We start from the raw sequence: 576,162 nt of genomic DNA on the forward strand, positions 1-576,162 counted from the left end.
GACCATGAGGGTTTCTGTTTATTTTCCCATTGCTTTGTTGCCTCATAGCCCTGACTGGGTTCAGCTGTTGCCCCCTGCTGGCAGTTATTCTAAATGATTTATGAAACTTTTTTAAAATATTGAACTCACTTAAACCTGCTGAAAGAACATGTTGCCTTAGTTCCTAGTTTCAACAGAGCCAAATTTATATATCAGATAAAGAATATTTGGAAGCATAATTAATCTGAAGAGTGTAATAACAGGTCAACGTGAGGCACGAGAAGTCAACTAGTGTTCTTAACATTTTTTGGTTACCTCTAAGGGCCTCCATGACATGAAGAATATTCTCCGACCACTGATAAGCAGCAATGGCTGTGTAGATCCCTGGAAAGTCTCTCTGCCAAATACGCTGGCCCACTGCCCATATAGCTGCTAATTCAGGATTTGCCTGCAGGAAACAAGTGAGAAGCATTTCAAACACAATCAGAATGCAACACTTGACCAGGTAGTGGCTTTAATGCTACTGTGAAGAACATTCACAGCCCAATATATATGTAACACTGTTGGATCACAATGGTTCCATCATCCTTAAATTGTCTTTTCTTGGACTTGGCAAGAAGTCATGACTTGATTGGCAGTACCATAATTCCATTTATTTCATAGTGCTCTCTTGGTTGTCTAAGCAGGTCCAAAAAGTTTTTCCTGTGGGGCAAATTGATCTGCCAGGACTTAAGATCATTTTGCAATACAAGTGAAAATGCCAATTACATATGTTTTTAGTTACTTACATTTAAAGTTGAGCAATTTTTCTAGAAACATGGAACTGGTTGTGTCAGGGTGGTATGCCCTTAATATTAAATGTGATGCAGGCACCACAATGGCAAAAAGGTGATGAAAAACACAGACCATACATTTCTAACTTCTAATTTGAAGCTAGAATATAATTCCTTATTATCATATTGTTCTGAAAGCTCCATGAAAAGCCTCCAGTTGATCCAAAGCAAACAGGGACTAGAAAAAGAAATCTTTATTAGCCTCTCACCATTGGCTCCTTGTGCCATCCCTTTGTGATGCTATGATGGATCTGGCTGCTCAGTCATTAAAGGACTTCTCCAATCCATGAGTTTGTCTTTACTCATTAAATCAACCAGTCACATGACATTAACTTAGTGCATTCACACAAGACGAGACAAAGACAAAATGCTATTCAAATTGAGTATTCGAATGACGAAGAATGGTAATACAAGACACTTTGAATGGTTGGTGGTGTCAGATGGGCTGGTCTGAGTATTTAGGAAACTTCTGATCTGCTGGGATTTTTCATCTTGGATTTACACTGTATTTTCAGAAAAAAGGAAAAATCAAATGAGTGCCACTTCTTGTTGATGACAGAGTTTAGAAGAGAATGGTCAAACTGTTTCGAACTGATAGGAAGGCTAATCAAATGGGCTCCACAGTCATCATATCTTAAGCAAGTACAGCGTTTAGAGAGGTTTCAGAATAGGAGATTTATGTCAGAGATAAGCACCCAACAAATCTGCACCAACTGTGTGATGACATCATGTCAACATGGACCAAAACCTCTAAAACCAGCACCTCGTTGAATCTATGAATGCACAAAGAATTAAGGCAGCTCTGAGGGCAAAAGAGGGCTCATCCAGTACTAGCAAAGTGCACCTTACAAAGTGTCTAGTAACTGTGTACATGACAGTATGAGTAGGTTTGAAAAATGTAATAAAACCAACATTGGATTTTAAAGTAAACAGCATTTACTGTTCACATTTACATGCTCAAATGTTATTTTTTTTTAGCAATGTTTACACATGTTTTAACAAGCTTACCGATTTTATTGCTTGGGGAATCCTCTTCCACAGATACCTGCCATTATTCCTGTTAGGAAAACACACAACACATTCATAATACAGATACAGGCAGTAAAAAGGGTCTCATCAACTAAATCAGCTACCTGCAATCTGAGACCCAAATATAGATTTAAATGTATTTCTTTTTATAAATACATAGAGATCAGAGACTTACATGTCATTATTAAGTAAATAGAGCGCCAGCAGCTGAGCGTAGACCTGAGGTGTTGCAATGCCCCCTGGAGCCTGTTACAAAGAAATGCAGGTGTGCGATTAAACATTGGAACTAAAACAAGCGGAAAACTGAACAAATGTTACTTCTCAGAGAAAACGGGTTATTATTATTGTCTTATTATTGTCATAATAAAGAAAAAATAATAGTCGCTGATGTTCACCCAGCCAACAGCAAGCGTCCAGTTAATAGTTTTAGCTCCTGCTAACATTACAGTACTAGTCTCGCTCATTTATTCTTATACTATAAACTGTCAGTCCGTAGGCTGCATGCAGATAGACAGACAGACTGTCAACACAGATAAGACTTAAAGGTTCTTAAATCAAACACATGACCTGCAGATATGTTCCAATTTAACGGAGAGATTATGATCGCTAACTTCCTACTATCTGCTGACAAGTAAAGGCAAAGGTAAAGCAAAGAGCAGTCCAACATGAACACGTTGCTACAGCCTATATCTCATTTTTAACATGAGAATGTTTCGCCTACGAGAAAACGTGTTTGATAAGTTAATTTCACAGAGCTTTAAGGTAGGCTACACACAGGCTAGGTTTCGTAGCCAGTACGCTAGCCTAATATATCTAAAAACCGCAGCGTTCCCATCCTGCTTTCAAAGCCACAAAATCTCTGCGACCTTCCTGTTCATATTTAAGATCACAAAGTCCTTACCTCAAGCTCTTGGGCTTCACACTGCTCTAATAGTTTATCAAAATTTTCCTCCATAATCACAGCAGTAGGCATGATGATGCCTAGCTGTTGCACCGGAAACTTCTGCTTCTACTTCTTCTTCTTTGGTGTCTTCGCCGTATTATTACGAGTCCGACGTCGGGTGTGTGATCACCCGCGTCCTCTGCTGGCCAAAACGCAAACTACAGTGAATCCTGGGTTGTGCGAAATCCTCTAAATAAACCCTAGACAAAGTGAACTAAGGTGTAGGTTTATTAGGTTATGTTGTGGTGATCCTCGGGTTGAGGGATGGGTGTTCATACTAGAGTGTAAAATTAAAACCAATGGAAGATGGACAAGAAAAGTTCAAAGCCATCATGTCTTCAGCTTAGAAAAAAGAGAAAGGAAGAGGAGGAGAAACGAGCACAAGATACAGGTAAGCAGATGTGTCATTGGATAATGGCAGGTCATGTATTCTGAAACAATCAGAATCAGAATACTTTATTAATCCCTAAGGAAATTATGTGGGTTACATGCTCCAAGAAGAAATGGTAAAAATAGTAACAGTAACAGACTAAACTCCAAACAATACATTATGTTACAGGTTTTAATATTAATTAATCATTGTCAATTGTTGATTTGTTCTGTTCTCATTGTATGATGAATTATGATGGCTGTTTGGTGGCTGTTTGCATACTAGGCGCACTCTCTCTCTCTCTTCATATGTCTGTGTGTGTGTGTGTTTCTCTGGTGAAATTCAGCATGGCTCCAACAACAGTTTTATGTTTATGTACAATCCTTAATATGTTTTATGTGTATGTCTGTCTGTGTGTGTGTGTGTGTTTGGGGGGGCAGAGGGAGTGTTTGCCCAGGGAGCCACACAGGCTAGGACCGCCACTGGGTATGTGAATCATATGCTATGGCCTCATTTTTATTTTTTTTTTCAAAATGGAGATCTTGGACTCTGCTGGACTCAGAGCTGTGGCATTCTGAAAAAAAGATTACTAAAAATTAAGTACTTGCCATTGGTGACAAGGAAAAACTTGTCAGTTCAACAAATTTCACCCTGAAGCTGCCCTAATACATATTTTAGCTGTATGACAAACATGTCTGAATTACACAGAGGAAGACTGCAATCAATGCAATCAAACTGTTTATCAGAGGGATATGTGTGATTTTTAGAACACTGGAGCCTTACATTAGCAGCCATAATGTTAGCTTACAACCAGGTGTTGTTTTGCTGGCTAGTTGTCACCTGTGCAGAGAGGACTGTTGTGTGTGTAATCTTCTGGGGTGGCTGTAGCTCAGGTGGCAGAGCAGGTCAGCCACTAATCAGAAGGTCGGTGGTTCGATCCCAGGCTGCCTCCTGACTGCATGCCAAATATCCTTGGGCAAGATACTAACCCCGTGTTTGCCTACTGGTGGTGGTCAGAGGGCCTGGTGGCGCCAGTGTCCGGCAGCCTCGCCTCTGTCAGTGCGCCCCAGGGCAGCTGTGGCTACAATGTAGCTTGCCATCGCCAGTGTGTAAATGAATGGGTGAATGACTGAATGTGAAGCGCTTTGGGGTCCTTAGGGACTAGAAAAGCGCTATACAAATGCAGGCCATTTACCATTTCTGACAGTAAGTAATTGTCCTAATATCAGGAATAAATAAGCACATTTATACACTTTTTGTGTGGGCAAAAGATTAAGAGGAAAACACTTTAAAAATAATCTAGAAAACTCCTACAATGTTCATCAAACACATAACTATACTAAGATTTTTGTGGACAATGAAAGATGATGACAGCTTTTTACTAGATTGTGAAAACGTGATACTTGCAAACAAGCTTAAATATATTATAAACGGGCAAAATCTTACAAGCTATGTATAACAAACTGTTGTTTCTTTAAGTAAATTTAGAGTTTAATGAGTTTTATTCATATAAAAGTTCTTGTCATTATTATTAAATGCTGTAGTTTGTCAAATTTAAGATATACATGCAAGTTTACATTTATTGGTACTTCTACCAGGGAAACAATCACTCTTTAAATAACACTCCCAGTGCTGAGAGATACTTTTTTTCTTTGAATTCACTAATGATCTTCCTGTGATCGTGTGTACAGCGTCTCTTTATGTCTGTCTCCACGTTGGTTGGGTGTGGAGTAAGTGCATATGAGAGCATGAGGGTGGGAATGGATGTTTGTATATGTGTGTGCCTATATTTCTGTGTCTATATGTCAGGTTGGGTGTCAGGCGCCACCTCTCTGGGGACATCTCAGGCCCTCCAAGGTTTGGAGGCCTATCTCCCCCTACCACCACTTCCCCTGCCAGTGGCGGACTCCCTCAGACATCGGTGCGTTGGTGGTTCTTTGTGTCCGGGGATGGACGTCCAGGTACACACCGGCTCACTCCTTGGCGGCCGCTTATCGGGGCCTAGAGCCTGGGGCTCGCTCGGGCCACTTCGGAGGTGGGGTGCCCCCGGCCTCTCGGCCTGGGGCTCCGTCACTCCCAGCCCGGCTGGCTGCCGGCGGAGCTCACGGGCGCGTCACTGCAACTCCCCCTGGCTTCTGCTCCGCGGCTGCTGAGTGAGCCCTCATCTGGGACTCTCCTCAGCTCTTTCTGGGACAGTGGCGCGGCTGCCCCTCTGTTGGTCTTCCTTGGTCTCTTGTGTTCTGGGGGCCTCTGGATGTCTGGAGTTTTGATCTCCTCCATACCTGCTTCATGCCCTAGAGGACGGGGCTGTGGCCCCCCCACACCCTCTAGCAGATTATTACATGAAGGAACCTTTTAAAAAAAAAAAAAACAAGCGCGTCCATGCTCACAGGTGTACACACGGGTGATCACACCCACAAACTACACCCTTTTTGGCTCCTACCTCAAAGCACACTGTGTTCTGTTGATCTTATGTGCTGCACAATAATGTTTAATATTTAGTATTTACTGTCATCTTCCCATATATCATTGTGATGTTGTTTATTCTATTACTCTTGTTCTCTTCTGCTTGTTTTCTTTTTTCTTTCTCAGCAGGTGATCCAGGTGATCGATATATGCTTTTTTTTTTCTGCTTTTTTTTTCTGCCCGTTCTGTTGGTTTTTGTCTGTTGCCCTTCTCCCCCGTCCCTCTTCTCAGCTGTTTCTCTTTCCCTCTTTCTTTCTCCCCTTCTTTCCCCCAGTCAAGTCTGTCCCGTATGTCACTAAATGAAAATAAAATAAACAATAAAAGGTGAATCAAATGGACCATTACGGCAAGGCTGGGATGGTCAATTTGGTAAAGTAAATCCGTTGGGCATCTTTCTTTGCCTTTAGACAACAATTCTGATGGCAAAAGAGCCAAACGGGACAGGCAAAAAAAAAAACAACAAAAAAAAAAAAAAACTAATGATCTTCCTGCCAGTGGTGGGCATTCCTCTATTTTAATTCCTTTTGATCTTTTCTTTGCCTTTGATGGTGGTGACTACACATACCTTTTTATCCCCTCAACCTCTAAAAAATTAGCTTGGCAACTGAGACACAGCTCTCATGTGTTTTCTTCATTTAGATAGATATTGAACTGTTGATATAGAAAATTTATCATTCTCCAAGCTTTTGATTTTTTTTTTAAATCTGCATTGAGGGTGGTATTTTGCAATCTTAAGGAACACTAAATGTGTAAAAACAAACGAAAACCACCCCTCAGACATCTTTTTCACACTTTAATTACAACATTTTAAAATTACTTAAAAAATCCAGTTATAATGACAAATCTGAGATTTTTAAAATTCATTTTTGGAGGTCACAACCTCCTAAATATTTGTTTTTATCAATGCTGGAACACAACATGCACTAATCAATTTATCAGCTTCACAAGCTCTTTTTAATCTCTATGGAAATAATAGATATCTTGTAAAACAACACATATGGACCAATTTATTTGAGATTACTGTTGCATGCAAAATAGAAAAATAAATTATGTGGACTCTTAAGCAGGACCCAGTGCAGACAAATTCAACGTTCTGGAACTTCCCATTACATTACAATCACAGTACTACAGTTCTCAGCAGCCACTTATTGAAAACCTAGAAGACTTTTCAGATGTGCTACCTTGACCCTCCTGTCAAATCCTCAATAAATCAATAAAGTATATAGGGACCATAATCCCTGTTATGTTGTAGGCCAAAGGAAAGGATCAAAGAAATGCAAAGCAGTGGTCTTAATAGTTTAATAATGCTGAAAGAGAATCCCATAAACACATGAATGAATCACGATGAACTACATAAAGAACATCAGAACAGCTTCTTTCTCTGAAGTGTGGATAACATAGAATAGAATATAAAGAATAATAATAAAAACAGATTTTATTTACTTAGCTTCTCCTCTCTAAATATATCTCAGTGTTCAGCTCTGAGAAGAAATCCCCATGTGCTGCATCAGCGGAATTAATGAGGACTTTTGATGTTCTTAATTCTTTATATATGTGCATGATTCAGCTCCAGACATTACTGAGACTCTCTGACTCAATCAAATGTTGACATGGGGAAAACATGAAAAAAAAAAATCCCTCATCTTAAGAGCCTCATAAACCGTCATGTCCTGCAGATTGAGGTACCAAATTCAGGCTCCAAAAGGCAGGCGGAAATAACACAAAGCGACCCTTTATTTCAAGTTGATGACGTATCGAAAAACAGGAAGTAAATGGAAAAATGAAACGTGAAAACACAGGCAACTATAGTGAACACAACAAAATAATTAATACGTAGAACTGGAAAAATATAAAGATCATAAGTTAAAAGAGAAATCAGAAACCTGAGGGATAATTAGACTCAGTAATAATAACAGAAATTGTCCTGATAAATTAAAGTCAAAATGTAGACAACAAACCAAGGACCAAAAGAAAGCCAAACAAAAAGAGACCCTGAAGGCAGAAGAATTCCAAAGGAGTCCCAAAGCAAAAACCTACGTCGGAAATCCAGGACCATGAGATAAACACCCTATTATAAAAATAACTGTGATTTTTGTAAGAGAAAACACTGTTAATGATGTGATGTTGTGTGGCTTTAGTTCCACAACTAAGAGCTGCTAGGCTTCTATAAATAACTGAGAAAATGGGTCTTTGATCTCTGAATTGTAAGAGTTTAATGACGCTGAATGCATGACTGAGTCTTTGGGCAGAAGGATGCACTGAGAGGAATTGTTGGGTTGCTTATTTTCACTTAACAAAAATGAATGCAGGTGTCTCATGTTCTCCAAATATTACCTTATTGTGTCCGGTTTAACAAGAAAAATCTTAAATGTTTTGTGCAAAGCTACTTATCCAATAACAAAATAATATTAGAAGATGGGAATACAAACTTTAGTCTAATTTTTAATATTAGTTATATTCAGCTTGAATCAGAAGGAAAAGAAGGAAGCTTAAAAAAACCCTATATTTTCTGTTGTCTACATTGTAGTGGGTGACTTTGCCTCTGAACAGGAAAAGGGGAGTAGGGAAGAGGTTAAAGTGGGATTCAGCATGTGGGGAACCCTAACATCAGTTGTAGCCACTCAGTGTGGGGAAAAGTAGGTTACAATAGGTTAATTTTCTTAGTGTACAGGCTGTGATCAGCTGATATGGATATGCACTGAGGTTCACTGCTCTTTGTGGATATACAAAACTTTGTTGTACACAATCCAACAACATGTACGCATATGTTTCAGTCAGTGTAGGGGATGGAGAACTGTTTACTAGATGGTTTAAAGTTGGTATGAACCATCTAAACATCATCAGCTTAACTTCAGATTCATCTCTGCTAAACTTGATTGTATCCCAACTTGCACCAAAGTCACTGTACACCAGTCACACACTGTTCTATACTTTAAAACCATCACAGTACAGCAAACTGACCTGTTTATTTTGCACTAATCTGCAGAGTATTTTCATGTAGTCTTTAAATAAAATAGTCTACCCCAGTTAACAGGTCCAAACAGAAAGGTCTGGGTTGGCCAGGTTTGAAGCTGATCAGTGTCTAGCCCTATCTCTGAGCCTACAGGAATCATAAACTGCCTATACCACAGGTCTCCTTCTTCAGTCACTATCCCAAACTCAGGGCCTGACTGGTAAATTAAATAGTTTACTTCAGTTTACATCAGTTTCTTCAATGTATTCATTTTCTTTCTCAAGTTACTGGTAGATGAGGCTTTGATACCAAAGCTACTTGATTAAGCTGGATTGCAGAGTCACAGTATTTACCAATTCAGAAAGCCTTTCTGGTAGAAGGCAAACTGCCAAGAGCAACACCAGTTTTCTTATTAGGGATAATGAGGCTGATGACAATGGTGGAGATTGTAGAGGGAGATCGTACAGGGTGGGCAATTTATATGGACATTTGTTTTTTCAATAGGAAGAGGGCCATGTGACACATCAAACTTATTGGTAATGTCACAAGAAAAATGATGGTGTGCTTGGTTTCAACGCAACTTTATTCTTTCATGAGTTATTTACAAGTTTCTGGCCACTTATAAAATGTGTTCAATGTGCTGCCCATTGTGTTGGATTGTCAATGCAACCCTCTTCTCCCACTCTTCACACACTGATAGCAACACCACAGGAGAAATGCCAGCAAAGGCATCCAATATCCATATTTTGAGGTGCTGCACATCTCGTATCTTCACAACATAGACAATTGCCTTCAGATGACCCCAAAGATAATAGTCTAAGTGGGTCATATTGGGAGACATTGGGGGACATTCAACTGGCCCACGGCGACCAATCCACTTTCCAGGAAACTGTTCATCTAGGAATGCTCGGACCTGGCACCCATAATGTGGTGGTGCACCATCTTGCTGGAAAAACTCAGGGAACGTGCCAGCTTCAGTGCATAAAGAGGGAAACACATCATCATGTAGCAATTTCAAATATCCAGTGGCCTTGAGGTTTCCATTGATGAAGAATGGACCCACTATCGTTGCACCCCATATACCACACCAAACCATCACTTTTGTTGTTCCAACAGTCTTGGAGGGATCCATCCAGTGTAGGTTAGTGTCAGACCAATAGCGGTGATTTGGTTTGTTAACTTCACCATTCACATAAAAGTTTGCCTCATCACTGAACAAAATCTTCTGTGTGAACTGAGGGTCCTGTTCCAATTTCTGTTTTGCCTATTCTGCAAATTCTGTGCGCTGATCTGGGTCATCCTCGTTGAGATGCTGCAGTAGCTGGAGTTTGTAAGGGTGCCATTTGTGAGTAGCTAATATCCGGATGTTCGACCAATGCCACTGCGACATGTGGCGAGTGCTACGCTGTGGGCTCTTGCTGAATGATGCTAAGACAGCCACTGATGTTTCTTCATTAGTGACAGTTTTCTTGCGTCCACATTTTGGCAAATCCAACACTGAACCAGTTTCACGAAACTTAGCAAGCAGTTTGCTAACTGTAGCATGGGAGATGGGTGGTCTCGTAGGGTGTCTTGCATTGAAATTTGCTGGAATGACCCGGTTACTGCGTTCACCAGATATCAACACAATTTCAATCCGCTCCTCAGGTGTTAACCTCTTCGACATGTCAATGGCTGTGAACAAAGAGAACTTTGCAAATAACTCATGAAAGAATAAAGTTATGTTGAAACCAAGGACACCATTGTTTTTCTTGTGACATTACCAATAAGTTTGATGTGTCACATGGCCCTCTTCCTATTGAAAAAACAAAAGTTGTATCCAAGATGGCCGACTTCTAAATGGCCACCATGGTCACCACCCAGATTGAGGAGTTTGCCCCCTCACATATAGACCTACTAATGTGTCACAAACAGGACTTTAACATCACCAACCATTCCCATGTTATTACGGTGTTTCCATATAAATTGCCCACCCTGTAGATGCACTCCATCCATCCATCCATTCGCTTCCGCTTATCCTTTTCAGGGTCGCGGGGGGGTGCTGGATCCTATCCCAGCTGTCATAGGGCGAGAGGCGGGGTACACCCTGGACAGGTCGCCAGTCTGTCACAGGGGTAGATGCACTCATTCAGATCATTTAAAAAGATACCCCCCTCAAAATATCAGTTGTTTTAACCCTCTTGAACAGTTGTCTAGCTTTGTTATTTCTGGTCAGGTCAGCCTGGTAGTTTTTGAATTTGCTATGTCTCTGTTGTTCTTTTGTTCTCATAATGCCTCATATGCGCCCTATTGTATAACTCTTTCAATAAAGAATATTAAAGAGGAAGAAGAAAAACAACGTGCCAATCACACAGTCTTGTCATTTCTCCCCTTTACATTGTGTGAACACTGTTGTGTCGACCTGAGTTATTACTCTGTGGGCTTACAGAAAAGGACAATGCAGCTGCTTTGCGGAGTTATTTCCTTGGGGAACAGGAGAATTGTTCTGTGATGATTACTTGTAACCTCTGGGCTATTATTTGAACGGAGTGTCCACTTTTTAAATGCCAGATAGGGCTGGGGGTCTGCTTGACTGATTAAGCTATTTGTTGAACGCTCTGTGCAATTTGTTTGCAGGTTTTCAAAACCACTTGAGCACACAGCTTGACTATAAGCTGCTATTTCAGCGCAAGAATCAATCAGAATGAAAACTAGTTTTAATATCTCAGCCTTGGAATTTAAAGGATATTGTAAAACGTTTTCATATTTTAAAAAAAATATCGTGTTACATGTGTCAATTTTGGATCTTTACCTATTTCCTTGCTTTCCAAGGAAATAGCTAAAGCGTCAGTGATAACTGCCAGCAAACCCAGTTAATTAATTTACATGAATTACTTCCAGTGAACAGTAGGGGGTCAACTCTTCTGGTTGCAATAAGAAGTCAGATTGTATGTAATGTTATTGAAAAATGACTCAACTTTTTCACATTAAATACTTCAATCGGTTCATCAATCACTACTCTAAGGTCTTTTTTAATACAACATGGTACTAATCTTATATATAATGGTGCCTTTTAATTTAAAAAGGGACCATTGTTTAATCTAAAATCTTCTTAATGCATGTACATTGTCATCCCTTTCTCCATTAGCTGGTAAATTCAAGTTGGCATTGTATGTGTTATGTATATGATTTATTAGAAATACAAGGATCTGAATCCAGCGTTACAGCAAACAGTATTTTAAATCAATAATCAAGCTTAATAAATTTATTTGAGGATTATTTTATATGGAGTTCAGTACCCAGAGATCAATAAACTCCCGCCTACATTACACAACTACGTTCTCATTTCAGACCTTCTTCCTTTCATTGTTCTTTGTAAAAAGTACTCTGGGGGATCTGGATGGGAGCTGTCACCAGTTCTCAATGTTGCTTCTACTTCTGGCTCATTTCATTGCTTTCCTTTATGCATCCAAGCCTAGAAACGGTTCAGTGACACCATTGCAATCACAGGTTGATGGAGTTGGTGAGTGGTATCTGGCAGTTGCTAGGTGAAATTTGCAGTAGCAATTGCTGAATTTGCCTTTAGTTTGCATGGAAAACATTAGTTTGCCTGCAAATTTGCCAACATGTGATAGTGAAGTCATGAAAAGGGTTACACAAACACAAAAGCTGAGATATTTTGCATTCAAGGTAAATTCTGAAATGTGTGAGTTGAAGTGCTGAAACACAGCTCTTACTTTGATGGTTTGCATTGCACTTTGTTAAATTTTGCTACTGCTTGCTGAGAAGCTGGCAAGTCTTTGTAGACAAGTCAATGTTTTCTATTCGAACTGGAGGCAACTGCAGCAATCTGCAAGCATTCAAAGTAATCGCAGAGAGGTTTTCGGTGCAGTACTGCATACAAATCAGTACTCACGATTATGAATTCATTTTTAAACAACCATTCTCTTCTGTCTTTGCTTTTCTAATAATTTTTTCTTTGTTATCATGAACTTATTTGAGTTACTGTGCTACAATTCCCATGGCCCTGAAACTGAACACTCTTTCTACAACAAAGACACTTTTCATGCTAATTTATCCATCTATCCTTTAACCAGACCACTTCTTAATTTGTCTCCCATTTGACAATTTATTTCCATCTTTCAATCTTTCAGCCTGAAGCCTGAAGACTTCTAGGTTAACAAGTATTACTAAAGCATCAATATTCAGCTGTGTTGGGTCTAATTCTGCCCCATTTAACTCATTCAGGTGTATTGTCCCCACAGCTGTAGGCTATAAATCATTCACACTGACTGTTTGGTCCCAGCAGACGAGAAATATACCCTGACTTTCTACAAAATGAGACATTTATATGAAAACAGGTCAAACTGTGTGTTACTGCTATGCATCCCACATCAGGGTCATTGCAGTCTTATTTGTTTTACTTTTCCTAGTGCTCCCGTAGATGATTTAAGGGTTTCGGTCAAGCTGCTCCTCTGCTTGTTATTAAGTATGATTTCTCAGAAAATTCACGTTTAGTTTATAGAGTTAAGGAATAAAGAAAACCAACAAACAGGAGAAACAAAGTGCACCTTTGCACATGATCAAAGTGCTTTGCTCTTTTTTAAGTCTGCACAAATTACTACTCTTATTATCTTCAGAACTTTATTTAAAAATATGGTGTTCTTGGTGATTTCAGGACCTGAAGGGGAAAAAAAAATCAACCTTAAATAATTCAGTCACGTTTTTAATCCATGCTTATATCTCAAGTATAGTTCTACCTAATTTTATTTAATACCATCAGGGCCAAACATGTTTTATTAAATGGTTTTCTTTTGAATTAGTCAAACATTTGAATATTCCCATTTTCACTTTCTGTTTTTCTTGGGGCATTTACCTACTTTTGGTGCCTCTGGCTGACAATAAATAAATAAATAAAAGCTTCCATACCTCGAAGAAAAAGGGGATACTGCCTAGGGGACTTGTGAAAGTTTGGGCTGCACCACAGGCTGGAAATTCATATCATCAGTTCTTACTTTGTAGTTTGCAGAGTCTTATTTCAAGGATACTTTCATTTCACTGTTAGCTTACTGTTAAGTGTTCAGGATGTGGTAATACGTATTTTGTCCCCTACAAGTTATCTTGGCATGGGCAGTGAAGTGGATATGATGTCATGATGTGGCAGTTTAAGGAGTTAGGTTTGTGTTTTAAACTCTGTTATTCAGTCGCAGGTTGCCTCAGTTTCTTGCCACACTGGTGAAGCCTGGGGCCAACCTTGTATCATGTGACTGGAACACTTGTTCCTCAGCTAATTCAGAATCTCTTGGCTCTTAGTTACCTCTGACACCTGTAGGAGTAAGAATTTACTTGTTCATCTGCTGGTGCACTCTCCTCCGGCACCTCTCAACCTTCCATTAAAAAAAAACTTCCTTCCTCACCTCTCCTTCAAGTGAGACTGTTTCCAAATATTACAATCAGTTCTACAAGTCACAGCCTCCATCCTGCATGGATCCTGTCTCTTTCCCTCTGTGCAACTCAGTCTCACTGCACTGCCACATTTTTTTTAACACATTAAGCACATAGCCTCTTGCTTTCTGGGTCTGTAAAAGTCATCAATGTGACACTACTAGCAGATATTGTTTTTTGACGGTTTAGCACACTTTCAAATCCTTTGCTCCATGTTACAGGCACACAACCAAACAGATAAGCAAAGCCGAAGTGCAGGTATGATGTGTTTTTTTACAGGCTAAGTAAAAAAAACACTCGTTACAAAGAATACTATGTATCCTTGACAACATATCCACTCATGAAGAGCATTTACATGGAAATACACAAATTCCAGATCACAACGCTGTCAACCAAGAAATTGAAGTTCCAGTGAGTAATTAATTTTAGCACTTACTTTTGCATGGATTTTACTTGCTGCCTAGTTTCACTCCAGTGAAAATATTGCGCTGTGAGCATAATCATAATCCCAACTTTTTTGCTCATAGCATAATAGGGCTGAGGACAGTCCACTGGGGATGCCTCATCTCTCATAACTGGGGTCTTCTGCCCCTTGTCAGCCACCACTATGTCTGGTTGGTTGGTCAGCAGCTGCTTGTCTGTCTGGAACTCAAAGACCCAAAGGACTTTAGCTCTGTTGCTCCCAACCACCTTTGGTGGTATCTCCCACTGGGACTTGGGGACTTCTAGTCCATATGTGGCACAGATGTTTCTGTACACTAACCCAATCATGTAGTTGTGTCTCTTAGTGAACGCTGTCCCACCTTGAATCTTACAGCTTGCCGCTACCGTATCTTAGCCACGAAGGTTACACACAGAATACATAAAATCCCAGAGGATTAAGTGTGACAAAGAATTACAAACAGAAGTTTGAAGGCACAATAACTCATCATTCAGTAATGGCTGGACGAGTCAAAGGAAAAGGCCTTGATCTAGACAGTTTCATCTGGAAGAAAGTGCACTTCTCCCTAAGTCTTACTGCTTAACAACTCTATCAAGTTTCCCTACACTTGTCATGCATTAGATCCAACAAGAAGCTCACTTTAGTGCAACCACATATCATAGCTCATCTTGGCGCATCCCAAACTCTTTTGATCCTCCAGTTTGTTGTGTTCTCATGCCAAGAAAGGCACATTTCATCACCATTAGAGCTGTTTCTATGGGCTGAGATTCACAGATGGTAGGCGGGTGCATGTCAAGATTTTTCCGATATTCCCATAAGCGATAGAGACATGCAATATTTATGATTTTACTGTTTTGGTGTGTGTGTGTGTGTGTGTGTGTGTGTGTGTGTGTGTGTGTGTGTGTGTGTGTGTGTGTGTGTGTGTGTGTGTGTGTGTGTGTGTGTTAGAGTGCTCCAAAAAATGTTTTTTTCAAAGCTGACAAAATGAAACATGTTTGATGTGTATATAATTTCCCCTTGAACTGCTCTCTGAATGGCTCCTATTCTTTAATGCGTGAGAAACACATCAACATGAGCATGCAAAGCAAAATAATTCACAGTTAAGTGCTTTTTACTTCAAAACATGTTGCCTAATGCCTCATCACGTTAAACTTAGTGTGATTTTTAGTGGAATTATCTCAGATTTTTCCTTAAAGTTATATGTTTCAATGCATGTGTGGGTAGCTTCAAGTACTGCAATTGCTTAAAGTTTCTAACAGTCAAAGTTAAATTAATCTATTGGTGCACTGTCTCTGAGAACATTTTTTATTTGCTTTATCTGTACTTAAGACAGACTTAAAGTTCAAAAAGGGGATTTTGAAATGGTGACAGATGTCACCAACAGTACAGACAAGTGATAAGAAAATACTAGTATTGTTACTGATCCAACCATCCTGTTAAAACAACCTGTTCTTATTCCCATACTGTCAGATGCTGGCATCTTAAAGATAAGCACAAGTTTCCTTTTTCATTGCTACTGGCAAAAGGAATATGGAAGCAGAGAGCAAATGGCTCTGTCTAAAAGCAACAACTCTATAGAGTTGTTGAAAAGTGATACCTACAGCTTTGTCACCATTGTTAGGCATCACTTTGTAGCTGTTAGTTGACAGCTTGTGGATATTCCAGGCCTTAGTTGCATAAATGGCCCTCTGTTGTATTTAGCACCCTGTCATATGTAATTCAACAATATCCTTTGCTCCAGCTGCTTCAATCACTTGCCTCAAAGTTGATACATTTGCTTATGGACACACCGGCTTCACATTGCTAACAGTTATTTTACTGACATTTCTCTGGATGGTGCTAATCTCTTCCTGCCAAGCTTCTACTAGGCTGACTCATAGGCCTCTGAATACTTACTGCATGGAAAACAATTTCCCTTCTTCATCACTTCATTTCTAACTAAAAAATGTGTTTAAAAATGGCACTCAAATAAATACTATAAAAAATGAATAAAAAATAATTTTAATAGTACTTTTCAAACCAGTTAATTAAGAAATTGCAGTGATATTTTAAAAATCACGTAATGAAAGCAGCCTGTTTTCACACTCATTTACTCATTTGCAGATCATGAATCAGACAATTTACAAACTATGAGTAGTCACAGTTACTTCTGATTTAATGCACAAACAGACAAGCGTGTGGGGGTATTGAGTAAAGCTTAATCTGAGGATATGCCCACTTCACCTAAGCCACCAAAAGCCTTATATTCAACAGGCAACAAAAGAACAAAGCAGACACTTTATTGCCATTTGGAACATACACGTGTTAGTGCACATTAGAATTAAGTTTTGGATAGGAAGATTCTGACCCTTATAAGGATCAAACCCACAGAGTTAAACGGCCAAATGTGCAAAAGTTAAAAGGACTGTGCATCAGTAAATAACTCGCTGCTACAGTAAGACATTATTCTGTGCTCTATGGTCGCCTGTCACAGACTTTGATGTTAGCTATGTGGCACTTTTTAAGCAGGCTGCTAAAAGAAGGATCTTAATGATATTCTCATTAGAATAGAGTTTACTGTAGATATGTGGGTAGATGAAAGGTTTATTGTTATATTAGTAACTAGTGATTCCATCAGTGATTGCAGAGCAATTAATCTACCAATCTATCTTATTGCCGGAATAAATAAGAGCAGTACATTATTATCTTAAAAAAAAAAAAGTAAAAAGTAAATGTGTAATACATTAATGTTTTTGAGCAATGACCCCAAGACTGATTGCTGCATAGGTTGCTGGTTCAGTCCTGGGTGTGTTTTACAGTTTCAGGACAAATATTTCAGGGACCAAATACTGTAATACACACTGGTGCTATGATAAGTACATTGACAGAATTGTTTGGACAATATTTGAGACAAATTTCAAAACAAATGTGTCTTCTACTGCAGCAGAATAGCTCTGGCATGACAGTAGGGATCTACTGGACAGCGTACTGGGAAGTCAGGCTCTAGATTAGGACAGGACTCTTTAGTAGGACTTCTTTGTTGTTGGTTCTTTTTCCTGGATTTGTTGACAGGAAAAGAAAAAAAAATATGATCAGCTGTTTCCTAAAGCCTAAAGTAGAACAGGGGGAGCATCCTGTACACAGTGGCAGAGGTAAGAATGATGAAATGTAGACAACATCTGCTGCCCTTTCGCTATGTGGGGAAATGATGCATCTGCCAAGCCTGCAGCTTTCCACCCTGCTGTGCTTCCTCTCACAGCAGCCCTGCCCCAGCATTTGCCTCAGGAAAAAAAATCCTACTTATTTTCTTATTTTTTAAAAATTTCTTTTGAAACAATTTGAAACAATCAGTATCATAGCTTTTATATAAAAGATGGATGTAGACAGACTCACTGCACCCTGTTAGTAACATTCCATTATGAAGCTCAGAGAAACACTTATGGGTGCAAAGTTTATAAAATTATATAATGTTGTTTTTATTTGGCATTGAATCTCTCAACTGAGATCAGATACTTATCATGAAAATGTTTTCTGAAGTCACAGTAGTAGTGTCTATTTCTCATTGACTTCTATACATTTAGACTTAAAACCAACTAGAGGAGTTGCCCCCTGCTGGCTTTTTGAAGTAATGCTGGTTTTAAGCACTTAAGCACCCCTATGAGCAAGCACTTTGGCGACAGTGGGAAGGAAAAACTCCCTTTTAACAGTAAATAACACCGCTACTTAAATTAACTTATTTTTCTTGAATTCTTCCTTTACAGGATCGAGGACCAATGCAAACGTCCAGGTCAAGGACAAAAATGGGAAGCTCCTGATCGCCCAAGAAGAGCAACACAAAAGATGGGCCGAACACTTCCAAGAGACCCTTAACCCTTTAAGACCTACCATAGAACCAAGTTCGCCAGAGCTTATATTATATTTTTACATGCTGTGGAGCCATTTTTGGGAGCATTTCAAGTTGCTATACATCAATACAACCATTATAGCCCAAACTTTAATAATATGTCTGCATTAGGTGCATAGTAATTACATAAATTGCAAAAAAGTGCAATAAACTACAAAAAAATTGAAAATCGTTTTTGTTTTTTTAACATATATTTCTAGTTAGAGAAATTTAAGAGGCTTATCCCTCAAAACTGTAAATACAAAAAAGTTACACAAACTAGTTTCCCACCACAGGAAATTTATTTTGAGTGTCTTCATAGTTTTATTTTTGAAATACACCAATTTAACCCTTTAGAGCCGATCGGAGCGGGCACGCTCTGTTTTGCGTAACTATTTTTAAATCCCAGTAGCACTGCAACCACGTAAGCTAGCGCAAAAATTTTTTTTGCATATGAAACCGGAAGAGTTGTACTTACATCTTATGCCATCAGCTTGTCCTAGGTCACGGTTTCCTTCCACATAAAGCTTTGCAAAAACTGCATAAAAAGCGCTTGCAGGAACAAAAACATAATATTCCAGAAACACGCTTTACCGATCCGATCAGCTGTCCATAACACTTCCTACGTTGGAATAGACGTCAGCGCGAACTTTTGCATTTCCGCCATTACCTGCCCGAAACCGGAAGTGACGTCATTTTCGCGGAAATGTAGTCTTTTTTGCGATCAGGGCCTCAGGGCCTATACTGCTCTTTTTAAAAGTTATCTTTGACTTTATGACTTTCTGTGTCGTTTCTGGGATGCTTAGGACTCATATTGCACTGCTGGAAATAGTTTATTTTGATGCATATGCTGCTTTTTTGCAAATTTGCAGTATAATATTTATTTTCGTTTTTCCTGCAGTGTATAAAAATTGGTGTATTTCAAAAATAAAACTATGAAGACACTCAAAATAAATTTCCTGTGGTGGGAAACTATTTTGTGCAACTTTTTTGTATTTACAGTTTTGAGGGATAAGCCTCTTAAATTTCTCTAACTACAAATATATGTTAAAAAATCAAAAACGATTTTCAATTTTTTTGTAGTTTATTGCACTTTTTTGCAATTTATGTAATTACTATGCACTTAATGAATACATATTATTAAAATCTGGGCTATAATGGTTGTATTGATGTATAGCAACTTGAAATGCTCCCAAAAATGGCTCCACAGCATGTAAAAATATAATATAAGCTCTGGCGGACTTGGTTCTATGGTAGGTCTTAAAGGGTTAACCAGCCAGAGCCCGCCAAGACGTACAATTTCGAGGTGGAGAATGCACAAGATGAGCTTGGGTTCAACACTGGCAGAATCACCATCGAGGAAGTGAAGATCGTGATCGAGAGCCACAAGAACAACAAAGCGGCCAGCTTAGATGAAATACCAGCAGAGCTCCTGATACACGGCGGCCAAGCCATGGTAGAAGAATTGACGACCCTGTTCAACCTGTGCTGGCAAAGTGGCACAGTGCTGGAGGACTGGCGGAAGGGCGCCATAGTCAAACTACCAAAAAAGGGCAACACCTCTGAGTGCACCAACTGAAGAGGCATCACCCTCCTCTCTGTGCCTGGCAAGCTATTCTGTATCGTCCTCCTTCGACGACTGAGGAGTGCCCTCAACCAACGTCTATGAGAGGAGCAAGGTAGGTTCTGAAGCGGCCGATTGTGCACGGAACAGATTTTTGCCTTAAGAAACATAATCGAACAGTGCGTCGAGTACCAGCAACAACTCACCATCAATTTTGTCAATTTCAAGAAGGCCTACGATAACATCCACCGCGATTCGCTTTGGCAGATCCTACACTTGTATAGTGTCCCTACCATCTTCATCAACATCTTCAATGACCTGTACTTGCGATCATGCTGTTGCGTTAAAACCAGAAATGGCCACACTGACTTCTTCGACATCACCACCGGCATCAGGCAGGGCTGCATCCTGTCACCTCTGCTTTTTCTTGTTGCCCTCGACTACGTCATGCGGAAAGCCGGTGCCCGTATAGGAACTGGCATCCATTGATCTGGCCAAGACCGTCTTGGCGACCTCGATTTCGCTGACGATATCGCCCTACTTGAGGAACACGAGCTGAAGCTACAGCAAGGAACGACCGATCTAAGAAAAGAAGCCGGTAAGATTGGCCTGAGGATCAGCTCTGAAAAGTCGAAGATCATGCACGTCAGCTCCAAGGACCCACGATGGGGGATCTACATTGGGACACAGCAGCTAGAAGAAGTGAAGAAATTCACCTAACTTGGTAGCATGATTTCCAAAGACGGCGATGCGGAGGTGTATGTCAGGAAAGCCAGCTGCGGTATTTCGGAGGATGAACAAGGTCTGGTCCTCCTCGACCATCTCCCTCAAGATCAAACTCCGCTTGCTTAATTCGATCGTGATCCCAACCGCGATTTATGCCAGCAAGACTTGGAAGGTGTCGGCCTGTATCAACACCAAGCTCGACGTCTTTCAGCAGCGATGTCTTCGCTGGATTCTGAAGAGCCGCTACACCGACCACACTACCAACACGGAGGTCCTGTGAAGGAGTGGCACAACTTCACAACATCCTCGCACTCCAAAGACTCCGACTGGCCGGCCATATCCTCTGCATGGATTACAAGAACAGCGATGTGCTGGCAACCCCTGGGCATTAAAAGACCACGAGGACGTCCCCCGCAACACCTGGCAAAGGTCATTCCATCAAGACCTAAAGACATCGAACAAGCCTGGGCACAAGATCGAGCCTGGTGGTGTTTGTTTGCCCCCCGATATGCCACATAAGGCATGGGAGGATATAAGTCTAAGTAAGTATTCTTCACTTATTGAGACTTTCAGAGATAAATTATTCGTTTTCCTTTATTTAATGTAGGTGGATTTAATGTATTGTGCAGAACTCACATGTAAATTATTTGCATTCTAAGTATATTTTGAGGTATTCTCATAAGCTTTGTGTGTACACGTGTACAGCCATATGTGCCTACATATTATTATTATCAATGTCTATTCCTCCAAGACACACACACACACACACACACACACACACACACACACACACACACAAATAATTTGTGCAGCTTTTTGATTTCACACAAGGCTTGCCATGCGTTTCTTGATAAAATGCGATAGTGACCTGAAAGCTGTATAGACACACATAAACACATGCAGAGGCGGGTACTTGTGCGTATGTGTGTGTTTCATTTTGTGGGGGAAGTGGTCAGAGAGTCTTGATTCTGCCTTCTGGGTTTGTGGGAACAAAGGTTTCTAAAAATAAAAGTCATCCCGTACTGATTCTGGAGAGAAGTCTTGACGAATCACTGCATTTAAATATGACATTATTTGGCACTACAGAGATCTTTTAGAGGAAAATAGCCTAATCAAAATTGATTGCAGTTTGTCACAGCCTGCACAATTTCAGGTTGCTGATGAAAAGTGCAGTGTTTTGAAAGCTTGAAAGACTTGAATTATCTTTTAAAAGGCTGGTACACAGTAAAGTCTTTATGTGCATAAGAAATAAGAGTTTATAAAACACTTTTTGGTTGTATGAGATTCATTTCCAAGCAGCTGGTTAACCACGCAACTATCTCTGAGGTCATGACCTTTGTTTTGGTTATAAAATTCTGTGTCTCAACAGTTTACTCGTGGTGGGTATTTTGCACCCTGATTCCTGGATATTTAAACTTATTAGATTTAAATATTACTGTTGATACCTTCAGAAAGGAATGATTTAGTATGGATATAGAATGCAGAGTTCTCCTTGTAGACAAGAAGATCATGGCACAAATTTAAAAATAATATTTGGTTGAGTGTTAATGGAAGTAACTATAATTTTCAGCTGGGAATAATACTTTTCCCTTTGCCTGAGATAAAATGTTTTAGTTTTGAGTCATTGACACTATTATAACATTTATTATTTTCTGCGCTGATGTTAATTTTATTGCAGAATCTGGAGAATCATTGGACGTGTTTGAGGCATAAGAGTTTCCATCTCATCCGCAGAAACACATTCACATACCAAGACACATAATAGCAGCTGAATGCACTGCCTGGATTTTAGGACAACAGGGTCCTCAGCAAGCCTCCAGATTATCCTTAGCTTAGAACGGATTTCCAACTGACCCAAATTTTGACCAACATGGAAAGTGTTAGTAGCATCTTTGCTCTACTTTCTGTAGGGAGGTCCTTGGAAAATTTCTTTTCTTTTTCTTAGTTTGTGTTGACATTTATAAATAAGGACGTGGTGCAGATAATTCATTCAGTGCTATTTGTAATGGCCATTTCTGTGCAGTGATTTTGTTTTTCAGCTTGTCTGCTAACAAGTTCGCACTGACATAATAAATAAAATATATTATATTCTGGTTGTTGGTACCAAAGCATTTTTTTCGTTTAATGAGTTGTTTTTTTCCCCCAGAAATTTCCCTGTAACTCAGTGATGCAGATATTTCCCTGTAACAAAACTAGAAAGATGAACTTTTATCTCTTCTTTAAATTGTTTAAACACAAGGCTCACTGATACATTTCAGCACGGTAAAAGAATGCTGATGCAATAGGGACTCAAAGAAAAAATACATCTCTTTGTGGATTACAGTGTTGCTGCTGTTTCTGCTCCAGCTGTTTTATTTTCTGCTCTCCAGCAGCGGACTGAACAGAGTCTCCTTGAATGTTTGCCATTGGCCACTGCAGCTCAGTGTGTGTCAACTCAAATCAAAGACTGTGCTCATCAATTCATACATTACAGTAAATGGGCTCCCCGGTAGCGATGATGGCCCGAGCTATTGATGACAATCCAACAGAGTGCATCAATAATGCAAAATCTTATCTGCACTCTACTTGAACCATCTGGAGATGAACAGAGGAATATGAGGGTACTGATGGGGATGTTTAAATTCTCTCTGAAGATAACTGCACAGACAGACTTTCAATTACTGGTAGCACAGACACAGAAAACATTCCTGCAAAAACTGTTAATATTGAAAGGTCTCACTCCCTGGGCTGCTTGATGCATCCTAATTATTTGTTTATGAGGAAGGTGTTGTCTTGAAACAAAATATCTCTGATATACAATTGACAGGTTTCCTCTTCATTTGATTGTCTTAACATCCACCTTGTCCATTTAGGGATGGGGTTACATTTTAGCACATGTTAAATAAGGATGGTTTCAGAACTATTTTTTCCATTTTGGCCTTGCATTTTTGCCGTAAAAAGTTTCTGTTTCAGCATGGTGAAAAAGTGAAACCCTATAAAATGGTCTGATTTTCTGATACTCTAGCTCCGCCCCTAACCCTACAATTTCTCTGTCTTTTGTTGACCTCTGTCTGTGGACTTTTATTTATTCCAGCTTTAATTCACTGTAGTTGTTTCTTTTTGGATTTTTGATCAAGCAGCAAAATTCATGTTTCCCTGTTACTTTCATAGAGGTAGCAGTGGAGATATGTTCTTTAACCTAACAGCTCAACTTCTAACTGATTCCAAAGTGAGAATACACTGGTTTAAATCAGATGCGCCTCAGCTGTTTGATGGCCTAAGGCTAAGCCATCATCAGTGAGAACCCCAACTCAGAGGCTCAGAATAGTCTGGTAATTCTTCCCAAACTGACAGATTTCCGACGCTGTCCTACTCATTTCTTTGGGAATTCGTTTTTTCTTTTTAAATTTTAGCACACTGTGCTAATGGTGAGACCTCTAAAACAACCACATTCTTCTAAAAAAGGTCAACAATTTAAATGAACTAGGCTGGTAATAATCAGTCTAGGGAATGTGTCAAATCCAGCAGTTTTTTTGCACACAGACTCAGTTAGTATTAAACATCTGTTTTGGTTCAGTAAATATAAAATAGCTTTCAGACTTGTATTTTGTGTTCCTGCAGGCTGTCTTTGTTTTATGCTGAGTTTTTGTTTGAAGGTCTGATAGTTTAACATGAGTTTTCTTGGAACTGGATGCTATGGGTCTGAAGTACCAAAACAGTTGGGGTTTTGTAACCATAAAACCACATGGGCCCAGTCTAACTATCATGGTCCTGGGTCGGTGACCCAGCGCTTTAAGTTTATTATTATCATTTTTCTAGTTTATTCTGATTTTGTATTTGTTCTTAGGGTTTGAGTTGTATGTTTCTATCATCCCTACCTGTGCCTCCCCTCTGTGTTCTGTTCATGTCCCCAGTTGGTAGTGTAAAAAAGTCTGTGAGTTTCCTGTTTTACTTTGTAAGTTTGTCTCGTTATGTCCATTAGTTCCAGCTGTGTCCCCACCTGTCTGCCATTTCCTAATTACCTGGTGTGTGTATTTATACTGCGTGTCTGCCTGTGATCCTTGTCGCGTCGTCTGTGTTCATCATTTTACCCTGTATACGCTACATTACTTCGTGAAGCCCCTGCATGTTCAAGTTTGCTGCTCTATAGTTTAGTTTTCTCCAAGTTTAGTTCATCCTTAGTTCTGTTTTGCCATCCCCACTTTATGTTCGGTATTCTTTATAAATCACCCTCACATCCTAATAAGTGCTGCATTTGAGTCCTCCTTTCCACACATCACGCGACTGCTGCCCCTAGTCGTGACACTAACAGCCTCAGTAGGAAGGCTGCCCTTCTGTTTAACAGAAAAGTGTGTTTGTGTTTGAGCTGAGAGTCGATTTTAGTTTCTTTTTAACTGCTCTGTAACCTTGAATACCTATTTGTTCTGTAGCCAAATTTACAAAGGTCCCCTTACCTCCAATTTAGAAGACTTATTGATCCACTGTGCACATCAGCAGTTTCTATTCTGACTCCTGACAATACCATTTAATACACTAACCCTGATCACCTTTAAAAACCTAGCTTTTATATATTTTCAATGGGCAGACTTTGGACAATCCAAATCCTACCACAAAGCACACATTGTCTCTTCTGTCAGTGTTAATTAGAATACCATCACAGACTCACCGGCCTCTTTATAAGATACATCTGATCGACTACTCGTTAACACAAATATCCAATGAGTTAATTTCAATACATTTAGGCATAGAAACACAGTCAAGATCCCCTGCTTAGGTTGAAGCAGATGGGCTGTCTTGAAGATCTTGAAGGTTTGAAACTTGATGTTATTAGTTAAGGAAGGATCTGACTGGTTATGGGTCCTGCCCTCAATATTCCTGTTTAACTTCCCTGCCAATTGTCACCTTCATGTGAACCTGTGATTTTCACAATAAGAATAAAACTAGCAAGATTGAATAAAGTGTGTTTTAAGTTAAACCCTCTTGTGAAATCTTCTTACTGGCCAGATGGCATTGTTTCAAATTTATCTAAAGAAGAATCTCTTTTGAACCTTGCCATCTTTTGAAGACACCTTATTTTTAGAGCTGCGTTTGTGAGAAGTACACTAACACTGAAAATGAACTTGCCCAAAATAGAAACAAAGGCACAAATGAGTTCTGCATAAATTTATGAAGACATAATGTAGGTGCATGATGCTAATTAATTTGCATCTCATGTCTGTGGAAGTTGAAGAAACAAAACTCTTGGAAAACAGAAATAGCTGCAAGTGAGAACAACAACCGGATGAAGGGCACAGAGGCAAAAGTTGGGGAATTGGATTGTTAGCGATCATTTGACGTGTCTGAAAGGTGCAGAAATCATCTAACTCTCAGGCTCAGAAAGCTCCAACTGATTTCTTTTCAAATGTGTTGACAAGAAAAAATTAAGTCAGGGTGCTTTGTATTGTAAGTTGAGCCAATCATAGACAGCAAGAGTGCGAAGAATTCAGCTGGTGTAACCATTGTGTCACGCTGCACACTCCAAAGCAATCAGAGAAATAATAAAACAAGATAGTATGCATTGAGAAGCATGTTTTGGAGCTCATGCAGCACAAGAGATTTCTTCACACCCATCGAGTAAGTAATGAGTGGGAAAACAAGTGTGAGTGCACCAGTTAGACAGCATCAGCTCAGGTCCCAGAGTACAGGTCTCCAAACACCCAGGTGTACAAGTGAATGTTTCAGAACAGAGGCCCACATTACTTTGATGTCACTCATATTTAATTCAGTGTTTTATTGTTTTATTTTATACTCACGAGCTGAGTAATGAAGTGTTATGGGCTAGTCAGCAGGAATCTTTATACCTGATCCGATCACTGGCAGGCAATCACAATCAGTTTGCAGAAAAGCGTCTTAATACTGAGAGATAATTGAACTCTTGGCAGGTGATATGTGTTTTTAAGTTGCTTGAATGCATCCATATTTTGAAACTTTATTGAATAGACATACTAAGAGACCTACTTAAGTTAGCATGGCTTTTATTAGGAATGATACACCACCACTGACTGCCTGTATTCTCCTGTTTTTTTTTTTTTTGTTTTTTTTTTTTTTAATTACGGATTATGATTACAATAATGGTGCTAAATGTGGATTAACAAATACCCCTGGTCATCAGAGCAGTCAGTGACCTCCTACTGTTTGAAAACCTGTTGGTGAATACGCTGGCACAAAGACCAAAGACAGTCACTACGAATAACTATGGGTTTGATCTCTGTGTGTATGGACATTAAAGGAAAGAAGACATACAGTAATTATTAGTATTAGTAAAAATGATGGGGAAAAAAGGCTCTCTTGATTGGGGGAAGAGGTGCACTTGCTCTCAGATTGTTGCCAATTTTTAGATGAATGACGAATGTGCTCCAAAAATCTCCTTCTGATTACTTTGATTGCCTGTAGTTTGCTGAAAAAAACGCCCTGAACACTCACCAGCTACTGGTCAAGCAGGAGTGAAACTATGAAAAGTGTGATGCATTGCAGTTTACGCAGTTTCACTACTTCAACTTCTGTGAAAACAGTAGAAACAGCAACTGGCAGAAATCTGCAGCATTTTCTCGGCAGTTGTGGATGAAAGTTGGGGAATACACATTTTAGCGGTTGGTGGTTGCTGACAGGTCTGTTTAACTGGGGCCTAACCAAAGTTTATCCTGGCGTTAAGGTCTATTGCTTCTTGTTTATTGCTTTTCTTTTATCCCGACCAGTTGTGACTAGAGGCTGCTCCTTGAGCCTGGTTCTGCTGGAGTTTTCTTCCTCTTAAAATCAAGTTGTTGTTTTTTTTTAAGTTCTTGCTAAAAAAAAAAAAAAAAAAAAAAAAAATCCCAACAAATCAGTATTTTAAGGTGTTTCTCTAATAATGTACTTTTGCCAAAGGTAACAGCTGTTTTGGCTCTGTATCATTTCAATAAGCAACATTCTGTTTTAATTGACTCTGGCTGAATCTTCATCTTAATGAAGAGCGGGGCAGGGATAGCTCAGTAGGTAAAGTGGTCGCCCCATGATCGGAAGGTCGGCGGTTCGAATCCACTTTACGGCTACCCTGAGGTACCCCTGAGCAAGGTACCGTCCCTACACACTGCTCCCTGGGCGCCTGCTTAGTGGGCTGCCCACTGCTTCACTGAGTGAATGGGTCAAATGCAGAGAAAAACAGGTAATTTCCCCATGGGGATCAATAAAGTATCCTATCCCTGTTGGTGCCTCACTGGTAGATATGTATGTTGACTGGTTAGTTCATACACTTTACTCAGTAAATTTAACATATTATGTGTTTTTGTTACAAGTGTTGTTTGTGAATCCCAGTATGACGTTTCTCTCTCAGCATCCAGTATTGCTGTAGCAACACCAAAACATCCCTCGTGTGTAACGGTGAGATGCTGTCATGTGACAAAACAGCATAATGTGATGCCTTTGGATGTAAATGCATCACCATACACATTCCAAAATATAACTTGAGATAAAAATATCAATCTGTGCCACACTTGTACAATTATGGGTGAAAAGCTACAGAGGTCTAAAAAGACCACTACTTTTCAAGTAGCGTTCTCCAGAGCCATGAATGTTTCATATGTTTTGCAAGTATCCCACATTCACTAGAGGGTGTAAACTAGGTCCATTTCCCCTATAAGGTTCAGGTTGATCATCTTGACTTTTTCATGCTTTAACCTTTTAGTGGTTACACAAACTGTGCCAAAAATAATACTGAACTTTAATAATGTCTTTGCTTTTCTGCCTGCTTACAGCTCATTCATGGAACTAAGCTATAGCGGGATGAGAGAGGACAACAATGAACTGGATCAGGACAAGAAACTACAATTAGAACCTAAAACTCTGGGATACAAAGGACTTGAAAATGTTCAGCAGGACAGAATACACTGTATTAGTCACCCAAATATCTACTGATAAAAAGAGCAGAGAAAAATCCCTGTAATTGTGTAGTAATTGTGAGAAAACATTATACTGCCTTACAAAAGCTTACAGGATGTCTTTGGAGTCCATTGGAGAGTTAATAATGGCTCCCGCATGTCAGTTTAAGTGAGTGATTCATATAATTGGGTTTATAATCTATAAAAGCCCAAAATTTATAAAGATTAGACTTTGCGTTCTTAAATCAAGTATGCTGTTGCAACTTCTCAAAGTCATTTCATAGTCATGGCCAATTTCAATAAAATGGGATTGTAAGACAAGGCTTTGCAGTTTAATACATATTTTCAATATGCAATGAAAAAGACTGAATCAAATGTATTATCATTTGCTCCCACTGTGATACACTTTTATTCTCATTTAATCAGACCAGATATCCAATTTCCAAAGCTGTACTTATGACACAGTATTCTTTCAAATACTAGGTCAAACATCATTAAAATATAATAAAATTTTCTCTATAGTGCATGTGTCACAGGGTCTGTTCTCAATCCATCACACACGTCTTGCTGTGAGGGCTTTGTAGACTTAGTTCCTCTTCCCCCATTCTCTGTGTAATTACAAAAAGTCTTAAATAGACCTGGGCATTAATCACTTTCTGTCGGCCTGCACTCAGACTGTAAGTGTGCCATGGTGCCCGTCCCAAATGGTGCAGAGAAGCCACAAAAGGAGAAATTTGATTCCTTGCTATGACTTTTGTGGGTTCAAGGCTGAATCTCTGTCTTCTCTGTCACTTACTGTAATGTACATTCCCATAAAATGTGCAGGGTGATTTTATTTTAACTCGTTTCTAAAAGAGATCAAACAAATATCATGCCAGTTTATTAGGAAAGGTTTTCTAAGCACATCTAGACACTGTAGTATGAGGCCTGGGTGGACCTCCAGTAGGGAAGTCCAGCTAAAGTGTGGGCATACTGTTAGTAAGCTGTGGGTCCTTTAAATACCCTAGATTTCATGCCAGTATCAAGGTCCACACTATGTAACCCGCTACCAAGGGTTCATGTGCACCAAGGGTGCATGTTTGCTGGATAGGTCTGTATGACTGGTGGCCTTATGTAAAATGCATTAATGATCATTGGTGATGAATGAGACAGTGGTCTCTGAAGAGAGTCAGAGGTGTGGTGATGGTATAAGTCCAAGCATGGGGGGTACGCTTGGGATTCTGCACTTTCTTGGAGCAGAAATAGAGAGGAGGTCCTGTAGATGAATGGCACATGTGATGAGAATATAAAAATTCCTAGGAAGTTCTTCAGTCTCGCAGCTTTAAATGTGATGGTCCAAAGCACAAAATCATATTAAAACAAAGTAAATCAACATTTCTCTCCATGTTAATATTTTTGATGTATGTTTTAAAGCACTTTCACATATGAAAATGACAAACAAAAATGAGTTTTGGTTTTTGTTTGAGGCTCCACTTAAAGCCACCATGAAAAATATGACAGCCTTTAATTCCCAGCAGAACAATGGTTACTAATTACCACTGAGTGGGAAACAAAGTGATGGAGTATGTCACAGCCAGGATGCTTCATTTGATGTCCTGATTAGGAGCTTTAATTTTCTAAAATTTTTGTACTTCTTTTATTTTGCTTCATCGGTGGGTTATTTTTTTCATCTCTGGTTAAAATATGCCTGTTCAGAAAGTGAACTCTGCACTGTTTAAATGTAAGGTAAGTTTAGATGTAGTAAAGTTAGAGAAGTACAACTTCAGAAGAGGTTGAACACTTACAAGTCAAGGCAGTTGCCGCAAATTAGAGGGTTGGCAGGGTCTCTTGTACACCCTCTGATCAGCAGATTTGCTGGTCCAAAACATATACAAAACAAAAAGCATGCTACATGAAAAAATACATGAAAAAAATATTGCGTAACACTCATTTTGGAGCTGGCAGAGGCACTGGCCTAGTTCTCAAGACTTTCCTCCAGAATAATATGTTCATGTGTTACATATATACTCAGTGTTTCATTGTTTCGACTTTCTCCTGATCTGGCATAGGCACCAAAATTACTTGGCAAACACTAAGTAAATATGACTGCAAATCTTATTAAAATGTTTGCAGAAAGCTTGCTGGTGGTTTGGATTGTGGTGTCCACAAAAGTTACTCTGCATTTGTCATGATTTTCCAACCCTTCGCTTTACAAGGTAATAGGAATGCTAATGTGTTCAGCATTTAACCAATCACTGGTTTCTCAGTTGGGTTTCCCGAAGTACATCAATCCAGACTCCTGTTTCTATGGCCTTGTGCTCAGACTGCAAATATGCATTAGGAAAGGGAAAGAATAACAAAAACTTAAAATTACTTTATCTCGAAAAACTGTCAAATTAACCAAATCAGGTCAAGGGAAGACACATGCATGATGGGAAGTTGTGGTTGGTGTAATTTACATGAATATGTAAATAACTGGCTCAAAAGATGCACTGGAAATCTTTTTTCCCCCAGCAACAGCCCATAAAGTATGTGGTAATAATTTACTGTTTGGAGGGGGAAACATTTTCCCATAACAGGATGTGAGATAAATAAATAAGTTCCAATGATTAAGTTCCAGTTGCAAAGTTCCAGCTGCACTGACAGCTCCAGGGATCCATCAAAGAGAAGAGACAAGCTCTTTGTTTGTGTCATCTCGGTGGGGGAGAAGTTGCATCAATCTCACACTAATATCTCTCCTCTGTATGAGAGGTAACAAGAATCCGCATCAGTCGATGTGTATACTGCTAATGGAAACATTGGACACAAATAACGGCGTCTGGCTTTGAGGGTGGTGGGGGTGGAGATTTATTTAATGACTGTGAGCGGCTGTCGCGCGGGTTGGCTCAAGTGTAACACATCAGATGTGTGTGTGTGTGTGTGTGTGTGTGTGTGTGTGTGTGTGTGTGTGTGTGTGTGTGTGTGTGTGTGTGTGTGTGTGTGTGTGTGTGTGCAAATAGCATTTTCTCGCCTAGGCTTGAAAAGCTGAGAAAAAAAAGATGTGGCAGTTGCAGAACATACAAAAAAACATCCAGAAAGGGATCAGAAAGAAAAAGAGGGAAGTGAAGGAGAGATGCACCTCGCTTTTCTGTTTCCTGTAGCTGACTGAAGGAAGTAGGTCCAACAGACTGATGGACAGATTGGGACATCAGGAGGTCAGGTTTGGACTGACACAGCACCACTCTCTGACCGAGGACCTGGTGCTTTTCCTCCTGCATCAGCAGGGCAGAATTCTGTCATGTAGATCAAAGAGGAATCGATCATCATACCTTGAAAGCATACCCATGCTGCGTATGAACACGAGCTGAAGAGGAACAGATGAGACAGATTAAAAGGAATTTCTGAGTGGACAGTCAAACTTGTGCACTGCTGTCATGTAGAGGAAGATCATGCGCCTCTTTGGAGCAGTAATTTAGTGAACCTGCATTTTTGTGCTGGATTCAGAATACAAATTTAGACTCTATTTGGTGTCTAAAAATGATCAAACACAAATGAGACAGGGAGGGGAAAAAAAGCACTGAAATAAAGATAAATATAGTAAAATCAAAAGAAACAAAAATAAACTGACTGCAAGTGTGATTCAAATAAGAAGAGGTCTGAGAAAAAAAAATATTGTTATGTAACAGCAGGCACATTATCCGCAGGCCACAGATTAGAAAGGAGTCAGAGGGATGAGTACATTTGGCACCCATGAGGGCACGGTCAGTGTGGCAGGACAGAGCGCACACAATCAGCTTATTGTAAGCTGCAGCATATCCACCACAGCAGCTGATCTCCTGTAACAGGCTTGATATAAAAGCATGTTGGGAAAACCACGTTGACTTTTCTTTTTACTTAAAGGGACAGACCATTCAGCATGTGCACGTTGAAGGTGGATACGGGGAAAACGCAGCTGCTGGATATCTGCTTGCTTGACTGTGCGGTCACATTTGTGTCCTCCAGTGAGAGAGGATGAATGTAGAGTGTGCAGAAAATGCTCTTACTTTGGCCTTCTTTTCCTTTTCCAAATCACATTTGACTGAGAGCTCTTCCTCCTGGGTTGCAGACGCGGTTGAGTCTGAACCAAAACAGAGTGCAGACTGGTTCATGTCAGGAATCAGCTTTTGATACAAAGTTAATGAAGACTTTTCACACAGTTTAGGTTTTTTTTTTAAATTTTCTTTTGTATGAAGTTATAACAAAAAGTTTATTCATTTGATTTTGATCAGAATGTTCATGTGTTCATTTTTCACTTGTTACAGATGTGGCTGCACCTCAAGTTTGCAGGGGAGCATTATTTCCTTATTACCACTGCAGAGTGCGGACACGTTTGACATATTGCACTTTGCATTATTTCTGTGTGCTTATTGCTTTAATTTTTACTCTACCGGTTATATTAGGGCACTAAAAATTACTTGGCTAGGTTCAAGAAAAGGCTGTAGTTTGGCTGCAAAAGCAATTTTTATCTTTTTATCCAAGCTAAGTCTTCTAATCAAAGGAGCTTGCAAAGAAAAAGCGTCTGGAGTTCTTTAAGTTACTTGAAGACGTTTCACCTCTCATCCGAGAAGCTTCTTCAGTTCTAAGTCAAATGGTGGAGAGTCCCAGATATAAACCTAGTGGGAGTACCCTGATGATCCTCTAATCGCCTGAGCCAAGGTGTGAAACTGGGTGTGGGTCCCAATCAGCCTTCTAAGTCTTCTAATATAAGCAAACAAAAACCATCGATGTACGACACATTACACATTGCAATGAACAAAATCCTTAAATGCAAACTTTTGAATATTTAAAAGGCTTTTTCCCTTCAAGACTAAGACCTGCAGTATAACAAGCAAACACTGATGTTTCAAATGGTGAGCTGCAACATTTGGTTGTATCCCATGCTGTTTAATATTGCTGGAGAGAAACGTTTGTGTTTCTATGGCATTTTAACTATGAGTTATTGATTGGGGAAACTTGAAGCTGAGGATATCTTTTCAACTTTGCCACACTTAACAGCTCCAACCACTGTGTTTTAAAGTCTAAATCTTTACAGTGACGATGCAGTAAAGAAAGCTGAAGTGGTGACGCAACAACAGCAGCTAAGATAGCAAACACCCATTTGGTCTGTCAGCCTGCACAGAGATTAGAGGCACACTTGCTACTGTTATGTCCCTGGCCTAGAGGTAATCTAGACAATAACATATCATGTTATTGTCTAACATAACATAGGGCCAGTGGCAGAGAACTATTCAAGATGCTGAGATGCAGTTTATTTACTTCAGAGGAGAGCAATGCCCAAAGCAACAGAAGTTTCAAATGATCCCTACTCTTCCCTAACGATTATTTCAACATAAGGGGCTTCTCACTCCTACTAACCTGCTGTAAACTGCTCAATATTTACAGTCTGTGTTCAGTATTTACTATTTACAAAGTCTGTTCACAAGAAGGTTTGAGTTAATGGCACAGATGTCAGAATTTGCAACTCAACTTTGGGACTCTGTTGCCGACAGAAACACACAAACCAAATGGCAAACCATTTGTTTGCTCAATGTTGAGTGCAAAGGAGGCAAGGAGAGGGCAGAATCGGAGTTTAAGAGGCTGTTCTCCATCCAGTGATCCCCTCCAAATTGGCCAATTGGCAGTCTCCACCTGTCACACACGCACGCACGCACGCACGCACGCACGCACGCACGCGCGCACACACACACACACACACCTTGGACAGATAAGGGATTAGAGTATGTCCCTTCCATGAGAAGGGTCATACTTCATATTGTCGCAAGATAATGAGGCCAAGCACACCTCTGAGCTTTGAAGAAGTACTTGAAGACCAAAGATCCTGAAGGAGTGCTGACTTAATTTCCTCCACAGTCACCTGACCTCATCCTCATCAAACATTTATGAGGGTGCTTGAAGACTGAGGAAGCCAAGCACATCAGACATCACAAGATAGCTCTTTGGAACATTGTCAGATTATGCTGCATTGACTCTGGTGCAGTCACTGCAGACCATGTGCAGCATTCAAAATAATAGTTTGAAATTCGTGAAAACTATTCATATTGTCCTTGGTCATTGGGGGCATCATAAAATGGGCAGGGAGGTCATTCCAGAATTTGGGGGCAATGACTGAAAAGTTTCATTCGAACTTTCCATCAGAGCCACGTCCAGTTTATTGACAGCACACTCATACGTGTCCCGCTTGTGACTTAGAAGATAGCTGCACTCTTGAACACACCCTGCTTAATCCTCTGGGGCACAGTGTTTACAAAAAGTACATCATTTTGCATTAAAGAAGATCTTAAACCGGTGATGTGGACCTTAAACTCACCAGGAAAGTGCTTGGTAAGGTCATATCCAGAGAAAGCAGTTTTCCCATAGATTTCTAAACAGTTAGGCCTTTAGAAAAAAATGCAGGTTTGAGGCACTTTGCATTGGCTTTTCTCTTCAGACCTTGGGGCTTTGCCCAGTTTTTCTTTATGCAGTCCATTTTCTAAGATAATAATAATAATAATAATAATAATAATAATGATAATAAAAAAAAAAAACCCTCTGACTGAAGGCAAAATCCATTACTGCTGTAATGGCTCAGTATGAGACTAAAAAGCATGACTCTAAGAGAAGGCAGGTAGGTTGGAATATTTTATTATATAAGACGAGAAGGCAGCATTTTGTAAGCAATCAAAATAAATGTATGACCAAAAGAACAAACAACACACAGGCAAACATCCAAAAAGCAAGATAGACAGGATTTTTTTTTTTTTAAGAGGACAGACCGCACAGAGACAAAGAAGTCAAATGCATTATGTCCAGAAGGGCTTAATAGATGATCTGGCAAGTGCAGGCGAAATAGACCTTTTTACCCCCATAAAAAAGGACATGAAAAATAGAAGAAATTAATTCCAAATAGTATTTCAGCTCAGGGTCCTGGTACTGTTCATGCTGACTCATTGTTATGCCATCATTACAGCCTGTACCCACTACTCGCACAATTAAACACAGATGTCTTATTTCCATTTCTTACACTATTTTCATTCATTTTCCGTTGGACTGTGACGAGTTGCACTTTTGTCTACATGTTCACCTCTAGATTTTCTGGAAATTAATTTTTAAAATGTACAAAATCTGGATGGGTAAATTGATCCAAAACCACTCACGCCCTACCTATAGTGTACATTTTCTTTTCTAGATGCATGTAAAAATTAAAGAATGGATTAAAAAAAGTAGTATGACTTCTTGAAACCCAAATTCTCATTTGTGGAACACTGCACCAGTTCACCATTTTTCATAAGTGTGTGAAATCTCATATAAATCCAGTATATTGAGCTGCTGGCTGAAATGATTTTTCAGCACTGACCACCAAGGCTACCTGTTTTGCACATAGAAAATAGAGCTACAGGAGTAAAAGTGCTATGAAGCTGAATGCATAACTCTGCTTACAAGCTGAGATGTGATAAAGCTGGGAAAAGCTTCTAATTTTTCCATGCCCCCCTCTTCCTGCAGAAGTGTCTTGGAAACTGGAACCCAAATTTACCCCAGTACTTGTGCTGTGGAGTATAAAACAAGTTCTTTGAATGCTCAGGATTTGTTTTCTCTTAACACATTTTTGCAAAACCCTGAAATGTCTTCTTTTCACCTTCGATTTCTTTGGTTGTAAAGAACCTAATTTTATGACTTTGAAAGACATAGAAAGATGAGAAACTGCATGTTTTTAACTTTATGTTTTTGCTGTGCTGAATGTAATCCTGATTTAGTGGCTGTATTGGGGCTATATAGAGAACAAAACAGCCCATTTGGGGGCTAAATTTGGACAGAATCAGTCTGACTAAATTTAGCCCAATATTTGGTGGCTTTTGGGCTAAAGAAAGGCTATGACTAGATTGAGGTCCCTTCTTTCCATCTACCAGATGCTACTTCTGTACACCGTGGACACTAAACTTAGCAATCAAAATCCATAAGACATATATTTATAAAAATGTGACTACAGGAACTTACAGCTCATCGTTTTTTATGTTGTTATTGTCTGCCTGGGTACACATTTGCACTTCCTGGTGACATTTTAGCGCGTAGCTGTTGGACAGTGACACATTTCCTCTCACATCTTGACCTTCATGCATCAAACGATCACGTATCCCACTTTCTAAAACTGGACACATGATTTCAAGTGAGTGCTAGCAGTTGCCTTCAAAGTGCTTTTACTTATTGATGTTGAGATCAGCAGGCAGAGAGGACAAAAACTGGAAACTACAGCTTGCTGCCGTTGTACTGTGGAGAGGTATTAGTCGTATGTCACTCATGTTCAGTCTTTTTAAGTGTAACCTACAAATATGTGAGACCTCTTCCAACCATGCTGAGTATCTTAAAATGTAATGGAGGTCAAGTTTGAAGGTAGGTTAGTTTGTTAGTGGTTAATAGCTTCTTGCTTGCACTGATGCTTTGATTAAATTGTGGATCGCAGACGTTGTCAGGAAGTGCATTTTATGAGTGTCATTTTTATATAATAGCACAACCTGGAACAAAAAAGGAAGTACTATACAGGAGATATTTCCCATAAATGCCAAGCTGTGGGCCTTCTTGTCTTAGCAAGGAAAGGGCCCAGGAAATTGCTTGTGACCTCTGAAGATGGAGTTGTGGTCAGAGCTGTAGTTATTATTAAAGGACACATGTGGCTATTTGTTTCATTTTTTTCCTCTAAAGCTTGACACTAAGACTGGCAGCAGTAAAATGTAAGGGATAAATCTATAACTCAATGAATAACACGTTGCTAAATGTGTGTCTCATATACACTACCCACTGCCTTAATTCTTTATGGCATATATTCAGTAGGAGTTGATAGTGTCACATAATTTGCTGCAGATTTATCTGCTGCACATCCATGATGAAGACTGTGGAGGCTATTTGTGTGCAGTGAAATTATTTCCATGTTCAATGAACTAGTCTGACGTGATTTTAACTTTGTGACATGGTGGATTATCCTGCTGGAAGCAGCCATCAGAAGATGGAGACTGTGGTCACAAAGGGATGGACATGTTTGTCAACAATAGGCTCTGGTGTTTATACATTGGTCAGTCAGTAATAAGGGCCACCACTGTCACCCTGAACCAGCATGACAGGATCCATACTTTGATGTTATTTAAACTAACCAGGCCATGTTTTCTACTCTTCGCTCATCTTATAGCAACGAATAAATCACATCAGGATTATTGAACCTGTTAAACAAAATCTACAACTCTACCAAATTTGAACGACAGACAACAGTGCTGTGTTCACTTTAGTGGTAGTGATGTCCCTGAATAGTGGATACAGCTACTCATGTTCTAGAGACTTCCAGGGAGGAAAGGGTTAAGAAACACCAGGGGGGCAGTTTGGGAACAGAGATCTAGGGAATATAAATACACTGTTGCCTATTCAGGAAACATTTTGCAATAGTTTTAAAGAAGAAGAATTATTCTTCAGTTGATAACATTTTTTGAAGGCTACACCATGTTATAGTACAGAAGGTGGGTTAGAAAGATTCCTTTAAGTATTTCCTGAGACATTGCTGTGTAATGATATTGTGTCTTACCTCCAACATCTGTGAGCATTTAGCATAAATTAAAGCTGCATTGATGCTTTTGGGTCTTCTTATTAATGAAAAACTATTCTCATGTGGTTTAGTTTCAGTTTCTGCCAGTTGCTTTGGATCTTAATTTAGATTTCAGAATATACATTTACATACAAGTGACAATGAGCAGCTTTACTTTATAATGAAAATAAGCACAGGTGCACTACATGTCAAGTGTAATTTACATTTATCTGATTATTTATTGCTTTTTACACAATATTGTCTATACTGGCTTCTTCTGTACAAAATAATACATTTCCTATAGATTTCCAAGACATCTCCATGGTTCCTCTCATCCACATCTTACATCTAAGTGTGTTTTCATTCTTAGAGCTGATATATTTTCTAATGACGCTCAGACCTGCGACTGCACACCCCTCCATCTCCATATATCCACATGCCCTTCAGCATGTTCAAGGAGGTTCACCTGAAAGGTTAAATCTTTCCTCCCTGCTGGCTTTCCTCCACCCTCCCCACATTATCACCAGCCTACAAACTCCACAGGGGTTTATCTCCTGGCTTTTTGTCTCCGTGGACATACATATAATCAAGACGCTTCACGTCGAGTCTCATCAGCAAGATCTGTCATTGGTTTATCCCTGATGATTCATAGCTGCCTTTGTGATGCTGTTATGTAGGTATACACTAACCTGATACTATTTTTACTAGTATTTCTACAATCACTTTGCACCACCTGACCAACCACTGGAGTCACTTGGTTATGGTCGAACAGTCAAAAATAATTATGATGATGTTTTTCATCAAGGTCAAGACAGATGTGATGAATGTATAAGGGCTTAGGAACAAAAAGAACCCCAGAGAATCTGACTGCATTCAAAATTCAAAAAGCATATTATTTATTGTTTGTAATTTAATTCAACAAAGATGTAAAGGCACCAGGAACAAGCACAGCTTTGAGAGGTTTCTCATGAAAAGTGATCCAAGAACTTGGGAGAACGTCATAAGGAGTGTCAGAACATCAAAAGCCACTACACAAAGATGTCTTTAGGACAGGAGCTACAACTGTCACACCCCTACAAAAGTGTTTCACCTGGGCTAAGGTGAAAAAGTTGATGCCCAGTGGTCCAAAGTTCTTTTTTCAGATTAAACTAAATGTTACAGTTCTTTCAGAAACCACAGTCAAAGAGTGGAGAGGCACAGACTCCAAGGTGCTCGAAGTACAGTCTGGTCTTTAGTATTTTGGGGTACATGTGATGTGCTGGTGCTAGTCGTTTAAGCCCAAAGTCATTCATGTTAAAAGAGCCTCAATCAAGTATCTAGTGTATAAGTGAAGATGCTGTTTAGAAGTCGGACATTTCTGTATTCTACAAAATTACATTTCCTTTCATAAAGGTGGTCCAGATAAGGAAGCAATGAAGGAAGCAGTGAAGGACCTTGCCTAAGTATTCAGAGAATTTAGACAGCTCTTATTACAGCTGCCACAGTGATACTTCCAGCTCACTTCAACATGTTAGAAACTTTCCTGAGCAAAACTGAAAATTCAACCGCAGCCCTATTTTTTGTTTCTGCCAGCCTTTGACTCATCTTGCCTGTCTTAGTTTTATAAGATTTTACCTGCTTCCTTTGGATACGTCTTTCTCACATTGTCTTTCCACTTAACTAAGTAAACTGTCTCTTCTCTCACCTGTCCTGACTCTTCATGCTCTATGAGATGCCTCAAAAGTGGCAATAAAAAAAAGAACAATTGTTTGACAGTCTTTATTACTCAGCGACACATACTGTGTAGGCCTGATTTATGCCAACTTATCCTTCCTTATTAAAGCAGTTTGTCACTTCTGATTGGCTGTTTATATGCCATCATGAAAGGTGCACATGAAGGTTTTGACAATATTGGGCTTTTAATGATCTCTGTGAAATCTTAGTTTCATATAAACATGCATTTTTTTTAAAACTCCAGAACTGCACTTTTTTTATATTTAAGGTTTTATGAAATAAACAATGTCAAAAAATATATCTACATCCATTATTAATTCAGTGGTGCTCAGACGTTTGACTTGTCAGTGCCAAAGCCTCTTAACTTTCTGTGAGTGAGCACAGCTGAATACAGCTGATAGATTCTCCTGGTCAACATCAAAAATGGTTCTGTTTCACTGCACATGTAAGACTGACCTACACACAGTACAATGGAATATCCAAGCAGCTCAGCAGAGATCTGAGAAAGAAGTTTGGACATCTTACAAGCCAGAAAACTCTCTTGGAGCCATTTATTAAAATAATTTAAACAATACAATAAATAAAGATTGTCATCAGACTTAAATTGTTTTAGAAGTTACATCCTTCCCTGAGAGAACATTTGTTTGGATGGTCTAGAACAGCCACCAAAGCATGAGTCTGCCATGCTGGAGCATTAGTGCCATCGTCTGCTGTCAAGCTAGTCTGACACCACTGTGGCCTGACAGACTGCTTTCCAAGAACAAAGGGCCTGTCGTGTCAGGGCCTGTCACTGATGTAAAGTTTGCAGGTGACCACATGGGCAAAGAAAAAAAAAGAGCTTTTTATACAGTCAGGTGAGGAAAAATTATTTGGCAACAGCTACCCAAGGAGTAATGATGAAGGCATGGGGAGGTAGCATCATACTGTGGGACAGTTTTTCTGCCAGTTATGTTGAACGGGGCGAGTGTGAAAGATGTTTGCTAAAAAGTAACTTAACGGCATTAAATATGCGAAGGCTAACAAAATGTGCACACAATACATCGAAGTCGTGCATTTTCAGCAATGCTAAATAAGTCTGACTGTGGAGGAGATACAAATCTCTTTAGGGCTGCATGAGGAATGGGATCTGGTCTAAAAAAAAAATCTGCCAGATCAACATGTGGGGCAACCCGCTGAGGCAGTCAATAAGGCAGCAGCTGAAAGCAGCTTTTATGAAGTCAGAGATTGTTACATTAAGGTCCTTATTTAGCAGATTCTTATCGTGAAGATGAAAGAGTGGTTATCTGGAGGCATCAAAAGAAAACTGCTCATGTCGTTTCTTTGTGTGTTTTCAGGCTCATAGCAAAAAAGATTCACATAAAAAACCCACAAATGGCATTATTTTGTGTCTGAACACAAACAGTTTTGTACTCATTCAACACTGATGCTGTAAACTTGGGGTACCTGTGTTCTTAATTATTAACACGTCAGTTAGGATTTGTGTGTGAATCATGCTGAATTCTTTCTGCCTTATTAACCAAAAATGGTATTCAAAGCAGGGGAGTCTGATCAGAGAGAAATACAGTTTAGAAATCTGGTGCAGAAAACACCGGGCATGATTATCAGATTCCTGTGGAGCTCCATGCTCTTACACATGTATTAGATGAAAAGTGCACAAGAGCCTGAAAATTGTCTTGCAATCTGAGTCAAAAATGGTTACTCTGTACTGACATAAAAGTCCTGCTAAAGCCTGATAATATAATGAATGGTACAAAATTTTCAGCATCAAAATATTCTTAAAATAAAGTTACAATCAAAGTAATGCAGTTATGATTGACTGGCCCACTTCAAAATCTTGCCACTGGCTCTGGCTTCCAAGGGTGGATAAAAAATGCTGAAAAAACATTGGAAAGAGAAAATATACTTTATTTACCCCCAACAGTGAGCAAATTCATCCACTACAGCAGTCAAAACTCTTGCAAAAAATAAACAAACTTGGATAACAGATAACAAAATAGATTAAATTCAATAAATTAAGTAAAATGAGATAAAAGAAAAAGAAAGTGAAATAAAGGAGCTAGAAAAAAGTAAATTAAAAAAAAACGAATATAGATGTCTTATGCAGATGTGCAGCTCTGTAAACATGCAGGAAGCTGTTGTAATCAGTTTTATCATGTTATGTAATCTCCCCATGCAAAGACGTGCTTTTATCTCAGTTTTTAGAAAGGGCTTAATTCCGGTGCCTGTAACCCCGTCACGTCAAGTCCAGTATCGGGTTATGTTTATCAGAAAAAAGCATGTTTTTGCTGGATTATAAGTTTTAATATTTATGTTTATTGTCCGACTACCAGCTTGTTCCTAGCTTATTATGTTATCTTGTCGAGTGAGGGATAAGTGGGCTGTGTCCCCCGCTCGCACTCACAGCTGGCGCACCAGCGGAGCAAGTCTTTACGCACAAGGCATCATTGGCTGAGAAGCCACGCGTGTCGCAGGGAAGACGACGAACCAGTAAACAGCTTGAAGCAAAGCGGTGAAGTATCGGGCAGTTGGTGTCTGTGCGGAGTCTCAGCTACAGTTTGTCGATCTGCGGACTGATTTGGATCGTTTTTATTTCTGGAGCTGTCCGCGGTGCTGAAACATGAATCAAAGCGCAGGAGCAGTGCAGCACACTCGGAGATACTCAGTGGAGGGAAAGGTAAGCAAAGACTAAGATGGAGCGAATTTCTTTTTCTTCATCTCGTCCATGTTGCCTGATTGAGGATGCATTTGTTACTCATCCCACTGTGGGTTAACTACCAGACTTAGAAACACGCATAGAACTTTTATCTGGAAGTTTGCAGCTGCTTGAATAAGTTACGGTAACTTAAAATCGAGCCACGTGGAGAAAGTTGAAAGTCATTTAAATGACACGGAGACTCTGTGTCACTTGGTGTGATACCTGCAGGCAGAGTTTAGAGATATGATCGGTAGCTGTGTTCCTTTAGTGCAGACACCATGTTGGATAAATGAATTAACCAAAAAGCAGGATAAATGGCTTCTCGGGTGCATCCACTTAATTAAATGATTTATGGGAGTTTAACTATATAGTCAAAGATGTCAGTGCAAGTATTAACGTTTAATGTCGAAGCCTTCAATAGAACTTCCTGATGTGAAACAAGTGAAAGTGACTTTGCTATCAGAATTTTTGGGCTTATTTTTGGGATGCTTCCTAGTAGTATAGAGGTGTTTAGTAAAGATTTTGCTTGTCAGACAGGAGAGGTTGTTGCATAACAGATAACAGAAGTAACTGAAATGTGAAAAAGGTCTCATAGCCAGCAAGTGTGGCCTGAAGGTGGGGCAACCTTCTACATATTATTAAAGTTTATAGGTCAGCTCAAACTTTATCTTTAGGGATGTTTGTGCTCTCAGCATACACGGTTAGATTCTTTTATGCTGCAGGAAAAATAAATACAGGGGGTGATTTGGATATGATATCAAACAAAGAATAAACTGTTCACACAGTGTGCATGAATATGAGCCTCACAATTTTCAAGTTTATTTTACAGCAGTGTTCAACAGTAAAGCAGCTCAAACTGCTTTGAGACATGAAAAAGGATTAAGGCAGCATTTAGAAGCAAAGAGATACACAGAACAAAGTGAGCTGAATAATAGCACAAAAACAGTGCACTAAAAGAAGAACAATGACAAAGAATAGAGCTGAACAAATTAAAGACTCAGACTTGTAGAAGACCTCGCATGTTCTAACAGGTTCTTCTGTTAGGACTGAGCCTCTCTGTTTGAACATGGAGATCATGAAAGGACCCGTTCTGGGGCATTTAAAATGGCCGAGCAGCTCATAATACAACAGGAAACAGAAAATTCTTTTTTAGCCTTAAATCTCCTGTTGTTAAATCAGATTCTTTGTCAGACCACGGGCATGTCTGGCTGCATGCAGGTGACCATGATAGTCCTTATTCTCCATTTCTGAAGGTCTGCTCCAACCAGAACCTGCAGAAGGTGGAGAACTGTTTCATATACCCGTGTTCTAAGCTTACGGACAATGCAGAAACAAACAAGGACTTCCCCTGGCAGACTGTAAAGTGACAGTTCAAATGCAGCGTGAGAGGTATACTGAAGAGACTGTATATATTAAATATTGTTTTATGGTGAAATTGCTAAAGGGAATTATTTGATAATCAGCTTAAGAAAGCATGTGAACCTCCTTTTTCTCCACATGCTTGCACATCCAAACATGACCTCATCCATACTTGCCAGTGACATAATATAAATTTGTGGGAAACCATCCACACCACCCGTGCAGGATATGTCAAAGGTCATTGGGATATGCTGAGCTGTAAAGCAGTCCTGTGTCAGGATATTAAATGTTGAACAAATTGAAAGTGTGACGCATTTATAGCCAGTAGATCAATGTCATTAGCTCCTTATGTTCTATATATAGAAGCAGTGAGTCGAGTCAATTCAGAGACATCACCCTGGAAGTGTTTGACTGACAGATTAATGAACAAATGGACCAACTAAGTGAAGTTTCTATTTCTAGACTCACACTACTAGTGTGGCTGAAAATGTAGAGTTCTCTCTGAGGAGCAGAAATTAATTTCACTCACCTTGGCTATATGTTACAGTCTCTGCTTGTCTCATTACATCCAGCATTCAGTGGCCATTAAAACCAGCTGCAAAGAAAATGGAAATTGAGGACAATTGTGACACTGCCCCCCCTTGGGCTTTGGTGGAGAAATAAATGTGCATGCATTGCCCGGGGCTATTGCTCATGGTTGTTCATTTTCTTGCCTCCTTTGGTCCAGGCTATTAAATTGTATGTGAGCTGTACATTTGAGACAGAGTTATCCTAAAGATAGGTTCTGAACATCCTGAACATTACATGGATTTAGTTTTGTTTACTTGTTTTTACTATTTCCCTGCAAAAAAACCTCTCTTTAAAAAGTCCCCAATCATGTGTAGGGATTCAAATTTCTTCCAGGAAGTTGGAGTGGGGGATTGAGAAGAGATGAAGGGTTTTTGGAAAACAGATTCTGAGTGTGAGTCTCTGAGTCTCTAACTCAAAAGTGCTGCGATTACTTGTTGAGTGCCTTTAACCCACGACTGCCAGGATGCACCAATCACTGTCTTTTTGCTTAATGGAGATTTTGTTACTAAGAGTTTCCCAGAAAAATAACTTAAAGATTGATTTTCCAGCAAAGAAAGGAAACATCATGTGACTATGTAAGCTGTAACTTATTGGAAAGTGTTCTTTTTTTACCACTTGTTGGATCAAGTGTTCATACACAGATTAGTTGTGTCTGCTCATATGTTACATTTGGATTACTCAAAATGTCTCATACTGACTTGTGATGGCAATGCAAATCAGTACAGAAATGGGCAAAAATGAAAGGTTTGGGGGATCAAAGTATATAGATAAAGAATGATTCATTCACTCAGTGTTAATAAGTCCATACTTTTCCTCATATACCCCTCAGTGGCTTGATCCTTTTACTTTGGAAAGATGACTTTTTAACAGCTAGATATGGTTCTTTAGTTTCAGCACTCACTAGAATATATTTACCAGACTGGATTTTATGATTTGTGTTGGAATTTTAGGAATCAGCACAGCAACCATTTTGTGACTCAGCATGTCAGTACTTGTTTATCAAGGACAGTGTTGTGTCCATAACTAAAATTGCTGAATATATTGCATGGTTTAGTATTTATTTTTGACTGAATTTTACATGTTCCAACATGTACATTTTTCATTAGCCAGGTGTAACAAAAGATAAAGCGTTTACCAGACTGATGATCCCTAGTGGACTACCCATATACTTGAGGCAAGATTCACAGCTAAGAAAGAGCTTCCTAAGTGTTACGTATCCGTCTTTATCCCAGCTTTAGTCTTGAAGTGTATGATCACACACTTTTTTTGTGAACTGCAGATTGCCATTGTCTTACTTTGTTTGGATTCCCTCGCAGGCATGTTGTTATCAAAAGAAATATGTCACCAGGATATAAAAGTGCTCTGGGGCTGGACTCCATCTGCTGTGGGGAACGATGCAGATAAAAGGCACATGCTGCATTTTGGAACAGTGGGTGTTTGCCTTATGCTCACAGCATGATTTGTTAGGGTTTGGCTTAACTTTTTTGTATTGTTTTTATTACATTTTTGTCTGTTTTATCTCTCTTTACTGTGATTATCTAGATTAGGAAACTTACAAATCTATTTACAGGTATTGTTAATGATAAATCTTAAGTGGCTAATATGTGTTGGGTGGATTAGAAAGCATTACCATATCGAAAAAATTAAAGAACCACAAATTATTGGTAAATCTGATCAATTAAAGCTGATTAGTTATTAAAAGATTCAAGTTTCAAGATCTTTTATTTGTCATGTGCATAGTTATACAAGTACATGCAATGAAATGTGTCGTGACACGCTCCTCGACTGTGCAAAAAGAGAGAGAAAACATTATATACAGTAACTAGGTAAATATATACAAAGGGGACATTATGTGTAGTAATTAGTGGAGCGGTCAGGAAGGTGTCTGGATGTGGCCGAGCCATCTTCAAACACCTACAAATTCATTAATCTTTCCTTGTAAACCCAAAAAAGAAAACAATGTGAGGATCTGTCCTCACATTGTCACACTGGATTTGTCCTCCTCCAACAGCTGTTTAAGTGTTTTTGCATTTTGAATAATGTAAACAGGTGAGAACAACATACTGTAAGTGAAGACCCATTTGTGTTTGTTTGTTTGCTAATTTATTTCAAACATGGAAACAATATACAGGTACATTTAGTAAAGAAAATAAGAGAGAAAAAATACTATACAAAAGTCAATACATTTCAATATTGCTACTGCTGATTCATTTACATGTTGAAAGGGAGTGGGAAGAAGTACACCCTTAAGTCTGTGAAGGTTCAAAGTACACCCTTAAGTTATCAGTTAATATTTAGTCAGCTTCCTTACAGATATAATCTGTATAAAATAGTGAACAGATTTCTGATATAATATATATTATATACTATAATATCACATCATGAAATTTTTTAAATAGAGACATTCACTTAATTTCAACAATTTCCCTTTCTTTATAGTTTGAGAAGATCACATTTTATTTATATTAGTTTTTTCTTGTAGTACGTTGTGTTAGGTAATTGATAGATAGATAGTGGCTAAGTAACTTTTAAATTACAGCTTTAGGAACATCACTGTGTCATTCTTTCTCGCACTTCTCTCTGCCAAACAGAGACAGTGAGGTTCAGATGTGTTTTCCTTACTGGACACTCCTTTTGGTTCAGGCAGTGCAGGAGGCAGAACACATGATTCCTGCTCGCTTGTTGTGAATACAGTTACATAACAAATGCAAGCAATTGGACATTACACAGACTTTGTACCATCTGTGAATCTAGCTGAATTATACATTTGGCTTATTGCATGCAGGTATTGTCAACAGGCTGAAATGCAGTTGTGAAAAAGGCTAGCATGTATAAACTGAGCAATTAACTAAGGTTTTATTTAGACCACCATTACCCTGCATGAAATTTTTTTTATCCCTTTTATATTCATTGGAATAAGTTCAAACTAGCTACTGAGTAAGAGCGCCAACATGTCAGCTCATGCCAAGGAAATGCAGAGTGAGCCAGCTGTTCTATCAGTTGTGCCTGCATGATGGTTCACAATGTAAGCAGAGATTTTCTACCGATCTGTTAATCAAACTGAATTTCCTGGACTGTGCTTCATGTTGCAGTGGTACAAGAAGAAAACCTGCAGAATTTGATCCAAATCATTATACTGTGATTGTACTTAAGATACTCTGTGCCCAAGGCTATCTCTTTCTCTCTCTCTCTCTTTCTTTATATCTATCTCACGTATAGACCACTGATAGTCAAATGTCTCTTATCCATCCTTCTCCCAGGCCACATGTTCCAGTTTTTCTGGGAGACAGAGTCTTCTCAGGCAATCTGGTCCTGGGTGAGAGGGCCAGGCAAAGAGTAAGTTCTCATTTGAGAGTGCCCAAGAGCTGCATGGCTCTGTACGTCTGCGGGTTTACCACCCGTGTTATAAAAATTGGGGTCTGGAGCTTTGTGGATTGAGGAGAGGTGGAAGGCTTTTTCAGTCCCATTCCCAGCTGCTTAAACAAAAATTATTTATATTAAAGGTTTTTTGACCCAGCCATTACTTTCTCAATTTTTAGAGAGTAATCACCCAACTTATTCGCCAAGAGAAAATAAATATATAAATAAACTAGCCAAAGCCCTACCCTGCTGTTAAGTATCAGATATAAAATCCATAAAGTCAACAACATCAGAAACATCAGTTTCACAAGGGCAGTGAGCCCTGCCTGTTCCCACATCAGACAGCTGCTGCGAGGATGTTAAATGGGATATTTATTTATTATGTAGGATGCCAATCCAAATCCTACTCATAGAGCTTTAATTTATTTCCTCCAGTGTGGGAAAGGTGAGAAATTCCTGGACAGAGGCTTTGTATGTATGAATAATACAAATACAAACACATCCAAAGAATGAATGACAAGTTCAGCTGAAATACAGCAGACTTCTGGATCCCTCCAATGAAGCATGCAGAGCAACAATGCTTCTTTTAGAGATAGTCTGGTGTGTAATTCAAGGGAAAACCTCTTGGAACATTAGTGCTCACCTGAGAAACACCCAGGCACCAAAGCGAGTCCCCACTGTGGGACAGATGGGCAGAACAGTCGGGCTCTTGTTCACTTACTCCCTGCAGAGAATGTTTCAGGAGAATACATGAACAAGACCTTTTCACCAAAACCAACATATGGAAAGGCATCTCTGACACTGTACCAAGCTCTCTAGGGGTGTTCAGACATTCAGTCAACTGTGAAAACTCTTGAAGCTTTATCAAAGTTGCTCTATGTGCATGCACAACACCAGAAAATCCTCTAAGGGAATACAGAATGGCATTCTTAAACATTTAAGGTGACATGACACTATTAAATTTTATGCAAGAATATTTAAGAGTGGAATTAAAAAGTAAACAGCTTTTTGCAAATGATTGACCGATTTTTTTAACTGCTCAAAACGTTTGAGACAGCAAAGGACTGTAGTTTTACTGATGCGTTATAATATTAGACAAGTTGTTGTGCTTCTTCATTTTCAGAATGTATGGGTGTAGACAGAAAGTCTACAACAGGATTTCAATTGCTATTGAAAGACCGCAGAAATGCAGCTTAGGATGAATCCAGCTGTCAGCTTTGTGTACAACGTTGGCTGCTGTCCACATGATGAAGTCATGAGAAAAAAAAAAACCTTGAAATTGATTCAACTCTTACTCAGCCCCTGCCAGCTGTATTGTTGGCTTGTTGTATGTAAGCTCCTTATATTCCACGAGACTATTGTAATTGGAGAAACAAACAACAAAGACAGGATAAGAAAGTGGGTTTGTCATCAGATGTATGTGAACGTGGTAAGCCCTGTTCAACTTCCATTTCCACCACTTTATTTTTACTGTTCCACAAAAAGACAAACAAAAACGGACTAATTAGAAAGACAATTTTTATAACTTCAATATCACTACTTCAGTATTCACAGAGTATTTTTTATTGAAGTATCAAAGCAGCCTTCATTTTAATATTGCTTGGATCTTCTGGTGTCAGTGCCAGTGAAAAAGTTGTAATTGGTGAAACAGCTGGAGAGCCAATCTGAGTCTTGCTCTGAAAGGAGATGATTGTGATTGCAGTTTCCCAGCAGCTCTCCCTGCTTGGCTCTGTGAGGCGCATGAGGCACAAAGCTAAGAAGACAGGTGGAAGGCAGAAAGGCAATTCTGATAGATTGCATCATTGTCTAGAGGGCAAGGCATGAGTGTTTTTCTCTTTGCATGTTGATTACATGTTATCTGGGTGACATATTACAGCAATTTCCTATCAAGTCTTGGATTAGGTTATATCCTGGGTTAAGATAGGAAGGAAATAACATTTTAACCCAATGTGGTGTTATACATGGACTGTATATAGAAGAGAGATAGATACATCTTAAATGTAAAGTTAATGTGGAAAAGACATGATGGAATAGAAGTCTGCTTTCAAAACATTGAAAGGGTGATGGACAAAGTGCTTACCTCGATGCTCTACAATGGCCGTGTCCATCTCTGTATATACAGTCTATGTTATTATAGAAGCAAGTCCCAGGGTCTGAAATCTTGTTTTATTGTCTCCTCATCTCAGACCACGTCTCATCTAAATGCACAAACTTCAGTTAAAATTAATTATAATAAAACATGCGTGGTAGAAAGCTGCGCTGATTTCATTACCCTCTCTTGTTTCAGAAACTTTCATATGAGCGGCCAAAGTATTAAATTGCTGCTGAAACCTCAGTTAAATTCAGTGATTGGCAGTGTTCATTTATTTGACCGATATCTTTCGCCACCTATTTTGCCAATATACTTTTTTCTGAAGAATAAGATCATAACTAAATTAAAATGAATGCACAGGACAAAAGCGATGAGGAATGTAACTCGGTTCCTGAGAGATGAAGTTGCACAGTCTGGAAATTTATCTTTGTTTTTTTTTTTTAGTAGATGGTGAAACTGTGGAACCTTAAAGTTGATTAGACACTGAATAAGCTTTATGAATTGACTAGTGGGAAAAGCTTCATGGATCCCACATTATTTTTTTTAAATGACACCTTCTATCATTTGTATCTGTATGAGTAGTTACATCTTTTACATTTGCAGATGTGCAGTATTCAGATGGTCCAAAGCTGTGTCGGACTTGAATGAATGAATGAATGACCACATACGCCTTTTGGACACTTTTGACAGTACTAACAAGAAGTACATAAATAATATTTTTTTAGTTTTCATTACGGGACAATTTAACACTAATATGTTAGTGATATAGAGTATGTTTTGTTGATGTCAATCTCAGAGTTACTGTGCTTTCGAAGTATGGGTCTCATCCCATAGAGTGCGTAAAGCTGTTTTCTTTTGGGGTTGGAGAAATGAAACTCTGGAGTGCATGTGAACAGCAATTCAATTTGACTACCATGTGGGAATCTGTTATGAGGCACTTCCACATCTTACACAGTCCACCTTTATCTGTCGATGAGGCTGACTGCAAACTGCCATCGACACAAACATGTTTGCTTTCCCTGCCAGAGTTCAGTTCCACTCTGCTGCCACAGCAATGGCGACAGCTCTTGAAACTGTGACACAAATAAGCTGCCAGGTTTGCATCTAAGATTCATAGACAGTTATTTACAGCGGTTGCAGTTGGTCTTCAGAGTAATATTGGCATCTCAATTTTGACATTCTTTCCCCCTTAATAGGCGTTTGAATTAAATAAATAAAAACCTTCAAAGCTCCAGAGCTTCTATATCCATTTTCTTCTGCTCTTTTAAGAGAGGCAGTGAGGCATGTAGCCTAATTGAACGCTTTGCAGTTGCCCCCTCTGGAAATCCTGGAGGCCAAACTCAGCAATCAGGCAACCATTCAGCAAGGGACGACACCTCTTCCCGTCAATCATAAGACAGGACACAGTTTGGTACAATGCTTTGATTTTGTGTTCAAATGGAGTAGAAAACTGTTTCGGCCCAAAATAAAAGCATGCTGAAAGTCGATGCCATAAAATGTAGTGTTCATAAATAGCTGTCATCCAATACTTAGAGGTGAATTGGATTTATAAAATGCTAAAGCTGCTAATGGGCAAGAGTATTAATACAGACAGGAGTGCAGCAGAAGAGGGCCCTCTTTTTGTGTCTGGATTTCTGCTTCAGTAACAGCAAAACTGGTAACAAAGACACTGAAAATGTGACTGGACCGTCCCTGCAGGAGTCTAAAATCTAATAAAATCTAGTGACCCTAGATCTAGTGTCATTCTTGAATGGAGGGCAGGTTTGGACATATTGATTACAAGACAGAAAGCAAGGAGCCAATAAGGCAGTCAATGAGCAGATCAGTGTGATTAGGTTTCTCTGAGTACTGTTTGATGAAAGGCTGACCTGGAGGCAGCGCGTTGATAAAGGGCAAGTGTGAAAAGGTCAACAGTCTCTTAAGATGCCTGGCAGTATGAGACCAGGGAGCAACTGTAGCAACATTGTTAAATGTACAACAGACCGTCATGGGAGTTTAGAAAAGGTCAGGGTATCAGTTTTGTGGTGAAATGACACACAAAGGGCAAAACAAAGTGGTAACATGCACATTGAAGTGTTGCTCAACATAATTTAGTGCGTTCCTCCCTGCAGGTGCTCATCCTGATTTCTTCCTCAGTTATTTCTGTATATTTAATTAATGATTGCATTGCGAATAACCAGAAGGTAATGATGATGCTGATATACAGCAGAGACTATACAAAAGATTGATAAAGCTTCTGGGTCTGTAAAGTGGAGCTCAAGTGGCTGGATGTGGGGCGATCGTGGCTCAAGAGTTGGGCGTTCGTCTTGTAATCGAGCCCCGGCTCCGACAGTCTCGGTCGTTGTGTTCTTGGGCAAGACACTTCACCCGTTGCCTACTGGTGGTGGTCAGAGGGCCCGGTGGCGCCAGTGTCCGGCAGCCTCGCCTCTGTCAGGGCGGCTGTGGCTACACTGTAGCTTGCCATCACCAGTGTGTGAATGTGTGTGTGAATGGGTGGATGATTGTGTAAAGTACTTTGGGGTCCTTAGGACCAAGTAAAGCACTATACAAATACAGACCATCTTTCTAATGGCCAGCAGGGGGCAATGTCTCTGGTTTCCAAGAGGTTCAGTTGTATATAGGTCGGCCCTCAACTCACTTGATCGATGACTTCAGGAAACACTGTCTTGATGAATTTATAGGTTTATTTGCAATTTGCATAATGTTTGTGGCCCCTGTTCAAGTCTGAAGAGAAATGCAGGGTATGTTGTGAGTTTTTGACTGAAAGGTTGCTGACATTACTATATGGTTGTGCAATATCCTTCAGTTTTTCAGTCAGATCCATCCTTTTCTCGTGACATGTGACACTGAGACTTGTGGTGACTGAGTGTATATTTTGCATGCAGTCTATGTGGTGAGGAAATCACTTACAATCACTACAAATAACAGATGAATTCAGAAAGTAGGGCACAGATACTGGGACATTAGCCAACCCAAGAAGGTGTCTTTATAATGTCATGAAAATTTTTGGTTTGATCATAAACCAGAAGGAAGAGGCAGATATTATCTGTTTAAAGATTCCACAGCATGTCTCTATCCTGTCTTCTTTCTCTCACCCCAACCAGTCGCAGCAGATGGTCGCCCCTCCCTATGCCTGGTTCTGCCGGAGGTTTCTTCCTGTTAAAAGGGAGTTTTTCCTTCCTACTGTCGCCAAAGTGCTTGCTCATCGGGGGTCATATGATTGTGGGCTTTTCTCTGTATCTATTATTGTACGATTTACTGTACAATATAAAGCGCCTTGAGGCGACTGTTGTTGTGATTTGGCGCTATATAAATAAAATTGAATTGAATTAAAGGTTTGGCAACCTAAAGATTGTACATGTGCCTACTGTGTTCACTGTGCTGCTGGTATGTAGAAGCCACAGAGAGAAATGGAATGAACAAGGTCATAAATTTATAAATATATGAATAAATGTATTCAGCTAGCTACTGGTTGAATGAAACTGATTAGCATGTCTTAAAATGTCAGTTGCATAATGTTAAATGTAGTTATATAACACTTATTGAACCGTCATTGAGCCATACCACTTTCAGTTTTAAATGTTTCATTTGAATTGACACGAAGTATAAAAGCGTCTATACAATAGGATTTATAGGAAGTGGGAAGTAGTCTTGGACTTCTAGATTGCTGTGATATTGTTCACATTCTGTTGGACTTAACAGACTCCATAACCACACACGTTTTCTTTTGGAACCTTTTTTTGGTGGTCTGAACTAGGTATGGACCTTTAAACTGGATTGTGATCCTATCAGCTTTCATTTTCAGATATTAATCAACCAAAACCAGAACATTTGCACCAGTTAACCAGTTGGTCTTTGGCCAGCATCAAACAGATCAACCATTCGTGTGGCCAATGAATAAATACAAAATCTTTGTCCACTCTTTCTCTGTATGTTCTCTAGCAAACTGTAGTGTTTCATTGTTTTTGGCCAGCAAAGACTTTCCTGGAACACTTCCTATGCAGGTCAAATTGGTGCAGCCTCTTACTGATTGTAGACACATGTACTTTGACCCTGCAGATGCTGTGATAAAATTTAGGAGCTCTTTGTTTTGCATCAGACAGTTTGCTTTGCTACTCTGTTGCTGGGCCAGAATATCCTGGAAGAATTTCTCAATTTCCTTGCCAGACTCATAGCAATCCAGGCACTTTTATTTTCTAAAGGTCTTATAAAGCTTTTTGCTATTGGAGTGCATGTTGCTATCATACAAAAAGGACATGAGACCTGGGATATCAGGTTTCAGAAGGTTAAATAAGAAAGATTGCACCTGTCAATCATTTTCAGCCATATAATTTATTAGAACATTATAAACCTTTAGGATGTGGCAAATGTAGAGCTATACATACTTTTCCATTTTACTGGTTTTTTTGTAACTTAAATTATGAAAGTATACATTTTTTTTAAGTATACTGTAGAGATAAAGCTGAATATTTAACTAAAGGCAAACTTTTATTGAGACAAAGTTCAACAAAACCAGAATACAAAGATGATAAAGAGAACAGAAACCACACAGAGGCAAAGCAAGGCAGAAACAAAAGAGAGGAGCATAGCAGACACTTTGACAAATGGAAGGCAGGACTATTTATACATGATGGACTGGCTAAAGGATGACAAACAAGATGGTATAAATATGTTTGTGAAAGTAATTTGGAGGTGAAAGGAATGATGGCAGGTTAAACAGACACGAAGGAGGAAAGAAAAATTATAGCAGCAACAACAACAAAAAGAAATAAGAAAAACATCTACCAAAGCAAAACAGGAAGTGAACAAACAGCCAATGCTGAAACAAGAAATGAAAAAAGCAAAACAAATGGTCAACAGTATTATGACCAGTGTTGGTCAAGTTACTTGAAAAAAGTAATCAGTAACCAATTACTGATTATTTCCCCCAAAAAGTAATCCTGTTACTTTACTGATTACTTATTTTCAAAAGTAATACGTTACTTAGTTACTAAGTTACTTTTTAAAAACCTGAATAGGTGATAAAGCGATAGATCTTTCAGCCCAATTCTACTTTTTCTGCATAATCCATCATACAAAATGTAATCAAATGGAAAAGTCTCTTTTTTTTTTAAACTTGTTTTATTAGTTTTAATCTTTTAACTTTATGCATCAAGCAAAAGGTAAATTATATGCACCATTCTCTGACTTGGAGAAATTAGTTTAACATTTAAACCTATTTTCTACACATTCCAGCACATAAAATAAAATATTTTTTGTGTTTACACTCAGTCTTTCAAATAGATGCAAGTAAAACACAGCAGAAAATAAATAAAATCAAAGACTAGCGGTCCTCTTGCTCTATTTTCACCTGTAAAGCAGGAGTGGGGTAGGCGGAGGTGTGCTCTGGTGCAGGTGTGCCGCAGCGGTCAGTTGAAGAATCCGCGAGTTTCTGTGAATTTCCCATTACGTCGTTGCGCACTCGGTGCTTGTTTAAGGGTTTTTTTCGCTGTAAAAACAAGTTTTCTTCCCACGCACAGCGGACACTAATGTTTTTGTCACTTTTTATGGAATCAAACTCAAAATAAGGTCAGTACTTCCACGCTTTAAACGCTGCACGCTCATACTCTCTCCCATTGTTGATCTGCACACAGTTGTTGTCACGAACGTCGCACTGGCTTACGTCACTGTCATGAGACATTCTGGCAAAAAAAATCACGGTTTTAGTAATGCAGTAACGCAGCGTTCCTACGGGAAAGTAACGGTAATCTAATTACTGTTTTTGCAATAGTAATCCCTTACTTTACTCGTTACTTGAAAAAAGTAATCAGATTACAGTAACACGTTTCTGCCCATCTCTGGTTACGACACATTCTATCACTTTTATGTATTTGTTTACTTTTAGGAAATTGGGCCACTCTGAATGACCTCATTCCAAACCTTAGAATATAATTAGAAATGATAATAAAATGCTTAAAAACATCAATGTTCCTTTTATCAGGTAAATCATCAGCTAGAGAATAATAATTTGTTGCTGATGATGACCTTTAATATTTGCAGAAGAGAAAGAAAATAAAAAAAAGGTTAATGAACAGGTAAGCCGATCTGAAAATGCTCTCTCATGCTCTCTTGTCAAAGCAGTGAAGGCTGGAGTGCCATTAATTGTGAGCCCCTTAAAATTATTTATTTTCAGGAGTGATGCATTGTTACACAAACAGCATCCTATAGAAAACAACTAACTTTCTAAACTAGGTCACACCAACTCTTCCCCCCCAAACAAATTAATTGTTTTGAGCTGTCATTAAATTTTGTGCTATGCAGATTCAAACTGCAATTATGATAATTTGTTTCCTTTCAAAATTCCTGAAATGTCAGGTCTTTTAAACAGTCCATGGTGTAATTACACCGAAGCATTTGAATATCTGAAGGTGAGGATGTATAATTCCTGACAATGTGGATGAGACTCGGTGCACTGAATGGAAAACATGCAGGTCTCCTCTACGTGCTGTTAGACAGGAAGAGGTTTTCGATGATCACAAAAAAATATCAGAAAAAGATTTACTTTGTGTTTCACCATAGTAAAATGTGTCTTCTCCATTTAATTATTTTTGTCCTGCATGTCTTTCACCTCTCCATAAATAGTCGCTGTTAATGAGCTTAACAGTGTAGGGAGACAAATGCCAATACTTAAAACGTGGTAAAAGAAAGTACTGACATGTTTGAGAGCAACGGATGGCAAGAGAGTAAGAAGAAATGTAAAAAAGTTGTCAAAGGGAGAAATGTAGAGGATGCCATGGCTGTATCAAAATAGAACAAAGCTGTGTCTGCAAGCGGTGAATTTCATCCAGACTTAGAGTGCGGGGAGGGAGCAGAGCTGCAGAGGCAGAGAGTGGGCCGACTCCAGATTTCACTCAGGGGACAGGATCTCACTCTGGGGAGCCAAGCTACTGAGGCACATGTCTCAGTCCTGATGTATAGATGTGTTTCCCTCATCGTTTGCAGACTCTGAATGGACAAACTGGATTATTATTTACAAAGTGTTCAGTGTGAATCTGGGTCAGGGGGGGAGTGGTGCCAGCAGCAGCAGGGTGATTTGTTAAGGAGGAAGCACGGACTGTGAAATAAGTTAAGTTAGATAGACCCATTCATGGTTATGATATTTTGATAACTTCATGGGCAAAACACAAATTGAGCTACAGTATATAACTGAAACCTTTCAGATTCAATCCCATCTGTATGAGGTATTTCATATATTGCACTACCTGCTATTGCATAGTATGAACACAAAGCGAAATAAAGTAAAAGGATAAAAATCATACAAGCTAAAAACACCTCAATTTCTCAAATGTTTTTTTTTTTACTTTTCATTTTCCACACTAATTGCTTCCACTGTTCAGCTAAAATCAGATCATTGGGGGGTTTATAAAAGATGTATGGAGCCACCGTTTCATCACCTGTTGGTTTCAAAGCCTCGAAGTTGGCATTTTAGCTGCTGCCATGTCAGGAGGAAAATGTGGAGTAACCGACTCGTGCATGTTAATTAGTGGTAAGGAACAGACTAATGAAATAACAGAATTTCACTCAACAAAACTGAAGCACAGACTTCTTGAACCATCTGTATCACACAGTAAGTCACCTTATTTGTCAGGAGATTAAAAATTTCTTCTTGCTTCTTATTCAAGGAATCAGCAAAACTGATGGATCTGCTTGTTCAGTTGGGCATAGTTTTATATCTCGTCCCTGTCTCGAAATAAACTTGATAACCAATACACTATCACCTTCTCACTCTTATTTTGTTAGTCAGTAGCCGCTAACCAGCCAGCAGAGGCAGATGTGTATTCACACACAGGTGGACTTACAAGGACGTGCATAACGAATGCTGTTTGATCCATCTTCATTCTGTGTACAGTGGAAGTACACTGAATTAATCCCACAGTCAATGCCTTCTTGAACAGTAGTTTTGTTACCTTGGTGGGTTTAGCAATATTAAGGTCCTGAAGTGATGCTGTGTGAAGTCTCATCTCATAACTATTCAAGAGTGTAACTAAAGCAGGTAATGAATCATTATGAACTTATTAGGAACACCAGATGGTGCCTAAACCCCTTGACTGGGAGCAAATGGAAATTACTTTTCAAATGTGTATTTTTAGCATCAAACTGGCCATTCTGCAGCTTTGAGATCTTTCTTTTCACCAATCCTACCAATTAAGCACACTTCCTGGATAAAAGGGGCGTGAAACTAAATCCATTATATGAGCACTGAGGTGATTTGGACCCAGTGTGATGCTGAGCCAAAAACCATCACACTACCGCACCTCCTGGCATGAGTAATGTCCCATTTAACAGTTTGCATTTATCACATCAAGAAAAGTTCAGCATTGGTTAGCATGACTCATTTCAGACTTGAAAAGATGCAACAATTAAATGATGGAAAAGATGGAAAAATAAATAAAAATATGCATAAACTATTTCAGTAAGGCGTTGTGCATATATTTGCCTCCAGAACAACTTCAACTATTTTCAGCTCAGACCAGTTATTTACCTTTTATTTCCTAAGAATACATACAGTGGGACAAAATATATTAATGGAATGCATTTCTAAACTTGTGACAATATGTGATTGTGTTTATCACACAAGGTCACGAGGATGATATCGCTAGTTTAAACATGATGCTCCTTTTATAAATTACAGTCCCATTAGAGTCAAAAACTAGAAAGTTCTGGAAAGACAGATCTACGTCTAGATGTTGTAGCTGTGTATTGTCACCAGGGGGCAGTTTCAACAACTATGTTTGTGCTGATATTTATCTTTTAGCCTAGTTCTTCTTTCTGATAAATACAGTTAACCCCTTTCTGTTCAAGTCTTCAGTATTCTGCCTAAAGATAGCGTCATCACCACTGAGCTACGTGCTGCTGGCTGCATGCAAGTGAGTCTCTGTTGCCCCTGTGTACACTAAATTTTTACAATCCTTCTGTCTATATAAAGAGCTGGCTCTTAGTAAGTTGCCACTGACACTAACCTTAACAATAACACTGTCCAGTTTCTTGATGGTTAGACATGGCTGGTTCCATAATTATTTTAGTTTATATTTCTAGTCTAGATTTTTCTTGTCAGAAAATGGAAAATAACTTTGTAGCTCTGCTGTATAATTTATTTTATCTGTCAGTAACTGACTGCTTCAAAAGCTTCACACAGCTGTACTATACTTGTGTCTGCAGATTATATTTTCTGCCTTTACATTTCAGCAGGCTGAGCACTACTTTGCTGCAACAAAAAGAAATGAGACACAGATACTTGTGTATGTTGCACACATAAACCCATGTGCGCTTAATCTGTTTTTGGATACCTGTCAATTACGATTACACCTAATAAGATATGGCTGCTTCCTTATCTTCCCAGTTGTTCACAGAAGGAGTGATTTGAATAAGTCAGCCACTGGAACGGAGGCGCTTCCTCTCCTCTCAAATAGCAATTGTCATCCCATGAAAGGTTTTCCAGAACACAGCTGTTGTTTTCAGCCTCTGGGAAAAAAAAGTGGATGGCTTCTATAGTAACTCAGAAATGGGACGGCTTGTTGTTGGAGAAAATGCCTGTGAAATGTGCTAAGGAAACAAAAAAGCCCAGAAACCAAATGGGAAAAAAGGGAAGAGGAAAGTGAGTGAGTGAAAAAGATTAGCCTCAGCCTTCTCTCCTGGTGGCGTTTTAAAATTTTATTCTTGGTGGCTCCCTTGGGAGTGCACGTACAAAATGCTTTTACCACTGAAAGGCTTCTTTAACTTAAAAGAATCTGAAGAAGAAACACTGAAAATAAACCGCCTCTGTGAAGCTAAATGTTCTGTACACTGATGCAGTCTCAATGTGTTCAGTTTGAGAACCTGATGTTAATGGCCATTATTTCTCTTAGACTCTCTTAGACTCTCTCTTGTGACAATTTGATTAGAAATTAAATTGCCACAATTTTGCATGACTGTGCATGAACAGAACGTCATACCAAGTGCATTTAAACTGTTTGAGTGTGACAGGACTGTAAGTTATTCATTCAAGTGCAGCCTGCTTTATACTATGATCAAAAATGTGACGTAAGCAAACACTTTATGTAACAGATATCAAATGATGGAATGATAATATAAAGGCAAAATAAAACACCAGACATGATGAGCTATGATTAAAACAAGTTAAAGGCCTTAAATGGCACCTATGTTTTCCCCTATTTTCTTTAACTTTGTTTTGTGAGGGGCTTTTAAGGGGAGTCGATACAAGAGTCTACACTGTATGAACTGAGGGGCTCGACCAAGGCCCAGCTATAAGACAGATAAAGACTATTTTGAACTGAATTTCCAAAATTAAAAATATGGAGCTGGAAAGGAAGATGGTAGTTTTTTCTTAAGGGAAATAACACGAATAAGAACAGTAACCACAAAAAATATTTATCTGAGTTGTCAATCAAAACCCTTCAGAGATATATTAAATAAAATACTAGATCCATGGGTAAAAGTTATAAAAGAAAAATCTGTGAAGTTAATAAAAAACATAAAAAAAATAACAAAAATGTATAAATGGGTATAAGAGCTTCATGTGGGTAAGAGAAGATGGAATATTTTTTTTATTGGGATCAGGATTTTTACAGTTATAATTTAGAGAAAATAAAATGGGGTGTTTATGATTAGATTTGAATGATTGTCTGCCTGCTTCTCAGTGACCTTAAACTATAAACTGTCCTCACTCAGGCTGGAGAGGACACTCCAGCACATCCTGATGCTCGTGTTGCTATTGGTCCAGGTCAACTTTTTCCACCAGAGTTGTTCACCTTCTTCAGCTGTGTGCACTTTCCTGCAGATATTCTCTCACCTATGTTGAGCTTAAGCCCTTATTTTCCTTATCACAACACACACACACACACACACACACACACACACACACACACACACACACACACACACACACACACACACACACACACACACACACACACACACACACACACCTTCTCATAAATAATATTGATTACATTCAAGGCTTGTTAGCAGCTCTGTACCGCTTCACTCACCTTTCGCGTTCTCCGTTCAGTATCTACCATTTTGTCCTTCGCTGCACCTTCATTTAGACACTCTCAATCTGTGCAGCTTCTCCGTATCTCTATCTGATTACACTCTGGTGTACAGGCTTGCTGTGTGCACCCAATGTCAGAGCGTCACACCTTTTGCATATTATCATCTGCGTCCTTTGTTTCAATGTCCTGCAGAGTCTAATCTTGGTGGCGGTCATCCAGCCTTCTGGTAAAAGACAAGATCTGAGGTGAAGGTGAGGAAGGAGCAGGAGAAGAAGCTATTTAACGTGCTGCAGCTCTGCCTCATTATGCTAATCCTCCTTAAAAGAACCTCTGTTTCTGTGCTACATCATCCTTTGTCATGATAGAAACTGAAGGACAAATCATACAAAACGCCTCTGCTGCCACAGCTCAACTAAATCATTTTTTTGAGTCAAAGACATTTCATTTTGGATATTTTTTTCACATTTTCTTTATGAAGATAATGTGGGAAAAAAAACCTAGTAAGATGCATTTGAATTGGTTGGTTTGTAGACACAGGTCAGTGGAGCAGTCACAGCCTATCTTTGCTTGAGGGAGTGTTACAACAACCAATTTTGAACCTCTCTCAATGTGGGATGCACAAACATGACTAAAGTTGCCACCACAGCTCTACACATTGTTCATCTTCCACTTATATAGCCCCAAATCGTGTTAAGATAACTCAACATGGCCACAGATATGATAAGAAGACCCTTTAGAAAAGACTGTGTGTATAAAAATGAGTGGCCTGCAGCTTCAATTTCCACCATATCATTAAATGGCTTAACGATATAACAGAAATACCATCTGGTCCAGATTCAAAACCAGACGTTTAACATGGAAAGCAGCCCAAGCTTGACAACAGTGGTGCAATAGAAACGGTTTAATTAAAAAGTTTTCAATTTACAATTGTCAATTTTGACCCAGAACCACACAAAACATGTCCATGACATGTTTCATGTCCATCACATGGACATGAAACATGTCATGTGTTCTGTGGTTTAATTTCAAGCTGCAGTTGACCTCCACGTCCAGGTTCCCCACAGATCAGCATAAAACATGGATGTAGCCACTACGATGTCACTAACCAGCTTGGCTTTCTGGTTTGGTCACTTGAATGCTTGTTTTTGAAAACAGAAATTATCTTGTAATTACGGTGGCCGTGAGAGGCCAAACGGACTTCTTTTTGCAGCGTTTTTCTTTTTACAGGTGTTTTTCTTTTTGCAGCATTTTTCCTTTTGCAAGTGTTTTTCTTTTTGCAGGTGCTTTTCTTTTTGCAGCATTTTTTCTTTTTGCAAGTGTTTTCTGAAGTTGCAGTCCGTTTGGCCTCTCAGGGCCACCGTATGTAATCATAAGGATCAAATGCTAGCAAATTTAGCAGCAATATTCATTCATAAACTGTATGGGTACAATGCACAGACATACTTCCTAGTGCTAATTAATGGACTAATTAAGTATTAGAATTGTATTCACCAAAACTGAAGCGCAAACATTTTGTATATGTGATTACGTAGAGCCAACATTTTACTTACATAATACGTTAAAATGTTGAAGCGATCCAGTACAATGGCTCAAGTAGTGATTAAGGTCTAACAGATATTGATCGGCACACCTAGAAATCAATGGATCCAGAAATTTTAATTTAAACATCAAGATGTATTTGTTATTAAAAAAATTAAAATATTAATTTTTTAAATATGGTTTTTAATGCTCTGAAGTTGAGTGTTTTAACATAGGAATACAGATTTTCGAGAGGTTGCCCCTCCGTCTCAGTTCAAACGTCTATTAGCCATTACGTGTCTGATAAAGTAATCAACTTTAGGTCGAATAACACCTGTGAAATTAGTCATTTAAATGTTCAGTTATTCTAAAATCAGCTAAAAAGGATCAGTTCACTTAATAGTGGTAGTTAACATTTTAGTTAGCTTGTGCTAACTGTTGTAACGTCTTGTTTACTGAAAACATCTGTAATGTGCATCTGGTATTCTACAACGAGAGCTTGCATCATTGGCATGCAAATGTTTTTTTTAACCTCTTAACTTCAGAACTTGCTTATATCACTTTGCCTGAGGTGTTTGCTTTGTTATTCAGCAAAACCTTCACCTCATCATTAGCATAAATCCCCCAAGGCAGCATTCCAATTACTTTACTTTCACCAAACTTTTCCACCAAAAACTGAAATTTCCTTAATGTTTGTTGCTGAAAGCAGTGTGTGAAATTCATACAAATCTTCCAATCTTCCCCAGTAAAGCAGAGAGCTCAGAGGTGCTGTTGCTTTAAGAAAAATCAGTATAAAGACAAAGCCATTAGAACGAGTTTCATTGACATTTATAAATCACACGTCCTAGTGATGGAGAGGCCTTTTTTTTTACTCTGAGGATCTATGATGTCATTTGCAGACTGTCACCTAAAAGGGGTGCCGTAGGGCATTTACAGTCAAGGCTGGTTAATAGATCCAGACCTGGTGTGATGGGAATGCTGCTGGTGCTGCTGGACAGATGTACGGTGGGGGCTTCCTGTTAGTCTCCAGTTATGTTAGTATATGCTCATTGAATTAGCCATCTTAAATCAATAGCAGCGACAGGGGAATCAGCCTGAAAGCAATCCAATATTTTTGCACAGGCCATGAGTGATTTGTAGCTTCAATCTCAAACCAAGAGTATGAACACACGTAGGCACGTGCGTGCACACACACACACACACACACACACACACACACACACACACACACACACACACACACACACACACACACACACACACACAAACATTCCATGTTTAAAGTATGAGTACACAGAGATATTATCTCTCTCTTCACTGACATAATAAAACAATGGCAGTGCGCCGTGTTAACATTTACAAATGAATATTTATGAAATTTTAAGCAAACCAAATGTGAACAATGTGTGCACAGTACAAAGAACATGCTGAAAACAAGTCACTAAAAAAACAAATTAATTAAAGACTGACACAAAAACAAATATTAAAAGAAGAATGAAGGAAGGAACTGCTTGTGGCTTCCTTTAGACACTGACACGTTGCTTTTTCTGACTTCTAGTTGTTTTTGAATATTTTTGCCTAATGTTTTTATATCATCGGCTCTGTCTCAGCCTGTTTCCCTGCTTTCCCAGGTTAGGCTTTGTCCATGGCAGGACAGCAGCTAATAAAATAACTTTATTTGAGTTTCAAATCATCCACCCATTTTCTAGTCAAAGGCGCTTGGAAAGAAAAGCGTCTGGACTTCTTTAAGTTGCTTGAAGACGTTTCACCTCTCATCCAAGAAGCTTCTTCAGTTCTAAGGTCAAATGGTGGGGAGTCCCAGATTTAAACCCAGTGGGAGTATCCCCCCAAAGATGTGAGTGGGCATTAAGGCGTCTGGGGAGGGAATTCAAAACTGGATTATAGATGGCAGACAGTTGGTGTTGTAAACCACCGCCTGTTCAAAGATGGTCGCTCACAGTGGACATAGATGGCTTCTTTCACTCCTCTTTCAAACCATCTGTCCTCTCTTTTCAAAATGTGAACATTGGCATCCTTGAAAGAGTGACCTTTATCCTTAAGATGCAGATGGACTGCTGAGTCTTGTCCTGTGGAGGTGGCTCTTCTATGTTGTGCCATGCACTTGTGAAGTGGCTGTTTGGTCTCTCCAATGTAGAGGTCTGGGCATTCCTCGCTGCACTGTACAGCATACACCACATTGTTAAGTCTGTGTTTTGGAGTTTTGTCTTTCGGGTGAACCAGTTTTTGTCTGAGTGTGTTGCTGGGTCTGAAATGCACCGGGATGTCATGCTTGGAGAAAACTCTCCTGAGTTTTTCTGATACACCGGCTACATAGGGGATGACAATGTTGTTGCATCTGTCTTTCTTATCCTCTCTCGCTGGTGTCTGAGCTTCTTTTCTGTGCCTCTTTGCTGACTTTATGAACGCCCATTTAGGATAGCCGCACGTTTTGAGTGCTTCCTTTACATGTGTGTGTTCCTTCTTTTTTCCTTCAGGCTTAGAGGGAACATGTTCTGCCCGGTGGTGTAGAGTCCTAATTACTCCAAGTTTGTGTTCCAGAGGGTGATGGGAGTCAAAGAGGAGGTACTGAGCCATGTGTGTGGCTTCCGGTAAACTCGATGTTTAGTTTGCCATTCTCTTCAATGTGCACAGCACAGTCCAGGAAAGGCAAACAGTTATCCTTTATGTCTTCCTTGGTGAACTTGACATTTTTATCCATTTTCTACTTCAGAGTCAGGTGGCGATCAGTCTGAGCACAGATGTGCAGACTATCGTCTCCCCAGCTACCTATCTTAGAGGACACCCAGGGTTTCCCAAATCATAATTTTTCCATTTTTCTTGTCCTGTCTTACGGTTTCTTCTCATTCTGATAAGACATGACTAAAATGCCTCACTCATTAGGCATCAGGTGCCACCTAGACAGATGACTGAACTATCTGGTAACTACGTGATCACTTGTTCCTTTCGATGTTGAGGAGAGAGCACAAACAAATCTGATTCCCTCCTAAATGACTGAGTCTCCTCATTCTCCCCCACTTCTGAACACCACAAGATGTTTGATCTCCTCCACAACCCCAAGCCGTCTTTTTCTAGCTGAGAGCCAGTGAAGGACTGGGACATACCAAAATATGATTTTCTATCAAATAGTGAATGTTAATGTGAACTTCCTGTCTGTGGTTGGCTAAAGTCTTTACTAATGCTGTCTTGCTAATTTAGTGTGACTTGCTCTGAGGATAGCAGATAAACTTGCTGGCTTGCTCACACTAATTAGCTTAGATGATGCAACATTGCATGTTGTTTTTTCCTTTCTCTGAGATTCTTTTCTGGCCCTAAAGGAAAATTAATGTCATGCACGATGTTATATAACACCAAGGTCCTCTGTGTCCACATGTCATCCTGCCTTAATGATTTTTTATTTTATTTGTTCGTTCCTTTGTGGAAACATTTTATCTGCACAGCCAGTCTGAAAACCTCTCGCCTGTACTGATCCTATATATGGAAACTGCTGTAATAAGTGGCTGTAACCAGCAGGGAGCAGTCTCACACTGAGCAAAAGCTGCTTGGTATCACTGATCGCATAGACCAGGCTTACAAATTAAGGGATGGGGGGATGGGGGACGATAGTAAAGCTTCAGCCCTGACATATATCCTTGAATCAGCTGGTCTGTCTGTTTTTGAGAGAACAATGACATAATTACATTTTATAGAAGCTGTTACTTGATTATAGCATTTGCAGCAACTGTCTTGAAGTCTTCCTTTGTCCAGCTGCACAAAGGTAATTGCAGAGCAGTTTTATCCCTGTGATAATGAAAAGGTAATTGATTGAGCTAAGATTGATTGTATAACCAAGTTTTTGAACACGGGGCTTATCATTGGGCTCACATTGTTATGACAATTCAGTGACAGAAATCAGCCTAATTTATGTTTTTTTCTTTTATTTCTGCAGTCATCTGATGTATAGGGATGTTAAAGCATGTGTTAAAGCAAGAGGAAGGAGTGAGGAAGATGGACACTTTCTGAATTTGACGTCTCACAGACACTAAAATATGGAAATTTGAAGTCACAGTGATGTCAGCCGTTGGTTTAAAGCTGCTGACTTGTTAGATTTTTGGAGTCGGAATTATTTGGATTTGATAGTATTTCATAAGTGACTAATAAAATAATATTTTACTCACCAAAGTACCTGTACTTCACATGAAGTCATATTATAAGTTAGACCATTTAATTACAAATGCTTACCAAAGATGAGTCCAAACAGACAGTGATTGGCTTCCTGGCCACCGGTCTATCAAGGCAGCCTGACTCCTAATGTCGATGTTTAGATGGATGAGTTATGAAAAGAAATAATTCTCTAATTATGGAGAGGGACATGGATATTTTAACATTGGAGTCTACTGAGATTAAAGTTTTGGAGTCAGCCTCATGTGGCCAATGCAGGAAATGCAGTTTTTCCTTGTTGGGTTCATTTTCCTGGAGCTTGCCCCTTACCCCTTACCTACATATGGAGCATTTCTGGCTAGAAAAAGAAATAGCAGCTACACTGGGCAAATGCACTTGGGCTTCTCTCTTATCTCTTTTTGGGGAGCTTAAATTCTGGCAGAGATATCCGAGGCTGCATTCAGGAGATATGTTTAAAGTCATCCAGTGCCCCCTCTCTATACCTCCCTCCAGGGCCTGAAAGTTCTTCAGCTCGTTCATACTTTCTTCATGGACATCTTATCTCATCTTATTTCACACACACAAGAGGAATACAAAACCACAGGAAAGAAAATGTATGCATGCAGAACAAAAAGAGATGACTTAATGTATGCTTTTGCTTTGTTCCTTTTCCTGTGGAGGATTAGGGGCCATACTCACTGAGAGCAGACACGTGTCCACCAGAAGCTCTCATGACTCTGAAAAGACATCCAGGAATTGTAGGAACATCCCTCTGTTATTCTCTCTCCCTCCCTTTTTATGTTAAGTCAGATCCTTAATGGGCAGAAACTGGACCCCGATGGAGAAGACTCGGTACAGTGCCTGATAATTTATGCTAATAGTCTAAGCCAGCACAATTAAGAAATCCTGATTAATAGTCATAATGGGGATTATGGAGTTGCCATAAGATAAGTTAATTAGATATGAGGTTGTCAACAACATTAGTCTTTAAAATTAAATTAAAATGTATAACGGTAATTATAAAAGTTATTAGATATATTACTATACTGTACACAGTACAGCAAGGACAGTCCTTACACAACAAAATGACACATCACAGTAACTGTTTAAATTAAATGACTGCCTGTAATGTGAAAGGCTTAATAGAGTCAATCATTAGTCACTGCCTTCTCTACTCACAAGCTCACACACGCTGATTATACACCACTGCAAGAGTAAAGAAAGTGGCTGCGGAAGACAGCTGAACGTTTAACGAGCTAAAGGGAGGCTTGGTGTAGCTGGCTGCTGGCAAACGAGTGAATTCTGGACTCGTCGTGGGATTAAGAAAGAGGATTTTGGTCCAAGAGAAGCAAGTTGTAAACACTGACAAACAATTAGCTAATGATGTTGATACGTTGAACATGTTAGCTTGCAGGCTGAGAGTTTATCTGCTCAGCATCTGTTCACGAGCTCATTTTGTTCCGCTGCTGGGCCAATGAGCAGGTAGTGTACACCGGATTTACTGAGGAAATTTCACTAAAGAAAAAACATTGATGTGAATGATGAAAGTGACTAAAGCGATAAAGCTGAAAGATGATAAAACCGACATAATGAGCTCAACGATGCTGAAATGTGCTATACAGCGAGAGGAGCTGGAAAGTCAGATGACACGAGTGCCCAGGGCTTGTTCTCATTCTCGATACTTCAAATGCATTTTGTCGAAGTCGCTCGAGTGTCTCAGTTACAGTGTGCATCCCAGAGTGTACAACATTCTGGATTGTGACAAAGTTTGATGGACTTTAAACGTGCAGAGCTACTGTTGTGAAAACATACATTTCACACCAGCCTATGAACTTTTCCCAAACCAGCAAGTCAAAAGGAAAGAACGTGGAACTAAAACAAATCAGTAAGAGCAAAAAGAGCGAAAGAAAAATCAAACTGCAAAAGGATTAAACAGATGCTAATCATAGTCTCCAGATTGTTAAACCTGAACCTTATATAACCAAGACTTTGTTGACCTCAAAACATAAACTTTGTAGGTTTCTAAAACCAGCCTATCATCTCTTGGATGAATAGAAAGGACCTGAGATTTCACAAACTCTACCTTCTGTGCAACTGTGATAGTTCACCTGTTAACAGAGATCTTTGGCGGGTTGTATCAAGTAGTATTAAAAAAATCTGCAGAGGGTGTAGAAGCAGTGGGACAACAGGCTTTGAACGCTAACATGCAGTTATTTTTAGCTTCCATGGGGGCACGAGGGACCTGCCTATACCCCTGCTTTCTGTTAGGAAAGGCTTAAAAAGAAAAAGGAGAACTGCAGGAGGAGGGATTTTTATTTTCAAATTCTTGCTTCTTCTTCTTTTTTAACTTTTCCCTAGCGCAGCTTTAAGACACTGTCAGTAACATAGATATCACAGATTTCTTGGCATATACCATATTCAACACAGACTGTAGTGTAATGATTATTGAAAATCTCTCTTCATTTGCAGAAAAATAAGACTAGCTCTGTGTAGCGTTCATCTAATAACCCAGATGCAACTTCATTCTCTGCGGGTCTTAATTCTAACCTAAATGAAAAAATATTGATAAATCACTCCTCTGAAACAAACAATAATAAAATAAAATTCAGAGCGATATCACGGGATGTCTTGCAGCTTTGCACCTGTCTAGGCGTTCACGGACCAGTGTGTTTCTGAGCACATCTGACACTGTGAGGTTCGTCCATGCGCCATTTATTTATCTATTGACGGCACTCATCAGAGATGTTTGGCCATCCATGTCTGCAGAGCAGGGCCTTAGTGACAACACTGTGTGTTTTAGTCTCCTCAGAGGGCAGATGCTATATTTCAAGCAAGAAAATTACTTCATGTTTTTGCATGTTTTCTCAAAGCATTTACTTTAGATGATTTCACTGCAACGTTAATGCTGCAAATACTGGGCTGATGTGCAGCCAAATGTAGGCTCGCTCTTCCATCACCAGGCAATAGAAATAACAGACGAAGCATCCTTATGGCAGAGCAGGCAGAGATGTATGAATGTTATAAACTTTATAGTGGATGAAGCCCACAAACGCATATTAGTCACATCCATCAGTGAGTGTGTTGTAGTCACCTGTCTGACCTTCATGTGCTCCATGACTTGGCTCTAAGTTCAGCTTCTGTCTGGCAAAATAAAACCGGTTCTCTGTCCCGAAGGGTTCCTCAGTTTGTCGGAAAGAGCTCAGTGGTTTCGAATGCCACTGAGCTCCAGGTCTGACTGTGGTAGACGTGGAGGTCAAAACTGGAAGGATCACAGGATTTTTAATGTGTAGCCTCGAGTCCAACCCAGAATGCTGGGTGCCAAATTTTTATTTTATTTATTTATTTTTAAATGGGCTGAATTTGATCTAAAGTGGAAGCAGTAAAACCACCAAACAGTAACCTTTACAAATCTCCTTAAACCAAGGATATGACTGGTACACATGGGCTAGAGAGGAACACTGTAGAAAGTCAACCAACACAAAGGGACACTTGTGAGGTCTTCCAGTAATGCAACAGCATGCAGCCTTATACTGCTATTTTGACACTGGAAGTTATAGTAGACAGTTTGGCAATCCCTCAATACACTATCATACTGATGGTAAGGCACTCAAAGGGGGATCCAAACCAGGATACAGGAGAATGCAATTAAAGCCGAATGAGGAAATTACAATAGATAAATACAGAAGGAAAGAAATGCGAGAAACACCAGGAATTAAGACTGTGATGATATCCTGGATGCTTCACTATGAGTACAAGATTTTTTAACTTACCAAAATGCGCATCTACAGTTCCTCTCCTCACCCACCAGAGATGTGACCAGAAGGGATGAGGAATGGATACAAGGGCTGTTGGAAGCAACAGGGATTAATGAAGTAACACATCCTCACCCATCACAAGTGTTGTAGTGCAGGATCATCTTAAATATGACTATATGAAAAAATGAATAAAAAATCTTGTTTAGAGTCCTCCTCACACCGTGGTTTGTTAATTCCAGCTGTGCCACAATTCTTTTTATATAAAAGAACACTTATACACCTGTGCACCCTTGAGTAAAGATACAAGTATAGGGATTGAGGAAATGAGGAGGAACAAATTAGATAAATAAAGCGTTCTTGAAGAATCCATTGCTGTAGCTGAGTAAATAATCATCTCCTATTTTATTTCCTAATCACGTTTCCTTGACCACAATGGAAAATGTCATGAGGTGAAGAAAGATAGAGAGAATTCATAAGGGCTTAGGAAAAGAGAACGTCTTAGGCAATCTGAGTGCATGTAAAGTGTTTAACGTGAGGGTGGATGATGTTGTTTATGTGGGTCTATTGGGGTGAAACTACAATGTCCAGAAGATGGACAAAAATAAAAGTTCATCTTAAGCACTTATCACAGCAGTGTACTGGTCAGAGTTCAGCTGTGGGTTTAACAGCTTGTCATTAAAGAGTCAAAACTCATATTGAAGTATTAATTAGTGGTGAAGCTTCTTTGAGCAGTCTTGTAGGAATGAGGTCTAAAGGGCAAATTTAAAGAAAGAAATTATTAGAGTTCACTCAGAAAGATTGATAGGTGAGAATGCATCTCAGTAAATACCAACAGTTTTCAAAATTGTTGTACGTAATCTCACATCTCTGGACAATTCTGAAAAATCTTATTCTATAACTGTTAGAATTTTATTTGTGAAGAAATTCATGAAGTAATTACTAGTTAACTGTTAAAGGAACACTAGGCTCAACACACCTCTGGCTCTTTGTTAGCCTAGCTGTAGGGAAAGGAAACCTGGGGTTGTTTCTTTTTTCCTCAATCTGTGAGAACTTCCCATTTGAGGCTTTATCTTTCTCAAATGAGACACAGTATCTAGAATCAAATGCAACAAGGATGTAACACTGCTGACGAGATAACCTGCCTCTGATGGAGTAGAGTTTAGGTACCTGTTCTGCGTTGTGCCACTCCTCCTATGTGGCCATTGCTCTCTCTTTTTGAATGTTTATATTTCATAGTTTTTTTTGTTTTACAGTTTTATAGTTTTCATTTTGTTGTTCGTGGTCCAGGAGCAGACACAACCTCTATAGGGATGAGGTTTTGGGGGACAAGAGTTGGAAGGAAACTGCCGACAGGCATATAAGACTGCAACTCTGCTTCCTGGTTCCAACTCTAGATAGTCCCGTTTTGGAGGGTTTAATAAATTTTGACAAATATCTAGAAATGAAGATGGATACAGTCTCTCATAATAAGCCCAGTTTTCTTTTCAAAACTTTTCCCCAACTATCTATAAAGCCCATGTGTTGTTGTTTTTTTTGGATACCACTCAGACGGGCAGCAGTTTATGGAGAACATGCAGCTATTACTCCTGGTTTGATTGGGGAGGGGCGCAGTGATACAATACTGCAGTGAAAATGGACACCAAGTGAGAGCGCTACCGTCCAGATGATCACTGTAGTTGGATGATGGCATTACAAGGATGCTCTAATGCATGCTCAGTTCATGTATTGTGCCTGCCACATTGATATTTGGGGTCACTTCCCCTCAGTTTGGAGACTTCCTAAGCAAACTTGTGTCTTTGTAAACCTACAGTTAAAACTAACAAAACTCCTGCCTCTGTGATTTTCACACTTTGTGAAGCCACCCAGCTGTATGTTTAACACCTCTGGTCAGTCATTAAAGTAAATAAACCAAGGCAATTGTAATCCATAACCCAAACCAAAATGATGCCACTTTTTTGTGCTATTTACAAGTCCCAGTCCCCCAGTGACTCCATCAATCAGCTGATGTGACTTCAGCTAAGATCCTTCCCATTATCAAATAAACTGAATCAAAACCACACTTTTGAAAAATTTCAAACTTCACAGAAGTGAGGGCAGATTTGATTGAGACTTTTTCAACTACAAGCCTAATATTTGTAGAGAAAGGTTAACTGTGTAGTTGCTAAAGATCCAATAAAAGATTCGCATAAAAATCCCTACATTTTCTTTCTAATCCTTTCAGTCTCACTACACCCTCATTAAATTGATCAGCACTTCTTCTTTCTCTCCTGAAACTAGAGGAAGGACTCAAGGTAGCAAACTGTAATCAAAAGCTTCTTCAGGTGGACCAGTGAGGCAGAACATCCTCTTTGATCTCGAGCTAGTGATTGAAACCAGCACAGCACACAGCAGCTCAAAGGAGCCCCAGAGCACCCAGCTATTTTCATCTGCATTTTGGGTGATTATTTGCCTTTTCCTCCACCAGTCTATTATTCCAGCCTCATCTGGATGATCTCCTACATATTTATTTCCAGCTTGCATGAGGTCAGTCATCTGCTGCCCATAATTGACTCCCTGGCTCGAAAAGGCATATTTACTGGGGTTGCTACTCCATCTGCCACACTGTCTATAACCTTATCAAAATCAAATGGGTGAAGAAATGCTCCATGAAATATCAAAGGCACTGCTGGGGCTTTGTCTCATATCTATGGAAATTTATGTTTTCTGAAGTCAAGGTTTCTGCCCAGCAGTCACCTCTTCCTCTGTCTTATTCACCTGAAAGTCACAATAGTGTCAGTGAAACCAAACCTTTTGTGTTCTCGACACATGACACATGATGTGCACTTTTTCTTTCTAGGAAATGTAAGGAAGAACAGCAAACAAAATAACAAAAGACAAACACTCGTGTTGGTCTGAGCTTCTCTGTTCCTCCAGAAAAATAATACTATATGTGTTGCAGTATATGCTGCTGAAACCGTCTCCTGCACATTTAGTTATTCAAACAGCAGGGGTCTGCTCCAGAAGTGCAGCATATTGGATTTTAAGTTCATGTTTGCCTGCATTTTTTAGTACTTTGGAGCAGCTCTGAATAACATTCCTTTTTGTTTTAGAAAGACACACCAGACCTATAATTCACCCATTTTCAATCTTCTAGCAGCAGTATCACCAAATGCGTACACGTCACTTACTCTGCGGCCACTCTGATGCACGTTTCGGTCCCTTCTTTTTCTGCTTTGTCCCAAAATTGACTGATGGATAACTAAAACATTTATAAATCTGAGAAGAACAAGAAGAGTGGAAATCAACATATAAGGTTATAATACTGTGAAAAAATAGATACTGCTAGCATTTTAACAAAGTAGCTTGCTTTCTTCTTCTCCTGTGTGCATGCTGAAGGTCTGTCCACAGCGCTACTCATGCTTGCACACATTTACACAATAATGAGACTGACAGTGTGCAGGTGTCTTCATGAAGCATGCAGAGAGATTAATGCTCCTACATGCAAAACACAGTGACTTGCAGACGTATGAGTCTGTTCTCACCTTTTGCCTTTTGCAAGTTTTTACTGTAGTTTTCTGCTGGGCACAATATCTTACTGTACAGTATGTGCTCGCATCCATTCTTGATTAAACAAAATCATAAAGATGTGTGCATTTATATAAAACCCGAGGTGGTTTTTGGCTCTGTGTTGTTACACCATTTTGGTTCATCAACTTTATTTTGTGAAACATACAGCATAGCATACAACAGCTAACCTCAGACAAACACACTGAGGCTGCGGCCCTTCTTTATGGACTGTGCACATTCTTCTGTATATGAGAGACAGATGAAGCATCTTTTTTTTTTTTTTTTGGAGCTACAAATGAGCCTATTTAGATAACAGAATAATGTGCTACCATAAATTTTACATGAGCACCAGCTACTCAGATATTAGGGCTTGCATGCTTCATTTTGTCCCATTAAGTATTCACCCAAAAATCTGGGGAATGTGAGCTGGAGGAAGAAGAAAACAGCAACTGCTCATTTTCAACACATTTTGATAATAAACTATATTGCCAAATTTATTCACTCACCCATCCAAATCATTGAATTCAGGTGTTCTAATCAAGCACCTAGGCACGAAAACTGCTTCTACAAACATTTGTAAAAGAAGGGGTCACTGTCAGGAGCTCAGTGAATTCCAGTGTGGTGATGGGATAAGATGCTATCTGTACCACAAGTGTCTGACCTCACAAAGAATAATGGTCAAAAATGTTCATGAACACACAACAAAACCTTATGGAAAGGCTTCCCAGAAGAGCTGAAGCTGTTATAGCTGCAAAGGGTGAACGAGCGTCATATTAAACCCTACAAATTAAGAATGGGATGAACAGGCAAACATAATGTATTTTTAAGCTTCTTCACACAGCTAATTAAGGGGGAGAACTCACTTTATGTAGCAGTTTCTGGTTCTTCCACATTGGCTTATTTTATCTATTCATTTATTTTTTCAGTTCTGAATGTTGCTGCTTGGTTTAATCCAAAGTCCAAAGGTATGTGTGTTAGGTTAACTGGTGTTTCTGGTTGTGAGTGGTTGTCTGTTTTGATGATGACCTTACCTTTGTGTATCCTGCGTCTTGCCTTAAGCCAGCAGAGCAAATCAAGTTTAACTACCATACTTTTTCATTTGTCTTCAACTCTTCATTCCATCTTTGTGATCACTAATCTTGTTTGTGTTCTCTTTCCTCTCAAGTGGAAACACCAGTATCCTGTCTAATTAGACAGTGGTCTTAATTAAATGACTTCCACTGTAAAGCAAAAGCACTGCTGGTCCCAGTGGGAATCAACACTTGGCAGCTCTACTCAACTTTCAGCTGTTCTCAGCGTATTGTTTTGGTTTGCTGGTCAGTATGATTAAGTCCCAAAGGCTCTCACTGACTCCATCCACTCACTCAGCCCTCCTCTAAAACTGTGAACAGCAGCACATAAGCTCACATGAGCCAACTGAGCTGAGCCGAAACAAGCGAGTAGTGAAAGAGTCAAACCTGCAGCAAGCCAAAAAAAAGTTTGTGGAAAAACTAGGAGAGAAGCTCCAATGAATATTTTATATAAGAGGTACTGAAAGAAAGAGGACTCCAGAGGCTTGCTATCATTCTCAGCTTCTACTATAAGTGTAAGTTAGGCAGTGTTTGCCAACACATTTCTATATGAACTTGATAAATGAAAATAGCATATACTCCGTGTGATGAATTTTGTATATGTGGGATTAGTGACACACCGCAGTAGAGAGAATTGTGCAAATACAAGGCAGGGCAATGGAAATAAGACAAATGATGTGTTTTTGACAGAGACCAGACTAGTTGTTGGGGATTTGTTTTGGTGTCTGCCTTTTACTCAATCTAGCATACTTAATATAGCTTTAAAATCTCAACTATCTATTTTAAGGCAAGCAGCCACACTATGGCGTTGTGATGAAAGACACATCCCTGTTTAATATACATAAGAAACTGAAAATTCAGTGTCTGACTTGGAAAGGACATCAAACATTCTGTGAGGGCTTTTGATGAATGTTGAAAAGCTGAAGACTGAAGACGGTTTTTGTGATATTAAGGTATTCTAATTTTCATGCTGCCAAAGCCCATTAGATCAAAACAACTTTAAAACATTCACACTGCAATTTCACTTTAGACAGTGAAATATGTGAAGCACATACTAACCTCACAATTAGAATTTCTCATGGTTTATTTCCTGAGCAAATACCAATGCATGGCTCTGTCAAACAGAAACGCTGCAGTTTTAAAATCTTTGCATTTCAGTTTATTGTCTACAGCAGGGATGTCAAAGTCATTTTACATCGTGGGCTGCATGTGGCCCACGATGTAAAATGACTTTGACATCTTAAGTGTACCAAACGAGTGAGACTACATGAAAGATGTGTGAAATTGGCTGAAACTGAACAATGAAGTGAATTTGTCTTCATTATAGTTTTGAACAATGAATGAAAAAAAAAAAGTGAATTTATATATTCTCTGTTGTTATCAGAGACTAAAGCTAAACGAAATAAAACTGAAGATGTCATTTTTGGCAACTTTGTTAATAATCACGTTGATAGCACTCTGGGCCCCCTTTCCTCCTACTGTAAAAAACATGTAAAAAACCTCGGTATCTACCTTGGTGGTTCTTTTAAATTGAATGAGCAGGTGAGTGCAGTACTCCAGTGCTGCCTCTTTCAGTTAAGACAGCTAGCTAAGGTAAAGCCATACCTCCCTGCTGACATCTTCGAACGTGTCATTCACCTTTTCCTCACTTGCAGATAGCACTACTGCAATTCATTGTATTTTGGTCTCAACCAGGCTCTCATTCATCGTCTTCAGATGGTCCAAAAATGCAGCTGCTCGCCTGCTAGCTGGCACCAAACGGAGAGATCATATATCTCCAGTTTTAGCTCTCTACACTGGCTTCCTGTCTCCTACAGGATCCAATTTAAACTTTTACTTTTTATTTTTAAGTCACTTAACACCCGAACCCCTTCTTAGCTCCTTTATCTATATGCTCCAGGAAAAACCATGAGGTCTAGCTCAAAATTAATGCTATCCATCCCACGGACTAATCTCAAATTTCGTGGAGATAGAGCCTTCTCTGAGGCAGGTCCCAGACTTTGGAATAGTCTTCCCCTAAATATTAGATGTGCACAAACACTTGATCGATTTAAATCGCTACTAAAGACATATTTTTATGCCCTGGTTTTTACAACACTATGACCCAGGCATTTTGGTCTTATTTAATAGTCTTAGTTATTGTTTTAATTCATTTATTTTCCTGTCATTGATTTATGTTTTTATTATTGTTTTACATTGTTGCTTTTTAACAGCATCATCTATCTGGAAATGTGCTATATAAATAAATTTGACCTTCACATTATCAGATGATATAAAACTTGCCTTCTTAATGGGGTTTGGACCATCAGTTGTGTTGTGCAGAAGTCAGGTTGGTATACAGCTGATAGCCCTATTTGACAACTGTTAGCTGATTGGTTCTTGCCATAAAATGAATTCTAAGTAAAGAGAAACTAGATTCCATCATTACTTTAAGAATTGAAGGTCAGTCATCTGGAAAATTGCAAAAACTTTGAATGTGTCCCTAAGTGCAGTCGCAAAAACCATCAAGGGCTACAACAAAACTGGCTCACACAAGGACCGCCCCAGGAATGGAAGACCAAGAGTCACCTCTGCTGCTGAGGATAAATTCATCAGCCAGTCACCAGCCTTAGAAACTACAAGTTAACAGCACCTCAGATGAGAGCCCAGATAAAATGCCACACAGAGTTCCAGTAGCAGACACATCTCTACATCAACTGTTCAGAGGAGACTGTGTGAATCAGGCCTTTATGGTCAAGTAGCTGCTAAGAAAACACCACTAAGGAAACGCAACAAGCAAAATATATTGGTTTGGGCGAAGAAACAGAAGGAATGGACATTAGACCAGTGGAAATCTGTGCTTTGGTCTGATGAGTCCAAATTTGACATCTTTGGTTCCATCCACCATGTCTTTGTGCAATGCAGGAAAGGTGAACGGATGGTCTCTACATCAGCATGGAGGAGGAGGTGTGATGGTGTGGAGATTATTTGCTGGTGACACTGTTGGGGATTTAATTAAAAAATGAAGGTGAATTGAATCAGCATGGCTACCACAGCATCCTGCAGCAACATGCCATCCCATCTGGTTTGTCTTTAGTTGAAACATCATTTATTTTTCAACAGGACACTGACTCCAAACACACTTCCAGGCTGTGTAAGGGCTATTTGACCAAGAAGGAGTGTAATGGAGTGCTGCGCCAGATGGCCTGGCCTCCACAGTCACCTTATCTAAACCACATCGAGATGGTTTCGGATGAGATGGACCAAAGAGTGAAGGCAAAAGGGCCAACAAGTGCTCAGCATCTCTGGGAACTCTGTTGGATAACCATTTCAGGTGACTACCTCATGAAGCTCATCGAGAGAATGCAAAGAGTATCAAAGCAAAGGGTGGATATTTTGAAGAATCTCAAATGTAAAACATGTTTTGAGCTATTTCACACTTTATGTGTTTAGTATATAATTCCATATGTATTTGTTCATAGTTTTGATGCAAATCTACCATGTAAATAGTCATGACAATAAAGAAAAAACATTAAATGAGAAGGAGTGTTTAAACCTTTGATTGGTAGTGTACGCTCCTGTATTAAAAAGACAAACTTAACACACAAAAAAAGGTTTATTATGGCTCCCTGTTGCCATCTTGCCGATGAACATCCACGTCACCCTTTTTATTCTGCCTGAAAACAAGCAAAGAAACAAAACAATTATTACATCCAGTAACTTGCAACTTTTTGAACAGAATTTTTTGTTCTAATGCACATTATATTCTTCAACAAATAAAAACAAGACATCTTAAACCATTGCTGAATTAGTTTTATTGAAATCAGAGTTATATTAAAAATGCTTTTATTCTCCTGTTATTCTTTAACATGTCTTTCTACAGTTAGTCATGCCTTTGTAGTAAAATCTTACAAGTGTGTGTGCAAATGAATCAAATCAAACAAACAAAGGGAACAGATAACTGAAATTATGTTTCCCATTCATAACATCATTTATCACCAATCACATATATTATATTTCAAGAAAATATACAGCATTTGCAATTAGACAAATTTCCTGCAACACAGCCCAATATAGCTAAAGTGCAGTTGTAGATATCACAGTCATCAGAGGTCTAATCTTCATATGGATGTTTTATATGTCTGGTCCTTTTTAAACATTCATGCTGGCAAACATACACTTTGTCTCTTAGGCTGGACAGTGCTGAAAGCAAGTTAGACCATAAGGGGTTGACAGCCTTGGCTGAGCAGGGACTGAAAGGGAGAAATTGCAGGACTGGGTTATTCAAGCCTTGGACATTGAAAAGCGCAGAGCGAGTCCCCACTTTGATGTGGGGATCTATTATTCATCCCAAAGATGTACATGTGCATTTGCTGTTGGAGGGAAAGTGAGAGGTGCGTAGTTGAGTGCTGGCAGTGTGCTGTCCCACCTCTTTCCTTCATGTTTCTAATGAGCAGGAAAAGCTTCTATCTCCTCAAGGTCTATGTCTGCATCTTTCTCTGCCTCTGCCGGTACACATCCAGGATACTAATTCAGATGAGGCTTTGCAGTACATGTTCAGTACAGGAAAAAAGAAAAGAATATTCGGTCAGTGCCAAGGATTTCATTAAAGAACTACGGCACTGAAATTGTTAAAAGATCAGGACAAGGCATACAACATTTTAAATGTACACATCTGCAAGAACATTCATGTTTTGATGAGTGTAAAAAGGTTAAAAATGGTGATCTTGGCTTTTAAAATGTCAGCCTGTTGGTTTGATTCAATTTGAGCTTTGCTACGGAAATAAGAAAATACAATTACAAACTTTGGTGGACTAATAGGGATCTGTGCAAGCCATGAAATTGTGAAGCTACATCAAAGTCACTGGGTCTGTACAGGAGCAGAATATCAATACTGGTTAAAACCCAGAGTCCAAAACTTTCAACTAAACATGTAATGAATACTAAGGCTTCAATGTAGACAACCTGGGATAGTGGTGTCAGCCGATTTTACACAGTGGAGGAAAAAAGTAGGTCCACAGAATCAGTCAGATAAAAATACTGTACGATAAACAGATATTTTTGGAAAGCCTTATTGTGCTCGAAAAGATGGTTGAGTTAGTTGTTTCTGTACAACTGATGCTTTTTTCTTCATTAACAACAACAACAAAAAACAATGATCAGCAATGACAAACGGACAGAAAACCCAAAGAGACTAAAACAACAGCTCCTCCTATCAAAAACAACACAGTCCACATTCTTAAGGGTTCACTTCAGAAAAAGGACAAACACAGCAAACAACTCAAGACAAAGCCTTTTTCAGATTTGTCATTTGTCCTCAGTCATTATTTCTAGCAGAAGGTTTAATGTCATTTGTTGAATCCACATGTGGACTATGAAGTTTTTTTTTTTGGTTTTTTTTTTACCACTAAACAATTCTAGATTTTTCATAATTTGAAAAACCTCCACCTCAATGGCTTATTAGCTACCTCTAAATGCTAAAATATGACTATATTAATGTAAAGCCAACCATAAAGCTTACATTTAAATTAAATTTTTTCCAGGTCGCAGAAAGGTCAAAACTAAAAACTAAGATGTTCTGGTTTTTTTCTGAATAAAAATACTTTTATAGCCAGAGACCTTGAAAAAGTCACAGAAAATATTTTTACTCTGTGCACTGCATCAGCTGTAGCAGGTTCCATTAGACTTCCATTAGCCTGACACATTGGCTCAGTCTAACTCTCACATTATACACTCAACAAATACAGTTTAGACACTTTTCTGTAGAGCCGGACATTTTAAGGGAAACTATTTTGTTGTTTATCACATTGTGTGTTTTCGTGCTGACATTTTTCAATGTGTTGAAGGGTGCCAAGGGCATTTTGGTAGACTTTTGTGGAGTGAAACTGTTATCTACTGAGCCTAAATATTTTTTTTTCTAGTGAGAGGTTGCAAATCAAACCCAATAATCTAATTATAATTAGGGATGGGTATTGATAAGATTTTCACGATTCCGATTCCATTTTCGATTCTGTTTAACGATTCGATTCCTTATCGATTCTCTTATCGATTCTTTTTAAAAAAGGAGAACACCAAGGTCGATTAGCTTAGAACTTTGTTTTATATCTTCTCTTTGAACAAGATAGAAATTTAGGAGTAACATGGCCTTACAAACCCAACAGTGAGATCTTAAGAGATCCAGCCTACGGCTCTTCAATGGGGTGTCACAGGGTCCCCAGGAAAAAAAAAAGTAAATGTAAAATAATAAAATAAATATTCTTCTGTAGCAATAACAAAGTATAACATAAATTATTCTGTAGCAATTACACAAGAATATCCAGTAATGTCCCTGCCTACAATTAAACACATTCACTTACCGAAAATCTGAGGCATCTGCTGTGGCAAATGGGTGAAAGCCTTTTACCTCAAACTTAGTCACTGCTCGGTGACATTCGTCTATCCTGGCCTGAAAGGAGACGCTAACAGTAGACTGCCGCAAGAACTGCCAGCATCTGAGCCAGACTCTGTCTCTCTCATCATGGTCACCTAAATGCACAGTAATGGCAGGTTTTGTAATAAGGCAGATCGCGCTAACATAATATGCACTGTTAGTTGATTATTTACCTGCCGCATTAACGGGAGAGGATGTGCAAACGTTACACTGCTGCTGGGTTGAGATTCACGAGTCCGGAGCGGAATTAAAAACATGACATTTATTTAAGGTTATCACGTGTTTTGTGAGCAAATGCTTTTGCATATTCGTGGTGTTTCCTCCCTTAAATGAAATATCCACTTTGCAAGTATTGCAAGTTGCCCAGTTGTCAAACTTTTGAGCATTTGAACCTCCATGTTTCCTGCCAGGTAAATGACGCTCCGCAATGTGGTGACATCATTTGGGGCGACTGGAATCGATAAGGGAATCGTTTGCAAAAATGGCAAACAATTCCAAGGAATTGAAACAGTGGGAACCGGTTCTCAACAAGAACCGGTTTTTGATACCCATCCCTAATTATAACGAATGCAAAAATGCTCAAAAGTAACATCTTCATTCTTGTGAGACAAAGACAGCGAAGGAAAAAAAGAACTGTCACTATTCAAGTTTGTTGTAAAGCACATCTTCAGTTACTGGGACAATCACAAAGCACTATTTTAATGTTCAAACTTGTGCAAACTGTATATATTTACTTAATCACTCACACTGTGCATTTCACAGACATTGGGAATTGTTTCATATGTAACATGTGTGAATTTTGATTTGGAAGTTTGCATCTAGTTCCTGAATCTACGCTTGTAGAATGTACTTAAAATACAGCCGAATCCTGTCTCTATCCCCCAAGCGGTTTGTTGGTGGAAGTTAAATGTTGTAAAGACAGCCAATCCTAGGTGAAAATGAATTGTCTGCTACATGCGTTTGACTGGGATTGTAGTAATATGTGAGTACTGAGGCTTACACTGGTCTTCGGATGTGAGCACATTAGCATAATCTGTCCAGTTGATTGTGTTTGGGCAGCGGTGACATAAAACTCTGGCCTCTGTGATTAGGCTCTGTAGGGCTGTCAGCCAAAGCAGGCGAAAAAGCAATCAGCGGAGCAGATTAAAATGTGCGACAGCAAACAAAATAAGGAAGGTGCAGACTTCTAAAGTAGTGGAAGGCATGTTCCTCTCTGTCTGCGAGGATGGGTCAAGAGACGACGAGTGACAAGTTGGTTAATAGAGGAGTCCATCACCTTCATGTCCCATTCTCTTTGGTTTATAAGTTCAACATTAGCTGCTGGTCCCACCAGCTGTGTCGACAGACAGTGAAAGATGAGTGAGAATGAGAGATTTACACAGAGACATTTTATCATCCACATTTTCACGTGGGATGGTCACCTTGCAAATGACCATGTGCTACCCTCCCAATCATGTGCCCAAAAATATTCAGTAATAAATGAGGGCGAGAATGATAATTTCTTCCTTATCCAGCCACATATGCTCAGTGGAACTTTGGCCTTCGCTCTCATCACAGTGCCTGAAAGAATCATGAATATTCATGATATGAGCTGAATCAGAAAGTGATACCACAGACGCCCCCGTGGACTCTGAGTACTAACGATGTTGTGGAGCCCATCTGTTCGTGCAGGTCTGTGATACATTAGTCTGATGCCACAGGTGCTCCTCTGACAGCAATGGAAACCACTCGAGGTCAGCTGATATAGAACAGCTTGTACATTTATTGGTTGGAGAATTTAGTATTTTGGTTATCTTCTTAGCTTGAACTTAGTTTATATGTTTAGCATTGCCTTCAAAATGACTTTATTTCTAAATAGTAAATATTTATACTAATTAATACTAAAATGCTTGAGTTTTTTGTCTTCACTCACCTTTTTTTTTTCACTCATTATGTGTTTATACATCACTCTGCATTTAATCATTAGTTATTATTAATCTCTGGCTCTCTTCCACGGTGTGTCTTGTCCCGTCTTCCTCCCCTCACCCCCAGCCAGTCACAGCAGATGGCGGCACTCCTGAGCCTGGCTCTGCCAGGGGTTTCGTCCCGATAAAAGGGATTTTTTTTTTTCCCGCATTGCCGCCAGAGCGCTTGCTCTGATTGTTGGGGTCCTCTATTTTTTCGGTACCATTATAGGGTAGTGTTTTCAGGCCAAAAGTCATCATGCATGCTTTATAAAATTATTAAATAGCACTGCACTGTGATACAATTTAAATACTGTAATTACAAAGTCCTATGTGCCAATAAAGGACTAATACCTATTTGGATACCACTTCAGTGCCAGCTCTATCATCTTGGACTGCAGTTGACGTTGGTATTTATTGTGTCTTGCTCTGCAACCTCAGTGAGCTTGATGAAGGTGCACATGACTCAGCTCTCCACCTGTTCTGATTGGAGTGGCCCTCCAGCTGTCAGTGGATCTCCAGATGAGTACAAGGACTAATGTAACCAGCTGGAGTTCACAGTGGTAGAGTTGGAATTCAAATCCTGGGATGAGATGTCCTGTGGAGAGGCAGCCGAATAAAGTCGAGTACTGCAGACAGCCTGCAAAAAGGAGACTAGAAGGATCAGGGCTAGCTGGTTAGCACACACTAAACTGAACAGAAATAAAAAAGAAGTGAGCTCATCCACTGGTGAATCAGTAACAGATGGTGTGTTCTCTTGACTGAAAATTATGTACAAGTAATTATAGCAGTAATTCCACTACCTAAAAACTCTCCACAGCACAAACCCAAATCTAGGCGATATTTTAAAAATGCAATTGTATAATTTCATACACTAAAAAGAGCATAAAGGTTTTGTGCTATACCATCTTGGCACATCCATGCCCAAACAAACTGTAACGAGAGATTTTACTGAGCGATCTATTCAGCCAACCATGGCCATTTTTCTCCTGCAGTCCATAGCTACAGGTACCTTGGTGTTCATCTGAACAACAGACTGGACTGGACTCATAACTCAGACGCCCTCTACAGGAAAGGGCAGAGCAGGCTGTACCTGCTGCGGAGACTCAGGTCGTTTGGGGTGGAGGGCCCACTCCTGAAGACCTTCTATGACTCTGTGGTGGCTTCTGCTATCTTTTATGGTGTGGTCTGCTGGGGCGGCAGCATCTCTGCTGGGGACAGGAAGAGACTGAACAGGGTGATCCGAAGGGCCAGCTCTGTTCTAGGATGCCCTCTGGACCCAGTGGAGGTGGTGAGTGACAGGAGAATGGCGGCTAAGCTGTCATCCCTGTTGGACAACGTCTCCCACCCCATGCAGCAGACTGTGACAGCACTGAGCAGCTCCTTCAGTGGGAGACTGCGGCACCCACGGTGTGGGACGGAGAGATTTCGCAGGTCTTTCCTCCCCACTGCTGTCAGACTCCACAACAAAGACTTTAACTGAACAAACACACACATCCACACATGTGCAATAACACTAAGTGCAATAATCTTTTCTGGCATCGTTGTATTTTTACTCAGTTGTATATAGCATTCGTATTCTATTTTTATCTTATTGTATATTTTTATTCTATTTTATTCTACTGTATATAGTATATTATTTTATTCTATTCTGTACAGCTGTGTACTGTATTTATTCTTATTGTATTCTAATTTTTGCCTCATAACTTTTGCACTGTCCACTTCCTGCTGTGACAAAACAAATTTCCCACGTGTGGGACTAATAAAGGTTATCTTATCTTATCTTATCTTATATATAAGACTCAAGGTCTCAGCGTGCTACTGCTTTTAAAAGGAAGAGGTTGATTAGTCAGTATGCATCACCTGTGACAAAAAGCACTCCCTGTCACTGCTCCCTGAATAACACTACTCCATCTCTCCTGCAGCTGAGCAGAATCACACCCTGCTACTGCTGGAATATTCTTTGATGGTTGCTTATATACCTGGACTGACTCCATAAGTCAAGAAATCAAGAAACACTGCTATGACTTGTTACTGTTCCACAGGAGGCTTGAAAAGTTCTGTAGCAGGTCTGAAAGCTCCCGGGTAACTACTTGTTTGACACTGATTTGGGGCTATGCTATTGAATGTTGCACTGAACTTGACCTTTGATCTGCATGTCAATCCAGATCCAACATGCTCCCCAGTAAAGAGGACATAACAAAACTTCTCTACAGTAATCTAAAAATAGCATCCACATGGAAACAATAGATCTGTGCAAGAGAAGATGATAAGATCTTAATATTTAATGGCCAAAACTGTTTATTCTGAGTTTTCTTTTTTCTTTTTTTTGTCTCTTTGATTGACAGTTCATATTTACAAAAAAAAAAAAATGCCAATAAGCTATTTCTTTTTTTTTCTTCTTTTAAGCAAGTGCTTGGTTGATTGATGGTGGAGGTTGGAAAAAATCACACAAGTTGTTTGACCCTAATATGGGTAAACAAAAGAAAAAAACGTTCTTTTTTCCTGTGGATAGGTTGACGAAGAGCTTCTCTGAGGCTGTCTGCCTGTACTAGACCCTCTCTTAATGAATGCTGTATAATAATGTCTCTGAAGAATAACAAGAAGGTTTCAATACTAATCTGTGCTCCAAACACTACCTCCTGCATGCTTAATTGTATCACGCAGTCCTGGATAGACTTAAGCGCTATCCCTGGAGATAAATCAAGGCATGAAATGTAATTCACTCCTAAGCACCTGGTAAATTGCTCCTACACTATTTTACCAGATTTACACAGCAAAGTATTTGGCTCGGGAACGTAACTAGATTGTTCCTGCTATTAAGGCATCGAAAATAGTCTGTGAGGCTGTTACTACAACCATGTCCAATATTCTCTGGAGTTTTATAGCCTTGTCACTAAGCCTCCAGAAGGTTTTAACAGCTTCCTGTGTCATCAGTGAAGAAAGTTTATTTCTCAGAGAGCAGTTCTGTGATCACACTGCACTATATAGTTAAATGATCCCCCCCATTTACATAATCTAGCACAGCGCGTTTTGCAAATCATGGTATACATTGTGTAAGATGCTGTCCCGAACTAATTCAGCCCATTTAAAATGCTGATGCAAAACAAAGACATAGTCTTTGTGGAGCATTTGCTCAGCAGTCAGTTAATTTTTACTTGTAGATGGAAAACATGAGACACTATTTTCAGAAAGCACAGAGATGATGATAATGAATTCTGCATGGCCACTGGCAAAATTCTGAGTTGATCATGAATCCTTCTGAAGTTTAGGCTTGTGTTTGCTATATAATTACTTTTCTCAGAGACTGTTCAGTACAAAGAACAGATATCAGTCCTCTTAAAATAAATCTTATTGCACAGAAAATCTAACAAAGGAGGGAGTACACATATTTTCCCTTTTAACTTTTTCCCTTTTTTTGGCACAGTATTACAATTAAAAATGTAAATTCCCATTAATAAAAGTTTGAAAGCATTTACTTCTGACATTGTCCTCATTACTATAATTTACCACCTAAACTCACCATGAATGTTTAATGTACAGTTTAGCCCCCAGTTGCTAGAGACTGGTTGGTGAATGCCCTGTAACTGTGAGATGATGCTACAGCAGGCCTGAAGACCAATTGGGAAAAATGTGTATATCCTGATTGGTTGGTGAGTCGTTGCAGGAAGTTACTTGCTTATATAATATCAGTTTCTTTGGTCTATAGCAAATTACAGGTTGTCTGCAGTTTGAATGGAGGATGCCAACTTGTCTGCGAAAACTCCCCAAATACTCGCTAAGCGGTTCTGAAACTGTGAAGATTGTGAAATGGACACTCTTTGGATTTGTGTTGAACCAGTCTTTGGTTCCAACTTGCGACCTATTTAAGTTTCACAACATGTTCGTGGTTTGCTAATAAACAAAAGCAATCACGTTGTTTTGTGTGTGCAATACCCTCTTTGTGACCACTGATTTTTACCAACTACTCACCAACTGTTTGGAGAATGCACAATTTTTCCTAGAGACTGACTGGTCTCTAGACATATGTAACTTAGGCTCTTTTTGTCTACTACAAATTGACAGGATATTTGAATGAATTAGTTTCAGTGTGAGTCACGAACATTTTGGAATGTTTCTGCATAAACACCTAAGCATGCCATTCTAATGGACAGATGGAGGAGATTATATTCTTTAAGATTTATGCTACAGTTGGTGAGGTGAGCTGCAATATAAGGGCAGAAAAAGTCATACAAATTTCAGAGCGTTTTGCAGAGTAATTTTCAGTTTAGTCATATTTCATTATTATCTACAGAGAGAATTTCTCTCCAAATTCCCCTCATACAGTAGGTCTTCTTTCCATTTAATTCAATGTGCAGCTAATAAAAAACTTTTAACTAAATATTTTAAGAGCTGGCACAACTTCTGTAGCTGTTCACTTGCAAATAGAGGTGCTGACCAACTTGGAAGCAGCTGAAAAGCAAGACTTACATGGCACACACAGCAGTGAGTATTAAAAGATTAGTTAATCATCAACTATTAATTAAAACACAAGTCCAAAGTAATAGAAGTTTTCCCTCCAGGCATGTGATTTCATGCTGTTACGTGCCACTTTATGACTTAGTTTGGGATTATTTCTCCATGGGTGGTTAGATGACTTCAACATCATATGGTTGGCGATTTTTGCTCAACTGTCCATAATTTAAGAGTTGTACACAGAGAAGCTTTGCATTTTAAAGACTTCAGTATGTCTGTGATTTTGCGCATTGAATCACATTACCATTTCATCAGCTCCACACACAGCTTGATATCTGTTAGACAGCCAAAGAAAATGCTAATGAATTTGCTAACCTTTTAATAAGAAATTCTTCTATATGCTATAATTTGGTGTCTCAAATTTACAACAGCAGCACTGATCTCTGTCCAGCTATTCTGCCCACCATCAGGAACAGGTCTGAATCAATGATCACGGTGAATGACATAATCCCTCTGTCGCTCGCTCAAAGAGTTTTGTCACATCATATTCATTCATCATCACAGCCAAACTTTATCTGAAATCCTGACTGCAAGGAGCTGAGGAAGTCCCGGTTAATGCTATCACAAATATTTGTATCATCTTCTAGCATATAGTGCTAGAAGTTTGACAATAGTTTTGTTTTCTGAGTGTTTTACAATGCAAATGCAATTTTTCTATGAACTGCAAACTTATCAGTGTGGAGGTTAATACCATTGCATAATCTGAGTAATGTCAGAAGCTATGTTGTTGGGGGCAATGTGGCCCAGAGTGAGGGGCTTTTCGCAGCAGTTTTGGAATTTGTCAGTGAGAAAATAACATTGTTATCAATTCAGTTCATATCAGGAATAATAATCATAGTATTAATATAAGGACTCACAAATGTCCACAAAATCCTGGAAGGAATGGACATGAGGGAATGTGCTTTTGGGGGGAAAAACAAGACCACAGCGAATAATCCTACAATTGTATTTGTTTCTTTGGTGTCTAGCATCACATAGTAAACATCAGGACAGCCATAAATGCTGGCAACAGCACTGACCACATAGGCTCTAGAAAGATTCTCTGCAGAAGATAAAAGCCAGATTTCATTAAGCCAGGTTAAAAGCAATCATATTATACAGTATACATACAAGACTGACTGCAGATGTGCAGCCACACTCAGAAAATTAAAGGTGCCAACTGGAACCAAACGTGGTTCTTTAGACTGATGCCATAGAAGAACCTTTTTTGGTGCCACAAAGAACCTTTCAAACAATGGTTCTTTGAAGAACCATTTCTTTCAGTGAAGAACCTTTAAAGGTGCCCCAAAGAACCATCAAGAAATGGTTCTTTGGGGCACCTTTAAAGGTTTTTCAAAGAACCTTTTTTTAAAATGGTGCTTTTTTGAGTGGTTCTTTAAAGAACCATTTTAAATCTTTTAAAATAAAATGCATCTTAAATTGAATTAACTAGAGTAGGGTAAAATAAATACAAGCACATAGGCATATATTAATGGTTTATTGGCACTTTGTATTACAGAAAAAGACAAAAGCACAACACCACTACTAATAATAGCATGTAAGTCATTTAAACAGTAATAATTAAATATCTTTACTATACTATAAATACATATAAATATTATACTATAGATAAAACAACAATTATTACATTAGAAATAGCAATACTTTCATAACAGACAATTAAACAACACATTTTCATCAGCATGTTTGCATTTTCAGTAAAACTATTTCAAGAACAATCTTTTTATTTAAATTATCAACGAACTGCAGCCTTAAGTTATGTAAGTTAAGTTTAATGTGGGACTCATGGTCCTTTGTTAGTCCACATTGGGACAATTTCAGTCTCTCACCTGCACTATGCTGGCAATCTAGGAGATATTTAATGCATTTGCCACTCTTTGCACAGCTACTGGTACAGGTGTAGTCAGAGTTCCCAAGTTGAGAACAAATGCCTCCAAAAAGCAAAATGTCTTTTTTAGTTCACTTGGATAGGCAACATTGTAGACATGGTACAGGGAGAAGACAATACCCATCGCCAATGAAATGTCCATTTCCCCACTCTCCAGAATCATTTTTTGTCCATCCATCTGGACACTGACCTCAGTTGAATCACTCAAGGGCTTGCCGTCACTGCTGCTGGGTACAATTGTAGGTATTGGGCTGTGTGGATCCTGAAACAGAAATTAAATTCTTGAAATGACAAAAGTATGCATGCATGCTAGTTTTCATTTGGTGCTGTGTTTGTGTTCACATAATGAATATTATTTATGTTGACTGTAACTACCAAGCTAATGTATATATTTATTGCAAGCCTGATAACTGCTGCCTGCTGTTGTTGACAGCACTGAGACAGAAACAAACCTGTACTGCAGTCATATACATAAACAAAACAGTGACTCTACAGATGCTCAAACTCTTGCTGGTGATGAAGATCACATGATTTTTCCATATAATGTCAGTGTATGAGAACCAACCCATCACTTATGAATAGCTAAAATGTAATATAAAGTAAGTGGTTTAATTATGGAGATGCAGCACATTTATTACAACCTTCCAGTTTATAGATAATAATCATTTCTCACTCTCTTAATTTACTTTCATCACATTAATTCACTTAGTATCAATTCCACTTCCAGAAAGTCCAATATATGGGCATTATTGAAATGATTCTGGCACAATTTATTACTGTTTCTTTTGCAGTTGTCTCTGAATTTTGCATTTATCCCATTATTTTATTTTATGAAATCAGTAAATTATCAAGGCTAATCACTGTGGAAATGATGGAAATAGTAAAAAAAAAAAAAAGAAAGAAAAAAATAGAGCCAACAGCCATTACATGATTTGCAGCACATGGGAAAAAATAGTTTATGCAAGATAAACATGTAAATGGCCTTGGCAAAAAGGGAAGTGGTTCCACTAGCTCCTCCAGTCTGTTAACATTTGGGGAATAATAATTGGGGAGCTCTGAATCAAGGAATAAACACAGGAAAAGTACCAGTGTTGACTGAAAATCCTTTGAGGTGACTCAGAGAAAGATTGCTCACATTAGGAAACTGAAAAAAACAAATTAGATTTTGTAACATCAGAAAACAGCAGCAGTGGTCATTGGCTGAACAACTAAATAACGGTGTTTGCGGGTTCATGATGTGCATCATGCAAATAGTCATTTTCCAATCACAGCAGAAAAATCAGTATTGTTGTAGCACATGTTTTTTCCCCAAACATGTTTTGGAGGGTATGTGTAGTTTATTTGAAGCAGATGTTTTTGTTGATGTAAAAGACACCTAAGCAAAAGTGTTTACATCCCTGTTTCTTATTTCAGACCTTAAACAGAGATAAAATGCCTGGGGTTCAGGGGTTCACCAAACCAGGTTAATGCCATTCTGGAGGTTAAGTTACAAAGCCCACTCAGGGTTTGTGTCTAGACTTTTCCTGTTTCACTCTTTTATTGCTCCCTTTTTTGAGTATCCTCAGCCATTAAGACATGCCTACAAATGCAGAAAAGGAAAAAAAAAAAAAAAGATATATATCTTATCTTAGGAGAATTTCTTCTAATTCAGCACAAATACTCACATGGACAAAAAGCAGAACTGTTTTCATTTGTGTTCAAGTGACCTCAAAAACGTGTCTGTAGCGATGAAAGAATTCATACACTGGTGTTATAACATTTAATCTTCCAAATTCAAAAGAAAAACTTGACCATGTTCTACAACACATTATATAAGTCTGTAACTGAGGAAAAGAGGCAGAGATCGTGACCACATTTCACATTTGGTCAGATACTAATTTGGTGACTCTGATCTTTGGCGCCCTATTAAATTTCATCAAAGCTTTACTGTGTATGAGGTTGGTAAGACATGGAAGTAAACTTAAACTTCACTGTTTTAGGTATAAAACATGGTGGTAATTATGGCTCCACAAATCTTTGGGTCAAGGTGTAGCTGGAGTTTCAAATGTAAAAGTGAACCTGCAGGTACACACTGTTTTCTCGGTAGACAAGTGTAAGAGAGCCGAGCTAATGTTTTGTGCTAAAACAGAAAAACTGGTAAAGCAGCTGATTTACCAGAGGATTTAGTATTTAGCTTGCTGTAGCATATGAATCAAGACTTCTATAACTTTTGTTTTCATTGAGAAAATTAAATAATACTATCAATGATGTAGTATTACTTCAACAACAAAAAAAATTATGTGAATATAAATTAAAGAAAATAGTTTGAGAAGATGGGTAGACAGGCTGTGCCATGGTCATGGTTGTGTTTTGCCACAAAATCACTTATCAGCCAATTGATGCCTGACGGTATTACAGATCCAATGAGCCATATCTTCCATTCACTGGATAAATTGACAAGGTTATTGAGCTTAATGCGACTTGGCTGACTACGCAGCTCAACCTGTGAAAATGATTACAAACATGCAGGTGTTCACAGTATGGAAACAACCTCTTATCACTAAAGATTGTATCTTAATGTCATTAATATTACCTGCAAACATTTGTCCACATAATTGCTAAACAAAGACAGACAGTCTTTTTAAAAAAAAAAAAAAAAAAAAAGAAGTGACATGCTCTTTGTGTTGTGGGTCTTACTTGACGCCAACTTACTGCCAATTTATTAGAAAGCTATAGAGTCATCCAATGACATTTTAGGAATGCAGAATGCATTTTAATAGGGCTGTTTTACAGGTCAGGTGAAGACAGGAAACGTAATAAAAAGGTCTGGGGAAACCTGGGAGCAAACAACAGTTTTTCTTTAGATTTAACGAGACGTGCATATCCAGTCAATATCATATCATTTTCCGCTTCTTGAAATGAGTGTTGATTTTTTTTATCTTTCTTGTGCAAAGTCCTCTTTTAAGCATATTAAGGCCTGCAGTTTGTTTGTTTTCCTGGATAACAAAACTGCACCATGTCAGAGACTTCCAAATAAAGTCACCAGGAGGGTTAAGGATTTCAAGCGCTACTATAAAGATGATAACTGAAATTATCACCCATTAAAGTGGAATCCTGGCATTTCCTTATGTTAAGAGATAATATTAGCATCCAGCTGAGTTTCTCCAGAAGCTAACAAACCATTATTGACATACTGACATCATGGACTATCCTATGTTCTCAGGGTAGTAGTGCAGAACTAGTTAGTAATGCACACACTATATTGAGTCTAGAAATTGGTACAAGCAAATGTGATTATTTTATCTCTGAGCAAGCTTTACACTGATTTTGTGCAAAAAGAAGAGCACAGTGTTGTTATAAGGTTTTTTTAATCAAGTGTTTCTTTAAACCTTTGATATCCATCAAATTGTTGACACTTATTCAGGGTCAACCTGGGCTGGAATCATTTATCATGCTGTTATGGAGCAAAGGGATATCTACTATAGATATCATCTTAAGCATAATATATAGCACTACAATTAAAATAATGTATTCTTAATTAAAAGTTGTGCCTTAGCACTGCAGCCCACAGGTTACAAAAAGTGCAGTTTTTACTTTGAAGCCAAGCAGTTTCTAAAATGTATTACTCCTTGGCTAATGATGCATGTTTGCACATAAACCCATGCACCCTGTGGCTGCATGTGGTAATCTTAAAGCACCAAAAGAAATGGCAAGAAGATTTTTCACCAAAAATTCCCATATTTACCAAGTGACTGCTGGTTTACAGAGGGACTTAGACTAAGTGGCTGAACCCTCATTCACGTGACTCTGTATAGTCACATGGTTAGCCATGACATGACTGCACATAACAAGTGGCAGAAAGTCACATTTTTCAAGTCACCTGATAATGGTAATGTAATTGGTTAGAGGACCTTGTGTGACAGCCCCCTTTACAATCACTCTTGGGTTGAAACATAAATGGCCAAAACTCAAGTTTCCAGAGTGGCAAAAATATGGTTTTGGTCTCTACATAATTTGTGAATTTGGATTTAGTTAACACTTAAATTTTGATATGATTGAACAAGTATGTAGATGTGGGCTATTCTAGCTGCTAGCTGTTTGCTAGTCCTAATCCCAGTTAATACTTTTCATCTGTCAACTGTATTTGTGATGTTAGTGCCTTTAGATCACCGTAAAATAAATATCTTACAAATAGGCTACGATGGCTTTCTATGTCTTACAGAACATCCAAGTTCTCTGTGCTTCAGTTAGTTCTTAAATGCTTTGTGCTTGCAGTATTTAAATAGATTACTATTACTTTTTGCTCCTTATGGAAGCTGCTTACTAACCAAACTCGGTGAACTTACTTTTAAACCACATCATCAGAGTAAGAACCAGTGAGTGGTGGCTAGGTTCATCTTTTAGATACAGTCTTCTTTGTACGATCACTGAAATTTGTGACACAGAACAATGTGTGAAGGTGGCCTTTATAGCCCACGTATTGCTGATTGTTCCCTTCCTAGACGTTTACTCTAGCAGATAACTTTCCAAAAGCGATTATATTTCAAATCTTTTATTCAGCATCTCTTTTTGAAGGCCCGTCGAACCTTCAAAAACAGTCTGAAAGCATCAGTGGATATGAGTTGAGCAGAAATCACATTATACGCATGCATGCCTGCTATTACTGGTGGAATAAATTGTTTTTCTCCAGGCTGTTTTGCAATGCAATAAACTGATGAGCTCAAAAGGAGTTACAATCGATTTGGTGAATTGATCACCCTCCAGCTACTGCCAGGATGTAAACAAATCCCTGTATCTTTTGTCTGAGGAATCTGGGGTTGGTATAAATTATAATAAATGAGTGGGTTGCCATACTGAAGCAATGGTAAGCCACTGGAGGCAAATTAAACTTGCATTACATTAAACTGAATTGCAGCACCATACGGTTGATCTACTGACTGCCATTGCAGCTTGCTTAATACTTTCATACTTATGTAATAACCATGGGACTTAAACCATTGTTGTTCTTTTGCTCTGCACTTCTTTTGAGAGTCAACAGTTGCCATAAACCACCACTTGCTGTGTTTCCTCAACCTCCTATTTAATGCCATTGAATCCCACTCTGATGCCACCTTGGAGGACACTGTTATCCACGCCCTCTTCCACCCCAATCATTTAGCCTGTCAGCCAGACAGCCCAGTGACTCAATGAAGATTAATTATGATCCCGTTGTCGACAGGGTGGATAGGTTAATAAGATGTGCCGCATGAAGAGGTGGCGGTGCATCGTTTCCCCTCCCTGTCAGATACAGTATCCTTTCTCATCTCCGTGCCACTCTGTGAAAGGTCCACCCTCGCATAATGCCTCTCATGACAGCAGATGGTGAGGAGAGACAGGATATGTGCCTGCCAAAAAACATGCCAGTGGACAAAACGTAGCCACCTCATTATTATGTTGTGGAAGGCAAGTACTTTATGGTTCTGAGGACTGTCACTGTGCTGAAAGGCACAAATAAAGCTAGACACAGAAGGAGACTGACAGTTACACTTAGTTTTATTTGGTAAGAAGATAAAAGGCAACAGTGTTACTTTTACTTGAGCTATATTTTGGAAGCTTGAAAGATTGTGAGCTCATAGCCTGAAATGACCAATTCCTCATTTTCTACTTACTGTTTCGCATACAGTGTTGTCTTTTTCCCTTTGTGGGGTTTTCCTAAACCTTTTGTTCTAATTTAGGGGGCAGGGCTTCTAGTTGCTCTGCCCCTCGACTTCCTTACCCCCTGACCTCAGAAATATTAGTTCATTCCCTCTTTTTAAGTCCACCCTCAAAACTCACCTGTTTAAAATTGCTTATGTTTAAACCTCTGTATGCTCTTTACTTTTATCTGTTATTCTTATTATTGTGTATATTTCCAGTTTTTGTGTTTCTATTTGTTGTACAGTGTCCTTGGGTGCTTTGAAAGGCGCTATTTTCAAATAAAATTTATTATTATTATTATTAATTTAATGCAGCTTTTCTTCAATTAAAATCTGCATGGTTATGTAATTGCTGGTTAAATATTATGTATGAACCCAGATGTAATGCAGGAAATTGTAGTGTTTCTTTCAGGGTTTGCAGGATTAGTACTCAAACACATGAAGGCAGACTTCAAACAAAAGGTAAGCTGTTTTATTGGGCTGATGCAGAAGACAAGAAAACAAATGAGCTATCAGAAACTCAAGTGCACAAGGAAAACACAATAGACACTGTGAAGAGACTGAGGACAAGGCAGGATTATTCATACACAGTGGGTTAATAATGGGAGCAGCTGAGTGAATGAGACACAGGTGTAGATATTTAACATTTCCTGTCTTCACCTGACCTTTAACAAAGTACTGCATCGTTCCTTTCTTATACTTTTTACTTTACACAACAAACCAAGAGGATTAACTTTTGAGGTAATATTTAAGTCAGAAAGTTAACTTGCAGAGAACATATTACGAAACAAAGGTCCTGTTTGCATTATAATTGGTATTCCACTTTTCTCATCTACATCAGATGTACAAACTGTGTTTGTTTATGAAATAAGCATTTAAAAACCTCGAATATGTATTTGAAATATATATTCTCTAAACACCAAAATAAGTAGCATTTCATTGCCTTGGAGTGACCTACAGTCCTTGCCTCAACCTAAACTATAATGATGTTTGATTATAAGAAAAAATCCAGTACTTTGTGTGAGAGTAGGACTTCTTTTCTTGAACTGGAAAAAGAGCTTTTCCTTCAACATGTCTGAAAAACTAGAACTTGATTTTGTATGCTGGTTGATCTCCTCACTGCTCAAGGTTAAAATTACTCTTTAGTTGTTGACAAGCTTTCTAAATTGTGTGTCTGCCCTTGGTGACATTTTCAAAGTCAAAGACTTGAATGCTTCTGTGATATTGGTGATTCTTGACAACATCAGCAGCGACAACATTAAATTGACACCTTATTCAGCACCTAGTGTGTCCTATCTTATTGAACAAGAACCACAGAAAGGTTGCTGCTGGAGTTGTGGGAGTCTATTTATTCTCTTTTATGTAGAGAATGTGACCTGTGTCTATCTTGCTTAAGTGCTCATAAAATTTATTATGCAACAGTTAGCTTAGACTACACACTGCAGTGATTTGAACTTGCAGAGGTCAGTTAAACACAGAAACCTTATTCTATAATAGCATTCATTCAGCTTTGTTCACATTTAAATAATTGCTTCTTGGCATCTTAAGTTGCCACATAGAACAGACACAGATTAACATGTTACACCACAATTAAACTGCAGGTTAAGATTATTTGGCAGAGGTTATCATCAGACACACATCAGCATTATAAATTTAACTGAAGGATGGCATTTTAAAAAAAATAGGATATTTACTTTTTTAAATAACAAGAACCATTTGCTTTGGTGTAGACTGTTAAAATGTATATTATATATCTTAGTGAGCATACTAAAGCTTGCTGTAAGAAGAGAAGCTGTATAATCTTTTTTTTTTCCAATGGCAATATTAAATGATGAGTTCGTTTCATTATTGCTTCTGGGACTGAGGTTTGCTCATCTGTAGGCACTTGCCATAGTTGTGTGCAGACATTTAAAAAAAACTTTGGTCCTCTGGCATTTTTTAGGAGATATCTAATTGTTTGTTTCTTCACTTTATGCAAAGTTATGAAGCTATTATACACAACAGTGATTCTGCCAAGGCTAATGATACCATAATGATATCATTAGATCATCATGTAAGACTGTTAGTTTAAAAATGTTTAAAACATGCAGACTCAACAGAATGTGAATAATAATCAAGAGTAATGACTACTTGTCAAAAGTATCTGTGCATTGTGTTGTAGAGATCTTTAGTGAGATTAGCATTCTAACCAGAAAGCCAGAACCCTTAAGCATTATAATTTTCTACCCTTAGATTTTATAGCGAGAACATGAGAATAAAAAGTACTCCTCCTACTTTCAAACATTCTGTGATTCTGCCTTCTTGTCAACCATGTTGATGGACAGGAGGTCAGTGATTGAAATAGGAATAAAGCTTATGTGTAATCAGTTATCTGGCTGTTTTCCTCGGTGTTTGGCTGCTTTTCTGTTCTTTACATTACTACCTCTTTCCTGTGTTGTCAGCCAGTACTGTCATCAATACTCCAGTCATTAGTCCAATAATTTTTGTGCTCCCCATCTTTAGGCCAATGAGCCTCTACTTTGCTTAATTTGTTCTCCGTCATTCTCCCTTTTAGACTCACCTCCTTCCCATCTCCACCTCACAGACACCTCAGTCAGAGCCCCATCCAAGCCTCAGTCTACACCACCACCAGCATCTAGATTTGGTGGGATCCTGTCCTAAATCCTATTACTGCTGGGATTCTGTTCTGTTCCATGATGGGTCATCGGAGTCTAATCACCAAATACATTAATTTCTCTGTCTCAGTAACTCATGTACAAATTACTCCATTTGATCTCTCCTTATTGAATGCATTGGTTACTAGCCAATGAATATGCAAGAAGTGGAGGAAGGGGAGAGCCAATGGGTTTAGAGTTTATTTTTAGCCTAGAACCTCTTGCTGCATTTATTCTTCTTGGACAGTGTCTATGGCCTCTTCTTTCTCTGGGAACCACCAGCACTGAGTCAGGCCAGGGACTCAATGTCTGGTCTCAAATCAAATCAAATCAAATCAAATCAAATCACTTTTTATTGTCACATCACATGTGCAGGCACACTGGCACAGCACATGCGAGTGAAATTCTTGTGTGCGAGCCCCACAAGCAACAGAGATGTGCAAACACAACAACACAAACGAGCAAAATACAAGAATGGCCAACCTGAAACTTGGTCTCCACAGCAAACCCAAGATTGTATAGTTTTCCCAGTATTTTATTCTGTGGGTTGGTTGCTGGATACGTTTTATTCTGGTGATTCTAGGCGCTAACATCCAGCGCCCTGACATCAAGGTGCTGAAAACAAAAATAAAGTTCAGTCAGGAAACAATTTTGCAACACAAGTTTCTCTTGATGGGGTGAAATAAAAATTCCTTTTACCAAAATGTAAGGAATTATTCTTTAGCTCTGGCATCCTTCAGACAGACAGACAGACAGACCACCAAACAGAAATGAAAACACGTTAACCTTGTTGGACAAAATGATTAACAAAGATGAAAAAGTAAGTACGTTAGTAATTTCTAATCCAAACCAGCATTTTTTGTCTAAAAAGGTGATTTCACTTGTTGTTTGTATGCACATGCACACATTTTTACAATTCATGCTGATCTAGTGTTTGAAATGTTGCATTTCACCAAAGGTAAAACTGCTAAACGGCGATCTAGCATTAGAATATTAAAAAAAAAAAAATGATGGCAAAAAAGTCTGTCAGCATCCATGATTCATTAATCCTTGCTCTTAAAACACTTTTTTTTAAAAGTAAAAGTATGATAGCAACTTGAAACTTTGGACAGACAGTATTTGACAAAATCATTATAATAGAAGCTGAATAATTGACATTCATCTGTCACACAGAGCATTAAAAAAAAATCACCAAAAAGGAATCAGGTAGCAATACATTAATCCCTCTGGCTGTCAAAATCCTCAGTACTGATAAAATACCAGACTGACTTTATTTTCATAAAGCAAATCATTCTACCTGTAATACTGCAGATAAATCAGTTGATTGCCTCTCGTGAAAATGGAAGTCCTTCCCTGTTTAGGCAAGCCTTCAGGATGAGTAGAATACCTTTAACGGACTTTTCTTTCTTTTAATTAAAAAGCTCATTGAAAAGAGATGGATTGGCTGATAACATCACTACCTTTTCTTGACCTCAATTTGGCTCTGCTCACCTCTGCAAATGAGTCTGGAGAATCTGTCTGCGCATGAAAACTCACTTTGTTATAACCCGTCAGATTAATTCATTAAATGTGGCTGAGAGTTTTCTTTCCTTAATGTTCACAATTGTTCATGGTGGAGCCTGGAATCTGCTGTGTTGACTAATGGGCATAGACTTTGGTGAGAGGGACAAGTAATGAAGGCACATTTTAAATGTCACACAGAAAGGGAGAGACATAGATGACAAGAACACTTAGAAATTGTTTCTACTTACCCGTCATTTAGAATACTGGGTTTAAAATGGAAAAACGGAAAAATCTGTTGATATTCTGCACATCTGTTTAATTTGATTTACTAATTCGTTTAAGAAATGCTGCGAAGAGTTCCTAATGTCATACGAATCATTTAATAACATGGTTTAAACAATGCACTGACTGAAAGCAAAGTCACTGAATAAGATTCAAGTGTTTCCTCAGTCAGCATTCAAGTGTACAACAGATAATTGTTGTCTGTGTTTGGGTTAAGGGAAAACAAAGAATTAAGCTTTATTATTTATTCTTTAAAGATTAGAGTTTGGGTTAACCATCCATTTACACCAGCTTCCCTGTGCATGTTTGTCATTGAAAAAGTGATAATGAAAGTCTTATAGTTTTGCATTCAGCGTCAAGACAGCAATAGCAATAAGATGGAAATAGTGTGCTATCGGTTTGCAGTTGATTGAGGTCAAATTGGGACTTGTGTTGCTATCTGTTTCAAAGAAATTCAACAATTTGTGGGGAAAAACAATGCATTTACATTAACTTCTTACATTTAGAGTCTTGCAAGAACCTGCAAATTTACTAAAGGAATTCAGAAATTGCAGGGCAGCAATTTACCTGCAAAAATATGTAATGTCACCAGTGTTCCAATTGAATCAAATGTCTGCTGACAGAAAACTGAGTAGAATCACTTTGAAGGAATGAAAAAAAATGTTTTTATTTTTTTATTTTTGGGAACATGCAACTCACAGCTCTGCGACACAGAAATGAACGTCGGCCATGTAGATCATACGCTTATATGTCTTCATGTTTACTGACACTAAGAAGACCTGAATACCGCCCACCGAAGCAGGAAAGAAAGCTGGCAGTGAGAATGAAGAGTGGGAGACAGAACACTTTCTCATGTTGTTACATTATGGAGGCACTTTAACTCCCTTCCTTATTTTCCATATGGCCCTCCACGCACAAGCACAAAAAAGTATATACATTCCACCATAAACACCCACTGCTTCACAAAGCAGCCAAGCTGTGCCTGCTCGATAACGTATTCAGAAAAACAGAGCAAGCAGCGCTTCTACCATACTGAGAGCCTCTAGTGCTAATATAACACACCCTCCAGCCTCTATATCTCTTGCTTCTAGGGCGCCACTCTGGACTGAAATAACTCGGATATTTCAGGTTTATGATATAATGTATTTGACATTGACTTGGATCAGATGGTTTTAAAAAGATTTGAGCTGTGCTAATTATTATTTTCTTTTAATGTGACTGCAAATTAGTGGTAACTAATAGACTTCCTCTCTTAGTTACTACTCCAACAGTTGTTTCAATCCTCCATATAGCACATGCAGTCACAAAGTTAGCAAAGAGAAACCAGCTTTTTCCTGATTGAGCCGATGAGATTAATGAGATTAATGACATGTGAAACTTCACCAAAGGTCTGCCTCATCAATTTCTATAATAACATTGTTGTCTGTGTTATGGTCCGGTCCAGAAACCACGACACAAGAGGAACAGTAAAAACATAGCTTCATTTATTCCCCTCCTGAGTCGCCTGACGGTTTGCCAGAATCTCTTTGAGGCAGTCTGAAAGTCTTTTTCCATGGCCTCTCTGAACTCCCAACACCCAAGTTTTTGCTTCCGCCACCGCCCACGCCGCATTCCGCTTGGCCTGTCGGTACCTATCAGCTGCCTCCGGAGTCCCACAGGCTAACTAAATCTGGTAGGACTGCGATGTTCTACCTGCACTGTGTATAGTGCGGGTGGAGTGCTGCTGACTTGGACTGAGAAAATTGTCAGGCGGTGGAAGGAATACTTCGAGGATCTCCTCAATCCCACTGGCACATCTTCTGTGGCAGAAGCAGAGTCTGGGGGCGAAGGGGATGACCCGCCAATCTCTGGGGGCGAGGTCACTGAGGCAGTTAAACAACTCCTTGGTGGCAGAGCCCCTGGGGTGGACGAGGTCTGCCACCAAGTTCCTGAAGGCTCTGGATTCTGTAGGGTTGTCTTGGTTGACACGTCTCTGCAATGTTGCGTGGAGATCAGGGGCAGTACCTCTGGACTGGCAGACCGGGGTGGTGGTCCCCATCTTTAAGAAAGGAGACTGGAGGGTGTGTTCCAACTACAGGGGAATCACACTCCTCAGCCTCCCTGGAAAAGTCTATGCCAGGGTGCTGGAGAGGAGAGTCCGTCCGTTAGTCGAACCTCAGATACAGGAGGAACAATGTGGTTTTCGTCCTGGTCGCGGAACACTGGACAAGCTCTTTCTCCTCTCGAGGACACTCGAGGGTGCATGGGAGTTTGCCCAACCAGTCTACATGTGTGTAGGTGATGGGCTCCGCCAGGGCTGCCCTTTGTCACCGATTCTGTTCATAATTTTTATGGACAGAATTTCTAGCTGTAGCGAAGTGGCGGAAGGCTTTCACTTCGGTGGTCTCAAAATCTCATCTCTGCTTTTTGCAGATGATGTGGTTCTGTTGGCTTCATCAGGTGATGGCCTCCAGCTCGCCTTGGAATGGTTCACAGCCGAGTGTGAAGCGGTGGGAATGAGAATCAGCACCTCCAAATCTGAGGCCATGGTCCTCAGCCAGAAAAGGGCAGAATTCCCACTCGTCAGGGACGAGACCCTGCCCCAAGTGGAGGAGTTTAAGTATCTCGGGGTCTTGTTCACGAGTGACAGGAGAAGGGATTTAAGTGTTTATTTTCAAATCTTCACTCAAAGTAATAATTCAAGTAGTAATTCAAACTAAACACTTATGAGCTAAGAAGATTATTTTCTTACCTCACAAAGAAGCTCAAGAAGTTGGGACAAGATAGAAATGCCATTTTTGAGGGTTCTTAAAAGTCATTTTGTATTTTAAATGATATTTTGGCACCACATTTTCAACAGTAAAATGTATATTTTATTCTCAGGGCGAGTGTAATTTACACAACTATATAGAGAGCTTTGGATGAAGTACACAGTTGACACAGGACATGCTTTACTATTGGATGCTGTGGTGATAGAGTGAATGGTCTTCTGTATCAGAGAGCAACGTTTTAATCACAAAGCACAATGACTGAAAACACCAGTTTTCCAGGTAGGTTTCCTTGCTTGGCTAATTGTTTAGTTGGTTTCAAAGCTAAGAACACAGATTTTAATGATGGTGGCACCACCATCATTAAGTGTTTTTTCTTAATAAAACAAAAACCATAATTGCCATTTGTAATGATTGCTGCCTTATTTTTTCACTCAAAAATGTTGCCTGGAATCAAAACTTTTGGAAATTGTCAACACTTTCAACATTGCTACATCCATTTATTTTCTCCACAGGGTTTGAAAACCACAATTGTTGAGCCACTTCTTAGTACTACCTAGACAATGTCTACGTGTGACTTTGAAACTCTAATTATTCACATCACAACAACATCTAAAGGTTGTTTTGATATTTTCAGTCACGACCACACCACAGAACCATTAGTGCTCTTAAAAGGTATATAAATGCCATCCACTCAAGCACAAAAGGGCAAAATGTCTGTTGTGATGATATTATCATGAATGATGTTATGTTACTAGATACAGTGAAAAACTGGGAATGTTGTGCCACTGTGTTAAGCTTGTTTCAATCTCATTTGAAGGATAGGGACTGCTTTTTGTTTCTGCTCTTCGAATGCATACTTCAAAAAATGGCATGTGGATTTCTCTTAAGGTCTCTTCTCATCCATCTTGTTTTTAACATTTCTTTACGTCTTGTTAAAAACAACAAACTATTCCTATGCTATATGCTGATGAAACACTGATCTACATTATGATATCTTCTGATGAAAGCATTTGCAGTTGGGCTCTGAGTTTTAATAACTGTGAGTGCATAAATATCCTCCAGTTATACAAAGATTTAAAAACTGTTCTTGGAGTATTTTGGAATCACAGAAAGTCATTCAGTGGCTTGCATGGATACATAAGCACAAGGATTTGGACTGAACTGCCTATGAATTAATTATCAGTAATGTTAATTTCAGACTTCAGTCCAAATTGTTCTACTTCACTTCTCATTGATTCCAGAATTTCCATTAGTGCATGCATTTTTAAAAATGAAATTATTATTTTTAATATTCTGTATATATTTGCATGTACAAATTTTGTTATTATTTTTGATTTGTATATTTTCCTCTTTATTGTCCTTTTTAAACTCTAATGAATTACATTGCTGTGTGATTCATTACATTTTATGTTTTATGTCTTATTTAAGACACTTTGTTGTCTTTCCTAAAATGTGCTGTATAAATAAACTTACTTTTATTTCACAGCACAAATAAATTTTAAGCTGGGAGAGAATCTAAATCACTGGGCCATTATTTCATCTGGTCATTTGTGATAATAATGTGTCAAACTGGGTTTGCTAGTAGGAAGGAACTCAGCAGGAAGCAATTTCACTTTAAATAGTGGCCTTTTTGGTAACAGGAGACACACTCCCAGCATGCAAAAGGCACGTCTCTGAAAACTGTAATCATAACAGCACTTGCAGTCTAACCACATCTGCTCATAATGAGTGATTGTATTCGAACAATGGAAGAGTGGGAAGAAAATTCAGCAGAATCATGTGAAACACAATAGCACAATCAACAGTAAGAATAGGGACACAAAATACTCAAGTGACCACATTGCACTGATACACGCTGGGAGGCTTTTTTCTTACCCCCTGAGGACATTTTAATATGTAACAAATATCCTCGGATTCCTGCACCTATAGCTGTATGCATGAGATGACCCCATGTCTGCCTAAGATGAGTAATGAATCCATTGTTGCTCCATCTGTACCAGACCGCTTTATCTCTCCAGGTTTGTTTGCAAAGATTACAATGTTCAAAGATGAACCTTGCAGGCCTCTTTATGCAACCAAAGGACATCTCCTGCTCCTGCTTTCTCTTAATAGTCAGTGTCCTGAATAACCGCTGAAGCACAGCATTCCTCCCTGCTTTTATATGACAAAAATGTCAAGTGGTCCAGGCTCCACACTCAAAGCTAGGTGATATATTATCTCTCAAATTCAGCCTTTGGGATATTTATTAGAATATTTCAGTCTGCCAATTCATCATGTAAATGTTGTTCCTGTCTGCCAAACTGCTCAGTAAAATATTGGATTGGTGCACAGCATGCACTCAATTTCTTTAGCTTGTCATTGTCAACAGATGAGCAAGCTGAAGTGAGGGGGGTTAAACAAGTTAAATATTTGTGAAGTTAAAACCACTGCAGTGAGTTAGACCACGTCAGATGAGTTGTAAATGGAGAATGTCCTTCAACCTGGAGGGAAAAGGAAAGGCAAAAGATGCACTGTGCATGAAGAAAACCTTTCTCATCTTTAATTCATTTGCTCTTTACTTCAAGTAACAAGCTAATATGCCAAGAGTATGATGCCTATCAACAGTTTATGTGCCCTGTATCCCTCATGCCTGCAAAATGTTTCTTTTTTTATGTTTTTACTTTTTTATGTTTTTACTTTCCCGCATCAAAATCTAAATTACATTTTTGTTTTGTTTTGTCTTCAAGCAGTTGTTTCTTGGTGCTGTTGGGGTTATGTTTGCATCATGAGATGACGGATTTGGGAATGAGATGAGCTTATTGCTGTCAGGCATGGGCACCAAAGGCTGGAGGAGATAAGAGAGAGAGGGCAGGTTATGGAAAGCAAACAGACCCAGGGAAAGAGGCTGAAAAGCAAAGCACAGAGTGAAGGGATAGTGAAGGAACACAAAGGGAAAAGACTCAGACCACAGCAGAAATTTCTGCCCTCCAAGTGTCTTAAAATGCACATACTGATCAGAGAAATCACTTTTTTTTTTCAGATTCCAAACTTCCTAGTAGCTCAGTTGTATACCTTTGACCTTATACTGGGGTTTAAAAATACAGAGTGACAAGGAAAGCTCTATAAGAACCACTAATAAGGCCCTGTTGGAAAATCTCCAGCAGCAATAAGGCCAATGCAGAATTAGTAGGAAAATCTTAAAATCAGTTTTGAAACTTGGAAGGAGTGAAGGTCAGCAGGGATTGGTGTGGGTCTTTTGTTAGAAAAGAAATCCTTGAAACTGTGTTTATATGAGCTGTGCTCTTTTGAATATTTTGTCTGCTTACACCAGATGAAAGTGCCGTCTGGAGAATATGAAAGCAGGTAAATTTAGGAAAAAGTGGTGTCATAATGGAGTGTCATACTTCAGCTAAATTGCTGACAATATTGCTTCACTATGATTACCTCTGATTTTTAAAAATGCATACTTCAAATCTGCTTTTAAAGTACAGTACAAAAAATCCAGATGATCAGGATTTTTCTTTTTTACTTTCACAGTGATCCAGAGATTGTTGTCTAAACATCTGGAGCATCCATGAGTTCGTGGAAAAGTGAAACATCGTGTCATAGTGGAAAACACTGGAAAAAAAACACTTGTAGATCAACATTGTATAGATGCTGATTTAGTCTTGCTGAAAATGAATGATTGAAGCATGTTGTAAACTGACTGACTTATAGATGGGATATAATAACTCTTAGAACAATGGAATTAGAAAGAGGCTTACTTCATGGCCTGAACTGAGATCCAGTCTGTCAAAGCACTTGAAAGCTCTTGCTCTCCTGTTGCACTGAATGCTTTGTTATGCTGAACATCATGAGTTCACCTAGGTTTTACGTGTCAAGGAGTTTTGCAAAGTATTGTTCTGTTGCTTTGAAAATCTTAGAAACAGCAGTTCACTGCAGATTCTTTCCCTTTCTTTTCTAAATATAGCTTGAAAAGTATCACTTTACTAGAAAAAAAAATGTTTTTGTGCATAATGCAGTAATGCATAATTAGTGTTATGATTCTATTCTAGGACTCAATATTTCATAAGAGAAATATAATATTTCTCGAAAACACCCTCTGTCTGAGGATTAACATTGAATGAAACTGACTGAAAAGTAGCTACATCATTCAGTCAAACTAAAGTTTGGGGAGCTGCAGCAAGACCCCAGCAAAAAACACAGTGCAGGATCACAACACAGTACAGCAATGATCGCAGCCCTGTCCAAAGCAGCTTAAAATGGAGCAGCTGTAATGGAGATTGGTTACAAAGCAATTGTATGTAGGCTGAAATAACCTAAACAGTTGGATTGTTTTAAGCTGTCAATATGAGTGTGCTACAGAAACGTTTCAGCCATTAGCTTATTTGTGCTGTATGTGGTGATTGAGAGAATAAGATATACTGTAGGATTTAGCTTGCAGAAGCAAACTTTCTTCATTTTCTCTGAAGGGTATCTAGACTTAGCCTTAGAGATATCTGGGAGAGGCTCAGAGCTGCTGCTCCTCTACATTGATCCAGATCAATCTGAACTGATCCAATGATCTGGTTGAGGTAGCTCAAACAACTGACTTGGATGCCTCCTAGACACCCATTAGGTGAGGTATATGAGGCATCGCTAACTAAAACGAAACTCTGGGGAAGACCCAGGGCATGCTGTGTGTCCCTCCAGAGATACTAGAAGTGGTTGCAGGAGAAGGGAGGTCTGCGTATCTCTGCTTAGAATACTGAGCCCATGACGGACACATGGATAATTAGCTGAAAATGCTTATGAGTAATATTTTTGGATTTATTTACCGGTATATATAATCTGAGGAATACAAACATCAACAAACTCGCACCTGAAATACATTTTGCTTTTTTCATTCACCACACAGACTAACAAAATGGTGTGCATAGAGTTACAGAGCTAGGTTTCAGTGGCTGATAAAGGAGGCCTGGTTTCTTGTTGACCTGAAGAACATAGAACAGGAAGTCACACTGTGATAAACACCAGGTTACTTCTGAACTTTGTTGCTTCTGTGTCACTGAGCTAGACAAAGGTGACTGCTGTTTGTCTTGTGTGTCTGGCAGCAAGGATGCTTTACATTCATTTCTCCCTTAAAGAATCCAGAGGCACACAGTGGGAACTAAAGGCCTTCGTTTCAGATGAAGATCATGACACAGATTAGCTGCTCTGTAACATAATACAGCTTTCCCATCTATGTCTTCTTTTCCTGTGCAGTTCAATTTCATCAGCTGTGTATCTTCAAAACAGCACCTGGCACAATACTGCAGATAGCGGAGTGCATTTCACTTGAGGTAAAAATCACATGGTACTGTCACAAAGAAAAAAAGAGAAACAGTATGTGCACTTCAGTTTGTTGGAAGTCAGAGAGGAAATGCTTTGCCTCTCTTGACAGGTTATGCAGTATTGAGTATCTGTTTGGATTTATGGTGTTGCTTTGTAACCAGGAAGCCCTCTGGCATGGTGCAGAGAAACAGAAGGCGTTGGCATCTTAAAGATGAGGAGAAGCTATCTCCAGTGTCTCATATGGGAGATATACGATCACATTTTTTCTGACTCAAAAGAGTCAGAAAAATCTATACATCTATATTTGATATGATAGTCAATCATATTCACACAAATCATTGCGAGCTGCTATACAGAATCAATGTTAAAGCACCTGACAACAATGGACATCTATTACATTGCAACCATTACCCACTGAGTGCAAGAGCAGTACTTACAAGTTAAAATCATAAACTGTATATAAATGATGGACATAGCCAGTGGCTTGGAAAAATGAAGCCACATGTGTCTTGAGGTACAAAGTGCTGTCTGGGAACAAAAAAATCTCTGGATCCAGTGTACTCCCATTTAAAAACAACTTCTATGAGGACTATAATCTGGACAGGAGCATTGACCTCTTGTCCAGATCCAGTTAAGGGGGCATCCACACCAGAGGCCACAATAGTTAGGCATCACTACATGCCTGACACGTTGCTAGTGGAAATTCCCAGTTCCTGTTGCCAATGTAAACCTCTAATATGGTGTATGTTTCACTAAACTTGAGGGTTCAAAATGGTACTTCATAAACCAATGGGTAATATCTCAGTTGCTTATTTCAGTACCTGTATACAGTCTGATTGCTGGATACCACAGCCGATATTAGATATGAAGTTAATTAAGTCCTGTTGAGCTTCTGCTTGTGACAGCTCAGTACCTGAGGTGTAGGAAATGTTTTTTTTAACAACCTTAAAATCCTGATGGATGCTGTCTTTTGATTGGACAGAATTTTGTAATGACATAACTTTAAATGCTGTGTTACTGCAGATATTTTATAAATATAAAGGAACGCTCAAAGAAAGAAGGTTCCTGGCTAGGGACTTTCTGAGCGGAGTTTGTATTTTCTCCCTGTGTCTGCAAAGATTTATTATATGAAGCATATCTCCTTCACAGCATGGATGCCTCCCAGCCTCCCAGAGATTTGTGTCTTTTTCTGATCTTGAACCAGTGATCTTCCTGTTAGGTCACTATGTTAGGATAATTGGTAGTTCTATATTGTCAGTAGGATTGAATGTAGGAGGTGTACTGTCGCTCTCAGCCTGTGACAGCTGGGGTAGTCTGTAGCCCCCACCATTGACCCTGAGCTGGATAAAGGATTAAGAAAATGGTTGGATGGGATATTTCCTACAAAAAAGCTTTAATCCTAATGTGAGGAGAACATTTAATTCATGGGTTTTTATGTTAATGTTTTCTTTAAATTTCATTCAGAAAGTGGAAGTACATTGTGTAACAAATTATACAAAGGAAATGGGCAACCAATGGTCCAATAAAATTACAGCTTTAAATATAAACATCTTAAGGTGTGTTCTCAGAGGGGTGCAGTTGTTTTTGCTTCTGTGTTTTCTTGGCTGCAAGTGCTCTGGAATTCTCACAGTGACCTACATCAAACTGGATTCAGACTCTCAAACTGGAGCTATTTAATGGCATTTTCAATCAGTTTTTTAATATGGACACATTTTATTCCAAGCAACATTTTCACAGCAGGGGAGAATGGGATTCCCAGAATTGCAGGATATGAGGAACATAAAAGCCTCAGTGTATGACTGGAATACTGTATAACGATGTGATGGGGGAAATCGTAATGACATATAATGTTCCCGGATTTCTCTAGTTAATGACGCCAAACAAAACAACGAGAACAAAGATGCCACAAACAAAATCATGCTCAACCAACACCAGAGGAGAAGTGTCCACTGTGGAAAAATTACTTTTATGCTGTGACTGATCCAGAAATTTAATAACTATATGCCACAGGGACTGGGTGTATGGTTAAAGTTGTAGAGTAGAAATGCAGGCGATGTTGTGATGGTGAAGCTCCAGGATGTTTATCTTGGAATCATATTCCTAATTAAAGGGTTTTGAAAGCAAATATAAACACACAGAAGAGATTTAGCAGCTTGCGGCTCTGTAGGCGAGACAGATTTATTTATAACACCACTCTGTCAAAGCAAATGAAGTAAGGCTGTATAACTGATGACAGGAAGATAGAGTTTGAGACATGTCCAGAAATGGGTCTGGTCTACAGAGAGCGGTTTTGACCCCTTTACATGCAAGCATTCATCAAACTCAGCACAGTAAAAAACCAGCCTGGTATGGTGAAATGTTATATGAATATCATGCCAAGTCATTTTGCTTTTTACTACTACACATTTGTTATTTTGTGTAACTGCATAGCATGAATAATAATACAGCCCTAACCTTTTCAAGTAACAAAAAACTACTTGACAAAACAAGCAACTGTGTGCCTGAAATTCATGAATATTTGGATTTCGAAAATATCAAACTGTAAGAACAGTAGAAACTGGAAAGGACAAATGAAACAAACAAATAGGAAAATAAAATATCAAACTGAGTTTAAAAGCTTAAGGTTTGTATTAATTATTGCAGAAAAAGTACTGGAGAGTTGGGGTGGGTTTCAAAAAAACAACCAAAATTCACTGAACCAGCAGCAAAAGCAGATCAAAACTATGCTTTATGTTTGAAAAACATTGTCATTAGTTCCTTCTAACTTTTGCTGTTTTGCTCCCACCATGATAAAATCACACTTCCTGCACAGCTCTTCAAGATCAGTTCACCATCATAAATCTCAGTTTTCTGCATTAATTACCTGCTTATTGCTCACCATCATTTTTTTAAAAACGACATCTGACAAGAAATTATAATTTTTGCTGTTCGATACCAAAGAAATTTGAACTTTTACAAATTATGCCAAATTGCAAAACATTGAGTTATGTCTCTAATAAAAACTTCTTTAACTTTGCTCTGCTTCACTTCAGCAGCATCAGGTAATGTTCATATGTTGATTCATGGTTTTCTTCATTTTATGATCTACTGCAGAATATTTTTAAGGTTATCTGCTATAAAAAGTCAGGCCAGGAAAATCTCCTTCATGTTTTTCTGTGTTTTATCCTCAGTTCCTTTGACACAAAGGCACCTGCTCTGATGCTTATGTAACCCAGTGTTACACTTACACCTCTGATGAAGTCTCACAAGAGAATCAGAGATGAATCGAATCGGGACCTTGTGAATCGAAATCGAATCCATTATAGAAATCAGTGACTATACTCAGCCCTACTAGAGACATCTTAACTTTTAAATAACATATTTAAAATTACATAGTTTTACATACTTGTAAGCAGTCAGTATTTGCCTTAAACTGGAGCTTCATAAAGTGTTTCACACCAGTATCAGTATGTTTCAGAGTGTGTGCAATACACACACTGTCCATTTCACGCTTTGCCATTCCAATGGACTTGCAAGCTGCAGTAACAGCAGAGGGACATATTTTATTTCAAACCAATATAAAAATAACAAAGGGAGAGCCTTTAAACAGACATTAACACATTCAGATGCAAATACATGTTAGCCACCAAGCTTAATTGTCTGTGGCACAGAACGACCCTGGAATGTACTTCATACCTTTGTTGGTCACTAGCAACATCTTGGCTTTTAATGTGTTGCTGGTACCGCAACTTCTGCATGTATGTCCATTTCACGCTTTGGAGAGGCATGGTGGACTGGCGTGTCTACGCATGCACACTTTGCCATGATATGGGGTTGAGCAGTTAGGCGAAATTATTTCTTAACTTTTCTTGTCAAAGTTAATGGGTGGAATTTTACTTCTGTTCTGCTTAACCCAATTCAGCTTCTTCTGTAGTCTGTATTTTAGCAGGAACTACTCAATGAAATAAAGGAGGAACACAGTTCATCATTATTTTAAAACATGAAAGTCATTCAGTGTGTAAAAAATTTGAAGAACTTCAAAGCTTCTCAAAAACCTCTGATGAAACCAGCTCTCGTGAGGACCGCCCCAGGAAAGGAAGACCTGTCAGTTCATCAGCCTCAAAAATCATTAATTAATGGTCCTTCAAGATTAAAGCTCACATCAGTGCCTTGCAGAAATCCCATCTCTAGATGAAGTGTTGCAAAGCGACTGTGTGACTCATGCCTTCCCTATCAAATTGCTTTGTAGAACAAAAAGAAAAAACTACTGAGAGTGACTAACGAGAAAAGCTTTATTTGAGCCAAGAAAGTGAAAATGAAGGGGGAAATCAGCATAAACACATTACATTAATAAACAATCATACATTCATAAACACATTGTACACATTAAAAAATCTATATCTGGAAAACATAACACAGTAAGCATGATGTTTGTCATTGTGAATGTTTAATTTTTAGGTAGTGAGAAAGCAGATCTTTCAGTCTAGCCTTCTATGAGCATGTGACAAATTAATGACCTTCACAAGGTGCTGAATATGACTGGGATCCTCTGTGGTTCTTTTTACTTACTTTTTCTTACCAAGAATTGTATATCAAGTACTTTATTTTCATCCCCATCAGGTTCATTAAAACTACACCGAGTGGCTGAAAAGTAAGCAGTAATGTGCATAGTAAAAATAAAAGTAATGTAAGTGTTCAAGTGTTGCAGCCATGAGCACTGAGTAATTTCATATTGAAAGCAACGGTTTAGAAAGAGCTGAATAAAAACAATTAGAGCAGAAATTGTTCAGTTGTACCATGTTTTTCCTAAAAACATTTCCACCTTAATATGAATTCTGCTTTTAAGAAGGCTAGGTACAAACATTGGCCTTTATCTGAACTGAGCTCAGTGTGTTCTACCATTAATACTTTGCATGATCCATAACTTCCACGTAAGCATGTGTGGCTAAAAATTCAGCAAACCGCAGATGAGGAAGGTCTAATATATTTATCTCCTATATGTTACTATTTTATAGTATTATCATCATTATTTTCATGATCATAATTGTATTAATATGTCATTATGATTGATATTCTATTTCTATTTCTCTGATTTCTTTTCTTGTTGTGTAGAACGTAGGACCTATTGCAACAGACAGAAACTGGAAAGGCATTGGCATCTCTCTGCTGGTTATTGCAGTGGTGCTGTCACTCATCGGACTGTCCATTGTTCTGCTGTCAAAAGGTGAGACCCCATGTAGATGAGTCACATCTAGTTAATAAATTATCGTTGACTTTTGTCAACAATAAATTGTTTTATTTTGTCACATGTAGGTTCATGTTATATTTAATTTTATATTTAATTTTGTAGTTTTGTGTAGGCATATGTTCTTAAAAAACAAATGCTAATCTCAAGGACTAGTCCCTCGCACATGCACATACAGTAAATAACATTTATTGAGCCAAATGCTCAGAATTGAAGCTTTGATTCAGCTGACATGGTGAAAAGTAGATAACCTTGATGTGGATATCACTTTAGAATGTTTATGGGCTTTAAACATTTTGTAAAACAATCAGATAAATAAAACTTCTCCTTTTCTTATCAGATCTGCATGCACATTTACAAACACATGTAATGTACCCTTATCACTGCCTAACATGAGTGTATAGCTGCTGGGGCAAACGTTTGACTGGCACCTTAAAAATCAGTGAACAATGACAAATTACCATCACTTGTAAGTTGTGCCAGGAGAATTAGCATTGACACTGCAAAAAAGTGGATATTTATTTAGTTTGTATTTAAGGATCAGTCTTGGCTATATTACAATAGTGTCTTTCCTAATTTGCATACTGTCTGCAAACTCCTGTTTTTCTGCCTTCATTAGCATATTTATTAATTCACTGCAGTGAATGTACACAGCACAGAAGACAATGACTGAGGTAAATCACTTCAGGTTTTAATTGTTTATCTGGGAAAGTGTGAGAAAAAGGTTATGAAAAAAATTAAGAAAGGATTGTGTAAGACAACATCTGGAAGGGATTTACTGCCTGAGTTGTCACTCAGCAGAATTTTTTGCTTCCCAATCAGTTATGAAAAATGGCGTTTGTGCAAGTATGACTAAACATTATTTAATTATCTTTATGTCATCTTACATTTCCTCACTGCACTGAAGAAATTTAATTATAGATTTGTTTTTTAATTTAAACACCAAATTACCAGAAAATACTTAACAACTGTTTTGTTGTTGTTCTTTTTGACTTTCTTCTTAGATGATGGTGGTAAACTATTTGGTACACCACTGACATTGGATGACCTTTTTGAAAAAAAATTCCAAATACATGATCCTGATGCGAAGTGGATCAGTGGTGAGTATGTTAAAACACCAGAATTCAGACCCCAAGTCAACGCTGTAAAGACCTGAAGTTATCTGAAAAGTTCACTCTATAATACTGTTTATGAAAGTTGACATGTTATTACAATAGTACAGGTTACCTTCTCAACAGAGTGAACCATAAAAGTGCCCTGCATTCAGCGTGATTAGGGTTTACACTCTTGTTTTTCTTGAGTAGACAAGGCCTTTTATTGCAAAATGGATTGCTATAACTCCTGACAAAGTGTCAGGTATTTTTAAAAGGCTTATTTAATTTTAGTGTTTCTTTTTTCATTCTGCTCTTCCATTTTAATTGTTGTTCAGGTAGAAGACAATCAAATAAACTTGCATTCATCACTCTGGTGTTTCTTTTAGCAAAACAGATCCAGATTGAATTGAATGAAGTTTTTTTCAAAGTGCTTTTCAAAGCAGAAGTCACAAAGTGCTTTACAATACAGAAAAAACACAACAATTAAGATGGTATAAACTAAATAAAGGTAACCCTGAACAGGTGGCGCTTAAGTTCTTAAAGGTATCAATAGTGTCCACAGATTTTATGTTCAGTGGAAGTGAGTTCCAGGACTTGGGGTCACATCCTCAAAAGCACATTGTCATTTTGCCTTTAACCAGGATCTTTAAGCATCAATCAGCAGACCTCATACATCCAGATGTTACGTACGATTTTAGTAGTAGCTCACTGATCTGACCATGGAAGGCTCTGAAAGTAACCGCCAAATTTTAAATTAAACCCTAAACTTTATGGGGAAACGGTGCAGTGAAGACAGCATTGTTTTCATACAGGATCTTTTAGGGTACCCGATGAGAAGAATCACAGCGGTATTCTGGATATTTGTAAATGATCCAGGGATGAATTCCTCAGGTAAAATGTGGCCTCACTGGGATGCTACAAAGAGAGTCTTTATCTTTATAAGGAGTCTTTAGTCAAGCTTGAATCTCTGTGCTGTAAACAGTTATTTACTTTGTAGCTGCTTAAACTAAATTACATTAGAATAACATAAAAGTGCTATATTTCCCATTTGTTACAATATAATTTCTAAAGCCCAGTAAAGTAAGGATGACAGGAAGTACAACTATGTCACGTAAACCCTTAATAAGTATATTATGGCAAAAAGGGACATCATATAGGATGAGTTAGTTTTTTTATTATGGTATTTATATTCACTGAGACTGTATTTTAGCCATTTTTATATGTCTAACATATAAAAAAGTCACTGAGAAATGCAGTCACTGTGATATATATATATATATATATATATATATATATATATATATATATATATATATATATATATATACAGCATCTGCAAATTTATTTGCCCACTAGTCTCTTTGACCATTACTTTCACTCTTTATGATTGTAAATAACTGTGAGCCAGCTTGTCTCTTAAGCTGTTTTCATGCATGTACTCCTACAAACTTCAAGAGAATCAGGCAGCACACAGGATGACTACACACAAGGTGTGAATACATTGCACTATTACCTGGGCTCAGACATCACACAGACTTTGCATTAGGAAGCTGGCAGTAAAACACCATTTAACTAAGATGGACATTTGCATTCTCTCATCCACCCCCACTGGGTAATTTAGTATTTATTTATTTATTGTCATTGTCAAGAACAATGAAATTGCGTTTGGGGCTTCCATACAACCCAAAAAAAAGAAGAAAATAATAAATAAATACCCCTTAAAACCCAAGTGTACATATTTAACCCAGTGTGACTCCAGTGCAATAAGACAATCCTTAGCAATAATGTTCGTAGAAATTCAGACAAAGACCTGAGAAACATGACAAAATACAACAATGCAACCCATTCAATATTATTGTACTGTGAGATATGATATCAGATATGATAGTTATCTATTTAAGAAAGAGGGGGGGGGGGGCAGGAGGGGGAAGAGAATAAAGATATGATGCACCAATGCAGACCAGTTCATTGCTATTAAGAAGTTGGATATGGTTATTGTCCGTGAGAGGGGGGCAGAGAGTTCAGGAGCCTCACAGCCTGTGGATACAGGCTGTTGGCCAGTCTGGATGTTCTGGCCTGTATAGACCTGTACCTTCTCCGTGAGGGCAGCAGATGGAAAAGGTGGCGCGCAGGGTGATGTTGGTCCCGCAGGATACTGTGCACCCTCCTCAGACAGCGAGTGGGGAAGATATTACTGATCTCTGGCAGACTTGTTCCAATAATTCTGCCAGCTTCCTTCACCACCCGCTGGAGTGCTTGCTGATCGGCCTTGGTGCAGCTGGGGAACCACACTAGAAATCCATACGTCAGAACGCTGCTGATGGCACAGTTGTAGAAGTTCAACATCAGAGATCTGGGAATGTGTGCGCTCCGCAGTCTCCTCAGGTAGTAGAGGCGCTGTTGGGCCTTCCGTACAACTGAGGTGATATGGTTGCCCCAGGACAGGTCCTCGGTCACAGTTACCCCCAAGAATTTAAAACTGCTCACCCTCTCCACCGCCTCACTGCCAATGAAGAGAGGCAGATGGTTGTTATGACCCCTCTTCCGGAAATCTACAATGATCTCCTTGGTCTTTTTGGTGTTTAAGACCAAGTTATTGTCGTGGCACCATGACTCTAGTTGTTGCACCTCTGTCCTATAGTTTGTCTCATCATTGTTGGATATAAGTCCGAGCACTGTAGTGTCATCTGCAAACTTAACAATGAGATTGGACGCGCAGGAGGAAATACAGTCATGGGTGAAGAGAGTGTATAGCAGAGGGCTCAGAACACACCCCTGAGGGGCACCGGTGTTGACCACAAGGGTGGAAGAGGTGTTCTTACCCACTCTGACACTCTGTCTACGGTTAGTGAGGAAGTCCACAATCCAGTTGCACAGAGAGGAGTTAAGTCCCAGTTGGTGGAGTTTGGGACGTAGTTTGTATGGCCGGATGGTATTAAAAGCCGAGCTGTAGTCTACAAAGAGGAGCCGTGCATAGGTATTCCTGTGTTCCAAGTGCTTCAGTAATGTGTGCAGCACTGTGGCGATCGCATCCTCGGTTGACCGGTTCTCCCTGTATGCAAACTGGTGCGAGTCCAGGGATGGTGGAAAAGCAGCTCTGATGTGTTTAATGACCAGTCTCTCCAGGCATTTGGCGGGAATGGGGGTGAGTGCCACAGGTCTGAAATCGTTCAGACATGTGACATTTGACTGTTTTGGGATGGGAACGATGGTTGCTGCTTTGAAACAGGATGGTACCAGTGAACAGGACAACGAGGTGTTATATATAGAGGTGAAGACGTCCGCCAGGTCCGCAGCACAGTCTTTTAGCACCCGGCCCAGCACTCCATCCTGCCCGGCCGCCTTCCTGGTGTTAATGCTCCGGAACACACGCCTCAGCTCATGAGTGCTCAGGACCGGAGCAGGGTCGGTTGAGGGGAGAGGGGACAGGACAGGGTCGGTGTTCTCCCTGTCAAAACGGGCATAAAAGAGATTTAGATCCTCAGCCAGAGTAGAACTGTCGGCTGAGGGTGATGGTGTTCTCCTTTTGTAGTCCGTGATAGCCCTGATGCCCTCCCAGACCTGCCTTGGGTTTGTGTTGTTCTCAAACCTGGCCTCGATACGCCTCCTGTGCTGCTGCTTGGCAGTCTTCATGCCTCTTCTCAGGTTGGCCCTGGCAGCACTGTATGCCTCCTGGTCCCCGGATTTGAAAGCGTTGTTCCTTGTTCGAATAAGTTGTTGAACTCCGTGTGTCATCCAGGGTGGATTATTAGGGAACACACGGAATCGTTTCCAAGTTGTTACATTGTCCACACAGAAACAGATGTAGTCCAAGACAGTGGAGGTGTAACTGTCCAATGCGACACGATTGTCAGTGTCCTGCACCTTGAATACATCCCAGTCTGTGCAGTGGAAACAGTCCTGAAGCATCGGAATAGCATCCTGCGGCCATGTTCTCACGGTTTTGGTTGTAATCCCAGTGCTCTTGATCTTTTGTGTGTATATTGGGTGTAGCAGAAGGGAGAGATGGTCTGACAGACCCAGGTGGGGATAAGCCTGGGCTCTGTACGCATTCGCCATGTTGGTGTACACCTGGTCCAACGTTCTATCTCCTCTGGTAGCACACTTCACATTACGGTGGAAATTGTGAAGTACAGATTTCAGGTCCGCGTGGTTAAAATCCCCAGCCGCAATAAAGACACTGTCCGGGTGTGCTACCAGGCTGTTATTGATGCTGCTGCTCAATTGTGCTAACGCTAGCTTAGCATTAGCATCTGGTGGAATGTAAACAGCGCAGATGTAGACGGCACTTTAACACCAACAGTTCTACCTCTGTACTGCACAGTTTTTCCGTTACCGTGACGTTCGTGCACCAAAGGTTGTTAATATAGATGCACAGCCCCCCGCCAGTCTTCTTACCCGAGTCCGCAGACCTGTCGGCTCGATAGGCGGTGCGGCCTGCTAGATCGATAGCCGCATCGGGAATGGCGCTGTCCAGCCAGGTTTCAGTGAAAATCATGCACGAACAGTTATTAAAAGTCCGTCGAGTGGCGATCTGCAGTCGTATTTCATCCAGTTTGTAACGGATTGAACGGGCGTTGGAGAGGAATATGATCGGGAGTGGTGGTTTAAACGGACTAGTCTTTAGCCGTGCCCACAGGCCTCCCCGCTTGCCTCTCTTCTGCCTCCGCTCGCAACGTCTCCTCCTGCGGCTTGCTGTTGCGGGTAGCCCCGGGGGTTGCTTAACGATCTCCGGGGGGATGAGATACTCGGATGTTAGTTGAAGATCTCCACGGCTTAGTTGTAGTAGATCATCTCTGTTGTATTGAAGTAACCCCAGACTGTGTGAAATAATACACAGTACCACCAAAAGTGCAAAAGTGTAGGAGCTCCGGGCCGCTGCGTCTGTGCGCGCCGCCATCTTGGCATTTTGTATGATGGATTATGTAGAAAAAGTCGACATAATTTCAGGCTGCAGTGCATGAGTGAAAATAGCTTTCGCAGCACCTCAAGTATATTTAAGAAAGTTTCACTTTTAATTTATACATGTACATTCCAATAAGATTATAGTGTTGTGAATGTGACTGCTGTATTGCCTCTTGCAGGGTTCCAGTAACCTTATGAGCATATAGTACATGTAATGTAGTAGACCTGACTGCACTCTATTGAGTTAGTAATGTGTTAAAGCTGGAAAGACATACATCTTATGTACAGCTTTTTAGCAAAGAGACGGCACATAAGCTGCAACAGAGAGCAGGCAGAAGACAGGGAGTAAATATCTTCCATCTATGTCACCTGTTCAACTCATTGAGTTATACCAGCACAGTGGTGAAACAAGGTAATCAGAGTTTATTACTGCCACTAAGGACTTCAGACTGCTTTAAAACCTTTGCTCAAAACCTTATGGTACAGCTAAGCAAACAATTTCACTCTGGATACTCTAAGACTTTAAAGAGAGAGCAAAATAAAATTCCCCACCACAATCTTTATAATCCACCAAAGCTCCAATAATTTTGATAATCAAACTTGACCTGATGTTACAGTTTGTTTTTTTCCCCACGCAGTTATATTATTTTTACATAGAGTATATACACGGCTAAGAAAATAACACTTTTTGATCAGAGTATAGCATCAACTCATTTAAACTTTAGGGATATAGATCTGATCAGTTAAGTGTCAGAGGTGTTTGTTAATTTGTTTCAGACACTTTTGCTGTGCCTCCCAGGAAAGTCTAATGAGCATGGATTGTTCAGCATGACCGGTTTGATAGTGAGTCAGTGATGGTCTGGGGAGGCATATCCATGGAGGCTGGGCAATGGCACTCTGACTGTCATTTTGTATCAAGATGAAATCATTGGACCAATTTGCAGATTGTATACTGGTGCAGTGGGTCTTTAGTTCCTTCTGGTGCATGACAATGCCCAGCCTCATGTGCTCAGAGTATGTAGGCAGTTCCTGGATGAAGGAATTGATAACATTGCCTACCTACCACACCAACCTGACCTAATCCACTAGAAAACCTTCTGGGACATTATTATTTTAGTCAATCCAGCTCCGCCAGGTTGCACACCAGAGTGTCCAGAAGCTCAGTGATCTTTGAATTCGATGCGGTCGTGTAACACACACTGCCACTGGACTATAGAGAGCAGTGGAGACATGTTCTCTGGATTGAGACATCACACTTCTCCATTTGGCAATGGATTTGTTAGATGCCAGGAGAATGATACGGGTCTGACTGCATTGTGTTAATTATAGTGTGGGGTTGTCTTTCAGGAACTTGGACTTCACAAACCTCACAAATGTACTTCTTCCAGAATTTTCAAAAAATTGCCATAAACAATTACTGCTAACAATTCTAACCTTGTGGAAAGCCTTCCCAGAAGAGTTTCAATTGTTATAGCTGCACACGGTGGAGCTAACATCAAAATAAACCATGTGGATTAAGAATGGGAGGTTTATTTGAGTATGCTGTTTACAGTGTTGTAAGTTACTTTAAATTAGTAACTTAGTTACATTACTAGTTACTTCTATCAAAAGTAACTCAGTTACTTCAAGTTACTCGTTACTTTCAGAGTAACTAGTTACTAGGGAAAGTAACTTTGGTTTTACTCAGAATTCTCTTGTTAATGTGTTGCTTCCGTAACTGGATACCCAGCAAGATTGCCAGTCTTCTAGCTTGCTTACTTGCCACAAGTGCACTGTGCCACCTACCAATAGAAAGGAAAAAATAATGTGCACATTTCCACGAGAGAAATCCCACGCCTGATTTTATCCTAGCCTGCTTTTTACATCCAACACAAAAACTGCAGTCGTGGTGCTTTCGATTGTACTCAGAACTCGGAAATTCTGCCTTCTGAATTGGAAGATGTAGGTAACACCAGACTGAAGATGAGCTGCATACAGGGCTGGACTGGGACAAAAAAATCGCCCCGGGCATTTTGACTAGAGACTGGCCCACCATTATAGGAAAAATCATAAAGCCTTTGAATGAAAATAAACGCTGTTGTGACAGTGATGTACACTGTTCTGATGGTATATATGCATCAATCTATCAATTGTTTGTTGTAAGACTCAGATAATTATTTTTTTAAAAGTGAGACATTTTAAATGAGAATAAGAAAGTATTTCCTTGTGCCCCCCTTTCCCTTTAAATGCCCTACATGGACCCCTGGCAACACTTTGCTAGACCCGCCCCTGCAGAGTTACCAGCTGTCAGCTATTTAGAAAAGGATCCTGGTGTTATTTATCTCTCAGAAACAGTTCATAACTTCCCTTCAACTCATTCATGTCACCTAAAAGGTAAACCTGTTTCTCCATCACCTGTTCAGCTCTGATGATTCAGTAAGGACATCTCCTGGTTTCATCTTCATGTTTCCCTCTCACCACATATTCAAACCGATATCATGACCAGCAGGTTTACAGCTGTGGCTCCAGCCAACATCAGCTGATACTAGAAATTAATATTAAATAAATTCTAACAACAGCTGATCAAGCTTAAAAGTACTGCTGTTGTTTACCGCGACATCTGCTGGTTTCCTCTTTCTGGCGCAAAGTGGACAATAAATAAACAAGAGAGAAAAGCCGATCAGCTGATCATTGATCAGTTTCATGATTGAAGTAGAAACAGGAGAGGGAGGGTGAGAGGATGAGAGAAGAAGAGGCAGCTGTGCAGCAAACACACAGAGTAACTCCAGCTTTGTGTCTTTGTCATTGTAGCTGAAGTCCGGGACAAACTGTTCCTTTTCACCTCAATACGAAACGCGTAATATTTTCTCTGAATACGAGACGATTCCGTTTTTTACGGGACGGTTGGCAACTCTAATAATTAACCTTATGAACAAAATAAAGTTCAACATCAGTAACATAGCACCACCCAGCTGTATAGAAACCCCGTCATGCTAGCTAGTACGCAGTACGAAAAAGTCAACACAACGAAAATAAACTCCACCTAAACTTAAGATAAGATAAGATAACCTTTATTAGTCCCACACGTGGGAAATTTGTTTTGTCACAGCAGGAAGTGGACAGTGCAAAAGTTATGAGGCAAAAATTAGAATACAATAATAATAAATACAGTACACAACTGTACAGAATAGAATAAAATAAAATACTATATACAGTAGAATACAATAAGATAAAAATAGAATACAAATACAAATACAACTGAGTAAAAATACAACGATGACAGAAAGGATTATTGCACTTAGTATTATTGCATATGTATGGATGTGTGTGCTTGATCAGTTAAAGTCTTTATTATGGAGTCTGACAGCAGTGGGGAGGAAAGACCTGCGAAATCTCTCCGTCCCACACCGTGGGTGCCGCAGTCTCCCACTGAAGGAGCTGCTCAGTGCTGTCACAGTCTGCTGCATGGGGTGGGAGATGTTGTCCATCAGGGATGACAGCTTAGCCGCCGTTCTCCTGTCACTCACCACCTCCACTGGGTCCAGAGGGCATCCTAGAACAGAGCTGGCCCTTCGGATCACCCTGTTCAGTCTCTTCCTGTCCCCAGCAGAGATGCTGCCGCCCCAGCAGACCACGCCATAAAAGATAGCAGAAGCCACCACGGAGTCATAGAATTTCTTCAGGAGTGGGCCCTCCACTCCAAACGACCTGAGTCTCCGCAGCAGGTACAGCCTGCTCTGCCCTTTCCTGTAGAGGGCGTCTGAGTTATGAGTCCAGTCCAGTCTATTGTTCAGATGAACACCAAGGTACCTGTAGCTGTCCACAGCCTCAATGTCCATACCTTGGATGTTCAGTGGTTGCAGTGGAGAATGCTTGTGCCTGCGGAAGTCTACCACCAGTTCCTTGGTTTTACTGGCGTTGATCTGGAGGTAGTTCAGCTGGCACCAGTCCACAAAGTCTTGGGTCAGACCTCTGTACTCCTTGTCGTCCCCATCAGTGATGAGGCCGACTATTGCAGAGTCATCAGAGAACTTCTGCAGGAAGCACTGGGTGGAATTGTGGGAGAAGTCTGCAGTGTAGATGGTGAAGAGGAACGGAGCCAGAACCGTTCCCTGTGGGGCCCCCGTACTGCAGACGACCCTGTCCGACACACAGCCCTGAGTCCTCACATACTGTGGTCGGTCGGTGAGGTGGTCCAGGATCCAGGTAGTGAGGTGATGGTCCACTCCAGAGTTCACCAGCTTGTCCTTTAGAACCGAGGGAAGAATGGTGTTGAAGGCACTGGAGAAATCAAAGAACATGATTCTCACAGTGCTTCCAGCGGTCTCCAGGTGAGCGAGGGAACGATGTAGGAGGTGAATGACGGCATCATCCGCTCCAATGCCAGGCTGGTAGGCAAACTGAAGTGGGTCCAGTGATGAGCTTATTAGGCGCCGAAGCTGAGCCAGGACCAACCGCTCCAGGGTCTTCATCAGGTGGGATGTCAGAGCCACCGGCCTGTAGCTGTTGAGGTCCTTGGGGCGTGAAGTCTTTGGCACTGGTACAACACAGGAGGTTTTCCAGAGCTGTGGGACTCTTCCCAACCTCAGGCTCAGGTTGAAGAGGTGCTCCATCACCCCACACAGTTGGTCCGCGCAGGACCTGACGACCCTCGAGCTGATGCCATCTGGACCCGCTGCCTTCTTGCCATTAATCCTCCTCAGTTCCCTCCTAACCTGGGTGGTTGAGAGAGACAGGCTGGAGCCTTGTGTTGAGTGTGTATTGGATGCTGTTGTTGGGGGTGGGGGGGAGTGAGCAGGGTGAATAGAGGAGGTGTGAAGTGTCTGAGGTGGAACAGCAGCAGTGGGGGTGGGTGAGTCTGCAGCCGATGTTGTAGACTGTCTCATGGTTGAATCAAATCTGTTGAAGAAATGATTCAGTTCATTTGCCCATCTCACATCCCTCCCAGGCAGAGTTCTGCTGTTTGTGGCCCGAGATGGTTCTGAGGCCTCTCCAGACTTCACCAACGTTGTTTTGTTGAAGCTGGTACTCCATCTTCTGCCTGTAGCTCTCCTTCCCATTCCTTATCAGTCCCCTCAGCTCTCTCTGCACCCTTTTCAACTCCTCTTTGTCTCTGGATTTGAAGGCCCTCCTCTTCTGCTTGAGGACGGTTTTAATTTCTGGGGTAATCCAAGGTTTGTTGTTGGAGAAACACCGTACAGTCCTGGTAGGTACAGTGTTATCTACACAGAAGTTTATATAGTCAGTAATGCATGTAGTAAGGCTGTCGATGTCCTCACCGTGGTCATCACAAATCACCTCCCACACAGTCGACTCAAAACAATCCTTAAGAGCCTCCTCGCTCTCCTCTGACCATCTCTGTACTGTGCGGGTGGCTGGTGGCTCCCTGCGCACTAAGGGCTCATACACAGGGACAAGGTGCACCAGGTTGTGATCAGATCTGCCCAGGGGAGGGAGAGGTGATGAACTGTATGCCTCTTCTGCATTGGCATACAGTAAGTCCAGTGTTTTATTGACTCTGGTTGGGCAGGTCACATACTGGGTGAAGGTGGGCAGTGTGGAGTCCAGTGAGGCATGATTGAAGTCCCCTGATATTATGAGAAGGGCTCTCTGTGATTGTGTTTGCAGTCTGCTGACCACAGAGTGGAGAGAGTCACAGGCTGCATCCGCGTTGGCCGAGGGGGGGGACATACGCTGTTATCGCGATAACATGCGAGAACTCCCGGGGCAGGTAGTACGGACGCATGCTAACGGCTAACAGCTCAATGTCTCTGCTGCAGAGTTGCTCTTTTACAGTGATGTGCCCAGGGTTACACCATCTGTCGTTCACAAAAACTGCCAGTCCCCCTCCTTTCCTCTTACCGCTGTCTCTGGTCCTGTCCGCTCGCAGCAGCTGGAATCCCGGTAGTGTCACGCTTGTGTCCGGAGTTAGCGATGTTAGCCACGACTCCGTTAGCATCATGATGCTACATTGCCGGTACTCCCTCTGTGACCAGGTTAGCGACATGAGCTCATCCATCTTATTGGGCAAAGATCTTACGTTTCCAATAATTACAGAAGGAAGAGATGGTCGATAACGTCTCCTTCTCGGGCGACGGCGCTCCTTCCCAGCACGACACCCCCGTCTTTTCCTCCTCAGCTCGCTGGGAATATCGGGTCTGTCCGCCGGCAGTACCGCTGCAGGGCTCAGCGCTAACAGCTGATCCTTACTGTAAACAAAGGATCTCTGCTCTGGGTCCCCAGACACGGGTGAAAAAAGTAGAAATAAACTGAGAAAAACGACCAGGACTAGCACAAAACGGTAGAACATGGTTGCAGAGTCTAATTACTAATACGTTAGTTATAAAAAAATTACGAGAAAAAAGATAAGAAAGAAAGAAACTCAGAATGAGCAGAGCTGCTGTAACAGGCTGCCGCACACGGGGGGCGCCGGAAGTTGATATATACTAAACTTTAGTGATGGGATTTCCGGCTCTTTTTAGAGATCCGGCTCTTTCGGTTCGGCTCACTAAAAAGAGCCGGCTCTTTCGGCTCCGAACCGGCTCTTCAGGTTGTTTTGTTGCTTTAATTAATTTATTATTAACAATAATATAAAATTATGCACAAAAGGAATTACTAACATAAAAACAAGTGGTTTTATTTATATATGTTTATATATAAATATATGCGGTGGCCCCTAGAGACAAAACACGTACAAACTCCAAAACACATTTCTAGCATGAACTGAACTTCCAAAGCAGAGCTACTAGATCACTTAAATTACACAATTGAAAGCATGTGTGTATTGTTTGTGTATTTATACACAGGCACTCATATATATATTCAAATAATTTAAAAAAAAGTTCATTTACCTGTTACTACGACACACCAAATCCGGTCGTTGGTACTTGCTGGCTTGTGTAGCCACAAGATAACAAAGGCTCAACACTGCGCCCAGCATCCTGGAGCACTTCTGTTGTCTTTTGTACGTGTTTTGAGTTTTTATGTGCTTCTGAGTTTTTACGTGCTTCAGAGTTTGTACGTGTTTTTACGTGTTTTGGAGTTTGTACGTGTTTTTACATGTTTTGGAGTTTGTACATGCTTCAGAGTTCGTACGTGATTTGAAGTTTGTATGTGCTTTGTCTCTAGGGGCCACCGTAAATATACTTTTATTTATTCACTCCACATAAAATGTAATAAATAAATCATATAATATAAAAATCAACTATTCACATTTCAAGTTTTAACTATTTAAATTTTCAGCTTTTTCCTTTCACAAATTTAAAGTGAAAAGAACACAAAACACTGCAAACCACAACACAATTAAATATAAATTATAATATGAAAACTAAAAGAACATGCACATTCTCTGTCATATGGACCTGCATGAATAAACTTTCTCAATCCTTTATCATCTGCAACCGAAAATAGTTGTGGATGATTACTATACCTTTCTAATGTTGTTGTCCCTGCCTCTCTTTCTCTCTCTCTGGCTCTGTTCCTGTGCTACTGAGTGTAACTACCGCCCCTCCCCCCTCTGCCCAGCGTAAAGCACAAGGCTCGCGTGCAGAGTGAAGCGGAAAAAAAGTGCGAGAGAGAGGCTGAGAGAAAAAAAAAAAAAAAACCACGTGACGGCTCGCGATAAGGAGCCGGCTCGCGTCGTTCACGTCAAAGAGTCGGCTCTAAGAGCCATTTCGTTCGCGAACGACCCATCACTACTAAACTTGGTTCATATCTGACCCAGATGGACTGCAGGTTATAACTACCCGAAGTTCAGTTCACCTGACACTCTTGGACCAGCGGCCGCTTCGGGTCTCTCCTCTTGCCTCCCTTTTCCTTCATCCACCTGCTGGCTTCCTACACTTGCTAATGTTATTGAATCTGTGGAAGCTCCGCGATAGCCACCATACAAAGTAACGAATAACGAGCCTATCTAAATCCCAGTAACGAGTAACGCGTTCCTGGTTTCGGCATAATAACTAGTTACCGTGCTCGTTACCACAATAATAACGTAGTTACTGTAACGCGTTACTTAATAACGCGTTAGTCCCAACACTGGCTGTTTATCTGTATTTCTCAATAGATCAGGCTACAATAATAATGGATGTTTCTATAGCTTGTTATTGGCAAGAAATGACAAGCTATAATTCATATCTGAGCTGCTTACTTACTGTGTCAAACCAAATCAGAGTTTTCCTCAGAACAGAATGAAGGCAATGTAATGTGTATTTAATTTTAGGATGTTCTTCTCTTTTCCTGTTTTCTTCCATTACCCACTTTACATGTGCTCAAACAGCCTGCAATATAATTACTATGTGGTCTGCTTTAAATGACTGAAATAATAATTAGAGATATTGAAAACATGCCTTTGAAACCTTCTCCTTCTCCTTTTAATAATTTAAAAGTAAACTTTACTTCTTCAACACAAAGTGTTATCATCAGTGAATTTTGATTGGTTTATAGTCAACTACTGGAAATGAAACTCTTAAGTGACACTGGGAGAAATCTAATAGTTTTGTTTGTTTCTATAAAGAGGCCAAGATGCACTCTCCCTGCAGACTCACCATGAAAAACACATCAACACAAGTACCACTCATCATAATGGAAGGACTTTATTCTTTAGAGGCTCTCTGGTGAATGGTTTTACACCATATGTCAGTAGTGGTGCTTTCAAGCTGTCTGAGCTATCCTTTGTGTGACAGGACCACTGCGGTTGGCTCCTCTCGGTCATGCTTAGTTTTCTGCTCCTGAAAGTCGGACTGTGCAAATCTATATGGTCCTCTCAAATACTGCCTGTCTTACATTCAGCAGAATAAAAGTCCCAGAGTAATCTTTGAGGAAGCCAACTTGCACTTCAAAATTGGCTTTTTTCAAAATATAGGTTTCTTTGTAAAAGGACACAGAACTCAATGAGATCTTTGTAGAACTAGTTTCTGAAAGTAGTTTTACAACTGAAACTGAAATGAACTGATACGTTTTGTTTGAGGCAGAGATATTATATTATAACAATATAATATGTGTCTGCAATGTGTTAATTTTCATGAGATTAAGTGATTTGGAACAATACACATTTACCAATCACACCTGTTTAACCGCTTGTCTATGGAAAGATCTAATCAGCCAATCAGAGCAGCACCAACTCAGCACATTTAGGCTTGCAGACATGGTCAGGACTGCTAAAGTTTAAATCAAACATCAGAATGGGGAAGAAAGGTGGCTAAGTGGCTTTGAACGTGAATTGGTTGTTGGTGCTAAAAAGAGCTCGAGTATTTCAAAAACTGTTTATCCCCCATTACACCACCTCTATTCAAACTAGAGGCGGTGTATTGGGGGATATTTCTGTGGCACATTTAAGTAAGGATCGTTTAAACACCACAGAGTATTGTTGCTCACCATGTCCATCCATTTATGACCACAATATAACCCATCTTCTGATGGCTGCTTTCAGCAGGGTAACATTTTATGTGACGAAGGTCAAATCATCTCAAATTGACCCCATAGCCTCCAGATCTCAATCCAATGGAGCACCTGTAGGATTCAATCCAATGGAGCACCTGTAGGATTCAATCCAATGGAGCACCTGTAGGATGTGGTGTAATGTGAGAACTCAGAGTATGGATGTGTAGCCATGGTGCTAGCTAGGCATAAATAATAAAGTGGTTGGGGGATGTATATATTCTGTTAATTAAGTGCTGATTTCATCATAAACACCTCATGCATTTACATTATCACCACAAGACATGATAGCTTCTCCACAATGAAATGCATGTCAACCTTTTGTCCAGGCTCAAAAAGAACACCCAATTATTGACTTATTGGCATCAAATCAGGGATAAAGATTTTATACACACTAGTAAAGGCAAAAATAAAATCATGTTTAGAAACTCTGCCAGACAGAGAGAAAAACAAGTCTCTGGTCTCTCTCTCAGTTGCTTCACTGCGTTCTTGAAATGCATAATAAACACTCTGCCAAGGGCTCTTTAAGTCTTTACTCATTCATTACTAGGTCCACTTCGATCAGAAAAGTACAACAAGACAAACTTTTATTGCTCCAAAGCACCATATGTTCATATTATATCTGCAGGGTTCTGACAGGGTTATTGTTTAATACGAATGGCTCTGCAGTGCTCCGCCAGTGCTGAGACTTTCTGACCGCCAACTTACTTTCACCAACTGATTCAAATTTTTCAAGGCTTATCTGCAGTAAACCGTAACAGCGAGTGTATCCAATTGTGAATATCGGCAGCTGCTACAAGGACCTCAAGAACATTCAGAATGTGATGCACTGAATCAACACTCCATAAAACCGAGGAGGAGTATAAGGTGGATCACAATAATCAATCACAGGCAGAAATGTTGCTTCCACATGTTCTTGTGGAATTATCTGCTTTTGCACTCAGGGGTTAATAGAAAACAAAGTAAAGCTAAAAGACGGAAACATTTTGCATTCTTCTAACGTCTTTGCCATCAACTTTAAAAGGTGTTTAATGCTGACTGAGGGCCTACACAGATATGCTGTGTAATGTTAGCTTACCTATTTATTTGACAATACCAGTCGTTGTCAACTTGGCAGTGCCTAGAATTAAAGATAGTCAAGGTAAATGTAGTTTAATACTACAGGTGACAGAATTCTGGAGACAGCCATGTCATTTTGTGGAAGATGTCAGAATAATTGGCCTTTTTTTTGCTCATTCTGTGAGCCAGCGTGTCTTTCATTGTGCCTTGCTGTTCACAGACTGGCACTCTGTGCAGTGTAGAAAGATCAAAATCAAAGCTGGTAACCGTCTGGGAAGTTAAGAGGTGTACAGCCTGTCACCTGCTGCTCTTCATTTAACCACTTGCAGTGGCTGCTCCTTCTTTTTTCCCATTACTCCCTGTGATATTTCAAAATGACCTGTTGTGGAATAATGCTAACGATGACACTGTTGTGTTTTTTCCAGTGCAACCTTATAACCGAATGTGGAAAAGTCACCAAAACAGAAATCTTTTTTTTTTCTTCATGAAGACAGATGTTTTCAGTGCATCTCAAAAGGAAGTGTATTCGTCAAAAGCACTGTTTTATGCAGAGAAAGCAGGGAGATATCACCATGGCAACCAAGAAAAGCTTTAAAATATGTGGCAAAGGTTGCATTTCAACCCAAATCATGACATTTTTTAAAATTTCAACCAGATATTTATAATGTTTAAACTTAAGAAAGTCAATGCCTATACTTAGTAAAGCAACACATTTTTTTAACTTATGATGTAGTAAAATTTATGCAACTGCTGTGATGTGTATGACACAAGTATGGGTCTCTGGTGCGATTTGTTTCAACGCCAACCCCAAACCTCCAACCTCCAACCTCCAAATTTTTGTCTTTTAAAAGAGGAAAATATTTACCAGTTGCCAGTGTCATGGTTTGAGTTAATGATCAAGTGAAAACCTGTTTTCAGACACCACATGAAATGGAGCGACAGTTACTAAAATTAAAAAACTTTTGTTTTCAACCTCATAATGAACAAGAAACAAATCAGATGGAGTCCACGGTCCAAAAGTATAAAATAAATTCAAAAGATGGTACAAAAACCAAATATCTTGAGACTAAATACACACAGCAACAATCCTGAAAAAAGGTGAAATCTAAACAACAATAAAGGGTGAAATATGGAAGGAGGTAAAAGAAAACAGAAAGACCAAACAGGGACTAATCTTTGAAAATTAAGCAAGAAGTAAAATGAATCAAGAAGCAAGGGACCAAGAATCAAGCCACACACAATAAAATGCAGACTGGGGAAACACAAATGGCTCATAAAACAGGAAACCATGGGAAGAGAAAACTTTACAACAATAATGAGAGAGGATTATAAGGACTAACAGCCACTAACATCCAGATCACAATACTGGAAATAGATAAATACTGTACTGTGCTGTGTCAGTGTATGATAGGTTCACCATTGTGTTATCTCATTTGCTGACAGATAGTGACATTATTTAAACAAGAAATCTTCAAAATTGGCACTTTAAGCACTCTGAAGCACACGTCCCCTACCTTGCTATTACTTGCAAACAACTGACAACATCTCAGTCTAATAAATAACAGTGACAGAGCACAAACTGAGTTCTTCCCAGATGTTGACACATTTTAAAAGAAATGCCAAAAAAAGTTCAGACTTTTATTTGGAGTATGAGCAAAGCTCTGAAATCCCAGAATCTTGTGTCATTAGATGCACTAGTCCCTGTGTGGCAAATACTGACATCTCTCAAACTCTGTGCCTCCAGTTTAACCGAAGAGCAATGAAGCAGAAAGAAGCATTTGAGAAATTGATTATTTGTTTAATTGGCAACTATTTTAATTAATCTCTGAAGTCCCATTTTCTGGTTTCATGCTTCTCAAGCACGAGGATTTGCTGCTTGTAAATATCTTTGATTTTTTGACAACAACAAAAATGCAGTTTATGTAAAGTTATAGATCCTATGATTAGTTGGCTAATTTGAGAAAGGTTAAATGAAGTGACACTGAAAATAATCATTGGTTGCAGCCCTGACGTGCATTCATTTAACCTTTAAAATAAATCTCGCTCCTCAATTGATCAGTTGTGATCGACAAGGACATCAGTGTTTGGTGAAAGTACTGCAATGTGAAACATTAATATTTTCTTCACCCTGTTATATTTACTTTGGGAGCTATAAATGACTTTTTGTCAGTTTTGAAACAGTGTCAGCAGTGGGTACTTCCTTAATTCTTGTCCTCTGCCTAAAAGTGGCAAGTCATTGAATAGTTGAGACACTTTAATCACATCTGAGATTACATGTTGCCGTTATCCTCGAAGCAATTTCTCAAGGAATTGTCCTCAACTCAGGAGGACACTAGCCCTATTTTTCCAATTACCTCTGCTTTAAAATGTTTTTTTTATAACCAGTGATTTGCTACACGTGCTGCATATAAAATATGAAGGAAAAAAATGGATTGTGGTTTGTTTTACTGTGGGTAGGAGTTTCTAAATGACAAGAGCCCTTTTGAGGATTTGCTTGCCTGTTGAAAACAAGCAATCCGTCTGTATTTCATATTTATTTTCCTGTCATTATACTCTAAAGTGTTTTGAGTGTTTGAAAGTCAACGGCTTTCTTGACTGAGATTGATGCCTCCGAGCTTATTCGTTGACATTTACATGAGACAGGGGCCCTGGAATGATTCAGACCTGTCAAATGCATTAATGGAATTCCAGCCTCCGTGGACTGTAATGCTGGTTTGGGATTAGATGAGAGTTATTGCAGGAACTCCTGTTATTGTTTCTACTGTTGAAAACTGAGGTTTTTTTAGACAGGCCGTTCCAGGAAAGTTTTTTCTTGATGTTTGCTTATGTGACTTTTGCGTGTTTTTTTTAATTTGGGTTTTTGGAGACCAGAAACATTTGCCTGGAAAGCACAGTGGGTCACCTACTGTTGTTTTAAATGTTCTGTATAAATAAAACTGCCTTGACTGGACTTATCTGTTTAATGTCTACCAGGAATTCTAAACTTTTGGTCTTTACACATGGTCGGTGGTTGAATAGAATAGAATAGAATAGAATTCAACTTTATTGTCATTGCACATGCACAGGTACAGGGCAACGAAATGCAGTTTGCATCCATCCAGAAGTGCTTTAGTGATATAGATATATTACAATATATATTAGCAATAATATAGATATGTGAGTATATTACAGAAAATATTGAAGTGCTTATCCTTGGACTGAGGTGTTATTTTCATGCCAAAAGCCATTACAAATAACATTAACAGTAGATGCTTTGCAATCAACATTTTACTTTCCTTTCAGATTGTTGTAAAGGATTCCTAAAATGACACAAGTGTTTCCTCTCATGTAGCAATACAGATTTATTGTTGGTCACTTGCATTTTGATCTTCTTTTTTTGTTGATGATTGCATTTATTTTCTGTTCTTGAGTAGTCCTGCTCCAGAGTACGCTGTCAACAAGTATAAAATCACCACCAATCACTGATCAATCAGTTCTCAAGAAAATAGCGTCACTATTCCCAGATGATCCATTATACTCTGTCAGCACGTGGATCTAAACATTTTCAGTAGCATGTCTTTGTCTTTTGCTGAGGAGCACCAGTACTAAATATAAATTCTTAGACACAATTATATTCCTTTCATTGTTTTTTTTTTAACTGGCAGCTAATAATTCCACAAAAGTTTGATTATTCTGTACACATTATGATCCTAAAACAGAGTTCCTATTTGTACTTCTGGATCTTAAACCAAATTTACATGCAGGTTATCCTGCATTTAGATTCTGCTTTTACTTTTATTTTTGTTCTGACTGTCAAACACCACCGAGTTTTCAACAGAAGGAAAGAAAACTAAAACTGTCTGTTAAAGAGTGTTTTAATAAAATAAATCCAATCCTCAATTCATCTCATTCTCCTGTGGATTAATGTCAGAGCTGTGATATTGATAAGTTAGTTAGCTTACACAGTTACAGATTTTTGCTGGCTTTCCTTCCTGGCTTCAAATATCAAAAGACCTTTTTCAATCTCACTGAAGCGCATAAAGTGCTTATGCATTCATACACCGCTTTTAATACTAAATTACTCAACAGTGCTTTTCCTCCCTACCACTCACTCATACTATTGCTTTGTCTGCAGCAGATGTGTTGCTTTCAGCCTATTTATATTTTTCTCATAATATAATTTATCTCTCTTTATAACACGAGCTTATTTGCCACCAGGACACTTATTCAGAATTGTGATTGATCAGATGCTGCCAGTGTCACCCCTTTCACAAGAACACACAGGGGAAATCCAGGGTTAACTTAGTGAGATGATATCTAGCTTCAAGTGACCAGTAACCCTGACTGGCAGTGTTAAGTAGATGAATCCTGATAACACAAAGATACATTTGTCACTCACTTCATAGTACAGGCCTCAGATGACAGTACGCTACCCTTTCTCAAACCAGTATACATAGTTTTACTTACCTAAATAATCACTTAGGTTGTGGGACAAATGTGTATTCTATTGTAGAATCTAGCACTTCTCATTCCCAGTGTTTTAGCTGCTTGCTCTAATTTTTGCTGTTAACTTAGTTTGCAACTTTGAAAAAACATTTTTTCCAACTTGGGTGAGTGGATGTGTGGGGGTTGGAACTGTATTTTGCTGCACGAAAATGTAGTCCCGTAATATTTTCTGGAGTCAAAAGGTGAGAAGTTCAACTGTTGCAATTCATCAGGAACAAAATGATCATCTGCTGACCAGTTTTACTTTGAAGAAACTAATTTTACCTTGAGCACCTTGAAAAATGAATTTTAACCTTTTCTGCCTCTGGACTTTATAAAACAACTTTCAACAAATGAGACTACAGCTTCAGAAAAATTCAAATATGTGTTTTAAAATCCACACATAATATGAGCAGTGCATCTGGCAAGACTGAAAACTCCATGGGAGAAAACAAGAAGACATCTCCAGTTTTTACTTTATTTGCAAAGATATGGTCAACATAAGCAACCTTGGAATGGTAACAATTCCCATTAAAAGTTCCTGCATCTAGAAAAAACAGGACAAAGATGAGGAACAGCAACAGACAATCGAGTACAGGCAAAGGGAGCAATGCATACATAACTGGCTAGTAGCAGAACAAAGCACAGGTGGAAACAGTCAAATACAAGCAAATACGATAAAGACAGAGACACTTACTAAGAAAGGAAACAAGAAACACAAAGTAAAACCAAAACATAGCTCATCAGAAATCTAAAATTTCTAAACTATAACAAGAAGACAGAAAGACTAACACAAGACATGAGAATAAAGACGGGAGAACACAGAAGGCAAAGGAAGAAAACAGCACAAAGAAATAAGGAGATAACAGAAGTAATAGAAACCACAGCGAGCCTAATCCACAAACAAATAGCCGGTTCCAATACCCATCTGACACGGAGGTGCAGATGAGAGCGTTTCTGAAGTATGCAATCTTAGATTATATAAATAATGCAAACTTTCAGGACCACATCACAAATTCATGTGGCTGAGGTTGCCTCGGCAACATTAAAAATAAACACAGTCAGCTGCAGTCGAAACTTCATGTGTTTTAAACAGACCTCTTCTGTCCAGAGGGGAAAAAACCCACCTCCAATAAATAATATTTTGTTCATTAAGAGATTGTGTTCATTGGGAATTGTGAAAGAAGAAAATATTTTGAATCTTGATTTTTATTATATTATTATTATTATTATTATTATTATTATTATTATTATTATTGTTATTGTTATAGCAATAATAGGTGATGGTTTTATGTTTTTTTTAATAAATATCATTGTTACTGATAGGAGAAGAACTTGATTGCCTTTTCATGCTTGTGACTTTTGTTTTTATTCATGTAATCTATGTGTAGGTTTCCCGGTTTATGTTCAGTACGTGACCATTGAAAAACTCATATCTGTTTACATACAAACATTGCATATCAATTTAATGCCTCTATCTGTCCTACAGAGGATGAAATAATCTTTCGAAGCTGGGATGGAGACGTTTTCAAAGTCAACACACGCACCAACGAGACAGACCTTCTGTTGAAAAATACAACATTTGTAAGTAAGAAATAAAAATTAAAAATCTCAATGACATATTTTGTCAGTATTGTGATGCAAGACTTTTTTGTGGGTTGCAACATCTTGGAAAGAGCAGCCGTTGTGACCCAGCTCAGGCCACTCAAGCCACTCCATGCACTGATCTATCAGAGTGTGTATGTTGATGCATCAAGACACGACTAGTTTGAAAAGTGTAGGTGTTCAGCAACCCGTGAAAAGGCTCATTGTGAAAACAACAGCAGCAACTAAAAACTCACACTCTTCTCATATTCTTGTTCTTCCCACAGGCGACTTTTAAAGCGTCAAAGTTCACAGTTTCTCCAGATCTGAATTTTGTCCTTTTGGGATATGATGTCAAGCAGGTGAGAAGCTCTTAATATTCCCGTTGTATACATTCACTGGTGTTTGGCTTGAGGCTGCTTATACTGGAGGTTTGCAGTTCATGAACCATGAACTGCAAACTGTGGAGATATCGTTTTGTTCAGTAAGTCAACACAGAGCTGGCATAATGGTATAACTTTAAGGCATATAGTCAATAAATTAGCAGGTTTGATTTGTGAGAATATAACATATTCAGCCATGAAAACTACTAATGACGCAGTGCAAAAGTGATGTGTAAACACATAAAAAAGAGGCGATTGAAGAAGAAAACGCTCAGAGTGTCATGGAAAGGTCCCAGGATCTTTGGCCTATTGAAGTTTAACTAACAGAGGGTTCAGGGGTCTCTGTTCCAACCTTAACAATAAGCTTTATCTAAAATGAAAGTTTTATACAAAGTCTTAAAAATAGAGAGGGTGTCTGTCTTTCATATCCAAACTGGGAGCTTTGGATTAGAAATTCTAACAACCACTGTAAAACACTCTATTGTGACAACATGATAGTATGAGGTCTTTAAGATATGATAGGGACTGATTCAAGTCAATTCAATTCAATTTTATTTATATAGCACCAAATCACAACGGCAGTCACCTCAAGGCGCTTTATATTGTACAGTAGATCGTACAATAATAGATACAGAGAAAAACCCAACAATCATATGACCCCCTACGAGCAAGCACTTTGGCGACAGTGGGAAGGAAAAACTCCCTTTTCACAGGAAGAAACCGCCAGCAGAACCAGGCTTAGGGAGGGGCGGGGCTATCTGCTGCGACCGGTTGGGGTGAGAGAATGAAAACAGGACAAAGGTGTCTGTCTCCTTAATCCAAACTGGAAGCTGGTTCCACTGAAAAGGGGCCTGAAAACTGAAGGCTCTCCCTCCCATTCTACTTTTAAATACTCTAGGAACAACAAGTAGGCCTGCAGAGCGAGAGTGAAATGCTCTAATTGGGTGATATGGTACTACAAGGTCATTAAGATAAGATGGGGCCTGATTATTTAAGGCCTTGTATGTGAGGAGCAGGATTTTGAATTCAATTCTGAATTTAACAGGAAGCCAATGAAGGGAAGCCAAAACAGGAGAAATCTGCTCTCTCTTTCTGGTCCCTGTCAGGACTCTTGCTGCAGCATTTTGGATTAATTGAAGGCTTTTCAGGGAGTTTTTAGGACATCCTGATAATAATGAATTACAGTAGTCCATCCTGAAAGTAATAACTGCATGATCTTGTTTTTCAGCGTCACTAAGAGACAGGATATTTCTAACTTTAGAGATGTTGCGCAAATGGAAGAAAGCAGTCTTACATATTTGTTTAATATGTGCATTGAAGAACATGTCTTTGTCAAAAATCACACCAAGGTTCCTCACAGTGTTACTGGAGGCCAAGGTAATGCCATCCTGAGTAAGAATCTGGTTAGATACCATATTTCTAAGATTTTCAGGGCAGGGTACAATAACCTCAGTTTTATCTGAATTAAGAAGCAGAAAGTTAGCGGCCATCCAGGTCTTTATGTCTTTAAGACATTCCTGCAGTTTAACTAATTAGTGTGTGTTATCTGGCTTCATGGATAGATAGAGCTGGGTGAAGAAAGAAGCTCATTTGTAACCTTTACTAAAGCTGTTTCTGTGCTGTGATGAGCTCTGAAACCTGACTGAAACTCTTCAAATAAACCATTCCTCTGCAGATGATCTGTTAGCTGTTTGACAACTACTCTTTCAAGGATTTTTGATATGAAAGGAAGGTTGGAGATTGGCCTATAATTAGCTAAGACAGCTGGGTCTAGAGATGGCTTTTTAAGTAACAGTAACTACAGCCAGCTTGAAGGCCTGTGGTACACAGCCGATTATTAGAGATGAGTTGATCATCTTTAAGATTGAAGCATTAATTAATGGCAGGACTTCTTTGAGCAGTTTTGTAGGAATGGGGTCTAAAAGACACGTTGAAGGTTTGAATTATTGAAGTTAACTCAGAAAGATCAATTGGAGAAAAAGAGTCTAAATGAATATTTATGTAGCTGTAGATAATATTACATCTGTAGGATGATTATTGGTAATTTTTTCTTTAATGATTCAAATTTTATTTGTGAAGAATTTCATGAAGTCATCACTAGTTAACGTTAAAGGGATGGTTGGCTCAATAGAGCTCTGACTTTTTGTCAGCCTGGCTACAGTGCTGAAGAGAAACCTGGGGTTGTTCTTATTTTCTTCAATCAGTGATGAGTAGTAAGATGTTCTGGCTTTGCAGAGGGCTTTCTTATAAAGCAACAAACTATTTCTCCAGGCTAAATGATAATCTTCTAAATTTGTGACACGCCATTTCCTCTCCAGCTTAAGAGTTATCTGCATCAGGCTACGTGTTTGAGAATTCAAGACATTATATGTGAAAATTAGTTGAAATTAAATTCTGGACCACACTATATAAGACAAATAAGGATTACTTTAAATTGTGAATGATATGAATCATGTAAATCAGGCCTTATATTCACTTTTATTAACGTTAACAATCTCCATTCTGAAACATGACATGTCACCATAAACTTCAGTGTCCTGAATTTCTAACATAACGTCACAACGACTGATCAGTGCCCTGCAGTTTTACTATTCGCTTTCCAATTTTAATATCAGCACATTACAGGTTGCATTGGGACACCACAAAAGCTAATTCATTTCTATGATCCGCTGGGCACTACAATTTTAGCAACCATCGCTCAAATTGAAGTAGATAATTGTCTTTGTGTTTAGAAGATTTTTCCAGCTGCTGACTAATTAACATTTGATGTGCTCCCAAGTATTTACAGCAACAATATATATGTGAGTGAGCTAGCTCACTCACATATATATGGATACACATAATATATAATAGAATCTTGGCCTTATGACGCCAAACTATTGGTCAATAGCACAAGGAATGATAAACAAAATGACAAGGTGTAGAGTTCCTTGGTCTGTGACCCAGCTTTTTGCATTTTGGGAATGTTAGGGAGTTTTCTAGTTTGTTGTCTTTATATTATAGTTCTGAATTTTGTATTTGTTGTTATGCTGGCTTTTGTTATTATGTGGTTAAGTTTGTGCTCCAGGTTTTGGTTATCATTCTGCTATGCTCAGTATTTGTCCATTCTGGGCTTAGTTTTGTTATCTAGGCTTTAGGCTACTGTTTTCATGTCTGCCCTTTGTTCCACTTCACATGTTTAGTCTGTCTTGTTCATGTGTTTCTCTCTGTTCTCTGTGTCACGCCCATGTGTCTTAGTTGCAGTGTGTGTTACTTTTTGTTTTACTTTGATAGTCTCCTGCCCGGTGTGTATGATGTTAAGTTTTGCTTAACTTTTGTCACCTGTGTTCCTAACTGTGGTTTGTTCCCCTGTCATATTGTGTGTGTGTGTATATTGTCTGATTTTCCCTCTGTTCTTTGTCATGCCATCCACCTAGCTCTATGCTCAGTGTCCGTGTTGCCTGGGCTAAGTAGTTCCTGGTTTCCATAAAGTTTGAATGTTTTGTAGCTTGTGTTTTTGGGTAAAAAAAAAAGCTGAATAGAGCCGTGCACCAATTTTACAAACTGTTTTTATCTTTATAGATCAAGTAAATGCAACAAAGTGCAATGAAAACAGGCTTACTCAATAAATACACTATATAAATATTTTAATTTAAGGTCCACAGAAGTCTGACTGCACAGGATACAGAAAATCAAGAAAAGATTAGATCTGTTGATTGAATGTTCTCAAATAAAAGCATGCTAAGACTATACGCTTTTACCAAGGCTGAAAATTCTCATGTTATTCATGAATTGAGTCCCTGGACCAAGAAACATATCTGAATGCAGATTAATTTGTAATATCTTTTTGAGAATCAAAAAACCAAAATATTTCTCCAAAATTTTCCTGTTTCAGTATGCCATGTAGATTAATTCCAATTTCCAAAATGATCGCTTCTAAACTGGTGTAAGCTCCATCTCCACCTCACCTCCTTTTACATAATAATTTTAAAAATCAGACACAAAAAACCAAAACCAAAACAGACAGAACAGTCACATCAGTTTCTTTGCAGGGATAATACACTCATGAGTCAGCCATAAATTCCATGTATGCATGGCATGTAGTGTCTGCTCAAAAAACTGAGTCTGAATATCACCTATAAAAAGATAATGCTCCAAATCCACAGTATTTCAGTGTTCCTCATTTTTGTTGCTGTGGCTGTGCAGCGTGTTCTGCTCACCTGGTTGTGTTCGAGAACAGGCCGTCTTGTTGGAAAACCTCAGGGGTTGAAAGGGGTTGGCCACCATTCTTGGCTCTCTGCAATCAAGGCAGAGTGCCCACAAAAGCAGATACTTTATTTAGCCATAAATGATTTCCATACAGAATCTGCACATTTGTGAGTCTCTTCATCACCCTCCTTAAGCTCCTTATATTTCCTGACCAAATTCTGGACATGCCAATTATAATATTTGTATAGTCTATGTAAATATGTGCCAAGTGACCTTTTGCCAGGCATTGCAAGCAAATATCACATATGCAGTGAGCTAGTTCACTCACATATATATTGTTGCTGTAAATACTTGGGAGCACATCAAATGTTAATTAGTCAGCAGCTGGAAAAATCTTCTAAACACAAAGACAATACAAAGGCAAAGGTGTCATTAACCCTCCGGTTGTGTTCACCCCACCCCCTTACTTTAGTGTTCCCTGTCAAAATCGACTGGTCAGTTTTAACACCTCTTAAATTAACATAAGAAACATTTTTCAACACCAAATTCAGTTCAGTGGGTGGGTCAATGGGTCGTTCAGTGGGACATTCAGTGGGACATTCAGTGCGTTGTTCAGTAAATGTAGGTCTTTCATCAGGTTCACCTTCCAGCAGGACAACGACCCTAAACATAACCCAAACACAAAACATATCCATGTGTTAGAATGGCCCAGTCAAAGTCCAGATCTAAATCCAATCGAGAATCTGTGGCAAAATCTGAAAAATGCTGTTCACAAACGCTGTCCATCTAATCTGACTGAGCTGGAGCTGTTTTACAAAGAAGAATGGGCAAGAATTTTAGTCTCTAGATGTGCAAAGCTGGTAGAGACAGACCCTAAAAGACTGGCAGCTATAATTGCAGCAAAAGGTGGTTCTACAAAGTACTGATTCAGGGGGCTGAATAATTACGCACACCCCACTTTTCAGTTATTTATTTGTAAAAAATGTTTGGAATCATGTATGATTTTCGTTCCACTTCTCACGTGTACACCACTTTGTATTGGTCTTTCACGTGGAATTCCAATAAAATTGATTCATGTTTGTGGCTGTAAAGTGACAAAATGTGGAAAAGTTCAAGGGGGCCGAACACTTTTACAAGCCACTGTATGTCAATTAAATTGTTTGTGGCATTTAAACTAAACTAAAAACAGAATGGAATGCAAACAACAAAGTAAGAAATGCAACGTAAATCTGCTTTTTGACATTTAAGCTGGAAAATTTCAAAATATCTTGCCTCAAGCACATTTTATTATCTGTGATATTTAGATTGTTAATTGCAGCAGGATAATTATAGTCTAACATACAAAAAAAATCACGATCCTGTACGAATTGACTAAATATTACAATGATCTTCACAGCCAATTCTGATTATTGTTATTGTTATTTGTTCGTTATTTGTAATTGTTATTTATAATATCCCATATGTGAATAAGAGGTTGGAGTCTGTGTACATGTTGTAAACATTAAAGTTTATAGAAAAAAAATGATAACATACATCCAACTCTTAAATAAGATCTGCGACAAAATTGTAAGAGTTGACTTTGGGTGAAAATCTGTGTACAGATACAAAGAAGAAAACTGTAAAACTGTAAAGCTCTCAGAGTTCCCACACTGTGCAGCTGAAGTTACAGCTATGAATTTTAATTACTGTTCTTCAAAGTGTTATAGAATCTGATTAAACCCACCTGAACCTGTGTGATTATCATCTTGAAAATGTAACATCTACGTTTCGGGACTTGCTGCTGAGATAAATTCAACTGAACTATCTGCCCTCTGATTGAGTTTGATTCTGGTTTGTGCTAATGTTTAACCACACCCATGTGTGCAGATTGGGTCACAATGTGCTCCTGTACCTTGACTTCCAAACGGAGTGTGGGTGTCAGTGTCACTGATGCAAAGAAGAAAACTGTGCGTTACATTTGAATCTTTTTTCTGCACATGCACAAAGAGGAGATATATTTTTTAATTTTTACAACAGCTTCTTCTCTGTAGCAGTGAAAGCTTATTGTATGATATTAAAGAACAGATAACTAAAAAAAGCAAAGCTGAAATAACAATAAAAAATAATAGCTTTATTATAATACAACAGATTTATTTCCTGCTAGAGGAAATTTATAATTTTAAAACGAACGCGGATAAATTTCAACATCAGTAAGGCCCACAAATCTTTTCCACTATGCTTAACCTTTGTCTTACAGTGGTGCTTGACACACCACAAAACATAGTGTAATGGCACATTGGGACGGGCACACTTAACCCAAAGAGCAATCATTACCTACCCTCTCCAAATCATTTTAGTGCCTAAAACTAACCAGCAAGAGAAAGTAAAAATAGAAAGGGGTGAAAAGGAAAAAAAATCAACACTCTCAGCATGTTCTGGCAACCTGTCAGCTCAGTTAAAGGTGCAGGTCTGCCACCTCACATGAAGAGTCAAGGAACACCCGATATATAAGGAAAACATTATCATTTGAGGTGAGAGGAATAATGTCCAACTACCACATGTCCTTCACTGTGAATACAGATGCAAACACCCCCTCAACACTCAGTCCATAACTGCAACAAACAAACGTGCCAGTGTATGTTTGACTCTGCTGTTTAGTATAGTGACTGCAAGCATGTGCAATACTGCATGTATGCAGTATTGCTTATTGACTGATTATGTACTATATTCTTTTGGATGCTTAGATTTTTTTGTTTCTGCTCAGCAGTTTATCTCCAACGCACATTTCGCTCTGCTGATACCAAAAAATGATGGCAACCCTTCCTTTCACAGCCTCTGAATAACTATTTGCTTCATAAATATATGTAAATAATAGCATCTTGTTATGCAATTACTACTGTAATAAGAAGGCAGATCTGGAATGGAATGGAAATACAAGCACTGTATACTTGTGACCAGGTTAGTAACTCTTGTTTAATTACTTCCTACAAATTTAGGCATCAAGTTCTAGAAAGTTCCTCCCCTGTTACCAACATCTATATACAATATATTCTCTTCCTGAGTTTAGTTACTAGCCGCTATAATGATAACGGTAATGAGATTTCCAGGTAGCTCCCCAATAATACATAAAATTTTACCTCATATTTACTAGGTAACTCGTTCCTGTTAACTCAGTCAGTGATACCATGACAATGGAAGCACTTAATGCAGCAGCAGGTGGAGCTCCTAATCAAATTTAAATAATGTTTTTTACATCTTTTAACATTATCATTAAAGCAGAGATCATATTTCATGGTGTAAATAATACACTCTGAGGAACACTGTATGATAATGCTATTCATGAATCTTTAAATGAGTTCAGATTAATATAATAATATGCTTATAAAGCAATTATCTGGTTAAAAATCAGCATTGATGTGGAAAATTTCAATTTTTTCCACAAACAAATCCATAATTCAAATTTCCATTTGTCTGATCTCACTTCATCTCTGGAGGACTGCAGTTCCACTGTGACAGCAAACTGGCAAAAACAAGTGCATAACACAATAAACAGGGAACATTTTGTGATTAAAATAGTGCTTACTGTTAGCAGCAGAGTGCACCTGAGCCCATCAAACAGTCTTTTCTCCACAGTTCCTGTTGGTTTCTTCTTTTAGAAAAGAAGAGCAGCTGTGACTTTGTTATGCAGAAGAAACTGTGTGAATCTTTTATGGTGCTTGCAAGAAGTTATAATAGAAAATGGAACACTGTTCATTTATCGCACCGGAAAACTAATGCTGTGCCTGCATTCAAAAGCAGTGAAATTGCTTGTTGCAAATCACCTTACGTGTCTTTCCCCACTCTTCCATTCTGTAGGCTGCAGGAACATCTTGGTGTCGGTGAACTAAGCAGGCTTCATAATGAGCTCTGTGTGCTTGATGGGACTGACACAGAGATTTAGAGGTGCTATCTCCTCCTGAGATGGACGGAGTAGATGTGTTCATCATGAAAGTGACAGCCTGAATCTATGGAGAGTAATGGCATGCCCCCGCACCACTGTCTCCAGTTGTCTCGTGAATTTATCATAATCATACTCTCTCTCTCTCTGCTGTACTATACTGCTGCGTCAAAGGTTTCCATAGATTTCTGCCCATTTTTTTTTGGTTTTTTTAACGGTCAGCAGCCTTCTGACATTAAAAAAGGACATTTGTCAGAACTTGTACTGGTACATTTACTTTTTGAGCTGGTGATTTTTGCAGAGTATCGATTGCTTTTCATTAGGACGTGCATGTTAATGAAGTGTAGTGAGCAAAGAGTGCTAATTACCGCAGTCGTCCATTAGCAAAAGCATTGAGGAAAGTTGATCTCTGAAACTATGCAGAAATGCATTTGATGAGCCTCATTTGTCTTTTCCGCACTTGTTACTTTCAAATCAATAGTAAAAATGGCTCAGTACATCTCAGAACTACAAATGAACGTCTATCATCATGGAGAAAAACCGAACTGTCTTTCTTGTCGCATGGTCTTTGTTAGCACGTTTATAAAAACCTACAAGCTCGTCTGATTAGTGATTGTGTTTTGATGGTGTTTTTAGTAGCACAGCTGTTCAGAAGCCACCATGTGAACTATACTGCAAATGAGAATTGGCAGTCTAGATTTTTTTCAATATAGTTGCTTAACCCTTGCTTGAGAGTTTTTAAAAAGAATTTTAATGATTACAATGCAAATGCCTGTGGCAGTTGGAGGGCACTGTGCTACTTTGTTATTTACCATCTAACAAAGCTACCAAAAAGGAGAAGAAAAAAAAATAGTTTTGCACAAATTGGAGTGAAAATGTAATTTGTTCAAAATAACTGCTGCCTTAATCAAGCCAACTTTAGACTTTAGTTAAAGCTGACATTCCTCCTGAAATGTTAGGTTTTTCCTGTCTCTCCTAGATCTACCTTTCAGATAAAGGAGCATAGTGTTTCTCTGCTTTTAACAAGCAGCCAGATCGTCCTTGAGGCCTTTCATAGAGGCAAAAACAGAAGACGCCAAAGAGAAGGCGATCAGGTCACTGTGCTCCAAAAGCCTCCACCCTGCCTGACCCTTTCAGGCCTTTCAAAATAGTTAGACCTCACCAATGGATGGATCAACTCCCAAAAAAAAAATCAATCACAAGGTTAAAATACACCAGTCATACTGGAAATTAAAAAAAGGAAAAAACTGCACAGATTGTTCGATTTTGCACACTCAATATCTTCTAAAATACATTTGTGGGCTTTCCACAGCATGTAAGAACTGATATTTTGAACATTTTATACATCTTTTTAATTTTTAATTTCCAAGACATTTTCCTCATGTCTCTGCAAACCATATTAATGTACCAGTATCAGATACACAAGTTGTGACAGCATCAGGATGACTCAGGTATGAGAAAAGCATCAGTTAATTTTTTATGCTTTTTGTTAGTCTTGATTGAGCAGTAGACTCTACTACTGCGATATTCTAAGACAGCTAAAACGAATTATTCACAAGTGGCAAGTAACCCCAGTCTGCTGAGAAGACACTACCACACAGCACATTCAAACACCTCCCTGCTGTCTGAAACAGTCTCTCCAAACATCCTCCCAACTCATGTGTCACCCCTGGCTGACAGTCTTATCAGGGAGTCATCACAGAGCTGTCACCTATGAGGGGCGTCTCCTGAATGATGCTGACATCTTTTTTGAAGAAGGGGAAGCTTCTTTTTTCCTTCTTGGGGAATTCTCTTTGGTAAAGAGAAGAGGAAAGTCCAAATTAAGAGTGAAGGCTGGTGGCTCCATATAACTGAGCTTTTACTGCAGGGAATGGAGGAGCTCTACAGCATTTATCACCCCTTGGGTGTGCATAATATTGTTATGCTAATGCTGCAACTGATTAGCATGCCGAGACACTGCAGTATTGGACCATTATCTCAGTGAATCCGAAATAAAATGCTCTGTGAGTGGATTTTCTCTGGTCATTTCTAAAATGCTGAATTGTGGAGCACTGAAAAGTGAAAAATATTTCTGATTTTCAAATGCATATATTATTATTATCAAATGAGTATTATTCCTGAGAGGGCTGTGCTTTATCCTTTTGTTATCTTCGATTATAAATGATCAATTAAAGATTATTCACACATTACATTCTGACACATTTATATTTGTAATGGCAGAATTGTCTTGCACAACTATATATCTGAAACCTTTAAATGGGAAATCAAGTAGTATTTATAGTATACATTGTGGGAAACGGACTATTGTTTTGCTTACAGCATTTTAGTTAAACTTCGCAGACTAATGACTAATGTCACACAGAGGGCTAGGATACTCTCTAGCACCATTACTACTGTACCACAAAGCAGAAAAGCAGATTCAAAACATGTACTAACAACTTCTGTCATGTGCTATCATCATAGGACAACGCTATTGCTTTGTGAGGACAAGCTGTCAGTTTGTGCATAGACTGTAGACAAAGGACCCAATTGCCGAATATTGCAGGTATAATATCAAACAAAAGGAAAGTCGGGCTGATCAAAGTTTCAAACAAGTTTCAAACATGATCCAAAAAGTCCAAACAGAGGCAAGGCAAGGCAAGGCAAGGCAAGTTTATTTGTATAGCACAATTCAACAACAAGGTGATTCAAAGTGCTTTACAGAGACATTAGAAACAAGAACAAATAAAAAGCATGATTTAAAATTGATTAAAACAAGCAAATAAACTAACTAACTAATTAACAAACAAACAAACAAACAAACAAACAAACAACAGTATATAAAATCAAAACAGATAAAATCAGAACAGTAGATAAAATCAGTAGTTAAATGTAAGTTTTGAAATTTAAGCTTAAAGTGTGGATTTGGTGCTTTATTCAAATGCAGCTGAGAACAGGTGAGTCTTCAACCTGGATTTAAATAAACTGAGTGTTTCAGCTGATCTGAGGCTTTCTGGGAGTTTGTTCCAGATATAAGGAGCATAAAAGCTGAATGCAGCTTCTCCGTGTCTGGTTCTGACTCTGGGAACTGATAAAAGACCGGATCCAGATGACCTGAGGGATCTGGATGGTTCATACTGGGTCAGGAGGTCATTGATGTATTTTGGTCCTAAACCATTCAGAGCTTTATAGGCCAGCATCAGAACTTTAAAGTCTATCCTCTGACGGACAGGCAGCCAGTGTAAGGACCTCAGAGCTGGACTGATGTGGTCCACTTTTTTGGTCTTAGTGAGGACTCGAGCAGCAGAGTTCTGAATGAGCTGTAGTTGTCTGACTGATTTTTTAGGTAGACCTGTAAAGATGCTGTTACAGTAATCAAGCCTACTAAAGATGAATGCATGGACTAGTTTTTCCAGGTCCTGTTGAGACATCAGATCTTTTATCCTTGAAATATTCTTGAGGTGATAGTAAGCTGACTTTGTTATTGTCTTAATGTGTTTTTCTAAGTTTAGGTCTGCATCCATCACTACACCCAAATTTCTCGCCTGGTTTGTGGTTTTTAGATGTATAGATTGAAGTTCTCTGGTGACCTGTAATCGTTTTTCTTTGGCGCCAAAGACTATTACCTCAGTTTTGTTTTTGTTTAGCTGGAGAAAATTGTGGTACAACCAGTCATTGATTTCCTCAATGCATTTACCAAGAGCCTGTACAGGGCCTCGGTCTCCTGGTGACATTGTGATATATATTTGTGTGTCATCTGCATAGCTGTGATAGTTTATTTTGTTGTTGTTTATAATCTGTGCCAGTGGGAGCATGTAGATGTTAAACAGAAGGGGTCCCAAGATGGAACCTTGGGGAACTCCACATGTGATACTTGTCTGCTCAGATGTGAAGTTACCTATTGATACAAAGTATTTCCTGTTTTCTACGTATGTTTTGAACCAGTTTAGTACAGTTCCTGAAAGACCTGTCCAGTTCTCCAGTCGTTTGAGTAATATGTTGTGGTCAACTGTATCAAATGCTGCACTGAGATCCAGTAAAACTAGGACTGACATTTTTCCACTGTCTGTATTCAGACATATGTCATTAAACACTTTGGTCAGAGCGGTTTCAGTGCTGTGGTTCTGTCTAAAACCTGACTGGAAGGCATTGTAGCAATTATTCTGTTTTAAGAAGTAACTGAGCTGTTGAGAAACTGCTTTTTCAATGATCTTACTTAAAAACGGGAGATTTGAGATCGGCCTGTAGTTGTTCATTTGTGTCTTGTCAAGATTGTCCTTTTTCAGTATAGGTTTGATTACAGCAGTTTTTAGTGATTCTGGAAACACACCTGATAATAAAGAAAAGTTGACGATCTGTAACAGGTCTGACTCTAAAGTCTTTGAGACCTTTTTGAAAAAACTTGTTGGCAGGACATCTAAACAGCAGGAGGAGTTCAGTTGACCTAAGATGTCCTCCAGGTCTTTGCTGTTAATAGGTTGAAACTGTTTCATGGTGTTTAAACAGTTTTTTGGTGGACACAGTACATATCCTGGATCTGCTGTTGATGTACCAATTGCTTGTCTAATTTTTTGGATTTTTTCAGTGAAGAATTTGGCAAAGTCATTGCAGGCCATGGTCGAATGAAGTTCAGCTGCCACTGACACAGGAGGGTTTGTTAGCCTGTCAACTGTAGAAAATAAGACCCGAGCATTATGGCTGTTTTTAGTGATGATGTCAGAGAAGTAGGACCTCCTTGCATTCCTCAGTTGTAAATTATAATTGTGAAGTTTCTCTTTATAAATGTCATAATGAACCTGGAGGTTTGTTTTTCTCCATCTGCGCTCAGCTTTCCTACACTCTCTTTTTTCATTTTTCACCAGTGTGGAGTTTCTCCATGGAGACTTTTTCCTTCCAGAGATAACCTTCACCTTAATGGGAGCAATAGTGTCCATTACATTTAACATGTTAGCATTGAAGCTATTGACGAGCTCATTGACTGACCCTCTGGGCAGGTCAGGTGTTAATGGGAAGACCTGGTTAAAAATTGCACTACTGTGTTCAGTTATACACCGTTTTGTGATCACTGTTGTTGATATATTTGTGTGGGCTGAGATTTTACTTTCAAAGAAAACACAGTAATGATCAGACAGGCCCACATCAGACACAGTAACCTTTGAAATGCTCAGGCCTTTGGAGATCAGTAGGTCAAGAGTGTGTCCTCTATTATGTGTGGCCTCTGTTACATGCTGAGTCAGCCCAAAGTTGCCCAGAGTGTTACTCAGGTCTTTAGTCCCTTTGTCCTGAGGGTTGTCCACATGGATGTTAAAATCCCCAGCAATAATTACACAGTCAAAAGACACAGTCAAAAGACACAGTCAGAGACATAAAAGATACCAGGAAAAGCAATTTACAAGAACATGCCACCAAACACTCAAGATTATATAACAAACACAATGACAATGGGCGCTTGGAGTACTGGATACAGGAAAGAAACCACACTAGATAAAGTCTTGATCAAAGTAAAACCAGAAAAACCTAAAAGACATAAAGCTAAACATGCATACAAGAAGATTTACACTAAACACGGAGACTGTGAGAAAACTAAATATGAGAGAGAAAAATAGAAGCTGAAGCTAAATAAACACTCAAAATACAAAATACAAAGTTGGCTATAACAGGCACCCAAAACTAAAGTGCAAACTAGACAGGAAAAGATATCACTATAATATAATATAATATAATATAATATAATATAATATAATATAATATAATATAATATAATATTTACAGCTTTTTGTGTTGTTTATTATTAGTTGATGAGTCTGATGATTATGCTGAGGGAATGTCCTGTATTTGACCAATACATCCACTATAACCTAATCTTTATCCTTGTGGATAAATCATGTGTGGAATATGTCTACTTATTTATAAACTGTAAAATGTATAGAAGTACTATAAGTGCAAGTCTTCGGTCCCCAAAATCATCAAAGAAACATCAAATCAAATCATTCATTTCCCTCGGGATGAATAAAGTATTATCAATCAATCAGTCAATCAAAGTTCATTCTTCAGTTATTCAGTTTGTAACCTTCTTGTTTCGGTTTACTCTCACTGCTTTCAAATATTTCCTCAGTTTTCCATCCTCTCTTAGTTTTTGTCAGATTTTAAGTTTTTATTTACTAGACGTATCAGATTACTTCAATACAAATCTATTCCAGAGACCAATTTGTTGTTTTCATATTTTTTTAAATGGCAATTGTCAGGCTTAAGTGCCACTAATGCAATCCAATCACAGCTGTTGCCCCAGAGTGTCAGCTGCATTGTGTGATAAAGTACTCTCATCATAGGTTCTATGACAGAAGAGTAAAGCATTGTTACCATTTCACTGTAATTTATCTAAAACTGGAAACCATCCTGTGTTATTCCTGTCACTGTCCAATTAAATACAGAGAATTTGAGGCTGCACAAGTATCACAGGTCTACAGATGAAGCAGAAGCACACTGATGAAAAGTAAATCATTTTTTTAAACTGCAGCTATATCCTTTATATAAACAATAACTAGTTGTCAACCCTTGGAAAACAAAATTAGCAGCATTTTACGTGAAAAAAATTCTAGTACATTCAGACTTCTCTCTTGCTTCAATAGAAAGCCAAAATGTTTCATTAACTTGTGTTCTCTTTTGTGAATGAAAGCAGAATTACCAATTAAAAGAACTAAAGCACTACCCTGCAATCAACAGTTCAGCTGCCATATCCCATTGGAGACTATAGTTTCCTCACCAAATTGAAATGGTTGCATGTGTGTCTTATTTGCACATAAACAGCATATCACACTGTTATTAGCAGTCTCCAAGAGAATAAAGACGACTAAAATACCATGAAAAATGTCAAAAATATTTTGTGGTGTGTTTTCTACATTAGTCTCAGAATGTGAATTTGCTGACATTTGCTGAAAAAATTTTTTGTTTGTGTGTTTTATTTTTAGGTCTACCAGCACTCTTTCCTGGCATCATACCTCCTCTACAATCTATACACAAGGTAAGGAAACATAGAAATAAATCCTAAATAATATAATGGGATGATTTCTTTTTCAGTTGACCATCCTTTAAGAGCACCAGTGTCACACATCTTAGGACAAAAATGTCAGCATGCTATCTTTAACAGATGAATATAATCTTATATAATATAGGTTAAAAGTTAAACTGATAGTGCAGAGCTAATGTTCACCTCACTGAGATTTCAATGACAGTGTGTCAGTGATTGCTAGACTGATTTTGTGATACTTTTATCATTACCATTACATCAGGGAGGTGCGGGAGCTCAATCCTCCAGAGGTGTCTGACTCAGTGCTCCAGTTTGCTTCATGGGGTGTTCGGGGTCAACAACTGGTAAGTGACTGTAGAGCTTTATAAAGGTCACTAAATCTTAAAACAACCATGCTTGAATTATATTCTTAAGCTTTTATTGATTCAGTGGTTAGTTTACCTCAGGATTTATTCCCTTGGTTTCCATAGGCTTTCCTGGATGCTTGGTTTATAGGTTGTCACATTAGCTAAAGCAAAGCTGTTCTTCCTGAAGTCCACCAAAAATTTAAAATGTAATGTTGATGTAAAACTGTTGTTAAAGGGTTTTATACACAGCCCCACACTTTCAGAGGCTCAAAAAAGACTGAATAACTGATTGATGAGCAGTTTTGTTATTCACTGAAGCTCTCAATATGAGGTCCACAGGAATGTCAAGGCAAGTTAGAGATGCAATCACTGGGACAAAGAAACTTTAAACAAATCTGTCACAGAGATAAAATCAAGAATCTGGTTCATTCTTTAAAACAAGAAATGGACACAACAAGGACCCCTTCACAACATCTAACTGAGTGAAGAACATTCTTGTGCATCGTTTTCTGTCTACAGTCCAGAGATACTTTTATGAATGGAAATACAAAAGGCTCCAAAACACCGGATAAACTCAGAAACAATAAGGCAAGATTAGAATGTGCCAGAGAACATCTGAAAGAGCCTGCAGAGTTCAGAAAGAGAAAACAATCCTTGGAGAAATGAAACCAAGATGAACTTGTATCAGAATGACAGCAAGATAAAAGTATGGACAAGGAAAGATAAGCAAAGCAAAGCAAAGGCTTCAAACTGGACACATTCATAACCAATCCATTATTCAACATCTATTTAACCACTGATTGCAACCCGTTAAATGTAACTTATCACACTGCATTTATTTGGTATGCATCTCTTCCTCAGCCATTGCAGCACAGATCATTCCAGCCCATAATTCTTTTCATCTCATAAATATTACAGTTAAACAAATGCATGCAAAATATTCACAATAAAATCCTGCCTCTGGATATGAAAAACAATGCATAAATAAATCATCCTTGAAGAGTCAGAAATCATAAACTATATAAAATGTAATTTGATATACAAGTTTAAGCTTTTCCAGTGACCACCCAGACTGCAAATGAGCTATATCCCATCCCATCATGAATTTCTTAACATTGCTTTAGGCTTCAGGCATTTAGAAATAATTGAGACACAAATCAATTGTCAAGCTAAAAAAGCAAAAGCAAACATAATGTCATTCATTTTCAATCAGAAATGAAAAAGATTTTTTTTGCATCTCCATTTAGAATTGTTGCTTTTAGATCATTATGAAGTCAAAGTTTCGATAAGTCATTATAGGAAAAAAAAACACTGTAATTGGCTTGTTTTTCTCATTTTTCTCTGTGAAGTCTAGCCCCAGTGCAATCAAAATATTTAGTATTTTGGTGTTTATTTTTGTATTTATTTATTTATATCAAAAGCTAACTAACATTTTTTAACATTTTTCCCAACAAGTCAATTTTGCCTTCTTCAAATGTATATAGTTATGATTATTACTAATGATGACATAGATCTCAGAGGGTCAAACTGTTAATATTTGTGGATTCAAAGATGCAATAAAAGCTATTCAGTTCAGAATGCAAAAAAACAAAAAAAAGAAAACAAAAGAAAAAGAAAAAAAAAACTAGAAATCCAAACCCACACACTAAATAATGCAAAGTATCGAGCACCATGGGAAGGACACAGATGCTTCACAGATGGACAGAAATAAAGACCTGGACTAAAGGGAAGGATAGCATTATACACACACATACGCACACACTGAGGAGGACCGAGTGAGAATCTGGAAGGAAAGCAGGCATGGTTGAAGATAATCAAGACAATAGCAGGGAAAAAGTAAAAGTCAAACACGAGAGACAGCAGCAAACTATCAAAGCAAAGCAGGAAGTGGTCACAAAGAGAAGGAAACTCACACAAAATAAAATATAGAAGAACACTGGACAGGCAAGAGTGATGTAAATCTTCTTATTATTTCATGAATCATGTTTTACAGGGTTAAGACATAAGATTAGGACAAAGATCCAAAATATAATCAACACAAGAATTAACCCTCAAAAAATAACAGCCAATGCTTCAAATACTGGAATACAGAAACCCAAACTCGAATCTATTAACTAAGCATTCAAATCCTAAACCATCAGGACCAGAATATAAACTAGTTTTTGATATTTTATACATCACACGATGATGCAATCAGTGGACAAAGTGATCAGCAAAAGAACTCAAAGATCTGTGAACAGAATGAGATGGAGCCCAGGCCTTTATGCATGCACAAAGGTTTGAAATTTTTCTTTGCTCAGCAGGGAGAAAAAACAAAACAAAATCCTGAATAAAGATTGTTTGTGACTTGAGAGAACAGACAAACTACCCTTAAACCAAACAATTATTGTGAGGAGAAGTCAGTTTCACTAATCAAGCTGTTGCTGAAAGACATCTTGTTGGGCGACTGGAGCTCTCTGTGTGAGTAATGCCTCCAACGTGCCGTGCATCATGCACCGAATAATCAGTCCATTATTTTCTCCAGTGAAGACAAGGAAGGTAATTAAGTATTCGATAGCATATTTATCTCGTTTCCTCAGTATTTATACCTGCCCCCAGTGGAAACTGTTCACCAGGAAGCCCTGCAGCAGTGTGTCATGGTGCTAATGACAAAGTAGTTTTCATTACTTATGAGCTCTCCCATATTTATCTGTGTTAGATGAGCCACTCTCTGAGTGTGTTTTTATCAATGGACCAGTTGCAGTGATCCTTTACCTATTTGTTCAGTGGAGGTGTTCCATCACCTTGGCCCAAAAAGAAATTGGGCCATAATTTTAAAACTAGTACATGTCTAAAAAGCAATGCATCTTAAAATACATGAAATAAATCAAGCTTGGGGACATAAATACAAGCTGGTATTATCTTTCTCTTGTTTTCATACATTACGGTATCTTCTCTCTTTTGTTTACTTAATACATTAACTTTTTTATTTCCTCTATTCCACAGGTGTACATATTTGAAAACAACATCTACTACCAAATGGATGTTCAGAGCAGCTCGTGGAGGCTCACGTCATCTGGGGAGGAGGGGGTTGTCTTCAATGGCATCTCAGACTGGCTCTATGAGGGTAAGTATGAGGCTGCAGGGTCGCAAACTGCCACAGAAAAGTTTCTGCTTTTTAGTTCACAGCTACTATTCTGTAAGATTCTGCATGCCTCTTCAAGAAATCTTTGTAATGAAAGTACAAACACTAAGATCATTTTTTTATGGACTACATTGTTTTTGTTTGATTTGTACCATCCTATCTTAATCTACTATACTATACTTAATGTACTACTATCTTTTCTTTTTCTATTATTATCTTAATGTTAAATCCTAAACATATATTAACATCCTATTATAAGAAGTATGTACCATATCTCCTCATCAACAAGCAGGCCAATCTGAATGAAACGTTCCACAAACATTGTCAGACATTTTCCTGTTGTTGATGTTGTTGTGTATTCATCATCCCCCTGCAATCAGCAATGCAGTTTTGTTCAAGTCACCACTAAATACAGACACTGGCCTGCAGGTTTGGTGATAACTAGTTCAACTCACTCAAAGAACCTTCAGAGAACTTCTGTCTAAACCTTCTGCCACTTTTAAGCTTTGTAGTGTTAGACTTTTCAGAGTTTCATTGTGTAGCTCCTTGCTGATGTTTTACATAAAATGTCTGTTAAAACGTTTATTTTTAAGTGCTGAACAGACAGATATTACCTTCAGACAGATATTTACCTGGTAGAGAACAAAAACAGAAAAAAGACGCTGAATTTCAAACTCATTGGTCATCATGGAGAAATTATAGGAGAAATGGATGTGGTAGTCCCACTCAGCCTTAGTAATGTGCAATAATGTACAGTAACCACTTATTAAGAAGGCAACATGTATGCAGCTGTGGAAAGAAACCTCTATATGGGCAAAAGGTTCTTCAGATCACTGCTGATGAGATCGACATGAGGTAACAACAGAAGCAAACTGATTTTAGAAGTCCCTAACCTAAGTCTTCTTCAATCTGTCATGTATGCTGGCACTGGACTCAAAAGGCAGGACTCTGAACTGTGGGTTTATTTACAACACCGGTGATATGTACATATGTACAGTGAGATGGGGAGAAGAGGGCTCCAGGGATTCCAAGGCTAGGTCCAGAGGTGGGAAAAGGGGAACACACGCTCACACTCCACTATGTACAATCCAAATCCAGATTCCACACCGTCCACTCCAACACTACGCTCACTCTGGAGAGTGAATGCTCAACTGGGAAGGGTCCAGGGAAGACAGGTTCAGGTCTATACAAGGGAGATTGAGACAGATATCAGAGAAACACTCAGGAACACAGGGAGATCAACAAGAGACTAAGCCAGGGTACACTAACACTAGTAAGTGCAATGCTCCAGTGAGGCACACCACTCCAACCAGGCTCCTTAAGTATGGTTGGTGTTTATCAGCCGTGATAAGCCACACATGCGTGTGCATGTCTGTGAAGATCAGGTGACCACTGGAGTCAGGCAACACACCCCAGGACAGCCACTGGTGGATCATGACATAATCTTTTACAAAAATAAGCTTCTTTTCATATACAGACTTCAACTGCCCAAAGATCAGGACCAGAATGAGTGTTTTATTGTAGCAGATCTTGGATACAGTTACAGTTTAAGTTCAAACCAACCTGATAGGACTATTATCTGTGCGTTTTATTATTTGAGTTTGTTTTATTGTAAATGCATCCAAATAAATGCAAATAATATTTTTTATTTTTATGCAGTAAAACTGTACTTTGTTTAAAGTCTCACCACTTTTCATTTAATTTTAAAAAGTTGATGTAAAAATCTGAGTATTGTGTACATTGCATTTAAAAAAATAACTCATTAAACTTCCATTTCTTTTGACTTGGGCTTTCAGATTGTTTTGGTTTGTCTTTGCAGAGATGGTACTGCACACTCAGGTGGCCCACTGGTGGTCACCAGACGGCTCCAGATTGGCTTACCTCACCATCAACGACTCCCTGGTCCCTACAATGTTCCTCCCCCGTTTCACAGGCTCCCTTTACCCTAGAGGGAAAGAGTATCCTTATCCAAAGGTGGGACTCATAAAAGTCAAGCTTAAACTGTGTTTAATTATAAAATTAAAGGTAGTAAAAACTTGACATCACTGCTCTGATGCTAGGCTCAGATGTGCTGTTCCACCCAGAATAACCTGCATTTAGAGTAGTTGGTCCTGTATAACCAGCTGAATCCACTATAACCTGAAAAGAGGATAGTGTTCTTTTTTATTGCAGCTATATTGTATCAAACCGGTGCGATCAGTAATACAACTACTGGCTCTCTCCTTAAGCTGATCCATAAAGGTTAGCGAATCCTTTTGTTGTTTAATTCATGCTAGCGCTGCCTTGCTCCCTTTGAAGAGGGATGGCTGCAGGAATCTGTGGCACTGGGAGGGAAACAAGCATGATACGCTTCAGCAAGGCAAGTTAACACACCTCCCATCTCTTGATGTGGATGTTTAGCGTATCAAATGCCTTTTAGATGGGAGATTGGTTGAGGAAAACTGTCAGAATGAGGGTCAGGTGGAGGGCAACCTCATTTGTTGGTTTAGACCTGACCACAGATGGGGAGGAATGGAAGGAAGATGTGTTGTTAATGAAGCACTGCTCCTGATCTTAGAATTGCCCATCCAGTGAATAAAAAAAAACCTACATTGACATTTTGTTGCTTACACCCTTGAGAGAGGTCAGAGTTGAGATATTATGGGACTAAATGAAGCAGAGATTTAATTGCTTTCTCATTCATTTTGTCTTTGGGAGCAGTGATGCTGCTCGGCAGTCTGACAGTTATACCTCTGGGCCAGTCACTCTGGGATACATTTGTGTGGGTGTCTCCTCTGTGAGTGAATACATGGTAAAAAGTACACCCCAGTGGGAGTCTTTTATGGACACATTATTAATAGTGACAAACTGTTCCACACTGCACCCTGGCCTATGCTAGATTTTCCTGACCAGCCTCAATGTGTGAACAACAAGGCCAGAGATGCACATTGGAAATGCAGTATTAAAGTCGTCTCAAGAATTGTATCATAACTCAGTCCACAATCGATGATATTGCTATGGTTTGTTTTTATAGGCAAATAATTTAAGAGAAAAATGAGCCATTAACCAGCCTATGTGGTCGGTTGGATTTTGGGAGTGTAAGTTTCTGTACAAACAGGTCATTTGAGCTGAAAGCTAAGCAGCTCACCATAAAAATGTTTGCATTTATGTGTTGTTTTTAATATTCATCATCTCATTTTATCATGTTAGCATGCTTAAATTTGATAATTACATTGATAGTAGATAGCACAGTCCCACTCCTGACTTAATGAATCATTAGTCAGAACTCCTTAGCATCATATTTGAACAAATCCAAAGTATAAGTTTTTAATGTGCATGGTTAAAGTTGTGATCAGGCAGATTTTAACTGAAGCCACACTTTTTCTGAACACAGCTGAGCAGTTGTGGTGCTCAGAGTATTAAAGCGAATCTCCTAAATGGGATATAAAATTGCAGTTTGACAGAGGGGATTTTTGTGAGTGCTTAAACAGTTTAGAGGTAGACGTTGTATGTTTAAAGGTAAACCAGCATTGGTACAGTTGCATATGCAAATTTTGCTAAAAGCATGGTTTGCTAATGGTTTCACTGCTAAAGGAACAAATAAAGTAGGTATCTAAAGAAATGTATATTGGTCGTTAACAGCTGCAAACAGATTAACAAGTGAAATTAATGTAACAAATATGATAGGATACAGTTCACTACTGTGAGAAATTGGCAACCAGTACAGACAGTATACTACCTCTTACCCTATGAGAGGAAGGGCTAAGCTACACCCACCTTCCAACTTGATATTTTATGGCCGGAATAGCCGGGGTGTTTGTACGGCGAATCCAAAAGCAGAAAAGGGAAAGACGGAACTGAATCAAACTGAACACGTACATGGGAAACATGAAACTGAGCAGTAGAAATAAAACTCTGTGACATGACTTGACGTGGAGACAACAGACAACCCAACAAAGAACAGAGGGAGATAGAGGACTTAAATACACAGAAGGGTAATGAAGGAAGCAGAAACAGCTGGGGAGACACACTGAACATGGAAACACTAGACCTTTTCAAATGAAAACAGGAAACATAGAGAGACACAGACATGACAACCAAACTTGACAATAGGACGTGGAACACACAGACATGAATTACATGACAGACTCGGGGAACAGAAAGGAACACAGGGAGAAGGACATGGGCAACGGATAAGGGAGACAAGAGGGAGAGGGAAACACAAGGGGAACCTGCATAGACAAGGAGCTCACACATGACAAACAGGAAAAGACTCATGAAGGCTAAGACATAGATGAAACATAGACTACAATACCACTCAACTAAACCCTAACTAAATAACAACACAAGTTTGCATTCATGCAGGTAACATAAGAAAATCAAAAATACAAAATAAACTCAAAACGTTGGGTCACAGACCCAGCCCCTGACAGGATAAGTGCTTAAAAAATGTATGGATGCACGGACGGATGGTTAAAATGGTTAACTATGACTTAGAATTGCTAAACACAAAATTATAACAAGGCCACCTCAGCTAAAAACATTAAAGTTGTTGTTGAGGGTTTGGGGTTCTGGCTGAAGGGACCTTAAGATAAAAGACAGTTGGTAATCATCTCTCAATATTTTGATTATCACTGGTTACATAAACTACAAAGTAGTAAGTTACTGGGTTACAGTAGTAGAAAGTATATAAAAAACATTACTCTTGCTAGTTTTCAGATGTGCTTATTTCATCAAATTACTGCTCTATCATGTCTTACCTTTATGTGGCAAATGTGATCAACAGAACAGGATGGAGTTTTCCCCCCCAAAAAATGTATCTTCACAAGAAAAGAAAGTGAAGGATTGGAGAAGACATGAATTACGACAAATTACTGTCATCTTTGTGATGTGTTGCTTTGTATTTTTGAGATTTCCTTTGTCATATAGACTAATGAGCTCCATTTTTGAAGGATGCTCAAGTGAAGGGAAACAACTGACATGCCCAAGGGGCTGCACAGTACGCAGCACAGTTTGTTGTCTACCTTTTTAATATTCTCATTGTATTCCCTTGTGAAGTCCTATTGGCATAAATGAAAGCACATAAAAATAGCAAACAATTACTCAGTGTTGACTCCGATCCCTTCGTTGTGTGCAGTGTATTGTGGGTTTTTACATCAGATTTGATTAGGATCCTGAATATAATGATAAAGTTATGGTGTGTTCACTTTAGATGTGCCAAATCAATCCGTCTGTCAGACTCTATGTCGTCACTCTGGATGGCAGCGCTCTCACAACTGAACTGAAACCTCCTGACAGTTTTGAGAAAAGGTATGACTTAACCCGTTTATGGGACGTAACACTAAAATTTTGATGATTCGGGCTTGTTTTAGACACCATTTGCTTGTCTTCCCTAGTGAGTTTTACATTACCATGGTGAAGTGGGTGACAAAAGAGAGACTGAGCGTACGCTGGGTGAATCGAGCTCAAAACATGTCTATTCTTTCACTGTGTGATGTAACACAAGACATCTGTACAAAGGTTAGAAACCTAATTATCATCGATAATTCCTTAATCTTCAAAAACATAGTAAATATATACAGGTTTTATAACCTTATTTATCTTTTCAATTCAGAAACATGTGATGACATCGGACAAGTGGCTGGATCGTCAGGTGAGGACTTTAGTCAGTGACATCCTAAATAGTTTTTTTCTTCATTAATTTTTTTGTAAGAAATGCATTTAAGATACTACTTACTTTTAATTTAATGTTATGGGACACATATATTTTAATTCTATATATAGCTGATTATATATTATATATCTATACATATATCAGCTAACAATGCTTTGTATTTAGCTTGCAAAGATTAGAGGCATTTTCTCCACCCAGTAACGAGTGATAACCTCATTCATTTCCCTTAGATTGAGAGCCTCAGCAGAAAACTAACAGTTGCTCTTTCTGACCTGTAGCTGTGAACTAGTTTTTCTTAGCTTCTAGGTGGTTCTTTAAAATATGAAGTAGAGCTCTTTAGCATGCTCTGTAGCTGCTGACAGATAAGTATAATCATTACTTGTCACCCTATCAAATACTTCCACAATGTAAAGGTTGGGCTGTTATCTTGCTAGCTGACCTTGCTGACATCACTGTAGGAGTGGAGACATTCCACTTGTACAGAAACTAGATTTTCTGTTCCCCTCTTTTGTCACAACAAAAGTTAACCTTTTAACAGTGAGACATTGCTCATTTGAATAAACAGTAAAAGAAAGTAATAAATACCTGATCTTATTGCACTGCACTGATCTTACTTAGGACCTCCAAACTAGTGACTGCAGATGGCTGCTCCTCTCCAGGCCTGGTTCTGCTGAAGGTTTCTTCCTGTGAAAGGGAGTTTTTCCTTCCCACTGTTGCCAGAACACTTGTCCATAGGGCTTTATCTGATTCTTGGACTTTTCTCTGTATTACTGAAGGGTGTTTACCTTACAATATAAAGCTCCTTCAGGTAACTGTTGTTGTGAATTGGTGCTATATAAATAAATAAACAAAGTGAATGGAAATATGGCAGATCAATTGGGATGCAAAAATGATAAGGTGGCTATAATGACCGATTCTCTTATAATCATTTTTTGTAAGACGACAAAAAATGACAGCATTAGAAGGAAACCTTCTAATGCTGTCATTCTATTTGAAATTAAACTAATGAAAGTGAAATGATGCTCCAGTTATTTTCTTCGTAATGATATCATACATTTTTTGTTTATTTTTTTTCCTAGAGGGAGGAGCCAGTGTTTTCCAAGGACTGCACAACATTATTCATCACCATGCCCTTGAAGCACGGTGGCAGCGGGACATTCAACCATATCACTATGATCTCCAACCAAGTAAAACTTTTAATGAAATGAATACATTTACTCAGGTGTTTTCAGTTTCCAGTTAAAAGCTTTATGTTGGTGTGCTTGTTTATTTTTGTTCCCTTATCTGTCATGCCCACAGGAAAGGGCTTACAATTATTCATGCAGTTCATATGATTCCATTTTGAAGTCTCATCATTTTAAATTACATCCTAACTGCATTTCCTGAAACACCAGATACTAAAGAATACATTTACTTGAAAAAATTAAGCACAGTGTTTTATGGTAGTTCCACTGGAAGCAATGGATACTGTGTGCCAGATTAATGCATCTTCCTGCAGAGATAATAAGCAAAGTCTGAGATTGAATAAAAGGGTTAGGTAGTAACGTTAACACCTTTAGGTACACAGAGTGCAATAGAAGTCATGCTAACATAGTTTCTCTGTTTTGTTGTGTTCTTTCTTACTTTTCTCAGTCTGACAGTCAAGAAGTAAACATGCGGCACCTGACCTCAGGAAGCTGGGAAGTCTCTCAAATTCTGGCCTATGACGAGGGCACAAACTCTGTGTAAGCATAAGTTACTGACACTGTAAGATTTACACTATGATAATTCTTCGCAGCTGATTAAGTTTATGTCTTTCAGTTATTACCTGAGTACAGAGACAGGAGCTACTCAACATCACTTGTACAGGTACCTCAGCAATTACTCAGTTTTCGCATGAAGACACAATCACACATGAAGCAACTATATGATGTTGTGGAAATACCTTTAATTGGTTTCTTACTAAAACTTAGTTTACAAAATTCTAAGCAGATTAGTTAAGACACAGGCAATGACATCACCCACTGGTTTTTGAACTCTGTGATAAGACTTCATGATAACTTTCAGCAAACGTGAAGCCATTCTTTCTTTCATTAAAAGAAAAAACAAAACTGAAGCACAGTCTTGTTGGATCGGCCTTTGTACAATTAACCAAAAACTATTGCATCGGACACCAGGCAGGTTAAATCTAGTGGAAATCTTTTGGATGCCATGTTACCTATGCAAAACCAAAACTGGCATTTTTCACTGTGGCTTGCATATGGATTAAAGAAATAAAAGTCCACATGCTGAGGTGATAGCGCTAGACAACACCAAAGCACCTGCAAATATCCGGTCATCCAATAAGTATCAGCAATGCAATGGAGACAGGTCTGTAGATAGAGTACAGGTGATGAGTTTTGGTTATACTTCAAATTAAAGTCAGAATGGATCTTAGGTACTTTGAGTGCAGTATTATTGTTGGTGTCAACTAGGCTATTTTGTGTATTTCTGAAGAAAAAAAAAAGATTTCCTGGGATTTCTACCACAACAGTTAGGCCTAAAGGAGTTTAGTGAGCCTGCTGGCACAAATATACAGGGAGCAGAAGATCCAAAATAGGAATGTTGCGTCTATAAGAGGTTGAAGGAGAATGGCCAGACTCGTTGGAACTGACAGAAAAGCTACTAGGCTACAGAAGCCTTTGGATGTCATATTATTACCTGTTACTACTGTGATGAGCAAAAAAGCAGTTCAAACTGAACAACACATCCAAAGTTGAGGTTAAAGGCCTACAACAGCAAAAGATCATGTTATCTTTCACTCTTGTCAGCTACGAACAGAAATGTGAAGCTCAAGTGGACAGCTTTAGAGTGAAAACTGTAACCTGGTCTGATGATTTCTGCTGGACCGCAGATGGTGTGTCAGTATCAAACAGCATGAATCCATGAACCAAACATGATCGGTGTCAACAGTCCAGGCAGCATCAGAATAGTGATCCTTATAAAGTGTTTGGTGAATGCACAGATAGGAAAGTGTAGCTTTTTCATCCTCCGCATCAAACCAAAAATGATGCAACATTTTCTTTTATATTTTGGCACACAAATCTCCAAAATTCTAGTTGATTCACTGTTATGAAAGCATGGCAGTAGCACTAATCTAGCTTTGTGATGAATAGATTTTATTCTGCACTCTGGGGGTCCATAAACTATTGTAGAACAGGACAGAGCAGTGAGATAATGATTTATAAGCTAGTGAATAATATCAGTGTAAGAAACATGATGAAAATATGTCATTTCTCTTTGTGTGTAAGAATTTGATGTCATACATTAAAACAGTTGAATGAAAGTCCATTTCAAATTACCATGTCTTACTTTTCCTCATTTTATCTTTTGTCTGCAGCTAAATAGACTGATTACAACTCAGAAAATATAAATCATCTATACTAGACTTGTTTTGTTCTCACTCAGCTATATGTTGTTCTCTTTAAACAGGGTCTCCAGTGTGGATCCGTTTCATAAAGAATGCCTAACCTGCTCCCTTTTCAAATCAACATGCTCCTACCATGATGCTGTGCTCAGTCCCACCTATCAGCATGTTCTTCTCAACTGCAGAGGTATCGCATGTAGCAATAACACCATAACCAAGTGCTTTATATCAAGGTTACGATATCTGAGCAGCTGAATCTGTGTTACTTCTAGTTGCCATTTTGGCTCCAAAGTGGGGGAAAAATAAAGTTTAGTTTTCCTGAAATTTCTTTTATGCTCTTAGGGGGTAATGAAAAGAAAAGGTTTACAAAAAATGATATGATATGAAAGATGAAATAATGTGGATAGAGGCTTCAGTAAAGGCGAAGGTGACTGGACAGTCACAATGAGCACTACTATTAATGCATATTTCTCATTCCATAGGACATACACCTCATTATTTCACATTATGCGCACAAACCAAGAGCATGAAAAAAAAGCTACACTTCAACTTAACTAAAATATTGAGAGGTGGTTAAAGTGGGACAGAACTGTTCACAATGGCGTTCCAGCACCTTCAGTTAACAATATTACTGGTCAGTGACTTAATTTTTTTATATGTTGCAGACTGTCAGCATGGAGATACCTGATTTTTAATAAGAAAATAATGAAATCTAGGCTCAACAAGTATTGCAAATATCTTAGGGTGACCATATTTTGATTTCCAAAAAAGAGGACACTTAGCTCAGTCATGAAGAACTTGCTTAAAGAAACATATTAAACATATTTAAAAGAAGCCTTCTCTGTGCGGTTAATGAATTATGAAATAAAATATGTCATATAGGCTTTTACAAGTCAACAAGTGCAAAAAAAACCCCACTTAAAAACCTCTGGAATTAATAATGGTACAGAAATAATGCCTCATCTGCATAAGAAAAAATAACAGTACTGGGTCGCTATGAAGGCTTGATTGGGACAAAAAAATTGACCAGTGCATTTTGACTAGAGACCGGCCCACCAGGTATTATAGACAAAGCCATAAAGACTGTCTTGTTGGTATATGTATGATTTCTATACATTTTACATCAGATAAAAACTTTGGTTGTAAGATTCAGGAAATTATTTATTAAAAGCGAGACATTTTAAATGAGAAAAAGAAAGAAAAGTATTTCTTTGAGCCCCCCTTTCCCTGTTAATGCCCTACCTGGCCCCCCTGGCAAAACTTTGCTAGACCCGTCCCTCCACAGTTACCAGCTGTCAGCTACATAGAAAAGGATCCTGGTGTTATTTGCCTCTCAGAAACAGTTAATAACTTCCCTTCAACTCATTCGTGTCACCTTAAAGGTAACCCTGTTTCTCCATCACCTGTTCAGCTCTGATGATTCATTAAGGACATCTCCTGGTTTCATCTTCATGTTTCCTTCTCACCACTTATCCAAACTGATATCATATCACTATCAGTAACATTATAGCACCGGCCCAGCTGTATAGAAACTCTGTCGTGCTAGCTAGTACGCAGTACGAGTTATTGTAACTGACTATAAAAAGTCAGCACAACGAAAATAAACTCCACCTAAACTTGGTTTATATCTGACCCAGATAGACTGCAGGTCATAACTTCTTACCTGAAGTTTAGTTCACCCGACACTCGGCCGCCTCGAGTCTCTCCTCCTCCTGTCTCCCCTTTCCCTCATCCGTCTGCTGGCCTCTGTGGAAGCTACGACATAGACACCACCAAACAACCGAGTTATTTTTACACATCTGCAAACATCTGGCCAATCCACCACCTTTCATTGTTTATACCGTTACAAAAACAACAACAACAACAAAACCATTGGCCCGTAAAAAAAAAAAATCACCATCAGCAAATGCCCGGTATGCCCGATGGCCAGTCCAGCTATGGTCGGTAGGAGGGAAATTTCTTTTGCAGTTCGTCTGAAAAGATGCACTTGCGCTTTGGAGTCTTTTAAACATCATTAGGCACGTTGATGCGCGCTGTTAGTCCCGTCTGTGAGCGCAGAACAAGCGCCCACAAAACAGCAGTTCGGGGATGACGTCTCACACATGGGTCCTCTGTCGGAATATAGGAAAAGGAAATTTTTATCAATCTCGAAAATCCCCCCAGACGCCCCGGACAGAACGTGAAAAGTGGACATGTCCGGGGAAAAGAAGACAGTTGGTCACCCTAAAATATCTACCAATTCTTACATTTCTCTAGCAAAAACTTCTCATGACAATCTGTGCAGTCTAAGTAGCTTGGAAAGGAAGTGACTGGACGGGACTGAAGCAAGATGTGAGTGGGGGTTGAGGCACTTGGGAATGGATCTCAGAAACGCATTGTAGGTGGCAGACACTTGGTGTCTTAAGCCATACCCTCTATCCAAAGATCATTGTTCATAGTGGACATGGGTTCTTACACTTCTCTTTCAAACCATCTGTCTTCTCAGTCCAAAATGTGAACATTGGGATCTTTGAAAAAAGTGACCTTTATCCTTTAGATGCACATGAACAGCTGAGTCTTATCCTGTCAAGGTGGCTTTTCTATGTTGTGCCATGTATTTATGGAGTGGATGTTAGGTTTCTCCCATGTAGAGGTCTGAGCACTCCCCACTGCACTTCACAGCATACACTATGTGGCTTAGCTTGTGTTTGGGACCTTTGTCCTTGGGATGAAGCAGCTTTTGTCTTAACCTCCACTAAGGTTTAAATACCTGGGACTCTCTCTCTAGTTTAAGAACTGAAGAGGCTTCTCGAATGAGAGGGGAAACATCTTCAACTTAAAGAAGTCCAGGGGAAACTTAAAGAAGCCCAGTATCTCAAGCTCCTTAGGAAACACTGATCTGAATGACGGAGAATCTGTACAGAGACAAGCTATGCAGTTTGTCACAAAATGTGTCTGCTAGCGAAATGTGTGAAGCAGGCTGTGATGTTTATGGGCAATGTTACTGTGTATGTCAAGGGTAGCAGAAATTTATATTTAAGGTAATGATGCTAGTTAGATGCACCAAATTCTACCTTTAACACTAGCATCCCCAGGCTTCTACCTTTCTACCTATAAAACCCGGAGAGCAGTCAAATGGTGGAAGTGGAAGCTAAATTGGCTAGTCATTCATATGTATATTAGGCTGTTAAGTAGGAATTCTGGAGGGAGGGGAGTGGGGGTGAGTGATTGAGGGGGTGGGGGAGCTGCTAAAAGCGGTGAGCTTCCTTTTGTGTTTCATCTTGATGCATTCTCAATCATCCAGGGAAACAAATCTCCAAAAGTCACCAACTTGGAGTGTTTCAGTTTGCCATCTTGGGGAGAAATCAACACACATGGGTGTATGTCCTTTGTTGCTGACATTTATTGATAAAAACAGTACAAAAAACCAACCATTTGTACACATATTTACAAATAATTCAACATTGTCAGCAATCACTCACAATCCTGGCACTGCCATGGTACCTGTAGTCTGCATTTACCACATGTGTATCTTTTGCAGTGAACACATCGCACAGTGGCCTGATTTTTCTTGCATTTGTGTTTGACCTGACACGTGGCTCTTTTTCCAGGGCTAGGTGTGGAGGGTTCTGCCCGAAGCAACTGATCTTTTCTTGCCTTCTTCGCAGCTACATGAGAGTGAGCCAACTCTGTTGCAAGCGCCACCAGGAAGTCCACCCGTCTTTCCTTCGTCCCGGTGCATGCTTGATACAGCACATGTGCATTCAGTGCTGCCATGTCAATCATGTTATAAAACACGGCGACTGGCCAGCGCCGTGTTCCTTTGCGGACAGTGTACTCCCGAACCATCTGGTCCATCACATCCACGCCACACTTTGTTTTGTTGTAAAGGGTGACAGTGTTTGGCTTCCTTTTGGTGGTGTTATCAGTCTGAACCACGCTGTGCATGCTGCTAAGAATATAGACTGTCTTCTTCCGTTTGGCTGCATACGCCGTCAGCGTGGCAGCAGAGGTTGAAAACACCTAAGAAATAAGATAAATTGTTATTTTCATAGCCCTTTTACACACAATGAAACACATAAACATAGAACCACAAAAGACCTGCAACATACCTGAGTGGTGAATACATTGCGATCTGTCTGTCTAGTGGATTGAGGAATTTCCCTGCGAATCCTGTTGACTGTGCCGAGGATGGTGGTTTTCCGTATAAGAAGTTTTTGTGCCAGTGAAAGCGATGTGAAAAAATTGTCCGTGGTAACATTTCTGCCCTTGTCTAGGAATGGTTCCATCAGCCTCATTACTACATTTTCAGAAAGTCTCTCCCCAGTGGGACGACTGGGGTCCTTGCCAAGATATGGGAAGACATTGCAAATGTACTTGGATTTTAGGTCGCAAGCCACCCAAAACTTGATCCCAAACTTGTCCGGTTTACTTGCAATATACTGCAGGAAACAGCACCGAGTCTTTGATGGGAAAAGCTGTTCATCAATGGTGATATGTAGACCAGGGTTGTAGCACGTGATGCAGTTGGTGACAAATGATCCCCACACACTGGAAATTGCAGCAAACTTGTCAGTCTTTGCTCGATCACAGCGGGTGGACTTGTCATCAAAGCGTAGGTGTTGCATGATGTTTTGGAAGCGGTTTCGTGCCATAATTCCAATTATCTGTGGGTTTCCCAGGTTTGCTGACCAGCAGTCATTTAGAGATGGAACCCTGGTAACCCCCCGCAAGATGACAATTGCAATAAATGCCATTAGTTCAGGGAGGTCCATGAACCAATGAACATGCTCCATGCACCACTCAGCAGGCCATTTGTAAATATGTGTACAAATGGTTGGTTTTTTGTACTGTTTTTATCAATAAATCTCAGCAACAAAGGACATACACCCATGTGTGTTGATTTCTCCCTAAGATGGCAAACTGAAACACTCCAAGTTGGTGACTTTTGGAGATTTGTTTCCCTGGATGATTGAGAATGCATCAAGATGAAACACAAAAGGAAGCTCACCGCTTTTAGCAGCTCCCCCACCCCCTCAATCACTCACCCCCACTCCCCTCCCTCCAGAATTCCTAGGTAACGACCTAATATACATATGAATGACTCCAGCATTTGACTGACTGCTCTCCGGCTTTTAAAGGTAGAAACGCAAAATGATGACTCCGCGGGGGTCTAAGGTAGAAAACCAAAATGACTGCTCTCCGGGGGTTTTAATACTAGCTTTATGATGTCATAAAGACATCATAAATGCTTATATCCTCAGAGAGCAGTGAATTTTGGAGTAGAAGCACAGGTCAACCTGTGCACAAAGAAATCTACTGGAGTTTAACAAATTATTATGTTACTAAGTATATATCTAAATATTTATTTTCCCCATGCTGCTCTGCTACACCTCATCTTAGGGTTCCCCAACCTGCCAAATCCTACTTTAATCCCTGGTCATGAGGCTCTATGGATGCATCTGACAACCAGCGTGATTGGCTCACATCTTTCCATTTTGGACCATTGGTTGGATTTTCTAAGGCAGATGCAGGACATCTGTCATCGTTGCATTGCATCTTTAGAATTCTCCCATAGATTTTTGCTCAGCACTAATTGAATGGTTTGTCACTCTACTATACCATTTCTGGAGGGAGTCCATGGAGAAGACAAATAAACCAGTTTCCTGACCAAAGTTATGTTTGATTGAGTGTTCAGTGCACAATCTCTTGTGATAACCTAAATTATGTTTGAATTATCCTTAAGATAATTAAGTTATTATCATGGACTGGGGCAGAGAGCGGACCCAGATGCAGGAGTCAGCAGACAAATTAAACTTAAAATCACAGCTTTTGTCTCACTGTTAAAGAAGGCAAAGAAAACAAAAGAAAAAACAAATATGGAGCTGCAGGGTAGGAAGTACAAGCCAAACCAGACTGACAGAGACTACGCACAACATGAGGAAGGATGTGACAAAGAACAAAGGGAGACAGCCAATATGTACACAGAAAGATATTAGGCAGAGTGGACACACCTGGAAGTGCAGCTGAACAAAATCTAAGTGACAAGTTGGGTACAGGGGCAAGAGTGGGAAGACATAAGGTAAATAAACATGGAGACATAACTGACTTCCAGAGATACAGAAATAAGACTAGGACAGACTAGACACCAAAAGGAACTAGCAAAAATCCAACTAGACACCAAGAACTAGAAACAGAGATAACAAAACTCATTAGGTTCACAATGCTGGGTCAAAGACCCAGGGACCATGACAGTTATAGGAGTAAAAGAAAATGCCATTGAGGCCTATTTTTATATCTATATCTCATTTGCTATTCTATCATTCTTTCTAGTGTTCACTTTCTTCTTTCTTTCCAATGTCCTTCTAAGGAAAATACAACATTGAGAATAAAACACAGAACTAACTAATATTTAAACATTTCTACAGGACCTGGAATACCCCAAACAACTCTCCACAAACTACATGATATGAACAGTAAGTTTTCCTGCACAGATACACTTAAACAAATCTACTATTTAGACTTTCACTCATTACATTTATATGGGAGCCCAGATTGATTTTTTCCACTGTCAGTACACTTTGCCTGTCTGAAAAGTGCATTAATTGGTCAGCACACGTTTGCAGATTAAGTCTGTGAGACTAAGTCATTAAATCATCATTCAGCAGGTTTACGTAATCCTATAAAATGGGCATGAAGATGCAATTAGGTGAAGCATTAAGTGCTTGAAATTTTGTTGAGTATATATCAGAGGCACTCAGAACAGCCTCTGGGGAATGATCAACTTCTTCCGCTACTACAGACTTCCAGATTGAGAGTTGGTATTATCATTTCACATTTTTATGTAGTGGAACATTTGTCCAAAGTGCACTGTTCAAAGTGCACAGAAATTAATACAACTTGTTAAATTACTTGGACCTCAAAGTGTGAATGAATCATGTATTCAGGACAATCACTCCAACTGTCATTGTGATGTCATAGCTTTGCAACTTCGAAAAAGACTCAGTACTAAGCAGAATCTTAGAAACTGTAGAAAATTTATGTCAAACAGATTTATCTAAAGTGAGTGTGTCATGAAATGATGTAGATATGCCATGAAAAGAAGTTGTTTTGTATCCTCAGATCCTTAGTATTTTTATATAACTTCTAAAAGCCTTTTTACTTTACGTTTTTACCAGATAGCATGACAGCAAACTTCAACTACTGACTCAAATACGAACACAGGCAGATTAAGAAATATTCAATAATGTATGCTGACAGTAGAAAGTTCTACATGAAACTGGCAGGATCAATTCAAGAAGCAATAAAAAAAAAGAGAATCATCTTTTTCCAAGACGTCACAGCTCTAAGACATCACAACAACACGATTGGTCAGTTGCATGTGTGGGGACAACAACCATATGTTACTTAAGAGTGCAGAATCTGGAATAAAGATGAAATAAAGGTTATTGTAATGTTTAAAACTGTAATTTTGACAGACAGACTCAAGGATTGTCTGTCTGCTGATATTATGTCAAAAATTATTCTTTACTAAGCTGACAGAGTGGTCACAATTAGATGTCAGGAAAGAAAATGTGTTTGTTTCAGTGTATTTAGAAACACTGTAAGATTAGATAAACAACAACATTCTTCATCTAAACACATGAAAGGAACAGGAGGACATATTGTTGATTTTCTTGTTCTTGGTATAATTATAAGTGTCAATAAGATTTTAAATGAGGTACTCTTGACGTGTTCAGTTTCTTTTTCCTAGTAATTAGCAGACACACACAAGCTTTCTTTAATAGATGTTATATTTGTTGCTTTCTTGTAAGTAATAGTAATTCTTCTTGTGCTGTCATCCAGCAGAGCACAAGATTCTGGAAAATAACAGAGAATTAAAAAATGCACTGATAAACAGGACAATACCCAAGTGGGAAAGAAGAACTGTACAAATCAACAACTTTGGTAAGAAACTTTATTCCTCTCTAATGATGTGCAAAAGTTGTGATTTGTAATAACGATTTGTTCAGATTAATCTTTGAGCTTTTGTTTGGTTTTTCATTGTCTGTGTATGCATGAGTAGACATTTCTTATCACCACTCCACTCTAACATTTTCTCCCATGATGATTAATGAGTAATAACAACACTTGGAAAAACAAATTTCTTCTTCTGCTCCATCCAAGTTCAGGAAACTCAGTTGTCTGACACTGAAGAGGTAGGGTAACTGTAACTTGTTTCCTTAACAGCATGTAAAGCAATAACTGAGATAGTTTCCAGCAAATTACATCCCCATGAGCTCAGTAGTTAAGATCTTTTTAGGATAAACATACCAGAGTGAACAGGTGCAGAGCTTTGTTTGGTGATTATGAAACAGCCCTGAAATCATAAGCACAGCCCTATATTGTATCAATTAGAAGGGACGGCTCACCATATGGCTCCCTCTCTCTAGTCTGTGTTCACTATTAGAGGCAACATGATACATATTTAAGGACTTCTGAGCGGAGTCAGATGGGAATCCTGTCATCGTAAAAAAGCTAAACAGAAATAAAATCACAGGCTTACTTTTCACATAAACCGCTTCTTCTTTCTCAGGGATGAGAGAATAAGGAAGAATGGGAACAGAAAATCTGAATACCTTATCAAAAATAAACACAATGTAAATTTGCATAAAAAATATTTTCTGTCTCATGTGCTGTCATACAAATGATATTACCTAAAATATAACTGCACCAGAATTTGAAAACGTATTATATTACTTGTGTCTCCCATCACAAATTACCATCTTATTTAAGTGAATAGGTTTGTGTACTCTAGTGAGCTATGTTCATGGCGGCAATTTGCCCATGCTAGAGTCTTCCAAGGCAAATTGTTTGTAAGTGAAGAGCCAAACTAAGTGTAATCCGGTTGTTCAGTGATGACGCGACGAATCCTACTTCCGGGCCTAAAGTAGTCTGCGTTTAATATGGCTTTTGTGTTGTTAACATGTTTAATGTTATGTATTTTCTTCTATTTGATCTCAAAAAGCTCCTAAAACAGTCAGTGATCACTGTTGACCTCCCTCGGCTTTTATTACCGCTAATCATTTATTTAAGCTCAGTTTTTAAAACCTTAGGATGTAACTACAGCCCAGCCCATGCAGCAGTATATGAATGACTAACCTCGTATTGTGGATGGATTATCTCAGTTGTTCTCCTGGCTGAAGTTTGGTCCTTTTACAGTATCCTGCCATGCGATTACATTTGTTCCTGACCACCGAGAACACTCACGTTAACTTTTATCGAGTGGAAAAAAAGTTAGCTTGTTTATATTATGCTAACATAGCTGTGTCGCTAGCGGTCACGTAGCACATCATTATATACCAGCTAGCCCAACTTCAGTAACCCTACAAACGTCACTGCTTTTTAGTTTTCTGTCTTCATTTATGCTGGAAGTGATAACAGAGCTGTGCGTTTTAATTTGTTTCCAAAATCCCGCAGTCAGGACATGCTATATTGTATTTAGATAGAAGCTAGCGAGCTAATTCCCTGCTAACTTCTAACTCCGTTAAATGTCATAAATTCCGTTTTCATGGATGCCTGGATGTTAAACTCAATTGTTACACCTGGTAGAGCAGAACGCTGATCATTTTATTAAAGATGAAAGACTTTAGACAGCTTTTCAACTCTCAGTAATGCCATAGTGATCGTTTGATATATGGACCTGCAGCGGAGTTTAGGTCCAGACACTGATAGTGACGTCAAACTGAACAACCGGATTCAGGAAGAGGTATGGTAAAGGATTGGGGGCCCCACAATGGAGCCAGTCCCAGGGGAGGAGCTCAAGCTGGTGGTTGGGCCTTAGCCCATGGGGCCAGGCTCAGCCCATATGAGCCACAAGGGCCAGCCTTCTTGTGGCCCTACTACCTGAAGGAGGTGCCAGAATGCTGTACAATACTTCCCACCCACAATGTATATATACTGTATATAGTGGAAGTTGAACTGATGGCATAGCTTCCCACTGGAAGGAATAGTTCTAGGATCTCCTCAAGCCCACCAATATGCCTGTCTGTAGTGGAGCCAGTCTGAGGGTGATTGTTCTCCACTTCAAGAATTTGAGTGAGGTGAGGTAGTTTGGAAATCAGACAGGGATGTCTCTTCGATCCCTCCAAGGTCAGGTGTTCCACACATGCTCCAATGTGAGGAGGCCTGAAATGCTTGGAATTTTTTGGCTTGGGAATTCTATTGATGAATGGATGGATAACTGGCCTGCAAAGTGGCAAAAGAAGAATTTATTCGTTATTTACATAAAAGTTCCGATTCTTATGAGTATTTTTGGCAATTCCTTGCCATCAAAATATTCCTAAGTCTCTATTTTTGTGATTGTCTTCTACAAATGTTAACTAAAATGTTCACCATCAGAGGACAATGTATTACCAGACTATCTTAGTTAGACTTGTAGTCAAGACCGCCTAAACCAAGACAATACCAAGACCAGAGGGTTTCGAGACCAAGACAAGACCAATACTAAGACCTAGACAGACCGAGTCAAGACGAAGACCGAGACCGAGACAAGACCAATACTAAGACCTAGACACACCGAGTCAAGACGAAGGCCGAGACAAAAAAAAAGTCTTTAAACTTCAGCCAGATGCTGCTTCGTTTATGGGTGTCGGGCATATTTATGTGTTTTTGCGATGCACTCACACAGCCTTCCTCACCGCTGTCTACTGTCTCACTGACTTACAGAGAGCACAGACGCACGCTCCACTTGACTGTCGCGTCTCTCACCCTCTCTGTTTTTCACATAATGATATTATCCTATATCCTCGCATGTGATTGGCCACAATATGGAGGGATTGGAGCATAGCTGAGCCACTGTGTGAGAGCTGAGCAGCGAAAGGAAATTAAGTGAGGAGCCGGCTCTCGTTCAATGGGAGTTGACTCTTCTGATTCACTACAAAGCACTCTCTAAGCACGGCTCTTAGAGCTGATGTTTTTGCGCATGACACATTATCGAACGTTACGTTGTGTGTCATGGATACTGTTGACTCCAAATCTCCCAACCACTATGTCGATCTGAGGCAAGTCCAAGACAAGACCGAGGGATCCGAGACCAAGACAAGAACAAGACAAGACCAAGACCACGTAAATGTGGTCTCAAGACCGGTCTCGAGACATCCAACTCTAATCTTAGTGTAGTTGCCCAATTGTGCAGTAGGAACAAAAAAAGTGTACTGTTTTGCCTGAAACTTGTCAAACATGTTAACAGTGTCTGTCAAATTAGAGAATTAGTGATGGATGATACATGACTCGCATCAGTAGCGTTTTTGATACGGGCGACACGGTCGGTTGCCCGGGGCGGCATCGTGGTGGGGGGCGGCATCACGGGCATCGGCAAAAAAAAATAATTTTGCTCGTACTCATGGTGCCCCGACGTCAGCCAGCACATTTTGTGAATGGCATAGGCACCGATCGGCTTTCTATCGCACATTTGCTGGGAGTAAGGGCGCCCTCCATTTGCGAGGTACTTACAGCACAGGGGGGAGAGGGCGGGGCGGCGGGGGATTCACTGACTGGCTGGAGCAGCATCTAATAACCAACTCGCAAAATAAAACAAAATAAAAACAAACCAACAAACACAAAAACACCAGACATTATGACACAGAGTTATAATTTGCACCAATGTTTTTTCGAAATTCTGTATGCGAAAAGTGAGCGCGAGAGAGTAAAAACATACATGATTTACTCATGAAAGTGGCCACTTTCTCATTACTTTCATATATTTTTTTAGTAAGTATACAAAACATACAAGTTTCATTATATAATTTTTCAAGGGATCTTATATGTGCTTTTCATACAAGTTTCATACAAGACAGATAAAAACTTTATAAGATTTATATATATCTTTTCCATATGGGCACATTCACACACTACATAGAAATACACCCTAGACAAAGCGAATCTGTGAACTAACGTATAGGTCTATTAGGTTATGTTGTGGTGATTGCTTCAGGATACATGACCTGCCATTGGATAATGGCAGGTCATGTATCCTGAAACAATCAGAATCATGTATCCTGAAACAATCAGAATCATGTATCCTGAAACAATCAGAATCATAATCAGAATACTTTATTAATCCCTAAGGAAATGATGTGGGTTACAGTTGCTCCAAGAAGAAATGGTAAAAATAGCAACAGTAACAGACTAAACTCCAAACAATCCATTATATTACAGATTTTACACAATTAAGAAATAGCACTAATATATGCAGATCACTCAATTATAGATAGAGGGAGTGTTCACCCGGGGCGCCAAACAGGCTGGGACCGCCACTGACTCTCATCACAAAACGGCAAGCATTACCAAATAACAGCTTTTGTCCTCCTAAATTGGGAAGAAATGTGATGTATTTAGCTTCTTACTCAGCATTGGCACTCAATCATTTACACTCCAAGAGCTGTTTCCAAAAGTATTACTGAACTCCTGTTTTTCTTCTTTTGCTCTTGTTTTGTTTGCATCCTAGCATGGTTTATTCTATTGGTGCATTATTCTCTTGGTGATGGTGGTGATAAGGGTCAATTATCAGGTGTTTTAGCTGTTGCTTGCTGTCCAATTAATAAGTATAGGTGCCTTCTCTGCCTCCCCGTCATATTTTATCTTCCTCTGATGTTCAATTTAGGATACTACAATGAAGAGCTACACCATCTTGCTTGGGCTGGTTCCTTCTTCCTTCCTTCTGTTTACATATATGTGTAAAATCCATAATAAATATGTCCCCAGACTCGGAACATAATTAGGAAATAAGGGTGATTACAGGAGACCCCTTGTACCCTGCCCACCACCTATTTGACCCACTGCCCTCTGGTTGGCACCTCAGGTCATTCAGTCCCCACACCTCAGGTTTTATAAACAGCTTCTTTCCCTGGGCCATTCGGACTGGTAACAAACACTACCACCCCCACACACTACACCTGCCCACCCACTCTACTAATCTGAGCCATGGTCTGAGTAACCCTGATCACTCAGGCCATTCACACACAGACTCTATTCAAACCAAGTCCTTTGCACTATTTACAAGCACTTTATTCTCCAGTGTGTGCATTTTGTCTTGTTTTACATATCTTCCTTTAGTTTGTATATTTTTCTGCTGTTTGTTATTTATTCCTGCTGTCTTGGCGCTTATATTTTATTTCTGATCGGTTGGCATGGAGCACCCACAATTTTGTTGTACATGTACAATACCAATAAAAGACTATTCTATTCTATTTTAATCTATTGTATTCTATTTATCAAATTAAACTTTGATGACCTCATCACACATTATGATATTATATAGAAAAAAGAGAAAACTTCCATGCACTGTCCACTTAGGTGACTCAAGTCACGCGGTCTTTGATTGTCAACTGAATTAAATGGTACCATTTAAAGGATGTACTAAAGCTAAAATGAATGTAAATCTTTTCAAATACCAGCTTTGTGCTACCTGCCTTGACCTCTAAAGTCTCAGTTCTTCTCCCATTTCTTTTATTAACCAAAAAATGATGTGTTGACCTTGCAGCGCACAGAGCTTTGATGTAGTCTGAGGGATAGATGTACATGCATTGCATATAAAAATTTATTCTGAATCTTCACCAAAATCTCCTCTGGACTGAATGCTGAACACTGATTTATTTTGCAGCACTTCGCCTGGAGTTAATCGTCCCGATAGCTTTGGATGAAGCGAAGGAGTACCCACTTTTACTTGTCCTGTACGTAACTTTGTTTTAACAACTTTGAGAATGCCTCATTGTCGGCCTTACTGCTTCAGTTGAAGTGTTAAGAACTGTAGAGTGAGTTTATACAGTGACTACAGTGAAATCCCAACCTAAAGATAGGGACCGCCCTCCTCTCCAGAAGAGTATAAGAGTAATGTTTTAGAGGCCATTAGGTGTTTAAAACATAATGGTTGTTGTTATTATTTCTTCAATTTTTGTAGTTTATTTTGCATCCTTTCATGAAAACTTTGGCGCTCTAAACTCTTTTTGCCTTCCAAAGTGACAGCACCCCTGGTGGTCAGGCTGTGAGTGACCGTTTTTCCCTGAGCTGGGACTCTGTTCTGGTCAGTTCCAATGATGTCATTGTGGCCCATCTGGATGGGCGGGGCAGTGGCTGCCAGGGTCAGAGGATCTTACACGAGGTTTTCCAGAGACTGGGAACTGTTGACGTTCACGATCAGCTCACAGCACTCGAGTATGTATTGGTACAGATAATATTTACATACAAACTACGTACAAAATGACATTTAGTTAATGTTCTTTTAATTTTCAGGCATCTGGTAAAGCTGCCCTATATTGATGCCAACAGAGTTGGAGTTTATGGAAAGGTAACAGCCTCTTTAACTGAAATTAAAACACGCATAAAAATTAGCAATTTATTTATTTATTTAATTCTTTTTTCACAAAAACATTGTTTTCTATATTTTTTTAGGCATATGGAGGCTTCTTGTCCACACTCCTGGTCCTTTCCCACAGCTCTGTGTTAAGGTGTGGCATTGCTGTCACTCCTATAACAAACTGGAGATTGTATGGTAAGCTTATTCAAGACTTTACAATAATATTGTCACTAGTTATAGTTATGACTTACGAATACCACGTTAAATGAAAAATTCAAGTTATGAAGGCACTGAAGGGCAATATTTCTGCCCGTGTTTTGCCCATGTTACGAAATCCGCTGGCTGTGATTGGCTGAGCCCACAATGCCTACAATGCCCACAATGCCTTCCGAATCATGTGACAACCCCTTTGCTTTCGTACTCGCGCTTAGCTGTTTCACTTGAGTGTTGTTAGCTATTATTAGCCTATAGCCTATCGTTCACTCAAAAGGCGAGATGGGTGCTTCGACTTACGAAAATTTTCGACTTACGAAAGACCCTCGGGAACGAATTAATTTCGTAAGTCGGGGTTCCACTGAGCAGTAAGATTGGTTATTAATGGTCACCATTTGTCCACCATGAAGTGAAGAAGTAATATTAAATTAATCATGTGTTAATTAAAACAACAATGCCATGTCTGTTAACAGTTTTATTCTGGTTTTCGATAAAGGGTCTGCCTTCACTGAGAAATACTTTGGCTTTCCAGCAAGAGAGGACCACAAATACCAGGTACACTTGTATGTTAGTGGTGGGTTTTTGGGTTATTATGTTCCATATAACATGTTCATATCTAGCTAATAATTCTTATTTATGTCACAACTCTAATACTAAATACAAGAATACTGAATGCAGACGCTCACAGATTGATGACGGGATTTAAAACTTTCACATTAACAGCAAATACTTACAGGAAACACTTCAAAGGGGAGAGTTGTTTTTTTTTATCCCTTTAATTTTTTTTTCCTGTAAGTATTTGTGGTTCAAAAGTGAACAGATGGTGTAGAAGTTACCCAGGTAAGTGGAAGTGATAAATATGTAAAGGGACAAGACTAGGTTTAGTGGTAGGAAACCAAAGATGTTGCAGATGTGGCATAGTGTGAAAAAGCACTGAACAGTGCAAAAATGCACAGTTAGTAACTAACCACATGAAATTAACCCTCATGCAAGTTATCTGTCAGTGCCACAACAGAATTTCTGTAAATCTACTTCTATATTTGCAGCATACAGCCCTCCATCTCTTTCAGAGTTTTCATACAAACTTTCACTCTTTTTGCACTTTATTTTTTCCCCAGTTATGATCAGTTTCCAAGTTTTTGCCTCTGAGAAGAAAACCCATGCCATGAAGTTACCTCCACCACGATTCTGTGTATCAAAGTATTAATAGTTGATAACAACAGCTGATGGCACACGTTGTTCAGTTTTTGATTGATCAGATCATAGTATATTCTCATTTGTTTTTTAACTTTACATTTAGCAAACACTAAGCACTATCGTGCTGCACCTTTTTATTCAGAGTAGCTACATACAGACCTGGCTGGTATAGTACTGCTAAGGTGGTCATCATTCCTTAACCTCTTTCTGCAGAGAAGTTCTTCAAATCTTTATGTTTGGACACTAATAACTTCATTTATGAAAGCCCTCATTGTTTGATCATTCACTTTGGTTGGACTCCTGTCTCTCTGGACATTTCCGATGTTTCCAAACAGTCAGTGAGGTCACGATGCTCCCTAGAACACTTAAAGTTTCAGTTTCTGTGTTTCCCTTGATCTTTATCTCAGCACAGTGAGAAGTCTCCAGTGAGTTTCTTGTACTTGCAGGCTTTAGGTTAAGTCCTGCAGTGTATATAATTTATAATGTACAGTGTAAGTCATGGGATCGTAGAAAGGTGTGTCTGTTTTTATAAATTTTGCCTACTAGTTTTAATTTGTCAATCACAATCAAGTTTTCACCACAATTTGCAGCAGCAAAGGGATTACATACTTGCAAGCCATGCTTGCAAAACCTTCATTTTGTTGCCATAATTTAGTGAGTGCACACTGATTGTGGAGAATTTAAAAAATGTATTATCCCTGTGCCTTTTCTGAATTTTTGTTAAAAATAAATATGTGTTGATTTTTTTTTATTTTGTGCCGCTGTAGAATTCACTTCTTCTCCAGTAGTGGCTGAGGTTTATTTGTGTTGCTATTTTTATGTGCAGCCGTCAACTATATGTGTGTGTATATATATATATATATATATATATATATATATATATACTAGGGGTGGGGGAAAAAATCGATACTGTGTAGTATCGTGATATTTTGTTTGCAAATAATGTATCGATACAGGGACGGCAGAAATCGATATTTTGTTACAAAAAAGGATTTTGTGGAATGGAACATGCTCTGAGTTCAGAGCATGTTGATCCTTTTTCTGAGCAAGAATCCTGACATTCCTTCACTGTCCAAATGTGTTTAACTTTTTTTTGGGCAGCAATAAACATGACAGTTTACTTATTTTAATTTAAGACATGTTTTATATTAATTAAGTTTAAAACTTTTTTATTTAATGTAAAATTATATTTTGTTTTAATTTACTTTCAAATTCTTCTGTTGCTGAAGGGGCTGCATAGTTTTCATAAATTTCATAGTTCAGAATAGCTATAATTGTACCAGATGGTTGCAATCAGTTAAGTTGGACTAGACTGTAATACAAACCGTTCAGTTTGTCAACAATAAAACTGACTGAAATGAGAGACTGAGTGTGAGACTTTGATATTAGATAAAATAAATATTGATAAAGTTTACCTTTATGTACAGAATCTGAATATCGCAAAATATTTTAAAAAATTGCAATAATATCGTATCGTGCGTTAAGTATTGTGATAATATTGTATCGTGGGATGTATGGTGATTCCCACCTCTAATACACACACACACACACATACATATATATATGTATATATATATATATATATATATATATATATATATATATATATGTATATATCTTGCTGGTGACATTTTACAGAGCCACCATAGAGAGCATCCTAACGTACGGCATAACAACATGGTATGCAGGGTGCTCAGCTGCAGACAGGAAAGTACTGCAGAGGGTCATCAACACAGCCCAGAAGATCACTGGCTGCTCTCTGCCCAGCCTGGAGGTCACTGCAAACTCTCGGTACCTCAGCAGAGCTGGCAATATCATCAAGGACCACTCTCACCCCAGCAATCAACTGTTTGAACTATTACCGTCAGGCCGACGGTACAGGTCACATAAAACCAGGACAAACAGATTCAGGGATAGCTTCTTTCCCAGAGCTATCACCGTAGTAAATAAGCACAAAAACAATTGAACCTATTCCATACCGTCACTGTCATTATATTATGCTGCTATTCATACTGTCATTATATTAATGCTGCTATCCTGTATATATTGTACATACTATTGTTTGAGTACTTACGATTGTTTTTTTTGTACTTTTTATATTTTACATTTATATTTATTATTGAAACTTGCACCAAGGGAGTGGCACTCCAATTTCGTTGTACTCTGTACAATGACAATAAAGGCTATTCTATTCTATTCTATTCTATATGTATATATATGTATCTATATATAGTTGTCAGCCACCTCCTGTACATGGATGACATCAAGCTGTATGCCAAGAGTGAACGAGACATCGATTCACTGATCCACACTACCAGGCTATACAGCAATGACATTAGACTGTCGTTCGGACTGGAGAAGTATAGTCGGATGGTAACAAAGAGAGGGAAGGTAGTCAGAACTGAGGGGATTGAACTACCAGAAGGCAACATTGCAGACATAGAGGACAGTTACAAGTACCTGGGGATTCCGCAGGCGAATGGGAACCATGAAGAGGCCGCTAGAAAAGCTGCAACCACCAAGTACCTGCAGAGGGTCAGGCAAGTCCTGAGGAGTCAGCTGAATGGCAAGAACAAGATCCGGGCCATCAACACGTACGCCCTGCCCGTGATCAGGTACCCTGCTGGGGTAATAGGCTGGCCAAAGGAGGAGATAGAAGCCACTGACATAAAGACAAGAAAGCTCCTTACCATGCATGGAGGGTTTCACCCCAAGTCCAGCACCCTGAGGCTGTACTCTAAGCGGAAGGAAGGGGGCTGGGGACTGGTGAGTGTCAGCACCACAGTCCAGGATGAGACAACGAACATCCAAGAATACATTGGGAAGATGGCCCCAACTGACCGAGTGCTCAGTGAATACCTCAGGCAGCAGAAACCCAAGAAAGAGGAGGGAGACGAGGAACCATCATGGAAGGACAGGCCCCTGCACGGTATGTACCACCGGCAGATAGAGGAGGTGGCTGATACCCAGAAATCCTACCAGTGGCTGGACAAAGCTGGACTGAAAGACAGCACAGAGGCACTAATCATGGCAGCACAAGAACAAGCTCTGAGTACAAGATCCATAGAGGCTGGGGTCTATCACACCAGGCAAGACCCCAGGTGCAGGCTGTGTAAAGATGCCCCAGAGACAATTCAACACATAACAGCAGGGTGCAAGATGCTAGCAGGCAAGGCATACATGGAACGCCATAACCAAGTGGCCGGCATAGTGTACAGGAACATCTGTGCCGAGTATAACCTGGAAGTCCCGAGGTCAAAATGGGAGATGCCCCCAAGGGTGGTGGAGAATGACCAAGCTAAGATCCTGTGGGACTTCCAGATACAGACGGACAAAATGGTGGTGGCTAACCAACCGGACAAAATGGTGGTGGCTAACCAACCGGACATAGTGGTGGTAGACAAACAGAAGAAGACGGCCGTAGTGATCGATGTAGCGGTTCCGAATGACAGCAATATCAGGAAGAAGGAACACGAGAAGCTGGAGAAATACCAAGGGCTCAGAGAAGAGCTCGAGAGGATGTGGAGGGTGAAGGTAATGGTGGTCCCCGTGGTAATCGGAGCACTGGGTGTGGTGACTCCCAAGTTAGACGAGTGGCTCCAGCAGATCCCGGGAATAACATCGGAGATCTCTGTCCAGAAGAGCGCAGTCCTGGGAACAGCTAAGATACTGCGCAGGACCCTCAAGCTCCCAGGCGTCTGGTAGAGGACCCGAGCTTGAAGGATAAACCGCCCGCAGGGGCGTGCTGGGTGTTTTTGTTTATATATATATATATATATATATATATATATATATATATCATTGGCAATGTCTGAACCTTATAACAGTTAAAAGTCCTGGTAGTTTCAATCATCTTTCATTTTGCAGTTATTGAGGCCACTGTGCTTCCTAGATCACTCAAAGTTTTAGATATGTTTCTATGGCCGTGCTTTGGTCTATGCTTTGCCACAGTCCAAAGTCCACAGTGAGTTTTTTAGACTTACTGGCTTTATGTTATGTTCTGTCATGCAGTGTGAATTATGGGCTCTAATAAACACAGGTGTATGCGTTTCTAAATTATGCCCAATAAATTTAATGAAAAAACAATCTACATGGATAAATAACACTGCAGGCACTAAAAGAAAAATGTGTTTGTTTTGGTCTGGTCTGGGTTGAACTAGAAAAATCAAAACTGTTGTTTCCGCAGTATTTCTAGCACTGCACCACCAGATGCAAACAGATTTTAAGATGTCCAAACTGCCTCTCCTCTCACCTTTGCAACTGAAGTTTCTGTTTAAGATCAGCAAAGTACAAAGTTCTGCTGATGGCAGCGCAAAATTAAAACTCATTAAGGGAAGCTTTGATCTCTGCTGCTCAGTCACTTGACAGTTTTGTTACTTCAGTACATCCACCCTTGCTTACTGACACTTCCATCTGTGTTTGGTTGCATCTGATAGAAGTTGCTATAAATATTTATGAGTGGGAACTGATGCTGTTTAAAGATGTAGTTTCTTGTCTTCTAACCAAAGTTTTATGCTAATGGCTTCAACATTATGAGCTGTTTTATTAGATTTAAATCTGATATAGTTAAGCTGTGTCTGATTCTGCACTGGGTGGTGACTGTTCACTGTCTCCTGCAGATTTCCAGTCTGCTCAGCAACATCACAGGACCTGCAAGTCCATTGAACTTTCTTATTATCCACGGCACAGCAGATGGTGAGCATGGGAATAGATAAACATGATGAAGCAGATATGTAGCTGTAGAATTAAGTAGGGTTTACTGCCAAATTAACTGTAAATAAGTACATACTGACAATTCTTTTTTGCAAATTTAACATAAAAATGAATGCAAAGGAAAAAAAACTGTAAGTGTTAGTCTAACTATTGCATTTCTTTTATTTTACTGAATTCCTAACAATGCTCTGCATAATGGGGTGAATGGTTGTTGTGCAAAGTTATTGCATTGTAAATTGTCATTGCAACTCTTTGTTCTCTTGACAGCCAATGTTCATTTCCAGCATTCTGCTGAGTTGGTCAAACTGCTGTCTGCATCAAATGTTAACTACACTCTCCAGGTGACTTCTGCCATCTCCTCTCTGCATGACATTCATTTCAGTTCCCTAACAAGAGCGGACCCATGTGCTGTGTTTGTGAATTTATCAACCAGCCTTCTTATTTTTATTCTCTGAAGGTTGAAAAGTCATTTAACAAAAGCTTCTGCTTTCCCATGTGTCCATATCAGAAAACAGTGTGGTCAGATATGTGATGGTTTCTTTCTGCTGCACAAGATAATCAGGTCTTGGCAATTAAAGCAATGTTTGTGGACAGCTGCTTGTGTGAGCAGATGCTAGGCAACGTTTATATGAATAATTTTCCAAACAGTCTATTTTGTGTCAGCGAGATTTTACAAACTGTGGTTAAAGATAAAAAAAAAAAAAAAAATCCGTTTTAAATGTGGCCGGTTTCGCCTTCAAAATCATCTTCTCGTATAAGATGATAATTAGATAATTCAGTAAAAGTCCTGGCATGCCCCCTTGCATTTGTGCCTCTGCAGTGGTTACTGGATCTCCCCCAGTCTGTTAAAACTGTGATCCTTCAGCTTGATTTTCATTTGCATTAGTTGGGTACACAAAACTGCATGTGACATCTTTTGATTCTTTCTCTGTATGAGAAAGTGCTTATTTCAAACTGAAACATTGTCAGAAAAACTAGCCACAAAGACCTATGAAGAATAAAAATAAATAAATAAATCTAATGGCAACACCCATGGTGCTGAAATAAGTTAAGAGCCATTACTATTGAATTTATATAAATGACAATTAATATTATTAATTAGAAAGAAACAACTGCACTACGAGTGCACTGATGTGCAAGCTCCACATTAAAGGTAAATTTAAATATTATAGGCTTCAGTGCATTTAAGTCTGACACAGTCTTGTAGTCTGATGATGGAGATGTGGAAATCACTTTTAAATGAGGCCAGATTAAAGAGAAATGTTAAGGCACTGGCATTGGCACATGAAATATGATAAACAGTTGAAAACTGTAACTGATCAATTTTCAGTCTTTTAGTTGGAGTTCCAGCAGTGTAGAACTGACATGGCAGCAGATTAATACCAGCATTAAAACAGATGACATATTTTCTGAATCATCATCTGAATGCGTTCACATTCATGTGACGTTGTGACTTACACTACACTACTGTAACTTCCATCACAGCTTTCTTTAGTGGCATTAGTAAGGTATGCCTCGGCGGGTTGCGTATAAAAGGGCAGCTACTTTGTAATGTTATGTTCTTTTGGAAATGAAGCAGTGAAAACTGTAAGAAAAAAAAAACTTAATCTGCTCCAGACCAAGTTATACACTCTTTTAAACTGGCTACCACAGTGATGTAGCCAATTAAAAAGAGGTATTTAAAATAAAAACTAATTTAATGGTACAGCTCAGACCCCTACACTTCTGTTCTTTTGAGATACTTTTCATACTAAAAAGGAATTCGGTGTATACTCATGTTATAAGTCAAGTTTCTCTCATTTCTACCAGCTGTTGATCAGCAGGAGGGTGTAAAGTCATTAAAATAAATGTATATGCCATCTCCCTGCACTCAGATGCATGCTACTCCCCCGAACATGATCGTGATGGTCACATGTCATGTTTAACACCCACTGCTCAACAAAATTGTACAAAAAAATCACAACACTTTGAAAACTCCTCAGATCTCCATGGGAAAATCATGCTGGATTTTTATTCTGATTATTAATTCTGGAATGCTGTAGCAAATGCCAATCAGTCTCTGTGGTGTGAGCACAGGGCCCACTAGAAGATGTTGGTACCTCAGACCACCCTCATAAAGTCTGTTTCTGATTGTTTAGTCAGATACATTCACAGCAGTGCCCTGCTAGCCAAATGCAAAAAAAAAAAAAAAAAAAAAAAAAAAAAACATAAAAAAAACACCAAAGAACTTGCAAAGCCATTACTATTTTGGGGGTTCTCTAATTCCCATCCTCTCATTGTTACCCCTCTAGTAACTGTTGCACTAGAGGAGCTTTTAAAAACACCAAAGCAGCTGAAACTGATTGACAGCCCCTCTGCTGCTCAACTGAACAGATCAATATCATATCAAAGTTAAGTTATAAAATGTAACTGATGCTAAACTCTGATTAAAAAGTGTTCCTTTAATTTTTAAATTAGTTTATTACAGTAATTGTATTCTTCAACATGAGTGTCTCAATTCCTTTATACACTTTAGATTGATTCTATATAGTCACTGTATTTGCATATTTTATTTGGGGTGGTGCGGAGTGTGGATCCTGATGACCATAGGGTAGCACTGGAGCATGTTTGCTATGTTGTTACCTCTGAACAGTTTCTGCTCAAATGTGTAAAGAGAAAACACAAGTAGCCCAGCCTGAACTCTCACAATTCCTGCTTAGTCAGTACATTATAACCACTTGCCTAATAGTGTTAGCATGTTAGTCCTTTGAGCGCATCCAGTGGTTAGAGTCTACAAGACAAGTGAAGGTTCCCTGTGCTATATGGCAAAAAGATCTTAGCAGGAGATCCTTAGCCGCAGATCAGAACATACTGTCACCAGTTCATCCGTTCATTGTTTTCTTGTCTTTCATCAATGTCAGCTGATTATTACCAATGCTAACTGGTATTTGCTGGTGTAGTTTTGTTGGCTGTACTATGATGTTAATATCAAGGCAATGTTTTATTTTGTTTTTGGAACTCCTTTCTTTCACTTAGAATATACATCATTTCTATGTTTTTTATTACAAAGAAATAATGACTCTCCTTTCCATTTCCTTCTGACTAGATATTCCCAGATGAAGGACACAACATTATTTCAGTAAAGAGTCAACACTACTTTCTGAGCTCAGTGCTGAACTTTTTCAACCGCTGCTTTGAGGAGGGGTACAATGAAGATGATTAGCTCCAAGTAAGCTCCTGTGGTAAGGTGGTTTTATGGAGAGTGCGCTGGAGCAACTGCTGTAGTGAGCCAGCGATGAGAGGTTGTGTTTCCCTGAACATCTGCTGCCTGATAAAAATGATTAATAAAACCCCACTGACCTATAATATTTAAGTTAGGTCCCTTCACATTTGTTGGAATGCAAAGAAAGTTAGAGCAGTGAATCTGAGGTTGTGGGGAAAAACAAAAGATAGGTTAATATTATACTACCATTTAGAGTTCTGTTTTGAATGTTTGTACCATGTAATGCATACAAATGTCAGGGAATCAAAGAAACTTGTATTTTTTTTTGTATCTTTCCTGAAATCTACTGTGAATTCATGTGAATACATTCTGTGAACAGAGAAAAATCACCTATAAATCCACCAAATCGTATCACTATCAGACCGAATCACCAAACAGTTCCTGCAGGTGCCTTTACCTCATATAGTCTTTTCTGAGCTTCGGGCAAACACAGCAATACAAAAATATCGTATGACAATATGTAACAGAGAGTGAAATGGGGTTTAGCCATGCTGTTTAAATCAGGTAAAGAAAACCTTTAATATGAAAGTTTCAAAAAGGAAGTTACTGTGAGTCTTAGTTTTTTGTATTTCTTCTTTTATCTTTGTTAGAAGGAACCTGTGTGTCTGTTCAAGATGAATCTGCTATTTGGGTGCACATTGCCATGTGACATATTAAAAGTATTAATTGTGTTATTCAGGGAAGATTTCTTAGTTTAACAATATCTTCATCTATGTTTTTAGAAATAGATGAATAAATTTCAGATGTTTGTGACCAGCTTGAACCTTTACTGTTCCACACAGTGTTTAATATCCACAAAATGTGAAAAGAAATTAAAGTGGAGAATGGAGAAAGTTCATGTGTAAGATAAGCAGTCTATGCTGTACAGTGCGCTTTGGCCACAACAGAACTCCTGTAATAAATACTGCATCTTTCCTTCAGTAGCAAACTGATTGTTTGTTGACCATAACCCTGTGCTGCTCACACTTCTACACTTGCCTGACAAACTGCATCTCATGTACCATATATATATTGCCCTCTGTAGTTGACATTTGTATACTTGGAAACATTTGTACGCTCAAATAAACTGACAAACTTGACATTTTTAGATCTGTGTGTTGCATTAATAGATTATTTTGATTTTAAAGTGACAGTGCATATATTCATGAAGCTCCAAGGTCACTCTAATGTAACGAGTATAGTATAGATCACTGAAATGTTCCCCTTTGCTTCAGCGATACAGAGTGATATGACTGGATCAATGGCAATTTTGCAGCTGGGGCTCATACAGAGCTGTCAGGATGTGCTAAGCATAGCAAATGGCATGCAGATTAAAAGCTGATGAGTAGGGAGTCTCCATAATAGTTCAAGGTTTTTTTTTCCAGCTTTTATAAGTTGTATTATCATCAGTTATATTATGCTGACATAGTGTCAGTTGCTGTACTAACATAGCACTGCTAAACCATTCAACTAAGTAAGGAAAAACATGAATCCAGCATTACTTTAAGACATGAAGGTCAAAAAATCTGAACATTTTCAAGAAATGTGGTGGGACTGGCTCTCTGAGTATTGCCTTTAGAAAAGAAGAGTGGTGCTTACAAAAAGATATGTTCATTAGAAGCACCAGTTCTGCAAATTTACCAATTAGCCGCATCCAATGAGAATCCATAACAATGCTTCCCAGCGATACATCTAAACATCAGCTGAGACGTTTAGATATGAGACCAATACTGAATGACAACAAGGCTTTGCAGGTAAAACTCTTGGAGATTTACTCAGAATTTAAAGTAACAGTTCATCAACATAGATATCGCAGCATCCTGCAGAGATCCACCGTTTCATTTGCAGCTTCTGTAACAGCTCTTTGCTAGCCTGATTAAGTCTGATTTAGGCTCAAATCACCTTTAAGCCGAAAGTACCTAACAGTGACAATGTTAAGCAAATAAGCACACCTCTCAAAGTATTACTAGTAAGGAAAGGGAATTCAAGTAAAATGAAATTTGATCATCATTGGGAACTTTTAAAACATCATATTATGTGGTGGAAATGTGCTGCAGTTATTAAACTGATGTTGTGATCACATCGTTTTCTCAAGTTAAAAAATGTTTAAGGAGAGTAACATTCAGACTGATAAGAGCAGTGTTATTGTTTGTTTGCAGATGTTTAAAAGTGGGTACTTGTTGTGTGAATGTGTATAAAAGGTTTTTTTTCCATCCTCTACACAGTATATGTTTAACTTCTGTTACTCTTTTAGGGTGAGGCCTAGACTTTGGTGGTGTTCAAGCCAAATGCTAAAAATGCTCAAACTAACCCTCTGCATGTCTTCTCTCACTGCCTTTGAACACACCCTCACCCCATCCTGTGTCTTTAAACAGGAAGTTTTTCCTTGCCACTGTCGCCAAGTCCTTGCTCAGAGGGGGGGTTGTTTGCTGTTTGGGTTTTTCTCTGTATCATTGTAGGGTCTTTACCTTAAAATACAAGGCACCTTGTGGAATGTTGTTGTGATTTCATCCTACATAAATAAAATTAAAGCCTTGACTGATCTTTGTGATCTGTATTCTTGATTTGGCAAATACTTTATGTTCAATGCCCTTCCTGATCCAACCTTCCCGATTTATCTGGGCTTTGGAATGGCACTTGAAGAACACTGGCTTGTTGCTTTGTAGTTCCACGCAACCAAGCACTGTTCTTAAATGCTTCTCCAATTTGGGAGCTGAAGCATATTGCAGCTGCCATAGGTCAAGAAGCATGCTACACCCTGGACAGGTTACCAGTCCATCGCACTTACACCTACAGTCAATTTATCATCACCAGTTAACCTAATGAGCATGTGTTTGGACTGTGGGAGAAAGCATGATTTCCCAGAGAGAATCCACAGAGACACGTGGAGAAAATACAAAGTCCAGTTTAAGAAGCCAGAAACTGTAATTTTTAAAATGTCATAAATGCATTTTGGCCTTGCAGTTCTTCTTTCAAAGCTTACCAAACAGGTGAAGAGTCCACAAAAAGAGGTAGATGTTAGCCCAAATGTAACCATGTCACCAGTAACTTTAGAACTGAAAGATCTAAAACTGTGAGTTGACTTTGTTCGGTTGTCCTATTATTTTCTTTAGATCTGCGTTGACATCATGTGGTTATCAAGATTTTTTTTCTCATTAGACAAGAAAGAAAAACAAAGTCTCCATTGGGAGCGTCATCTTCAGGAGATGACTAACAGGACTTTCAGAGAAGAGAAATATTTGTTTGTCGTTAAACACCTACTGATCACTGTTGGTGTTAAAATAGACCTTTTCACAACATCTTCCATCTGGCTAGGTTGCCATGTTGATGCATTCCTCCTTAAAAAACGACCAATAATGTTTGTTTTGAGCTCTGAACCACCATAGCTGTTACACATTTTGCTGGCTACTACAAATTTAAGAATTAACATCTGCTTGGTCATTCAGGCTTGTAAGTGCAGGCAGTGATTAATGCACACAGACATGCAGTGTTGATGCAAGTATGTTTGACTTTAAATAAGAAGATCTTGCCTGCTAAATCATTAATGCAGGTAGCCCATGGCCATGACAGATGACTGGGTCTCTTTAATGTGACTGCCAAGGTAACAAACAAATGAAACTTTAGATTGAATTGCTCAGTCCTGCAAACAAATGCAGCCGATTTGGTTCTCTGTTATTTGTGTTCAATCCACCAGAATAACTCAAAGGTTTTTTTTTTGTTTAGTTTTTTTTTTACATTTTTTTTTTTTTTACATTTTTTATTATTATTATTATTTATTTATAATCATCACTAGAGGACAATCACAATAACCCCAAAACCTCAACCCTCAACCCTTCCCTTTTAAAACAGCAAAAAGAACGAGAACAAGCATTACAAAATCCATCCTAAGAAGAAAATCAACAGCTTGAAAGAAAACAGAAAAGAAATGAAAGTACAAGACGTCCAGGTCAAATCAATCCATCCCCATAGACTAAACTTTCTATGAGATCTGACATCTTAAAAATATATTTATGTACACACTCTGCTGTATTGTACTGTACAAAATGTGGCAACACTTGACACATTCCCTGTAGACATGCAAACACCTTACTGACACTGTAAAATTCCCCATCTTAGTTCTTTTTTTGAATGTCTTTTAGTGTCCAAAAATACGTGAAATGGTTCTTTACTCTGGTGGAGATGCATTGGAAAATGATCTCACACCTTTTTAAACTTGTGCAATTTGATTTAAGGGTTCAAATCACATATTAAGATGGAGAGCTTTTTCAGTGTGGCCTGAAACTGAAATTACTATATGGCCTATAAACCTGTTATCTTCATCCCAAACTTAAGAGTTTCTAAACTGACTGCAACACCGTGTCTCGAGGACCTGAGTTGACATAGGTTAACATGACACTGCTAATGGATGACTACCACTGCCAGCAAGTAATATTACAGTATGTTGAACCTCATAAGGCATTGTACATGTCTACACAAGACTGCTGTACAATAAAGTGTGACCTCTAAACACTGTTTCCATTCAGGGTGGGCGATGGCAGAGGGTTTCAGCAGGAAATTGCACTTATTCAGGATCTGCTCAGGTTGTAGTGAACTTGCGTGACTAAACATTTTTGCAGATGACTGGAGCATTTCCTTGTGCAACGATACAACAACCAAAAGAGAAGTGAGATCAAAGGTGTATATCGGTGTTCTTGTCTTCCAAAGTGTCGCAGTACCACAAAGGAGACTGACATGGCAAGAATGAGTGAAGCTGAAAGGCGAAGGGGGGAAAAAGAACCATGCACTTGGTTAAGTGTGAATGACTGCAGCTCGGAGAACCTGCAGCAGATCTTCAGTGTGCTTTGCCGAGAAACTGAGCGTCCCAAAACTGAAATGACTCTATGCTAGACGACAGTTCGCGCCTCAAGTCCCGGCAATGCGAGTGTCACTTGTTGTGTCCTTTAGCTATCTTTTTCATCACATTTACACATACACAGACACACACACAGGAGTGCTCATACACACACACATACGCACGCACACACACACATACACACTTTGGGAGCATCAGCAGCTCTACCCCAGTGTCCTTTTCTGGCTAAACACTTGGTCCAAACACGAAAGGCCTTGACGGATTTCAGCAAAATTCTTCAAGCTCTGCCAAAGGTCTGACTCCCAAAGACACATTCCTACTCCTCTTCTTCCTCCTCTTCATCGGGTAGTGGTAGCAACTCCTCCTTCAGACACTCCCTGTAGAAACTGGTCAGTGTGGTGTAGAGGTGCTGACGACTCTGCTGAGACAGGAAGTGTCCCTCATCTGGGTAGATCTGGTGGGTAAAAGACATGGAAAACAGCTTTCAGGGTACTTTGATTGCACACAACCATCTCAGGTTTGTGGAGTCTTTTTTGTGTCTTTTAGCTTATTGTTTTTGTTCACTCTCATTCCTCTCATGTTCTTTGCTTCTATTAGTGGGACTAAACTAAAAAGCTTTGAAAACACAGTACAGACTAGTTCCTTTGCACCAAACAGAAGTAAGACAAAGTTATTGACTTTCTAGTTAATATATAGGGGTATTTAGCAGCTAAAAGGGCAGCTGTTTTGTGGAGGAAAAATGAAAACAGTGCTAAAAGAGAAAAATAACATTTGACATAATCTGCACTTCGATTCACTGGGTGGCCAGAAACACAACTTGCTCTTGCTCAAAGTGTACTGTTACTCAAACATTTCATTTCATTGACTTGTGCAGTGATATATAATCATTGTCTATTCCATTAGAATCCCACAGCTGCGTCTTCTGCTGTATAGCCTGGCTTCTGGGCAGAGTGAGGTGGGATTACCTCCTATTTTGCATCACATTTAAACAAAGTGCCAAAATTAATAGCAGAGTAGAGTTAATTTCATAAAGTGGAATACTTTAACCCCTCCCAATCAAAGCCTAAAACTATGCAGCAACTGAGAGAAAAAGTAAAAAAACAACACAAAACACAAAGGTCTGAATTAAATTATGGTCATCTACCTTCCACTTTACCAACCTCCGTATGGACTCTTGTAAGACAACTATTGTCTCTCAGCATTCAGTATTGCTGTGGTGCACTGGCGGCACGGACATCTTGCCGTCAGTGCACCACAGCCACTGGTGTTTCTGCAACACCATTAGCATCTAAAAGAATGGGATCAGAGCACGTTGAAAAAATCCTTGACGTAATCTTGCAACTTAGGAGATTTCTAGTAATGCAGTGGTTAAAACATACACCATGTAACTTCAATTCTCTCAGTCTGAACCCTTGTCATATTTTGTTTCTTTCACACACATGCGTTCTTGTCAAGAAGCATCATAAAATGCCAATTTGTTAGTGCCTCATCAGTGAAAACAAGGTTGCTTTTAATGCTGTACCTCTAATGCAGCACCAACTGCAATATAGGCAGCTGAGAGATAACGGTCACATTTTAGAGACCTACCAAGGCCACATTAGGAGGCTGAATAAGCCTCCTAATGTGGTTTCTTAGCCACAAGGTTCATCTCCTGTTTGGAATCTGCACTTGAAACTTACAACCCAATCTTACTAACCCACTACCAAAGGGAAGCTTTTGCATAACTGAGACATGTCAGTGACTTTCAAAGAACAACACACGTTTGTCACAGTTTCCTGGGAATCAGAACAAGCTGGACGTGCATTTAGAAAAGACAACAGCTTGGACTGTATCTCTGTAAGTTATCTTTACTGCTTATTTTAAAGAAAACCTTACATAATGAGCAGGTGCTATATTTAGGATGCACAACTTTGCTATATGAGCTCCACCACACGTTATTCTAGTCAAGCGACAACTATAAGATGCTCTGCCTAACACTAATCATGCCAGAGCTATGAGATCAACATGCTCCTGTTATGCTTTCTTTTTTAACACAACCTAAACAGGACATTTCGTTAAAATTCATAGTTCATAATTCATTGAACAAAGACACCATTTTTGCAGTTGTGCTTTGGTACACTACCACAGGGGATTTTAAATGAAGTAATCAAGATGCGATCAAAGTATAGATTTTCTACTTCATTTATTTGCATCAACTTGCATTTTTATAGCTTATATGTGATACCCAAAGAAATGTCAGTGTGAGGGAGGCTATGCAAAATATATATTTAGAGCAGATAGGATCAAAGTAAAAAAGAAATGAAAATTTACTCGTAATTGTCTTAATTAATTAAAAAAAAAATTTAATAAGGACGCTTCCGTGAATATTAAATGGTTAAAATCAAGGTATGGCCAAAGAATACTGAAAATATTCTGTAAAAAAAAAAACCAACCTAATATGGAAAGTCTTTTATTTAAAAAATGTATTTATTTTATTTTGACACTGTATAACAGTTGAGCCATTTATCATTGCCATAGGTCATTGTTTTCTACCAAATGCACTCTAAAAACCTAGTGATGACATCTCTGGGTTACACACCTGCATTGAGTAGTTTGCTCCAACTTTCACAAGGTTCTTGACGAGCTCAGCAGTGTGCTGGAAGTGGATATTGGCTGGGAGTAAAAAGAGAAAAATGTCAGCAAGATTCAGCCTGAATCCTAACTGGGGAAAAAAACAGACAATCAGATTCTGGGAGAATGGAAATGCCTCAACAAATCCGACATGCATGGTTAATCAGGGAATGTTTTCCTCTGGAAATCCCAGCATCAATTTAGATAACCCACTTTTCCATTTATCTTTTGATTAAAAAGCATTTGCCTCATTACCTTCCAGGATTGCATGCCTCTTTGTGCTCAGCAGTGATGCACCACAGATAGCGTATTTTCATTTTTATCTACGATTTATTTTGCTTCTTACCATCTGCTGTGCCATGCACCAGCATCAGTGTCTGTTCCCTAAGAGCTTGAACATTCTGCAGCACACTGGAAAACTGCGAGAAAGAGTGGGGAGATAATTAATTGATAGATATGCTAACTGGCATTGAGAAATGAAAATAAAAAAAGATGCAGAATGTGATCAAATGAATGGCACTGTACTAAATTACATTCTACATACAGACACACACCGACAGAGTCATTCAAATTAATTCGAGATCTTTAAGTGATAAGGCATCTCCCACAGATATTATTTTCTGTTCTTGAAATATCACAGATTGCATAAATTATGAGGAAAATGTAAGGTGTGGTACAGCAGAAGCCATGAAATACTTGTCAGGGTCAGATTTGTTGTTTGTGCTTGTGCAAAAAAGTGTTTTGTTCTTCTTCACTGCCTCCTTCCTATCACACTGGGAGGAAAGTACATCTGATAGCTGAACATCAAGAGGCCTGAGAGCGACAGTCTCGCTGCGGCTGAAACCCCCCCCCCCCCCCAAACTTCGGCATGTGATCTGACACACCGGAGTTCAGAGTAACCAAAGACAGATGAGTGACAAAATCCTACAGAGCATTAAAAAAGAAAAAAAGAAAAAGTAAAGCAAAGCATCGCTGCCTCTGACTTTGATAGCAGCTGCTTTCAGTAACTGCAGGAGCTTAACTGTAGGTGTGTCATTGATGTTAACGTTTTCAAAGATCAACAGGAAACATGCTCGTGGAAGCAGTAAACACGCACCTGATATCTGCTGTCATCCCGTAATGGCATGCCGAGGTATCGTTCAGAGAACGCTGACGCTGTGCAAATGAGAAGTGAGACAATCTTAACAGTGCTACTAGCACACAGTGCTTCAGCTGCAGCTAAGTACCTGCACAAAGTGGAGATCCTGGTATTCAGGGTCCAAATTAAATACTTTTAGTAAAAAGGAAAGCAGCTTGTGGTGGTGAAAAAGTCATCTGTGTCATCTCAGTGTTGCAGAGGACAATGTTTACAGTGGTCAGATTCATCTCACACTCAGATTTCAGAAATAAACAGGTCATTTTTAGTGAGAGGCTAAAGGAGAAGAATAAAGTTTACATTTATTCAGTTTATTAATAAATGATCTAGGTTTACTTTGTCACTTTACTGTGTACTTTAATTGGTTGAATTGCCCGTTAATCATCAGATGTTGCAGACATGAGCTATGTCTTTTTCATTTGCTTCTGACCGTTAGAAATACAGATTAGTTTTTGGCTGTCATTGACATATTGAGCACTGCTCAATATGGAGAATTAAGTTTTGCTTTTGGGTGTAGACATGAGTCTAAATTGTTACACATGAGATGCATAATTCATGTTTGGGAAAATATACTGAGGTTTTAATGAATAAAGATGATGATGCAATATGGTGATGATAAATCAGGACCAACCGTTTCATGATTGTCTAAAAATGCTCTATTCTGGTAAACTCATAGGAGCTGTTAAAGTTGGGAGCTCACACAGTGCAAATGACAACAAGGGGAGTACAATCACAAAGCACGGAAATAAGAAAAAGCAGGAGACAAGACACAGGTGAAAACAATCAGGGAATTAGAGGGAAGACAGAGACAAAATATTACTGCATCTCTACTTTCCTTGCCATTTTTCCTTGGCCTTCATGAGAAACACTTAATGAGACCAAAGAGGAGTGATAAAGTGATAAAGACTAAGAGAAAGAGAAACTCAATGTGGAGAGAGTCCAACCACACTAGGGATAAATCTGTTCTTCATGAAAGACAACACCTGGACAGCAAGCACTTCATGACAGCATTTTAATGTTCTAACCTTGGGGTTCAATGATTAAAAATTCAAAATACATATCAGTAGGTTAGGGTATGAAACGGACAATATGCTCCACCACTTTTCCAACTATGCTGATCTTTTAAGGAATGGTTGGATATTGCATCACTATAAATTGTAGGATGATATTATCTCCTCTCCTCTTGCTTAGTATCTGAAGAATTCAAACAGTTGTTATGAGTGCCAGAATGAAACCTTCCTAACCAAAGCAGACTATTCAAATGTACCCATGAAGCTAGGACTTATTTGACATGCAAGGAAGAACAATTCCCAAAGCGAAACAAGAAGCAGAAACAAGGAAGACGAGGGAGCTAACCCAGAGGGAAAACATGGGAAAACAACAACAATGAAACACTGGGGACACTAAAAAGTATAAAGATAAAAAGAATATCACTTAAAAAAACAAAAATGCAGAACCAGAACATGTTCAATAGTACTGTGTTACAGTATAGAGAAATAAAGTATATTCTGTGCACATTAGTAACTAGAATATTCAAGCCAAATAAAACTGGTGTGGTACATAATGCTGCCTATATATATTATATATTTATTGTTGTGGACCAACACAATGGTCTGAAATTCCACAATGTATGAAATCCACAGGAAAGTCCACCACAGCAGTTTTACTGATCTTTACTTACATTTGCTTTGCAGCTTGTAAAATGTATCTTTAATGTGAATTAACCTCTTTTGAGAGATGTTTTACTCACCATAGAGTTTCCAGTCGGTCACTGGTGACATTGCACACGCACATTTAAACAGGCTGTCAGTAGACTTCAGCATCATTAATGTTATGTAGGCTCCATATCCCTAAGTGAGCAAACACAAACATTTATTCATCTCTAATTGCTGAAATCCATCGAGTGTAAAAATGAACTTGGAATCAATCTCTGGAGTCACTCAGTAGAAATTTTACTAAGTAGCTTCTTGGCACTTAATAATTTCAGCAATGGAAGTAAGAATAGAATTTAGATGGTCGCAAATTAAAAGTAGAAAAATGGAGGAAAAAAAGGAGGCTCACCTTTCCAAACACTGCTATCCTTGTCCGGTCAATGTATGGAAACTTCATCATGTAACTGGAAAAACACACACATGCTATATGACCTACAGAACTTCTTAAATGTGGTTGCATGGGAGGAACCAAGAACTGGATATCAATAAATATAAAAAAAAAAAAAACACTTGAAAAATCGCAGAAACTTCAGTGAGTTCTAATGATTTTATTCTTGGATACATCTCCTGCCTTCATAAACATGCATGAGACGATATGACTGCACCATCAATTTGAGCACAAGAGTAAAGCAAATGATTTTAAATCCCGAGAGTCCTCCTCCTGCCTAAAGAAGGTTAAAAAAAAAAATCAACTGTATATGTGTAAAGTCTGATATGAAACTGATATTAAAACAGAATCAAAAATCCAAAATCACAAATCACCCCTGACCCTCACTCCACTCACTCCACTATGTCATCTGCAAGGATCATAGTCGACCTGTACAACATCACTGCGCAAACAAGAAGCAGCTCAGAGCTAATATCTGATACAATCCCACCCTGTAACTTTTACACACCTCACCATTGTCTCATTGTCCTCATACATGTCTTTCACCACCTCTTCCACTCCTGTGTTCCTCATACAACACTTCCTCTCTTGCAACCCTCTCATATGCTTTCTCTAGACCCAAAGACATTGCAGCTCCTTTTGACCTTCTTTATAATTCTCGATCAACAAACTCACAGGAAAGATCACATCGCAAGACCCAAATCAAAAAGCATCATAACGTTACATGTTGAGTCTGGCTAAATGCAAAAATGCTAATGGTGACCCTGCCCCGACTCCTAAGAGACTAGAGTCCATCCTCAGTGTGCACCATATTCTTGCTGTGCCTGACTCTCCCTGTTTTGACTATAAAATGCAAATTAAGCAGAGTGTCTATAAACTTCAAAGAGTTCTGTGGGACAAAGAGGCTGACAGGATTTTATTTTTTTAATTAGCATGAACGAGCAGAGAATTTATAGTCCACTGATCACTTATTGCAACTTACTGTACAAACAGTAGCAACAACAACTACTGCCTTACTACTGCCTTGCCCACCAGCAAAGTGCTTTGTTTGTGTACAACATGTGAATTTGACGATTAAATAATAAAAAAAAAACTATAACCTGTTTTATTTATTCATTTTAACATTGATCAATTCCTGTAAGATGACACTGAGAAAGTTTGATAGTCATCACTTGGACAAAAGGTTCCAAAGTGTCTGTTCATAGAGGGGAATAAGCTTTTGTTTTGGACGTATCGTGGGGTTCTCTCCTGGAAGAGTGACAATCTTGCTCCACTTGGTGGGAGCAATTTCCGGTGTAGCACAAACAAGCAGTGGAAAAAACATGGAGTTTACTGAGTAAATATGATTTTTATTGGGAAAAATCAAAAAAAGTTAGTTGATCCTGTTATGCTCACCATTTTATCAAAATTGTATTTGAAACTGTTTCACTGTTCATGAATGAAAACAACCTTTGGGGTTTTTTAACTAATGAAATGGACCATGAAAAACTTTGAGAACCACTGGCTTAAATTAATTGTAATAATTGTATTATACAAATATTAGAGTAACGATCAACATATGATTTTGACACTTGCTTTTTAAGTTACTTATAATTACTTTGGCGTTATAAATATGCATAGTAAAGTATTCTTTATCCATCATTAAATATGTCTGAAGGGTTACAAACTGAATATATATCTATATATATTTTTTTAGTCAGGGGAGTTGTGACAGTTTTTGCATAGATTTTTTGATCATCCATTAAGATAAACATTCTGAATTTGTTGTTATTTAGGTATTTTTTGGAAATAACAGCAAAGGAAATCAGTATCTTACAGTATTTAACAAAGGTATGTATTGTCTGCTGTTAAATCCATGTGCTGTCTGAACTGGCAGCTCCTAAACCAAATAATGAAACATCCAGAACCTCTTATGATTTCATCTGAAACTGTTTACACTATGGTTTCCAATTTAAGTCTAGTCTATATTATGTCAAAAGGAATTTATCTGGAACTTTTATTCTTTAAAGGATTTCTTCCTTTATTCTTGACTTGATAACCATTTTCAAGACTTTAATTAGACACAGTAGTGCAGAAATATTCAGATCAAATAAAAAGAGGATGGCATTCTGCTTTAAATTCCAAACTGAGTTACAAAGCTCTTGTTCAGGGGATTTGCACATATTTTGAATTTTTTATCTCAAAGTACAAGAATAAAAAGTAAAAAGTAAAATAAAATGGATGTGATAACATACTCCACTGCTGCAATCTGGTCCTGAACATCAACAGTTCCCAGTCTCTGGTGAACTTCGTGCAGTATCCTTTGACCCTGGAAGCCGCCGCCCCGGCCGTCCAGACGGGCCACGATGATGTTGTCAGAGCTGACGAGGACCGAGTCCCAGCTGAGGGAGAAACGGTCACTCACAGCCTGACCTCCAGGGGCGCCGTCACTGAACAGAGAACAAACATAATCAGGCACTTTCAGGCAGCATGAAGCCGCATTGGTCATATAACCTCTGTAACTGGCAGAAATTCCTTTTTGAGCTGATACAACTTCCACAGTAAAAGATGTCTAAAAATGAAAGAAAAAATTATGAAAGACAAATTTCAAAATTTTCACTCTCTGCTTGTTACCTTGGCTGTCAACATGTAGCTAAGCAATGTAGGGAGGAAATGAGAAAACAAGTAAAAAAAACACTGTGTGTGTGTGCAATGACATCATAGTGTTATAGTGGTTGGTGGTAAGATAGCGCCACATTAATCAAGTGCAGATTAATTGCAATCACCCTAACCATCCTAGGGCTGGTCAGTTTTCTGGAAGAAACCCTGCTTTTCCAATTAGGTTGTCATCCTGAAGCCTGTGACAAACAACAAACGCACAGCTTGCACCACAAACATCCTTCATCTTGTTCCACTGCTCCTCGGTGGGCAGCAACCTTCAGGGAGTCATTAGAACTCTTTGGACTGAAAGTACCTAATAACAGGCTTACGGTATTTATCAAAATACTATTAAGGAATTTGTTCAAGTTTAGCATTTTTGCTCATTTGTTTTACTTTCAAAAGTTACCTCAGAAGTTGGTCTAATCTACTTTGAGTTAAGACAAGTACTTCTAAGACTTCTAAGCTGATTCTTTCTAAAGACTGAAATAGCTTTTTTCATAATGCAACATGTGACCCAGTGCAAAGGTATGGTACATTGACTTATTTTTAGCTGTTTAACAGTTAACAATAATGTTTATTTTCCTTCATCTGGACCTTAGTGCAACCTTTCAGTTTTATTATATACATTTTATATGACAGAAAATAAGGAAAATAGGTTCTCTTTACAATCACTCTGGCATAGAACACTTCATCCTGTCAGTGATTATTTTTGCTTTTATTGGTTCATTATTCAAATGGATATGAAAAAGACTGAATCACAGGTTGCCACAAAGGTACGCTGTGATTGACTTAACATGACCCCGGTTATTTTACATGCAAATTACGGTCAGGAGTGTGATTACAACTGGAAACGAATGCATTAAATATTCATACATTTTCTGTTCTCTCTTACTTGACCAAGGACTGTGAGATATAGTAGAAAGCACATGTGATACATACACGACCAACAGAAGTCCATAGTGGCGGGAATCAGAGAAGTCTGGTGGGTACGAGATCTTCAAAGGTAAATCTGTAACAAGAAATGAGAGAAAAGTCGATGTATTGCAGTTCACCAGTGAGTTACACTAACACCACAGAAACCTACACTTCAGTTCAGTTCATTTTTATTTCAAACATATACATTCACCAACATTTCATAAAATCTTTCCATGCAGTTGTTTGAAAAGGAGTAGGCAGAAGTATATACTTATTTAGCCCTACCCCCTCACTTCCTCACCAAAATGTTCCATTGGAACAGTTCTGAAGTCTGTCAGCTGGATCCTTTTGTACTTCAAGGCTGCCTTCAGCAAAGAGTTGTTCTCAAGGATGTAGTAATCTGTAAAGATGAGGGCAATGTGTTTAAAAGATGAAAGAGTGCAAAAATTGTTGTCAATAATCTGAATGCAAATGACCTGTACGGAATTGTCTTTTGAGGCTGTGATGTAATGAGATGAGATGGAAAGTGTATGTCAGACAAATAAGATCTGATTCTAGGGGATTGTTTCTGAAATAGTCTTATTTTGTGGCAAATTCATAGAGAGAGCTGAATAACTACAATAATGTAGCCAATATTAAACTTGGATGAGCACAGAAAAATAAATTCAAAAAGTTCAATTTCTGAAAGGCATTCTACACACAGCAGCTTCTGGCCTCAAAAACAGGAGTCCCACTATTTTCTCCACATGTAATGAACAGTGACTCTCTGATTTGGCCATTTTTCCATTCAAGCCATCTGAACAGCAGCTAAATGAAATGGAATTCATCCAGCATTTCTAATAGAAAACCCAAAATCAATAGACGTCTCATTATGAAACCGCCAGAGGCCTTGAGTTCCCAGCTGTGGATGGAGGCACTGTCCTAATAACCCTGTGCAAATTGCTTTTTCTGCAGCACAGCTGTTAACTTTTTCTTTTCTTTTTTTTTTTTTTTTTTGTTGTTGTTGTTGTTTTTTTTTCCTTGGGAGACAACACATACATGTGGATAACGAGAAAAAGAGTGTGTGTGTCCATTTTCATGCCAAAAATAGAAGAAAGAAATCTGGATTTGTTGACTGTGTGGTCAATGGAAGAGCCTACAACCTGGAAAAATTGGTGGTGGGTGACTGAGTGCAGTAAATTGTTTTTTGCTGTCGGAGACTGATTGCAAGTAGTTGTGACGACCAACTTATCAACCAGACTTTGGGCACGCGGCACCCTCAACCCCTACTCTTTGACAATGAGCAGAGTGGTTTCCAGTGTTTCAGGCTTTTAGTCACATTTGTATACATAGATCAGTACACAGTGAAAGCATCTCTCCCAGTCTTTTCTCAGCAGTGTACACACATTGAGAGCAACATTCATGCTTCTTCATTTTTTGTACCTCCTTCTATAGGTGCAGTTATATAACTCATGTGTATCAAAATGTACCTTCCACAAAGCTACAACTTCCCAGACAAGGAAACTGCAAGTTGATTGCACATGTTCGCAATCACTTTGTTTGCATCGTAGTCTCCAACCACTATTTTCCCGAGTGTGACTGTCGTGTGAGCTCTGCTGGCTCTGACGTACGACCAGATTCAAGAGGAAATACTTGTCAGCTTGTATTTAGGTCTTATACCAACTACATTTCCTTGGCCTAATGCCCACCCAGCCACTTACAAAATCGACTGTCAGGCAAGGATAGGAATCTGACGCTGCATGTGAGGATATTTACAGAAACTCTTTACTATTTGCTTTTATTTCCAGAAAAGATGGGATTGTTTTAGGTAAAAGAGAGACTCTGTTACAGTTTTTTTTTTACAGTTTTAAATGCTTGAAAAGATGTTTAGTTCCCTCTATTTCCGCATTTAGGTGTGGCTTTAATGAGTAAATGTCTTGAACTGTACCGATGTAAATCAGGACATGTGGGTTGCTGACCCCTCTCCAGAAATCATACCTTTTACTAAATGGGACTCATTCTATTTTAGGATTTTCCCTACTTTAAACAGATAAGGGTTAGTAATATTTGAATCTCACGGTACACCTGGTTAGAAGTAGTTTGCCTGCCTTAATTTTTTGTGGCACAGATTCAACAAGGTGCTGGAGACATTCCTCAACAATTCTGGTCCATATTGACATGATGGCATCACACAGTTGCTGCATATTTGTCAGCTGCACATCCATGATGGGAATCTTCCAATCCAACACATCCCACATTCCACGCATGCTGTATTGGTTTGAGATCGGGTGACTATTGAGGCCACTTGAGTACAAGGAATGCATTGTCATGTTCAAGAAACCAGTTTCAGATCATCTGAGCTTTGAGACGTGTTGTGTTATCCTGCTGGAAGCAGTCATCACAATATGGGTGCACTGAACCCATGTGAAATGTGGCCTCAGTTTCTTGTTCTTTGCTGATGGGAGTGGCATGTGGTGTGGTCTTCTGCTATTGTAGTCCATCTACTTCAAGGTTCAAAATGCTTTTCTGCATACTTCAGTTGTAAAAAGTAGTTATTTGAGTTACTGTTGCCTTCCTGGGGCTTTTTTTTTCACCTCTGACATCAACAAGGCTTTATGATCCAGAGAACTGATGCTCACTGGATATTTTCTCTTTTTCTGATAATTTTCTATACAATCAGCAGTTTCTGAAATACTCAGACCAACCCGTCTGGCACCAATATTGTCACTTTCAAAATTACTGATGTAATTTTTCTTCTCCATTCTGATGCTAAGAATCAGCAGGACATCCATGTCTACATGCCAGAGTTGCTGTTGGGTCTGCGCTTCCACAGGCCCCGCTGGTTTAGAGACTTATTCCCATTAACGAAGCAAGATGAACAGTAATCGAACAATTTTACTTGCTAGCAAGGGACGCTGGTCGGAACCAGGCTCTTGGAGCTGAACGCTCCTCACCTGTTTCCTAGCTAACTTTAAATAAACAGCCTTCCTTGCAGCCTTTTATTGACTACAGTTACAGTTTACATAGGCACCACCCATTGTAACACCCCCTGTGGTGTGTCGTGCCCTTGTATATGTGTGTATGCATGTGCGAGAATGTGTGTGTGTGTGTGTGTGTGTGTGTGTGTGTGTGTGTGTGTGTGTGTGTGTGTGTGTGTGTGTGTGTGTGTGTGTGTGTGTGTAGGTGCCCGTGAGTGTTTGTGTTTGTGGGTGCATTTGTGTGACCTCCTGCTCACCAAAGGGTCATAAAGGCAGGAAGTTTACTTAACAAGAAAACAGAACCTTCACCTAGGATGTGCCTATAATAAAACACTACAGCCTCCCCCACCATTCAACAGGCTGGGGAGGGAGTCAGAAACAAAGGAATGTCTTTGATCACATAGTTTGCACCAAGACTTACAAATTTAAGTAACACAATGACAACATTTAACAATTTGACTCTAACAGTTGCTTTCATGTGATTGGCAGATGTCAACATTTGCATTGATAAGTGGCTGAATATGTATACCTAAAAAGTGCATATTCATAAATTACCTGAATACTTATAAATTTGCCTTATTAAGTCTACTAAGCCGAGCTTCTAAGCTCTCTGAACTTCTCTAACTTGCTTGCTTCAGCCTGGAAAATTCATCTTGGTCATGAAGTTCCAGAAATGTTGTCATTAGCATAGAGGCTACTTGTTGTGACTGTCAGTTCCATTCATAAAAATTGGGAAAGAAAAACAGAAGAGTTTCTTTGCTCTGTGAGAAATTTCCTTTTTATCAGTGAAATCTATATTTGTTACAAATTCTCCGAAACACAGCGACCAGTGACTCTTTGGCAGTCACCCAAAGGGGAAGACAGTAACAGAGATTTTGGCTGAAAATAACTGTGGTGAACAGGAACATCGGGTAAGTCTTATGAGATTTGACTTTGTCGTCTATTTTTGTTTGGAAATGTTTCTACAACACTTACACTTAAACTCAAAATAGATTCAAATTAAAGCAGTCAGTTCCATGAATACACCCTCCTCCACCCACCCATGTTGCTTGTCAAGGGAAAATAACATTTACAGTTCTTGCAAGAGGCCTATTGTGTTTGAATGTCGCCTCATTCACAAACTCTGAGTTACTTTTTCTAAAATGTGAGATACAAATAAACTTACTTGAATTATTCAGACTGTGTAGGATCACAGTAGGTGCTCCTGGACCTGAAAGGAGACAAAAAGAGCATCTAAGTAATTTAAGCAATTTCCAGCATCTTTATTATCATGACTGGAGACATTTCCTGTTAGGATGCCTGGGTCGTTGACCCAGGGTTTTTGAGTTTATTATATTATTTATAATTTCTAGTCTTTGGGTTTTTGTTAGAGTCATGTCTTATGGTTTGTTTCTGTGTAATCCTTAGTTGCTGTCTCCCCTGTCCGCTATATCCCTGTTTCCAGTCAGTGGCTGTGTCTGCCCTGGTCCCACGTCTCTGTTCCCTCTGTTGTAGTGCCTGCATGTGAGTCTGTCTTTTGTTCAGTGTGTGTTATGCGTTTCCTGTTTTACTTTGAAGGTCTCTGTCTTATCTCAGTGTGTTCCGTTTACGCTTCCTTGTCTCGTCAGTTCTGATTTGCCCCAGCTGTGTTTCCCTCCTGTTGTCCATTCCCTGATTGCTCCCTCTATGTATTTAAGCCCTGTGTTTCAGTTTGTCATTGTCGCGATCTACCTTTATCTTGCTGTGTGTTTTGTCTGCGTAGGTGTATTTTGTATTCTTAGTTTTTGTTACCCTTTTGAGTTCAGCATTAAAGCTGTTTTGAGTTACTTTCTGTCTCCGGAGTCTGCACTTTGGGTCCTTCTCCTGCCTGCACACAGCCGTCACATAACATTTCCACCTGACAGTTTGCCCAATTACGATTAAATGGTATTTAATATATGTAAAGGGGCTCCTTTAAAGCTGCTCTAAAAGGCCACTGTAGGCAGCTGTTATGTCACCTTCCCTATATTTTCTTAAATCAATTAGGGGTTAAAGGTCACTCGAGATGCCTCCCTAATATCAAATTAAGCCAGTACTTGTTAATGCCCTTCTCTAATATACTTTGTCAGAGGTTAATAGGATGGCAGGTGTGCTGTACTTAAAGCTCTCCTTTCTTTGAGTTAAAACACAAACCAACTTTTCCTTTATTTCCTTGCACTTATCTGTTGGTGGGCTGTATTAGTTTTGACCCAATGTTACACAGAGAAATGGCTTCATTTTGTGCATGTACCTGCTAGAAAACAGTAAACCAATCAGATCACTTTATGAGTGGGTTTAAGAGGCTTGTGCTGATGAAAACAGGTGTGAGAAGAAGCTTGTCAGGATTACGTGAACTTGGCCTTTGGAAGACAACAAGCTTTCTCCATTATTTTTATTGCTTTTGGGAAAGGGAATGCAGTTATTGTCCAATATATCATCACGCCAAAGCCCAAATGCCTCCTGCGCATGAAGAGCTTTCAGCTGTTCAAAATAAATTGAAACCACAAACAATATGAGTTACCCCTCATTAAATAATCTACTTGTTGCCCAATAATACTCCCTAAAAGCGATTACACACAATGTAGTCGCTAATTATTCATTTTATGACTCTCATTTCAAACTGATGAGAGATTAATTTTAAACTGAATCAGGAGGGTGACAGATCATGACTAGCAAACCCAGGCATGTGCCAGACAAATAAATGGATGCTGAATAAATAAGGAACGTAAAACACAACATAATCCTAATTTGATTTTTTTTAAACCAGCAGCCATCTGCAGCTATGTTGTAATAGAATGAAGCGCCACACAAATTGCTTTAGATGGTTAAAATTGTAAAGATTTAATTTTTATTAATGTAACTGTCCATTTAGGTGATACAGGCCAGATGCCATGATGTGGAATCATCCCAACATCATGTAAGTATCTGCATGTGCTGATGTATCGTAACGTGGTCTGGCGAAGAAGGATCGGCTAGCAGGTCTAGTGGACATGTGGTGTGGAGGCTAGCCGGAAAACTTGGAGGCCAGTCAGTTAAATAGAACAAAAGACCTTTATGTGCCGTTAACAGAAGAAAACCATACAAGCCAGGTCTCCATAGCTCCATCCTATTCGTACATACATGTGCCGGGGGTTAGGCAGTCGCTGGTGCCAGCCCGTTACAATGGTAAGGTCTTTCTAAACAGATGCACGGGCAACAGCATGCTTGGCTGTAATGGCTGCCGCTGCATTCACACTAGGATACTCTGCAACTACTACAATAATAGAATGACACCCCCTAGTGGTGCTATACCATAATAAGGGTTGTTACAGTATAGTTGTTCAATTCTAGCTCTTTGGTTGGCATAGACAGCAGGCTATGAAGCTCATCAGCCTGAGGACTGGAATGAAAGAAAATGTCAATACTGCTGTGTTAGTTTTGGGTAAGTTATGAAGCTGCAAGTGTGTAACAACAGCAAAAAAAGTCAGAAAGTTTCATTTGGAATTCAGCAGGCAGAAAAAGTAATTTTAAAAGAGCAGGATTGCATTCAAATATTCTCTTGACATCCACCGGAGAGGTGTGCTACAAAACGAGATTAATGGGTTAGTGAAGTGCGTCGAGCTTAAAGTCAGAGTTTTGAGTGTCGTGAAGACAGATGCCTTTTTACCTGGGTGGGTCACCATGGTAACTTTTGCTGAACATACATCCTGATCTGAAGCTGGTTGGGTTCAGAGTTTCAGTTAAAAATTGCCTGTCTGTATCTGTTCTTTTCATTACCATACGCTCTAAGTGTTATAAAGATGTTCAGCAGAAGAAATGCATTTGATAAACAGATGTAACCTCTAAAGGTATGCCAACACTGTGTGTCGCATTATCACAGGAATCTGCACGTCTATCTTCAGTTGATGAAAATGTATCAATTATGTTTTTAAGCTTGGTCCTCATTTGCTTTCAAGTCTGTTTTACACCACGCTAATAAAACACAGATAAGAAAACTCAGTCAGTCTGTTGATTACCAGCAAAAACTTTTGTTTATCTGGCTGCAAACTATAGGACAGTCAGTGCTGTGTGTGCTGAGGAGCATTTAATGTTTAGAGTTTCAGAGCTCTAATGTGCAGCTGTCAGAGCAATAAAATAAACATGTTTACTTAAGAGTTATTCTCATTTTATTTGCAGCAGCATCGTTGCATTTGGCTGCTTTATTTTTCATATCCTTTATAGATCCTTATCACCTGTATGTCTGATAATTGGATTTGGAGTGCTGCACTCAATGCATCCACTATGTGCAGATGGAAAGCGAAATGACACTTCAAATGCCTCCTTTTATGTGTGCATGCACATAGCCTGAAGCAGTGTGGCTGATAACCACTGTCATGAATACCCGTTATCTCTGAGTTGGGTTGTAGGTTTTGTTGAACCAGCTAAAGTAAAGAAAGCCCAGATATGTTTAATTGCTTTGCAGTACACAGCTCAGGTCTGTTGTGAACTCATTTAGTTAGTTTGGCTGTACTTTCTGAATCAAGACTTTTTTATAATAAGTCTCATATTTGCATTTTGAACTTGCAATTCTTCTTTAATAGTTTTTCCCATTTGGGAATGCCAAACAAGCAAATATTTCATAAAGAGATGGGGGTGTTAACCTAACCTTAACCCCTGTGTGTATTACTGGTAGCCTGCATGTTGTTAAGAGGTTAAATTCATTCCCTGATCTAACAACGTGGGTGGAAGCAGACTGTTGTCTGCACCAGACTGTTGTGATTCTCTAAATCACGCCCACGTTTGAACCTCAGAGTCAAATCCCTGAACTATTTTATAATATAATTTTTCATAATAAGACCCCAATCACTTGGAAGTCTGTCACCCTATGAAAGCCAAAGACACTCTGACAGCAATTTGAAAGGGCATTTCATAGCAGGAAAACTGGATGGCCCTTAAAGTGAGATACTGGTTGGCCTACCTTTACAGTCGAGGATAATGTGCTGGTTCGTGGGGCTGATGTCAGCGTCGAAGTACAAACAGTGGGCTTTATTCAGTTCACATGTTAAACACCGTCGGGGGAACAGGCCCACAGTTTTAACACTGAGAAGAGAAGAGCATTTAAAAAACAGAAAAAGAGACAAAGCACATAAAACTTTTTGAGTAAGAAAGTAAAGGACATATTTCTTGATCTTTTTTCATGATAACTCCCCTGAAGCGAACAAACCAGTAATAAATCATATCCAACTGGAAAGTATTACCTGTCTCGTTACAGGCTAGTATAGTTTACTCTTTTACATAAAGCACATTTTTCACAGTTTTTTGGCATTTTTATATTTAACCAGTAGTCAGAAAAATAACTGGGAGGTGATTAATAATACAAATTTTATGTGTGAACTGGTGATAAAGTGGCCAAAATATTCAGATTAATCTCTACTAGTTCCAAAAAGTCAACCATATATCAATGTAAGAATAATGTGACAATTGTGAAAGTGAAAAATTCTTTGCAACCATTTTTTAAATATTTTTTTTTATCCCATGTTCATCATCATCATCATGTGAGTAAATTTACTACTAATAAAAGTCCCTTGAGTTCTCATGATATAAGTTCGAAAAGTTTTTAATCATTTTATAAAAATTATTTAATTAATAATAATGATGCAAACCTGAAAAGCTGCCGTCTCCGTGGTGAACCCTCAGTGCTGAGAAAATAACTGTTAGAGGACATAAAAGATAATTAGTGCAAACAGACATGCTAAATTAAACACAGAAGCTCATTATGTCCTTGTTTTCTTTGTTTAAGCGAAATTCATACATTTAATTACTAAAACACACATGTGCCATGTGTGGCATCCACAGTGAACCAAGGAGAAAAGGAGACAATTCAGTACTAACTACTTTGTTCATTATCAACCCAACTCTTGTTATTGTTGTTTTTTTTCTTTAAATTAAAATTTTCTATTTGTTTGTGGCTAAAAACATTTAAGATCAGCACTCTGGTCAGCTCTATTCGATCTTTTAAAAACACAACAGCATTAGATTAGCTAAGTAAGATTCAGTAACGCATGCTTGTGGTCACAGACTTGGCAAAACACATCACTGCTTGAAACTCTGTGATTAGAGGAATTATGAATAGGAGGGTACAAATTTCACCTTAACAAGCTCCTAATTTCTTAGAGAAGTAAAACAGAACAATCAAACAGATGGACAATAATAAAACTGAAATAAAATTACAATTAGAATAAGAGAAACAGAGTGGAAAAAGAAAAGTCATCTTTTAAGTTGGTTTTTTTTCATCTTATCATTTGCGAGCCTTATCTCTTCATGCAGGTTGTGGTGAGCTGAGAGGTCCTGATGGTCAAGGCACTGCCAGGTTTAATTTAAGCATCAACATTGGAACGGCCAGAATGGCTCCACCATAGGATGTAAGCCCGCAGACTGGTGTATATGGGGTCAACATTTCTCCTGGGTAGCCTGAGCCCAGAACCATACATGCTTTAAAGGTGATCCGTAAAATCTTAAAATCAAGTTGTGTGCTATAAGAAACCCAAACTATCGATTTCTTAACTACTCTGGGGTGAGAGGATGACTGTTTTTTTTAATTAATTTTTTTATTGAGGTCAGTAAAGTTTGTAGGTTTTAGGGGGAGTTTTGCGGTCACACTCACAGGTTATCGGTGTCCTCATCAAAGGCAATGATCTTTGTCACCTCCCAGTTTCCAGACGTTAGATGTCGGACTTCATTTTGATCAGCTCTGAACTGAAAAAATCAGAACAACAGTAGTAGAGGGTCATTTGACTGAGCGCCATCACTTAACTCATGCTCAGGTGTCAGTCAAACACTACATATTCAAAAGTGCCCATGCCAGAAAAATATCAGTCATTAACCCAACAAAATGGAAATATTTATGAGCTGAATCAATCAGTAGATTCCATCATAGCTCTGATTCTCTACTGACAATAAAATAGTACACTGTTCCTTTTTCAATGGATTTCCTTGGATGTTTTTAATACACTTGTACATGAATATGTCCAAGATTTACATATAGTCATAGAATTATATAAATTTTTAGTTAAAACCCATGAGCAGTACACATTTGTTTGTTCAGCCTGGCCATGAGCTGTGGAGACATTCATACAAATCTGGTACAGGTTAGATGTTTGTGGTTTATTTTTGTCCTCATGACTAAATAAATGTATAAATTTAAACAGACAAACACACAGGAGCACTGCACTCACACGTGACTGTAGCAAAGATGCCAGACAGTACATTATTTGTTTGTAGCACAACAACAGAGATTGGAGAGACACTGTGGGTGAAATATGCTCTGCGTGCAACTTAAATGCACCTTCAGGGAGAAGACCAGGTGGATGATTGGCTGTACGGAGTGTCAGACTTTAACATGCGAGACTGCTGGACTATCCTCAAGAAAACCATTTGTTAAGGTGGTGCCAGATTTTTTTTTGGCTCAAGCCAATAAAGCTTTCATTATTCAGAGGGTTATAGAATATCTGGCAACCAAAGGGTTAAGCAAAGTTAGGCACAAAACTGGCATTTAAAAATCAATCCGTTTTTACATCCTTCAGGCACTAATAATGACTGAAAAGCTCTAAAAAGTAAAAATAACAGTTTAAATGAAAATGTCAAAGAAGATGATGTTAAATACGTCCCAATCACAAAAGCCAGGCAGACAAAGAAAGGCACACAATCAACTTTGGAAAAATGGCTAAAAGATTGACAGACTAAAAAAGAAACTTCACAGTTTACAACTGTGCTAAAAAAAACAAAACAAAACAAAAAACAGTAACACAAGCAAGGTTCTGCATCTTTAATGACAGCTATGAGTCCTGCTCGTTTCAGCTCAGAGTCAAGCCTCTTTGCTGGTTGTTGAATTGCTGCAGACAGTAGAGGCTTGGGGTTTCTTCTTCCTGCTGAAAAGGTTTTAAAAACTCCAATTTCTTTTTGCTACTGTTCTAATCTAAAAGCCCTTTGGCACTGTTTTTCAATCATCTAATAAAACAGATTTGCCTTTGTTCTAATCAGTCCAGCTGTCTGCACACCTGGACTCTAGTTTCTGGAAGGCACACATCTGAGAAGTGGGCAGCCCTTCCCCGTGAACGGTGGGGTGTATTTTTTGTTAGTTTTAGGATGATCCCTAAACATGTTGGCCCTTTTTGCAATAAAGCAAATTGAGTAGCGTTTTTGCTGGCATGTGAGTTTTTGTGCAGTATCTGTTGAAACCTTGAACTGGTTTGCTGTGGTGAAGGGAAAGCTCAGGATGAAAGCTGAAGTGGTTGATTTACTGCTTGCTTTATGTTTCTAAACTCACATATGTCCATGACCTGTAAGTAGGGACTGAAAGAATAAGACTGAACTTCCTCCAAACGATGTCTGGGCTCAGCCCCCTTTTTTCCCAGAAGAGTAATCACAGAAGTTATCACAAAAATGAGGTTTCAGTTAAAGTATGCATCTTAACAACAAAAGCCCTCAATACTGAAAAATGATGCCAAGCAGTCAAGACCCACCTCGCTGTTGCCTAAACTTGGTTGTCACAGCACTCATGTCTTAGGTCTATCTGTGAGACAGCACCCGCATTAACAAAATGGGAATATTCAGCTTTCTAGGAATGAGAAAATTTTGGTGAAATCTTCTAATCATAAGTGTAATAATGACTTATGTTTCCAGGGAATCACAAGTCAAACTGACAGAGGGCTCAGTGCAGCCTCTGCGACGATTTGATCGCTGTACCGGTCTGTAGTGTTTAAAAAAAAAAAAAAAGTTGCACATGAAAGCAAGGATCTCAATTTTATTACATTATTACACACGTCATGAGTGAAGTAATAAGAATTGAACTTGCTCTAAACGGTGTCTGGGGTCTCACTTAGAGATGAGGTAGGAGCCTGGTTATTCAGGGGGAGGTCAGAGTAGAGCAACTGCCACTCCAAATTGAAAGGAATTAATTGGCTCGGACATATGACAAGGATGCCTCCTGGATGCCTCCTAACTGAGGCATTGCTGGGATGTCCAGGGGAGGGAAAACCTTGGGGGAGATCAGGATACCCCGCAGAGATGACAGCTCTCAGTCTGCTTGCATCTTTATTTCCCTGAAAGAAGTTGATTCTTACCTGACACGATGTCATAAAGCCACAAAACATTCTGGTTCGGTGGACTTTAATTGACCATGCACATCAGAAAACAGATTTATTATAATCATTCCAGTCGTGAAGATTATCATTATTATTATTATTTTTTACAAATATCAAAACAAAGTCGTTATTTTAATATAAAAATATTGCGTTAAATTCTTTTTTTTTTTTTTGCCCAAACAGCCTGTTTACATTTTAGAACATTTATCAGACCTGACAAATCCATTACAGACCGAACAGGCTCAGCCAGAGATTTATTTCTGCAAAAACTAATACTGCATGAATTCTTACACTGGAGAACGAGTTCCCATAATTGGAAAACAATCTGAGGGAGTTAAAAACAGATTTCAAATAACCCTGCTTATTTCTGCTAACATCACTGAAATCTTGCATACAACTTGCAGATCTGTGGATGTGCATGGGAAAACTTTAATATCTGTGCTGATGAGAACAGGCTATTGGATTTTGTGCTTGTGTTGGTGGGGGGAGGGATGAGGGCTATCATGAAATAGATGATTATTGCAACATTTTAATTAACAATTCGACAGCATCACAAATAAAGGTGACTTTAGCTGCGGCTTTGATGTAACATCCATCGCATTAACATAAAGTCTTGATCTCAGTCCTTTATAGACTTTGGTCAGATATTGGTTTTATCTCACTTTGAGGTACATAGTGTCTTAGTTGCCTTGACACACAATAATGGGCAAATTTGAATCCTACAAAGTCCATGTGAAGAGGTTGGAGGGGTGGCAGGGCCATGTCGCATGTTTATAAGACAGGAGATTGTGGTCTGAGTCCACAGGACTTGCACTTTGTCAGATTTATATAAGCCTGCGTTTTCCTAATTCTAAACAAGTAGTATTATCACCATCAGCACTTAAACTGGTATGTCACGCTCTACTGTCAAAGGATACCTTGTAGTTACTGAGGAAAATGAATACGCACAGTAGTTACACAATACATATATAGCTTTAAAGTGACTATGAATTCAGCATTCACCTGCGTAGTGAACATGGCAATATGATGAAACTCTCCTCGTCCTCCTTGTTTGACCGGCACTGTGAGGAAGAATCTGTTGCCATCTTTGGAAAACACGGGTTCCTGATTCTGTAGAAAGCAAATATGTGTCATATATTTAATATTATTTTAACAGATGAACCAGAATGTGCCTATTTATTTCTTAGAACATTAGACAAATTGCACATTTTCCAGTGTATCTGTAAAAGAAGCTGTGGAGCATGCTGAAGAGTCCTGCTTTCAGAGGCATACATTACATAGTTGCCAACTGCATGAACAAGTGGATGGAAATTATGCGCGGATGGCCTCCACAGCTGAGAGATGGCCAAACCACTTTTTTACCTGAAAGTAGCAATCTGCAGTGATTGTATATAAAGAGACTGTTGACTGACTAAATGAGTGACTACCCATTTTGTGGGAAGAAAATGGATTGTTAGCATGGACGGCAGTGAGGAAAGAGGATGGATGATTTAACTCTATGTGGCACTTTAAGCAGGACAGTGGTAAAAAAGAAAGAAAAAACAGAAAAGTTTAGTCCTTGAAAACAGCTACTAAACTGTGGTCGGATTTTGGGAATTTAAATTCATAACAGAAGCCCTGCATTGCCTCATGTAGACAGGCTTTACAGTGCAGAGGGAGTTAGATGTAAATAAGGGGCATTATAAGAAATGAAAGGGGCATCATTGGTGATATGTGATTCATAGGGTATTTGATTCTATTTATGTATCTGGTGATGCTAAGTTCGCCTTTTTAAATGTGTTTAGCCCCTCAAATTTAAAGGACACACAAAGTTTATGGGCTGGATTAACCCTTTACCATAACTCACATTTTTTCTCTTAAGAGGGATTTTATTCTTCAAAAAAATATTCTTAAAATGAATTAAGGTAGTCTTAGTCTGCATACCTGGAGTAGTTGTCTGATAACAAAAAAATGACAGCCAAATAAAATGTCATGTGATATTTTATCTAAAAAAAACAGACATATGCATTTTTCAAACTAATTTAAATGCTCACTGATTAATAATAAATTCATATTTAAAATGAGTTTAAATTCAGTCCTTGTAAAATCCATAAAAAGATGCAATTTTAGTTTTAACTTGTCAACTAAATTTGGATTTAAAAGCCATGATCATCTGAGTAAAATTTACACAAAAATCCACATTTAACATTATGAAAAACATTATTAACACTATTTAAACTACAATAATAGTTACAAATGATTAACATAGAAGAAAAATATGCAATAATGCAGTCAGCAGGTACCGTATAAATTAAAAAAAAATAATTATTAATATTATTAATAATAATAAAATAATACAATTGAAACCTTTAATGTGATTATATTTGTAAATTGCTCAGCAAATGTAGACTTTTGTCTATTTTTAATTTTTAAAGTGTGATTCTGTGTTTTTAGTTTCTCTAATTTTCACTACTGAACATAAACAACACAAAATCACATCACTGCACACATGATATTTGAAGAAAAGTTTAAATCTCTGGAACCAAAACTGTGAAAAATAGAAACCCTCTTTACTCTAAACTCTAAATTCTGCCTCAGTTTGGGATAGATTAACTAGAATGGATTTTTCCATGATGTTATATATTGGTATTGAACAGAAAGTCATTAGCAAAAGACCTGTCTGCACTGGCACAACCACAAAATTGAGCTTCTGTCAGATTACCACCTTTACCGATACACGCAGCTTGCCAAGGATGTCAGTTGGTTAAATTAGACACTGCTTGAGCCAGCCGGGACTACAAGATCAAATCCTGCCAGAAACTCTCCTACTCTGCCTTCATCACTGCTCTGATAAAGCTCAGAGCTGACTGCAGACCACCTTAGGAAGAAATGAAAACATAGATAAATGGGAAACTGATTTAAATCTGAACTGATGATAGTTAATATAATTAATTTATCAAAATGTAAAAGTAGCAAAAACATGTTTGTGTGTTGTTCTGGCTTTTATTTGGCACTGGGTTACTGAATATTCATAGCCCTTCCAACATAAAGCAAAGGGGCTGATGAACAAAAAGAACACATTATTTGTAAATTACACTTTTTACATGAAATGTTTACTTATTATATTAATTTGTGGATGCTAACAGTTTAAATTTTTCTTGAATTGAAAGCCTCAAGAATAAAGTTTAACATTTTTTTAAATGAGCCTCATAAATCAACTGAAAAACAGGCTGCAGTATTTTTTTTTGTCTATACCATAGAGTCAGGAAAAGGGAAAATTCACACATGTGAATAGTCTTTGCTCTCGCCTCACCTTTCAGTCTGTGCTTGAGTCAGTTTCAATATTTCAGGGATACAGAGACTTTGAGAGTGTCTATATAAATACAGATAACTAAGAAATTCTACTTTGTGTTGCGTAATTTTTGAAAAATGTTGAAGCAGACATGATTTTCAAGTGAAATTACAGCAATGGAGCACAAGCTTTTCAAAGTGACAGGCACTGACATGTAGAATAAAGAGAAGCTTACCTGCTTGGAGAGCCAGAGCTCAGAGCTTTCTTCATGTCTCTGAAAAACACATCAGAGCAAAATGTCAAATGAGTGTTAATTCAGCCACATCATAAAGATCTTCTCATCTGTTACAGCCTTTCTTTCAAGGTTCTATTTTCTGCTTCTATTTGGTGCATTGTGGTTTGGAAACTGCACGATAATTGATGTAATCACGTTCTTTCCCAAAATCATTGGTCTTTTATGTCAGCAAAATATTTACATAAGTGGTATATTTCTAATACTGTGTAAAAGTGATGCTGGAGTAGCACTTCAGTGGCTCATTTTCCAGACATAATCATCTGTCATGTAATGGCCCCCTTATTTTGCTGTTTATTTTAACACACCACTTGGGACATCATTCCCAGTTTGAACCCTCATTTCAAACCAATATGCATAAGCAGAAGCCAGAGTTTTGGCAAGAGGGCTCTGGGTGCTGTTTCCAGGCCTCATCTAAGCTGCCTCTTGGCTGGACAGCGTGTTTGTCCATGCAAATCACACCAAATCAGAAAAGTGCAGAATTGGAGAGCGGCCTGTCCAGTCCCACGGTTCAACTGCGAGGTTAACACTGCTCTGTGTTGCCCAGTAAATATGGAGAGAATGTGGAACTGTGCTGCAATTTCGGCGGAATTTTTTCTCTAAACTAAAGAGTGCTTTTAAAACTTTTTCCGTCAGGAAGGCCAAAAGTACCTGTGTTTCTAAGTTTTGTTTTCATCACTCAACGACAAGTTACTGAACAGCCATTGGGTGAAACTGTTCTCAAAGAGGTATTAGGCGCTGTACCAAACCCCTCCTTGCTATAGTTTTGGTTGCTAGCAGTCTGGTCGCAGTCACCAGTTATATGTATGAAAGACACCAACTTGTCTTTGGTAAAGACACTTTGAAAAGTAAACAATGCACACTTCAAACTAGAATTTGCAAGTAGCTAGTGAGTGTTCCCAGAAAAGTCAGCATCTTCCATGCAAACTACTGGCAATTTGGCAGTCTGCTAACGACTGAAGCAGTTACAGGTAGGTACAGTACTCTGTGACAAACTCCAGCTAGCATCAACCATATCTTCAGCACCAACCTCCAGCAACCACTTCCCAACTGTCTCTGGGACACACATTTTTCTCGAACAACCCGACTTTCTCCGTGGCAAGCTAACAATCCAGCTAAGTAATAAGCTTTACAGCCATAATAACAGTTACAGGGGTTATTACAAGGGGGAAGACATCTCTCTGAGTCTGCATGGCACAGGTCCTCTGTGGGGAGAATCCTCTAATTGCAGCAATTAAGCCTCCTCCCATATACAGAACTTATTTCAGTAGAAACTTTCTGGATTTAAATGCTTCCATTAATATTTGTGTGATATAAAAATTAATGAAGTCCTATATTTTGTCAGTTTTTAGTGATCTGGTTTCAGAAATACTCAAACCTGCCACAAGCAAAACACGAGATATTAAGTAAAGACTTAACATCAGCTCTTTGATCATAACTAAACACTCTATCACATTAAGAGTTTAATGTGGTGCCTGTGCAATGAAGATAACACATGTCTGTGTAACTGCTGAAAAGGTTAATGAGAGTCATGCAAAAACAATCAATGTGCTTTCTGTTTAACATGAATAAAAGATGCCACCCTTGTTGCCTATCCTTACTTAGATCTTCATCTCACAGCAACAAAGCAGACAACAATCAATTGGCGATCTCAAAGAAGAAAAGGATCTAAAGTAACAAGAGCTGAAGTTAAGAAAGACAAGTTTAGAAAAAAATGCTCGTGAGTTTTACCTTGAAAATCAGATAAGATGTTCGAACTCACAAGGCAGATCTAGCCTTGGTCAAATGATCTCTTAGTTAAGTGCTAGCTGCAAAGTTTTTAAACATGAGTGAATACTTTGTTATATCAAAAACTGAGAAAATAAGTCTTTTTTCTATATTAAGGAAGTTAGCGATACTTTATAACATGAGATAAAAGAAGGAAAAATGTGTTAACAATTTTTCTGTCCACACAAAAAAACACACACACAGACCGTGACGCAGGCTCCGGTGGTGGTGTCACACACAGTCAGGATGGAAATGTTCTGGGCCCGGTTTAACCATCTAACAGATGTCTTGGTCTTGCTGATCCACTTCACCATTGTTACATAATGTTCCCTATAAAAAAAATTATATCATAATGGTCATATCATGTCCTGTAATTACATGTTCACAAGCTAGATGCTTTTTTAATTTAGCACATCTAAAACCTATTAACAACTACAAACAACTGCTCTACACACTTAAGAAAATGAACCATTTGCACAGCTGAGCTCACTGGTTTTTACACCTCTACAAATTACCTCAATGTCAAGCTGCTTTTTTCCTTTTGTTAGTTCTCTTCCACACAGTCCTATCATGCTGGTAAATGGCATGCAGACTTTCAACATTCATTAATATCCACTCAATTCTGGCACACAGTAATGCAAGATTTCTAAATAGTATTTGCAGTTGTAAAATAACTGTGACACCAATTGGTCATTGTTTTTTTTTTCTTCTTCATTTTAAGAACTGAAAGCAGTTTTAACAACTACATGCGCAGAGTGAAAGATTTCCCAATTACAGGTGCAAAGTTAAGAGTGAGAAAAAATGATCATCTGAAGTTTGAAATGTCAGAGGTATCCCTTTAAGTGGCACAGCAGCTGGTGCAAAAGATTGGCAGGGAAAATGCAGCTCCTCTCACCGCAGCTTGAGTGTCTCTGGAGGCATGAGCTCCAACGTGTGCGTCGGCCCGTAAAGGTTGACTACATAGAGCTTCACCGCTGGGTTGGGTTGACCAGCCTGCATGCAGAACCAACAGTCCAGAGTTTAGACAGAAATGTCACTTCACTGCTGCGGAAAAATACTTTATGCAACACTCTCCAAAGTGGCAACTGTGACTTATAAAGTGCTGCCAAATTAAGTGATTTCGAATGAATAATTCATTGAGAGTAGTCTTTAAAAACTTAAATGCACATATGGTTATGCTATTATGTGGAAACAATTTAGAATTTTTTGTCACACAAACTGAAAAACAGATACAAAAAAAGACATAAAGAAGAAACACTACATAAATACTTAAACTAAAGCAAGTACACATGACAAACAGACATGTTAAACTTGACAATTTCAACATTATTCTGCATACAGAGGAGTCCTAGAAAAACCCTTACCTAAACAGCTTTAACACTACTGGAAACGTGCACTATGATTCCTCATTTGGCTGACCAGATGCATTTAGAGCAAAGTTTAAAGCGTTAGGGGTATTGTTTGAATTAAGTTCATATCTGCTATATTGCATTTTATTTTCAAATGTTTTCACAAACTTGACCAGGGTGTTCCTGGCCTTTCACCCAATGACAGCTGAGAAGTTTAATAGGATACTGATATGGTGCAGACCTATAAATACTCAGGTTGGCATCTGCACAACAAACTAAACTGGCCTTGAACATAGATGCTCTCTACCAAAAGGGGCACAGCTGTTTCTTTTAGCTAAGAACGCTTAGATCCTTTGAGATCTCCAGCAAATGCTGCATGTTTTACCAGTCAGTCATGGCAAGTGTCTTTTATACTGCACTGGGAGGCAGAGGGGAAGACAAGGACTTTGGCTTTTGGACAAATAGCTAAAAAGGAAGGAAAGTGGGGTCATTGGTGTTTGGTGGAGAGATGCACAGTGATCAGCTTACTTCACTGAGCTGCAGGACAGAACGGCTCAGAAGATCCTTGGTGCTCACTGTCATCAGGTTATTGAACACCTGAGTCAGTGGATAAATATCCAAAAGTCAATAGCCAAGGACCCCACAGCCATCTGTTACTTGCTCTGACTGTCTCTGTTTCCTCTTCAACCATTTAACTACACAATTCTTATATAAAAATAGCTTTTTTGGTGGTTATTTAAATATAGTTAAACACATGTTAAATTATTGTGATAAATTTGTTATTTCTCACGAAACACTAAGTAAATTCTTTATTCCTTTGTTGGATCATTTATGTTAAATAATATAAACAAATATTAAATACAAAATACAAATGTTAAATATGGCTTTAGAATCAGTGTGGCTGTTTAGATTTTTAGACAACTAGGTCAGCCGTTATTATACTGTTTAAGCTAAGGTAAAATATAAAAGTGTAATCATTCTTGTCTCAGTGAAAAATTCTACCCATACTGGAGCAGGAAACAAGTCACAACTCTTCACTGGCTTGTCTTGCAAGTGGTGCCTCTTGTTGTTCGTCATCAAACTCATCTACTACCAAAAAACTCAGAAATACAGAGAAGCTTCTATGTGAATAGACTACCAAAAGTCTATGTGCTGGCCTTAAATATAGTTTACACACAGATGACAAATGGTCATCTACAATTATCATCACCAGGGGGCAGTGTCATGAAAAACTCTTCTGTGGGCAACTCTTGCTTTTGTAGCTCTTGTAGTCATTCACGCTGTCATGGAAATGCGTGTTAAACAATAAAAACCATCTACTGCAATTTCCCCCATTATTCTTCCCCCAAATTCCGCTGAGGTTCCCTTTCCTTTTTCTGCCCTCTTTTCAGCCAGTTAGCATTCAACCCATACAAGTGTCAGTCCTGTTGGGCTATATGTGGTGTTGTTTTCTAAGAGGATTCTACACAAGTGCTTCTACATCACATCCATCATATACACGGAATTCTTCTCTCTGTGTAGCCAAATACATACGAAACCAGCTGATTTTTTTAAGAACATCTAAACTAAAAAAGTGTGTTACAACAACAGCAAGTAAAACACTGAGCAGAAAAAAAAAACATTTTGTATTATCACAATAACGTAAACAACCATATCTTATAGGCTACTATATTTCTGTAAATTAAGCTGAAGCATGATAGCATTGACACCAGCTGCTTTATTTTTACTTTTATTCTTCCTCTTCTTTTAGCTTGACTAATGGAACCCAATCTGTCCCCCCCTCACCCTAGCTCTAGAATCCTCTTCTGTCACACCAACCCTGTGGATGTCCTCCTACACTACACCCAAAACCTTCTCTGAGGTTCCCCTTTCCATCCAGTCTGGTAGCTCCATGTTCAAAATTCTTTGTCCAAGAATCCCAGTTCTATTCTATTCTGCTCTGTTTATATAGTGAGTCACAACAACAATCACCTCCAGACTGTTTATATTGTAAGGTAAACCTCTGCAATAATACAGAGAAAACCCCAACAATCAAACGACCCCCTTTGAACAAGTACTTGGCGACAGGGGTAAGGAAAAAATCCCTCAGGGAGTGGCAACCATCTGCTGCGACCGGTTGGGGGTTGATGGGAGGAAGACAGGATAAAAGACACACTCTAATATCCCTTCTCTGTCCACATGTCCAAATCTCAGCTCCCAAACCGCTCAGTCTGAGCTGTCCCTCTGACATGCTGATTTCTATTTCTGTGCATCCTGGTCACTTCCAGTGAAAATCTTAACATCTCCACCTTTACCAGCTACAGCTCTGCCTCCCTTCATTTTGTTAGGCTCACAGTCTCCAAACCATAAACTATCGCAGGTCTCCATACCATCTTGTTAATCTTCCCTTCCACTTTTGATGGTATCATTCTGTCACAAATCACTCCTGTCACTCGTCTCCACCCACTCCACTCTGCCTGTACTCTCTTAAGTCACCTCTTTTGTTCACTGTCTGTTGACTTGGATGGTTGACACCAGGTATTTAAATCCCTCTTCCTTTTATTTAGGATAAAGGATAATGTATGTGTGTTATATGCATGGATGTCGCCTAAGTGACGGTTACCTTGGGGTAGGGGTACTGCTTTCCTTTTGGGTATGTCATGCCAGTGAAGCGAGGTAAAGCCATGTTGGGAACCAAAGTGTCATTGAGAACCAGGAAGGCCAACCTCTCTCCATCAGGAGACCACCAGTGAGCCACATGGGTCTGGAGGATCTCCTCTGTTTGGAAAAACCAGCAGAAAGTTTTAATCATTAAATTAATGAAAGGGGGGGGGGGGCTGAAAGTATTAAAAATAGCTCAACATAAATGCTGTTCTTAAAGTCACAATGTGAAGATTTTTATATCGAGGTCCCAAATTTGAAGGCATCAGCTAATATTAGTTAAATTACTAACTGTACTGTAAATGGGCTCAGTTTAGTATAACGAGAAAACGCTTGTGTTTGAAGACCTAACACAAAACCAAACACATATAAGTGGAAAAAAGGGGGTGCTAGAAGAATTTGTGTTAAATTAGGTGTTAATCTGGGTTCAAGAATCACAGATAAGTAAATTACTTTATTACACAAACATAATTAAGAATAAAAGAGAAAAACAAGAAAACAGCAGTTACTGAGGTTGCTTGCCTTTTAAAAAAAAAAAAAATTTACATAAGCTTCTTTTCTCCTGAGAGATGGGGCAAAGTGGCTAAGTGTATGCAGTGCGTGTTTGCTTAAAGCACATAAAATGACTCTTCACACCCACTGGGGAGATATGAGCACCAGAACAAACGTTATGAATATTTAATAATGGTAACATTTCTAAACACAAGAATTTTTAGTTTAATGAGATAGTGTGTCAATGCTTTGAAATTAAGCAGACATATTTTTTATTCCAACTTCCCAATAGTTAAAGCTCACTGCCACAAAGCAGTTTCTCAGCAAGTCATTACATGCATAAAGGTTTGTCTGTAATTGGCATTTTCTTGCCTGGTTTCTTCAAACAACACCCAGATAAATGTATACTCTACGCAATTTTGCTAGTCTTATTCTCAGAATGTGAAAAAATGTTTGTAGAAAACTGATAGGTACCTTCATAGAGCCAGTCAGCAATTCCATTGAAGATGACCCCGTCTTTTCCCGAGGATGTTAGCCTAAGGGAGTTACTCTTGACATCCGACTGATAATAGATGTTGTTTTCAAATATGTAGATCTACGGAGACAAAGCACACACAGGAACAACTTAATATGATACAGTAAGAAATAAGGACATGCTGCCAAACGAAAAATTGGTGCATGACTCTAAAACTTATTAAGCATGTGCCAAAGTTTGGACTGTAGCACACATGCACTGGATTAACAGTTACACTAAATGTGCACAGTATCTGCTCAGCATCCAAGCAATTCTTTTAGGATTAAAAGTGCGAGCCAGTGCTGGTAAGCCAAGTGATTAATGCTAATGTTCTGTGTACTTTATTTATGAAAGTAAGCTCTTACTCCTTAACAGCTCAACAGTAACTTTAAAATCACAAAATCTACCACTGGGATGTTAAAGTTCAGAGATTTGCCCTCAAAAAATCAGGAGGATTTCTCAAAGTCCCCAAGTCTGTGAGTGTCGACATTGGAATTGGGCCCATGTCTTACTTTTTTTTAGAGATTGTCATGCTAAATTGGCACTAGAGTTCCCTAACTCTTTTTATTTCTATTTATTTATTTATTTTGGCAGGACATGAGAGATCGGCTCAATCAATTAGATCTGGGCTACAACTTAAGCTTGGCCATTTGTTAAATTGGCACTAATAAAAGCACTAGCGATTTAGTTTCTGTTTGTATTGTATCCATGGTCGCACAGACATCTGTCATTGTATTGCACTAATACGAATGAAAACTTAAGGACCAGTCTACAAAGCCAAAGGCTGGCAAACCCAATTTCCTGTTTTTGTCTGCCACCTGGCTAATACTACACCTGACCGCAATGCCCATCCATGTGGATGGTGGGAGAGGCTGGCAGTACCGTGCTATCTTTTTCAAAGGTGTTTAGCTTGGCTTGGTGGATCAAGTCTCACCCAAAAGATCCTCACGAGTGAGCCACCCTTCGATCTCTAGTGGCACAAAAGCATCAATGGTTTCTCCAATCCAGGAGAGGTGTGTATCCATGAAAAGACTGTTCAATTGGAATGGTTAAGTACACGAATGGAGGCCAAAATGAGTTTGCTCAGTGGGGTTCTTGGGCTCACCCTTAGAGAAAGGGTAGAAGCATTGAGATGGTATGAGCTACCACTCCTTTGTCTTAGAAGAAGCCTTTCTGGGAGTTTGGTCTTCTGATTTATAGGAACTTTGTGGGCATGTTCAATCAAAAGGAGCTCATGGGGCATTCAAAGACCACAGGAGTCTCACCAAATGTTGCACTGGCTCTGGAAACGTTGTATGCCCAGAGATAATGGTGGTCTTTTAAATACTTGGAGACTGTGGTCTATGTCCTATTTGGAAAAGTTCTGAACTTGTTTCACTTGTTAGAAAGAAGTAGGTTAGGGACTAAAATCTACTTGGTTTGGTTTTTAGCACTTGTTTAAATGAAGCCACTAAAGGTGCTTGGGAAGGTTTAAGTGGTAAAATTTACTTGGGGAGGGTTTAAGCAACAGACTTTGTGGATTTCTTAGGATTTCCATGTACATGTAGCTGTCCAGAACCAAAAAATTAATTATCTCAGATCAAAGAAGTATCTGTATTCGGACCTTCCCAAAAGCCAGAAGTCTGTTGCTTTATATGATCTTACATAAGAATTCATTAGCAAGGAGCCTCTCCATGCACTGACATAACCTCACAGTCAGCAGAGCCTTCTGCCGTCTGGCTGGAAGACATCCAGATAACATCAGTCCAGTAGGCAGTCTGTGCAGCATGTGCTAAAGGGTTCTCTAAAATGTGAGGGCTTATTATTATGATTGTGAAGTGAAGATTATCAGACATTTGAGGTTTTATTGCTGCAGGTTGGATTAAATTGTAGAGGCTTGAAGTGATGTCAGCAATAACAAAATAAAAAATAAAAAAATAAAAAGGAAAACAGTTTCAAATAATCTAAACAACACAATTTCTTTTTTGGGTTTTTCATGTAACAACCGCAACAATTTCCTCTACTAACTGGAGATAGCATTCATGTAAGTAAAGCAGTAAAATGGTTGACTTGAAAATTTGTCTGATGAATTGAAAGCAAGTCCTTTTCAATTTCTTTGGAACGTTTCTTATAGTTAGGAATGTGATGCGGAATTCACAGTACTTTAATAATTAATATGCTACACGCAATCTCATACTTCCCCATTGTGCAAGAAACTATACAAATGTTTTCAGTACCTGAAATAATTTTCAATATTTGACATTATATGAAAATGGGGATGGTTCTAAACAATAAGTAGATGGTGACATTATGGGGTTTAAAATGTATAACATAATCCGCCACAATTTACAATGTATGTATGTATAAGGAAATTTTAAGTTCTGGTCATTTAAAGGTTGTACTATTTTACAGCAACCATGCTGTGTAAAACAGGGACAGTCCATGCTTCCGATATTCCCTGTAAGTATCCTACTTTAAATAGGCTCAAAAACCAAGATAGGTTATATGTATACAGTAGACTTTGTAACAATACAAGCTACTACAAAAGAAACATGTTTTGCCAAAGTTTAATAAGTTTATTAGTAAAATTTAAATATATGAATCAAGGCTGCGTTTAAAAGTAAAAATCTGTTTTCTAGCAACAAAGGAAATAAATGTACTATGGCTAAAAAAAGAGAGAAATTGCTAAGGTACAATGGTTACCAAATTTATTAGACCAACACCCAATGTAAGGCTTTTCCCAACTACCAAATCATTTTATGTTCTTGTTATCATTTAATTATCAGTATGTGCAAGCTCTTTAATTGAATTGTTATGTTTAATGGTGAATTATAATTGTTTTTTTCGATAAATTTTCAAATTAGCCATTTCACAAAATAACAGAGCAGATTATTATTATTTTTGATTAATAAAGCAAATTTACATTCCTCATGCAATGTATGAATGTGTACTTGATTAATTTCTTCGTGGAGACTTTCAGTCCTAATAAATAATATTTTAAAACAGGTTTTTGACAGTTTTCTAAAATCTTTGTATTTCACTGATTTGGGGATTTTGGTCTATTCATACTTCAAATATGCACTAATTTCCAGTTCCACAATAGCACAGTAGGCACTCATTAAAACTCCTCGATTCTTTTTAAAATCAAGAATTGTTACGCTCATATTCTTTGCTAAAATAAGTACACTTTGATTTGGTGGAAGTTGCCAACGTTATCTAAGAATTACTGGGAAGCTTAGCCATCATGTTAAAAAGTGTGTTACAATTAAAATTCAGTAAGCCGCTCAAATGGGACTTAATTACAACTTTGTAAACTGTGAAAAGTCATTATCTTGTTAGTTAGTGTCACTGTGCATGTCCAATCCATTCTTTAAGACTCTACGGTGATGAATGGACAGCACTAATACATATTCTAGTCATAACTCTCAGACATCTTCCTAATGAGAAAACACAAATTCCCAAAGAATTACTGTGAAGCTCACTTACAGCCGGTTACAGCGAAATACACGCCATGTCATTGTTTCCAAAGATGCACTTCCGCCTAATGATGCTGTGCTTGCCACTCGAGAGCTAAAAAATCCTCACATATGTCTACCTCACCTCCTTATCACCATAATGACTTCCTAATGGAGTCGTGTTTGATTTATGCTCAAATATTCCACACTCAAATTTGCAAATATGGACACTGCAGCTCTACTATGCTTTTTAAGCCTTTTAGCTGTCAACAAAACAGCCTTCCCATCTGTCCTGTACAGATACATAAAAAAGTATGATGGAAGAAAATTAGCATTTAATTAGGGTCCCCTCAAAAATGTGAACCTGAGCACGTTAAGTAGGACATTGTGAATTACAAATAGCAGCACGAAATTGACGGCAACAGGGCACAAACAAAGACAGCGTTCGGCGTGGTGGAAAGTCATGTGACACAATGTCATCCACAGGCCTGGAGCTGAAGATAAATTCCTAATTTGTGGGTTCCAGAGTCGCTGATCCTTCAAAACGCACTATTTTATTTTTCTGTAGAAACTGTGAATTGGCTGTTTACTGGATGCCAGATAAAGACTGTAGGACTCAGCAACAAATGTGCTGGCAAAAGCAAAGAGAAGCCATTGATTTTGTGTCTAAACTGATTTAACTGAGTAACAAAAACTTATAATAATAGATAAATAAAAATCGTATCTGTTTCATCCATGTAATTTGATACTTATGTTCAAAAATGAATGAAAAATATTTTAATTGGAGTAAATCTTACATATCCATGAAACAACAGGGCTGTGCAAAAGTTGCATAACCTTGTAAATGTTACAAATAAATTTTAAATATCTTTTTTTATTGTTATCTACCTGTGTCTGATACCTGATACCAAATCTAAGTGTTTTAAAGAAATGGCATCCAACCCAGTGTAGTGAAAGCAGTGCAAAGTGGAACTAAAAACAGGTTTACGGTGTGAAAAGATTCTCTATGTGTCCTCACCAGCTGTTGGCCTTGCACCCCCCAGGCAGCATACTGGAGAACTGAGTTAACCACCTCAGGAGGGTCCAGCTCCCAAACCTCCCTAAAGTAAGGAAAAGAGTAAATAGAGGATAATAATCACTCAACATCCACTGGTGGATAATGGCTAGGCTACTTTTTTAGATGAAAATTATGGAAATGTGCAATTCAATAGACCACTTGTGTGTGTGTGTGTGTGTGTGTGTGTGTGTGTGTGTGTGTGTGTGTGTGTGTGGGGGGGGGGGGGGGGGGGGGGGTACAATGCAAAAACAATGAGTAATAACAGCAAACCTGTAAAGCCAAAGTGAATATTGTTGGGTTCCTAGGCCCCCATTTTGAATATTATTAGCTCATTGACTGACCATTAACAGTTACGACTTCCATATACAGTGGGGCAAAAAAGTATTTAGTCAGCCACCGATTGTGCAAGTTCCCCCACTTAAAATGATGACAGAGGTCAGTAATTTGCACCAGAGGTACACTTCAACTGTGAGAGACAGAATGTGAAAAAGAAATCCATGAATTCACATGGTAGGATTTGTAAAGAATTTATTCGTAAATCAGGGTGGAAAATAAGTATTTGGTCAATAACAAAAATACAACTCAATACTTTGTAACATAACCTTTGTTGGCAATAACAGAGGTCAAACGTTTACTATAGGTCTTTACCAGGTTTGCACACACAGTAGCTGGTATTTTGGCCCATTCCTCCATGCAGATCTTCTCGAGAGCAGTGATGTTTTGGGGCTGTCGCCGAGCAACACGGACTTTCAACTCCCGCCACAGATTTTCTATGGGGTTGAGGTCTGGAGACTGGCTAGGCCACTCCAGGACTTTCAAATGCTTCTTACGGAGCCACTCCTTTGTTGCCCGGGCGGTGTGTTTTGGATCATTGTCATGTTGGAAGACCCAGCCTCGTCTCATCTTCAAAGTTCTCACTGATGGAAGGAGGTTTTGGCTCAAAATCTCACGATACATGGCCCCATTCATTCTGTCCTTAACACGGATCAGTCGTCCTGTCCCCTTGGCAGAAAAACAGCCCCATAGCATGATGTTTCCAGCCCCATGCTTCACAGTAGGTATGGTGTTCTTGGGATGCAACTCAGTATTCTTCTTCCTCCAAACACGACGAGTTGAGTTTATACCAAAAAGTTCTACTTTGGTTTCATCTGACCACATGACATTCTCCCAATCCTCTGCTGTATCATCCATGTGCTCTCTGGCAAACTTCAGACGGGCCTGGACATGCACTGGCTTCAGCAGCGGAACACGTCTGGCACTGCGGGATTTCATTCCCTGCCGTTGTAGTGTGTTACTGATGGTGACCTTTGTTACTTTGGTCCCAGCTCTCTGCAGGTCATTCACCAGGTCCCCCCGTGTGGTTCTGGGATCTTTGCTCACTGTTCTCATGATCATTTTGACCCCACGGGATGAGATCTTGCGTGGAGCCCCAGATCGAGGGAGATTATCAGTGGTCTTCTATGTCTTCCATTTTCTGATGATTGCTCCCACAGTTGACTTTTTCACACCAAGCTGCTTGCCTATTGTAGATTCACTCTTCCCAGTCTGGTGCAGGGCTACAATACTTTTCCTGGTGTCCTTCGAAAGCTCTTTGGTCTTGGCCATGGCGGAGTTTGGAGTCTGACTGTTTGAGGCTGTGGACAGGTGTCTTTTATACAGATGATGAGTTCAAACAGGTGCCATTCATACAGGTAACGAGTGGGGGACAGAAAAGCTTCTTACAGAAGACGTTACAGGTCTGTGAGAGCCAGAGATTTTCCTTGTTTGAGGTGACCAAATACTTATTTTTACAAATCCTTTACAAATCCTACCATGTGAATTTATTGATTTTTTTTTCACATTCTGTCTCTCACAGTTGAAGTGTACCTCTGGTGCAAATTACTGACCTCTGTCATCATTTTAAGTGGGGGAACTTGCACAATCGGTGGCTGACTAAATACTTTTTTGCCCCACTGTAAATTGCCAGTAGGTTGTTGTCTCTGGCAGATTATCACCTGTTAGAATGGGTGGAAAAGCCTTTCAGTCATGTGTCGAAGACAAGAGATGTCTGTAAATGGCCTGTATTTGTATAGCGCTTTTCTAGTCCCTAAGGACCCCAAAGCGCTTTACACAACCAGTCATCCACCTATTCACACACACATTCACGGCAAGCTACATTGTAGCCACAGCCACCCTGGGGCGCACTGACAGAGGCGAGGCTGCCGGACACTGGCGCCACCGGGCCCTCTGACCACCACCAGTAGGCAACGGGTGAAGTGTCTTTCCCAAGGACACAATGACCGAGACTGTCCAAGCCGGGGCTCGAACCGGCAACCTTCCAATTACAAGGCGAACTCCCAACTCTTGAGCCACGATCGCCCTTCTGTAATAATTTTGAAAAACCAAATGGAATTATATTAAAAACTGGAGAGTGAAAAACAGCCTTATGTCAGTGAGATGGTAAGGACCGATGCTGCTAAACCTTTTCTAAAGCATCTGAGCGTCAACTCTGCCCACCTCTAGTCAAATTTCATGCAACAGAAATGATGCGCAACAGTGCATTTTAATCAAGGTTGCCTCTCTACTTTAGCCATTGGTTGAGTTACAGGTGCAACAATTGTGACCTTATCAAATGGCAGCAGTGGGCCAATACATCTAAAGTCAGAGGTTAAAAAAAGGAAAACAAATGTGCAAAAACAGTTTTTAGGGGAGCACCCCCCATTTTATTTATTCAATGTTTATATAGCACATGCTTTGTATCAGTTTGTTTCTTGCTTTAGCTGACAATGGCATGCACTTTGAAATAAGCCCAAGTTGGCCATAGACCCATTTGTCTGATATCAGCACAGACATGACAGAGATTAAAAGGAAATGCCAGAGCAATGCCCCAAAATGGCACAGCTTTCTAAAATAACACTCGTGTTTGAAAAGGATAATCCAATCAGCTGTATAAAGTTTTAATCTCTCTCTGATTAGTAGTCAGAATCCCGCTCATGACTGTGACTTATGAAACTGGCAGGAAGTCATTTGAGCATGTCCTGGACTGTTACTTTGGATTGAGACTTTGTGCAGAATGTTTGGAAAATCAGTCTGAAAGCAGCGGGATGCCACAGACTGCAGGCTGATCTTCAAACTTTATTTTGACTGAACATAAAATTTAGAATGGTAAAGTTTCAATACTCTGCACAAGCTAGTGAGAGTTCTGGGGATATACAAAAAATATTCCCAGTCTGTACTTGAGGTAGTCAACTTACTACTTTCCATTGGATGTGTTGTTTCCTCTATTTGACTGCAATTGATACAGTTCTTGTACTTTTTGCACTTGTGTGTAATTTTACATTGCAGAAATGTATAAACCATAAAGGTGGTTTACCCCTTTGCTCTAAATACATACACACCCATAAAATCTGTCTTTTGTTTTACTGTAAAAATATAACAAAGATCATTTTGCAATTTAGGATTAGTTCAAATCAATGATAATCATACTAATTATTAACATTAAATTGTACATCTAAACAGGTAGTAATAGTAGTATTAGTAGTAGTAGTAGTAGTAGTAGTATCTACTTGCACTGTGAAGTTCTGTGCAGGTTTGCAACATTAGGCTGAGTCTGGGTAGAGAGTACAGCCACATGCACTTCAGAATTCATTCAGCTCCTCTATCAGCACTCACATCATCAATAAACACCAGTGATGCAGTTCCTTGCTTACTTACAGCCACACAACATAACATCACCTCCACCATATGTGAGAGATGATGTGGTATGCTTCTGCTCATGACCTGTTTCTATCCTTCTTCATATTTTCTTCATCCCACAACAGGCTGATAGCACATGGAAGGAAAGCTTATGCAGTGAGGACACTGGCAATGGCAGCTTACGCCTTTCCATTATCCAGTGGATTTGAATTTCTGCTCAGCTAATTATTCAACAAAATAAATGTATTCTAGGTGAACAATACCCTGACAGCCACGATGCTGAAAGCACCTGTCTAATATTGTGTATACCCTGTTGGAGTAGCTAAAACAACTGTAACCCCCGAAATGCATTGGAGATGACTCCATTGTGTTTCAGCTTCGCCTGAGCTGATTGCATGAACTCAATTATTGCGATTCCACCAGATGCGCCACTGTGTGTGATGTCTCACAAGTGGCTCTCTGGTGTACCCCTCTCCCCACTGGATGAACTTTGGGCCTGCACTATGGCCCAGTATAAGATAAACAAAGATGATTTCGAATCATGCAAATAAACTCCAGTATAGCACAAGAGGAAACTCTAGGCAGGCAGGTTTCCCTGAACATGTGGGGCCCTTAGAATGCAGCTTGGGTCTGCTTGTTTATTAATCTCAGTCAGCTAACATCTGGAACAAGACAAACAATCCAAATAACAGACATACAGTTTGTTTCAAGCGTGTCACAGCATGTAAATTGATCCCACAGTACTCTATTCATTGTACATAGCTTATATAAAAATTCCTGTGTTCTACAAATTTGTCAACCCCTGTGAGTCATGGATATTTTTCCACTAATGACAGGTGTTACTACCAAAAAGGTTGCCCCTCAGTAACCGCTGAGGAACACTTACCGAGTGTGAATATTGTAGATGCTGTAGGAGGCCATGTAGGAGTGGCGATAAACCTGCAGTAAAATAAAGAGAGAATGGAAGAAAGATTAAAATATGACTGAAGCGTTAACGAGAGAAGCAGAAGTGTCACGATAATGACATCAGGACAAAATAAAAATGAAAAGAAGAAAGGCATCAAAGAAAACAGATTGCTGGCTGTTCTCTGTGATAGAATCTGTAGACAATGCAATTTGCATGGGTGACAGCTGTGGGACGAGACATTTTAATTCCATCTGAGAAACCCATCATCGCCGAGTGCCTATGTGCTCAAAACTCGGGAGAGACAGAGATGGAAAGGAGCGAGGGAGAGGCATTCAAAATGACAGAGGGGTGCATGTAAACTGTCTGAACCACCACCCGCCTACCCCCTCTGGAGAAGCTGTGCTTGACATGATAATAGACCTCTGACCGTGGCTAGTGATCGGGGACAGAAACAGCCCAGATTTTTGCATTCCATCAGGAAAAAGACACTCAAGTATTCAGCTCTGATACAAAGAAGCAGAGGAATTTTACAAGCGCCAACTCTGACATGACATTCTGTACTAATGTAAATATTAGTGCAGATCAGAGCTGCAGTTGACTGGGAATTGATGTAAGCCGAGACATAATGTTATTCCACTCATCAAAATGAGTACAATTGTTTCACCAAAGGTAGTTAGTATTGTCATTTTCCTTGATTGGAATGGATGGCTGAGTGGATGGATTGATGGATAGAAGTCTATTTTTTCCTTTCCCACTATATTAAAGTTTAGATTTACCTATAAAAGGACATGAAGACAACAAAACCTTCCAAATGGTCAGTGATATATGCTTGAAATCTTATGGTCCACTGTTTCAAGGCTGTAAAACAATATTTTTTACAGCCTTATTATTTCTTTCTCTACAAACAAATACAAAAACAAGTACAAATCTATTTACAGGTGAACCAGTTTCATCCCCAAACTTTATGACTTTTTCATAACATTGAAAATAGATAGATAGAGCAATCGATCTTCAGCATGATCCAGTATTATTACTTTATCCTCAGGCATCAAAGAGCCTTATCTGAAACAACAGTCTGAAAACTAAGTGAGAAAACTAAAAGGGGAAAAAGGAGGAAAAACAAAGTTTAATGACATGAAATCTGCATAAAGGTTATGAATTCTGCAGAGCCCCAGATGGGGGCTCTCACTAAAATAGCCATGACAAGTCAACATGAGTGATCTCCCAAGCTGGAAGGGAAGTTGATCTAACTCTGATGACTCTGACAAATGCTTGTGCTCCCTGTTGTATGCTGTACAGCAACTGAGTAGAAATGAAGATGACACAAGCACATTTCACAACATCTGTGACATTTGCACTGTGTGAGGGCTTAAAAAGAATCCAGGCAAAATCCAACTACTAGCAATAATGCAGACAAACTCAGTGACAAGGTTGATAGACTACATTTCAGCTAACTGTATACCACTAAACTTATATTAAGATATGCTTAAAAATGTCCATCCATCCATTCGCTTCCGCTCATCCTTTTCAGGGTCGCGGGGGGCGCTGGAGCCTATCCCAGCTGTCATAGGGCAAGAGGCGGGGTACACCCTGGACAGGTCGCCAGTCTGTCGCAGGGCCAACACACAGTGACAGACAACCATTCGCACTCGCACATTCACACCTAGTGGCAATTTGGATTATCCAATTAACCTATAACCCCACAAGTTGCATGTCTTTGAACGGTGGGAGGAAGCCAGAGTACCCGGAGGGAACCCACGCAAACACGGGGAGAACATGCAAACTCCACACAGAAAGACCCCGGCCTGATGGTGGAATTGAACTCAGGACCTTCTTGCTGTGCGGCAACAGTGCTAACCACCGTGCCACCGTGCTGCTTAAAAATGTCTAAAATCTTTTAGAATTCTTACATACAAATCGTCCAAGTGAAGAAAAGGAGAGACTTGCCCTTAGAAATTGTTTGTGGATGTTATTGCAAGACATACTCTACACTCCAGTGGCACAAATGAGATCTTTGATTTGTCCCCGGTCAGACTCATGGGGATGAGCCAGAGGCTACGAAGACTCATCGTGGAAGGTGTTGTCCAAGATTTACTTTGACCCATTCCTTCAGGCTGTGCAAGCCAAGAAGAGACTAACCAATTTAATCTTTTTTTTTTTTTAAATACCTTATGCCTCCTGGCACGTTTTCTCCCCGGTACCCTGTGACAGGAACATAACTTGACTTCCTCAGCTTGTATTACTTGGTAAACATTGTTTTCTCACAGATACAGAGCTTCTCATAGATGTTATGAAACATATCCTCCATCCAAAAATGTATTACTATATGGACAAATCCATATATATATTTATTTAACATATCCCAGCAATATAACTGCCCGCTTCAATCCTAGGAAGAGACACAGATCCCTTTGGGGCTGCGTCAGGAAGGTTATCCAATGTAAAGAAATCTGCCAAATCAAACATGCAGAGCTACCTGCTGCGGCGATTCCTTTTGAATGAGTAAGCAGACAAAAATAGCTTCTTTATCCTTTTAATATAAACTGAGATTTACGCATATAGAACACAACAAAGAGGCAATCACTGCTGTAGCTCAGAGTTTAAATTGCTTTGTACAGTGTGTGGTAATTATGGATGAAATATAATGTTCCTGTTTTAAGAAGCTACAATTGAATTTGTTAGAGAAGGTATGTGAAAATGTGCAGACTTCACATTAAGAATTACAGTGAGGCAGGCATGCTAGTTCATTTATTTCAGACATGAGTTATGTGACTGTCATTGATATGGATTTGTGTATTTACCGCATGCTGTGATCACATTCTCTTAAAATATTGAATAATATAGTTTATTTGTCCAAAAAGCTTATAACAGCCCAAAGGTAGATGTCGTGCAGACATAACAACATCTTTAAATCATTTACAATAAAAACTCTTCAATACGTAACAGAGTTCATTTTGTGTAATGTGGTTCATGGTTGTTTAACAACTATGTGGTGCAAATATCTGTGTATAATTAAAAAAAGACTTTCGAGTTGTCGCGTTCATTTTAGTCTACAATTGTTACAGTTTGTCCTTTTTTAATTCTAAGGTTTTATGCATTTGGGAAATAATAATAAAAAAATAATTTTGTGTTTACAAGGTTCTAATTTTTCAAATTCTAACCAGAGAAGAACAACAACCCTTGAGTACAAGTACACTCCGTGTGAGTAAGTAACATGAACAATGATTGGTAATTGTTTCCTGTATGACTTTACTTTCACTCTGCCACATCATTGTAGAGGAGTTTTGGTTGACTCTTTAGTATTTCTGCATTTCATTGAGGTTTGTTGGCATTCATTTATGCACCCCACCACCATGCTTGACAGGTGCAGCATCAGGTGTTTGGGAAATACAAAAAACTGCGTATTTTTGTTCATTATTGCTAAATATTTATGTCCTGGTATTATATGCCAAAAGCACATTGTTCCAGAAGTTCATGATTAGATACTATCTAGAATGTTTTCCATGTGTGACAAATTTTTCTCATTGTAGAACGATGAACTTCAGATCGTCCATCAGTCCACAAACACCTGGATGCCCCTGACCAACAAACTGCCAAAATTTCTGTTATTATAGACGTGGTCACTTGCTCATGACCTGCCACTTACCCCCTTAATTTTTATTGCCGCACTAAGGATTTATTTACTTTTTCACACGCTGCTTATGTATCTAACTTTTTGGGGAAATAATTGACAAAACATGCTATTTGTTGTTGAACACATGAGGTTGTAATTATCTAATTTTAAGATCTGCTGAGACCAGATAAATTTTATTATATTTTTATATGTAAAAAATTAGAAATGACAAAGCCCATACTTTTTGTTTCACATGCATATATGTATTTACTTTTAAAGAACAAACCATGAGGATGTTTCAATCAAGTCCAAAAGCAGGAGGGAAAGGAGAGAGAATGCGTTTTTGACCTTGTGCTTAATACATAAAACTTAATGGGTCTTTATCTACCAGAGTTTATGTCTGTTGCACTGAGATGACAAGTTATTGCAGGTTTAAGCTTTTTTTATAACGGTATGTCGGCTTTCCCTTAAATATGAAATGGCATAATAATAGGTTCACTTACTAATGAGGATTAAGTCTAATCCCTGAAGAAAACATCACTATATTTTTATAAGAGCACTTGAGGAAACAAAGCAGATGTTTCTTACAATCATGGAAGTCAAAAGACATTTTGAAAGACTGCAATAAAGCTTTGGTTATGATGCCTAAAGCACAACCAATAACAATAAGTTGGAACATCAATAATAGAGATTCCTGTTCATCAAGAGAGTGAATTACTGGTTAGAGAAAAGAAGATTCACCAAGGTCCAAGTGACTTATATCGACTTTATGCAGAGTGTAGCTTCTCAGTGCATACTGAATGTATTGTGGCTAACACTGAGGTTGAGTGTGTTCAATACAAATTTACAGGCTTTATTACAAATATCTTTCAGTATAGCGGAGAACTGTGCATGGAAGTAAAACCTGATTCTTCATAGTGCACTATACACATTTCTCAAACCCTGACAGGCTGAAAATTCCTCTTTTTTTTCTTTTTTTTTTGGACATGAAACAGTCTTTACAAGCCCCAAATGAACTTTTCAGTGATATGCCATTAATTTTAGGTGTAGAGCACACATGGGTATGGTGACCTTTGTTGCCGACTTCGTAATAAAACAAAAGGTTGTGACATTTTCAGCACTCAATGCTGTGAAGAAGAATTTAATGTCAAGAACCCAACGTACGGATGCAAGCTGGATGTTTAAAAAAAAACACCTTTGACAACATCACAACAAGGATTCTTGTCTAAAAGGATTAAAGTACCCTCTTCCAAAGTTTAATTATCTAGTGATTTCAGTTTTTGTAACTATAGCTAAAAAAACAACAAAAATCTTAAGGTCAGTTGTTATCTGTAATTAACTTTTTTTGGCTGATAAAGCAAAACACTACAGATCACAGGTGTCAGCGTAATTAATCTTAAGCTGCAAACTGAAAATGTGATAAAAGGTATTAGATATGAAAAGGTAATGAGATGATAAAATGTATGTAACACATGATTAAGAGGGTATTAGTGGGGTATTTTTAATAAAAAAACGTGTTGGAAATTTAAACTGTGTCTTAGTTCTAGATGCAGAACTGCAATCTTAATATATGTCTATAATATGAATCAGTTAATGGTCTTAAAAACCTCTTTCTCTAAATCAACTTCAAAGAGAAAACATTTACCACTCAAAACGACAGAATGGATGCCAGCTGAATTAATTTAATTAAGGGCCCAACTCCAAAGGCTTTTTTACAGTATTCATATTTTTTTGCTCAAACTGTGCCTCAGATGTAAAGTTCATGCTTTTAACATAGATTCTTCACAATCATTGCTTACAAGTCCCAAAATATGATGCAACATTAGTAATTTCAGAATTGTAATATAAAGTTGGTACATTTTATGAATTCCAATATAATTAGTCTACTGTTTCCTATATTACCCACTTATAAAAAGAGCTGTGGGAGGTATACTGTAGGTCCATTTTTTCAGTATTAACAAATCAGAGTTGTTCACAAATGCTGAGTTGACATGCACATCACAGTTTGCTTTTTCTTATCTCCCCTTGTCTTTATATGGTGTAGCCAGCTGTCAGCTTACTCACATCATACTTTATTAGGGTTAGGGTTAAAATCATGATAAAAACCATTAAATAACATAAAGATATATCAGTAAAATTAAAAACTTTTGAAAAGAAGACAATAAGCTAATACTGCAAAAAATTGTGTCCTAAAATTTACAAAGTGATGAAACAAACATGTTAAATTGAATTAATTGTTTTAACTTTGAGTGCACCCATGTACTGAAGTTCATTACTATTGTTGTGCCTGAACATTAGAGCATTTACATATTAAATATTTACATATTACTATTCTGCAATAAAGGAGACGTGGAAATCAGTTTCGACAAAAGTTGATTGATCAGGTATTCTTGGTGTGTTCTGTGTTCCAGTAGCTGGGATTCTAGCAGTGTAAAAAAAACTTAGCAGAAGATTACAAACAATAAAAATATCTGCTCACATTTTTTAAATCAACGACTGAATGTATATGAAATTTTCAGTTACAAAAGAATTACTCAATAAATAAGTAAATAAAAAAATTCAGTGAAACGTGAACCTTCCACCTCATTTGCAACTGGAACTCTGAATATAGCCTAACCTGAAAAATATTGTCCGCATAAGTACTAGAGATGGCACGATACCACTTTTTTATGTCCGATACCGATACCGATATCATAAATTTGGATATCTGCCGATACCGATATGAATCCGATATAGTGTTTTTTAATCAACAAAACTGTTTTTTAAAATATCTTGCTGCATTTTGCAAGTCTGCAAGTTCATACTCAAGTTTAAAACAACAACTACACTAAAGCTATTCTGTTATACCTGTATACAAAAAAAATATTTCATAGTTCAGCAATACTGATCAATCTAATAAACTTAAACCTACACCATCCTCCCTATTCTGGTATTTTAAAGAGTACTTAGCGTAAATATTAAGCAACCTAACTAATAGGGTTCCAACTCCCAGCAACAACAAAAATAAATAAATAAAAAATAGGGAACCACCCCTCACGCGCCACCTCATGATGCTTAATCGACGTAATCAACCTTAATTTGATGCAGTGTGAAAAAAAAATGCACAGAAATCAATTATTTTTCAAGAAATATTAAATAGATTCAACATCTTTCTTCAACAAAATTGCAGACTGCACAGATGGTACCTTCCCAAAGGAAAAAGTACTATAGCTTACTAGGGTATATATATTAGACTTAATAGTCACTATATACAGTAATTGACTTCTATTCATTTTACATCAAATTAAAACTTTGTGTGTCAGATAATTATTTATTAAAAGCTAGACATTTTAAATGAGAATAAGAAAGAAAAGTATGTCTTTGTGCCCCCTTTTCCCAGTTAATGCCCTATCGGCCCCCCTGGCTAAACTTTGCTAGATCCGCCCCTGCACAGTTACCAGCGTCAGCTACGTAGAAAAAGATCCTGGTGTAGAAAGTAATATTAAATAAATTCGAACAACAGCTTATCAAGCTTAAACGTGCTGCTGTTGTTCAGCCGCTGGTTTCCTCTTTCTGGTGCAAAGTGGGCCAAAAACAAACCAGAGAGACGGACTCGCGACAGAAAAGCCGATCAGCTGATCATTTAAGCAGTTTCACGATTGAAGTAGCAGCCGGAGAGCGAGAGGCAGTCGCTCGTTAAGCTTAACGCAGGAATGCTTTACAAACATTCAGAGATGGACTTACACACTTGCTTTACTTCTCTCGGGGATAACTTTGTCGGAGATGAAATGCCGGGTTGCTAGCGAAGCTCCAAATGCTATCCAGACCACAGGTCCCGCATGCCACAGCCGCTCTATCACGTGATGCATACTGCTCCGACATGCTAACGTTCTGAGGTGAGTTACGGCGTGTTGCAAGTTTTGTGAGGTGCTTTCGTGATATTTAATGGATCGGATTACATTTTTTATTTTTCTCCGATATCCGATCCAGTCATTTAGGTCAGTATCGGACCGATACCGATACGTAATATCGGATCGGTCCATCTCTAATAAGTACCATAGAAAAAAATCACATATTATGTTAATTTAACTTTTAATCAACTGCATTTTTCATGAATAGCAGCAAAAACCCTGTGAAAGCCAAAGTCACTGTTTCACAGCTCAGTTTTTAATTTAGTCTCTTTTAGAAGTATCTTTTAAAACAATTATGCTCATGGGTTTTATATTAAGAGATAAATTAGTATCTTCCACATCTTTCCCGTTGGCTAGTGCATTTTACTAAATTAAAGCATTATAAATAATGTAACTTAAAAAAAAAGGACAAAAAAAGTTCTTATTAATGTGCATGTCATTCTATGACCATATTAGTACTAATATGACTAATAAAAATTAAACATGCAAAACAGAATGTGACTGTAAACAGAAACAAGAGAGAAGGTGCCTGCAGTCAGGACAGTATATAGTTATAATCCTTTTTACACACTCAAGGACATTTGGCTGGTCTCTGTCTGTCAAGTAACTGACCTTTTTTAGGCTTGTGGGAAATAAATGTTTTGTCAAAAAATAAATAAATAAAAGTGAAGGATGGAAGAAAAACAAGCGTTTCAGTTAAATCTAACTGGGAGTTTGAATTCCCATTAAACATAACCCCTCCCAGTGAAATTATGTTTTTACTTTATGAACCTGTTTAAAAAATGCATATATTATAAGCAGGGGTGCATAAATGGTCCGAAGGTGCGCATTCGCTGTCAAGATAAAAGACGCACACCAGATAAGAAGTTGCAACGTGCGTTTGCGTACATAAGATTTTCTGGAGGAGGACAGACATTAGTTTAGAAGGCTTAAAAATGTCGAAGAAGCAAGCTCCTTTAAGCAATTACTTTGGTGTTCCTCCACCTCCAAACAAATGTCAGAAGGAGTCTGAACCGCAAAAGAAGCGCGTATTCTCGGAAAAGTGGTTGCAGGAGGTGAGCTGGCTTCAAACAAATGATGAACGCACAGAGATGTGGTGCAGAATATGCCGTGAAAATCTCACTCTAGCGGACAAAAACAGTGCGTTTTATATGTACGTATATATTAGGGGTGCAACGATACACAAAATTCACGGTTCGGTTCGGTTCGATACTTTGGTGTCACGGTTCGATATTTTTTCGATACAAAAAAAAAATGTTCATGCCTTTTTAATTTGTCATTTATTAAAATTATAAATATATATTTTAACACAAAAGTACAGTTTTTAAATTTAACCCTAACCCTTGTGCGTGTTGTTTTTTAGCTCGTCATATTGCAGCCACAGAAATTCTTTTGTCCATGAAACCATAAAGCTGCACTTTCTTTTTGCCTTATAGTCTGATTTGTCATAACTTCTCCGTTTTGTGGTAAGCTTTTCTTTGGCTGTCACTTCTTCACCCTGACCTGTCTTATTTGGCTCAGCATTGTGAAGGTTCTCAATCATCCAGGTCATCGTAGTGAAATATATATCCTGCCGCACTCACATAAGCTCAGCGATTCTCTGCGCGATCAACCTCTCACATGTTTAAGCTGCGGGAGATTTCACTTGTCATGTTTTCATAGTAAGCTAACAATTAATAAGACGATGTCAGAGGAATTGGTGCACAAATTATCATCACTCACAGATCAGTGCTGTCGCTCTCTATACACAGTTCGCGGGATTGCAAAGTGAAAGCAAAAAAACAAGCGCAAATTCAAACACGATTTCAATATGTCACATATTGACAGTGGCTCACCCAATGACATAATTACCCAGCTACATTTCTGAAAGAATGCAAAAGCATTGACATATATTTTTCCTTCCTACAATAGCCCGACAGGCAGGGGAGAGATAGCCCAGGGACGTCGGGCTAGCGATATTGCGAGCCCTGTATCTGATTGAGGAATCACTCATCTTTGGAAAAGAGAGTTTATTACAGAGAAATGTCTCTTTCCAAAATAAAAGCTATACTATCCGTTTCTTCTGGGCTATATTCTCAGCAGCATATTAAACATATCAGGTCTCCATAAGGAGAATCCTGTGCTAACAGCTGTCTAAATGACTCGGCTAAAGTTTGTAGCATGCATGCTTGTTTTTGTCTTTGCACTAGGATGATGTCGGTGTAAATGTGCAGTCATATTCGTTGTGTTCCCACTAGTGCTTTCAGGTTAATCTCGTTGAAATAACCTTAACGCCACAACACGGCAAATCTCCGTTAACGAGCTACCCTATACAGAGGGGCTAGACGGCCAACACGTTAATGAGCTAACTGCGCTAACACACTAGCTCCCACCCATGTAATTGAGCATTGCATGGCACATCCAACATACTGTTTTACTTTAGTCCATGACTCGCTTACCTTCAGGGTCATACGTCACATGAAAACCAAAATAATTCCAAACGCCAGATCTGAATGAGGGTGGGGAGGTCCACTTCTGTCTCGCTAGCTTGCCCTGCGCTCTTCCTTCTGACCATCCTGTCTGTGTTGAGTGCTCAGTGAATCTGCGTTCGACTACTCCGCCTAGGCTGCACTCTCGAGCCTAGGCGGAGTAGTCAAATGCAGATTCACTGAGCGCTCAACACAGACAGCATCGTCAGAAGGAAAGTTGATAAAATAAATTACAAATTTTGTATTGTTCTTTTTTTTCTCCCCTTTGGTTTTCTTTCTTTCTCTCCCCCTCTTTCTTTCATTCTTTCCCCCTGTCCTATCCCACAGTCATGTCTGTCCCGTTTGCAACTGAAAATAAAATAAATTCATAATTATAATAAAGGTCAATCAAATGGACCAATATGATGATCCACTTAAAATAAATCCTCTTGGCATCTTTCTTGGCCTCAAGACAACAATTCTGATGGCTATAGATCCAAACGGGACACAAAAAAAAAAAAAAAAAAAAAAAAAATTGAAAAAAAAAAAATTGAAAAAAATTGTATTGTTCGATACATATGCGTACCGAACCGAAAGCACTGTATCGAACGGTTCAATATCGATACGAATATCGTTGCACCCCTAGTATATATGTATGTATATGTATATGTTTTGTCTGTTGTATGACAAAAAAAAATCTCTTTTGAGTGAGACAAAAAGAAGAAAAAACTATCTACAGACATTTAACAAAACTTTCATGGATGTCACCACAGAAGAAGTGCATCTGAGCCTTCCCCTCCCCTGCTGGGCATCAGTCCACTTATAAAAATCAATAGTGTAGTGGAAGCAGCTCCCTGGATGGCTCTGTGAGAAGGGAAAACATGTCTACCAAAAGGCAACCAAAGAATAACAAAGCTTTACATTACAGGATATGTGAAGCTGACATCCTACTCTCCTGTCACTATGTGGCAGCTATGGTAATTTTAGCTCTAGGGACTATAAAGAGGTGGGCTTTGAAACTTATATTTTTGTTTGTCTTTGTTTATATTTTTGCTTGCCATTATCACAAGCACATTTAGATAGAATACACAAGGCACACCAAGAGCCTGTTCACAGCTTGAGGATTTTTAGTTTTTCTTTAGTTTAGATCCTTGATAGGGTTATATTTAAAGAATATAATTTTACACTGCAAATAGCGTAGCCTTCTATTACTTCAGTTTTGATGTGGTCAAAACTTACAAATCCCGGTAAGAGTAGTTGTGAAACTGCAGGTTATTCATCTGCAGAGGGATGGTTTATTTGAAGAGTGCATCGTAGCACAGAAACAGCAGCAGTTAAGGGTACAAATTATCTTCTTATGGCCTCTGACAGTGGACTCATATCTGTGTGTCTCCTGCTAGGCCTCAGAGCAGTATTCAATACTATTGATTATAATATTTTAATACAGAAACCTGAAGACACTGTTGGTATTAAAGGAAATGTGATACACTGAAGGGGCGTTGTGGTTACCACTGTTGCCTCACAGCAACACGGTCCTGAGTTTGACTTCACCATCTCGCTGAGGAGTTTGCACATTCTCCCTGTGTTTGCGTGGGTTCTCCCCGGGTACTCCGGCTTCCTCCCACAGTCCAAGGTTGCGCTTGTGGAGTTCCACAGGATTATGTGCCAGGACCAAACCTTTACTTAAAACACTGCATACATTTTCGTTGTTATGCAGATGATACTCAGCTTTTTTAAATCCATAAATCCAGATGATACAAATCAATAAGATTAGATTAGATTAGATTAGATTAGATAGAACTTTATTAATCCCTCGGGTGGGTTCCTCTGGGAAATTCGATTTCCAAAAAAGCACAGCACCGACAGAAGTTACAGAGTTACAGAATATTATATATATATATATATATATATATATATATATATATATATATATATATATATATATATATATATATATACACACACACACACACACACACACACACACACACACACACACACACACACACACACACACACACACACACATATATAAATACAGAGACAATATAAATAAAATATATGAAGGGGATAAATAGAATAAATAGGAATAAAAAATAAAAATACAAGTGAATTGCACATTTCAAGTATTGAGTCTATTGCACTGTTGACTATTTACAAAAAGTATTGCACAAGGTATTGTACAGTGAGGTGAAGAGGCACTACAGCTTAGTTGTTCCCCCCTCCTTTGTCCTCCTGTTTCCCCTCCCTCTCCCCTCCAGAGAGGAGTTAAACAGTCTGATAAGTTAAGCCACAGGCATGTCATAAAAATATAAAGATCTGGATTTAGAGAATGTCCTCCCTATTGATTTGTAACATTGTTTGCAATTGGATACTGCAATCACACATATCAAAAGGATAGATATCAGCTTCGGATAATCTCGCAGACAAATTCTATCTCACATCACCTAAGCTACATAAGCCTATGTAGCTTGATGCTTGTTTATTTTCTGTGAAAATCCCTTTGTTTACATGTCTCAGAATATTGCTATATTCATCCGTTATGGTTGCAGTACACCAAACAAGAGGCATTTAAGGACACAGGAATGCAGGTGTTTTGCTTTAACAACAAAATCCCAAAGGGGTACTTTTATTTTGCTGGCATTATTGGAGAAATGCTGATAGCCTATATAATAGTGGGTATCGCCATTCAGTGCAGCAGCCACCGTTCACACTCATTTGAAATTTATTAAACTGAATGCAGAGATGTTGCTTTGGGACACAGGTGCTGTTTTCCACCGTAAAACTGTGCATCAGGACGATATTTGTTTTCTGCTTTTCACATATTTGTGGTTTGTTTTTCCTTGAAATGCCAGGTGGGCTCAACAGAGACAGCACAGATAGCTTCTCTCTCATTTTCCCTCTTTGTTTTCAGCATTACATCTGTGACTCCCCACTGCCATTTCCCACTTAGATTATTTGATCCTTTATTAGCAATTCTTCCTCAAACTGGGACACTGGAATATAAACTGATCAGCTATGAAAATGCAAAATTGTTGATTTCTTAAAAGACTGCTCAGAAGGTAAATGGCTTTTGAACTTTTCCAGTGACAGACAGAAACAAGCTTGAAGTGTTGCATTGGTATGGCTGGAAAAATGCAGAACAAATGTAAGCTTTCAATCCAGTTATGCCTTGACATGCAATCAGTAGAGGCTGTCACTCAGAATCTGTGAAAAATCTGTCAACTTCAAACCCACGCACTTCTGTGCCTTTATAGCTTAAACCTAATTATGTATTTTTTCATGTTCCCTCTACTTCAGTGGAAAAAGAACAGAATATATGAATGTTAGGAGAAGGAGATCTCTCTCTCCCACTATATTTGAATGCAGATACACACACATACTTAAATCAACAGCTTATAGCGATGGCATACAAATAGAGTAAAATAGCACTATAGGCAGCAAAGATTTCAAACATTACACAGTGTCTGCAAGGCTAAGAAAACACCAGCCAGTTGTGAGCAGTGACAAACATAAACCTAGAGATTATGAGCTTTTCTCAAGCTTAATCACTCCCAGATACAGATGTAGGTAGATAACAGTATGTAATCCCACAGACAGGTGAGGCTACACGAGCTTTCTCCTGGACCTTGTAGCAGGAAACTCCTCCATTCACATCAGATCCACATAACCACCTAAAACCGCTGTAGCTTATGAACAGCAACTACAAAGGCTGCACTCTATAAAACAACTTATTAGTTCAAAGGCAGCACTGGATCAAAGTGCATGATTAGCAGGAGACCGGTTTGCTTATTTTAGTGCAGATCCAAGTCTCTTTGTTATTCTTTTCATCGTTCATTAGAGGTTACGATTAACTGCAAGCACAGACTTCACAGTATAGTCCATAGATCAAAGCATGGGATTACAGCAAGCTCATAAAAATTAGGGGGAAAAAACATTTAAAATAAATAATTTTGAATGATTTCGATAGGATACAAAACTGACTTTAGTCAGTTTACTAAATTGTGCAAAACATAACAAAAATCTTGCATGTGCGTATTGGAAAACCTCTATTGTGTCATGTGACTGACAAGAGATTCAAATTTGGATGTTAAAATATTTAACTGATTGCAATATGTGTTTACAAGAGCATATGAAATGCAAAACAAAACTGTCATATTTGTATTTTTTAATGGAAACAGAGTGCTGGAGGGAGGTGTAACAGAGAAAGGAATGTTAATGTTAAAAACAGACTGCATGATAAAGTGTTATAGTCAATGATGGAATTCACTGCATTTTAATAACTGTGAGCTGCTCATTCTAAAAAATCATTTACTCGTTTTGTAAAATGAGTAAGTTATCGTCAGCTAACAATACCAAGAGTTTTGAACCATGAAGAGAAGGTGTTACCTGCCAACCTGCCAGATAACACTATATGCAACACCTTAATTTAGAATTTATTTTAAGGAAGAGGTATTTTTGTGCTTTTACTTTTTCAATATTTAATCAATACCACAATCAATCTTTATTGATACTAATTACTATTATTTGAAGATATTATCCAAATCTGTTTGAAGAAAAGGAGCATTATGTTTCTTATTAATTTGGGACTGAAAATTAGTTTATATTAAATTATTACTGTAAAAAAATTAAAGGAAATGATTTCCAGATGTCATCCAAGACATCTATCACTTACAAATAGTATAATTGCAAATATAATTGGGTTTTATTCAAATGCCTATTAAGCTAATTCATTCCAGCATATAATGGGACACATTAATACCACTGCTTCATGTGTAATCACTCAAGTTTTTGATCATTTATATCCGGTGTCTATCCTGGCACAGTAACTATCTAAAAATCAACCGTAAACTATCAAATCAGTGCACAGACTGCTTCTTGTAAGCATCCTTCACATACTGCATCCTATTTCTTGATCTGAGATACCTCTGCAGTTCTTTAATAACATGCCTGACAGCATAGTTTTCCATGGTTTTAGTTCCACTGTATCAAATTATATCAAGTGTTACTTTGTTGAGGAGCTATATAGTATCTTCATATTGTAACAAATTAAGGCAATGGCCTCTGCTTATTATAGTGTGCTTATAATTGTAATGATCTAATTCCCTGGGAAGATCTGTTAAAATAAAATGTCGACCTCTGGGTGTTCATCATTTGAATTGTTTTAATGGAATAACAGTTCAGCACATTCCTCACCTTCATTAGTATCTCTGGCTAAGCCTTGGGCATAAGTGAAATTTTACTGCATCCACACAGGATGTGCTGAAACACTGTGAATACTGCTGATCACCACCTGTGTAATCGATAAAGTCGGTAAGCTGTACTTACTTATACCTGTTTAGAAGTTTAATTTAAAAGAAGTGTACAGAGAAAGATTGGTTTTCTTTGCTGTTATGCTTTTTTGGTTACATTTCACATTTCAGGATTAATATTTGTTATATTTCGAGGGAGTTTTAGTGTATCCCATGATGCACTAGGATGATGCAACAGGTTGCAAGTCTGACAGAAAACCTCACAGACACCTATGGTTGGTTAAAGAATCAGGATTTTTGCTATTAAACTCCACATAAAAAAAGACTAAAACCAGTGAGTGGATGCTGTAGAAATCCTCTGCTGTCCTGCTGTTAGACAATATTAATGAGCCACATGGCTTTTCATTACCATGAACAAACACACTGGAGTTAATGTGGAAGCACTGGCTAAGTTCCAGTCCCTGCTCACATACTCACAGTGGTGTCTGAGGGCTCTTATGTTGTCTTTTCAAACCATTTCTGTACAACTTTCACAATACTGAAGGGAAAATCACATAATGCATTATGCTGTGATATTAAACCTGCCAAAACCCATGACCAATCCAAGTAATCAGGGTACTTAGTCTATGAATACACGTGGTCTTTGTGATTTCCACACATGCGGATTTAAGGTGAGTTTTTGTCCTTAAAGTGGAGCTAATCAGTATTTATAGAACAGTAATGTGTCAAATTACAGTCAATCTGAAACTGTCACTTTGAACATTGATCCTTCATAAAAATATCAGCTATCTGATTAACTCCAGCTGTTTCTCACAGGTGTTGGCAGAGACCTAAATGGAGCACACTGGACTTTACATTTACCAAGAGGCAAAAACCAAGACTTGACATGAGTGATAGTGTTCCTCTATAAATTCTGGATTTGAAAATAAGAAACAACTAATAAGATAAAAGAAATGAAAAAAAAAAAACCAATTATAATATCAGCTTAAACAATAATGATTTTATATGTAGTGTGTAGTACTTTTTGCAATGCTAGTTCTTCATGGATGTTAATGTGGTACTGTGAACATTTTTATGCTACCCCCAGGTCTAAAAAAAATAATTCATTCCAAGTTCAAAGACATGAACCAAATTTTAGAAACTACAGATATGCTTTTCAATTCCCCATAAAACATGACACATTATAAAAAAATTCAGTGCTCAGAAAACTGATTCTTGAAACTCATCCACATGTAATACTCAGCAGAACACTAAATTTGTATTTGTTTGAGGCTAAAAACAGTACTCCAGAAATACTTTACACAGACGACTGATTGAACCAATCAGTTGTTAAAGATTCGTTTTTTCAAATGGATTAAATGCTCAAAAAGATATGCAGCATAAGCCACATTCAGGTATGTATTCATTTAGCATTTTTTATTCTATGCATGCAACACCTTATCAAACCTTGGAGACCTGCTGCGGTCTCCAAGGTCTTTTACTTTTGTTTCATCTGCCTGACCTGCATACTGCTGAAATATCAGACCTGGTTTTAATAAAGAATGCAGCTGATTTGATGTGATAAAAACAAGCAAATGATGTAACAACACAAGTCACGGGCACAAATGGGGAAATCTACTTTCTGTCTCTGTCTCTCCTCGTGACGGATCTACGCTGCTCAGGCTGCCTGAGGCCCAACAGCCCGACTAAGTCTGTTTGCCTTTTAGTCCACGTAATTCTCTGACTCCATCAGCTGAGCCTGAGCCTTCATCTTAGGTAGGAATGTAGCTATAGTCAGACTCAGTACTGTAATTTTAAACATATAATGTGGATTTGACTCTGCAGCAAAAAGATAAACCTATATAGACAAATAAAACCTCTTTTTATTGCCTATATCTTTGCTTAGGATAGGTAAAAAAGACAAGCACACAATGTTGCAGCTGTGACTGAGGTCACATACTGTTATTTCTATATATATGTTGTTAAAATACTTCAAAAGCAAAATGCAATCCAAAGCAAATGATTAGAATGGATTGGGGTGGGGACAGTGGGGTGAGGGTGAATTTGACTGACACATTTCTACCAAGATGCAAAATTGGCCAAGAAACGTGATGAATGTTTTATTTCATTCAATGCACCAGAGATGAACCCATTAGAGAAGCAATTTACTTCTCCTGGAAAAGCAGCTTTTATTGCCCTTCATCACAAAGGTGTCATGTTGAGTTAGTTTTTTTTTTTCCTCAATAGATGAGACGCACAAACAGTGTATCATAAATCTATACAGCAGGAACTATGTCCACTTCAGTTCTCTCACTTTTTGCACAAAAGGTAAGACTTTTCCTCCATGTACAGGGTGGGCCATTTATATGGATACACCGTAATAAAATGGGAATGGTTGGTGATATTAAAGTCCTGTTTGTGGCACATTAGTATATGTGAGGGGGCAAACTCCTCAAGATGGGTGGTGACCATGGTGGTCATTTAGAAGTCGGCCATCCTGGATACAACTTTTGTTTTTTCAATAGGAAGAGGGCCATGTGACACATCAAACCTATTGGTAATGTCACAAGAAAAACAATGGTGTGCTTGGTTTCAACGTAACTTTATTCTTTCATGAGTTATTTACAAGTTTCTCTTTGTTCACAGCCATTGACATGTCGAAGAGGTTAACACCTGAGGAGCGGATCAAAATTGTGTTGATATCTGGTGAACGCAGTAACCGGGTCATTCCAGCAGATTTCAATGCAAGACACCCTACGAGACCACCCATCTCCCATGCTACAGTTAGCAAACTGCTTGCTAAGTTTCGTGAAACTGGTTCAGTGTTTGATTTGCCAAAATGTGGACGCAAGAAAACTGTCACTAATGAAGAAACATCAGTGGCTGTCCTAGCATCATTCAGCAAGAGCCCACAGCGTAGCAGTCGCCGCATGTCGCAGTGGCATTAGTCGAACATCCCTTCGGCGGATATTAGCTACTCACAGATGGCACCCTTACAAACTCCAGCTACTGCAGCATCTCAACGAGGATGACCCAGATCGGCGCACAGAATTTGCAGAATGGGAAAAACAGAAATTGGAACAGGACCCTCAGTTCACGCAGAAGATTTTGTTCAGTGATGAGGCAAACTTTAATGTGAATGGTGAAGTTAACAAACCAAACCACCGCTATTGGTCTGACACTAACCTACACTGGATGGATCCCTCCAAGACTGTTGGGACAACAAAAGTGATGGTTTGGTGTGGTATATGGGGTACAACGATAGTGGGTCCATTCTTCATCAATGGAAACCTCATCAATGGAAACCTGGATATTTGAAATTGCTACATGATGATGTGTTTCCCTCTTTATGCACTGAAGCTGGCACGTTCCCTGAGTTTTTCCAGCAAGATGGTGCACCACCACATTATGGGTGCCAGGTCCGAGCATTCCTAGATGAACAGTTTCCTGGAAAGTGGATTGGTCGCTGTGGGCCAGTTGAATGGCCCCCAAGACTGACCCCCTTAGACTTTTATCTTTGGGGTCATCTGAAGGCAATTGTCTATGGTGTGAAGATACGAGATGTGCAGCACCTGAAACTACGGATACTGGATGCCTGTGCTGGCATTTCTCCTGTGGTGTTGCTATCAGTGTGTGAAGAGTGGGATAAGAGGGTTGCATTGACAATCCAACACAATGGGCAGCACATTGAACACATTTTATAAGTGGTCAGAAACTTGTAAATAACTCATGAAAGAATAAAGTTACGTTGAAACCAAGCACACCAATGTTTTTCTTGTGACATTACCAATAGGTTTGATGTGTCACATGGCCCTCTTCCTATTGAAAAAACAAAAGTTGTATCAAGATGGCCAACTTCTAAATGGCCACCATGGTCACCACCCATCTTGAGGAGTTCGCCCCCTCACATATACTAATGTGCCACAAACAGGACTTTAATATCACCAACCATTCCCATGTTATTACGGTGTATCCATATAAATGGCCCACCCTGTAGAATGAAATACAGTTGTGAAAAGCTAAGTACACCTCATAACTTGAAGTAGTCATTTTCTGTGTGACTTAAGTTTCTCATCATTGTGGAACAGTTTTGGTCCACTCTTCCAGAACACTGCTTCAGTTTATTGATGTTTGCAGGCATTCATTTATGCACAGCACTCTCACCGTCCCACTACAGCATTTCAAGGAGCTATTGATTGATTCTTGATTCTTTTCTTTTTCAGCCATTCTGTGGTAGATTTGCTGCTGTGGGATCTTTCTCATGTGCATGGCCGAGTTTAGGCCAAGCTTTAGCTGTCAAACAAATGACCTCACATGTGACTTTGGCACACAGAGCAGTTCATGGTTGACGACAGCAAAGTGCCCAGGAACAGTGGCTTCAACACAAGCACAAATCATCGCCCCTCCATCACCATGCTGACCATTATTATTTGGTATTGCATTTTATGCTTAATGCACAATCTGACCGTGAGGTGAATTTGCCCACCAGCAAACTGCCAAAACATCTGCTTTTATCGAGTTGCTCACATTCTCTGATTATCAATTAACTAAATGCTTTTGATTAGCAGCACCTGGCTTCTACATAATCTCTTCCAGTTCCAGTGGAATAAGCATGAGTTGACAGAGTCTTAGTTTTGTAGGTAAATCCCAATGCAGATGACAATTACAATTAGGAATGCAATTCAGCAGCATGCAATAAAAACATCACTTTATAAAGACTACTGCAACAGACATTCAGGAATTATATCAGTCTTAGGTTTTGTTTTTCATTTATTTTTGTGAATGTTTCTTAGGTGTAGAAGAAAAGTGCTTTGAGTGCTCAAGTACCAAAGACTTACATAAGAACCTGTCCATTTCATATTTTTATTTACTGAAATAAAATGTGTATATGTACCTAGCATTTTCATGAGGATAATGTAACTAATTTAATGCTACAGGTGTCTCCTTTAATTTAATGTATTAAAACTGTGTTTTTCATATTTATATGACAAGGCACTCGAAAGTTAAGTCATGACAGTGACATTTTATTAGTTATTTCCAAGACTTTTCTTTGTTTGTTCGAATGGAGACAGTCCAAATTTAATATTGTTTTTCATAATGTGCACAACAGATAAGCTAGAACATATTACAATTTTTGTAAAATAAATAAATAAATAAAAAGTTTTCAATATTTTGCATTAATTAATAAAAGCTCTCAAGAACTAAAACAAATATAAAAAAGATTATAAAACAAGTTCTGTAGACAAGAAACAGTCAGTCTGCTGAAAATGAAAGTGGAAAACTATTCATCTAATTATTTATTTGTAATAAATAAATACTTTCATTGTTTTTTATTTCTTTCCACTGTAATTTGAAGTGATTTTTTTCACTGAATTATTGTTTTCTTGAGTTTGATGTTAGCTGTGTGTTCTGTTATAAGGAAGTTTGTTGCATGCATCCTGCTTATGTTATTAATTATTCATCAGCACTTCAAAAGGATAAATGCACAGCACAACATTTGCCATTATTTATGGGTCACCAGATCAAGTCTCTTTAACTCTTTAAAACTTGAGGCAGTCACGTTGAATATCAAAGGAAATAAACGAAGTCAGTTTGTGTAGGAAAGATTCTGATTTACAGCCTCTGAAGATTACATCCTAAAGGGAAGGACTGTATTAACATGTTTTATTATTGGTATACCCAAAGCTGTGACTGTAAGATGTTCCCTCGCTGTTTGATTTAGCTGCATAGTTTAATTTCAAAGTGTGCTAGAGGTGCAGGACAGTGTACATAAAGGCTGGTGTTTTTACACAATACCGCTGCTACTGCCTATTAGTTAAAAAAAAAAAAAGCCTACTGTTTGTCAGCTACTGCTGCCAAGGGATTTAACAAGGCACACAGGAAGTCATTTTAAATTAACAGCAATTTTATATGCTTCCTTTTTTTAGATTAGAAATGGACCAACAGTGCAATTTCTATTAGATTCTTGTGTCAGTATAACCTTGTGCTAAATATAAGCTGGGCTTCCGGCCACTCGGTGTACTTTATTGTTCCAAATTGTAAGTCTAACCCTTCATTCAAAATATGCAAATCAGCTCTGATTAATCTCCTTGTCACTAATCCTCACAGTTGATCCCTTCCAGAGTGGAGGGTCCAATTTGCATATCTCATTTTGCATCTACTCTTTTCTGATGGAAAGCCGGTAATTATGGTTCAAGCTTGCCCCGCTGCTCTAGTAGTGAATAAACGTGATCTGCCAGTCTCAGCATGAGCCACAAAGGAATTTTAATCACCCCCTGACCCTGGCCCTCGTCAAAATTTATTAAGCCCATGAGGACTGAAGCTTAGATGTTTATTCAACTATGTATTTCAGCATGGGTTTGTCTTTCAACACCTGGTGATGCTCTTTTATTTCCTTTTGTTTTTGGTTGCAATCATTTAAAATAAAGCATTTGAATGACAAGACAAATTGTAAGTTAGTCCGCTTGATTTTTAACCTCTGTTAAAGGGGTTAAAAATTTCTTCTCATAACATTAAAACCTGTTTAAAAAGCAGGGGACACATACTTCATGTTTTCAATCTACTCTTGTGTAAATGTACTTTTCGCAGGCAATTCAGATCACATTGCACTGCGCTCTGTCTGTGTCCAACATATCACTGTCACTGTGCAATGTAATACACGCATAAGTCCCTTTAACCTTGTGAGCTCAAAGTTATCATCAGTGTCAACTCTAACCCTACCATGATTTGAAGAACAGTAAAAATTTCATCTTTAAAAAATTATTTTTTTTCATGAATGGCATTTTTCTTTTCTTTGCATATATATTCTCTGCATATTCTGGTAGAGTTAGGGTTGGGGTCAGCATGGGCAGTAAATAATTATTTAATGTGTGTGAAGGTGGAAACAGGGTACAGCATGCAATTTAAGCATGCTCCTAAAATAACAAGGTAAGAAAATACCATGTAGTCGCTTTTATGACAAGGTAAACAGCTATTGATGCAGTGAATATTGTATCTTAAAATGACTGGTTGCTTGCTTTCAAATAATGTATAATTTAAATTACAATTGAAAATACAGCAGTACATGTTTTTCCTTTTCTCAGTGCATAATCAAGCCAGGAAGTATTTCTTGATTTAGAGCACAACAACCACTCCAAATGGAAGTTCTGATTAAACTTCCTTTTAAATTACTTCCCTTTCTTCTTGGGTTAAATTAAACTACTGCCAGTTCACTGTTGATTTACATTCTAGTTTTCCTTCAGATTATCTTTCCACAGTTTATGTGCTATAAAAGTATAACATAATGACACAAAACACAATAGCAGTAACAAAGTTCAGATGATTAGCTTTCTTTACTCATGCTGATTTTATTTCACCGAACATACATTTCTGCTCTTTCTTGCTTTCTAATTTCACTTTTGTCACTTCTTCTTCCCACGTTACCGAAAGCCTCATATTCACCTTTTTTTCTGTCAGAGTTTCCTGAGGCAATAAATCGCTGGTTGCTGCTCTTTAAATATCATTATATTTCTGTCACTGTGCATTTTAGACCTTCTGTAACGTTGCACAAATCCTCCTCCATGTTCTGGAAGATGTCACATGAAGTTTCTGTTGATAATCTTTTGGCTTTAGTCCTGAACCACAAGCATCTAGAATTTGAGGAACCTGTCCTATCTCATTAGGGTAATTTCTTTCCTGACACTTTACTGATTAAATATGTTATGATTCAGAATTTCCTTTACAACAAAACCCTATTTTTCTCTCTCTGTTAACCCTGTATGACAACCTCAATCAGGAGTTCTTTTCTTAAGTACTTTTATTCATTCATTTTATTCAACATTGTATTTATATGTGTGTTTATAATCTAATTCCCCAAAATAAGTTCCTATACAACTAAACTACATTGTGAATTATATTTCTAAGAAAGTACTAGGGAGGGAGGAGGTACACCCTAGACATCTGGACATACTGCCGGTCACAAGGCAACAAAAAAATATATTAGAAAATTTATTTCCCATGAAATGCAAGTGAGAATGTAGTTTATAGCATTATTCATAGGTAATTTAAAGAGTGATCTTGTGTGTGTGGGAGCCACATGGATTTATGGCCTATAATTGGCCCCACACAGGCTTTCATGAGCCAGATCAGGGCCCACCATGGTTTATGTGGTTAACTTGTGACTATGTTATAGGTCACATGGGGCCTGGAATGAAAATAAATAAATAAATAAATGAAAATACAAGATGTGGGCCTAACCAGGGATAAATAAAAACAATAAAATCTTGGCAGGCATCTTACTTTTTCCCCCCAATAAGATAAAAAAAAACATTTTCGGTGATCTGCTCAACACTTGTCTCAACACTGAAGCCAAGAAAGTCATTTCCTTTTTAAATGGATCACAGCCTGCTTTACACTCACTAAACCATGTACCAAAATTCCAACTATATCTGAAGCACATGGTTGGCTTAACCTGCCCATGAAGTCTACTCAGTCCAGTCAGGAACACAATGAGAAAATACGAAAATGCATTTATTTCAGTTTCACTGTGACTTCAAGTAAATTATTTGACTCCTTTTTCCCAGCAGCAGTGACCACATTGTTCCATGCTGAGCATGTTGTGCACTGAAAGAGTCGCTGTCTGTTTACAAAGCAAAAACTCAATAAGCGCAGAGTCCTATAGGCACAGTTTAAGTCAACATAAAAAAATGGTATGAAACCAACAGCCCAAACTTATCTATTTACATTCCACCCATCTGAGAGGGCAGCCAGTGTCTGCATTCCATTGCATATTCTATACACACCATATGTAGATATAACAGTCTCAGTATGACAGAGAAGGAAAAATAAGAAAATAAAAAAAAAAAATAAGAGTATTTTCTTCTTGAAAAAAAAAAGATGATTGTACAGATCTAACAAACTTACCAGTTTCACATCATATGCGAAGAGCACATATTTCAGGTCAGGGGAGACTGCATACTTCGCCACGTTGAAGTTAATCTGATGAAAATAATAAAGAAGAAGAAATATTTTACAATACGACAAAAAAGATCAACTCTAAAGTACAGTACCAATGAAAAGTTTCAGTACACCTACTCAACCAATGAATCTCGATGAGTTTACATTAGGTCAGTTGAGTGTGAAGATCAGGGGATCTGATGCAATCAACTGTCAGCTATCATTAGTCTGCAGGTATGTTCAGTGTTGGGGAGTAACAGAATACATGTACCGGCATTACGTCTTTAAAATACAAAATATGAGTAACTGTATTCTGTTACAGTTACCGCTTAAATAGGTGACAATTAGAATACAGTGATTTTGTAGAAATAAATGGATTACACAGTGGTCTTTTCCTGTTTCTAATTTTGGTAATTCTATGAATCCCCAGAAACCCAAACAAAACACGCAATAAGAGCCTCCAATGTAAGTGTCCTGTTACATCAGAACTGCACATGATTATTTGCAGCTAGCAGGTTGTTAATGCTATCCATCAAGTCTACCAGTCTGCTGTCTATGAACTAACCTCAGCTAACACCAGCTAAAGATGTTAGCTCGGTGGCAAGTAGCCTTCAGTAATAGCAATAAATTACACAGCAATAGTACAGGGTGGGCCATTTATATGGATACACCGCCTGAGCCAAGGTGTGAAACTGGGTGTGGGTCCCAATCAGCCAGAGTTTCGTGTGAGTTCATTGTGAAACCTGGCCCCACCTTATCATGCGAATTCCTGAGATCAGATGGCCCAGGATGTGAGTGGGCGTTAAGGTGTCTGGGAAGGGATCTCAAAACTGGATTATAGATGGCTATAATCCAGTTTTGAGATCCCTCCCGAAACTCTGGCTGATTGGGACCCACACCCAGTTTCACACCTTGGCTCAGGCGATTAGAGGATCATCAGGGGGTCCTTTTGTCCCTCTGTGGGGGGTTACTCCCACTAGGTTTATATCTGGGACTCTCCACCATTTGACCTTAGAACTGAAGAAGCTTCTCGGATGAGAGGTGAAACGTCTTCAAGTAACTTAAAGAAGTCCAGACGCTTTTATTTGCAAGCTCCTTTGACTACGATGACCTGGATGACTGAGAACCTTCACAGACAAGCACACCATTGTTTTTTTTGTGACATTACCAATAAGTTTGATGTGTCACATGGCCCTCTTCCTATTGAAAAAACAAAAGTTGTATCCAAGATGGCCAACTTCTAAATGGCCACCATGGTCACCACCCATCTTGAGGAGTTTGCCCCCTCACATATACTAATGTGCCACAAACAGGACTTTAATATCACCAACCATTCCCATGTTATTACGGTGTATCCATATAAATGGCCCATCCTGTAGATTCATGTAGTTGTAAAAAGCATGACAATATATCAAGTAATTCAAAGTATTCAGAATATGTTACTCATATTAAGTAACTTAACAGAATACGTTACAAACTACATTTTGGGCCATGCACTCTGTCATCTGTAGTGGAATACATTTAAAAATAACCTTCACAACACTGGGTATGTTTTGGCTCAACAAATGAAGATCACTTTAAGTACAAACAAAATACGATGCGTGTATCTGAATCACGCTGTTGTGGTCATGCTAGATAAGTGTTGACTTAAATCTTCAAAGATGCCTACAGCAACCCCCCACACCCACCCCGACACACACATCACAGGTCCTTCTTCATGGCAAGAACCACCTAATAACAAAGTCACTGCCCCTGGAAACCAAACTCTGGACTCCAAAGTCAAAATCTCTCATGTAGAGATTAACATGCTTTTATTTTTCTAACCTTTCTACCCAAAATGCCAGAAAGTGAAACTACAGAGTACAGTCTACAACGAGCAACACCACTGTGCAACCTAAATATGTAGAGGGTAGGAAAAAAAATCAACTGAATGGAAATTCTCTTAATCTTAATGAAAAACATTTAAGACCAATCCAAAGAGGATTTAAACTTTCACCAGAGACAAAATTTTACCAAGGGCTGTTAGGGGCTGATCATATCTCTATAACTCTTTTTGAATTACCTTATGTTTCACCCTCAGTTTCTACCTCAATTAGCTTACATAGTTTTCTTTTTGCAAAGTTACCATTTTAAATGAAAAAGCTTTCTTCTGCCTAGTAAATTAAACATTACACTGACTCTCTACACCAACCTGTGGTACAAATTGGTGTTACATGAAAATAAAGCATGATCTTTATTTAGCAGAATAGTCAAATTTGATGATTTTATTTACATTTAGTTTGAAATTATTTTTAAGGTCACAAATGCAAAATGCAAAAAATGTACCTTTAAATATTTTTATCAATTGGAGAGAAGTTATCTAAATGTCAGGGGCCGGACCCCGCCTCCAAACACACCCATTCTGGGTCTTATCTATATATGACTCCTCCAGTTCTACAAGCTGTTTGTTCTTGTTTTCATGCCCCACCCTCCCTCCCTCACGTTTTTTCAATTCTTTCACTTCTCATTAGTACATGGGGACCTGCCAGGCCCAGTCCCCATCGGGGCCTTCCCCAAACCGGAGCTCATTTCTTGATTAAGCTATTCACCTTTATCTACTAAAAATGCTACCAAACCTTAAATGAGGACTTGGGCCCAGCTAGTGAATTAATATTTGAGACAGTTTTGGCTTCTTAATTTCCTATAGACACGCCAGAATAGAGTGTGCCCAAACTTTTGAATGGCAGTCACCAGCCAGTAAACAAGACTAATAGTTACTTACAAATGTGCCGTTTGTCAGGACGATCTCTGTTTCATTTGTGAGGATGTTGAACTTGATGACATGGCCGTCACTGTTCCTGTAGATGACTTCAGAGTCTGTGTGAACAAAAAGGGAGAACAAAGAAAAAAAACACCTGCATGAATTCTGAAAGCTGTCATAAAAATGTAGAGAAAAACTTTAAACTGAAAGAACAAAGCAAAGCAGCCATTGTGGATTTGTTTAGAGTTGTCAAGATGCCATTAAAAACAACATCTTTTCAGCTTCACTGTTCCCTCAAATTAAAAAACAGTAAAAACGCCGCAGACAGCCAAAAGGGGCCGAGTTTGAGCGACGGTGATGTAATGTGATTAACTGCGAGCATGAAAAGTGAGATTTAACTGTCAGACAAACACAAAAGGAAATGCCCAGATTTTTCATCTCGCAGGTAGCGCGGCATGCTGTGTATTGATGGGAGCAGCATTGTGTGACGCTGCCAGGAAAACATCTTTTTGTACAGAGCAGAATTGGATGGACGTGACTGCATTGTTTGGTTTGTATTAAAGCTAAACACTGAGAAACACAGGCAACCATAAATGTCAAGGAATGTATGCATCCACATTTATAGTATTCATACAAGCAGAGTGAATCCACATTATACTAACAATCCTAATGCTCGGTGTAGTGAAAGACAAAGAAATCTGATGGGGATAAGCAAAATTTTCCTCATTCATGTTATTGATAGTGAAATTATCCATGTAAAGAGCAGATTTCCATCATCACAAACAGCAGCTTCCAAATTAACAGGCACAGGGAGAAAATGCACCAGCAATTAAGTATACTTTTCTTTTTGTTTCACCTGTTCAAATTATGCATCCGGCTTTCAAATGTACTTGTATGAATGCAGCTCCTGTACTATTCTAGCTGCAAATAAAGGCCCCAAATAGTGAGGCTGAAGCAGTGACAAAATGTGGGTTTGACGAATCGAACAAAAGGACAAATGAATCTCTGGTGTAACAAACAGTGAGGTGAGCAATGCCATAAAAACAGCGGGTGGCAGAGATGTGACAAAGAGTATTGAAAGAAGAAAAAAAAAAACCCGACCAGTATAGTTAGCTCTCAGAAACAGCAAAAAAGTTAACCTTGAAATTTTTATCTTCTCTGGGAATTCACCCTCAGATTTTTCTTTGGCTAGCTCTGCTGGATAGCTATCAATCCAAAGTGAAATATCTGAACATTTAATGGACACTTGGAACAAACATTTATTGTTCCCAGATAATTAATCCTTTTTTGGCTTTTCATTATGTGCCATTGTCAGGTGAAAACAATTTGTCCCAAACCTTGGCTTCTGGCTAAAATCTGTTTTATATATATCCCGCTTATATATATCTCCAGCATTTTGCCCCAAACGCATCTATCAAAGTGTCGCAGCAGGCTGGAGCTGCAGTCTGTGTGTCATTTGTTTAACTGTTTGTGAGGTATGTCTCTCTTTTTGCTGCATTTGCATTTAGGAGAAGATCATCCAAAGACATGTTAGAAGACATGTTATCAGAAGGTAAATATTAATTTTGCTTGATTCACCATACTGAGATCTGCAGTATAGGAAAGTTTATCCATGGATTTGCTGTGTTTTAAAAATAAAATTCTGTTTTTTTGCCTGTTGTTTTTAATACTCAAGTTTATGACGCCATTTTCATATTTGCTATTGATATTTATCTATAAAAATTACTATTACTATTAAGTTTGTTTTGATTAGACCTTATGAAACTACTTTATTCTTTCAACTTTTATTTATTTAATCATTTCAATTATTCTTTATTTTGTTTATTTGAGATCTATTTTTAGTTAATTGAAATATTTGTTTATTCTATTTGATGGAATTTTTTGGCTTTATTAAGTTATTTGTTTTTTATTCATTTATTATCTTTTTTATTTTGTTTTTGTTTGCCGGAGGGTTTTTTTTTCCTGTTTTGCTCCCATGTTTTAGGATAAATAATAGATCTTTAGTTACCTTTATATTAAATGATTGCCTTAGTATATCATAACCGTTTTCTAAAGTTATCACTGGGTGGATTATGCAAAACAAACAATGAACAAAAAATGTAAAACATACGTGAACTGCAGAACAAGTAAGAGGAGGTTGTGATGGATAGAGAGTAAGAAAGGGAATAAATATATGGACTTGCTTTGTATTAAAGCAGATGATGATTGATTCACCTAAACATAACCATAACATAATTGAATAACACTCGAACTCTAAAGACAACGGTTGTGAATTAATATGTTTCCTTATATATATTTAGATATATACACTTGCAAAAACTGAAAATGTGTTGTTGATAAGCTTGATTAAATACGTTTTAAAGATAGTCTGAGGATTATAAATAAAGTAATAGTAATGGCTTTTCTCAGATGACGTTAACCTGCTAATAAGTAAGTAATAATGTTATCATTTCATCACAGTCGCATATAACCACGACTAAAGTGCATCTGACTTCAGCTGAGGGTTCAGTATATAAATCTACGGTGGAAGTAGCACAAACAAATAAGCATGACCGAAGAATATTTCACAATTGATAGCCACAATACCCAAACTCACTTTTATATTATCTTCTTTTAATGTAAAACTTGTTCAGTAGATTTTTATCAGTAGAGGAGCTCATACTGCATGGCATGAACTGGAGATGAGTTTGTGGTAGTTTACTGTACAACAGAATTTTTCAATGCAAAATACAAACATTAGACATTCATCTCCGTAGCAACAGCACCTCTTGAATCAGGATCTTCAGGGTACTCAAAAACTATTCAAAATATTCAGCTCTGAGAAAGAACAGGGCCAAGTTTCCTGCCAGGGAAGTAACATCTTCGGAACAATCAGATACACATATAAAGGTTGACAATCTTAAAAGTTAAGTATGCAAGAAAAGAGTCACAGAGGTGAATGGCGCTTTAGCTGCAAATTTGAGGAAACGGCAAGAAATGTCAGGTGATAATGTTTTTATAACTGTCAAACCCCTTCAGCTGCAATATTTAATATTGGTTGGGCTATACAAATAAAAGTGCATTGAATGAATTGCATAAAAATGACTGGACCTTATTGGATGGAAGCTGTGGCTGATGAATGATGATGAATGAGCCTGTGGTTGAATGAGCTAATGTGAGCTAAAATTTCACTATGCTGCCTGAACAAGCACAATTCTCCATTCAGGTTTCCATCACAAGTTTTTGACCCTTTTCAGATGTTCTTTCCAGTAATCTGACAGCAATTTAACACAGTTGCGCAATGTCAGAATATTCCACCTTTTCATTTGTTGATAAATGTCACAACAGCAATCTCACCAAGTCACACTTGCAACCCTAAAACCTTTGAAACGGAATACATCTGATTGAAGACGGCGAAATCGATTGGCACACAAAAGATTTCGGTATATTGGTCATGCTGTTCAGTCTCATGTGCTTAGTGTCAAATACAGCACACACTGTGGCTCTTTCCAGAACAGCTTCTGTATGTCTGAATAAAGTTACAGAACATTACAATGAATATTTCTTAATAACACGAAACAGCCTCATACCTTAGATGGCATTTGCAGAAAGCGTGTCTTTTCAGATCCAGATGATGGCCATAGTTGTTTTTACATATACAGTAGAATATGGTATTACCTGAAGCAGGCTCATTTCAGTGCAGAGCCACATCAGCTACTGCAATAGTCCTGCTCTTACTGGATTTATATACCAAATTGACAAATTTAAATACGGTATTTCATTTGGCTATAATAGTTGCACATCTACAAAATACCTTGCAATCCACCTCAACATCAGCATTTCAAGATGCTACCTGACACAGCTGTGATGCAGTCAGTCTGCCTTGATACAGGTAAAGTAGATACATTGTGGGTTTAGTCTTCATTAGTAATATTCTCGTGTTTATACAGATTGGCATTTTCCTAGGAGCTGGTGCAAAAATGAAGCCTGAGTTGCATCTCTATACACTGCTGAGTTAACCAATTTTGCCATAATGCTGAAAAAACAGTGACACTGTTCGCTCTTAAATTTCCATGTAAAACTGACTCTAAACATGCAGGGTGTATCATTTACAGAAAATGTACCGTGCTTTGTTTATGTTCATGTCAGTGACAACAGCAAACTTACAACAGCTGTGAACACTGTGCCAAAACTCTGGCTCCAATTTGTAGGTCCCGAGTGCCACCACTCATTCTTTACCCTGTTGTTTATAGATGAGTATATTTTTGATCTTAAAACTTGTGATGTTGTGTTACATTGTTAGACTCACACAAAACGTACATGTATTCAGTGGGGGTCCTATGCCTGTTTGCCACCCTGGGCGAACACTCCCTCTGCGAGCTGGTTATTAGATGCTGCTCCAGCCAGAACAGAGAATCCCCCGCCGCCCCGCCCTCCTCCCTGAGCCGTAATCAGCAGGCGCACCTCGCAAACGGAGGGCGCCCTTACTCCCAGCAAATGGGCGATAGAAAACCGATCGGTGCCTATGCCATTCCCAATATGCGCTGGCATGACGTCGGGGCAGCATGAGTACGAGCATTTTATTTTATTTTATTTTATTTTATTTTATTTTATTTTTTGCCGATGCTCGTGATGCCGCCCCCCACCTCCTCGGGCAACCGCCCGTATCAAAAACCGCTACTGAATGTATTACAGTATTTGTCTTATTGTTCCTTATTTCTTAAGCTTCCTGGTAATGATGGTGGACCCTGATTTGTCTTTACACTTATATCTCACTATAATAAATGGTTAGAATCGGTCATACTATATGGATCCCTCAACCAGATTCGTAATATTAAAGTGTAAATATGTTCTAGGTTCCTTTCAAAAAATATAAATTATTATTGATTTTTTTCTTCATGTGATTACATTTTGGTTAGCTTTAGGCACAAAACTACTTTCTTTGGTTTCGTTTCTGCTTGCTCGGCTCACTGGCAGTGTAATTATGTGAGAGCAAACAATGCGTGGATCAGGGTAAGGGTCACGTCTGGGTCCCAGAGGTTATTCATTGCCATTGGTATTGTAACAGCTGTACTTCACATGTAGTAGCCGTCTTTACTGGTTAATCCCAAACATTCCAGATGTTGTGTTTCAGTCAGTGGTGTACTGACTGCTTTTCACCTTTCTGATACAGTCTTAGCAAACAAATGAAGAAACACAAAATACTTTAAGATTGATCTGCTTTACTCTTGGCTTTGGTTTGGATGTAAAATATTTTTCATTACAAACAAGTGAGCAAGTGAGCGACAAGGTGATTAAAAATACTTAATTTTTGAAACATTAATAATAATAATAATAATAATAATAATGATGTATTTGACTCCCCCACATCACAGATGTAAACTATGGAAAAGAGCTTATTGGGAATTTCCCTAAGATACTTGATCAAGAGTTCAAAGCTTTGAGGTGCTGCTCGTTCTCTGTGACCAGGATGATATTTAATCAATTATGTGTGTAGGATGAAGGTGCTTTTCTGTTTCTCAAAAATTGATCTTCAATATAATTGTGTTCACACTTTTGGTCTATGTGATCCTGCATTGGAAAAAAACGATCGGGTTTCCAAAGAAGTGCTTTGTGTTCAGTACACTTGTCTCGTAGAAATATATTAAATATAGGTTCCAAACCCAGTTTCTTACTATCAAAAGCGAGATCGGTTGAATAGTCCTTTTGTCTTTGACTGCACAGCTTTTCTTGACCTTGATTGAAAACAAGAGAAAAGTTGATTCTGAAAACAGAGCCTTTCAGCACTGGTGGGAGACTGAATATACTGTATGTTTAGAAACATTGCTGGTAAACCCATTTATTATTTGTGGAGCTAATGTGGCTGGGATTTAATTTAAGACGGCACTACGAGTCACAACATAAGCTGAAAAACTGAAATGCAGAAACTACAGAAGTAGAAGAGCTAAAGAAGAATCTGACATTTCAGCAGACGTTTGTCACCAGAGCAAAATCACAAAGTGAAGCTGTTGTAAAAGCAAGTTTTATTGTAGCAGAGGAGACAGCCAGAACACCGGGCTATTTACCGGGGGAGAGTTTCTGAAGAGCTGCATGATGAAGGTGTGCGTCTTGTGTCCAGACAAAACGCAGATTTTGGCAAATGTGAGCTTGAGGAGAAATATGATTGCTGATCGGGTTGGTGAGATGGCCACTGATTTAAGAACACAGTTGTGTGAAAGAAGCAAAAACTTCATTGCATACTCTCTTGCTGTGGATTGAAAGTACAGACATGCTGGACATTGCACAGCTGACCATCTGAATCCATGGAGTGTAAATATTGGACATTAAATCGATGCACGGGACAACGACAGGAAAAGACATTTATGAAAACGTATTTCAAAGTGTAACTGACATGAAACTGCCCTGGGACAACAGATGGAGCACTGGTGTTGTGCAGGATGTAGAATCTAGTAAAGATGCAAGAGGAGAACTGTACCGTGAGTTAACTGCATATTACTGCATCACACACCAGGAAACACTGTGTGGTAAAGTCCTAAAAATGGAGCATGTAATGATCACCGTAACGCAGACCGTAAACTTTATCTGAGCTAAAGGTTTAAATCACCGCCATTTATTCTGGAATAATGTTACTGTCTGTTTTTATTCGTATTTATGTTTAAAAAAACCCATTGTTTTAGTGTGTTCAAAAAATGTTTATCTTGTTTGGTCCGCGACCTAAAGTGTGCCTTTAGTTTTGGCCCCTGTGCAACTGAGTTTGACACCACTGCTTTAATGCAATGGCAGACATTGTTCTTATGATTTTCCCACAAAAAAATGGCACTGTTTTGAAATGTAGTACCAAAAAAGCATCTTAAGCACTTTGCCACATGTAATCGTATTTTTTTATGCAGGTTGTAAAAAGGTTGACAGCCCAGTGAAAAATATAATTTCATTACCAAGGTGGAATTAAATTAAATGACTATATAAAGAAAAGCTGCTCACCTGTGTCAACCTTTCCTGGTGAAGAACTCATCCACTTGAACTCATCTCTGAATAAAATTATTTTCTTAAAAACTGGCTATGCAGCAATGCCCAAAATAAGGTCCAATACAAAGTGAGTTCCAATTTCACTTGATCAAATTTAATTATATTTATTTATAGAACACATTTTTAAACTGGTGTTATAGGTGCTTCACACAGGAAACAACTTCAAAACAAACTTCTTTAACTACAGCGAGGATCCTTTTAAAGTTTAAAAGTTACTGAAAGTTTAAAAATTATATGAGTCGGTAAAACAACACTACACATTACAATTTATGTAATTAGTTGTGTTGATCGTTGTTTGCATGAACTTAGTTGATGCATTGTTTGAAATGTTTCTTTTCATAAAAGATGTCCAGGAAGTAATAAAGTAACACTGAAGCACTGTTCCTTCATATTTATAGAATTAGACCAGCTCTTATTATGAATCACTTCAGTCATTTAGGAATCTTCCTAAATATAATTTACTATTTGACTGCAACTTCAACAAGCAATGGGAATGGATCACAGCTCTGTTAAAATAAATAAAAAAGTGAACTTGTTTTATTGATAGTGTCAAGTCAATTAAACTTCTTGGATATTGATGTGGTCAGTTAAGTAGGAGATGGGGTTGTTAATCAGTTTCGGATGCTTTGGTGTTAGTGAAATTAACAGGTGATTTAAGGGCCAGCAATGACACAACCCCCACAACAGGTTTTGCCAGTAGAGGCCTCTGACACATTTTCTGACCATTTTAACTAGTTTTGCATATGGATTGGGTCACTACTGATAGCATGAAGCAATACTAGGACCCCACAGAGGTTGCACAGGAAGTCCCACTCCTCCAGGAGAGCACATAAATAAGTGCCATTGCCAGAAGTTTTGTTATGTCTACCAGCACAGTCTGAAGAGAATGGAGGAGATTTCAACAGACAGGCAGTTGCTCTAGGAGAGCCAGACAAGGCCATAGGAAGCCCTTAACCCATCAGCAGGACCGCCATACTATCTGCTGCCAGAGCCCTACAAAATAATCTCCAGCAGGCCACTGGTATGAAAGTCTGACCCAAAAAAATCAGAAACAGGGATGAGGGTGAACTGAGGAACCTGGACCGTGGAACCTGATTGGTATTTGCCATAAAATACCAGAACTGAGAGGTTCTCACAGATGACGGGAGGGTCACCCTGAGCAAATGTGACAGATTAAAAAGGTCTGGAAAAGCCATGAAGAATGTTATGCTGCCTGTAACATCATTCAGTATGACTGTTTTAGTTTGGGGTCAGGGATGGTCTGGGCGGCATATCCATTAGGATACCCCATTAGATATCGAGAAGAAATTCTTGGACCCACTGTCAGACCCTATACTGGTGCAGTGGGGCCTGAATTCCTTCTGGGGCACAACAATGCCCGGCCTCATCCTGGTTGATGATGGAATCGCTACCGCTGACTGTCATACTCTCATTCCTAACACATTACCCAGTCCATATGAAATCCATGTAATTTTCTTCTGAATGTGAAAGAATACCAGGGAAAGCTAACCATTTCTACCCAAGAATAATTTGTCATTGCCAGGAATCTGCTTCAGTTAAATTACTCACTCAGATGCTACATGTCACAACTTCTGTTCTGATGTGTTTCCAAATCCTCAGACATTCTGATTACGACCAGGTTTATGCAACAACATCATGGTTTATGCGTGGGATATAATTTTGCTTGCTTTCATATTTTTGGAACTCACTTTAACATAGCACACATTCTTGCAAAAATTTTGCTATATATAATGGGAGCGGGGATAACAGCCTTAAAATCTTACAGCTATATTATGGATGACAGATTACTAAAATTGGTTAAATTAGCCTACCTGGAGGAAACAGATTGATGACGTGAAAAACTACTGCAGCAAAACTACAATCCCTCCAAAAATACTGACATCTTTTTTCTAGAATTATCAACCTAATTGCCATTTAATGTTCAGCAGTGTAAAATCTCAAATCAGCACCTACCTACGGGAGTGAAATTAATATTTAGAGCTGATAAAAAGGAACTCATTCAAGTGATCTTTAAAACATTACTGTAGGTCTCTGCACTGCTCTGCACTTGTCTCCTTAAATAATGTAATGTTCTTATCTGAAAAAGTACAAGCTAAGATTCTAATGTATAAGTAATGTCCTACGTCTGTAACCCGATGAATAATAAATGACCTCAACTTTTTCTACCAGGCTTATGTAGACTTAAGTAATGGTCACTGTACCCAGCACATGCTACACATGCAGCTGCAGTATCTGAGTTATTTGAAGAGTAGATAGGAATTCTCCTGAATAGGGCTTAATTTAAGACCTTAGCTTTGTGTCTTATATCTTTAAGTGGATTTCTTTGATGTGAGTCCTATCACAAGGTGTCTTTTTTTGCCAGCAACTGTGGTTCAGTCAAAAAAGAGTGGACACTTAAAAAGTGTGGATTTTTTATTCACCTTTTTTGGTGAAAGCATTTATAGGCCATAATAAATGACCGCAGCGGTTTGTGCCCTTTTAAAAATCCATGATAATAGTTGTATTGTTGAAAAAAGGGTAAGCAGTGAGTGCATAGTCACTTTACAGTATGTGCAGCTTATGAGTGCAGGCAATGGGCCTCATGGGAACACCAGCTATATCAACTTTGTATCTAACAGCCGTGATTAATTTTACATATTTATGCACACTCAATGTATCAAGATTATCTTTCTAAGTAGTCAGATTATGTGCTTGGAAATGGGCGAATATGCTCATGATGGCCTCTTATGATCAGTAGAAGTGATCAATCTCAATATACGCATAGGGGATTTTGACTAAGTGAATGCATTAAAGTGATTCAATAAACATTGTAAATGATAAACACGGCACTCACAGAGGAATAAGTGAAGTAAAATTTTACAAAAATAAATAAATAAATAAAAAATAATGAAATAAAACTGAAATGAAACATCAAGAATTTGTGAGGGCACAAAAGACAATATGTAAAACAAAAAACATATGTAAAAGGCAGAGGAAACATCATAAAAATGTGACAGATTGTGCATACTCTGTAAATATCTATCTGCTGCTGTGCATAATCTTAGTTAATGGGAATAGTGCACTGCATAATATCAAACAATCAATTAATAACCATATATAACCAGAGATGGGCAGTAAAAAGTACTGAGTTACATGAGGCGTGTTACTGTAATCTGATCACTTTTTTCATGTAACTAGTAAAGTAAGGGATTACTACTGCAAAAAAGGTAATTTTTTACTGTTAATTTCCCGTAAGCATGCTGTGTTACTGCGTAACTAAACTGTGATTTTGTCTGTGATTGTCTCATGACAATGACATACGAGCGTGCGACGTCCGTGGCAGTGTGTATATCAACAATCATATCGAGAGAGAGTTATAGATGGCAGACAGTTGGTGTTGTAACCCATCGCCTCTGTTCAAAGACGGTCGCTCACAGTGGACATAAACGACTTCTTTTACTCCTCTTTCAAGCCATTTATGTCCACTGTGAGTGACCATCTTTGAACAGAGGCGATGGGTTACAACACCAACTGTCTGCCATCTATAATCCAGTTTTGAGATCCCTTCCCAGGCGCCTTAACACCCACTCACATCCTGGGCCATCTGACCTCATGAAATCACATGATAGGGTGGGGCTAGGTTTCGCAATGAGCTCAGCCGAAACCTTGGCTGATTGTGACCTACACCCATTTTCACACCGTGGCTCATGTGATTAGGTAGAGGATCATTAGGGGGTCCATTGTCCCTCTCGGTGGGTAACTTCTACAGAGCTTAAATATGGGACTGGGATTCTGGAATATGCAGAAAATAGGTTTTAATATTAAACAAATTTCTTCAATTCAAAGACTGTTGCATATAATTAAATTTTTGCTTGATTCATAAAGTTAAAAGATTAACACTAATAAAACAAGTTTTAAAAAAAGACTTTTTCATTCAACTACATTTTATATGATGGATTATGCAGAAAAAATAGAATTGGGCTGAAAGGTCTATTGCTTTATTATTTTTAGTATTCAGGTTGTGTATCATGTTAAAGTAATCAGTAATTAGTAACTAATTACTATTTTCAAGTAACTTGACCAACATTGCATATACCCAGAAAACAACAACACACAAAAAAGAACACTGTTATAATTAAAATAAATTCAGGGTAACTGTTATCACATTTTTACCTGAAGAGTAAACAAAATAGATTGGTTTAAATAGAAGCACCACGTCATGATACCACAGCATCATCTTGGAAAACACAGCAGATGGGCTGTGTCACCTTCAATAGTCAATAGAACAGACATAGCCTGGTATTAAATTATGACTAAGGAAAAGGAAATGCAATATTTAGTGTAATCAAACTACTGTTGCCTTATACTTCAGATAGTTATACAGTCCTTATCCATAACAACACTCCAGCAGCATTTGTTTTCCTGTTGAGTGAGTTTCACACACATACAATGCACATATTAAGCAACCATATTTATACAATAGGGTGCCATGCTAAACTACAAGCTAACAATAGGGCCATATTTTTGTACTGCACCACATCCACCTTCACTGTCAGCTCCACTTGTTTCTGAAAGAGAACAGTGAAAACTCTCTGTTCACTGATAATCTTTCACACGTCAGCCACATGTGGACAGACCACAGTTCTAAAAAAGATGCTTTTCTTTAACAACTCTTTTTGTATCTAGCTCGAAGGAGAAATGTCACCAAACCCAGCTGGGCTTCATATCCACAAACAAATATCTGACATATGTTTGACACAAATATAGCATTCCTCAGTGTTCCTGGAGAACACCAAAAGGGGAGAAACAAATACAATGTGTGCCTTAAAATCCTGCCACTTCAGTGACAACCCCTAAAATACTAATAATCCCTCGGAATTCTCTCCCGGGTGAGTATTCATTGCCATTCAGTGAACAGCCATAGAAAAAGACTGCTTGAAGAAATAAGAAAGACTTGGGTAATGATATCTCCCCCTTCCAGTGTTTGTGTTTAGTGAGCCACAAGACTCATTGTAATTTCCCTTTGAAAGCAGCAGATTTATTTGGGTTTTTAACTGTCCAGCTCCAGAGTCTGCTGCCCACATAACTGCCATAACTGTCAGGAATTAAAAGATTAATACTGCCAGGAGACTGCAGGCAGTGGAGGAATAACAGCATTCAGTTCTAACTATAGAATCCTATAATAGTGTATCACATTTCCTAAACGTGCCTGTTTTTGATCGCTTGAGGAAATGGTAATAACAGAGCAAATATAATATATTTGTACCTAAAATGTGAGACTCTTGGTCTGTTTTCAAATTATCATAATAATAATAGGTAGTTATTCTTTAATATATGTCCACACATAGTACTGTAATACTCTTTCTGACCTGGTTGTGACATCTAAACATTTCTCATTATTATTCTTGTGAATTATGTTTTGTCATAGTTTTGGGATGATCCTCTCCTGATTTAGGATGAGAAGGATCCCTGTATACAAAGCAAGGTCTGTAAAAAATGATCATCATTATTATTTTCATAGCCAGCTACCAAAATATAACCTCACTGATCCATTTATGCTTATATATATTATTGTTTAAATACAGGACGGCACTGTTTGTTTTAAATCTTTCAATTCGATCATCAAAATGTCTTTAAACTAGCGGCTCTAAAATCGGGTGGGGTATGGAAAATATAATTTTTGTATTGAACAAAAAAAAAAATTGTGGATACTATTGGCTCACCATCATTTCAATTAAATTTAAACGTGTTTTTTTTTCATTTATTTATCTATTTATTTTTGGTTTAGTTAAAAAACGAAACAAATAAAAACAAGACAGTTAAAAAAAATAACTGTTCCTTAGCTTTGCTGCATCTTCATTGTTTTTTGCATCCAGATGAATGTCCTCTAACATTTATCAAGAAATCTCTTTTAACCCAAACCAAACCCAATTTTAACAGAACACTGGTGGATGATCATTTAAAATTCATTCATCCTGCCTTCTCTGTTTAAATCTAATATTTCAAATATTTTATTTGAAATGTTTTTCCTACTGCCGAATAACATGATATTTTCCACCTGTCTGCTCGTTAGTCTGTCAGTATATTGTATCACTTGTTATACCATGTCACAGTATGATGTAGTTAATTTTCTGCCTGAATCCTAGGCTCTGTTTCCGTTTGCTTTCTCTGCTTTCTCTGTCTGTCTATAACCATATAGGAAACTTTTTGATTTTAACTTTGTGCTATGTACTACCTGCCTTGTTTTGCAACTATGGTACGTCTCATGCCATGGATATGTTCCTACGGGTTGTATCTGACCAGCTCTAACTGACTTGCACACAGTCCTGACCTCTTCATTACCAAACACCTTTGGAAGGAGCTGGAGCATTGACTGACAGCAAACCCTTAGTAACCTCACTAATGCTCTTGTGGATAAACAACCCTATAGCCAAGCAAGACCTGTTAGACTTGATTCTGCAAAACTTTCTCTTATTTGTATTCAGCACAGCTACATAACTTCAGATAAAAAGTTTTAGTAGTCAGTGAGAGATGTTGGGAATGCCTTGTTTTGTACATTAGAGGGTTACATAGTAAACGAGAAAGCCGTAAGCAACAAATGGTTTGAGCCTCCTTACCTATCTAAACTTTTGAACTTGCAAATTCCCACAAGCTCAGTAAGGTCTGCCAAGTAGATGGCCCAGGTGGTCCTGAGGTCCACCTTAAAGCACAGAAGTGACCAGGCCTCTGCAATTACAGCTCTTAAACTGTGGACCTGAGTGCTGCTTCCTCTCTGCACTTTGTCAACACTCGACATTTTAAAAACCCTGTTATGTTCTCTGACTTTAAACCACACTGAGTCTTGACATTCTTTTATTTATTATTTTAAATAATTTATAACTTAGCTCTTTTGAACTCTACAGCAACTTGGTAATAAAATAAAAATAAATAAATAAATGTTCTTTCAGTGTTCATTGTTTTGGACAGAATTAGAGTGTGTAATAGCGGCTGCGAGGGAGGGGGTGTTCTCACATATGGGGAACACTATGCTCAGGAAGCATGCCCATGTTTTTCTCAATATAACAACAAAAGATACTATTCATGGTTGTGACAATAAATAGTGAAGCAATAATCATCTGCCTCTCTGGTAAATTGCACTCCACTGTCTTGGACTACAGCTGGTGACTGTATTCTGCTCTGTAGCCTCTGTGAACTCAGCAAAGCAGTAATAGCTAATCAGAGACGATAACCAATGACTATGAGCTTAAGAGCAGAACAAAGAATACTTTTACCACCTATGCACCAAGATGTTTGAGTTGGAGACTGTCCAGTGGCTTGTACCAAAGCTTGACACAACTCAATGACATTAAGGATCTCCTCAAGAGGTACCCAATCAATCTGCTAATAGGGGAAGACTAGTTGAGCTAGCTCGTTAGCAGCAATTAAAGTTTCAAAATAAGACTGCGAGGATTGTTCACTAGTAAATGTATTGCAATCTAACCCCTCATGATGGCTCATGATTTCACAGTATATAATGTTTTGTGCTGTTTAACATAACATATAGGTTAGCTGTGTTAGCCACAGATTTCAGGTTTGTATGGTCAAATAGTTTGTAATGACACAGCTCTCCACCTGAGTCTCAGTCCTCAGGAACTCATGTACACAAGAGTTATGCCTTCAGTCAAAAACATTGCTTCTCAGTCAGTCTCTTCTTATTTACCTGAATTGCTATGGTCTTTCTCAGCAAGAAACACGTGCATAAAAGCTGGAGTTGCTGCATTATTTTAGTAATGTTATAATGCAGGCCTTCATATGTGTGACTTTTTTTATATGAACAAAATAAGATACACTAGATTCTAGATACTATGCCATGTTCTCAACACACAGTATTTTAAATTCTATCCACATGCTTCTAGTGTTTGATATAATCATAAGATGCATTATAGTAAATCCTTGCAGTCACATATTTGGTGGTTGTGGCAGTAACAACTTATAACTGATGAGATCATGTTTAATAGTCAGCTATGAGCAATTTTTGGCTGTCTCTCCATCTCAGACTTTACCCACTACACCACATAGTATTTTTACTTGTCAAGTAGTATTTCAAAGTCAATGTTTTGTGTATTTAAAGCTAAAAACACAAAGAGAGACATTTTAATACTACTCCAGCACAATGATATGTTACAAAACTAAAAGGGTTTGTGTACTGAACTTGGAATACAATAATTTTCCAAACACTGCTATGGCTTCACTGGCCGTAGTCTCCTAGGAAAATACAGGTGGGAGGTTAGAAACAGTGATAAGCTAAATTTTAGCCTGAAAGCTCTTCTACTGGCAGATGAGGTTGCTCAGCCAATTGAGTGCAGCATCTAGGGGCCAAGTGGAAACCCTGGGCACAATGTAATATGCATAGCACACACTGAATTATTTAGCCAAGGTTGCGTAACGCCCGAATGCTGCAGTCTGCAGTCCCTAAGGTTACACCAAATGTCACAGCTGGTCAAGCTCAAAGCCAGCTTGTTAAAGATAGAACACGTGCGCTTGGTTCTGCAGATGCTGACAGTAAATACGGCAGCGTGTGCTGGGATGTAAGGATTCAGTGCCACTGCTAGATCCAACAGTGTTAAGTGTGATGCACTGTTTAACATTTTACACCTTCACAAGAAAGCATTTTTAATTTCACCAGGATTAACTGCACAGGCAAGTAATATTGTGGGTATATATTTATTTTTAATAAATGTTGATCTATGAAATATCTTAAATTTTGGAGCTATATAAGGTCTCACTACATGTGATTTAAAACACACACACACACACAAACCTACAGTATAGATGTTTATAGATCATAATATTCATAATTTAGTTGCTCAAACATCAAACAAGTTTCCATCAGACTTCCATGCGATCTCATCCACAGCAGATAAAGTAAATGTCAATACATTCCCTAAAGTCTCTCATCACATCACTCAGTTGTAGTTTGGGGATAATGAAGACTTTTTACTTATTCTGGTAGAATAAATGTATCTAGGGACAGAGAAGCACAGCAGTAGATTAATGACACAAGAGCTCATTTAGAGCTGCATGGCAACAACATTACTAATTCAACAAACACTCCAGACTAGTTGTTAATGAGTGGCAATGAGCATTTATTTGAGGCCTGGGATGAGAACGGTGCTGTGAGTGTATTCAAATGGGACATCAGTAAACCATGGCCTTTCCTCTGGATATTTCTATGGACTAGTTTTGAGGAAAACAAGAAATGCTGATGTGGCTTTGAAGAGTTCTCCAATAAACGTGGCATTTCACTGGAGCAACCAGTATTTGAAGTAAGTTTCTGTGCCATAGTTACTGACCCTTGAAAAGCTCTTGCTCCGGTATATTTTCCAAATACCCTGGGACTATCAGGGCAAAGTTTTCTGTAAAAAGTCTCTCACACTGTTGGCCTTAAAAATACTGTAGTCACCTTCCTGAATAGTCTTAAAATGGTAAGAGTGTCAATGCAGGGAAAACATTTTGATTCTCACAACTACGGTACACAATAACAGGTGCAAAAAATAACCTACCACAAAAACAATCTGATCATTAAAAAAAGAGGGAAAAAAATGTAAACTAACCGAATGACAGCATCACCAGACAGATCAGATCTCATATAGGGCATCCTAGTTTAAACCTTCCTCCAGTCACTGTGCATCTGCAAGCAGCTTTGAAACCAACTTTATATTCTCCTTTCTGACTTTCTACTAAGGCTTGAGCATACTGTGGGTATAAGAGGCACTGCCCTCAACTGGTTTAAATCTTATCTTGCTGACAGGTCTTTCTCGGTTAATTTGGGCAACTTCTCATCTTCCTCGGTACCTGTACGCTGTATTGTGCCTCAAGGATCTGTATTAGGCCCTATTCTCTTTTCACTATACAGTATCTGCTCCCTCTTGGAGCAATTTTTGAGAAGTATAATTTTGCCTTTCATTGCTATGCTGATGATATACAGATTTATTTTGAGATTACTGACGATCTTGCTATGTCTTTTCACTATTTTCGTGAATGCTTGCGTGAGGTTAAAGATTGGTTGCTAGCTCCCCTTCTGATTATGCCAGTAATTTGGGCATATTACTGGATAGCTCGTTTAAATTTGACAAGCAAGTGTCTGCTGTTGTGAGGTCTAGTTTTAATCAGCTGCACCTAATTTCTAAGGCTAAGCGCTATATTCCGCACAATGACCTGGAAAAACTTATTCACGCATTCGTGACTTCCAGGTTGGACTACTGCAACTCTCTTTACATTGGCCTTTCCTCCTCCCTTCTTGTCAGATTGCAGACTGTCCAGAATGCGGCGGCACGCCTTTTGACAGGTAGCAGGAAGTTTTCTTCCATCACTCCTGTTCTTGCTGGCTTGCACTGGCTGCCAGTTAAATACCGTATTCAATTTAAAATACTACTTTTCACTTACAAAATTATTAATAATTTGGCGCAGAGCTACCTCAATGAGCTTCTTAGGTTACACACTCCTGTCAGAGCACTTAGGTCTGCTACCCAACTTCTTCTGGAGCAACCTCGTTCTCGGCTGAAATCTCGCGTGCGTTTGCTGTAGCTGCCCCAGTCTTATGGAACAATCTTCCTGTTGCTATCCGGGCGTCTGACTCTATGCCACTGTTTAAATCACAGCTGAAGACTTATTTATTTAGTCTTGCTTTTCCACCTAGTTAACGTTTGGTGTGCATTGGTACATTTTTATCCGTTATGCTTGTTAACTACTTTTATATATTATAATTGTCAAGGTTTTATAATTGATACGTGCCAGGTCCTTTCTCTTTTCCCTCCCATCTCCTTTTTCCTATTTTATTTTTTGTCAAGCACCTTGGTATACCCTTGGTTTTTTAGTGTGCTTTATAAATAAAGTTTATTGTTATTATTATTATTATTATTATTATTATTATTATTAATAAGCATCATCTCTGTTTTTGTTGCCTGCTCTACTCTGTGCTAGAGGATCTTACAGCTGCTCACCACACTATGCTTTCCACAAAATGCAGTGGGAACCAAGTTGGAGAACAGAGGTGTAATATATATTATTGCAGGAGAAAAATAATAATCATATCATTGTCTATGATATGATTATTACGTTAGGCCTCTGAATGCAGTAGTCTTGATGTGACTACTTTGTAAAAAAAAAAGCAAATTCATGAATAATAAAAAACACAAACATGATGTAGATTATTAACTGTGGCCAAACTTAGCTCTTAGTATGGCTGTACTATGAAATGCACCTACTGTTGCTTGTATAGGATTCAATTTAGCTATCATTACTAAGTAGCAAGTAACAAAATAAAGGAAGAAAGTCTTTGAAATTCTCCTTAAACGACTGGCTGAATTTGCTTCACTAAAATTTAGAGTTAAGCTAATTAAAAACTTATGTGGCATTAATGGCTATTGATTAATGCCTTGATTAAACTGTATTGTGGACATGGAGAAGTAGAAGAGACAACACGGCCAAATTGTTGTTACTGTTATACTTCTTTGAAATTCACCACCTGGGGTGCATGTGCAGTTGGTGCTCTGTCAAGTAAATTCTCTGGCAGATCGATGCAGTTACATAAAATGGGCAAGCATGCAAACAGATGTTGCCTCGTATTTACAGTCCGATGACAAAATTTATGCCGGAAGTGGACCAGAGTAGAATGTATAATTAAGGCTTAATAAGGGTGCAAGTAGGGACAAATATGCAATATAGGATTTAAATATAAGCAAACTGAACATCTTCCAATGACACTCGTCTACTTAGAGTTTGTCAAAATACTAATCTATCTGAATCCATAATATTTGACAGGTTACTCAGAGCTTGCGCAAAATGTGCTGGATTTTTGCTTTAGAGATGTTTTTCACTTAGTATTTCTTCAGTTTTTACTTCAGCGTGAAGTAAAATCACTGAAAGCTACAAAAAGCATCCAATAATGGGCCTCCTATTGCTCCAAGTCTAACACTGCAAGTTGATTTACAAAATAAGAGTGGACATGAGCCTTAAATTAGAGCCCACCTCTGCATTATTCTAGCCTCTGACTCACTTCTTTTTCCCTCCAGTGGAATAAATGTGCAGCATTCTCTGATTAGATTGGAAGATTAAGAGCCAGATTAGCACAACACCTCTGCAACACGAACTCTTTAGACTTCATCAATGAAGAGATTTAATTAATTACTGAGCCTTATTTAACAAGCCATTTTGGATCATTCCAATCGACTGGTTGGGGTTGTGTCGAACCAGCCTCTGCAAGTGCGTTTGAAATTTTCAGTTTCAGAAGGTTAATGCCATTTCAGCTCATAAGCACTGCTCAGAATTGCAGGTAGTGAACAGGGTAGTTCTGGTCCACGTGGGTTGCTCACAAGAACACCTTGTCAATCATTTAATCCATCTGCTTCTTTTAATTCTGCCACTGGATATCCAAGAAAAAACAGAGATGAAGTAAGAACTATTCTGCTTCTCTGGATACATGAAACTTTGTAGTGTGTAAGTGTGAGAGTCTCTAGCTCGAATATGCACAGTGTTCGGTTCTCCTTTACCTTTGCATCTCCATTGTTCTCCTCCCCTCCTCCCTTTTTGTCACCATCATCTAAAACAATGTCAGCAACAAAAGCAGGTGAACAACACACAACCTTCCTTTGAGAATAATGTTACCAAACTGGTCCTGCTCTTCCCTTAAAGGGACTGCTTTTCCACTTCAGGGAAGAGGCAGAGTGCTCTTCAAAGGTGCCTTTCTTGCCTCCCAGCCAGCACCTGGATGCTGAATTGTTCCGTGCAGTCAGCAGTTATGCCTGTAACCTGCACTTCCCCCGTGGCTCGATCAGGAACACTTCCATTATCTCAAGGTCTTTCATCACTAGGTCACCTCTCCTTACCGGCACTCAATAGATAGTGCAATATCAGTTTCTCAGGCAAAAACCCGGAGCTATACGCAACAACACATCTGTATTTTTAGCACAAAGACATTTAAAACTGCACTGGAAAACCTCCAAGGTGACGAGTTCACACTGCACTATGCCATTTTATTTACTTCCGAAGTCAACACACAATATTTAAGATAAAACAGACAAAGGTTTGGAAAACGTAAATATACGGTGGTCACGGTCTAAGGTTAAGCATTTTCACTGGCTTTTTACAAACTACATCACTGCTTGTCTTGACTGGATGGTTCTGGCTATTGTCAGTTTCAACAAGAACCACATGGAAAAAAGAAATGAAGTGCAGATGACAGCAATTCACACAGGGCTATCTGGCTGTTTCCTAACGATCAACCACATACCGAGACAGGCTATTTTCCCTGTCTTGGCATGTGGCGGTGGTGGTGTTTCATGATCAACAACAGCTGGTGTGATTATGCGAACGTGCACCCGGTCAAATCCTTCTGCTCACCGGACCTGGAGTACCTGATGATTAAGTGCCGGCCATTCTGGCTACCGAGGGAATTTACAGCAGTGATTATTACGGCTGTTTACATTCCCCCACAAGCCGACACTGACCGTGCACTCAGGGAACTGTACAGCGCGATCAGCAGCGAGGAAACCGCACACCCAGAGGCAGCGTTTATCACAGCCGGAGACTTTAATAAGGGAAACCTGAAGAAAGTCTCACCAAAACTCCATCAACACATCCTTTTCAACACACGTGGAAACCGGCAACTCGACCACTGTTACACCTCTTTCCGGGATGCGTACAAAGCCCTCCCCCGCGCCCCATTCGGCCAATCAGATCACTGCTCCATCCTGCTCCTGCCCGCCTACAGGCAGAAGCTGAAACAGGAAGCTCCAACCCGGAGGGCGGTGCACTGTTGGACGGACCAATCGGAGTCTGCGCTGCGGGACTGTTTTGATCACACGGACTGGGAAATGTTTCACGTGGCCGCCAGAGACATTGATGAATACACAGACTCAGTCTGTGGATTTATCAGGAAATGCGTGGAAGATGTCGTCCCATCCAGAACAGTCAAATCCTTCCCAAATCAAAAACCCTGGATTAACGGAGATGTTCGCGCGGCACTGGCGGCACGGAACACCGCCTTTGCCTCCGCGAACACGTCGGACTACAAACACGCACATTACCAACTCCGGAAGACGATCAAAGCAGCCAAACGTGAGTACAGGGACAGGGTGGAACAACAGTTTGACAACCCTCGGAGTATGTGGCAGGGACTAAACACGATCACAGACTTTAGAGGGAAAACCAGCACACCGCAGACCACGGCCTCTCTGTGTGAGGATCTAAACGTATTCTACGCTAGATTCGACACAGCGAACACCATGAGACCGGACAGTGTGCGCACCGCGGATGACGTCAGTGCGCACACTGTGTCTGAGGAGGATGTGCGGAAGTGCTTCAGGAAGGTGAACGCACGCAAAGCTACTGGTCCGGACGGGATTCCCGGCCGCGTCCTCAGGTCATGCGCGGCTCAGCTGGCTGGAGTGTTCACGCACATCTTCAACCTTTCCCTCTCTCTGTCTGTAGTCCCAGCCTGCTTCAAAATGGCCACCATCGTCCCTGTACCCAAATCCTCCACCATCTCCTCATTGAACGACTGGCGACCTGTAGCCCTGACCCCCATCGTAAGCAAATGCTTCGAGAAGCTGGTCAGGGACTTCATCTGCTCTGCACTACCCGACTCACTGGACCCTCTACAGTTTGCATACCGCCACAACAGGTCCACTGATGATGCCATAGCCCTGACACTACACACTGCCCTGTCACACCTGGAGAAGAGAGACACGTATGTGAGGATGCTGTTTGTAGATTACAGCTCAGCATTCAATACCATCGTTCCCTCGAAGCTGGACAGGAAACTGCAGGATCTAGGACTGAGCAGCTCCCTCTGCAGCTGGATCCTTAGCTTCCTGTCTGACAGACGCCAGGTGGTCAGACTGGGCAGCATCACCTCATCCCCCATCACACTGAACACTGGTGCTCCACAGGGGTGTGTACTGAGCCCTCTCCTGTACTCACTCTACACCTACGACTGCACAGCCACTAACAGCTCCAACATCATTGTGAAGTTTGCGGACGACACTACAGTGGTGGGTCTTATCACCAACGGTGATGAGACGGCTTACAGGGAGGAGGTCAGCGCCCTGACCCACTGGTGTCAAGACAACCATCTCACCCTCAACGTCGCAAAGACAAAGGAGTTGATAGTGGACTTCCGGAGGTGCAGAGAAGTACACACCCCCATCACCATCAACGGCGCTGCTGTGGAGAGAGTGAGCAGCTTCCGGTTCCTTGGTGTACACCTGGCTGAGGATCTTACGTGGTCAGTACACACAAACAAAACAGTGAAGAAGGCGCAGCAGCGCCTCTTCTTTCTCAGGAGACTGAAAAGATTCGGCATGAGCCCCCGCATCCTCAGGACCTTCTATCGCTGTGCCATTGAGAGCATCCTCACTGGATGCATCACCACCTGGTATGGCAACAGCACCGCCTACAACTGCAAAGCTCTCCAGCGAGTAGTGCGGTGCTCTGAACGGATAATTGGAGGTGAGCTTCCCTCCCTCCAAGACATCTACAGGAAGCGGTGCCTGAGGAAAGCGGGGAGGATCATCAAGGACTCCAGTCACCCCAGCCATAAACTGTTCAGACTGCTTCCATCAGGAAGGAGGTTCTGCAGCATCCGGTCCCGTACCAGCAGACTGACAGACAGCTTTTTCCATCAGGCCATCAGACTGCTGAACACGTCATAGACACCTCAGCTTCACTACTGGAACTTCAACATTATGCACTCCACACTGTATATAAATGCCACTTGTTTTGCACATATTCAACTCTGTATATTTTATATATTTTATTATTATTATTATTTTATTTTATTTTTTTACTATTTAATTTGTAAAAATGTGTATACACACACACACACACACACACACACACACACACACACACACACACACACACACACACACACACGTAGGAAAATATTTAGTATACACATCCAGAAATGCATACACTATTATATATTGTACATATATTTATTAGTTTCAGGTTGGCCATTCTTGTATTTTGCTCGTTTGTGTTGTTGTGTTTGCACATCTCTGTTGCTTGTGGGGCTCGCACACAAGAATTTCACTCGCATGTGCTGTGCCAGTGTGCCTGCACATGTGATGTGACAATAAAAAGTGATTTGTGATTTGTGATTTGATTTGTGATTAATTTCCAGTTTACTCAATAAGAGGCAGGTGATATTTGATGTAATCGAAATTAAAGAATCCAAACCAACTCCAACTCCTAAGAGCATTAATTTAGGACATTGCGGAGGAAGAACTCTCTTTTAACAAGAAGAACCGGCAGAAACAAGCTCAGGGAGGAGTAGCCATGTTCCACAACTGGCTGGGGGATGAGTGTATATATATATATATCTTTGCTAAAGTACAGACGGACAAAATGGTGGTGGCTAACAAACCGGACATAGTGGTGGTAGACAAACAGAAGAAGACGGCCGTAGTGATCGATGTAGCGGTTCTGAATGACAGCAATATCAGGAAGAAGGAACACGAGAAGCTGGAGAAATACCAAGGGCTCAGAGAAGAGCTCGAGAGGATGTGGAGGGTGAAGGTGACGGTGGTCCCCGTGGTAATCGGAGCACTGGGTGTGGTGACTCCCAAGCTAGACGAGTGGCTCCAGCAGATCCCGGGAATAACATCGGAGATCTCTGTCCAGAAGAGCGCAGTCCTGGGAACAGCTAAGATACTGCGCAGGACCCTCAAGCTTCCAGGCCTCTGGTAGAGGACCCGAGCTTGAAGGATAAACCGCCCGCAGGGGCGTGCTGGGTGTTTGTGTTATATATATATATATATATATATATATATATATATATATATATATATATATATATATATATATAAAACTTCTTGAATAGTGAAAAGAGAGGAGAACTCCTCTAGTGCATCATGGGAGATCTAGCAGGATAACTAAGGGGTAGTTGAGGGTCAAAACTCAAACTGGGATGTAGTTCCACTGGAGAGGGGCTTGATAGCTGAAGGATTTGCCTCTCATCCTAATTTTAGAAAATTCAGGAACCATAGGTGTTCTATGAGGCCTTAAGAATATGATGGAAGGATACAAGTAAATATGCTAAAGTTTGAGCTGCTTTTGCTTGTTTAGTTGATCAGGGAGGGCGCTTTCATATAAACATTATGACTACTCACTGAAGTGGCAACAGTAACAGGGCTCTGGCTCTTGTTGCTAGATGCAGGAGAAATAAAAAGGCATAAAGATGTCTGCAAGCCGGATAAGGACCAAATAAGCCAGGCAGCTAATTTGGAGAGTTTTGAAGATTGTGAGACCAGAAGACAGGTTTCCTTTCAGCACTGGTGAGTATCTACTTTTCACAATGGCCTGTCATCAATATAGGATAGTAATGATGCCTTTTCCATCTGGCCTGAGCAGACAGATGAGCTACTTTTGTACAGGCAGTAACAAAATTTATAGATGGTTGGTGCAGAAAATGTGTCACAATATTCACCCCTGCATGTCATGTGTACATGGTGTGAATTAACAATGGTAGTAAAAGTACAGAAATGTAATGAGACAGATCAATTATGAACTTAGTAACTAGTTAACCATCATGAGACAAATATGTGTCTTTTGAAGATCTAATCTCAGAGCACCTAAATGTAAAAGCATCCAGTTATCTATTTAATTAACCTGTGTATTATCTGATATAAGCCATTAGTCTAAATCTTACATACGCATGCATGTAGAGCCATAAAGAGCACCGTGTCATGAATAACACGCCCGGATAACATCTGAGAGCTGTCAGCAGCTCTTGTCATGTCATGTCAGCTGCATGGAGTTATTTTAGGCTTTAGAAAGAAAAAAGCAAAACAGCCAAAGGCCATTTGTGCAAGGCAGGAATTCTTGCTTCAGTGTTTACGTCCAAAACCAATGGCTGATGTCATAGTGGCTTCCTCAGTTTTTTTTATATACAGCCTATGCTGCTGACAGTGTCAGCTGCTACTACTGCTGTCACAATATTTCCACAGAGCATCCAGTGACATGATTTCAGCTGTTTCATTATTGTGTGTGGGAAAAAAGTCATTCCATCAAGTTCAACAAAATACTAGCAATATTTTTAGTATATATGAGGTTTCCAGCCTTACTGGCGAAAGCACTTACAGCACACACAGCCATATAGCGCTTTTAACCCTAAACTAGTGGACAGGTCTCTCTTACATACACTCACAACACTGCTTTTGTCTGCAGCAGCTGCGCTGCTTTCAGTCTGTATAATGCCTTTAACCTCTTCATAGTTTTTGAATGTTATATATTATTCTTTTTTTGTCAAAAAAAAAAAAAAGAACTGTGTTGCCAGTAGACCTCTCCATGTATCTGATTAGTTAGATGGTGTTACGCCACCCCTTTCATGTGATTGCACTTGCAGCTTGATTGGGAAACCATGGGTTGACTTATTGATAACAACCTTTGTTAACACTTCACCTGATCACTGATGTTAGTTTAATGGAAGTCAGATAATTAAAAACTATCTTGGTCATGGTGAATTTGCTTTGGAGTACAGGCCCTTGATGAAATGCTCCTCTCTTTGCCTGTATAGCCATATAGACAAAGGAAAGAGTAAAACTAAGCTAAAATATGAAAACACTAGAATTATGAAAAGTGTGAATACAACACTGTAACACACAACTCTACCAATAACAGAATAACACGTAAAAATGGGACTTGTGAGTCTGCCCCCCACAGTGCTGGGATGTTCCTCTTCATGCCTGCCTCTTGTATGCATACAAACTATTCACTTTAGCTTCAGTTTAATACGATTTTTATCTGTCTATCATTATTCTGTTCACCATTTCCCACTTACTTTGTTCTTTCAGTGCAGTTGGAAACACCATGAATGGTAAATTGAATCACTGGATGTGGTCTGGCCACACTTAACATTAAATCCAAACACTGCAACAACAATTTCTGGGTGGGCCTGAAACTCAGACTCACCTGTAGCAAGCACTGCCTTTTATTTGCTAAAGTGGCTGAGTGGTGCTTAATTATTTCCAAGACCCACCGTACAGTAAATAATGCGTGGGTGTTTGTTTCTAACTTGGGCGTTGATTTTCAAGCCGGATGAAAGACAGAGCTGAGCTTTTGCTGCTCATTGACTCCTCGTATTAATTTCTCTTCAGTCTGCTCTAAAAGCAACTCTCATATGATCCACCTCTGATTTGCATTGCAAAACAAGTGTCATTGTCAAAGTGCACAACATTAAACGTGTTAATCATGCAACCTAGTAATTTCAGATGTTTATCGGAGACGAGAAACAGCATGACACTGGGGCATAATTCAACTACCAACTTTGACACTTGTTTTTTCATAAAAGAAAAAAGATACAATTGAGACGTGTATATTATACTGTCACTTTCCAATACAGTAGGGGTTGCACTCAAACACATTACGTTCACAAAACAGAGGTTATAAATTAAGTAGGCAACCAAAACAATTAATGACCCAACAAAAGGGGACCAAATGTACAGGCTGCACTATAAACTTTCATAGCTCTTTGTCATTTCAGTTATAAATATGTAAACAATATCTGGCATGGATAGCACTGTGTAAAGAAAAGAACAGATTTTTCTTATGGTGCAAAAATGGATTTATGAACTATGCTCATAGTTGTACAGTTGGAGTAACCAAACGAATCTTAAAACCTTATTTGGATTAGTTCTCAATTTTATAGTAAATTTGTTCTTTAAGACTAGCTGCACCCAAAAAGCCTCTATATTCTTGGTGGTCTTAATCTAGTCAAATCAGTTTTTGTGTGAACAGGCAACTTCTAATAACCATGTTAACAATATTTGACTGACACTCATGTATTTCTGCTCTTTTATGGTTGAGTTTACAGTTTGTGGCAAAAAAATAAAAAAATAAAATGAAATAAATATAATAGCATTTGTGTAATTATGGACCAGTGGAATACAACAGGACAATATGTCTATCATGGGTGTGTGTGGATGTGTTTGTCTTTATCATTTATTTATTGACATTGTTATGCTAATGATTTTTTTAAGTGTGTGCACACAGACGGGAGTGGTACCTTATTGTCATTGTACCCAGTGAAAAAAAATTAAAATCATTCTATTCGATTCGATTACAGTTTCCTTTAATTCTGTGTTACTATTACTTAAAAAAAATTCAAATTATAAACTGCCTACTTCATCCTATAACAGACACCTCTCATTGGTCCTATATCCTGGATCTCTGACATTGCATCCTCCAAAATCTTGAGCAAACTTGAGACACAGTGGAAAGAATAAATGGATGTTTCACTTGTGCTGGCCTCAGCCTGATTAGATTTCTTCCTTCAAATCCACAATATGAAAACCTGACTCAAGAAAATAAATCATGAGGTAGACAAAACGTGATAGATGACACGATGCTGTGGCAGGCTTGATTTATATTTTCTATACACACCCTTAACTTTTTACCAACTGACATCTTTCCAAAATCACAGTCAGAAAAAGGGGTTTCAATTAAAGATCAACAATAACTAGTACATTGTAACAAAGTATATTTTTTTCATTGGCATAAAAACTGGTACCAACTGTCAGAAACAATGTGCAGAGCTGTAGTAACTACAGAGGGATGCAGTTGGTGAGCCAAACTGCTAAAGAGAAAGTGTTAAGAAGAGGTGACGATTAGTGATCATAAGTATGGCTCCATGCTAAGAATTATAGTTTAAATTTTGCTTTCAGAGTGTTGATGTCTAGAGAAGGTCAGAAAGAGTAGGACCAAAGGAGCCCATGGGGGAACTGTGGTACTGCATGAGGAATTCAGGAGTGGCAGAGAAGTATGTGAAGGTGGTGCAGGACATGTTTGAGGACAGCGAGACAGCGGCGGGATGTGCAATCAGTAGGATTGACAAATGGGTTCAAGGTGGGGGTGGGATTATACCAGGGATAAGCTTTGAGACCCTTTGCCTCCTGCTTGCAGTGTTGATGGACAGGCTGACAGATGAGGTCAGGCAAGAGTATCTGAGGACTATGATGTTTGCAGATGACATTCTGATGTGTAATGAGAGTATGGAGAAGGTGGAAGAGTGCCTGGAGGTATGCTCTGGAGAGAAGAGGAATGAAAGTAGAAGCGATACAGAATAAATGTGTGTAAATGAGAGGGAGACAGACAGAAAGGTGAAGCTGCAAGGAATAAAGGTAGTGAAGGTAGATGAGTTTAAATACCTCAGGTTAACATCCAAAGCAATGGACACTGCACAAGAAAGTTGAAGAACAGAGTGCAGGCAGAGTGGAGTGGGTAGAGATGAGAGCTAGGGTTGATTTGTGATGGAAGGATAGCAGAAAAAGTGAGAGGGAAGGTTTACAAGATGGTTGTGAGACCTGTTATGAGGTATGATTTGGACTCAGTGTCACTGATAAGACAGGAGGCAAAGTTGAAGATGTCCCTCAAAGGGACAGCTCATGTCAAACAGTTTAGAGACAAAGTTAGAGAGGCAAGTCTGACACAGTGGATATATGTTGATATAATGGAGAGAGGGCTCTGAGATTGAGCTGCCATGTTTGTTTTAAAATCAAGCCTCTTACTTAAAAGATAAATGTTTAAGAGAAAAACGTTTACAATGAGAGGTGTAAAAACTGTTTTGTCAATTTGAATGAAACAGGACTCAAAATTTAGTTATGGATTTATACATGTTCTGTGGTTCCAGCTGCAGAATGCTGCACATTTGGGATCGAGTCTGCACTAGTCTACACCACCCTATAAAGTATTTGCCTTGTCAGTCAACTGATCGCTTTAAAATGCATTGCCACTAGTGTCAGTGGGAGGATGATGTCAGAGGATGTGAGGAGGTTGGGGATGAACTGCCTATAGAGCTGCCTTTGTCTCAAGAAGTCTATATTTAAACCCGCCATGTTTAATTCATCCTCAACCATCATCTTTTCGCTCAGGCCCTGTATGTGAAGCAAGACAACAAATGAACCGGGGACTTAATGAAGTGAAATGTCACAGCCCTGCGGTGGGGTTGTGCAGGTTATCGATGAGATATGAATGTCATTCCATAATGCATCGGCCTTAGTGACCCATGGGAAAAGCTGCTCAGAGGGTTGTGTGTAAAGTGGATATACACTTGAGTGACACCAGCCACAACTGATCCATAGAAAGTAGTATTAACTCCAAATACATTTGATAAGAAATTCAACGGTGGGGAGGTTAAACTTGAAAGAATCATTTTCACTTCTATTACTTCTGCTCCTTCACTTCTTTGTGATACATGTAGATATTCATCAGTCCCTTTCTGCAATGAGCTTCCATAGACATAGAAATTGCCTGAGGTAGATAATAAATAACTATGAATATGAAATCTTAATTCCGTTGTACCAAAATGTTGTTCCTGTGGTTCACTTTGCTGAATACCACCGCACAGGGACCACTGATTAAACAGGAGAAGTTTCAGACTGTATACACATGAAAAGTCTTATTGCTGACATCCTTGGTTGAATTACACAGTGAACTATGAACTGCTGAATAAATTGAAATTATTATTTTTTTTTAAAGAATTTGAGTCTAGTTAATGTGCTTGCTTAACCTTTTAACATTCAGCTGGTCACCAGTGGGGCTGGGGTTTTGGGGAGTCAAGTTATCTTCTCTCTTTTTATAAAACTTTTACTTATTTAGAATATTTGAAAAGAAAAAAGAAGCCTCTGGAACAGAAAAACTGTGCCGGAGAAAGTTATGGGAATTCATTTGAAAGATGAAATAATATTTTAGTTAAGTATTTAGCATGTGGTTAATGCAAAACCGAACCTACTTCTAACCATTCCTCTAACCCCAACCATAGGTTAACAGGTAAGTTTTGATAATGTCTCAGATTGGAGGCCATGTTTTTCAACTCTTAGAAAAAGGAGGTAAACTCTTGACAACAGTCTTCAAGACAGGATCACGATTGGCTCAAAATAAAGTAGGGGTGGCACAGTGGTGGTTTGTTGGTTAGCACTGCCACCTTACAACAATTAAAGGCCAGCTGTGGCCCTTCTGTGTTGAGCTTATATCCTCCCTATGCCTGCATAGGTGCTCTCTAGGTACTCTAGCTTCCTCCTATAGTCTAATAACATGCATGTTAGGTTAATTGGTGATTCTGATTGTGAATGATTATCTGTCTCTTTGTGTTAGCCCTGCGATAGATTAGAGATCTAAGGGTGTGCTCGTCCCATGACAGCTGGGATAGGCTCCAGCCTCCCTCCTCATAACCCCGAATTGGATAAGTAGAAAAAACACTTTTTCTCATGTATTTTTAGATCTCTTGTTACCTGAACAATTTTTAACCTTTCCAGCCTTTACCATGACACTACCATACATAAATTCCTGATATTATATGTCCAAGTGCTTCTGCTGTTAATGATCACCAGAACTGACAGAAGGAGGCAGCATAAATGTTTTACTGTCACTGCTATGCTACCTATTAATTTGTCGAGGACCATTTTGTTAGAACAAGGTCATGATTTGGGTAGAAAAAGAACCTTATTAGGTTGATATAAACTTTACAATGCTCTTTTTTCTAAGTTTCCAGTGAGCCAATTTTCATATGTGGACTTATTCTACATGCCATTAGATTAAATTTTGAACAGAACAATAGATCATAATAACAGCTTGGTCGTAATAACAAAGTGGCCATTTTCTGGAGTTTTAGATGTTTGAAGGTGTTTCCCAAAGAAATGCTTTCAAATCAAGGCTGGATATGTAAATGCCAGTTTTCCCCACTACAATGAACCTTCATTAACTCTGGGACTAATTAGGTGAATTCTGGCACTAGCTTAAATTTAAATGTCAATGTTAAATGTCAAATCCAGTGCAAAATATATGGTGCTGTGTTAAATCAGTTAGAGGAAAAGATCGAGCAGAATGACTTGGAGAAATTTAAGGTTCAGAAAGCATTGTCATATTTACAGACCAGCATTCTTCCCAGGCAGAGCTCATTGAATTCTGACTGAATAAGATATACAGTTTATTATTATTTGATCACACTTGTACTTACTAATAATAACCAAGAATGCTAAGGAGTTCGATAATATTGTATTTGTCATAACAATTTAAAAATGCTGTCAAAAATCCTTTAAAAAAGCTTTTCATGTGTCTGAACTTGTGGACATAAACCAGATGCACTATCAGAATCTAGCATTTTAGGTATTGTCCTTTCTACCACAGGTGACAGCTCAAAAACTGCATTTATCATGGCGCTTCCTCAAGAGTGTGCAACATGGGCAGGAAGAAATAAACGGCAGAGTTACACAAATTCAAGCTGAGTGACTGAAATATACAGCCTGATACACATTCAAGTGTAAACTGTAAAGTCTAAAGAGTTGCTGTCATTGTGATAGTGACCACTTTCTGTTGACTCCTACTTTGACTGTCCTCTGGAATTAAAGGATGGGAGTCAACAACTGATGCTCAAAGTCAGACATGGGTACAGTAGCCTATGAACAGAGCCCATGGAAACAGCTTATATCAACCCTATCCTCTCCCCTTCCCTTCACTACCTTCTATGCAGTTTAGAATCGATTATTATCATTACTACTACTACTACTACTTTTATTACTTCTAACTGGTCCTTTTCCTTATATCTTTTTTTGTCTGTTGTTAAACAATTTTGCCATATAGTAACGTATTAAGCCCTATATTATTACCAGTGTTAACCTCTATAAATAATATAAACATTGATAGTGTTAAACTACAAATATGTCTGGACAATATAGCTGCAAGCACTGATGTTAGAACCTGTATTATTAAATACCATTTGATCATAACATTAGAATGCTTTTCTTATATCGTACTGTTAATATATTCAGGTGGGTCTTGCAAATATTAAACATTTTCATTATTTATTGACATGTTATATTGTAAGTCTAATATTCTATACATTACATAACTGCCTTTGAGAACTTCATCTTATAGCAATAGTTATGTCAACATCTTGTGTACTAGATGTTACCACATGTACTACAATATGCTGAACTATACAAGGATGTACTGAATAAAATATCACAGTGTGCCTTCATTTTATTAGCTTCATTTTTAAGCGATTGTTATGGTTACTGAATGGCTCCCTGGAAAGACCATGTTGTGAAATTTTTATCAGCAAAAAATTTTTATGTTTTTGTTTGTGCTCAGTTTGCCTTTGAAATACACAACCAAAAAGGAACATTCATGTATATTCATTGACCATTTTAAATTATACCAGAGGAGAGAATAACATCCTAAACCTTTTTGTCTATTAGTGTAATTTGTAATTTATAAAAGAGTTGTGGAGTGGACTTAAAATCTTACCAAGGTGCTCAGAAGACACCATGATATTGTTTTAAAATGTACTTTAAAGTTCAGAATGAAAAAACAAAATAGTGTTGCTGATTCATCGAGCTTTCATTATTCTCTACTAAAGCATTTGGATGCAAATTGCGCTTTACTTTAATTTGTGATGCCTGTGCAATTTTAAAACCTTTTTTTTTTTCTTTTCTTTTGGATGGATTCATAATGAAAACAAAATCAGTCCATACTTTCCTCTAGCCTCAGATAAAATGCTGTGAGGAGCATTCAACAGGGCCCTGTTTCAGGAAGCCGGTTTAGTGGAAAAACTGAGTAAGTATACCTTGAGTTAACGAAAACTCTGGGTTTTCGGTTTCACAAAGCGAGTTCAGATGAAGCCTCAGTGAGTCACTATGACGACACACTCCGTGAAGCTAACCTGCCCCCTAGCAGGTTTACTACAACTAACCCTGACTGTCTCCGCCCCTTTGTCGGAAACCTGACAGTAGGAAGTGTCGGACATGGCGTGTCCCTTCCTTGAAGAGCCAGTAGATCGTGAAGCCCAAATTCTCCGCAGAGCTCTCCGCCGGGAGAGAGTGATTAGAGCGCGTTTGGACATTTTATCATTTCCTGATGATTGTCTGTGCGAACGTTACCGTTTCTCAGCACAATCTCTAAGTTATTTGGATAACATCCTCAGGCCATATATTACGCATGTGACACATCGTGGACATCCTCTCAGTTCTGTACATATTATTTATATTGCACTTCGGTTTTTTGCAAACGGGAGCTTTCTGTATAATATTGGTGACGCTGAGCACGTTTCCAAGGCTACCGTCTGTCGGGCAGTCAGGAATGTTACAGTTGCACTGAAACGTCTCCTGTACTGGTTTGTGGTGTTCCCCGGTCATAGACCCACAAGATTCATCAAAGAGGGATGCCACAAAATTGCAGGTATCAGGATGAACAAAACTTAATTTATGATGTGGTGATACTTGGACTACTACTTACATTTTACATTTATTTCCAGGGTTCCCAGGCGTGATTGGCTGTACAGATGGCACTCACATTCCAATCATTGCTCCTTCAGTAAATGAAGGAGACTATGTGAACAGGAAGTCTTTCCACAGCATTAATGTGCAGGTACATAGTTCCCTGTAGCATTTCAAACTAACAAATTATTTCATTATAGTAATGGATGCTAATTTGTGTTCTCTGCACTGTGAAGATCATATGTGATGCTGCCAACATTATCACAAATGTGGAAGCCAAGTGGCCAGGCTCTGTCCATGACTCACAAATATTCCGTGAATGTACACTGAGCACAAAATTTGGACATGGTGAGTTGAGAATACTTTAAAATATATAAAGACCAATTGCTTCAGAAGTGTATCCTTCTGTCTTAGGAGAGTTCACTGGCTACTTGCTTGGTGATAGGGGGTATCCATGTTTACCCTATTTGCTTACCCCTTACTCTGACCCTGAACCGGGCCCACAGCAGCGATATAATCTGGCTAATTGCAGGACAAGAGCCAGAATTGAAATGACTATCGGAATGCTTAAGGCCCGGTTACAGTGCCTGCAAAGACTCAGGGTCACCCCAGAAAGGGCATGTGACATTATTGTGGCATGTGTGATTCTTCACAACATTGCCACAATTAGAGGAGAACACTGTCCTTCTGAACCAAACATCAGCAGTGATCCAAACCATGAACATCCTGACCCTCCCACGGACATACAAGATGGAAGCGCAGTCAGAGACACCATATGTCACAATCATTTCTTTTGACCCATCACCTCAACATGTTGAAAGAGGAATAAACAGATTTTTTGTTCAACTGGCTTTATTGGTCGCCTGTGTTTCCTGTACACAAAGTATTAAAAGATGTAAACCTCATAAAGTGTCTCTGTTGCTTCCTCCTCTGTAACAGCTGTCAATGTTTCTTCATTATTTTCCTGTAGTAAAGAAATAAACAACATTGCTGTTCTACTGTAAACTCATATAATCTGTGGAGTATTACTCACAACTGCATGTTGGTCTGGCTCAACAGGAGGCTGCACCAGATGCAGTACACCATCACCATCAACTGATAGAATATGAGGTTTACACAGGTCACTTATAACTTACAAGGGACCAAATGGCAATTAACAAACATACCAATCACCTTACACTTCATTGTCATTATGCTCTCAAAGACAACCAAGACTGAGGGAAGGCAAAATCAGTAGGAAAATAACTTCACTACAAAATAATCCATTATGGTAAAGAGTTTATCAAATGAATGAGTAGCAATGCAAAGGTGACTGTGAAGAAAGGATGTATGCACATCATATATTATTTTGAATTTACCCCCTATGTAGGCACTTGTGTCTTGCGGGGTTATTGACTCAGAGGATGTCCCCGCAGAGATGCCTTCGGCCACAGGGCGCCCACTGTTTTGGCTGAGGGCCAACTGCTCAGCCTCTGTGAGTGGTGGTGGTGGAGGACCCCCACCTGTTTTTCGGGCCTCCGCTTTTTTTCTGTTGGCTATAACGGGCCACATTTGAGCATACAGAGTAAGCAAATATGTACTTGTAATGTGCTCAGATAATTTCAATAAGTCCTTACAGAAAGAAAATTAATGTAGCCTCTAACTGCAATTGATTTACATAGGACAAACAGACCAAGCACTATGGCTCATAATACAATTACACCTTACCTGTTTGGACTATATTTTTATATTTCATTTTTACTTGCTGCCAGGAACGTTTGGGGCCTGTTGGGTTGCACCTGCGCTCACATCACATCACAAAATAAAATGTATAAAATAACAAATAAAATAACATATGATAAAATAACGTGTTAAATGGGTGGAAATCCCTAGATCAATGTTTATATTAACACTCACGCATTGACTCTGTCGGCTATGTTTTGCCATGCATGCTCCCTTTCTTTTGCAGCTGTGGCTGTGTTACTTTTTTCTGCAAAATTTGCATGTTATCGGCATATGCTGCCATCAGAATTTCGGCCTCAAGCGCTGTGAAATACATTGACCGCGCCTTCTTTCCCTCCGTCTCCATGGTGACTCGCGTAATCTGTGCTCCGCTTATCAGGGCTTTATGTATCCTCGTCCGCACGCTTCACTTGGGGTTAAAGCAACTCCGCGTTGATTGAACTAATTGTTATCAGCCTTTCTGAAACCGAATATTCCGAGTTGGACAGTTCGGGGTTACTCAACCCTGAGTATCGTTTTTCACTCTGAGTTTTCTAAACCGGCTTCCTGAAATAGGGCCCAGGTCTAAAATGTTGACCTTAAAGTTCACAAACCTGGACTCAAAGCGGTTTTACAGGCAGGTAAGAAGGAAATACCTGACATTTTTTCCATTTATCCTCAAACAGACACTTATGATTTTGAAATGTGGGTAATTTTAATAAATAAGAGAGACGAAGTAGTTGGAGACAGCCTTTGAAACGTTTCTGCTGCTCTTCTCATTAAGCAAGCTGAGTACTCTCACAGTGAATGGGTTAAGACTGGTGCTTTTAACTCACTGGAGGCCTGCTGTTGAGACCTGCCAGCTCTTCACCTTCCCCAATATATCACTGTCTTCCCTCCACAGCCAGGTGAAAGCCAATCAATACCCTTGCCTCATTAGAACCCAACTGAATGGCCTTTAACAATTTAGAGAGAATTTCCCCTTATTATCGTGGCACAACAATATTCATCAGGGAGCAGAAATTACCAGCATTTACAAAAATCTTCATCAATACATCAGGACTCAGCTGTTCTGAGTAAAATCTGAGAAGAGCCCTAAACTATAAGTTATTTTGAATTCATATGAAACTGCTGTTATTGCATTATGTTTTGGGGATTTCTTTGTGGTTTATTTTTTTAATCCTGTCTGTGTGGCCTGGACGTTACCTGTTAATCAGAGTTAGTGAGGACATGTCTGCATGATTACGTCCTTAACAATGAGGAGTGGTAGGGTAAAATAGAAGTAGGGTTTCTGAAGCCAAAGGTGTCTCTTAAATATCTAAGGTGAATGTCAGCAGAAGCCAGGTGATGCCTTCTTGGTTTATATTTTGTGTTATCTATAACCCTATGCGCACCTGTGCAGGTGGAAGGAGCCGCACAGGTGAGGATGAAAACATATACAGTAAAGTAGTGACTGAAAAGAAGGGAAGATGGGAAGTATCAGCTTGCTGGGAGGTTTCAGTTACTTATCAATATTTTCCTTTCATTTGATGGAGTTTAATATAATAAAGCCAACCAGTTTTTCTCCCCTTCCCGAATAACAAAACTTTCTTCTTCTGTTACTAGATAACAGCCCACACTAAAACATGGCAGCACATATTCATCAGTCTCTCCCATTTTTGAGTGATCTCATCACTTTTTGACATTTAGATTTTACAGGGAGTGCAGAATTATTAGGCAAGTTGTATTTTTGAGGAATAATTTTATTATTGAACAACAACCATGTTCTCAATGAACCCAAAAAACTCATTAATATCAAAGCTGAATGTTTGTGGAAGTAGTTTTTAGTTTGTTTTTAGTTTTAGCTATTTTAGGGGGATATCTGTGTGTGCAGGTGACTATTACTGTGCATAATTATTAGGCAACTTAACAAAAAACAAATATATACCCATTTCAATTATTTATTTTTACCAGTGAAACCAATATAACATCTCCACATTCACAAATATACATTTCTGACATTCAAAAACAAAACAAAAACAAATCAGTGACCAATATAGCCACCTTTCTTTGCAAGGACACTCAAAAGCCTGCCATCCATGGATTCTGTCAGTGTTTTGATCTGTTCACCATCAACATTGCGTGCAGCAGCAACCACAGCCTCCCAGACACTGTTCAGAGAGGTGTACCGTTTTCCCTCCTTGTAAATCTCACATTTGATGATGGACCACAGGTTCTCAATGGGGTTCAGATCAGGTGAACAAGGAGGCCATGTCATTAGTTTTTCTTCTTTTATACCCTTTCTTGCCAGCCACACTGTGGAGTACTTGGACGCGTGTGATGGAGCATTGTCCTGCATGAAAATCATGTTTTTCTTGAAGGATGCAGACTTCTTCCTGTACCACTGCTTGAAGAAGGTGTCTTCCAGAAACTGGCAGTAGGACTGGGAGTTGAGCTTGACTCCATCCTCAACCCGAAAAGGCCCCACAAGCTCATCTTTGATGATACCAGCCCAAACCAGTACTCCACCTTGCTGGCGTCTGAGTGGGACTGGAGCTCTCTGCCCTTTACCAATCCAGCCACGGGCCCATCCATCTGGCCCATCAAGACTCACTCTCATTTCCTCAGTCCATAAAACCTTAGAAAAATCAGTCTTGAGATATTTCTTGGCCCAGTCTTGACGTTTCAGCTTGTGTGTCTTGTTCAGTGGTGGTCGTCTTTCAGCCTTTCTTACCTTGGCCATGTCTCTGAGTATTGCACACCTTGTGCTTTTGGGCACTCCAGTGATGTTGCAGCTCTGAAATATGGCCAAACTGGTGGCAAGTGGCATCTTGGCAGCTGCACGCTTGACTTTTCTCAGTTCATGGGCAGTTATTTTGCGCCTTGGTTTTTCCACACGCTTCTTGCGACCCTGTTGACTATTTTGAATGAAACGCTTGATTGTTCGATGATCACGCTTCAGAAGCTTTGCAATTTTGAGACTGCTGCATCCCTCTGCAAGATATCTCACTATTTTTGACTTTTCTGAGTCTGTCAAGTCCTTCTTTTGACCCATTTTGCCAAAGGAAAGGATGTTGCCTAATAATTATGCACACCTGATATAGGGTGTTGATGTCATTAGACCACACCCCTTCTCATTACAGAGATGCACATCACCTAATATGCTTAATTGATAGTAGGCTTTCGAGCCTATACAGCTTGGAGTAAGACAACATGCATGAAGAGGATGATGTGGACAAAATACTCATTTGCCTAATAATTCTGCTCTCCCTGTATACTCACTTTGGTAGTTCAGCCTTTAATTCCTTGCTGTGATGCCATTTTAGTTAAGTTTACATTAAGTGGGATGTTGTGGGTTGGGTTTTTGGTTTGAGGACAGTTATAAATATAGTTTTCTGATGTTTGAAGGATGAAGAGAAAGGAAGGGATCAAAGATGATCAAAAAACAAAGACAAACAAGAAACAGGAAGTTTGAAGCCTAGTCCTAAAAGTAGAATGGGTGTCTGTCTCTCAAAATCTAAACTGGGAGCTGGATCCACAAGAGAGGACCCCGACAGCTGAAGGCTCTGAGCCCCATTCTACTTTTAGAAAATTTAGAAATCACAAGTAAACCTGCAGAGAGAACTGCTTTGTTGTGATAATAGGTTGTCACGAACTGGCTCAAAGTAGGTGAGAAGGAGAGAGTTCACACAAGACATTTACTTAAATATATATAAAAAAAATCGTGTATTTTAAATTATTTTAAATTCAGTCCTGGATTTAACAGGGAGCCGATGAAGGAACAGTAATATGGGAGAAATAAGAAAACAACTGAAGTGTTTTCAAGGAGCCTTTAGAAGAGCCCGATAATAATAAATTGCAATAGTTCGGTCTATAAGTAACAAATGCATTTACACTGATTTTTCAGCATCACTCTGATATGTGGGGTGCCTCTCTGCATATGGAAAACGTGTGAAAAATTGTTCTCAATCAATGTCCAACTGACTCCTGCAAATCATACTTTAACTCATAAATAGCACTCTTTTTGATCCGATTTACACTTTGCTGTACTATTTGATGTAAAAACACATGCTTTCAATGCCAGTGAAAGGTGAGTGAGCATTCCCTCCCAATGTTAAGTTTTGTGTCATGGACAGACACTGATGATTTTATTTTCTGTTAGTGGGAAATCAATCCATGGGATTTTTTTTTCAGCTGTAATACACCTCCTTCCTCTCTGTGTCTCGGGCTGATGGACAAGCAAAGCTCTTTCCACAAAGTGTGACAGCGATATTGTTTCTCCACTTTATTGCTTCTGTGTTTTATGCTCTCTGCCTCCCTTTTTTCCCTCCACCCTAAACATCATATGCTAATACATGACAACATCTTAACAGACCTGGGCCACAAAGTGTGTTTTACTATTTTTGGTGACAGCTGTGGAGGGGCGTAATATGTAAAAAATGGAGCATCCTTAATTCAGCCTACACAAAAGAAAATGTTTTTTTTTGTTAGAAGTTTGTCTCAGCAGTGAATCACCAACGCCTGATGCACTAATGGCCATGGTCTGACTTCAGCACTGTCTCTGTTGAAAATCGCACACAGCGAGGAAGGGCAAAGGGAGAACAGTGGAGAATTCAATCTCTCCCTTTTAATCAGTGTCTCTCGCTGCTCAGAGCAGTGATAATGGGCATGTCAGGAGCGGCAAAAATAGGATGGGCTTACAGGAGCTTAATGGAAGATGGAGAAGAATGTGAGATACATGAGGCTTAGGAGGACTCTGTGTTAGTGCTGGGTGGCACTGGGGTTCACATAAACGTGGAGACATTTCAAATCACAATTTCTTATCTGCGGAAAAAATGAACAGAAAGATTTAAAATGTCCATGCATCTGAGCTGTCTGGAACCTGAAGAGCTGCCGCACGTTAGCATGCAGCCATTAACAACCTTCCCACTGTGAAACGTGTGCTATATGCACTGGCATATACGAGGAGACAAATGCACACAACCATGCACCGTATTCCCTTCACTGACGCTTTAGCAGCAGTTAACAGCACAGCCTGGGGAGCCTCTAATGTTAATTAATGGGAGGTACCAGAGCATGCAGTTCCTAATTAACCCCTGAAAATGATCCCGCAAAAGCAAGCAAGTGGAAAACTGGGCTAAAAAGAATGCATTTCCCTATTTCCAAGACCCTGTTTCCCTGCTTATGATGCATATGTTGCAAGCCTCTTTGCAGGTTATGGCAGCTGAAAAACTGATCCTTTTCTTCCTTTTCCTCCAAGTTGAGTGGCAGGGGAATAGAAATTAATTGGCGTAATTATGTGGCTAATCATAAAAATGAAAGAAAATCAAGGTGGGTTGTTGGCTCAATGCTAAAAGACTTACTGAACTAAACAGTGGAGTGATTAGGCATCCAGCAATGAAGTCTGCCGGCACACAAAGATCAGTTTCAAAGCAGAGCGTGATCTGGTACTGACATGTGATATCTGGATGGTTTACACCTTTTAAGATATTATATTCTATCTTAAGACCACACAGCCATGAAATCCACCTAGAGGCATAAAACGTTAAATGTACCATTGAAACCACACCCCACAAAACTGCAGCTTGGGTCACAGCCCAGTCATCAGCAATCAAGCCAACAACTTTGCAATGCATGCCAGATTCTTGATTTAGAATTAAAAGGTGCAGAATTTAAAAAAAAAAAAAAATTCTCCAAATAGTGCCCCACAGCATAAGTAATGAAATGTGTCAACTGAGAGAGGACGAGGGAGACACACTGGTGCCAAAGATCATCTTCACGTTAAGTTCTGTATTTCTGCAAAATCCTAGTGCACCAGCCTCAACACTTAAGTTCAAGAGGCAAGGCAAGTTTATTTGTATAGCACAATTCAACAACAAGGTGATTCAAAGTGCTTTACAGAGACATTAGAAACAAGAACAAATAAAAAGCATGATTTAAAATTGATTAAAACAAGCAAATAAACTAACTAACTAATTAACAAACAAACAAACAAACAAACAAACAAACAAACAACAGTATATAAAATCAAAACAGATAAAATCAGAACAGTAGATAAAATCAGTAGTTAAATGTAAGTTTTGAAATTTAAGCTTAAAGTGTGGATTTGGTGCTTTATTCAAATGCAGCTGAGAACAGGTGAGTCTTCAACCTGGATTTAAATAAACTGAGTGTTTCAGCTGATCTGAGGCTTTCTGGGAGTTTGTTCCAGATATAAGGAGCATAAAAGCTGAATGCAGCTTCTCCGTGTCTGGTTCTGACTCTGGGAACTGATAAAAGACCGGATCCAGATGACCTGAGGGATCTGGATGGTTCATACTGGGTCAGGAGGTCATTGATGTATTTTGGTCCTAAACCATTCAGAGCTTTATAGGCCAGCATCAGAACTTTAAAGTCTATCCTCTGACGGACAGGCAGCCAGTGTAAGGACCTCAGAGCTGGACTGATGTGGTCCACTTTTTTGGTCTTAGTGAGGACTCGAGCAGCAGAGTTCTGAATGAGCTGTAGTTGTCTGACTGATTTTTTAGGTAGACCTGTAAAGATGCTGTTACAGTAATCAAGCCTACTAAAGATGAATGCATGGACTAGTTTTTCCAGGTCCTGTTGAGACATCAGATCTTTTATCCTTGATATATTCTTGAGGTGATAGTAAGCTGACTTTGTTATTGTCTTAATGTGTTTTTCTAAGTTTAGGTCTGCATCCATCACTACACCCAAATTTCTCGCCTGGTTTGTGGTTTTTAGATGTATAGATTGAAGTTCTCTGGTGACCTGTAATCGTTTTTCTTTGGCGCCAAAGACTATTACCTCAGTTTTGTTTTTGTTTAGCTGGAGAAAATTGTGGTACAACCAGTCATTGATTTCCTCAATGCATTTACCAAGAGCCTGTACAGGGCCTCGGTCTCCTGGTGACATTGTGATATATATTTGTGTGTCATCTGCATAGCTGTGATAGTTTATTTTGTTGTTGTTTATAATCTGTGCCAGTGGGAGCATGTAGATGTTAAACAGAAGGGGTCCCAAGATGGAACCTTGGGGAACTCCACATGTGATACTTGTCTGCTCAGATGTGAAGTTACCTATTGATACAAAGTATTTCCTGTTTTCTACGTATGTTTTGAACCAGTTTAGTACAGTTCCTGAAAGACCTGTCCAGTTCTCCAGTCGTTTGAGTAATATGTTGTGGTCAACTGTATCAAATGCTGCACTGAGATCCAGTAAAACTAGGACTGACATTTTTCCACTGTCTGTATTCAGACATATGTCATTAAACACTTTGGTCAGAGCGGTTTCAGTGCTGTGGTTCTGTCTAAAACCTGACTGGAAGGCATTGTAGCAATTATTCTGTTTTAAGAAGTAACTGAGCTGTTGAGAAACTGCTTTTTCAATGATCTTACTTAAAAACGGGAGATTTGAGATCGGCCTGTAGTTGTTCATTTGTGTCTTGTCAAGATTGTCCTTTTTCAGTATAGGTTTGATTACAGCAGTTTTTAGTGATTCTGGAAACACACCTGATAATAAAGAAAAGTTGACGATCTGCAACAGGTCTGACTCTAAAGTCTTTGAGACCTTTTTGAAAAAACTTGTTGGCAGGACATCTAAACAGCAGGAGGAGGAGTTCAGTTGACCTAAGATGTCCTCCAGGTCTTTGCTGTTAATAGGTTGAAACTGTTTCATGGTGTTTAAACAGTTTTTTGGTGGACACAGTACATATCCTGGATCTGCTGTTGATGTACCAATTGCTTGTCTAATTTTTTGGATTTTTTCAGTGAAGAATTTGGCAAAGTCATTGCAGGCCATGGTCGAATGAAGTTCAGCTGCCACTGACACAGGAGGGTTTGTTAGCCTGTCAACTGTAGAAAATAAGACCCGAGCATTATGGCTGTTTTTAGTGATGATGTCAGAGAAGTAGGACCTCCTTGCATTCCTCAGTTGTAAATTATAATTGTGAAGTTTCTCTTTATAAATGTCATAATGAACCTGGAGGTTTGTTTTTCTCCATCTGCGCTCAGCTTTCCTACACTCTCTTTTTTCATTTTTCACCAGTGTGGAGTTTCTCCATGGAGACTTTTTCCTTCCAGAGATAACCTTCACCTTAATGGGAGCAACAAAAGGAAGTATTTACTCAGTGCCCTCTGTGCTGTAGCTGACATAAGCCTCCTTAAATATGCTATTCAGATGTGTTTATTAATTTGTACTTGATCTGACTTCAAATGACCTCAGGTTTAGGTTTACGTTTCTTAAAATGATATCTATGCTGCTATGATGGGTGTGTAAATATCGAAGGACACGTCTCAACGAGGAAACAGGTTCCTAGTATCAACCATAACATAAATCCCACCACAACTATGAGTTTATCCTGGGTAGGTTAACAGAGGTGCCCTGGACAGATGACCAATAATTGAATTTAAATTTAAGTTAAAATTTGATTTAATTGTCTTTTAAAGCGTGGTTCACAGCTACAGGTGTCTCTAGGGGTTTTATATTCTAAGGTTAATCATCTCACAATATCAGAGCGAGGACCCCAATGATGTACTGAAAAGACCTCCAGCAGAACTAAGCTCAGTGAGCAGTTGCCATCTGCTGTGACCAGTTGGCAGGTGGAGGTTTCCCAACAGCCTGAGCCTAAAGCAGCATAAGTAAGGGATGGTTCGGGGGTTCAATCGATCGAGCTCTACTATAAGCTTTCTCTAAAGGAAAGTTGACTTGGCTAATGCATATAGTTTAGGATGTTTGTGGACTGTGAAAGAAAACTAACAGAAAGGTAGAAAAGTCTTTTTGAGTGGGGAGAGGCTTTAAAATGTAACAGCCTGTCACAGCCACAGAGGTAGCACGCTGAGACCAAAAGAACTGTGGTCGGTCAGCTCTGCCTGTGTTTTGCTGCCAGTATAGAGGATTGAGACTGACAGCAAAATAAGTCAAACTGAAGCTCGGTATTCCTCTCACATCCAAAAACTGCATATTTTTTTCCACTGCAGACCTTCTACTCCCAATGACTCACATCAAAGCCATTGAAGGTTCATTAATATGATCACTGCAAAAACTACTTTGTATGAAGTAGATGAGAAGACGTTATGAATTGTAAATAAAAATTACAACTACGTCTACAGCAGGATTGCTGTACGCCCCATGTGTCAGCTCATTAGTAGAAGTTGTTGGGGCTGAATGCAAAAAGTCTGACAGGAAGCAGAGATACCTTTGTGTGTGTGATTTGTGTCAAAAAACGCAGCTTTATCTTCTCTCAGTATTCTTCCCCAACACTGCATTGTTTTTAAAAGGCTTTTAAATTGCTTCTATACAACAATAGTTGTCAACTTTTTTCTGGCATGCCCTACTTCAGAAGCCAAAAAAAAATTCACTCCCATCATTTTTATCTTTCATTTTTGTCATTAACAATAAAAAAGCAGAATTTTAAATGAAATAAAGATGAGTGCAACAGTGTCAGCCATCCTTTGTTTGCTTTTCCCCCACAAAAGTGATATTTTGTACCTAGTTTAATTGCATAACACGACAATTTGAGAACCACTGATTCTAAAGAATGGTTAAGCTTTTAATACTGTGAGCATTTGGAGCATTTTGGTTTAAGGATAAGGGAGCACGAAGCTCTTCATCCCAGAAGCTTCAAAGATTCACAGTGAGATGGTGACTAGAGTCCATAGAAGCAGATGATGACTTCAAGCGACCAAGGGCGAAACAATTACAGATGCTGTAATGTGGACAGAGTACAAAATAACCTTTCTCACCTTCATGGTGAGTGAATGAAGTGTCTAATCAGAGCAGAAGCAGTTGACATATGACTTGTTACTAAACATATTAGAGGTTTGCCTAAGTAACCAGAGAATGGAGTATATGACCAGCACTCAACTTAAAAGCAATGCAAAATGATTGAATCGCTTCTTGTACGCATGCACCAACAATTTCCCTGGGACAGGGTTTCCTGAAGATATTTACTGTCACAGGGGTTACAGAATTGATGTTAGACTCATATAAATGTTAAATATATTCTCATGATGATGTCGAGTATGAGCCGCGATCTTGTACGAATAAAGCTAAAGACATGCTGAATAAAAACTGGGACTTTCCATTAGTTGAACCCAGCATCAATAATAAGGCCAGAGCAGGAAATCATTTATTCATCATCAAGGATGCACACTCGACCTAAGATGTCAGGTGACGCTCCTTCAGCACACGTCACCTGTTTTTATTGCATTTGCAACTCCAAGTGTTATTGTCTATTTAGTGTAGCTACCAGCATTTCACATATTAATAACATACAGTCGCAGATAAAAGTAAAACAATAAAAACATACTGCTGCGAGGCTTCTCCTGGAAAGGCAACAGCTTAGCTTGATAATAACACAGGTATACACAGTTTCACTGTTACTATTAACTTATAGTATGCACTATATTTGCAACTGAGATGGTATGATCCCACATAATACACAAATAAAAATCTTTCACACTGATGCACTTCAGCACCCAGTTTCATTTTCACATAATAACAAATTTCTTGGAGCCATCCAGTAAAATCCTGCACCCAAACAGTCCAGAGGGGATTTATTAATCTGTCAGCCACAAGCCTGCCTGTAAGGTAATAAAAAAAAATGTGAATTTGACTGCAGTGAATGAACAGAGCTGACAGGTGATGCAGCTCACTAGTAAACAGGTGAAGTCAAGTGGTAATTTGTTTTGAGGTGAACAGTATTGACAGTTAATGGCTCAATAATGGATTTACAGGGATTACCACAGAGCTGGACATTTACTGAGGTGAACATTGGATTTCGTGGGCGGGCTGGATGGTAAATGCACAGCTGCATACTGCAAGCACAGTGTGCAAATTTTCAAATGTAAAAAGATGCTGATAGACTTAGATGTATAAAGTGCAATCTATATGTCTAAGTAGCGGGACAAACAAAGAGAGTATATATAATTATATCAAAGGCACATTTCTAATTCAGAGGATTTTCTGACACTCATTTAAAAATCCAAATCCCTCAAAATAAATGCTGATTTGTTTTGGGGGGTTTTTCCACCTGAACTTTGTGTGAGTAAACTAATTTGGTTGAACACATTGTTCAGCAATTGTTTCCTCAAGCTCTGGCTTCTCTTTTCCTCATGATGCCAAGTGAAATGTTTTCCTACTGAGTATTGTGGGGGACTTTCTGCACTAGTAATGTTTTTGTTTGTGACTCATCCTCAAGGAAGGTACATGTTGCTCAATCAGTCTGCTTTCAGAGTTCATGAATATGACTATGGGAGTGTTTTTTGCAGTATTACATAAACAGTGTTTTGCAAATGTTTACTCTCTTCTACTAAGAGTAATGAACCGAGTCATTGTGTATATGGAAATCTGCTGATGCTAGTAGAAATAAATTCATATATTTAGGTGGGACACACAAACATATTGATAGTGAAGACCTTAATGTTAGCTAAAAAGGATGTGCCATTTCTAACGCCAGTTCATATCAGGAAAAGAAAAACTAGTTCTGGGTCCTACTGAGTCTTATACATCATTCCTGGTGAAGAACTACCTTCAGAAGACCAAAGTGTGTTACTGACTGGCCTGCACAAAGCCCAAATTGAATCCCTTTGAAAATGTGCAAGATATATATATATATATATATATATATATATATATATATATATATATTTTTTTTTTTTTTTTTTCCTCTGTGTATTTAACTTGTTCTTCAGTCAATAGTTTACTTGTTTCTGAACCTCATGATTTTCTTGTACTACGTAAAAATAAGTTGAATTGCCATTATCAATAGGGGTATTTTTCCACTGCATATCTTGTTCATATTATATGTTGCTTCATATACAAATAAAATGCAGTCAAAAATGTGTTGTTTCATTTCACACTCTTATTATGCTGAAATATTTTGGGTTTTGCGAGCTTATATAAGCCAACTGGTGTGTTATTTTGTCCAAGCTGGGCCAGTGCAAACACAATATGATACCCTCCTCTCAGCAGATTGTCAGTGACAGTCTGATGGCGCCCAGCCTGCAAGTGGAGTTTGCAACAATACTGATGGAAAATGACGCTCACTGAAACACATGTGGCATCAGCTGAATGTGACTTTCTCAGTAACATGCCTCAGTGTGAAAAACAAATATACATCCACTATTCACACATATGCAAGTCTTCACAAGCAACAGCTGGAGAGGAGTATCAGTGTCATTTTTTTCCATATCTGCCCAGTGTTAACCAGCTGTTTCCCTGTAATCCTCAGACAGGTTCTCATCAATAACAACCCTCGACACATCAGAATGACAATGCATTTCAGAGAAGAGCTGCAGAAATGTCAGACCACACAGAAGACAAATGGCATTCTGCAAATGTGTTGCTTTAATGTACCCCGACCAGCCACAACATCCCAGTCGTCTGCCTAATGTTGTGTAGGTTCCCCTCGTCCCGCCAAAATAGCTCTGAACCATCGGTGCATGCACACAGGACCTCCAGGGGTGTTCTGATGAATCTGGCAGTGGATCATTTGAATCCTAGCGGTTGCAGGATTGGGCAGCCACGGCTTGTTCTCGTTTAATCGGATTGGGGAGTGTGGTGGCTGATTAAATTCCTCTGGTTCTCACTTAAGTTCCTTGAGTTTCTCCTGAACAGATTCTGCATTGTAGAGAACTTATCTGGCTAGGGGAGGACACTGGCTTGGACTTATGGACTTTCCTAAAAAACATGCTATTTTAACAAAATCAACAATTTTACTCAGTTCACCTGTTATGAGTTTAATTGTTCTGTCTGATCGGCTAAATCAGCCACAGCATCAATTTGAAATGATATTAAAAGATCCACCAGCTTAATAACTGGATTATTTATAAGCAATCTATAAGTAGTATTATCAATGATTGATTTACAGATGTTTCAAAGTCTTCAAAGATCATCATCATCAACAATGTGAGGCAATTGAGGCAATAATATCCTGAGAAAACCTTGCTTCACTGCCAGAGAGGTGGAGGTGTACCTGATGAATCACAGCGCTCTTAGCAGCAAATTTAATCTGTAATGATGCACTCCATTTCACATATCATCAAGTTGTAATGTCGGACTGTAGCAACCCATCCATCCATAACCTCATGTCACCACTTGTTAGCTGAAGTATGAATTAAGGGGCCCGTACACTCACATATTTAACTCGTATTGCCAATTTCACAGTCGTTGTTTTGCTTATTTGGTTCGGACCAACAGAAAAGGCTAACACATACTTTATACATTACTCACTCAAACTTCTTACAAACAACCTAAGCAACACAGACCTCATATATTTTGAAGCAGGCATTTTGCCTCCATTTCTTTTACCTTAATGTTTCACTGGCTCCAAAAAAAAAACAAACGTGCTCTTCATGATTATGCTGGGCTGACATTTTACCAAATATTGACCACTTTTTCTGACATTGTGTAATGACCATGGAAGCTAGAGCTGGGAAAATGAACCTTTCTTTTGCAACAGTTGGTCTATTTGCATAGTGCCACTGATTAAATCAGTTCTCTTCCTGTGGAGCTCTGAAACCAGCTGGTCATGCCAACGGATCCAGACATGTTAACATATGTGTCAATTATGTTTTATGTGCCTTGACACAAGAAGTGTAAGCATAAATAAGAATTTTATTAACAAAAAATTATTTTTGGTAACACATAGTCACATTGGAGCTTCATTGGATCAGTAGCATGCTTCATTTTTGTGTAATACTAAATAGTGAATCATTCAAATGCAAGTTTTATTGTGTGGCTGAGTGAAAAAAATGTTTCATGTTCTGACTCCAGCCCAATAAAATAAAACATCTGGTTCACTGACATATATAAAGAATGTTTAAAAATATATATTTCATATTTGCTTAATCTTACTAGTTAATAGCACATCAGAGATCTTATTTTCTTTCTCCACAGAATCCTCAGATTGTAAGCTAGTTCAGATATCATACCAAACACACTGTATGTCTTTGGAATTACACCATATGATGTGTTCAAAAGGAGTGAATCTGTGTCTATGACATGGAAAGAATAAGGGATGTGATGTAGCGGGCGCTGTGAGCCAAATGGAAACTGTGGTCAGATTTGTAAAAAACAAAGTTATCCATACTGGCAACTTCAATGCACAGCAATCACCATAACAAACCTGCTACTAATGTGTGCCAGTGGTGGCAGTTCATATTAAACATGTTAAGATTTTTAAATAATGACAGTAAGGCCTCTCAATTAAACTTTTATGCTTTCGGACATATTTTATTTCCCTCAGTTTGTAGGATGTCATTGGATGAAACATTCCTAATGTGGTCACCTCAGGCACAGAAGGCCTACCCACCTACTGTGGAAATATTCGATTTGGGATATTCAGCCAATCAGAAAAAAGTTGAAGAGGCTCAAACAGCCTGTTTCAGAACTCAAGAATGGATGAACTAAATTTCGACCTTTGAAACTGAAGCAATGCTAATAAAGTCAAAGAATGAAAATATGGAGTTGGAAATGATCATAACAGGCTCTCTGTGATAAAGAAATGAAGTTTGAAGACTAAAAACACAGAAATAATGTCAAATGTTTCTTTGTCGCCCAGGATTTTACAAAGCAAACAGTGAAAATTGCAGTGCGCCAGTGAACTACATGAAAAGGAGCCTGAATAGAAACACACAGCATCATAAACACCTTTTTTTTGTTTTACATTTATTGTGTAATTTGCTGAATACTAGATTCTAGATTTTAATGGTAATGTAGATGCAATCCAAAACATTACTCATAATGCTCATTTAGTAATGAAGTACATTAAAAATGATCTTTAAAAGCATGTTGTCTGTAATCGGTAGTAAAAAATGGTTTAAAAGTAACTGTCCAAACACTGGATGCACCTATTTATCTCTAATACAGACAGAGACAGAAGACTTTTCAGGCAAACCCACTAAAGCTTTTGGGTTAGGGAGAAAAAAAAATCTCATTTTTGCTCCAAATCCTAGTGATCAATCTTTCCTCTCGCCCGTCTGTCTGTTATCTTCTCCCATTTGTCTGGGGTCTATTTTGCCCCATCCATCCACAAACCACCCTATAAAGCTGACTTTTCTGACTGCCTCATCTCACAACACTGGTGCTTTCTCTGTCTAGCCCGAGGTCAGCTCAGGGAATGAGATGGCGTTGCAAAGATAGTGGAAAAATGTCACCCAGGAATGAAATATTGATGGACAGAAAGGCCTTGCCTTTTTCCCTTGCCCTCAGGCGCAGACTGAGTCAATGGGCAGCGAAGAGGAAAGCCAAAACAAACACACTAATCCGCAGGAAGGAAAGGAGACTGGCGGAGAGCAATGCGGGAACGCCGCAATCCTGTCCATCCTTTCCCTCGGAGGTATCGTTATCTTCTCCCTCCCTCTAAGCAAACCATAATCAGATTCACTTGCACTTCAGTTGATGTGGTTTATTTCCAGCCAAGGGCTTCCAGGCTTAACATATGATCCCCTTCTGGCAAATAACAAATCAATACAATGTAAATAAGGAGAGGGAAAATAAATCCCTACATCTAAATTTGCATAACGAGATGCAAGGTAAGGCTGAGGTGAAACATGCCAGCCTTGTTTAGAAGTGAACTGTCTGCCGGCTGTTAAAGGGAGCCTCAATTACAAAGCAGGAGAGACGACAGAGAGATGTCATCCCTATGCTGCTAAACAAAAGCACTGCTGTTGTTTCTTCATACAGAGTACACTTAGAACTCAACCAGATGTCATTAATGTCAAGTAGGAGTGTGTATTGTATAAATATATGTACAGCAGCATGAAGCAGTAGACTGCACCGGGCCTGAGTCATTATATAGTTCAACTAATGACTCGCTTATGCTGTTTTTGTCATTTCATGGAACAGGCAGGCAGTAACGCTTTGTAGCAGCTTTATCTGTGCTTTTAAAAAAAGCTGCTTCCTCTGTCTCGTTAGAATTACAAACGAGGCTGGTAAACAGTGCCTTTTATCCGTTGCGGAACTTCCCTGCATCCGTAGCTAAAAACTTCTGAACAGTCAAAACAGGTACAGTCAATATGGATTACTCACCATTGATCCACTGGGCCTCCGGGTCATGGACTTTGAACTCGGGTTTGAACAAATCCTCCACAGTCATTTTAGTGTCACTTCCAGCTTGGTTGTCAGCTGAAAAACAAAAAAGCATAAATTTAATTTGTTTGTTTCTGGTAAAAATAAAAATAAATGCACATGTTACAAATTCTATCCGCTTATTAAACACAAATCATCCTTCATGCATCCAATTTCAAATCAAACTCCAGCATTAGTTGCTTCACCATCAGCATCCATGTGGAAAAGAAAATACACCCTCTCGTAGTTTGACGGTTTAACATATTGGGATGTGAAAAAACAAAAATCATCCAGTTTTTTGCAGATCTTTCATTACAACATGACAAACACCCCACAATTCAGTAGCTTATAGGACCACCTTTAGCAATAATAATGTGGCATCATTGTTTAGGAACTAAAATGCTGCTTCAGTTAGTTGCGGTTTTGTGGGATTTGTTAATTCACCGCTATCTTAAGGTACCACCACTGTGTGGTCCACGGGTAGCACACTGTTGTAGCGAGTGATGAGGATTTAAACTGAAAACAAACTGTTTATTCTGTTTAAATAAAACTGGAACAAGGAGCAAAACAGGAAGTCTAAACTAAGAAACACAAGGAAACCACAAAACCTGAGAGACACAGAGAAGAACAGGTGCTCTGATAACAAACAAAGGGAGATGGACACAGTATATACGTGTGAGGATGATTAGGAGAAGTGGAGACACCTGGGAATACAGCTGGAGCAAACTTGACATAATGAGATAGGGGAAGCAAAACTGAACATAATGCAGGGACAAGGGACCATCAAAATAAGACAGGAAACACACTGAGGCACAACTAAGACACACGACTTGACACTACAAACAATAGCACAGACTGCAGACAGACCCGAGAGAGCTAGAGAGAGAGTCTCTCTAGCTTTAACCCTCAAAAAGCAAACTAAACTAGGAAACAAAACCCAGAGTTCAAGAGAGCAGTAAATAAACAATTTTCATAAGTCCAGAACACACAAACACTGGATCATGACAATCACAGTATTTCGATCGGTTTGAGGTGTGGACTTCTGACCACTTTCTAACTAAGGCCTGTAGAGTTTGAGATGGAGCTCTCACCTTGGGGTAAATTTGGTCCAATCTTGGAAAGGTTGTGAAATTGTGTTAACACACATCTCCAGACCATTGAATTACAAAAAAACATATAGTTTTATAGAGGTGCTCACACTAACTGATTAGCGACACCTGGATGCTACTTCCTTTGTCCAATGACTGTAGGAAGAAAATAGAACTGGATGGATTTTTACACTTGCCTGACGAGCAAATACAGTATGTTGAGTGTCCTGTTAATCCAGATGTACATACTGGTATTTACACATGAACACACAAAGAAATCCATGTGTGTGAAAAAGATACACATTGTCACAATGGCATTTCATTCGTTCATTAACATGATCATCACTGGGCTAGAAAATCTTTAAGCTGTTCCAGCGCTGACCCTGGAAATGTTTCATTTTTAATTATGAAATGTTAAGCCTTTAGCAGAAAGAGACCATGCCAATTGTAAGCTTCTCCTGAATAGAACAGCTGCTGATTGTGAGCAGAATAAGAGGGCCAAGTCATTTTGAATGTCAGCCATATTGGCTTCCCTTGATAACTCCACACAGCATGTTTGTTTATGGAGGCAATGAAAGTCTAACCAACCGTGGAATACACTGGGGAGAGAGTGGCTGCATGGCCAGCGGATTGTGATGATTTTACATCTGAGAAAATGATATTTTTGAAGCACATATACAGTGTACAGTGTGTGAAAATGGGAGAAGAGCTTGATAAGCTATTTAGGTTCAACAATTATGTGAAATTGTTACCTGTTTTGTAGTACCGCTAGAAATTAGAGATCCCAAAACAGTTTGTAAAATACTCGCTAGAGAATATGAATGACACAGAAAGAATATGTTTTACGCTGCCTCAGTTTTTTCCATTAAGCATTCGTCATCCATTTGTTTTCTATGTCTTTTCTAGGTTTTGGGTTGGGTAACAGCAGTCTAAGCAAGGACACTCCCGCCACACACAAACACACAATGTCCAGTGTCAAGCAGTGTCCATTTGCGTTTCCATTCAGATAGCGAGCAGAGGGGTGTTTTTACACACCTCAAATGTGTAGTGGTGTTCTATGAAGCTTAATTGATGGAAAAGTAAGATACGTTCAGGCTTAAACCAAAGTTTTCACTGTCACAAAGTTGGCAAAGGTATCACAACAGTGGTTATCAGCTTTCTGTGTTAATCCAGGTTTTGCTTCAGTCTCCATGCACGCTCGCATACTGCAAAAAGGGTCATTTCATGCATGCTGTGTGGCTCACACACTGATAATGCCTCTCACCTTCTCCAGTCAGAGGCATTTTCAGTTGCTGAGGATGATGAATAATGATTAAAAATCTATAAAGAAAATTGTTAATTATCTGTATAGATTTATTGCCCAGGATGGTAAAATGAACATTTTAGTTCGAATTAATTAATTTATTGTTCACCTAACCATTAAATATAATAATACTACTAATAATAACAAAGGACACTTGGAAATTACTTTAGTTTGTGGCAGATCAAAGTGAAAATGAATTTATTAATTGATCAGGTATTCTTGCTGTGTGTTCTGTGTTTTAGTACCTCACCAACAAATTAGAAGTACAACAACATTTGGGAATTTTCATCACTAAATTAGTACATGCACATTGTTATGACAGTTTGTGCTTCATTCAGTGGTTTTAAGGCGGTATGGCTTAATATGTTGCACATAAAACATATAAAAAACCCACCAGAGAATCTGTAGTGTACCTCAAAAATGCTGTAAATAAAAGAATCATTTAAAATGAAAAATAAAAATGTTAAAACTGAAAATCAGAACATAACCTGCTCCTGACTAGCTTATGTGTTCAGCATAAGTTACCATGGTTATTTAGCCAGGTAAAAAGAGTGCCACTATACAGAGTTTAGGGTGGAAACAGCTCAGTAAGCCATTTCCCATGCCCCATCGTACACCCCTCTGGATCTGGACAGTAGCTGGTAGTGTTCAGAGTTTTGATTTGCTATGACTCATTTTTCTGATGACTATATGTTTTTGGACCAGTACAGAGGGAATATGTTACACAAGGCTATTCAAGAATATGTTACTTATACCACCAAATGAAGCCAGGTAGTCACAGCAGTGCAAATTCTATGGCAGGTTTTACATTTTACATTGGTGGTACAGATAAAGCATAAATATCTTGTCAGGTTCATTTGCTGGTTGTATTTTCCCCATTTATTACACAGAAAAGAAATTTGAGTTAGTAAGTGAAAAATAATAATTTCACTTTTATTTGGCCATAAACTGAATGGATCCCCTCATGCACTTCATTATGGGACAGGGTTAGGTCTAAATGCACTCCCTGGTCATCATGTAAGGAATGTAGCTTTCATGTGCAGCTTTCATGTTAGAATAACAGCAGTTTTGGAAGTGTGTTAAGTGGTGAAATGTACTGTACATAGTAATTTGTAAATTTAGATACAATTTACTATGCATATTTTTTTTCCCTCCGTGACCTGATCCCTTTGACTGAAGTCAGACGGACTCAATCAGATTACTTTGTGCAGCAGAAGAGTCAAATGGTGCATCAAATGACCCATCTTATGGGAGCGTACAAACAGCCTGAAGCATAAACCCTCGATTAATAGATCAAGCTGATAACCACCAGTGTGATACCTATTATCTCTGGCCAGCTATGTCGAACTTGCTTCGTAGTACAACCCTGTGGGGGCCATAAGGCAAAAACGATGAGTTCATATTTCAGTTTCATCTTAGCCATTTTATACATGAAAATATTTACTTATGTGGCTTTAAGTTGGCCTACAGATAGATATTAAGGAAACGACCACCAGAAAAGGTGAACTATTCATCCACTGCCTTTTAAATCAAACGAAAGAATTTTAAACAGATTTCGACACCTTAAATCTGCATTAATTGATTTTTTTTTGCCTCTTAGGAACAGCAGCAGAAGCTAACAGTAAACACTGTAAAACAATGAACAAAAGTGATACATAAATAACGTTTACTGTGAAGGTTAGGTAAACATGTGAGATGGGTATTACAATACGCGAGTCGGAAATGGCTGTATAATTTTTACTCAGTTGATTAAATCTTAATAAGCATAAATTATGCGGTTATGATTAAATTGTAGACTGTGCTGAAGACATTTTGTCAGTGCAAGTAGATGCAGAAAAACAAAACTCCCCCTAAAACATCAGTTCATCACAATCAAGTCTGAGTGTTACCTGGTGTGAGGAGGATGACAGACATAGTGATGAGGGAACAGACCACCAGTATGACCAGCAGAGCGATAGCAATCCCCTTCCAGTTCCTCTGAGGAGGACTCACTCCACCCAGGTCCTGCAGAGAGACACACAGAAAAAAGGTGGAGGTCAGAGGGGAGATATCGAAGGCGATGACTGAATGACTGAAAGTGAATATACCAATAAGAAGAATAACACCAGACAGCAAATATGACACAAATAGCTTTATTTTTAATAAAAACAAAAGTCCTTCCTGATCATCACATATTGTACACTCTGTGCACTCTGGTTTCACTTACAGTACCTATTAACATAGGTCACATTAGGGCTTTGTGCTTCCAATCCAATCCCCTACACAGTGGAGGATTTGCAATGGAGGGCTTTAAATGAGCCACACTGTAAAACTGAAAAATGAAACTCTGATATGGTGAAAAGCTGAAGAGTATTTACATGGTTTAATTACCACTTGGCCAACCTTACCTTTGAGTTTCAGCTTCTGACCTATGAAAAAAAAATTCCGCAAGTGTCAGGGGTCATTTTTTCTGAATCAGACAGAAATGTTGCTCCATCTTTTACAGATACTGAAAACAGCAGGGCTTGGTTTCAGAAATCTGACTGATTGTCGAGTGTGGGTGTGTGTGTTTGTGCGTTTCTGTGTGATATTATCTACAGAGAAATAGCTATCCAGGAGAGTTTGTGAAGCTTTTGCCTGCAACTCCATCTCTGAATCCTGGTGTTAGAAAGTCTTAAACTGGGTCTTCCACCACATCTGCTGCCTCTGATAACGTGAATTAAGCCCCCTCCTATAAATTTCTTCCTTCCGCAGATCCTCCTGGCCTCAATTACCCACAAAACCCTGCAGCTGAAATGCAGCGATTACTGCTCACCAACTCACCACTGCACTCTGATTGGCTGGAGGGAAAGTGGTCTAAAATGATTGCCAAAAAAAAAAAAAAAAAAAAGAGAAGCTGCAACTGTTTCAGATTTAGTCTGAAATCCATTTTCTAAGCACTTGACATGACATGGTTAAAAGTGCTGTAACTCACTTAATCTGAGTCATGACTCTCATATATTGACTGATGAGTCAATTATGACTGAAGCACCTCCAGGTTTTTATTCGTAGAACACAAGGTACCACAGAGTTTTCAACAACAACCCAAATCTAGTCGAATTTTGGCAGATTTACACTTAATTTTTCCTACGCTGAGTATCAAGTGAACACGGACTTCCTAAACACTGAAGCAGTTCACTGTAACCATTACATACATGTGCTGTTACATTATTCACAGCCCCCTCTGGACTCATAAGACTCATCTAATATCAGGACTTGGGCTGTTGCTCATTTCATTAGTACCACAAAAGGCTGACATGTCCTTGAAGACTGACAGTAACTCCAAATTGCCCTTGTGCCACAGTGCGTGAGATTCTTTCACCCTCTCTTTTGCACGTTTTCCCTATCTCATTTTCTCCCCCAATTTCCTATTTAGCTACTCTTGGATCATCATTTTCAATTTATTAACTTCATTACAAGCGATGATAGAACCACTAAGAGAATTCGGACCTGCTGAGTCTCTCCATTACCATTACTGTGGAAACAGTGGAAGGGCCCGATAAATGTTTAGCCTACCAGGGGGAATAAGACAGCAACTGGGCTTTATCACAGTCATTACACCCTCATCAGAAATAATACATTTCTCAATAAATCTCTGCTGATTGGAGGGCAGGCTGGGGCCTCTCTTCTCTGTTTTATTAAAATCCAACCAATAACCAGTGCAGTCATTATTTTATGGCTTTAATAATTACACTACACCACAAATTGCATTTTTGCTCTCTCGTATTAAACATGATAAAATATAAATGGTTTTAAGTTTCATCTTTCTTTATATGCCACATTTATCCCACATCCAACACAACACAAAAATCATTGCAACGTATACACCTGGGGGATGATTACTGCACTTCAAAGTACCTTTGAGAGCCAAAAGGTGTGTCCACGTTACCAAATTTGTATCGTTACTTGTATTTTTTAAAATACAATATCAGGAGAAAGTCTGTATTTAGCACAGAACAAAAACATAATAAAAAAAATATAAATTTAGAGTTTAAAGTAGCTAGGAACTTATGTACGCACTCAGGGTTAGATTCAATTTGTCACCTTTTTATAGGGACTGTATGGGACTTCTTTGGGAAGGTAAGGGTTTCTAGTTTTGGAAAATGTGAATATTTGTAACATGGCTAGAATAAAACCCAGCTGTAACCCACAGTCCAAAGAGACTCATGTCAGGTTAATTGGTGATTCTAATCTGGTTGTTGGGGAAGATCTAGGATAGAAAAAGCTCTGAAAGTGGCTTTTTCTATCTTAGTGATATTCAGATGTCTGTCAAGTGAGAAAAAAGAAATTAATTCATAGGTATCCAAGTTTATGCTTCTTTTGGTGATTGTACAAATAAATACATTTGTCAAGTATACAGCAATACTTTAGAGGGTACTACCTGAGCGACAACCTAATTAAAGGTAAAATGAGGTATTTCATATACTCCAGTGACATTACTCTAACTAGTTTACCTCGAGGCATATTCTTCTTGTCTCCTGCCTATTTTTTTTCATCTTTGACTTTCTGCCAGGACATCGTTCATTTTCAGAATGTGTTCATTTATTTCACATAAAAAGTGTGTATCTGTGCAACAGAGGGACACGCGGGCTTATAAATAGCCTCCTGAAAGGCTGGGCTGTATTAAGAAGAAAGCCCTCTTTTTTCTTTTTTTTCCCTGAAAGTAAAGGGACAAGGACAAAGACCCAAGAAAGTATCTCCTTTTCTCCTCTAACAGTCTTTCGCATATTTACATCATACCAGGATTTGTGTCAGGCAGTTATGGTACGGGCCACATGATTTTCCATATTTAAAGTGTGATTTCCAAGATGCCTGCTGTGAGCCTTAAATAGAGTCTCATATTCACAGCGATTGTATCATTGCATATTGTAAAAGTAACAAAAGTATGAAAAGTGTTAGCTACTGACTGAGAATAAGTCAAAGTAAGATGCTGAGCTCTCACTGTGTTCTCTATCTAAATTATTCTGATATTTTACTTTAGGTTTTGCTCATTTACTTGGAACTGGAAATAACAGAAATGGAATTGGACATAGGAGGCAAAGTCATGATTGTTGCTTTGAATTCTTTGTGAATATATTTGAATTTGGGCTCCTTTTAAAAATTTGTTATTATTACAAATGTTTTATATTTTATTTTATTTATTTATAATGACCTCTCTGAATTTTTGATTTTACTTTTTGTTTTTTTCTAGTAATGAGCTTCAGTTCTGCATCCTGTTTTGTTTTGTTTTTTTAGCTCATGTCTGTTTGTTTTAGTTCCTTCATTATATGTGTGTATGTGTGGTTGCTTTCACCTATTTCCCTATTTAGCCCTCGGTGTATAAGAAGTCCTGTCTTCTTCTCAGTCTTTACAGTGCCTGTCATTGCTGGCTTCTCTGTGTGCTAACGTCTTTGATTTTTGCAGGTACAATGGCAATTGTTTTTGCACACATGTTAAAGTCTTGAGATAAAATAAGATGGTTGAGAATAATCTTAGTTTCTAATCAATGAACACAATTATTATATTAAATCATTTATCAATTAACAAGAATTAACTACCCTCTTGTTTTAGAGCTATTAAACCATTATAAGGATGTCAGCATCTTTTACACTATAACAAATCAGAAAGGATCATGTGAGGAACACTCAGGAAAATGATGCAGGTATCAGCAGGCAACAGTTCACATCACACGAATCTCTCTCTGTTGGGATGTTTTGATCTCTGTGTTATTGATCATAACCAGCAGTTACACTGAGGCTCTCCTGTTGATTGTGGGAAGATACAGTTGAGCTAAAGTGGATAAAATAGGCAAATCTATTAATGAATACAAATTATATAAGCCAGCCATGGGGGGAAGCACAAGCCAGTATATTTCTATTGTCGGTCACAAGCCCAGATAAAATCTTTGCCGAATCAAACACCAAGAATGAGATTTCCATAACAGATCAGTTGGGGCCCGGGTTAACAACAACCACCTCCAGTGCTGCTGACCGACAGGGTGCCGGTGGTTCGCCGAAGACAAAAGAAGGGGAGAGGGGGAGGCGTGTTTGGAGGCTGCGAGAGCGAATTAATGTCAGGAGTGTGGAGGTGGGAATATTGGCTTTAAATGTAGAGCTACGATTGTTAAAAGGAGACAGCTGACTGATATGATGGAGAGAATGAAGTTAGACATACTGTGTGTGCAGGAGACCAGGTGGAAATGAAACAAGGCCAGGAGCAACGGAGGTGTGTTCAAGCTGTTATACTATGGTGTGGATGTGGTTTAGGAAGAGAAATAAAGGACGAATATATGAACAGTGTTGTGGAGGTGAAGAGGGTGTCAGACAAGATCGTGGGTTCAAAGCTGGAAATTGAAGGGGTGGTGTTAAATGTTGTCATCGGTAGGCCCTATATATGTTCCATGTCAGTTAGATGAAAAAAGAGGAATTCCAGATAAGCTGGGCGAAGAGTCTCCTCTCTAGGGAGAGAGTGGTGGTATGAGCAGATTTCAGTGGACATGTAAGTGAAGGAAACAGAAGTGATGAGGAGGTGATAGGTAGGCATGGTGTTAGAGAGAAATTCAGCAGGTTTCATGGTAGTGGATTTTGTGAAAAGGATGGAAATGCTTGTGGTTAACACATATTTCAGAAAGAGGGAGGAACACAGGGTGAGGAGGGTGTACACAGGTGGACTACATCTTTTGCAGAAGGTTCAGTCTGAAAGAAATAGACTGCAAGTTGGTGTCAGGGGAGAATGTAGCTAGGCAGCATTGGATCGTAGTCTGTAAGATGACTGAACATCAAGTGGAGTGAGCAAGTGAAGACAGAAGCAGGGATGAAATGGTGGAAGTTGAGGAGTGAAAAATGTTGCACAGAGTTCAGAGGAGCTGAGACAGGGTGGCGGGGAAGCGTTACCAGATGAACATGAGAGTACAGCTGAAGTGATTGGAAAAATTGCCAAGAAGGTATTCAGTGTATCCTCTGGAGAGAGGAAAGAAGACAATGAGACTTGGAGGTGGGATGATGAAGTGCAGGAAAGTATTCAGTGAGTGAAGTCAGCAAAGAAAAAGTGGGATAGTCATGGAGATGACTGAAAGCAGACAGGAGTACTGAGAGGCCAGGCATACAACAAAGAAAGAGGTGGCAGTGAGCTGTATGTGAAACTGAACACTAGAGAAGAAAAGGACTTGTATCGATTGGCTAGGCAGAGAGTTTGAGCTGGAAAGGATGTGCAGCAGGTTAGAGTGATTAGATAGATATATACTAAGAAAAACTTTGAGGAGCTGATAAATGAAGAAAAGGGGAGAGAAAGAAGGACAGACTGAGGAAAGTTGGTGATTCATGAAGTGCAGTGGATTAGTAAAGAAAAAGTGAAGGCAGCTATGACGGTGTACTCTGGAAAGAAGAGGATTGAACGTTAGTAGAAGTGAGGCAGAATAGATGTGTGTGAATAATAGAGCGAACAGTGAAGCTGCACGGAGTAGAAAAAGTGAAGGTCGATGATTTCACTGTACCTGGACTCAACCATCCAAAGCAACAGACAATCTATAAGAGAGGTGAAAAAGAGGGTGCAAGCAGGGTGGAGTGGGTGGAGATGACTGTCAAGGGTGATTTGTGACAGAAGGATAGAGGAAGAGTGGAAGAAAAAAATGATAAGATAGTAGTGAGACCTGCTATGTTGTATGTTTTGGGGATGGTGACACTGACAAAAAGACAGGCGGTAGAGCTGAAGATGAAGATTTCTATTGGAAGTGACGTGGATGAGATTAGACATGAATACATCAGAGGGACAGCTCAGCCCAAGCGGTAAAATGTGTACAGTGGGTTTAGTGAGAAGGCTTTAACTTTGTCTTTCAGCTTTGTCATCTGCAGTTCAGCTTCCATGAAGAATCCAATTCTTTATAGAATTTTGAGCAAATCTTCAACAGTTATGAAAATAAGTTGGTTTATTAGATTAGCAGCAGGTGATATTTATTCAATACATAACGATGTACAAATTGAAAATTTCCATGAGAACTGCTGAAGTGGTCTGTGTAGTAGTTATGATTACTTATACTGTGCGTGTAAAATATATATCTCACAACTCATACAATGGGACGACAAAATTCATGAATGGATGTTCGAATCTGTTCTCACAGAACAAAAACACACCCCGCATGCCCGCATGCCTGCACACGCATAAATTCATACCTTTTATTTGACTTCCTCGACTTGTTATTTATTTATTTATTGAACAAGAACAATGATCTGAATCCTCTTTTAATTAAACTGACTCGACTGTAATTCTAGCTGCCTCTCTTTGGAACAAACACCATCACACTCAATAAATACAGTCAATTATTCATCAGGTCGAGTAGACCACGAAAAATAATCTGTCACATGGGATGTTAGGGAAGCATTGGAGGCATAGCTGAGATAACGCTGCTGATGATGTTATTCCATGCATGAATTCCAGCAGGACCTGAGGGGTCCAACTGCTGGAAACACTGCAGCGTTCAGGGTGAGTGCAGACTGATAAAAAGTAACTCAGCACTGGGTTATCTTCTAGTTATGTTTTCCTGCAGCTTCTCTTATGGGGGACATAGCATCTGCTCTGAGATTATGTTGACTTTTATTCCTTAGTGTGGATAGCACTGCACAAAAATATGAAAAAAGAAAAGATGCTGACACCATCAGAATTATTTTCTCTCGCTTCACAAAGCTCTGTGAGTGTTGCCTCCCATGATTAGTAAATTGGTCTCCGTGTGCAACATCAGTGGAGTGCCTCATCACAATCTCTGTACTGCACTGATTTTATTCCACACTGTTTTCAAGGCCGTGTGTGCGTTAAAGCACCAAAGCAGATGATCACACACCACCCTAACACCTCTCCCTCTGCAGTCCTGCCTTAGCTGTGCACTAACAGAGGATTTTCTATAATCACATCACCTGTCTTTGTAATTGCATGAGGAGCCTTAACTTACTGTATAAATAACAGTGGATTGTTATGACAGAAGCAGGAGAGCACAACAGAGAAGCAGCAGTGAGTCTGCATTTGGTTTTGTGCTGTTAACATTGTTACAATGACACTTTTTATGATAAGATCCTTGTGGAAGCAGTTCTTGGCACTCAGCAGCCATCTTGGTAACCTCTCCAGGCAGTTTGTTTGGGCTAAGGCCACGCCTTAAGTAAGAGTGGAGAAAGCTACCAACTGGAAAAAACTGCACGTGAAGAATCAGTCAGCAGTCAAACCTGATTACAAATGGTAAATGGCCTGCATTTGTGTAGCGCTTTAATCAAAGCGCTTCACACTACATTCAGTCATTCACCCATTCATTCACACACTGGCAATGGCAAGCTACATTGTAGCCACAGCTGCCCTGGGGCGCACTGACAGAGGCGAGGCTGCCGGACACTGGCGCTACCAGGCCCTCTGACCACCACCAGGAGGCAAACATGGGGTTAGTATCTTGCCCAAGGATATTTGGCACACAGCCAGGAGGCAGCCTGGGATCGAACCACCGACCTTTTGATTAGTGGCTCTGCCACCTGAGCTATAGCCACCCCACAGCTAACACCTTACAACAGCTAAGGTGTTTGGTGGTTTGCACCAAAATTAGGTTTAAAAGTGTTTATTCAGTTCTGACATTACACCAGCACAGGACAAACAAATCCTACCACAGCGACTGAAGGAAATGCCATCTAATTCCTGCTGTTGATACAGGAGTTAGATGATGAAGAAAATTGAATATCTAACAATGATATGTAGATAGCAGTTAAACAACTCCTTGGTGGCAGAGCCCCTGGTTTTGATGAGGTCCGCCCCGAGTGCCTGAAGGCTCTGGACGTTGTAGGGCTGTCCTGGTTGACACGCCTCTGCAATGTTGCGTGGAGATCAGGGGCAGTACCTGTGGACTGGCAGACCGGGGTGGTGGTCCCCATCTTTAAGAAAGGGGACCGGAGGGTGTGTTCCAACTACAGGGGGATCACACTCCTCAGCCTCCCTGGGAAAGTCTATGCCAGGGTGCTGGAAAGGAGAGTTCGTCCGTTAGTCGAACCGCGGATACAGGAGGAACAATGCGGTTTTCGTCCTGGTCGCGGAACACTGGACCAGCTCTTTATCCTCTCCAGGATACTTGAGGGTGCATGGGAGTTTGCCCAACCAGTCTACATGTGTTTTGTGGACTCGGAGAAGGCATTCGACCGTGTCCCTCGGGGTGTCCTGTGGGAGGTGTTGCGGGAATATGGGGTGTCTGGCCCATTGCTACGGGCCATTCGATCCCTATACAACCGTTGCAAGAGCTTGGTTCGCATTGCCGGCAATAAGTCGGACTCGTTCCCGGTGGGTGATGGGCTTCGCCAGGGCTGCCCTTTGTCTCCGGTTCTGTTCATAATTTTTATGGACAGGATTTCTAGGCGCAGCCAAGTGGCGGAGGGCTTTCGCTTTGGTGGCCTCAGAATCTCATCTCTGATTTTTGCAGATGATGTGGTTCTGTTGGCTTCATCGGGTGAGAGCCTCCAGCTCGCACTGGAACGGTTCGCAGCCGAGTGTGAAGCAGCGGGAATTAGGATCAGCACCTCCAAATCTGAGGCCATGGTTCTCAGCCGGAAAAGGGTGGAGTGCCCACTCCGGGTCGGGGATGAGTTCCTGCCCCAAGTGGAGGAGTTCAAGTATCTCGGGGTCTTGTTCGCGAGTGATGGGAGAAGGGAGCCGGAGATCGACAGACGGATTGGGGCTGCAGCTGCAGTAATGCGGACGCTGCACCGGTCCGTCGTGGTGAAGAGGGAGCTGAGTGTAAAAGCGAAGCTCTCAATTTACCGGTCGATCTACGTCCCTACCCTCACCTATGGCCACGAGCTGTGGGTAGTGACCGAAAGAACGAGATCGCGGATACAAGCGGCAGAAATGAGCTTCCTCCGAAGGGTGGATGGCCTCTCCCTTAGAGATAGGGTGAGAAGTTCGGCCATCCGGGAGGGGCTCAGAGTAGAGCAGCTGCTGCTCCACATCGAAAGGAGCCAGCTGAGGTGGTTCGGGCATCTGACAAGGATGCCCCCTGGGCGCCTCCTGGGTGAGGTGTTCCAGGCATGTCCCACCGGGAGGAGGCCCCGGGGCAGACCCAGGACACGCTGGAGAGATTATATCTCTCGGCTGGCCTGGGAACGCCTTGGTATTCCCCCGGATAAGCTGGAGGAGGTGGCTGGGGAGAGGGAGGTCTGGGCCTCTTTGCTTAGGCTGCTGCCCCCGCGACCCGGCCCCGGACAAAGCGGATGAGGATGGATGGATGGATGGATGGATATGTAGATATTGTACTGTATATGTAGAAGCCAATGAACTGCTAGTGATGCTGGGCCCAAACCCAGATAAATGTGGAGAGTTGTGTCATTAAAGGCAAAATCTTCCCTGTTAACCCAAATCCCGACTTATCTGATATGGAAACCGCAGTCTTTGTGATTTGGCAAACGCTTTTGGTGCTGCTGGCCAGCAGGGTGCTGATGGAAACTGTGCTAGTCTTGGTTGAAAGCAAAGGAGGAGGACACACAAAGGGCACGCAGAAGATTTGTGTGACAGAGGAGAATTCACGAGATAGGCTGAGATGAAGGCAGATGATCTGCTATGGCGAACCATAGGAGCAGTTGAAAAAAGGGGAAATGCCCACATTGAATGTCAGCAACAACTCAGCTGAATATATCAGGGCAGCACTGAAAGTGGATAATATGTTTCCTGGTGAGACTGAGGGACAGGACAGTTACTATCCTTGCCACTATCATATTGATTTTCATGTAGGAGTCTTTGAGATCCTTCTCCCTGCCTTCATCTCCAACTATACTGAGATGGGCAGGTTTCCCACTTCATATGGGGCTACAGACAGACTTTTTTCAACTATGTTCTCTGTCCTATAATATGAGAGAACTCCACACCACTTACTTACTTCTCACTTAGCTCATTGTATTTGCTTAGTATGTTTGTTCTTCATTTTCCAAATGCCAAACCTGTGACTTGCATAGTCATGTGTTTTAAGTTAAATATATCCACAATTTTAGACTCCCTATCCGCATTACCAACACCGACGTCCAATAGAAGAATACTCCCTGCCCCATATTTTGTTTGTTAGGGTCTTATGACCCAGGTATAAAGCTTGTTTAGAAGCAGTCAAGACGTCCACAAGGAAAAAAAAACTTAAATAAGAGTGATAGTGTAACCCTGCTGTTGCTCCCAGCCTTCCTTCCTCTGAGTTGGAGATAAAAAATATCAATGTGTAATACAAAAACATGAACAAACACCACAGGTTATCACTGTGTTTTAGCAGTCCTGCATTTATATGTTCAGTATTCTTCCAGCTGTTGCAGAGTGTGCCCTTTGTAGTTGGCTTTGCTGCGCTCGAAAGCCTCAAGACATCTCAGTAATACACCAGAATTCAAGCTTTCAAGGTATGCAAATAGAAGCTATGTCCCAACACCTGCTCAGTTAATACACACACCTTGTTCGAGGCAAACATTGTAGTTTTGAGCCTGATGATGAGACAATACGTAATATTAGAATGCTAATGCCTCCTCTGAGACATTTGATTAAGACCCCTGCCAGCTTCATCAAACTCCTGCTAATAAGCTAATTTTTACAGGCTTTACTGCGCACAGATGTGTGTCTGCACATGCGGTTCTGTCAGAGGAGTCAGGCTATTTATAGAGCTGTGAGCTTACTCTCGCCTGGACTCTGACCTTGGCGATAGTGTGACAAATGACAAGCAGCATTTCAGCAGAGGCTGAGCCATTTTAACAATAACAGCAGGTCGGTGCGAGAGAAAAAAAATAACGTCATCTGAACAGGTTTATTTTTGTTTGCCCATGAAATACCATTTCTCACTGCCTCGTGAATCACTGACAGCTACCGCCAAAGCCATGCTGGGGTCCCGAGGCTTAACATCTCAAATTGATCCAACGGGCAACAGGAAACGGCAAGCTTATACATGTTGTCATCTTATTGTATTCAGCATTATTAGCCCTGCCCTCAAGGACGCTGCCATTGGCCTTTGGTCCGTGCAAGATAATTCTCAATTAGTCACCATCCCCACTATATTGGTTTCACGTATACAGGGTTGATGACTCGCACAGCCAAGTGCTGAGTTTACAGAAGCAGAATAGAGTCAAATTAGTTCCTGGCGAAGCAAGAAAAGTGCTAAAAAGAATGTTGTTTGTATCCTCATGATTCATATATAATATTCAGCAAACATTTTCTGTACTAGTGATGACGTTTCAAAAGAACCATGAACAGTTTCCACATTATAGTGCACTACTGGTAAAAGGAAAAAAGAACAGAACTAAACCACACTGTGGAAGGACAGTTTTTGTAAAGAAATCTTTTGTGAAAGTCATTTTTGTTTATCACCTCGTATTTCAAGAACCACTCTCACAGTTTTCACCAGTTTGATTATTTTCCTTCCAACAAGGCTGCGTGGATAGGTGAAATAGAAGTCTTAACAATTAATAAAGCCTTTGTGAAGCTGTTTCTGTAGCTACGTATAAAATCTATTCATTTAAAATGCTCAGTTGTAGTATGGCATCAATAGAATCGAGTGTCTGCTTAAATTCAAAAAGCCAGAATGTCAGTCAATGAATATAAACATAAAACTCCCAATGCATTCATGCTGCTTTTTAATAGAAAAACAATGTTACATTCCACACACTAATGAGCTTTAGAGCTTTAATGTATATGATCTTTTGTTAACTTTACACTATGTATTCTCCCAACTGATTTAATTCACTGTGACTTGTACATAACTGTTCCAAACACATTAAAAAACAAAAACACGCAAACATACACAAGGCTTGCAATTAGCAAAAAATGCCTTTAATTTCAGTTGTGAAACCAAATACTACTGAATGCAATGTTGAATGGTCTTTTCTGTTCTTCTTCGCGTCACTGCAATAAACTGACATTAAATTAAAGAAACTACAGTCTTGTGCATCTTCCTCAGTGGCCTGCATGTAACAGTCTCTGGCACATTAAAAACGAATGCAAATAGATGACTCTGCGTATGAAACAAACACAGCCAAGTCATCAGTTACAGCAGTGTAGCTCCAAACTGACTTGGCCTTCATAAGATAAGATAAGATAACCTTTATTAGTCCCACACGTGGGAAATTTGTTAAGTTCAATTAAAGAATTAAACAGCTCCAGCAAAGTGAAATCATTAATGATGAAGTGGAAGAAATCTATTTTTAAAAATGGTTACTCTTGTGTATATACAGGAGTTCAGGCACATCAAGTTCTCCACTGGTTGTCTTCCAAAACCTACGAAAGTCTGAATAATTCAATCCTGTCAATAATGAACCTTGACAATGCTCACTCCAGCATACAGAGATACGTTTTCTTTCTTCTTTTTTTGGCTTCTCCCCTTAGTGGTCACCACAGAGGATCACCTGCCTCGATCTATCCCTAACATCACCCTGTGTGACATCAACCCCCTGCATATCCCGTTTAATTACATCGATTAATAGGAGACAGTTTCATTACACTTTGTTCATATTTGGCTATTAATGATACTTCCTTAGCACTAAACCATGTATTATGTAGCAGGAAGTCCAGGTAGAGTATTTCTTTATACTGTATTCACTGAAACTTGAATTATAGAATATGATTCAAGTGATTCAAGTGATCAGTCTTTTCAGCTGTTTTTTTATTCCCGAGGAGTTGGCACAGCAGATGGATCTGCGGTTTGATTTGGCACTGATTTTACACCGCATGCCTCTGCTGATGCAAACCCTCCCATTTATCCGCGAGTGGGATCAAGGAGTACACTAGCCTGTGATCCCCTGAGGGTGGGCTTCTGCCTGCCCCGGTCTCCAGCTGCGGATCTTACACATGTAAGGCATGTTCACCACTACGCCGCATTTACAATCATTTCATGTCACATCATGTGAATGGTAGTTTAAGTTGGTTGTTGTTTAGCTTTGACTTTGCCCCACCTTTACGTATAAAATACTGGGCAGAAATTAAAATGCCTTTTGTTGTTGTTGTTTTGTACCATACTGTCTAAATTATTCAAAGTGAGAAAGTAGAAGCAAAATAATGGATTTATTTTGAAGGGTTTTGTGATGTGGTTTTTGTTTGTTGGTGTACAACAAGAGAAAACAGCAGAGATTACTCACTGCATTTTTTTGTCATTTTTTTAGCAGATGTGCTATTATTCGCCAAGTCACACAGTAAACTGTAATTAGCTGCTGCGTTCCTTTGACATTTGTCTTTATGAACGGTAAACAACAATGACTCTCACCAGTTGAGATGCTGTTAATAATTGATAGGATTTCATCTAATTTCAAATTTAGGCTTTATAAAAACAATAGCACAAAACTATGAATCACTCAGTCTGACAGATATATTGTAAACCAGGAGGATCTCAAACTTTTTGGGCTGAGCAGTAAGTCAATGTCTCTCTATGTGTGGTTGCAATATTTAACACAAATTAGGCTTCTAATAATTTAGACTATTAGATGCTTTGCCTTCTATAACGCTGTCCGCTTGTGGAGGATTTTGTTCATTGAGCATCAGTGTGCAGCTGAGCATTGGTCATGAGTAGTTCCCATTTACTCCCACGTCCAGTTGCTTCAACTGTTCACCTGAAAACTGTAGATGTTTCACTCAGACGTCCCCTATGTTCAGACGCTTACACCTAGTTTATGGTCACCACAGCGCTGTTGCAGGCCAGCTGGATTATCACTGCAGTCATGTTAGCCTTGCTGTAGACTTAAACCTGAACAATAGGTGTTGCTCCTCAGAAAGAACCTATATAGAGATCTAAGAAATTGCAAAAGGGAACCAAAGCAACCACAGACTTCTTCAGCATTTTCTCCAGAACATCTTGCCTTTCCAGGTTTGTTGTAGGATCTCTCTGTAATCTGACCATCTCTGAGCCCTTGTCCTAAATTAAATGGTGGTAAAAACCAACATGATGGTACATTCAAATGTGAGGATGACAAGAGTGAACATCAACAAGATGTCATTGTACCTGTTCTCGCAACACATCACTGGATTTCATTTAGATTCCACAGAATTGCTAATAATCTCTTCCTGGATGATCTTTTAGATTTTATCACAATCATCAGAGTTTCTTTTAGACCGAATCTATCGCAGAAAGGTGTTGTAGAGTTACGCCTGTTTCATTGATACAAATTGTTTCCTTCTGTGTGTATGCACTTTTTCATATTTGATCCTGTTTTACAGCTATGATGACAACAGTTTCACACACTGCTGTACATCCCCCCCGGCGTGTTTACAGTAAGAAAAACATCAGTGTATCAGAAGTGAAATATAATTAAATCTATGAAGGAGACATTTGACATCCTGTAATAACAGTCATTTTCTTTAGAGATGGGAATAGTCTACTGCGGGGCACATTAGCTTGGAGATTTATAATATACTTTTATATTGTGTGAATTTTGCCAAAAGACATTTAATGTTCTTCCTGGCTAATTCTAATCACTGAAGTCAGTGATGCGCAAAAAGAGAGCAATGACTGATTTTATTAGACAAACAAAGGCCTGGAGAGGATTAAATGAAATGCATTCATCTGGATTAGAGCGCTATAGTGGATAAATCTAAGCTCAAACCACCTATAGTACGTGAAGGACACAGGACAATAAAGCTAATTCTATTAATCACCTTTTGCTTTGAATTTTCCGCACACATTTAAATGCAATTTTTTTGTTCATTTACATGGTGGACACTAAAGCCTTTGTCAGTCCCCAGCAGTCAAATCTCCAATCTCAACACAATTAGACACAGCTGACTACATTCCTAGGCACATTACACTCCGGGCTGTGGATAAGACTCCAGCCATTTCCTCCCAATTCAGAAACAAAATCTCATTTATCGGGAGAAATAAAAATTGAAAGGAGAGCCTGAATTAAGCAGCAATAGGAAGAGAAGCTCGTCGACAAGGAGCTGAATGCGTCTGGAGCAGGCAGGAAATTGTCTCTTCGTGTGGTTGAAAAGTGGCACTGTGTGGTTTTTATACCTATAGGGTCACATTGGAGGATTCAGCAGGCACTGAGCTATAAAATTGCTAGTTGAGAGGGAATTAGTGGGGATGGAGGGGTGGAGAGGTGGAGAGGGAAGGACAGCACAGTTGGGAGTTGGATGAAGAGGTGTGCAGCGGCAACTGATTTGATGATCTCACCCTCAGTGATGTTTACAGTGGCTCTCGGCTTGGCGATTACGATGGCCAATGTCTTGACAACAGAATAAAAAGGGCAACGGCCCGCTTTGCCACACAAAGACAAAAATATCCCGTCACAATAAAAATAAAGACAATGCCTACAGTGGAATATAGCAATTACCCTTTTAGGGTATTTTTAATTAGCTTAAACGGTTATCATCATCCTTCCAGACCCTGGAACCATGTCTCTCTGCTGCCGTAAATGAAACCATTAACTACCTGTTGTCCTAAATGTAGAAAATCTTGAATATATATTTTAACATAATGCACAGCTGACTTAAAAAGTATAAAATACATTTTAATGTTTTCCATTGTGTGAAAATAGAACAGAGCCTAGAAAAGCCCAGACATTTTTCTGGCCCTTCCTGCCTAGGGTGTCTCTATGAACAGACTGGTCAGGTCACTGTTAGGACGACCCTCTGTGATCCTGTGGTTCAACAAACTCCAGCTTTATTGTCTCGGACTGCAGCTGTCAATGTTAGTCCGTGTTCTGGAAGGTGGAGGTTCATTTTGAACTGGAGCTCACTGAGACTGCAGAACAGAAGACAGAGCAGACAATGAAAGTGGTGTTTGTCTACAGGAGGAAAGCAGAGGCCACAAGTATACATGGTATTTGTTAATTAATTTAACCTCCTAAGACCCGAACTCTTCCACGACATGCATTTTTAATTTCTCTTTGATATTTGAGCATATTGGGGCCCGATGAATGTAAAAACAAAGAATTACCAGATTTCTTTTTTACCTTATTTTTGTTTTTAAGAAGAATGAGAGCCACATATGAGGATACTCATTTAAAATTTTGATAGAACAGTAGCAGTATGATGTCCTCGTAAGTGGATATCAGGCCCATGTAGGGCAAAATTGAGTATTTTCATCTAAATAACCCAAAATGTGATGTCCACATATGTGGACGCAGGTCCTAGGAGGTTAAAGAATCCTGGGCACACATCCTTTCACGCTCACACATATGTGCTGTGTATACACAATCCTCTACAGCTACAGATGCAATTCTATGGGAAGCACTGTGACCTGTTTAGGGTGTGGAACAACTATCAAGCATCCTACACAGCAAACAACATTGTCCTTCATTGTCTTGTCAAACAGCTCACGCAACCATATTTACCTATCAGGCATTGTTTGTCAGATTTCATAAAGGCTCCCTAAACTGAGTCGGTCCCCATAGACTGCAGCATTAAAATGTCCAACTTCAGAGCAGGAATAAGCATGTTTATAGTTAGCTTAGCTGTGGATCTCATCAGCTAATTGGAGTAATTGAAAGGGACCTTTTGATTGTTGGTGTTTTTTGGAGCATTTTTTATTAACATTATCTACCCACTCAATTCATGTATGCACCTTGCTACTATTAGTCAGCATTTTAGCAACCTCTCATCCAGATATGGACACTTTTAAAGTAAAAGCCAAATGTGATGACACAACGCTAAAATCGATACTTCTAGATACGTCTGGTGGCAACACACGGTACCAGGGTAAGCTGCATTTTGGCAGTGTTATGACCCCAAAACACATAGCAAGAAAAAATAAAAGAATACAAATAATACACTTTGGGTTGCTGCTACACATTTATGGTGTGGGATAAGATTTAAAAAGATGTAAAACTTCCTGTGTTCGCAGTCCTTTATGAGGAGACCATGCTTTCAAAAGAACACCTACTAATAGCTAGTGTTACGAGTGAGTATCACTGTCTGATGGCCTGACTCTTTCTTCAGAGGTTCTGTTTTCTCACTTCCACTGTACATTATTTCTATCTGCACTGCAGAAAGAAAGCAGTCACAATTCATTCTCCCACACGAGGTCACTTTTTAAAGAAAAGTCTTTGTAGAATTAAAAAAAAAGCTTTAAAGTCCATCCATCCATCCATCCATTCGCTTCTGCTTATCCTTTTCAGGGTCGCGGGGGGCGTTGGAGCCTATCCCAGCTGTCATAGGGCGAGAGGCGGGGTACACCCTGGACAGGTCGCCAGTCTGTCGCAGGGCCAACACACAGGGACATACAACCATTCGCACTCACATTCATACCTAGTGACAATTTGGATTATCCAATTAACCTATCCCCACAAGCTGCATGTCTTTGGACGGTGGGAGGAAGCCGGAGTACCCGGAGGGAACCCACGCAAACACGGGGAGAACATGCAAACTCCACACAGAAAGACCCCGGCCTGATGGTGGAATTGAACTCAGGACCTTCTTGCTGTGCGGCAACAGTGCTAACCACCGTGCCACCGTGCTGCCCATTGAAACAGCAGCTTTTGTTATTTAATTTAATGATGACACAGGGGTGCAGTGTCACTTCATAGCACAAAGGTCTTTGGTTTGAATGGATGGGCCAGCTGAGTCCCTTGCATGAAGCTCCCTCTGGCTTCCTCTCACAGCCCAAACAGATGCTTGTTAGGTTAACGGGTGATTCTAAATTATCTGTAGGCGTGAATGATCATCTGTCTGTCTGTTGCAGTCCTGTGATTAACTGCCAACTTCTTCAAGGTGAACCCCTTCTCACCATCTAATGCTCCAAATGTCTCCAGCAGTGTTTGTGCTAAGTTTCACTTTATTTCCATCCATCCACTTTCTTAACCCCTTATTCAATCCAGAATCATGAGGGTTTTGGAGCTTATCCCAGCTGTCACAGGGCATCTGTGCATCCTCCACCAATGGACATCTTAATTTTAGAAACTACAGATTTCATAAAATAGCTTCTGAAGCAGAAAAATGCATTGCATCGGCAATCATTGTAGCTAATACTGGTTATACTGGTAATGCTGGTTGTTAATAAACACTATCCCCCCCCACACCCCACCCCTGCCCACTCACCTTGCCAATCTGAGCCATGGTCTGAGTAACCCTCATCACCCAGGCCACTCACACACAGACTCTATACCCAGACCAAGTTCTTTGCACTACTTCCAATCACTTTGTTCTCCAGTGCGTGCATTTCTCTTGTTTTGTATACATTTCTCCTGTTGTTTTACTATTTATATTTTATTCCTGCACAGTTGGCGTGGAGCACCCATAACTTCTTTGTACACGTACAATGACAATAAACAGATATTCTATTCTATTACTTTCTAGCACAGTGGTTTAACACAAAGACCCGGTGTCTGTAATTGTCAACAAATCACAAGATCATCATCAGTCCCACAGAGTGTGAGCTCAGGCTCAGCTGTTTCCTAGAACAGCTGTAGTTTTTAGCTAATTTTGCCCAAACTGGTGTGAGTAGTGCACTGTGGGGGGCTATGTTTCGCTACAGATTAATCCTGATTTAATGGTCTCATATTTACAGCAGCAGCACGGTGAGCTATAGTGCCCATGTTAATTATAATGAATAAACACATCACCCAGTACAACAGTGAGGCACGCTGATGTGGTTTTAATAGGAAAAAGATGTATCAGACTCTGGAGACTCACATATGCACACACACTTGCTATTGTATTACAGTCACTGTTGTTTTCGATGTTCCATATAGGGTTTATGAACAGCAAGCGAGTTCCCCGCCTCGAATAACACCATTTAACTTCAAAGACAACTACGTGATATGACTGCAGTTAATTGCATCTTTGGATGTCGGTGACATCTTGAATCATGAAATGGCAGCTTGAAAAACAAGCCAAAAAAAAGAGTGTGACAGATGTCTGTCTGAGTAAGTGAGCTGTGAAAACTCCAAGGTTGACAGAAAAAAATGTTTGTGACTTACTGTAGCTCGCTATCAAGGTTAGTACAAGATTTCTCGACAGGAATCTATGGCAGAGAATGGATTTACAGTACTGCTGTGTATTTTAGCAGACTTCACAAACTGAGATTTACTCTTTAAGTCTGTGGATGGTTCGATGAATTAACACAGCATGCTCAGTGTTTAAGGGTTCGGTATGGTTACAGTTTGTGGTGGCGTCTAAATCCGTGCAGAAAGGAAGAACTGATGTGCATTTTAGGTAAGCCAAGCAAAGCCCTAACCAGTGATTTTTTAATCTAGTGCGTGTGTGTGTGTGTGTGTGTGTGTGTGTGTGTGTGTGTGTGTGTGTGAGTGAGTGAGTGAGAGAGAGAGAGAGAGAGAGAGAGAGAGAGAGAGAGAGAGAGAGAGAGAGAGAGAGAGAGACCGTGTATGTGTGTGTGGCTTTAATTGTGTTGTTTTTCTTCTCTCGAGTTAATTACTGTGACAAAGGTGAAAGTCACTCTCCATAAAATTCTGTGTTTCAGCTACGGGTGTCACGATTATTATGTATTGACGGTAACTGTGATATTTAGAAATGAAATATTGATAATGTGTCAGTACTGCTCATATGATAATATTGAGTGAGCTTTTTTGTTTTTTGATACTTTTTTAGGGAGGTGCAAGCTGGCATGAAAGAAAACAGGTGCACTTGATTTATAATAACAAGACAAAAGGTCAGAAAAAAAAAAGAAGCAATCATTTCATCCTGATAATAAAATGTCATGAATTACCCATCACTATAAACTTAATGGACTCCTCTCTATTAAAACATGAACAACAAAAAAAGAACAATAAATTTACAGTGAGTCAGAAGACAGAGGAATCGGCACAGTTGCAGGACTGGGAGCATTTATCAGGTTTTTTTCGACTGCTGCTTGGAGTTTGAACTTCTTGTCCTGAAATCTGTTGTTTTCTAAAACAGCTGCAGAGATCGGTTTTTCACAACAATGTTAGCATGACTCAATAGCCACAAAATACAGCGGGTTGAAATAAACTGAAAATCTTTCTTTTAGTCGTTTAGAGTTCTGCTTCTGTTACAAAATGTCACATCAACCACATGTGACACCCTTTACCTGGTCTTAGTGTTCACTGCACTTCACACTGTACAGGTCTGTACACTTTCCTCTCATCCATGTTCAGTGAACATACAACGGAGAGTTGATAAATAGATGCAGTGGTCTATCTATGTATCAGTAGAGTGCTATCAATATCACCGGCCTTTCAGATGAGGCTTTGATTATCTTGCCCAGAGAGTGAAATCGATCTGCGACTGCCCTCAGTGCTTACTATAAGTCCTGGAAGTGCAGAAAACCTTGTTTGCCAGAAAATACTCCTGCACTTCATCTGAGCTGGGCTGATGAACTATTGCTGAGGAAAAAGCCCGACAGGAGCCAGCCAGTCAATATTAATGAGAACAAAATTAAGGAAGGAATCTAAAATTAATTTCTGTAGTTTGGTGTTAAAAAGAAATGAGACTGCTGGAATGTTTGACAGCGTTCGACAACGGATGATCTGATATCCTCGTGTTGGTGTTGTTCCCAGACCATCATGAAAATGTTGTTCCAGGTTCAACATTGCAAGTGACCAATCACATTGTTGTGACGTTATTCCTTTGCGCCCCAAGCCATTCGTGCATTTATGAAATTCCAATGTTGCAAGGACAATATCAATTCTGCTTACTGTTTATTAAAGGGTTACGGTTAGGCTTAGGGTCAGGGTCCGTTGATCGGCGGACAGAGGCGGTTTCACGCAGCTTAAGTACAGTTTTTTGTTTTACGCCGGTTTTTCCCGAAGTCGCAAAGGTATGACGTCACAACATTCTGATTGGTCACTTGCAATGTTGATCCTGGAACAACATTTAGTATGATGATCTGGGAACAACACCAACACGAGGATATCAGATCAACCTTCGACAACATCCGCAGATAGCCAAGTCCAGGTTGACACAAAGGCTTCCTGCACTGGTGACAACTGCTCTCAGACATGACAACACAAAGTAGAAAGATAAGGTTCTGCTAACAGCCCAGCTTCACTTTCTCATGCAAATATTTCAACATCAGGCACTGGCTGATCATCTCTTCTTGATGTGTACCCTTCGTATTGTGGCTTTGCAATATGTCACTCATGTTGCACACAGGAAAATTTCTAAACAATGACGTATCAACTATGTGGCCTAAAGCCTCAGTCACATAGGTCTAGAGACTGTTTGGTGACCCCTAGCAACTTCTGATCACTTGAGATAAATATATATTCCACAAGCAGGTTGCTGTATTTTGTCAAATGAAATCAGTTGCACAGGTGTTGCTAGTTTATACAGAAGATGGCAACTTATCAGCAGATACTTGCAGGTGTCGTGAAACTGTGAAATGTGCAATGCGTTCAAGTAACAAATTTCAAAAGGTACTAGTTTTACTTTACTTACATTTTGGTGTTGCACTATCATTTGGCAAGTATTTTGCATGGAAGATGTCTGCAAAAACTCACAAAAAGATCGCGGCCGTTGCAACCGTCTAGCTACCAAAGCAATCGCAAGAAAGTTTTCTCTGCAATATATACCTCTTTACAATCAGTCGCTCTTTATCAATCATTCAGTCTGGGATTGCAAATCTTTCCCAGCAAGTGATTGTTACCAGGTGGCTGCTGACTGGTCTCGAGACCTGTGTGACTAGAGCCAGAGTAAAACAAGTTCAAGTATCTCCCTTATGTATGTTGCTTCATTTATTACTAACACATTAAATTGGAGGTATCTCCAGTTTCAGTTATGTAGCCTAACTTGACATATATAAAACATTCCAGCTTATGAGAGAGGAAAAGGGACTCAGATGTGTGACCTGTGCTCTGGAGTCCACTTCTTATCACACTGAGCCAGCTGACTAAAACAGTGAAAAAGGGGATATAGCGCTTGACTCCAGACAAGAAATGTAACCAGGCAAAAGACAAAGAGATACAATTTCCACAATGTAGACTCTTGAGTTTGTCTTCTTTATGGCAACAATTTAAACAACAATCCTTGCTTTGTAAGAAACAGTCTGACGTGACCACTGTTGTCTGTGGAAATGCCAAAATCAGCTAACATCTGCTCACCTACAGTGCAGTTTTTGCCATCATTCCATGATATTTAAACCATGTTTGCTGGGAGAGAATACGCAAGAAAGAAAGAGTTTGCATGAGAGAGTGTGCGTCTCCCAGGACATTTGTTGTTGTAATTACTTCTTTTGGTGCCTCTGTTGTTCAGAAGACAATCCTCTGGTTCACTCTCAAGTGAGATTGGTCCACATGCCCAGCACCACAATTATGGTTTGAGCAGCTCAGGCAAATTTACTGCATCTCAATTAGAGCGGAGAAAAAGTTGCCTGGGGTGATTTTAAAATTTTAGGGCTTTTTTAAGCCAGTGAAGAAAAAACACACATCTACATCCAACACTGCATTCAATAAAATATCAGGTATTAGTGGTGACTGAGATGTGTGCTTTACCTGCAACTACCCATTCACTCACAAGCTACCCTGTTATCACACACACAAGTAGAAGGTCTGACTGTTTCCTCTTCCTAATTCCTGCTATCTCGGGTTCGACTGCAGCCTGTCCCCTTGTCTGTGTCACAACTGATGACTCAAACTCTGTAATTGCCTTTTAATCCTTTCGAGGATGGAACATGTGTCAGCTTCAGCTAATTCAGGGCACCGGTCGCCTCGGGATACAGAGACAAGCTTATGACAGGAAGGTGGTGAGTGTAAGTCAGCACACAGGCTGGGACACTTTGCAGTGCTTCTGATTATGCAATGTTCAAAAAATAGCAGCTCTTCCTCTCTGTCCATTCGATTTGAGATTGAACAGCATGTGCTGAATGCAAATTCAGCCCAAAAGATGGAAAAATGTGATGCAAAACTCAAGCACTGCCAGCCAACCTGACACCAACCCAATGCAGAAATGGGCTGAACATTTATTTACCCATTTATATAATTGATATTTATATACCCATTTATACAAAATGATATCTTGCATTCAAATCATATTAACAATAAACCTAATTTAGCAGCATCTTTCAGTCTCTTCTCCCAATATTCTGTTTTGTTATGCCTTTTTTCCCTTTTGTTGAATCCATTTAATTTACCCACAAAGACAAAAATAAGATAATCCAAAGTCAACATTTAACAGTAACTAAATATTTGGTTTTCCTTATATTTTCACATATTTTATTTTATATATCTGATACAAACATTATTTCTCTCAACATAAGGCCGCACCTTGGAAGCCCAAAGGTTAACACGCATACTTTATAACCCCACAGGAAGCAGACCTTTGCTTGTCTGTGTAGGTTCTCAGTCATCCAGTCATGGCAGTCTAAGGAGCTTAGAAAGAAAACGACTGGACTTCTTTAAATTTTGTGAAGATGTTTCACCTCGCATCCAAGAGACTTCTTCCTTTCTGGGCACCGGTGACCTCAGGAACTGATGAAGCCTCTCTCCAAGCTCCTTAGATCACCTTTGTTTTATTTTTTTCTCTGCAGTTATCATCACATAAGAGGCAAATAAAAAAGTGAATTTTCACTAATGTTGGTGCTACATGTGACACTTGATGAGTCAGATAGGAATGTCATTCCAAGGAAAAACACCATTAGTTGCATTGGTTCATAGGTTATCCAAACATGATGCACAAGTTTTATGGTAAAAGTGAGACGAATGTCACTCCTTGGTTGTCACGTATGAGCGCTTGTGAAGAATTCCTTCTTATTACAGTTTTTCAGGGTGAAAGGGCAAATTATAAGTAGCACAAAGAAAAAAAGCAAAGTCGCTGATGCAAAAGCATTCCTTCTGCAAATCTCTGTAACAAAATTATCTTTATGGGAGGCTAAAAATTAGCTGGACACTAAGCAGTAAATGAAAAACTTCTGTTTGCAGACAAAGTTTTTTTCTGTGAGTTCATCATTATTCAAAACTAACAGTGTTTTCACATTATCGCTGCTATAAGTCATAGCAATTGATAAAAAACTGTCCCTTTCCTCACACTCCTGAACATACTAACACATCTTCTTTTCACTTCATTTCATCTCACACATCATCATCTTCCACGTGATCCTCTTTAAATCCATTTGTCATTTACACAACCGGCCCTGTCTTCTCACCTTCCCCCTCTTCTTTGCCTCCTTCACATTTCCTTTTCTTTGTCCACCTATGCTCACGAGTTCCCTTGCAACCTGTTCTTTTTTGTTCTTCCCTCTCTCAGTAACTGTCTCTGAGGCCACTGAAGCAGCAGCAGCAGTGTCCAGGACATTTTCTCCATTAGTGTGAATTACAGTTTCCCGGGCCACCGGATCACAGCATGTGCAAGCACACCTCTTAATCACAATAGGGTAGGCATCCTTTTCTCCTAACGCTCGCCTCTAGTCCCAGTCACAGACAGCAACGGCTCCATTAACAAAGCCGAGGGGAACACTCTGTCTGGCCAGGTGCTGAGTCTATACACCCCACTGACTGCACAGAGTCTGAGCTGGCTACAGGGTCGCAATGAGAGGTCAACCTCTCAGTCAGCCTGTATTGTGTGTGTGGTTAAAGGAGGCTGCACAGCGTGAGATCAGCCAATGTCAAATGAGTCAGTTTGTTCTAAGATTGCAGTGAAACTAAAGAGGGATTGGCCACACTGTATGGTTTCACTGCCAAGACTGCTCCACTGCTCCCGTTCACAGTTGGCTGACTGCATGTATTCTCTTTAAAGCAAAGCAAAAATAGTTAAGATGTTCTGCCTATAACGCTTTTTATGACTATCAAGGTCAATCACTAAAAACATTTATTTATACAGTCATTATAGTCAGTGTATCATGTGCACCTGAACAAATCATCAGTCCAGAACATAAAATGATCACCATAGGACAAACGATTTCCAGTGTATAAGCTGCCAGTCTTTGAAACAGCACACAGAGGAAAAACACATAAAAATGAAGAAAAACAGAGTTGTCTCAAATCCCAGTGAACTGCTTTGTTTTCGGTCTTAACAGTCAGCATAAGAACGGCTCGTCACAACAGCACATAATGGCTTAGAGAGCCAGCATATCAGTCAGCATCTTAAAACACTTTAGTCCAGACCAAAGAATTTTGGTGGGCACAAATACCCATAAGGGGGGTCCTTCAGGAGTTGAATACCTTCTTTTTTTTTCTTTTTTGCATTTGAGCTGCTAATAGGAACTCTGATCAGATATAACAGCCAGCCAGTCGCTAATAATTCAATGTCACCTCATGTTTTACTTTCTTCCAATCCTGCTTTCATTTTCTGTCTGTGTTGCTTCACTGTGGCTTTGCAAGCTGAAAGGAATTGCAAGCTAATACTTTTCTGATGAGTGAAAAATCACATGCATAGTGCTTCTCTCATTGGCTACGGGCTCAGTAAAGCCTTCCCTTGATTCATTTCCCTGTGTTTTGTTCCAGTGTTAATGAAAATGCTAAAAGCTGCAGTGTACATTGCTAATTTTGGACTGGTCACAGTACACCTATGTCATGCTTATGACGGGAAAGTAATTACTCTAAGGGAATAATAAAAATGGAGTTCTAAGAACTAAAAAAATGTCTCTTGTTTCAGCTGTGTTGACACAGAAGTAGGAGGGGGCAAACTCTAACAGTTACCAGGAATAGCAGAAGGTCCTGCAGTCTGAAATTTAGTTGTAGCCCATTCTCCTTAAAATGGGGAAGAACAGAATGAGTTATATTGTTTCATTTTGGGGGTTTTGTTTGTTTGTTTCTTCATGCACACATTCTCCTTTTTGAAAACCTGATTCCTACATTAATGTTAACAGCATTGGAAAGCATTTGAGAAAATTCATAGAATTTAAGCCAAAGCCAAAACCACTCTAAAGTCAGCTTTATTATTTGCATTTTATCACATACACTAAGTTGCAGTCTGTAACAGGGACAATAGTTGCTACTACCTACACACACCAATAACCATACATCAGAATGACTAGCTGGATTATTAACATGCCAAGAACTATAATATATATCCACTTTATTGTAGGAGAAACCGAAATCTGTCAGAATCCTTTAAAAGCGACTATGTGTCCTTGGAAACAACAAAAAATCAACACATCAGTCATGTCTGTGAAAACACACATGAAGAATGAGATGATGTCTTTTCCTAGGTATTTTTTTTCTTCATGTATCTGAATTTTGAAAACTTTTATTTGGCTTTTTGCACAGATGGATATTTAAGAGAAGGGTCAGATTTTTGGTTATAGAGGTATTTTTGTGGTTCTTGCAAATTGCTGCAAATTGTTGGATGATGGAGGAAAAAAAAAACAAGCTGGCTGCCATCCTTCTGGACAAAATAATAGATATCTTAAAAAAGCAAGTGAAAAGCTGGAGAGTTTTATGGATTTGCGTCACACAGTTCCCACCAGTGTTATTTGTGTGGCTAGTTGTGGGGTTTTTTTCTTTTACTTTTTTCTCTTTTTTTGTCAGAATGACAAAACCACAAAAAAGAAAGAGAAAAAAAGGCTTTTAATGCAACAACAATGGACTCAACTGTGGTAAAGAGAGGCAGAGTATGAAAAGAGAATTGCCGGTCCTCCACTTTGCATTTAAAAAACAGCTTAGGGCCCACTTTTCTCCTTCACCCATTATTTAGAGACACCTTCGTCTTTTCCCCTTTTGTAATTCTCTCAGCATCTTCATGCAACTTTGATGAAGAGTTACCCTGTTAAGAGCCTGCCAAAGAGCTATACATACTCACTGTGGGTTGACAGTGCCTGGGACAGTAATAGCTTTGGCTCAGCTAAGGCACTACTCTCACCCCCAATGCTTGCAAACATGACGCCGGCCTGCTGCACAAATCTTATGCAATAGCTCCCAACACAAAGTGCTCGAAAAACTCACAGAGTGTTTTCAAACTGTCTTCACTTCACTGACATTTTTGCTCACAATACCATCACCTGACTTTGTGATTCTTACACACTTATATATCTTCATGCTGTTGCTGCTTTGAAGTCACCACTATGTTACTGAATGCTTTTAAACACGCCAGAAATGCCTTCATAAAAGCACCAACACAGTCAGCTTGCCTGCAGGCTTAACAACTTCTGGCATTTATGAACATATGGTACACAATATCATCCCTAATCAAATGAGTAGTCAGTGCTCACACATGAAATCAACAACATGACTTTGAATTAGCCTGAGAGCCCTACTGAGTAGTATCCACTGCGCTTTAAGTATAGAGGATGGAGCAAAGAAAACTGTGAGCTGTCATACTTCACCAACATCTCATGAGGCCTTCTAATATTTCAGGCACAGAAACTCAATTATGAGGCCGAGGTTTTGATTTCTTAGAATAATAGGACTACATGACTGAATTCAATTAAGAGCACCCAGAATATATTTGGACCTCTCAGAGGAAAGCCCGGGGTGAAACAGATGGAATTTGCATCATTCATAGAACTGTTCATTTGTTTTAATTGAAAAGCAAACTGATGGATGAATAGAAAACTGATGGTGATCATTAATTGCAGCTGATTTAGCCTCAGCGGTTTGGCGCAAACCCACGTGCGTGGTTGTCAAGTTGCAGTCTTGATCTTATTGCCCTGAAAAAAAAAGCATTGCAGTGCGCAACGCCACCTGTGTGAAGGTGCCAAACCGAGAACGTTTAACCCCTGCAGGCTAATGAGCTGATGAGAACATCAGGTAGAGCTGATGTGCGTCTTGCAGATAGAAAAATAAGCACATTGCGCTCTTTTCCCCACCCTTATAAAGTGATTTTTCCAGGACTGTTCTCTTTCAAGGTGTCGGGGGCAGCTGACAGGAGGCAACGGCTGAATTACAATGCGCCCAAGCTGCAGTGCTCCTCTCTCAATCTCTCCCCCTTCACTGACAGCGCGTGTGCCCACGGCGTTCAAGCTTTCTGTGACCCAGTCCTGACAGTTGACAATAAGCTCCGCGCACAGCTGGCGACGACACGATTAATTCGACGCTGCTACGTGCAGCACCCAACTTGAATGAGCCCCTTCGCACTGGAGCCACAGCCTCATTATCTGCACAGAAAGCTGATGCTGCTTGATAGGGGGAGCCGATCGGCCACTGAATTTTTACACATTTCACTTAGTGGATGTGGCCACAGCGGTGGCCTCTCAGCAGACCTTAAACCCTAAAGCTAGAACGGGCTGCGGAACAGGTTATCCCGCAGAGTTTAACATAAAGCACAAGGGTAAAGTGGAAGTCAAAAGAAAAAGCCAGTTGCCCACCTCATCCTGCTGCGGTTGATTCTGTCTCTGATTCGGCTGCTCCTTGGTAGCTGTCATTGTAAAACTCCTCGGAAGGGAAAACTTGGTCGAATCCCAAAGAAAAGCGGACAGAATCCCGTTTTCGGCGCAAAATAAGTCTGATGAGAGAGGCGGGGAGGGCAAGGCGCCGTCTTGTCAACTGCGGAATCTTAAACAGGAGTGGTGGAGCGAAGGGACGAATCCGTCACGATTGAATATGTGCGAGGTCTTGGCTTCTCGTCACACGCTCGCCAACGCAGCCCTGTGCGTTCACATCAACCCCCCTCCGGGAAAAGGGAGGAGAGTTTCGGACACGCTCGTTTGCTGAAGCGAGAAAGACGGAGTGTTCTCACATTTTACCAGCCTGACACTTCTCCGGGGTGTCTGGCCTCTCTCCCTGTCTACTCTCAGTGATGTTGGTATTTTGGAGGATATAGCCCAAGACGGAATGGAGGAGGGGAAGGAGGAGGGGAGTGTTCAAGTGGTCTTGTGATGGTTTCCGGGGAGGGATGCTTTTGCAGGACCCAAGTTTCCAAAAAAAAAAAAAAAAAAAAAAAAAAGACAAAAAGACAGTGCGAGCTGTCTCGGCTGACGTGTTAGCATCATGTGCTGAAAGGTGCACACAGGAGCTGTCCGCGGTGCTGAAAGCCTTCCTCTTCTTTACTGTTGTGGGCGCGCGTAACACCGACCCACCTCTGCATGTTATCGTGCGTTAAACACCGGCCATGGGCTCAGGGAGACGGCCGCTTTCCAGCCGCAGAAACCCGCTGCTTTTGTTATACGGGAGCCTTTCAGATGGCGGCGAGCGAGGAGCTTAAATGGTCAATAAAGGGAGGATTGAGCGTGGCTCACAAAAGCCTCGCCGCCGGTTGTTAAAATACGCGCAGGGCACGGAAACGATCGCGTCGGTGTTTGGAGTACTTAGCGGAGAAATGACACCTGTGAACCCGCCGCTATATCAAGCTCACCGCGGGGCTTATGAGAGAGCGAGGTCTGCTTCTGTGGTTAGACGCTCAACTTTATGGAAGCCGGGCAGGCAGAATGAGAGGCGGTGATATTAAGGCTCATATCGCTAACGCCTGCGCCAGACAAAGATCAATAGTTTATATCTGCGTTTCACTGTTGCTGAATTACTAAGCTTGTTAGGGATTGTGAGGTGAAATAACTCTCACGCACTCTGACATCTACCAGACTGCGGGCAATGGGTGGGAGGGAAGATGTCATGTGCTTCAGTACTGAAAGAAGTCTTTAATCAAACAAGTAATTTAAACAGGAATGTCAATCAAATATATCGACTAAAGCTATTAAGCATCAAGGCACAGGCTAAGAAAAGACGAGTAAGCTGTAAATCACTCCATTTCATCTTTAAAAGTGTTTAGATATTTTCCTGTTTTTTCTTGGTTTCAATCACAGTTAATAAGCTCGTGTGTGTGTGTGTGTGTGTGTGTGTGTGTGTGTGTGGCTGACTATTCCCCTTCCACCTACCACCATATGTTGTAGTTTGTGGCGATCTGAATAGTTTAGATCCCAAAACAATAACGGTGCTAAAAGTAGATATTTACCATAGGACCCTGGCTTCAGTCCATCTTCAGTGTTTTTTATCAGCTGCTTTGAGGGGTTGATTTTTTTTTTAACCACACATACTTCTTCAAAGGCAATCAAACTTCACCTTTTTCTAGCATTTTGTGAATTTTTTTGTTTGTTGTTTCCATTTTTCACAGCTTTGATGTAAACTCAAAATTAAGCTCCAACAATGACGGAGACATGTGTGCATGGTGCTCTAATCATATCCCTGCTTTCACTCATTGACAGCTCGACATTCTCCAGGGACACGCCTCCAGATGTACAAGCATTCCTCTCAGACCTGCAGCAGTTTGAAACTGGCCCTGCATTACTCATTACCCTTCAAACTGTTTTCTATTCCACAGTTTCAAAAGAAAACTCACGGGAGACTAAAATGAATCACCAAAATGAATCAAAATATACTGATATATACTAAATACACTGCACTATACACTCCCCATTCTTTTTCCAAAAGAGATTCCTGCATTTGGTGTTTAAATGTTGTTGTTTTTTTAAGTCTTATTCCATCATCATTTTCATAAAATCATTTGGTGACCCGCCGTGGAAGAGTCTGTACTCAGATGTCTTTCATCTTTCATTTGTTATCCGTCTGTAGAACCGCAGAGATGATATCTCATTGGACAGGAGTGGAGTGGAATATAGCAGTGTTGAAAAAGTGGTCTGTTTGTATTATAATAAAGACACAAATCGATCTGCGTGCTCTATTTTGTGGACAGGAGTAATCAATCCACTTTGAAGTGGAAGTCAGTCCAAGTCAGCCTTCAGTTCCACATAGTGCAGCTACTGCAGCAATAGTATTAAGAGAAGCAAAATTGATCATTTACTTATCTTTTTTTCCTAAGAAAACAACAAAAACGTTCTGATATGTTTTTGTCTTATATAATGTAAACCCTATAGAGTGTAAATACATAAATAAAATTTCCACATTTAGATTTCTTTGTAAATTCTCTTGTTATCTCAAAAAGGTCTGGATTAACCTGTTGTTTTCCAGCTTTAAGCACGGCAGATCTGAACAGCACATCAATCAGTTTTCCTGTAGACTCCTGGTGGAGCATAGGTCCGCAACACCACGCCAGCGGACTCTGTTCTGGGAAGCAGGTAGCAGCACATATATGACCTCAAATTTTAAAAAATTAAATACATTTCTGGACAACAGAAATGTATTTAATTTAATGTCCTCTTGCCCCTGACTATTCCCCTTCCACCTACCACCATATGTTTTAGTTTGTGGCAATCTGAATAGTTTAGATCCCCAAACAATAACAGTGCTAAAAGTAGATTTAACATAGGACCCTGGCTTCAGTCCATCTTCACCGATAGTGATTTTTATCAGCTGCTTTGAGGGGATGATTTTTTTTTTACCACACACACTTCTTCAAAATGTCTTTACAATTTTAAACAGTTTGTTTTGAATTTAATTGTTTCCACATTCCAGGATAGTTCCACGTTTAGTGAAGACCCCAGAATTTTGAAAATGTTGGAAATGTTACATCCACTTATTCATAAGAATTGCCAGGAAGTTGGGTGAAAAATCACAGTCCAACACTAATTGTGAACTTGTGTCTTGAGCTTCAGTCCGTTCAGCTCTGCACTCTACACCAGCTGAAGCGGACTTTGTGGAAACACAGATTTCAACATTCACTTGAGGAACCATTCATAAAACACTGACAGTGTTGTTAATTGGCATTCCATTAGTACTGTTCTTATATTACAATCACATTTCTGACTGACAGACTGCTGATGAATCTGCTTATCTCAGTCAAAACATCAGCATCTTCTCCGGCTGATAAAGAGTTCAGGAAACAAGCCTGATACTTATGTGTACTGCTGGCTAACAAAGCCTAGGGGAGCAAACTTTACTCCCACCTCTAGTACCACAGACCTCCAAAAACAAATGGATGTGGAAACTGAAATCAGCTTGGTTACTAACGTAGGTTGTAAGCTAGCAACACTTGCAAAAGCTTACAATCCTGTACCACCCTCAAAAATACTAAAACTCCTAAAATGCTGTGTATAGTTCTTAATACAGACACATGAAGCCCACAATTAGGAAAAAGCAAAAGCCTGACGGGGTGAATATTCCTAATTCAGGTTGATATGCTATGATTAGCAAATCCCTGCTCGGGGAGACGTTTAGCAATACTCATTTTCTTCCCTGTCACCACACATCTGTCCACTCAGGTTATTAGCTGGCAGGGAAAACCCCAAATGTCCTGGGGCCAGCCGTGGACTATTTTGGCCCCTGACATTCTGGAAGAGTTGCTTTCTAAGTGTAAAAGTCCAAACAGGGCATAGAATGTGGAATTTGCTTTTCAGAAAGAAGAACTTGGATTCACTTCCATCTCCAGCACAGTGACAACGCAGAGTAAATCCCCTGTCAAATATCTCAAGGAACTGGGAGAAATGCCAGCAGAAGACCTTCACACTCGCATCGAGGGCAGACTAAACATATCTCTCGCCCAAAACAGCGACGCTCAAATATTGACATGTTCTGTTTGAGCAGCTCTACCTTCAGAATGTCAGAGACGTGAAATTAATATAAAGTAAACATGCAGCGTAACAAACGTACAAACAGCGTCGGGCGGTCATCTGTGATGGTAGACAAAGGTTTCTGGGTCTGAAAAGAATTTGACATGATAATCATAAAATTAAAAAAAATCTGTTTCATGTTTTTTGTGGGTGTGTTGAGTGCATTAGTGGAGCTCACATTTGCATAAATTCCTCTTAACCTTTGCTTGCGTGTACCACTTTCTGAGGGAGACTAATGGAGTTTGCCTGTTTGGGAAGAGGGAGTGATGCACACATTGGATCTGCTTGGATGATGAATATATGCGATAACCTTTAGAAAATTGTTTAATTTAAAGGTAAAGGTTGGATCTAAGTTGGTTAGCCTCCATAAGCATCTTCAAAGTTTCTTTCAGCCTTAATACTATGAGTTTCTGACTTGGTTGGATGAGAGGATGAGATTGCATACCGCTGACTTCGAAACAGTAAATGAACACAGGATGGACACACTGCTTTTAAGGACAGGTTGCTGAGAAAGAATGAATTTTAAACCTGATGTGTTTGCATTTAGAAACCAATGGAAAGATGCAAGCAGGGGCAATGTTTCCCAGAAACGACAGAGTGAGATTTCCTGTTTAGTTGTAAATAGCTTTTGGCTAATATTTATACAGTTTGAACTGGCTGTCGGCAGATCGAACTTCCTTAGACTTTACAATGCAGCATTTATCGATAAGTGAATTATTTTGTTTTTAGGGAAAATTAAAGTTTTAAGTTCAGTATAGCAACTCAGCAAACTGTTAAACTTTTGAGTGGTTTAATGCCTCACTTTACTGGAGTTATGTAGAGCTACAGTTTAGTGGAAACAGGTACATTGTGATATCACTAATCTGTGCAGTAATCTGAGAGACACCAGGGAGCTTATCTCCCACTTTTCAGAATATACCATATGTTGTTCACAAAGAAAAATATTATTTGTAATTAGTGCACATAAGCACCCTGTGAAAAGACAACAGTGTTACGTTTTACTACTTCATTATTCATTATTCTTTCTTTTTTTAAAAAAAATCTTAATATAAACACAGAACAGCCGTCACTGTATGTGACTGAATGACCACGGTTGCCTCAAATTAAAAGAATATTTAGGGAGGACTTTTGCCGTTTCAGCCTCACAACACTGCTGTTCACTCTGTATCAACAAGCAAACTGACAGCTGGCTTGTAAATGGCAGTAGTGAAGCCACCAATAAATATACCGTGCACAAACTGGTGCAGAATAGGTGTTCAAATATGTTGAGATCTTATGACCTCATAACAGCGTATAAATCATTTTACAGCCTCCCTTTTATCCATTTTCTCACACTTGTCAGGGTCCAGGTCATGGAAGAGAAGTGTAAGCAGAGGTGCCTGGACCTCCCTCTTCAAAGACAGCTAAGAAACATAATCTCTCCTGGATGGTCTAGGTCTGCACGGTCTGCCCAGGGATCTCCACCCAGTTGGAGAAGCCTAAAACATCCCCACTGGTTTCCTTTAGATCTGGAGACACAGCAGCGCTACTGTGAGCTCTACCAGAATCACTGAGCTCCTAACCCTTTCTTTTCCACCTGAGAACTATGGCTTCAGACTTGGAGGAGCTAATTCTCATTACAGCTGTTTCATTTTCACTCTCATCAAACCATTTCAGTATTGTCATCCTGGAAGTGACCACTCAGGAGAGAAGTGCTTGATCGCAGATAAAGATGATCACACAGCAGACTGTTGTATTGATTTGCAGGGACATCTTTCCAAAGTATAACGAAGCCACCAGATTCTCTCACTGTGGATCTGGAATCTGTTGTCAGGAGTTCAGGTTTTTCTCCACTACAACATCAAATGTTTTTACGTTCAAAGTGATTTGCAAATAATCAATATAATAACATCACTGGTGACCCATCTAGGACTGGGGTTTCAGTTTGCTTAACATTTTTTAATTTACATAGAATTTCTGCTTGTTTGAAACATGCACATGTAAATGCTCTTAACAGAAAACAATTGTCTGTATTGTAATTGTAACACTAATTCACAAACAAGTAGCAGCCACAGTTCACCTTTTGGGCCGTCTGTGGCTATAAAATAATACTTCAACGAACTGATTATAACATGGCATAACCAAAATAGATTTAACTGCACAGTATACATTAACACTGACACCTTAACTTCCCGAATGTTATCTAGAGTTATCAAAACTTTAAACATTTAAACCTTTAACATGCACAGACAAATATAAAGAAACTGCACGAAACTGAACTGAGCCGATCTGCATTGTGTCACTGATGACTTCCAGCACATTCTCAGCTGGATTCATGACACAGCTGAGTTACAGTTGCACTGATTGCAGTCAGATTGATGAGGGGATTTGAGTGTAATCTGTGCACGTCACAACAAGCGCTCACTTTTTTTTCCTTCCCCCATAAATGTGCTCATGCAGAAGCTTGGTCTGCAGAGGTTCTTTGGATGAATACCTCTCTTGGTGTCTTGCTTCTAACAACATGATGCACAGCACTGGGAGAATAAAGGCGGTGGCATTAAAGCTAAGCAGGCTAGGCTGAACTGCTAGCATGAAGATCAAAGTCTGTGCCTTAAAAGATCTAAGTTTGGAGTTTTGCTTGGGTATGTTTGATGTTTGTGTGTGTGTGTGTGTGTGTGTGTGTGTGTGTGTGTGTGTGTGTGTGTGTGTGTGTGTGTGTGTGTGTGTTTTTGGGGGGGTGGGGGTGGGGGGGTTGCAGTGAATTGTAATGAAAAAAAAGTGACAAGATCAGTTTGTGAGAGATGGGCGAACATGTCACTCCAACAATGAAGAGTGAAAAACATCTCTGGATGTGCTGTAATTCTGTGTGGGAGTATATTATAATTGGAAACGTGACAACTGAATTTTAAGGTACCCAGAGTGTGAGAATGAAATACTTTATTTTAAACAACCCAGTACAGTTGTGGAGTGCCAGAGACAGAGTGTGTGGGTGTGAAGAGCAGAGGAAAGTGTGGAGGCGATGGAGAGGTGGGGACACAGAGAGGGAGGGAAAGAGAGCCCCTGGGGAGGTGTTTTGCCGAGGTGTCTGCTGTTGATAAAGTATTTATGACCCTGGGGCAATTTAGTGCAGACACTCAGGAACTCCACGCCACCTCACCACTGATGAAAGTTTCATGACCAAACTCCAGTGTCTGCTTCTGTGGCTTAGCCCCAGCAGCTCACATTCAGCACATCACATTATTACAGCAACAGCTGGCACTTCTGATGGGGAGCAATATCACCACTCTGACTCTCTAATAAATAGCAGTCAAACTCTTCCTTGGTTGGTACTCTTCATGTACAATTCTTTAGTTTCTGCAATAAGCAGACATTTCCTTGTAATGCAAAGTCACTCAAAATGACAGATGCTAAAGAGTGATTTGTTTCTTCCTGAGGGTTTTTCCCTGTAATCTTGAGTGTAGGATTTGAGTTCTGCATTCAAAAGCAGAGGGAAGCTGTCGCTGCTGATAAAAGTGGGCAGTGTTGATAGAAAACAGGGATTTTATTTCCAAGCCATACTGCACACGTATTTCTTTGATCAGCTTTGGAAGCGGTGCAAGAAAATCCTGTATAATGACTATTATTACGAAGTAAATCAAGCTCAAAAACAAAGATATGTTTGAAATGTTGAGAGCAACCAAAGTGTAGGTTTGGTTTCAACCAGTAAAAACACAGATGCCATCGCACAAGGAAGAACTGGAACATACAGCCAGAGTCATGTAGCACCATGTTTAGCCACAATCCTGCAACAGATGCACTCAGAGGCCTGATCTTGGCGCCATAGGATTCAGTCTGGGATAACAAGCAAGTGAAGACAGAGTTTTCCAAACATTTTAGTCATATGTATTTCTGGCATTCTTTTTAATGACATTTTTTGACCTTGGATTTCACTGCGTATTTCTTATTGGTGTTTTCTGTCAAGTGCCTTGATGCAAGGCATCCTGTTTTGTAGCTGCACCAAGCCAAACTGACTGATATCAGTAATCATGGAATTGATATTTTGCACACCCCATACCATCAGAGATCCAGGCTTATAGCTTGTAATGTAAAAAAAGATGATCGTGTGTATTTATGGATTAGTCATTCTTGAGATCTACACAGTCACTAAGCCAAACAGCAGCCTTTTCTCCATGTTTTCTTTCATATTTGAACAGCAATTTCAGTTTTTCAGACAATCTAAGATCAGAGCTACCAAATGACCACCAGTAGTCCCTTTGAAGTGACCATAAGAATAATACTGAAAAATACTTCCCAATAACTGCCCATGTGGAAGACATGGTGCATAATTTTTGCAATTAAAAAATGAATATCAGGGTTATTTAGTTTATTGTGTAGCAACAGATATACTAAATGGTAATGAATAGTAGGAGAAATTATGGCTTTGTCATCTTTAGCTATAGATCAAAGTAACTAACTGTAATTATATTTAGAAAGGATAAATGCAGAGGGTGGACTGATTAAGGGCCAAATGCCATCACACTGAGCTGCAGCAAGCTTCAGTCTCTACAAGGAAACACGATGTGCTCCATCCAGCAAACATTAATTCATTAAGTCAATTTTATGCAACAGGGCTCAGATTATACAGCTCCGAGGCACCCTGCTGTTGACATTGCAACGTCATTCATTTTTGCAGCTAGTGTAATCCTTTTATTACTGTTGTCTTATCCCGCTGTGCTTGTTGATACCATCGAGGGGTGTGTCAAATGAGCTGAATGAAATCCTAATGAGGGGGTCACTCAGTATAAGAGGATGTATTTTAACTACACTCACCAACCTTGTTATTAGATACACCTATACAACTCCTTGTTAGCATTTCAGCATGTAGACCTCTCCAAGACATTCTGCTGAACTTGAAACAGGAAGCTATTTTCTTGGCACACTTTGGGCCAGCTGCTCATCATTTAAACAACATAGCTTGTTTGTGACCATGTCCATCCCTTTATGAAGATAGTGTACTTCTGATGGCTGCTTCCGGCCACCACCATGGCACAAAACTCAAATCACCTCAAACTGGCTTCCTTCACATGACAATGAGTTCACTGTACTCAAACAGTCTTGTCACAAGACCCCAGTCCAAAAGAGCACCTTTGGGATCTGTTGGAAAGGAAAATTCACATCATGGACAGGCAGCCATCAAATCTGCAGCAACTCTGTGAAGCTATCGTGTCAACATGGACCAAAATTTCTGAGGAATTTTTGCAGCAACTCGGTGAATCTGTGGCATGAAGAATTAAGGGAATTCTGGAGGCAAAATGGGGTCAAATCCAGTATTTGAGCAGTATTTGAACGGTGATTGTATTTCTATTTATATACTTTTGCTGGGACAACGGGAAATAAAGGCAATGATTTATTGAAACATTTGCAAACATATGTGGATAGACAGTATATAAGACATAAAAGAAGAGTCTGTACACTTCTAATGAGCTTTAAAGTCAATATTTGGTATGATCACCTTTATTCTTCAACACAGTCTCAACTCTCTTAGGGAGCTTCCTTGAATTTTCCTTTGGAATATTTCTCCAAGCTTTTTGAAGGACCATCTTTGGATCTTGGCTGTCATTCTGTTCTTTGTCAAGATGATCCCACACTGCTTCAACAAAGCTGAGGTTCTGGGGAGGCCAATCCCTTATTGATATTGTTCAGCTGTGTATGTCGCATTGCAAAGCTTTTACTGCATGGAAGTGTTGTGGAAGCAGATTTCTTTTCTGTTGTATTAATCACATATTTAATCATATCACATTAGTAATAGTAATGTCACTTTCTCACTTAGTTGTATGTATGTTCACTACAGAGGGGCCTTGTGCTCTACACACACAGTGAGGCCATTGTAATGGGAGATGTTAAACAGATAGTGAGACTCCTCCTGCCTATCATAGATGTAAATCCTTAGGTGACGGCCAAGGAGAAAACAAGGTCATAATTCTCTCTGTGAGGGAGGAGGTATAGCCCCCTCCCCGAGATGGGGCAACATGTAAGAGTTTGTGAAATGTTGTCTGCGTCTCTATATGTAAGATGTAAAGGTCGTGGCCACAATTCAGAGATCACCCTAGTGTTTGACTGGAGTGGTTCTCTCCACATTGCAATGTGTTTATTAAACCCACTTCAAATCAAGATCAACTTTTGCTCAAAATCCCATTTGCTCCTTTGTGTTGCAGGTTATTGTTAAATTTTCCATAACAACCCCCAAACACTGTCTAATAGTGCTACTCTGCGTTCATAAGTATATTAATTTTGGCAAGATACTGAAAAAACTAACACTCCTCTGAAGATGACCAGGTATAATGACTGGACTGAAAATAAGTGAAAAAGCAGCAAACATCCAAAAAAGAACTTTGGAAGTCGTTCAGAAAGACCTGAAGAACTTTCGCTCAACATCACATTTGCTTTTTTGAAGCAAAATATAAAGAAATGAGGGGCAACGCAAGGCTTTCAAAAAGTATTCTATATCACAGGCTCCTATAATTTTTTTGACAAGATAGAACATTTTCATTTCTTTGCCTAATACTCAACACCTTGTTACCAGTGACATTCAAGTCTGGTTGATATCGCATTGATATCTGCTGTAAATTTGGACATTTTAACATCAAATTTTTCAGGGACTGGCTGGCTTTTGAGTGGCCGTTTGAGGAACTGTTTTTCATTTTTCATCACTCTGAATTTGTTTCTTGGCCTTGGTTGACAAGGAATCTAAAACTGCAAGGGGTAAGAATGATTCTTTTTAGTATGCATGAGTATATTTTACCTTTTTCTGAAACCAAGTTGTTAAAAAAAAAACAAACAAAAGGAAATATGGAGTAAAAATGAAACAAATCAGCAAGTGGGGAAAAAAGCAAAATATGTGCAAAAAACAATTTGAGACAGAACAGAAGCTGCAGCCTTCTGCCCGACAAACTTATGAGTTACTTCACAACAGCCACAAATTCAGTCTCTTAATGTGGACATATTGCTCTTTTCTACAGCACTCCCATAGCTACACTACAGAGGTCATTTGGAAGATGTGCATTGTGTTACTTTTTTCCCAAAAACTTTAACCAAGTCGAAATTGCAGGTATATTTCACAGTAAATAATAAATATTGAATTCTGTAATGACATGAATGCCTCAAAATGTAAAACACACCTGAATCAGGTAGATTTTTAGTTCCATTTTTTATTGCATATACTATGTTTAAAACAAAAGCAGCAAACACTAGTCGAAAAGCCTTTTTTTTCACCATCACAAATAAATTCATCCGATCAATGTTAGAAAAGCTGGATGTTTTATTGGATATAGGCCCAAGCAAAGCACCCACAGGCAATCACTCTGCCCAAGTGTCCTCAGCCGAAACACTGAATTCCTAACAACTAACCACTAACTGTGGAAGGCAGAGAGTGAAAAGCTAGAATTTCCCACAGGGATCAATAAAGTCCAGCATTTCACACTCCATTATAACAATATACTGCTCTCCACATTTCAGAAGTGCAGCACACTCACACTCATATTTTTTAAGCAGCTGGTTAGAGCCTTGAGCAGGTTGATATAGATGCTTTAGGACTTATTTGTAAGAGCCATTAGATGAGTCTCACCTGATGTTGAGTACACAAATAAGCCCTATTTGTTAGGTTGTAAAACAGAAGGCTATCAATACTGTGTTTCTTATTGTCCCGTGTAAACTATTGTGTGTTTCCAAAGCTTTATATGGCTTAGATTCTCTATGCTGTATACCACAGAGCTCCACACCTGTGTAAAAATATTTTAGCCACAAAACAAAGTGGAACATTTACTTTCATTAGCATGGAAACACATAGTGCATGTATTCTAAGTTGCAAGCTCTATCATCGTGCTACAGCTGTGCTAGAGCTCAATCCTGAAAAATCATCAACAAATGAACTAATTTGTCTTGTTTGAGTACAGCTTTCTAAAAAACGAGACTCCAACTACTTTAGTTAAATAATATGCTTTTTAGGCAATCTATTGTACTCATTTCTAGCACTATATTTATATTCTTAGACGTTATTAGAGTAGCTGTGCACGGCTCACAGTTCAAAATAAACCTTGTTCATTCAATGCTGGGCCTTGTTGAAGCTCTTTGGGTCATCATCTGCTGAAAACCAGAAAAAATCAGAAGAAAAGCCAGAATATGGGTGGACCTTCTGCTGTGTCATGGCCATATTACTGATATGCACAATCAGTAACGTCATACAGAATCAAAACTAGAACATCTAGGGTACATCAGTCTCAAGCTTTTTTTTTTTTTTTTTTTTTGCCTGTCACTCAAGCTTTAACAACGGACACAAATAAACGCTGCGTGTCGAAGAGTTACGCAGGTACGAAGAATTGTAAGAAAGCAATAAAAACATAGAAAATTGTCAGTTTTGCACTTTTAAATAGTTGTGACCACACATTATGGAGCCAACTCTACAGTAAACATGTGCCACCTCTCATACATCGGCACAGTATATATTAAAGCACCGGTCAGTGAAAGTACACAAAACTACAACTTAAAACAAAGCCATCCGTCTGCAATTTAAAATGTTTGTTTCCCCACTTGCCCTCACTTCTCTCCCTAATTCCATCCTCTGCCACTAAAAACAAACCTGCCTTGGAAATATAGGCAAAGAGCCCCCTGCACTAAACATAATGAAGGCAAATTATGCATGTATGCAGCTAGAAGACACACAAAGCCTTATTCTAAATCAATATAGCCTCGGGGTCGTTACGGGAAGCTCCAGCCCTTCCTCTATGATCAAACACTCTGCCTCATTTGCTCTTGTGACGAAGTCGAAGCGCTCAGCATTCTCACTTCTCAAAAGCTTGTTCCTGAATTCTGTGCATCATGGATCAACAGAAGTAGGCGAGAATTTGGCTACAGTGTAAAGGGTACGGAAAGCCCTCAGGCATTCTTCGACATTGGGTGCAATGTTTCAGAAGCTAAGGCAGCTTGCACTGTGTAAAGTCATCCCAATTACTGACACGAGTTTTGCACATAAGGATGTTTCATTATATTCACGCCTACAGGCTCTGAGGTGATTGGGCAAAACCTGATTTGTTCTAATGTAATAGCACGGTATGGTCCCTACTGGTTTACATGTCCTTCCTTTCTGACTCGTGCATCATATGCTATTTCAATAAAATATGCGCTAGATTGATATGTGTATTTCATAGACATTAAGACTTAAAGATGTACTTTCAGGGAAGACAGGAACGCCTGTAGGCAATGCATAGATTGCTTATACCAGGCACGTACGACATAAGAATATCTATTTTGAGTCATATAAAATAAGTTCTTTAGACCAAAGTTTAACAACGAGAGACTGTCACTGTGAAACTGGGAGGTATTTAAGGTCTCCCTCAGGGACTGTGAAAGCCCTTAATACTTCTTTTCCTCAAGGCTGCAATGCTGCTGACTCGACTAAGGGATTAGCCATCCAATCAGAATATTCTAATCTTTAAAAAATAAAGGAAGGGGTTTTTCTGAAAGATGGAAGAATCAATTATAAAAGCTGTTATGAAGGAGTTTGCATGTGCAAGCAGATGCAAATGGACATATTTGCATTTGTTTGAACCTAATAATACAACTAATATATAGGCTTTTATTCAAAACCTAACGAGAAAACAACTCTTTAATTGAACTCCATATGAAATACAAATTTATACTTTTCCAGAGGCTTTCTGAATGCTTTTGATAAAGTGTTTTAAAGCTTTTGTAATATTTGAAACTCAGGCACTTGGGGTAGTTTAGCACAACCCTCTCTGACTGGCGGGTGGTGGAGATGGACGAATCAATAAGAAGCAGGTAAAACACAACTCACAATCCTCAAGCTTTAGTTTCATGTCGTGTAAGTGAAACATTAACACAATAAATATGGATGCATATTTATAATGTACAATGAAAATACTGGCTAGTGAATTTGCTTTGTAGTGGAGACATGGGGATGCTCCTGCTCCCTTTATTTCTTGCTGTTCGTTCCACATAAATAACACTAGTAGTAGTTGCTGGCTCTTCCATGAATTTCTCATCCTGTGGACAAGCTCTAACTCAACTTTTGTAACTGGCAATGACACTTGTTATGTTTTTCCTCCAGCCTCTGCGATCTCAGTGCACTGTCATATGACCACTTCCCCACTGCTGAAGGTCCTGGTTAGCATGACCATCTAGCTCAAAGCAGATCTCGAGAGCAAGAAAACACCAACATTGTATGTTTCAGTCTACAGTCATGGACTTGGCGCCTGTCAGGTCCAGGTCGAAGACTCTGGTAACACTGGCATAACTATACAGAGCTGGCCTTCTTACCAACAGAGAAACCACAAGACAAGGGACAGGTTAGCTGGTCATCAGTGACTAAACTGTTGTGATTTCCTTTTAGCAAAAAACAAGAAAAAAAAAAAGGAAATAAAACAAAAATTCGAGACCAACTACCAAAGTAAGGTCTCTTAGTGGGAAAGTTGGTATATTCAAATCAAAAATATGGCAGCTCTTTCTGTTCTGCATTTGTAGCTGGCCATGATCCAACTGTAGTATCAGACAGAGCCTTGAAATTCAGGATGCACTTACACAAAATAAACTGCTGAGTCAATCTTAATTCTTACCATGCAAATATTTGTAATTATTAATATTTCTCATACTTTGCTTTCAGTGAATCACTGAATTTGAGAGCCATTATTGTGGTGACATGCAATCAGCACAACCACTTTATAATAGCATCACTCGCATTCACTGCTCAAAATATGACATTTTCCTGCTCAGTATTTTTGTATGATGTATAGTATATTTATGTTTGTGGTAGTTCCACTGAAAGCAAATTAATGCAAACATACCAAAACAGTAAGAAAAAACAAAAAGGAGCTAAAACTTGTATCATTTGAGGAAACACAACAATTTAAATCATAAGTAAATGCTGATTGGCTAAAATTACCTTTCCAGTTGCGTGTGAACATATTTAGAAGGGAATGCAGCACAGCAAAATACTCACATCTTACATAAAATTCAAAACAACATCACTGGCTCCTTACCTGCAAGAAATATTCTGGTCTCTTACAACTAGAGTCATATCCACAGTCCTCCATGCTCAGTCCCCAAAGGAGTAAAGAGCTTGAGCTAACAGAAGTGTGCATGTTCTTCTCAGACATGGAAGGAATTAGAGTAGCAAACTTTTCCCCCATGGGTACAAAAATAGACGGGAGAGGCAGACTGCAGATGAGATCAGTGAGGATCAGTGTTGCTCGTGACAGCTAGCCCTAGGTAGCTTAAACATTAACTGGGAGCTGCCTTGGGATCAATGATAGCCCAGATAGAAACTCACCAGTGGCCCTTAAGTGGGCCAGTGTCTGCAACAGCAGCAATAGCCCTCCACCAGGCTCTTCAGAGGGAATACCAGTCCACTCAGTCTGAGTGGATGTGGAACTTAGGTTTGTTTAGTCTCAGGTTTCAGTTTAATTCATTTATGCCTTCATTGTCACCTTATCCATCAAACCTCACATTCAGGAAGCTTACAGATACAAAGGGACTTTTCTCACTTTGATAAAGCATGTGCAGAAAATATAGACAGCAATAACACAAATAGTTACATTAAAGAAACAGGTGACTCTTTATTACCAGATGATACTGTTATTTAAGCTAAAAAACAAAGAGTTTAAATTATTTTAATTATGTGTACCAATTTATAGAATGTCTGCAGCAATGGCCTACTGAGCAACTCTAACTGGAGGACCCCAGCAGTCCGGGAAGAACTGGAAAACACTGGATATATGGATGGATGGACACATTAGGTTTACCAGCTGGTCTTGGTGTTTGCTGTTTGTACACTACTTGCCCAAACCAATGAGTTTTTAAAGATTTTTCACAGATGCCTGCTGTGGTTAAACAAACAAAAAAAAAGAACAAAAGAAAGAAAGAAAGCCTCTATAACAGTGGTGAGAGTGATGATATTAAAAAATTGCACATTTGTTGTACACATACTACAACAAACAAAAATACAAATAAAAAAAAGACACATTGAAGTGTTAATTGGATCAGAAGAAACACCACAGTGCTGTGTCACATTATTTTCTATAGTACCTTTTGATGCATTTTATTATTGTTCATATTGTTGGTTCACATATTAAATGAGCAAAAGCACAGATTAAATACTATTTTTACAAATACTCCATTGCAAGTAAAAATCCAGCATTCGAGGTCCTCAGCAGCATGAGTGCAGACAGAGTGAGGGGATCATATTTCTCCGTTACCAGCTCCTCTTCAGCTTAAAATCCTTCTCCTCCTACAAAGCCTGAATGATATCTTAAAGACCTCGTAGTAGCATATTATCCCAACTGAGCACTTTGCTCTCGGATTGCAGGCTTACTTGTGGTTCCTGGAGTTTTCAAAAGCACAATGGGAGGCAGAGCCTTCAGCTATCGGGCCCCTCTTCTATGAATCCAGCTCCCAGTTTGGATTCAGGAGACAGACACCATCTGTGCTTTTAAGATCAGGCTTTAAACTTTTCTTTTTTGATAAAGAGTATAGTTAGGATCAGGTAGCCCTGAACCATCCCTTAGTTGTGCTGCTATAGGGCCAGGCTGCTGGAAATCCTTTCTCTTTCTCCTCTCCATTCATTTAAATTCCACTGCTGCGAGGCATAAACTCTGTCTTCTCTCTCCCTTAGTTTGCACTGTGTTCTGCCTTTTCTTTCACTCTCATAGTGTACTTTTCTGTGCATATCTCTGGCTTCAGCGCTCCATGTTCACGACCTGTCCTCAACCTTCTCAGTGCTTAATGTCTGATTGTTGTCTTTCTGGTGGAGTCCTCCAGGTGGAGTTGCTCAGTAGGCCATCCTGGCCACTGCAGACTTCTATACATTAGTACACATAATAAAAAGATATATTTTATTTCATCCTAACCAATGAAGGCTTGTGGTGACCCATCCTGAGTTTTTTTTCGTCACCAATGTTACGTAGCTCAAATAAATAATTCTTGCTTTTTTTCTCACTCTTTTTTTGCAGTTTTGTGGGAAATCAGAAAACAACTTTCTTTGCTTTTATTTTGAAGAACTTTAAACTTTAAATAAATAAATATATATATATATATATATATATATATATATATATATATATATATATATATATATATATATATATATATATATATATATGTGTGTGTGTGTGTGTGTGTGTGTGTGTGTGTGTGTGTGTGTGTGTGTGTGTGTGTGTGTGTGTGTGTCAATGCAAGGCTGCTTTTACTGTAAACGTGTGCGCACAGATGTTTATGAGAGCTGTTATATATATATTGCTTTTTCCTCGTTGTATATTGTTTTCTTTACTTTTGCACCTTTGTGGTCCAGCTACCCAGTTTCGCTGTGCAAGAAACCACACAATGACAATAAAAGCTCTAAAGTCTGTTAGTTTGCTAGTCCTGAAAGATGTCAACTCACATTAAAAAAAAAAAAATAGGTTGACGCAGAATGTAGGATTTTGAACAACAAGTGGACTTTTTCAGAGGTAAAGCCATGGGCGTAGTTTTTGGAGAACAGATTAGTGCGTTTGAGTTTAGATTGCCATTACAAGATTAAATATGTTGAGAAATATAAGACTGATGCATAGCAGAAACAGACATCTTCAAAAGCAACAAGGGCTTTTTTAAAACCGAGATTAGCACATCCATTAATAGAGCAGCAATTATGGATTATTTGGCAGCGACGCACTCAGTGAAAGGGACTATGACAGGGAGTGACTTCAAGGAGATGACCGCATGCTTGGTTAGACTGGGGCTGAAATGGGACAAACTGGCAGGTGTTAAAACCTTGTAATTTTTCTATGGTTTTCAGACATTTGAATAGGATGTAACATAAAATGACTGAAATGAACCCAAGACAGAAATGAGTATCCTTGCATTGTATTACACATCAGGAGCTGCTTAAAATTCAATATTTTAGTTACAACATCAACAACAATGTGGTTAACTTCTTCAGGGTGAGAGCACTGAATCCCAAACAGATTGTTGCGTTTTCCAGGTTCATGAGATTGAGCATGGTGAAATGAGCTACCACACAGCAATCAGGTGGTTCAGCATAGGCATGAAACAGGTGGGGACATTCAGGTGTAGAACAGAAGGCAGGTCTTGCTCCTGCAGTTGATGTGACTGCACTCATGAATTAATTAAACACCAAACTGTAAGGCATTTGCATTTGCATTTGAAACATACAGTCTGCAGAAAGTTGTAGTTTCTTTCAACCCAACTGGAGAGCAACATTCTTGCTCACATGGAAACAGTGAAAGAAGCCAAACCATCAGCTGATCGCCTCAGCTGGCTCTCACCCATGTTTGGAGCCCAGCACGATCGTTTTTTTAAGGCGAACTGAAGACCTCAAAACAGTTGAGAGTGAAATGCACATGATTTCACTTGCGGTGTGGATAATGTATCCAGTGATGTTCAGGTTGAACTCGCTGACCTGCAGTCTGATTCACTGCTGGCAGAGCACTTCAAATAAGTATCACTACTGGATTTCTATTCTTCTCACAAAGAGGAGAATTTTCTACACAAAAGTAGAGCCTTTTATTTGCTTTGCACATATATTCATATGTGAACAAACACTCTTAGTGATGGAATTTAACATTCAGACATAGATCCTATCTCAGTGACCTTTGCTTTTCCACCTCAGGCACTGAACCTGACTTTAATACACTTGTTCAAGCCCAAAACAAACTAAATTTCTCTCGCTGAGCAGGAAAAAGAAAGAAAAACTGCAGATAAACTACAAAGTGCAGTAAATGGTGAGCATTTGTGGAAGTTGCCATCTTCCATGCAAAGTGCAAAAAAACTCCTTTAATTTCCTAGCAGCCAAAGCAAGACGGTTTTTGGTGCAGCAGCATCTTTGTGCCGTTTCACCTGGTGCTTGTACTTAGGCTTATATTTTGGTAAAATGAAATTTTTAATGAATATTCATTTTGGATGGAAATAAGTACTTACTTAGGTACACAGAGATCAAATACTTCGCACCACTCCAAACTGCATTTGTTTATTCACATACAGAAATAAAATTCAAATTTGAAATTGCTTATGGCACACAGAAAGTGACTTGCTGCATTGACTCAGCAGTCTACACTGCTGCCTCAAGGCATTTCTGTCAAAACAAAAAGAAACAAAACCTTAAATGGAGCAGCTGACAGGATTAAGGAACAACTGAGGGGAATCTCTCGCTTTTCAGTGATCTGACAGAGAAAGGTGGGAGAAAAGGGGACAGGAGGAAAAGAGAGGCGAGACAGCAGAACAGCGATGAAGAGGGAGAGCAAAGGACAGAGTGACTGCATGCTGCAAAGCCGAATCTCTCGCAGCTCTGTGTGGGAGGGGAACAACATAGCTGATGTGGAGAAAATAACCCGTCCTGATGGATAGCCTGGATCGCCATTCAGCTAACTGCAGGCCAAGGCTGCATTCCATCCAAGAGTCGAGGTTGTTAGCCACATGTTAGATGCCATCACCTCTACCTCACACAGGAATGTGGAAAAGTGCTGCTGATTCATTTGCCTTCAAACAGGTTGTCGAAAGTATCAAAGGAACAGATGCTTGTGTATATTTGAAATTCCTACAGCTGTCCGGTTTTAAGCATCACTGTGAAACAAGTATTACATTTTACAATACGAGCTTGGATAGAGGCCTCGGATTGCTCATTCACTTCTGATTTAAGAGTTTTGATATTTGTTTGTGGAAAGCCTGACAGGTTGAATTGAATCACTTGTTGGCATACCGTAGGCTGCTTTCCTGAAAGGATGGCAGCCTCGTCAAATGATTTTTAAATCCCCACAATACTCTCCGTGGCTCTAAATTACAGAAGCAAATAGTGGCTTTTTACACTCACACAGCCTGATGGCTCGAAGCCCACATCGCTGGCAGGCTTCTACAATCAGATTGCCTGATGCCATCAAGCCCCAAATTACCTCTTGAGAGGAAAAAGAAAAAAAAAAATCTTAAAATCACACAAACTCAGTTCACAAGGAAGTCAGACTACAGTTCTCAGAATGCATGTTTTTTTTTTACCTGTGAGATTCAGCATTTCAACTGCACTTATTGCCATCCAGGAAGCATTGCATTGATTGTCGGGCTATCAAGGAAAATATAAAGTGTGCACTGTAATTGTAATTCAGCTGGCAGCGATGCTGAAGGTAATTTACATTCTGGAGGATTGTTTGGGAGTTGTGCGGTTGTTCTTCACTGGAGCGGCAGTAAGCACAGCAGTAGAGCTGGTGACTATACGCAACAGGTAAGGAGAGTGCAGGAAAATAGCGTGTCAGTTCAGTGCATGTGAATTTTTTATAGTTTTCCCGTGGTTTTTGTGTGTTTTTTGTTTTTAATTATTTTAATTAAATATTATTTAAGAGTTAGGAGAAGATACAGGCAGCAGTGGGTTAGCCTTATATAACATAAACAGAGATGGGCAGTAACGCGTTACTGTAATCTGATTACTTTTTTCGAGTAACGAGTAAAGTAAGGGATTACTATTGCAAAAACGGTAATTAGATTACCGTTACTTTCCCGTAGGAACGCTGCGTTACTGCGTTACTAAAACCGTGATTTTTTGCGAGAATGTCTCACGACAGTGACGTAAGCGAGTGCGCCGTTAGTGACAACAGCTGTGTGCAGATCAACAATGGATCACATATCGATTGTGGGAGAGAGTATGAGCGTGCAGCGTTTAAAGCGTGGAAGTACTGACCTTACTTTGAGTTTGATTCCATAAAAAGTGACAAAAACATTAGCGTCCGTTGTGCGTGGGAAGAAAACTTCTTTTTACAGCGAAAAAACCCCTAAACTTCCAAGCAAGCACCGAGTGCGCTATGAAGTAATGGGAAACTCACAGAGAAAGTCGCGGATTCTTCAACTGACCGCGGCACACCTGCACCAGGGTAAACCTCCGCCTACCGTAGTCCTGCTTTACAGGTGAAAGTAGAGCAACAGGACCGCTGAGTCTTTGACTTTATTTATGTTCTGCTGTGTTTTACTTGCATCTATTTGAAAGAGTGAGTGTAAACACAAAAAATATTTTATTTTATGTGCTGGAATGTGCAGAAAATAGGTTTAAATGTTAAACTAATTTATTCAAGTCAGAGAATGTTGCATATAATTAAATTTTTGCTTGATGCATAAAGTTAAAAGATTAAAACTGATAAAACAAGTTAAAAAAAGAGACTTTTCCATTTGATTACATTTTGTATGATGGATTATGCAGTAAAAGTAGAATTACTTTTACTGCATAATCTTTACTTATTTGGGGAAGTAATCAGTAATTACTTTTTTGGGGAAGTAATCAGTAATTAGTTATGATTAGTTTTTTCAAGTAACTTGACCAACACTGAACATAAAGAGTGGAGACAACTAGTTCTGATAGCAGAATGTAGCTCACTTATCTGTTTTGGGATGCTATGTCTCATGAATATGAACCTAAGTCCACCCATCCATCTATTTTCTTCCCAACATCCAGTTTACTGCACTCTACATCTAATTTCAGAAACTGTATTTGAGGGTGGATTTGAGGTGTTCCTGTGTGCAATACTAAAAGGTTTTTCAAAAGTGCATAAAACTTGAAAGGCAGCCTCAACAGGCTGCAGTCAACAAATTGGCATTTGACTAAAGTTAATTGGAGTGCAAAGCACAATAACTTCATCAGGTATTTCTAAGAGCAAAATAGTGCCTCTTAAAAAGTTTTTCAAAATCAAAAGTAATTTGAATGAAAATACAACCAGAATTAAACATGAATAGAAAAAGGCAGAAAATGTTCTGGATGTTTTTGAAAATGCTTTTGAAATTGTGACAAGATTTATGATCAGCTCATGATTCAGGACACTGTCTATAGCTGGAGTACAAATTCATCAAAAAAGTCTTTGAAATGTCAAGACTAAATCATTTAGACCGTTGAAGCTCATTAATAAGACAATTAAACTGATAAGGCTGCTGCAGAGTGGACATCTTAACAACATCTAATTAACAAGCGACTGCAGGAGGTGACATTCAGACCTTTGGCATCAGAAAAAAAAAAGGTACAGCTGGGAGCGAGATTAGGGTTTGCAGCTCGACAGATCAGAGGTAAGAGCTGAGATGTGGTAAAGTTTTAATAGGACTGCAATGTATGCAGCTCACTGTTCGCTTGACTTGCTTTGCATAGCTTATTAAATACCCATTTGGAACATTAGCATGCTTTGACCAGTTTCCAGCTTTATCCCAGGGAAATTATGTTATTACGCTAATCCCGCTGCTCTGATTCTTAAGCTGTGTCGCGAGCCAAAGGGACACAGAACAGTTGATGTAAGTCTTGTTGCATCAATTGCTTCACAGGGAGTGTCCTCCCTAATGTCCATCCTCACCACTGCCTTAATTTAGAAGCCACTCCAGACTTCACCTCCCCATCAATTTTCATCAGAGTCCAACTTTTGATCCACAAGTGCCCATTCTGCAACTCAGCAGGCCTCATGCCTTAGAACAAACAAAGTCACCATTCCCAAGCCCTCTTTTAAAAAACCAAATCCATCCTATTAATTACCATGTGCTACAACCATCTTCTCCTCCACCGTGCAACGCTATCCTTTGGTGAGGAAGAAGATGGTGGGGAGCTGTGATGGATCACCAAACTGCCTCTCGTCTTTTACTGTACCTGCACCACTATCATAATGAAATCTAAATTACAGGCTGTGTCCTGGGTGCTCATCCATCCAGGTTAGTGCCGCCTGCCTCGCCGTTGCAACCCTAACATCCCATTCTGAAGAGTCTGTACACCGGGAAAAAAAGAGTAATTTTTGGCTGCTTGACATTTAATAAATACATGAGAGGCAGTGAAGAGAAAGAATTGGAGGGGAGGGCTTCGGCCACATCACTCATTCTTCTTTCATGACTGGGAAAACAGATTTCTGCCAAGAATGTGGAGGAAATAGCAGGTCAGTGTTCTACCTGCATGTAAAGACAAAGCAACAGCACGTGGTGTGTGGTGTGCTTTCTGACCTCCACTGTCTGTGCCTCAGTGTTTACAGAAAACATATCTGCTGATGCTTAATAGCAGGGACTCAATGTGCAACTAACACCTACAGACATCAGCGTTGTGTTGATCAGAGACAAAAAGTAGTTGTCTTTTAGAGGGCATACACATGCAATACACACTGCAATAGAAAGACTAGTTGTCAAGCTTAAAGTGTTCAGAAATAACCAAGTAAGTTACTTAAACATAAACAAGCCTTTAGGCTGAAAATAAGAACAATAGTGTTCACCTTTAGCACACAGAACAGCAGCACATTAATGAATGTTACAGCGTGTAGCTTTTCAGACAGCCTAAATTTCTTTTAGTTATATTGGGGTTTTTTGGCCCATATCTTTGAATCAGAATTATAAAATGAATGCAATTTTGCAACAAATGTTACAATTTGATGTTAATGTGTTGATTCACTGATTTATTGATTGACTGATTTTGAATACTAACTGACATAAAAGGCTTAAAAGAGCACACAGATGTGATTGTAGTTTCTGGCAAATGAACAAATTAAAAAAATAAATTTTTCTGTACTACTCTAGGAAAAAGGGGCTGTACTTCTCACTTGGCTTGGCTAGATTGTGTCCAACAAGTCACTAACATTATTTTGAGATCTGTGGACTTTTCCAGAGTATAGATCCGCCCTTCAATTTTGATGTCTAGTGTTAAAAACCCAAGATGACTACAAACTTATAGCTGATGTCACGGTGCCTATGTCCTTCTTTTATATACAGCTGATGCAACATATACGTTACATATACCTCAACATATGTTGCACACCTGAAATAAGTGCGGCCCCAAATTGTTGTAAAAAGTTTCTTTAAATGTTGTTTTGTTTTCTTTTTTCTTTTCTTTTGTGTTGGTACTTTGCTGGAGTTACAATAAGAGAAGCATTTACATTTACTGTAAGGTTAGCTACGAATTAAAACTTTGAAACAAAAGTCGCATTACAATGGGATGAGGAGCAGTAATAAGTGTGTGCTTATTGTGTCTTTTTTTTTTTTTTTTTTTTTTTTTTTTTTGTTTATTGTGTCTTATTTAGCAGCCTCAGCTCAGCTTCTTTAATTACTGGCACTGAAACCTGCTGTTTAATTGGATTTTTTGTTTGACTGGCAAAGGCTTTCTCTTATTAGTTCTCCAAAGAAGAATTGTAACTACATTGCTAGTGCGGAAAATGTGGCTTGTCAGAGCCTAAGTCCGCAACGTGGGAGCTGCAGGAAAGAGACCTGAAATGGGCTTTAGCTAGACAGTTCTGACACAGAGGAGGAGAACAGGGAGGGACTGTAGGGCAAGTGCATGTTGAAGACACCGCAGCAAGTAACTCACCTAATGGCACTGCCTTCTGGTCCTCTGTGAGCACTTTCAACCCTATTCCGAAAAAGAACAGGAGGAGAAATGAACCAAATATAAAACAACGAGCCTGAAGGGACAAGTGTTACACACCAGAGTGCAACTGGTCTTTTCCTCCTCATTATAGTCACTGGAAAGTCACTAAATCACACCTGATATGTTGTAAGCCACTGCTGGAATATTATAAAACTATTAAGGGAGTACCAGACTTACACTAGGGCTCAAAAAGATAAGCGAACAGCAGCACTCCAGATTTTTTTGTTGATTGGGTTTCCCATATGCACACTGCTTTCATTTAAGGTGATGAAGTTTTCCCTTAAGGATCCTGCGTGCTTAGTTTCATGAAATCACTATTTGTGCTACTTTGTTACTCGCTCACTGAGTGAGGTAGAAAAGCATGCACACCTGTGCATGTAGTCCGGCAGTCAGTGAGCTGTTTATTTAACCTGTTAGATAGCATGGATAGTGTAGTTACTGCTTCGTGCGTGGTCTGTTAGACCTGCTGCAATGATATGCTGATCTGTATCAAAATAACACTGAAACATACAGCCACTTGTGCATCCTCCATCTCACTGTCCTTACTTCAGACATGAGGCAGAGTGTTGCAACGGTTCGCATTCAATGTTTTTTGCACATGATCAGACTCTGTCTCTGCCTCTACACAACAGCTCAGCTTTGAAGCACAAACTGTGGTTATATATCAGCTGGATTAAGAGAAGATTAATAGGAGACTGCATGTGATAACCAGTAACTCATCTCCAGAATCACAGCGTGATGCTCGACCTTCACCAAACAGAGGTTAAAGGGAATCAACAATGACAGCACTGCAGCCAATTGTGTTTTTACTGTAACTGAATAGTGTTGTAAATATAATGTTTTTGTTCCAGGACAGTTACTTTGAGGTAATTTGCTGTTCTTCCCTTGACTCAGGAATTCCTCCAGAGACAAAACGCTCAGCTTTGTACATTAGCTGTGACACTGTTAACTTTATAGCGGTCATGGTTTTGGGGTCTTTGACCCAGCATGTTGAGTTTCATGCCTTTTTGTATTATTATGTTCTATTTGTATAGTTTAAGCTTCAGTTAGGTCTCTTTGAGTTCTCTAGGTTTCCCAGTTTAGGTTCCTCGAATGTCTGTGTCTCCCCCACTATGTTGGTTAGTGTCGTGTCTGCCTCCTCTTCTTTACGTGTTTCCCCTTGTTTCTCATTCCCCAACCGCTATGTGTGTCTTAGGCCCCTGTGGAGTCATGTTCAGTTGTATCCCCATGTGTTTCCACTGCCCTCATCACCCTCATGTGTATCTATGTGGTCTGTTGTCATGCATTCATTGTCAGCTCGTCTGTTGTTTCACGCCATGGTTCCATGTTCCAAGTATTTATGTCTCCATTTTCATGTTTAGGATTTCTTCATGTTTATGTTTAGTTTTCCCAGTTTAGGTTACAGTTTATTCTCGTCTCGGTTTGCCTTGTGCAATTTTTGTGCCTTTAAAAAAAAAAAAAAAATCAGCCTTATGAAACAGCTCACCTTTTGTTAAATTATAGTTTTGTTTCCAACTGTCTATTCACTCTCCACACAGTCTGCTTTTGCTGACTGTGATAATAACAACCAGCACTTACTTTATCATCAACATGTGACTCTACACGCTCAAACAACAAAAACAAAAAAGATACAGCAGCAGTTCAAAATGCAAGCTCACAGCAGGAAAATTAAGCAAACCTTTGATGGAGAGTTGCAAGAACTTGTTTATTTTGAGTGCAGAATAGTTAAAGTGAGAAGTTCAAAGCCAAAAACTTTGCTGTGAATTGTCTCTTAAATTAAAGTGGCAAGTCATAGAACATTCACCCTAAAGAGTCTTTGAGATATCAGCTGTAGAGATGCCTGACTGTTTTTGAGCATAATGGAACTAAATGGTGTTTGCCTCATATAAGAGATTTTTTTCCCCTTTTGTCAAATCAAACGTGTGTGCCTAATGTTACAGCTCTGCTGAGAGGAATGCTGTTAGTATTTACATTCCTAATGCTGTCAGAAACATCAGCAACACTTCCGTAGCTTTGGAGTGTTATGTTTTAGCTGAAATAAGTGTTTTTGTTTACTTTGTAACTGTTGCTGCTGTCAGTTTTACATCCTTTGATACATTTCCATCCTTGTTTCTTCCATATTTGGTCCTTTCTGTTGTATGTTTTCCTGACTTCCAGTTTTCCAGAGCAATGTTTTGGATTTCTTGCAGAGCCTGGATTTCTTGCAAAGGACACAAATGTGGGAACCATGAGGTGTTCTTCTGAGTTGTTAAATTCCAGAAATTGCAGAAATTTCTCTACCAGAATAGTCTAGTACAGTTATTTACAAATAGCTGTTTAAGCCAGAGTAAAAACATCTAAATTTACTTTGTGTCATGAGCTGCCGGGGCAGGCCATGTGGAGAGAGTAGAGAACCCAAGTGCAGACAGAGGCGAGGAAACAAGATTGGACTTAACGAAAAGCAAGCCTTTATTTAGGGCTGAAAACTCACGGAAATACAACAACTGAGACTGAGGAAAAACCTAAACATAACCTTGGAAACCGTGACTCTCACTATGACTTGACTGGGAAACTGTGACAAAGGGCAGGGAAGGTAACGCAGATGATGCGACACAGACTGAGTGAAACACAGAGACTAATACCCACAGGGATGATCAGGGGAAGTGGAAACACATGAGGGAGAACAGCTGACACACATGATCCCAATGACAGGACAGGGGAAGTGAAACTGAATACAATGAACAAAGAACACCAGACTCTTTCAAAATAAAATAGGAAACATGGAGACGTAGACATGACACGACCTTGACAACAAGAACCACACAGACATGAAACATGGCAGATCCAGTACAGGGAAAGATGACAAAATGAACTAAGAAACAAAGGACTAAACAGCAACCTAGAAATTAACTAGATGACCTAAACTGAAACTAGAACACAAATGAATGCAAAAGGTTACATTAAAACTCAAACACTGGGTCACATGACCCAGTACCGTGACACTTTGGGCTTGAACTGTCCCTTTCTCACTGTATGTCATTCAGCTTTACCCAATCTTAAGCGACATCCATTTACAGCCAGTGTTGGGAAGGTTACTTTTAAAATGTATTCCACTACAGATTACAGAATACATGCCCCAATATGTATTTTGTAATTTATTTTGTTAATTTACTCAATGAGTGTAACGTATTCTGAATACTTTGGATTACTTAATATATTACCATGAATGTACTATTGCTGTGTGATTTATTACTATTACTGAAGGCTACTCACCATACAAATATCAACTACATTTTTAAATCTTAATATAAAATGAGTAACAGTAGGGTGGACATTAGGTAAGGCTGCACTTTTTGCAGCGATCTCGTATAGAAAACTATTCCATGCCTATATAAAACAGATCCACGGCTCCGAACGGTAGTAAAGGGACCTCTGGCTAATATGTCGGATTCTGTGTCGGGCTCGTAACTAAAAACTAGCTTTACTTTGTTGTCGGGGTCAACTTTGCTAGCGAGAGACAGAGAGAGGCGTTGAAAGGCTGCTCCAACAGAACTTATTGTTTCGGAGGAAAAGACGAACACAGTGTACAGTCGAGTCTTAATAGCTTACTTACAACTGGGCTACACTGCCCATGAGGCTAAATTCTTTAGAGTGATGATTGTAAAACACTCTGCCTATTGTTGCTATATTGAATAATTTTTGGAACAATAATTTTTAAAAATATTTCATCACGTCATTATGCGGGCCGCAAGTAGAGGATGACATGGGCTGCGAGATTGAGACCCAGGCATTAGAGGCTCTTAATGCGTGTTTTGTTTGGGTTTCCACCGGCGTGGAATTACCAAAAATAGAGAGGGCATAGCCTAACATATGAAACAGGAAAAGACCGCCGTGTAATCCCTTTATTTCAACAAAGTAACTATATTCTGAATACCACCTTTTTAAATGGTAACTGTAATGGAATACAGTTTACAACACTGTTTACAGCAACATTAGTTGCTGAATTGTGTAGAAGAAGAAGCTGCAGGAAATACATGAACAACCAAGCACAAATTCTTTAGTGAAATAACTTATACAAGACTTAAAATTACCTGCTTTTACTGAGTTAACTGAACTTTCCCAGTTAATTCAGTGTCTGGAAAAGGTTCAAGTTAAATGCACCAATTTCACTTGAGTGCTGTGTCACATCGTTTGGGTTCATCACTGAGCACCAACCTCCATTATGCTTCATTATGTCTTTTTAAAATGATCTTTACACTCCCAGGATCACAGGATGTAAAGGTCACCATATTTTCCTACCTCATCAGTGAGCTTCTCTTTCATTTCTTGTATAGTTACAAGAGCAGAGTGGAGTGTCAGGACCTGCGATCACCTGGCCAGCAAAGGAAGTGAAACCATGATGGTCGTGTGAGAAATGAAGGAGGTATATCAGGCGATTCTTTTCTGGGGCATCAAAACTAGGAAATGGCACATTCTGTCCACTGAGGCTCTGCACCTTACTACTGCTGTCTAAACATTCGAGTAGAAAGTAATAGAGGTATGTGTTAATGCAGATTGCGAGGCACCAGTGTGCTTTGAACCCATTGATGTAGAGTTGCATAGTGCAAATTGTGTAGTATGTCTGAGAATAATAGTGGATTTTGGCCATAATGAGTACAGCAGGAATCGTGTGCAGAGAAAGGTCACAGAAGGACAAAACCTATTGGTTTTAGCCGACACTATTACATCACTCCTATCATGGTTTCTCTGCTTTGGCTTCCTGTACATTTTAGAACTGATCTTAATAAGTTAGTAATCACTTTTAAAGCACAACTGGATGAGACACATGGAATTGCTGACACCATCTGAAAACTGAGACTCTGTTTGAGGAGATCTGGTTCATAGAATTAGTGGCTTCCTTTAAATCACGCCTTAAAAATATTTTTAAAGGCTTGCTTTAAAGCGATTCTGTTACATGTGATGTCTTTTATCTTCTGGTTATTATTGCCTGATCTTGCAATCTGATTTTGCAGTAACTCAGTTGGTTTGACAGTGCTAATCACTGCATTGCCACTCTACCCATATAGTAAGAAGTTGCTTGGTTTAAATCTGGCTGGGGATTTCTGTGTTGAAGTTTGCATGTCCTCCTTGTACCAGTGTGGGTTCCTTGCAGGTACACTGGCGTGCTCCCGCAGTTTAAAGACACGGGTGTTAAGTTATGTGGGGTGAATGTGAGTGCTGTCTATCTTTCTGTGTTGGCCTGTAATGGACTACCATCCTGCTAAAGGTATACCTACCTCTCATCTTGTTAACCTGTGGGATAGGCTCTAGGCCCCCCAGACACCCTGGCTTGGGTAAGTGTTTAAGAAAATTGATGGATGCCTAAAAAGCTTCTCATTATTCTAAACAAAAATGCTTTTTCCATTTCTCCCCTTCATTTTAAATTGAGGGAATCAAATCAGACATTACAAATTCAAATGTGAAAACTTTAATTTATATCCTCATTTTAGAGGTTATGTACAGTCAATACCGGTCCCATTTTCACTTAATATTTTAGCTGAATTTGAACATTTTACCAAAGCAGGATTGTTATTTTCTTTCTGGTGACTTATTTTTATTCATTTCCTCTGCCTGGGATGGTGTTGAGATTGAGGACCGTGATGTCATTTGATTGGGTGAATAGCATCGGACGCAGAATACAAATCCAGCCAAAGGTGCCCTTCCCTTATGAAGCACAGCGTGGCTCCTCTGTCTCTGGAGACTGCTCCTCTTGACATTTTAACCAATGAGCCTCTATTATAGAAAGACAAACAAGGGCACAGGGAATCTCAGTCTGCTCTTTCTCACAGGCTTGCACTCATCCATGTACTGACTACACATATAGTGTGCAATCAGACTGCATGATTGTTGCAGAGTGATTGTCAAAGCAGTGCAGGATTTCACACATTTAATGAAGCGTGCACTCCTCTTCTACTGGCAAACAATTCACCGTCACGACGAGAAAATTCATAACGAGCAAGCATCTCCTCTTTGCTCTTGAAAAGATCAATGATTTGTTTCCCTGACGATCTTTTGTCCGAGGACAAGCTGGAGACGCAATTGAATTAATTTTTTTTTTCTAATGCAATTCGCCTCTTAAGCTGGGGATAGTCTCTCTTTGTCCGTGCGCTGCCTGCAAATGCCTCGGCTGTGTGGGAAGATGTATGGGCTAGTTCTCTGACAGCTGCTCTTCACACGCTGACCCACCTGTTCATCATTTCAGTGTGCGGTGGAAATGGGCACATATGCCACGCTGTGCCCACACACAAGGTAGATCACAGATGTTTACAACGCAGCAACACACAAATCCACCCTGTGCCTCTTCGATCTAAAAAAAACACAGCTCAGCTATTCATGAAGATCAGCAAGCACACGTGCACAGTGGTGCAATTCTTCTGACCTTATTACAGTCTCACACTCACGCTTTCCTGTGGCAGCAGTGTCGTTAATACCATCCTTTAACTCATGCCAGCATATGACGAGTACAGGTGAAAATAGAAAGTTCAATTACTGAAGTACTTTAATTAGTAAAGGCAGCCGGAGGTGGAGTGGAAATATTCTGCCAGGCTGCTGATGTGATAGATGAAAAGTGCTGAACAGTCCTACATATAGGTGCTTCTGAAGAAAGGGTGAAGAAAGTTAAAAGTCTTTTGATAACATCAGAATTTTTTGGTCAGTTAGACTTTATTTCTGACATTTCTTTATTTAATAAAATACAACCAAAGGAAACAGTCTCTCTGTGTCATCGTTAGAATTATCTTGACTGAGCACTTTTATGCATATGTGATGCCACCAGATAAACAGCTTTATTTTAAGCATATTTTAATATAATGCTATTTTACTATAACTGACCAAAAAGGCAAGTGGTGGGTATGATTGAGAGGACAATATAGACTTATACTGCAACAGCATCACAAGGTAGAACTCTCCTAAAGCAAAGCCTGTGAACTGAATCTAAACATTTTATTTTATTTTTTAAGGGTGGTGGATTGTAATGATGATTGTAAAATGTTTGGGTTACAAATACATATATAACAATATAATCTTCCCATCCCACTGGAGATATTTAAGGGTTTTATTGTACTAATCACTGGTTTTCTGTGCAATAGACTGGTTCCTGTATATTTCTACTCTACTTGAGCACTCAAAGCGCTTTATACAACATGCCTCATTCACCCATTGAACTGCTTTCTATATAACATTCACACACATTCATACTTTAATGAATGCATTAGAGAGCAACTAGGGGTTCAGTATCTTGCTCAAGGCTATTCAGGCATGCACAAACAAACATTTCACGCTTGGAGCAGTCAAGGATCACAACGCCAACCAGATGACCTGCTCTACCTCCTGAGCTAGAGCCACCCCGAGTTCAAAACGTTTGTTTATGTTTTCTATCTATAAAATCACCAAGCAATATTTGTATATGCACTGAATTTGTAGCTTTCTATTTCCAACTCATTATTTTTTTGGGCATCTGTAAAGCCAGCAGAGATGTCTTGGCAAAACATCGTCCTGAGTTGGAAAGGTCATTAAAAAACAGAAATTCTGGCAAGTACAGGACTGTTTTTAGAGAAAGTAGAGAAAACCATGGCTGGAACCCTCTGCCAAAGATCTTACACGCTGTACAAAAAAACCCAAAAAAAAAAAAAAAAAACATTTTGTGTGTTTCAGGGTATAGTTTAGTGGTGCTAAATTGTTCATTTTGTGTCGTGCACAGAGTGAAGTATGTTCTTGTTGTTTGGAGTTTCTGTATCACGGTTCTATGATTTACAAAATTCGTTTTCAATTTAGTTTAGAGCTTTTCTGGAAGAGAAGTTCAACTTCAATAGTTTGCCATTAGATAAGAGTCTACAGGAAACAGAAATGTTCAAGAAATAAGTGTGCACTTGTGTCCAAAGCTGGACATAAAAATAAGGATTTAATGTTAAACACTTATTGATGTAATGCGTAAGCTCAATGTTTTTAAGTAGGATTGTACAAGGCAATTATTCGTTTATACGATCCTCAATCCTCTGGGTCTTTAAAATGAAGTCAGCAGTTAGAGGCTTAGAGCTGCTACAAGCAGTAATGGACTCAAAAGTTTACTGATGCTTTATAATGACTGTACAGTGGGCAATTGTAGAAATGCACTTTGATGCACTTGGCCACATTTGTTGTCTTCCATTTGCTTCTCTGAATTCTGACCTTTAAAAAAATACTGAAATAAAATAGGTTTTTCCGCCAGGTAAAAGCATGACCCTAAACCCATGTCCATTCTTCTATTAGTTATAATTATTTCTTGAAATACACTTACAACACAACATGATTTCCTCACAGTGGGTGATCAAGCTCCTGAGCAATGATCTTCACCTGCAGGCATGAGTACAAAGAGGGTGAATGTAAGATTAATTGTTCGTCTTGTTGTACTGGCCATTATGCAATCCCCTGTGGAGCAACAAGACTTTAAAAAGACTGGAGGACAAAACTGACCATCCCTGAGGATTCAGCAGCCTGAGTTAGCTAAATCTAGTGTGTACACATTGGTTGGTGTGATCTGTCCACAGGAAAAACACTATGTTTGGAAGATGTTCACTTCATTGGGTTGATTTAGAGTAATACAGCCCACCTTGTTCTTTGTGATACACAAGGACCCTAACGTCTTCCCTATTTCTTTGAAATTGAGTGATAGTGCACCGGATTATTAACAGGAAAGTTATTACACAGACCTGCAGTTCATATGAAGCAAATGTTAGTCTGGGAACATGAGACCTCAAAAGTGCCTCTATGGGTTTTAAGAATCAAGTTCAGTGCATTTCTTTCCTCTTAAAACATTCAAATTTAAAATATTTAAAAGCAGGATTTTGCATATATGCTTGTACTCTTATTCTTTCTGCCTTTAGCAGGTGCGTGGCGAAAACCTTTGAGCTGAATAGTGCAAATCCAATGTGTATCTTGCAGAGCTTGACGAGCCACTCCTGGGGTCACTGCTAGCACTCAAAACCACTACACAGTACTTTTAATGTTTATTTTCATTTGAGTCTAATATCATCTTGAAGGGGTGAATTGCTTTCTTGGCTTCCTTGCCTAAAGCGTCTGCATAAATAAAGAGGCTTTCCTATACTGTGCTTGTAATGTCACACAAAGGGGAAGTGACATATTGATAAGCTACAATATTCCCCTGGTCCACTCCATCAGTGTCAGGTCTTCAGCAGCCATTAGCCTGCTGTCAGCATGACAGTGTTAAATGATAGATTATGGTTTTGGTCTTCATTGCATTTTGATGGCAGAGGGATCCATGCATCTATAAATATTGACAGAGCACTGGCAGATTGGTTGCATGTACACTGCATGCATTAGTATTGATGTGCGCTAAGTCGATGCTGTGTGCTTATGGTTAGCCAGCTGTAATGTGTGCACTCGCGTGCTTTGTGATGTAATCATAAAGCTCTCCCGCTGCTGTGAAACTGTGGACAGTTCAATATATAATAAGAAAAATGAATGGCAATTTCCTGTATCGGTTCTCCAGGAGTGACACTGAGTATAGCGCCTGTGACATCAATTAAAAATGATCGTTGTCGGGGAAATACAGCGAGAAAGACATTCAAGGTGCTTTCAGAAAGGTAAGGTTACTTATATATGAGATAATAGGGGACTATTATATTAGGGGATGAACCAAATATTTCACCTTTTCTAATGACGGAAAACAGATTAAATCAGTTAGCCATGGTGTGTTAGAGGACAGATCTTGCCTTTTTTACTCTAAGGGCTAAAAGTGAGACAAAAGCAGCAACATGAGAATATTTCTTAATGAGACTTGATAGTAAGGGGTACTATGAAGGTGGCAATCAGTAGAGACTCCTAATTTTCAGGCGGCAGTCAGCTCTAAACACTCAGTTTCAGATATTTATTTCTTCTCTTAGATCTTCTAATGTCATAAATGTCCCTAATCTGAACATCTCAGGCACACGTCTGTGACTGTGAGCACAGAAACCCCACACCTGCTGTTCAATCCTTCTGTCTACAATGGGCACCCAACCAGAAGATAGACGCATTCAAGGGTGCTAAAAAGGCTTGTTTTAGAGATTGGAGGGGTTGAATCAAAGCCCCGACAATACAAATAAGGAATAGTTTGCAAATTATGCAAAAAGTACAAGAAGAAGAATGTGAAGCTGGAAATGAGCATAAAAGTGGTTTAATACTAGAGAGTATTCTGAGCACTTGAACCTGATGAAAATAATAATGGACTGCATTTATATAGTGCTTTTCGAGACCCTTAAAGTGCTTTACAATTCCACTATTACAGTTGTAGCCACAGCTGCCCTGGGGCAGACTGACAGAAGCGAGGCTGCCATATCGCGCCATCGGCCCCTCTGGCCATCACCAGTAGGCGGTAGGTAAAGTGTCTTGCCCAAGGACACAACGACCGAGACTGTCCTACAACATGAAATACACGTAGAACATGATATGTCCTCCTCATGTATAAGAAAATATTAGGTACACTTCGAAGTGCAATATGAGCCCATTCACATCTGCTAATTATGACCGGTAAACATGACGTTTAAATTACAGATAGTGTGCATTACTGTAGGTAAAGTACTAGATCTCAGAGGGACAGCTAAACATCAGTGAAGTCTTAAACAGAATAAAAAAAAAAAAAAAAAAAAAAATCACACCTCTGTCCTGCCAACCCACCATTATCCCTGCTCACAAAACAGCAGACAGTAGCATCACAATTAAAGGTGTGGGAAGGTTATATTAGAAATTAGAGCAGATGGTGCCTACTGTCCTTTAAAGACTATGATGCGGCCGAGCTATAAATCCATGCTGCTAAGAAACGTGGCATTAATGTAAATCTATGACTTACTTACATTGATTAAAAATTGCAGCCCTGCCCTTGGATTTCTTTGCAGATGCTATAAATGATATGAAAGTTCCCCCTGCACTTTTCTTAATTGTGCAACAGCAAAATTGCACCTCAGTGGAACATCCATAACGGAAGGTGGAGTTATACTTTGAAGCTGCTTTTCAATCTCCTGCCAGATGCAATTAGGCAAAATTGAAAATATTTTATCAGAGCAAGAATAATGACTAAAACTGGAAGAAAAAAGTGCTCAATGAGAGAATGTATCCATTAAAAGTCCACCTGAATCCGAATGTCATCAAAGGTAGCATAAAAGAAAATTGCTCTTCTAACTCTCTCTGCATTAACCCAACACTGACAACAACTGGGTATGCAATAACCCCCAAAATATTCATATATATTCATACAAGGGGTGTGGGGGCTAAAGAAAAGAAATATTTCTCTGCCTCTGTGTTTTGGCTGATGGAATGGCTTCCAGGGCCCAAGTGAAATATTACAGCTGTCAGTATTTCTGACAGAGCCTTTATTCTGGTTGCTGCTGTTTGATGGAGGACTCCAGTGAGTTTGACACCCTGCTAAATGTCTCCGCCTCACTGCCACTATGGAAGCAGTGATAATGGCACGCCGATGTTTGGCAACACAAGCTTCAGCATCGCCTCGGTGCCCAGACATTATATTTTTAAGCCAAGGGGTGCAGGGACAGAGCTGCTATTAGCCCTGTGGGACCGCTGTCAGTGTCTGGTGGTTATTTTGGTCATTGCATCCTGTCAGTGGATATGTTGTGCTGTGTGGTTACATTTTCATTCCGTACAGCATTACAAGTATATTGGTGCTGTGGTTCATTGCGCTGCTGAAAACTCGCCATCCAATATCTGTATCTACAGCGTTATAGTGCATCATGCAGCCTGGCTGAACATTGTGATGGAACTGTGTACTGTATGTCCTCTCTATATGTGTCCAGTAGCGTTTTTGCCTTTGTGCATCTCTCTCGTGTCTCTGCAACAATGTCACATAGGTGCTTTTCCATACATAGCAGTATCAGGACCAGAACGGGCAGCATAGATTCTGTTTATCATCTTTGCTGAACCATAACTTGGCAGCAAACGGCAATGCTGGGAAACATTTAGCCAAATCACAGTTCAAGATGTGGATGGATGGCGAGCAGTTTGGAGGACAGACAGTCCATCATCATGAGACCATCCACCACTTGAGATCACACTATTAGAGCAGAGGACATGCTTAATATTGTGCCAAGGAGAAGCTATTTATCACAGTGTAATTTCAGTTATACCAAAAGGGACAAACACAAGCAATCTGGGATGCAAGTTATTTGCATTTAGAAAACTGAACGTGATCTTATGTAAAGCACCAAATAAAATAGATTCAGATGAGAACAACATTATTTGACCTACTGGTAGTAGATAGAGTCATATTATTTACTTAGGGAAATGCACAAGTATTGCTATTCATTTTCCTGCTTTAGAAAGCAGCAGTGAAACTCACAGTGGATGTGTAGACTACTTACAGGAAATTTTAGGTAGCACGGAAAACTACTGGGAACTCCTGGGAAGTGACATGAAGTCAGTATATTATTAATTACCCTGTATGTCATTAGCAATTCTCAATGATGCTGCAAAATAATGTAAAAAAAAAACAATAGAGTTTTGTAGATTTTTTTAAGAGTATAATTTAAGCACTTGAATATTACTGTTTTTGTATACTAAGAATATACTGTCCTGTGAAATTGTTTGTGTGACCCTTGAAGTGGCATGTAATTGATCATTTATGATGATGAATTGCCAGTTATCCATGCATATATAAAATGTTGTGCATTTTACATGTTATTCACATGAGTGCACATAAGCATTGGAAGTTATGTAATATGACCCATTTTGGACTTATCTAATTAATCATATTAATGAAAAAACAGCAGTCTATCTATCCATCTGACTGCTAACCAGGGTCCGTGAGGGTCTGGAGTCCACTCCAGCTGTCAAAGGCGGGGTTTACCCTGGACTTGCTGCCTGTCTATGGCAGTGCCATGGACACGAAGGAAAATATCAGTTGATCTCCTATTGTTAACATCAAAACTAAAGTTTAAACTCAATAAAAATTACAATTTGAAAGCAAGAGAAATAGTTTACACTTTCTAGCAATAACAAGAAGTGAATGGGTAAATTAACTACTTAATCTTTTAATGCAAAAACCTGCACGTTGAACTGTCCCGACTGAAATAAGTCACGGGATTAGACTCACTGAACTCCTGGATATAGAAATAAAATTTATCAGGTAAACTGAAAAAACAGTTTAAGGGTGATGCAAATTTTGGGTCCTCTTCATTTTTCATATATCTTTATGTTAAGGTAAATGTCCCAATTTGCCAGTAGAATTTCTTCTAGAAGAATGCAGGACTCCTTTTCACCCTTTTTTCCATTTACAACCTTGCTTACGCAACATAAAAGATTTATGTTGTGCAACTTTTTAATGCCATATATTTCTTCTCCTTTTTCAAAACCTGGTGTTTACAGTACAAGAATGCTGCTGCCTTGCCCATTGAGCTATGACAATCAACAAGTTCCCAAACAGCTGCATTTTTATACATCCTATAGAGTACCTTTCCCTCTCTGTAACCACAGAGGGAAATCTTTTACCGTACTGTGACAGAAGCAGGTCAGATATTTCATTTTTCAAGATGCCACCCCTTCCTTTTCCATCACTGAGATGTCTTTCATTATTAATTCATGAGGCAGAGGGGACAATGACTTCCCCTCACTGCACACTGAAGCATTTATATTACAAATGGATCTCCTAATTACAGCCTCTTTCTGGCTAGTCCAGCAAATAAAGACAGGGTTTAAAGTGCCGCTTCCGTCCACAAAGCCAAAGCGTTATGTGTCGCATTAACTGTCCTCTTCAGTGTGACATTATTCTTCACTCCATCAAACAGACAACAGAAGTCATGACTCTTTCTTGACATTTTCAACAGCACGTATGTGGGTTGTAGCAGTGCGCATGCATTAAGAATTTCATGTGATCACTGGCTTGTATCTCACGCGTACTTGAGAGTGAGCGTGAGACTGTGTAAGAGGAATGAGTACTAGAAGCTGATATGAGCCATCTCTTTTGGCTCCTTCTCACCCATGTTCTAAATGATAAGGGTATTAAAAAGCTTCTACTAATTGTCTTGGATGCAATCAAGTACCCTTTCTTTTCCTAAAACATGAATTGAATGGAAAACTCAGTTGTGGAAAGTCAAGAAGTACATTTTTGAAATACATTAATGCTTGTTTTGTTGTATTTGCACTGAGAGTCTCTAAAGTTCTAATTTTATCCATACTCATATGTACCATATCAATGTTAGATGGTTAAAAGCAATCTGTAAATGCCTCTCCTCAAGACACCATTTGATCTGTGTTGACCTGCTCGAATTAACAAGAAGGAATGCGAGTTATGATTCACCGTGACTCATTTTGATCTTTAAATCCATTCGATTAGAAGTCATCTATAAACACTAAACACTGTTTGTCTTCTTGTCTTATGTCATTACAACAAAACTATCAGATTCGAACCCCAATAAAATAAATGCACCAAGCCTCCTTACCCTTGCTCACCTTCTCTTCACCCGTTTTCTGTATTTTCGACTTTCTTGCTGAATGAATAATACCTACAATTGGGCAAACCAGAAGATCAATATCAATTTCACATCCATTTGGTCACAATGCAGTCGCATGGCCAAATGCTGTGACCTCAGCATGGGTGCAGACAGATTGATCTATGACAATCAAATTGACAAAAAGCAGAACAGTGTATTTCAGCCAATACACTGAACAGAGGCTGACCCATTTCTGCTGATCTGAGACATTGTGTTTGGCTCTGACCAAATAGGAACTGTTACAGTCCCTATTTATTAAAGATCTGGAGGATGAATAATAAATAACTACATAGTATACTGCTGTAGGAATGCCATGCAAGACAAGGCTACACACGGCTGGGCTCAGAAGTCTATTGTTATTTTACATATTGCATTCTTGCCAGTGGATCTTGTTTGTCTATGTGTGTAAGTAGGGTTGTGCTAACCCCTAGCTATTAATGCAAAGTGACTGAATCATATTTCTGCCAAAGAGTTGCAGAAGGCAAGGCAACTTATTTGCGTAGGACCTCTCAACAACAGGGCATACACATAAGGTACTTTACATAAGATATAAAAGGCAGATAAGACAAGTTTTGCTGAAACCTCCAAAGAAACTAACATAGACAGACAAAATGAAGACTGTTTTTATCAACAGAATCCACTCTTTGACAGTCAGAGTGCATTGCACCTTATGGCTGAAAAAATACAATAGACAATAGCCTGAACCACTTTGTATTCTGGTCTTAGCTCCCAGTGCAAATGTCTCGAGAGAACGTATTCATGTTTCTTTTTATCTAAACAATATTTTTTAATGTTTTGATTTGTCCCAAAAAGAAGCTAAAAAGTTGAGATTTTCTTTGTTGGGCTGTAAAGGCAAGTGAAAACTATCATAGATAACTAAAAACTGCTTATTCTCTGGTATGTCTTAGTGGGAATGATTGCCAACAATTCTGTCTGAAATGTAGAATGTATCAAACACTAAATAGTTTTATCTGCTGGCTGTCATCATCACTAGAACCAGAGTGATCTGATAAGAAGTCCCAGCCAAATCACATTCAGTCATTACACATGTTCTGTTTTGTAATTGTACATTACAAAACAAAGATTACAAAGGATTACAACCCGAAAGAAATGCTGTTTTGATATTCTAGGAGCTTGGAGAACCTTCACAGACATGTATTTTGATTTTGTTTTTCCAGAAAAGTAAAATGATTCATTCAACTGAGGAATTATGTCAAGTTTACCTTAAAGCCACACTGAGGGGAAAAATGTGCAGTATGCTTAGTCAACTAAAACTGTTCAGTCCAAAAAGTATCAGCTAATCTTTTACCAGCAATCAGGTTAATGACTTTTTCAAGATTTTTTTTTACCATAGGAGCTAAATGCAGGACTCAAAAAGACAGGGAGAAATAACTGGGCTTTTAAACCAAAGTCAAAGATTTGTCTTATAGTTTAATAGATCCACAATGTAGCCAACTGAAACCCTTAAGTTCAGGGAACTAACCAGGAAGGATACATGGTGATAAAATACAACAAGACTACATATATGCACACGAAGACAACCATGGATGTGGAAACAGGAAGGAAACAAGACACAGCTGAAAATCATCAAGGTAATTACCCACAAGAATGAAACTACAAACTGGACATAAGCAAAATAAAAATAAAAAACTATAGAGACCCAAATAAAAATAACAAACTCCAAAGAGCAAGAATCCTAAAGACTAATCATCCAATTAAAATGCAAAACTGAAAACAAACAATCATGATTAAATCAACCGAAAACATCTTAACAGATAAATAAGAACTGAAAACACTAAAAAGACCTCAAGACCCTGGATGTATCATAAAAACAAAAAGTGTTACAACTAGAAATCAGTTGAAATTGGGAAGAATAAATAACCAGACATAAAACCCAAAGGCATAAGATTCTGACTATGACTCCTGGAGTGAGAACAGAAAAAACAGCAAGATAAACTCCACAAATATAGACCAAGATCTCTAGAACTCCAGAAACAACAAAACTAAATGATAACACACCTGAAAGTTTTATAAGCAGCAAAGCCCCAGCATACCTTTAATCCACAAGAAACATTAGCTGAATCTCTTTTGCTCACATCTAGTCCTGATTGAAAAATAATTTGGGGATGTAACATCATTAGTGGCTGGATGTATTTCTTCCAGCCAAAATTCAAGATTAGAATAGAAAAAGACACACACCAAGTTCACCATGCAACAAACTTCCAAAAGAGTTCAACTTATTGTCACAGTAACATGCTAGCGCACCTAACCTGTAGCACCTTTTCTTTGATAAATAAGAGTTTAAATGAAAACAGCAAGGATCTCCATGAGGCTGATGAGGATAAGAAAAAGACGAGGGAATCTCATTACTTTCTTCAGTTGCCTCTGTCCTGCTGTTATGAATATAAGAGTAGTTTTCCTTTTCAAATTTACTCCACTAGAAAAGATTTTGCCCTTCAGCTGCTTATGGTCACAGCTGGAGAGAATGAATGAAGAGCCGTGACTTCAGAAAACTGATGAAGGTTCTAAAAATGTTTTTCTTTTCCATGAAACAAACATGTGAGAAATTCTCTTAAAACACAAGCGGTGTCGTACATTTGATTCCAGTAACCATGCATGTTAATTATGTTTGGTAACATCGCTCTATTAAAATTCTGTAGATTTTGTGTAGGATAAGATGGCAAAAAACAAGAAATACATACGCTGACACCAAATTAATTATCTGTATATAGCTATAAAATTCTATGCTATAAAATCATATTATGTGTGTGTTTTTATCACAACCTTTGAAAAGAGCACAAAGATTTTAGATTTACTATTTAATCTGTCCTTAAAAGTACAAAAAATACAGAGGCTGCATGAAGCTGCGTGGATGGTCTGCATGCTGTTTCATGTGACTCAGAGTACAAGCACAACTAGGAATGCAAAACCTTGTCTGCTGGATCTACGGTCAGTACAGCTTTGACAGTGTCTTTTTTAGGCTGTTAGACCAAATGAATCCATTATTCAAATCAGCGGCATCTGACCTGTGAATCCGGATTAAAAATTATTGATGACAGAGTGCACAGTTACAGAAAGGTATCAGGTTGCCATTATCTGAGTTGAGACAGAGAGGTCTTATCTCAGCACGGCAGAGTTCTATGAAGATGTATACAGCCACAATTTCTATATAAATGTATAGCCCAAACGTCAATACAGACACATTGATTGTCAACCTCTGCACCCGAGCCGATGTCCTGGCAGATGAGCAACTGGACAACAACTGACTGAAATGTACAGTTTAGGTAGAGCCCTTAAGGTCAGGCTGAGCATTTTGTCTCCATGCCTGCTGTTGTGGTTTTTCTCCTTCGATGAATTCTAATCACCCCCCAGCACCAGAGTAATCAATAAGCTATTTCATGCTATCCACGCTAACATGTGCGCAGCAAGAAACAATTCACTGCTACCAGACTTGGCTCAAATGAATGACCGAGCTTACAGACATGAAGAAATAGCAGAAAATACATCAACAACACTTTTATACTGTGAGCCATAGAAAATGGCTAATGTTCCATTTACATATGGAAGGTCAGTTATAGAGTGTGCTATAGGAAAAGAGCAGTGTAATAAGCAGGGGAAGGACACATAATTTAATTCCATCAGTTCTTGTTATTTTTTATCTCAACGTTCATTTTCACGTGTCTGATTGGTTTTAAATTCTTCATTTAGGCAATACCTGCTAATTGGCAAAATTCTTCATCAGCTTTCATCTCTAATTTGCATTTGCTTAATAATTCCCTAAAAACATTCCCTTGCAGGCAAATTGAAATTTGCAGAAATTAGCATCTGCAAAAATAATTACCATGCAAAGAATTACAAGTAGAATAACTATAAGGACAGAATAAATGAGGTGTTTCATGGTTTTCTGATTCAGGTATGTGTCTGGCAATAATAAGGTGGGGTAAATAATTTTAATAAAGGCAGATGAACACTGCTGTCCATCACCTGACTCAATGAGCCTGTGATACTCAAGGCAGAGCTCATTGTAGAACCCTGAGAGGTTACATATTTCATCTGGAATTACCAACATTAAGGCCATGCAGAAAACCATTCATAGAGGAAATTTCACATAACCTTGAGAAGCTATGCAGAGCTTCTGACTGACGGATACACTTAACAGGTCATAGGACTGGCCCGAAAAACACATCAGGTTTCTTTGTATTGTCAATAAAACGCAGCTATACCTCACAGGAATTCAGAGATCATTTCTCTTGGACTTTTAAACCATGTTTTATTTAAAAGTTTTAGCTTTTTGACATATGTATGTAAGGTTTAAAAGACAGTTTGCAGGTATGAGAGGCTTGAAAAGACTTTACTGCAGGTAGATAGTATGTGTATCAGTGTGCTGTAGGAGAAGCTCTGAAACACTGACTGCTTCAGAGAGATTGATTTGTGGCAAATATCAAATAAGTAGATCTGATAGTGGGAGGCAAAGGTCAGCAAGAGGTGAAAAAGTATAAGAAGCTGCATCCCATCCAAATCGAACCAAGAAAAGCTTATTATATGCATTTCTGTATCTCCAATCTAGAAGGCGAGCATAGTCTATTTTATTCACTGTGTTTTGACAGTTTTCATCCACAAAGATAGCCCCAACATTAAAGTGAGATGTGATGATGTTTCAGAGTAACACTGTAAATGATTTTCTTGCCATCGTCCGCGGGGACTGTCAGCAATCGGCAACCTAATCACTGATCAGCCGAGCCAGACAGCACGAGCGGGAGCAGATGACTGGGTTTGCTATTTCTGCAAGCAGTGGACCATAAACATCTACACTCAGTCCTGACTGACCATCGCCTAGGGAATGTGTCTTTGAAAGGTTGTTTTCTGGCAAGGACCAACATATCTGTAGTTATAATAACCCCATATTGCTTTCTATTCAGCATGAATGAATAAGAATGTGTCTGTACAACAAAACTGTCTGTATCAATGCTTTACAAAAGGATTTATTCAGCCTCTACGGTGGCTATGAAGAGCAAAACACAAAACACAACACCACACATGAACCAATTATTAAAAGCAGCAGTATTTCACGAAAAACTTTAACCCTCCTGCCATCCTTTAAAAAACTCACACCCATCACCCTAGGGACCATTCTCAGCCACGCCATAAAAAGACCATATATCCATATTTTATTCCACTTTAAATTAGCCAACCTTGTAAAACTACTTCTCCCTGAAATATTCATGTAAAGTTTTAATTATATTTTCGTTGTTTTAACCCTTCAAATCCCAGTGTTATTACATGAGCGCCCTGTGTTATAAGCCCCAAAAACCAAAAAACGAAACTAAATATTTCCACAAAAAACCAGTTGAAGTAATATGTGATTGTCATTATAAGTAGGCCTTTAGATGGACCAAAGATTGGCACCAACATACATTTTGACCTGCCATTATTTTTTTTGCATTTTTTTTGCAATTTAAAAATTAAAACTTCAAGGCCCTGAGTCTTCATTGACATCCAAGAAAAGAAGAAAAAATAAAATCATATGATGATAATTTGGGGTTGAAAAATAGCGTTTATAATGGAAGTCAATGGGCAGAAAATGGTCCCCAGGGTGATGGGTGTGGGGATTTCTGCTGCTCAGCCATTTTAGGCTGATTTAAGGAATTCACACTGGAATATTAACATTGACAGGTAAAAACTATCCTGTGGCAAGTTTGGTTATATTCCACTGAACACAGTGGAAATGGCAGCCATTTAACACATAGCAGTGGCACAAAAAGGTCCCAAGAAGGCAGGAGGGTTAAAGAAAGAAGCCCAAGGAAAAAGCCAACATTTGAGAAAACTCGGTGATATCAAACAGTTTTGTTTGTATCTTTCTTTGTCACCTCTACATTGACTTTCGTCCATGAAACATGTCTCCTGGACTTAATTTTTGCTTTTATTTGTCGTTTACTATTGTCATTAACCAACAAAAAAAGCGGTCTCAAAATGATGGATTACCCGTGGTATGAAAGTATGAGAAAACTTTACAGAAAAAGACTTTATTTATAGGAACTCAGAAGAAGAGTGCAAACCTTTCCTGCTCTTTAGCCAAAACTTTTATCTGAAGCTAAAAAGGTTCTCAAATGATCACTTGATCAGTTACCAGCAGTAGGGCTGTTTTCTCATAGACTTTTATGTTTAAGTTCCCAACTTTACAGAAAGAATTCAATTTTATGTGCGGTACTTCACTAAGAAATAAGGTTGTGCAAAAATCAAGACATGGTCACCTTGATTTTCATGTGCTGGATTGACCAAAAAGAGAACCACTGATGTATTATTGCTGTAAGGTCAGGTTTCAATAGCTACAATTAGCATAGCATTAGTATTCCAGTAAATTATGAATAAACAGCTAGCTAACTAGCTAGCCACCTAACCAGCTAGAGTTAGCCAGGATTAGCAAATAGTCAAACTAGATCAAATAATTATAATGTGTGGTTTCCTAAAACATCAGATGGCAGTAGCCGAAATAAATACAAATTGAGTGGTTTTCACCTACTGACAAATTAATACTACCAACTTTTTTTTTTCAGAATGGAAGTGGAGCTTCTGAAAACCATCCGTATGAGCACCGTACAGAAGGGCACTGACTTCAGAAGAACTGCAAAAAATAACAGCAAAGTAAAATCTTGCAGTCTACTGAAATGACAAGTCTTCTTGATCATAAATGAGAAAGGAAGAACAGCTTCAGACATGTAAGCATTTAATCTCTTTTCTTTCGGGACTTTGAAGCAAGCGCTTCACACCTACTCATTCATGGGCTGCATCTTTCTCCAAGATCAAAGCACACGGTCTCAGCTGACCTTCAGCACGCTCAGCACGCCCAAAATAGCTCCTTCATCTGGCTTCAGTGAGAGTGAAATGAAAGACTTTGCTGTCATACCATGCCCCTTTCAATTACATGCTACAGTACAAAGACAGAAATGCAAAAAAAAAAAAAAAGATATTTTAATAGATTTGGTGATTTTTATTTTTTTTTTTAAATCAAATAACTAAACCTTTAAGATGTTTTAACTGGTTTCAGATTTAACTTGACATTTATAATACATGTGGTCAAATCATTAGGTCAGTGTACACACAACAAAGTCCCTGTTATCTAGAAGTTAGCCAAAACTCAAAGATTTTCTCCACTGTTGGCTCTGCATGAGTATCTATTATTGTAGTTATCTCAGAAATACTCTGATAGATGTGAACACAAAGCGCCCAACCACCTGTTGTTCAAACCTTTAGTTTGTAAGACACCGCAAATTATCAGAAAGTTAACTTAAAGAAGCCAGGAGCAGCTACAGAGGCTTGTTGCAGGCAGAAGATGAACTGAGGAGCTTTATAAGATGTAAGATAAACAAGAGCTCTGAGAGCGTTAACCTCTGCCAAAGCAGCTCACCCTCTGGGCAATACTTACTTTTAAGGGAAAAGTAATATATTTTGTATATATTCATTTTATTTTCTTTGTTCTTTTTAAGACATACTTTAAAAAATATGTAGTGCAGTACAAATCAGGTAAGAGTGGCATGACAGATGTTGATTACACAAACATTATGTAGAAGTAGGTAATGGATAATAGGTAATGCTTTGTAAATAACTGGATGAGAATAACCTGAGCTTATAATGTGATATCATACCACAGTATATAACTGGGAAGGCAGCTCATTTTAATTGTTTTGACAACACTTTCTTTAAAGATACATCACATTTTGGGATAAACTTGGGTCAACTTTAATGTGATATTTAGAATCCACATATACCAGTATTATTTCCTAAATGTTGCCAATACAAAAAAGGCAGTGCAGTACAATTTTAAGCACAGTTTTAAAGATAAAAGACGTTTCAAGAAAGTTTGACCTATTTTGACCTTGAAGAAGAGGTCAGGAGTGCAAAGTTACTTTATATTTAGAACCTCATATATTATTCCCTGCACACGTTCTTGTTATCAATATAAACAGCAGAAAGAAACATAGGTTTAATTGGCGCTCTATAGCATTATTATCATTTTGACCTTCACCTTCACCTTTGACCTTAGTGCGCACGCGCCATTAGCGTGCTGCCTGCTGTAACCCTAATTTCCTTCGGGATTAATAAAGTATTCTGATTCTGATTCTGATTCACATCAATCTGTTGACCTTGAAAGTGAGGTCAGAGGTCAACTGTGACAAGATATATTAAATATTTAAACAGTACTTTCTTTATGCTGAGAATACACACCACACATGTAAGAATCATAGTTTCTAAGTTATAAGAATTTCTGTCAATTTCTGACCAATAAATCAAGGAGTTTACCTCAGAGGTAAATATGATGTGACTCTAAACTGCTATAAAGTTTCATCAGAATTTATTCAAAACTTTTTGAGCAGATTGAATGATACACAAACGCTGCCAGAAACGTAACTTCCTTGGTGGAAGTAATAATATGCAAAGCAACGCTTGGTGGAGTTAGAAATGGGTATAATAGACCCCCTTTACGCATAGCCCTATTTATACATCCACTACATCTGCTTCCTTCTCAGTTAGGACAGTTTTCCTTCCTTTCTCTGGTATTAGAGGTGGTAGGGTTGGGCTCTGTAATCATCCAATTGCTTCTGTCCACATCACTTGATTGTAGGCTTTGTAACAGTCAGCCTGGCTTAATCTTTTTGTAAATTTTGCTATACATGTCTCCACATTGGATTGCCTGACTGTTGCCTCCGAACCACTCCCACACCAACTGTTCTGCTATGGTATTTCTTAGAAATGAGCTTTTTCTACGAGTCTACTCTACTTCAACCTCGCCCTCAGCTCAAGCCATGTAAAATCTATCCACACAGACCCGTATCTATTCTTCCAGTGGGTGAGGGCCTGCGTAGGAGGAACAGGGTTCTTTCGAGTCTGTAATTATTCCACTCATTTTTTTAAAATAAACCCTTACCTCATATCTATTGTATTTTGTTTGGGGGTTCTAGTTTCATCCGAGTTAAATTTCTGGCATTCATTGTTCATTGCTTACATAAAGCATGCATCGCTTTATGTGTTGCATCTTAAGAGATCTTGTAGTCTACTGAATGTAAATCAGACATTGGCTGCTAATTATGAAACCATGAAACTTAAAGATTTATTACATTTGCACTTTTATGCAATGCAGTTCTTCTGCTTCTGAGCGCAGAACAAAAGCACATCTGAGAGTGAAGAGATGCACAAATGTCAGCATCATGGAAAAGCAGTGTAATAACCATCCAACTTTACCACTCACAATGCTCATATAATTAGCTGCGCAAGGACAAAAAGTGACCTTCAACATGGTGACGATTAGCATTTTTGGTTCTCGCTCATACGTAAGCTGATTGGTGTTTTAAATTTTGAACATTTGCTCAGGTTTTCGCACATGGATGTGATTACATGAGCCGCCTCACTAATAGCAGAAAATTAACATAACACCTGAGTCTGAAAATAACTTGCTGATATTCCCGATTATCTCTGAACAAGCAAAAACATAATGCGGCCCAACTGATCAATTTTATCCTCAGGAGTGTTGTGATTATGAACACCTGGTGACAGAAGGCCATCTTCAGCTGATTGAGTAAAAAACTTCAAAGACTTGACCTAATCCTTGTGAAACCAAAATGCCATTTAAAATGCCATTAGACTTGGAGGCTCTACAAATGATGGGATGTACAGTCATACGGTGAGCAAGCCTGGGGTTTTGCTTCCCTCCCCAGGCTTTCTGCACATCATTAAAGTCTGGAAGGTACAGCTGATTGTCACTGTTTCAAAATGGCTTTTTGGCCTTAAAAATGTGGCCATGCCTCTTCCAAACCAGCACTAAAAGGTCAAGCTCTCACAATTCCTGTGGCTTAGCACTCAATTAGTTGAAAATTGCCTTTTGTCTGCTGGGAGCAGGTGATAATTGCTGTGGGTCACAAGTGATAATTGCCAGAGAACCCCTCCGAGCCACTGCCTATTAAAAGGAGTTATTTAAATCACATCACCTTCGGGGTGCTTCTCTCTTTTATGCTCGTCTTTAATTGGGGAGCAGATTTATGAAACTTTCCCCATCACCTGATCAGCTCAGACCTGCAGTACAGTAGCAGGGAAAGTCAAATTAGTAGCAGCAAAACATTTCACACAAAACTTGGAGAACATGAACAGAAAGTCTGTTAGATAAACTCTTTGTTATTCACAGCACAGCAAAATGCACTAGTTTGGCAATTTGGTCCACACTACTTGGTTAACAACTCCAGTGAGCTATTTACTTTTGGGCACTCTATAGGATTTTAATTTCAATTAGGATTTTCGATTTCACTGGATTGGAAGCTGGATAAACCCGTTAATTTACCGCATTATTTTTTGTTTTGTTGCTTTACTAATCAAGCACGTCCTTTCCCTTGCAGCACTACATTCCTCCCCTCCCTTAAACCCAAAGTCACTGAGTTTAACTCAAGCCTGAAAGTGGGCCTTTGGTCATCAAGATCTAATTAGAGAAAGTAAAAGTCCTAACAAATTTTCCCCAAGTGAACCCATGGAAGGATCATTAACAGTTGCCTACAGCTGTGTATGTCTCCAGACCTCCATCTCTCAAATGCACACGGTTCCTTAGGCAAACAAGGCATTTCAAAGATGTCACTCTTTTCTTTTAAATGGCCAGCACTGGGCAACTCACGTGGTAGCATGAAGTCTGGCTGCGTAGACGTCCATGAGAAATCCACCCTATTGCTCATTAAAGATCTTCCTCATGAGAGTGTGATTTCAAATTGAATATGACATGATGTTCATTTTATACAAACCCACTTCCAAAAAAATTGCAATGCTATGTAAAATGTACTTTAAAAACAGAATGCAATGCTCTGCAAATCTCATAAACACATATTTTATTCATAGTTGAAGATAGAAAAAAAATATCAAATGTTATGAGCTAATGAATAATAATAGCTCATTTTGAATTTGATGGCAGCAACAAAATGCTGGGAAAGTAAGTGGTGCTAAAAAGAAACAGCTGTAGCAACATTTTGTAAATAATTAGGTTAATTGGCAACAGATCAGTAATATGATTTGGTATCAAAAGAACATCTTAGAGAGGCAGTCTCTAGACATAAAGTTGGGCAGAGGTTCACCAGTCTGTAAAAAACTATATCATGCAAAGAAGTTATATGTAAAGATGATATAGACATTGCCCCGTCTTCTCTAAGTGAAAGCTCATTTAAAATAGAGTCCTCTCCCAAAAATTCCAGCAATGGATCTCCTCACCCATATGGAAAAGAAATAGAAAAAACTTATAAAAGACTTGCATCCGATTTGGCTTGCTTCATATAGTAAATCACATAAGGCTTATATGATTTACTCATGAAAGTGGCCACTTTCTCATTACTTTCATATATTGTTTTAATAAGTATCCAAAACATACAAGTTTCATTTATATAATTTTTCAAAGGATCTTATATCTGTTTTCACTCTTGTATGCTTTTCATACAAGTTTCACACAAGACAGATACAAACTTTATAAGATTTATATACATCTTTTCCATATTCTACACTGAAGAAGAAGAGGAGGATCCTACACAGTAGTGAACATGGTCCTGCCCCAACTTTTCCAGATATGTTACTGATATCAAATTCAAAATGAGCTAATAATTCTTCTTAGAATAGCCCCAATATGCCCATCTTGGGAATGACAAATCTAGCAAATGAGCATCCCTTAGTTTCTCAGTCAGGTCAAAACCTTACTGAGGAAGTCTGGTTTCAAAATATTACCATGAGGCCTTTGCCATGATAACAAACACAAGGCTTAGTTCTAGATTTATATAGTCTATGGCAAAGCTATGTCATCTTATACACAGCATTGTCTTCCTCCCTCTGAATCCTTTATCTAATTCGCTATATTGCCAAAATGGTCAGAATATTCAAGAGGTTTCTTTGTTTTGTTTTGTTTTTTGTTGCACTTAATGGAAAAAATTAGCATTTTAAATTATTTCATCTCTGCTTGTTGGTTTGATCTGACCTTCAGAATGTATTGTTAAAATATGCTATGAAGTGTAAAATCTTTGGGGTTTGTTTATTATTTTATTTTTTCAAAAAAGGACTGATGAACAAAACTGTATCTAGTTAAGAGAAAATGTCTAGCTCTGTGCAAAGAGGGGCTGCATAATTAACAGCAAAAAACGTACCACAGGAAGACCAATGAGGAGAAAGAGACACTCCAGGGTCTTTGAGTCTGATGTGCCCCATCTTAAAATAGGACTCATTTCCTCATGTCATAGTGCCCAAAGAGAGGCTGCAAAGAAGTAGGGAAGAAACAGAGGTTGTTGAGTACAAGAGACAAGGAAAAAAAAAATCGAAGGAGGGGAAAAGAACATAAGTGTGGATGGGTCAATTGTACAACTACTCAACACAGCAATTAACTTTGTGTTTTACAGCGTAAGAGCCACATTCTGGGGACAACACCCGTGAGGACGTGCCCAGTAAGCCTTTTCTAATTATTGCCAGTGCAAAACAGAACATCTAATCTGTAGAGGAGGATCACAAAGCCAGAATTATTGACCCTTATGAAGTTCTTAAGTATGCAGCTTATGACCCCAAAGTAGGTATAAAAATATGGGCTGTAAATATTTAAATGGTACTGAACCAGAGCAGGCGTAAAAATAATTTTCTATTAATGAAGTGCTCATACTGTATGTATGAAGAGCGATTTAATGACCACTGTAATTGTTATTTTCTAGGGTTTCATTTTATTTGTTGTGGGGACAGATTTTTGAAATGCATTTATTTGCGAAAACCATGCAGTGTTCAAAGACTAATTGTGAATTTCAACTTAAAGTTTCTAATGTTTTTGTGCTTTTAAGAAAAAAAACTTGAGGTGGTACAGTGGTCATCACTGTCGTCTCACAGTAAGAGAGTTCTTTGTTTGAATATCATGGCTAGTTGGGGCCTTTCTGTGTGCAGTTTGCAGTTTGTTTTCTCTCTTCCTGATTGGGTACAGGCTTCCTCAAACATTCACAGACATGTTAAGTGATTTTTAAATAAGCCATATGTGTGAATGTGAGCACTAGCATACCCAGTGGGATGAGCTCCAGTCCTTCCATTGCCCTGTGTGGTTAAGTAGTTAATAGCATGGATGGAAGTTAAAAGTAACTCCTGCTCATGTGCAAATACATTTAAAGTTCCATGTTATGTCTGTTCTTCTTTTGGACACACAGGGCTGCATCCAAAATGCAGTATATTAGATCAAATGCTATTTTAACCTCCTAGGACCTGGCGTCCACATATGTGGACATCAAATTTTGGGTTGTTTAGACCAAAATACTAAATTTTGCTCTACAAGGGCCTGATATCCACTTACGAGGACATTATAATGCCACTGTTCTATTGACATTTTAGACGAATGTTCTCATATGTGGCTCTAATTTTCACAGAAACAAAAATCAGGTAAAAAAAAAAAAATCTGGTAATTCTTTGTTTTTGCATTCATCGGATCCCAATCAGCCCAAATTTCAAAGAGAAATTAAAAATGCACGCCATGGAAGAGTTTGGGTCTTAGGAGGTTAAACATGACCTTTAAATAGCACCATTTGTCAAAGTGTGTCACTTATGGCTCAGTCACACTAGAGTAAAAATGAATGGCAACATTTTTGCAATTAGAAAAAGTCAGTGGTTACTGACTGGTTACATTGATCTTGTTTTTTTTTCATTGATCTAGTGCAAGTTAGTTAACTATTTTTAATCATAAGGCAATTGCACAGGTCACCTGTACGGTGGGGCAACCTCACTCCAAACAGCTCCAGTCCGACTGTAGTCACTCAGACTTCTGAAGGGTTACAAATTATTGTGTTGCAATCAATTACTCAGCCTGAGCCAATGACTGCAACTCTTCTTTGCTCACCTAGACTCAATTGGTTACGAACTGGCTGTATTCTGGTTATATTCCAATATAAATGCAAAGATGTTGAGCACCTACATCATTTTTTGTGACATCACTATTCTGCAGCAGATATGTCACTATTTCAGGAGGAATTTCTGAATTTCTGTGATTTCTACTCTCTTCTACATGATGGACAGTAAATGTGAATTTCTCTGCAACTACACTGCAACTTTTTTGCAATTTTCACAGATTATTCCGATTTAATCACCTTACTATCACAGATTGTATGTAATTGCCAGCCTGACTCCATTTAGTTGCAGACTGATAGCAGACTTACTCCATCTTATTGCCATTGTGTTGCCATTTTCAAGCACCAAAGTCTTTTTGAAGATGCCAAGTGGGTGCACACCTGGTCCCCATCTTCAAAGCAACCAAAGGCAACAAGTCATCATTATGTCATGCCACAGTCTCTAACCACAGTTTTCTCTGATGTGACTGCAGCATTAACTTCAAGACTTAATGCAAAATAATCTCACCAGAAAAACATGCTATCAACAAAATAAATTAATAGATAAACAGTCATACCTCTAGTCAAGTTATGCATAGTTTATGCAAAATAACAGTCAAGTTTCTCCTTTCTACTGCGTCACTGGAGAGATCTTAAAGCCCCTTACATAAGCTCAATCTAAAGAGCTACAGACCCTTTCTAGAAACTGCCTTCAGATAAAAGTTTCAGCCACCACCACCAGCTGCTTATTAGACACACGTGGATTCTGTTGTGGTTTAAATACACATCTTACACACAGGTATTATTTAGAAATGTACTCAAGGACACATCAAGGACATATGTCCTGTTGTAAATCCTTAATAGACCAGGAGAACCTCAACTTTAAGGTAAGCTAGTGATATCTCATTTCATTTCAGATACATTATCAATGCAGTATAAAAACTAAAATAAAATGTGGACTTTTAGGTCTAGAAGCCAGTGTATAAAAATATTGAGGATTAGCTTGCAAGCGCCCCCTAGTGCATTTTAGGCTGGTTTGCAGCCAACTTCTGTGTAGCAGGATTAATGGGTAGTGGAATGGCTCTCATCTGAACTCTTCCTACAAGCATATATTTGCATCTCACTGCGACTGCTGAAAATGTCAAGAAAAGCAAGGCGAAGGGGAAAGCCGTACATTTCCATTTAAATGAGGTGTTTGGGGATCCTGTTTTTTCAGTTATTTTAAGAGTCAGCACTGACAGGCCATTAATAACCAGCTGATTAAGTGTGAGATATTCACCTACTTAGTTTCACTGCTACTCTAATTCACTGTGTCAAGAGTCAGTTCTCAGCTGACAGTGTTGTGTAGACAGTGTAGGGCTAACATTAAAACAAAGTGGATTTACTGTTAACAAAAATAAACTTACTATTACACGAAAAGAGTTGTCTGATCTAATAGTGTAAATAACTACACAGAAAGTTATTTCTGTGTTGTTCATGGTCTCCTGCCTTCAGAATTGGAATTGTAGTTCTCAACACCTCTACAGCAGCCCTTAGTTCAGGATCCTGATTAGCAGGTCTTAACTTCAGCACATCAACTTGAAGCTTTACTGCACATCGGTCGATCTGCTGAAAATAGGCTTCAAAAGTGCTTTAGCTTCGAGTAAATCAGAACAAATATTATAAAAGAAGGTTGTTTGCGTCACACTAAAATTGGATGCTTGACTTCTTTGGATGCTTTGCAGGGTTCAGTTGACAAGCAAGCTCTTAAAACGATCTAAAGTGATTGCTAATGGAAAAAAGTGCACTGGTTTTAGAGAGACTTGCATCTATTTTATTTATTTATGTGTTTTTTGTGATGTGTGGCAAGGCAAAGGTAAGGGAAAAACTCGCCCAACATTAATATTATAGCTCTGTTATAGCACATAATCATATAGCACATAATTTCCTTAGGGGTTATTAAAGTATTCTGATTCTGTTGTTTTAAACAAATTTAATACATTTTCTGTGTCCAGTGAGATATTTAGTAGCAATCTGTCCACAGTAAGACTGAATGTTCTGCTATGCCAGCATCTCTGCGAAGTGTTTAGTCTGGAACAAGAAATCAGCAGTGGAGCTTTTGAAAGACGGACTACCATTTCTGTGATGACATGGTTAAAAATTTATGTAGCACAGAACTCTGAAAATGTGTTTTTAAGAAGTTTTACTATGTTTTTATACACCACGTTGTATATAAATGTACCCGAAGCTTAAATAGATTTAGCGGTAGCTTGTTTGTTTTTCTTGAGCCTGGAGAAACACCTCACACCCTTTATCAATGTGCTTGAATGCAATATCAACAAACAGTACTTCATATTCATATAGATGGATGCATGATGGATGATTGTAGTGGTGTGCAAAATAAGGTTTATTGAATGTTTACATGTCAGTCCATTGGGCAATCTTACAGATGAACTTTATGTAAAGATATTGATCAACATCAGACCATCATCATAAACTTTTGTAGGGCAGAGTGAGATTCAGTGTTCAATGAAACAATGCCCCCTTGTGCCCAAACACAGCACATCTCTTCTTCCATCACATTTCTGTGATTCTTATTCCATCCAAAGTCTCACTAAGTAAGACTGTCACCCAATCTCTCCCTCATTCGCCTTCTCTCTCTATCTGTCAGTCAGCCGTGTCCCATTCCCTTATTCAGTCAGTGCCTCACTTTCTCAGTCTGTCAGTCTCCCGCTCATTCAGTCACTGCATCCCTCTCTCCTTATTTGCACACCTCACTTCCCCTTCACTCACTCACCTGTACTTTCCCCCCATCCATCACAGTACACTTCTTGGTTGCCAGGTTTCTAACTGTCAGCAGCCTGCACTGGTCAGGCTTTCTTTCTTTCTACCACGCAAACATTTTATTCTCTGAAAGCCTCTTATGTTTTGTGACTTTTATAGAAGCTTGCCCGAGCTTGCTGTAGTTCAGACCTCTTCAGATTCATTCTTCTGGGCCACATCTAATTCATTTAGTTTCTTATACTTGTTTTTTTTCTCTCCTGCCACCTCATCTTCTCTGGCTGTCTCTATAACCCATCTTTTGTCTCAACAATGTTTGCCATGTTCCATGGTCAGACTACAGTGCACGTCAACACAGTATTCCTAAGAAGTACTAGTACACATGCCAACAATCTTCAGGGCTAATACAGGGAAGTGTGTTCATGTAACAAAGCAAAGAATAACATGTGGCGGTCAGTGTGGTGAATGGATCTATAGTGTGCAAAGTCGAGACATAAGAGAGAGACACGGGGCATTCAGTGATTTCTCCATTGTAACCTATGGGAGTTTGGCAATAATGACAGTGGTAGGAAGTTTTTTTAAAATTATATTGGGGAAAAGTCAAACTATTAGGGGTGTCAGGTTTTTTTTTTTTTCAGTACTATTTTTTTTATGTCTCACTGGGTTCAAATTAATATAGACAATGAATTGTAATAAATTCCTAAATAACTGCAGCCCTTGCTGAATGTCTGAGTGCTTTAAGCTGCGCCCACACTGGAAACAGCTCACTCACCACGTGTCACCCGAAGCTTACAGCTGTTCACTTGTGGACAGTCCCGGTAACCTTCTAATGTAATTGATTGCTTGCCTTGACGCTGACAAAAATGTATTTCAGGTCCTGCTCACATCCCAGGATTCACAGAATATAACACTAAACATTTAAAGTGACTGACTTTGGTTAATTCCAATAATCATGCCTCTAATATAATTAGACTGCCTGATATTAATAATTTAAGCACAATGTTAAAAGCTTGTGGTGTTTATGACATCCAAAGGATGAAATTATTAAATTATTATTATTGTTGCTATTCTCACTATACTTACCATTAATAGTGATGAGACCCTAAATTATTCTTTAGCACCATCTCCTGGTCTTCTGGTTGATTTTAATCAACGGTCATTACAGTGTAGCTTTCCTCCTGCCTGTCAGCTGAGACATTTCCATATTACACATATAACAGAAATAACACTAATAGAAATGAATAAATAAACAGATAAAGGAAAGTGCAAAACAAAACTGCATTCAGACAGGCTACAAAAAGGAGAGAATACATGGATGGATGGATGGATGGATGGATGGATGGATGGATGGATGCTAAGATGACAGCTCGTGAGGATTCATTTTTTGATGATGTAGTGAAATATCTAAATATCTACCAGAGACTTTGGCAAAACGTGTTGGCTTTTGTTGTTGTTGTTGTTGTTGTTGTTAACTCCTTACCCTTTCCTTAAGTGCCACAAGCAGAATTACATTTTTAATTTTAACTTGCATGTCTCTGCAAATACGTGATTTGCTGCCATTTGGCTCACACATTCATGTCCACATCTGGATGAAATATAATAACTTTGGTCATACTCTGTGTTGCATGTCTACCAATTTTTTAAGTTTTTAACTAATACTTTACCAAATATCTGTTCTAATCAGCATCAGCTTATTAGCAGTGGCTAGTATGTTACCAGTACAAATTACAAAGACTGAATGAATCTAAAAGACTAATAATCCTTCTGATGAGGGTAATAATTATAAAGATCACAGATTCCTGTTAAAATGCTGGCATGCTGGTGCTGCGGCACAACTTCAGGGTTGCCACCTTGTCTGCATTATATGTTTAAACAAAAAGCCTCATTAAAACAAATTAGATTTTAACTTCATATGAATAAATAGAACACACACTGTCTTTCCCCTGAATTAAATTATGTTATTTTTTAAAATTGGCTTTTCATTAGTAATTTAAATCATGACCTCAATGGGTTCCAAACTCTAAACACTACTCGCCGTGTGCAGATACATTTGAAACACACTGAAGTTAATCCAAGTGTAAACCCTCACAAGTCTGTCTGGCAATATTGCAGAGTCTTCTACTTCTATCCACTATCTCGAACTTCCCTTTCCTCTTTTCTTCCCTTATCTCCTTCCATCCTCTATATCTCTTCCTCTCACTCCTTTCCCCTCTTGATCCCATATCTCTCTCCACCGTCCTTCTCTAATCTCTCCCAGTGTTCATCCCCCAGGACCTATGCAGAGGGAGAACACTACCATAAACCTTGGCATTCAAACCAACACAGCTCATGAATTTTAATAAGCCACACAAGAGTACAGGCAGGCAGGTGGCAGGTGTGCTATGTTCAGACTATCTGCATGTCTCTTCCAGCCAATAGCAAGGGGGTAATAAAACCTCTCTGACGTCATGGCCCCAAGGTTGCTCTCTCACTGCTCTGTTCATGGATGCCTAGGGAATTGGGTTTTTATCGCGCCTGTTTGGGCTTATCTCAGCACTGAGCCTGCAGGCCAAGGTCAATTTCATGCCTGGGCAAGGGGTGCTCATGCTGCAGGAGGGAAATCACTTTTGTAGGCAACCCAGAAGCTCTTCTCTGAAGGCCGGTCAATAGCAACAAAATATGAACCATAAATTGACCAAAGCAACAGCAGCACAGTGGTACTGAGGTTTTTCCTGCTCTGTTCTACTAGAGCCATGAAAATGATGTGAAAGTGAGCTGGCATTTTCTGTCTGGCATTTAATGTATTTATGCAGGGAAGAGACAAAATAGAGGAAAGGCCTTCTACTGTTGCTCCAGTGGGCAATTTTGAAAAATAAGTTTGTGCCTGATAAACTTAAACTTAATTAAAAAAATTCCCAGAAGCACACCAGCCTCTTCTTCTTTGCCTGAACTTTAAATAAGAAATCACCTACTTAGCTTAATAGCATATGTACTTTTAAAGTGAGCCAGAAGTTACACATGAGCCTATCACATTTGAGCCTGGGCCATTATAATCAAAGGGTTGTCACTTTTATCTGCTGTAATTCATCTTTAGCAAGATGTTTCTGTTGTGGGACCTCCCTGCCTTCACATGCATGGAGAGCAACACCAGGACCCCTTGTCCAGAGCAAAGCAGGCATCAGTGCAGAGGGGATGGGCTGAAGGTGGACTGCATGGCAGCTTACAGATTCATAGCAGCCACAGACATGATAAAGTAAATCAAAGATTTGAAAGTTTTGGATTAGATACATGAAAAGGTATTGACCCTACCAACTACCACATTTTGGTTAAGCCTGACTTTGTGGCTTTCTTGCCAAGCATAATGAAATACTTTATTTTTATAGCTTCTCACTGGATTAGCATTGGAAACATGACACAGAAAAGGCTTCAAAATCTGCGATACATCATCCTCTGCAGAAAACACCAAATACATGTTTTTGTTTTAAAAACAAGCAAAATACAAATTATGCACACAGAAGCTTTCAGTATCCAAAAAATGATACAAACTAGGCACACAGAATTTCAGAAATGTGGACATTTACCAGGGTAGCAAGGTACAACAAAAAGATTGATTCCCATGGGGCAAAACAGCACATTTTAATAATGCATTTCAAGAATCAGTTCACTCAAACTACAACACATTTCTTACAAGTTTTTAAATTAGGGATAATAGGTACTTTTGGCTACTCCCTTATTTTCCTAAAGGATTGCCGTCTCCCTAAAAACAAAAAGCACTTTTTTTACACTCCTGTATATAAACATTGTTTTCCCCATTAGTATCCACAGAATACACTATGAAGATTTTTTTCCCTTTGGGAAAATGTGCCTGCATAGCATCAGTATTTTTAGTTAGAAGAAGTTGTTCCCTTTAACATTTTACAATGTGAAAAGTGTTAAAACTCAAAAAGCATTATCATAAAGGATATGGTGCACGAATAGGGTGAGTATCTTAGACATTTAGAATTGGTAATCAGCACAGAATCTGAGATAGCCAAATTCTATTTCAGTGGTTGTTAAGTTATATTTCCAGAAGTATCAATATTAGTAGTCACAGTATACAGTCGGAGTTCAAATAACTTTCCGTCAAGCTCATCTCAACTTCAGTAACACCACTCTCATAAATACCCTGTTACACTCATCCTTTGATGTCCAGCTCTAACAACACAGTAATCTCACTGCAGTGGCAAAAGCACAGGAGCCTTTTAACGGGACCGCAGGCCCCATTCTGTCATCAACCTCTCATGAATTAGATTCCCAAGGCCACAGTCGGCAAAGAAGATGAAGGGGAATCAGGTTAGGGAGCAAGAAGATTAAATGAAGAGAGAGCTGGTTTCAAAAGGTTCTCAGCAGTTAGGCATTTTAGTCTAACTGCTGCTTTAGTGCACTGGAGGCTAAAATGTTGTTTGGCAAAGGGAGGCAATTTTTTATCATCAAGCATCACATGAGACCTACTTTGAGGGGTTTAAGATGTAATTTTATTTTTCCGAGTATCTGTTCTGCTGGTTTTCTGTTTTGTGCCTTTTCCTCATGATAGCTGGTGAGTTCCTGCTTATAGCAGAATACTCACTGAGAGACAAACATAACATCCAAATAAATCCAAAATTAAATATCGTGAGGCTTAGAACACATCTTTTATATAAAAAAGCGATGTAGGCACCATGTCACCATCAGTCAGTTATGTACTCTGCATTTTGAAGCGTCAGTGTTAGCATTAGTGGTAACAAAGTAGGTGATGGAGGTGAGGTCTAAAAGACATAAGTATAGCACATTTAAGACAGTAAGTCGCTTATATTTCAGTAGGAAATGACAAATTGGCTCCAGTCCTTTATTGAAACTGATTTGCATTAATGTTGAAAATCCTGGACCAGACACCCAGGACCATCACAGAAAGTATATGGGGGAAAATGGAGTTTCTACACTTCCTATAAGTTTGAAAGTCAACATTTGATGGCAACCTTTATTACATCTTTTAATACGCCTTCATAAGAAATTGCATGTTCCTAGATGTCTTTTAATTTCTTTCAGTAGTCTTGAGGAATAGTTCTCTAAGCTTCTTGAAGGGCATTCAGAGCTCTTCTTTGGATGTTGGCTGCCTTTTATTCCATTCTGTCTTGAGGTCCAGGCTCTGGGGAGGCCAATCCATGACAGATAGTGTTCCATTGTGTGTATCCAGGTATACTTTTACTGTAATTGCATTATTTGTTTGGGATCATTGTTATGCTTAAAAATAACTTTCCAGTTAACTGACATATTTTCAAACCTTCAACTAACAAAACAGGAACAAACGTTATGTTTAGACAAACAGGATGCTTATTTTTGGCCAGCACCATCTTTAATAATGAAAGCTATAAGTAAAAAGTTGTGACTATGATTTAAATTCTGATTTAAATGAGCTGCAAGGTTTACATAATGGTATCTGCATTGCCAAATGGTGCATTTATTCAGGCTGGGCTTGGTGTTTTCTCAAGCCAAAGAAGCGGCCTCTTCCTATCTCATGGAAAATTGGAATTATCCCTAAAAGTTGCAATATGCATCTAATAACAACACGATGCCACGGTGCATTACAGACACCGCAGCTGCGATAAGAAATACATTACTGGAAGCCGGTGGAGATAGTTCAAAGCAATTTTTCACACCTTTCAAAACTTTTATGGAATATTTTCTTTGTTGTGATACTTCAAACAAGCAGAGAAAAAGTTACAGATTATCTGGAAGGCTGCCCCGCGCGCGTGCACACACACACTTACACACACAAACAAAGATTTTAATTATCTGTTCCTTTGACCAGGCAATCAATGGAGTGCATAACAATGTCCATATCAGATGAGGTAGTGTTCTGCACAGGTCAGATAGAGATGCTTAATGGATTGCTCAAATCAATTCTGATTGGTTCCCGCTGCCATCTGTGGGTAACCATTTGTGGTGTAATTAATTCCTCCACAGCCATACTTTGATAGTTACTGTGATACAAGCTGAGAATTTCAAACAGATGAACTTCAGCGAGCGAGAAGCAACCATACGAGTATACAGTACATGTGTAGGCCATATAGCATGCGCACCACAATGTGTATTCCTTTGGGAGGGATATATAAAAGAGAAAACACTCTGCTTTGAAAATCACACACACTCCTCCACTAATGAATATTTGAAGCAGTTTGGATTTCTTCTTCTCTTTTACTGACTACTAAAGAAATAGTTGTCAGGAGAGCAAATAAACACATTTCTGGCTGTAGCTTTATGCTCTCACCATGACAGTGGTATGGATTTTTAATTTATAAAGCAAATCTTCCCAAATGTCAAAATCTAAATTTAGCAAAGTGAGCAGTGGCTTCTGCTTGGCCGCCTCGTTTCAGAAGACGAGGCTTGACAAGGCTTAACATAATAATCCACCAGATGGCTCTGTGGCCTTGCCATTAAAAGTGCCTCGAACACAGCTGTTGCATTACTTTCATACATAAAGCACACACACACATGCGCATGCACATAAACAAAGACACCTTTTCCAAGACACTCCTGTCCATACATATGCATTCTCTCCATCACCAGCATGAAATGAGCTGCTCCAGTGGATCAGTTCTCCCTGCAGGTGCTATGAATTGAGCTCAAGCCTCTCTTCTGTCCTCCACACACACGCAAACGAAAATCCCACTGGCCGCCTATCATCATTCTGATTCAGCGCTAAACTTTGGCACTGTTGTCTGATCCAAACACCTGCCAAGCTCCAAACATCAGTAAAATTTCTCTTTGATGAATAAATCAATAGGGCTCAGCCCCTACACTGACTGGTCATTCTGATGTACAGCATTTGAATGCCTCTCTTATATACAGTTTACCCCTGCTGCAGACCGCAGGATATTTTGGACTACATGCCAGACAAACTTTAGACTGTCTTTTGTGTTGTAGGCCACAGTATAATATATAATGTGTACAGATGCACAAATGTTTTTTGATGCAATCCATGTTGAAGTCCTACGGCATTTTCATCCACTATTAAGTGTCTTTTTGGTTATCTGTTTTCGTTCTACCATCATTTCACACTAGCATTAAAACTGGTAATATATTTCCCCTTTAGAGGTATAAGGAAAGATGTCCAAATTGTGATGTATATGTGCTTGCTGGATAAAATCTTGTTGCAGTCTTGAGAGCTTGAAAAGGAAGGCCAGGTCTTTGTTTATCTGGATGATTGAGAGAAACAGACAAAGTGTAATCCATAAAATTACAGACTGCATTTTCAACTAAAAATTTATTTCACTTTAATGGATGCCTGGAAAGCTTAATCACACCAGCTTGGACAGTTAATATTATGGATGCCTTGTCGACCACAAGTCACTCACAATCAAAAGCCTCCAATACTTTATCCTGCTTTCTGACTCTAACAAGGATCATAATTTACAAAATGAATTTTCTACTGTGTTCAGGAAGAGTTTAATCTATCAGGTGATGGGAGCCCATGCCACATTGCCTTAAACCTGCAGCCTCTGCTGGTCGCTCAATAATAAGTGTATCCCCAATGTGTATTAAAGTGTTACATTCTACTTTCTAATTACATTACTACATAAATTTTTTAGGAAAGTAAACATCATCCAAAATCCAAGGTTACCACTTCACAGTCTCCTTCTTCCCTGCGTGCTGTGTTATTTATCAGCTTTTAAAAGCTGGCCCAGATCAGGGGAATGATGTGAAGCCCCTGGCTGTATTAGAGTACAGTACCAGCTTCCCGGTTATACAGGAGTTACAACCAACATACTCAATACAGTGGAACCCCGACTTACGAATACCCCGTTAAACTAAAAAGTTACAAAGGCACTTAACGGCAATATTTCTGCCCGTGTTACAGCAAAATGCCCGTGTTGCGAAATCCGCTGGCTCTGGTTGGCCGAGCCCAGAATGACCATAATGCCTTCCGAATCATGTGACAACCCCTTGGCTTTCGTAATTGCGCTTCGCTGTTCCACTTGAACGACGTATTGTTCTTCTAGTTAGCAATTAGCCTATAGCCTATCGTTCAGCGTCGCCTCACTCAAAAGGCGTGATCGGTGCTTTGACTTACGAAAATTTTTGACTTACGAAAGACCCTCGGGAACGAATGAATTTCATAAGTCTTTAACAAGCAACGGTGCCATGAGACATTTGCACTGACAAAACATTACCAGGAGCTACATTTGGGTTTGGTCCTCACAGCTGTTTGAAGGAGTCTTTCCACTGAGCTTATTAAATACCTGCAACCTATAGGTTTTAAAAAACAGAACGCAATAGTGCATTTTGTCTGGGGACTATTTTTAATGGAGGAATAACTCCGATTTGGTGTATTGTTACAAATTTACATACGTAGTGCAGCAGGATGGTGTTTGTGGAGCCGAGTGAAAATAGACATCACTGTGTGCTCGTGGTAATGGAGGAACATATATCCCTGTGTGGACTGGAGCTCTCTGATTAGTTTTAATGTGAGACAATGGAGCTCTATGGCCCAGAGCAAAAGCACATATTATATCTAGACTTTGGTACACAAACATTATTATTAGTTGGTTTTTATCTATTGGATTTGATGACAATAAAAAAAACATGTAGCATACAATAATACCAACCTTACATTCATTCCACTGCCACTTTGAAATAAATCATACACATTTCTCCATTTCTTACAGAATATATTGGGGGCAACTTACTAAAAAAACATTATGTCAGAAAGAAGGACAATTTCCAAACAAAGGAGTGCCTTGAGAGAAAAATCCTGCGTTGTATAATTATGCACATCCATGCATCACAAGAGGCTCGGAGCATTGTTTTGTATTCATATTGTGTGTGATTTAGTATGCCAAGGAGTCCCTGCTGTTTTACTGTCAAGGCTCTGAATATCAGCGTTGTTCTTGCTGATTATACTGATATGTGAAAGATGAGAGGCAGATCTGAGCGCGGGGAATGCAGATAGGCGTTCTGCCTTATATAAATTCATAACATTATGAACAGATCAATTGAATAAACAGACAACAGCTCAGTCAGATATGAGGGGCTGTAAATGAAGATGGATCATCTTCATCTTGTCTTTGCGATGCAGTCTGAGGGGTCATGTGAAGATCTAAGCAATGATGCTTGCACTTTAATCACCAGAGGGGCGCATATAGCTATGTTCATTGATCACACCACCCTACACGGTGACTCCAAACATTTTCCAAATGGGATCACTTGCTGAGTGTTACACTGCATAAAAGCATTAAGCAAAGTCCTCAATCTCGCACCGTCAAAGAATTGAAAATCGATTTTTCGACAGCGGCTGGCGGGAGTAATGATGAACCCAGGAGGAGGGGTCTCTGCGTGACCTCTCGTTAGCCAGGCCTGCTCACAGTAAATCCTCCATGCTGACAGTGTGAGCTTACGCCAGCAGAAATGCCTGTATGTGTGTATATGTCAGACCCCGGCAAGGCCTGGAAGCAATGAAAAAAGCACCAGCTGTGACCCCATAGTGCACAGAGTGATCCCATGACTGCATGAGCAGTTTGCTATTATCTTTCTATGTGCAGTGTGACATTTTCTTGTTCTGGTTTCACCGTCTCCTGCTGTCTATAGCATGAGCCCCCCTTAGCTTTCCTATCTCTGATTTTGGCATCATTTCCTCTTCTTCCACTTTCCTCTTGCAGATTAAAAAAAAAGACCTGACATTGCCCTACATTCAGACATCCTCAGAAGGAACATTTCAGTGAGTCACTGCTGCTATAGAACTTAAAGCTTATTTGGTAAGAAGGCATTAAAGATCTTTCTAAAGCCACTTCTTTCTACAGAGACACAAACCAACAGTAAACTTCTAGATAAAATGGAATTTACCCAGTAATATGTAATGATACAAACAATACAAATTAAAACAATTATTTCATGGTTCGGGCTTTACAGGTTAAGACCAGAATGTGACATTTTGGGATCTGTTTCACCAGCATAGCCAACTTCTGTTCTGGCATTAGACATGTGCTATCACCTAAAGTTTTTTGCTCTCACGCTGTCTAAATGAATCTTGTGCCAAAAATACGTTTATTTAAAAAGAAAGAAGAATTTTCTGCACATAGGATATATTTTCAGCATAATGCTTAGCTTCTAACAGATCAGTCTGTTAGTGGTTCTCAAAGAGCAAATTTTTATGATAAAATATAACAAACACGTTTGTGTTTCTTGCTTACAGCTCTTTGTACTCTTTCCTGGAGTTTTTCCTAAATTCCTGTAACCAGGAGCCACAGCAGCAGCTGAAAGCAGAAGAGTTGCACACCAAACCTTAAATAAAATTATTACATAATATTGTATCTGACACACGTGATTTGTGAAAATCTAACAGTAAATCTGTAACATTGTCTTCAACTCACATGGTCACAGTTTATCTGTTTGTAGCATCAATTCATGGTTAAGTTCAGAGTCTGCACAGAACTATCAGAAGATTTTTATTGTACTGCTGGTTAAGGTGTGACCCTCAAACCAATTTTTCATTAATTTTTTGATTATTTTTCTAATTTAATTCAAAGTCAGCATTCTAATTGTATGCATGGATGTTTTCTATATTTATGTGTCACTTCAACTATGGTCACATGGATAGCACTTTCAGTGTAAGGAAGTCATAAATAAATGAATTCAATTGTTTTATCAGTTTTGGACTGACAATTGTTTCATCAATTTTCACCATTTTGGGGACTTCAGGCTTCACAGAGGTGTTTTTCCATTTTCAAATATACTGAGACAGCCATCCACATTAAAGCTAAATTAAAACACCGCGAATCTCGCTTCTGACTAAGGTGAAAAGATCAAAAATTGTGGCAACCACATTTTAAATAAAGGGTAATCACTGTAAGGCAAATTTCAGTCCTGAACAAAAGTTTAAGCCCACATGAAGCCTGTGTCAGCTTAAGCATTGTTTTCAATAAATTGCATGCTCAAAAAACGTTTTATCTCACTCCCATTCCCTCTTGTTGCATGTTGAAGCTCTACTTGGAACCTTGTTAAGATCCAACCGTGCAAAATTATTTTTTGGCATTTTTCAAGTGGTCTTAAACTTTTTTTATGTCCTGTATTTCCCCCTTCAGTTTCCTGCATGTCCGTCTATAATATCATCTTTATTATTTTTTTAATGGAATTCTGAATGGGTAAAATAATGGCTCTGATTTGTGAAGGTTATTCAGAAATGCCTGCTGATGAGAACACTGTGCTTTCCCATCTGGTAGAGAGTTCATCAAGCCAACTCTACTTTGAACAGGAGCTGCTTTTGAAGGGCAAAACTTCTTCTCTTTTAGGCAGAGCAATGGTGACTTCTGCTGGCAAGAAGAAGGAAATGCACAAGCAGGGTGTTCACATAAAACAACAGCTTTCACTGAGGACGATCCAGATTCCGTCATGCAAGTTTCTCACAGACAGAACAGCAACAAAGATCTTCTAACACCCAAGACGTGACAAGCTGCTGCTCTCCCGAGACGTTGCCGCGGTGTATATGTGCAGTAGAGCATCCTAACCAATGCACACTGAATTCATTCTACATTTATCCCGTCTGAAAGGATGCTGAAGGCTTGCTTATTGTGTGTGAGACTCTAACCATCACCTTTGGTTATTCGTGCAGCTCACATAAATAATTCTGAACACAAAAACGAAATTGCACAGGGTGCCTTGATTGGATCGGATATTCAAAGCACACGCAGTTCAGGAAGAAGGGGGTTTGTATTTAATAGAGTTGATGTCAGCAGCAGTTCTCTTAATATGCACAGAATGAGGGACAACTGAACAGCATTCACCTCAATGAGAAGCAATAGGAAGCCCATTAAGCTCCTCATTCCTTTCATTCAGGCAGGACACAGAGCAGCTTTTTGCAACGTCCAACAAATGCATCTGTTTTCTGCTTCATCCCAGGCTCAAAGCAATGGAAAATGCATTTTTGCACCTCTGTCTGCTCTCTGTATTCAATTTTCTAGGATTGGTAATCAGCAAATCCCAGAGGAAACTGATTATTGGCGACCGATCCATCTCTGCCAGGTTTACATATTGACTGGCGGCCCGAGCAGCAGCAACAACAGATACAATTGACATTCGGAGAAGGGGACGCGAGAGCACACTTATTGTCTAAAGATATTGAAAAGAATTGGTTGTGCCCCCTAATGGAATTATCGCTCCGTTTTTCTCCCCTGCTTTAAGAGACAGATTGAGGTGTTATCTCACAGCTGAGGGAGGGGTTATTATTTTCTGGCCAGTATCCGTGTCTCTCCCATCACAGTGGCCTATCAAGTGTCCATTTTTTTCACCCAACCATTTATCAAGCTGCTTCTCTACAACCTCGCTCCCCTCTCTAGGATTTTTTGGTTTATGATCAGCTATCTAGAGAGAATATAAATAAATAAGTCAGCGCCTTGGCAACTATATATCACCAGATTTCAGTCACACGTGTGTCTGTGTGACTGTGTCTGAGTTTTTAAGTGTGAGTTTTATTCACAGCGGCCTGAGTGTGAATGAGTAGGTGAGAGTAAAGTTAATATTTGCGTGTGTGTTTATGGGACTGAATCACAGTAACTACCAAAACAGCCACACTCAAATTTATTTCATTTTTACTCAGAGTGATTGCAAAAAACACGTTTGTTTCCCTGTTTATTTTTAACTCTGTTATTTTCAAATCTCCACGTTTGCTCGGAAGTAACAGGTCTTCTTTTGTTACCTATCTTTCACTATCCTACAGTGATTTTATGTCTCAGCACTAATATAAAGATTGCATGTGAAAGGATTCTATATTTCTTTACAGTGTGATGTAGGACATCTCCAAAGACTTCAAACCATAAAAATCTTTTGGTTTTGTCCACAATGAGGAAGCAGAATTCAGATACAGCCACTAATTCAGCAGAAGGGAATACCTGGAGGCAAGGAGTCAGCCACAGAGCTGTCTCAAGACTCATTTTGGCCATTTTTTATTGAGGTACAGTGAGCCATGTAAGCTGTTCATAATAAAGAAATTTTCCACTGACTTTATATTGAACTGTCATGGAGGTGGGCAGCTTGTGAGAGACAGATCATTATAAGAATGATGGAAGCTGAAGCAGTAGAGGCGGCTACATATTCAGATTTTTAATCCACATGGATTTCCATTTCCCATAATACAATTCAGTTGTGTTTCTCAGTAAGTGCAGATTAAAGTTTTTGAATCATTGTAGCACTGAGGGATATGTGACATAAGCTTAATTATTTGGTTATTTCTGCAAGTGTGCCTGTGTGAAGCCGAAAATGAGCCTGTACACCGAGTGTCATTTTGGCTGTGGAGAATTCAGGGATTTCATAAGGTAACCTCAGGGACAAAGGTAACCCCCCCTCCCCCCCTTAGCAGCAACTCTTTTATTACTCATCCGTTTCTAATGTATTGAGAAGAGAGTGGATTGGTCACTTCTAGTTCCAAAAACAAAGAAAATGCAAAACTCAAGACATAAAATCAGTTGTCCACAAAATACTGGGTGATGCTGTGTGACTGTGTCCACCTTTGACATACAGTCAACTATAAGAATAGTATGGTAAATAAACAATGTAGGGCAGTTTCAGCAGTACAGTGCCCTCAGCAAACCAAACTAATGATAGACTCTCTCCTATTCGACATGTGGTTAGCTCTCGCATCTTAACTTCCTCTAGTGCTGTTAAATTTTCCGATGCTTTTAATTTAGTTTTATCTCCTTATAAAGATGTTCATTTTTTAACAAATCTTTTTAATAATCATTGTCTTTGTATTTTAGACAATGTTTGTCCTGTCAAAGTTAGACTAGCTCCGGTTTCAAAGTCGTCTCCCTGGATAAATGACAGCATTCGCTTCTTAAAGCGTTGCTGCCGTAAGGTTGAGCGTTTATGGAGGAACACGCGTTTGCATGTCCATCTTCTTCATTTAAAGGACCTTTTAGTCACTTTCAACACTTCAGTTCGAGATGCGAGGGCGGCCTATTTCTCAGACTTAGTGTCTAAGAGCAGAGGTAACCCTAAGGTACTATTCGACACAATTAGTGATATTGTTGCTCCTGCTCCACATGCTGTCCCAATTTCATCAAATGAAGATTGTGAAAAATTTCTTTCTTTCTTCGTTGAAAAAGTCAGTAACGTGAGGAACAATATCTCTCCTTCTGTGTCTCTCTTGTCTGCTCCAACTCAAGCTAGGCCTGTAATTTTAGAAAGATTTTTACCTGTGTCCTTACCTGAGCTGGTCAAGTTAGTTAATTCAATGAAAGCATCCTCCTGCTCTCTTGATATTTTACCTGGATCTTTGTTTAAAAATGTCTTTCAGTCTATTGGTCCCTGTGTGCTCACAATTATCAATACCTCACTGGTTTCTGGCCAGGTCCCTGTTTATTGTAAGAATGCTGTTATTCACCCACTGTTAAAAAAAAACCTAAGCTTTATGCTTCTCTTCTCAGTAGCTATAGACCGATTTCAAAATTACCGTTCATTTCTAAGATTTTAGAAAAGGTTGTGGCTAAGCAGCTTATAGCTGTTCTAGATGAATACAGCACTCTGGATAAATTCCAATCTGGCTTTCGTAGAGCTCACTCTACTGAAACTACACTTCTTAGAGTCTCCAACGACATTTTGATGAGATGTGATGCAGGAGAATGCTCCATTCTGTTGATGTTGGATCTGACCTCCGCCTTTGATACTGTGGACCATCATATTCTGCTAGATAGACTGAGAGACTGGGTGGGTATATCAGGGGCTGCTTTGGACTGGTTTGAATCCTATTTGCATGAACGAGCCTTTTCTGTGGCTACCTCTAAGTACAGTTCCTCTTCTACTTTTCTTGCCTATGGTGTGCCACAAGGTTCAGTTTTGGGGCCTTTATTGTTCGTACTGTATTTACTTCCTCTTCAACACTTATTGAGCACATTTAAGCACATTTCGTATCACTGCTATGCAGATGATATTCAGTTATATATCTCCTTTAAGCCCCATGATGTTTCCAAGCTACAGATTTTGCACAAGTGCATAGACTCCATTAGATGTTGGATGGCTGGAAACTTTCTTCAACTAAATGAGGAGAAGACTGAAGTTCTTGTTTGTGCTCCTAAAAATTTTGTACCTAGTGTTACTTGGGTCCACTTGCTACATTTGCAAAACCGTCTATCAGGAGCCTTGGTGTTAGTATTGACTCAGCTCTGACTTTGGATGCCCATGTAAAATCTTTGGTTCGCTCCTGTTTTTATCACTTGAGAAACATTGCTAAGCTGAGTCCCATTGTATCGCGCTCCAAATTAGAAATTGTCATTCATGCATTTGTTTTATCTCGTCTGGACTATTGTAATTCTTTGTTTACTTGTTTATGTAAAGCCTCTTTGGAGCGTCTGCAAGTTGTTCAGAACGCTGCTGCAAAGCTTCTGACCAAGCCCTCCAAGTTTTCCCATGTCACACCCCTGCTGATTCAGCTGTACTGGCTCCCCGTTAAATTCAGAATCCAGTTTAAGGTTTTGACCTTGACTTTCAGGGCTCTGCATGGACAAGCACCAACATATATAAGTGAACTTTTACATCCATACATTCCCAGCAGGTCCCTGAGGTCATGTGACCAGGGCTTGCTTGCTGTCCAACACACGAGGCTGAAAACAAAAGGCGACAAAGCTTTTGGAACTGTGGCCCCCAGATTGTGGAACTCTCTCCCTTTGAGCCTGAGATCTGTGGACTCAGTGGTCGCTTTTAAAAAACAGCTAAAAACCCATCTTTTTAAACTTGCTTTTGGTTGATTTTTATTTTTAGGTTTTAGCTTCTGTGAAGCACTTTGTGATTTTTATCTTGAAAGGTGCTATATAAATAAAGTTTTACTTACTTTACTTTACTTACTTAAATACACCATGCAACAGCACCAGGAACCAAAACATAAATTATTGTTTGCATGTGCTACAGTATAAACTGGATTATTGTCTTATAATTTCCTCCAAATATCATTTGGGCAAAAACTGTGAACTATTATGAAAATTATTTTTAGCTGCTATAATAAATGCTGTAAATTGCAACGTCGTACATGTTTATTAACTGTCATGAGTGCTTCTTTAAAGACGTGCTGTTTGTGTTTCTAGCTCTTTAGTATTCAGGGGGTCGATATGGTGGTTCAGGTTGGAAGACTCATCACTATAAACATGTGCTTCTTTGATTGCAGCCACCAAATTTAGAGCGGTATATAACTGCATGTCTATTTTAATTTTATCCATCCCTCTGTTCGTGCCGATAGCTTTTGAGTTTTGTAGGAAGCTTTCAGTTACACAACAACATCGCCAGGCTTCTTTTTAGATATGAGAAAGCCCCTCCAGAGCCACACAACGCACACAACTGTGTTCAAAAGCAGCACTGGCAGTATTAGTTGTATTTCCTATTCTAGGTGTATAAAGTCAAGTAAATATGCTTTTGTTTTCTGCAGCTAACTTGGCTAATAATAACTGAGACAAGTTGACAATTCTTAAGACTTGACTGATCTCTTAACCTACATTTCAGTCAGACACAAGTGTGAAGTGGCCCCTTTACTTTTGTTAAAGCGGAGCTACAATGGCATCGTGACAAAAACCTTGAAATCAAAATTCTGGCTAACGGTGCAAAACCCATCTTATCTTTCCTCTATAAAGCAGAATACTAGGGAACACTTAGAGGTCAACGAGCTTATTGACTAAAAAGGAAGAGAAAAAAAACTGACTTTCTGAACTTCACTACTATTCAACAAGCATATTTCTGCTCTTTCTTCAAACATGCTCATCTACTGTTCAGCCCTACAAGTGCAAAAGGTACAAAAAAATCAAGGCTGCCATTAAAACCTTTCCATTTCTCTACAGTTTATATTCGCAGACTGAAAAGAAAAATATTACAGACTTTACATGTAAATCACTTTTTTTTACTTTCTCTTAAACTTGAGGTCTTTCTAGCTCCTCTCTTTTATTATTGAAAGTGGTTCAAAAAAGCAAAGAATGTGTTTTTGTTGCCGTGGATGAATTCTGCAGATGGAGCCCTGAGCCACCCAGCACAAGCTGTGGGAAAAGTGCAGCCCTTTAACAGAGCTCCTCACAGGGCAAACGGGGTGTAACGAACGAGGCTTATTTAAGGGGACGAGGGAACATGACAAGATAAAGAAAGTATTGCAGGCACCAGCTGAATGTGCCATAAACCAACTACAAATAATCACTATACTTTGCGCCTCTTCAGATGGTTTAATTATGGGTTGTGGGAGACAGGCCGCAGCTTGCCATCACTACTGAACCCAGCTCAGCAGTCAGCTATTTAATCATCACGGTATCATTTCTCCACCAAAGCAGTCCCACTGTGTCTTTGCCAGAGACAAATGTGCAGCAGCTTTGCACTAGAGGAGAGGGTCACTTGAAGAGCTTACCAACAGGAAAGAGTCATTTGATCCTTCTAAACCACATCAACTGAAAACACAGCGAGAAGGCATCCTTCACACTAAAAAAATATCACCACACATAGCGGTGTATTAAAACATGCCTCGAGCGTTTTTCATTAGTCTTAGAGCTTAGTAGGCTAAACGACAGAGTACCTAATCAGATTCATGAACTATTAATTGATCTGCACATATTAATTGCCTACATGAGGTGCAGTTAAGACCAGGGTTTGCAAGGTTTCACAGGGTGGGCTTCTCCCACACAAAACCCAACTGCACCCCCAGTGCACCCACAAGATCCCTGGGGGATGCATAAAGAAAGGAGAATGGTGCCATGGGTTCAGTGATTCACGCTCCTTTAGCATTCATTGGTGCACACCATGGCAAAGTAGCAACAGGATGCTGTACTTCAATATGTAGAGCTGGTAGTTTACTAATCTGTAGATCAGTGGTGTAATCCCTGAAATACGTTAACAATTCTGTTTTGCAGTGTTAGTCAGTAAGTGACTGGCTGCTCCAGTATGGGATTAGAACGATGCCACCTTATCCCATAGTCCAGCCAATGATGCGATTCACATTCGTATATACGCAGCTAATCAACGTCGTTGAAAGACTATGACAGCGTCCTTATGTGCCGACACTGGCGTTCTAGCTAACAAAGCGGCTGATGTGGAGTGAAGCCACGTTAATGACAACGCGTACAACCATTGGAGATGTGAGTAGGACAATTGACGGAAAAAGTGCGGACTTTATACCAGTTTTTAAATTGTGTTGATAGGCCACGTAAAACCAGAGTTATTATAAAAATATATGCAATGTTTGGGTCTTTTCCCGAATACTTTCGTTGTTTATATTTACTGTGGGAAGAAACGGTAAAAACGGCGTTTTATAAGGAAAGCGCTCAAAAGCACTCTCCGCCTGCGAGCAAAAACAAAACCCAAACTCCTCCTCCCTCCCGTTTCCCATTGGTGCAAAAATGTACCATGTGGGCCAATCAAAAAAATTATATGGCAACATGGCATTTAGTTTCTAGGGAGGGGGGAGTTTTAGGAGTGACGGCGGTGCTTTGAGATGTGAGAGATTTGCGATGTGTAGCGTGTTTGGGGTCTAAAGCTAGTGTGTCAGCATACTGTTAGAGAGATGGATAATCACAGTAACATTCAAATAATGATATCTGTGTATGTATAAGTAATCCCTGTCAGTAAAAAGCTCAGGTTTCAGTTTTAGTTTATTTAGCTTCAGACTTTTTCTCTGTATACAGTAGAGGGGGGCTCTCTTTACTTATTTTTACTTATTGAATTATCTCATGGGGGCAGCCCATCAGAAGAAAGCTGGCTTAGGGAGGATGAACGACTTGTTTCAGAGACTGGGTAGCATCAGAGCATGGTATAAGATAAATATGGGTTATAAATAAGGGCATAAAATAATACAATTTAAAATACCCTTAGGAATAAGCATTTTTTAAACTGTCCAAAGTTCCTATAGTAAAGTCCAGTAATTAAAAAAAAAGTATATACACAGCGCTGGATATTAGAAGTTGGGTCCCTTGTTATGCTGAGAAAAATGTTAAATGTACACATTCTCAGCCAAGGTCAAACATTGAAAGGAGAAGTTGTGGTATCTGGAGCAGACATCGCAGATAACAGTCTCCTCTGGCTGTGTATATCACACTAAATTGTTTATATATACCAGATGATACAATTATACAGATAAGTGTATAATAGCAGTGCACTGCAGCACCGATGACCCCACCAGGCAGTCTTTACTTTTGGAACAGGTAGCTGCATTTAGCGAACTGTGAGAGATGGGGACTGCAGTCTCTCACGGATTAACATTAACATAAATAAAGGTGAACCATCCAACATGGTCAAAGCTGGGTGCACCGTTGGCCTTTCAAAAGTTGTGGCAAAAGACAGTAACACCCGCATTTTATTTTTTATAAATACTCTGTATCCGCGTCATCATTGGATCCTCCAGCAATTATCTATGGTAGAAGAGGGGTTCCTAGAAAGTAATTTTGCATTTGATTTAATATTTGATTAAATTTAGGCCAATCATGTAACATTGGAGTAGGAAATAGTCAGAATGTAGCTAATAGTAGCAGCATTAGTACCAGCGGCTTTCATTTCTGTAAGGTTGGTATCTGCATTCATTCACTGTAGGCAGTTACTCAGGGCTCCAGTCGAGTAATGACATGACAGTTATATATACTACACAGCCTACACATTATTCACATTATTCATGGTTTTTACCTACATTATCTGATTCCATAAGTTCTTGTAGTATGATTAGACCTATGTAAGCTGCTTACTCTAGGCCAAGTGATAACTCATTTCTAACAAGTAATGAGAGTAAAATGCTTATTATATAAACAACTGGCCAATCCTCCTACTCAGCTTGACTCCAGAGGACAGTATGTGTGAATACATGGGTAGAAATACTGCACGCTACACCCAAAATGCCATGCACAGATTCATTATATAGAAATACAGCAGTACACAAACACAAGCAAACACACACATGGTTTCTACACTCTATCTTACACACATTGTGTCAGGGTCCTGGGACTGGGCGACCCAGGATCCCTGGGCAGTCATGGACCTGTGTATTATTATTATGTATTTTTGGTGTCGTTTCTCCTTCTCTGTGCGTGTACATATGTGTGTTTCTCTGTGCTGTGTTAGTCTGTGTCCCACTCATATGTTTAGGCGAGGTATGGGTGTGTATGTCTGCGGGTGTGCCTGGAGGATGGAGCTCGGCCACCTGCAGGCCTGAGGGGTGTGGCCCTGCGGAGGGACTGGCCACACCCGAAGCCACACACCTGCCGCTGATCAGGGCTCGTCGGGGGAGCTACTTAGGAGAGTCTTGGAGCTCCCACCGACGCGGGATCATTGAGTTATCGTACCAAGTTAGTGTGTCAGCATATGTCTGTGTTGTTCGTATATGCCCGCCAAGGGTTAGTGTTGACGGCTGCGTCTCTGGTTTCCCTACAGGAGGAGGAGTGGTCCGGAGAGGCAGCACGCACGGGGGTGCAGAAACACAACAGCGGGGAGCACGAGCACAGATATCGGAGGGAAGCACGCACACGGGGTTCGAGGGAGCAACGGGGAGTTATTGTATTTACAGCCTTTTCACTGTAAATAAAGAGCACTGTTTGCATCGCAGAGTCTGCGTTTTGGGTCCTCCTTTCCCCACATCCCCACGGTCTGCCAGCCAGACCGTGACACATTGCATAACTCTGCACTGCTTATGTCCTCCCAAACTTCCTTCTTCACTGCTGCTTAATGCTCCCATCGCCACTGTCGGTGCTCTGCCCTGGCACTGTGATGAAAATGCATGCTTCATCAACTTTGTCACAAAGTCTATGTATTGTATAGTACAGCAAGACAGGCAGAGCACCTCCAGAATACCAATGAAGAGCTGGGGCCCGTTCTTCGTACCTCGCTAAGTAGGTTAGCCGGATTAGATTGTTGACGATTTCGCGTGATCCTGGATCAGTCGGTTCCCCGAAGCTCATCCGGGACTTGCTGTCATAGCAACAGAGCCGTAAGCATAAACCTGCTCGGGAGCAGGTTTACTTTATGTAAACAGGATTAGATCGCGGCCACGCAGGTATGTCCGCGTCATCATACGAAAGCAACAGCGATATTCCACCACTGTTTCACCATAAATAAATAACATCAATGTAACTAAAGACAATGCAGCACCTGATCCATTTATTGATTTCACACAGGTCATTTCCTAAAAAAGGGAAATGTACTATTAACATTCTATTACATGTATGTGATTATTACAGATTTAATTCATATTTCAGAGTAGCAATTGTAAATTACTTCGTGTAATCAAGATGAGAGACCACGGCTATAAAAGCCAAGGTGGATTTGGGAAGCCTGTCGCAGCCATGTCCTGTCCGTATACGCGAGCCACCCATTGCGGAAGGTGCAAGATTGATAAGGAGAGTCCTCAGAATTCAGCGTATATTGCGGGATAGACAGGATCCTTTAGCTCAGCGCGACAGTGTGCTCATAGAGAGATATCGATTTTCCCGTGAGGGTATTATTCACTTAACCAACTTGTTGACGAGGGGGTGCAGGACCACCACCTGTCTTTTTTTGCTCTGCCCTTTTCTTGGTTGCTGTTATAAACAAACAGATTATTCCAGGGTCTCTTTCCAAGAGACTAAAAGCAATATAAGTGATAAATATTACCATTCTGTAGAATATTCTTATATTTCACTTTTACCTGTTCCCATGTTCTAGTGGGTCCTGTCGTGGCTCTAATGTGAAAGAGGATAAAATATAACATATTATAATATAATGTAATATAATATTGGATAATATAGTGTAATATAATAAATCTACCCTACCGCCTACTGGTGTTGGCCAGAGGGGCCGATGGCGCGATATGGCAGCCTGGCTTCTGTCAGTCTGCCCCAGGGCAGCTGTGGCTACAACTGTAGCTGCCTCCACCAGTGTGTGAATGTGAGAGTGACTGAATAGTGGCATTGTAAAGCGCTTTGGGTGCCTTGAAAAGCGCTATATCAATCCACTCCATTATTATTGTTATTATTAAATTACTTACGAGTTTAATTTGTCAGCAACTTCCTGCCAGCCCTCGCTCCTTGCTTTTGCAGCCTTTGCAGTGTTCCCTTGCGTTCTGATTAAACTCTGAAACTCCTGAAATCCCTCACTCAAGAGTTCTTGCTCTGCTGCCGAAAAATACCGAGCCGAGCGCGCTCCGTCGACATTTTCGCCGACCAATCAGAGGGTTGCCGATCAATGTTTCTACTATCGATGCGTGGCCCCTTTTACGACACCCAGTGATGTCACATTACTGCGTCCAGCTGTACTAATCGTCAACAGCAGGTGTGTTCGGGGAACCGGATTAGCGAGCTCACGGTTAGCGCGATGATTTGATCTTGGATGTGTCATTTGATCTTGGATGTAGTAAGCGACGTACGAAGAACGGGCCCCTGGTGTTGTGTCCCTGTCAGCCCCCAAAACATCCTGGAGATGCACGCTGGCAAAAACAATCCCCGGCTAAACTTGCATCACCTTTCAGCGCACCAAATAATCTCTTTCCAAGTAAATAATTTTCCGAGTAGCCTGTCATTCCAAGTCGGGCTATGAGCATGCTAAGGGATTAGAGGCCAAATTAGAAGAACAGCAAAGGCCTGGGAAATTGCACCACCTGTCAGATTTCCCTGCAAGAGATTATTGCCACCATTAAATCCTGTTACATCGTGAACTGGCTCACTTTCTGGGGAATTGTGTTGTTTGTACATGAGGAAGAGAAGTGATTATCTAGTCCCCAATAGACATGAGTGACTTCTTCTGTTCTGACAGCCTTCAATGCTGCCAGTCTGAAGTGATAATTAAGTGACAGCTTCACAAAGAAATGTAAAAAGAACTACATAAAAAGCCAATAAATAAAAAAGTCTGAATGTTAACCTTAAAAGTCTCATGCTCAGTTGGTGGAGGCTTTAGTACAAAGATCTGAAGCTAACTGAACTCAACAAATGCTGAGAGTTTGTGTCCAGCAAGTTATACCTGAAAAGGCCTACAGGTGTCATGGACTCGGGGTTTGGTTTGGTTTTTTGTCCACGAAATCTGTGCTCCAGTTTTCACGAGTGAAATTCCAGGATATTGTTTCAATGTCACTTCATTCATTTAGGTGGGATTTACGTGTTATATTTTTGGCACAAAAATGGAGCCAATATTGAAGTCTCTAAAATTTCTATTCTTTCTCACAAAGGTTGAAGTAAATGATCCTCTACCTATATCCATCTATGGCACCACCAGAACCTTATCTGAGTTTATGGTCAGTCACTGATTTTACTTCTGAATGAATACAGCAGGATTTTCATTATGTGCAGATCAGTTTTACAAAGGCACTTGCCCTCCACTAAATATATAGAATATAAAGTGAGAGAAATAATTATTTGATGCCTTGCTGGAATTGTAAGTTTGCTTACCTACAACGAAATGAATCGTCTCTCATTTTTATGGTAGTTTCATTTTAAAGGAGAATCCAGATAAAGAAATCACATTACATAAAAGTCATAAAAATGTAATTGAGTGAAAAAAGTATTTGATCCCCTACAACCCAGCCAGAATTCTGGCTCCCACAGACTCACCGCAAGAGGCTGATGGTGACAAGTGTTCATGTGATTATTTAGAAATCAGTAAGAAATCAGTCTCAAACTTCATGCAACAAGGGTTTCTCCACCAAGTACTAAGTTATATTTTAGTGCAGGCGTGGGGGAACTCCAGACCTCAAGGACCGGTGTCATGCAGGTTTTAGATATCACCCTGGGTCAACACACGTAAACCAAACGATTAGTTCCTTACCGGGGGCCCGTTCTTCGTACCTCGCTAAGTAGGTTAGCCGGATTAGATTGTTGACGATTTCGCGTGATCCTGGATCAGTCGGTTCCCCGAAGCTCATCCGGGACTTGCTGTCATAGCAACAGAGCCGTAAGCGTAAACCTGCTCGGGAGCAGGTTTACTTTATGTAAACAGGATTAGATCGCGGCCACGCAGGTATGGCCGCTTCATTTATACGAAAGCAACAGCGATAAATAAATAACATCAATGTAACTGAAGATAATGCAGCACTTGATCCTTTTATTGATGTCACACAGATACATACAGGTCATTTCCTAAAAAAGGGAAATGTACTATTAACATTCTATGTATGTGATTATTACAGATGTAATTCATATTTCAGAGTAGTAATTGTAAATTACTTCGTGTAATCAAGATGAGAGACCACGGCTATAAAAGCCAAGGTGGATTTGGGAAGCCTGTCGCAGCCATGTCCTGTCCGTTTACGCGAGCAACCCATTGCGGAAGGTGCAAGATTGATAAGGAGAGTCCTCAGAATTCAGCGTATATTGCGGGACAGACAGGATCCTTTAGCTCAGCGCGACAGTGTGCTCATTGAGAGATATCGATTTTCCCGTGAGGATATTATTTACTTAACCAACTTGTTGACGAGGGGGTGCAGGACCACCACCTGTCTTTTTTTGCTCTGCCCTTTTCTTGGTTGCTGTTATAAACAAACAAACAGATTATTTCAGGCTCTCTTTCCAAGAGACGAAAAGCAATATAAGTGATAAATATTACCATTCTGTAGAATATTCTTATATTTCACTTTTACTTGTTCCCATGTTCTAGTGGGTCCTGTTGTGGCTCTAATGTGAAAGAGGATATAATATAACAATATAATATAATGTAATATAATATTGGATAATATAGTGTAATATAATAAATCTACCCTACCGCCTACTGGTGTTGGCCAGAGGGGCCGATGGCGCGATATGGCAGCCTCGCTTCTGTCAGTCTGCCCCAGGGCAGCTGTGGCTACAACCGTAGCTGCCTCCACCAGTGTGTGAATGTGAGAGTGAATGAATAGTGGCATTGTAAAGCGCTTTGGGTGCCTTGAAAAGCGCTATATAAATCCAATATATTATTATTATTATTATTAAATTACTTACGAGTTTAATTTGTCAGCAACTTTCTGCCAGCCCTCTCTCCTTGCTTTTGCAGCCTTTGCAGTGTTCCCTTGCGTTCTGATTAAACTCTGAAACTCCTGAAATCCCTCACTCAGGAGTTCTTGCTCTGCTGCCGAAAAATACCGAGCCGAGCGCGCTCCTTCGACATTTTCGCCGACCAATCAGAGGGTTGCCGATCAATGTTTCTACTATCGATGCGTAGCCCCTTTTATGACACCCAGTGATGTCACATTACTGCGTCCAGCTGTACTAATCGTCAACAGCAGGTGTGTTCGGGGAACCGGATTAGCGAGCTCACGGTTAGCGCGATGATTTGATCTTGGATGTGTCATTTGATCTTGGATGTAGTAAGCGACGTACGAAGAACGGGCCCCAGGCCTCTGGAGAACTTCAAGACATGTTTAGGAGGTAATTTAGCCATTTGAATCAGCTGTGTTGGATCAATGACGCATCTAAAACCTGCAGGACACCGGCCCTTGAGGCCTGGAGTTCCCCCACCCCTGTTTTACAGGATAAAATATTTATTTCACTCAGTGACATACAAATGGATGTATAAAAATCCTTTTTTTCTGGATTTTTGGTTGATTTCTGTCTCTTTACCATGAAAAGTTCATTTCTTTGTAAATGAGAAAACATTTGGTGGTTTGCAAGTGAGACTGAAGCACATATATTTGGTTGGTTTTGTGTTGGCTTTTTGCTCTTGATACCAATGACACAGACTAAACTTAATCTAATAAGGCTGAGCGAAAAAGAGCCAATTAACAGTACTTTCACTTGCCATAGCTATTATAACAGTTTGAACTTAAAACAGTTTGAAGTACTTTGTAAACCTGTCCAAAAGTGCGCGTAGTACTGAATAGCACCACTACAATACATATTTAAAAATATCCATCATGCCAAGGCCTTGTAGGTTCAGTGAGTGAAAGTCAAGAACAAAAAAGAAAGTTCAAAGCCACCGCATTAAATAATTGAAATCATTCCAGCTGAATTTTTCCAACTCTCGGTCACTACCTCTGGCAGCCAATAGGGGCCAGCGGCTCTCTTTCTCGACGGTCTTTTGAAGACAGTCTCTTCTGCAGTGTGTACAACTCTGTGTGCAAGTTTGTATGTGGTTATGTGCAAGTGCACTTTTCTGTTTATTCTACTCAACTCATTATGTGCTGTCCCTATTATTGCAGCTGTGTCACTACACTGGAGTCGTGAATAAAGTAGCACACAACCGTTCATTAGTGTGCTGACACCTCCTCCCTCCCTTCTACTGTGTTACAGGGATGAGCTTTGGCTTCCTCCTCAGGCACATCAGTACAGCACTTTATACATACAAATGCGCAGAGCATGAACATAACACACTTTAGCAATAACTCCTTTCTCTCTCCCCAGAGTTCTTTGGCAGCCTGAGGCCACTGCAAAGGCAATGAGGAATACATTCATTTCACAGTCCAGGCTATTTTGTTCAGTGAATATCCAGACTGGGACTGCAAGACGTTCTTAATGTATTCTACATGCAGGTGCCTGGAAGCACTGACACCACATTTCTCTTAGCCGGTTAGAAAAGTAAAAAAGTTAAAGGGGTTGGTAAAAGGTTGCTTTAATTAAGCTTTAGGGTACTGACAAATGTCTAGTTATAAGTCAAAAATCATCATCTGCACTTGTTGTCCATTACACTAGTTTTACAACCTACAGACCATATGTAATGTGATCTTAAACTAAAACACAACTAATATTAGCTTGCCATGTCTGGAGATAACCCAAATATAAACCATCCTTTCCATGATGTGGGTATTACAAGTGTTAAAAGTTTAGTTGGGTTTACTTTACAGAAACAACTTGATTAGTGTTAGAAAAACCGTCAAAAAACAAAAAATATTTGTAATATAGAGACTCGGCCTGTTGTGCCACCCATCTACCCCAACCTCCTCCATAATACAAAACTGTGATAATAAATACCACCGCTAAAGGGATTTGTCCCTATTTTTTAATTACTAGGTTTGGGCCATTATTTACCCTTTTACATGCAGTGCGACAGAAAACCTAATACATGTAAGAAATATCTTTTAGTTTCTGAAACCAGGCTTCTTTAGCATGTGGCTAAAAAGCAGACAAACCTAAGCCCTAAATTGTGACTTGGTGGAAGCATTCCAAGCATACATATATGTAATGTAACTTTGCAAAAATAATTAAAAACAAATCTAAACCTGCCAATGGATCTATCAACTTTTATTTAAGTTATTAAAAAATATGAAAGAAAAACCTTCACACTGAAGGGAGTACAGTTTTCATACACACTATTAATTGGCCAGGTTTTCACACACCGATGTCAAAGTGCAACACTAATCAACACCTTTTCTCTCAGGCAAATGAACAAGGGTAACAGAACAAAAACACCCCGGTTCCAAAGTAAAGGTTTTTTAAAGGACTTCCCTCCACAAGAGCAGCTGTCCTCCGTGTTGAAACATTTCTTTGTCTAAAGCCTCCTCAACCAGGTGCAGCTATAACAATCACTGGGACAAAAACACTGGTCATCTTATATTCTGTTTAAAGTACAACCTTTCAGCAGATGGTGGGTACAGTTGGACAGATCAAATCTGTTGTTTTCAAGCCGAGAGCAGAGCGAAGCAAGACATTCTCCCACACAGACCCCCAAGAGGAAAAGGATCACGTCAGATAGTGCCGCAGGTTATCAGCTCTACCTTGACCAGCAGCCTGCACTTTAAGTCCTGACTGTGGGAGGTCAGGAGTTTCCTGAAAACATCGCTAATCACCACCGAAAATAAATAACGTTGTTGCAGGTTCAGTCGTTATATGTGGATGAATGCAACCTGACCTGCAAACATAAATATTAGTTCTTGAACAAAGTTTTTCAGGCAGAATATTTTCCCCCTGTTCATCTACCGAAGCTTGTTTTTATTTGAGGCAACAGTGTTACTGCTTACATCATCCTCCACTGATCCCCCTGCTGTCGATTAAACACTCAGCTACAAAAGAATTTCACATGCTATACCAAAATCAATGTTTTTACCGTCTCTGTTGAAGTAGTTTCGTTCCCAGGAGTGATCGCAAGGCTTAGTGAGAAATCAGTTACAAAATAAATTACTTAGATGTCCTTAATCTTCAGCAAGCAATCTGCGGAGCTCAGATCTTACACATCAAAAGAGCTGAGCTTACCAGTAAAGATGGGCATTTCAGACATAAATGCTGTTTGGGATTTACAGGGAACTATTTGAATATTTTTTACTCCTGAAATCTCTAAAATGACAGTCATACCTGTAGTATTGTGGGGTTTGTGGAGTTTGCACTAGACAATAGACATCTTTTTTTGTTTGGTTGGTTTCCAGAACCTTCATGGCCTGCATCATTCTCCAGATGGTGCATCTAATCTCACCACACCGCAGCATGTGGTAGATTCTAACATCTTCTGTTTTTCTGGATTGCAAATGGTAAAAAAGGTTTTAAAAAATAAAATAAACATACATTCAAGGATAAGCTGCAAAAATTGTTTGTGGGTGTTGTTTTGTTTTTTTAAGTCGGTCAGTATTCAGATATTTGAAAATCATGAAATCCCTACTTACCACATTTTTGTGGCCTGTTCTTTTTAATGTCTACTTCAGAGTACCTGCTCCAGGTCCCCACATAACACATCTAAATCTTCTGATCTGTTTCAAAGAATTATAATGTCCCCAAAAGCACCACAGACACCCTACAGTAAACATTGAAAGCTGTACACTTCTCACCCTGAATCATAGCCATCTTGGCTACATGGAAGCAGGGGAAGAATGCTTTAATAATTAAAACACACACACACACCAAATATATAAAACAAAACATTGCTGACTAGCTGACCTAACATTTTTATCAGCCTATGACATTACTTTTGGTGTTGTGTTAAACTGTCAACTTCACTATAAAAGAATTTAGTGTAACAATCTTGGCACAGTTATTATCTTCATTTCTACCCTTGTCTAAATTCTTAAACTTCTTAAATAAGCATGTAGCATACAGGTGCCAACAAAAGCAGTCCAATCCTAATGTCTACATGACGTCATCTGCTGGTTTCTAAAGCCCACACTTCAAAGCCTTGAAATGAGAGCGTCTATCATCCACATTTTAATGTTTTGAAACCGAATGCGACTTGAAAGGGGCGGCTACAGGTATTGCCCTCTGGTGGCCATTAAATAGAATGCAGATTTAAAGGACTTCTGTGCTGGTTTCAGTTTTTAGACCCAGAAGTCCATGTCTTTGGCTGACATAGAGATGCAGAGACTTTGAAGCTCTGTCCCATTAAGACCTTCGTGGTCTGCATTATGAAGGCTCTTCACAGGTATTTGCACCACTTTCTGCAGACTCTGCAAACCCTAGCTCTGTACCTCGTTATGAAGAAAAGACCAAAAGCACTACAATATGAGCGTTAGACAACCCAGACATTATAGGAAAAAAAAAGATGTTTTCATGAAATCAGACCGATTTCTAATATAGCATATACTCCTATTTGTCTATTTCTCAAGGCTATTTTGACAAAAACAAGTACAATTATGATTTGACAATTAACTCTCTTCCAGTTCGCATTTTATTATTCTTCTGGTTTCTGCATTATACTTTGGGAGATGATATCAATTTATGTTTAAAATATTCTGTCCTAAAGGGATAACTCGACATTTACAAATTTTTTTCTCAGTATCATCTTCTAAAATATAGATGAAAGGAATATTTTCTACCTGCCAGAACTAAAGTACTAAAGAAAACTACTTTTGAAATGTCACTGAATGCCTTTTAGGTCCACACTAACATTCTGAATAAAACCTTTCGAAATGTCTTTTATCACCAGGAGACAGTCCTTTCAGAGTTAGGTGGCCCTTAGCTGGTCATACCTGCAGTAACATCAGGACGACAACACATACTAATGCCAGTTCGTCTCCTGTGGTTCAGCTTTCTTTCCCACTGCATCATCTCTCTGGGAGAGTAAGTCTTTACTGTTAATAAACATTCCTGCAAAAGCGTATTCACAGCACATGCATCTACTGAGAACATTGTACTCCAGATGAAGTACAACAAAATGTGACATACCATTTGGGTAAGTGTATTGCTGGAAGTGTTTCGGGGAAACACATATCCCGCTTGTGAATGTGATGTGACCTTTACATAATGCTACTGCTTAAAAGGAATAGTTAAGCATTCTGCATTCTCAGTGAATTTTAATGTGCATTGAAATAGAACTTTAGAGTGCTTCATTAAATAAGACCATGAAATTTAATATCAAGCTTTGGGTAAACATATTTACTGCTATGCCGAAATAGTCTCAGATGTTTTACGTGATGAAAGAACAGTTGAACAAGGCGTCTTTTAACTAGATACATTCAAGAGTGTTTGACAGCTGTCGAGTGATGAAAAGAGTGGAAGTTTGAAGGTAGGAAAAGATAAGTGCTGTTTTAAAAGAGATGTTAAATTAATGCATTGCATCAGCAGCCTGATGATCACAAATAACATACTTTGTTCTACCTAAGGCATGAGAGCCACAGGTTGTCATCGTTCAGTAACTCAATATCAGAAAGGTCCTTTTCTTTAGTCCTAGGCAACAGATAAACTTCTCATCACCACTAGTTTGGCACCTGCCCTCTTCTTGGTTCATGTACCCACACCACAAATGTCCCCCTCAGCTTTAAACATCAAAACCTGGCAGAGTTCAGAGGCTGAAAACCACTGGACAGACTGCTGGCAAGCTGTGAAACAGATGGTTTCCCGCCTGACTGCTGAGCTCTGCCCACAGCCAGGCCAGTAACACCTGTTACACACACATGCACACATACATGTGTCTGGGTATCTTTGCTCAGACTGGATGAATGGATGGAAGGGATAACTGGCAACTAAACTTAACTGTAAACTAAAATAACTTGATGTAATTCAGTCATCTTGCATTGCGTTTAAAAGCCTGAGAAAGTTGTCCGCATGCAATTAATTGCATTAACTTATGAGCACCTTACAGACTCCTTGTTTGTCAAAAACAATGAAATTTAAGTGTAAACTTAACTTCCAGTATGCCACATATGGATGCTTAAACAGGAACACTCAACATCAGAATTGAATCCAGTTAACTTTGCTAATAATGCTGTTATGGACCATAAGTTAACCCAAATTACAACATTTTCCCAATCCTAGTGTTTGGATCTAAACTTTATCAAGTACATTTGGTGCATAAGTAAAAGCTTTAGAAAGCAAGGGGTGGAAATGCAGCAAAATATGAACACCAGTCCCCTGTCCAACGGATTTCCAGACAGTTCTGTGTGCTTATACGAACTTTGTGAGCATCGACTATTGTCGTGGCTAACATCCCCTTCTGCTTTCATCTCAAGCATCAGCATATTTGACAGGTTTCTAAAAACCAGTTAGTCAGCCACTCTCTGGGGTTCACTTCTCTTCCTTACAACTTCTTATTAAGCAATTTAATCTAAAAGCTGGATCTTGGTTGGAGCTGACCTGCATCTGAGCTACAACTAATATCTCCACCTCTGTCTACACCTGCCATAAAACCCACACCTGTTTTTGTTTTTCACAGACTCACTATATGTGCAACATCAGACAGCCACCTTCATTCAAGAAGAGGTTGTGATAGCTGCAAATCAGCCCAGACACACTTTGGTGTTGGTGTCCTGCTGCTGATTAGAATAAAAACATTTGGATTTTGTTCTCGCCCATCAGGGGGCTCACTGCTTTTGCAAAGGAAATGGGCGATATGGCTGACATACTAATGTGCTCACAGCAGTGTGGTTGGTTATTTCTGGGCTCATCCTCAAGTATAATTTCATCAAAACATTAAAACAACAAACAGCTTTTTTTATTTTATTTTTTTTATTTTTACACACACGCACACACACTCACTCTTCAGCCCCCTGGAGAAAAAGCTGCTGTTTGACTCTATATTATTATGTATCCAGGAACAGCATTAAAAATAGTGTGTAAAGAAATTATTTATTTAAACTGAAAACACTCTTTTCTTTTATGTGTTATTTAAAAATTAGAAACATGGGGTCAAACAGTTATAGCATAATCCTCAGATCAACACAAGGGTGGAATTGTCCTAATTATACAGCAGGGATGCTGGAGTAGCAGCGTTTGTGGTGCCAGTGGTGTTGCACAAATCTCTAACACATCAAATCTCACTGTTAACAAGAAAAAGCCGGAACCGCGGCTGCTCCCTCCTCTCTGCACGAGGTCTCACCAGGCCGTGACCTCACTTCAAAAAGTTCTCCTCTGATTCACTCTGCCAGCTGTTCCCCTAATTATTATCTCCCAACTCCAAAAACACAACAGCTCTGTAAAGTCCAACGTCAACACTGCTGAGCAAATCCAACCAGAAGCCGACAAGAAGCCTTTCATCATCTGCTGACAAAATCCACTTTCTCCTGTTCACCTTTTACCTCGACAAAGAAAATATTTGTTCTTTTTCCTCCGTGCTGCAAAGATGAAGTGAAATTTTAAGAAGTATCACCTGAAAATCTGATGTTTGTTGTTTTTCAAAGATGTATTTCAACTCAAGGTATCTGTAGATGCATTCTGACTGACAAACAGCTTAAGATGGAAGAGTGTAATTACGCGACACCACTACAGGTCATTGTGTTGAGGTGGTGACCCATAGGCAGGTTCACCAATCCTACTGTAAAAAATACTTCAACATAAGAATAAATAAATACACATATAAATTAAATATGTATGTTTAACTGGCCAAAAATTTAATTTAAGATATCCTTTCCTGGAACTTTAAAACGTGGTTTCTGTGCCTGGAGCTACCAAAACTGCATTAAAACCGTTTTAGGAGACAGCATGCTGTTCATTGACGGAGTTACTGCAGAGAAACCAATGATTTTGACTCAAGAGGGAAGGCGCATTTTTTTCTCTCTTTTTTTAACATTTCCAACTGGAAACATTTGATTTCTATAGCGCCAAATGACAACAACGGTTGCCTCAAGGTACTTTATATTGTAAGGTAAAGACCCTACTATAATACAAAGAAAACAGAAAACCCTAACAATCATATGACCCCCATGTGAGGAAACATCTTGGCAACAGTGGGAAGGAAAAACTCCCTTATAACAGGAAGTAATCTCCAGCAGTAAACCACCTTGAGATTTAAAAGTTTTTAAAAAACAGTCTAATTAAATATCAATGATATTGAAAGTTAATGTACATAATTTTACATCTGTTAGATGTTCAAATTAATTTTTTTGTCTAATAGTTTTTTATTTGTAAATAAATTCACAAAGTCATTACTAGACAACAGACAACAGCACTCTGACTTTTTGTCAGCCTGGCATCAGTGCTGAAGAGAAACCTAGGGTTGTTCTTATTTCCAATCAAGTGATACCAGGTCTAAAAATTCACCTGAAACTCAACAAATTTAATACAGCAACGATCAAGATGGAGGTGCAGTGGTTAGCATTATTGCCTCACAGCAAGAAGGTCCTTGAGATCTTTGCGTGATCTCCCTGAATCTGCTGAGGTTTTCTCTGGGTTCCATGGCTTCCTCCCACAGTCCAAACACATGCAGTTAATGGGGTTAGGTGAACTGGTGATTCTGAAGTTCCTAAAGGTGTGAATATGGGTGGAAATGGTTGTTTGTCTCTGTTTTAGCCTGTGACAGACTGATATGTGTGTATAACTGGCCTATGGTAGCAGTGATAGGCTTCAGTCCCCCTACAACCTTGAATTGGATAAAATTGTTTGCATTTAATGATAGAGTTAATTCTGGCAGGTCACAAAGAATAGATTAATCCAGTGTATCTCAGTGCTTGCTTTCTTACCACACATCCATTTGGTTTTTCTATTTAAGATGTCTTGTACTTCCCACCATTCCTCTACATCTGCTACTCAGCAACCTTCACATCACACCTTCACATCTCCTCCTTTTTGTACTTTTTCTGTCTTAATCATTTTCATATTTGAGGTCTTGCTGCTGCTGTCTCTGCCTCCACATATGCACATAGAAGGATGAGAAGGTCTCACACAACAATAACTATAAGAATCCTGACCGCTTTAAAGCAAAAAGAACACTCCGGAGGCAGCCACAAAATAGGGATGGGGATGAACTCTGCATTTCAGGTAATTTAGGCATCAGACTTTGACTAGAGAAAAGAACATGTGGAGAAAAAAAGAATGGTGAATTGAAAGAGGGATTTTTTCACTTTTCATATTGAGCCTAAAGCTAAAGGTGCCCTGAAATTCCTGGTAAGTTTAGTGTCTGAGTTCATCAGTTTATTATATTTACATTTAATTATTATATATAATATATAATTATATTTTTGCTCCAACATCATAGACTGCAAGCTACGATGAATTCCTTTGTAATTCATGGATTCAGCATTTATCTGTTTTTACAAGTCACACTCACTTCAGCCTACACAGATTTTATGGTCTTCTCACATCTGTGTGTACTTATGTACGTCTTGTTCAAACTGAAAGATCTGGATCTATCTGAAATGGTTCTTCTTTTTTTTTTCTTGTGTGCTCCTCTTGACATATATTGATTTTTCACTGGGATTTTTTTGAAAGAAATTCACACTTATGACACAATTTCTCAGTTTTGAAAGGTGCAATGCATATTTTGAAAATGCTTTTTGAAAGTTTCATAAATCCCCTCTCAAAATTTGATTTGGTTCACTGCACTGATGCAACAACACTGTACAGGGGTTTTCAACCCAACCTGACACCTGAATCAGACTGGATCTCAGGTCAGCTCCCTGTTTTTAAATGTAGAAAATGTTCAAGAAATGGTTTTCGTTTTGCTGCCACAGATCTGCCAGGCACCAGTTTACCTGTGTGGATCCAAATAGACCATATAATCTTCTTTCATGTATAATGAGGACTTCATTTATAATTTATCAATGTTAAAAGATGATTATTCCATCTGGTGTTGAAGGTCTGGCAGTTTCGTCTTTGAAATATATAAATGAATTGTTTTAGTTTCCATGATTTCATATTAGCTCATTATGTAAGCATCTGTTCTGGTCTACTGCATGAAGGATTAAGTCCAATTATCCTTGAATATCGGGTCTGGCTGTGCTTTGGTCTCACTCAGATCAGGTTTCTCTTTTTTTGAAAATTAATGTATTCATATCAGGTTTCAGTAGGTTTTCCATGTGTCCCTTCTGGATCAGGTTCAAACATTCATTCATACATAATCTTGTGTATGAAAAATTAACATGAACATAGTAAGTACTGGAAACATTGTATTCATTTCCAGCTTCAAATCAACTCTACTACAGCAGCTTAGCATGATTCATGGCTCAATATAATTCATATCTATCTTACTGTATCCTGGAACTCTGAAGGCCCTTCTCCAAAAGCCCACCTTCTTCTGATTGCTCCATCTTTTGCCAAGCAGAACATAGTTTCTTTCATCAGTAAGAGGAGGACGCAGTAACCACAAGCACTATTTTTCTCTCTTGATTTGAAATGGAAACTTCTCAGTTCCAGCCATGTGTGCTTGAGCCCAAATCTGGTTTGTATGAGAATGGACATCATAAACTGCTTATGAGGTTCTTACTGGGGAACATAATGGTGGATTTAGACTTTCAAATACAATACTTTTCAAATTTAAATATCTTCAGTTAAGAAATCCCAAAGGCAATATAGCGAGTAAAATGTTCTTGTGATCATGTTAAGTGTTAAGTGACTGTGCTGCATCTCCCTGTAATGTTGCTTATGAGTGGTTTAATAGAAAATAGCTGCAAGTGGTATGAAATAAAAAAGAAAAGAAAAACATGTGACTGATATGATGGTAGTTATAGCTTGTTTATTGGACTTACCTTTATAGATGTAACAGCCCATTCTCTTAGCATTATCCAAACCGCTACTCCAGCTTTATTCTGGCCATCTTTGCACCCTGTTTGTGCAGTTATTCTGAATCACCCATCTAAATGAATAGGGCGTCGGCCATAACTTTTATTTCAGTGGTCAGGAGAACACACGTATCACCGCTTCTTTATTGCCTCAGTTCATTTTACTGGCTTGATTAACTTGAACGATCTGACCTTAAGGTAAATTTGCTGGGAAGAGTGTGGCTTTGTGTCAACATACTTCAATGCGGCAGAACAGAAACTGCTAAAGCATTTGCTTTTATAGATGTATGCACACTTACTGATAATCAGTTAATCAAAAGCCCCTGATTAGTATCACCTGTCTGCTACTAACTTGTACTTGTACTTAGTTTTTCCCAGGAGTACATAGTGTTCTGTTAATAACCTTGTGTTTTAATATTTACGTTTCTTATGTTTAATATGAGTAGAATTGGAAAATAAATGTGTGACAGAAAATAAAAGAAAAGCAGAACATGTTCACTATAAGAAAGTGACATTTACATGTCTGAGAATGCTGCCATTCCTGTTCTACAGCATGTTATATTTAACATAGGGATTAACTGCAAAGTTTGCTTTCAGTTGATGATTTCCGAAAAATAACACAAAGTCAGATCCATGTTTCCAAACATTTCTTCCAAAAAAACAAAAACGGGACAGCCAGATAAGACGAAAGCATGTGGTACAACCATATGGAGACAGCACAAAAGATGAAAATAATAAAGCAAACAAAAACAAACAACACCTGTGGGATATGAACACCTACAGTCTGCCTTATGGAGAGTTTTCATACAGCATCAAAAAAGAATTTACCGCCATATGGGTTCCACTTTAGACACTTTAGATCTGTAAATCTAAAGATTTTCTGCATCCTAATCACCAAACCGTTACATGACATCCCACCTGCCATTCTCTACTCCAACAAAAACGTACTTTCTTTAATATTGCAGATGATCATTACCACTAAAAAGATTTGTATAATTTTCTGTGCAGCGATGGTGTTTTCCCTCATTATGTTACTCTCACACTGCACCTCAAGATTCACTTTCATGATATATCTATGGCTTTTAATTTGACTGCACAGCGGGCTGTAAAGCCTATTTGGCCCTGAGATAATCTCTCAGACTGACTTTAATTCATCTTACAGACACATAAATACATTTACAGGAATAATGGAAGATTATTATTGGAAAAAAAAAACTGTGAAACTTTTTGTTTTAATGAAGTCTCTAAATGGTATTTTCTCTTGCACTGCATTCTCATTTCTAGCACACATTTAAACTCAGAAGAAACTGAGAATGAGTGAACTCAATCTTTCTGATTGTGTTTTCAAAAGAGAAACATTTAATTTCTGAAACCATTAATCACCAAGAACACTGAGCTCTTTTTGGAAAATGTGACCTCCAAGAAAACCTCTCTGGCTCAGGGAAGATCTTTTACTCATTTCACTCTTTCATCCTTAAGTTTTTCAGCATGTTTTTGCTTTTTCTGCAATAACAAAGGAGGTAAGTGACGGAAGGGAACGGTAAGTGACGGAAGTGATGTTGTAGGTGACGTCAGACGCCGGAGATTTTGGCGGAGAAAAAGCAAATGGTAGCATAGAGTTTAACAAAGGTTTTCCAAGCTTCAGTATTACCAAATATACTAATCAATTGTCATATAACTAACAACATCTGTTTTATCATCTCTAACACCCTGGAGGACAACGGAGAGAGTTTAGACGCTCTCCAAGATTACATCGACCGCTGTTTTCAAGATTTAGTAATGCATAAGGCCCAGAGTGCATCTTCCCCGGCCAAAATCGAGACGCCGTCATCGAAGAGAAGTCGCCAGGCAGACTCCCCCGGTACAACATCGCCTGCCGGCAAAGACATCGCAGAAATCCTGGAGTCAATCGACAAGCGATTGTCCAGTTTCGATGCGAGGCTGTCCCTGGTGGAGATTTTACACCGGGAATTTAAATCTCTGAGAGAATCCCTGGAATTCAGCCAGCAGCAGGTGGAAACGCTTGCCGCTGAAAATGCCACGCTACGGGAGTCGGTTAAATCTCTCACCGATAACGTGACCCAGCTAAACATTGAAAATAAAAAAATAAAAGAGTCCGTTATCGATCTACAAGCCCGTAGCATGAGAGATAATCTTGTGTTTTCTGGTATTCCAGAAACTGCCGGAGAGGACGCAGAGGCAACGGTGAAAAGCTTCATTAAAATCCACCTGAAGCTGCCGGAGGACACCGTAAAGAACATCGACTTCGATAGAGTACATCGCTTGGGGGGCGCGCGGTCGCGGACCGGGAGACCACGGCCTATTGTGGCCAAATTCAGTCAATTCAAACAGAAGGAACAGGTGAAGAGTCGCGGCAGAGAGCTGAAAGGAACGGACTTCAGCGTGAACGACCAGTTCCCCAAAGAGATCCTGGAACGACGCAAGGTCCTGTTCCCAGTTCGACGTAGCTTCATCCAGAAAGGCTCCCGTGCTGTCATCGCCGTGGACGGACAGCTTTACCGCGACCTCGGCACCACACCGTGGTTATATTAACTGCACTCCAGATAAGAACCCGCTACACTCTTTTCTTATTCATTCACACTCTCTCCTTTAACATGAGTTTAAGCTAGTAATATCAATATGATGTCATAGCAGATATAACACCGTCACCCTCCGTCATTGCTTTAATTGGAATGTTTCCGTTTCGTTTCTTTTTTTTTGTTGTCGCTCACAGTTCATGTGGTTTCTTTCTTTCTCTTGTCTTTCACTGCTGTGGTCACCTACTTCCCCACTCACCTACAAACAACACCCTCTATTTCTCCATATTTTCACAACACGATCACGCAAACACATCAGCTCAACGGCAGCACATTCACAACAGCCTCACAGCACGCACAGACTTGCAGGACACATAAGCAAGCCACGCTTGTTCATATTAGTGAATATTCACACACATAGTCAGACTTATGGAGTCTCTCACCACACTTCTTTTTCTCTTTCTATTTACAAACAAGGGATGTTTCCACATTCTCTCCACCTGTCTAAACGAAACACCCAGCATACATCATTAGACATACACGCACAATTAAGGGCATGCTGAGGTTTGTCACATGGAATGTAAATGGAGCTGGCACCAGAGGAAAGAGGTTAAAAATATTTAACCAGCTTAAAAAACTACAGGCAGATGTTGTTTTATTACAAGAAACTCACAAACCTGTCACAGGTTTAAATGAACTTAAAACACCTGAGTTTCCTAACGTGTTTGCAGCCGGTTATAATTCTAGACAACGGGGAGTAGCAATTTTAATACATAAAAATGTTAATTTTACAGTACTCGATACAGTTATAGATCCAGAGGGTAGATTTCTAATTATTAAACTATCAATATTGAACAAAAAACTATGTATTGTTAGTATATATGGTCCAAATGTTGATGAACCCTCATTCTTCCACGGTTTTTTTAGTGCACTCTCTGAACACCTTGATTGCACACTCATTCTTGGCGGTGACCTCAACCTTGGACTAAATGAAGAAATGGATAGGCTCAACACAACAGGAACTCAGCGTAATTGGCAGTCCACAAATATAATCAAACAGTATATGAACGACTTTGGTCTTTGCGATGCATGGCGCTCTCTTCACCCCACCAGTAAGGAATATACTTTTTTCTCGCATGTTCATCACTCTTACTCTCGTCTGGATTATTTTTTGGTCAGCAGCTCACTGCTGTGTGACATTTCAGACACTGAGATTCATCCTATAGCTGTCAGCGATCATGCTCCTGTATCTTTAACACTAATGCACAAGAATAATACTACGCCAAGTAAAAACTGGAGATTTAATATATCACTACTTAAAGATGAAGACTTTATTAAATACTTTAAAAAGGAATGGACTTCATATTTAGACTTTAATGACACTCCCGGAATATCTGCTTCTGTTCTATGGGAAGCAGGGAAAGCTGTGATGAGAGGTAAAATAATTTCTTTCTCATCACACAAAAAGAAAGAAGAAAACAAAAATATTCAGGAATTAGAAAAAAACATCAAATCACTAGAAGAAGCCTACGCGTCCCACCAAGATCAGGAAACATTGAACAAAATATGCAAAACAAAACTAGAATTAAATGAAACTATTAATAAAAAAACACAATTCCTTATACAAAGACTTCGCTTGCAGAATTTTGAACACAGTAACAAATCAGGTCGATTTCTAGCTAACCAGCTAAAAATAAATAAAGAAAAAATAACTATATGTGCTGCTAAAGATTTATCGGGGAACACAATATATGATCCTGGAAGAATAAACAACATTTTTAGGGATTTCTATGAAACTTTATACTCACCACAAATAAACCCATCTAAAAATGAAATTGATCTGTTTCTTGACAACGTAACTCTTCCAAAATTACTAGACAGTCAAGCAATGGAACTGGATTCGCCACTGACGCCAAGTGAACTCCAGGAAGCCCTGATAAGTATGCCCAATAATAAGGCTCCAGGTCCAGACGGCTTCCCTGCAGAATTCTACAAAGAATTCTGGACAATTTTGGCACCAGTATTCCACAGCATGTTGCAGGAAATCGAGGAAAAGGGCAGACTACCACCAAATATGAATTCTGCCAACATTAGTCTCCTGCTAAAACCAGGCAAAGACCCTTTATTTCCCTCAAGCTATCGTCCAATTTCTCTTTTAAATGTAGACCTTAAAATAATCTGCAAAGCTCTCTCAAAGAGATTAGAGAAAATGACCCCCCTCTTAATTCATCCTGACCAAACTGGTTTCATAAAAGGTCGGCACTCCTCAACAAACACTCGTAGATTACTTAATTTAATAGACTACTCATACGATAAAAACATCGAAACCATAATATTATCTCTAGATGCAGAAAAAGCATTTGACAGAGTTAATTGGAAATTTTTATTCGCAACTTTACACAAATTTGGTTTTGGAAACTCTTTCATAAACTGGATAAGAATATTATACAATTCCCCAACGGCTCGTATCAGAACAAATGACCAGACATCCTCCAGCTTCTGTCTCCTGAGGGGCACCAGACAGGGATGCCCACTCTCCCCTTTACTTTTTGCAATTTTTATCGAACCTCTAGCAGCAGCATTTAGACAGGCTACAACAATTAAAGGCATAAAATGTAAGAACATAGAACATAAAATCAGTCTCTATGCGGATGATGTGTTGCTTTTTCTGCAAAACACACAAACCAACCTCTCTGAGGTAATTACTTTAATAAACTGGTTTTCAAGAGTTTCAGATTATTCAATTAACTGGCCAAAATCTACAGTTCTCCCCATTAACTGCTCCTTCCATAATTCTTCCTCTGCCCCACTGCAATCCGGAAATATTAAATATTTAGGTATTAATGTCTCTCCTAAGCTTTCAGACTTAACTAAACTAAACCACATCCCACTTCTAAAGAAAGTAGAAGGCGATCTGACTAGATGGAAATCTTTACCCATATCACTCATGGGAAGGGTCGCCACTATAAAAATGATGATCTTGCCAAAAATAAATTACTTATTTTTGATGATCCCTAACAAACCATCACAAGATTGGTTCAGATCTCTGGATTCATATATTTCCAAATTCCTTTGGAAAGATAAACCCCCGCGTATTAGCTTAAAAACGCTACAAAGAACCAAGGATAGAGGAGGATTAGATCTGCCTAATTTTCACCAATACTTCTTAGCCAACAGGCTTCAGTTCATCTCAGAATGGTTAAAACATACCTTCTTAGTTGAGCCCTGGCTAGATGTTGAACAGGCACTATGCAAGGATCTAGAGATTTCAGACCTACCATTTATTAGCTCAAACATCAAAAGACATGAATGCTTTAAAAGTATCAACATCAGCTTTTCTCTAACAGCATGGTCTTCATTAATCCCATGCAAACGTACACCTATCTGGAATAACCCTGACATATTACAAAACAATAATATGATTAATTTCCCAGAATGGAGTTGTAAAGGAATTAAATACTTAGAACATATATTAGAGGGAACAGAATTTATTCCATTTGACAGACTAGTTGAACAATATGGGATCAACAAGACAAGGTTTTTAGAATATCAACAAATTAAATCCATAGTAAAAAAGAAATTTAACCTCAGTCAAGTTGAATTACAAACACCACTAAGTGCGGCACATTTTCTTACTCTTAAATCCCCCAAATTATTATCTAAAATATACAGAACACTTTCTAAATTAGATGAATCAATATCCCTTCCTACTGCAAAGTGGGAAGCAGATTTATCAGTCAACCTAGACCAAAACTTCTGGTCTCAGATTTGCTTAAAAACTTTTAAATTAATTAAAAATCCCAGTCTGCAATTAATACAATACAAAATACTTCATAGAGTGCACTATACAGGTCATCGGATGTTCAAGATGGGCTTTACATCTTCCAACAACTGCTCACACTGTCAAGGCAATACACCAGACAATTACATCCACGCTCTTTGGTTCTGTCCACCAGTGCAAAAGTTTTGGCGCGAGATATGTGAAGACTTATCAAAGTGTCTGAAATGTAACATTCCAACTTCCCCCTTAGTGTGTCTACTGGGCAGCTTAGATAATGTCACTTCAGAAAAGAATATAGCCCATATGATCTTCACTGCCCTATGCATAGCCAAGAAAACAGTCCTCATGAACTGGAAAAATAAAAATAATCTTAATTCTAACCAATATAGAAATTATCTATTAGATTACATTAGTCTTGACACAGCCTCTGCCACCACATTAGATCAATTGCTCTGGGCCCCTTTTATCAGCTCCATCACCTAGTGGGGGTGGGGGGTCATAGTTTGGTCCCGCCTTCACTGTTGTGATTGGTGAGGGGGTAGGGACAGGCTTAGGGCGTCGGGGGGTTCCCCGGAGGCATCTTCCTTGGGGGGCTCAACCCGGGGTAGCGGTCACGTCCGGTTGGGGGCTCTGTTGGCTCTCAGGTGACTGTTTCCTCGCGGCTGCGTGCAGCGGGGCTAGGGGAGGGTCTGTGCTGACGGACGTGGGTTACTGACCTGGCAACCTGGCTGCCCCTGGGTGGGTCCGGGATGGGCGTGAGGTTCTGGGGGCGCTCCGTCTCTGGGCTGGGGCCCGGGCCGGGCCTCGGGGGCTTGGGTCCTGGTTGGTGTGTTGCCGGGGTTGTGGGCGGGTGGGTGCATGGGGGCCCGGCCCTGGAGCAGGGTGCCGCCGGTGCGTCGAGCCGCCTGGGGGGCTCTTCAACTGGTGGGGGGGATGGTCACATCTTGCAGGAGCTTTCTTCTCTTCAGGAACTCTCTGCAGGAGGGGGAGATACAGGAGAGGTGGAGGAAGATCTCAGCCTGGGCGTTTACCGTCTTATGTAGTCTGGAAGATGTGTGGATGGTGGGGTGGGTGCAGTTTTCTCTGTGGTGGGGTTGGGTGGACTGTCCAGGGCTCTGTGGAGCCGGAGGGCGCTACTGCACTGGGCCTGGGCCCCCCTTCCCTGGCGGGTCGCGAAGGATGGGAGTGCCTACTGGGGTCAGCGGGGGAGCTGGCCCCAGGGAGGGGTTACCTGCCCCTCCCTTCCTTCCCTCCCCATCTCCAGCTGCCTCCCTCTTCCCGCTCCTCCACAACCACCCACACATGCAGGGCCTTGGAGTGGGGGTATGTCACCAGGGTGCAGAGGAGGCTACCCCCCCCCCCCCCCCCCCCCCCCCCCCCCCGTCCCCTTCTGGCTGCCTCTGCCTCAATTTTATCCCACAACTTAGACATTCACATTATTCACACTCTCATTACACATACATATAGGATCTTGGGGGTGGGCACAATCACGGAGTCCAAATTACCATCAGGGTGTATACCTCACCCCTGACGTCGTTGCCCACCTCTCAATTTTAAATACACTTAGTCATTGAGGGCTAGCAGGAGGGACTATGCGCTTACCTGCTGCTCCTTGGCAGGTAGCTCCATGCCCTCCTGGGTTTTAATTGCACCTTAGAACACATATGCATCAACACTACAATGAGCGGGTGGAGGGAGGTTTGGAGTCTTCTCCCACCCCCATTCTCTGCGGCCTGCTGGAGCGGGAGGGCTAGTAGGAGGAGTTGGCCGTCCGACTGCGGTCTGGGGTGTGGGGCCTCCCTGCTGCTGCGGAGTCGGGGTGGTCTGCCTCTCCCCACCGCAGGGAAAAGGGTAACACCACCTGGGTCTGGGTGCAATTCCCCCCTCCAGGGGCAAGGGTACCTAGACCCGGTTTGTAGAGTACGCTTGGGGAGTGTGATTGTGTGTACAGCGTCTCTTTATGTCTGTCTCCACGTTGGTTGAGTGTGGAGTGAGTGCATATGAGAGCATGAGGGTGGGAATGGATGTTTGTGTCTGTGTGTGCCTGTATGTCTGTGTCTATATGTCAGGTTGGGTATCAGACGCCACCTCTCTGGGGACACCTCAGGCCCTCCAAGGTTTGGAGGCCTATCTCCACCCACCACCACTTCCCCTGCCGGTGGCGGACTCCCTCAGGTGTCGGTGTGTTGGTGGTTCTTTGTGTCTGGGGGTGGGCGTCCGGGTACACACTGGCTCACTCCTTGGCGGCCGCTTGTCGGGGCCTGGGGCCTGGGGCTCGCTCGGGCCCCTTTGGAGGTGGGGTGCCCCCGGCCTCTCGGCCTGGGGCTCGGTCACTCAGGCACAGCTGGGGGCCGGCGGAGCTCACGGGCGCGTCACTGCAACTCCCCCTGACTTCTGCTCCGCGGCTGCTGGGCGAGCCCTCATCTGGGACTCTCCTCAGCTCTTACTGGAACAGTGGCGCGGCTGCCCCTCTGTTGGTCTTCCATGGTCTCTTGTGTTCTGGGGGCCTCTGGATGTCTGGAGTTTTGATCTCCTCCATACCCGCTTCACACCCTGGAGGACGGGGCTGTGGCCCCCCCACACTCCCTAGCAGATCATTACATGGAGAAACCTTTGGAATGCAAGCATGCTGATCCACACAGGTATGCACACATGGGTATTCACAGACGCGGACTAAAGCTTTCTTGGCTGCTGCCTCAAAGCACACTGTGCGCTGTCTATCTTGCGTGCTGCACAATATCGTTTATTATTTAGTAAATATTGATATCTATGACTAGATAGTTTATTGTGATGGTGCTTTGTTTTCTCTATTATTATGTTGCTCTTTGTTGTTTGCTGTCTCCTCTGTTTGTTTTTTTTGTTTGTTTGTTTTTTTTTCTCCATACAGGTGACCCAGGAGTTCTTTTTTTTTTTTCTCTCTCTTCCCCCCCCTTCTCACCGTCTCTTCTCCCCTTTGGTTTTCTTTCTTTCTCTCATTCATTCCCCCTGTCCTATTTATTAAAAAAAAAAAAAAAAAAAAAAATGACAAAGGATGAACTGAAGCTCTGCCATCACGTAATGTCGCATACTGCTGTTTCTGATGTCATTTAGAAAAAAAAAAAAAAAAACGATTTCTGTTAAGAGCTGCTCATGAGATATTCAAGTTTGAGGTCATAACACATCATTAAACACTCTATAGGTCCCATGAGTGCGAGTTTAATTAATTTTCTTTACAGGGACAAATAAAGTTTCTCAGGAGAAAACACTCTTATGCAAATGAGTGTCAGACATGTCTCAACCACAAAACAAATTAGGGACACATCTATCACATGCTGTATTCCTCAGCGAGGCTGGGGACTGAGAGGTGTACTCGGAGGGGCGAATATATTGAGATCAGCTGGCATAGCTCTGTAATTTATAGACTCACTGACTCAAGAGCCAATGCAATCATTCTTATGAGACTGATTCCAGCAATCTATCACGCGCAGAGCGAGCCGGTCCCCAGCAGTTTTTAAAGACTGTTTATGTGATATATCTTCTGAACAGGGGAACGCCTCGCAGGTTCAATAACCTGCTGGCTGAGTTGTCGAGCATCCATGGTACTGAGTTACTGAGATGAGAGCCGTCGGTGCCGTTTGCTGGCGGAGTGACTGCAAACAATGCTCCAGGCAGAAATGCAAGCTCAGAAGGAAATTCTGTGCATGCTGTTGTGTATATTTAATGTGAAATGTAACTGAAAGTGAGATGTTTTGGAATTTGATATTTTGTTTATCCAAGAAACATTTTTGTTTTTGTTTCTAGTCTCTGTGAATATTCTGAATCATTTGGTTATTGTCTAGCTTTCAAAGCACAAACACATTATGCAATACAGAGCAACCAGCAGTAATCGAGCCAGCATCACTTGAACTGTTGAATAAATGGAACATCTGCTGGGATTTGGCTTTTCACATGGAAGGCAGACACTATGAAAGATAGACAAGTTTCACATTAAACAGTTCAATGACTTCTCTGAAGTAGACCCCCCCTCCCCAACTTAAGCCAGAGTTTGATTACTGCTCAGCGTCTCAACAATGTCCTCATTACTTATCTTTAAAATCGGACTGGCTTTCACTTCAGCTGCAGCAAAAGAACTTGTCAAAGTACTTTATCTGAAATGGGGTGCTGTGTGAGCTGGATCAAAGCACGTCAGTGTTTAAACTCCCAATATATCTCCAGTGGGGAAATGAAAACTATTTTGAGAACAGACAGTATTCATGGTTGACATGACAGACTATGCTGAACGTTTTTTTCCTCCACTTGGCTGGTGTAATGTGGAGCAAGTGATTTAATATCACTGGGGTTGCGTTCCAAATAATGATTTTCACAATGAGACTCATCATTGCAATTTGCAGTCGATAAAAACTGGTAAGCCGCAATGAAATTAACTCTCTAAAGAGACAGCCCAGTCAAATATGGACCCGAAGATATGACAGTGCTGTGCAAACATCTGGAGCCACCCCTCTTTTTTTTTTATTTTACTTTCAAGGAGCCAGACTTTGATGCAATATTTAAAGTGGCCTTGTGCAATATTTTTCCAGACTTCCCAGGTCTTTCAAAGGTTTTCTTTGGACAGTGGTTGCTTTTACACATATTTTCTATCCAGTCCTTGTATCTTGTTTTTAGTTTGTTTGTTAGTAAAGCCACTTAACACTGACCTGTGAATGATTCAAGTACAAAAAGAGAACATAGTTTAAAAGACATAAATATACTGAAGGTATATAGCAACAATAGCTTGATGAAGGATGGCACAAAAGGCAGCAAACAGTCAAAGAAAAGCTTTGGATGTCCTTCAAGAAGCTTGGAGAACTATTCCTGAAGACTGCTTAAAGAAATTACAAGACAGCTGTCTAAGAGAGCTCAGGCTGTGTTAAAGAATAAAGGTGGTCATACGAAATATTGACTTTCAAGCTCCTATCAACTTTTAAACTTTGCGTTTCCACTGACGCGTATACATTTCAATAAACTGTTGCAGCAATATTTTATTTTCATGCAAAAAATAAAGAAATAAGACGTGGCTCAGTCTGTATTGCTGCACAGTACTATCTTTTTTTTTTTTTTATCTGAGATTGAAATTTATTTCTGAATGTCTTTGGTCAGTGACAGATGTGCGGTTCTAAAACAGCTGAGCTTCAGAATCAGCTCATACTTGTGATGTGGCTTGGGCTTTGTTTGCAAACCTAAAGCCAAACACCACAAGCCAAAAGAAGGTGAATCAGATCCAAGTTCACTGTGCGCACCAGAAACAATCTGAAATTAGCACCAGTGCTGGAAACAGACTGCAGATGACCTTGAAACTGTTCAAATCTCAATCAGGTATTGCTTAGTTTTTTATGGGAGTACTTTAGAACTTAATAATCACAGCGCATGACACAATATGTGTGACAGAAATCAGTGTGTAGGTTCAGAATATCAGACATTTACAGGTTTTTGTCTATTTTTCATAAAGAGTTTCATGCATTGTGGCTCAGAAACTCTATTCAGTCATCTTTCTCTCTAGGCTGATGTTTTCATCCAGCAGACTCTTATTTACTGTAGACACTGTTTGTGCACACAGCTTAAAGACTCGTGTCACTTTAATTTTAAGTTCCAGGCTTTTTGTCACTCAAGAAGCATAAGTGATGTGACTATAAATGGCTTGAAGGTAGTGGGTGTCAGATACAGCTGCACACTCACACTCAGATCTACTTTATCTTGTCATCATGAAACAGTATCCTAAAATTGGGATTTCAGAGAAAGAGACTCAGTCCTTTGGCACTTACTTAAAACTGTCACTCTTGCCCAAACTTTCTGTCGAGATCCCTGCTGAGTGAAGTTAGTTCAAGTCCACGGTGTAACAGCACAGCCGGAGAAATATAGCGCCTTCTTTTTTACGACCTTGTACACTGATGTATGCAGCAGGAGTGGAGCACTGACACAGCTCCCTGCCTCTCTGACAATCCCGGTTTATAACTGCAGCCTGCATGTGGGTGGACCTGACACTTCCAAAGATCGCTGATGGCACGAGCTTTAGCCAGCCATGTTAAACTTGGTGAGACCACAGGATCTAAGGCCCACGAAAAATCTGCTGCCTCATTCCTAATTGGATTTTTTTTTATCTTGGCTCGTGGCATAAGGACACAGCCATGTTACAAAGAGGGCACATTTAAGAGGATGATAAAAAGCCGTTAAGACCTCTGTGCCACTCGACGGGGGTCAGACATGGGAGAGATTAGATGGCGAGGTTTGCGCAACACAGATGAGTTCTGGAGTACTTAATCCTGTCTATGATCCCTGCTTGTTTCACTGATTATAGAGACAGGTTCATTGAGAGGTGAAAGCAAAGAGCATCAAGCTGATCTGGAGCAGATGCCTCGGGGTGTCTGACATCCGGGCTGTTGTTCACCACTGTTATAATGTGCAGCGGTTTTAAACAATAAAGAGCGTAAATGCTGCCTCAGCTCAGAATCTCCCAAAGAAACAAAGAAAGGGAAAGTGTGAAAAGAGAAAAGCATTGCTCGGTGACGTTCAGAAAGCAGATTCTCCCGCAAACCATCAGGGCATTCGTACACAGCAGCTCTCCATGCAACAGAAGATATGGGTGAATCTTCTCGTGCGAACTTTGTAGCCATTGAGTCATCCTAGTTAGAACAACTAACGTTATAACACACACTACACTGCAAATTATCTGGTGCTTGCCATGATTTAAAATCCTATTTTTAGACAGGCCAGATTATTTGCCTTGTTTTAAAAAAGATTTACTTGTTTCTAAGTCTGGATTTTAGATAATAAACTTAAATTGAGAATAACCATATAATTGTGTCTATATTAGTACAGAAATCCAGAAATGGGAAGAATAACTCTTAAAATAGCCTACATTAGGTCTCTCACCAGATGTCTCTCAAAATATCACTTGTTTCAAGATAGAGTGACAAACTCAATTTGCTTGATTTAGGAAATTCACACAAGGCACCTGTTGAAAATATGATTTATTCAAAATCATGTCTGACTTCAAAGTTGTACATATAAAGGAAAAAAATTAACCACAATTTATGATACAAATCACATTTCAAAGACAGCTGTTTGTCACAGCATGCCAGCATTATGTGGTACAACATTGACATTGGTTTAGGGAACATTTAATGACTGTCAACTGATATCATCACAAACTACACTAAGCCAATACTTGGTGCAACCCTAATCTTAAGGGTGATTTCTATGGGAAATAATATCAGAAAGACTGTATTTGATTGGCACAAACACACTGTCCCTAAAACTAATAGAAAAGTATGAAGTATAATCAATGAGCTCATGGGCTAATTCTGTAGCTTGAGCAACAATGGGCACAGTTACTTCATATGCCAATAAGTCTTCATTTAAATTCAAAGTTTCATAGCGTTGGTACTCAAAAGCAATAAAAGATGAGTCAATCAAAAAGATATCCTTTATCAGTCCAAACACAGGGAAAGTGCCATCCACGTCTGCAATAATCATGGACTTCCCAGCAATGTATTTATTGCCATTTAGAACATACCATTTCACTGAGACAACAGACTGCATGACATCTATTCCAAAAAATTCTTTAATTTTTTTCCTAACATATTCATTATTTTTAGCTGATACTGGCCCGGATTCCTTTTCTTTCGCAAAAATAGGATGTTCAGTGCCTATTTCATTTTGACAACACTCAAGAAATTGATTGTGGTTTGCAAGGGATTTACAAATATTTTTAAAATTTAACTTAGAAGCCCACTGTTTAAAATAGGAGTGCTTTGCCTCAAAGCGCATGCACATACTCCTTATTAAAGGTCCAAGCGATAAGATTTGACTGGGAAGATGCAACATATAATGTTGCTTAGGTATTATATTGGCTTCGGGAAAAAGTTGCTTGAACTGATACAGGTGTTCTTCAATCATACTTCTCAGTTGCAATACAGTTTGTAAAGAAATAATGGGAGCAAGAACTATTTGAATTATCATAATTAACTTTCTAATAAATACAACATACTCACTCTCCGCACCATACAAAAGAAAAAGTAATATTTTTAAAAGAATTAGCATCTGTCCACAAGACTGTTTCAATTTGTTGTCGTTAGCCGCTAAAGTGCCAAAGCTAATAGGACATGGTTTATCCCGTATTTCAAGAGGTGAGTAAGGAAAATTTTGAATGTCTGAATTAAACTTGTCTAATTCTAATTGTCCTGAGAGAATTAGGTGTTTTAATACAAATTTAACTTCCATTGATGCAACACCTTCAAAAATAACATGCATTATGTCCTGTGGAGTTTGTTTGATCAGGTCAAATGCAGGAACATCAACTAGTCTGCTTCTTCTATTAATTCCATAAGTAGTTTTGAGGGATGCTTTCAATAAATCTGTGCTTGCTTTATCTATTTCAAAACACTGCCTGATATGTTTCTCCAGAGTTCTGTGAACAAACTTCTTCTCCTCAAAAACACTTTGCATATCATCAAAGTTGCATTCACAGTGTCTACATTTGCTATAAGCAAAACCAATCCCTTCTTTAAAGCCAGCAATCTCATGCTGGGCTAGCGTGTCTCCGCAAATGGCTATAACAGCACCAAACAATTCAATTTCACCATTTGACATTTTAATCCTTACACCATTGTAAAGCAGTGATAGATCTTGAAGTATTCTTTTCAGTACAACATCAATACCCCACTGAGAAATGTCACTTGCTTTAGCAATAGCAAGAAGTCGTATTGCAGCTAACTTTGACCTAAATTTTGGATCAATATTTCCTAAAGTATAATAAAACATGACCAATTTGTTTGCAGAAGCATGGGACCCTAAGGGGTTACATATTTCAATTTCATCTGTGTACAGTATTAATTGCAATGCATTTGGCCTCTGAGAAAACAAGGGGTGAGATGTAAAGAGGGACCCGTCTCTAAAATCATAGAAGAATCCCTCTCTGCTTCTTTGTGGTGCAGTGTTCAACATGGTAAAGATTCTCTCATTAGTCATTAACTGCTTTAGACTTTCAATTAATGGTACATAGTAAAAACTTTTGTTCCTTAAAGACATGACCCTTGAAAGACCTTGCTTTACCCAACATATCTTCTGGGATACTACTACTTCCTCTGCGTTGACTGGACAGAACATTTCCCCTATGGCTCTACTCTGTCCATATGCAATGGTGGAGAAAGGATCCATGAATTTATCAAATGTAGCCAAAGCCTCATCTTGAAGCTGAGTGGTTCCCTCGGCATTATCTTCAAACACTGTCTTCATTCTTTCCTTGAGCGTATCCAAAAGAACAGCCTGATACTGTTGCACTCCTGAGATGATATGTTTGACCGTTCTCTGTGAAAACATTTGAAATAAAAGTAACTTATTCTGCATTTATATAAAATAATAATAATTCTGAATTCCATTATGAACAAGTAAGACATTGATTGCCTTATGTAATGTATTGATCCATTAAGACTATAACATACCTGTGATAAGTGGCACTGTTCTTGAACACAGATAGCAAAAGCTGCAGCAGATCTGGTAATATCATGTCTGGTAAAGGATGTTGTAGCAACAGCTTCTTCCTTTAGAGCAGAAAAACAAAGTTACTCCAAATTCCTGGCCAATTATAGAAATTCTTACATAACAGGTATAATCAGTTACACCTAATGATTGGTCCATTAAAAAACAAAGTGCATGACAGTGACTAGTGTTACAGTTGTGAATATTCACTATAATATAAGATAATATAATATTCATTCTTTGGAATAAAGAAAAAAGAAATGGAAAAGAAATCAAAGACAAAGAAACAATAAAAAAGGGGTTGTCCATTTTTTTTGATGAGGCTAGGGATTGGATTCATGAGAATGAGATTTTATCTTTTTAAATAATGAATTTTTGTTTGCACTTAGATATTAGTTTCTTTACATGTTTGTTGTATTTATTAAATTATTTATGTATTTTTAAATCACGTAATTTAGATTTGCACTCAGAATTTATGTTAGTATTAGTATATGGATATATTTTATTATATGCATTTATTAATTTATTTAATTTTCAAGAAAATCATTCTTATCCATGTTTTGGCAGTATTTCTGGCCAACAGATTTTTTTTACAGTGCTTCCAAATACTCTGTGTCTTACCTGAAACCGTATTCACCACTTATAATTCCTACGAGATACCCAAATTGCTGCCACATTGAAAGATTTAAGCGCGCTGAGAGTGTCTTTGATGCAAACTTCACCAGGAGACATGCCAGCCGCAGAGTGTGTGCCTTCTCCGGCTGCAGCATAGCCTGTACTATCTACACTGAACTGCTATTCTGTTTATTTATTTTTTATTTCATCCTGCAGGATGAAATTGTGATTTAAAATCCAACCATAGTGGAAATCGCTTGTAACAGTTTGAAGAACAATATCTAGCGGTATAATATCGCGAGATCTCGTTAAATTTCTCTCGACTAAAAATGGAGAAAAGGATTAAAAGTAATATAGGACCAAATACGAGGAGTTAGACATAGCTAAATTTGTCATCAGAAGCCACACTACATTTTATTTAGTTTAACACTTACCGTGATCGGGCTGTCAACAACCTGAGGCTCCTGCACTTCAGCCAAAGATCCACCAGTTGATATTTCCACGGTGCTGGTTGTTGTTGCAGTACTACAGTTGGCAAAGACTGAAACACCAACATTTTCCGATCCTAAAGAGTGGGATGTTGGGGGGATCCTCCATCCTCTTGGTGGGCTTCCATTCGTCAAATACAGAGGGTGCGTCCGTTTAATGTGGCGAAAGAATGAGTTAAAAACTCTGAAATCTTGTTCACAGCCATCTATTCCACAGTAAACCCAAAAATCCTGCCTTCGACCATGAGCTGCATTTATGTGGCTAAGGAGCACCTTCAGAGTTAAAGAAACAAAGATAAAACAGATCATACATCTCCAGAGCGCCATGGTGAACTGTTTTCGCGCTGTAGCCATACAGCATACTTTACCGCTCTCCACTGAAGGCCACAGATGAGAGTGTGGGACCATGGGAAAGGTAGGCAATTTTTAAAATATATGTATCCTTAATTATCCAATTTTTCAGGTTTAAATTACATCAGTTATATTTATTTTTAGGCAATAAGTGTTTAAGACTGAATTTATATTTTTCTTTTCTTTTTTTTTACTTAAAAAAAATTAAATATAAATAATTTTCTGCATGCGCATTCTCAGTTCCTGTCGTGACGTTACTTTCACGCGGGACAAACTCTTTTCCCCTGCTTTGTTAACCATCAGGACCGTTAGGAAGATCAAAATTATTTATCTAAACAAAGCGAACAGTAATTTAAGGTTGGTAACATTAAGTTGATTTGAAAAATACTATGGTACAACGGTGTTATTAAGATAAAGTCGTGTTTTGTGAGGGCTGCTGCTAGTTAGCAATCTAGCTAATGTGTTAACTTTAGCTAAATGATCTTATTTAAGCTGTAGGATATTTCCAGGCACTGTGAGTGGAGGCTTTGGAACGAACTAGAGAACTGCTGTCACGGCATGGACAAGTTTGACGATGCCATACTGTCTGTGTTGCAGGGTAAGTCTTATTTTTCAGTTATTTTGGTACGTTAGCTAAGCAGCCTTAGCATCTGTTAGCATCATTTCTGAAACTTGGAGCTAGGATTGCACTCTACTCTGACCTTTATCCACATTATAGCCTTGAGCTGTCTTTGCCTAAATAGACTTGGAACATCATTCTTGAAGACACCCAAAAATAGTTTTATTGCATTCCCAAATATTTGATAAACTGTTTTAAGTTTGACATTTTATCCTGTTAATATTACTTATTGCTAAAATACATTTATTGACAAAAAATGACCTCGACATGTAATAAGCCACGCCCAGGAAAAGAGAAATAAATATCACTTTTGAAGTTGTTTTTCTCTTTTACAGCTGCGAATATTGATGAGGAAACTTTGAGAAGCTTTACCCGGGATGACCTAAAGGATCTTTTTCCGGGCCATGAAAATTTCTTCCGTAGAAAGAAGATTTGGGATTTTATCAGCCAAAAGGTAAATACACATTATACCACTAAGAAGATGATTACTGTCCATATTGTCTAGCATTAATTTGCCTAATTGTGGGATATAAACAAAAATACACAACTGTTATAGTTTAAGAGTACTGACCAAGTTGCCAACACTTTCCATCGAAGCGAGAGTAACCCCTTCGGCTTTGATGTGTCACAATGTCAGCCTCAAACTTCCACTCCCATTTCCTACACTGCTGACAAAAAAATGAAAATGCCAGACCCACCAGAGTATGTGGTGTATACAGATTCAGAGTTGGACATGGTGCGCAGTCAGTACTTTGCATTGCTCCACAGTGGAAAGGAAAAGGACTGCAGGATGTCGAAGGAGCTCTGTTGCAGACTTGTAAGGAACACAGTCACCAGCATGGTTGCAATCCTCCGTGTTAGTCCCATGGGGAAAGAAGTAACATACCCCTCCAAACTCGAAATGAGAGCAATGTCACAGAAGATTGTCGACTATTACCCCATGTTACGTGATGCTGACACACACATGCCATACGTAAGTCATTCTTTACCCACTACAATATCTAAAATTGAGTGAGATAATAAAATGATGTACAAATATATATTATTTTACCACAGCTGACCATCTACACCAAACTGTACAAACGACTCCAAAATATGAAGTCTCCAAGGAAGAGGCAGGGCTCCATGCCACAACGAGGCAGGCCCAGGAAGACTCTTTTCAGCTCAGATGACACAGACAATGGGACTGAAGGTGACCTAAGTGGTGAAGCAAGTGGTTCAAGTGACTATACCACACTTCTTGAGAGCAATGATGACCTCAGCGAGGATAACTCAAATGCAGGTGTGTACTTTGGTCTGCTGTACTAATGACTTTTGGACATCTAAAACTTCAAAGAGACCACCTGCCCTCAGTTTTCTGTTCAGAGTGCATCACAAGATTTATACAGTGTTGAGTATTTTCCTTAACTTTCTAGCTATTCCCTGTTATTACATTCTGTTCATCTTCTGTTTTTTCCTCAGAGAAAGAATCCCAATTGCCGCTACCCTCCACTGTACCAACTACGTCAAACAATACTACGCTGGCTTTACCACTATTATCCAAGTCAGCCTCATGCTCTGCACCCAGGTCTGATATAGGTCCTTCAACTGCACCTCCAGATGATGTTGTTGGTAAGTCCACCATCACCCTTATCTACCTCTCAGTCTGACTGTGGTTCCTCTTACAGCTCTTTCCAAAATATGGTTGCAGCAATGAACCCCGTTCTAAGTGTTTATTCCAAAAATCATAGTGGTTTGGCATTAACTCGAGTTGGTGTGTAAAATCAACATATGATAGATCCCTCATTCCAGTTTGCCAGTTAGCCATAGTAAGTATTTTAACACTTTGTGTTGTAATGGGTGTTACTCAGTGCTGATTATTTACACATGTAAATCCTCATGCTGGTCACATCTATCATGCCTTATCACAGTGTTTCTGTCATAGATCAAATTACCTAAAAGATTTTTATCCATCAGCTCATAATCACTGTTCACACTGATGTGAACGATATACACAGTAAACAACCTTTACCTTATTTTCACCACAGTTTTATTCACGGGCATCTTAAACTGTCGTTTTAATATTTGATTCTGTTCAAACTAACAATTAACATAAATCCATGATCATTATAAGAAAAGGACACAAAGGGAAATGATTAGGACATATAGGGTCAGTTCATTACTCAAACATATTTAACCTAAACATTAATTCTCATAAATATTATACTTAAAAACAACCATGCAACCTTACTAGAAATGACTGATTAGAAAAATCTGAATTTAGTCTAGTTACACCATGTCTTACAATTGCTCTTTGCTTTCCCTAGCAGACCATGACAGCCTGAAGATGCAGGCAAGACATTACAAAACCTTGAGCAACATGTACAGGAAACCCAATGCAAAACCCAACCAAAGTGACGTCGCTCAAATTTTGGACCTGGAGTTTGAGGCCAGACGAGCTTTTATTGACGCAGATGTTACAAGGGAAGAAGACAGGCCTAGAAAAATATTTGAAGCATACCCGTGCTTCAAAGACATACGAAATGTAAGTTCAACTACCTTCAGTTAAATTCCTTGCTTTCTCTGGATAGGTTTAGTTAGTTCTTGACTAACTGAGCACAACTTTGTCATAGGCGATGGATGAACTGCGTCGCATCATTGGTGGCTCCAACTGCAAATACATAGATCAAATGAAGGGTCGATGGGCAGAGTTTTGTTCGAAGGTGCAGTTCTATGGCATTTGGAAGAAGGTCCTGAAACCTCCTCTCCCCTTGGATGTATGTGGAGGTAAGTGGCCTTTTCATACATTAAATCCACACATCAGATATGTTCGGATTGCTTTGTTGAGATACTTTTCTCCGTTCACAGTGGATTTTACTGTCACTCTCTTCAATGCACTTCCATCTCTTTTTCCTTCAAAAACTACACCACCAAAGCGGCTGGGAAGTGCCAGTGAGGCTCTCCTTCATATCCTCAAGGTGCGAACAGCTGCAATACCAGCCACTGTAACTTGTACTCCATTTACTTGTATTGTTATTATTAATATTATTATTTTGCTTTTCCTGCTTAATAAGAGTGGATTGAAGTTCAATTCAGCAGGGATTAAATTACTCCTTATTCAGGATTTCTTAATTGTTATTCAAAACCTACTCCAGAGAGGCAGCACAGAGCAAAAGCACATTGCAGTTAGGATACAAGTAGAAGCAGTAAAATGATATATTTAAAAAGGCCTTCAAAAACTAGAATATGTAACAAAGTTAAAAGAAATAGTTTTAAAAAACAAATGAGAAAAAAAGCACAAATAGACATGATAAAAATGCTGCAAACTAGAGAAAATTCATGCTCAGAATTAATACACAGCAAAATCTCCAGTGTTAAATTAACACCTTTGACAGTGTTATATGTTTAAAAGTAACCTAGTCAGTTTTGAAGATTAACAAAGACTAACACTGAGCAGTGCTGATTTTCTAACACTGGAAAATAAATCAAAATGTTAGAAATATTCCAGTGTTAGAAAATCAGCACTGCTCAGTGTTAGCCATTGTTAATCTTCAAAACTGACTAGGTTACTTTTAAACATATAACACTGTCAAAGTGTTAATTTAACACTCAACAGTGTTGTATTTAACACTCAGAGGAGTGGACCCATATAGACACTCTCCAGTGTTAATTTAACACTGGAGATTTTGCTGTGTACATTTCCAAAATTTCATATTTATGTAAGTCAGATATTTTACATTTATTTCTTCTATTCCAACAGTAAATCAGTTGGAGCATTCTAAACTCTTGATATTGCTTTTTGTGTCTTAAGCTGTTTGGATGCACAGCAACCCTTTCATTGAAAATCTTGAAGAATTTGTCCTTTTTTTGTGCTTTTCTAGCCGGGTGAAGATGCAATGCTATACCTGGAGAAGCGGCCTCTCTCCTCCCCAGTGCTGCTTTTTGATGGAACAACCAGCATTGTTGCTGTAGGAAACATACCAGTGACCACTCTCTCCTTGGAGGATTTCTGGGAAGGAATGTTGGTGTTGATGGCATATTACTACACCTTGCACTTAACATACCCAAAATGTGTTGCAACGGTCCTCTCTGTCATACAAACTGAGGTAATAACTGATGCCATCCATGATCAAGATGCCACTAGTGCATATAAGAAAGCAATAGCTGAGTGGAAGTCGTTCTTTGAAAAATAGGTGAATACCAAGCAGGATTTTATCAGGTCATTTGCAGTTTGTTTAGTTTTGTAGTACGTTTGTACAACTTTGTTCCTAATTTGCCTAGCAATGTCCTGAGAAATGGCTGTACTTATAATGCTTTACAAATGAAAGTTGTTGTTTTTTTTTCTTAGTGACACTTTACCTGAGGCATGTAAAGTTTTAAGTCAGTAATGCCATTATTTACAACATTGTGAGACTATGTGACTGTCACAAAAGTTTAAGGCCAAAAATGTAATTTCTTTTCTCTGTTTAGGCCTTTTAAAGGGTTGATTTAGACTTTTAGGGATTGTGCAGCAGCCCTATATTGTTTAAAAAAAGAATTTTGTTCTCATGAGAGAAATAAATGTTGACATATATCACTCCTGTCCTGGTTGTGATTTCAGTAGAAGCCAAGGAGTATTCTAGGAAAAAGGTCTGTTTTAAGGTTTTTTTTGCCTGGATTTAATATTGATTCAGCTCTATTTTAAGATAAGCCAACCTGAATCAAGAAACAAATTAATCATACTTCACTAATATTGAGTAGTTTTTCATAGTATTAGAACTATTTTTCTCGTTGCAGTGCATTCATTTGCTGCAAGTAAGAATTCAAAACATAAAAAAAGACTGTAATTTAGCATATTTAACTTACTTTTGGGACTTGATATCAAGTAATTTTATCTTAAATTGAGCTCTTTAAAGATTATTTTAACCCTCTTCAATTCTCAAATGTGTTCTTTTATTTCTGGATTAAAAAATCTTATTTCAAGATTTCTTATTAAGTAAAATAAACTTGCTGCATGGACAGATAATTTCACTTGTTTTCAGTGCTTTTTGTATCAAATGTAGTATTTTTTTCCTAAATATAGACTAGCCATTTTTGCAGTGTAACAGAATCTAAACAGCCCACATTTACTAGCTATGCCTGAGGACTGTATATAACAGATGTACAAAGCAAAGGTTACCATGATTTCACTCACTACTCTGCAGGCTCTACATTTTGAAGCCTCATTATTAGCCCTTGGCTTCCACCATTTTGTTTTGTTAGAGCCAAACTGCATGATAATTAGAGAATAAGATGGAGTGATGGGTTATCTACAGACTGTAGCAAGCTTAGTTAGCAAGCTGCATCCATAAAGTGTATATATACAATGTAAAGATGCATATGGCTGCCAATTATTGCTGAGTGACAGACCACAACAAAACCTCTGATGGTGTGAAGCAGGTCATAATCTTTATCGAATTAAAAAAAAATCCTGTGTGTTCTTCTCATGCTCCATTTTTTTGTTTTTTTTTAATCTGGGGTGTTTGGGGATTTTTTTCTCTTCTCCCATTCCTGGTGAACTCCACTGTTTCCCCCTTCCCGGTTCCAGCCTACTTGTCAACCAATTAGCATTCAACTGATGCAAAACATCACCCACATTGAGTACCATGTAGTTTGGAGGACTGCATGTAAGCATGTTTCCAGTGGTTGAAAACCCCTGTCCGTAGACTCTCTGTAGGCAAATACTTCCAAAAATGGACACACTCATGGTAGCATAAATTAAACATTCAATCTTTCCTTTTCTTCTTTTCAGACTGTATTTCAATATGAACAAATTAAAGTGAGCTGAACGCCTGCCCACTCTGTTTACTTTGCACTGGCTGCAAACACCAGATGACTTTCTGATTACATTCATCAATCCTGATTGGTTTAAATCAGTGAGTGACTCCTAAATGACCCTCCCCATCCTAGTGACAGCTTGTAGATACTTCAAGTCAAATGGAAAAGATGGGTGGCTCCAGTCTGATTGGCTGCATGAGTGAATAAAATGCATGATATAAGTGGAGGTATGTTATGACACTCTAGTATCAAACCTCTTAATGTGAAATGTTGTATTGTCAGTTAAAACTAAGCTAAAAATGTTTAAATCCAACCCCAGAAAACAACCCCACAAGTGTTTTGTACAAGGTCTAAAAAGCCCAGAATTGTGTTTACCGTTTGCAGCAGTGTCACCACTTTCAGAAGACTAAATCGATAATATACCCTGCTTCTCCAATATACTTACTTGTAATCAAATATTCTGATTTTCTTGAGGGCCCTCTACTTTTATTTTGGTCTGCGCCACTCCAAGAAATCCTGAAAATGCCTCGTACATCCACGCCAACTAGCATTACTGTGTTGTTAGGAATTGTGTCCAGCCTCTTGTGTCCAACCCAGCATGACCTGACAGCAACAGTGCATATGCTGAGAAAAATAAACTGGTGTATGTGCTGTACTCCACTTGTGCCCAGTGTGCCAGATAGGGGTGATCTCAATTTCAGTTAGACTATGTTATGTAATTCTGAGTCATGTCAGAATGCAGTGGATGTGTGGTGATTAGACTGTGCGATTGGACATAGCAGGAAAAGTGCAAATCTAATTAATCACACAGATGAAGGCTCGGTTTAGTGAAGTCCCAGCACTCCAGGATCTGGGTGGAGACTGAATCAGCAAGCACAATAGTACAGCATCCCACTGTGATCATTAAAACACCTGTGCTTCTTTGGTTTTGGCGTGTCAAAGGTATATCAAAGTGCTACCACCTCGACCCATCTATCTGTGCCACTGTGGTGTTTGGAAAATTCACTTTTGATCCCTTTTTGTTTGCCATCTCATGCCGGTCAGTGTATTGTGCATTATTTCTTGCAAACTCGTTATTTGGATTGTAGACAATTATCCAGCAGCGTTTGTATTCACAGACCAACATATTTCTTTCACTTGCAGCTTCTTATATTTTTTTAATGTAGTTCAGCAAAGAAAACTGGCTATTGGGTGTTATGCTTTCTAGCGTGCACATGTGGAACATGAACACACACACACACACCTCCTGTTGTGGTATAAGACCAAGTCCAGTGACCATGTGCCGGTCTGTAGCCCGCAGCATGAACTGGCCTTTCTAACCACGCTTCTCATATCAGATACACTGCTTCACTGGGTTCATCGCTGAGCTTTGGTAAAGTAGTGACATTTTCAGTTATATGCACCAGGTTTCCCTCATTTGACTCATAGCATGGAGAAAACTTCACAATCTTCCAAGATCTCTGCACTGAATCTGAGCGTAATAACTGACAGAAAGCATAAGCAAATCTGCAGACAAACAGGACTCAAGTGAACCAGTTTCCTTTATTGGTACTTATTGTAAATCCATGTTTTAAAATTCTTTAAAAACTAAACACCAATAACAGAAGGTAAATAGAAGACTGTTTTGACTTTATTTTAAAAAAAAATATCTGTGTGTTGTGTTTAAGAGACACCAACTGAAGTTGACCTAGAGCCTGGCTGTACTTTCTCACAATAGTAGTATAGACCACTAGATGGTGTACTGAGTCATTCTAACCTTTATTTATCAAGGAAAATTAACAGTTATATTTTGACAGCATTTACCTGGGAAAAGGCAAAGCTTCTTGAGAGAATGGGAATAAAGCTAAAAGAAGAATTTTCTAGTAACTGGTGTTACATGTAACTACAGCCCAGGCCTACAGTAGTTCAACTTCTGTTGATACCTCTTCAAAACAATAAAGACTGAAGTATTTTTGTATCTGAGCGTTGATTAGCATTGATCAATTAATTTACAAAAAATTTGAATTTACAGTAAGTACCTTTAAACCATGTTTAAACTCAGGTTGCCAGTATGTGAAGAAGCAATTTGAAAAATTGCTTTTTCACCAACCAACCACATAATTAAAAGTCTTGTCGAAGATAACATTTCAAATTAAAAGAACTAGAGTACTGTATTTGAATTTTGAGTAGTCCTGAACTCAGCTGGGTGCATCCCATTATGCCCTTCCTCCAAAAGGTAGAAAAAAACGTGACAGCAGCCTCATTTTGAACACAGCACAGTGGCTTTTATGAGCATCCTGCACTGAGCTCCATCAGCAGCACAAAGCCACATGACACACGAAGAGTTGGCTTCAGCTCAACAGTCCCGGAGAAGGAAACGGCACCAGGTGCACACAGTATATGATGGCTGCCTGAGACTGGTGAAATACCTCAAGAATTCAATTAAAATAATTTTTTTTTCCACAAAATGTTTAATTCAAAAGTTGAAGTTGGGTAATTCCAAACACTCGGCCTTGTATTCCTAAATTGCTCGCCTTTGGGACAGTAGGAAGGAGGATCGATAAATTTGCCCCAAGCTAAATTTCTCTGGTGGGACTTGGAGGTTGAAAAGTGATGCAGAACCCGCGGCAAAATCGATACCGAGCTGTTGAGTCACACACAAACGCAGGCGCGTGCGCGCGCACACATGCGTGCTGCATGAGAAGCAACCCCTCACACACACCGACACACACACATTTCACACTCCTTCAACCCAGATTTAGGTGCGCTATACGAAGACAATGCGGATGCCACCGAGCGAAGACGTTTCTCGATCGTGACTGGAAAAGAAAACGCCGCTATCCCTTCTCTCGCTCTCTCTCTCTCTCTCTTTCTTTCTTTCTGTCTTGATTTCACGTTTACGAGCTGGCACTTCTTACTCCCCCCCTTCCAGAAGGTTTAAAATCAATTTGTTTGTCCCGACAACAGGTCGGGATTCGGGATGATCTCCCGGGACCGTGCACAGGTAAAGTTAAGCACCTTCAAAGGCACAAATGTTCACATTTTTTCCTCACCAACCACCTTAAAGTCCGAAGGGATATCCTCTAATTTACTGTCAGCACATACAGACAAAATAAGAACAAGAAGCACCACGTGATATGAATGAAATCTCGCCACTGCGCCAATGTGTGACTCTTCATCCAAGGCATTCAAACTGGACGTCTCTCGTTCAAACCTAGCCACTGGAGTCCTGTTATCTTTCTTTCTTTTATATCTGAATGTCTCATAAAGGAACATTATTTAATAACTCGATGTTGCTGTAACGGGGATGCTCACGCGTATATCCCCTAACCATCTCCAAAGTGCTGTGCGTCAATGCGCATCCCCGCTCGCCAAACCCGCACTGAAGTTTGGAGCTGTCACGGAGCTCCTGCCGACAAACAGTTCGATAAATCACCAATAAGTTCACCGCGGCGAATAAGAATAATCCATACAACTCACCTTGATGGCCTTTGTAGACTGGCATTTCACTTGATGCGATACGGTGGCGGTTTGGTTCATCTTGGGACACAGACACAAACTGTCCTCCTATCCAAGTGAGACAAAACAGCCGAGAAAAGAATCAAAGCAAGCCCTCCTGCAGGTGCAACTCTACAGCCAGGGATGCTCACTGTTTTCGCTCTTTGTTTGCCGTGCGGTGGAAGCGCGCAACCGCATTTGAAGGCACTGTATGTGCCTCGCGCAGCGCGGTATGTAGGTAGGTATGTGCACAAATGACCGGTGGTGGCTGGTGACCAGGGGCGGCTGCAGAAAAATCTGAAAGGGGTGGCGAAGGTGAAAACCTCGGATGTATCACAACATCATTATTACAGAATAATTTACTTCTGTTGGAGGTTTGCCAAACTGACTTTTTTTTTAAATCAACAATGTGGCTAAAAACACCACAAAGCAGGCAAGTAATACCCATATACATGCACTGTGCAAATGCACTTAAAATGCCACCATGTAACTGTTTGACAGTGTGTCTGACTGGCAATATTTTATATATTATGTGTTACTCCCAAAAATTAATATTAGTCCATACAGCTCCTTCATCTTTTGGGCTATAAGGCTACTATTTTTCAGCACACATTTTCACAAAGACAGTATTCAGCATGATCTCAGTGAGCAGCTGCACAGCATCTTCTCTGGTGTCATGTAGACAGTCAATAACCATAAGACATAGAAGGAAAAGGAGGAAGAGGTCTGATATGTTTTCTCTTTTATAGTACCTCTGAAATCATCCTACAACAAAGATACGCAAAAGTATGCAAAAAGGTTCTGAGAAGGAGCAGAATTCTTGCTGAAACACATTATCTTAACCCTGTGAAACAATGCAAAATAATTTTTTGAAACTGGGTGTTTGTTAAACTTTTAAAAAAGTCATTTTATTTTGTTTTTATCAGTTTTGTTACATCAGGGAATTTATATTAATTGTTCAATTTGTTGCTTAAAGGTAGGTTTATTGTGCAATTTGACACTGATGATGTAAAGGTCTCAAAAACTCACAAAAATCAAATATCATACACAGGATTAAATGTCTCCTGTAAACTGCAACTGAGCATCAAAAAATTATGTTATTTTATCTTAAGCTCAGTTTCACTCTACAGCTACAGTTGATTCTTTACAAATGCACCCTGGACGCCTTTAATTTGCCATTAAGTGGGCACAGCAGGCTAAACATAGCAGCTTTATTATATTTTGCCCCAGAGTCAAATAAACCAGCCAGCATCAGAATGCAACATATGCCCATGTTTGCTATACATCAATTAATTAGCAGTAATCTGATTAAGCATAAACGTGGTCAGGTGCACCATGTAAGCATAATATCCACAAAAATTAATAAACTAAATGGAATTAGATTGTCTCAGTGTGATGTGTAAATCACTGTAGTATATGCTGTCCACACATTTTTAAATAAGTTAACTATTCATTGTACATATTTTTTTTCTTCTGTAGCTCTTATGTCATGATTGCCATATGAGTTTAGTTTAGCAATGTAGCAGCTGTTCTTTCTGTGGCCTCAAACCTTTACGCTTTGACAGTGCACTTTAAAAGCCTACACAGAGAAATAAAACATCATTTGAAAATAACATACATTATTACAACACACATACATACAACGATCCAAACGTCTCAGTATTTTTTTTTTTTTTTATCTGTGATTAAGAGTCAGGGCAAATAGATTTTGTTTTGAAGTTGATTTTTTTTTTTTGTTTTATTTTACTCGTTTCTTGTGTTATCTGTTTTGGTTGTGAATGCCGTTCCTTCATAGTCTGACACAATTTAGTTCAATTGATTTGTTTTGTGGGTGAAAAAAAAATAATTGTACCCATGTACCGTGTCTGGTCGAACAATCATGTCTGTTTGCACTAAAGTAGACATTTTTGTACAAAATAACTGGCTTTTTGCAACAATAAACACAAGAGTAAACTGTTTGTTTTACAGCTAAACAGTCAAGACATTTATGCATCATTGCAGTTTGTTCTATACCCACAACAAAGGACAACAAATGCTGCTCCATTCAATTATTAGCACTACACCCTAACAGTATAGATATTTCTTTAGCCCATGATACTGCAACATTGTAATTGGTTAAGATGTGTCAATTAATACAACTAGAGATTTCTGTGCCATCACTTTTCTGCCATGTTCTTGTTGGAACATTATTTACTTGAGATAATCCACAAATATTTGCTATATAGGAGCCTATTTTTCATTTGACAGCTCTGTAAATTTCATTAGATATTCAGGTCACCCATAAATTAGAGTTTATTATTAAGATCACACACATGACCTGATCTAATTTTTCACAAATTATATCCAGAAAAAAATATTTGCACTTGTTGTTCTATAACAACAACACACTGATGTTGGTCTCAAGTAGGTAAATGCACTTGCAACCATTTCAATCTCATCTGGTGTCAAATCACCTCTGATCTCAATTGGCTCTTAAATATAAAGTGCAATCCCACCACCATGTGCTTTCCTGTACATTATGAGATCCTGAACCCTTTTGCAATGAATTCTGCATCCTCAAATGTAAAATCAAGATGTATCTGATATGTATTATGTGACAATAATACTGTATCTCTGGGACTTCATGTAACCTTTCCCTAATAATATTGACATTTGCCATCTTTAGTTATTTTTTTGGTAGTTTAAAACTTAACATGGACTACACTTATAGAAATGTCTTACCTACTGACAAATAAAATTTGGAGCCATCATTAAGATTATTCAATTATTCAATTCACATTCATCAATAATCTTAAGTGCTTATGGCTCTAATTATATTATTCTCTGGTGCATAATTAAATGCAGATAAAGAGCAGTCCTGTGCAGAGCATATATAGTGCATTTATGAAATGGTAGTGATTCTACAACAAGGCTGGAGAGTTACAGGCAGTAATTACATGCCTCGGGTAAAATTTTCCTTGCCTTTGTAATTTAGCTGGTCTTCATTTTGCGCTACAAGATAATGGACGCAAATGGATATCATCATCGGTGTGCTCGTTCCATGTTTGTGGTTTGATTTAATGGCGAATATGATAGAGAAACTTGTCAGACACAATGCTGACCACAAGTCTCACTTTAAAATAATTACACTGCACATGATGGAGATTGATAATGATGAATTTACTGTCATGGTGTATTACACTGTTAATGTACTTTTGTGTGTGTGTGTGTGTGTGTGGGGGGGGGGGGGGGGGGGGGGGGGGCTGTCCTATTTTTCCCTTGTAAAGTTATTTGCTTTCACTGTCAGAGTCTGTCGTTATAATTGCCTGTGGTTTCTGCTGCAATCCTCAGTTTTCTCCTTCTTTATGTTATTGAATGCTGTTTCTTATTTTCTGCCCAACATATAGAATACCTCACACATATAGAGCATATGTGTGAGTTATTCTTCACCTTTCTTCATTCTGCTTCCTGTTTTATTTTACAGTTTTTCTGTTTCACATTGTGGAATATTGGCTGAAATTCAGACAGATGGATAGGTGTGTATTCTGATGAGATAGACAGAGATATAAAAAAAAATATTTACAATTCCACATGAAACCAAAAAGATGCTCTCATATTGAAATATGAACATTTCCAGAAGAAAAATGTTTAGCCCACAGCTTCATTTTTAGAATATACGACTGAGACTGTAGAGAAAGGAAGTTCTCTGTTACATTAGAAGCTCTGTAACTGTTTTGATTGAGTTCACCTGTGCCATATTATCCCTGTGTTGTACTAGTGTATTTAATTTTAGTGTTTTTTATCCCGGCTGCAACCTCCAGGGCTGAAAAATGAAGCAAATATAGAAGCGTAATTCCACAACTGGCCTCTTGAGGCTGCCTCCAAAACTGAGTGAATCTTTGTAGACTCCCATGCTAAAATCTCCAACTTTAAAGCAGAAGATACTTGGAGCTGATTCCTGTTCCCAAGGGTCGCTACAGCAGACGGATTTGCACATTTGTTTTGGCATAGATTTTACGCCAGATTCCTTTCTTCATAACACTCTTATTTATCCGGGCTTGGGACCAACATTAGGAATATACTAGCTGTGCCCTCCCTAGGATGGGTTTGTGTCTCCTCCCAGAACTAAACTAGGTGAAGTAATATACATATTTAGACACAGCTTCTATGGAAAGTTTCCTTCTTCATGGCTTACTTTCACAACTAATCCTCCTCAATAAATGGTTAGGGGTGTTAAGATGAACTGGAGACATGGCTGTTTGTCATACACAATGCACAGACTCACATGAACACAGATTGCTAACCAAGTTTTTAGCATTAGCTAATAAGTTACCACCCAACAACCATTTGCCTCATTCTCTGTTAGTTATTTTGGTTTTAAAAATGGGGCGATTGTGGCTCAAGAGTTGGCAGTTCGTCTTGTAATCGGAAGGTTGCCGGTTTGAGCCCCGGCTACGACAATCTCGGTCGTTGTGTCCTTGGGCAAAACACTTCACCCATTGCCTACTGGTGGTGGCCAGAGGGCCCGGTGGCGCCAGTGTCCGGCAGCCTCGCCTCTGTCAGTGCGCCCCAGGGTGCCTGTGGCTACAATGTAGCTTGACATCACCAGTGTGTGAATGTGTGTGTGAATGGGTGGATAACTGAATGCGTAAAGTGCTTTGGGGTCCTTAGGGACTAGTAAAGCGTTATACAAATACAGGCCATTTACCATTTAAAAAATGCACAGCCCAAAAACCAAAGCATGACCTAATTGTTGCCATGTCCATCTTTTGTATACAGCTATGATATGGCATCCTCAGCCTTTGTGACATTCACCAGGGCTCTAGTCCCTTGCTTTCCTCGGTCTCCTTTGTTACTTTCTCCTTTTGGCTCTCTTCTTGGATTTCTTTGCTTTTCTGTCTTGGACTCCCCTGCTTTCCCGAACAATGCCTTTTGTTATGTTACAGTTTTATCTCTGTGCCAGTCCATCTCCATTTGTTCACACTTGAGTCCACTTTGTTTATTTGCAAATGTGACAAATAGAGATGAAAAGTGAAAGCTAAACCTTAATTGCTGTACTCTTGGCTAGAACTCCCATGCCCAGCATTAATTGTTCCCCCAAAGCATTTTCCTTGATATCTGAGAAGTGTAATGTCATTTTTACACTTGTGAAATGAGAAATAGGATGTCTTAGTACTTTTTCATACAAGCTATTACAATGGCACACCTTAGGAACAGTAGTCAGAATCCACCCAATTTCACTGCACCTAATTCACTATTCTTGACAGTTTGTGCATCAATAATGGAATTTAACATTGAAAAATACCTTAATCATGGTTGGTAGGGATATAGGGACACAATCTTATTACACTACAGAGGAAAACTCTCAGTTACAGGGAAAGGCTCTGATATGAGGTGATTCTGCTGGCAGGGGAAAAATGTTTCTTCATGACACAGTGAGTAAATGTGTCTGCGGTGGCCTTCAGAAGCTGATAAATAACATGTAGGCAGCTCTCTGGTGTTGTGGCGTTTCAGCTTTGCTTCTTTGTCTTAGGGGGGAAAAAAGCATGTCTTTCATCCTTTTTTTCCTTTCTATTTTTCTCTTTGTCTCATTCTGTCCTCCCCATGTCTCCCTGGGTCCTGGTTTGCAGATAGCTATGGCTGAGCATGTTGAGATATTGAGAGACCTTCTGAATCAAAGGACTAGGGGGTTAAATGAACAATTGTAGCACATCTGCTTCCCATCATGCACTGTTATCTAGAGGGTTCATTAGAGGAATGTTGTATACCAGACCTGCCTGTTGCATCTCGACTGGGTCTTCGCCTTACAAGCGAGGCTGCATTTCAATCAGAAGACAAACTGCAGCAGTGTATTAATGCCAGGAATAACATCATACTTAAGGAAGCCTTTAAAGTTTTGATACAAACTGGAGGCTTAGTGGGAATACTTGAGGCAGGTGATCATTTGCAACAAAGATAATTTGCCCCATGCAGCCAGGTGTAAATTACTAATGGTGGGTGAATGTACATGTTCAGACTCTGGTAATTAGTACAGATGTGTATTGGCAGATGAATTAATGGGCTGCACCGTGAGTTCAGGATAAATGTGTGGGGTTGGTTTCATGCAAGGGTGGGATGCACACTTTCATTATGCTAACAGCTTCAGGTTGCTTTTAATCTGTCATGCCTGAATAGGTGATGAGGGTGTGTGTTGATGTGTAGGGTCACATGCAGGGGTGTGCGTTTATCTTGTAGTTACGCATGTATCTGCGGGTAATTTTTTCACACATGCAGCGAAGCCCTGAACCTTTCCAGACAACACCTGATGGGGGGTTAATGTGAGGACACAGATGTCAGAGGCAGTTTGATTGAACATTAGCCAGTCTTTAACCTGCCACCTCCAAGTGCAAAGTCTGTGTGATGTGCAACAACCACAGCTTGTATTCCAGCGTATTCACAACTGGCAGGCCAATGTGTGCTGCTTCCTTCAGGCTCCCACAGCTACACCAAACTGAACATACATATGATAGTGCAAAATGGGGTTTTGTTGATGGACGATGATGTCAAGGATATTGTTTTCCATTAACCTAATAACTTCTTAACATTCACCAGGTCGCCAGTTAACCACTTAGGCCTTTTTTTACCACTTGCTAAATAAGTCTTACTGACCATTCAGAGCTTGAACTATCTTCCAAGCGCCAAAAAATCACATTACACGTTTATGTTGATTGGACTTGTTTGAACTATATCACTATTTCTGGGTGTTGAAATTAATCATGCCACTAAATTAGCATCTTTATGCTTGGATAATAGAAAATATAAAGATATCCTCACCATTGCTGGTGCAAAAAAACGAAACATATCGGACTGAAATCACTCTTCAGTAACTAATATTTCCTCCTTAGGGTGGCTATAAGGGTAGCGCTACAGGTGATATGCCTTACAGCATGCATGCATGGAGTAGTTCTTTCATTGACTTCCAGGTTTTGTTCCGTTATCACAAAGCCCCATTGAGTTTACAGTGCTCAATGCACAGAGAGGGGTGGATGGGGCTAATAGATTCCTGGTACCTGCAGGCGAAACTGGATTCACCCAACTCAGTGAATGGGTGAATGCCTTCTCTTCGCACTGACTGTGCTGAGCATTAAAGTGATTACCGGGAGCTTTGCATTACATAAAAGAGAAACATGCAAAAGCTGGTGCTAATGGACACAACCTACATATGTGGAGCTTTTCATCCCTTTAGCTACCAAATATTTGAAAGCTATACACACGTAACTAGCGATTTACTAAGCTTCTTTGGAGCACTGTTGGTTAGAAAAAAGGTTTCATGAATGAAAAATAAACACACACACACACACATACAATGTTCAAGGAAAAAAATGCATTTACAGCTGGGGACATTTCATTGAACTTTAGCTAGTGTGAAAGATATTATAGCAATTTGCAGAATGTTTCTCGGTTTCAACACAAAAATAAAGAAAAACGATTTCTATTTCTGCAAAATGATGCAAAAAGTATTTATATTTCTGAACTTCTGACCTGAATACTGATCCTTCTGTTTGTCCTCATGGAACTCCTTTTTGTCTCATTGTTTCCTGGCTTTTTATTTCCTAGCCTCAGCCTTCCTAGCCCCTTTGGGGGAAATATCCAGCTTGGTTTTTGTGTTTCCATGGATATGAAAAACCTGTAGCCTAGAGCATGGCTATATAGCTGTGAAAACACAGAAACCTTGAATGCTGAATTACCCAAGCCTGAGTGTTTATTCTTCTCTCTAACAAACATCTTGAACTTTGAGCTGATCTTTGCAAGGATCACAACATGAGCACATTTGCACTGCAGATATGACCCATTTGATATGTAAATATAATACTTAAAGTCATGCATATGCATTGTGATCAGCATTAAAGTTTAATGAGTCATTTGTGCAAAGAGTCATAAAAAAACACCCAAAATGCTGTGGTGTGAATCATCACGCATGACCAAAATCCTGCGATCACTAATAAGAAAGGTTAACCTACTCTGGTGTGTGTGTAGATGTGTGAAAGCTCTATTTATGAGCGCGGTGGGCAATCCGTGTGATTAATCATTTGCTTTGGAGGAAAACTGGACTCACCAAAATTCAAACATGCCCAAAGGATTTGATTGAAGAGACTAATTGTCTTTTAGAGGAATTAATTAACTGCTCGTTCATTGGGGACCGGATCACACATACAACGTAGGGGATTTGGTTTTGCTTCAGTAAGATGACATGAGTTACGAGGCCTTGGAGAAACATTCTCTTTGAAGCCGCTCTCTCGCAGAGGATGGGACGGAATCAATTCTGTTCAATTTGCTTTGAAGGGGAAATAGCTTCCTCATCTCGCCGAGTCCATCACAGCTCAGTGGGACACAAAGACTTGTCCCTCTTTACTCTTTGTTGTGAAACCAAAAGCTGGCAATTTGCATTTTTTAAGCTGGCTTAACAATGTCTGATTACCTGACTTTTTTTGAACATGCAGAGACTAAATGAAAAGCAAACCCTTTCATCTAACTCTACACCCGATTACAGGCAGTCACGATACCCCCAAACCATGTCAAGACTGTGCTTAAGGTCAAGGCGTACAGTATCCTGCATAATCGCAGCATCCCTGGGATGTTTGTTGCACGGCATACACTGTCCATTACATATTTTGGCACATATATATGTCCTGAGATACATTTTTAGCGTTGCATTTCACATCTCCTCATTCTCGTACCCTCTCTGACCTTTTCCTTCCAGTTTTTCAAGACGTTATAATGAGGATGGGGCCTAGTGGAGGCAGTTGTCCTCACCCTGATTTCATGGGTCACCGTTTCTGGGGTTTGCCTGCCTTGCCCATGCAATGGAGTCCAAATGAGATTTTTAAGCCATTTCTACCTTCTGTTGCATTCAGCTGAGTTGCCTGCATGAAAAGTGTGGCTGGGAAAGTGAATTACCTGTCCAAATCTTCATGGCCGCTGAGTTGTTACCCTGCGGACGGGAGCTTGACAAAAAGGGACCATTAGGCGCTGATACCGACACACATGTTTTATGCTAAATTTATGATGAAGCTGGCAGCCTACCTGTCATACAGGGGAAACAAGACCATGAAATGAGAATGTAGTTTCAGCTCTTTCATCTACCTGTTTGCTCAGAAGAAACAGATTACAGATGGTGAGGAAAATATTAGGTGGCAAACAAAAAACAAACAACATCCATTACATTACATTAATGACCCGCAGCCAAACAGATTAAACTTAAACAAACAAAATTGAAAGAAAGATAACAAGATAACAGCAGCCAGATGAAAAGAGCTAATATGGAGGCCAATGAAGGGAAATATAATGATTTGCTGAATAAGCAAATTTTAAAAGTCAGCTGATTGTTACATCAGAGCTTGCTAAGAGTAATGTTAATGTCACACTGTCAGTGGTTTTCTTTTCTTCTTAGTCAGATATTTTTATCTTTACACAGAAGCTCCTACCAGCTTCTGTGTGGCTCTATAGTATAGTGATTTATGTATTTCCTTGGCAAGCAAAATGTTGCTGGTTCAATTCCAGCCAGAGACAAAAACCCCCTTTGGGATATTTTGTGTGAAACTGCCAAATCAAACATGTGGAGCTATCTATTATGGTAGCTTTTATATCTGCTGCCAGAATCTAACAGACTTACCCTTCTGTATTAAATATATGCCATAGATACATCATAGCCCTTCTAAAACCCTGTGATGTGACCTGACATACATGTCCCCAGAAATGTAACTAGACTTCATCATCAATACAGTGCACACAGGTATAAATCCTGACATGTAGCTACTGCATAACCTGCATATGTCAGCATTTGTAGATTTAAGTTAGAATAATCAGTTAAGCATTAGCCAGTCTGCTCCAGTTATGGCTGTAGCTAAACATTATATCATGAAATCTGCTTTTTGTTTATATAGCAACATAAGGCTTCACATAATCTACTTAGCTAACAAACTAGCTAGGTGGTGTTGAAATGTGAAATGACACTAGTGACACTAGCTAACATGAAGAGATTACCTTAAACCAAAGACCAAGCAACTTACAGCACTAACTGGACATTGCAGGTTAGTAATGTTAAGTCCTATTTATAGTTAGGTCCATATGTATTCGAACAGTGACACAATTTGTGCAATTTTTAGTCTGTACGCCAACACAGTAGGGTTTAAATCAAAACAACAGGATCTTTTTGGACCTCATACTCCAGATGTTTTATCTACGTAATCGGTAATGACATCACGAGCATACAGGCCTTAGCTGGCTGTGAAGTTGCATGTCCAGAAATTCTTTTGACCCACTGAAAATGGGCAGCTCTTCTTAAAAAAATCCTGTAAATAGTTGCTTAAATGCTTTTATTAAACTCTTTAATTTAAAGCTGAAAGTGTGCACTTCAGTGATATCTTAATTGAACTCCACTGTGATGGTAAAAAAAAAGAGACAAGCTACAGAAATTGCATCATTGCCCAAATATGGTTGGGTGCAACTGTAAACACACCATTTATCCAGGAGAAACCACAGCAACAAGCAGCATATGCATAAATAGCAATGACACTGTTACTGAACAGCACACAGTATTAAAAATACAAGATATTTCAAGAGGCAGCAGCTGCCCAAGATAGTGTGTCTGTGAGTACCTGCGCGCTCACCTGTGTGAACACTTGTGTGTACACCTGTGTGCGTGAGAAAGCTTGTGTTCATAAGGTTTCTCCATGTAATTGTCTAATAGTGCATGTGGGGAGTAACAGCTCTTTTTTTCAGGGAACACAAGGAGGTTGATCAACTACTAAGCTGCTCCTACTAATTCCTACAGCTGTTCTAACTTTTCTGGATTACTTACAACCCCCTCTGTCTGCATAAAAGCAGTGTTGGAACACATTGTGGTACCATATCCATGTGAGAATCAGTGGAACAGTATTGTACTGCAGAAATTAGTGTGTTGCTACAAAAATCCAAGAAAAAGGCAATTAAGACTGGAAGAGAGGCAGAGTTTCCCATAACACTTAAAATGTATGTTTTTCCTACAGAGAAATGGCAAAGAAAGTCAGTGTGTCAGTGAGTACAGTTCCTTCACCATCAAACGGCGCACAGAAACTGGGGCAAATTCTGACAGTAGGTCTGGCAGACCTGAAACCAAAACTGAGAGGTTTCTGAGAGTTAACAACTTGCATGATAGGTGGTTCACAGGACAACGGCGTAGCTAAATAGTGTTCGTAGTAAGCAAGTCTGAGTTTCAACTGTGACTTTGAGCTGCAGGTTTGACAGATGAGTTGCCGCAAGGAAGGTCATTGCTAAGACATCAGAATAAGACAAAGAGCCTTCTGCCTATGACAGAAGTACTTCAGGAAAAAAAGACAAGATGGTAAGCTTGAAAACATGGAGTGGCCAGACTTAAACCCCATTGAGCTGGTTTGGGATGAACTGGACAGAAGAGTGAAAGCAAACCTACAAGTGCCACACATTTATGGGAACTTCTGCAACAGATATTGGGAAGAACTTTCTGAAGAATATTTGATTTCTATTGTAGAAAGAATGCCACGGGTGTGTTCGGCTGTTATATCTGTTAAAAGTGGCCACTTTAATGAGTTCATAGCTTAGAATGAATTTTTTTTGTTTGCTTATTTGTTTGTTAGGTTATTTATTTTGATCATTTAAACAATATACAGAAGTTCATTTAGCAAAGAAAAGAAGAAAAAATGCTGCTCAAAATACAGCAAAATACATTTCAAATATTGCCTCAGCGGTTCTGAATCAGTTAGGAAGAGGTGCACATTTATTTATTCCAACCCTTCACCATAAATTGGTCTCTAAATTGATTCCATGATTTCTTTTTTAACTCCATTTGCTTATTTCTACTATGCTTTCATCTCAGAGTACAATGTGACATTACAATGCATAATTTTCAATAAAAAACTTGAAAAATTGGGGTTTTCTAAAACTTTTGAAGGGTAGTGTATGTGAGACCAGAATTTGTGGTCAAAGCTAACTGATAGAGCCACCTCCCACTTCTATTGATTTATCTACTTTATCTATATTACTATATTATTATTAATGAAACTATCAGCTTTGATCTCAGAATTTGTAGATTTTTTTTTAATTGTTTTTCTCAGAGCGCTTCCTCCTCTAAATATCCTTTCTTGTTTGTTTGTTTGTTTGTTTTTTTAACTCAGAATGGCCTTTTTATACCACTGTACTTTTCTCTGTTTGCAGTGTGAATGTTTGTTTTTTGGGGTTTTTAGTTTGTTAAGTTTAAAAAAAATGGAAAGGCAAAAGGAATGTGAGGAACTAAATGGAAAGATTTGGCACTAGTCATTGAATTTGCATATTTAAGACAGGAACGGGAGCTGAACGTGATTGTGGCAATTCTAGAACTGTGAAGCAGCAGGGACCTCTGGTATGGCAAAGTTTTTCCAAATGTTCTTTCATGTGCAGAAATTAATATTGTATGAATTTGTTGTGGGACCTCCACACTCATGCAGAAATGTAGAGCACAGAACAGATACAGAGGAATATCAATGACAGAACAGGTGTGACATTGAGTATGTCAAACATCACAAGGGGTTGCAAAGCTGCTTAAATAGAGCACCCTGTATGTGATTTGTCTATTGATGTATAGCAGGGGCTCCACTTAGCCTAATGGGGGCTTGTAGGCTACGATCTATAGGTTTGTGACATGTGACAGCTACTTCCCTTTTCTTTAAATTTAAACCTTATTTCAAAGAAATCATGTTTTGACATGATTTTGGCACGATCAAAGACTGCATTTTCAGTTTTCACAGCATTTTGAGCTTCTGCGCAGACGTATAACAGAATGTTAAGCTTTGTGTTACTCGTCAAAGCATCAAAGTCTACATCAAAGTCTTTATGAACTCGGGCTTGTACCTTCTACTATTTATAAGAGAAAATTACATTTACTAACGGTGCTCTTAAGCTTCTGTAGTGATAATTTCACTGGGAGGGTTTCATGCTGATCCCAGGCATATGAGAACTCCAACTGTGAGTTACATAATACCATCTCTGAGAAAAAAAATAAATGGGTCTAAACAGCTCCTCCAATATTGCAATCATATTCTAAAGTGGCAATAGGAAATACAAGTGATAATGGGAGGAATCAAAGCAGACTGTTCGAAAACAGCATTTGACCATCTACAAGTTTAAACTTTAACCTGTAAAATTCTGTTATTTTGCATTTGAATTAAATTTTTTTTAGTTAATTTTTACCTCTAATTCTCTTGGTAATTATTGGATTTTGAATAAAGATGGCAGTAAAAAGACAACTATGGCAAATACCAGCAACCTCCAACTGCGACTCGCCAAATAGTCACGGAATACTCTAGGCCAGCGGTCCCCAGCCCCCGGGCCTCGGACCGGTACCGGTCCGTGAGTCGTTTGGTACCTGGCCGCAAGAGTTGAGGCTCAGGTGTGAAATGTATGGTTTTCAGGGTTTTTATCGGTTTTCAGCGTTATTTTGTTATCGTTTTTATCGTTAACTCGGTTTTCCTGGGTCTTTTCACGTGTGTTATGAATAAATCTTCTTTTTTTCGGTACCGGTACTAGTTTTATTTTGTTGTATTTATCCGCGACACCTTAAAGGCCGGTCCGTGAAAATAATGTCGGGCATAAACCGGTCCGTTGCGCAAAAAAGGTTGGGGACCGCCGCTCTAGGCCACTCTAGGCCTGTATGAGCTTTAACAATCACCACTTGTAACAAGCCTGCAAATAATAACTTTTTCTCAGTGACTGTTGGTTGCCAGACGTTCACCAAATAGTCTAAACGAGCCAAATTACACCACTTACAAAAAAAATCCTACATCAAAATCTTCATTGAGACCACAAGGAGATGGGGTGACTTCAAAATTCAAAGTTCTGTGGTAGAAAGGATGTTTTTATACTCTTTTTATTCTGCTCTTATGATAAAAAAAAAATAAAGGTGGTGTAAGAGTTTATCACTGGAGACACAGGAAGGCATTCAGTCACAGGAAAAGCAAATTAAATCCACGGGTATTGTTTTCCTTGTTTAAAATATCTGATAACCTTTGAGACATGCAAAGAAAATTGTTAAAAATTGTTTATTAAACTACAAATCGAAAACTAAGCATCTTTAAAGTGGAAGTAATGCTGTCAAAGGTTTCATCACACCAAACAATTATGCAAAATGAATTTTTAAAAAAGCACCAAAAAAATCATTCCTAAAAGAATAAAATTAGCTTTTTGTGCCAGGGGTGTAGTTACTTTTTCCACAGCAAACTTCCCTTATAGGATTGATGGAGTGCCATGTTGAGCACAGGTTCTTTTTATCAAGATGATCAAATGTTTGCTTCTCTAAATCAACAATTTGGGATTTACTTTTTTCACATGTCAATGGTAACTTTGGATCAAAATGTGGCTTGCTTTGGGAATGCTGAACTCTTTCATTTAACAAACAGAACACTTAAAACAGCGCTGGTATCTTTAAGCTTCATAGATGTCTTTACGTGCTGGTGGTGGGCCTTCTGCTCGGTAACCTCAGATGATGCTGTTGTTGCATTGTAGGGCCACAGTGAGTTTATTTCCAAACTCTTTATGTAACTCTCCTTAGACATCGAAGGAAATGCCGATGTCTAAGAAGTGCTCTTTTGATTGTGTGAGATTGAGGTGAGTGGTGTAAACTGCAGAGGCTGCAGGCTATAGCAGGGCTGTAATGTATTCCTGTCTGCTGGAACATAAACCTTTCAGATGGAGAAATGGGCTGAATGGGAGATTCTACTCCCTTCACTGTCTCCATTTGGGATTTGCATTTATTCCAAATCATTTTTTCATGATAATATTTATTTCCGAATTTATGTTTTTTTAATTTATGTCATATTGAACACTTTGAGGTTTTATAAGCTAAGGTCTTGGTGTGTGCTAATCTATCAAAATCCACAGGCTGCCCTTTCTGACAGTGGTGTGAGTTTTAATCACTGTAATGGGTTTCACCCACACAAGATTAATAGGGCTCATATAGTCAACTGAATTACTATCATCATACTATATTACCATCATTCTTCATGTCCTGATGGCCTTTGTGACTACCGGTAAGCACTCCCTTATAATAAAACACTGACAGATCTTGACCAGGCAAGATTATCTCTGTTAGTATTAAGTCCATCCCCCTTAATGTTCATATGTGAGCATGACACAGCAAATGGAAAATTCACCATTATCAACATATACTTATTTCCACCTCACCTGAGTCTTATCAGCTAAATACTCCCCTGTCTGTGTATAAACTTTCCTTTTGCATTTGAGTCTAGCTTTTAGCCAATTGTCAAAGTTGCCCAGTTTTCTGTATAAGTCAAGTCAAGTCAAGTCAAAATTTATTTCTATAGCACATTTAAAAGACTAGTGTACATCAAAGTGCTTCACAAAACCACAATGCAGGCAGAACAAGGAACAAATAGGACAGTTACAATTAAAATTACATTACATGGTGTAGTGCAGGCCGAATTAAAGTCAGACTATTCGCTTCGAAAGCTAAGTTGAACAGGTGTGTGTTTACAATACAATACAACTTTATTTGTATAGCACGTTTAAAAGACCAGCGGCACACCAAAGTGCTTTACAATAAAAACAGGAAAATTAAGACAATAAATAAAACACTATAAACAAAGTACCACATATGTCATCAGGTTAAGAGCACTAATTATACAGCAATAAAAGGGAATATAAGAACAAAGTTACTGAGAACAGATATAGCTAAAAGATAAAGTACATAAATAAGAAATTGAACCAAATATAAAATAGAGACACTAACTAGATGGAAAAGCTATGTTGAATAAATGAGTTTTTAAACGGGATTTAAAAGATAAAACGGAGTCTGACGCATGGATAGCGATAGGAAGGTTGTTCCACAGATTCGGTGCAACCAGGGCAAAAGCACGGTCACCCCTAGATTTAAGTCTAGATCTAGGCTGAGCCAGGAGTAATTGGGCTGAAGACCTGAGGGCTCGCCCAGGAACATATAGGTCGACAAGATAACGAGGGGCTAAATTATTTATAATTTTAAAGGTGAGCAACAATATTTTAAATTCAATGCGATATATATGCATATACCAATGCAACTCAATAAGAACTGGGGTGATAGAGGCATGCTTTCTAGTGCCAGTCAGAAGGCGAGCCGCAGCATTCTGGACAAGCTGGACAAGTTTAAGTGTGATTTGAACGATTGAATTGATTCCGATGCACGATATCAACTGGGAGATTATTCCAGAGTCTAGGAGTGGCAATGGCAAAAGCACGGTCACCTCTGGTTTTTAAACAGGACCTTGGTTGCATTAGGAGCAGTTGGCTGGAGGATCTTAATGCTCTCTTTGGGTTGTACAGATCAAGGAGTTACCAAGATAACTTGTAGTAAAAAAATATTTAGACGTCCAAGTGTAATGGGAAGCTATTACCTAAAGCTGCTTCTAAAAACTACATGGGTGTGTCACAATGATACCTGCTAATTAGCCCTACAACCAATCGAACATTAACTACTGACTTCTGTGCTCTTTCCCTCATTTTTCTTCTCTCATTCTTTCTCTCGCCCTCATCTTCTTTCTCCTTGGCTCTTTCTGTCACTATCAGGCAAATTTATTTGGACTTTTGTCAACAAACCTTTGAACTGCTTCTGGAGTCTGAGGACGCCTTAGGGCCATTCTGTTGGTTTGAAATCATGACCATGAAGCTATACTCTTCCTTCTGAAGTTGATCACTGTCTCTAAGGTCTTAACTAAATTAATTCATTTCTATGGGGATGAACTTGAGTTTGGAACCAACCTCAAGTGACCACTGAAGTGAAATAAACTTTCAGGCATTTTTACTTCATTTTTCAGCTCCAAATGTGCCTTTGAAATGTTACGCTGATTTCTCTGAAGCATTCATGTACCTTTCTTTTCTAGCATGTTAGACTTGCTAGCTTACTATTGAATAATCTTCCAAGTTTGTGGTTGGATTGTAATCAGCAAAGAAAACTGTAATCTACTGAAACCAACTGACTGAAGAGCTGATATCCATCCCTTGATTAACTGAAGTGGTCAAAATGCACCTACTGACCTTTTCCCACTAGCCCTATTAGACCAAATTGATCACAAACAAATATATACAGCTAGCATTAGTTCCCATTATTTAAAAATTATTAAAACATTGTGGCATGCAGAGGAATCTTAGCAAAGAAGCTCCACAGAAAGTTGGAGCTTGCGGTTTGGTCCCAAGCTGGTAGGGGGAGCTCTCTAATAAACAGACTTGCTGATGCTACACTGTGCTTCGATGGTCAATAACAGCATAACAGAACTCACTTATGGTACTGCATTCATTCTATAAAACAATTACTGTCAGTGACTTTGAACCGCAGTATAAACACAACATTCAAGATAACAGGTAAAAGTAAGATAACCATAAACAATAAAACAAAAACATCGAAACAGCAGCACCTGTCCCAAGGCATGATGGGAGAGAACTAGCTGCTCCCCCAGCACGCCACAATATAGTGCCGAGTGTTTATGATTCATTTCCTTGCCTGTTTTCCTTCCGCTAGCCTGCTACGCTGCCCTTCCACCTGCCTGTGCCTCTGGAGATCGTTTTCCTCGGTCAGAACTGGGATTTCTCACCCACCTGTCCCACCACCTGCCTACACGTTTACCTGGCTCGGCCTCCGGTCACGAGAACACTCCATCCAAGTCTGTATTTCAGTTTGTGCCAAGTAAGCTCTCCAACTCTCCACCTAACATATTTTAACCCTTGACTTTCAGGTTCACCCCTTAACTCTGTTCTGTTCTCCTCCCATAGACCGATCAAGTCCTCTGCCAGTTTTCCTGCACGTCCCGAATCTGTGTTTCATGTTTTCCCTGTCATTGTAAATAAACACCATTCACTGCAGTTCCCTGGTGTCTGTGTTCTGCTGCATGGGTAGGTAGGTCCTAGCAAACAATCATGCATGAATTGGTTTGCAGTTCATTCACAGGTGCTGATGGTGATGAGACACTTTATGTGATGCTGTATCTCACCATATATTTTAGGGGACTTTGGGGTCAACACAAGGAGCCATTTTTGGAACAGCTTACCGAGCAGGTCATCAACACTGGGAGTCAAACAGGATGCTAGTGAAATAGCTAGGGCCCTTCTTTATGTGGCTGTCTTCAACATTCACTGATCCGCTCTCATAATTAAAACAATACCCCACAGCACAGTCATCTCACAGAGCCATAATTTGCTACAGCAGTTTGACAGACTGAATTAAGCACCATGCTTAGTTTCTCTCAAAATTACATATTTGCACCTGTTAATAACTCCATATGGTGTAGGATCTATGAGGGTGATGGAACATGAGCAATCAGGTTTGGCAATTAGACCAAGAGCCAATGGGACTCTCCCAATGAACGCAATCAGAGAAACTCCATTACACATGATTAGTTTGAGTGGATGTGCAACAATAGAAGGAAGTGAAATGATTAGAGCCAACTGCTGTAGGTCATGCCAGCTTTATAAATAAAACCATACAGCACAATACACACAAATAGGTCCATTAAACAATATGTGCTAGGGATAAATAAAGAAATCTGCTGTGGTGCAAAACAGTAGTACAAGATGACAAACAGATGGAAACTCCACAGTAGAAGTTTAATGGAAAAAATAACTCACAATTAGTGCATCTTTGTACAGCACTCTGAGGAAAAATCGGCAAAGAAATGTTAGAGAAGAGGCTGGAATAATTACTGCAGGATTCAAAACAACCATAAAGAGAACAGATGCCGACTCTCTCTCCAAGTATTAGAGACTCGAGGATAAAAGCCTGTAAGATATGCAGAAGAAGATGAAAGCATCACACCTGGATTATTTTGTTTGTATTTGGCACTAATCCTCTCAGCACTACCTCGATGTTGGTCGGCAGTATTAGAATATGGCTGACAGGGTGGTTTGTGCACATGAGCTGCTATTCAAAGATGGGGAAATCCAGTAAAATCCGAGGATAAGGAGGTACTCCAAGTGCAGTCAACAACTTTGCATGTATTTAGCCTAAAAAGAAAATCAGCAAATATACTCAGGCAGGGGTTGGGGGAAGTATTGACAAATAAACGAATATACTGACGTCCCAAATAAATTTGAGATCGAACAAAAATAAGAATTAAAGTCCCATATTTTCAAATTTAACTAAAATCTGCATCAATTTTGTATTTAAGGGCAAAAAATGTTAATTTTAAAGGTTTGTTGATAACTGACTGAGGTGTGGAACCCATGGATATCACCAGCCAACAGGTTTCCCAGAGTACAAGTACATTTACAGGGGACTGTGACAAAGTGGCTACGGTTGAATTCATTTGCTGTTTGTCACTTACATATATTGTTAATTTGTCCTGTATTATCGTATAGTGAATCATAGTGCTTTAATGTAGACACTGCAGATGTAACCTTGGCTCTACATGCTACCATTGGTTACATTCTTTACATCTGTGAAAATGTTCTTAAAGCCACTATTCTCCTCACTGACATCCAGATCTTACATTGCTGAGGTCACTGGTGTGTGTGTGTTTTCCAGGATGTACTCTATTTATTTATTGCTAATGTTTTCACTCTTTCTGGCACATCTGTTTACTTTTTGCAGCCCAAGAACATCTTGTTTCACTTATTTGACTCCTGGTTTTGGATTCAGAGCAACAGCTTCAAATGCAAATGTCACATTCAGAATCAGCTTCAGACCTTTTACCTGCTCAATTTATGAAGAAACAGCCCACACTCTGTAACATCCAATACTTTTGTTTGAGCTATCTAATTAAAGCTGAAAGTCTGCAGTTGTTTCTTGTTTTATTTCAAATCTACTTCGTGTGAAAATTGTCTCACTTTCCAACATGTGCAGACCCAGCTGTATTATATTACTTGGGATTATTTGCTTCCATCTGTGAGTGTTTTACTGCACAACAAAGAAACAGACAACTTAATGGAATTTTAAATACAGAGTATTTCAGAAAATATTTACCCCCCTTCACTTTATTGTCTTGTAGATTTATTCTAATGGACAAAGAAAATCTGTGGATGCTTTTTCCTTCTGGTTTGTTCACTACTGTTCATCTGTCTGCTGTCTTCCTGTTGACATGTTCCTTTTTTATCCCGTGTTTGCTTGTACATTTTTACGTGGGCAGGTTGTCATTCGTGATGTCTGAGCTCTGAATACAGTCACTGTTTACTGCAGCAAAATGCAGTGACAAATTACAAAAAGGTATAAACCCAGTAAAGGTGATTTCTACACCTCAAACTGCTATCTAGCAAAAATTTAAAAAAAGTGTATTCTGGGAGATTTTGTCCTAATAAATTTAAAGTGGGCACTGTAACTGCAGTTAAAAAAGACATTAATTCTTCCCAATCTTAACATTACCATGAGCTATACAATTGGCCATGGGCTACGTTTCCACTCTTAATAGTTTTTATTGTGTGATTAAATGCAGTAATACAGTCTCTTTAAATGCTATCCTTTTATTCTGGAGCCACCACAATGCAGATGAGACGTCTCAGTCAGACGTATTACCATTTCCTCAGTGAAACAAGCTTAACAAGCAGCAGTGATGCACAAAGTGAATTTTGGTCTGAGTTTTTTTTTTCTTCCTGTTACCTGAAATGAATACCTGCAAGCAACACAGGCCACAGAAATGGACTGTAAAGTAGAGCGAAAAAGTTCTTGAACATTAACAATTATATATCTATGAAAAGAACCAGACAAAAATTAAAGAAAGGCTTACAGAAGCTCTCACATATACTCAAAGTGCAACCAGCAGGGGGTGAGTCCCCTGGCTGGAAAAAGTGAGATTCTTTAGAAGTCTACAAGTTCATGAGAATACAGCCTACTTCTCACTTTATCTAACACCTCAAGAAACACTTCCCTGATTATTTTATAGTCCCAAACACTAGTTTTAAGTCATCTTGCAGTATCATGTTCAGAGACTATTTCTGACAAGACTTCAGTGAACAGTCGATGGATCAGCTGAAGCTCCAGATGTCCTGTGTCAATATTCTTTCTTCATATTACTGAATATATGTTTTCTTCTTTTGTCCTCTCCTTGCCCATATTCATTGAATTTTAAGGACACATTACACAGCATGCTGAAATATACCAAGCTTTCTGCAAATAGCTCTTTGAATAGAATTTAATAGTATTTTTGCATCAACAAGGTGATTTTCAGATTGGGTTGTATTTGACATTTTTCACAGATTCGTCTAAACAAATGGGAACAAATGACAGGCTACTGGTAACAAAGAGCCTAATTATGAAATTAAAAATAGTTTTAAACTGTCTGTTATGTGCAGACAATGCTGAGTTGTGTTGAGCTTTTTTCTTGAGTTAGGTGCCTTTTATATGTCTGATGGATTTATAGGTCAGTGTTAAGCAGCTTAATAAAAACATTATTCCAAAAATGATCTGGTTCAGTGACTAAATATGTGTGAAAAAGCATCCAATGTCCAAAGAACAACTTTAAAAGATTATCAGCAAACAAGAATGGCTCGAGGCTTTTCCACAGTACCGTGGAGTTAAATAAATGAGAAATGAGGGTAAGATTCAGGACATACCTCTTTTGTGATTCACCACCATGTTTCTAAGACTCTAAAAATCTCAGAAACATGGTGTCTAACCAGATACTTATTCTGATCTTACTCTGGCATTACCTTGGCCTCCAGCAACACTGGGGATATCTGAGGATATCTTCTTCAATGCACATATTAAACAAATATGTTGGATTGATTTCTTGTATTTCTATCTAATATCTCTGAAGTTAGACTCATCCTGTATCAGAGCGATACTAAAAAAAAAAAAATTAAAAAAACTTGTTCATGCATTTATTATTTCTAGGCTGGATGATTGTAGTTCATTATTATCAGGATGTCCTAAAACCTCTCTGAAAAGCCTTCAGTTGCTCCAAATGCTGCAGCAAGAGTACTGACAGGAACTAGAAAAAGAGATATTATTTCTCTTATATTGGCTTCTCTTCATTGGCTCCCTGTTTATAGTCCTCCTCCTCCTCACATACAAGGTCTTGAATAATCAGACCCCATCTTAAAAACCTCATAGACTCATAGCATCACAATAGAGCACTTTTCTCTCAGACTGCTGGTTTGCTTATGTTTCCTATAATATTTAAATGGGAGGCAGAGCCTTCAGTTTTCAGACTCCTCTTCCGTGGTACCAGCTCCTAGCTTGGTCTCTCTCCCCTCACCTCCACCTGGTCATGGTGGGATGACCCACCCCTCCCTGAGCCTGGTTTCTTTCTGTTAAAAGGAGTTTTTCCTCCCGACTGTCACCAAGTGCTTAAGCACAGTAGGAGATTATCTGACTGTTGATGTTTTCTATGTATTGTTGTAGGGTCTTTACCTTACAATGTTAAGCACCTTGAGGCAATTGTTTGTGGTATTTGTTCTATATAGTTAAAACTGAATTGAATAGATTCACAAGTCACTGATATATTTTCTGCAAAGATGTTGAAATTATTCTTTTAAAAACATCACAATTCAATGAGTGGCATGCGGTGTCCTTATATACAGTCTGAGAACATGGTGCGCATTCAATTTAAACGAAATACTGCTCGGTCGTTCCTCAGTGATTAAAATGTCTTTGTGAATTTGTGATATGTGAATGTCTGACATATATAAACTTCTTAGATTTCTAAAAGGAAAACAGGACCTAAAGCTTTACTTTTCAAACCGAGGAACTATTTTCAAACAGACAACATTGTCCCCACCTCCAACAAACTTCTGACTCCACCCACATGCAAGGTCCTCTGTCACCGTAGTCCACTCTTCCTTCAAACAACCCGGAGGATGAATGCATATGAAGTCGCTCTCCTGCTTCCCTCACAGCAGACAATTAAATTTCCATGATTAGAAAAGTGCTGTGGATGAGGGTGAGGATGGCTCATGAAAAACCCATTTCAAGTGGTTCTGTGACACGGCGGGCACCAAAGACAGAGCGTGCTTAAAAAAGGCAATAACGTTGCATGCTGTGGGATGCTGACTAACAAGATGAAAAAAAGATCAGCATGTGATGCCTCATCTTTCATCTTGTGACAATTAGAAGTTAGTGGTTAATGCTCTGTAGGCTGTGTAGCTGCTCCCCCTACCCATCCCACCTCCCCTCGTTTTGTGCAAACAGAGCACAATAAGATAGCAAACGGACGGTGCAGATGTTCCACGATGGTGCACCAGCACATGAATAAATGCTCCCCTGGAGCCACAGTGGGCATGTCCCCTCCGTGACAGACCAGTGTGAACCAAGTAAAAGATCCCAGATAGATTTCCCAGAATTCTCAGTGACAGAGCCAAAACCCTGAGGCCCACACAGCTCATCGTCCTCATCCATCTTTAGACTAATAATCTATAACCTAATCCATCCTCATATATAGATTAGATCTGGCCTGGAAGCAATGAATACATCTGCGCTCTGTAAGTGTGTGCCTGCAGCAAAAAAATGAAGGACAGAATGTGTTGAGCTGCTATTACAGCTGGTGGTGATACTGAGAACTAAAACATTTTTTTCAATAATAATTTATTTTTTTTATGTTTCTATTGCAAAGGAATGATGATTGGAAAACACTGAAATCCCCTTCAGGACAACAACATCAAGGATTAAATGAAAAATCAATAATGAGAGATGGACTACTGTCTAGATTTATGTTGCACAATATCACATCCCAATACAACTAAACTAACAATAAATGTATTATAGTTATTAGGCTGCAAAAGCCTTTGTTTGTAGTCGATTTATACTAAATAAACCGTGACATAACTTCTGGTTCTGAAAAGTGAAGCCAATAGACAGAATGCACCAAAACGTCTGGAGAGTTAAACAGTATACATAAAAAGCATTTGGTTGTTTAAAACTTTAATTCCACTGTGCTCAAGTCTTGTTGTTCCACCCTGTCTTCACCTGCCATGTTTCCCAATCTTGTGTATTTTGAGAGCATCTACCAGCATCCTGCACTCTTGCTCTTTTTCCTGAGAATATTCAGTAATCTGAATGTCCAACTTTATTATGAATAAGTCAAAAATACACATCCAAAATGTGTGTATTCTAATTTTAATTTTAAGTTGCCAAATTGTCTGTTAAATGCACTGTACATGTAAATAAATCCATCTCTCAGTGCAAACCCACAAAGCAATTCAATGGGTGTGTGCAGTTAATGTATCTGTTCAGGCAGGCGATCATCAGAGACATAAAGCAAAGCAAAAAGCCTGTATGTGAAGAGGATTCACACAAAAAAGAGGACCCAGGTGAGGGCACTAAGCAGCAGATGAAAACCAGGAGTGCAGGGGAAGCAGTCACAAGGAGGAAGCCAAACTTCAAACAAGACAGGAGAAAACCAGCAACCAAAGTAAAACAGGAAACAAATAACAGATACTGACATGAGCAGATATTAAAAATTAGAAAAAGAAAGGAGAAAAACGAAAGAAAAAAATGTGACATGAAAGAAAAGTAACCTTCAAAGTAAAGCAAGAAACAAACGAAAGAAAACAAGCACTCACAGAGCGCAAAACTCCACGGAGGCAGCTGACCCTCTAGGAAGCATTTATATTTTCAGGGGACATTATTATATATTTTTTAATATACATATTTTTATATATTTTTTCTTTATTCTCTTTAAACGTACTTTACAAAGTTTGTAGTGCAGTAAAAGTTTGACAGGGGTATCCTGACAGATGTTTACTTTGATTACATAAACATTATATAGGGGTGGGCAATCGATAATAGGCATGGATTTGTAAGGAATTGGACATGAATAACTTGAGCTTATTATATAATATTGCATTGCAATATATTTCTAACTAATGAGGCTGCTCTTTCTCCTGACAGCACTTTCTAAAGAGATATAACACATTTTATGGTTAACTTGCAAGAAAGGCAGATGTGAAATGTAAAAGTGAAGACAGAGGTCAAATGTGACATGATAGTTTAAATCTTTATATAGTTTCTAGTTGTTAAGTTATAAGACTCTTCCATCAATAAATTATTACGTTTTCCTTCGAGACATTGTAAGGGTATTTTATTTCGTTGATTGTTAACATGACTCCAGTCTACGCCCCTACAAAAGTTGATCAGTATTCAATCAAAGGTTTTTCAGCTGTCGTGCTTACATACAGAGTGATGAGCATGTATGCAAACTCTACCAAAAACACAACCTGACACAAAAGACTAACCAAAAGCATGACAGCAGACAGTCAGACATACTGCGGCGTCTACATCAAGAACCAACATTAAAAAAAAAAAAACTCTAAAATTTCATTAGAATAACTACAAAGTAAAAAACTCACAGCAGAATCAAAACCTTCAACACCACCATGACAGTAATGAAACCAGAACCAGAATTCACAAATACAACAGGAAGTGAAGCTTCACATGACAACAGTACATTAAAATCTGAACAAAGGGGTGTGTGACAAAGCAATATTAATACATTGTTGAGCCATGTAAAGTTTGGAATTTCAGGGTTTGTTGTGCTACAAAGCTGGATGACTCTATCTGGCAGGCCTGGAAGCAACACGTTTGACTGGTTCTTTCATCTACAGCATGTGTAGGTTCTCTGCTGGGGGAAAAGATTGTTTTAGATGTGCAACTTGTTAAGCTTTAGCTTTCTAACAATAAGCTTTAATGTTTAAATAGATCCTGTTTAAAGTTTCAGCGCTCTAATCCGCTGCTGTCACGTTAGAAATAAACAACAGCACCGAGAGTGCACTCATTATTAAAATAATTTTTTTTAATTATTTTGCTAAATAACCAGATTTTTGATATCTATTTTTAATCTTCATTAATCTCTAATTAAGAATTAATTTCTTGTCTTATTTACAAATGTGTTGCATTTTATTGTTAGATTTGTATGTTCTCTATATGTTTTATCATCATTTGATCAGAATCATCTGGAAACATCTCTGACTGGAGTAGACTCGACTTATAGGAATCATTTTGTGCAGATCAAGAGTCACAGTCGAACCAGCGAAACACCCCATTTTGCACGAGCGTGCTCAGAACATGAAACAGAAAGCCCTGCTTAACAGAGAAAGTTAGGGTTTGGTGAGCAAGCTGACACAATGAAAGCCAAGCTGTCTTGTTAAACAAACAAGAATCCAAAACTTAAAACTAAAGAAAAGCCTGAGACCATGACAGATCAGCTGCTGTTTAGCTGTTGCTTCAGCTCTCCATACTGTGGAGATAACGTAAAGAGCAAGACATACTAAAACATGCTAAAATGCTAAATAACAGCCATGTCTGTGCTTCTTGATATAGAGGTTGTTGACCTCAGTAAAGCTGGAACAATATTAATCCAGAATCAACAAACGCATAATGGAGACATTCAAATACCACCAGAGATAATAGCAAGCTACTTTAAGCCTAATCGAGTTACTTACAGCTTTGTGAATGGTTCACACTCCACTATAACACAGAAATACGTCTGGATAAAACTGACATCTGGTTTGATTTATGCTTGGAGCCCACAGATATACTGCGTGTCAGGAGCCCACAGTTTATTGCTGCTTTCCACCCTTTGGCACCTGAAACACGCAATAAAACACAATAAAAATTCAGCGGAGAGCCGTGAATCGTTTTTTCCTCAGTTGCAAGAATTACTTAAATGTGCTGTCTCAATGTGGAAGTGCCATAAACCTGCAGTCTGGCTAATGGGCAGCACAGGGTAACTGCTCTGTTTACAATAAGATGTTTCTATAGAAGTCTATGAAATTGAATGTCCTGATGTGTGGCCCCAAGCAATCGTTTCTTCCTCAGAACAGCACTGAGGTCATTTTAAAAAATTCTGGTTACATTTACAGTAAGTTGTGAAGTGATTCAGGGTGCGTGGATCTGCCTTTTCTTTTCTCTTCCTTTATCTGTGTGAATGTGAGCTCAATCTTTGAAAGTGAGTCTCCATCTACAATCAAGTACGTAAACCTCTTACCTGTCAGGTTTGCAGATGACACTACAATGCTGGGACAGGTCACTGGAGGAGATGAGTCTGCATACAAAGAGGAGGTTCAGAAGCTGACAGAGTGCTGCACTGAGAACAGCTTCTTTCTCAACACCAAAAAGACCAAATAGCTGATTGTTGATTTTAGGAGAAATCAGAATTCCCACCTACTACTGAATATAAATGGAGAGGAGGTGGAGAGACTCTAGCTTCAGGTTCCTGGGTACAAACACATCACAGCAGAGCTCGTAAGGACATACATCACTCATTGCCTCATTAACAAAGACTTTATATCCTGAGAACTCTCCTGTCTTTAAGCCCTGCATCACTCAAAGTGTGATGCAGGGCTACTCTTACTCATGGTATGCTAATAGCTGTGCAGAAAAACTGCACAAAGATCACCAACTCACAGTCCTGCTCTAAAAGAAACACATACATCAGGCTGTCTGCTAAAGTATGTTGCAGCTCCAGCCAAACCCTGCCAATCACTTGCCTGAACGTCTGCCCTCAGACCAATATTTCAGGTGCATCAAAGCATGCGCTACACAATTAAGAAACAGATTTTTAGGGGCGCCAGTGAGCAGGCAACCATATGCCACATAGCCAGAAAACAGTGGCTTGACTCAAGTCCAATCTGTGGCCGTTTGCTGCATGTCTTCCTCGCTCTTTCTCCACTTTCCTGTCTGTCTCTACTGTCGCTATCTAATAAAAGGCAAATGCCAAAAAAAAAACCAACAACAATTTAAAAAGAAACTGATTTATGCCAGATTCATCATCCCACTGAATTCTGCTCTGAAATAATCCACATGCCAAATCTATCAACACCTGGTGCAGTACTATTTCTTGTTATTTTATTTAGTGAAGTGAAAATTTTACACAACTACTGTGGCCATTTTAGCTCTCTTTAACAATATGTTAAGGTCTGGAAATACGTATGGATGTTGGTGTGTTCCTTTTCTGGGTAGTGTACAGAATTTGTCCTACCACCCATCCCCAGTCACCATTTGCCCCACATTGATCCAAGGTCACTGTCAGCCAGGCCACCTGAGGGGTCTCACTTCACTCCATCATCATGCTCAGCCAGTTTGCAAGCATCCTGACGGGTCCCACTTTTGTTGCAACTGCCTACCTCTAGCCAAGCCTGAAGATCATCTATGCTTCCACTGCTGGCCCCCCATTGGACTTCCTGAGGGTCACCGTCACCGCTAGAGGCAGGTAAAGGTCACTAGCCTCTAGACGGTCTCTGCCTCCTCTGCCTAGCCTCATGGCCGGGCCTGAAATGTTATCTTTTTTTACTTGGACTTTCATGCTCCCTGTTATTATTTGATATTCCATTTGGTTCTCAGTTTGTCAAGTGATTATTGTGATCACCATTGTTCTTAGTATTTTCAGCCTTAGTTACTTGTTTCAGTTAATATCACCACATTCTATTCTGCCTTAGGTGTATAATAATATATAACAAAATAGTGTCATTGTTTCTTACTCTTCCCCTTGTGTCCATCTGTGCCAAGTTTCTATTTTAGTGTCTTTGTCTCAATCTTTAGTTACTTCCTGTTTTATTTTGGTAGTCTTTGTCTCTTGTGCCTTGTATTGACTTTTACTTTTCTCGTCTCATCTTCTGTGGTTAGCTTCAGCTATCGTCCCCACCTGTTTTCCTCTTCCCTCATTACCTCTTGTGTTTGTTTTCTCAGCCTCACCATATCCATTGTTAAGTTGTCCCACATAGCTGTGTGTTTCCATGTGTTTGTTAGTAGGGATGCACCGATACCAATATCGGTATCTGGTATCGGCCTCGATACCACATTTTCTAAAGTACTCGTACTCATTAAAAGTCCCCCGATACCGGGGACTGATACCAGTACTACATGCTCCAGTTCCTCATTGAACAAAAGCAAGTACTGGAGGTGTATGTGTCCGAGCATGAACTCCCAAACTATCTCACCGCTCACCAATGGGCTCTTATGGAGACTACTGTTGCCATCCTCACCCCCTTTGAGGAACTAACTAAGGCAAGGCAAGGCAAGGCAAGGGCAAGTTTATTTGTATAGCACAATTCAACAACAAGGTGATTCAAAGTGCTTTACAGAGACATTAGAAACAAGAACAAATAAAAAGCATGATTTCAAATTGATTAAAACAAGCAAATAAACGAACTAACTAATTAACAAACAAACAAACAAACAAACAAACAACAGTATATAAAATCAAAACAGATAAAATCAGAACAGTAGATAAAATCAGTAGTTAAATGTAAGTTTTGAAATTTAAGCTTAAAGTGTGGATTTGGTGCTTTATTCAAATGCAGCTGAGAACAGGTGAGTCTTCAACCTGGATTTAAATAAACTGAGTGTTTCAGCTGATCTGAGGCTTTCTGGGAGTTTGTTCCAGATATAAGGAGCATAAAAGCTGAATGCAGCTTCTCCGTGTCTGGTTCTGACTCTGGGAACTGATAAAAGACCGGATCCAGATGACCTGAGGGATCTGGATGGTTCATACTGGGTCAGGAGGTCATTGATGTATTTTGGTCCTAAACCATTCAGAGCTTTATAGGCCAGCATCAGAACTTTAAAGTCTATCCTCTGACGGACAGGCAGCCAGTGTAAGGACCTCAGAGCTGGACTGATGTGGTCCACTTTTTTGGTCTTAGTGAGGACTCGAGCAGCAGAGTTCTGAATGAGCTGTAGTTGTCTGACTGATTTTTTAGGTAGACCTGTAAAGATGCTGTTACAGTAATCAAGCCTACTAAAGATGAATGCATGGACTAGTTTTTCCAGGTCCTGTTGAGACATCAGATCTTTTATCCTTGATATATTCTTGAGGTGATAGTAAGCTGACTTTGTTATTGTCTTAATGTGTTTTTCTAAGTTTAGGTCTGCATCCATCACTACACCCAAATTTCTCTCCTGGTTTGTGGTTTTTAGATGTATAGATTGAAGTTCTCTGGTGACCTGTAATCGTTTTTCTTTGGCGCCAAAGACTATTACCTCAGTTTTGTTTTTGTTTAGCTGGAGAAAATTGTGGTACAACCAGTCATTGATTTCCTCAATGCATTTACCAAGAGCCTGTACAGGGCCTCGGTCTCCTGGTGACATTGTTATATATATTTGTGTGTCATCTGCATAGCTGTGATAGTTTATTTTGTTGTTGTTTATAATCTGTGCCAGTGGGAGCATGTAGATGTTAAACAGAAGGGGTCCCAAGATGGAACCTTGGGGAACTCCACATGTGATACTTGTCTGCTCAGATGTGAAGTTACCTATTGATACAAAGTATTTCCTGTTTTCTACGTATGTTTTGAACCAGTTTAGTACAGTTCCTGAAAGACCTGTCCAGTTCTCCAGTCGTTTGAGTAATATGTTGTGGTCAACTGTATCAAATGCTGCACTGAGATCCAGTAAAACTAGGACTGACATTTTTCCACTGTCTGTATTCAGACATATGTCATTAAACACTTTGGTCAGAGCGGTTTCAGTGCTGTGGTTCTGTCTAAAACCTGACTGGAAGGCATCGTAGCAATTATTCTGTTTTAAGAAGTAACTGAGCTGTTGAGAAACTGGTTTTTCAATGATCTTACTTAAAAACGGGACATTTGAGATCGGCCTGTAGTTGTTCATTTGTGTCTTGTCAAGATTGTCCTTTTTCAGTATAGGTTTGATTACAGCAGTTTTTAGTGATTCTGGAAACACACCTGATAATAAAGAAAAGTTGACGATCTGTAACAGGTCTGACTCTAAAGTCTTTGAGACCTTTTTGAAAAAACTTGTTGGCAGGACATCTAAACAGCAGGAGGAGGAGTTCAGTTGACCTAAGATGTCCTCCAGGTCTTTGCTGTTAATAGGTTGAAACTGTTTCATGGTGTTTAAACAGTTTTTTGGTGGACACAGTACATATCCTGGATCTGCTGTTGATGTACCAATTGCTTGTCTAATTTTTTGGATTTTTGCAGTGAAGAATTTGGCAAAGTCATTGCAGGCCATGGTCGAATGAAGTTCAGCTGCCACTGACACAGGAGGGTTTGTTAGCCTGTCAACTGTAGAAAATAAGACCCGAGCATTATGGCTGTTTTTAGTGATGATGTCAGAGAAGTAGGACCTCCTTGCATTCCTCAGTTGTAAATTATAATTGTGAAGTTTCTTTTTATAAATGTCATAATGAACCTGGAGGTTTGTTTTTCTCCATCTGCGCTCAGCTTTCCTACAATCTCTTTTTTCATTTTTCACCAGTGTGGAGTTTCTCCATGGAGACTTTTTCCTTCCAGAGATAACCTTCACCTTAATGGGAGCAATAGTGTCCATTACATTTAACATGTTAGCATTGAAGCTATTGACGAGCTCATTGACTGACCCTCTGGACAGGTCAGGTGTTAATGGGAAGACCTGGTTAAAAATTGCACTACTGTGTTCAGTTATACACCGTTTTGTGATCACTGTTGTTGATATATTTGTGTGGGCTGAGATTTTACTTTCAAAGAAAACACAGTAATGATCAGACAGGCCCACATCAGACACAGTAACCTTTGAAATGCTCAGGCCTTTGGAGATCAGTAGGTCAAGAGTGTGTCCTCTATTATGTGTGGCCTCTGTTACATGCTGAGTCAGCCCAAAGTTGCCCAGAGTGTTACTCAGGTCTTTAGTCCCTTTGTCCTGAGGGTTGTCCACATGAATGTTAAAATCCCCAACAATAATTACACAGTCGAAATCAACACAGATCACAGACAGCAGTTCACTGAGGTCATTAAAAAAGTCTGTGCAGTATTTGGGAGGCCTGTAAACATTAAGAAACACAACTTTGGATGGGGCCTTCAGCTGTAAAGCCACATATTCAAAAGACTGAAAACTTCCAGGAGATAGCTGCTTACATTGAAATGATTCATTAAATAAGACAGCAACCTCTCCTCCTCTCCTGCTCGCCCTGACCTCACTGATAAAACTGTAGTTAGGAGGGGTCGTCTCGATGAGAACAGCTCCACTGTTACTTTGGTCCAACCAAGTTTCAGTTAAAAACATAAAATCAAGGCTGTGCTCAGTGATTAAATCATTAATGTTTTCCCAGCTAGAGATCTAATGTTTAATAAAGCCAACTTAAGTGTTTTAGAGGTATTACTTGTCCCCTCGTGTTTGGGAGCAGTCTGTGGCACACAAGGTATGTTTACTATGTTTAAAGATCTTTTAGAGTGCAGCTCTCTGTGTTTTGACCAGGCCACATGTCTCCTGTCACCTAAAAGTACAGAAATTTTAAAACCTTCTAGTAAACACTAAAAAAGTGAGCAGCTACGACGCACTAGCCTCTGATGTCATCCCAGCTGTGACTGTGCTAGTGAGACTTCTAAACAGAGAAACAGACAAGGACCACGGCGTCAAGGCAATGAAAGCAACCTTACAGGCAGCTGTCAAGAAGCGCTTCAGTGACGTCGAGACCAACCCACTGTACTTCATCTCCACCATACTTGACCCAAGGTAAAGTCTGTGTGCTATAGGTATTCAATGATAAAATACAGTACTAAATGTAAGATTATTTTACATCTGAAATATTATATATTTGTAACTAAAATACACAAATACAAATGTATGCAATATATATAATATGAAATACATTTCCCTTATTACTACCAGAAAGTCAAATGGCTGGCATTTGTCAATCAGTAAGTACTCGGTATCGGCGAGTACTGAAATGCAAGTACTCGTACTCGTACTCGTTTTCCAAAAAAGTGGTATCGGTGCATCCCTATTTGTTAGAGCTTCCTGAAACATTGCATCCTCTGGCTTTGCTCACACTTACTCCCGTCACCTGTGTTTCTGCATTTGGGTTCGCAATAAAACAGCCCACACAGCATATTGTGATACTAATTGTTGTTGTTGTTTTCTGAGTTCGGCTCATTAAGCTTTCCGTGTCGACATTTGGTTCCTTCAAATCAGCCTTGACATAGGGCGTGGCTACTTTGTGACTAACAAGTTGCTGCTATAAAGACATGCAGTGTTTTGTGACGCTTTACAAACTTCACAAACAAAAAGGCAACAGTGTTGTGGCTACATCCATCTTTTATGTACAGTTTATAAGTGCATTTCCTTTGAAATTCCATTTTTAATGGCACGTTAGCTTGAAATGACTGTTGTTATTAAAATCTGTCTTATGTTCAGGAACAATTGGGACCTCTGGAGTGCTTTGTTTTTCACACCAGGAGTATTTTTTGTGGAACCAAAGCAATGTTTTTCTTTTAATTAAACTGGAATCCTTTAAGACTCAAGCTCTTACATGGCTGACACATGATTGTGTCAAGAATAGCATCTGTTTCAATTCGGCTTCCTGTTTTTTTAAATCTAAGATCTAAATGATCTCTTTGAGCTTTTTTTGTTTGTTTTTCTCCACTGAACTGTAACATCAAGGAGTTTCTTATGAACGTGTTCTGTGGAAACAAAGTTTATAAAAGTTAATTAGCAGATGAAGTCCTAGCATTTACCACACTCAGTCTGAGCTGAGAGGCGACGTTGCCAAGAGTCACTGATATTCACGCTCACAAAAGATCACCTCCTATGAGAACATGTCACACTGAGAGCTCTGAGTCAGGTTGACTTGGTGCAGAAAATATCAAAGCGCAGAGATTTGTTATTGTCACCAAACTTAGTGGAAAAGTACTCTTAGCTGAGTTAATGTACTTTCAAAGTAAGATCTGTGAGCCTTTTTAAATGACCACTGACCTGCTGCTTTTTACACAAGCCGAACACATCCTCTAATCTCCATAAGAAATTAAAGATGCTCTCAATGAGAAAAACACCAAAAAAAAAGATTATACATTTTTTATGAAGTGCCCCTTTAAAGCTTAATTTCTGCATTCCCCAGAGGCATCAATCATTTGATCAAAGATGATGAATAATTAAATACCTTTCATGGGGTTCAGAAAGTTTAGCCTAATCTAACTGCTCTGAAAAATAATATTTAAATCATTACTAAATGCACCCTGGTGCATAGTGTGCAAGCTGATCCTGACTGTTTACGCCCCATCATGGTGACTTTTGCTTTCAACGCTTCACAAACTGTTTGCCTCGTTCAATTACAGATGAGAATCTGTGTTAGGAGGCGGAAGGCTTGATTGTTCTCTTATCTTTATTAAAGGGTTCACTGTAGCTGAACTACTTTTGATTACTTTACTAAATAAGGTCAAGCCCTGTTCGTATTTCAGCATCACCCCATAAAGGTTCTGCACATTTTCAAAACCAGATGAAAAGGTCTTTTTATCCAGCAGATGACTCATAAGTATCTCTAACACCCATGCAGTTGGATAAACTGGCATAAATAACCAAACTCTCCACAGAAGGACTGTTTGTGAATGACAGCCCCTGAGTAAGAACATTTTCTGTAGATATTAAAGTATTCAATGCCCAAGGATAATACTTGATTCTAATTGGTCAGAGGCTATGCATTATTTATCGATAACTGCATGACTCTGGCACAGCACCTTCATTAATGTTATTGCCCATAATAAATACTAGCACTTACTAGCCTTGGGTTTTGTTCCAATACTTGTGGGAAGCAGTGTTCGTTCCAACGAAGACAGAGAGAGAGTTTCAATAAAAACACTGAAGGTGTTTCAAGCAGAATCATCTATTCCTATGGGAAATAATGGACTCAAAGCCATTTAATATTGTTAATATTAAAGATTATCACTTTAGATTAATACAGTACAACACCAGTTATTAAAACATGCTTCTACTTCAGCATTTTCTCCTGAAAATCACACCCACACGTGTTGTCAAATTAATGAAGCTGCTGAACGTGATTTCTTAACCTCCACTGCATTGGATGCTGCACCACCCTCTTTGTTGCAGCACCCTCCTTATTACACAATCTTTATTATGATTGCAGCTAGCAGATTGCCGCAGTCACCTGTAGTTTCCGTGGCAGAAGCCAAGTTGTCTGTCTGTCCATTTCCTCTTTGAGATGGGTTGCAAAGCAGCTTGTAGATTAACAGCACTGGGTTAGACAGCATGATCCATATGAGACTTGTCAGCTGAATATGTCAATAATTATCAGCTGAGCTAACACCTGATGCGTGTGAGCAGCGAGACAAGCTCATTGTGGCTGAGCTCATTTTCTATTATATAGCTAAATAGGGCAAGTAATAGCTTTGAATGGGGAGAAGACTCAGAACTAAAAAAAACAATAAAGTAAATATGCTGACCAATATCAAGAATGTCAAAACTGCTTCCTTTTTTTTACTCTCCATTGATCTGTTCATGCTCTAGGGCAGCGGTCCCCAACCTTTTTTGCGCCACGGACCGGTTTAATGTCAGACAATGTTTTCATGGACCACCCTGGTGTCCTGGATAAATACAACAAAATGATACGATCAAGACAAAACTGTGGTATTTTGTAAATATAATAATAAATGCAAATTCACTGTGTAATTGTGTAACTTTATTAGTAGCGTCCTCCTGAAATGCGCCAACAACATTGAGAGTAACATCCTCCTACCTGCCCCTTAATGCTCTCTGGTCACTATAGTAATGGGTAAATATTTCTTTCAAAATAAGACACACAACCACAACACGGGAAAAAACCCAGGGAAACTGAGTTAACGATAAAAACCCTGAAAACCATCAATTTCACACCCGAGCAGAGTTGCGGCTCGGGCGGAGGTTTGGGAACGCTGCTCTAGGGGTGAAAAGGGTGTCTCTTTTAGATAACCTGTAAAATATTTTTTCCCTGGAGTTACGGATTAAGCAGCAGCAACAAGCTGAAAAGTTGAATTATCATAAACTCCAGTAGTGGCATCGACGCATGTGTGGCCAATAAAGCTTCAGCTACCCACCACTATATACGCACCCTTTAAGAGAGCAAGCGGTGACGGCCACTCACTCTTTAAAAACACCTTCAGAAGGTGGTGTAAACTGTAGACACCCTAAAAAGAAGCACCATCAGGAAAGCCCAACTCAGGGTACAACAACCATATCTGTACTTCATTCTGATCGGACGACTGATCTCAGCTTCTGAGACACAAATTAATTACTTCATAAATATGTAAATAACACCATAAAACAAGTTAGACAAGCCATCCATCTTTGGAGATGCTCCTGCAGTGTTCCCTCCTCATATCTATAAAGCTCAACTAAGCCAACCTTCCTGTCTGACTCCACAAACATTAAAAAGATGCATCAGAGAGCTTTCAAATGAGAAATGAGTCAAGGTTGGGATAGCTTACAACAGGTGGAAAGCTGCACCACCCCCACGTGTATTTCTGGGTCCACTCATGTTAACATGTTGTGGACCCCCCACCCACCCAAAAAAAGGATTAAATCTCCCCTCCTGCACTGTTTTAGGAGCATCAAGTAAAAAGGCTGCCTCTCAATTTTTGGACACTTTATGTGAAGACTGTGCTACATTATTAATCAAGGTAGAATTCCACCAAACCACTGAGGAAAACTCAAGCAGGGATTAAAAACTGCCTGCATGCAGAGTCTTAGGAAATCTGCAGGGTAGACTGAGGTAAGGTTGATAAATTTGGTCTATTCCAATCACACAAACTCTTTTTCTTTGTGACTGGAGTGATTGACTCTTTGTTTTATTATTGAAAATGGAGGTCAGACAAAATTTCCATCCCACAATGGTCTTGTGAAATACTGTGTAATAGTATCACCTCAGTCTGTAATGCTCAGTGAATTACAGGATGTTTCTGAGGAACAAACATCCTCATTTGAAGAAGCATCGATGTAACAGCTGCAAACCTCATGACTGTTTAATCAAACAGCTCAAGAAATGCTAATAATAGCTAAAAAGAGGAAAAGGGAAAAGGTGAATGAGCAGCTCTACAACTGGTCAACATTTAAGCAGGAGGTGTTGCTGCCTATAAGGAATCCATGTGTTTTACCTTTTTGTATATTACTGATTTAATAAGAATTAATGTAGCCTTGGACTGAATGCTAAAGTATGTCTTTATAGACAGAAGCAAACTGAATTTTAGAGCGTTTCAGTGAAAATCTTCTTCAGATAGCTCAAACATAAAGGCTAACTCTTGTATCGAGGGACCAGCAGCTACTTTTTTTAATTAGAAGTTTAATTTAAAAAGTGGAACAAGTTTTTCAGATAGGAGGACTATACTTCTGCCAACAGCTGACTTAGGGAAACTCATTATAATCTATTATATCTGGTCATCATACAAATGACACTGGCAATCGTATTACAGGGTTTAAAGATGCCAGCACACCCTTTGCATTTATAACAGCTTCAGCTCTTCTGGGATGGTTTCCACAAGATTTAGGAGTGTTTATGGGAATTTTTGACCATTCTTCAAGAAGTGTGAGGTCAGACACTGATGTTGTGCCTGGCTCACAGTCTCTGATCTAATTCATCCCAAAGGTGTTCTGCAGGTTGAAGTTGGGACTCTGAGCAGGCCAGTCAAGTTCTTCCACACCAAACCGGGTCACCTGTCTGTGTTTTGGTTTTATGACAAGTTAAAATCAATGAAAATGACTTGAACATGGGTTTTAGCATAAGCTGGAGAAAACTGTAGCAAAGAGCTATAATATAAACTCTAATTCACAGGGATTACAGAGAATAGATTTTGCTGCCAGTTTTTGTGACAGATGCATCAAGTAATTTATGTTTCTAATTCATTACAGTCATTTCTAAATTAGAGAGAAAATTGAAAGCTGCACTCGAAACATTCATTCCTCTCATATCAGCTCTGTGGACAAGCGGCAGCTGTCATCCTCTTCAGAAAACGGGCCTCATCAGCCCAACAAAAACAATTCATCATCCAGCTGACAGAGGATCCTGTTTCAGGTGTGGTCAATGGCAGGGGCACTCCCTCACTCCTACGTGTCACCCATTATTTATTCAACATAGCCCGTTGTGAGCAGTGGATATGCTGGCAGGCCTATCTCTCAGTGAGTCAGGCTGATAAATGGACCTTATCCAGAGCTCCATCAGACACCAGGTGAGCTTCCACCCCAGTCTACTTTTTCATGGGAGACCCCCTGAGTGTGCACCATTTATCTCTGCTGTCTCTGCTTTAAAGAACAGAGTGGAGCTCATATGAATTGCCCACTCAACAACTTTCTCACTTCCAGCTGCCATTAGGAATTTCTGTGTTTTTATCATTTGCAGATAGTAGACGTATTGAGGTATTTTGTAAAAACAATGCAACCCTTACAATTTCTTGCCAGTTTAAATACAAAAGAGGGCGCTGCTCTAACTGAACTGTAATGTCTAGGTGGTTATAAAATGTGTCCCAGTGTTGAGAGCACAAATACTGCACAACACGATTCCCTAATAAAAAGCAGAGAAGGAAAAATTGTTGGTTGTTTTAATATTCCGATTGCATGATTCAGAAGTTTTATATTATTTGGATTAATAGGCCAGTAATAAGCAAAAGACTATAATGCCGTGGTATCAACAAAACAAAATAAAACTGAACATGATCCATTTCCCACAACACCAAATCCTGCCACTTTGTCAAAGTTGTTGTCATTTCACAGATAATCCCAAGACGTCCTTAAGCTCAGGGACGCACCTGGTTTATAGCAGCTTAATGCACTGCTAAAGCAGCTTTTTTAACATGCAGGTTTAATTTTGTCATATTTGAAACCACACTTTCTTTTCTTCAACCCAGCCAAATACGTCAATGCATAAACTTTGCAAGGTGCTTTTATTTAAAGTAAGACAAAATAAATAAACACATTTTTAAAAAGCAAGTGACAATTGAGCCAAAACATTCTAATACAGACACAAATTGCAGCTTCCTCCTCCTCTCAACCCTCAAACACAGACTTTGGCAGGCATTTTGAAGGACTGCAGTTATCTCCATGTCTAACATTGCCACAGTCATTGCATCAAGCCACCATGCACAAATCACTGCAACAACAACACCTGGCAGAGAAGCTGTATTTGATGCACTGGGATGACAATACACTGTGACTTGTACAACTTCATGAAGCACTTACCATCAAAATAAACATCATGGGTGACACAGTACGGGAAAAGCTAGCCCAAGACGCAAAGCAGGAATCCCGGCTGTGCCGAAGACCAGCTGAGCAATGATGCATTCAAGGACAACCGCACTTTCCAACATTTTCAAAGTTTTTCTTCGCAACTTATCTGGAAATATATCTTGTGCATGTGTATGAAAAATTTAAATTATATAACAATTTATGGTTCGTAAACTGTAAATAAACTATGCACTATTTTGCCCCAAATCATCATTTGGCAAGTCTGTCAACTGTGAGGGGAAAACCCACATAGCATGTTCATTATTCTTTGGGGAATGCACCCGTGCTTTTCCTTTGTCTTCCTCACATTTCTCTTCTCTGTTTTCTGTTTTCGCAGGTATGCTCATGTCCCCGTGATAATGACTGGAACACATTGTGTTTTCAGTTGGTAAAACCATCCGTCATTCACATATTCCAGCATAAAATCTGTGAGCACCTGTAGGGAATTTCTTCAAATTTTGCACAAATATTTTTGGACTCTAACAGAGAGAAATTATTCGGATTTTATTGGTGAGGGCTAAAGGTCACGACCTCTGTGATCTCACACAGTATTTTATCCATAATTTATACACAAATTATGGCAAAATTCTGACAAATGCCTAAAGGCATTATGATGGTTATGATGATGCTATTTCATGTCAAGAAAGTTCACCGCCACTGTGATTTTAAATGTTGGAGGAAAATAAGCTATGAATTCAAGAAAAAAAAAAAAAGAACCTAAGACAAACACTGCAGTTCCTCTCATGTCCACATGAGGCTCCAGCAGTGAGTCAGGCCCCATAGACTCCCATGTTTATCTGATTCAAACAGCGGAAACAAACATGCTTACAGCTTAATACAAAAATGGAGTTGGTCTGTTTAGTCATTTCCATTTAATAACAGCTGAATCGAGGGTAACCGTTTATTAAGCTATGTGGATTTTGGTAACGTGTAATGTGAGGGGTGTGGCCACTTTGATTGACAGGTGAAATACAGACAGCTGTAGCTACTGGCTGTCTGCTAGGCTGGTCATCTTTTGGAGTTGTCAGTTCCTTGTAAACATTTAAAGAAATTTGTGATCTAGTTAAAACTAAACTAGATGTGTGTGTCTTCATGTTGTACCTTTGCAGTTCATTTACACCAGTGGGTGACAAACTCGTAGCCAGATCCATTTTTTTTCGTAATTCTATGGGGAAAAAACTATTATTTAATACTGTAACTCAGAAACTGAAGGCGAGACTGTAGAGGGACACAAAGTCTTAAAGTATGATTTGTTTTTCCTGTCTGCTCCTGTAATTGCTTTTTTTGTTTCCTTTTCTTTTGAAGTGTGTTTCAGGATTTGGAGGGGATTTTTTTTCTAAATGCTTTGCATGCGCTGTCAAACTGATGAAAAGCTTTTCTTCATTTCCTTGTCTTTTGTCTGTTTGGGTGCGTCATCCTGAGCCAAAGCGCTTCGAGCTTTCAGGGTCACCACAAGATTAGACATTTCAAAAGCCCGGCTGTGATCAGAGCTCCAATTGGAAGTCATCATCGCCTGAACATTAGTGACAACGCTGCTGTGCTGCTCTCCGCAAGTTGCTATGGCACACGGTCACAGTGCTGCGCTCCGTCACACAGGCAGGCCACTGAAACTGTTCTCTGAGCTCTGACTCACAGCACTTTGGAGGCTCCTTGATTTTCATTTTGTCTGGAATGGGCCGACCAAAATTGAATTCTGGATGAGAACATTTTACAGCATCTCGTAAGATTGAGATGAAGCAGTGAACTCCCTGAAATGGATCTGTGTCTCATTTCATCACTCTCATCACAGATTAAGCAATGAGGTTTGATAAGAGCAACAACAAATGATCAGTGAAGAATTAAGCCGTTAAGGAGCTTAATTAAAGCCATAAACATCATCTGTTTTTATGACAGCCTACATCAGTTGTTATGAACTGCACTTTATGACTGAAGTGTTACCGGGCTGATTTTATGGATGAGCTTCAGAGGGTCAGAGCGGAGATATATGAGTGTTCATCCGTTGATATGATGCCTAAACACTGCACTCGAGTGTCCACATCTTAAGCAGTGAGTCACTTACAGCTGAGACGACCTACAGGCATTTTCTGGTCCCATCAAGGCCACATTATATGTGGTGGTGTCTGTGCTGAGCTATAGTCTGCTGCATTTATTACATCCACTTATTCCACCTCTGCTCTATCAGTGTGGTTTACAGGTACAGGCAGCTCCGATCACTTCCTTCATAAAACCCAATGACTAGGAAATATAGGACACTTTGCAAGGAAGCATGGAAGCACTGTAGTTCATATTTAAGTCCTGAGAGTTTACCTGTTGAGAAAACCCTAATCAGAATGCTTTATCTTGCTTTCTGTTGGGCGTTTTCTGCATTATATTTTTATAGCATGTGGGTTTCTCCACATCATTGACCATGCCTGAAAGATCAGAAGAGTAAAGCAGACACTGTATGTCAGCCGGAGCAATGTGACGGGCAGGCTCGGCACATTTTTCGGCTGTGACCATCAGTCCATGAAGAATGGCTCTCCCTCTTCACTGTGGTATTCATGACTGCCAGCCCAAGGTAAGGTTAAATGGATTCACAGACTCATGAACTCCATCGGGTGAGAAATGACTTAAATAAGGAGCTTCATCATTGGGTCAGGTGCAAAGAGATAAACATGGAGATGCTGCATTGGCTAGATGCATCAGTGCAGCTGTCATTTTGTTCAAGGACAGTCAAAACTCATAATGCAGGGACGCCTCATGAGCCACAGAGTCAGTCCATGTTGGAAATCATCAGTGTTGTGTCTTCATGGTTTCCACCGTTAGCTGTTTTTCTTTGGGAGTTGTTTTTTTTTCTTCTTGCGTTTTTACCTCCTGCCTTTTTTTCTCGTCCCTCCTTTCCTGATTTGCCACCCAACCTCGTTTCCACCTCTTTCTTTCTTTTCTTCCTACCTGTGTTGCCTTATTTCCTAATCAGCCCTCTTTGTGTATCTTTCCATTCTGTCATTGTTGGATTGTCTCTTCACCATACTGCATCTTTTGCTTGTGTCTTTTCCAATTTCTACTTCTAACTGTCTCCAATCCCATCAACTAATTGGAATATCCTTCAACCTGCCTGCAATGCTTTATCTATTTCTGCAAATCAATTAAAATCTCTCTTGTTTCACTCGTTGCTTGTCCGCCTCCTTGGTGGCCTGCATATGGATCTGTTAAAGACCACCCTGCTTTTCTGCCTTCTCTTCACTACACTATCTAATAAAGGGGAAAATGCCCCTCCCCACGCCAAAAAATCTCAAATTAGTATTGATAAAAACTGGCAGCAATGTATCCTTTGAAAGAAGTCCAGAGTCTTGTCCATGTTTGAGTTGTAATGAGGGTTATAAACAAGTCACTAAACAAGTCTCCTCGCATCAGTGCCTCTATCCTTTCTTCTGTCTTCTGACTTTATTTTATCTACCCTGAGACTCCATCACAACGCTGTGCAGCTCTGCATGTTTATGTTGTTTAAATTCAGGTTGCTTGTGCAGGCTCACTGATGAATGCTTATACATAAAACAGATTTAATACAAATAAGACTATTTAAAACAGTGACACTTAATATACAATATCATCTTTCTGATATAACTTTGATGCAATTCTTTACCTGTTAAACAGGAACAGGTCAGGACTATTAACCAAGATGATGACTGCAGAAACCCGAAAATGGCACCCACATCTATCCATCTGAGACTGGGTGTGTGGAAAGCTGCGTGGTTTCACTTGATTTTATTTATGACACAACACCAGCTTTGTTTTTAGCTTTTACCTCTTGTAAGTCATAAGACATTTTTAATTGAGTAAATTAATTAAAGCCACATAAAGATTGTGGCCGGCACCTGGTTTTGACTCCAGGGTGAGTCTGACTGGCCGATCTCAGCCATAGGTCCACCTTTAATGGCACCAGATATCAGGTGTGCTGCTGACACACAACTGACACCTGGTTTCTTTGGGCTGCATCTGACTCACAAAGCACATGCTGGTCCCACGACTAAACTGCAGGTGCCAAAACTAAATTAGGCTGATAGGTGTCTGTTGTCAAAGTTGTGAAGGTGAATTCCATTTTGTGTGACATGAATACTTAACCAACCGATCAGTAACTATTAGCAACATGCTACAGTTTTGTAATTTTAAAAAATTGTGAGAAAAACTGAAGGGCTTTATTTTAATTTGTAAAATTAAAAGTAAATGTCAGCACCAAAGATGCTTTTTATTTTCGTTAAGAACTCTTCCCGTTTGTTTACTTACGCCCCTTGTTGTGCTTTCAAGTAAATTGCAGCCAATTTTTCTACTATGGGATCATTGTAGGTCAACTTGTTCCCGTAGCTCTGGGAACAATTCAGAAATCTTCCTTTAACATTTTGGAGAAAACATTTAATATTTCATACATAACATGATACCGTTTTTGTTGAGCAACTCTGCATTATATGAACTTCTGTAAGTTTTTTAAAATCATTTTCTAACTAGCTTTTCTAACTGTAACATTTTACTTTTTGCCATTATGTCAGTCTCCACTTGTGTTACCCAAAGGTGTTATTCAGTTCTAGAAAAGCTAAATGGAAAACTTAAAGAACAATTTTCTAACCAAGACTGACCACCTGCTGAGGTGAAACTGTAATTCACAGGACATACTGTAGCATTCAGTTTTCCTCCTTTTGCGCCTGAGTTATATTACCTGGCCAAGGTCAGAAGTATCCAGCCGGGTGTCTTATGGTGCAACCAAGCTGTTTCGTGCCTGGAGACATTTATTTATGACTTCCACTATACATTAACCGTGTAGCGTGTTGACAGACATACGACATATTGAGCCTGCTAAAGGTCAGTAAGGTCTTTACCCAGGGACTGACGCAGTGGTGCAGTGAAGATGACTGGGATTAAAATGTTTTTGAGTTGCCTGACAGATCAATAATTGTGATTTCATGAGAAGCCTCCAGGCAGCTGAGAAGAACTGTTGTGATAGATTATATTTACATTACCGTGGATCAGCTGACAGACATTTGAGACCTCTAGAGCTTAAGTGGCATCCAGTCTGACGCATCAGAAGAGCTTGTATGTGGGGCACGAGGCACACACACTCAAGGGTGTTTTATTAGGGGCAACTGTAGAATTTAATCCACCTAACTGTCCAAATCAATGCAGCAGGTTAGAGAATTTGTGCTTGATCCACACACAGTTTGTCACAATGTGTAAGGTCATGCTAATTTATAGTTTATAATCTACTTTTTTCAGCATTTACATACTATTCTACAAAAAATATATATTTGTGCTGAATATAAAATTGCATATGACTTTTTTGCATTTGCTAACACTGACAATAGTGTGTGTGAATCCTCAGAGTGTGTTAGATTTCCCCTGTTGAACCTGTAAGGCTTTTATTAGGAAGAAATTATAGCAGAAATTCCAGGAGAAGCAATGTGTTTATAACAGAATTGGAAAGTAAATGCCTTTACCTCACTGAGTGGTGCAGTAGAACAATCGTGCCATTGCGCCTCAAGTGCTGCAGAGTATACTGCTTATCTTTGCCCAGGGCAAAGCGTCTTCCACAGATGATGATTTCAGAATCACCTAAATTTTTCTGCACAGTGCAAACAGTGCATACATTCTATGAAAAACCCTGCAAGGCAAATAACTGCTCAAGTGTGACAGCTCTGAATAATGTCGCACCTGAAGCGCTGTATCAGTGTCAGACTTTCTGTGGTCAACTAGGGTATGGTATATGAAAGAATCTTTCTTTGTCAGGTGGGCACGCAGACATATTGGAACACAAAACATCAAATCACAGCAGGGTAACAGTTCAGACCCTGTGAGCTGTGTTCAGTCCGCATGACTGCATTGGTCCTGATATGAAACATTTCTAACTGAAGAGACTCCAAAAATACGATATGATATTGTTTTTGTACTATATGTACTAGGCAGCAACCTTTATTGGCCACTTGGCTCCAATACTGAGTGAGTTCCCATAGACTCCCATGTTAAGGTGTCCAACTTCACAGTAGGAACAAACACGTTTACAGCCTGATACAAAAGAACAGATTTGGTCTCTATGGATAGTTTCCAGTTTCATAATAATTGTACAGGAGTGTATTTTCTTGTAATTCATTCTGATGATAGGAACATGGGGAGCTATGTTCCTATCATGCAGGAACATCAAGCACTCTGATGATCGGAGCCACTATTTCAAAGTATTAAAGTAAAAAGTATTGCTGTTAAAGTGGTTTCTTTTGAAATGGTTGCTTCAAAGCTGGGAACCAGGTCTGCACCACTTCAGTCAGTTGCCATCATCAGCACAACTTTGGTGCATCAAAAGACAGTTGAAATGTCAATAAAATGGAGTCAGTCTTCTTCTTGTTGTAATATTGTCGAATTGACAATTACACACAGCAATTAATTGTGATAAATTTTCAAAAGTCACAAATCTGTTGCAGTCTACATACCCAGAAATTAACATGAACTACTGAAATTCAGACTCCAGCCAGAACCTCATTGATGTGAAGCAAAAATTCAGAAATTCATTGACGAATAGTGCCGTAGTTGCTGCAAGAATAGATTTTAGCTGCAAAATTATAACCAGAATATAGCAGGTGGCAACCAGATGTTGCAAATGGACGCATTACAGTGTGTTGCAAGGGTGCAGATTGACTAATTCTGATTGCAACTCAATAATAACCTTCCTGTTAAATTAGACGGGATTTCTTTGCAAACCTTCACAAGCATGTTAGAGAGTGCTTGCAGTTAGTATGAGTCAAGCTGTGATTGTTAGAGACAGGTGTCTCCAGCCAGACTACCTGTGCAATCACCTTGAGATTGACTGTGGTCACCAAGAGTTTGAAGGTGCTGCACATGCAGCCTGTGAGTGACCACTTGGTTGGTGCAACTCTTTGCAATCAGACACCAAATGCACAAAAATTCCATCCATTTTCAGTCTCATGTAACTGGACCTCTCAAACTGTGTTTCTGGTTTACTGGTTCTCTTTAAACTACTTTTAATGGAATCTGAAAGGTGTAGGCCAAATTCATTATCTAGCTTTGAATTCTATGGCGTAAAGCCCACCCGAGAGGTCTGTATGTTGGTTTTAGTGAGTGAAATCCTTGCATTTTGTTAGTCTTTATTAACCTTGTTGCTAATTAGCAGGTATCTGTGTATTACACCTGTACAGTCTGTGGAGCCAGCTTGCTAACCAAATGTTCAAATTTGTTCACTACTGGTTCCAAAAAGAAAAAAAAAACATGGTGGCATCCAAAATATTCAGGCTTAGTCCAGAAATGGTGGCTGTGTCCATCTGTTATATATAGTCCACTATATCTAAATGAACCAGTTAAGTTAGTTCATTTCAAGACTTGTTTCCACCATTAAAATCTACAGGGTGACTTCAAAAAGAACAGCTTCTTGGAGTTAAAGTGTGCAACAGGCAATATCACATTAGGTGCAGATTTATTAGCGAATCCTTTCAGTACAGGGAGCTCATTAGCACTTTGTGAAACATGGGTGTCATTGTTCAAGAACGTATGTGCACAGTATGTATAGATGCGCGAATGCATGTGTGTGGGAGGCGAAAGGTTGTGGAAAGAAAATGTGTTTAAAGGGAGGCAAATGGGAAACATGACAAATGGCCAAGGCCACGTTTTCTCTCCTTCTTCCCTGAGGCAAGTGTTACCTCTGTTAAGCGAAGGTTCCCCTCACTCCCTGTGCACCTCTCACACACACTGTTCCAGTGTATCTTTGCTTTCTGCCTTTCTTACAGACACACACACATATACAGAGAAAACTGCTGTTATTAGGAGCGTATAGCCGCAGTGAAAGACGCACTGCAGGGACACTCTAATTCTGCATCAGCCTACTCATTTAGTAAAATAGACCACGACTAATGAAAGCAGAGAAACCACCAAGTTTGTATGTCTATCCATGTGGGTGTGGGTGTGTGTGTGGGTGTGTGACTGAGGCATTTGTACATCAGCTTGGCATTTGTGGCAGGCATCCATGATAGACTTTTATATGTAAAACCAATAAGATTCTGTTTGATACTATTTATACCCCGATTTGTGCTCTGAATGGATATGTAAATGTCAGAATTCAAATGTATGAAAATGCATTTATGAGTACGCTGACAGAGCCTTTTTGCAACAGTACGCTGTGTGACTCACTTCATATGTTTAGTTGATATTTGTTTATAAAGCAGCCTTAAATAAAACCCCATAAAACAGACTTTAATCAAGTTTGACCTCGAACCAAAATTCAGCAGAGTCACCTTTTCAAATACTAGTAAGTACGTTATTGTGATCATAAATGTGGAGTTGTTGCAGAATTTCCCTGTGGAGGTCATCCTTCCTAAGTCATCCTTAGTTTCTATGTCCCAGTACTTTCCAAATTAATTGGAACATCTTAAAATTGCATTTCAAGTTTTCTGTGAGCCAAATAACAATTTCTACATAACTGACAGAGTGTCCTTAGACTTTAAGAAAGATGTCTGTACCTTAAACAAAACGTGCCTGTGGCATTTTAAAATGTATGTGAGTTATGACTGCCACTGTCCACCATTACACTCTGAAAACTGCAGTCAGTCTTCACAAAGTTAAACTTCTCACCTCTTGTGTTCAAATGTTCCTGCAGCAGCTTGTTCACAGGTTAAATCTTTTCAATTGTGTGGTCAACTGCAAATGGTGAGTATTTTTTTCATTTTATTCAACTCCGCAACACACAGTTTATTTTTTTACTCGGTGCCAAGGAATAAAGGAGCCCCTTCACCGTGTCACAGATTAGCAATAAAACAGACAAAACAAATTATTTTCTCCATAATTGAATTTCTTTAACTCAGCATTTGTGTATTCAGATTTCAAGGCCAGGCACATTATTAATGGCATTATGAATTTCCCAAACCAATTTTCCTAGCAATTTATTGAATTAGAAAGCATTCAGTGAATAGGCAGATAAATTATGAATGGAAGGGCAACGTTGCCGAGTGTGAAGCAAGATGATGAATTGCCAATCAGCTGAATGCATCCAAATGTCAAACAAGCATGTCTTTGATCCTCCGTAGGCTGTTAGCGAGAGCTAATAAAATGTTTATTAAGTATGTCCCCGGGTGACAGGACATTTATCAGCGTGTCAGCGTTTCAGTGCATCTCCAGTAACAAACTGCTAATGCAAAACACCGCAGAGATTTCTCAGGGGAGGCTGGATTGTAAAGCCACCATGCTGCTGTCCTCACAGGATCAATAGCACAAGTACCTCTTCAGTACTGCCTTTGCTGCTAATAAAGTATTTCTACTAGTAGCGGTGCTAATGTTGGTACTGCTATCGAGATCTGAAGTCCTGAAATCAGACATTCAGAAGCCCTCTGGGACAACCAGTCTCTCTCCAGCTTCTGTAACTCAGTGCAATCTCTGGTCTTTCTGAAAAATGCAACATGTTGCTGGGCTTGACTTTCTGATATTTTCAAAGAAAAAAAACTTTGTGACTTGGTGTATTCCCTACACACCACTGTGCAAAAATCTAGAGTCTCTCGTTACATCTTACTTTTTTGCTAAAAAAAAAAAGGGGGGGGGGGGGGGGGGGGGATAAATGCATATTGAAATACAGTACATGAGGGCAAAACAGAGTTTGCACAATTCTGATAAGTTTGAAAGTCAACATTTGGGTGACCACCTTTATTCTTCGACACAGACTGAACTCTCTCAGGCAGCTTTCTTATAATTCCTTTAAATAGTCTCCAGGAATAGTTCAGGCTTCTTGAAAGACATTCAAAGCTCTTCTTTAGATGTTTCTGGCTTTTGTTCGATTCTCTGTCATCACGATCCCACACTACTACAATAATGCTGAGGTAGGCCATCCATGATAGTGTTCCACTGTTTTAACCGGGTATGATTTTTACTTCACTGGCATTGTGTTTGGATGATTCTCATGCTGAAAAATGAAGCTGATGAGAGAGAAAGAGAGAGAGAGAGAGAGAGAGATGCTCTCTCTATCTGCAGCCTTTTCAAATACTACTGAAGTGGTGACATTTATCCACAAACACACAAAACAAGTGGGAAATGGAGTTTGTTAAAGGTCATTTAAAGAGAAGTATTACTCTTAAAGCAATATATATATTAGCAGCTCAGAGCTTGACAGCAATTATAAAAGACTGATTGGTTTAAACATTGGCTCAAAACAGAAAGGAAACAACGGTGGAATTTAGTACAAAGAGGGAGAAACACGAGACGGCATCAAAGATCAAAACAGTAGAGGCAGCAGCTGTTTGGTTTCACTCCACTATAACAAGTTATAACAAATTATTATATATGTTTTTTGTGTATTTACCTTCTTTCTATTCTATTAGGAGTTTGAAGTAAAAACCCAACAAATACAAACAAGGTGCTCATTTTTTATCACTGAGGTGATGTCAGATTTCAAGGGTAATGTTGACCTCATGTATTAAAATGACTCATAAACTGCACATGGATGTATGGTGATAACATGTAAATGACTTACCATTGCACTTGTCGTCTATCAACCTGCATCAGATATGCAAAGAAAATCGTTTCGACATTATTTTTTAAAATTCCCTTATTGGAAAATGTTAGCACTCTGCTGCTAAACAGACCCAGCGTTTTGGTTGTTGCACCTGTGCAGGCTCACAGATCTCTTATGTAAAAGTTTTCATACTAACAAAGACGTTTCAGACAGCTTCAGAGTTTAAAAATTCATTTCCAATGACATTAACCTCCTGGTGCTTCAGAAATAGTTGTTAAGCTCCTCAGCATTCACCATCTCTTCCCTGGATTTACTTTGGGTAAATATCAGCAACAATCTGAGGTCGATATTAAATTACTGACCGAATTGTTGGTTTGGAGAGAAACCAAGGATGACATAAGGTTATTTTGAGTCCGAAAGCTGGGATCTACCATATTATTCATCAAAGGGAACCCTGCTGCCGGTCCACATTGACTATGCATACCGTACTCTGTTATAATAAATGCAAGATAAAATGCAGAGGAAAAGAATGTATTCATGATGCCACAGCTAATAAACATATTTGTCATTTATGTTAAAAGAGGGTAAAAGAGAAAATAATGCTATATTAGTGAGCATTACTGTGGGCTAAGATGTGTCTGTATATACTGCGGTTTAGGAGAAACAGGAATTTGTTGCTGCCATGTTACATGGCTCCTCTGCAGGAAAATTGTGTATCCACTTTAGTGTCCTGAACAAATCAGCCTCTTTATTGATTAATACATCATGAACCCAAGGTAAAAATATTGTGAAATAAAAAAGCTTTATTAATAGTCTGGCTTTGTGAAACTTCCATCTCAGTGGCCTTTACAAGAGAAGATGGTAAGCAAGGATTGAAGAAGGTAAGATGGAAGGTAACGTGGGTATAGAAAATGGACTGATGAGTTTTCTTTGATTGAATATTGCGTTCTCAAGCAATCACGGATGTCCTGAAATCTCCTTTCTTGTTGTAACCCCATGCAGCAGACTGTGACAGCACTGAGCAGCTCCTTCAGTGGGAGACTGCGGCACTCACGGTGTGGGACGGAGAGATTTCGCAGGTCTTTCCTCCCCACTGCTGTCAGACTCCATAATAAAGACTTTAACTGATCAAGCACACACATCCATACATATGCAATAATACTAAGTGCAATAATCCTTTCTGTCATCGTTGTATTTTTACTCAGTTGTATATAGTATTTGTATTTGTATTCTATTTTTATCTTATTGTATATTTATTTTATTTTATTCTACTGTATATAGTATTTTATTTTATTCTATTCTGTACAGTTGTGTACTGTATTTATTCTTATTGTATTCTAATTTTTGCCTCATAACTTTTGCACTGTCCACTTCCTGCTGTGACAAAACAAATTTCCCACGTGTGGGACTAATAATAAAGATTATCTTATCTTATCTTATCTTCTCATTATTTGCTCTGCAGATACATACAGGTTTTAAAAATTCATTCTTGAGTGGCATCCATCACAGAATGAATCTCAAGGCCTTCCAACTGAATTTCATTCTCTGTATCAAATGTTTTAAAGGCATTCATGATCAAAGGATTAAATGTGGTCTGAAATGTATTACAGCCCCGCAAAATACAAACTGCAGGGGGTCATAACTGAAAGCTCTCCCAATATTGCAGATATTTTACTGTCTGCATCTGGTTATTGTTTTTAATTAGAATCTGCACAATTCATGAATAATACAATATCGGGCAAAAAATTCTTTGCAGGGATGATACTTCCACCCAAAAAGATGATCTCTGAATAGTCTATTTCATCTGGGGTGTTGGGGAACTTCTGCACATTCGTTCAAGCAGCAAAAAGACAGTGGGAGTAACACAGCATGATGGTTCATGCTGAGAGATCATCTCGTGTAAATGAGCAGATGCTGAACATCCATCAGAAAGTTGTAAAAGATGTACCAATGCAAATCAGCCTCACTTACACGCTGCTTTTCTTCAGCGAGGCGGAGGCTACACTCTCACAAATATGAGTAGAGCACAGGTACATATCTGTGCATAACCTATTCAGCCATTCCCAAAGTCAAGAGTCCTGCAGCCCACCTATGGGGTCCATCCAATCTTAAATCCTCCCTCTAATAAAAATCCAAGAGAAAATAATAAATTTTCATAAAAATTCAATTTAAAAAAACTTAAGAGGTGTTGTTATAAACTGTTAATGGTACCCTGTTGTAATCATAAAGTGTTAAGTGACCCACTATCTCACTACTTTCATAGCCCATCAGGGGAGCCTGGCCCAGTCTTTGGGAATAACTGAGTTCAGCACATGGCAACAATCCTTTAAAGCTGCTTTTTAGTAAGATAAGGACCCTGGAACATTGGAGAGAGAACCCAGTGATCAGACAATCCCCTAGAACATCACTTTGTGACAGTGGGAAGGATAAACTCCTTTTTAACCAGAAGAAACAGACTCAGGCGCAGGGAGGGCAGCCATTGGCCCCCCATGGTTGTGGGGGTGAGGGTGAAAGGAAGCAATAACACAGGAGAACATTGAGAGACAAAGGTATAACAAACTACAGGAAAGGCAAAATAAAAATTTATGACATGTAGTTGTGGCATATTAACATGGGCAGTGGAGCAACAGTAAAATCATGGGAAGTCCCAAAGTGGTTTTAGCCTACAGCAGCTAAACTAAAGAGGGGTTAAGGATCTACTGACCTAGGTCTAACTATACGTTTAAGGACCGTTTTATACCTAATCTTAAAAGTAGACAGCATGTCTGTCTCCCAAATCCAAACTGGGAGCTGGTTCCGCAGAGGCTCTGCCTCCCATTTTTTAGAAAATCTAGTAACCATAAGTAATCAGAAGTCTGAGAGAGAAGTGCAGTGCTGAGATAATATGGTAATATAAAGCCTATAAGATACAATGAGGTCTAATCTTTCAGAACCTTGTATGTGAGGAGAAAGATTTTACATTTGATTCTGGGTTTCTAGGTTTTCTCTTACTCTTCCCTATCAGTACTCTCACTGCAGCATTTTGGATCAAATGATAACCTTTCAGGGAGCTTTTAGAACAGCCTGATAATAATAAATCACAATAATCAAGTCTATAAGTAACCAATTTATGAAATCATTTCTCTCTAATTTTAGCCACAGTGCGCAGTCCTCCATATTTCTTTAATGTGAATGTTGAAGGACATATTCTGGCTCCACATTCTTCAGTGTGTTACATTCAAAGAATGAGGTCATGTCATCCAGAGTAACAGTATGCTTTTAGACACCATAATTATGAGAAACACAAGGATTTTAGAGGTAATCCGGGTATTTATGTCTTTAAGACATGCCTGTAGTTCAACTACTTAATCTGTGCCATTTGGCTTCATATATAAATATAGCTGGATATCATCTGTATAATGTATTCAGTGCTTTCTGATAATATTGCCTAAGGGAAGCTTTTATGTATGCTAGCATGTTTGGTTCTAGCACAGAACCCATTTGAAAATGTATTGATACTGCATAACAAATAGTTATAATTCAAACTATTGTAACACTATTCCTTTAATAGCAAGAGTGTATTCTGCATTGAATGATTCACACAAGTCAACTATCAGAGGCCATAGGAAAAATCTTTGGTAACCTTGACTAGTGTTATTTTTTATAAATCCTGACTGAAACTCTGGAACTGATCACACAGTTGACTTAAAATAATTCTGAAGGATTTTAAATATAAAAGGAAGGTTGGAAGTTGGTCCTTGATTAACTAATATATGCCGACATCTAACCCAGCATGCAGGACTCGGGAGACAAAATGTGAACTCAAAACTCAGCTTTTATTGCTGGTAACTCCCAGCGAAAACAAAAAATTATACACAGAGCAAGGCAGGAGCAAAACACACTGAAAACCGTGAACTACAGAGCAGAGGAGTGTAGAGCATAGAGGGAGGACACAACAAAAGACAAGAGGAGACTCAGGCAATGAACACACACCGGATGATAATAGAACAGGAAACATGTGGGAAACACAGTGGGAACAAAGCAGGAATTACAAGACAAAGGAGATTAAACTCAGGACAAAGCACATGAACCAAGAAACTATCAAAACAAATAAGTTAGATCAAGAGAAAGATTCAAACATACAAACTTGACACAGTAAGACAACCATGGAGACAGGACTCAGAGATATGCAGCAATATGCAGCTGGATCAACTAAATGCATTTTAATTACAGCCTGAAAGTATGTGGTATGTTGCATGAAAATAAAGATAAATAGAAGATGAATAAACTTTTGCATTAGGTAACGCTTTAACATTGAGGGATTGGGTGGAACAGATGTCAAATCCTGTGTATTTTTCTCTCCTTGTGCCTGGTGATTTTTCTCTGTCAAGGTTACAACAGCAGCACCTTAGAGTGAACCGCCCCAGGGACAAGCTGTTTTGCCCCAAAGGTACAAAATGGTACTTTATTTTCTGAGAATGTAGCATCAGCACATGTGAGCATCCATAGGGAAGAACATCTGCGGGTTTTTTATTTGGACTTTACATCTCAGCCCACGTTCCCTGAAGGTTATTACCCCATAGTGCAAGGTCTCATCATCGCCTTCCCTTCATCTATACTGTCAGCTCTCAACCACACTACAGATATTGAATTTCTAAAATAGGCGGTATCACTGCTGCAAATGGAAGCGCTCTCTCTCTCTCTTAGCCACCCTCCTTCCTCTACTAGCTCGCATCCTTCACTGAAATCTATGCAAATTCAAAATAAATCTCAGAAAGGACCATCAGACCCACTGATGTTCTGCGTATCAGTATGTCCCTGAGGGAATCCCATGCTCAGTGACTGTGAAGCAGATATGCGACTCCCACGAGGGGAAGGGGAAACTCTGGCTCACACGTAATTATTACCACAGTGACCATGACTGAAGGAGGAGCGTGTCATGATGAGGAACTGCTGCTTAAGTGAGGTCATTTCCCCTCCAGTGGGAAGAAGAAGAAGTCTTGACTTTACAGTTATTTCTCCCAATGCCACGTTGCCGTCAAAGAACGACTTCTACGTGCAGCTATAACCCGGTCCTGCCTGGGTTTCTGAACAAAATAGTCCCCCAGATTTAGGAAATCCAATCAGGATGCTGGACAACTATGATTAAAAAAATGAAGTCACTGAATCACAATGAAAATAAAAATAGCTCAGCAGATTTAAATACACCAAAATTGAGAAGACTCACATTTTTATACATCTATTACTGTCATTCTTAAATAAAAATACAAGGCATAAAGTCATGTTTCTGAATGCTCAGCTGTGCATTAGTGAGATATAATGTATGACCTGATAGTGTTGGCATTTTTTTATGTCTATGTGTCCATAATTTTAGGTTTGTAATCTCTTTTAACTATTTTTCTACAACCTTGAATAAATACTGAGCTTGGCCGGAGATAACAGTAAAACACACATCATTTCTTTTGATATGTAGCACATTCAGAGGTGCTTTAGTGCATGCATGATTTTTATTAAAAAGAAACATGGCTTGTCCTTCAAACACCAACATTTTACCACAATCTTCCACTCACCTTCAAAAATCTGGTACAGCTCATTTTCCTCTTTTTTTAATAAACAGCACATAATTTTCAAAGACATTTTATTCATTAAAAAAGTCTTTATGCTTCTGAAATTTCATCTTTTCTTACTGTCTAAAGGGTCATTTTTTAGCCTCTTTACATAAACTTTGTATAATCTATGACCTGTTACTCCAATTATTCCCACTTTTACTTCCAGTCAATTAGGTTACTGCACAATGGCCAACTGAAAATAAGCTTAATTTTGCCATCAGTAGTCAACTTTTACTTTAACAGGTCTAAGTGCAAGTGTATCTTTCTGTCCTAAAACAGAGCGAGTCTTTTATTTTTAATAATTGTCACATCAAAAGAGACAATAAAGCAGGGTATGCCTTAGGGCAGGGGTCGGCAACCTGCGGCTCTTTAGTTCATATAGTGCAGCTCCGCGTGGCTGAAGTGTATTTTATTTATGTTAGATCTTTTTTAACTTGTAGTTCTAAATTGGAAGATTATTGTGATATTGAAATATAAAAATAAAATTATATTCTATAATTTTTTTCATGGCTCAAAATAAGCGTCACACTTGCGGAAGCCGGTATAACCGCCGAAACGCCGTGCATTTATCGAGACTTTCAACCCCAGGTAGGCTAATTATGGATCTTCGGATCCACATTATGTCGGCAGCTGTTCTCCACCATGAACTATGTTAAAAACTAACACCGCTCACACCTCACAGATGACAGCTTACAGTTCTGCGTAAAGATGAAAGTGACTTCATACAGCCCCGATTTTGCAGACGCTGTGCGCAGAGGTTCGGGAGCAGAAGTCCCATTGTAAACATATCACGGCAGACCCGACGATGTTTGCATGAACATGCTTTACAGCTTCTCTTAATTGACCACTTTTCACACACGGTTGCTGTACGCATACAGCCAGCTGTAGCTTTTCAGCTCACAGCCCGACACATACCAACAACAGCATAGACGGCACAGACGTTAAGGCGGCAAGGCGTGATTGCGGGTGCCGCTCAGGTACGTCCTCCTAGACCACGCCCCGCCACACACATTAACCAGGTAAAATACACATTTAGGCAGAATTTTGCAATTATCCATTTTTCTTTTTTCAGCAGCATAGTGCTTTTTTTCCCAATTATTTTTTAAAAGCCAGGTCAAGGCTCCAAAAGCCCAAAGGCGATATAAGGGTGGCGGCTCACAACGGTTTTTGTTTGCTACATGGATCGTTTTAGTTCAGCTGGGTGTCTTTCCTTTAGTTATATTTCTTTAAGAGTTCAAAATGTGTTAATTACATAAATATAATGTAATTTTCTCTTCATGGATTTCATAAGCAGCACACCTTAGTTGAAGCATAAAGGTAAAAACCAATATATACAGTGTTATCTTCATTTTAGATGTCAAAAAGTATTTGCGGCTCCCAGTGTTTTCTTTTGCGTGGAAACCGGGTCCAAATGGCTCTTTGGGTGTTAAAGGTTGCTGACCCCTGCCTTAGGGTGTGTCTGTATCGTGATTTACAGATTGCTACTATATAAGTACGCATCGTCCCTCACTTCCCCATTAAATTCAACTCTCACTTGTCTTGTTTCAAGACACCAAGATGGTGAGCGAGATAATGTTTGCCTTCAGTTGTCAAAACCAGACTTTGATGACCAATGAGTGACGTCACTTCAGCTACTTACATCCTTTATATACAGTGTATGGTCCCCTCGCATCTGCATGAAACAAACATCCGCTTGAAAACCATTCAGGTTTTATGTTGTGCTGACTTAGACACAAATAAAGACTCATGTTTGCCCCTAAACACAAACAAACGAATCAGTTTTCATGATTATTTCAGGCTGGGTCATATGAAATGAAATAAAAATGAAATGATCAGTCATTTAGCAGCACTCTGCCTCCACCCAGATCCATCCAAAGCTCATTTCTCTTGTTTTCTGGCACTTTTGACTATAACTGTAAACATGACTGTAAAGCAGCTATGGGGAAATATTGTTGGGGAGTTTTACTGCCGCTTTCAGTATGTGATCTCTGCAACTATTTTGATTAAATGTATGAACCACATTTGCTGTTGCAAATTACCAGCAACCTTTACTGCGTAAATGCAATTTCCAGAAGTCAGGATTGGATTTACTTCACGTAAACAACCTCATATATATTCCACCTTCCACCATTAGTATCCACGGCCAATTCCAGATTTTGTATAAATGGTAAATAATGAGGCAGAAACAAGCCCCTGAATTCCTGAGCTACACTTAAAGCACTGACATCTACACTTAAGAGACATTTATTAGACCACCGCATGCTGTGCTAAGTGTATTCATCTCTTCTTAGTGGTAATATCATATTTGCCATGTGGCTAAATAACCTTGTTCATGAGTGTTTTTGTGTGTTTTTTTCTCAGTGTAATTACCTCTGAAGCACTCCCCCTATTACAGACTCTTATTTTTAGCCTTAATTTTAAAAAGTTACACAGGAAAGTGAAGCTGATAAAATTTTATTTCACATGTAATTTGCACTTATGTCTCTCTTTAGAATCCCTTTAATACTGAGGCAGGGACTCTCATCACGCCTGCATCACTATGTGCATTCCCACTGACACAGATGGGCACTGTAGGGGGAGATTTCCAACAGTGAGGCAGAGAGCTCAACAGACCAGGTGTGACATGAACACTACACCCTCTTTGCCTTTGGGCTGTGTCTCTGATTGAAGCAAATTCTCTCTTGTTGTGGGAGCGCCGTGAAGCGGCGAAGGCGCAGACGCCGCTTAGTCTGAAAAATTAGTGCCATCAGCGTCTCAGCATCCGGATTAATGAGAACCCATGGTGCTGAGCCAGGCAAAGGCTGCTCATTTGTTTGGGTACCCATCTCCATTAAACAGCAATAAGGGGAATTCATGGAGCTCCATCAGAGCATGGGGGGGTGCACCGGAGAAGCCCGCGTGAAGGGATTCGGAACAAGACTAAGCTCATCACGCTCAGCAGTCTCAGATGAAATTAAAAAGCCGTGAACAGCTGCTGGAGGAAAAGAAGTAAAAAAAAAAAATCACGCACACATATATTTTGTTTTAAAAAATCTTTTTCTCCCTTCCTTTTCCCCACCTGTTCCTTTCATCTTTGCGAGCATTGTTTCTAGGCACTGTTTCTTGGCGCTTCTCATTTTTTGTGTCACTGCCAACAAGGCAAGTAATAAAAGATAATGCAGGGATATGGAAAGTTAAAATGTGCCATATGGAGCTGGGATGTACTGTAGCAGAAATTATAATCATAAACTGGATAACAAAGCGAACAACTGATACAGCGTTCCATGTTCAAAGCCATTCATTATCTTCCACTTAAACTGCTGTGGCTGAGGAAGAAATAACCATGCCTTCTGTTGCATTTGGCACATAATGTGATGCCGGTATTGAAGGTTCATAGGCAGTTTTTGGAGCGATCCGAGCATACTGCAGCACCAATATCAGAATAGTTTCTTTGTTCTTTTCTATTTCACGTAAAGGCTAAAAAGGGAGGGATTCAAAAGCCCATCAAGTTTTCTTGCAATTGTATTTAGACGTATTTTTTTGTTGGGGTTTTTTTCCCTGGTTTTTCATGGTCCAGTGCATATAATAGAAGTGAAGAGATGGAAGGTGCACCAGCACAAAAAAAATCCCATCTAAAAACAATTAGCATGAATCATTAGGCAGGAGGAGAGAAAAACACCTGAACGAGGAACAGGAGGAGAAGAGAGACAGAGAGGTGTGTGGGGGATGGGTGGTGGTGGGATGGCAATGGAGGATAATCATCAGGTCCAAGGACGTTTGCGTGGAGGGGTAGTCGAGGTCCCCTGTTGCTCTCATGATCCCAGTAATGAACTGATGTGAATCACCTGATTGCGTTTCATATTTTAATAGTTCTAAATGACTTCATGATCCGCTGTCATTACTGTAATACTCTAATTGCTTTCACTTCATTACTGTCCCGGGTGGAGATAAAAATTACATTAGAAAAGCAGAACACACTCTCAAGCTGAACCCAAGAGTGAAATAAAAGTTGCAATTAAAAAGTATTAAAATAATTACAAGCAATTTTCTTTTCACCCCAAACACATCTGGTGAGATAAGCTGAAGATACGCACAACTCAGCCCCGAACTGTTCTGCTCAGAGGATGTGCGAATGAAAACGCTAACGATCAGGCAGAAACTCGTGAGTACAGAGTCTGTGACAGCCCGCTGAGCCTGTATGAGAACAGAGCAGGTCATCTGAAGTAGTCACAGCGAGCGAGCGGACAAAATGTGTCCTGCCTCCTGTGCGTTCTACCCAGGCGCCACTCTCATCTAATCCTAACAGAGTATTTTCCAGTAGTAAGAACTTTTCTGAGCACTGTCAGTTTTTGGCTCCGAGCGCTGGGAACACTTTCCTGATCGGTATATTGATCTTAATCACTTCTTTCAGGTCACTGAATAGAACATTAAAGCCCATTTTGTTAATTTTGATTGTTGTAAGTGCTAGAAAGGAGGATTATCTAAGTCAGACAATAAGTGTGGGGCTTCATTCTCACATCCAGTTTCAAAACTGGAAACATGACAACAGCTCAAGGCTCACAACATCACAACAGGACTTTATAACAATTTATAATATGATGCATGACCAAGGGTGTAATTCTCCTGTAATTAAATGGAATTTTACTGTATTTTAATTGAATTTACTGTTACGGCCCCTGGCCTCGGAGGAAGAGAGCCGGTGTTCTGACAAAACGTCCTACTTTGTCAAAACATCATACAGTAGCGTAAATTTATAGTCATGTCTATCAATCCATGCTACCTTATCAGAATATAGGTTCAAGGTTCAAGGTTCTTTATTATTTGTCACATGCATAGTTATACAAGTATAACACACAGTGAAATGTATACTACCTTATGTGGTTTATGCTTCCATCGTACGTATCTACAGGTAGGATGTTCTGATGGCCAAATCACACTATCAAAACATGCCTCCTGCTAGTGCAATATTACTTTCTTCGACATAACAACGGAGCGTGGTGTCCACTAACTGCAGGAGGCCTAAAATTAATTGACAAGGTTTAAGCTGTATGCCAGTTTACAGAAGTTTTGCACAAAAAACAAAACGCATGTTAGCTTGAAAAGTTAACAAATTGACAACAGCTTAAGGAAAACAAGTATCAACTGTAATAAAGAAGTAAAACATATAATACTAGTCTTTTTTTCGCACGCACGAGATCGGGGTAGGATCAAATAATAGGCGTGTACTATTAACACCAAAACATGCACAGTAACAACAAGTAGGACAGTTTGATAGGTAGGGTGTTTTGTCAGAACACCGGCTTCCTTCAAGGAAATCCAAGCATGCCAGCGCCTACATGATTGGCTGGATGGGGACCTGTGGTGCTGCAGGGACCAATGAGTGACTGAAAAAATTATATCTCATCACGTTTGATGTAAGTACACTGTACTTTTCATGGTGCATGCAGTATTACAGAGTGGATTACTCTAGCCTTTTTAAAGCTTTATTTTTATTGTTTTTTACATCTGTTGATGTGCATGATGGATGTGTCTCTTTTCCTGTGAAACAGCTGAAGTTACGCAATACTTTATAGCATAATTATTTCTTTTTTTACCTTTATTTATTTATCTTTATTTAAATATTTACATAATTTTGAACAAAATACAATGAAATTACATTAAATTACAGGATTTATATGTCCTTAACCACAAGCCGTATTATAAAGTGTTACCAACCCCTTCACAAACTAATAGGGTACGTCACACTGGCTACTGACAACATGGTTACGCTTTGTTATAATTTCTATGGTGAGATCTGGCTGCAATTCAAGTTTTATTTAAACCTTGCTGTATCTAATATCAAGGCTATTCACACAGTAAGTGTCACTAAAAGGAGGCACTTGGTAACAGTTGGGTCATTACTTTCAGAATAATGTGAAATCTTCTTGTAAATGTAGCACGTATACAAATATTCTCTTCACTTATTTTCTGTGGAGGGCTTAGACAAATGGCGTAAGAATGGTTCCCAGTCTAATACATGAAAGAGTTTCAGTCTTCATAAAGTTAGTGACATAACAACTTAACAAGTGCACCCACTTAGGTAGTTGTAGCTGATCATTTTTGGGGCTTCGGATTAACTAATTGGGTGGATGGTGCCTTCTGTGGCACATTTTAATAGAAAAATCTTACAAAATAATATAATATGGCTGTTGCTGGGTTAATTCTACTAACAGATCAACCAAGAATTCTTCAAGTTTTTGTGAGTTCTAATATTTTATTCTTCTCTTAATCAGATATCTGTGCAATGCACCTGTCCGGTGCAAGCTTGCTACTAGTGGTGGTGAGGGGCTTACGGTGTACTGCAAACTCAACTCGACTACTCTTGATTATACCAGCTCCCATACCTGCAGGGCTGTTGATGCTTTCTGTTCATGATCATCAGTACACAGAAGAGACCAAATGTTGACCTCGAGGCTGGCAAGACCGGTCCATGTTTCTCAGCTTGTTAGCTGTTACTATGTTTCCTGGCTGCCTGTGGACTCGTTGCAGTAGTTTGATAGTTACACAACATTTTCTCGAGGTTTGACACAAGAACTGTTTTAAAGTCAGTTCTCTTTAATCATCAACACAGTTCAGTTCGGTTTAGTTCAACTCTATTTGTGTAGTGCCAAATCACAACAGCAAGGTGCTTTGTATTGTAAGGTAAAGACCCTACAATATTAGAAAGTCAAGGTTCTGAATCTTCTGTGCTTGTTGAAACTACTGTTATTTTTATTCGTTGTGCCTACAACTCGCTGGAAAACAGTGTTAATATTTTCAAATAAAGTTAAATGAACCAGGTCAAATAACCCAACAAATACTGTACCATGATAGTATTTTAACATAACAATTTCCAATCAGCTGAAAATCTTCAATGTACATTTACTCATAAGAGTAAAAGCTATTGAATTATTTTGTTACTTTGTTAAACTGAAAAGTGTGAGAATTCCCAGCAACCAATGCTGCTATAGCTAATAGCTCTTTGAAACCGATTTCCCCTAGTGACAGCAAGCATCTTCTGTCAATCCCCCATCAACTGGTGATTGAATACTTATTTTTAACTACCCAAATAGTCAACATTTGTAGATAGATATTGGCCAAAAATCCACCCATATACCACTCATACAGCTTAGAGTTTAAGCCTATCCCAGTTGACTCTAAAGTATTATTCAGTCTTTTGTTTTTCATTTTTCTTTGACTGGACCTTTCACATAAGTTTTATGTGTGAAAACTGGTATCAATGGAGGGAGGAGTCAGGGAAGATGTGCAGCCTAATCTACTGTTAGAAACCTTAAAAATTATGAATAAAAAAGGCCTTGTCAGCCAGCCTGTGAAAATGGGGAGATGCAAGTTTACGAAAAAACCTTTTAATATTATAATGACTAAAAAAAATGTGTAGAAAAAAAACTGCAGTTCTCCAATTTTTTATTGTCTTGTTCCACTATTATGTGCACATGGGAAATGTTCTTAGATTTAACTTTATTCGTACCTTACTGTCCATTCTGAGGCAGAAGTGCAGTGCTTAGCATCGTCACCTCACAGCAGAAAGGTTTTTATCTCCCTGTGCTTGCGTGGGCTTCCTCTCACAGCCTAAAGACATGGCTGGTTGTTGTCTGTCTCTTTGCTTTGGCTCTTTCATGGCCATATATTCAAGGTGTAGCCCACCTCTCGCCCTGTGACAGCTGGGCCAGTCTTTATCTGGATAGGCAGTTAAAAAGATAAATGCATCCATTTTCACTATGGGCAAGCTTCAGTATCTTTTCTTCAAAAGACAACAAAGTTTGGATTATTTGGACTATCTAAAGTTTGGATTAAAATAATTTCAAATAGTACGTAAAACAGACTTTAAAGTTTTATATTCATTTCATTTCAACCTGTAGACTCTCTGATAACTGAAGGTAAAAAAATTCTACTGAGGAGCAGATTTTATCTGCATTCACGTAATTGTCACTTTGACACAACTGCACCTGACAGCGGTGGCATCACGATGCTTCTGAATACTCCTTGTGTGAACTTCTGCAAAATGTGAGCATGTGAAGTGACTTCAATCTTCACTCAGCAGTTCACCAGCTGAGCAACTTGAACCCCGGCTGTGCACATTCGTGTCACCTTTGTGCCCCTGCAACTGTACTGTGCAGGCCGCCGCTGGAGCAACAGCGCTTCCTGTCAGGCTGTCAGGTCGAAGCAAATACACTGAGCTGAATCCATAAAACCTGCTCGTCTGTTACGTGACTCCCGTCTAAGAGCACGCAGAGGCCTTTGTTTAGATAACCACTCACACAGAGGCACTGCATAAAGGCTACCTATTTGTGAAATATCATATCAGGCACACACACACACACGCTATGATTAATTATGATTCTTTAATGAGAAGTTCACAGGACACACACCACTGGACTGTCAAATTAAACTTATAATGAACAGCTATTTCTTCTGGAATTATGAAATTCAGGACCTTGATAAGGTCAGCTCTGATACACAACAGTAAATTGGTATTTTCCCTTGTTATGTCACTACACCTGAGCTCATTTCTCCAAAGCATGTCAGTGACACAAATCCACAAAACCCCATTAGACTCCACACTTATCGACTACAGGAAATAACTGAGATTTTATAATTAACACAGTGCACAATGTATGCTGTTATTTTGCCGGGTGACCTGCAGTCAGGAAAATAATAATGTCAAATACATGCAAACACATCCACAGCTGTGGGTGTGCAGCACGCACTCACCCACACATGCAGTGAGCTACACACCTTTCTATTAGCAGGAAATCACCATGGGAGTTAGAGGTAATGGTATCGAGGCAATAACAGCTTTAGCTAATGTAATCAGTACTCTTTATGGCGTTTTCTGCCTGTGTGTGGTCTTGAGAACAAAATAATTTTCTTCCGAGTCTTTGGGTGGAAAAAAAAAGGCAACTCGATTCTGGAAAATGTGCTTCTCCTCTTTGGGAATGAATAAAAGCTCATATCAAATGCTTGCTGAGTGGTGATGCTGTAAATACTGCTGTATGGGTGTTATAGAGCTGCATTATAAGGCCTCTCGAGGGAGCTGCTAACAGCGGCCAGTGTCAGAAACATGACGGGATCCTATAAATCCACGTTAGTTCAGCTTTTTGTGCCAAACACCCACAGAGCAATGCTTGGGATTAAACTGACATTCATGACTCGAACATTCAAATTCATTACATACTGCTGCAGCAGGACAGTTGCCTTACAAATAATCAATGTCGAGTTAAATGAAATCCAGTTATTCCAGCCCAGCAGCTCTTCATATGCAAATTAAATTTGTTACATACTGACAAGCTGGTGAGGACAACATTCATCGTTCAACAGTTCAACACCTGTTCAGTCAGTCTTTCAGAGGACATCATCTGTGCCACTTTCACAGCAGGTGGGCAAAACTGTAGTGATTTAGCTCCTTTTTTTTCCAGGTTGAAGCACAATACGCTGCACGACACAAGAGCAACCACACAGACTGCAGCGTGACAGCATATAGATGAAAACTAAACTAAATCAATAGACTGAAGTCAGTAATAAAATAACTAAGAAAGGGCAATCACCAATAAAATCAAAGAGTCAACACTAGGCCAGAAAAATATCTATATATGTTCTTAAATAGTTACATAGTTAGATGAAAGAAATAAAAAGAAGACCAAGAAAGAAGAAGTCAGGGCTCTGTGATGTTGGGGATCTCTACATTCAGGGGGTGTTTGTATCAGCAACACTCCAGTAGTTTCAAGTTGTCATGGACAGATTTCTTTTGATATCTCTGTAAAAAGACAGAAATAGAGTTGAGAATGAATAAAACAGAAGCTGTCTGGAATAAGGGGTTGAATTAAGTTAATCCATGTTCTGTTGATGCTGTGCTCTGTTTGATAAAGTTTAAACTTTTGCACAGTCTGCATTGTTCATAAGTAAAGTCGAAGTGAATTTTCTGTTCACACCTGCAGTTCTGGCGGGGGTTTAAAGGTATAAGGTTTTTAGTTAATATTCCATTCATCTTGTCACATTATAATAAAACACTACAAAGTATGCCAGTCTTGTAACTACCAGACCTCGCTGCACACGTCAGGTGTGCACACACACACAGGTGAACACATTTATTATGACACCATAAAAAAAGCATAAAGCATGCCAGTCTTGTGGCTGTGGGGCTTCCTAAGGCACAGCAGTCGAGACATGCAGTAAGCCTATTTGCTCACAGCTGACACACTGAACATTTCTAAATATGCAGAATATTTTATCAGGTCCAGAAACCAAATTTGCACTGCACACAACACAGTCAAGTGTCCTTTTGCAACAGAGGTTGTAGTGTGAAATTACTGACTATGGCTTATTACACCCAGCAGATTAACAAAGCTTTACCTTCATCTGGGTGCAAAGATGTAAAAACTCCAAATTCCAAAAATCACTTGGGACTAGGGGTACTAACGCCGAAAGTGTTCTAAATGTGAGGACACTCATCAGGGGCAAGAGTGTGAGTCTCTTCTCCATCATGGTAGACCATAACTGTGTTTTTAATCATCACAAACTGGGGGGAAATCACTGGATTAAGCCATGCTAGGACTTTTCAAAGATGAAGATCCTTAATCTGGTGGTTTTACTTGGTTCTGTTTTTATAATCTGGTAGTTAACGTTGGGACCGCTAATAAGTATTATGTAATAGCACATTTTAAAAAATCCACCAGCATTCCTAGTGACTAATGACAAAAAATATAATGCCATTTTACCACAATTCTTGACATTATTTATCACCTTATTTTTCACATCTTCCTAAATCAAGCATTTTATTAAATAAATAGTGTTCAAAGTGTTTTGATGCTGTGATGTGTGCTTTGCAGCACCTGTCCTTCCAACGACCTTGTTGTTCTTCTAAATTTCAGAACTTTTGGGTGGCAATATTTTGTCATCACCTCCTGTCCTACGGCCTCCTCTGTTCACTTATTCTTCTCTATTGGAAGAAAAAGGATGGGCTAACCTTTCAGTCCTGGATAACAACACTGACTGATACCCTCCACCTAGAGAGGATTCAATACATCCTTAGTGACAGACTGGAGGACTTAAATGGATTTGGCAACGACTACTCTTTTATATTGAAGGAACAGGGTGGTGAGACGCTATGTGAAGTGAATTTGGTAATTCGTGATCTTGATCAAGAGTATTGCAGTACAATTCATGAACCTACAAATTAAAGTACATAAAACAATCAGAAATGAGCTAAAATCCTAATAACTAATGTCAGGAACTAGAGTACTGATTGAAATTAATGTTTGTTATTAAATTCCAATGTCCTGCTTTGGAATTTGTGATGTTTATTTTTTAAATCATTCCTAAGTTTTACTCCTTGCCTCTTTGGTGTGACGTGTTTAATCTAGTTCCATCTGTGTTCAGGTAGTTAATTGCTTATCCCAGTAGAATTTATTCAATATAGGTTCATATTATTCATTTTTACAGGTCTACTTGTTGCTCATTAGAACAAGAAATTCTAATGAAGCACAACCTATCGGATTGCATGAAACATTTCTGTTTGTACTAATTTGTCCCTCTTTGTCACCTCCGTCTTCCTGCCTGTGACCCAGAAATCACTCAAAATCAATTTCTAAAAAGAGTCAGAAAGAGAGTGTAGTGAGGAGGCTACATGAATTGTACAGGAGGTGCTTTTACCTTCAGTGTATTAAAGAAACGTGGCACACAGGTGGAATGTTAAAATTTGAATTATAACGAAATTACTGATAATAAAACTGTTTCAAACCTCTTATCAGACATCACTTTAAATTTGAGCTCTTTGCCCTGGCTCCTCTCTCCTTGTGTTTCTTTCTTGCGTCCTGTGCTCACATCCTTGTAGAAAGAAACTAACACAGAGGAATTCAGAACCTAAATTCTGGAAATGAGATAAGATCGTTAGTCTTAACTAGTAGTCCAGTCTAGAAGTAAATGCATGAACTAAATGCATGAACTAGTTTTCCAGGGTCAGGCTGTGACAAGATATTTCTAATTTTAGAGATATCACATAAATGGAAGAAAGCAGCCATACATATTCGTTTAATATACACATTGAAGGACATGAAAAATGACTCCAACAATCCTCAGAGTGTTACTGGAGGCCAAGGTAATGCTTTTCTGAGAAAGCATCTGTTAAGATCCCAAAAGGTTGATTCTGTTCATCTGGACGTAGCGTCTTCAATGGGAGAAACGTTTCGTCACTCATCCAAGTGACTTCTTCAGTCTCAGCTGACTGCAGGTTTCACCAACCTTATAAACAGTACACTTGCACACTAGCAGAAACCAGCCCACTGAATGAACAATGGGCTGTGTTAAAAGCTGATGTGTACCATCAACCTACGCATACGGATCAGTGTTTAAGGTCTGACTCTCATCATCCACTGGAGCACAAACTGGGTGTCATCAGGACGCTACAATATATAGCGAACACCATCCCCAAAGACACAGCAGCCAGGGAAGCAGAAGAACATCACGTCAAGAAGGCCCTGAGTAAATGTGGAAGGCATGTAAAGAAAGCTTCAGCCAATTCAGGAGAGAAGGACAACTGCTGCCTAAGCGAAAACCCTTAGTGACCCCATATGTGTCAGGAGTATCGGAACAGCTGAAACGCATTTTTATAAACACCACGTCTCTGTGGCGTTTAAACCAAAGCACGCTGCACCAACCCAAGGATTGGGTTCCCCGACACAAACAGAGTAACATAGTGTACGCTGTTAAGTTCCAAGAGGATTGCCAGGATTTATACATCGGGAAACCAAACAAGCTCTGGCGAAGTGGATGGCACAACACAGAAGAGCTAACTCGTCAGACCACGACTCTGCAGTCTATTTACACCTACAGGCCGGTGGACACTCTTTCAATGATGAGGATGTACACATCCTGGACAGGGAGGAACACTGGTTTGAGCTGGGAGTCAAGTAGGCAATTTATGTGAAAAGGGAAAGACCATCTCTGAATCAAGGAGGGGGCCTGAGGGTACATCTTTCGGCTTACAATGCTGTGATTACAGCCATTCCCAACTCTCTGTGAATAGTACTAATGGCCATTGATCAGTGGGCTTTGATCAGTCGTTGTAGATCAATGGTCATGAGAACTTGCATATTTATGATAGAGAAACTGACCTCTCAGCCCATTATTCATTCAGTGGGCTGGTTTCAGTTATTGTGAAAATGTACTGTTTATGAGGTTGGGGAAATCTGCAGTCAGCTGACACTAAAGAAGTCACTTGGATGCGCAACGAAACGTTTCTCCCATTGAAAACGCTACGTCCAAATGAACAGAATCAACCTTTTGGGACGATTGAGCATGCATCAAGATACTATATTTCTAAGATTTTTAGGGCTAAGTATTATAACCTCGGTTTTATCTGAATTTAGACAAAGATTAGAGGTCATCCAGGTCTTTTTGTCTTTAAGACATTGCTGCAGTTTAACTAATTGGTGCGTGCCATCTGGCGGCATGGATAGATAAAGTTGAGTATCATCTGCACACGAATAAAAATTTATGCTATGCCTTCTGATAATACTGCCTAAGGGAAGCATGTATAATGCAAACAGAACTGGTCCTAGCACAGTACCCTGTGGAATTCTATAGTTAACCTTAGTTTGTGAAGAGGACTCTACATTTACGTGAACAAATTGGAGTCTATTAGATAGATATAACACAAACCTATGCAGGGAAGTACCTGTAATACTTAGCATGCTCTAATCAATCTAATAGGATATTATGGTCAACTGTCTTGAACGCTGCACTGAAGTCTAGCAGGATAAACACAGAGATGAATCCACTGTCAGAGCCCATAAGAAGAGCATTTGTAACCTTCGCTAAAGCTGTTTGTTTTTGAGTTCTGAAACCTGGCTGTAACTCTTAAACTAAACCATTCCTCTAAAGATGATCAGTTAGCAGTTTTGTAACTTCTTTCAAGGTTTTTTTTTTAAATAAAAGGAAGATTAGAGGATGCCCTTTAATTAGTCAAAAAAAAAAAGCTGGGTGATGTTTTAATTACAGCCACCTTAAAGACCTGTTCAGATTGTCCATAGGCTACTTATGTTTAATTGTCCCATTATAAAGTTAAGCTATGTCAAATAGAGGTATTCTATACTTGGGACTTTTTGTACCCTCCTGCTGGCCACTGGAAAGAATGCATGTTTATGGCATTTCCCCTGTTAAACCTTTTTCACAGCAGACCTTTCATAGCGAAAGTGCAGTTATATTAATCATGGCTCAGTTACATTTAGTGCCCCAGTGACAGTCAATGTTGGGAAGGTACTTTTAAAATGTATTCCACTACAGATTACAGAATACATGCCCCAAAATGTATTTTGTAACGTATTCCGTTACGTTACTCAATGACAGTAACGTATTCTGAATACTTTGGATTACCTATTATATTATCATGCTTTTTTACAAATACATGAATGTACTATTGCTGTGTGATTTATTACTATTACTGAAGGCTACTCGCATACCAACTAGATGTTTAAATCTTAATATAAAATGAGTAACATTAGGGTGGACATTAGGTAAGGCTGCAGTTTTTGCAGCGATCTCGTATAGAAAACTGTTCCACGCGTATAGAAAACAGGGACAACTGGCTAATACGTCGGGTTCGTGTCGGGCTCATAGCTGAAAACTAGCTTTACTTTGTTGTCTGGGTCAACTTTGCTAGCGAGAGACAGAGAGAGGCGTTGAAAGGCTGCTCCAACGGAACTTATTGTTTCGGAGAAAAACACGAAAAAAGTGTACAGTCGAGTCTTAATAGCTTACTTACAGCTGGGCTCGTCAGGCACTCTTTTTGGCTGCAGTGGTTATTATTATATTTACATGCTTCCAGCTCCCGTTTCTGCTCGGTGACAGCTCGTACTTTTCCACTAGCCTCTTTCTCCCTGTCTCGCTCACAGACACATAACGGGTATGGCAGTCCATTCTCCCTGCAGAACGGACTACACCGCCCATGAGGCTACATTCTTTAGGGCTATACCTGTAACACTCTGCCTATTGCCTTCATATTAAATCATTTTTGTGAATAATTTTTAAAAATATTTCTGCACGTCATTATGCAAGTAGGAGTGACATGGGCTGCGAGACTGAGACACAGCCTTTAGAGCCTCTTAATGCGTGTTTTGTTTGGGGCGTGGAAACCAAAAATAGAGAGGACATAGCCGAACATATGAAAAGTCAAATACTGCCATGTAATCCCTTTATTTCAGCAAAGTAACTGCATTCTGAATACAACCTTTTTAAATGGTAACTGTAACAGAATACAGTTACTCATATTTTGTATTTTAAATACGTAACGGCGTTACATGTATTCCGTTACTCCCCAACACTGGTGACAGTGAACCAGCCTGCACCTCCTCTAAGTGCAGTGAGACGTTGTTAATACGCCTACTGTAAAAAGTTTAAAATGTCTGCTGAAAAAGAGTCCATTGGATTGACTTTTCAGACTTAGTGGCAACCTTCATTTCTGATACACAGTTTTTGTTATCAGTCATGTCCTCTTGAATTTGTTTAAATGTCATGACTGCCCCCCTCTGTTCCTGCTTTTAGTGGAGTTTTCTGCATCCTACCTTCTCATGGTTTAACTACATTTTCAGTCTCTTGCTTTAGTGCCTAAATTCACTACTCCAGCAAAAAAGTTAAATCTGGCTCAGCTTTTGCCAAAATATCCTGTAATGCATTAACACACAGGCCAAAGTGTCCAGACACTCTGTTACATTATTGAGCAGAGTAATGTGATTATTCACAGCAGCAGTTTTGTCTCAGTGTTTCATTGTGCTGGAAAAGCCTCCAAATCATGGCTCTGTTACACTTTCCTGGATCTTATTTTATGGTCTCACCGGTCCGTGAAACAGCACACCATTTTCAAGCAATGCTTTGCTTTTTCTTAGTTAGTTCTGACAGCCTGGTGCTGAACCAACAGCTTGTCTACAACAGCTGAAGCAGCATGTCAGCGGCTCAACAAGCAGCAGCTCCTGTCCTCAATCAGTGTCACCCCTCCAGAGGCTTTGTAGCAAGGCGAACTGTCCAAATGACAGAGAGGGACCCGAAGGAGCCTTCAGCTTTTCCACAATTCATTTTTATCTTTATCAACCTCAAAAGTAAATTATTTTCAATATTTCTAACAAGCATATAGAGTGACCACCAAACTGAATAGTCCAATTTAGTTGTTGTAACATATTTTCTTTTTTGCAGGGTAGAGCTAAAAACAGTTCTCGTGAACGTAAACCAGTAGTACCAGTGGGCAAACACACACACACACACACACACACACATTTACTTGTCCTTGTTAACCTGAACAATATTTATCTGTTACAGGCCTGTTTTGAAGTTCAGGTGCTTTGAGCATGAAACCTGTGGCCGCTTCACTCAAACTGAGCAATAAACAAAAAGCATGTGCACTTTAGTTCAGTTAGTATTCACAAGTCCAATGAGTTTGTTAGTAGGGGTAGTCAGAAAATCAGGTAATGGCAGCCACAGCTAAGCAATTAGCTATAAGCTAATGTTAGCTTTGTTAGCTTATAGCACCAGTGCTATAAAGGTTGCTAGTTTTGTAGCATTTTTTTTAATCACACAGACAGATTTTTTCATCTCATGTACAACATATAGGTCGCACTGTACAGAGCTGACTCAGAAGTGAAGGCAATCAGAGGTGAGAAACAGCAGGCTCCATCCATGCCAGCAACCTCTTTCATTTCACAGAGTATATTCACTTCTAAACACATTAAAACAGTTGAACTACAATACCAGACACTATATCATGACGATTTAGCGTTAGAATGCTTTAAATGTGGATCCCAATGCTAAAACAAGCAGCATGGTATTACCTCCAATAACGCAGCAAGCTCCGCTATTTAGCAGGCCACTAGATAACATCAGATAACTTTCACCACTGTAACAATTATTTACAGTGCAAAGTCAAGGAACACACTCTCATTTACCTTTGGCCGATCACAACAAAATTAATGTCAGGACCATGAGTAGTCAACCTCAATGATAAAACTTTGATGCAATATGCAACACGATGCCTTATGGCATATTTTTCAGACGATAGCTTCTGTGTACACTCCCACAGGTTCAACACAAACCTTTACCCCTAACAGAAGGAGTGATTTGGATTGGCTTGTCAGTCTAACAACTAAAAAGCAATACAGAGATACAGACATAAAAGTGGCCATTAGAAGAACTGCAGTTTGTGTCACTGCCTCATTTCTCTGGCCTGGAGGTTGCCATATGGACCCAATATGTGTTTCATTCTTGGTTCAGCTGCTGCTCATAAGCTGTAGTCATGTTTGAACCAGCAGTGCTTGTATGACCAATGTTACCTCCACACGACAGGAGTTCAGGGATACAGCGGCTTTAACACACTGCTCAGCCCTCACTGCTTATATTCAGTCTCACTCGCATTGAAAACAAATCCGTCACAGCCAAGAGTCGTAACAAGCAAAGCTAAAGCCTCAGTGACATCCGTGAAATTCCAAGGCTGCAGTTCTAATCAAAGCCAGTCTTCATCTCAGGAACAGTGGTTCAGACCTGTGCAGCAACAGCTGAGGGAGCCGTATTCATGATACTGTACACCAGACAATACTGAACACAAATACTTAAAATAATTATTGCAGTAAACTTTCAAGGGCTCTGTAGCATTGTATGCTCACTTGAAGATGAGCTTTGTGTAGGTCTCTGAGAATGATTGTAAGAGAGGACAAGGGGTCGATTGAGACTGTATAAGCACAGAGCAAGTATTAGCATATTGCCCTGATCACAGAGGATACTTTAATCTGCTACTGCAGTATGTCACAACTAAATAAAGTTTGAAAAGATGCTTTGTGTCCCACTTGTGCGTTTAAAATGTGAGCCAGTGTGTTACTGCTCTGGTAGGCCTACTGTGGGTTGTAGTGTGTGTGTGTGTTTGTGTATAGTGTTTCTTTCTCCTTCTCACTAGTCTCAGGTAGCATCCTTTCTCCTGTAGAGCTGGTGATTTGTGCACAGCTGACTCCACTCAGCAATCACCGCCAGGAGTGCAGAAGCGGAGGGAGAGGAGCTGGTCGTTGTGTTGAGCTGTGTATTTGTCACTGTTTATGTCACTGCGTGAAGGAGTTTGGGGTTGTTGTTTTTTTCTTACCACCCTTGCCTTGCTGTTGTTATTTTGTTGCTTGGCCATCGTTCTGAGACAGCTGTTTAGTTTCAGACAATGAGGGTATTTTAATGTATGTGAAGCTCAGGCTTCAGATTGCTCCATATGCTCCCTATTCTTGGCTTTGTGTGGCTTTGTATAGTCTGGGCTATCTTTATATAGTTATCCTCAGGCATGCAGCTCTGGCTGTGAGCACAGAAGTCCAACCCACCAGCTGATTAAACCTTCTGTTTACGAGGGACAGCCAACCAGAAGGAAGTTAAAGAGAGCCGAGCTAAACAGATTCTGCCAGACAGTGGACGAACTGAGTGTAAGAAACTTATTAGAATTATTTTCAAGTGCAAGACATTAATTTGCTCATGAAATTAGGTAATGAAATTAAGGCAATACTCCCTCACATTGGTGATAGATAGATAGATAGATAGATAGATAGATTTTTTTTGTACTATAACAAGTAAATAAATCCTTCTTCAATACTCTTGAAAGTGGCTCATCAGTTTCCCATGTGAGTAGTTTATATGCTCTTTGGCAACAGGACAGGTAAGCCATTGCCTCCCGTATATTTTTACTCATGGTTTATTATTAAGAGCCAAATCTTACTTCCATGTATTGTGATCGTGGGGAAAAAAAGAAGTGCATGGAAACCTGCAGGTATCATTCAACCAAAATGTAAAATAAACCCAAAAACAGTAGTGTCAGATTTTATCCCAAAGCAACCCTGAAGCCTAGAAGTGAAATGTCATGACACCTACTTTTGGCATATGACAACAGCCTTTGTCATACTAGTAGGTGTAGTAGGATGTCTGGCAACGTAGTAATATCTATAATACCAACAATAGCCATTTAAAGGGATGATAACATTTAAAACAAGTGACAGCAGTGGTGCTGTGGCTCTGTCACATCATACACTCATTCACATGTGTACTAGAAGTGTTCACTTTCCTTCATTTGCAGTAAAAGCAACCATTCAGGCGAGAATCCAGGCATAATTAAAAGTTCTTCACAAATAGCTTGCAAAGTAAAACTACTTCAGTCTTACAGATTCATATTCAACATAATTACCATTCTTACTGAGCTGAATGTAGTTTGTACAGGTACTTTTCATGCTCAGGTGGAGTCACAAATGTGCAATAAATGAAGGTGGTTCATTGGGCTTTAGGTTCATAATGAATCTATGAATTTCCAATATATTCACTTCTCTTTTACTCTTCATACTTTTTGGCATTCAAGCCACAAAGTTGATTTCTCATCTATTTGCCATTTTGTAGCTAATTGGAGGAGATGATGTACATAATGCACATTTGGCCCTCATTAGAGGTTGTTGGCACAAAACCTTACTTATCAGAGGAAACAAATCACTTTTATATTTGTTCTGAATTTCCAGTTCAAACTTTAAATTTTCTGAATAGTATCGGGCTGCCTCAGCTGCAGGGTCTGTGCAGGAGAAATGTTCTAATTTAACTCCTGATCTTTACTGCGTACAGTTCAAAGTCTCTGCTTATCTTTCCTGTCCACGCAAAGTGTCTAATAAAACAAAACTGTGGTTTCATTTTTATGTAAATGTGGCAGTACGAAAAGATAAAACGCCGTACAGTACGTACTCTAGACTTCCCGACTCTTTGAGTGCTAAAATACTGCATATTATTGGAACCTCTGTGATACAGAATTAATTGCTCTCTTTGCCGGGTGACAGTGGATTGCAGATACTCTTCAAAGGGCCTCGATATTACACATTAGCTCTTTTCCACCAGCTTCTAAATCTTAAAAATAGCCTTTAAAATCAGGGCTTTGTCTATAGCAGCTCAGAGATCATTTTGAGAATCACTACTTCTTCCAGTGTGTGTGTGTGTGCGCACAAGAGCTATATTTAATTTTTCACAGTTCAACTTCAAAAAGACTGCCACAGCCACTCTGAAGGCTTCATAAAAATTCGGCTTGATATCAGCGTAATGCATTGCTTGAACATGAATAAAGAATTTATTTGATTGTCCAAATCTGGTTTTCTGTTCCGGTTTTTAGAAGAAGCTTTATTTTTGTGCTTCCCACTCTACTGATCCGGTTCATTTTTTTGTGTCCACCTCCACCCACAAATTTCATATTTCATGTCTGTGTCTTCCATCGGGCTGTGAATTTCTTCATGAAGCATTTGCTCTTGTCATACTGTAATAAGCACTTCTCAGGTTATTCATGTTTTATGCATTTGCATATTTTTTCATGAATGTGACGTATGCATGCACCGTGCGTGCTGTCCAAGTGATGAGCAACTTTTGATTTGCATATGATGCCGTGTGCTTGGGTTCCTCAGCATCATAGATCACAGATTTCTGTGTAATTTTCAGTATGAAATAAAAACAGCTGTGCTGATCATCAGCAAGACTTTCTCAGTCGCTCACATTATTGTGGAGCAATTTTGGCCAATCTTATTTACAGTGTCAAGTTAGCTTATTGACTTTTGTTGGCATTTGTTTATGCACAGCTCTCCTTAAGTCCAACCACAGCATTTCAGTCAGGTTAAGGGACAAACGCCATCACCTTGAAAAGAAAGAAAATGTAACAAAACCCAAAAGTTGGTCATTAAACAGAAAAGTAAGTTAAAAGGTTAAATCACCACAAACACCCTCCTCTCCACAGAGCAGAGCGTAAACAGCAACACACACAGATCACGATCTGCATCACAAACTTTCACTGGCACTACAGCTCTCTCTGGCCTTAGTCTCTGGGTTAATTGCTGAGTGGAGTCAGCTGTATAATCAAGATGGCACCCAAGGCAGGAGAGATGGCAGGACACACCTAGACACCATAGATGACTTCATGAGGTGGCACCATTTAAGGGACCTGATTGGAGGTAATCATAGTTGAGTGATAAATCTAGAGCTATACAGTCTCCATAATCTGCACAAAGAGGCTGCCGGAGGGGACTGTTGGGTCAACAAGTCCCCGGTTTTATTCCAAACCATGATCTTTTCTTGCTGGAGCTTTTTTTTTTTTAAAATTCAGCTTTAGTGAAACAAGTAAAATAGGCTATGAGAGACAGGTGAAGATGTGGAGGAAGGCCAAATAAACAAAAGATAAAGCTTTAATGACAAATGCAAAAAAAGTCAAGACAGTAAAAATGACAAACACACGCCCACACACACACTCACGTGCGCGCATGTTTTTATCACTGTAAGGAAAATGCAACACTATAAACTATGAAACAGGTACCGGCTAATACATTATTTTTCCATTAGCCGGTAACCCTCATTTAGTAAGGTGTGCCCCCCTCTGTTGTCATACAGTACAGTTGTTGAGTTGCAGAAGATGAATCTGCTGCACTGCTCAGCATGTTTCTTTTTGGTTAGGTTTTCTTTGTGAATTCATAAACAAGAAAAAAGAAAAAGGGGAATAAAACACACTGCTGGCCTTAAGGTAGAACTCCTCCCCACTGCGTTTCCTCTATATGATGCTGCCCACTCTCCACTCTCCTGCTGCTCCTACAGCTCCTCAGACAGCCCCCTTTTGTGTGACTCGAGATTACTGTGACCCATTACTGCTCAGCGTATGTTATTTTGATTCATTCAGAAGCTTTCTCAGAAAGATTTTTGCTGCAGAATGACTGCAGCTTCTTGGATGGCATATTGATTGGAGCCCAATCACGGTGAGTCTGTAAACATCACATTTTTATTACTTTTAATATTGTTACAAGCATCTGTCTATATCGGATGATTCTGTCCCTCATAGCGTTCCAGTATAAAGACCGATGCAGTAGTGTGTGTCCTTTAGGCTATGACAGGAAAAAGTACGGGTTTGGAGGTTGGGGTCGTCTACTTATTGCATGTAATAATCTGATGTCCCCCCAAAGTGAGGTGAATGTTTGCAGCAACGATGTGAACACCTTTTATTTATCATTCAACTTCACGTAGAGTGCTGGACAGATGAAAACTTTGAGTGAACACCCCCTGGCTTTCAAAATTCACTGCTTCTCTCTGGTATGCTTACAGATGGGTTTTCAGGGCACTCTGCAGGATGACTCAACCTTCTTGGAGAACCTGCCAGAGTTCTTCTGTAGATTTATTGAGTTTCAGGCTGACTCTGTGATGATGTCCGTCAGGAAGGGTACACAAGAACTACCAACAAAATTCATGTAACACAGTAGAGAAGGGCAGCATGGTGAAAGGAAGAATCTATTAAATTTTTTTGCAGATCCATGGGCATTTGGCCTTGGAGGACCGTGAGCTCTCCAAGAGCTCTTCTAGTTCTCCTTCTATTTCTATACATTTCTTCACTGAGGCAGCACTCTTTAGAAATGGAGTGATGTAATTCCAAAACCACAGAAGCAGCTCATGCTGCTTTAAATTCTTAAATATACAGATAAGTGACCAGTAAGGTTGTTCAGGTTGGAGGACTCGATGATACAGCTCTCTGATGGTGTTGTGTAAAAAAGAATCGAAACCGCTGCTTGTATTGTCCTTCTCACATAACTCCATATGGTTAGCAGCAAATTACCCCGATGATAACTGTTAGTGTTATGTCATTTTGTTTACAATGACCATCATTATTCCAAAACTTCTAGGATTTTTTTTATAACATGTTTAATCACATTTTAATCACTGCATGCATATCAGTTATTTTTAGCATGTTTTTTCTTAGCTTGAATATTTATATTAATCTAAACTATAAACATTTTGAAGCAGTCTTTTCTGGACATTATTTTAAGTTATTTTTCAAATTTCTATGCCTCAGGAAGGTGTTGACATTCAGCTTGAATCCTTTGTATCACCGCGGAAGCACTAGCTGGTAGTCGGGCCGTACGCGTGTCTTAGTGCAGTTGAACATAATCCACAAAGTCCGCTTGTAGTCGAAAAACACACAGGCAAACATTTATTTCCACAGTTTTGAAATACAGTGATCCATTTGAATGTTCCAGTACACTGCAAACACGCTAAGAAACGGTTTTTCTCCACAGCTAGTTAAAGCCCCCGTAGCTCCACACTGCCCGTCGCGAACGCTCCCCCCGTGCACAGTTACCGTATGTTAAAGGAACAGTACGTAAAAATTAAATAAGGCAAGAAAAAATACAATTTAACTGTAAATCTTACGCTAAACAAATTATAAAGTAAAAACTGAAATTCCCCATTATCTTACACTTATCCTTATCCAAAATGATTCAAATTATTAACAAATATACACTCTGTGCAATCTGAGTAAACTAAGAGATGATTAGACCTTTATCGTATACACTTTGTAACCAAACACAGCATAAACAGCTCAAATCAGCTGTCAGTGGAGAGCTGATGATTTGGGCTTGTTTTGAAGCCACTGGACCTGAGTGTGTCCTTGAAGTCATTGAGTCGACAATGAACTCTTCTGTTTACTAAAGTATTCTAGAGTCAAATGTGAGGCCATCTACCTAACAGCTACAGGACATTGATCGCAACCACAGCAGCATGTTTACACCTGGATGGCTAAAAAAGAAAAGAATGAGAGACCCAGATGACCCAGACCTTAACTGCTTAAATATTAATTTAAAAAACTACCTTTACAATCTTGCCTCCATGACTTCTTTTTTAAACCCAAACAGAAGCATCACAGTAGTCTTCTATAATCAGTGTGTGACTTTGTGGTGTATAATTAGCCACTGTTGTTGTGTGGAGTGTTAATGTTGACAACCCAAATGCACACATGTGGAGGCAGATGGAGTAAACAAAAAGCACACCTGTATTATCTTTTACGTCCATGAAAAAAGTAAAATAAAAAAAAAATGCAGCAGGGACCAAACTAGGAGGAAAGTCAGACACTCTGACAATGACTAAGTGAAAGACAGCACTGTAAAAACGCACACACAAAGGCAATCAGGGGAAGTGGAGACAACAAGAAGCAGCTAAATCAGAGGAAGGACAAAAAGCCAGAAGTGCAACATGATGACTAAATGGGTAAAGGCAGACATAAATAGAGATAGGGGAATTAACACAAGAAGATGGAACAACAAACACTGAGAGAAAAACTAAGAACCAGAGACTAAATTCACTAAAGAAAATACATGAAGGAAGTATAAACAAAACTGTAACCCGGAACTAAGGACTCGGGAATAAATACACCAAGAGGAAAAAATCCTACAGATAATATTAAAATAAACAGAACTAGAAAGTCCACAAAATCTAAAAGACAAAGTCAACGAACCAGGATGATGACCAGAACTGTAATCCGATTAGTTTTTTCAAGTAACAAGTAAAGTAAGGGATTACTATTGCAAAGAAAAGTAACTAGATTACTGTTACTTTCCTGTAAGCATGTTGCATTACTGTGTGACAATGACCTACGAGTGTGCGACGTCCGTGTCAGCAACAGGCATGTGTAGATAAACAATGGATCATATGGAGTGCGGGAGAGAGTACAATAATGCAGCGTTTAACGCTTGAAGGTACTGACATTACTTTAATGTTTTTGTTACTCTTTACAGAATCAAACTCAGTGTCCGCTGTACACGCTCCGTGGGAAGAAAACTTCTTTCTATAGCGAAAAATTAAACTTCAAATCTGAGCAAGGACCTAGCACGCTGCCACAGGAATGTGAAATTCACAGAGAAACCCCCAGATCCCCACTGACAGGACTGCTGCAGCACCGGGCAAACTTCTGACGGCCCCACTTCTGCTAAACAGGTGAAAATAGACTTGAGAGCGACAGTTAATGCAGCTGAATCTTTGATTTTACTTACTGTAAACACAAAGAATATTTTATTTTATATGCTGGAATATGCAGAAAATGGGTTTAAATGTCAAACACATTTCTTCAAGTCAAACACTGTTACATATAAGCTAATTTTTGCTTCATACAATTTGCATAAAGTTAAAGTTAAAACTAATTAAAAATATTTTTAAAAAGAGACTTTTTCATTTCATTCAATTTTATATGATGGATTATGCAGAAAAAATAGAAATGGTCTGAAAGGTCTGTTTCTTTATTACATATCAGGTTGTGTATCATGTTTTTCAAAGTAACTAAGTAAAAATAAGTAATCAGTAAAATAACTGGATTACTTTTGTGGAGAAGTAATCAGTAATTAGCAAATAATTACTAACAATTATTATCACTGTGGAGATTCCTTTAAAGTCTCTTTGTACTGGTTTTCATTTTTGCTTTGTACTGTTGCTTTGTGTTTGAACCTAAATACTAAGCGAAAGATCATGAGTGTTTTCATTAAGATAAGAATTTGTGTTGTGTGTATGACATTGACCTATAGATTTATAGTGTTAAATGGTAATTATGAGACCGTTTATTTCTGGTAATTTTACAGAGTAACTGCGGCTTACTCTGGCACAGCTTGGCACTCTGGCACTCTGGCACGCCAGTGCAGTCCCCGGCTTCTGCTCCGTGGCTGCTGGATGACCCCTCGTCTGGGGCTCTCCTCAGGTCTTTCCGGGAGGGTGGCACAGATGCCCCTCCGGTGATCCTCCTTGGGCTCTCGCACTCTGGGACCTCTGGATGTCTGGGGTCTGGATCTCCTCCGTGCCTGCTTCAAGCACCTCCGCGAACACATCGGACTACAAACACGCACATTACCAACTCCGGAAGACAATCAAAGCAGCCAAACGTGAGTACAGGGACAGGGTGGAGCAACAGTTTGACAACCCTCGGAGTATGTGGCAGGGACTAAACACGATCGCAGACTTTAGAGGGAAAGCACACCGCAGACCACGGCCTCTCTGTGTGAGGATCTAAACGTATTCTACGCTAGATTCGACACAGCGAACACCATGAGACCGGACAGTGTGCGCACCGCGGATGACATCAGTGTGATCATCAAAATGGCCACCGTCGTCCCTGTACCCAAATCCTCCACCATCTCCTCACTGAACGACTGGCGACCTGTAGCCCTGACCCCCATCGTAAGCAAATGCTTCGAGAAGCTGGTCAGGGACTTCATCTGCTCTGCACTACCCGACTCACTGGACCCTCTACAGTTCGCATACCGCCACAACAGGTCCACTGATGATGCCATAGCCCTGACACTACACACTGCCCTGTCACACCTGGAGAAGAGAGACACGTATGTGAGAATGCTGTTTGTAGATTACAGCTCAGCATTCAATACCATCGTTCCCTTGAAGCTGGACAGGAAACTGCAGGATCTAGGACTGAGCAGCTCCTTCTGCAGCTGGATCCTTAGCTTCCTGTCTGACAGACGCCAAGTGGTCAGACTGGGCAGCATCACCTCATCCCCCATCACACTGAACACTGGTGCTCCACAGGGGTGTGTACTGAGCCCTCTCCTGTACTCACTCTACACCTACGACTGCACAGCCACTAACAACTCCAACATCATTGTGAAGTTTGCGGACGACACTACAGTGGTGGGTCTTATCACCAATGGTGATGAGACGGCTTACAGGGAGGAGGTCAGCGCCCTGACCCACTGGTGTCAAGACAACCATCTCACCCTCAACGTCGCAAAGACAAAGGAGTTGATAGTGGACTTCCGGAGGTGCAGAGAAGTACACACCCCCATCTCCATCAACGGCGCTGCTGTGGAGAGAGTGAGCAGCTTCCGGTTCCTTGGTGTACATCTGGCTGAGGATCTTACGTGGTCAGTACACACAAACAAAACAGTGAAGAAGGCGCAGCAGCGCCTCTTCTTTCTCAGGAGACTGAAAAGATTCGGCATGAGCCCCCGCATCCTCAGGACCTTCTATCACTGTGCCATTGAGAGCATCCTCACTGGATGCATCACCACCTGGTATGGCAACAGCACCGCCTACAACTGCAAAGCTCTCCAGCGAGTAGTGCGGTGCTCTGAACGGATAATTGGAGGTGAGCTTCCCTCTCTCCAAGACATCTACAGGAAGCGGTGCCTGAGGAAAGTGGGGAGGATCATCAAGGACTCCAGTCACCCCAGCCATAAACTGTTCAGACTGCTTCCATCAGGAAGGAGGTTCTGCAGCATCCGGTCCCGTACCAGCAGACTGAGAGACAGCTTTTTCCATCAGGCCATCAGACTGCTGAACACGTCAGACACCTCAGCTTCACTACTGGAACTTCAACATTATGCACTCCATACTGTACAGTAATGCCACTGTTTTGCACATACAGAGTCTCAACTCTGTATATTTTTATATATTTTATTTACTGTTTACTCTATTTAATTTGTAAAATATGTGTACACACACACACACACACACGTAGAAAAATATTTAGTATACACATCCAGAAATGCATATACTATTATATATTGTATATATATTTATTAGTTTCAGATGTAGCCATTCTTGTATTTTGCTTGTTTACATTATTGTATTTTGCACAACTCTGTTGCTTGTGAAGCTTGCACACAAGAATTTCACTCACATGTGCTGTACCAATGTACCTGCACATGTGATGTGACAATAAAAGTGATTTGATTTGATTTGATTTGATTTGATTTGATTTGATTTGATTCATGCCCCAGGGCATGGCTCCCAACACCCTCTAGCAGACCGTTACGTGGGGAAACCTTTTGAATACAAGCGCGCTGATCCACACAGGTGTGCACACAGGTGTTCACTGTCCATAGACATAAACTACACCTTTCTTGGCTGCTAATTCAAAGCACATTGTGCACTGTCAGTCCTGCGTGCTGCACCACAACATTCAATATTTAGTAATTACTGCTGTTTACACTTAGCTAGATTAATGCGATGGTGTTGTGTTTATTATGTTGCTCTCTTTTTTTGCTTGTTTTTTCTTCTTTTTCTCTCAACAGGTGATCCAGGAGTTTTAAAAAAGAAAACAGAAAAAACAGAGTAACGTGAAAGTAATGCAACGGTTAGCTTAGCGATGGTAGTGACTGAAAAAGGAGAGAAAGAGAAGACATAAATGAAACAGATATCTATTAATAGTGTTACTAAAACCAACAGACTGTTATAAATAATAAATATCAATAAAAGGAATGCAAATTTAATAAAATGATGCTTAGGACAGACAGTAGAAATTTATGAAACCTACAGAAATAGGAAGAACTGTAGGAGTAGCAGAGAAGACGGGGGAAGCAGCATGTGGAGGAAAAGCAGTGAGGAAGAATTCTAACTCAAGGCCAACGGCATTTCTTATATTTTATTTAAATTCACAATAAAACAATCAGAACTGGGAAACTCAAAATGAACCCAATCTAAGCAGACGATTGGATCAGCTACTTACTTTAAATTTACGATATACAGTAATGAAGCAGCACAGCTTTTTACATTCATACAGTTCTTTCTTAAGCTTAATGGAAATATTCAAATATATCATCTTCGTGGAGGTTCAGCTGTTGTGATTAGAGGCAGCATCACTGTGCTCTGGTGTGTTCCTAAAAATAAGCAGCATCCTTGTAATGAGACGTGGACACACATAATCACATCAAATGGAAGAGGCTGCAGCTTTGTAGCTCATTCTTAAAGAACAGACCTCCACTGTGTTCACTTGCCTTTGTTCAGGGTACTTTAACCGTGGTACTTTTTCATTGCTGCATGAGAAAAAGAATGCGGCAGATGACGAGCTGTGATGTAGAGCAGTGTGCAGACACTGCTGAGCTCTTGCACTGATAAGGCATCCAGAGGCACACATAAGAGAAGCAGTGCTCTGGGTTAATGGAGCACAGTTATTCTTTTCTGCTGTGGTTGTTCTTGGTGGTCGGTGTTATTATTTTCCAGCCTCGATGTGGTTTCTCCACTGATGATGATGATGATCCTCGAGCATTAAATCCAAGCCGGTGAATGCAAACAAGATATTTACTCTGTGTCTAATTGCTGCAAGAAGGCTGCAAAAACAGTTTCTGCATAAACTTAAAAAGAGTGAAAACTGGGTTATACAGTAGCGCCCGGCTGGTTTTGTTTATGAAACTAATAAATCCCAAACACTATAAAACCAGCTCAGATTTCCCACCAGTTGCTCCATCCACAGGATTAAAGATACCGAGGTCATGAGACACTGTTCATGTTTAATTTATGCACTTAAAGTTCAGTAATAATGTGTGCAGTTTTTCTTTCTCATTAAGAGGATCTTAATCCTATTTCAAAGCCTTCTCCTCACTGTCGAGCACTAAATTAGGGCATTAATTTATTAATTTTACTTTAAAATTTCAACACATTCTGCAGGGTTTACGTGTTACCAAGTGTCTGTTCTCTATAATGTCTAAAAGAAGTAGTGAGATTAAAGCACACGTAACTTTCAAACCAATATAATGCAACTATTTTAATTTGTGATCACAGATCAAAGTCATTTTTAAGCTGCACTGACTTGCACAGTTAGAATGGCACTTCTGTATTACCCATGTCCTAAATGCTTGTTTTTGTTATTTCTCTATTTTGGGCATCCTCATCTTCCTGCCTGTGACCTGGAAATCAATCTCAGTACTCTATGATGAAGGATGACTCAATTTCTTAAATGTTTCTGGAGCACAGAGGAGTTACAGCAGGCTGTTCGAGGAGTTAAAGTCGAGGATGCACAGGCGTGTCACGTGCAGGGGGGAGGAGGGGAAACCTTTGGGGCTTAACAAATGCATAAAGTGGTCTTCAGGTGTTCAGAGCCTAAAGGGAAGTCCCAGTGTTTAAACTCTAGTGGGAGTGTATCACCTTGGAGGAGGACTAGAGGTTTAGTGAGGTGCTCCTGACTGATTATGGTCACATGAGGGATGGTACGCATGACACCATGGGTCACTGGCGTCATTTCAACCAATGTGTGAGTGGGAGTTGAATCACCTGGGAAGACCCCATTTTACCCGCCACAATAGTTGCTTCACATGTCGCCGTTGATATCACCGCAGCTTCATATTACCCATACTGTTAATTAGGGCATTGGTACCCATTACAGTGATTTCCTAAATGACTCAGACAAAAACTCCACTTCAGTGCTGGTGGTGAAGAAGAAGAAGTCAAAACCAGAAGTAAAGAAACCCCCGAGTGTTTTTTATTTCTCAGAAAGTTTCATTTTTCAAACGGTTGCATTACATCGCTGAATCTGAGGTTCTGTACTGATTAATAACATATATAAAAGCGGTAAAAACCAACATGATCATACACACGTTTCTTTAACTGGCACATCTGGCTGAAAGAAAGCAACTGCTTGGACCAGCGGATGTGACTTCAATTTTATCTGGCGCTGTTCACCAAGGAAAGAACTGCAAGCATAACTGCCCCATTACAGGTGGCTGATAGTTGGCGCCATAGGCTGCCACCTCTGTTCAATGATGGTTCTAACAGGTGGGCATAAATGACCTCCTTTACGCCTCTCTCTAATCATCTGTCACTGGTTGTGAAGGTCTGAGAACTCCTTTCTGCTTTGTGCAGCACAAAGCTTTGTTGTTCCTCTTGTGTTTAGGTGTTTAGGTGTTTTGTCCTTGGGATGAGCAGCTTTTGTCTGAATGTGTTTCTGGGTCTGAGACAGCGATTTTTTAAAAGAACCTGAAACAAAAATGGTTTCTACAGCTGATTTTTCAGTTTACGAAAACTGCACCTGAAGTCATTTTATTGGTTGTTTGATTGTTTTTATAACTTTTTTAATTTAGGTTTACAGTGTTTATTATTAGGTGCTTGGCTGTGGTGCTTTCTGACATCTAATTCAGCTTATTGTAACTTTGAAGCAAGCACATAATTACCACATGTGGCCACAGGGGGCACTGTGCAAAAATAGATTATGAACTGAATCTAAGTTGTCATTCAAAGTGTTCAGGTTTAATTCGGCTTATAGTTTTGGATTATATCTGGAATATAAGGCATTACAGAGACACTTCAAGTAGACATTAGCTACTTTCCTTTGAAAACTATGACACCTTAGCTTGCAGACACAATATGTCCTATTCCGGACGTATTTTAGGACGTTTGGCTCACATGGGCCAGATGTGGCCTTAACACACCAGACATACAGCTCATATAAGGTTGGCCTGTTGCTAAAATGAGCCAGCCACTTTTACCCTATGCTGACACTGTCAGTCAGGGCCAAATAGTGCACATATGGGCACATTTGGGCCAAACAATTATTATTGTCTGGTACTAGTTCTCGCTTCGTTTTGAGGCAGTTTGCATTAGGCTACATCTTTGAAGAGTTGGACAGCGGTGTCTAATGTTTCAGAAACATAAACAGAAAAGGATGAAAGGAAGAACAGTTCAGTATTAACACTTTAGGTTAAAAGAAGCCCGAGCAGTATATTTCAATTAGCTACTGAAGAGAGGAGTAGAAAATAAAGCTCTAAACTTATTTTTCCATAATCCCCACAATATGTGAGCATAGCTTTAAACACACTGTGTCATCACTTTCTCCCCTATTGGCCCTCCTGTAATAAATTATGGTTTTATTGCTGCTGTGATGTTTCTGTTGCTCCCATTTGATTTTCCAAGCAAGTTACAAAATGCCAAGATAATACAGAGAAATGAGCAAAAGCGTCATTTTCACAGCAATAACCGTTTCACACAAGCAATAACAGACTAACTGCAAGCTTGGCATATTTGCATATGTACTTTTATTGACTCCTGCTGTCTTTAGTTGCATCATTCTCCAACTCTGCAGCACCACTATGAATATTAACCCATTTGGTTGCCCCCCAGTGATTTTTGTATATACCTAATGTGTGTCTGAAATATAAAAAGTGAAGATTTTAACTTGAATCTTTTAGGCTGTGTGTAATTGAAGGGTAGTGCAACAATTTCATCATAAATCCCAGTAATTTTACCCATGATGACTTTTTGTTACATTTAGTGAACCGTCAAGGAGATTCATAAAATTTATATTAGTATACTGTATTATTAAAAGAATATCTAAATGCAGTCTTACAGAATCATATATGAGGTCTTACCTTAACACAGTGGTTCCCGAACTTTTTCTTGCTGGGTCCCCCTTTGTCTTACAAGAAAAATGTCGTCCCCCCCCCCCCCCCCCCCCCCCCACACACACGCACACACACACACACACACACACTCACACCTCAAACATTTAGTAAACAATTAAGCAAATACAAGTAATCGGCGATAAATTACAGGTAGTAAGGAAATAAACTATAAACTCTTTTACGCTTCGTCCACACCTATTTTTGAAAACGCAGCTGTTTCGTTCACACGTAAACGGCGTTTCGAATCACCGAAAACGAGATTTTTAAAACTCCTTTTTATGTGTGGACGAGGACTACAGAGTTCGTCACACAACGTCAAAGGTATGTGCCTTTTTTCAGGTCACGCTGTGCGCCACGTTATTGTTTACATGAGATGAATTGCAGAATGGCAGAAAGTCAGATTAAAAGTATTTTGTCTCTATCTTCAGGTTTTACACGCAGTTACTGTCCCTCCATTTAATCAAATCAAATCAAATCAAATCACTTTTATTGTCACATCACATGTGCAGGTACATTGGTACAGCACATGTGAGTGAAATTCTTGTGTGCGAGCTTCACAAGCGAGTTGTGCAAAATACAATAATGTAAACAAGCAAAATACAAGAATGGCTACATCTGAAACTAATAAATATATGTACAATATATAATAGTATATGCATTTCTGGATGTGTATACTAAATATTTTTCTACGTGTGTGTGTGTGTGTGTGTGTGTGTGTGTACACATATTTTACAAATTAAATAGAGTAAACAATGAATAGAATATATAAAACAAATAAAATAAAATATACAGAGTGAGACATGTGCAAAACAGTGGCATTACTGTACAGTATGGAGTGCATAATGTTGAAGTTCCAGTAGTGAAGCTGAGGTGTCTATGACGTGTTCAGCAGTCTGATGGCCTGATGGAAAAAGCTGTCTCTCAGTCTGCTGGTACGGGACCGGATGCTGCAGAACCTCCTTCCTGATGGAAGCAGTCTGAACAGTTTATGGCTGGGGTGACTGGAGTCCTTGATGATCCTCCCCGCTTTCCTCAGGCACCGCTTCCTGTAGATGTCTTGGAGGGAGGGAAGCTCACCTCCAATTATCCGTTCAGAGCACCGCACTACTCGCTGGAGAGCTTTGCAGTTGTAGGCGGTGCTGTTGCCATACCAGGTGGTGATGCATCCAGTGAGGATGCTCTCAATGGCACAGTGATAGAAGGTCCTGAGGATGCGGGGGCTCATGCCGAATCTTTTCAGTCTCCTGAGAAAGAAGAGGCGCTGCTGCACCTTCTTCACTGTTTTGTTTGTGTGTACTGACCACGTAAGATCCTCAGCCAGATGTACACCAAGGAACCGGAAGCTGCTCACTCTCTCCACAGCAGCGCCGTTGATGGTGATGGGGGTGTGTACTTCTCTGCACCTCCGGAAGTCCACTATCAACTCCTTTGTCTTTGCGACGTTGAGGGTGAGATGGTTGTCTTGACACCAGTGGGTCAGGGCGCTGACCTCCTCCCTGTAAGCCGTCTCATCACCATTGGTGATAAGACCCACCACTGTAGTGTCGTCCGCAAACTTCACAATGATGTTGGAGTTGTTAGTGGCTGTGCAGTTGTAGGTGTAGAGTGAGTACAGGAGAGGGCTCAGTACACACCCCTGTGGAGCACCAGTGTTCAGTGTGACGGGGGATGAGGTGATGCTGCCCAGTCTGACCACTTGGCGTCTGTCAGACATTTAGAAAGGCAGAGGTGTCACGGTGTAATTATTTTACATGTAGTTGTTTTTTTCCTGTGTAATAATATTCAACATTGCTATAAATACATTTTTCAAAAAATGCCTCTCTGTGCAAAATGGGTTTAAAAACATAAACAGCTGTGGGATACTGTTTGTCCATGATGTGGACAGGGGGAACAAATCGTGGCAGGATCAGCCTGATATTATTTGTATCCCACTGTAACTGTATAAAGAGCTAAAATCTCTAAAATGTCAGGAGTAGTTAGTCATTATGAGAAGTGTTTGTGAACTAAAAATCAAGAATGTGGGATACTGTTTGTCCATGAATTGAAAAGCCCAGTGCTGCTCCCGATGCAGGGAAAACCAATTCTGCAGGGAAGACCTACCGTGGCACTTGTGCAGGTGAAGCCAAAAGGTAGATATGCTTCACCATATTTTCTAGTCTTTGGCTTAGAATGAAGTTGGTTTGGAAACATATTCAGTGATGCTTCATCTCCTGCTTTGCGTTTGTGTGGGTGCCCTGTGCTAGCAGTGTCCAAGCATTGTTTTGTCCCCCCCCCCCCCCCTTTTCATACCCCCCCCACCCCCCCCACCCCCCCCCCCCCCACCCCCCACCCCCAGGTCTGCCTTAACAGGAGCTGTGTTATCATAAAGGCAGGCAAGAGCATAAATATCTGTGACTCCAAATTAACAGTAAAGCAAACAAGATGCTCCGATTCCAAGTAAACATTACAGAATGCCATGACCTGCTGCGGGCTGGAGGGAACCCTGAGGTTGATCAGGAGCTGGCCTCACTGAACACGAACCAAAACCCTGCTGGACATTTTTGTTTGTGCTTGTCTCTGAGAAATCACTGCCAGACTCCTGCTGCCATTTGTGAGGGAACATTGGCAAGCCAACATGGTATGAAAGCAGAAATCACTTGTGGGTGCAGAAACATATTCCTATAAATGTAATTATGTTTTTTTTATTAAAAATGTCCATGTGCACTGGTGCTGAGGAATTTCGGTGTAATGTGACTGTTTTGTTTAAAGTTCATTAGATCTTTGTGTAGGAATTTCTAATACAGGAATTTGCTCAGTCAGGTTCAAATATGCTGCATATTTTTATTTCTGGATTCTACCACCTTTCTATCCTTTGACATAATCTTTATTTATCTTGGACTGGCCCTCCTACAGATCCAGAAGAAGAGAGTTTCAATAATTTGTAATGGTTTTTGGGTTTCCACCCACAGGACGAAGACATGCTCGTAGGTCGGTTAGTGGGCAGCTGTCCTCAGATAGGTTCTCTGGAAACCTAGATGGACAAACGGACAGACGGATTTTCTAAATGAGGTAAGCTCGGCCATTACATGCTGACTTGGAAAAGTCACTTTTTAAAAAGTGATCATGTTACGTTGAAACCATTTAAATAAAAAGTGATTTAATCTCAATGAAACTTACCTGGATAATCAAATTCCTTTATTATATACTGCCCGTGGCGCCTTTTCTAATTCTTCGTTCCTTATTTGATGAGGACTTAAATTAAATTTTGGAGACTTTTAAGTTATGCTACACATGAAGAAAAGATAGAGAACATAAATTGCTTCAAAAGAAGGATGATAAATGAGAAAATCCAAAGAATTTTGATTTATAATAAATCTTTTTTTAAACATATATATGGTAATAATTACTGTATTTTTGATGATGTTTCTTCAAAGTTTCACTAAAATTTTCTCACCTGTTAAAGAGGATATAGACATATTGTATATAGACTGGGCATTGTTGCGCAGCAGGAGGAACCCAGGACAGACTGCACCAGCGTAGGGGCAGTGGGCAGTGAGCACAGGGCCCACCAGAGGACGCCGTGCCTTCAGGCCACCCACCTAAAGTCTGTTTCTGATTCTTTGGTCAGACACATTCACACCAGTGGCCTGCTGGAGGTCATTTTCTACCTCTGGCAGTGATCGCTCTGTTTCTGTTTGCACAAAAGAGATGATACTGGTCCTGCTGATGGTTTAAGGATCTACGGCCCCGTCCAGCTCTCCTTGAATAACTGACTGTATCCTGGAACCTCCTCGGTGCTCTTGAGACTGTGCTGAGAGACACAGCAAACCTTCTGACTGTGCTATCCTGGAAGAGTATGACCTGTACAGACTATGTATGGTCCAGGTGTCGCCTCATGTTAGCATCAGTGACACTGAATTGCAAAACTAGTGAGAACAATTTCAGTGGCCTCCACCTGTACAGCAACTCCTTGGCGAGGTTGTCTCATTGTTGCCCCTTTAGTGCACCTGTTGTTAAATTCATTAACACCAAAGCAGCTGAAACTCATTAATACCCATGTTCCTAAGTGTGTTCCTCCATTTGTTATAACGTATAGGATGATTTTTAATGTATAGTAGTATTATACATTTCCAGGTTAGACTTGTGCTGTCTAGTTACAAATTAAAGCGTTTTTCCCTTTAAGAAAAGATCCCATGTATGGAAATTTGGGGAAAATCTGATTACCTCTGAGCTTTTTTATGTCTCCTCTAGCTTATCTCGAGACCCATCTTATTTCCCCTCAGTCTGAATAAACAGCCCATATCTCTGGCAAGATGCCACAATTGATTGCCTCTTCTTCTCAAACCTGCTGCACTGTCCCTTGTGACGGGATTCAATCCACCCCCTCAGCCCAAAGCAGTTCATTCACATTTAGCTGACAGATCATCTGACCAGGAGAAAATTGGAAGAGAGAGGAAGACTCTTTGTCTCTGTGCGTGTGTGTGTGCGCGTGTGTGTGTGTGTGTGTTAAAGTTTTGGAAAAAAATTACATGCAGCTTTAACAAGATTACTGAGGTCACTGAGGATCAGTGACTATGAAACTGCGTCTGCAGGGAAATCAATTCTTCACTCATTGTTATTAGAAGAAAGAATCAGATTTGCCCTTTCCATGCATTTATTAAATATTTTTTGTTTCACTCTGAACAGAAGGAGTCCGCTTCTTCATCCTTTGAGTCGAGGTATCTATTAAAACATATTTGTTCTCTGCTGTCTCTTGACAGCAATAACACGATTGCTAACTGTGAGCCGCTCTGCTCACAACCACTAAAACTGTGAAATTGGACAAAACTACTGTTCTTCTTCACTCATAGAAAACCCGTCCCAAGTCTTTGTTCAAATTAAGATTTATGAAGTTGGATCAAAACACAAATCAGCACTTGGAGCGGGAATCCTCTGCCAAGATCGGTGCTGAAGGAAGTGATTAAATCCACATCCAAAGTTTCATGTCCATAACCGCTACGCCAAGTTTTGGCTTCACAGTTTTTGTGGTGAAAGATAAATAATCACATTTGGATATCTGTTCATGGAAGCATACATCTATCGCACCTGGTACAAACTGAAAGGTGAGGTTTTTACGCTGCACAGTAAATTACAAATATTTCACAGCTGAGATTCTCATGATGCCACCAACAATTATAACAATTATATAAATGGCAGGTGACCTTCTTGTTGCTTTATGTGAGTAACTGCAGATGCACAATTCAGCTTTCTTTTAAAGAGAGAACAAAAAGGAAACTTGGAGAAAAATCGTAGGACTGGTAGATTTTATAAATGTTACTTATGAACTGGTCCAAAAAATCTCCAGTGATTATATTCCAGTAAAGGGGCGTCCACACAGGAACCAAACAACTAGCTGACCAGCAGCGATGAGGCAACCGGAGACCCACAGTGAGTCAGAGACATTCAGAAACGTCAAGCGATGATGGGCAAAATATCAGCAGACAGATGGCGGCGTGAAGTTCAACTTTTTTCAGCGTTTTGGATTGAAGTGACTACCAATGAGAGTGAAAGATACCAATGATTTACAGTTGACAGGTTTATAAATGCTTGCACTCATGCACTACATGATATGCCATGTTCCTTTTTTGTCATTTAAGTTCAGTCAACAAAAAAAATCCCTCAAATTTATATTTAGGGATTGAGGTTCCCAACAAATTTTTATTGGATGCATAATATTTACATATCTTTGAATCAAATGTTTCTTTTGTCGTACTGTTCTGAACTTCTTAAGTCTTTCCTCTGACAAATACATATAGATTAAGGTAATACAGAAAAACTAAAAGTAACACTAAACTAAAGCAATTTAATGAACCTGAACTTTTTTTAACATTAAAACCCAAACCAAATAAATCAAACTGTCTGGAAATAACTTGAAACTAGACTGGACTAATACAAGATTGAAAGCTAAATTTAAAAAAATGAAATGAGGAATTATAAAACCTCCAGTATGATAACTTAATAATAATATGATAAAAAAATGAAAAACCAGCAACATTCGGTGGATTACTTCCATTGAAAAATAGTGTTGAATATGTTACGTATGTATGCAAAATTGTCTCTACACGTATTATATTATTTATTATGATTCAAAGTGCACATATAATGGGAAAAGTTACAAAAGTCCTTCAAATGTACTTGAGCACCTTTCTAAGATTACCCTGAAGTCCTGGCATTGAAATTACATCAGCTCCAGCAAAAAGTAATCCTTCAAAACACGAGCAATCTCCTTATCTGAGCACTACTCATTTTTGTTCAGATCTTGTGGTGCTGTGTGTTCTCATCTACCGCACGAGGTGATACACATGGAAGAAAGTTGAGATTAAACCTGAAGGGGGAAAGGGCAGTCTAGCCTGACCTGTTTGGATGGAACAAGGTGGGTGAACTGTGTTCAATTTCCCATGGCTTTCAAGACATGAGTCATAGCAGGTAACACTTAACTCTTACACTGGAGACGCCCAGCTGTGTGCACATTTCCTCTTTCTATCAGTAAGCTCACATGGCGCTCGCTCTCAAAGGCCAAGAATCATTGTTGGGTAATGATGCACTGTAAAAGCAAATCAAGGGTTTATTGCATTTAAATTTGTGCATTTAATTTTATTTATACATGTTTTTGAACTTGGAGTACTTCTTCGTTTTTCCACCGGTCCCATTTAGGCATCATCACAGCAAATCATCTTTCGATCCTTCACATCCTCCTCCTGTCGCAACAACCCTCTGCGTGTCCTCCTTCACTACATCCATGAATCTTCTCTGTGCTCTTCCTCATTTCCTCCTGCCTCCATATTTATCATTCTTCTCTGCACGTGTCCAAGCCTTCCCTCTCTAACTTTGTATCCAAACCACTTAACCAGGTCTCATCCAGGCTAAGCTTTCCAAACCATAGATCACAGCAGCTCTTTGTCTTTTACTCTCGATGCTATCCTTCTGTCACAGATCTCCCATAAAAGGCGTCTCCACCCACTCCACCCTGCCTTCAACCTCCTCTTCACCTCTCTTCTGCACTGTCCGTGGCTTTTGCTCTTTGACACCAGGTATTCAAACTACGCTACTCTACTCGTTGCATCTTGACTTTTCCACCTGTCTCTTATCATTCACACATATTCTAACTTCCACTGACTTTCATTCTTTTTCTCTCCAGAGCATGCCTCCACCTCTCCAGTTGTTTTCCACCTGTTCCCTACTCTCATACAAGTCCATACTTCCACATACAGACTTAACTTCCTCATACAGTACCAAATGGCCTGTTTTGACACCCTAAACCTTAAACAATCTGTTAAAAAGTCCACTGCCCTATGTCCCAGACATCTCCATACCTCCACAGATATGTCATCTGGACCAAATGCCTTTCCACCTTTCAGCTTCATCATAGCTGCTTTCTTCCTCCTTATTAATCCTCCAACTATCATTCCCTCTCTATCAATTTCTTAAATTCTCAGCTCCTTAAAGTACTCCTTCTATTTTCTCAACACACTTTTCAGTCATTGATCTATCTCTCTCCTTAATCACCCTAAATTGCTGCACATCCTTTCCAGCAATTTTTCAATCAATACAAGTCCTTTTCTCCTTCTTCAGTGCCTTTTCCTTTACCACTTGTCTCTTTGCTGTACACTTTGCCTCTCGGTGCTTCCTGTTTATTTTATTCACCTTTTGGACTATCCCACTTTTTGTTTCCTATTCTCTCCTTGAACTTAACATACTAAAATTAAGTTTTTGGTACTTTGTTCCAATATAAAACCTAATATAGTTGTGTATACATCTTTCATTTGCACTTGATTTTTCAAGAATATTCCTGCAATGGTGAGCACAAAGACTCTGGGGACTGTACTCATTTCCTATCAAAAGGTTAATTTAGCAGTGTGACAGCCCCAGTTTAACGGCTACTGTGTAGTCATGAGGCTAAAAACCCTGTTTTTCCTCTTCATCCTTGAAGAGAGTGGTCCCTGGCAAGGTTCAGTTCTTCTGACACCTGGGCCTTGTACTGTGAAGCAGGATTTGAGACTATCCAGGTAACTTGAGGATTAACATTGGGTTTTCTGTACTATGATGGTGGATCATTTCTAACTGGGATGTTTTGCCATGTTCCAGCTTACAGGTAGGAAATCACCACCTACTGACCAACAGCGTCTGGAAATAGACGTCCTTCAGACTTTTCTGCATTGATATCAGGAGGATCTAGGTTTTTTGTTTTTTTAAGAGCATCTAAAATCTTTCTCTTTCCCTGAGGAGAATCAGGGATAAATGAAAATTCTTAGACACAACTTAAATCATTAGACAATTTTATTATTCTAGACCTGTTATGACCTAAAACAGAGCAGCTGCTGACCTGATATCAAATTCATCTGTAGTCTGAGCCTACATTTAAATTCTGTTTTTGATTCTTACTTTCTCTCAGACCACTAAACACCACTGGGGCTGCATCTAAACATTCATTTAATAAAATACTCAATTATAACCCATCAGATTCTCTGGTGTTTCAGTCATGGAGCTGTGATATTGATTCTTCTTTTATCTCACACATTTTGCCTTTTTGCCAGCTTTCTCTCCTGGCTTCAGATAAGCTAAACTTTTAATACACTAAATAAACTATCAATATAGTAAATCTTGTCCAGCCTTGTCCAGAAAATTACAATTTTGTGTGGAGGTATTTTTACATTTCTGGGCCATTAACTTTGAGTCTATTTATTATAACATTAGCTAAACTGTATTATGGAGCATTAAAATTAAATAGTCCTCATTTACTTTAGAATGCGAAATTCAGTTCATCCTCCCCAAACGAGTTAGTATAGCTCGCCCCTCTTAAGTTAGCAATAGTTACATTCTTGAGTTTCTATGAAGTGTAGTCCAAAAACATTTAGGTAGCCAATAACAGCCTCTCTCTGTTTGACAGCCCACCTCTCTTACAGCCACATTTCTTTAGACATTGCCTCCATCCACATCACTGCTTATCTAACATGAAATCAGCTCGCTCAGAAGTTACCCCGTCTGCTCTCCTTTGCACACAATGGTCCAGCTAATGCATCGTGTCCAACAAAGTTTCTATGAGCCTCCACAAATTGCATCAGCAATCAGATAAAATGCATTCAGCTCTCAATGTTAAAAGTTATCTGATTGTGACAAAGGCTCGGAGCTAATGCTATTTCTCAATCACGCTCAGCTGAAACTTGAATGACTTTTTGTACAGATAAGCAAAAGGCTTGACTGCGCCGCAGCAATCCATGAATTTAGGAGGTTTTTTTCAGAGAAGGTAAAATTATTGGGATAGAAACGTTCTGAATGAGGAACTGCATAAATAACCTGTGCAGGTCTGTCTCCTACAAAGTAGATTTCCATTTTCAAATGGGTTTGCCAAATTCAGTTACGGGGGAATATCTCTTCACAGCATCTTCTAGGACACAGGACTTTGACACTGAAAATCAAAAACTGCTTTAATACAGTTTTTAACTGGCAGGCGAGTGAGGTGCATTAAATAAAGAGGACACTGAGTTACTATGAAAAAAATTGAGGTGGCATTTTTTGTGCTTCAATTGAGTTTTCTCAGACTTGGTATTGTTCTGAGTTTTTGGAACAGGCTTAACAAAAAGATTGTGGTTAGTATTTTTTTCTCATAGAACCAAAACTGACAAAATTAATAAAAATAATAATTAATAATTAATAACAACTTAAACAGTCCACAATGGTTTTCACAGAAATTTGTTTGACGTTCATATTGACCACCAACGTCTAAGTGTGTATTGTCAAAGGCTTCTCTGTTTAAAAAATCTATAAAAGTGAATCACAAGCCACTCCACAGAAAGAACATTTTAACGTACGTTTTTTAAGTTTTAGTGCTACTGGCCTGTTTTTTAAGTTTTTCTTCCAATGCTATTACCCTGCAAACACTATCATGTTCTGCAATATAGACAGCACAGAAAGTGAGTACAAAGAGACAAAGTACTTACAATTACCTTAAACAATAATTGTATAATAATAATATATCTTAATGCATGCTCAATCATCCAGGTAAGTAAATCCCAAAAAGTTGATTCTCTTCAACTGTGTTAGTTTCAGTCATTGTACAAAGGTACTGTTTATAAGGTTGGGGAAACCTGCAGTCAGCTGAGACTGAAGAAGTCACTTGGATGAGAGATGAAACATTTCTCCCATAATAATAATATAATATCCAATATATATAATGATGATATATTAAGCTTTGCCCACAGTTACATGTGGGGTTTGGTAAGAAATAGCTTTTTCACACCTTCCAGGGTGAGATTTTTCAAAAGATGTCAAAGTGTGGCTAAGATTCACTCCAGATCAGTTTGTGTTAGTTTTGTCCATTTCTGCATTGTCAGCCTGTAGGATTATCGTTACATTTACACTAGGTGAAAAAAAACCCTCCAATTTTTACATTGACATTTTTCACCAGTGGGTCTCGTTTATTTGAACTCAATAAAACAACGTAAGCTGCATATTTTGTAGTCCATCCTCAGGACAGTGTCGTTTTAACGTGGCATCTCCCGCCAGTGTGAAGGAGTCTAATTTATGTGCATTCTTTTCTTTTCTTGTCATCATGACATTTTCTGTCGAGTTCAAGAAAAACTTTTTTGTCAGTGTGTCCTTCCTGTGTCTCAATTTTGTTTTATTTTGCTAATATTTTTTGTCACCTGCTTTTCTGATTAGTTTCCACTGTGGTTTATTAGACTATAAATACATGTCAGTCAGGCTCCTCAGTGTTTTTTGAAATCTCAGTGATTCCAGTTTCACTGATTTATTTTTTATATACGATTTTCTGTTCTTGTACTGGTTCTTTTTTAATTTTTATTTTAATGCTTGTTTTTTAGTGGCTGGTCATTGTTAGGATATTTATTCTCTACATTTTAGAAAAAGCTGAAGTAAAACTGGCTCTTCTTTTTAGCAGTAAATCTTACTGTGGCCTGGAGATATGGCAACAAGGAAACTTATTAGTTGGCCTTACATTTGTGAAGCTGTTATTGACTGAATGTGAGTTTTTTTTTTCTCCCCCAGATAATAAATTTTAAAAGCAGCCTTGTGTGCCAGAGGTTACAGAAGGAGAAGGTCCTGGTCTTATTCTTTTACAGTGCTTTGTGACTTGCTATAACCTTTTAGAACTTTGTATTAGTTGTAATAAACGGACATTTAGAGGAAAATGTGCTGTGATTGATGTAATAAATGTACACTATATCCATTATGTTGATTAGAAACAAGACAAAATGCATTTGCTGTTGCAAATTAGTAGTTTCTAAATGTAATTTCAGGCTATATAGATGGCTGTGAATGTGATTATTACTGATTACCCTCTTATTTTAAAAATAACTGATCAGTTTTAATCTATGAAACTGTAAAATGTCAGTCTTGCTTTTTATTTTTAATGAATGTCTCAACACTAAAGTAATTAATGTCACAATAATACAAAACAGTAAAGAGTCCTTATAAATGAGTGTAATTGGCACTTGAAATAAAAGCTTAATCGACCAGCAGGATTATTTTTCTTTTGATTACCGAATCAATCAAACGATTTGTTAGCACGAAACAAAACTCCTGTTTCTCTGAGCGACACAGGGGTTGAGCTGCACGACATACTCACGCTGTTATTTTTTACAAGCACATATCAGCCACTCCCAGCCCCTCCAGACGGCTCCTCGGAGAAGATTATTCATCAGACCTGCAGATCTCTGGTCACAATACAAGCCTTTGAACCAGTGGTACTTGTATCAGCACCCCAGACAGTCTGAGAGACACACAGGCTTTAAAAGCCATCCCCAAATACCAGTTCTGACAGCACCCTTCCTGCTGCCCTGACAGCACCACTGCAGCTCGCCTCACACCTTATTAACTGTACACAGCACCCTCAAAGGATTCCTCTGGGTCACAGACAGGGTTATTTACCACACCTGTCACCTGGCTCAAAGGCTTTTGTTGCCTTTGATCTGCTGGATGCAACACAGGAGCAACAACATGCTTTTGCCCGGCTCGGCCGCGTTTCATTTGTCCGCATAGTAACCTTTTAGAGACAAAAATCTTCTGATCTTCTGAATCGGGGAAAAATTAGTGTGCTGTTATGAAGATAGGGCATGCCAATGAGATTTTCTTTTAAAACTACTTATTGTGTGAACTTTAACTCATCATCAAACTTTAACTGGCAGCTAATAATCATGACAATGCAGACTTTCATTAAACGCTTACAGTTTTAGCATCTAATCAGGGCACGTGAGTTGGTGCATGAGGCTTTGAGCTGATTAAAAAAGTACAATATATGTAGGATAAACTGCACTGTAGGCTTGCATCTAAAAATAAACCTAGAAATAAAGGCATACAGTGGAAACTGCACCTGCAATCTGGCATCCAGCACTATACAAACACACCGTCTGTTGCATGCAGCAAGAAATAATAAATCAGAAAGAGCACAGAAAGTTCAAACGGTGGAAAAATCCAACTACAAAACAAGATAAACAGAAAATTTCAGCACAAAGAAGAAAAAAAGAGGACAGTAAATTTTAATTTATCCTCCGAGGAGCCAATTGAGTTTAATATGCAACCAAACCACCTTCAGTTTCAAGTGCAGCAACCTGGAGCACCGTTTCCAATCCACGCTCACAAAATTCAATAAAACCACCTGGGAGTCACTGCGGGAAAAGTGAAAATTGAGCAGCCAGATCTCATCCACAGAACAATTTCTACATCTGCTTTAGACAATTTTTCTTCAGGCATTTTATTTTTTCTGAAGCAGAAATGCTGGCAAAGGATTACAAGGATAAAATTGTATTTAGAGAAGAAATAAACGAGTTACAGTTAAGGTTTAATCGAGACTATAATGGGTACAATGCGTGCACCTAAAAAACGTATTTCCCATAGAATGGATTGACACTCTTGTATGGGCTGTCTGATGTTCCTTCCTCTGACCCCGCACGCAGAAGAAGAGCTCATCATTGCACAGGTTAGATGGCGTAGGGGTTTTGCTGAGATATGAAGGCAGGTGTGATATTTCAGCTCGTTCTGTGATGTGCAGAAAAATGTGAAAAGCCCTGATAGAGAGCGCAACCCAAAGCTGATGCACCTGTTTAAAATTACAGTAGATTATGTTATTTTCAGAGTGTAGTTCTATTTGACTACAGATGAACACCAGAAAGCTAAGCTTCATACAGACTCTGCATATTCATAAGCAGATATGTTTCTACTGTAGACAGTAGAAAGGTGTAGTTAGTTAGGATGTCTTCACCCAGTGGCTTCTGGTGGTCCAGTTATGAAATCTCCAGCATTTTCATGTTTCATTTTCTCATAGACTTCTACATCACCAGAAGTCTTTTTGCAACCTTTTTTTTTTTTCATTTATTGTGGTATTTACTCTCTACATTTTTGCAAAGTCGAAGTAAAACTGGTTCTTCTTTTTTGCTGCACATGTTATTGTGGCCAAGATATATGGGAACAAGGAAATTTCTTAGTTGGCCTTACATTTGAGAAGCTGTTATTGACTGAATGTGAGTTTTTTTTCTCTCCCAGATAGCAAATTTTTTAAAACAGCCTTGTGTGCCAGAGGTTACAGAAGGAGAAGGCCTCGTTGTTGTTTTTTAACTGTGTCTCACGATAACCTTGTTCGTATTAGTTGTAACATTGAGATGAAAATGTGTTGTGAGTGATCACTAAGGAAACAGATGTACAGTATATCCATTGTGTTCATTAGAAACAAGACAAAATGCATTTACTGTTGCAAATTATTAGTTTCTAAATGTATTTTCAGGCTATATAGATGGCTGTGGCTGTGATTATTATTGATTACCCTCTTTTTTAGGTTATGAAATTATAAAATGTGAATCTTGCTTCTTTTGCTTGCCAACAGTCTTCCTGTCTTTGCCCACTGGTTTGGTTTGTCTGGTTTGTGAGACCCAGTTATGAAGTTCAAACTGTGCATTTTCACTTTTGAGCAGGATTTGAAGGACTTGCTGCAAATGTCTGGGTGCCAGAAACCAGAGGACACATCAAACACCCAAACCTCAGAAGATCCAAGTGCTGGTCAGTAATTTCAGCTCATCAGCACGTATACTGTTGATGCTGTGATTCTGAATAGATTGCCATGAGTGGCCATGAATAGAGACTCATAAAATCTGAAGATAATGACGCAGTTTGGACAGATAATTCGGCGTAATTGGAGCTTTGTTAGCAGTATGAACACGTTGATTGTCAGAACTCTTTACTGCTGAAAAATGTTGCTAATTAACATTCAACCTGTTATGACCTTGTTCGTAAGTGCTTTTCCATGATGTGCCGTATTTCAAAGGAGGCACTTAACACCATAATGTAAGATCAATGAAGTAGATTATATATTAGTGCAGTACAGACCTCTATGTCTGCATGCAAAAGAAGCAAAGACATCGTGGTGAGGGTGAAAACACCTCAGATTAAGTCTTTACAGGGGTCACAGTTTTTATTATTAATAAGTTAAAAAAAAAAAAAAGACCTGCTGAAAACTGCTTTTTTTACACTTTTTCTTTGGTAACTGTATTTTATAATTTGTAATGTCATTTGATATTTTCGATTACTTATCACTAAGAAATGGGAAAACGCAGGGTTTGATATTTTTCAAACAATAACATCTCCTTTTGCTTCGTCACAAGACTTCTTTGCCTAAAACACAATAAAACAAAGGAAAGACTGAGCAAAAGTTTTAATTCAGATACATAAAAACACATAATGAGGAGACAGGGTAACACTATAAAAGGCCCACAGAAACTTAAATACACATTTGTAGGAAAAATAAATGTGATGTCTGGCCAAAGCATAAAATACATTTAAAGGCTGTTTATCTGAAGAAAACTGAATTCTAGAGAACAATTAAGACCTTAGGATTTAAACATTTCTATAATTGAGTTCATCAACATTGAATTGCCTTCCTGTTTAAATCAGATTGCACAATTAACTGGACTTATTACTTATTACAGAAAAAATACACACAATACTAACTTCTAGTGCACTGTTTAGGGCCCACTCACAAACGTATGGCTGAAATGGGCCAAACAATCTGTAAATAGAAGGGAAAACCAATGGACTTCATCCTATTAGGTCTGTATGGTCATTCAGCCTTCAGCTACACTAGCCAGCCTAAAAGCACTGTCTTGGTCCAAAAGTCTCGGGCGGGGCCATCTTCCTTGGCCTGGCTGAGAAGAGCTTCCTGTTTGCTGTTGTAGTTTTTGTCTCCCTTCAGCCACTATTACAACCAGAGAAGATGCTTAAAATATGTCATCTCCCACTACTGGAAAGAGGAAAAATCTCTGTTTCTAAGCCGTGCTTTCTGTTTCTAAGCGTCTGTGCACGCTCACATAAAAATGTGCGTTTCACAACTCATGTGACTACTCTTGCACACAAAATGATCCCTGTGAGTACCGCCTACTTCGATCAGAGACGTTATCGCGTAACCATGATGAGAAAATAAAACAATAAAACCTTATGCAAATAAGACTGAGATTAATGCTGCAGAAAATCATTAATCTAATGATTTGGCGCACAGAGCGAATTCATTGAATTCATTTTGATTGAACAGTTATTCTGGGTGTCTATGTTCTAGTAGCTGCAGTTCCACCAGTGCAAAACAGACTTTTCAGCAGATTAGACTCAAGTGCAACAACATTTACCTATTTTCTAACAGAATTGGTCAGGGCCAGGTTATGTTCTGACCTACCTTATGCTTAACACCTAAAAACAAGAGGCAATTTAATAGGTAACCTTGCCGGTTTGGGGTTCCTCCTCTTTCTACTTGGCCTTTCATCTCACTGGCTGAAGTCTAAGACCTGCAGCCAATGGATGTCCTCCAGTCCCTATCCTTTTCCATTGTAGACTGAGAACTGTCCTTACTTTAGGCCTCACTCTCATACGGTGTTCCCCAGGGTCTATTCTTGGTCCTGTTTTATTCTCTATATGCTTCTTTAATACAATCTGAAATGTTTGGGTGATGTCTTGAAAATGCTGGAGATCAAAAACTTCTTTCAGTTCTATGATTACTTTTCAGAAGTATGTTTGTTTGTTGACCTCAAAGACACTGACCTGTAATGTGAAAAAAAAACATGGCGTTCTATCCTCTGTTACGACCCGGCCTACGTATAACCGGGCCTAAACATCTAGGTGACTCCAATGGCTCCCAAGAAAGGCCAGCAACACGGTAACTAAGGTGATAAACAGCAGTTTATTTTCTTCGGACGGGTGTGAAAGAGGTGTCAAAACAAAAGGAAAAAAAATGTTCCCTATCAGAAAATAAAAGCAAACAAAAGACAATTCTCTAACCTAAGCTCCCATCCAAACACAGGAAAAGCTTTCAACAAAGAGGCTTCTCACTCTACTAAATTACTGCAGTGCTGAACATTTACAGTGAATGAGAATTTACAATGATTCTACAGCAACTATTTGCAAAATAAAGCAATGCTCTTAAACATCAGATAACTACATTACAAAACTTTCACATTTTACAAAAGAAACCATCACTGAGGATTCCTCACACAAATTCACAGAACTACAAACAACCGGCTGGCTCTTTGTTGGGTGTAGAAGAGATAAAGGAAGCAGTAGATGACTTTCAGCTGGAGCTTAAAAGGCTGCTGTCTGTCAATCATCCAATCTGGACTTCAGGAGCTTGTTTGAATCAGCCAATCAGCAGTTCAGCTTGTTTCACCAGCCATTACCCAAACACACCCACATGCCAAGCCAGGGGGAGATTCAAAAAACACACATACCCACACACCAATATGGGAGGAACCACACATCAAAACAGAAAGCATGTGATCACTACCCACAACATTTGATTCAATCATAACACCTCCAATAATTGTGCTTCTAATAGAGTGAAAGAGAAGCTATTTTCTCCTTCAGGTGTGTCTGTGTCTTCCTGACTGTATTCAAGGTTGTGTTAAAGTGAATTAAATATTTTATGTAAACTTCTGTTAGAAGGATTGTGAAATCGAGTCTGGTAAGTTTCCCTTTTGATGGAAAGAAAACTTTCCAGAGGTGTTATTAACGCCATACTCATCATGCCCTTCCTGTCCAGAGCAGTGATAACACCATAGAGATAAAAGCCTCCCCACCTTCAGTCTGATTTTAGGGTTTGAAGAAGTCATCCTGATGTACCACAAAAGACGCCCATCAGTAAGAGTTGTTGCCTCTTTACTGGGTTCCCCCGCTAATACAGCTACTTTTTAGGTCACTGAGAGTTTAATAAATTCTTCAAGGTTTCAAAGGTGACTTAATGTTATGGGACACTTTAGATGTGTAAGTAAAAAAAAGAGAAATTGGAGGAGCAAACATCCTCAGGACGTTTTCCCATCTTATCTTATCTCACTTCCCTTACCGTAACGTCAACAATCCATTCAAACAAAGAGAAGTTATGAACTTGATAACATCAGGGTTTATCAATCGAGATACAAGAGCATTCACGTCAGGGGCTGGGACCGAGCGTTTTGAGTTTATTTTGTATTTTTGAGCTTCTTATGTTAAGTTTGTGATAATTAGTTCTTGTGTTATTATTAGTTACGATTTAGTTGAGTTTTATTCTGGTTTTTGTTGCATTTATGTCTCCTTAGTTATGTGTCATGTTTCCTGTCCTGTCTGTCATGTGTTTGTGTGTCGTGTCCATCTTGTGAAGCTGGTGAGTCATGCCTACGTCTCTCCATGTTTCCTGTTTTATTTTGAAGAGTCTAGTGTTTCCATGTTCAGTGTGTTTTGTTTTACTTCCTCCTGTGGCGTCACGATCATTTGTGTCAGCTGTGTCTCCAGGTGTTTCCACTTCCCTCTTTACCGTTCTGTGTATTTAAGTCCTCTGTCTCCTTCTTTTCTTTTTCAGATCGTCTGCTTGTTTTCATGTGAGGTCATGTCAAGTCACAGAGTTTTCGTTTCCTACTGTTCATGTTTGGACTGTTTCATAGTTACGTTGTTGCATGTTCCTGTTCAGTTTCATGTTCTTTTAAGGTTTCAGTTTAGTTTCGTCCTCGTTTTGCCTCGCCTTGTTTTTCTGTTTTTTGTGTCAATGAAGGCTCACCTTTTGTTTAAATACCAGTTCATTTCTTCCATGTCTGCTTTTGGGTCTGTTTCATAAACACACCAGCGTTCCCCGCCATGACAATTTACATGAAAGGGGTGGTCCTCACAGCCTAACCTGAGCTAATTATACAAAGGTAAACAAAACTATAATATAAGAAAAATATGAAGAGATTAAGCTCATAAGACAGAATGAAAGCAACAAAGCAAGGGGAAGGAATAACTCCTGTCTCAGCAGGAAGAAGCCAATAGCAGAATCATAACCAGACTCAGAGAGGGGAAGCCATCATTTCAAAGTGAATGTGTGTGCATTTTAACACACAGACACACACACACACACACACACACACGGTGTTGAAGAAAAAAAAAGTGTTTTGTTTTTTTTAACACTTAAGCCATTAAGACTGAGAAAGGCCTACTATTTCAATAAACTCTGGTTTATATGAAGTCAGGAGGGAATGCTGGCAAAAATGCTGACTGTGTGGGGCCTCATTAATACAGATCTAGAGACCAGTTAAAAACCCTCTGGCAACTGGCAACTACCAGGTGAGCAGGTAGTTTCCCCCATGGTTGCATGCATCTTGTTACTGGCATTCACTAGAGGTTGCATGGTGCTGCACAGAAGACTTCATGGTGATTGCTTGGGACTTTTTTCTTTAGGACTGAAGAAGCCTCTTGGATGAGAGGTGAAAAGTCTTCACATTCCTAAAGAGGTCCACTTGTCTTCTTTTTTCAGTCAGTACAATACAGCTTTTACTTTGAAGGTGAACGGTCTCAGGACTTCTGTTCAGTGATGGTGGGCATAGCTGACCTTCTCTCTCAAACTATCTGTCTTCAGTCTTAATGGAGTGTCCCTTTTCCATTAGGCGCCGATGCACAGTTGAGTCCTGCCCTAAAGATGTGACTCTCCTCCTGTCTCATGCAGTGTTGGGTGTAATGCGTTACTAAGTAACGCTTTACTGTAATTAAATTACTTTTCCACTGAAAAAGTAGAGTAACTAATTACTGTTCATTTTTAGGTATTTTAATTACAGTTACTTACAATGTACTTGCGTTACGTTGTAAAATAATTAAACTCGCTGAATATCATTATTTAATTTCAATAATTTATCTTCTAAACGTAGAAGTAAACTCTGCCGCTTTAACATCGCTGTAGTGCAGCTGCACGTCATTTCGCGCCAGTTTTCTGCATAGTCGTATTCTAAAGCGGAAGATGTCGGACTCGGCTGAAGCGAGTGGAAATGAAATGGACATACTCTTCACTTTTCAGAAACAAGCAGACAAGAATATTACAGTAATATGTAAGCTCCTGGGGAGAAAAAACTATTGGCCGCTGTTAATAGCACGAGTAATCTACTGAAGCGCCTGACACGAGAGCATAGACGAACACTTCTGAGTGATTCTTGTTCATCATCCATGGATAACACCGCGGCAACTCCTGCTAAGCAGCAAAACTTGATTTTACTTCAGCAGCACAGAAAGCGTCTGAAGGTGAGCTTAAAAAAAGGAATGCAGGCTACATTGTGGAAGAGATGCTACCGCTGCGTACTGTAGAGTCTACGTCTTTAAAAAAAAATGTATTTATTATTTAAAGAGTTTAATTTCTATTGTTTGTCCACTCAAGGTTTATGGGGATTTTAAGAAGTATTTAGTTAAATTACTTATTTAGTAATTAGGTTACTTTTCTGACATAGTAATTAGATAAGTATTTTAAATACAATATTGACTTAGTAATTAGTAATTAATTACTTTTTTAAAGTAACTTACCCAACACCGGTCTCATGCACCTGTGGATTGGTTGTTTCTTCTCTCCTACGTGAAGTCTGAGCACTCCTCAGCGCACTGCACATCGTACACAGCATTCATCAGTTTGCATGCAGGTGTTTTGTCCTGATGATGAACCAGCTCTTGTTAGTCTCTGAGGGTCTTACTGGGTCTGAAGTGCACTAGGATGCTTGTTTGCAGAACTACAGTGTTGTCAATGTCTGCGGTTCTTTCCTGTACAAATTACATAAAAATGATGTAAAGGAAGGTTTATGCTGTTCAGTTATTGTGTGCCCAGCTCCTCCTTCAATTTTATATTTATTTTACCTGCTAATATTTATGTTATTATGTTGTTACAACCATCCTTTAGTCTTTTTACTGCATCACGGTGGTGCTGGATGATTATTTCTGTGGCAAATAATCCTGTCTGGCTTGGGTACTGTCAAAATGTGGCATCCCATAACGCCCTTTGTTTGGGAAACACAGCTTTAGTTTTTGGAAGCGCTCACTAAGGTCAGCTTGACCATCTGCTGCTCTATGTCATAATGTGTACATTTGCCAGCCGAGCGGGGCTCACACTCTACCTCTTGGAGAGACTCAAAAACCGCCCCCGCCCCATCTATGATCGCCAGCCAGACACATTAACATCCTCATGCAAATGCCTTCCCTCTGCCAAGGATATTACCTTGGCTATTCTGCACAGGCTGTGGAGGTTAATTAAACATGTTAGAAATAATAAGTCAAAACATGAACAGCTACGGTATCATTAGATTTGATTTATCATCGGGTTTAAATTAATAGTATTACTTTCTTTTCAGGGCAGCAAGCACGTCACATTAGGGGTCACATTAAGATTCAGAGCGATGGTAAATCTCCGCTTATCTTGTTTCTATAGCGGCCCACATTGGCATTATCTGTGTCTTTTTAAAGAGAGATAATCTTGACAAAGATGAAAGAGGCACTGATGAAGAGAATATGACAGATAGGCTGTGGCTTGTCTCTTTTCCTACCATCTCTGATTGCTCTTAGCCGCGAGGGGAGTGGATCCATCCCTCCTCCAAAGTCCTATCACCCTCCACATCTCTGGCTGCCTCCTTGATATGTCCTCCTGGACTCCATCTTATCCACTTCTATACAGCCCTCAGACTTCAGCCGCTTTTATCTCCACTCTTCTCCCCAGACTCCTCCAAGTTCAGGCCCCAAATGATTAAAAAAGAAGCCCTTCAACAACCTTGATGTCCTCCTTCTGCTCTTCAGCTTGACCATGCTCTTTGTAGTTTACTGAAGGAAAAGCAACAAAAAGGAAGATCAGACAGAAGCGAGGGCTTTGGGCTGTGACAACTTTAATTTTAATGGATGATTTCTGCGTAAACCTCTTTAAAACTGCTGCGAGTTCATGTTAATACCGATGTTCGAACTCACATGTTAACGGCATATTTTCTGCTTTCATGTCTCCTGTGAGTCCAAACTGGAATTTTTCATTTTTAAATCGTTTTCTGAAATAAAAGCAGGAGCACCCTGACTATTTTGAGTCAGAGTACTAGAGGTGATTGAACCTTTTATCAGGACGCTTTAAAAGGATACAAAAGAGTGTGCACTTGTGCCCCAGATGGTAAAAACACTACTGTGTATGACGAGGTTTATTTCAAGCTTAACTTCATTTGTATTTGGCCTCCATTAATAATAACTCACAGTACCTCTCTGATTTTGGGGGTCACTTAGAAAATGTCCTTGTTTCTGAGAAAGCTTCTTTTTTTTATCTGATGTAATATTTTAATTGAACAGGAAAGCTTTAAGGATGAATCGGAGTCATTCATCTTAAGTCATTCATGGCATATAAAGTCCCATTTTCACTCCCGTGTTCCAGCACCACATTACGTTATCTCATGAAAGTTTATCACGCTAAAAGGCTGATTTATCACACTGACATGGCTTAAAACTGATGTACTGATAAAGGAAGCAATGCATTTCATGTCAGATCGGTTATTTTCACGACCAGCAAGAACTGTAATTAAATAATTTTGTATAACAATGTCAGCTGAAGGTGTAGTATGTGTGCTCTTCTGTTGTCTGATTTAGAAAAGCATTGTTTATAAGCCAAATATTATATTGCATTATTATATCCATCCATTCTGTTCCACTTATGCTGATCAAGGGTCTCAGGAGGGGTTGAGACTATCCCAACTACCACAGGGGGAGAGATGGGGTACACCCTGGAACCATTTTCATTCACACCCATGGGCAATTTATATTCACCAGTTCACTTAAACCCACAAACTTCCTGTCTTTGGACTGCAGGAGGAAGACAAAGTACCCGGAGAGAACCCACGCAAACAGATAGTGGATTCAAACCCAGGACCTTCTTGCCGTGAGGCAACAGTGCTGCCCTTAAAATAAAATAAAAAAATGTTAAAATCAGAATGGGAGACTTGAAAACATATTTAACTGGCAATGACACAGATATTAACCTGGACATTAATCAGCCCAGTCTCGTAGCAGTTTGTTAAAAAAGGACTGGGTAGGACCTATAGTGTTGTGTGTGTATACATATACATACATATGTGTACGTATAGATAGGTATAGGTAGTCACCGGCCACTTTATTAGTTACACCTTGCTTGTACTGCGTTGGATTCCTTTTTACCTTCAAAATCAACTTTATTCTTTATGACACAGATTCAGCAAGTTCAGCAAACTCCACAACACTCAGGTAGGCTGTGGTGTTTAAACAAAGCTCTGTTGGTATTAAGGGGCCCAAACTGTGCCACAAAATCTCCTCCACACCATTACACCACCAGCTGTCTGAACTGTTGATGCAAGGTAGCATCAATCCATGCTTTCATGTTGTTTATATGCTAAATTCTGATCCTTCAGTCTTCATGTCGCTGCAGAAATTGGCAACGACTGTGTAGTTTTGGTGAGCCTGTGTAGACTGTAGCCTCAGTTTCCTGTTCTCAGCTGACAGAACCTTCAAGGTTCAACATGTTGTTCATTCAGAGATGTCCTTCTGCAAACCTTCATTATAATGATATTGTAATGATATCTACATGCCTAAAGTCAGACATTAAGAGCCGTGTGATTTTCTGATCCATTGTACCTAATGTAGTGGCCAGTGAGTGTAGTACTACATTCTTGTTTGTCTGGAACAGAACTCTGTATTTTTGTTTGCTCATGTTCAGTCCCAGTTTCCTGTTCTCTCCTCGCATTTTGTGATTTTGGATTTCTAGACTTGTTTCAGCATTAAAACTCGCTTTTCTTTTAAATTATTCTGCCTCAAATGTCCAGCATTTGCATTCTCACCAGTACAGCCCAACAGGCAGTAAACCACCAGACTATTCAAATATATACGATGTATTACATAAATAAGTACAATATATTTTATGCATTGCAGAATTTAAGATGTTATACTTCTGTTACGTCCACTGTCGCCTAGCAGAGCCGGGTCGTAACAACTTCCCTTTTTCATCATTAAATGTGCAGAATGCAGTGATTTGAAAATCATCGAAATCTCCTATGGAAAAAATAAATATAAACTACAGAACACAAATTTTATTCAAAAACTGTTTGTTATGTTGAATGTGATATATGTGTGGGGAAGGTAAGGAGGTCTTTAGCCTGAGACATAACGCCTCTGAAAAGCCATTAAAATAAAGTCGATATAACCTGTTCATTAGTGATGCTGATGCGTTGGAATTTTAAAATCAGCTTTTTCTCAGATGCACTTGTGCTCCAAAAGATAAATGAACACTTCAGCATCCGTTCAAATGCCTTTTGGCCGTGACATAAGCATGAAATATTCAAAGTGCGGTTGTGATGAACACCGAAACATCGCCGCGTTCCGTCTGCTCAGGGCTGAGATTTTTTAAAATGCAATATTTATTCATCTTGAGGGCTGTATACAGAGAGAGCAGCTACTCCTGAAATATTAGATCTGTTCACTCTCCTGGACAGAATGACTCCAATTTTCCTAGAGACTCTCTGGATTTCAGCAGAGGTAGTTTGGGGGGAAAAAGCTTTAAAGGGAGATCTAGCAGAAAACTTTTAAATGTAGGAAAATCCATCACAGTACACGAAGCTTGAATCTGTACTGAAAGAGAGCTGAGGCCGTCTGGCACGTGGCGAGAGACTGGGACTTTCAAACTGGGCTGTAATGGAATTAAATTACACACAATGGTGCAAAATAAGAACCAGAGTTAAGTGTTTTTGCCTGATTCAGTGCTGTGTGATAGTATTCTTCAACTTAATCTTCTTTTTCCAACACTCAGTATGATTTGAAAAAGAAATGTGGAGACATTTTAAAGCAATAAAAATGTTATTTTTTTCCCCTATCGGTCAGTAACCAAGTGTCAGCTGTACTTCACAAATGAGATCCTTGAATTAATCTTGAGATCTGACCACACAAACTGAAATATTTGGAATCGCGTTAGAAAAACACGCACTGAAACATCAAATCCAAAGACCTCTCTGAAGTCTGTCACACTAAAAATGTGACAGGGCAAAGATCAGGATGCATTCCTAAAGCATTAAGTGTTCACAGGAACACGGTGGCTTCAGTAACTGTGAACTGAAAAACTCTGAAGGCCTCAAGACTCTTCAGAGTCTGATGCTGCCCCTAACATCAGCAATCCAGCTAATCAGTCACACGTTGATGGGACTTGCTAAATCAGTGGGGGGTTTCCCAGTCTGGCACTTTCACATCAAAGAGGCAGAGCTGCATATTTTACAAAGGAATAGAAATTATGATGTTAGAAAAACGAGGTTAACCAGGCGCGCGCGCGCGTGTGTGTGTGTGTGTGTGTGTGTGTGTGTGTGTGTGTGTGTGTGTGTGTGTGTGTGTGTGTGTGTGTGTGTGTGTGAGACCAAAAATTTACTGTGTTACTATACTTGTTGGGATCAGGGCCCATAAGTTTGAAGGCATTTTTGAGGCTCAAAATTTGGTTTTAGTGTCAGCGTTACAGTAAAGTTATGGTTTAGGTTTAGGCATTAATTTTTGATGGCTAGGTTTAGGGTAAGCAGCTAAGGGAAAGCATTATGACAATTAGATGTCCTCACAAGGATATAAAAGGCAAGTATGTGTGTGTGTGAGAGAGAGAGAGAGAGGAAAGAAATAAGTGCTAATATTGAAAAACACTGTATAAATGTGTGTGTGCACTTTAAGCATTTGGAGAAACACCAAAGACAGTTTAAAGGTACTTTTAGTACTGACACGAATTCTGCAGAATTCAACTAAACTTCTCACCACCAGAGGGCAGTGTTTTACCAGTGGGTCTGTTGAGATGTTTTCAGATACGCACTTTTAACTTTTGATATTTATTTTTGGTCTTAAGGTTTTTACACACTGGACACATAAAATTCATACAAATATTTCTTATGTTAAAAATATTTTTGTGACTCATTATTCTAAATACAACCTTCACACTGCCTCACAGTCTACTTATATGTCAAGTTGCGTAATTTCGCAGGATTTTTTTTTTAACCAAACTCAATTTTTTGGATCTGAAAAAACAGATATGACCAATCAGGTCAGTGCATTTTTGGCAACAAGTGCACTGGTAGTGAATGTACAATGATATGGAAACAGTAAAATGATAACATTTTAGCGCATTTTAGCGCAGAAGCACAGCTGCTCTCAGTCAAACGTTTCTCTGAAATTCCCTGAAATTATTTCTCTGCCTCCGCAGATGTGATCGCAACTCTTCTCAAACTGCCCCACTGACATCTTGAAATATGTACGAAAGCATCCGTGATACATCTTTAAGTCCCAGATCAAACCATGAAGTTCTCCCTGCTGCTGCCTTCTTCTGACAGATGAACTCAGAAACTCCTTTTCTTCCTTTTGCTGGTCTGGAAACATCTGGACCAGCTCTTCGTGGCTTGATTTAAATTTCATCTTTTTTCGAGGATTAATTTTCTGTAACAAAGCAACGATTTCAGTGTCTGTATATGTAACACAACTAGTTTAACATTTGCATCTGAAAAGTTCTGAATTTCCTTTCACTTTTTTCCAACACCATCGGTGTGCAATGGCGTGTCCAGCGGGGTGGCCTGGGGGGGCACAGGCCACCCCCCCAACCAGACTGGCCACCCCAGGTGCCACCCCAAAGGCAAAACAATAAACTTCAATCAAATATCAAATGTCCGATTATGTTTTCACGGTGAAGCTCAGATATCCGAGTGTAAGTGAATGCAGCATCGCTTCTGCGCTATGTGCATCACGTTAGCAAAGGTAGGAGAGCCAAGCGCGAAAGACGGCACTGCAGGAAACAATTTTTCGGTGAAAGAAAATGAGGACAGAATAAATGTCCCGGTAAGTAATATTAAGTTTGTTGAGTTTAGTAAACTTCGGTGAAATTAGAATCCCAAGGAAAAAATAACACTTAAAGAATTATTGCAGCCGTCGAATATTTCAGACAGTATGCTACTGAGGGCAGCTAACATAAGAGTTATGAGTTATAAGATATAATCTAAGTCGTAACATTGCTGTATGGAGCTGCAGATTTGGTTGCAGGTTAACATAGCTGGACTGGCCATCGGGCATACCGGGCATATGCCCGGTGACTTATTTTTTATTTTTTTTGTAATGGCATGAACAATGAGAGGTGGTGGATTGGCCAGATGCAGGTCGATGTGTAAAAATAACTCCGTTGTTTGGTGGTGGCTATGGCGGGGCTTCCACAGAGGCAACAGGTGGATGAGGGAAGGGGAGGCAGGAGGAGAGACCCGAAGCAGCCACCAGTCCGAGTATCAGGTGAACTGAACTTCAGGTAAGTATGACCTGCAGTCTATCTGGGTCAGATATAAACCAAGTTTAGGTGGAGTTTATTTTCATTGTGCTGACTTTTTACTGTCAGTTGCAATAACTCATACTGCGTTCTAGCCAGCTTGACGGAGTTTATATACAGCTGGGTGGGTGCTATGATGTTACTGATAGTGAACTTTATTTTATTCATAAGGTTAGTTAGTAGAGTTGCCAACGGCTCCTTAAAAAAAATGGAATGGTCCCTCATTCAGAGAAAATATTACACGTTTCGTATTGAGCTGAGAAGAGACGCAGTTTGTCCCGAACTTTAGCTAGAATGAAAAAAAGACACAAAGCTGGAGTTATTCTGTCGTTATGCGGCACAGCTGCTTCTTCTCCTCTCATTCTCTCCCCCTGCCTCTCCTGTTGCTACTTCAATCATTAAACTGATCAATGATCAGCTGATTGGCTTTTCTCTCTCATTTATTTATCGCTCACTTTGCGCCAGAAAGAGGAAACCAGCAGATGTTGCGCTAAACAACAGCAACACGTTTAAGCTTGATCAGCTGTTGTTAGAATGTATTTAATATTAATTTCTAGTATCAGCTGATGTTTGCTGGAGCCACAGCTGTAAAGCTGCTGGTCATGATGTCAGTTTGGATATGTGGTGAGAGGGAAACATGAAGATGAAACCAGGAGATGTCCTTACTGAATCATCAGAGCTGAGCAGGTGATGGAGAAACAGGTTTACCTTTTAGGTGACATGAATGAGTTGAAGGGAAGTTATGAACTGTTTCTGAGAGACAAATAACACCAGGATCCTTTTCTAAGTAGCTGACAGCTGGTAACTGTGCAGGGGCGGGTCTAGCAAAGTTTTGCCAGGGAGGCATGTAGGGCATTAACAGGGAAAGGGGGGCACAAAGAAATACTTTTCTTTCTTATTCTCATTTAAAATATCTCGCTTTTATTAAATAATTATCTAAATCTTACAACCAAAGTTTTTATCTGACGTAAAATGTATAGAAATCATACATATACCAA

The 576,162-nt window shown here is 39.3% G+C and overlaps 6 protein-coding genes and 1 long non-coding RNA gene across 9 annotated transcripts in view; 4 read left to right on the forward strand and 3 right to left on the reverse strand.

Annotated features, from left to right (window-relative positions):
- The window catches only part of cops8 (COP9 signalosome subunit 8), an 11,450-nt gene extending 8,571 nt beyond the window's left edge, over window positions 1–2,879 (reverse strand). Inside the window, exons 1-4 of the mRNA XM_080902650.1 lie at window positions 2,743–2,879; window positions 2,017–2,087; window positions 1,821–1,869; window positions 295–427 (exon numbers count right to left, since the gene is read on the reverse strand). Of these exons, the coding sequence (XP_080758776.1) occupies window positions 295–427; window positions 1,821–1,869; window positions 2,017–2,087; window positions 2,743–2,814 (325 nt within the window). The 5' untranslated portion in view covers window positions 2,815–2,879. The remainder of the gene's footprint in view (window positions 1–294; window positions 428–1,820; window positions 1,870–2,016; window positions 2,088–2,742) is intronic.
- A 39,304-nt stretch (window positions 2,880–42,183) lies between these two features.
- LOC308410398 (inactive dipeptidyl peptidase 10-like) lies at window positions 42,184–189,011 on the forward strand. The gene is made up of 26 exons (XM_080903703.1): window positions 42,184–42,387; window positions 112,848–112,959; window positions 113,985–114,080; window positions 135,406–135,500; window positions 135,788–135,862; window positions 150,935–150,987; window positions 151,256–151,337; window positions 154,326–154,446; window positions 156,284–156,438; window positions 159,656–159,753; window positions 159,840–159,963; window positions 160,058–160,096; window positions 161,197–161,304; window positions 161,750–161,841; window positions 161,918–161,965; window positions 163,568–163,689; window positions 169,910–169,957; window positions 171,327–171,428; window positions 177,124–177,193; window positions 177,480–177,674; window positions 177,753–177,807; window positions 177,912–178,011; window positions 178,526–178,584; window positions 183,846–183,921; window positions 184,207–184,280; window positions 187,025–189,011. The coding sequence occupies exons 1-26, from the start codon at window positions 42,331–42,333 to the stop codon at window positions 187,139–187,141; spliced, it is 2,373 nt and encodes a 790-aa protein (XP_080759829.1). The 5' UTR covers window positions 42,184–42,330; the 3' UTR covers window positions 187,142–189,011.
- A 1,835-nt stretch (window positions 189,012–190,846) lies between these two features.
- LOC308410602 (inactive dipeptidyl peptidase 10-like) lies at window positions 190,847–461,782 on the reverse strand. Of its 3 annotated transcripts, none has more exons than XM_080904051.1 (26): window positions 461,674–461,782; window positions 315,029–315,143; window positions 310,710–310,805; window positions 259,762–259,856; window positions 256,968–257,042; window positions 232,865–232,917; window positions 228,265–228,346; window positions 223,773–223,893; window positions 222,769–222,923; window positions 219,713–219,810; window positions 219,024–219,147; window positions 216,994–217,032; window positions 214,490–214,597; window positions 211,009–211,100; window positions 210,008–210,055; window positions 209,323–209,444; window positions 205,555–205,599; window positions 201,734–201,832; window positions 201,457–201,526; window positions 200,112–200,306; window positions 197,839–197,893; window positions 197,528–197,627; window positions 195,739–195,797; window positions 194,989–195,061; window positions 194,611–194,684; window positions 190,847–192,486 (listed from the first exon to the last, which is right to left on the reverse strand). In XM_080904051.1, exons 1-26 carry the CDS (start codon window positions 461,731–461,733, stop codon window positions 192,349–192,351), a joined length of 2,391 nt encoding a protein of 796 aa, XP_080760177.1. In that variant the 5' UTR covers window positions 461,734–461,782; the 3' UTR covers window positions 190,847–192,348. The 3 variants fall into 3 exon arrangements, with proteins under 3 accessions (XP_080760177.1, XP_080760178.1, XP_080760179.1); XM_080904052.1 differs by lacking the exon at window positions 461,674–461,782 and adding an exon at window positions 343,249–343,694; XM_080904053.1 differs by lacking the exons at window positions 256,968–257,042; window positions 259,762–259,856; window positions 310,710–310,805; window positions 315,029–315,143; window positions 461,674–461,782 and adding an exon at window positions 242,827–243,471.
- LOC308409868 (putative nuclease HARBI1) lies at window positions 287,499–294,181 on the forward strand (the record flags this gene model as incomplete). Its single annotated transcript, XM_080902869.1, has 5 exons — window positions 287,499–287,832; window positions 292,855–292,959; window positions 293,036–293,148; window positions 293,234–293,345; window positions 293,412–294,181. 5 exons carry the CDS (start codon window positions 287,499–287,501, stop codon window positions 293,792–293,794), a joined length of 1,047 nt encoding a protein of 348 aa, XP_080758995.1. The 3' UTR covers window positions 293,795–294,181.
- Window positions 436,173–439,950, forward strand: LOC308410218 (uncharacterized protein). Its single transcript, XM_080903401.1, has 2 exons — window positions 436,173–436,417; window positions 436,733–439,950. Exons 1-2 carry the CDS (start codon window positions 436,336–436,338, stop codon window positions 437,107–437,109), a joined length of 459 nt encoding a protein of 152 aa, XP_080759527.1. The 5' UTR covers window positions 436,173–436,335; the 3' UTR covers window positions 437,110–439,950.
- On the reverse strand, window positions 447,880–451,855 carry LOC308410061. Its single transcript, XR_013974111.1, has 3 exons — window positions 451,416–451,855; window positions 450,330–450,428; window positions 447,880–450,195 (listed from the first exon to the last, which is right to left on the reverse strand). It is a non-coding gene; the product is annotated as an uncharacterized lncRNA (long non-coding RNA).
- LOC308410060 (uncharacterized protein) lies at window positions 451,746–457,013 on the forward strand. The gene is made up of 10 exons (XM_080903150.1): window positions 451,746–451,884; window positions 452,330–452,418; window positions 452,775–452,893; window positions 452,996–453,412; window positions 453,496–453,721; window positions 453,901–454,050; window positions 454,746–454,963; window positions 455,052–455,205; window positions 455,287–455,396; window positions 456,300–457,013. Exons 2-10 carry the CDS (start codon window positions 452,379–452,381, stop codon window positions 456,609–456,611), a joined length of 1,746 nt encoding a protein of 581 aa, XP_080759276.1. The 5' UTR covers window positions 451,746–451,884; window positions 452,330–452,378; the 3' UTR covers window positions 456,612–457,013.
- Window positions 461,783–576,162: the final 114,380 nt, after the last annotated feature.

The sequence above is a fragment of the Rhamphochromis sp. 'chilingali' genome (genome assembly GCF_963969265.1).
Source record: "Rhamphochromis sp. 'chilingali' genome assembly, chromosome: 14".
Taxonomy (NCBI): domain Eukaryota; kingdom Metazoa; phylum Chordata; class Actinopteri; order Cichliformes; family Cichlidae; genus Rhamphochromis; species Rhamphochromis sp. 'chilingali'.

Coding starts and splice junctions, on each gene's coding strand:
- LOC308410398 (XM_080903703.1), top strand. CDS start 42,331: ATGAATCAAAGCGCAGGAGCAGTGCAGCACACTCGGAGATACTCAGTG. Junction 42,388..112,847: donor GATACTCAGTGGAGGGAAAG/GTAAGCAAAGAC, acceptor CTTGTTGTGTAG/AACGTAGGACCTATTGCAAC. Junction 177,808..177,911: donor GAGTTGGAGTTTATGGAAAG/GTAACAGCCTCT, acceptor ATATTTTTTTAG/GCATATGGAGGCTTCTTGTC.
- LOC308410218 (XM_080903401.1), top strand. CDS start 436,336: ATGCATAAGGCCCAGAGTGCATCTTCCCCGGCCAAAATCGAGACGCCG. Junction 436,418..436,732: donor TCGCCAGGCAGACTCCCCCG/GTACAACATCGC, acceptor CTGGTATTCCAG/AAACTGCCGGAGAGGACGCA.
- LOC308410060 (XM_080903150.1), top strand. CDS start 452,379: ATGGACAAGTTTGACGATGCCATACTGTCTGTGTTGCAGG. Junction 452,894..452,995: donor GGGATTTTATCAGCCAAAAG/GTAAATACACAT, acceptor CAACTGTTATAG/TTTAAGAGTACTGACCAAGT. Junction 454,051..454,745: donor ACCTCCAGATGATGTTGTTG/GTAAGTCCACCA, acceptor TGCTTTCCCTAG/CAGACCATGACAGCCTGAAG.
- LOC308410602 (XM_080904051.1), bottom strand. CDS start 461,733: ATGAACCAAACCGCCACCGTATCGCATCAAGTGAAATGCCAGTCTACA. Junction 200,307..201,456: donor TATGGACTTCTGTTGGTCGT/GTATGTATCACA, acceptor TTCTCTGTTCAG/TGACGGCGCCCCTGGAGGTC. Junction 197,628..197,838: donor GGATAGCAGTGTTTGGAAAG/GTGAGCCTCCTT, acceptor TTGCTCACTTAG/GGATATGGAGCCTACATAAC.